Below are 554,769 nucleotides of genomic sequence, written 5' to 3' on the forward strand. Positions count from 1 at the left end.
CTGGCAGAAGCAAGGGACAACCCAAGGGGAAGTCTTGTAGAGGTGTGCCATTTCATTTTTTTTGTAATCTAGTTAATGTACTTGTTTTTATAGGATACTCAGGAGTCTATTGTTAGTACTGTTTAATGCTGTTTTCCAGATGAAGTTGTTTTTCCTTTATAACTTGTGTATTTTGTGCTATGGTTTTAAATCCTTTTGTGTATTTATTTACCACAGCTCTACCTCTTTTTTTTTTTTATCATTTTGTTACTTTGACTTTTGTTGGCCATGATACAGTTGTTTGATGATGTAACAGACAAGACAGTGCTCACTGAGCCGGCATTCTCTCCGCCTGCTGTAAGTGCTGCTTGTTTGGTATTGGAAATGATTACAGGGCAGGTGCGCTGGAGGCTTTGTCTTCAGCATTCACAGAGAGAATGAGTAAGAGGCAAATGGGCAAATGTTAAATGTCCGGATTTAAAGCAACAGCACTGTGGTCTAGCATTAAGGAAATAATCACACAGCAAAACAGAAGAAGCTGCCAATTAGCCCACCGTGGACGTCACTCATGCAAATGGTCTTGTCAGTGCCAATGCATCTCTGTCAGATTATTCATTTGCTGCATGTATCTTTATAGGCGTGAACTATGGTAATGCCAAATCAAGGATTACTGAACAGGCTTTTTTTTTTTTTTTTTGGAACACAGTCGACACAGTGAAGCACTTTGTGGCACAAATTTCACTACTTAGGGCTCTGCACCACTGATGAAAGCATCCCTTAGCCCCATCTAGCCTAAAGATTGTCAGAGTTGCTGTCAAAACTAAAAATTTTCAAAAATGAAATTTCTTCAAAATTGCTTGGCTGCAGATATTTTCGGTCTATGATAATGTAACATCTGGCCTACTAATATCACTGTCATCAAACAATCCCAGTGGAATGTCAGTGTCATTTCCTGATATTTACAATTAAAATGACAATCACTTTTTTCCAGTGCCTCATTTTACTTACACAGTAAAATTAGTTTAAATTACACATGCTTCAACAGGGCGAGTAGCTAGCTGATGTGATATCACACAATTTGATGTGACATGACACATGAGGCCAGTATTACCCATTGGTTTTATCATTAAAACATAATGTTAGCCATCCACTTTTACTGAGATGATGCAACCATCCTCAACCCCCCCTCTAGACACAGAAGAGGGGCACTTCAGCGTCCAGACAGGCTCATGTGCTGTAATCCTACAAAGTCCTTCCAGTAACCAGGTAATCTGCCAGACAGAAATCCCAGCAGAGAGGAAGCATTTCCCCGCATCATCACCATTTACTGTAACATCCACTTTTGAGGTTAAATTAAGTATTTCAGACACTTGAGACACAGAACAACTCTCTCCTTTCAACCCTTTGCCAGGAAAATTTAATATTCAGAGCTTTGTTTACATATAATGTGATACTCATTGATCATTGTTTGTGTACTTAAGGGAAGCAAAGTCCCCACAGAAATACTGACAAAATGTATAAAAACATGAACAAAGGCCATGTAGTTCCTCCATTGTCTGAGGTCTCTTAGCAAATAAGTCAGATTTAAACCAAGTATTGGACTATGTTTGCTGTTATAATCAACTGGTTAAGCATACTCATTGACAGAGTTGCATGTTACAGCACTGCACTGGGGAGGAAGCCTGGTGGGTCTCACTCCTAAACAGAGTTTTATCCATTATGTCTGCATTTATATAGGCCCACTTTATCTGGCACTGTCAGACTGGGCCTCTGGCCACGTGTGCCTGATCCCCCAGACCATTGCGTATGTCCTTGTCACCCCTAATATATTAAATGTTTATATGTGAGTCACATTTAATCTGTATCCTTAATCCATCATTTACAAACAAATGAGTCACGAGGGTTTACGGGCACAGCACATTAGAGTTCAGCCATTTTGCTGTTAGATGCACTTTCTACAAGGGTTACAGCGAAATCTTTTGGCTCAGCATGATTGCAACAGCAACATAATCCCAGTCAGTGATCTTACTCATCTCTGTGAAAGAGACACAGGCGTGATATAGCTGATGTAAAGTTATAGAGTTGTATGTGATATAGGTCGTAGCTGTAAAATGTGTCCTTTGACTTTGAAATTTGTCCTGGTCATTTATAAAGCCTGACTTTGTCACTGAATCACTGACATGCCATGTGTGCCACATAATTTTGTAATTTTGAATATGGTTGCTTTTTCCAATTACTGTATTAAATTACATGAATACCCCAAACCTCGTGTTGATAAATCTACACATTCATAATCTAAAAAGTAAGGACAAACAGAAAAAACTGTAAGGCTCGAGCAGTTTAATGAGCACATATCAAATGGTGTTTGAATTGCCTTTAAGCCCAAGAATACTGAAAAACCAATAAAGCATTACTGTACAAACATTACCCTCTAATGTTTATTGCATTCCTAGCAGTTCCTGAAATAGTATTGAAAAAGAACAGATATACATGCACAGTTTCATAAGAAAAAAGGCTATGAAGATGTAAATGATGTGCTATTTCTTAAACTGCACACCTAGACTTGGCTCAGAGAGGAATTGAAGCGATAGTTTGAGTATGATGGAGCATTTCTGGAATCAGTGGAGGCTGCAGGAAGCAGCAAGAGCCCTGTGGTCTTATCCTTCTTACAACGATCCATTGCCTGCTTGTATGTTATCTTCTCTTTAGTGATGGGATCCACCAGTTCTTTTGTGTGGTTAGACTCATCCTGCAGGTCTTTAGCTGTTGTGCTGTCAATCAACTTGTCAGCTATAGCATCTGGGATGCTGAGGCGCCCAGCTCTGGAGGGATCCACCAGTCCTCCAGTCAGATACTGTGCTTCCATGTACCTCATGGCACTATCTTGAGGAATCCAGCCTTTCTCTGCTGCCTGTCCCACTGAGAGACGCTCCTTGGTGACAGGATCCTCTACGCCAGTGAAGGCCTTCTGTGCATTCAGAAGCTTATACATGTGGCCTGAGTCAATGAGACCCTGCTCCACCGCCTTGTGAACGGACAGTTTGTCCTTTCTGTTAAGGTCAACAATGCCACCTGTTGCTGCCTGTGCCTCAAGAAGCTTCAGAGCTGTGTCAGCATCGATGAGTTTGCGGGTCAGGGCGCTTCTCACGGACATGCGGCTTTCAGTGGTATTGTCAAAAATACCAGAGATGGGGTAGAACTCCTCACCCGTTGAAACAGTCAAGTTGGTCAAACTGCTGCTATTTTGAGAGTTGAGGTTTGGGTAGGAGGTCCTCAGTGAACTTGGCATGGAGTTCAATGGAGAAGTTGGAGTGGCTTTAATGGGAGATCTTGGAGTTATCACTGGAGGAATATGGGGCTTTTTGATTTCTCCAGCAACCAGGAGGGCAAATTCAGAGATGGGCATTTTCCCCTCCTTATAGCGCATTAAGTCATACTGGGTCAAGCGACCACTGTTCAGAGCATCCTTGACAGAGAACTGCTTCCCACTCTTGCGATCCTGCAGAATTGATGTCTCCCCATCGGGACCCATTGAAGTGATTTCCTCCCAGTCACATTCCAACTCCTGCAGGTGAATGTACTGGTTGCGGTCAATTAGCCCCTGCAAGTAGGCATCATAGGGAGCCATGTCTTTACCAGTCTCTGGATCCAGAATGGTTATCTTAGTGGAGATGTTTGTCTCTCTGGTGTGAGTTTCAGAGTGATCCTCTTTCTTCAAGTTGTTCTGTAGCTCAATGATTAAGACTTCCTTTTGGTGTATTTTGTCTTTTTCTTTCAGGATATCTCTCTCCAAACGTTGGATCTCAGACTCCATCTTGAGACTCCTCTGCCGGGTCAGCTGGTTTCTCTCACTCATCAACTTAGACTGTTGCTGGAAAGTTAAGTTAATGTTCTGTCGTTCAGACTCTAGTGTTTTGAGCTCTCTGAGAAGATCATCCTTCTCTCTCTGCAGACCATCTCGATTAAGAATGAGAGTTGTTTCTTCCTGAGAAGAGACAGACTTAGACGTGTGCAGACGGGTCATTTTAGAGTTGATATTTTGAATGTTGTCCTCCTGGTCCCTCCTGAGATTTCTCTCCTGCATCACTAGTTCTCTGAGATGATCCCTCTCAGCCTCTACTGCTGGGTCTTTCTCCACACGAACAACTTCTCTGTAAACAACCTTTTCAACAGACTTCTCTTTCTGCAGAATGTCCAACCTGATCTTGAGGTTACGGATTTCTCTTTCTAGGCGACTGATATTGGTACCCTCAGCCTCCAGGTTGACACGTAAATCATCAGTTAATTTTTCCAGCTTGGGGTCCCTCTCCACTTTGAGGACCTCCTCAATGACAATCTTCTCTTCAATGGGTGGTGGAGCATTCTCCAGTTCAAAAATACGAGATTTGATGGTCCTAAGTTCTGTCTCTACTAGGATCTTCTTCTGACGATCATCCATCTGTGCCAAAGCACTCTCTTTTTCTTGAACCAAGGCTCTGAGCTGTCTAACCTCTAATTCCAGTTTTCTACGGGCTTTAACTTCATCATCCAAGCTTGTGTTCAACTTATCATGCTCCAGGATCTGTTTGGGGTCCTTCTGCAGACGTACCACTTCCTGTGTTATGATCCTTTCTTCTGGCTTCTGTCTTTCAAGGATAATGTATTTGTTTTGAAGGTCAAAGACAGATTCCTCCACCAAGCGCCGATTCTGAATCTCCTCTCTCACATCTCTCCTCAGTCTGTCAGCCTCTTTTTCGAGCAGAGGGTCATTCTCATATTTGATGAGCTCTTTATTTACCAGTTTTGTCTCCACCTTGGATTTTTCAGCTTTCCACTCATCTCTCTCTTTACGTAGGCGGCTCAGCAGCTCTAGAATGGAATCATAGTTGACCTGCAGTCGGGAAAGCTGGTTGTTCAGCCTCTGTAATTCTCTCATGATTTCTGGGCTTTTCTCTTCTTTGATGACCTCCTGAGTCACCTCTTTGTATTCAACTTTGGGTTTCTGGGAACGCAGTGTATTGAGATTTTCTACCACTACGTTGATTTCTTTCTCCAGGTCTGTATGGTGTCGGGTGGAGTCTTGCAGGTCTTTCCTCAGCCGTACAAGCTCTACCTCTGTCTCAGGGTCAATTCTGTAAAGTTCATGTATTTTCTCATTGACCTCCACTTTAGGCTTCAGCCTCTCAACCTCTCCATAACGTAGCTGAAGGGTCATCAGGTCCTTCTTCAAGATAACAATTTCATCTTTCTCTTCCTCCAAGGAGAAGTGTAGTTTCCTTGACTCCTCCACCAGTTCTGGATCTTCTTGCACTTTCTTCACAACCTTGGTGACAACCTTGGGCTGGATGGTGGGAATGACCCTCTCTAATGTGTTTATTTTACTCCTTGTGCTGAAAATCTCATCGTTGAGTGTCTTGCATCGAGATCCCTCTTCTGCAATTTTATTCTGGAATGTGAGGACAGCTTTCAGCATCTCAGGATCCTTTTCGAGCCTCACTACTTCCTTCTGAACCACCCTCTGCTTGATTTTTGGTGCCTGCTGTGCCAAAACTGTTAGCTCGGTTTTCACATGGACTGTCTCTGTATCTCTTGTTGTGAGTTCCTTCCTTATTCTGTGCATCTCATCTCTTATCCTGGAGGCTTCTTTGTCGAGCTGGGGGTCTCTCTCATATTCTGTCAGTACCTTGGTCACCAATTTAGGTTCAACTCTGGTCAGCTGTGTCTCCAGTTTGATAATCTTCTCGTTGATAAGCTCTATCTCTGAACGGGTTCCTGACCTCTTCACAGACTCATCTTGGACCTTGTTCTTCAAGGACTCCAGTTCACGCTCCAGTTTGGGGTCGCGGTAGTACTGCACCACTTCCTTCTCCTCCAACCTCTCCACACCTCTCCTACTCCTCAGAGACAAGAACCTCCTCCTGTAAGTCTCCAGGTCACTTTCAGCATGTGTGCGCCTTTCAATCTCCTCATTCAGTTCTCTCTTCAGACTTTCAGTCTGCTCCAGGCTCTTTCTCTTGCTCTGCAACTGCTGCTGTTGACTGACCACTACCTGGCTAACCTTATCTTCATTCTGCTCATAAGGATGGAAGGCAGAGAGGGTGATGTCAGAGGATTGCAATAGAAAGGATGAAGCATATCATTTTTTATGTATTTGCACATTATCTAAATGTAAATGATAAGAAATTAATTATAAAGCAGCAGATAGGAGTAATTCTTATCTGGCATAATATTTTCTGCATAACATAATACCTTGGCCTTGATGTACTTTGCCACCCCCAGCTGACTGAGTAGCTGGTCATTTTCAGCAGAAACCTCTGAGAACAGGTTCAGAAGATCTCTTTCCTGCAACAGAAGCAGAAGGAAACATCAATGTAAGCTTAAAAATCTACATTATGAATACATCTCAGTTAGCAAATGAAACTATATCATTTCTGTAATTGCTTCTTAGTTTCTTTAAGATGACTGCTTTCCCCATACTTTTCTCTGCACAGCATCAGCCATAGTTGAGGTGTGACGTCTCTTGGCCACTGATTCATCATCATCATCATCATCATCATCATGCAGAGTGCCACGATACATGTTTGACTTAGTTTCATACTCCTGAAAGAAAATACATTTAAATAGTGGATGATTCAGCAAGATTCTCTTACAAAGTGCTTTTGAGTGAAGTGAATACAAGCATTTCAGTTGTGGATGAGATAATAAATCAAGGTAATCATGCTCTCTGAACTCACATTCAGGACATTCTGCAAGTCACAGGACAGATCCTTAACTCGGTCTACCTCATCTGATTTCCTCTTGATGTCCTCCATCACTTTCTAAGAAGGGATATAATTCAGCAAATACAACCAATAAGACAAACTGGCATTAAAGTGCAAAAATAGGCTTATGATTGTTTTCTTCATAGTTGTTGAGGATAATAGTTTGTTAGTGTGTGTAAAGAAATGTTTTTATTCACCTTCTGCATGTTCTGCTTGGATGTTATCTGTGCCACACCATCAGTGGGTTTGATCTTATTGTTGGGCAGATTAACCAAGAAGAAGTTCAGAGACTGAACAGCACTCTCGAATCCTTGGTTTTTGTTTGTTGCCTCTTGAATCAGTGCAGACCTAGAGGAATAGATTAGATACTCATCATTATACCATGTATCCAATTCTAATGAATAAATGGTTGAAGGTACAACAACTACTATAACCAAAAGCATGTGAATTACATTGACAAAAATCAAAAGTTCTCACCTGTCCTGCAGTTGATTGTTTAGGTTACTGTAACGATTCTTCAGGTGCTTCACCTCAGTCTCCTGGCGGCGGATGTCAGGGCAGTACTCCTGGAAGCCCTTCTGCAGGGAGCTGCATGCTTGCTCTGTCAGCTCCAAATCCTTGCCCAATTTATGCATCTCATCCTTCTTTGATGCAACATCTCTACGAATAGCCTGATTAAATAGGGAATGATGAGATAAAGAAACCGAAATAATCAGAAATCAGAAACAGAAATCATCATAATATGTTATTATGACACTTTTAAGTTTATTGATTGAAATTTGATTAGATGCATGGTATAGTGCGCCACCTGTAATTGCTGACTGCGTGTCTGGAGGGCTTTAGGTGTGTCAGGGATCGCACCATCCTTAGCAAGCTGCTCCTCAAACCCAGAGACAATACCCTCCACATTCTTGATCTGCTTCTCTAGGAACATGGAGGCTGTAGCTCTGTTAAAAAGAAGAGAAAGAAAGCATATTACAACAAAGAGAAATATTTAAAATAATTTTTCAAAAGAAAAAAATAGCATACCTCACATGCCCACATCAGAATTTACATGTAGTGTGTTTTTTCCAAACATTTCAAGAAGTGTCATGAGCAAATAATAATAAACCGTTCTGTAAGTCAATCCTCATCTCCTTACTTTTTATTGTAAAGCTCAGCAAGGGAGTTGATGTCATCAATCTTTTTGTTAACAGCACTGAGTTTGGCAGGCAGGGTGGAGGCGGTGGGCCCCAGAGGCTTCTTGGCAAGAATGGGCTCCATCTCTCTCTGGACTGCAGCCTTTTCAGCTTCCAGCTTCCTCACAGTCAGCACAGCTTTCTGGAGGGCACCATATTGTTACTGATCTGATCACAACACTGTACACACTACACATTTAGAGCATAAATAAGTTGATGAAATAGTGAATTATTACAATCATGAATCACCTCATGCTCTCTCAGTCTCTGGGCCAGGTCTTGTGTAGGGCTACGGTTGTCCAGTGGGGCCCTCAGTCGGCCTGTGATTTCCTTCTCACTCTGGTCCAGGTCTTTACTGATTTTGTCTAGGTCGCTGGCCAGCGCTGCAGCTCTAGGGTCTTCTGGAGCACTGGCCACAGCAGCTGAGGAGGTGCAAAGGCAACAGTTACACACTGAAATCAGATCAGACCCAATATATTCAAGCAATGATTCATTGACTGTCTTAATCAAAGGGGGGAACAAAAAATGTCTAGCAAAAACAGCCTGTTAATTTTCTCCTCACCTGCTTTCTGTGGACGAACTACTTCCACACTGGGGCCTTTCAAGGAGGCCATCAGGGAAGACCGGCGCCTCTTCAGGTCTGTCAGCTCTCTGTCCAGACTAAACACACAAAGACACACCAAGTCACAGTAATTCATCACAGGTGAACCATCTTCCCAGGTTTAGGTTTAGGATTTTAATGCAGGCTTTATCATATACCGGTAAATAAAATCATCGAGAAAGAAATCATAGGTGATATGCTTTCTTTGGTTTGGTACCTATCCACTTTATCCTGGGCCTCACTGTCAGGTGGTGGGATCAGGAAACAAGCCCCAGGCAGGGTCTTGGTCCTCCCGCTGCTGGTCTCAACCACCCAGTTCATTTTATCGGCGTTGGACTTAAGTTTCAGCTCATCACCACGTCTCACTGCATCCTAAAGGAAAGTCAAGTGAATAAGTCCTGACTGACCATCTGTTTGATGAACTGACTAATAAATAAACCAAACAGCTGATGCCATCCTACCTCTTCATCTGTCCACTCACACAGGGACAGTACAGTGGTGGGCTGGGTGGGCTGGATTCGCCGCAGCTTCAGCGGCACAACAGATTTGCTCAGCTCCTTGAGGGCAGTCAGGCGCTCCTCATTCCGCTTTACTGCTGGTTCATCTCCCTGAATAAAGACAAAAGCAACACAAACTTTAAGCCTCAATTAAATAAAGGTCATGGATGATATATCCCCAAGTCTTGCACGTTGAATTACACTTGAACTAGCGTCTTTGAACTCCACTAGTGACCACATGCAAAATTGACTTTAAGATTTTATTGGCCAGATCTGGTCCCTTGCTACATTGAATGCCTCTCTGGTTGTGATGAGCCAGAGTGAAGCCTATGAGTAGTGCCTATCTGACTGTTCTTAACTGAGGATTACAGGCTGACTAATTCAATGTAAACTTTTAAATCAATAGCATTTTATAGACTTTCCCTATGTCTTGCTTTGTTTCTTTGTCTTTTTTGAAATCTTGCTTCATATATTAATTTATTGACTGATTAACATACTTTATTCATGCCCCAAGTGGTTAGGGGCTGCATTGCCATACTCTTGACTTTCCAGTACTGCAATGCACAGGAACCCTGCAAGTAGAGAGCAATGTCCTACCTCCAGTGCCATCAGGACCTCAGGATTGCTCTTGTTGGCCAAAGACTTTGGGTCTAGAGTGGAGCTGAGTCTCTTCAGTGAGTCAGACAAGGTCTCTGCATCAAGCTGGAACTGTATTGAAGAAAAAAATACTTGAGTTTAAAAATGAGATAACTCAACAATTTGCAGATTCATGATCAAGAATATTATTGAAGTGATTATTGTGGTTCACCTTCCTGTACTCCTCAATGTTGTCCAAGTGCGTCTCCTTTGCGATGCACAAGTTGAGGAAGCTTTGCCACTCAGCCAGCACAGCATCTCTGTGAGCCTGAAAAAATGCCATTCAAATAAAACAAGACATATAAGAATTAGAGGATTTATAGCTATGAGGGATGGATTTCTAATGGCTGGTATGAACTGCACAAATGTACCAGTATTGTTGGGCTGCCAGGGTGTTTCATTTTAATGTGATGCTCTCCCTCCTCCTGGAGCTGGTTGACCTCACTCTCATGCGTTAGCAGTCCATTATTTTTGAATTTCTGTATGAAAGCAACAATAACATGAAGTGGGATGTGGAAAGCGGGACATAGTATTTAACCTGTATTCCTGTCTTCAGTCTCACATACTCCCAACAGCTTAACAGCCACTGCACTGGTTATACCAGTTGGATACCAAGCTGGTGCAACCTGCCCTGAGACGAGTATGCTTAAGGCAAGCTGACAGAGGAATTTTTAATAATCTTCATCAAAAGAGTCCTCACCCAACACCTTCCTCTGACAATACAATAGGAAGTGAAATTAAATCAGTTCCTGTGATGAAAGGACCATCTGTTGCAGGTACATGTCCACTTCTTGACCTGACCTGCGACCCACCTCATACGCCATGCGGACCCCTGGGGGGTCAACCATGCGGTCACTCCAGTCTCTCTGGAGGATCTTCTCCTGTTGGTCTGACAGGAAGACCAGCTCCTTACTGCAGCTCTGGAGGTAGTCATACAGAGAGGCCAGGTAGTTCCGCCTCTTCTGGGAGCTCTCCTGGAAATTGGCATGCATGCAAGATGCAGGTCACATGTACACATGTATGCATGTACATACACACATCCATGAAGAGACAGGTGCAAATGGATCATGTAAGTCAACCCTGAACTATCATAGAAAAGAGAGAGGACCTAACTATGGTTACATTCTCATGCTCTGCTTCTGCTTTGTTATACATATTTTCTTTCTGGAATGCACTTTGTAACATATTATGAAAACTGCTCTATAAATAAAGTTTATTCTTTATCATTATTATTATTACTACGTATCAGGGTGTTTTACTGTCAACACATACAAAAACAACTCACCAAAAGTTTAGCATATTTCTCCTTGATGATAGTATACTGCTCCTAAGAAAAAGGGGGAAAAGCATCAAACTATGGTCAGTTCATTGCTACTTGACCAACCAAAATAAAAGGAACCAAACCAACAAAGCCAAAAGAAATCAGTTTATCTCAGTTTTGCCTACTGTATTGTGATACATTACGTGCATGCATACTGCGATGCATGTGGTGTGTAGTGTGATGCTGTTACCTGTGAGGTGGTACTGTTGGGGTCTAGCTGGGCATTATAGGCCTCTATCTCCTGGTGCAGGATGTTGTGGGATGCAATCTGCTTCTCTACGTCAGATATCTGAGGGCCGTATTCCTCCGCCTTCATTTGTTTCTGGAATGCACAACATAACAGAAAAAAACAAAAAAGTTAAACCCCTGACGCCTCACAAGCACAGAGAGACCACACTGACTGGTTACCTACTGAAGCATAACTGCAGCCATGCAGGAAACAGAAAAACAGATCAGTATCACAGATCAGATCAGTATCACATTATAACGTGAATAAAATGTATTGTTATAACAAGATATTTTTCATGTTATAACAAGATATTTTGACGTTTATACTATTTATCTTGTTAGAAGATGAAACGTTTCACGTTATAATGTGACATGAAAAGTAACTTATATTGTTATAATGAGAAAGGCTTCAGGTTATTACGAGATGTTTCATTGTTATAACATGAAATGATTCATATGAAAAAACAAGAAAGGTTGATCTTGGGCAGAGGTGGACCTCTGGACTGGCATCACCATGGCTCAAAACAGGGATATATCTGTGTTAGGCACCGTTTCTACTGAGTCTTGGGCTCATTTTTCATTCTGTACAACCCCATACATTTTAAAATCCCTCTTTCTTTAGGTCTACAGTAGCATCCTTAGAGCTAAATAACAGCAGAATCACCAGAATAACTAAAGAACTAGATATAAGAGGAAACTTTCTTTGTAGATGCTCTGTCAAACTGACCTCTTTTTCATCCAGTAAAGGACCCCAGTCAATCTTGGAAGTCCGCACCAAGTCCTGGACCTGCTCATACAGGTCCCGGAAGGTGGTACAGTCTTTAGCCCAGCGGTCGTGGAGGTTCCTCACACTAAAAAAACAGAAAAACAAGATGAGAGAAATGGTATGGATTACACCTGGCAGTGGTGGATAAAAAGGATGGAGATAACAAAAAGAGAGAGTGGATATTGATTGTGGCTGGCACAGTGGCATCGTAAGGCCTTTTTGAAAAAGTTGGTATCCTAATGAAGACGAGAGGAACTTACAACATGGGCGCTTCATCACAACATTAAAGAGAGGCATCGACTTTATTCTTTGCTGAAGAGGCTGATGTTTCGGCTCATGGTATGGCTTCCTCACAGCACTGAGCTCTGTCTCTCAGTGCTGTATCATATTGTGGCCTCTGTATTGTTTCACATATTGTATCAGGAGATGGTTGCCAGCGCTCAGTGATTCACTGGGCTAAACCCCCCAATGTCTGCAGAGCCTTGCAACACCTGTGGGCTGGCATATCATAGCAGCATGTGAAGATTCAAATGCTGGGTGTGTCTGTGTCTCTGTGCACGCATGCACATGTGTGTGTGTGTGTGTGTGTGTGTGTGTATGTGTGTTTTTAGACACTTGTGCCTCCTGTACAATGGACTCACTCTTTCTCTATTTCAGCTGCCTGTGGGTGCTGCAGCCTCTTGGCTTTGTCCACGTCCAGGAAGAGGTCTTTCAGCAGCCCCTCAGCTTCTGCCAGGTTGTCTGCGTTCTCCGTCTGGTGGATCAGCGGCTTCCCCTTCCTGTCATTTTCTGCATCCTGGAATAAACAGGCAATGATGACTGTTGTAACGGGCATCTATCAAATAGCAAGTTTGGTGTTTCTGAATTGATTTTAAAGCTTCTGACTTCACATTAGATGTGCAGCGTGTGTGTATGTGTGTATATGTATATGTGTGTATGTGTGTGCATCTGCATGAACTTCTTACCACTGCCATCAGATCCTCTGATTGCAGTATATTCTTCTCTACCTGGTCTGCATTCTTTTGCATACGTGCAACCAGCGCAGCCAGACTTGTGGCTTGGCTCCTGTGCACATATAGACAGCAAAGATTATGGTTATGAAAACAAAACAAAAAATTCTCCTAGTCAGTGAACACAGAAACAATAAACCTGCTAAACCTGCAGGAGTTTTCAAAATGTAGGTGTGACTCGGCAGAGGTGGAAATTAACTAAACACATTTACACAAGTACTGTACCTAACTGAGTTTTTGAAGTCATGGTGAGTACTTCCATTTTGTGGGATTTTTTACTTTTAATGCACAACCTTTCAAGGGGACATTTTTTGTGTCTCCACTGAATTTATTGAACAGCTGTACTTAGTAGTTCCTATACAGAATAAGCTTTTGCATGCAAAGCATAAAATATGATGCTCTGTTACAGCTGATATTAGCCGGCAGCATTTGGACCTTCAGCATTAAAACCTCTTATAGGTTATTGTATGAATAATTGAACACCCTGAATATAAAACATTCTTCACAATGTCTACTTTTTCTTCTTAAGCACATTTCACTCTTAATGCTTCTATGCTTTACTTAAGTAACATTTTGAAGTTTTCCATAGTGCTATTGCTTTTACTACCATAAAAAGCTGTGACTTGTTAAGTACAACTTTATGACCAACATTTGAAAACCGATATCTAAATTAGACACCAGGAGCGCACAAAGAAAGGGAACATAATTTAGCATTTGAGCTAAATGTGAACATGAAACCGATTCAAAGAATGAACAAAGAAGCTTCCTTCACCTGCCCAGCACTATTACTACATGGGCTTGTCAGTCATGTACAGGTAATTATCAACACTTTACAATCCTGTTTGTATTCTCCGTGTGTTTGCTCGGTCATTCCTACTCCCCTGTGATATGAAAGCCAAGTATTTATCTAGACACACCCAAGATGAGAAGCCAAGGGGCTGATTGTGCCCACACCCCCCACGAGCAGTCAGGAATGTTGTGGGTGTGACACTGACAGATCTGCTGAGCTGCAGGTGACATGCCATTCATGTCTTATCTAATGAATGGTGCAATTAATTTCTAGTGCAGGAATGACAGTTGTAGGCACTCGTTATGTGCATGTATTTATCAGAGTGAGTGATGTATTTGCATCACTCCTCATCACTTATTGACTCAGATCTACAATAATCCTGCACATATTATATTGCTCCAAATGAGAACTACATCCTGTAACATAAACACAGAGGGCTCTATGTCATTCTCAGGAAATACTTTTAACCTTTTCCTGCCACACTCATTGATAACTTGTTTGCAGGTCATAAATAATGTCACAAATATCAGAGACAATGTGGAAAGCATCTGGCAGATGAACTGTTACCTACACACTACACTGTCAAAGTCCAGAGTTGACGGATTCAAAAGCCTAAGCATCAGTATGTGGCTCTACATCAACAGACGGAGCTGCAGGGGATCCTGTGCTGCCGCTCCCTCTGCCCTTCCTGTCTTAAGCCACAATCTCAGCCCGTTGGCTCCACGGCACACCCATGTAGGAGCTAGTTAATGTCCGTGTCCCCCAGGGTGACAACTACTAGCAGAAAGCAACTGAAATAAACACTTGCTCAGTCGGTTTGAGAGGAGCAAGGTTAATGTTGCACAATTCCAAAGCCTCTAAGCATGATAGCACAAGTCAACCCACCCTTCTGGAAGAGTAGAAAAATATTATTGTCAGTGCAAAGGTCCCGCACTGTCACAGGTTCTGCTACATAGCTCTGACACCAGGCTACATACTATCTACCATATACTCTCTCTGTTGGATTAGCGTGTCACAGAAAGATTAATGCCTATTAGCACACACTGTTCACCTTATTAGTCAGCCAGTTGCCTAGTGCATGCTGCCAGAAGTGACTTTACTGGATCAATACATGCAGATGTCACACCCTTTTAGCAAAGAAACAACTAAAACAGTGTTGTGGTTGCAGGATGGCATTAAGCGAGGTAGAAAGAAGCCATTATTGTTGAGCAAATTGAAGTAAAATGGACTGTGACATTAAACCTGAAAATATCTCTTGAGTCATTATGAAGACAAATAAGAGAGAATTAAGAGACGTTTCATATCAGACTGTGTTCATTCATGCTGCAGAGCCTCCCGATGATGGATGTTTGTATTTAACACATGCAGTTTTTTTGTACTCAAATCATTGGGAGTTGACTCTGCCTGCAGCACTTTGTCCCACCTTGTCTAGCCTCTGTTGTGGGTTTGAATCAGAAAGACAAAACAGAAAAACAGTGCCAGCTCAAATGGACATACATGGGATCACAGTACAACGCTGGCAGTACATGTGCAGATTTTATGTCAGCCCTCCAGGAGGAAATGGAGAGGATGAAAAGATAGAGAAAAGACAAGACAAGAGAGAAACCTGACACAGGCACACGAGAAGCTGGTCAAACTCACTTGCTGCTCTTCACAGGAGCGCCTTCCTTCTTCTCCATCCTGGGAAGTTGTTTGGGCCTGCTTTTGCAAATCGAAGCCCCAGAATGACTCTTGCAACTCCTCACGCGCTCTCCTCTCTCCTTTCCCTTCGTTCTCACTCCCCGTCTCTAGTAGCATCTCCTCTCAGTTTAGGTGTGTCCACCTGTCTCGGCTCCTCCCACACCAGCAGGTGTGTCGTCATTAAAAGCAGCAGACAGGCAGACCGGGCAGACCTGTTCCACGTTCCCACCGCCTCAGAGCACTTGCACAGCCTTTCACTGTCACTTTACATGCTTGGATATTCTCCTTGATGTCTTCATTCCAAAGATTGTATAGGTTTACTTTCTCTACCTAGTTGTGTGGTTAGTGAGAAAAAAAAATTGTAATAACAAGTATTGCCTAATTATGCCTTAAATTTTCCAAGAATAAGTGATTTGATATTGCTCTCTGACTCCATAAGCATTAGTCAGCATGGATATAGGGCACAGTGGGCTGGTTTTTTGACATCCTTGCCTGTATTTAAGTTTCTCTAAACAGGTTCTTGGCACTTAGAGCGCTTTTTTGTCAGTTCTATTAAATGTCAGCGTTTCTCTCAAGTATGTGTAAGAACTTGCCTATAGAGAAGGGTCTCTGAACCTGATACAGCTAATGCTCAGCTCCACAAAGGGCATTATAAAGCAGGCGCTGGAAGTTTCCACATAAATGCTGGTGGAATGTAGCAGAACGACCCACCTGATAGCTGCATTTCAGAGAGTTCAGTAGTACTTTCTGAGATGGTTGTTCACTCAAACCTAACAAGCAAAAAGCTAATTATAAAACTATTCATTTATATATATGTACGAGAGCACAATCAACTGTGTCTACATAAACAATGGGCTACAATTATCTCAGGGTTTACTTTTGCGAATGCATCAGCATATGAAAATAAAGTTTCTCTCCAGGTTAAGTGTGAATTTCCTCCCACCTGGCAACTGAACACAGACCAAAAATTCCACACCAAATAAAGATCTGTATGAACCCAGGTAGACAACCACCAGTTATTGTGACTTCCAACTACAACCGGTGCCATTTTGCAGGAGACATGTAAAAAGAAATAACTGTGAAAATCTCAACAACATGTCTTCAAAACGAATTAATCTCACTTCAGAGCTATGGGTAATTCAACAAGTCAAAACTTGATGTGTGCTATACAATTGTGGCATTTTCTTAATTACTCTGCAATGTCTTGAGTGCATCGCCTGAGAGGCCAGACAGGAACAAGCAAGGCTTTCCCCGCTGAATATCAGCAGTTATCAGACACACACCCTGTGAAATTACTTCTGTGGCATATGAAGAGTCAAGGTCTAACATGACGAATGCAGAGTTCACCTGCAGCCAAAAGAAGGGCTCGATTTTACAATGATAACATCACTGATAACAATGATAATATGCAAAATAATAATACTTGTGTTTTTTTGTGCGTATCTGTGTGTTTGTGTAACCTCAAAACAGAAGTATGCACCACTGATAGTCAACTGGTGCATTCATTCTGGTAGTAGTGTCTAACAATGCCTCTCTATGCTTCAGTGGAGAGAAATTAGTTCAGCATGCAGCTCCGTCTCATGCTTGCGATAGGTGTGTCGGACACACACCCAGAGCAGTTACTCCGAAGACCAACACCCTCATACCTGCAGAGAGGGAGGGGCCAAGGAAGGGGGTGGGGGGTGGGGGGGTTAGTAACAGGTGCCAAGATCACAGAGGAGTGAGTGGCAGAGCAATAGAAAGTGACAGCTAAGAGACGGTGATGACTGAGGCCACAGAATGTGTCACTCTCAACTACAACAAAACCAGTTTAGTTTTTGCGCTCAGGAAAACATTAGAAGCTTAATGCATAAATTATTTTTTACTGAGCCAATTCTACCCACTGCAATTTTAAAATCAAAAGTATCTTAACTCAAGACCTGCTTGGAAAAAGAAATATTCAACCTGATGACAAATAGTTTCAAAACACTGTGCAGCACAGGCAAGGCCTTATGTATTTATAAGGTGTGGGCTGACGAGGGAGTCATACTTGCGTTGTCAGTGTCCCATTCAGTGGCGACACACTGCTCAGTCCAGCCCCATCAAACACAGCCCACCTGTTGAAATTCCACATTGTGCAATCCACTGCAGATAGGCAAGCTTGGTAGTTCAATTACTACACAATTTGTCTGATGTGACGTAAAACAAAACTAATTTGTGATGATGCATGCCATGGAGTAAATTATTCACTCAGATTTCTCAATTTCACAATGAAATGGTTTTGTTGCCAATATTTTTTTTTTAATAGCCCCTGACATCAATCACGTCTTTCATGCAAAGCAGGCTGTAAACAGCAGGGTGAGGCTATAAAAAAATCAGGAAGAAAGAAAAAGCATTTCTCTGAGTCACATATGGAAGAACTTGAAGTGCTATTTACACTCTAAGCGTTCCGGACATACTTCCAGGCCACAGAACTGTAAATATGGAGAAAACAGTTTTAATCAGCCACACCTACAGCACTGTTGAGGCCTTGGGACTGTCTACTGAGCTTCACTTTAAAAGCATGAATGTAATTGCAGAGCGAGGTCAAAATGTCTCAGATTCTCAGTAACTATGTGATTTTAGTTGTATTTCAGCACTTCCACTGTAAGACCTCTGACACATATGAGCCCAGGTCTCCTTAAGAGTTTCCACTAATGTGATTTGGGAAATAAAGCTCCATCTCAGCACTCTGAGACCCAGCTGTGCTAAAACTGCTAGTGGTACTAACACATTTTCAGTTTTTGCATATATTAAAAAGCTTAAACACTTGATATAATCACAAGGCCCTATGCATCCTTGAACTACATTCACTATAATTCACTATAGTCTTGGTGTCATTCAGCTCCATTATTATACACTTTAGACAGGACTGCTTGTCTTCTGTCATGAAAGCCAACCTGATTCACTAAAATGGGAAGTCCACAGGCACTTCTCTTCCTCAAGGTCACTGCCTGCAGTCATTCAGAGTGTGGAACCTGTTCTGTTCAGATGCTGCTGATTGCTTATGTGTAATGAGGAGCACACATCATTCACTGCCTTTCAACAGCAGGTGGAGACATTTTTCTTCTCTCTGCAGATTTGTTTGACAGAATTAGGGGCTAGCACTGCATACCAGTCAATCATTTTAAGATAAAGCTGAACACTATATCAATGAAAAGTTAAGTGTTTTCACACAGTCAAGTAATAGGTAACAATATTTTCCACAATGTGATGACCTAAAACTTTTCTTCTAAAGATCACAAGTGCTTTTGTCACTCCACCCATAAATATGATCTGTGCCAGCAGGTCAGGCAGCTTGACAGGGAAAATGAGTCCCCAGCCCTGCTCAGTCACTAAAACTGGAAGAAATGTTCGACTGTAAGGAATGGAAAAGGCGGGTTCACCCTGATGTCAACTCTCATTCCCAACATATGTTGTGGTTGTCAACAAGTGCACGCACACACACGTTTATGTGCTTAGTCCAAAAAGGTATCTTCAGATTGAGTGGTACTTCTGTTATTGCAAGACTGGAGAGATTTTTAACCAACTATCTGTGCTTTGCACTGCACATTCATACATCTTGGTGCTGTAATGTGATCTACTGGACACCTATTTATATAACAATGGCTGTACCTGCAAATTGTGGTCAGTGGGTATCAAATGTCAGTGAAAGACAAATATGCTTCCAGATTAAGACATGAAGGCAGACTAGCACACTGCATCCAAACACAATCCTAAGGGACTTCAGTAAATGATTTGAGGATGTCACTGATGTTACTCAGGTAAAACCTGCCACCCTCTGGCCACAGATGATACAAATGATACATAGATTCTTAGGGGCTTGCAGCAGTTTAGGAGAAAAAAAAAAACTGACAAAGGACACTACAACACAAATCTTTTTGTAAAGAATTTTATTTGAAAGGTCATGCAGTGCACTTCCCTGTTAGGATCTTAACTTCACTTTCAATGATACACGTGAAAAACCAATATGTTTGGAATTACCTAGTACAAAACAACTAAACATTACTGAGGAATGTAACAAATTAATAGTAATAGGAAAAAACAAAAGTGCACCAACACTATTGCTGCACTGCAGACCTACATACTCAAAGGACTTAAGTAGAGGCTGAAGTTGTTTGTAACCCCGTTGTGTAAATATACAGTACATTTAAAAAAAAAAAATCAGTACAATTCTGGATTGAGTATAGAACTTAAAACAAGACCAAAAGAAAAAAAACAAAAGCAATAAATTACTTTTACTTTAATGTGCGTGTTTACTGAGGGAACTGAGGTGGCATGGGGTAGGGCACCAGCGGCGGAGGGTGCTGCTGTGGAGCCTGTCCCTGAGGGAAGGGGAAGGGTGGGTGGCCTGCACCGTTCTGAGCCCCAGTCTTTCCAGGGCCAAACTGCTGGGCCTGGAAGTTGTTCTGGCCTCCGCCAAACGACCCTGTCTGGTTGTTAAAGTTGGACTGTCCATTGCTATTGTAGCCACCTCCGTTGAAGGCACCGCTGTTGCCACCGCCCCCAAAGCCTCCATTCTGTGTATTTGTGCCAAAGACTTTCTTTGGTCCATTGTCAAAACCTCTACTATTATCCCTGTCCCTATAATTGCCATAATCACGCCTGCCACTGGAATACCTGTCCCGGTGGTCATCTCTATACCCGCCACCTCTGCCTCCCCTTGAACGACCTGCAAAAGCAAACAGATGTTTTACTACAAAAATAAAGTTAACAGGTGAAAGGAGATAAAGCACCAGTTGTGTTGTTTACAAAAAGGTCAATGCGATTGGTTTGATACCTTTAACTTCATTGTGGTGAACCCATCCACTTCTCAAAAGCAAATAAGGAAAGCAGCAGAAAAATTTAGGAACAAAAAAAAGTGGCTGCAGTTTACACCACAGTTTCCGTATCTCACCAATTGGATTTACCTCCTCTGTCTTCCGCCATCTGGAGGAGCTTGGGGTTGATGGCCTGGTTGGCCTCACGGAGCACAGAGACAAGGTCGCCGGCCTGCCTCATGTTGTTTGGGGTGAAGAAGGTATAGGCTGTGCCCGTCTTTTGGCTACGCGCCGTTCTGCCAATGCGGTGGATATAGTCCTCAGAGTTGTTGGGGTAGTCAAAGTTGATGACAAATTTCACGTCCTCAACATCTGCAAGATTGTGTTGCGGTGTGGCATAAAGGGAGAGGAGCAGAGCGTGCAAAGATGCACACCAGCACCACCACAACAACCAGATCAAAAACAAAAGGCAAAGTTAGTACCACCACCGAATGGGTGTAGCTGCTTAATCCATAAGGCTGCAGAAAAAAAAAACTGACATTAGACAGAACTCCAGATCAACAAATTCCATGGGGAGACTACGGTGGGAAAAGAGAAACGATGCACACTCCATTTGCTTCCAATCCAGTGGGATAAAACAAAAAACATCCCTTCTTGGAACACGGCCAAACCACCCTCAAAGAAATGGATCAGAAGTCTTACCATTTAGGAGTATGCATTCACTAGTCCATTCCCATTGCAGCACACGCCCCACATATTGTCAAGTGACCCTCAGGTGCCTGTGTGCACATTACTGTCTCCTCGTGTGTATAAACTAGGACTTAACATGGTAGATCAAAGTCCCTTTGTCACGCACACTTGAGAAGCTGGCTATAAAGCCCAAACTGTAGAAACTGTGGGCCTGAACCCATGCCTATAAAAAGGAGCCAGTTGCTCCCAAATGAAAGAGTGCTTCTCCACTCGGCATGGCAAGATATTTCCAGACCCAGTGTTCACTTGATCATAATGTCTCTCGCTGGCAGGTCTCGACATGACTTTGAAACGCAGGCGAGGGAGGAGTGTGAGCTTGGATTTTGTCCATGGCCAACTAGCATGTCCCACTGTCACCAAAAGCGCCAGTAGCCATGTCATTACAGAGGTGAAGGCATGATCGATCTGACAAACTGCTATTTCGACATGAGTTTAGGAAACTGCAACATTTACGCCACCCATGCTTTACATTGACTCTACACTAAAGAAAACACCTTTCCACAACTCAAATGACTTGCAGCGCCCAGGCAGACATGCAAGACAGTGGGAGACCGTAGCTGGGCTTTGAGCTGGGATTGATAAGAGCCTGGGTGTGAAGCAGTCCAAACCACTGCCAGAGAACAGATGAACATATGGGGGAGGAACTGTGGCCAGCCCTCATCTCACCCCCCTTTTTAGGCAGGCCAGAGCGATATGCTGCACTCGGGCCTTGTCACCTCTGTATATCTGCATGACTGGGGGACCCGTGCCTCCCCAGTCAGGACACCTCCAAGAATCCTCCTTCCCCCTCTGGAGACCTGGGCTTGTCATGCCAAGGCCCTGCCATACAGACTGCTCCTTCAGGTACGGGGAGAAACTCAGAAAGAAGCAGAAGAGTTAAAGAAAGCAAATACACTTTCTTTTTGAAATACAGAGGATTGTAAAGGAGATCAGAGAGGATACTAACCTAGACCCCTGGAGGCAACGTCAGTAGCGATGAGGATTGGAGCCTTTCCATACTTGAATTCTAAAAACAGAAAACAAAAATGCATTACAGAAGCTGCAATTTAAGTTGTGGCTCAAATTAATAAAATGAACATGAAGTTCTGAACTTACCATTTAGAACCCAGTCTCTTTCTTGCTGACTTTTATCACCATGGATACCCATTGCTGGCCATCTGATAAATGGACAGTTTTGTTATTAATGGCTTTGAGTATCTACATGACAAACCATTTATCACAAAAAAGTATTCAAGGCTCATTACATACCCATCCCTCCTCATCCGCCTGGTAAGGTCATCACACCGCCTCTTTGTCTCTACAAAGATGATGGTCTTGTTCTCCTTCTCACTCATAATTTCCTCAAGCAGACGGATAAGTCTAAAATGAGACAAAAATTCAATTGCTTGATTACAAGTCAAGAGCTTGTGTTTCATTTATACTGCCACATAACATCTATACATTGCTTTCTTACAATCAGCTGTAACACTACCTCAGTTTAGAATAAAAGGAATACTCACTTGTCTTCCTTCTCTCCGTCATTGCAGACGTCAACTATCTGCAGGATGTTGTGGTTGGCACTCAGCTGCAGTGCTCCAACATTGATCTGGACATATTCTTTCAGGAAGTCCTCAGCCAGCTGGCGGACCTCTTTAGGCCAAGTGGCACTCCACATCAGAGTCTGCCGGTCAGGCTGCAGGAGAGAAAAAAAAAGGGTTGAAAACACTGAGCAATGCATTGCCTTTGATTAAAAACGTCTTTTCTAGCTTCTGCAGACTGTGATGGTACAATTGTCCATTTGTAAAAACTAGCAGTGCTTCAAGGAAGCACTGGATACTTACTCTGATTTGGTCAACAATTTTCCGGATCTGTGGTTCAAAGCCCATGTCAAGCATTCTGTCAGCCTCATCCAGTACAAGGTAAGTGCACCGGCGAAGGTTAGTCTTTCCTGCTTCCAGGAAGTCAATGAGCCTGCCTGGTGTGGCAATGCAGATCTCCACACCTGAAAATTGAGTTAACATGAGGTCAAACACATCCACAAATAGGCTCAGTGTAGATATGTATATTTTTCCAAAATAAAAGGAAGCAAATTTTGGGCCAGCAAGACTGACAATACCTCTTTCCAGGTCACGGATCTGGGGTCCCTTAGGTGCTCCTCCATAGATACAGGTAGACTTGAGGCGAGAAGCTCTGCCATACTCTGCGGCCACCTGCTGCACCTGCTGTGCCAGCTCACGGGTGGGGGCTAGCACCAAGCACTATTGACAGAGATAAAATGGCGGTGTTCATTAAATCATTGTCTTGACAGATATGTGCACAATTAACTTCAAGGCTGGGCTGAGTATTTCTCAATGTACACCAAATACACCTGGTGCACTAAAGAACACTTTGTTAAGGCGAAAAACAATTATTTTTCTATGCAATGTTACATGTAAATAATTTTAAGTCAAAAAGTCTTATATAGTGAATGAGCAATTATATCCCTGTTATTTTGTATAAGGCTGATAAGTAAACTTACAATGGGTCCATCTCCACGTTCCAGGAATGGCTGGTGGTTGATGTGCACGATTGCCGGCAATAAATACTGCAGAGTAGAGAGATTATAGAATTACTTTGGTGTGTTAACAATTGTGATATTGATCAAATAACCAACAAACGCTGCATTGATCCATGCTGACTAGGTCAGATCAGTGAAAGGACATGAGCTACAATCAATGCCAACACTGGGAGAGAACACATGACTTACAGAGAGTGTTTTGCCAGAACCCGTCTGTGCAATGCCGACCATATCTTTGCCACTCAGGGCTAGGGGCCACCCCTGAGCTTGAATGGGTGTTGGTTCAGTCCAGTTTTGTTTGTTGATCACATCCATCACATAGGCTGTGGGAAGATGGGAAATGAGGGGTAATTTGCAACTAAAACTCAACTCTGACAAAGCTTTCATTCAAAAATTTAATTAAATTAAAAATTAAAAGTCAAACAATACATTGAACTTACAGGGGAAGCTTGCCTCGTGAAACTTCATGATGGGGTTTGGGCATTCTCTCCCCTTTACTGTTACGGTTTTGGCTCTCCTGTACTGCTCAACTTCTTGCTGCAAGATAAGAAAGCATAAACCAATGAACTTCTGCCAAGATGCCATTGCCATGTGCTCCAGAGCAGAGCTGTGGACACATCTGATTGTGCAACTCCTCAACACGTGCAGGAGAAACACATGCCAGCAGTCTTATGTAACACTTACACCAAATGAACAGAGCTGAGGGGGCCCATGTGAGTACATACCGGTGATCTACGGGTGACGTCCGGGTGCTGTTGATAGAAGTTCTTCTCAAATTTTGGTAGTTCGTCGAGGTTCCAGTGTTTCTTCCGCAGCCGTTCACCGGGGTTTCCATACTTTCCGCCGCCTCCTCCGCCACCACGGCTTCCACCAAAACGTGGAGGACCGCCGCCATAGCTAAAACCACAGAAAAGTTCATCAACATCTTTTGCAACAGGGTCTGCTTGGTTCAGGTCATTTGAAGCAACAACCATGGCCTACATGGCTTCACAGAGCCGCGGCAGGTCATAACATGGCGTTAAGTTCAACAGATCAATTCACAGGTCGAGAACCAGTTATAAGCACAAGTACATGTACAGCTGGTGGGAGCAGGAAAAGCTCCGACTTTTTTCTACTGCGTCATGTTGTGAGATTATATAGCTGCCATATACTTTCCAGCCAGCAGAGGAACAATGGAAACCCGGCCGGCATTTTGTATCCGCATTCACGCTGCCACATGGCGAAAAGCCGACTAGCTAAACGTGAACTGTGCCGGTCGCCGGTCTAACAAAAAAGTCACAACCGACTAGGTAGTGGCATTGGTAAAGAAACACCATGTAGTTGGTATCTAAAACACACGCTAAACCGGGTTAACATCACCTTTAGTCGGTGTTTTGGATGAAAGTGTCCAAGGGCAGTGGAATCCAGGCTAACTGCCGCTGTGCCGGGGCGCGAGGCCGGACAAGGCCTTGAGCCAGAGACAACGGCTCCGGCTTTCGTTAACGGACTGTGTCTCCTTAAAGCTAAACTAACCGGTTAACTACTTCAACACTGTTTACTGTCTCGTATTAAACCAAACGACACGCCATATCGACCAAATTTGGTGCTCAAAATTCGACCGCCTCGTTTCTTGTCAGCCATTTCTACGAGACCACACGAGGGGAAAACTCGGTTCAAAAAATGATCACAAGGAAAAGGCACTTACCCTCTGTCCCGGTCTCTGCCACGATCTCTGTCAGAATATCCCGGCATATTGTAAACAATTGGTATAAATAAAAAACAAGTTAAATATATTACAATGCGGATCAAACTCCGACTAAAAAAACCTAACCGGCAGTGGTTTTGCTGAAATGCCGGTAATGTAAAAATGAGGTCCGGCTTATATAGCGAGAGGAAATGTAACGCTCACGCTACGCACCTCTGATGTATTCATCCGCGGCACTGTTTTTTCAACGCTGCCTCTCTCACACAGCAGCGGAGAGATTATCGGGTGCACCAAATAGCGTCTCTAGTCAAATCACTGCTTTAATTCTAACAAAGGTTAATCCCGTGGTCCTCTGTAGCGTATATTATGAGTCAGTAGTACAACTTTACAGAGGAAAGGTTCCCATGAACAAATTCTATACATGGAGATCAATAATCGAATTAATGGGACAGTATCGAATTGGGAAAATAAATGATTAAAATTATATTTACATTTTATTTTACAGTATAGAGAAAAAACTATATAGATGTCTTTAGGTAATTTGGCATTGTTTGATTAAAAAAAAAAAAAAGTTGGCGGATGTATATGTTCCAGACAGAAACTGGTAATCCGGTTACTTCCGCTGTAATTACGATAAGTGACGTCAATAGAGGAGTGAGAATGAGACTTGAGGCAGAGTTTGTAGTCTTTTGTTTATAGTGATGTATCCCTGAGCAATGTCCACTGTTTGTTTTTGTGTCCTGTTTTTGTTTTGTGTTGGCTTATATATGTTGATCTTAAAAGACTGAGAGAAGGAAACTTTTTTTCATCACGCTGCACAAGAGCAAACTGTCTTGGCTCATGTAGCAGGCGGCAGTGTCTTTTTATTTGACCAAGAGGCATGCAAGTGACAACAATGACCTCAACAGATCTTGAAAGTACATATTATAATAGTAGATATTACTTGTGCTGGGAATATACCCCTCCTGATGGGCAATTATGGAGATAAAGATAATATTGACTTGACATTCTTTTATTTTTGTTTTTTTTATTCAACCATTATTTTGCCAGAGAAACACCAGGAGATTCCAAATCTATTTTGCAAGGGTGTCTTGGCCACAACAGCAGAAAATGTGTAGTTTTTAAAAACTGCAAGAGCAAAGATCTGTTTCCCCCCCACCCCTTGTGTCTTATTTATCTCTTAAAGTAGGCTACAAGTTGTTGCACAGAAATCAGACCCCAGCTGGCTAGTTTTCAAGTAGATCCACCTGGTTTTATCATTTCAAGCCTGTGTAAGAGACTTACTTTTTGGGGGGGAAGGCGGATTCTGCAAAGGCTGCTAGTGTAAATACACTGTATTTACATACATTTGAGCCACTTGGCACCTTTCTTTCAGGGGGAACCTTACTTTACATTTTCTCTTTATCTGAAGGCTCTTCCTCCTCTCTGCCTCTGACTCTGGGTGGCTGGGCACATCTGCAATGAAACCAGCCTGATAACCCAGGACATGCATGGCTTTCTCATTCAAATTCTGGCCACTTGAATCTTTCCATCCCCCGCTTCACGGTGCTTCTCAAAACGAGTGTACCCGATACAGGCAGCTACTGATCAGGCTACAATGAACTTAAGTCCTTTCCAATACTCGTCAATAACAAGCATTTTACCCCCTTTATCATGTGTATAAAATAAATCCCTTTAGATTGTAGCTAGAAAAACAGCATGGAGTTCATTGCCTACAAAGACATGACCCTACTTTTGATTTGATGGTGTGTTTTCATGGTTGTCTGGTCCTTGACAACTTTTATATTTGTCATCTTTGTCATCGATTTCATCTCTTGCTGTCTATTCAGGTCTTTTCATGACTTTAGGAACAAACACAAAAGAGAGCTATGACGTCTTTGTACAAGGCCTTACATCTTTAGACAAAGGCAAGTTTAATTAGAACTAATTACACACAAAAATAAAATACTCTTACAAAATGATAGTGTTAACATACATCAATTGCATCAGTCAGCTATGAGAGATATAGTCCTGCTAGTGGATCATGCTAATAAAAAAAAAAAAAAGAAAAGAAAAAAAAAAGAAAGAAACCAAGAGCTGCATCTCAACTTTAACTTGTTAATATAAAGGTCAGTTCTTCAGTGAGAGGCAGCTGTGGGGCAACGCTGAGTGATGGATGTAGTGTAGGAAACACACAGTAGAGCATTCTGCTTGTGCACTGGACTTGAGGGTAAATGAATGTGTTTACATATAAATCTGATCAGTCCATATCTGGTATAGAGGTCACCATACATCTGGCCACCACGTTCTGTATGTGTGCAATTCCTTTTCTCATTTTTAAGAAAATCTACTTAAGTTAAAGATAAATTACAGGTTGTGTGATCCACATATATGAACAATATCTTATTACTGTACAAAGCACCATCTGAGGACACTTTTCACTTTGCATACACTTGTCTAGCCTACATAACAAAAGAACAAAATGAACAGTTTTTTTTTTTTTTTTTTTTTTTTTTTTAAGTGTATGCAAACGTTAAGAACAGTCCATGGTCATAGAGATTGCTAGACAGGCAGCATCTTTTGAAAACATTCATGAATTTGTATGAAATCGTAGAAAATAACCCTCCCCTCCCCCCACACAATCCTCCCCAAATGAAACATTACTGGTATGGACTGAATAGCAGGGTAAAAACAGGAGTTCATCTCATTCATGTCACTTTCAACCGAAAAGCCCATATATGGAGACATGCAGGAGTTGCATCAATGTAACGACATTCAAGAAATTGAAACGAGGGGGGTGGGGGTCAGAATTTTCACAAGTTTCTTGTCAGTTCTCAAATGACTCTACAAACTACACGTGACATCTCCTGAGAACGTGGCTAGCTAGTGGTCTGAGTGATATCTGCCAAAGATTGTTCTGTGGCCACAAACGGGGACGAGGGTGGCTGGGGTATTGTGCATTTTAAGCAGTAGTAGTATGTCAATGGTTACTGATATTACATAAGACAAATGTGTACGGTATATAGCACCACATGGCTTTAACCATAAGGTAGTAGAGGTTGTTCTTTTCTGACAGCACATAGGCAGCACATATATGGGCTATAGTTGCTCTAGATATGATGGACTTTGGACGCCTGAAGCAGTGATACGTTTCATGCTAGTGACAATAATATAGACCGACTTAAAAAAAAAAAAAAAAAAAAAAACGTAACAAGGGGCAATAGAAGGGAAACACCTTGTATGCACATCACCATATAGAGCTCCAGGATGAAATTCGCAAGAATTTAAAGGGTCAGCTTAAGATTTGCAACGTTTCATTCATTTGAAACTATTATGGCACTCAGAGGACATATATTATATTGTGTATTTGCCCTTAAGACGTACCTCTCCTTACGTCATGAGAGAGGCTATGTCAAGAATTCAACCACAGCAATCTAAGTGAAATTCAGTCAAGCTTAATTCTGTTTTCACAAATTGTTTTTTTTTCTTTTTTTGTGTTTGTTTGTTTGTTTTTTTTTATATAATTTAAACAGTAACATGTAACATTTAAAAGCTTTTTTTTCTGAAATAATGGAAAAAGATTTCTGGAATATAAGCAATAAATTATATATATTATATAGAATTTTATTGTTTCTTTTTCCATTTTCCCATTATATAAAAATAACACATTTCAAGCTATTCATTCATTTATTTTTTAAACAAAACTAGATGTCAAACTTGTGAAATAGGTTTCTGGGAATGCAGCGCTGGTTGTTGGGCAGCAACTCAGGACCAGAGACCTGTGCTGCTGTCTTTGGAGAGGGCTGTAAACAGTAGGGCACTATCGAACTCCGGACACAGTCTCCAGCCTCGCCTTCTGATTTGGATGCAGACCACACCGTCCAGCCGTGGTGCTACTGATAGCCCCAGTTTGATCACTAGGAGGCACCAAACAGCCCTAATGCGCACTCTGCATCCAAAATAAGAGTTTGAGTGGTTGCAGCAACCAACAATAACCCTGTACTCTTAGCAAACCAGTCTTGTTAACGCGGCAATCATTTCAGAATGGACTGAATTTATGTTCTGCTTGGTAAGATGGTGAACTGCTACATGGAATACTGTCTATTTTTTAATGCTAAAATGAACTTACAAAAAAAAAAAAAAAAAAAAAAAAAGAACAGGGAACAGCCAGCAATTTTTGCAGGTTCCACAAGTTAGTAAATAGTCTGAGTTATTAGCAGCTGAAAAAAATCCTTTTTAATGCTAAAAAAATAAGGGGGCGTCTAGGAAAACTCATACAGAGTCAGGCAACATTTTCTGGTCTCCTCTGCCTGCCCGCCCACCCTTGGCCTGGCCACATGTCCCTAGTAAGAATGGGAGTCCCTGGGTGAGGCAGCCATGGATTTCCCCCATCTGAGTGGGCTGATTAGTCGGGGGTCTGATCATGGCCAAGCTGTGTTGCTCCTGGTCGTTGCTGACCCCTGCCTGCCTCAGTGACTCACTCTACGGCGAAGCCACATGTCTCCTCGATGGCAGTGAGCAGCTTGTCATACAGTTTATCATAGTGCTCGTAGGGAGGAATGTCGATCCGATTAAAACTAGGGAAAGAGAAGGGGATAACAGACATGAATATTAAAGTTTTACAGTGGAAGCTCCCTGCAATAAAGTAATGAATAGATTTGTACTTTGCCAAAACCTAAATGGCTGCACTGATGCAAACTACAGATCCAAGTAGACAAGAGTATAAGGATGTTTGACATGAAATCTGCACAGTCCTTTCATGGTTTAGTAAAAAATTGATTAAACAAGGTGAAACCTAAAGCCTAATACACATGCTCTGTCTAATGCAACTATTCCCCTCTCACTCAAAGGTATGCACTGTGGCCCTGGACTGGAAGCAGCATTGGAAAGTATCATAGTATGGACAGATTCCTCACCAGGTGTGGGCTTTGGGCAGGTTGTTGGTGCTGGCATCAATCTGGTGGATGGTAAAGAGCCGTGGGCCAGCAGCACCTGTACGAAAACCAACTGTTAAAGCACAATGGAAGCACACACACACAAACACACACACACCAACACGCACACAAATCTGCTCTCTACTGTGCAGCATGGTCACTGTTTGACAGAAGGGGGCAGACATATACTGTGAAGACTGGGCACACATAAAAATAGTGAGTATACATTTTTCCATGCAGTCTGAGATTTATAGGAATCTGAGAATGTGCTTAACTCTATTCCCATACAAACTATGGATCCTTTGTGTGCAGACTTTGAAGTAGGTGAGCGGAGCCAAAATAGTGTCCAAAAATGTTGGCTGTCACGGTGAAGCCATCTGGACTATATTGTCATTGTAGCCTGAGATGTGTCACTTTTTTTTTAACATCTTTCATTCAAGTTCATAGGTCATATTTGTGCTGTTCATTCCTCACGTTCCTAAAAGGACTGAGAGCTGTTATTTGACCATTTTCTAATACCTGTAAATGCTGGAAATTAAATTTTAAGTGCCTTTATGTGGCACAATGTAAATACTGTATTGACCTACATCTTATATATATATATATATATTTTTTTTTTTGTTGTGCAGCTATAATCAAACAATGAATGAAAGACAAAACCAAACATGAATAACTGACTGCTTTGGTGACATCACTGACATTATGGCACATTATGCCTGTGTTTAACCAGAAACTGACCCTTTTGGCACTTAATGGCAGCCATTTTGACATGAAATAGCGGGTAAACACAGGTGTTAGTAATGACATTAATGAAGGTTCTGTTCCATTTAGGTCTAATAGAGCCAGGGTCCTAGTGTTCACACTGGCTCACTGGAAAGAGACTGCTACATTTAAATGGACAAGGACCTTAATAAATGTCACTTGTGTTTACCTGCTATTTCATGTCAAAATGGCTGCGTGACTAAGGTCAGTTTTGTGCCTTTTGATGAGCTTACCTTCAGGCTGTAAGTCTTTTTATTGGTGCTATCACTTCTTGCTTTTCTATTGCTTGTATCAGAGTGCACCAACAACCAGATGAAAAAGAAATGCATGGTATTTCTATCTAAATGCTAAATTAAAAAGTGCTAAATTAAAAAGACAAGGTTAACCGTGTCATGTTTTCAATATTTTAGACCAAAATTGATTTTAAGGTGACAAAGGCCAAGATTACTATGGCCCACATGACCCCAGGCATTTGGAATATAGTTTGTTTTGCACATGTACATGCACTAACAATGTGTAAACAACATGAGTGCACTAAGTTTGTGTATGCTGTTTTTGGGTCCTTGGCCTCTGATGATGTTTTGACCAAGGAAGGATGGCCATGTTATGTAAGGTGTGGAAGGGGGCTGCCTGACTGTCAGACAGGAAGAGCCGTGGATCACGGTGTACTCCACATGCCTGGGTCCTCTGTCTCTGGGCAGTACTGTCTGCCAGCATGGACCCACTGAACCACTGCACTCCGCTCACACTCAGGGTTCAGCTGAGGCCAGAGAAACCCAGAGACACAGGCACTCACAGAAAAGCAAAAAACATGCACACCTCCACAAAACCTCTTGACTGTGCAGACAGAAGTGGTGGTGAATGCGGAGGACAATGTGTGCAGGTGAGGGACTGGAAAGACTTCACTTCTACTACCACTTCACCACACCTTCATGCAGCACAGGTCTGTTTCTCAGTTAGACCCCATTCAACAGCCCGACCCAGTTCCATCTCATGGACAACAATTCACACCTAGCTTCGTACACAGGGTCCCTAACCCTTAACACCAGAGCCTGGGCTGTTTATTTCCCTAACTGGCATTTTTATCCGCAGTTACCTTGTGTTTGCAGCATGTCAGAATAAAAAAGAAATTATGCTTGGAAACACAAAAGCCGCATGTGGGGATTGTCTTCTTTTATTATATTCACTTTTACTACCCAGTACCTGTGAAATAGTGTGGAGGTGCCTAATTGACAACACTGACTTTATTATCAGGAGCATGTGTTCATTATGGTGAACAACATAGTTCTGGAAACTTGCAAAGTTAAACTTTTAACTCTCTCTTGCTATCCACTTATTTATTTATAAAATGTATAATACATGCATATTTTTTGCTGTTAGTTGGTGTCACCACAATATCTAAACTTGATTAACAGTGCTCTTGTGCAGTACGCCTCTTATGTCCTTGTCATGTGCTGTCACACTCAGGTGCTAAGAAAGTGTGGTCATACAGAGCAGGTTACGCACTGAATTTTCACACCAAGCAGAGCAGAGTTTGATTCAGGCCTCAACTATGACCTTGGTTAGTGATGTGGAAGTGTTCAAAAGACAAATCAGTAGCATTCTCTCAATGATTTGCCAACTAGACTGTTTCAAAAAGGCTTGTATTTAAAATAGACGAGTTTCCTTGTAATGAATACTTAATTTATTTTTAAATTAAGAAAAAAGGCAAAAAGAAATGCGCACAATCTTTCTGCTTTGTAGTTTTTGGTGTTTTTGGTGTGTTATTCTATGAATCTCAGAAATACAAAATAAATAAATAAAACTATACTTTGCAGATAGTGGGTGATGACTAATTATTACAGTTCATTATTTTATTACCCTAGCCCATCCCTAATCTTGATGAAGGCTGTTTTGTGGGGTCAACCCACAGTTACAGATGACCTGTGTATTTCATATATAAGACTTCAAATGCAGCAACAAATACAGTAGACATATATAATGTTGATTCTTATGCCTGTTTTATCACCTTGGAGGGCCTTGAAACCTTGCAGGGGCACCCTAGAGGAGCCAGTGACAAACTGCAGCAGCCGGGCCCTGCGTTCCTCATCATAGGACTCCACAGCTTTCCAGAACCATTTGACGATGTTGCTGTCTGGGGTGCAGTGCTTCAGTCGCGTGTTAGACTTCCAGTCGTTGATGTCAATTTTACCCAGGCCACACACAATCAACTGCAAGCAAAGAAAGTAACGTGAGAAATTACGAGGGGCAACCATGCCAAACAAGGGAAAATCAGGCTGTCTTGATATTTACATGGGGAAACAAAGGAATGAATGGTAAGACAGGTGGGATCATGGGAAATGCAGTGGAGTACCTCGAGTTCCTTCTCATCGAAAGCTTTGAGCAGGTGCTGGGGGATGACCTCGTTGAAGCCCTTCTGCAGAGCCAGGAACTGCGCCTCAATGCCCCGCAGGAAACGCCAATTAACATAGAGCCGGACGTACTCTTTCTTGGTGTCCTGGGTGACGGGCATGCTCTTGCCGTTGGGCTTGAGCTCATGCTGGATAATCTCCCCATAGGCGTTGTGCTCTACACAGAAGGTGTGGTCCAGCACACCTGTGATGTCATTGTCCCTGAAAAGAGATTGACATTTGTAAAGGAATGTCAGTAACGGTCTTTTGCAAAGTCACTTCTGATACTCAATAGAAAATGAGGACAAAAAAAAAAAAGAGAAACAAAACACCATTTTAACATTGCTGAAGAACAATGGCCTGTTTTTCAAATCCAATAAAACACAACAGCAGTTAGCTTCACTAGTTCCACAGTCTCTGGCTGAAGGCGGACAAAATAATGTGCTTGGTTGGAATGAGAACCTGCATGCACATTAGTTATGTGTGGATCGGCTCTGCCATCATCCAAATCCACATGTACACATAAATCATCCATGTGACACCCACCAGGATTAATTATTTTCTCCAATTTAGAGACCCTCACCTACATGGACATTTCACTTCACCTTTACCTGTCTTTTTAAACTATGTTGAGCAGTGTGAGCTTTCCAGGTGATTTCTTTATTGTGTGTTGTACTGATGTGAGTGTAGGTTTTCCAACCATTCCAATGCTTTCCAACCATGTGCCATCCAGGTATGTATACACATGGCTGGATGGCACATGGTTGGAAAGCACTGAGGTAAAAGTTACTCAAAGCCTCTGGGGGGCGCTGTCATCATAGTGCATGAGGCAGACGTTTTGATGAGGACAAAATGTATCAGCTGACTGAAACTCACATGGTACAACAGCAAACATATGTAGCCCTCGCTTGTACTGGCATATAAATCCTCCACTTTTTATTTCTTTCACATAAAAAAGTCAATAAAAACATTCATATATATTTTTTTTATCTTCTACATACAGAATCCAGACGAGGCTGTTGTGCAGGTCAGGGTCAACCGACTCCATATCATCCAGGGTGATGGGTTTACCCAGCAGCTGTTTGTAGAAGGGCAGGGTGAAGCCTCCATCTATGTAGTGGCCGTGGAAAACTGCCATGCCCATGATGCGGCCCACAAAGTGGAAATACGACAAGTGCTCCTGAAGGTGACACCAAAAACATCTTTAGTTTCAGAATGAACTTTTTTTTTTTTGCTCCATATACATCTGAATTAAATTACCCACTGCAGGCACCTTGGTGTCACTGTGATTTAGGACTGTGTTCTCCTCTAGACTTTATTAAAAATCTACTATACCTCTCTCACAGAGGGAACTTATTGCCTGTTGCAAATTATTACTCAGAGGTGGATAGCTGAATATTAAACCACTGCAACTGTGAAACCATTTCACTTTTTTCACCTTGTATATTTATGCCAAAATGTCTTGACATTACATTAGGAGATGATAAGCGGTCCAAGTGACCCATCTGACAGTGATCAAACTGGAGATTGCAGTTGGTTAGTTGGCTGGGTGACTGCCTGGCATGATTATAACAAATGCCATTTGGTGGATCATCTTATTCCCAACCACTTAAAGTCACACAATTGCATACATATTGAACTTGTGTAGCCCCAGGGAGGGAATACACACCCTTCACAGTTAGAGTTACTGCCATGCTAGACTTATTGAACTAAAGAGGTCACTGTCTGTGTTCTGTCAGTGGTGTCTGAAGGCCTGTCTGTGACTCACAGGGTTGACAGCAGAGTCAGGGTTGATCTGCAGTGTGTAGATGTCATCACGGGAGTACTGGAACAGACCGTAGTAAGGGTTCAGCATCTCATGCGACAGCAGATAGAGCCACTCCCTGCATGAAGAGAGATGGAGAGGGAGAGCAAGCAGGAGATGGAAGGGGAGGAAGATGGGAGACAACAGGATAAGACACCAAAAACATCCATTCTGCTGGAGCTGTGATACATGTGAGCAAAGGACCCCAATGAAAAAAGTGATGCAGTGTTTACAGTGACAAAGTCTGATGTGTCCCATGTACTTACCTGGCCACTCCTCCGTAGTCCAGCCCTTCTTCACCTCTAAATTTCACCATTAGTCTCTTCCACAGGTCCTTTGGCCTCATCTTCATCACCTGTCTATACGACTCCTGCAACAGAAAAACACACTATCAGAGACAGCAACAGAACACCGCTGATGACAATATCTGTTAGGAGGACCATCTGGTCTGTACATTCCTTGCCAAAGAAAGAGAAATGCTCCCTGTTGACCTCTGCTTATTGAAGCAACCTGGGTGGCAAGGCCCCTAAACAAACTCCATTATCAGGGCTTGGAAAGTGATAGGAGGTTCCTAAAACATTACAGAATGTGCTTGGGCATCCTGTGACAGAGTGACCGGGATTAGAGCTGCACCCTCCTTCTGTCTGACCATCATTCAAGTCCCATTTTTGAACAAAGCATCAGATAGACTTTGGGTAGTGTCCAGTCTGTCCATCTTTCTATCTGTGTTGACCATACAACACTTTTTGCATGCGGAGACAATCCTGAACAAATTGAATAATTACAGGAAAAGACAAAGTCATGGAAACTATTCTGCACCAAGATGTTCTTTACCATAGTGGTTTTCTGACAGATGAGGCTGTTGCAGTACAAACAGCAGTCGTTTCCAATTGGTCTCTGCACTGAGGCTAAAATCTCTCCACCTCAATCAGTGTTCAGCCCACGTGCAGCCGCTCACAGCGTCAGGGGGAGGTTCATTTAAAGTGGATTAGGGGCAGTTATAATAAACACAGGCATTAGACTATAATAACAGAGCCTCTTCAACAGCCAGGTCCCACTATGCCCTCCAGATACAGTAGACAACTGAGAGGTGCCATGGGAGAAATGAGAATGTCTTATCTACACCAAAAAGTACACAAAAAGACAGCACTGACAGTCCACCAGCTAACACTTGCCTATTCAGTCATAATTTAATGCCTCAGCTGGTCTGGAGAAGCTATGAAGTTATGTCTCGCTCAACCTCAAGACCTCCTCTGCCCCCCCCCCAACCCCCCACCCTCCACCCCACCCCACTCTCTCACATTGAGATCAGCCAACAAAAATGTCTTCGTTCAGATTAACAGACGTGGCTGTTCCAGCACATTCCACTGCATATTTTACGAGGGTCATGTAGTCTGTTGCAGGTGTTGTTGCTCTGATGAAGGCCCTACACCTCCTAGATGCAGAAAACTCCCCCGCTGAGAAAATGTACTTGAGAAAAATCCTTATTTCAAACAAGAAGTCTGCTTTAGATTTTGAACAGACTAGCTTCGTACAGATGTTTGTGTGCGTGTGAGTGTGAGCGTGCACGCATGTGAAATAATTCTCACAGCCAAACTGCTATGGGCAATGACCTTTATGGGAGTAAGCAAGAAGATGGGAATATAACTCTTGAACCTTCAGAGAATGTTAAAGAGAACTTCAGCAAGTCTATAAATAACTTGAACAATTACAAGCAAGCAGCTCTGCAGGTCTGGAAGAATGACATGTTGTGCTATTTGCTTCCCTACAGGACACGCACCGCAGTGATCTCCAGTGTTTGTAACTGGAGGGAAAACAGAATCTTATTGTTCACTGCTTGTTGCGTGTATTTTTATTAGCTTTATTATAGCATTAAGTTATGTCTTTCTTTTTATCTTGTTTCAAGTGCGTTGCTGCTGTGACAACTTAATTTCCCTCTGGGATAAATTAAGTACTCGTGTGCCATCTGCTATCTGTCTTTAATAACTGACAAACCTTGTGTACCTCTGTGCAGACAGAATATATTATGACATGTTTGAGCATGCCTGTATCTTTCCACCCTCACCTCGAAGATCTCCTCGCGGGACACCTCAATGCGGCAGTGGCCAGCCTGGGGCTGCTGTTGGGACAGCTCCTGGCGAAGGATCTTGAGCTTCTGAACAAGGTCCCTCTTGTACTTGGGCACCGTGAGGCACTCTGCCTCCTCAGGGAGCTGACTGGGGGACACCAGAGCCTGCTGGGCCTGATCCTTCAATTGGTTCTGCCGGCTGAGGGACAGACAGAGGGAGAGACGGAGAGAGGAAGGGATACGACATGGGACATCAGGGAGAGGGGAGAGACAGACAGACAGCGAGAGATACAGACAGGCACAAACAGAGGGAAGAGAAAGAAAAAGGTGAGCCTTCTTGTGTACCAATAACAAATACAAACAAGCCTACTTATAGGACAAAAGTAAGCAAGCACCAGGGCAAAAATAACATGAAGAAAGCCAAGAAACTAAAAGTAAGACATTCTGACAGTAAGACTTCTTTCTCTGTTCTTTGCTGACTGCAGAGAACTAGTGGTAAACACACTGAGGTCATCTGGGAAGCACATCAAGTCAAACAGCTGCCTCGGCCCCGCTGAGGCAGACAGACATAGGTGGAGGTGGGATTACCAGAGGTAAGACTCACACAATACCCTCACTCACGTACAGCCCCCTTTCTCTCTAAAACACACATACACACACCTTTCTCTCTCCTCCTCCCCACCTGGCTCAAGACCTATGGTGGTCTCACACAGAGATGGCTTGTCTAAAATAGGGTTTTCTACAGAGGAGCAGCAGAATGTGGGGAACAGAACAACGTTCTGTAAATAGATTCTGTGTTGCTTTTGACTCATCATGTAAACTTGAGGCGTTGTGGGGTCACCGCGGCCAATCCCAGAGGCACACAGGTACATTTTGTCCACAAGTTTGGCTTGAGAGGAAAATGATATTTTAGGCCATGTGATAGATAAAATAGGTGTTCTGGTGACTCAACAAGCTCATGCAAAGTATGATCACAAAACTATTTTACTTCTATTTTAACTGATAAAAAACATACCCTAAATATAGGAACAAATAAGCGGTTAACCTCAGTATCAAAAGTGAGGCTGTGCAAATTATCTGCGGTTCATTTTGGCAAGGTCGTGACTCTGGCACAGACCTCTGGATGGAGAACACAACTTCTGAACCGAGAGCTGTGCTGGGGAATAAGGCCTCCAAGGCTGGCACTGTGGGGAGGGGGCACACACACATACACACACACACACACACACAGAATCAAAAGCCCCTTTATGGGGCCAGCACTAAAGGATTATTTGCACATTGGCCTTTTGCACTTCATTGGGGCGTAGCAGGCACATTCAGCCATGAGCAGGGTCATAAACACCAGACTCTACAGCCGACCACAGAGGGTGGTGGGAGCATAGACATATCAGTGTGTTTGTGTGTGTGTGTGTATTGTACACATGTAGCTTGAGTGTGAGTTAAGAGTATCTACAACTCGGTGATTCCAAAGTGAATAAAAAAAAAAAAAAAAAACATACAGGATGTGTAGATAGGCAGGTTTTTTAGTCCACTCAAGGTTAGCATCTCCAGTGTGAATGGTTTGAAGTTTTTATGTACACCCTCTCCTTTTGGGCGTGTAATATACCCCATGCTGCCCTCTTTTCCCTCACAGGTTTCTCTTCAAGACTTGTTTGACAATATAACCCACTAACACTCGGTCTGTCTGGAAACACAGTGGCTTATGCTTCTGGGGGGAATTACTTTATTTAGCTCCATTAGGACATCACTGTGGTGTTGACAGATTTCGAATGGGTTATTAGCAGTGAGCAGTTAGCATTCACCTGGTCATCTGTCAACTCATTGCCCCTTCAAAGGCACTGGGTTACTTTCATTTGCCAGCTGTTCAGCCAGTTGGCTAACGGGTTGCTTTGATTTTCTGGAACCATGCTAGAATACAGCTTTTATGCATACATACAGCTGATATCCTTTGGTCCAAGCTACTGCAACCAATAAGTAAGCCAGTAGCTTGAGCTCACTGGAACTGTACTACAGATAACATAAACGCCTGATACACCACTGCTTCTGTGATGCAGCTAGTAAGCTAACCAGTCAGCTAGACTAACTGGGATTATGTTGAGACAGACGGTGTGACACTTGGACATGAATAAGCATCAGACAAAAGTAAGGCCTGAATTCCAGTCTGAACTCCAGTCTAGCTGCAGCTACTTTACCATGAGGGAAACTTACTCTGCCTGCACAACATGCATGGGCCTGCAGCATGCCTCCTACTCAAGTAGCAGTGAAGCAGTCTTTCCACATTTTTGATTACTTTTACCTGGACACTAGAAAGACATGGTATCATTCATATGATGCCCAGATGCCACAGGGTAGGTTTAATTATTTCACTGAAACAGACACAGCGATGGGGATGGGGTACCTAACATGCCTCATGCCTGGGGGGGGAACAGTTGGTTATCTTGTATCTTTAGTTCTCTGAAGGAAATGGAGTGAGACAACCCTGGGGAGGGGAGGGGGCTTCAAAGCTGGGTCTTATTGAAAAAAAAAAAAAAAAAGTATCATTAGCGTTTTTTCCACAATTGCGCAGAATGGTTACCATGGCTATATTGTGTGTGTCCACACTCATGAACGATTGTGATTTCTTTTCCATCTGTTGTACTGCACAAGTTAGGATGAGGAATAACCTAAGAAAAACTACAAAGACACCAGCAGTGACGCAGCTGGTCGGCCATGGAATTCCTTATATGTAACGCGGCAGTTGCTGTCTCATTTCATTCTGCTGGCTGACAAAATGGCAGATTTAGAGCTGTGTGTTGTAAAAGCGTTAGTAAACTATTTTAAATACCCATCTTCAGCTGCACTTACAAAGGATATGAATAACTCTTTGCAAAGTATGAGTAAAAACACCACTGAGGAGGGGTGAACTGTGTGAAAAGTGACGTAAATCTGAAACCGATCGGTGAACACCTGCATCATTAAGCCGGCCTGGGTGTCCTGGGCACAGTTTGTAAATGTTCCATAACAAACCATGCCCTGTTGGAAATGCCATCAGAACAGTTACTCTCTGTGCTCAGAATCGTTCAATCCGGTCGAGGAAAAGAGGCTATTGTGGAGGAAATGAGGCCGGCATGGGGTATTATATCTTCGGAGGGGGAGGTCCTCCACAGGTGATGGTGAATCCTTTCTGTCTACAGGCATGTGTAAGGACCTCAGACCAATTACATCAGAGATGCCATCCTACTGAGTGAGTTGTGTCTTACTCAGTTTTCCTCAGAGAATCAAGATTACAAGGTTACCAACAATTTATCAACTGCACACCCAATATAATATGCAGATATTCAAACCACAGAGTTTTCAGTGAAGAAAATCGATATTCAGGCTCGGTCTGGAACCAAAGCAGGCAGCCATTTCACTCCAACAAAGACAAAATACAGTTGTCAAAAGTAAATTTAGCATGTCTGGCATTCTCGAGTGTCCACCTAATGGGTTACATTCTTCCCTAAAACAATGTGTAGTGACGGCTTGCTCTTAATAAAATGAGTTTTCTGGTCTCTCTGCCTGGACCCCAGCAGAATCTAGCTTTGCTTTGCAACCACTTCCTGCGATCCCAAAAGCCACAGGGCCCCATAGGACACTCAAACCCTCCTCTTGAATCCCTTTATTTCCTGCAGACTAGACTCAGAGGGAGGGAAGCAGAGAGGGGGGCAGGAAGGGCAGACTCCCGACAGCACCCAAATACCGTAGACATCTCAGAGGGTGGGAGGGAAGGAAGGAGAGGGGAGGCACGGAGCATCTCTTCCTGTACTTTCACCCATAAATCAAACATTCCTGCACTGTCTCTCTCGCTCGCTCTCATAGTCGTAGGCAAACATGCCCCACAGTTCTCTCTTCCCTTTCCAATTCCTTCCTGGTGGGCAGACCTCTGGTGCATGTTACCTAAAGACACTCGCTGCAGAGACAGGTCACAAAAAAAAAAAAAAAAAAAAAAAAGAAACAGGCTGTGTTATTATGCTACAAAACATCCAACTGGACAATTATACAGTGATTTCTCACGTATGAGTACAATGGACAGTTCTGCAGCCAGGTCTTAAAACCAGACAAGGATTCACTTACCTATTGTACAGTGACCTTGACCCATCAGGGGGCTTGGAATCAGGAGAAGATTGCAACATCACAGGGGGAGTCTAACCAAAACCATGCTCTGGCCGCTCAGGCAATGTCTTTAGCAAATAAAAAGGGCAATAAACTATAACTTTGACGGACGTATATATATCAAACATTTTTGTGGGATGACAGCGCGTGAGGGGCGAAAATTTCTGAAATCCCTGCCTTGATAAAAGGCAGATGTCTTGACGAAAAGCCACGATGACTGATATGTTTTCCAGAGTTTTGTCGCGAGCAAGAAAGTCACTCCAAATCAAGTCCTATTGCAAGAGCAAAGCAGCATCGTATATAGCTACTAAGTGGTCAGTCGGGCCAGAAACTGTAATAGAAAAGGGAAAAAAGTAATGGAATCCGAATGGATCAAGGCAGGCTGGCTTGAACATTAGTCACCCACAGTTTATAAGGCCATTAGTTCACAAATCTCAGGCCAAAGTCTCTGAGACCTCGGTGACCCAGAGGACTTAGTATGGTCTACAGCCCAGGTCTAACACCCTGCAATGTGTGTTAGATTAACACACACTTAGAGATCCCTCAGGTTCATGAACGCTCGCCCCACATTACAGGATAATCGGGCAGATTTTGGGTCTGATTCGTCCCTCCCAACAACCGGGAGGAGGGGGTCTTCTCGTGTCAGGGGTTTACAGAGAGGATCTTAATATTACTGAATGGAACAGAGGCTCCAATGTCAAATTGTAAATACCAAACATGTTTGATATTTATGACTGGAAACCTGTAGTGTGAAAGCGATTTAAATCTGAGCTGGTAACTTGCAGTAGCCAATGAGAGCAAGATGGCCATAGATATAAACCAGGAAGCATCACCAACCAGACAGGATTTCTGTTTCCCAAAGGAAAGGAATTATGGCAAAGAGCGCTGTCTCGAGCAAGATGCACCACAACAGGACAGACAAAAAGAGTTGGGCAGAAATTTATGTTAACTTTAGCTCTACATTATGTGTGGTGGAGAGAAATAAACGTTTTTGGTAAAGCCTGTTTCAGACTACATTGACAGATTACAATAAATCATATGAAGTCAAGTCACAAGACAGACGAGTCCAACTCTGTATCTTGACTGAACCGTCTGGTGAGTGCGATCTTTCAATTAAAATGTAAAAAAAAATCTGTTAAATCTGTCATTATGTCTGTAGTCTGCCACATTTTTAAAATTAAAAATTTTAAAGGTTGAAGATTAGAAAATCTGTTAGCGTACGCCAGCCTCATATTACCACCAAAGGGCTTTCACTTACAAATAAAAGTCATAATAAATGTATGTGATTGGACTTCAGCTAAATTGTACAAAATTGTGCTTAATAATAGCTATAGAGAGAAACATACTGTACCTCTTTCTCTGTGTAACATAACTATTCCTCTGAAATTATTTAAAAACACACCCATTTCCTGGCTTTGATGTGAACTAATTTTCTTACCAGCATACAGTATTTATAAGACAGAAAATCTATGCACAAGATTTTCACACATCTGGGCATTATTGTGCGTCGGACAAAATTCCTGCATTAGAAACTTATGTGGCGTGCCAGGCTACGTTTTTATAAGGCTTTTCAGACGGCCACACATTAAAAAAAGCAAAACGAATACAAAATCCCAAACACGTTCTTTGATCTGTCAGAACAGGAAAAAAAGAAACCCGATCTCTCCATCGATGCATTCCGTCTCTCTCTGCACGGAGGAGGAATGAGGTCAGGCAGAGGAGGCCCACAAAGGCACCCGTACTTTGCTCCACCTTCATAGAGCAAGGACCTATGGGTAAGTCTGTGGCTATCACAAAACACGGAATGTGTTTGAACAGCTGCGCAAGAGAAGAAATTCTGAAACACGTGCATCCACGCACACAAGCACGCACCACGCACAGAGACATGCACCAACACACATATAGCTGTGTGTGTGTGTGTGTATGCATACATACACACACACAAACGCACACCCCACACACACAGTTCATTCATTGACTTGGGCATCAAATTTATGCTCCGTTTCCTGGACGTAAGACGCTCCTCAGCCACAGACACAGCAGCCTCGCTCTCCACTCTGCTATCTGATGTCTGGCCAAAGCCAGCTTTGTGACGGATTGTGTGCTAAAACTCCTTCATGATCAAAACCTCTGCAGGGCTGTGGAATTCAAATTTGTGAGCAGAGACTGTGGGGGAGTGTGCAAGACTCTGTGTGTGTGCGTGTGTGTGTGTGTGTGTGTGTGTGTGTGTGTGTGTGTGTGTGTCTGTGTATGCTCAGCAGCAGGGCCGCTCTGACTGCTGAACCTCTACAGGTGGTGAACACACCTTGGCACAGGACCCCACTGTAAAACATTCACTGAGGGGGAGGCGGGGTGAGTAAGTCTGTATGTCTGCAAGTGTGTGCGAGTGTGTGTATGTGTTCCTGTCTGTGCAGTGAGCACTTCTGGCAGGGAGCCCAAGGCTTACCTGACATTCTGACTTTCAATGCCTCCTCGGGAACCATTGGGACTTGGACTACAGGCAGAAAACACAGAGAAACGGAAGACATAAAATAAATCAATTACAGACACAGCAGTCTGACAATATACTTTCATTTATTTGCTCCACTGTTTAATTTATGCCACTATTAGCTTTTTCTGGATAAAGCGTAGAGAGGAACTCACTTGAGGACTAGATGCAGGTTGGCGGAGAGGCGTGGGTCGGTGAACTGCGTGGTTCGGTTGTTGTGATCCACAAAGTAGACCCTGCCAGTGGCTGTGTTCCTGATCTCCCAACCGGGGGGCAGTGGGCCAAGCTCCTCACAGTTCACATTACTCAGATCTCTGACAAGTGCAAGGGAAAAGCACACAACATATAATAAAATATAGCCGATACTGTGGTAGACAAGAGTGTAAAAAAAGTGGCAGCAGGAGGGAGAAACAGTGAGAGAGAAAGAGAGAGCATCAAATTCTAGGTATAAAACATACCAAAGCACTGACTAACTGGGCTCCAGCGGACAGCAAAGATTCCGAGATGTCTGAGGAATCAATTTTATTCTATTTTTCTTCTTCCTCCCATCTAAATTATTTACTGCTGCCCTGCAACCCCATTCAGCTGGACTCCATGGAGACAAAAAGGTTCAGAAACTACAGCAGCCTCACTATGCTGGCGCTGACTTATCTGTTTTGCAGGGTCAAAGCCAAAGGGACCAGAGCTTCAAGAGTGATGAGAGCTTGGCAGCTCAGCAATCTGCTAATGCTGGAGCTGTCTGAGGAGCACTCATTAAGGTGTGGCGTGACCAACTGGCCAGCTTCAAGAGCAATAAAAACACCATCCATCACACATATATTGATAGAAAGCAAGAGCGCAGTGGCCAGATATTATGATATCAGTCATGTTTTATCGATTGCATCTGGAGTGCACTGAAGCATGTGTGTGCACGCCTATGTGTAAATTATGTATAAATTATATACATCTATGTATGTGTATATATATATGTGTGTGTGCGGGCGCGCGTGCGTGTGTGTATATATATATGTGTGTGTGTGTGTGTGTGTGCAATTATGCTGTATCTATATCCATCTATCTGTATCATCTCTATATCACCTATCTATATATATATATCTATACATGTATAAAGCTATATGGCTACACACACACACACACACACCTAGATAGATAGATATGTATAGATATATACAAGTGTAGATGTGCACATTCGTCTGAGATTGTGGTAATCAATAAGACACACATGCTTGAGTGAGTAGAGTCTCTGGTATGACTGATGGAGACCTGTGTGCTGCTGGCCATGTGTCCAGGGTGAGTGTTTTTGGCAATCGTGCCAGAGGAGTCTCGATACCGAATCGCTCTCAGAGCCCCATGACACGGGTCTCCTCATAGCATGTCAGCAAATAATCAGCTGCAGGTTTGTAGCAGACTATAAAGAGATCAGGCCGAAGAACTGGCCATGACACAAGCCGTGGGTTATGTCCAGTTTGTTCTTGCACCAAACTGGGTGGCTGGTTAAGTCACAGCTAATATCACAGTTCAAAGAGAAAAGAGACAAATAAGACTGGGAGCTGGATTCAGGCCTAAGACAATGCCTTTACAAGGTAAGCACCTTAGATCAACATGTCACCTTGATGTTTGTAGTGGTGATGCAAAGCTATGTGGCTAACCTTGCCAACAAGAAAGGTTTTTCACACAATCGGCAATAGCTTCATCTTTTTGAGCTAAGCTGCCGCGTCTTTTCTCCTGTCCCTGATATGACATTAGCAGAGTGATATTTTGACAAAGAACAATACAGTGCTTCCTTGGTATTAATTTCGCAGTGGTACGCCAACACATCAAGGAAATTACCAGCACTGCAAAAGACATCGTGAAATTAAAACAAATGCAGTTTTCCCATTAGCACTTAGAACTGTGCCGCACCAGTTTGCATTTCCATTCCCAGTTTAAGCACGCCGAGTTGTGGGTGAGCCGCGCCATCTCACCAAAGCACGCTGGACCCATCCTCAAGTGGGCTACAGCAACATCAGAGAGCTTTGTCAACATTCATCAGTCCAAAAGAAATTCAACAGCTCTGAAACAGAAATGCTTACAACCAGAAAATCCCTATATAGCGACACTTGCAGAAGTTGTATCGTAGTTGATAATCTAACCATGTAAACACACCTTTGAGCAAGTAGCCCTGTTGTAATGCGAACACAAATCAGCGGTGCTGAGCTGACATGACAAATCCAACAGAGAGGAGCGAGGCGAGCACATGTGTAGGGGAAAAACGGCTCAAGATTGCAATTTAAACTTACTATGTGGTCACTGTAATTCTTAAATTCTATATTTTGCTATTTAGCTTGAACATCTATTAGTATTTTCCAGGTGTATGTGAAGAAAAGTTCCTTTGATGGAGAGTGACACAATAATGCAAGGCACAGAGAGAAAAATTGATCATGTGTTGTATTTATGACTCCACAGATCACCTGGTGGACGTACCTGGGTACTCTGGGGTCGTGCCACGTGCTGACACCTGTCTGGGTATGGAGAAAGTACACCTGGCCTTGCTGTGTGGTCCTCTGCTCTGTGAGTCAGAAAAAAAAGAGATGTTAGAAAGGTGGTGATCACTGGAGGTACTTGGCTACACACTGGTGTGAATAATTTTAAAGGCGTGAACTAATGTGTTTTGCGTCAATCTTGACATTGAGCATACGTCAAATACGTGACGTGATGTGTTGAAAGTATGTGGAAAATGAAACTGAGCTTGATTTATGTGTCGTATATAGACAGAGCATCCTTATAAGCTGTCTGCATAAGAGAGATCACACAGATGGAGATAAAAGGACTGCCTGAGTCAGTGGAGATCCCAAAGGCAGCCAGGAAGAGGCAGCGGGAAGAAGGGGGGCTGAGAGGGAGGGAGGAGAACATTGGAGAGGAAGGGAGAGGAGAGATGGGGGTGTCTGACTTTGGAGCCGGTGAGCTCATTCATCACAACTTGACAGAGATATTTCCATGGAGCTGCCTGCCAGAGAGCTCTTCTCTGGCATCCCTTTGGACCTACCGCCCTGTTCTAACATGCGTGTACATAACCTCCACCCCTCACTCCACCCCCACCCCCACCAGATGAGAGCACGCCATACATTCGACAAATGGCGGTGACATCTCTTGGCTGGTCTGTATTCACACCGGGGGAATCAGGGCTGCTGACATAGTTTATAGACACTGCCCAAGAATTAAAGAAGGAGAGAGACGGAGAGAGAGAGAGAGAGACAGAGAGAGAGTGGGAGACAGGCAAGGCACGGCTAGGAGCCCCTTAATCTGACGGACCGAGGGCACGGCTCTGATATGCTTCTGTGGCCCAGGCTCCCAAATCCTCCAGAAGATTTTACAGTGAGGATAAACAAAACTCCTTCTGGCTGTGTGGGAGACTAGAGTTGTGTGTGTGTGTGTGTGTGTGTGCGCCTTTGCATTTACATGAAAGAGTCTGATTGTTTGACTGTGTGCAGAAAACAGGGGTTGAGTGAATGGCTGCCGCCAGCCTTTAACTGCTTGATCAATTCAATTATACTGTCTAAAATGGGGCCAGCATTTCAGGATCCTTATGTGGCACTGCAGTGTCATCAGCGCTGTGCTGGACTGAATGAGGACACAGATTAGCTGGGTTATTGGACCCAGTGTTGAGCTGGGAGGAGGGCAGAGAAGAGGCAATTAACACAGCGGCATTACAAAGATGACACTTCTCAAAGAGGAAGGGAGAGATGGCTATCATAGGGGAGAAATCCAGCAAACTCTGGTGTGATCAGAATATTAAGTGCTTATCTGTCAGCTATGTTTACTGGTAGATGGGCCTGCTGGTTAGAAAGCTCGAGTGAATGTTGTACTTCAGTATTTTTTCCAGTGGTATTTCTCTATGTATGGAGAAATTGGCGTAATTTATCCTAAAACTGATGTTCACTCCTGCCACCATTCCATAATCAGCTCCAGTAGGTGTTGCAGTTAAAAAAATTAAATAAAATTTAAAAAAAAAAAAAAAAAAAAAAAAAAAAAAAAAAAACTGCTCTACTTTGGCAGTTTATATTGTGATATATTGGCATTTGTGTGTAAATTGCAATTTTTATTGTTTCTATGTGGGATGAGCAGTAAGACTAGATGATGACTTTTCATTAGGCTTGTATTTTTTTTTAGCTGCAGGGTGCCACTGCAAAATTTATGTACTGTCACTGCACTAGTCTATTCAAGCGTTAATGTGCATCTAGTCTACAAGAATTTTTTTCCCCCTCAGGACTACTCAGGACTCCCACTAACCGTAGCCTTCAGGCAGGTCCGGAGGCGTGTGCAGGTGAGTTCTGCTCATATAGTTGCGGTGCCTTTGGGAGCGGACTCGTCTCTCCTGAGCTCGCTGGTCACTGGGCGGCATGGCTGAGGTGGGTGTGGCCCCATTCGTGCTGATGGGTGTGTTCTCATCCACAATGCAGCTGAGAGGCCGGCCAGGGCTGGAGTACTCTGATGCAGGTCTGATGAGGGGCAGAGGGGAAGACACGAGGGTAAGGGATGAAAGGAGAGCAATGGGGCAAGAATAAGGAGGCAGGATGGGAGGGGGAGAGAAGGGAAAAGGTAAATGAGTTAACAAACAAAAGAGGAGAAAGCGAGTCATCTATACAGACAAACAGCAGCCAATCAATAGGCAATGTTTAGAAAATCATTTTGTGCTAACTAGGAAATCCATAAGAGCCACTATGTGAACAATCAATATGAAGGCAGCTGATAAAGACAGTGAGAAAAGAGGGATAAGGGAGAGAGAGAAAGAGAGAGAGGAACAGGCAGAGGCAGGGGAAAGAGAGAGAGAGAGAGGAAGAAATACTGCTGTCGCCTCTCTTATCAGCTCTGTGTCTCCCCTGGCTCTTCGACATGACTACAACAATACTGTCTGGACCAGCCGACACCAGAGCCTCTTTTCAGGAGCCCATCTCGGTTTAACACTGGCCAGAGTCTCCGGTCTGGGGGCAATGAGGTCGCAAATGAGGTCTTCCATAGGCCTGCTGCTGTTTGATTTGAGAGGTCTGGGTTTGAGTTTCTGTGGGCTGCAGTGTGTACTCACCTGGTAGGCCTCTCCCACTGTGTGGTGCGTGTGATGTGGTTCAAGTACTGAATTCGGCCAGACGCGGTCCTCCTCTCCTCCCAGCTGGCAGCAGAAACACACACAGACACAGCAGTGAGTGGACACGGTCAGGCAGCCGCAGGACCATCTAGTACTGTTCTGCCTTGCTGCTTTGTCTGACCGCATACAAATATCATATTCCGTGTGTCTTTACCCCCGTGCTTGAGGGCAGCGTGCATTGTTTAGGATTTGTAATCTCCTCTAAAGCGCTCCTTCTGAGACGACAGGAGATTTCCCCAGACTGACTCACCCATCTGGAAGATCATTGTCAAACAGCCGACTGCAGTCCACCACGGGGCCTCCTGTGCCTATCCGGTCCCTAGACTGCAGGCTCACTGGATCAACACATGGCAGACAGATGCACACACACACACACACACACACACACACACAGATACACACAAGGATTACTAGACAGCAGATTACACTCAAAGCACTGATGTTGTATCGAAGCACAAAATGCAGTATAAGAAGAGCAGTATATCTTCACGATATACACATTTGTATCAGTGGGATTTTAAAAGTTTAGGTTATTTCAAGGGACTGTGTGTGGGACTTGTCTGGGAAACACTGCTCATGAGCAGCCATGACATTGGGAAATTGCATAATATACAGCAATAACACAGGAGAAGGCTTGTTTGGGTTTACCTCGATTTTATAAAACATAGAAAAAAGCATACATGTCTACTGAAAAGTTTTATCCAATGTGATACACATGCGATGAAATAAAATCAGAAAAAACAAGTCATTAACAAGTTCCTTGGTTACTACAAGAACAGCCATAGCAACCAATAAAGGATGTGATTTTCTTTTAAAGGCTTTACTAGCATGGCTGGAACATGGAAAATTTGACCAGTCAGATAGCACGGCTGAAACTACTCATTTTATATTTAACATTTCATCATGGCTCTCAGTTGGGTGGCTTTTACTGGGTAAATACTGCCCATCTATTGTGCCATCACCCCAGAAAATACAATACATAGTGAATCAATGACAACATCGAGTGCATCTGGCCTCACGGTGGGACACAAGGTCTATGGAATACATGCCATTGGGTGTGGAGTTACATTTGTGATTTTTATGGATTTCAGTTCTTGGACATATAGCTTCCATTTATATGCAATTAAAATATTATGGTTTTCTTGCTTTTTGTGGTGCTAATTACATCCCTGTTCTTTGGGGAAGGTTTCACAGCCCTTTGTACTCACCCACTATCTGGCCTCTAACTGTGTCGCTGTCATTGGGACTCAGCTTGTTTAAGTCGAGTCTCTGGTCTGTTGAGGAGAGAGCAGACAGAAGAGAGGGAAGTAGAGAAGAATGAGAAGCAAACATGAGAACAAGAGAAGGACAATGTGAGACAAACAGGAAATGAGAAGGAAGATGAAAGGGAAAGAGTAGAAGACAGAAACACAGAGAAACAGAGATGGAGAGAGAGAAGAGAGGATTTATCGCTGTCAGAGAGAGACACATGTAACCTAGCATGTGTTGGGATGCATTTTTTCCCTCCTTGGACAAGTCCCATCGCTCTGTATCATTTACATCACCCACAGTCAATTCCTCTCTCTTTGTCCCTCCCTCCCTCTGTCTCTCATGCTTTCTCTTTCTCTCCGTCTGTAGACCCTGACTGGGTTTTGCCCTGGAACAGATGGTCTGGTCTGTGGAACAGCCACGGGCTGTAAAAAACTCAGTGAGCACTGGTACAGAGCAGGCTGCAGTTCAACTGCAGAGGTCAAACATTTGACAAATTTCAGTACAAAGCCTGCTCTATTCTGCTCAGTCTTAACATGGACATGAACTTCTGCCAAAGTCTGGAAACTCTTTGTCTAAAGTTCTTAACCAAGTCTGGGGAGTTTGAAAGTGAGAGAGAGAGAGAGATCAGGCTGAAAGGAGAAAAAAAAATGAAGGACAAAAAAATGTCAGCATTACAGAGTTGCCTGCAGACATGAGAAATGCCACTATCTGCTCTCTGTTGTCTGGGTGTCATGCAGATCAGCTCAGGATGTCTGTCTAGACTAAACAGGGACCAAAACAGGCAACGGTCAAACTGTTACAAGGCTGGCCGGAGGTTCGCAGCCACAGAGAAAATAGAAAACACACTGACAGAAAAAAAAAAAATACACACCAGCACAAGAGAAACACTACAAGATGCATTCAGGTACATACATCTAAATAAACAAGAAGCCATACACACACCCACACACAAACACAATTACACACAAATGTCACAGTCAACCCAGTGCCCTCTCTAAGGTCTGTGGAGGGCATGAAACTGCAACTGCTGCTAAACACACAAAAGCAAAAGAATGACAAACATAACAGGGGAGGAAAAACCACAACAGAGACACACAACAAATCTGTGCTTACACTTAAATAGCTGTACAATTATGCATGTCTGCGTGAAATGACCGGTTGTCTAGATCGGCAGACGGAGATAGAGGGAGGTTAGTCACTGTGGCATTTTGTGTGAGGGAGAGACGATGCGTGTGTGTGTGTGTGTGTGTGTGTGCATGCTGCCAGTCTATGGAGAAGACTGAGCGAAAGGAAGGGGTGAGGAGGAGGCCGGGAGAGAAAGGAAACGCAGAGGCAAACCACTCACAGCTGTGGCACAGGGTTCAGGTTTCCTGTGTCGCTCCAGGAAAACAACAGTGTCAGGGGCTTCTAGGAAAAGCAGTGGGATTCTTTCCCTTTTCTGTCTACAAGACCGCAGGCCCAAGGAGTGGGTACCAACTCGCCGTACAAGCAAATCACTCCAGGCCGCTTTGTTGGTGCTACAACTGTCTGGCACTGCTTTTACTAGGAGCCACTTGCATCTAATTTATCCTGTTAGCTTCTGAAGTGAGACATTTTTACTGTAATTGCAGGGTGATGTTGATTGGCTCTTCCTGTTCTGGCAGGGGCAGAATGCTGACCCCTCTCACACCCTGGCCTGGGCTCCATCAGGCCGAGTGAGGCAGACAGGACACGCAAAGGAGCAGCTCTACGCTGGGTCACTTAGCTTTGGCAGCAGCGCAGCGTTATTAGCTTCTGGTTCTTATCACACTGCAGGTATGAAGGAGCCTTGGTGAATAAGGCCACAGTCTATTATTAGTGACCGGATAGAGGGGGTGACTGAATGCTCAGAGACCACAAGACAGACAAAATGACAAACATACACTAGCGATGCACTAATACTGGTGCTGACACTGGCTTAAAAGGAAGAATCTGTAGAAGAGATTTTACCCAAGACTGACACCTGACAACAAAAGCCCTGTAACAGCTCAGAAAAAAAAAGGTTAAGGTTACGATTTATTTTATTTGACATGGACATTACAGTAGCATTGGAACAGCAACATAAATGCACAAGCCCAAGATATACTACATTTAACGCCTGTAGTGAAATGCTTTCTACATTTTGTTTGTTTTTGTGCCTACACCTGTGCATAAAGACAACTGAGGAGTACAGATGCTGTTAGTTTGCATTTTGTAATGACATTAAACTGAGTAGAACATGTATTTCTCAGAAGCTGTAAACAGCAAATCTTTGGTATTTTCACTTGATATGCCTAAAACGATTCATCAGTTATTGAAATTGTAATTAATTTTCTGTGAGTCAACTAATTGATTAATCGACTAATTGCTCTAAATAAAAAGAAATGGCCTGAATTTCGACCTTTTTACACAGAGGTTTTCCTCTAATAGTGGAAAAAGAGAGATTTTATTCAATTCAATTCAATTTTATCTGTATAGCGTCAAATCATAACAAAACCTCAAGGCACTTTACAGAAACCCAACAGATACTGGTCAAATCCATGGACCAAAATCTCCCCCAAGAGCAAGCACAGGGCAACAGCAGCAAGGAAAAAACCCTTTTTTATTTTATGCGATTTGTTTTGGTCCAGTGAATCCTACACTGTTCATTTAAAGTCATAAATCAGATCAGTACTCGGCAGTGACACACAAGTCGAATCTTCCTGTGTTAGTACCTCACAAGATCAACTGCACAACATGGTGGTAATTTTAAATCAAATTCATACCTATTTCTACGTGAACCTGCATCTGCATGAACCTGCCTGTATGACAATGCATAATGCCTGGGTGGTACGTATCGGGAACAATAAGCTAATTTAGCGGAGGAATATTCCTGTGTAGTAATCTATATTCATATTATTTCAATCTTGTCAGGCTGCAACCTACACACAATTACGGATAACTTTGTTTTGATGGCCCATACCTGGCTCGCTTTCCGTAAAATTGGACTGTCTATGCAGTAGACAGGTTGATATATTTTTGAAACTGGTGCTACATGGCCAGAGAAAACAGATAAAATGGGCTGTGGTATTCCCTTTGGCTAAAAAGGCAATAAAAAAACCTACAACAACAAGAATGCACTGTGCTCATTGTCCTCCAGTGTAATGTCACTCCTAAGTCGCTCCTATTGAGAAAGCTCAACCAGAGCTTCAGGTGTGTCTATGAACGTAGGTGGCAAAGCTGGTTCCCATATAGCAGCTTGCTGGAGCAGGAAAAAAGTTCTTAGAGAACATCTGTTCGCTCACAAAAACCTTTTGGCTGCAATGATGTCGACGTGAATTGTTCCTGGGTGCAAGGACTCGAAGAGGAAATGGCGTGCTGGACTGAGTTGTTGTTTACCAGTAAAGGATTAACAGTGTTGTCGGCAGCACTTGAGGGCTGTGAATAATCCTAAATACAGAGAGAACACTGCTATAGGATGTCTTCAAAATCTCTGAGTTTGTAGTAAAACTCAAAGAAACTACCGTTCCATCAAGTGATTTGGACAAAAAGGAACCAGGGACTTCTTCCGCCCAACCCCCCGGAGCAAAGTGCTATCAAGTACAGGTGTATACCCCTCGGTTTGGCCCAAAACACAATGACTGTTTCCTCTTTAAGTCCTCGCACCCAGGAACAACACAAGTCGACACCATTGCGACTAAAAGCTTTTTGTGAACAAACAGATCTTGTCTTAGAGAACTTGCGGTGAGGAGCCACCACTCTCACAATCTGACTGTCTGTGGCGGCGGGCATACAAAAAAATGAAGAAGTACAATCTGTACTTCGAACAACAGCCAGAGCCGGAATTTTGCCAGCAAGTGAGCGGGGAGCTCTGGCTGCAGGCAACATGGAGGGAAGTTAAATTTTGTTCATTTGCATATACTACCCACACAGTAATGATACAAAGCTGGTTGAAAATCAGCAAAGTTTCCCTTTAAACACACACAAGCACACACACAAACACAATGAATCACAGTGACACTTACAGCCTGTGTCCTTGAGGCGGTTGATAGCATTGGACAGAAGGCGGACACAGCCCAGGAACCCGGCCCCCTGCTTCTTGTGGATCTTCTTGTGGTTCCATACACTGATGGTGATGGAATCCGATTTGCCGATGTATCTGAGGGGAGACGGCAGAGGAAAGAGAAACCAGTCACAACCACTAATGACAAGTCTCACTCATAACCGCAATGGGAATCATCGTGTGATTGCTTTTAATGATGCTTGCGTGAATGTCTGCGTTGCATTTTCAGTTTCTGCTGTTAAACCCCGCTGTGAAACATAATTGTGTTTTGGAAGGATTTTAAAAACTGAAATTAACTTAAGAGGCAAAACAAATGTTAGTTGTTGGAACCTTTGAGAGATCTGAGCTTACTGGTAATGACAACAACTTTCTAACTGCGAACGTGTTGCCAAAAGTTATTATGAGTCTCAGTCAGGATGTCCCTGCATTGTGGGGGGAGCCGCACATCCGCCATGGAGACTACGACCAAGTCCTCACAAGGACATGGCAGGGACACGGAGGAGGAAGAGGAAGGTGGCTGAGAGGGATTTTCCAACCAGTCTATGAATGTGCAACTCTGATTCTGAGTGTGTGTGTGTGTATGAGAAAGAGCACCACAGGCAGACTGATCCTGTGAATCATTTATAATCTTCATGGCAGCCCTCCACACACACACACACACACACACACATCACCTCCAGAGAGATGGGTGGTTCTGTGTATGTGTGTGTATGTGTGTGTGTGTGTGTGTGTGTGTTTGGGAGTGGGAGGATGAGGAAGGGGACATTTGGAAAGGAGATGGGAAAGGTAGAAATAGAAGACACAGTCATGAGTATTTACATGAGCACCAAGGCTATGAGCTTAACAGAGCTATGAAAATACGGACTAAAAGGTGGCATCTAATTAAAGAAACATCTTGGAATTTTGAATTTTGCTTATTCATATTTTCCAGGAATGTGTCACTGTGGGCAAAAAGTGTCTGCATTTGCCCTTAAAAAAAAGGCTTTCTGGGCCCCATGGTTTTAACAACGTCTGTTTTAATGATGTCACATTTTAGGCAAAAAACAGAAAAGAAAGGTAAAACAGAAAAGAAAGGTTTCCAAATATGTTAAGTATCTGGTGAAAAATGGCCAACTTTAATTTAAAATGTAAATGGGCAAGGTATCCTTCTAAGAGCACAATGAGGCTATTCATACTGTAAAATGTGGTGGGTTGTCATATTAGTCACATCATCTGAGGGAAATTTGGCCCAAGTGCACTGTAATCTGAGTGAGCCTGTCCATCACAATTTTTGGAAAATTTTACTTTTCATTGCCAAACGTACTATAAACGTCAAGTGTAACATATGCATGAAGCTACTTTAATTGCTACCTTCACATCTTCATGCCTCTCTAATTTCTGTAACTGGAGAAGTTGTGGATTACTTACACAGGGTTACAGACACACTGTGAGATGGACGAATGACACAAGGGAAGAATAGTGGGAAGTGAAAACTGACATATTCAACTAATAATCACAGTATGAAAGTTAAAATGTAAAACCACGAAACCAGTCATAGTGCTGAACAGTTAATTAGAATACCATTAAAATCACGATATGGCAACGCAATATCCAAATTTCAGGAGCAGGCAAATTACCATTATAAAAGAAGTAATGTGGTGGTGCAGTGCAAAACATGTTTGTTTGGTACAAATACAGTGAAAATTAATATTCTGATGCAAAAATTATTGTTCCACTAAATTTCTGAAATGCATATCGTAATATCTGACAAAATAGCTGCAATGTGATTTTTTTCATATCATGCATCTCAAATATGAATACTATGCAAGTAACCGAATGAATCAAATTACTCTCATAAATAACCAGAGAAAGGACAAATTAGATTAGCTTGTGCACGCAGACACAGCCAAAGTGGGATGGGAATGAGAGATGGCTAGATATAACAGACAGATAGGAGTCAGACAGATATAGTAGATGAGCCATTACATTATCCCCTGACTGCCTGTATCTGTCTCCTGCAGTACATTGTCTCCTTTCTCCTTGCTCTTTTCTCCCTGCTTGTCTGTCAAGCGAAGCCGGGCTCTGTTAAACTCACACCATGTGAACCTGTTGTGGCACATCTGCTCGGGTGGGCTCCCTCCTTCAGTCGAAAACTAATCATCCATACAGTTTGCAGGAACTGCATCCCACTGTAATTATCATGCTGCTTACCAAAAGGGATATGAAACAATGGGGCTGTGAGTAAGACGTCTGGACATTTTGAGTCAATGCCAAATGCCTGTCTGGGGTGCGATCTGAGAGAGCTGCAGACGTGAGGGGAGGGAAGTATTACAATCAAACCCCAGTCATCTGGATCTCTCTCCATGTAATAAAATTCATTAGTCTGGCTAAGATTTTTAATAGCAGTCAAAGGCAATAATGTGCGCGCACACACACACACAATGGGAAAATTTCATGAAAAGGGGAAAGCAGCAGAATCAAAGACTCAGATGTGCTTTTTAAATATGGCATATGGCAGATCGTGTTCACACAAGAGGGATCCTTGGCTCCGCGAGTGAGTAGCTACAGCCTAGACTCAAAGTAAAGCTAAAACCTTACATTAGACTGCACCTCCCATAGCAGACGTTTTGGCTTAATAAACCATATGAAGGACTTCTCGATACCAAATATGATCTAAAATATGAGCGGGCATTTGTCTGAAATTAAAAATGTCTGAAAACACTTCACAACCATCAAGGTCTTCTCCCAAAATCATTATGAGCATGTCCCTATCCTATCCTATCCTATCCTATCCTATAGCACATGAATGGACCAATGAGGGAAGGGGTCTTTATGCTAACATTTCTTAAAATTTCAGCCATACCCTGTAGTTTTTATGGCCTGTCTGCTTTATAAACTTGGAGCAGGCAGAATGAGTAGGAGAGGCAGGTTGCCAGCTAGACTGTGTCTGCTATCCTTGGCATGCTGGCCACATCCTGCAACAATGCTGAGAGGTCAGAGTTCATGGGCTAGTCTGCTGGTTTGGACTGACCACTGAAACCAAGGACCCGACACACACACACACACACACCATTTCGACACCCTCACATGAGCACCTACAACAAATGGAAACAACGAGTCACTGCCAGCAGGTTTTAATGCATTTGGCTGCATTGTGAACACCAGGTGTTGCAGGCCTTATTTTAATAAGTGTGAGCCAGCCAGCCTGCCAGTGAGGCTGCGCTCAGTCAATTAAGATTTCTCTCCTCTCCAACACACCACCTGAGAGTCCTTCTGCTAGCCAGGTGAGTACACCCTGCCACACAGTGAAGAGGGCACGGCGATGTTTAATTCATCACTGGCGGAGGAACACTTATGCAGTTTCCACATAAACTCCAGTCAGCTAAGATCGCCTGCTCTTGGGACAGATTAGAATGTGGAAGCTCCAGCGAGCCACAGGTCCATGTTCTCCAATAGTCTACTGCTCTACTCCCTCTCTGCCTCCGAGGTGTGCATGTGTCTATTTCCCGCTTGTCAAACGTGACATGAACAGCTAATTAAACAGCCATGTAGTGAGAGGGTCCTGTATCCTGAGTAACCAAACAAACGGAGACATGTGCTTCCTCTTGCTGTTGGCTACGCATGACGGTTGGATAAACATCGGGCAAATACTGGAAACTTTCACTCTCACTTTTTCACTTGTGCTTTCTCTCTGGCTCTCTCTTTTTCCAGGTTACTTTGCAGGACAAGCCATCTGTGGGAAAGGCAGTAAGAGTGCAACAAGACATGCACGTGTTTCAGTCAATGGAGGAAAATACTATTGGAGATGCCCCTCCCTCTTTGTGCTTTACATGCTGTTCCAAGGAACATTTTTAGACTGTGTTTTCCGGCTCTCTAGGATTATGTCATTACAGAGTGTCTAGATAAGTGAGAGGCCAGATACAAATAAGGGTTACTTTTCATGGCCAACTCTGACACTTCTCAATGTGCTCACTTTGTAAAGTTTAATAAAGAGAAGTAAAGATCAGAAAAAGCAGACAAAAGTCATGGTTCAAGCTGCTGTTAGTACCTGGCAAAATCTTTGAGTAGATGGAGGATTATTCTCACACACCAACAGGGAATCTTATCTTTTGTCTGTCACAACGGATGTCAGAAGTGATTGTGTGAGAGGAGTTATAAAATGTTCTGGCAGATGAAGGGACTTACAGGTCGTAGTGTTGATTCCACTTGGGGTCAAGTGTGTTCCTCACAGTGTCTGTAGAGTGGCATTGCCCTGAACCATCCACAACCACCTTGGCAAAGGGATCAGGAAGCCCTGTGGGAAGTGAAGGAAACAGAGTAACAACACTACAATCAGCCTCATCAACCAAGGCTGCAACACCGGGGCTGTAAACTGATGAATAACAGTCTGATAGGCCACAAAAATACAGAGTTAGCTTTCTGTATGATATGTGGATGGTGGATATGGTTAAGTATGAAAATGATGAAAATGATGCCTTTGTGGCCCGGCTAACACTAGCCAAAACAGACATATTTATTTGATTAAATTTTGCACCTTGCTACCAACAGATAACAGCGTAAAGTTTAAGATAACCCAAAAGCACAATGAATCTCTTTTTGTCAACATGTTAAAATGGTCCTGGCTCTGGGCAGTCCTGCTCAGCCTTGCCATGGAAAAGCACCACCTGATAGGTGGGAACTGTCATGATATTTACTAGGTTGCATATGATGTAGATGTGGAGGCAGAACATATGCTAATTGGCACACACAGGGCAGCAGACACATGTGCATCATAAGGACTACGTGCACAAACAAGAATACACTCAGGCATATTTTTCTATGGCTGCGGTGCTGCTCTACACCCACTCCCTAACTGAATGTTTGCTCAGCTCCTGAGCCCTGGAATGGGAGGAATGGACACCACAGAAACCACCTGAGTGAGCGGAAGACCTTTACATGCTCACTCACCATGACAGCCTGACCCAAACACACAAAAACACTGTGGACACCTACCGATGAGTTACTACAACTCTAGGGTTAAAAATGTACTGTCTTGCTAGATGATGGTGGAAAAGTTGTCCTACTGGCTATAGTTTAAAACTTATTTAGTAAGAATTTACACCAGGCCACATAGCTACACTTTGCCCTTGGAACTATATTTAACGTGTTAATTATTGTATAACTCAAAGAGCTGACCACATTTTGCATGAAAGAGAAATAGAACAGTTAAGTATTTAATGAGCATAGAGAGGAAGTGTGACAAGTAATAATACCTCCTGCATTCCAATGTAACGTGACTTTAAAGTGTCCTTTGTATTTCTGATCTGCCAGGAACAGAACTGACTTCATTATAGATCTCTCTGGTAGTATGTTGAAATAATTAGTCTGGACCACATTCATAATGTTTCAGTGATGCTACAAAACAAAAAAAAAATCCTCTCCTTTCTCCACAGGGACCTATGTGGTAATGCACTCATTTCTTTTGCCATGGCTATATGTTGTAATGTGTAGTTTGAGGCTAGCGGCAGCTCACAGCAGGCACTTCCTTATCAGCCCAAAACTGCCCCACATTTCTCATCTCTCATGGGGGCTTCTTATCTCAAAAATGCCTGCATCAAAGACCCAAAAACTCAAAAGTGAAACTTATAGCCATTTAGCAAAGAAAATGGGGCCAAAAGCAATATGGATTTATCATACACAGTTAGCACTAGGAGTTACTTACGGAAGAAGTCCTTCTTCACCAGGTTTTTGGCACAGAGGACTGAAAGGGAGAGAGAAAAGAGCAAGCTTTAGTTTCAAGTTACACACACACATAGAAGTTGCAAAAAGCAAGGTTGTATAGTTGCCTAACATTTTTGCTCACAAGCAGTTCTACAATTTAAAATTAAGTACCTGAACAAACTTTTGTAGTGTGAACTCTAAAAATAACAGAAAAAAACCCAAACAAATAAACAAAAAAAAAACTGCATTGCTAATACATCAAATGTCTTTACTTTTCTAAGAAGCATGACTTTATTTTGGGGGCATATGCTTGCAAAACTGCAGAAATGTAGGACTGGTTCAGGATTCATGAATCGCTGCAACACGGGTATGAGCCACAAGCGCAGATGGACACGGATTACACAATCCACCTCTTACCACAGATTGGATTTCATTTATAAAGCATGGCATGACCGCATTGTGTGCCATGAAATCCCATCAGTAAAAGCAGCAGCACCTATATCTCAGCTGCATAGGCTTACAGGCTACTCAACTGGTACATCAGTGTGTGTTCTTTTGGCAAGTGACCGGCATTGTTCAGCAACTCAACGACACCTGAAGCCTTAAAACATTAGACAAGCATTGTATCGCAATAATAGAAAAAAAATCACATTATAAACACTGCCATTAAAACATTCAGACATTTAAACTCCGAAGAAGAGGATGAATTCTCTCTCTCCTCCCTCACTCCTTCCCCACACCATCTAGTCTGCAGCAAAGCAGTTGATCCGGTAGATCCCCTTTAAGAGCCATAGAGGTGGTTGCTGAGGTGATGAGGCAGAGCCACTTACACCCTCCTCCTCCACGGCTGCATGTCTGTCTGTACGGATGGATGAGGAAGCAAAGTCACCACCTGGACGTCTGGAGTTACAGTTACAGCCAGTGAGTCAAGCGCATGGAAAAACAGTCTCCACTTTGCTTCTTTCTATGGTCATGTCTTCTGAGAAACAGACACTAATTGGGGTGGATTTTGATTGTGCCCACTTCATTGTTTTAAATATAAAACACTGCATCATCAGCCTCTTTAGCCTCTACTAGTGCTAGCTTGTTATTTACAACTAAAGCCTATTTGTGTGGCCCCTTGGAGGTTTAATTCCACTCTTTTTTCGTCCTGGAGTTCCTCAAATCATTCTGCAAGAAGCCAGATTAAGTAAATTCAGACTAGTATTTAGCTTGTTTAAACTGGTTCAGCATGTAACTAAACCATTTTAGTCTAGCAGCTAGTATTCTACATGACAAATTTTGAGAGAAATTTATAGGAAAGCAACTGCCCATAGAATCACTATCTATAGTTTCTTTGGTTAATCTTAATAAAATCTTAAACCGTCTGCAATTCTATCTCTTATTTCCTACAGCCCCATAATTATTCACATAATAGCAGACTGGTCGAAAGATGACAGCTGCAGTGTGACAGGCATCACGCCACTATGGGAGCCCATTTCACACTTTTCATGGGCAAAATCTGGCTAATGTCTAGCAGGCCCCGAGGCGGGTTGCATGTGGCATGTGACTTTTTCCTCCTTGTACGGGGGTTAGCATGCTCAGTGCTCTCATGTGCATGTGAGCATGCTCAGATTTTTCCTTGCTAACACAGACAGACAAAGGCATGCCCGTAGTGGCAGACTCTAGCTTAAGCCATTCAAATGTGTAGCCACTACCTGTTCATCTGCACCTCCATCCCATGCCACACACACACACTCAAAACACACACGTGTCACACCCTGTGAAATATCACCATTCTCCGGAATCAATTTAAGTCTGAATTGAGACACTGTTGCCCACTAAGAAAGGAAGGAGGACGCACCATCTAAATGCTGCATCAACAAAATGAAACGCACAAATCACCAGTGTGAAAGGTACCAACATCTGCATATGCATGGTGTTTACACAAGGCTCACTCACACAGGGCCAAGGGATTTAATGAGGAGAACGCCATTAAAAGTCGGAGGAAGGAGTGAAAACAGACGACTAAACTGGATCTAAACCCTCTTGGGGGGTGGAAAACATGCTCGACAGACAAGGAAGAATTTCTTTCCGCAAACATCCCTGGGAATGAGTTACGTTCCAGTGAAACCCACCTCATTTCTCAAACATCTGGTATGCATCTCTTTCAGTCGCTCTCTTCTTCAAGACACGGGCACGTGCATTTGCACATACACACACACATGCACACAAAGGCCCCTAAGAGACTGTTCAACACCTCGCTCTCCACTCCAACGATCTAATTAATTATTAACAGGCACAGAGAACAGAGTGTGCGTCTCCCTCTGTATGTGTGTATGTGTGTGTATGCATGTGTGTGCTGGGAGGCTTCAAGGGAGCTTGAGGAAGGTGGAGAGCAGTGGAATAAAGGAACAGGTGACAGTCTTCTTTGTGTTCCCACAATGCTTTGTGCCCCTCTGTCAAAGACTCTGCTTAAATGGCAACACAGTGGCCTCTTTTATATCCAACAGCACTGGCTGCACATTGTAAAGCATTACAAAATACTTGATGGTGTTTTGATGGTGATAAAAAAAAAAAAAAAAATCACCAAGGCTCATGCTTGTCAGTCTTGAAGTTGCAATGCAATAAACTCACGAGGCACACATAAAACACAGCTACAGTAAGGTAAGTCAGTGGTAAAAAACTAAACCTGTATTCCAGACAGGAATGAAGACATGACAATAAATGCAACACAAGACGCACGGCAGGATATGGCAAGCATCTGTCTGTCTGCTGAGATAAAGAGCTGACCTGGAGAGCACGATGGCAAAACCAAGCAAAGCCTTTACAAGATCCGTCTGGGCTGAATGAGGAAAATCGACAGACCCTCCTGTGAGCGTGGACCTCAGCTAGCCACACAGCAGGAAGTCGAGACTACAATTATACATATATAGCCTCCATATGAAAACATACAAGGGGCCGAATTACAGCCGAAAACGGAAAACGGAGACAAAACCGCTGGAATGGTACAGGCGGGGAGACAATGGCAGCGCAGAAGCCAATTAGGAGTCTCAAGCCACATGGCATGGAGGAGGAGAGAGAGATGGCAGCAATCAGGACGCAGTGCAATCCAACCATCAGAAAACATCATCATTATGAACGTGATAGTGACAAACATAAAACTTCTCAGTTGGACTGTATTTTGAATGTCCGACTTCATGTGGATAACTGTGAGCTAGTTTATGTTGATTTTACATGATTTGCAGATGAAACCTGAAGTCCACTGATTTCTATTCTCAAGATTTTTTTTTTCCAGAAAAGAAGAAAATTCAGTCACTGAGATGTCCAGTCTGTCCATAATAATGTGAGAGCCAAGGAACAGCAGGAGTGGGGACTTTGTGGATAGAAAGCCTCAACATGAGAGTCCCAGCAGGCTTATCCTTCTGACATGCATGCATGCACACACGCTTACAAATGCACATACAGCAGACGGATAGAAACTTGCCAGACGACACAATCTCACACCCACAGCTACAGTGATGTCCCAAGAGTAGAGTTGGGCATCTCTAGGATTTTATTCATATCAACACCATTACCGAAGCTGCTTGTGGATGATGTAATCAGAGCGCGACTGTGAGGTGGTGATCCTGTGTAATGCTTGATCACCCATCACAAGGTGCTGCTACTTTTGATACATTTGTAATTTCAGATGTTTAATCACATTTCTTTTCAACCTCATGCCAAGCATGTACCTGAAGGCGAGCTCTCCCAAAGTGAAAACATAATTACATGAGTTAAAAATGAGTTAATACCAATTACCGATACTTATATTTTGTTATTTAATTTTCCCATTTGTGCCCTGGCAAAAATAAATAAAGAAATAAATAAAACTGCATTTCATTATACTTTTCAGTGTGCACAAACTGAATCATAGGCTATACAACTATGTTTTGTTTTATGCACACTGATACTAATATAGGCTTATTTACAAAAAACAAACAAACAAACAAAAAAAAAACCCATCTCCATCTCCAGTGATATGTCAAATAAGTTGAGCACATGCTATTTCTCATCCACGTGATGGTAATGGGTGAGACTGTATTTGGTTTAAGTATATATTAATTAATCTTTTATTGCTCGGAAATAAGTCTGCCACCATCTTTGTTGAGGTTGTCTTTGAACTTCCAGTTTAGCATTTTTCCATTAAGACTCCATGCAAAAATCAAAACTTAAAGAGAATTTTCTCAGAAAAAAAAAAAAAAAAAGTGTGATAATGTGTTCAAACAGAAACTGCTGATAATGTGTTCAGGCAGAAACTGTTGCAATACTTGGAAGAAGAGAGGGGAGTTTCTAAAAACAAGATAGTTTGACCATCAAACCCAAAATCGGAGCTGTGCAGCCCCATAGAACCTCAATCCACCTCTGAAGAATGAGGAGGTTTCTGGCTAAAAAACACTGAATACTTTAAGGACTCACTCACCTTAAATCAGGTTTATTTGACTGATCTGGGACTTTGAATTTGGTCCATTTTACCAGCAAATATGTTAGATGATGAAGGAAACAGTAATGAAAATACAGTTTGTGTTTACTGAAAAGTAATTTCATTTACTGTTTTTGGCCACAACATGATCCAACTCAGTTCAAGGTTTAAAAAAAAAAAGAAAAAAGACAGGTCAGACAACATCAACATAAAATAAATTATTTATATTTTGTCTTGTACAGCCTATAAGGCAAATGTGGCCTTCTGCTCTTGAAGGCTTTCCATCATGTAAAATGTAATGTTCCAGTGAGTGGGTACGTCTTCTTATAGCCTTTTTTATGGCATCAACAACTGGGTCTGCACTCCACAGACTGTACGCAAGAGCAGAGAAGCAGGTAATGCTTAAAGTGGCCTTCCACCTTTCTACCTCCTGCCACATCATCCGAGATGATCTGTGGAGTGTGAAGTTCAATATTATATCATGTCCTCCACAACGAAAAAAGACTTGTCATCTATTGCACCGATGTGATAAACTCCATCATGTTGTTAGTGATTCCCTTAGCACTTCCTTTACCTCTCTTGACTGGATGAGGATGACCTGGTAGGTTTGAGGAACCACAGCCAGCAGCAGATCTTAGTTTAAAGCAGTGTGACTGACTGCTTCATCAAACATTAGAGCTGCAGGTGTATCATGAGTGCTATTGCTGCCAACTTGTGTGCAACATCTTCTTATATAAATTACATCTGTCTGCTCCATATGAATCAATATTTCCACCTGATTTTGTAAAGTTTGACCACAGCTTTGAACATCTTAAGTCATCACAACATTCTTGCTAGAAAGCATCACTGTACTAAAAAAAAAAAAAGAAAGAAAATCTACAGAAGCACTGTTTCATCTGATTCATTGTTGAGTAATCAATTTTAGGTAGGCTTTTTTAAGTCCTTTGAGATATATTGTTATAAAAGGGTTATATGAATAAATGAAATCGAACTTAAATAAATAAACTTCTCTGTCCAGGACCTTAGATACACGCGCGCACACACACACACACACACACAGGTATCTAATTGGGCAGACAGAATGAAGCAGAGGTGAATTTTCACTTCTTTGAAAAAAGAAGTGGTTTGTCTGAGAGGAAATACAGTATCTCGAACTAACTCAATTTTCTTGTGACTGGACAATATGTGGAATTGTTGAATTCACATATCAAAAAACAAAAAAAAGGATATATAGGCTAGCTGAATGGGCAAACAACAACCTTTAGTCAGGTTAAAGGCTTCACTGAGATTCGCAGCAAAGTCTCTTTTTCTCAGATTGATTCAGTGGTTTGATGCAGGAGGATTTCACGGGCCTGAAGAGTTCTCAGATTTTTAACATGAGGGGTGGGCTGGGTTTGTGTTGCCATATCACCCTGTGACATGGTTGGCCTCATTTATGTTTGGCGGCACTTCTCTGGGGATTTTTTCCCCCCCACATTCTGACAAAGCTCTTGGCTCTTGTATGTATAAATCTGAATTTCTAAACACACCTCCAGCTCTCAGAAGACTCCCTAATGATGCTGTTTTAATTTTAACCATAACGCTCCCAATTTACCAAGCATCTACTCAGAAACAGATGGAAAGCAAGAGGGACTCTGAATGTAGGGCAGGCAGGAGGGTGGAAGCAGTAGGGGAGGAAACAAAGCGATAAGAAGCGTAATCATTGCTGATCCAATAATGAAAAATATACAGGCAGTAGCACAACAGCACGTCTTTGTCACCATATTGAATTCATCAATGCATTTGACTAGACCTACACATTTCATCACTCTAACACAGAAACTGGGAAGCTCCTTCAAAGATATATCATTAACTGCTAAATGAGCCAACATACAGAAAGTGCCATTACATTTCCTTCCCAACACAACAGCTTTGTATAATGACAGTAAGTCCACTGGCTGTGCCTCTTAAACTGCCAGCACACAGAATTCCCCAAAATTTATGCTGTTATGGGAAACAAGGTCCCGATGACAGAAGCCTTTCCCAAGAAAAGGAAGCGGACAAGCTTGCACCTACAGGGCAGCATCATAAATCTGTTTTTTATTGGTCACCCTGGATGTGCTTTCTCATACTCACACGCTGACAAACACATGTACTCAGTCTTTCTCCTCGTACATTAAGATGGAAGAGAGACACGTACGTAACCACACATGCACACACACACAAAGGATCAACCACACAACGCGATGGACACACATCCACACGGGCCTCAAACAAAAATCCTGGGAAAAGTAGAAACGTAAAACCCCTAATTTCAGATGCCAGCTAAAATCACATGATTTCTTTCCATGTCTGCATTAAACAAAATGCTGCTTTCGGGCAGTGGCAATTTTTAGCGCAACCAAATGATGTAGCCGGTTGCCAAGCTGAATAAGGGGTGAGGGGGTTAGATAGGAGAGCTGGAGAGCGCAGTGGCACAACTGAGGATCTAGCATCTATAAAAAGACCGTCTGAGAGACAAACCAAACGGAATCCACTTCTTCATTATTCCTGTACAGGGGGAAAATATCACCCTGTGCCCATGATAAACATGCCATTAAAACCACTGTGGTGCAAACTCATTTTCCAAACATTTCTCACTTTGCCTCTCTCCCCAGCCTGTCCACAGTCCCAGCACCCCATCTTTAGAAAGAGACAGTCAAATACTTTTCTCTTACACAAAAAGACATACACAGACACCGGAAAAACATCACATAACCCACTGCATCGCAGCTTATTTAAAATCCTCTGTCGTCATAGCGACGGCAAGTATCGAGGCAAAGCTGAGAGAAGGGTCCCTCTGTGTCGCCTGTGTTTCTCATTCCGGTCGCACTGCCTCCCTGACTGCTTCGCACAGCCAAGGACTGCAACGCTGACTGATGGGAGATGAGGAAGGCGTAGAGGGAGAGACAGACAGGAGCAGAGAGACCGAGCCAGACAGACAGAAGATGTACATTGCTGAGGTTTCCACAGCAGCGCTATAATAATGATAATAATAATAATCATAATAATAATAATTACAATAAGTAAAGAAGAGTTGGGGACATCTTTCTATTTACAGCCAAAATTTACACAAGCATGGCCTTTTGACAGGGTTTTGGCTGCAGTGGTATACATATTTTCAATGGTCGTGCCAGGCGATGTGTACAACGCCGTAAGTAAGTCTGTCAGTGCTCACACATTTTTTCCATGCGTTCAGATGCCTTTCACAAGCATTTAAACACCAGTCTGACATCAATCCAGCATCTCTGTTCTGACATTTAAATACGTCATTTTAATCAATTATAAATATAGTTTTCTTGTTTTCTTTTCTGACCAATTTTCATGTGCATTTTGCTTCTTTTCTGCTAATTTTCCTGTATCTTTTGTTTGTAATTTTTTACTTATCTTCCCAGTAATTTTCTGCTAAATTGCTGATGCTCATTTTCCCATGTTTTTGAACAAAATCAAGTGAATCTGTGCAGATTTCAAAGGGTTTATCTGTTTAGATGGTATACTTCAAACATTGACAAATAGCAGTGAGATTACACCAGAAAGAAGAAAATGGTCTAATCCCTCATCCATTTTTCTGCATTGTAACAATTTCTAATGGATTACGTTGCAGTGAAAATAAATTTGCGAAATGAAACCATTCCTCATTTTGCCCCTGAAAGCCTCTCAAGGACCTGACTGGGGATGCACATACCCCACTTTTCAAAATACTGCTTTTAGTCACACACAGGTAGGCTATCTGTGCGTGTCACTGTGAGTAATGACAAGTGCAACTGCTTTACATTACAGCCAAGAGCACTGGTGATAACCACAGTGCGAGTTTGACTTTCCAGCATCAGCATGTCCATGCAACACTTTCAGAGGGAGAACAAGTATCACATGCAACTCCCTCCTTCTGATAAATGACCAAAACCTTTTAGGCTGAAGGCCCACTTCACTTACTAAGTAGTCATTTTAAATGGACCATAGGACAGAAGCAAGGAATCTGAGAGTGTGACGGTGGCTACACATGCTCACCCACATAAGTAAGGTTTAAGGCAGACCGATTCATTTTAATTTTAATATCCAGTCAAAAAAAAGATGCAGCACCGCCTAACATCCACCTACATCCTCATTCATTATTATTGGCAGGGAACAAACATGGCAAATCTTCAATGACTAAGCTGAAACATAACCCGGTGGCTCGCATAAGGAGCAAAGCCAGTCATGTGCATGCTCTCGGCGGCTGCTTGGCTGACTGTAGCTCATTAGTCACATAATGGTTTTCCACATTACAGCCAAAACAGGACCTCTTCCTGGAGGACAGCAGGGAAAGCTAAACAAAAACACCACACACACACACACAAATGATTATCAGCTCAGATTAGCTTAGCTCCCCCTCTTCTGCCAGCCGTTCCTCTTAATAAAAATCAATTCCTCCGAGTCACAACCGCAGCTCCAGACAGGCAGAGACAGAGACCTTAGGGCGAAGTTAAAGTTCCACCTGTGGGGAGAGGATGGGCTGACTTTCTCACAGGCTGGCGCACAAAGAGCCCCACTGTGCAGGCGAATCAATGAACCCCACCAGACGCAAGCCAAACACCTGGGGAGGGGGAGGTCACGTGACACGCCTAGAAAAAAGCGTAGGAGAGGGGGAGCATCACGATGGAAGCAAGGCAAAATGGCACTTGTGCTGGACACTGGCTCTTCTCTTGTGAACCAACAGATTACAGATACTTTAACAGTCACACTCACACACAATCCTGCAAAGAGGCATGGGAAAAGACAAGAACTCTGTGGAGAAAAGAGGGTTCACACCGCTGCTAGTCTGCTGCTCTGCGGTTAACCATTACACTGGAGCCCATGAGAAGGAGGAAGTGGGGGTGTGGGAACAGAGAAAACTGCACGGTAAAACTCCACCATTCCCATCCCTGTCCAAAGCCAAAATTCTCTGGAAGCAAAACCTAACAAAGGGAGGGGGGGTATATTTCAAACTATCAGCCATTCTTCAAATCACAACTGTGTGTGAACCTAAACATTTCTCTTCAAGTCCACTAGTTCACGTTGACCCAATTATGAACCCCACTACTCGGTCCACCTGGTCGTCTAGTCCAGTGCGTTGACCCCATCCCACCAGACTGTCTGACACATCTTCAGGGAACGGCAGTCTCGCACCTCCTCCCCACCCTTTCCCCTGCCTGCTTGTCTGACTGGCCCTGTTTTGACTCCAGGCCCAGGACCGCGCGCTCTCATTCGCACTATTGTTCTTCTGTAAACAAAAGGCTTCCTTTTCCCCTCTCCACTCCTCCCTACTCTCTGTGGGACATAAAACCCAGAGGGAGGGAGACAAACACAGAGGGAGAGGAGACAAGGGTGGGCTGAGACTGACAAGTGCTAATGGTGGTGCTGCTGGAGCTGCTCTTCATCTGTCCTCGTGCTAATCTCTGAACCATCTTTCTTAAGGCTTCATCAATCTCCTATGACAGAGAAACTCCTCTCACATCAGAGTGCTGGGTGCTGCTGGGTGTTCAACACTGCCTCTGTAAGCCCTCTCATCAGGGGAAAATCATAGGGAGGCTAATCTTAGCCGGCTGGAGCTATCACGCATGGTAACCACTCATAGACACAGTGCCACATGGGCAGTTGGTCAGATGAAGGAAGACATTTTGTTGGAAATTAGTCTACGATCATTTTCAAGTGAACTAGTCGATGTTTAGCAGTAGAAGTAAGTTTTTATTGTTTTTCTTTGCATATACAGAGCACATTGAGGAATGTAAAATTTTATGTGCGTAATTTTGGGGATACTATCATTGTAAAGCAAAACCCATTCCAGATTTCCTTCTAAAATCCTACTCTGTCCAAGATTAGAGGAACAAGTGTCGGCACGTTGGAGTTAAAAAAAAATGGAGCTAAAAAATGAGTTGACTAATGATTCAATGTCCGTTTCCAAAGTTTCAAAGTTCATCTAAGCTTGAGCAAGTAGATACACAGCAAAAGGCTTTTCATCTCCCCAGCTCTGGTGACTGTTAGGCTAGTCACTACGTTGGTAAAAGGCCTGCTTTATGGCAGGGGTGGGAATCACTGGGTCACTTGAGGTACAACGCTGTCATAATATTTCACCCACAATAATGATGGTATCACGATACAGCAGATTATGCAACATGAGAAATATTGTAAGATAATCAGCCGTGATACATCTTGATATCTGTAACTGAAGAAGAAAAAATAACCTAGGAAAGGCAAAAATAATTTTTTAAACAAGCAGTGATCAGTCCTGTTTGTTAGTGTTTTAATATGCACAGCAACTGCAACATGAACATAGCAGTTCCAGTTAAAACACCGAGGGGCAGGGAACAAATACACCTCATAGGAACTCAGATGTGCTATCTGTGCAATTTAAGTTGAAAACTGAAAATGCAATTACTGTGAAAAGAAAAAAAAAATAACACCACAAATTTTGAAGTTAAAACAATGTAAATGTATCCATATTTTTAGTGTATCCATAATGTATCACAAGAGGAAGTATTGCGATTTATTGCATTATTGATTAATTGTTCCGCCCCGACTTCATGGGACAGTCCAGAGCACTTACAGCAGGAACAACTAGACAATCCCTTCCCTGAGCACACTCAAGCTTTGCTCTTTTCTTGAAAAAAGTAGGTTACTTTTTAAAGGCCTGGCCATACCTCTTAACTGTAGCCCTCGACTGTAGTCTTGCAGAATATCGAAGAGAGGCAGGGTAGAATTTCAGCAATTCATTCCAAATCTTCACAGGGTTTGGGCTAACTGTGGAAATGTGATTTAGGCAAATTGACTTGTAGGCAGTGGGAAATATCCCAGCTTTGGCAGGGTTTTATATCTTAGCAAATCCACTTATGTAAATATGCAAATCTGATAAGACTTCTTCTAGTCACATAATACAGATATTAGAAGTCACTGGTTGCCGGCTGATCGGGGAGTGACAAACTGCCAGGAAAATCTTCTAATGCCTGTAAATCGACCTGCGATTTCCAAGATTTAGAAAATTAGAATGGAAAAAAGTAACAAAATCTCCCCTCGCATCATTTTATACCACAAGGAAAACAGAAAGGAACACTTAAAAAAATGAGGGGAAAAAGATCTTGATCCTCACTTTCCAAGTTTCAAAAAATTATAGAGGCATTCAAAGACATGCTCCATCTTCCACATGCCCATGTGAGCCAGGGGAAGAAGAATCTTGTCAACAAGTTGGGATTGGAGAGGAAACCGGCAATGAAATGTATTAAGAAACTCATAGTCCTTGTGATGTGAATTAAATACCACAAAGCAAAAACAGACAAAATCAGATTCCCAGGATTCCCATTACACACTTGAGGAAAGGATGTCGGGGGACATCTGCTGCGTAACATCAGTGTGACCAGAACTGTGAAGACACTGCAAAATCAGGGGATCAAGGGAGATGGACAACACAGCATGTATCTTCCACAGATACTCTTCATAAAAAAGATGAAAAAAAACAAATGTCAGCCCTGACTATGAGAGGCCATATATCATCATAAATGACACTCAGCACCTGCATGGAAAAGTGATGAGCAAGGGGGGGGGGGGTCATTTTTGGTTCCATGGTGCATGAGGCTGGTGGTTCAAATGAAGTGGCTTTCAAAGTACCGAAAGCATGTCAGTGAACTACAATAACCACAATTCATTCTTCTCTGTCATAAATCATCTTCTCTTCAAGTCACACTCTGTCCGTGCTGACACAAACAAACAAGAAAGACCGGACAGAACAGAGAATAATGAAAGCATAGTGAGTTAATGTTACCATGTCACTAGCTAATCCTAGACTGAGGTGCCTGAAAAATATGAGCAACTGGGTTTGCAAAATGAAACATCAATAACAAGTTGTCAATAGCACCCCTGCTCCTTTTGCTGCCAAAGTAAACTGACAACCAGCAGGAAACACTGAAGCCTCTAATGTTGTGACCTTTAAAGAGAAGAACCAATTCTACTCCCTAAACAACTCAGCTTTCTAATGAAGACAAAAGGGAAAGATCCAAAGATCTACAACTGTAACAGCTGAGCCAAATAAGGCAGCTCAAGAGAGCTTTCTTCTAGGGCTGCACAATATATCATTTCAGCATCGACATCATAATGTACACATGTGCAACAGTCACACTGCAGAACGTGCAATATCAGTTTAGAAAAATTAACTCAAAAATGTACTGATACAAAAGGAAAAGTTGCAAAGTTCTCATTTTCCATTTCTAATTTACAAAAAAGTCCTTCTGATATAACATTTTGTCTGATTTAAATGTTCTTAAATGCACAAAGTTTGTTGCTGGTGACACACAGGCTCTGTGTGCACAGCAATCAGTTTGGTATGTGGTGAAGGGGTGCACTTTATCAAACAACCAAAGCCCCACTAGTTGCTGACCACAACCTGAAAATGGCCAATTCCTATTTTGGTTCGCTGCTAAGTTGACTATGTACAAATTATATCTGTAGATGGATGTATATACAGACAATAACATGAATACCTGCATGTATCTGGTGAAATTTACTGTATTTTTTTCATATCATAATATCTATCACAAGGGAAAAAGAGATTGCAATGTCAGTTTTTTCCAATATTGTGCAGCCCTGCTGCACAGGGGAACATAACACACACATCCACACGTGAAAGGAAAGAGGCTGGCGACATTCTTAGTGTGAGAACATTTCATCCATCTCACGTCACCTTTTCCCTCCATGATACAGTCTACTGTAATTGCATAATAAAGGAGTCCACCCCAACTATTTTCGGCACCGAATAGACTGAAGCCATGCCAGAATGGCAATTTTTAGTGGCAATTCTGTTACCCCTGCATAGTACATCACTCTCTCTTTCCACTCTGTGTGATACAACGTGCCTAACGGAGAGTCATCCAGGCGAGTAAAGTCTTCCACAGCACCATCACCACTGCCACTAAGTGAGAAGTCAAAACAGTGAACAGAGCAGAGCACAGGCTTCTGCAAGCTTGCACTGCTGTTGGCTGGGGTCTGAGCTGTTTTGAGTGGCTGCATGGCTCTCTAAGCTCCTTGGCTCCTCTGCACTCTCTGATGTAATGGAGGAGAGCAGAGGAGAGGCCTGGGCTGAGCTGCGGAGGAGAGGGTGGATAGTACCAACGTGTTTAACAGAAGTTGAGGATCGCCACTGCCCAGCCTGGAGCTGTGCTGCTGTGTTAATCGGCAGAAATACCACATCGCTTTTCCCCCTCATTTTTTTCCCCTTCTTGGGGAGCTTTAGTTTCTTAGAATGATTTCACAACTTCATGTGAGAGCGGTGTTACATCATTACCAGCCGGCCATATTTTTCCCTTTTTTATTGCCTGCCTTGCCAATCAATGTGGGCTAACTGAACTCTCAGCTGCTTCTAAGGATTAGAACAGTAATCATATCATAATCATAAACATCAAAGCTGTCCAGCTGTCTATTAATATCATATGAATAAAAGAGGAAAATGTGGAGGACTGGGGCACATTTTGTTCTATACTGGGCACAGACCAGATTGCCTTACTGAAGACTATTTTGAGCCAAAAACAAGCCACATTCAGAGCACAATACAAGTTGACTCACGTAGGCACTTACAGGTAGACATAAGCACATGTATGTGCTTTAAAGCTACGCATTTTTGCAGGTTGTGCTCATCGCCCGTAATTGTCAACATGACTTAGTCTTGATGTCTCACTGAGATGTAACGTGGTCCTTTCATTAAAAACCATCAATGAATGCCACTACATGCAGGTGCACGCCATAAACAGCTTTTAGTAGGTGCTGAAAGTCACGTTTAAAGTGGGTGACATGTGTCTACAAGCCATTTGTGTCATGTCTGACCGAAATTTAGCCAGGCTTCAATGAAATCATCCCTAAGAACCTGGTTAGACAATGAAGGTGTGTTTTTTTGAGTATTGCTGGAAAGGTTATTGTTGAGAATGTAGTCAGTTAGATGCTATTATGCCCGTGGCGTGAAATGCACACTGTATTAATTACGCGTGTCAGTCACTGGGTTAACACTGATTCAGTGATTCAATTCAATTCATGACTCACCTTTTGGCATTAAGAAGATTTTTTTTTTTTTTCTTTTTTTGGAACAATCTAATTCCATTCAGGGTTGTAAACTCTACCAATGATACTAGTCAACAAATCTATTCAGTTAGTTTTAACCAATATTTAATAACTTATTGACAGTAGGGATATGAATGATTTTTGATGATCAATTAATGTTAAGGATATTCAATTAATCAATGGCTGACTTATCATATACAGGTCGTAGGACACTTCTTGTATGTTTTTTTTTTGTTTGTTTGTTTGTTTTTTTAAGCAATACAGGGTTATCTGTCTTGTTGTCATTATAAGCTCAATGTTAAAAGACTGGAGCCTTCATGTCAATTAATTGTTTTCATGACCTGCTCTGTGTGTGTCCATTCATATCTCAAATGTTAAATAAATGCTTTGATGGAGGACAGAATAAACAAACTGAGTCTTCAGATTACTAAGTAAAATTGCATACATTTTAAACTGATTAATCAATTAATTAATCATTACCGTTACTATATAATCAATCAATGGAAACTCCATAAATTTGCAGCCCTAACTGGCAGAAAAGTTTAAATTTATAGTATTCTATCACATCACCATAACATTAGGCCTTTTTTAATTCTTAAAAAGTGTGAATCAGCTGATTCAAAGCATTTCGTACAGATTCACACCAACATCAGAGCGATTAGGTTATGTCTATAGATGAGAGCAGATCAATGAAGTAAATGAATGGCTAAACCCCTAGTATTAATTAGCGTTTGACAAGCTTTCACAAGTAAAAATGTATTGCTTGACCGGCTCCTAGCTCCTTGCCACGATCCAGACACCTGTAGAAACCCTATGAGTCAGATTGTGGCAATCACCAGTATTAGGCCCGACATTAGTACAGTGGCTAAGCACATCAAAGTCTTACACAGTAATAAAAAGGATTGCGAGAGCAAACATTGGGCTGCGTCACTGAACATTCCCAACATGACTGTCAATAGTTTCGGTAGAATCTGCTGGAGTGCCGAAAAACATGAATCATCAGGCAATTGCAGCAATTCTTCATTTGGCACAGCAGCCCTGAAAGTGGGGGGTAGCTTCATAATGATTTTCCTGCTCAGCAAACCGACAGTCTTATCAGCTGCACAGTTACATATCACTAGGGCCAGTCTCGAGAGACCAACAAAAGACAGCAGAGCGTGGCTACCTCTGAGCCGACATATTTAGGATTCTTCTATAGAGAGCCACAACACTGGGGAGGAAAAAGCCAGTGTGGAAATATCACCATTTGCTTCTCTGTTCATGTGCAGTCAGTTTTTTTTTTTAAACTCCACAGAAATCCTTTGGTGTATTTGTTCAAGTTCAGCAGATATGCCATTTGAAATATGATCTTGTGTGAATATAAACATCCCACTTCTGATCCTGTCTCCTCAGAGGACCGAAGGGGCTCAAACGTCAGGCTGAGGCACGGACAGACGCCTCCAGTCAGCTGCTGGCGTCTTGCGGCTTTCGCACCAAACCCCCCTACCTCCCACACAATAACACTGGAGACTTAAGAGACCCCCATCTGCTTGAGGTTAGTGAGAGCTACAGGGTTAATCGTATCAACCCGTGTCCGTCCAGGTTTACAGCAAAGCCAGCACATCGGAGAATTAATCTCAAGTTACCCCCCTGCATCAGACAGCCTGGGTGGGAACACTCTGGCTACGTTTCTAGGAAAAGCGAAACAACACTGCATGTGGATATCTACCAGAGCTAACGAGACTTTGTGCAAACAAGCTGAGCTGTCTCACCTGGGCAAACTGCTGGCAATGCAAAATAAAAGAATAATCACAGAGATCCCTACAAACAACATGAGGGGGGAAACATGCTTAACACCACAGCAGCGATCACATATCAAAAGTGGAATGTGACATGAGATCCAGCTTCACATCACCGACTGCTCTTATTCCCTGAACGGCAGCACCTTGTAGGTCCCTAGCGGAGTAGCACAATATCTAGTGTAACGACAGGAGAATGGGCTTGTGTTATGTACCAGCAACTGATGGTTGCCCGAGGGTGGCGTGTGAAAATAGACCACCCCACTGATGTCAAAATCTGAGCAACAGAGAGGCCTATAGTGGTGTGAGACAGCACAGGGTCTGAAACAAACACCAGACCACACACCTGATGCAGGTAGGTAAAGTCAGTCTGATAAACCAATTTACCAGACGCATTGTGTAGAAATCAAGTGGGTGAAAAGAAATCCTACAATATACATCTAAGTTTATCCAGCGACAGCAATCACAGAGTCTGAGGCCTCAGCTCTCACAAAACCTCATGTTCATTAGGCTGTTGTGATTGCACATGTCTGCTTTCAGCATCACACAGAAACCTTTCATGTTATGCTTATGTGAAACTCAAAGCCAAATTTTTTTAGTCAGTCAGCTGGCCAAAATAATGTGGCGACAGATAATTAGGGTAAAAACCATCAGTCAAACTTGCACCACTTGCCATTGTGAACTTTGGTAGCAGTGCTGCCTTTATTAAAGACAGAAAGTTGTAATTAGTATCGATTGTTCATTTAATTAAATTAAAATAAAGATTTTCAAAATGTTTTACAAAGCAAGCTCTTTTGGTTCTGTAATTTTCTTTTTCATATTGCGGGAAAATGTAGGATGACCCCATTCCATGTGGCAAAAATTTTGCTAAGTTGCAGGAAGCATCAATGAGTCTAAACTGATAGTAGAATGGGATTGTCTATTTTTATCTGCCTGTTCATTATTGTATCATATATGCGCTGATTAAGGCCTGACTAATAGACCACAAGCTCAAAATAAAGTGAAATACTGTATAAATCTAAGTGTGCAGAAATCTCTTCTATCAGTTTGGACATATTGTGTGGGGAAAAAAGGTCTGATAATTTTTTCACCTACCAGACACAGTGGCTGGCTCAACAAAAAGTTAGTTTCAGACCCTCACAGTCTACGGATAATGACACCATATCTGAGACAAGCATCTGAACATGAGATGAGCATCTCTGAAACTGATCAAATGATTCCTAATCAGCTGGAGATAACTTTATATCAACATAGCAGAAAATAAAAATGAACAATGTGATACTTTATTGATCCCTGTAGTGTGTCTATTTTTGCTTTCTCCCCTCCACACGGAAGTCAGCGCACAGCATTGGGTACAGAACAATGCTGAAGCCGCCCATGGAGCTGGTAGGGATTCAGTGTCTCGCTCAAGGACACATCAGCAGGGCAGAGGCTTGCCGGCATGAGAGCTTAAAACTGCACTGTGGTTTGAAGGACAGACTTTCTCACTGCGTCACCCTACTGCCAAAAAAATTTAAGATGCCTTTGAGACAAAACAGACTGAAAAAAATCGGATGCGGACTTCTGTCTTACTTTTCTCCAGCAAACTGTGTGAAGAAAACCAAGGGCATCTAAAGTCAAGCACAGTTCCACACTGACATTGGATATGCATGTACAGCCGCCTCTGATAAAAAATACCCCCAAGTGGAGTTTCCAACTTCAAAGGGAGCACTAGCTGGGGAAATGGGCGAGAAATAGGGGAGAGAGGGATGTGGGAGAGACAGTGCGGAGAACGGTCAGGCAGGAATGATTGGAGAGGAGCCTGTGGACACGAGTCAGATTAGTTCTCACTGGAGCACCCCCACCCCCCACCCCCCTCACAGCTAATCCAATTCTGACCCATTAACCACCACAGTCAGGTTAACAGATCAGGCCTTTGAAGAAGGCATTTCCCCAACCACCCAGGAGGATTAGCACTTCTCCTAGGCAGAGGAGACACTCTCACTCTCGTCACTCATTATCTTTGACAGCACTACATGGTAGAGCTTGTACCAGGACCTCATATTTTGAACCCCAACCGACCCCACCAACCAGAACAAAATCCTGAACTCAACCCTGACTGCACCCTGAGAAAACAATGTTCAAAAAAATCAAACCCAACCACCAGCAGTCCCGGCCTGAATAAAACCTAATATTTATTGTGTAAAAATGGGTCTTGAGGCTTGTCAGTAACTCAACATAGCGCCTGCTGCCTTCAGATTACAACTGATGGACGAAAATTCAAAATTTTTCAAAATTCTAAATAAGGCTATATAAGTCAAATCCATCCAAAACCTCAATCCAACATAAAAAGCCACTTTGCCATGACAACATCCATTAGAGAATATAAACTCTGTTTATAAATACAAAAAGCGAATCCTCTCCCCAGTGGATCCCTTACAGAAACCAGAGGTATAGAAAAGGTGTTTGTTTTTCTATGGAAATGAGGAACATGTTTTAAGGCAAGGCTCCTATTGGATTACTAGGATTACTTTTTCTGTGAACTTCAGTTCAAAAATATGGTCAAACTGCATAACGTTGGCAACTAGGTAAGCTTTGAATAAACTCTCTGTCACTGCATTGCTGATGTATGAGGCACTTGCGTGATTTATCTGAAATTTTTATCTGTAAAACATGCTGTTTCAGACAAGATTTGAATAAAGTTGATAGTGGTGGTGGTGGTGGTGGGGGTGGGGGGTGAAGTGGAGGGCAGAGGAGGAGCATGGGATTTGCAAGGAGTTATTTTACTGCAAAAAAAAAAAGCACATAATATTGCTTAACATAGCTTTCAAATCTGAAACCTGTGGCTTAAAATCTGAGCTGTCCTGGCCCATATGCTGGAAACTTCTATCATTTCTGAACCAACAGGAACAGCCAGATCCCGTCGGGTTTGGGCAGACATGACAAGCTGTACTACAGAGGCACACGACCAGCACAAGATCACACTGAGGCACATTGTATACAAGTCCTGAATCCAGATGTACAAAGTCAAAGGACTCATTCTGACTGAACATGCCTAACTGATTGGAATTCCCTATGGCTCGTGATAAATCAAGGCTTAGAGTGTATTGACCATATCAACTGCAAAAAATGGAAATAAGGGAGGACACTTTTTATGTGTGGGTGCAGGTGCAATCTACCCTGTCTGTCAGGAGGAAGAAAGAAGGAGATGAATGATATGGCATAACAGGAATACATTTGTGTGTGAGTGCATTAAACAACCAGCCCGAGGATGAGCTGCAGCTCAATACAGCTAATGTCTTTGGAATACCACACAGGCTTGAGATTAGCGCTGCAGATGTTCTGGCAACTGCAGCTCACTCCTAGCATCCCTCTGCCATCGGGTGCCCTGTGAGAGTTAGTACAGTTAAAAATACCAGTGTCACTGGTTCGAGTCGAACTCATTCATCCCTGCTGTCTGTCTATTCTTTGCTCTGTCCTTCCAGTTTCCAAATGAAACTGGGTGTGTTGTTGTTAGCACACGAAATCTGCCCGTTGTGATTCTGACAAAGCAGCCCTTCTGATGTGCTTGACGCTCCACTCAGCAGGAAGAGCCAATCTCCCCAAACCACACATGCCGCCCACTAATCAAACACATGGCACACTGTTATAATACAGTAACAGGATAAAGCTCATAAGCCACCCGGCAATATAAGCAACACACAAGACGCCTTAAGTCCTGCTGAGTAATATGACTACAATTCTTCATTTTATTATTACAGGGGAACCTTAAAAGGGGGATTCTGGACTGCTCTGCTCCCCACCTGTTAGGGGTGACGTTTGTACAAGTGTTTGGGTCTGGGGAGCACTTCCTCTAAACGCTGCCCACTCTCTCCCCCTGCTACATCTGGTCTCCTCGGGGCCGTTGCTGGCGGCGGTTGAGGGCAGAGCAACCGCAGAAGGCTTTGTCCCCATTGAAGAGCAGCTGAACCAACAGGAAAGCTAGCCCCAGCCAGTCAATTAATTGATGGAACAATTTCAAATTATTGGAGGGCCCTCGGCAGGGGGAAGGAAAATGTTTACAAATGACGTGCCATAATTGCTCATTATGTTCCTTTTTTTTTTTTTTTATCCCCGCCCCCCCCCCTTCCTCTGTATTTTTTTCTGTTCTTGCTCAGCTATTATTTTGTTTTCTCTTGCTAAAGCTAAAGCAGAATGTGGAAATGTTTGGTCAAAATGCATGTCTGAGATGGGGAAGTAGAGTCAACAGTTCCCCACATGCAGCTAATCACTGTGTATTTACAATGTATCCTGTCTGAACACCCAGATGAACTCAAATCACTTCCATACAGCCACTCTGTAAAAATGGCTCTGACTGAGACCACATGAATGTACCATGCGCCAGCTCAGACCACATTAAAACCCTCTCTTGATCATCAGGTCCTGTGCCTCCGCAGCCCCATCTGTGCCCAGCTGTGGGGGTTTCTTCCATTATACGACACTCAAAGACCCCCATCTGTAGACTAAAGACAGACTAGGCAGCAATGTAAAAAAAAGAAGACTCAAGCTAAAAAGAGGAGACCTAAGCCTTTCAATCAAAGCTGTACAGTGGCCCAATGTATTACCCCAGGGGCCTTTGTTGCTTCCTTAAAATAAGTTTGTTTCATTCTCAAACGGCATCTGTGTCCATTCAAGTCCATCGTCTTTCAAGTGAAGAAAGCGGGGGGAAATTAACAAACATTTCATTAAAAAACAGCAGTGCTGACACCATTCAGTGCACAGAAACCTGCTGCAGCACTGTCAAATCTCTGTCCACTTGCAAGGGGCAGCTGATCCAGATTAAGGGGAAAAAAGATACAAAAGTATCTATAGACTGCTGCATTAGAAAGAGACAGAAAGAGAAGCGAAAGACAGCTAAAGTAAGGGTGGGAGTGAAATATGCTTTGGACTTGGTCTGAGGGGGAAGAAGCTTACAGTCGGAAAGAACAGGAGTGACTCAGAAAGGAAGAGGTGGGAATGCGAATGGAGAATTCTAGGGAATCCCACTGAGATAGCTCTCTTCTCTAGTCTGCACAGGGCCAAAGAATCCAGATGAGCAAACCATATGCTTAACAAGTCACAAGTAAACTTCTAGCCATGACAGAAATGGCAATCAAGTTCACGTGACAACGATCAGCGCATCAGACAAACATTGGGTCAAATATTATTTTATCTAGCATTTTTTTCTGGGAAGGGCATTTATTTACGTCAATGAGTTTCACAGATTTTCATGCAAGTCTGACTTCACTTTGATGTTACAGACAGCTGGGAGTTCACAGCTTGTGTCAAAAGGCAGGGACAGGCTCTCCTTTTCTTTTTTGTGTTCCACTCATTTTAGAGGGCAATGGGTAATTTCACCTTAGGTTGTATGTCTGTCAACAAATTTACAGTGGTGCAAAATTATGCCATGAGCTATGTCTGCATTACAAAATTTAAGACAAAGCAATGAGCCATGGCTTAATGATGTAATTTATGACTCTGTGAATCAGGCATGTTATGCCATTAGCTGTGTTTTTTGGTCACAGAATTTAGGAGTGATCAGCTGTAGACTATAATGGAAACCTGTCCTGTGTAGTCAAGGGGCAATTCTCACCCCAAGTGTTAGTTTTAGCAGCTTGCTTGCCATATTTTTCCAGTTTAATAGCTGGCAAACATCTGCAACATCTGGTTCAAATGGACAGGGGGGTTGTCAGCAAGGAGACGCCTAAAGCACAAACAGCTACAGGACTGCTCCAATGTAGCAACTCATCATTCAGAGCGTACCTGAAAACCAACACAATTCCAGCTACGTTTCAAAAAAAAAAAAAAAAAAAATCAGCCCAACTATAGATGACAACAAGATACAATATCACAATGACACGTTCTGGGACAATTACTCTCTGTGGTATTCTAATAGGCATAGTACACACAGCTGTGCAGTGCTAAACAAAGAAGCACATAATGACAGTGTGTAGCAAATGCTCTCCCATAAGCGAGCACTTGGGTTTTACCACCAGACGGCTGCCTTCCTATAGAGCTTCCTCTCCTGCTCTGAGCTGTGCTTTTTCACTGCTGGAGAGAAAGGGAAACAGGGCACAGCAACCTCAGTTATGGGCTGGGACGGGACATATGTATGACATGGCACAACATTACATAATTCTCAAAGAAGATGGGGCGACAGAGATTTCAAAAAAAAAAAAGGAAAGACAATTTGTCTGAGTTACTAACAGACATATGGACGACAGAGAGGCAAACATGAAATAGATTAAGTAGCTAACTGAGCAAATAACAAGATTTGCAGAAAGACAAATTTCTATAGCTTTCCAAAAGGGATGAGGTTTTGTCTGGATGCCTGTATTGTGTCGCTCTCCCTGCATCAAGAGGAGAGGAGGTCCGTGAGATCCCTCTCTTGCTATTTTTCACAGTGGACTCACATTCTTAACATTCCTCCAGGAGACCACTGCAGTCCATCTCAACCTGGAATGACAGACTAATTCACAGCCTAATAGACTAATCTCAAATTCAACATTAAACAACAAAAGACCTAATTCAAGAATCTATTTAGGATGTGTGTGTGTGTGTGTGTGGAGGGGGGGGTCTCAACTGAAAACCGAGGATTGCCGATTGGGAATTTCATTTCGTGCTGGAAATGACCGCTCTCATGCACTGCTACTGTTGCAGCATTTGGGGAAAAGCCTTGTAATTTGTCTGCTTATCCGAAATCTGTAGAAGCAAAAGCTGTAGAACTATGATCATAGTAAACTGCTGCAACAAGTGAAGAAATGTATTCAAAAGTGCCTCAAATCAAATTTTATTTTTTTCTCCCCTTTTTTGTGCAACTTTAACTTCATTGGTCACCATTTCAAAAACACATAAGTCTCTGCAATACATAATGTGTAAGCTATTTCCTGACTTAAATATAGAAGCCCAAAGTAGCTTTGCTTTCAAAGAATCAGTGATTTTTTAATAGGAGTATGCACCATTTTTGAAGGGTGGCTATCTCATTTTGATAAGAAACTACAAAAAAAAAAAAAAAAAAAAAAAAAAAAAAAATCTCATGCAGTGAAATCAGGAAAATCTACATCATCGGAAAAAATGGCTTTAAGAACTAGCTATTCTTGCCATCTTGCATCTCCACTTCATGAAACAGGCTAAGTCTCCAGGAGATCCCTGCCTCGCTCACTTGTTCTCTCCACTTATTCCTATCAGAAACAGCACTAGCTTAAATATTTAATTTGGCTCTTCCTAATAGAATAGACAAGCCTGGAATTTGCTACATCCCTGATCCTGGAGGGACATCAAACAGGGCAGCTGTCATCCCCCTCTCCTAGTCAAAACAACGTGCTCTCATGTAAACCTTTTTGCTGTTTGTGTTGAAATGGTACAAACCAAACATGAGCAGCTGAGACAGAGAGAGAGAGAGACAGAAAGAGAGACACTGAGACTGAGATGGAGAGTAATGTGCCTATACCATCACAGCTGCAATGCTGTTATGAATTTAATTTTTACTTTGCAAAAAGTAAACGGATGCAACTCTCAACTCTGACCAGAGCTGCTCTTTACAGGGTGCTGTGATACTAACAGGCATTATACTATTGCAGCACATGTACTGTACCAACAAAAGCAAAGAAAGAGGCAGCTGCATGTCAGCAGGCAGTGGAGAGGCAGTGTCCACGGTGCAGTGGCAGTGTGAGCCTCTTGTGACTTGTGGAGCTGCCTGCCATCTCAACTGAGGTTTGCTGTGGCACTAAGAGTTGATTATAGCCAACATGCAGGCACTACAACCAGGCTAACGCTAGCTAGCCAACTTTATCTGAGCTGGTCTCGCTGCCTGTCAACACAACAGTGTGGTAGTGAGGCTGCATGCTTGGATTTACATTAGCTACCCCATTTGCAGCTTTGCACAACGGGTTACACAGACTCATTATTTCAAACATTAATTCCCACCAGCGATAAGCCAACTCAGTGGTTAATGCAGAGCAAGACACTCAACAGCTATCCCGGGACCCGTGTTGCTGTTGCTGCCAGCTAGCAACACTGAAGCTGGTGGTTACTGGTGACAATCACAAGGTCCAGGCTATTTCCAAGAACAACAATATTCCAAATTGACCGTTGTTTACCAGGAGTGCCAGGTCAATATTAGCACAGGAAAACAGTGCACGTTTCCAGTTATCTGGACTACATAGTAACCCGGTGACGAAAATGTGAACAGCATGGGAGAAGGAACCGGCGGTGAGCCAACTTCATGGCCCATGGGAACTATTCATTCCCAGCAAATATACCGAGCCTGGTTAGCTAGTGTGTGGGGAGATATATTTGGGGATTTAAAAGCATAGCTACCTGTTAAACGCAGCTTTACCGGACCATTCCGCCGAACTCCCTGGTTAGACATGTCCTCTTGGTTCCAGCTTTGACTACACGTAATAAAAATATATCATTAGCCGTAAAAAATAATAAGGTTTATCAACCTCTTCGCCAGTTTTAGACAATAATGGAGTCAAGGCATTGTGGCCCGGATGTGGACTGAACTGCCATAACGATTGCTCACAAATGGGGAAGAAGAAAAAAAAAAACCCAAAAAGGTCTCGAGTGTAGCGGTGTTGCAAAGTGCATTTAATAGAAATGACTTCCCTCGTCATGAATCGTATGGCTACTTTCGAGTGAAGGCGCTACAACACGTTGTTCATCCTCACATCTTCGGAGGGGAGCGTGTGTCTCCGCCGAGTCCTCCTCCTCTCCGCTCGTCCAGAGTTGAACTGTTGAGCCCTTCAGCGAGGAGCCCTTCACTTGTGGGAGGCTGCTGGGGAGCTGACCGGTGACGACAGCACGCTCTGGGACACCAAACATTTCTTTAACATGTGGCACCTAAATGTGAGAGCAAGTGTGATTCACGAAACCAGGATGTTCCCGAGACGCCTCTTGGCAGCCCGGAGCAAAATAGCAATTAGTTTGGATTAATTCTGAGGTGAAGTGCAATGAAAAGACGCGTTTGGCTGTTTTGGCAGGGCTGTAGCGAGGATGTCTGGGGCCTATTTATAGGAGGTGGCTCCCGGCCTCCACCTCCGCATTGTATCACCCCTGTACTACCATGTAAAGTTTGTGTATTTTTTCCATTTTCATTGATGTGGTTGTTCATTTATTTATTGACATTGGATTATCTGCCAAAAAAAGGTTGTCCCATATTCTAACTAATATACATTAGGATATTACATAATCAGCCTAATCCAAAAGATGGTGATTTATTGGTGATCTGTCATATTACACTGAGGCCGGAACTATTGATTTCTATCAAAAAGAAACAAACACGAAAAGTACAAACCACAGATGTGCCTTCTTCCATCCATAAACACCTCTCAATTTGTGTTTCATGAATCATCATTTGACTTAATGCAAAAACTATAATCACGAATGCAAACTCTTTGATAGAAATCGATCTCCATACAGAACTGCCCACCTAAAATGTTGAACATGTCCTTTATCGTCACGACCAGTGTGAGTCACAAAGTCGGTGATTGGCGATGAAGGCTGTTATGATTGCTTTTGGAGGTGTTGCTATTGTTATTGAAGCTGCTGAAAATTTACAGTAGTAAAAACAAAATGTCATAAAATAGTCATGTACAATACTGAGAAGATTGACTAAGAAATCTAAAGGGTGTGCTTTGTGCAGGCCAACCCCCCTTTGTACAAATTAGAGTTGGTTTAGGGTGGGTATGTCATTTAGTTTAGGTGCTTTTAAAAAGATGTTTTGATAAGCACATAATGGATATAGTTCGTAAAAGGTCACTATCAACTATCTATCAATGCAGTGATCATGAGATAATGTGAGATAGCTTTCAAAGTGTCTAAATTATAGAGCTCTTGAGGTTTTAAGTCCCAAATATCTGTTGAATGTCCAAAGTGAAAGCAACATTACCATGGTGGGTGATTTCATGCCAATAGTTTGCTTGATTTGAAGTCTATCCAACTACAACTCAATTATACCTCCACACATTTAGTGATCAATTATGAGACGCATCCGTCAGTGAGAACACACTACAGGGAATGCATCATCTTGTGATGCTCCAGTGGCTGCACACAGAGCAGCCAACTCCCCGTCACTCTGATTATCCGTTGCCCTGATTCAGCATCTATTCCCGACTCTTTATGCCTCAGTAATATTGTTTTAATGCATTGTGTAAATGATGATCTTGATAACAGGGTATTTAACCTGGAGAAACCAAGCCTTTTTAACATGTTATATCCAATTTGTCCTTTATAAAAGTGGACACTGCTGAGTGTTTGTCCATGCCAGGTACCATTTTGAGGAGACCTTGAGCCTATTTAGCTATCTACCTACTGCCTGTGTGTGTACGAGAGAATTTAAAACGCTTCCTCCAGTGAAAGAACAGAAATAGAATAAATAGTAAAACCATTTCCAGAGTCATCAATCCACTTACAGCTTGGGGTAATTTGTGAGAAGTTTCAGTGAAAAGATTTCTGCATTAAGAGCTGAGACTAAGTGCATTTTGTGGCTGCTGCATTAGGTATTTTCTCATAAATAGGGGTTTATATATGAAAAAAATACTTAACAGTAAGATTTCTCAGCACAGGCAATGGCTTAAGAATGTGTTCAAATTTCATTTTAGTTGCACTCAATCTTGTAACTTGAATGAGAAGCTCCAGTCCCTAAGTTAATCTAGTCCTTTATAAAGAGTAGATGCTGCTGTTTCCTGTATTAGCTGTCATCTTTTCAGAACTTATTTCTCTTTCAACAGTACGAAGTGTGGAAACCTCTGCATTATGCCGTGTTCATCTGCAGGGCTCAATATTCCAGTTTCACTTACAATTGAATGGAAAGTGGGAAATAAGTAGCATCTGACAATATTACAATACAGAAACTCCACTGCCCTGGGATTACACTAATGTTTTTTTCTGCTAGGCAATCCACATGGTAGAATAAGTGACACTGAATAAATAAAAAGCAGCAGATACATATGCTCAATTTAGAGCTTACAGAATAGAGAGGAGAAAAAACTGTCAAGACTTTATTTACAAACAAGCAGTTAAAATAGTATGTACATTACATACAAAAGAGGAGGTCCACAATCACATGAAAAAAGGGACAAACAGTAGCAGTGAGGGTACAGTACAGGTCAAGAAGAGAAGAGGTATCTAGAAATTGAAAGTGCTCTGGTTTTCACTGATCTGGAACGCAAAACCTTCATCGGTTGCTTCTGGGGCCACAGACTGGACTTCCTCCTCCTGAGAAAAGGAAAAATAAAGTGCAATAACAATTTAGACACAAGTGACTAAACAATTTTAAAAATTCAATGCACAATTGTCAAAAAAGTACATACTTGTAACAGAAATGGTAATACCACACCTACAGTGAAAAGTGTAGACACTTACCTCTCCAGAGAAATATTTCTCAATCAGGTTGAGGGCTGCTTTGTAGACCATCTCATTCTCATGAGACTGCAGAGCCTCTATCTTGTCAAGTCCACCACACTCTTCGATCATTAGGCACAGCTTATCGGATTCCCCAATCTTATCTCCAGCCTAATGCAGGGAGGGGGAGGGGGGTAACTTGTGAGTATGCCTACCCATCTTGCCACCTCTAAGGCTTGGCAAAACTTTGTCACTGCACTGAGTGTGGAATTTATATTGTCAAATAACCAGAAGAACATCTGTTTTTGCTATGACTGTTTACTCACCAGGAAGATGTTGGTAATAGCATCCAAGATGACAAGAATAGTTTTGCTGTCCTTTGTGGAAAGCAGACTGAGAAGAGGCTCTAGCGCATTGGCTTGAACAAGGTACACCACTTGTTCAACAGTGCCTCCACTGGTGAAGTTGGTAATGGCCCATACAGCCTCCTTCTGAGTTTTGTAGTCACCCTGGTGAAGACAAGAGATGGGAATGAGTAAAAAAAGTGAACTCAGCAGTTCGAGGGGGGCTGTCACTGTGAACCACTGAATAAAGGCAATTGATGAATACATACTCGTCTCAGCACATCGACCAGATGAGGGACCAGGCCTGCGTTGATGACCTCCTGGATCTGGCTGTCCTTGCCAGCGGTGATGTTGGACAGGGTCCAGGACGCTTCCTTCTGGATGTTGGCCTTGTGATGGTGCAGCAGCTGGGGGAACATGGCCAGGACCCCAGCGTCTAGCACTGCCTGAGTCTGCTCATCTGTACCGGTCACAATGTTACCAATAGCACGCAGTGTGGGCGTCTGACAGAGGGGGAGCACACACAGGTATTATGTCACAACCCACGAATGAGATGCTAATGAATTGCATTAAGGTGATGGGACACTGCACTGGCACCATGCCTTTTGAATCAGTCAAGGAGGCTATGAGAAATTAATATCCTGCAGTTTATGTACAAGGAGCACAAAGTGAACAGCACACATGACAAACAAGACTGTATACATACCACAATGGACAGCTCGCCAGAACCAAGCAGCTGCACCAGGTGTGAGACCATGCCAGTCTGGACCACCACCTCAATGCGGTCGTTGGAGCCGTCTGTCAGGTAGGACACAGCCCAACAGGCGTCAGCCAGCACCTCCTTGTCGTCATGGTGAAGGAGACGAATAAGGGAGGGCAGGATCTGTTGCACTGCTGTCATAGGAGGAGAGGGGTTCTTGTTGCGGCAGAGGTTTGACAGCGTCCAGGTGACATTTCTCAGGTAGCCAGACTGCAAAGAAAAGAAGCAAGAGAAGGAGCAGGAGTCAATTTAACTGAAGGAGCAATGACTGGGTTGGGGGCGCTCTCTAGTGGCCAACAAGGGGAATAAATTCAGCCCAAATGAAAGCATGTCGAGGGCAAATTGAGCTTGACCTCATTTAAGTAAATAGTTTGACAAAAAAATTGATTAAAATAGAACCCTGGAAAAAATTATCAAACTGTAACACATTACAGCAGTTATTACCTTGTTAAATTTCCAACCTAGTTAAGCACTGTTCATTGTGACTTGCACCCACTACTTACAGAAAACACAGAGAGGTCAGGGACTGCCAGCAGACTGAGCAGAGGAGGCACAGCTCCATGCTTGATGACCTTGTCTCTAAGGCCTGATCCATCACCTGAACAGAGAAAAACAATAAAACTAGTCAGAATATGACAGAGCAGCAACTGCCACAGAGGAAAAAAAAAAAAAAAAAAAACTTTAAAAGTACTTTAACAACTTTTTCAATTACCAGCTATGTTTCCCAGGGCCCAGACGGCTTGCTCGCTGATGTGCTGGTGGGGGGACGTGACCAGGCCGATGAAAGCAGGAATGGCTCCACCCTCCACAACAGCGACTGTCTGATCAGACGTCCCTGAGGCAATGTTAGTCAGTGCCCAGGCAGCCTCAAACTGGATCGGAGGGGAGTCTGCCAACCCCAGGAAGGCAACAAACTTGGGAATCAGGCCAGCGCTGATGATCTGGTCAATGGGAGGATGTCTTTCACGTGACAGCAGTTTCCTGCAGCCAGAAAAGACAGAAAAACAAGTTATCATAACAGGATTTCATTTTTGGTTGGTGCACTAAAGGTTCAATGCGCAGGAATACCCAAAAATCTTTGCAAGTATTTTTAATATTACCTTGCAGCTTGAGTAGCCTGGAGCTGGGACTCAAGGCTACTGCTGTTCACTCCAGTGACAATCTCTTCAACTGTCCACTGCCTGGTTGCCTGCAAATTGTCATAATATCACACAATGAGTGGTGCATTATGGTGTACATTTCATAACTGGCATTCACATTTAACCCTACTATTATCTTTGGGGTCAATTTCACCCCCTTGAGTGTTAAACATCTTTTAACATGATGATATGTTGTCAATGTCCTGTACACATTAGTATTTCTTTGGCGTCTATTTCACCCAAACCTGTTCTAGCTGTTTAAAACATAACTAATAAACATTTTTAACACGTTTTAGTTGTTTTGGATGACACTGAGGAACTATAACATGCCATTTATAATGTTCAAAAAAACTCCCTCTGCTTTTGGACCCTATATGACATTTGAGAAGGAAAAATATGAACTTTGATGTATAAGAGGTGTGAGGGGAGGAGTTTGTGTCTTATTTAACTCAAGAGGCAGAACTGTGATAAAAAGAGAATAAAACAATGAGTAGATAGATAGATAGATAGATAGATAGATAGATAGATACTTTATTCATCCCGAAGGAAATTCGCAGTTTTTCAGCAGTATCCACAGATTACAGATTAAATAAATAAAAAAAAAATAAAGAATAAGATCTAAGTACAGTAGATTAAAGCTTCATATGCCTACCTGACAATTCTGGCTCTTCTCCTGGAGAGGAGAGGTGGCCTCCTCGGGAAGAGCAGACACATTTCTCCTTTTGAAGATCTGGTCGTCTTTCTTGGCTTTGCGAAGCTCCACATTCACCTCCACTCTCCTGCGCCGAAGCTCCTGCATTTGATTAAAAAAAAAAAAAAAAAAAAAAAAAAAAAAAAAAAAAAACAGAGATTAAATCCAATTGCTCGTCATTTCTTAGTTAAAGCCATGCTCTTGACCAGACAGCTGGACCATGCTACTCACATTGGCATCCTTGCCCTTGTTCTTGAATTTGTTCAGACGTGCGCCGTTCTCGGACATTTTTCAAGCTGACCAACAGTGGGAACAGAAAAAATGCGGTGTGGTTCCTGTGCACAGAATTTAAAAGTTAGTTAGTCGAGAGCCGACATGACAAATGTTAAACTCGCCTGAAAGAAGTCCTGTCCTCTAGCTAACTAATGACAGCTAGCGGCAGAAACAAATGCAAACCTGTGAAAAGCCACGAAACGAATATTACTTTTGTTTAATTTAAATAGCACGAATAGCCGACAGAAGCTTACCTGGTCTTCGCAAAGGGAATGTGGTGTGTGAAAAATGTTGTACTGACCTTTAAATTTCGGCAACAAAGCCTCCTGATTGGGCGGTTCGAGCAAAAGCATCCGGCGGCTTCCACTCATTGGGCTGTTTTAAAAAATCACAGGGCGCACAGGAAGTGTCGTCAGGGTATCCAAGTATCGCGAGTTCTTAACCCTGGTTTAAAAAAAAAAAGTCCGACTTAAGCACGTTGTTTCACCACTGGCTGTGAGTGGGCTTTTCCGAGGAAGGGATTGACAATTACTATCCATCTCTTTCAAGAAAGGCATAAAATAAAATAAAAAATATTTTCCCTCATGGGCTACTTCCACGTTTCAGCTCTAAACGATATTTAAAAAGGTGTGTGTAAATAATAGGTTAATAATAAGAAATATATATATACAACATATACACATAGACAGTGCACATGTATGTACAGACGGGTGTATTGTGTCCTTATCCTATACAGTGGTGGACTCAGGATGTCTGAAGGACGGTGTGAAACAATACAAAAAAGGGCACCTACTTTAGGACAGGTGGTCTCACCAGCATGCAGAAACATATGATGCATCATATGATGAAATAGTCTTCGTCTGCAATTAAGATTATCATTGTTTTTGTTATCTTAAGTGAGAAAGTTTTAACAACTAACCTAAAGGTCACTTTGAAACATAAAACAGCAGGGGCAGTGCAGATTACATCAAAATGCTGGCAAGATACTTTGCAAATTATCTGGTGGCAGCCCTCGCCTGCTGCCCCAACCTCACTTTGAGAAAACTGGCCCTACACCACACCTGGAATGGGAGATTACGGACCACTGCATCTCTTTTTTTTTCCTCTGGTATTTTTTCTCCCTATTGCCAGGGCACTTCATGTGTTTTCTCACTTGGAAGGGCATCTAAGAGGGACGTTCTGAGTTTCCTTCACCAGAAAGACACCCGGAGAACTTCATGCCTCTCCCGTTGTAAGAGCACGTGTCTTTTTTTTTTTTTTTTTTTTTTTGTATTTCTTGCTTTAATGTAAGGCAGACTGTGAAGTTTCATGTGGGAGGGCACACCATGAGGCTGAGGATGGATAAAACCCCTCAGGTTCATGCCACTAATAACCCAGACTAATAATCCAGGGGATATAACATTTTTAAAGAGTCTGATGTTTTGATGTCAAAAACACTAACAATGAAGTTGGGTAATGACTGGGTAAAAAAAAAAAAAAAAAAGTTGTCTTAAAATCCTGACACTTTTCTAAGTTATTTTCTTTTGAGAATTGAGTGGCTTTTGTCATTCTTTACCACATCATTATAAGGCGGGGTGATCTCTCCTTTGCAACTGCAGTCTGCCTATAACTTTAGTGTCCACTGATCAATAAAGGTAAATCTAATGCAATCCTGTCTGTCAAATTAAGAATCACAAATCCATTCACAGTTTCAAACACTCAGTAAAGAGGAAGAGATAAGTCTTTTTCATTTATTATGTTTAATATACATCAATATTTCTTCAGCTGTAATACAAAAAAAGAAAAAGGAAAGTCAAAATCTGACAAATTTTTACAAACAGGGCATGATACCTTCAGATACACGTTGTTTATCCTTCTCAGTCAGTCACTACTGCAGAGCAAAAACCACTTAGAATAGCTTATTACTTTCAGTAGGCTACAGAAGCTTAACCAGACAGACTAGTGATGTCCAGACATTTATTTAGCCTTCCATGCCACTTCAGACAAAACAATGAGTTGAAAGGGGAGGAAAGGTGTTCCACTGTGAAATCTGATTTCAGACACAAAACTTTTGATACATTATGCTTAGTAAAACTCAGCCAATGTATTGCAGTATTCAAATTCTTACTTCTTGTTGGACATGACCACAATGATGGCCTAAGGGCTTTTCAACAGGCAGAAAAAAAAGAGAGAGAAAATTCAGATGAAAAATAAAGTACATGGAAATGTGAGAGCTCTTTAAGAGTCCTTTCTCCGAGGTAAACTTTCTTTTGAAATGCCTTTAGTTATTCACACTCCTTATTACAGTCCTGCTGACCCAACAGGCCAAAAAAAGATCCCTTAGGGCAGGACCGGGCAGGAGGGCAGCCCTGCCCCTGACGCTTCTGTGGAAGCAGCACCACTGGTCGCACTGACAGTCAGAGGAGCGTCTCCAAAACACAGGACGAGGCAGAGTCCATCACAGATCAGATTTATTGTTCAGAAAAGCCATATTCTTGGCGAGTGCATTTTGTTTGAGCAATGTGCGATGCTTTCTAAGAGGCTGAAGAAGACTGTAGCTTGTTGTTATGAGACCTACAGCGGAGAGAGGGGACAGTTGAGAACCCTTCACATGGCAACAGTAATCGAACACAAAAAAATAAAATAAAATAAAATAAAAATAAAGGATGCAAAGGGGTCAGCAGAGCATACTGCAGCCATGTTGTAATTAACCGGGAATGCCTTTACTGTTGGAGAGATCTTTCACATCTACAAATGGGTGATTTGTTAAGTGACGAGCAGCGTGGGATTTAGGTCCACTGCAAAGTCCTCTCTTCTTCAACAGACATTTCTTTTGAACTGTAGACTCATAATCATAAAATAATGATTTATAAAAGGACTTGACTTTCACAATGATTTAAAATATCCGATAAACATTTACTGAGTTTGACATCTCTTACTGTACATTGATAAAATTATGTTCATTCAAGAGAACTGCAGAAAAACTGAAGGGAAGTAACATACAAAACTTTTGATAAATATCTCATGGTAAAATATACAGTTTTTTATATGAAGTAGACGTCACCATATTATCCGATGCAACTCAGAGGTACATCAAAAAATAAATACAAATTAAGAGCTAAAATGCATTTAACATCCTGCTGAGTTAAACATTTTCACTTAGGGAAATGATCAAAAGAAAAAAAAGCATATCCCTTGATTATTTTATTGACAAATGTCAACATGGCTGCTACTTTGTGATTATCACTGGAGTCATGATTGAAATCGATTAACCACAACTTCAAATTGACTGCATTTATATTGTCTGCTTTTTAAAAGCACATCTGTTTTGAGTAAAGTATTGATTTTTATATAATCAGACATGTTTGCTGTTTATTAAACAGCAACGCTCCATGACTTTTACTACTAGAGACCCCAGCATCCAGCTCAGACTCCAGCTAGATTGGCCCACTTAAGAATCTGATAATCTGTAAAAAAGAGAGAATGGGATGGCATAAATCAAAAGCATGCAAGCAAAGGTGAACAGAGACAAATGCAAGGTGATGCATGATACTGATGTAAAGAACAAAAACTGCAAAAGTCATTAATGGAAAAATGTCTTAACTATTGTCAGCTCTGCTGGTTTTAGTCACGTTAAGCAACCCTGAAAACCACATGCAGATCTGACAGAGTCAAGCCAAGACTAGTGTGCGACTACAGTGCAGTCTACAGCAAGTTAACATTAACCACATACATACTACTGCTGCTATGCATCATGACATGAGAAGTGAATGAGAAACTATTTAAAAAAAACTAACTGAAGGAATGAAGCTGGCATAGGGCAGAGTGTTTGAATCAGCCAACGGTGGCCATTTTCAAACTTGTTCCGCAGATGAAGAGACAAGTATGGAAGATGAAGGAGACTGAGGTGGTTCCTCACACCTGAAGTTGTAGGAGCCCCTAACCTTACCTGCTCGCTTTGAAACCTTTAAGCTTCTGTACAAAGAAGCCCTCCAGAAGCTCGGCACACTGAAAGAAGGGCGAGTCGTTGGGGTTGTAATAGCGGCAGTTGTCAAAGATTTTGGTCACGTCGGCCACAAACTCTGTGAGCTTATGGTAATGTCGCTTTTGCAATCGGCTATCCATTGTAGAAAAGTCTAAGTGGGATACGAAAACATGATATTTGTAAGATATAACATTTAGAAAATATAACATTCTCTATTTTATGACATCCGATGAATTAAGTAGTAGTGAAATAGAACTTGGCTTTCCGCATTTTATCAATAAACATTATTGGATCTAAAAAAAAATTATGTAACTAAGATTTCAACAAGAAATTTTCCTAAGTAAAACATAAAGAAGACTGTGACTTTCAGCATTTTATAAAATAAAATTATTTATAAAATTACAAAATAATGTGGGTGAGTGATGACCTATGATCTGCGCTTACCCATTGGCTCCTTGATGACACGATAATAATCAGGGGCGTCGTTGGGATCCACTGGTTCAAGGAAAGGCCATGCCATTTTATGAGACTGTGGAAATTACAATAAATGGTTAAGCAAATAATTAAAACACTGATAGCATGTAAAAGAGTGTGCAACTGGCATACATATATGGAGATTTTGCTAGCCTTTTCAGTATCAAAGAGAAAATCACCATAAAACACACAAACTTTTAAGTGATGGGTTTGATTTTGCACATCTTTCAATGTGTTGTTTCTTATGTTGTACTATTTCACCAGTTTTCTTACCATGTATCCTTTTATACTCTGCTTGTTTACTGCATCTGTATATAGTGCTTTTTAAACTCTGCTTGTATAGATGTGCCATATAAAATGTATTATGATGTGAGCAACCAGAGACTAACAGCAAATGACTCCACACCTGTAACGAACGTAATATTCTTTTCAACCCCTCGTAGTCTTTGTCAGTGAGCGGCGTGAGGACAGTCATGGCATCTTCTGTCGACTGGCACTGCGGGCACACGTACACATCTATGTGATTGGCTTCACTTTGCATGATGCCAACACAGCGCCCGTGGTACCAGTTCTGGCAGCGGTCGCAGCCGATGTAAAACCTGAAGGTGAAAATTGTGCAAAGGGTGAATATACATTCTTGTTAGCGTCATCAAAATGAATTCACTGTCTGACTGTAAGAGTTGTTCATTATGAAAGATATAACAGGCTTCCAACATATTTTTCCATTGAAAAATTCCTTCCTGCTTTTTATAAATCTTAATTTCTAGGCCTGTTTTTTTTTTTTTTTTTTTTTGATTATGGCAGGTGTTGAAAATAATGTATAAAATCTGGACTTCACTTACAACTGCACTGCATTAGCTTGAGGTAACTGTTCACGCAACAAATATCACAAAATGTGAATGACATCTAAAGTAATACAGAGCTGTGGTCACAATGTAAATGGGTGGAACAATCCTTCAGATATTAAAGGCAGCCTGGTGTATGGGCTGCCTGTTTAACATGTTAAGATTTTGGACAATTATGTAATGGGTGAGGAGCCATACTGTGATTCGTCGTATGGTGTTCGGCAGATACAGTACAGTTCTTCATTGCTTCCTCCCTCTTGGCCACGTTTACAGTCATTACACACAAAGTCCTCCAACTTCTTGGCCTCTTTTTCTGTGATGCCAACACATGCGCCATGGAACCAGTTGGAGCACAGATCGCAGCCAATGTAGAACCTGACAGAAAATGACATTTCAGTGTATTGTTGTCTCAATAAAATCAAGATGTGGTCATAATCACTCAATGTGCGTCACGTTAATATTACATCAACATATTACAATGTAGTCAAGTGTAAGGAAATGTTTTAGCCTGCTCCAGTCGGCTTACTTTGACTCGTCATAAGGTGTTTTGCAGATGCAGTACAGTTTGGTGTCCTTCTTGTGATCCTTTGAGGTAGTAGACATAGTCTTCTTCTTTTTGTGTTTTGAAGAGCTGGAATCTCTGTCTCTGTCTCTGTCCTTCTCTCTGTCCCTGTCCCGATGTCTATCCCGATCTCGGTCTCGGTCTCTCTCTCGATCTCTGTCCTTATCTCTGTCTCTATATCTGTCCCTGTCCCGGTCTCTATCTCTGTCCCTGTCCCGTTTCTTGTCCTTGTCACGATGCCTGTCCCTATCTCTGTTTCTATCTTTGTCTCTCTCCTCTTCCCTCTTACGTTTATGGGACGAGGAGGGTGAGGTCACTGTGTGGCTAGAGTGAGAGGAATGGGTAGAGTGAGAAGAATGGGAGGAATGGGAGGAGTGGGAAGAGTGGGAGGCTGCCTTGGCTGCAGCTGCAGCTGCAGCTGCCTGGGCAATAGCAGCTCGAGCCTTCTCCTTTTCTTTCTGTAGCCTGGCTATGTCCCTCCTCAGCTCCTCCTGAGAGGGAAACAAACACACACACACACACACACACACACACAAAATAAATTGCACCTAGAAACAAAACGTGTATAATAGAGAGAAATATGGAGCATCATCTGATACATGGTATTCTGCTGTCAAGCATGTTAGACTGCTCTCAAAAATGATGACATAAAAATAGCTCATCTGCACATCTTCACATTCTGCTCTGTATACATATCCAGCTTGGTCAAAGCAGAATGTGTGCTGACCTGCACTTGCAGCTGTAGCTCCTTGTCCAGCAGGGCCCGCTTCTTCAGGATCTCAGCCTTAAGCTGCTCCTTGTGCTTGTAAAGCAGTGCAGTCAGCTTAGTGGCATTCTGCTTGGAACGTTTTTGCTCCACCACTTCCTCCTTCTTCCTCTTCTTAGCTGCCTGCTTCTCATCCTTCTCAATCTTGTCTAGGATGTACTTCATCACCTGATTGCACACAATCATCCTGGACAGATGACAGCAGAAGGTTAAGTCAGAGAACGAGTGTCTGTGTTTCCTGTACAAAAACTTGTAGATCTGACTAGTGAGTGGCTCTCGCTGAAGATGGTGAGTAAACAAAAAGAAATACTGTTGTAATTATGAAAAGACAAACCTCTGGTTCTCCTCTCGCTCAGCTGCAGCCAGGGTCTTCCTTTGTTTCAGCTGTTCTGCTGTAGCATTCTGCTTTGCTGCCATCTGAAAACGAAAAAAAAAAGCTTTCAGTGTTTGGTATCTAGCTGCTTTTTAAATGACAACAATGATACATGATAAATGATAATAATAAAAATGAATCAATCATCAGTAGTCACCTGTTTTTGGTTTCCGTCTCCAGGACTAGTGACCTGCAGGTTATGCTCCTTCTGCTCCCTTTTGGATTCCTGCTGTTTCTTCTTCTTCGGTTGTTGTTGCTGCTGTGGTGGTGGTTGTGGTTGTTGTTGCTGCTGCTGCTGTTGTTGCTGCTGCTGCTGTTGATCTCGGAGCTGCTGCATCCTCTGGAGCTGCTCCTGGACACTTGCTGGCGCCTGTATGGCCACCATGTTCTGGATCTGGTGGGTCTGTACTTGCCCCCCTGGCTGCTGGATCTGAATTGGCAGTTGCAACTTGATTTGCTGAGGAACAGTGCCACCCTGCTGTTGTGCCTGAGCCTGGATCTGGGCTTGGATCTGGGCTGCAACATGGGGTGGGAGGGCTGAAAGTAGCTGGACTGGTTGTTGAAGACCTGGAACGGTGATGAGCTGATGCCTGATTTGAGGCTGGACCTGAAGTGGAGGCTGCGCTTGAAGTTGAGTTTGGTTCTGAGGCTGGAATTGGACTTGTAGTTTGGCTTGGACTTGGGGTTGGGCTTGGACCTGAAGCTGTTGCTGGACTTGGGTCTGTTGCTGGAACTGAACTTGAACTTGGGGTTGGGTTTGAACAGGTGACTGAGTGTGGACCTGGGGCTGTGGATGGGTCTGAGGCTGTGCATGAGTCTGGCTTTGTTGCTGGAATTGAACTTGAACATGGGCATGGAGTTGGGGTTGGATCTGTGGCTGGGGCTGGAGCTGAGCTTGAGCCTGAGACTGAACCTGAGGCTGCGGCTGAACCTGTGGTTGAGTTTGGACCTGGGGCGGTTGCTGAGCCTGAGGCTGCGTTTGGGCCTGTGGTTGAAACTGAACTTGTACCTGGGGGTGGTATTGAGGTTGTACTCTTGATTGGAGATGGGCCTGGACCTGGGGCAGGGTTTGGTTTTGAGCTTGGCCTTGGGCCTGGGACTGAAACTGCACCTGAGGTTGAATCTGAGCCAGGGGCTGAACTTGGCATTGGGGCTGTTGCTGAGTTTGTGGCTGAATTTGTGCCTGTGGCTGAAACTGGACTCGGACCTGGGGTTGTATTTGGGCTTGTGCTTGGGCCTGAAGCTGGGCGATTTGTTGGGCTTGACTATGGGGTTGGACCTGAATCTGTGCACGGATTGGGGCTTGAGCCTGGGGTTGAAGTTGCGTGTGGGCCTGGGGCTGGAATTGAGGCTGACTGGGTCTCACTGTGGTAACTATAGAAGAGACAGGTAGAGCCTTCATATGAACCTGCATCGGTGAGACCGGCATTTGAGCTACGTGCTGCACAGATGCAGCAGCAGAGTGCTGGACTTGTGCCTGAGGATGAGGGGGAAGTGGTGGCTGAGTCAGCGAGGTAATGGGTGAATGTGTGGTGACTGGTGCAGGGGCAGAAACGGGTACAGTAGCAAGGGAAGATAGGGGGGCCAAGGCAGGGGGCTGAACAGGAGCTGCAGCCTGTTGAGCTGGCTGGACTGGAGTCTGGGCTTGAGATGAGGCAGGAGTCCAAACCTGAGGCTGAACTGGTCTCTGTTCTGTCAGAGCTACAAGATCAATCAGAAAAAAAAGAAAGGCGAGGCATTAATAAAACATACTCCTCAAACAAACTCATATTCATATAAAAGTCAACTGGAATTATAGTACACACATTACAGTATTTTTCACTTACAGAAACAAAAAAAAAACTTCCACCAGGTTGAGTTATATACTGATAAACGACTACAACATAGCAGGGATGCTGTGTACTTTTGGTGTTTGGGGGGTTACCTGGCACTGAAGGTGTTGTAGAGGTGGCTGTGACTGGTGTGACAGCAGCATTGGCCATTGTGGTATGGAAAGGTACAGGGGCCATGGCTCTGGCTGGGGATGGGACACCAACTTGGTTGGGGGCAGCAGCTACAACAGGAGCAGAGGCGGGAGCAAGGGCAGGGGTTATAACTTGGGCAGGAATAGGAACAGATAAAGGAACAGAAACTGGTGCTTGGGCCACATCTGCAGCGGCTGCTGAGACAACAGCTTGGGCAGGAGGTGTGAAAGGGGCTGGAGCTAAAGCACAAACAGAAGCTGCAACTTGCATTTGGACAGAGGCTGAGGTTAGGGCAGGTGTAGGGGTAAAGGCAAATGTCTGGGACTGGCTTAGGGGTGCAACTTGTCCTGGGGCTGATACAGATTCTCCACCCTGGGTTTGTACTGGGATTGAGGATGGGGTAAGGGCAGAAACCTGTGTTCGGCCAATGGGTAGGACTGCAGCTTGCGTTTGTGCTGGGACTGAGGCTGGTGCAAGAGCAGAAACTTGCATTTGGCCCATGGGTAGGACTGTAGCTTGTGTCTGTGCTGGGACTGAGGCTGGGGCAAGGGCAGAAACTTTCATTTGGCCAATGGGTGGCAATGTAGATTGGTTTTGTACAGGGACTGAGGCTGGGGCAAGGGCAGAAACTTGTGTTTGGCCCATGGGTGGGACTGCAGCTTGGGTTTGTGCAGGGGCCGGGGCTTGGGTGAAGACGTGTGGTTGAGTCATGGTTGGGGCTGCAACTTGTGCTGGGGCTGCTGTTGGTGGCTGCACAGGGACAGAGACTGGAGCAGAAACATGAACTTGGGTTGAGGGCTGGGCTGCAACTTGTGTTGGGACAGGCACAGGGGCTGTAACTTGGGTTTGGGCTAAGGTAGAGGCAGTTGTCTGGACTTGTGCAGGGGCTCTGACTTGGGCTGGTGTTGACATGGGGCTTTGAGTGGTCTGGGCTGAAACAGGTTTTGTGGTGGTAGGCGCTGAGGTTGAAGATGACAAAGCTGGAGGCATGGGAGTGAAGAGGAAACGCTGGACCTGGCCATTGGGCATGGCTGCCTGCATGAGCTGCTGCCCGGGGCCAGGGATGACCGTTACCCCCTGTGGGATGATTTGCAGTTGGCCTTGGGTCTGGCCCTGACCCTGGATCACCACCGTCAGACCTGGGTTCCCTCCCTGGAGGGTTGCAGTCAAAAGAAATCACACCTTCAGCTAGTATTCAACAAATACGTTGTTTTACTGGATGAACAAATCATGTTTTACAGGAGGAAGGAAAAGAGGGAGGGTACAAAAAAGACACAAACAGGGAGGAGGGGGAACTTGAAGATGTGCTCCTCACCTGTGCACCCTGCGTTAGCTGTGTAAGCTGAGCCATTGTGAGTCTGACTTGACCCTGCTGAGGCCTGTTGGTCTGGGAGGCAGGCGGAGGGGCAGCTTGGGAATGTCCAGGTGCTGGGGTGGCTGCGCGGGGCGACGGTGCAGCACCCACTACTCTTTGACCTGCATTGCTCTGCACAGGACTAGCGCTGGACACAGCTGTGGAACCAGGCTGACCACGGCCCATCTGCCCAGGCTGCTGAGGCTGGCCTAGAGGGAATGGAAGAGGGAGTAAGAAACAACACAGAGGTAAGACATATCTAAATCAAGAAAACAGGAATCCCATAGTTAAATATTTCATATTAACTTGTATTCATTTATCAAAGATGCAGCATGCAAATAGTCAAGAACAGTAAACCTAGGCCAAAAAATCAAGTACAAATAATCTACATTATCAGTGCATAAATACACAAATAAAGTGAAAAATACACACAGGCTAAACAGATTCAACAGAAAATAGAGAGATATCTTCTGATGTACAGACTACCTGGTTGAGCCGCCACTGGGCTTCTGGCCATTGATGAAGTACCCTGGGTAGGTGACTGGATCATTGTTGTGCCTGGCCGCACCTGGCTTCCTGCTGTGGTGCCCTGGGATAGAGAGCCAACAATATGGGATTAAGATGGAATACTGCTCATGAAAATGTTTCCTCAGTATCAAAACTAACCAATGATCCAGTGGTCACGCTTAATAGTTCCCCTATTTTAAGTTAAAAGGGAAAGGAGAGGAAGAAAGAAAAGGGATAATGGGTAAAAACAGATTGGCAGTGCCCCAGAAAAGCAGACAGAAGCAAGCCAAAGCAAGGATATTAAGTCTGTATCTCTACCTGTTGCTGAGTGGTTGAGGCAGAGGTGGTGGCTCTGAGGTTGATGTTGCCAGTTGTGGGGTGTAATGTGCTATATGTCCGAAGGTTAGCAGGAGGGCCAGAGGGGAAAATGCCAAGGACTTTCTGCTGGACCACACCTGTTGAAGAGTGCAACTAAGTGAGGAGGGCAGCAAATACACATTGAGCACATAAGGTAAGATTGAGGATATATACAAGAAGCAAGGCATGCATCTGTGGAGGGGAGGAACTTGGCATTATTTGCTTTACAAAAGCTGATGTCTTCTGGCTTAGGGACAAAGGAATTTGTAAAATGCAATTTCACTTTTGAAAAGCTTTTGCACTCAATAGTACTTTAATGACAACTCGGAATCAAAGTCAATACCGCAGCTTCAAGAAAAAAATGAACAAAATGAAAACTGCAATCTTATTACGAGGCATAGCAGTCTCTTCTCCTAACTAATTTCCCTAAAAAAAAAAAAAAACAAAGGCCATCATACAAGCACAGTGTATCACTACTTCATCACAAGGCAGATTTGTGCATCTCACATGACAGTCGTTGCTCTGCTCTCACATTATAACAAACGCAATAAAGCGCGAACAAACCGAAACGGACGACAGCACTCGTGCTCCCTACCTCCTTGTGTGGTGGGCATGTTGAGAGTGACAATCTTGCTGTTAGCAGGCAGCGGTAGCTTGGCGGCGAGGACCTGACCAGCCACAGTCACTGGGCCACCAGCGATCTGGAAGGTTTGCCCTGAGGTGGTGATACTGCTAGCCATGGTGGCCACCGAGCCTGTGGAGGCTGCAAGACACACCATGCCACCTGCAGTCATGCGTACCCAAAGGGCCACCACAACAGCCAGTCTACAGCTGTGGTGTCCACTGGTAGGTTTGGGTCAACAAAGTGGCTGTTGTATTTACAATTTTGGATTAGTAATTCACTGTATTTAAAATCTCCTATGTATTAGTATTGGATCCAGAAGACTAAAAAAAAAATCGAAAACCTGATTTTCACAGGAATGGGAGTGGACACCACAAGCCACAAAATTTATTTGGCAAACCAGTCACATGTACCATTATGAGAAAATGGCACAAAAAAAAAAAAAAATGGAAAAATGATGATACCGAAGGTTGACACTTGTTGAGACTATCAAAAATGGTAAGGGACAAAAAGAAAAATAGGGAAAAATAGGGAACAGAAAAGAAACAACAATGTTCTAACCACAGATCCTGTTGTTTTTTCCTGCGCGTCGCTTACACAAAATGAAGGATGAGAACGCAACCCACTGGCAAGACCAAGGAGTGAGATGAATTTCAAATTCTCCGTGTCATCCACCTGCTCACCTGAGCTGTTGTTGGTCTGACCCTGCTTGACCCAGGAAGCAAAAGACTGCTGGAAGTTCTTGTCCTGCTGGAAAGAAACCGGGGAGCCCAGTTTGGAGGCCAGAACCATCTTGGTTCCAGATGTGACCTGGCCTGGCTTTTGGCCTGTAGAGGTGGGGGTTGTGGGAGTGCTGGTAGTGGGGGTAGAGGTGGTGGTGGTGGAGGAAGTGGTGGTGGTTGCACCTGTTTTCTGCTGCTCAAGACGTTTCTAAAACAAGAGATAACAATATACAATTGCACTGTAGCTATTAGAGTCTGTCGCATTAATAAATTCAGCCTGAAGATGCAATTAATATGCAAAGTATAATATTTGATCAGACAGACTGATACAGACATGACAACATAATGTTTTGCATACCATGTGCCATGGTGGTCAGGGAAAATAAAAACAACTGTCACATTAAAAAATATTGACTCCAGTCTGCTGATAGTGTCAATTGAGGTGGAAATAATGAAAGCTACAACCTTTTCCGTGGTCATGTAGCTCTAAGGGAACAGCATCACCCTGATCACTGGCAAGATTAGGTGTTTTGAAATGGGGCAACACACAGCAGAAGTGCATAAGGTGGACTATGTGGGAGTGTCTGCCACATGACATGGTGTTTCTTGGTAGCAGGGTGGCCGAACAGTTGGAGAGGCCATCCGTTTAAAGGAGGGCCATCGATTTGCTCCGAGAGGCAGTGTTTTTCTACTGTTGTTTCCTAGAACAAAATAATAAACTCCTACCTGTTCACACATACTGTCAGGTAAATGCCTAAAATGCAAATGTGAAATGTGCAGTGTTCCTACATGGCGGTGCACAATATTGGAGTTTTTGCCGATATCCAATGTGCCGATATGTTCCGACTCTTTTGGCCGATGTCTATACCAGTACCGATATATGTACTTTTTTTTCAAATAACTGCAGAGAACATCAAGTCTCTCCTGCAGTAGTCTTAACATTTATTTTATTATGCGTGCTCTTATTGTGAAGGCCCACTAGCAGATGCAGACATGAAATACATGCTTTTCAAAATGTATATATTCCACTGGGCAAAATAAGAAAACTACTTCAACTTAAGTTATGTAAAACATGCCATATTTAATTTTTATTAAAAAAAAATTTACAAACAAAAAGATTCAGCCTACAGAAACAGGCTTGGATGTTGCTCTCCCTGAGAAAATCCTGACAGTAATCACAACCAGGGCAAATTTGACCTGTTTTATATATCAACATGTCATATTGGCAGAACTCCTAATTTCAAGCCAATACTGATATTTCACTTCTAAAGCTGCTACCAGCCAATACCGATGCCATGTTGTTGTTATCGTGCATCCCTAGGTCCTACCTGTTGGACAGCCAGCCTGGCCTGTTTCAGCTGTAATTCCAAGTGGGCCTTAACATCTTCTGCTGTCTTCAGAGCACTACCAATCTTGGAGGGATCTGAACCCTGGGACTTTTCCCTCTCCACTCTGCAACATCAAAGCAAAAGCACCACCCCACCAAAAAAATGTTAGAGACACAAATCCCTTGTGATATTATGTGAAAGTACAAGGAGGGGAAAATCAGTGCTTGTGTGATTTCAGTGCTCCACAAAACAGTATTATGGAGCATATTGTGTCTTTCTCACCTTTCGGCAAAGGCCCTGATCTCCCACAGCTCCAGCTCCTCCTCAGCCACCCACGTCTCCATGGCAATAGGTCCAGTCAGCTTGGCTGGCTCTGCCTTCTTGGGTCTCAAGGCACTGGAGCGCAGACCTTTCCTCTGGGGGGTTGGGGTCTCTACTCAAACACATGAAGGAGAAAAAACTCAGAGGAACAAACTGTCACTTCTAAAAAGCTGATCTCACCCTGAGGACAGGGTGGCTAGTTCTTCAAATTGGTGAAAATCAGATTTTTTTGGCCAACTTGCACTGAATTTTTTACCTTTGGGAGTGTCTCTGTTGCCAAGGGGACAAATGATCTTCCTGATACAGTATTCTGAGCGTATGCCATAAGGTCCAACGTCTCTTCGTTTGATGATCTCTGTTGTGATGATGTCCGTGTCTGTGGTTTCTGCGGAGAGAATCAAACATTCTATCAGTGTAATAGTCAAAAATACCAATACTCTAAAACAGATAATTGCGTGTTCATATTACTAACAGCATCAATCCATGAATTGTCAGCCATACAAGCATATTGGATTTGTGTATGGAGAATGCAACTAATTTTATCTTCATCTTAAGGAACAGAACTGTACTGGGACTGAATATGTAACAACACCTATATCTGTACTGCATTTTTAATAACTTAAAAAGAGGAGGAACCATCACACAAAATCAATGGGTTGCTGATATTAAATGAAAGCAAAAGCAAAATTTAGTCTATTGTACAGACAGATTAATGAGGGAATGATGGTATTACAACAACAACAACAAGCTCTTAGTTAAATGCAAGTTTGCAAGGAGTTGGCTTCATATTTGCTCAAACAGTTAAGTTTTCAGGCCCTGAATGCAAATTTCAATCAAATTTTGTCTTTCATTTTTACAATGGAACAGTCAAAGGAGCTTTATATTTATCTAAGAGTACACTTAAGCACAAAGAAAGATAAAAGGGCCATGCGGTTAGCTTGATGCTGTGGAAATGATAACTTTAAAACTAATCAGTATCTCAAAATAAATTTTTCTCTGAATGGCAAATCAATGTTAGGATGTACCTTCAAACCCTTGCATAAACAGAAACACTCAAGAGGAAGAGACTAGACAATAAAGGGGAGGAGTTTGGCATTATCTCACCTTTCCGAGTGGTCCCTACAGCAGCAGAGGGCTTGACAGCCATGTCGTCCCACCTCAGGCAGGCCCACAGCAGCCTCAGCATCAGGCTGACCCCAGCAAGTGACCTCACAGTCTGGAGACGGTATCTGAATGTAACATGGAGATAAGTGACCAGAACTATGAGATGCAACAAGAAGTGATTACATGCACAGGGTGCTCAAGATTCAAGTCTTCTGGAAGATAAGACATTAACAAGCTATCAATATGCATTTTTATATCCTGGTAACAGATACTGCTGTGTACATGAATCAAAAGAAAACACATTATTGCCAGGTAAAAAGTACATTAGCAAAACATTAAAAAAAAACAAAAAAAAAACATTATCAAGCAATGGATATGCCATCTCTAAGTCTCCGTATCTGGGCTAACAACCATCCCATTTTATTGAAGTAAGAACTTATCCTGACTGTGGTGTAACCAATTTGCACTAGTGCCAAAGATTCCCAATTAATGAAGGAATATTAATGTATAAATAGATCTACTAGAATAAATCTAATACTAACCTCCATGTGATCCCAAAGGTCGGCCTGGGTGAGGGGTAGGGCCAAATGTCCAGGGCCGGCTTGGCATTGTAGTTGAAGATAGGCACCTCTCTGATGCCTGCCCTTCTTGCCAACCTCTTAAGATCATCATTGGGGAGGACGAAGATGCTCTTCTTGCTGCTCTTGGTGATGAACTTGCGGTAGGATGGCAGGGCTGTTCCCGATCGTGCCTTCTTGGATCTGGAGAACTTGAGGAGGCTGACCCGGTCTCTGGTGGAATATTCTTTACTAACCGTCATGGAACTTGTTGCTGAACCGGAGACACTCGTTTTGGTGTCTGTAACCGTTGCTACGTTGGTTTTGGTCTCCTGAGAAAGAACAGCTTTGGGGGTCAGGGAGCTGAGCTGGGAGGAGGTGTTGGTTTTGGTGGTGGTGGTGGTGGTGGAGGTGGGGAGGGTGGAGCCTCCACTGCTTTCTGCTGGAGCGGGCTTAATTTTGCTGCTGGTCTCCTCAGCTGCCTGTGCCATTTGGGAATCAGTGGCCACTGGAGTACTGGAGGTGATGCCCGTGTGGGTGACTGCCTTCAGACCTTCAGTACCACTACCATTGTCTGTGCTGTTGGGACTCAGGCTTGAGGGGGTTGATGAAGGAGGCTTACTGGACAATCTCTCTTCTTTGTCCATAGGTACTTCCTCCTTCTTATTTGCTATCATAGCAACACTTAACGAAGAGTCACCCTTCTCTGCAACATGGTTGTCCAATTTTGGGACCTTCAAGGGAGGTGGGTGATCTATGCTGGACACATCATTCTGCAAGAGACTCCCATTCATCAAAGATCTGACAGGCTCTTTCTGAGGCACAGCTTTTATCTCACCTGGGACAGGGCTGGCCAGGTCCGAGTTAGTGTTGGAGTCTACTGGAGCAGGAGTGACTGCATCTTTCCCATTTACCTGCACTGGACTGTTTTTACTTTGGTCCACCTCCATGCCCTCTGTGTCTTTCTGTTCACTGCCTTCCTCAGTTTCATCATACCTGCGCTTCTTAGCGTTCTCTCCTGTTCGAGCCTCTGGTTCCACCTCTGGTTTGTGCAGTTTTTCTGTACTTACTATTGGCTCTACCCCACAGTCTGTTTTCCTGTTGAGCTCACTCAGCTCAGTGTCAGCTTGGGACCCTCCGTTCACCTCTTTATGGCCTAAGGCCTCCCCACCATTCCCCTGCACAGCATTTGCCTCCGTTTGTGTGCTGTGGTTGGGTGCTACGGATTGTGTGGAGTCTAATCTGACGTCCAAGTTGTCTGTCCGAGGCTTTGTTTCTGTCTGCTCCTGGTCAAAGTTAAGTTTTTTAACCACCGCGTCTTTCACCTGCAGGCCCTCCTGCCTCTCTTCTACTTTAGTGCATGGGGTCACTGCAGGCTCCTGTTTGTTCACTGCAGAGGCTTCAGTCTTGACAACAGCAGTAGGCTTTGAGGTGACCAATTTGGACAACAGAGCTGCCTGTTTCAAACGCTCCAGCCTCTGCTTCTCCTCCAAGGTGAACTGTTTGACCCGGCGCTCTAAGAGTCCATCCAGTTTTGAGGGCTTTACCTTCTTCTTATAAGCTGTCCGCAGCTGGAAGCCCTCGCTGACATTCACAACATCATAGTAGAAAGGTTTGGGCGACGTGTTCTCCTCCTGGGGTTTTTCAACTCCCTGCATGGCTTCTTCCTTCACAGGCTGGCCAGCAAGTGGAGAAGGGCTTCTCTTGATGACATTATCTAAGGTGGAGAGAGTCAGGAGTCAGTGGATGACAGAACCAAAAATAGATTATCCTTTTTAGCATTTCTAGACTAAAAATGGGACAGCATTAGTCCAGGTTCCAGTATGTTTGAAAACAGATATGCAATGGAAAAAAAACCCAAGCAAAATCCCAAGATAAAGATAATATAATTAGAAGAGATTGATACAAATAATTCCAATCATCTACCTTTGTTGTCACTGGAAGCAACAGTTTCTGGGTGGGGATCAACCTCCATTTTTTCATCAGTTGTTTTTTCCACATTTGTTTCCTCCCCCTTCTCCATGATACTTTCCTTTTCTTTTCCACTCTGTCCCTCCTCTGAAGAAGTGCTCTGAGATGACACAGTGCAGGATATTTGCTCCTCGTCTTTATCCACAGTGCTCTGAGCGGTCTCCTTCTCAGCTCCCATCAATTTGCTAGGCTTATTTGTGCTAGCTGCTGCATTTTCTTTGCCCATTTTAGCTGCTGTGAGGACAGTGAATAAATCAGTAACCATAACATAAGTCAAATCTGCCAGCAGCAGGAGCATACAGAGAGGAAAACAAGGCTAATAGCAGTGGAAAACTATGACAGCTCAGTCCTCACCCTCCAGTTCTTTGCGGTAGTTTACATTTGTGTTCCCTGGTAGCCTCGGAACAAAACGTGGCACATGGGTCTTACTGACCCAGCTCCAGCCTCCATACCCAGTCACCCTGTACTCCTCCCCCTTCTGTTTCCACACCTGAATGGATAGAAAAATAAGCAACGTAAGGGAAAATGAAATAATGAAGCCTTCAGATGAGGATCACATTACCTGAGAGAGAGAAAGAGCTTCTCCTGTTTTTCACTAGCATTGTATATTACACTCAAACATGCTAAAAAGGGATAAAGGGAACCTCCTTGCCTTTTTTAGTGCTGAGAGCTTAGCGTGTTTATATCACACAAAGTCCTGAATGCTTGAAATAAAAACACACTTCAAGTACAACCACTATATTCCCTTTGGGTTTTATTTGGTCACTTGATAACCACATGAAAAACAGCAGCTTTCCCTTGTAAATTTAATACAAACTTATGTGGTACTTTTTCTGAAAGGTTCAATGATAGTTGTAATGTTATTTGTATGGAATTCTCTACCGGATTTAGAAGCTTTGATCTATTAGTGATATAAACCAGTATCAACGATCGTAAACCCTGCTCTGTGGCCATAAGAGCAGCTGGATGACAGATTAAAGGTACTGTTGTTATACCTGGTGTTTGATGGGGATGGTGTACTTCACCCAGGTGGCCTGCTGCATAGTCTCCTCATCCTCCAGTTTCTTCTCTCGCTTTTTCACCTTTTCCTTCTCCTCCCGCTCCATGGAGGTCATTCGATGTAGCCTGACGCAAAAAGGAAGTTGTCAGTAAGTTAAGGATCAAATGTGATCAAATCAGCACAGAAGTGATTGTCTGACCAGCAACACTCTATTTTTTTAAAAGGGGAGGTGATCAAAAGGCTCAAGTTGTGACTGGTGCCATGATACAGGTCATAATAGGCAATGTCTAGTCTTTGACAAACACCATCAGTCAGCCTTGTACAAGGCAAACTATATGCTAATGTGTTTTATCGTTACTGTAAACAACTGCTGCTAATAAAATATGTTCAATTGCCTCCCTCCCTGCAGCTGCTTTTGTTCTCTTATTACCTTGTGTGTCCAAGAGAATCCTTCCACACAGGCAGCATAACCACTGGCTTGATGGCACACTCCAGGATGGCCAAGGCCAAAGCAAATTCCCTGGCTTTGCTGCACATCTGGACTGCTTTGTTCCAGTTGGACCTGGGAAAGCAGGCAGAGACAAGTCAAGAGAAGCAGATACAAATCAAAGTGCAGCTGAGCGTAGCTGCGGCTTTCTCACACAGCACCTCACCACAGCTGAAAATGGAAATCTGAGTCAAAACAGTACCGAGAGGTGAATGGCACCTCTGCAAGAATCTTCACATTTTGTATTGAAGGACCCACGTTCATCTCAAATTTCTTCAAGGATTCAAGTCGTTTAGCAAGACAGAGTCTGAAATTAACATGTGCCTGGTGCCAAGCATAAGAAAATCCATCTTCAACTGATAAATAAACAAGAACCAAGCTTGATGCTACCTTTTATACAGATAAACATTTTGGTTATATTAAATTATCTTGCACTTCACTCTGAATTATGAACTTGATCTACTGTATAAAAGAGTGGGCAACTTAACTCATAGTTAATTTTTATACTCAAAACACTGAAAACTGGCAGAGTGATGTATATCAATGAAAAATGTAAAGAAAAAACTTAGTTAATATTCTTGGCAAGTACATTTTTTCATTTACCTGCCCTTGGCAGGTGAGCCATAAATTTCATTTAAGATTCTGCGTACATGCTCAATGGCCGCTGGTATGTACTTTACCCTATGCTTTGATCTCCATGTGATGAAGACAAGTAAGAACTCAATTAATTCAAGTGATTACATTAGATATTGCAGCACTGCATTATTACTGAAGCGTCATACCTATGCGATGCCCAGTTTGGGTGCATGAACGGTGAGGGGACGTTGTTTTCCAGCTGGATGATGGTGAGACGTAGGGTAGAGACGGTCAGGACCCTTGAACCGTGAATAGAGCCGTTCCATTTGAACTCAGAGGCAGTGGTCAGGCTGAACTTGTGGGAGAGGTGGCGTCGTTTGTCGTGGTCCTCACGGTGCTGATGCTTGTTGAGGGCCAGGACGTTGGTGCTGTACTGGTTGTGGTAGACTCTGTATTTACCCTCCTGACCCAGTTTGAACAAGTTGTTGGCATTGGTCTTCACTGCAGTGTCCTTTTTCAAGAAGCCGGGACGGGAGGTCTCACCATCAGAGCGCGCGGGTGATGACTGAAGCATGCAAAAGAGTAAAAATGATTGGACCATAGTGTCAGAAAAAGCACATTTTCAAGGGGATTCATTTACATTTAACCCAAATAGCATCAATTTGAATTACATTTGTAACTTTACCATGAGGCCATTTTTGTTCTAGTCTGTAATTGCATCTAGTACACACAGACATACTTCTCTCACCTCCTTGCTGCCTCTAGGTGTTGGGTTATTATTCTCCCGATCTGCTGCTGTTACTTTGTCGCTCTTGACCTTCTCGTTATACTCCTCTGCCAGCCATGAAACAGATGACACTATTAGCACCATAACAAATTCAACACTGACTGTGGGTTTCTTTTGTATTTCAACTCCTCTATTTGCTTTCTCACCACCAACCAGCTGGTCTTTACCTGTCCCATCTTGGCTTGTGAAAGAGGACTGGGACGACCTGTCAGCCAGGTCAGGCTCCTCCAGCTTCCTGAGGCTCCCAGATCCAGACACCTGGCTGCTGCACACCTCTGGCCCGGCAGACTGCTGCTGTAGGCCTTGGGTCTGTGGCTTCTCCTCACTGCCAGACTCTGCTTTTACATCCTTATCTAAAAAGCAGGGGGCAGGAAAGACTCAGTACAGGATAACACCAAGAACTGGAGGAGTCGAGGTTGCAGGAAATGACAACACGTGTCATTAACACTTGCTCTGCTTGGGTGAATAACAAAACACAGGAATCATGCATGATAGCAAAACAGAGGAGATGAATGACAAAACTAGTCACCTGCTCTTTGATGATAATGCCCAATTAGCATATTCCACCAACAAGCTGCTGCATCAGTAAATATTTTTAACGCTTCAGCAGTCCAGGCAGCTCAATAACACCCCCCCCCCCCACCCCCACCCCCCCCCACCCCAAAAAAATAAGAAACGAAAGGCTACATAATTTGAACACAAGCTGTGCACTTGCTGCAATTCCAAATGAAGACACCAGCTCTGCTTTTGACTTGTTACGGGAGAGAATCCTGCATATATATGCAGCTCTTTGTAGTCGAGGTAGCAGGTGGGGCTTCCAGGCAGAGAGCCTTTTGTCTGAGCGAGGGGAACCCAGCCCAATTTCCCATAAACTGGAATGAGAATAAGGAGCTGGTTGTGGCAGACTTAGCGTGGCAGTTGCTGCCAGGGACACTAGCCATCGCAGTGCCAAAAGCAAGCTTTTAAAGAGCAGCAACACAAGACACAATGCATAAAACAAGATAAAGAACGAATGCGGCAAAACTGAATGAAACGTTTAAGCTACCAAAGCAGGTGCTGAGTGCAACTATTTTAGACCCATGCTTACAAAAGGTCAAGACAAGACAAATGGTACACGAAATGGCTTGCAACAGTTTGAGAACTAACTGGAACAATTGAATGAGAAATATCTTCTCATTATCTCCTCACTATCCAATTAGATATGCACTGAAGATAATAGAGAGATGCTGTTAAAGGCAATATGCAAAGAAACGGGCTAACTAGGGGTGCTCTAGTGTAGCATGAGTGGTGAATTTAAGTGCTGTTGTAGAGGGAAGCAAAGAAAAGAGGCACTTTTATACAAATGAACAACATTCACTGTAAGGGCCATGATTAAGAAGAGCCTGTGAAGAGGCTCCAATGGTACACTTGTTATTTATGTCTAAGGACCAACCTGCAAAGAGCTCTTTCACAGTCCTTCATGTAGGCCTAAATAGATCTGAGGAAGGTTAACTAAGGAAGCATTATTCTCCAGAGCAAGTATAATTAAGGTAAATGGATCATCAGATGGACAGATTTACGTAGTGTCCTGCTTAAAGGCATTTTAAATGAAGTGGGAAAACAACAATGGTCAGCCGACATAACAAATGAAAGCCGGGCAAACAAATGCAACGAGAGACCGAAAACAGCTCTGACTAGAATAGTAATGTATGCTCAAACACTTAGGGGAAGCCACACTGATCCTTCAGAAAACAGAGAATTTGTGCCGACTCAATTTTTATCCGCTGGGTCGTTTTGGAACATGCATTAGGCTGGCACTGGAGAGCTAAAGGAATAATAAATAGATTGCAGGAAAACTACACAGATATGACTGTACAGACTAGATAGCATAAATTCAAAAACAGGCAAACCTACAATCATATCAATCTTATGCAAGCATTTCTATGTTTAATCCTCAGTCATACAACCAAAGGAAGGTGCACACTGTATTCCCTCCATCAAAATGGATGGAAATCTGATGGGTAGAAACGTGTCATTCAGCACCATTCAGGCAACAGACACCGAAATGGATCAGTGTGGTCTTCCACTAGCATGTCACCAGGTATATGAGCCAGGCTACGCAGCCACCAGCAGTTACAAGCACACAGATGAATGCAGGTGCACATGTGCAGGTTAACAGCAGTGGAAGATGTGGAGGATGAGAAGGATGCCTCGAGATGCTGCCGATTACTGGACACCAGAAACCATTCTCTGACTCTTCTGTGTACCTGTCCTCTCCTGCTTTGCCACTACAGGGGACTCCCCACTCTCCTGGCTCCCTAAGGGGGCAGGCTGGGTGCCCTCATTGGGTTCAAGGAACTCCGTTTTAGAGACGGCAGAGTCCTGCGTGGCTGAACCAGGCTTAGGATTAGACATGTTGCCCTCCTCTCCAGCAGTGGGACCTTTGGCTGCTGTAGTATGACATAAAATCACACACAGTGTAGCGCATCACCAAAGTCAGAATCACTTTCAGTGACAGCAAATGAATTTGATAGACATGACTGCACTTCCCAAATGGGAAAATTGCACCTATTCTTATCAGTCCTCTTAGGAACAGTTAAGTTAGTGGTATGTGAGAGGGAATTAGAAAGCAAGAGAGACAGCTTGACAGATAACAGAAGATGCCAAAGTAGACATTTTACCCTGTGAAGTAGGATCTTCTTTAGACTCCGTGTGTTCTCCGTTGTCCAGCTGTGTGGCGAGCTCAGCAGGGCCCTCCACTGCCTTGGAGGGGCCACTTTCTGGTTCTTGCTTTTTTTTCTCCGCTTCCTCTGCTAGCCTGTTTGCTTCCTGTGCCTCTTGCCTGACCTTCACACGCTCCATGATCTCTTCTACAGATGCAAGGAGAACAAAACTGTTTAGTTACAAAGAAATGCAAAGCAAAAATAGCATACACCATGTAGGACTTGGGAATAGATGATGAACATCTAGTCAATAAACAAATCTAAACGCCCCATCTGCGCCTAGCAGCTCCTTTTCCCACATGATGACATGAGACATGAGCCTGACATCATGAAACCTCTGAAAGCATTTTCTCTGTGGACAAGTGAATGAGGTCAGAAGCAACACCACAGGAACACACTGTCTGGCTACTGATAGTAATTCTGCACCAACAGAGTTCATATTGCATCATTCCAGATGGCAAAAAGCATGAACACATTGTAAACCACAATAACATCTCATAGGGCCCATATGAAAATCATTCTCCAGTGTAGAGCTGCAACTAATTATTATCATTATCGATTAACCTGTTGATCATTTTCTCGATTAATCAGTTAGTTGTTTGTAGGGCTGTGCGATATGATGATATATATTGTGCGACAGTAGAAAAACATCTATTGTTCCATGTTTTATTATTTCCTTGTGTTACAAATCAACTTGTTCCGGTAATTTATAACGGCAGTTTATTTTCTGTAAATTGGATGATGCTTAGCATTCCTCCTCACCGCAGCATGAGAGTAGGCAACATAAACTGACTGTCTAACATACATAATAACACAGCAGAAGTTAAATCCTGTGTGGAAGTGTGCTGGCAGCTACACAGTAACGGTTTTCATGGTGTGAGCGTTTGTTCTGAGTGTCACACTTCACCGATCACCAAAACTCTGGACAGCAGCATCATTTTATTAACTCTATGCTAATGAAGCTCAGACAAAAACAGCAGAAGTCATGGCTGCAGCCACTGAGATAAAACATTCACTCCAAAGCAATGTTGTGATTTACTTCTCACAGTGAATCCAGTGACACCTTGGAGTCTGTGATTAGCTGCAGCTACAGTTTTGGAGAGCAGAACTCCAGTTACAGTTCTGGAGAGGTGCAGGAGGCCCTGGCGGCAGTCTCTGTGGGAGCCACAAACAACTGTGGTGTAACTATGGTGGCATTTTGACAGAATGGTAAACGGTCTCGGTAATTGACTGAGGAAATGTTGCTCTATGTGGTGCATTCAGGGCACTATTGTTGGGAAGAGTGTGCAGATCGCCAATACACTCCTTTCATCATTACACTTATATTTTACATGTTTTATATTTTGTTGACTGTTGAAATGAAAAGTTGCACAAAGGTTCCAAATAAAAGGAGAAAATTTAAAAAAAACACGATTAAGTACATTTCATTTGTCATGTATACAATTCAAAGCTGACTAGGAAATATGTCTCTCCGTGTGGTCATTTTACATAAACCATTTATTCATGTAATTTAGTGAAAATGTGCTATATTGTGATATATATCGTTCATGAAATGACCTATACTGGGATATAAGATTTAGGTCATATCGCACAGCCCTGGTTGTTTCTCATAGAAAAAGTAAGAAAATGGTGAAATTTGGTTAATCACAATTTCCCACAACCCACAGTGATGTTCTGTCCCAACCAACAACCCATTTAGTCCTCATAGAGGACTAAAAAAAAAAAACAGAAGATATTCACACTATAGAAGCAGGAATCAGAGAATTTGAATTCCTTTCCTTAAAAATGACTCAAAACAATTAATCAATTATCAAATACCTTTCGATTAATTTAAGAGCTGGCACCTAATCAATTATTACTATTATTAATCGTTGCAGCTGTACTCCGTGCACCAAATTTGAAAGAAGAATCTTATTCAAGGAAGGAACTTGGGCATAATGGTGCCAAGAACTTTTTTAACTCTTCAGGAGTTAATCTAGAAAGTTATTGACAAATTCAGAAATGCAATAACAGTGGCACAGGGTGTGCTTTTTTTTTTTTTTTTTTTTTTTTTTTTAAATCAGTGAAAGCAAATGAGCTTGGCACAAAATAGTTGTAATTGTTTGCAAGCAAGATCTAATCTGATATTACACCTTAGAAAAGGAGGAAATTAAGCAAAACAGTATCCTGTGTTCTTCAGGTAGCCATGTTTTATAGCTACAGTTTGCATTAGGAGAGAAATGGATGTGTCCCTGCCAGCTAAAATGAACAAAGCAAGGTGTAGGCAGCACTGCACCACAGCAGCAGTGAGCTTTTAAGAGATGAAAAAAATACCAGTAAAACCTATAAATCACTTTAGATGGGTAAAGGCAACAGAAAAGATAAAAAGCACTGCAAAGGCTTTACAATGCTTTTTTTGTTTTGGACTACAGAATACCAAATCCTCAATTTTTGAGGGAATATGAAAGACACCCATCTGCAGTAAACACAGTACAGCAGTGACTTTCATGAAAACTCATATCAAGCGGTTAGGTGACGAGTATACACACAGGAAAACTGTTACAAACAGAGGCAGATATGGGAGCCTGCCAAACAAAAACGGATATTGCTGGCATAATAACCACCATGTCTTCTAGCACTCACACTCCTTGGGGTAAGGTGGAAAAAAAAACAGTTGCATGTTGTCTGAGAGAAAATGAAGGGAGAAAAAGAGGCAGCATCAGACATTTCTGTGTCAACTGTCGTAGCAGTGCACTGCTGCCTGAGGGGAACAACACTGATGTCTGGAGCTTGGGTTGAATGTGCAGGAATGTAATGCTACAGGATGGACACATTCAAATGCTTGATTTGGGTGTGCAAATCACATTAACAATGAAATGGTCTCAAATGTGATCAAGGTTTAAGGGCTGATACACCTTAGGGTACAAAACTCTCCTTCTCCTCCACGCTGTTAAGTGGCACATGGCAACAGATCCAGAGCAATACTTTGTTACCTTTTTGGGAAGTTTTTCATGCTCATTAGGAGGGACAATATTTTTTGTTTTCTATAGACTGTGGGCCGGTAAAGTACTTTGAGACTGTGCAGTGACTTTAAATAAATTTGAGGTTGAACTTGCTTGCTGACAAGCTTATCACTTAGGCAGGAATGCAATTCAGAGTTCAGTTACTGTCAGCCTGTGCAAGCCTAAGATTGCTAAATATCAAAACTGATAAAAGACAGGTAACTCCCAGAATCCCAACAGACCTTTTTCAAAGCATTTTGACATGAACAGCAGTAAACACAGATGTTACTCATGTCGTTAATTAAAGTTCTGTTGCATTTAAGTGTATCAGAACCTTTCAGGTGAGCCAGCATAAACAATAACGCGACCCCGGCTCTGCTACACTTGGATGGAACATGATTTTAATTGATGCCATGAGTAACACCTGTGTTTACCCCATTTGGTTGCAGAACAGCTGCAGTGAAAAGGGACTATTAGAGCAGTGTATCCATGTAAAGGTCAAAACAACAGCCTATCTCAACTATGTGAACTATCTTTAAGCCTAAGTCCACAAAGACAAACCCACACAGCTTGACTCACATGCCCCGATCAATGATGAGAAAACATTCCCCACATCACCTTGAAACATGTGTACAGCAGGGTGCAGGCCACTGTAAAGATACCTGCTGTGTTCACCAGACAGTGCCTGACTAAAATGAAGAATCGGCTGGTGATACTAAGGGCTGTCATTCAACCAGAGCTGGGACTGACATGTATGAGGTGCAAAGACAAGGAAAAAATCCTGTACCATTAACAGCGGTGAGGTAGGACTTATTGTTTCCACGGGCTTTGTTGGTAAGGTCCTCGGTGATGTCCATGTGAGTCTGCACCTCCTCCTTCATCTCCTCCAGGGTGGCGCAGAGGTCCACCTCCCAGTACTCCTTATCCAGGCACTCGATAAGCTCCCCCAGCTGCGCCTTGGTGCTGTAGTACCAGATCTTTTTCTTCTCATGCTCCCCATCCTCCTCACTCCAAAGCCAGCAGAGGAATGGTAATAAATAGATAGTTAATTATCACAACAAGCCGTCTCTTCACACAGCATCCTCCTCACTGCAAGTAAATCAATTACTCTACATATTACTGCTAAAGACAATAATTTCAGTTAAGTGTTCACTGTCCACAGTATGATAAATTTTGACAGTATAAAAGTGCTCTCTGTATGAAACAACATATTACACCACAGATTTTCCAATTCATTTTAAGTACCAAGGAAAGTAAAGCGAAGGAAAATATTCTCACAGCTCTGAGTGAGAGATGTTCATTGTTTACAAATAATGGGAAGGAGGAGGCAGCATCTCAGCACAGGCTGGAGGCAACAAAAGGTTTCAGCCTCACTGAGGGTGCAGTTGACGTTTACTGCACCCTCGCTGTGCTCACTGAGGCATTGGAAACGGCTCCCTCTGGGACTCTGAGGCCTGAGATGCTTGTGCAGGTTGGGGAGAAATGAGCTTTGCCAAAGTCAAGATGTCAAGGCACACAACTCAATTTCACCAGCTGGCAAATGATTCATAAAGAATGATACCTAAGTGGAACACATAATCAGTGAGTATAAAAACGGCGAGTCAAGGACAGGCTGAATGATGACCATAATAGACTACTAATCTACTTACAGTGTTTTATTGATATTCTCTGGATGTATAACAGTTCACGTCAAACACGGAGGTCCCATTCGCTAGTAATGAAGTATTTTTGGCCAGAACGGCATTTCAAGTCAAATAAATTCATAGGCTTTCGCAAAATACACTGACAGAAAATAAAAACCTTCTTTTAGATAAATTCAGGCCTATATTTATAAAGGGAGACCTCAAACTCAACATGAGATGACAGCAAGCGCAGCATCACTGTCAAGAGAGCTATAGAGCCTGCAGCGCATCTCCCGACTAAAACCTACATTCAAATATAACTGAATGAATGCATGGAAGCATGTTATTTGCTATGAAACAGCCAATGTTAAAAGTTTTGGTTTCACTCTCAGGCTGTTTCACATTTTAGGAGACTCTCCTCAACTGGCTGGGTTAGTATGCGTGCGTGTTTGGTCATTTGTCCCAAATCAGGTGGTTGTACAAGGTATGTGCATTTTGTGTCCAGGGTGAGTGTACTTTTCCTTTCAGAATTACAAAAACTTTTCTGAGACTGCGATGTTAAATAAGATCAATACATCATAGATTCATGTGTGAACTGGTAATAAATGTGACCAGAACTAAATCTGTCAAGTGTGCTCTCATTTTATACTGCGTGTAGGATTAGTTTTAAATGACGGCCTTGTTTGAAGCTATCCATTTTCAGTAGAGCTGACATTTTCTGAAACTATCTGTTTTCAGGATACAAAAGCGTTGCCCCACAATAGCGGCAAATTCTAATGGATCAGGTGGAGGGGCAGAAAGGGTCATCACTTACACAATAATCCTTCTGTTGAGGAACCAGTACTTCCTCTGGTGGCGGTCGTATCCGATGGGTTCCTGGCGGATGTAGGGTCTGTTCTTCTGCATCTCTGTGACACAGTCTGTGACGCCGGGAACCTTGTGTGCCACACAGATCTCACACTGCCACTCGTCCTCTGGAACCTCGGCCAGTGGTGGTTTCACACACTCAAGATGGTACACGGCCGAGCAGGTTTCACAGCACAGCAGATCACCCAGCCGATGGCAGACGCGGCAGTGGTCGTCATACTGCACGATGCCCTCCGACATGAGCTCCTCACGGGCAATGTTGGTGGTGAGAAACTGATCAACCAGGAACTGCAGCACCTTGATCTTACTGTCCAGTGGACCGTACGGGTACTCGTCCACCTCCAGATACGGCAGGACGTGGTGATACTCCCGGTCACTCTCACAGTACGCCCGCACCACCTCGGGCCACGTCATGCCATCAATAAAGTACAACGTAGAGTTGACACTGTCTTTAAGGTCGGCAGGGCCGAAGGTGGTGCTGGAGGAGTCTTCCTCACGCAAGATGGCCTTCAGCAGGGCAATGTGGGTCTCTGCTATCAAAGTGCACTGCTCCTGTCCAACCAGAGCTGCGCAGAAGTCCTCAAAGCGGAATGGGGAGAGCCGCAGCACCGTACTGAAGTTGCGAAGCACCTCATAGATGGAGGTGACACTGAGAAGCTCCTCACTGGGCACCAGGAGATCCTCGGAGGTCTCAGGGAGCTCCAGCTGAGGAATCTCCTTGTCCTCCAGAATAGGAGTGCGAGGTCGGGAAGCCCGTAGTTTTCTCTTCCCTGTTGGATAAAGAATATGACCTGTGAAACATGATTACACAGATGTCATCTATGTAGAGATACTTGACTATAACTGATTTTAGAAAACAGAAAACCTTAACCCCCTTAGTGGGCATGAAAAACCTGCCAAGAAGGTAGTAAGGTATCGCTCTGTATCTGTTGCTATGTGCCACTTAACAGCATGAAGGAGGAGGTTTTTGTACCCTTAGCTGTACCAGCCCTTAAACCTTGATCATATTGAAGTTTTTATTTTCACTAATGTCCCACCAAATTAATATATCATTATACTTTTATTCCATTTTCTACTGCTTCTGTTGTCACATTGTCTGCCAGTGTGTTTTGTTTTATATTATGACTACAATGTTTGTAATTTGCTTTAAGTCAGGGGGTGTCATCCTGTTTGTTGTAAACTTATGGGCATGTACAGCTGTTTGTGATTGTAAACAGTGATACTGGGGTTTAAATAAACTTGAAATTGGTTTTAACAAAGAATTGATGAGGACAAATGACATTTAAGCAGCCACAAAGTTTCTTTTTTTTTTTTTTTCCAGCAGAAAATGTCAAAGACACATCTTGTAAACTAAGGTTTCATACTAGTGGTAAACTTGTAAGTTTACCAGCTCCTATGGGCGACTCCACACATGGCCAGGCTTATTCCAGGCTCTATGTGACTGTGTCCCCCTGCTGCACAGGCAATGGCCGAATAACAGTAAAAACACTGACCAGGTCAGCCACATTTGCTAGTTCCTTTTGTTGACTATTGCAGCTTGTAAGAAGTAACTCAGTATTGTTGGTATATCTGGAAATGATGTACTGAATTAACTTATAGGGTTGAACTAAAAGTTTAAGTGCCAAAATGACAGGTATGCTAGCCTAGCTACTTAGCTATCCAGTTGTATCTTTCAAGGAAGTGCAGTTTTTCATATTTTTAGTCTACATAATTTAGTAAGAATAATTTACAACATTTGCCTGTCTACACATTGTGCTGTGAATAAAAACTTGTGATGTTACTGTTGTCTAGGTCCGGCTCCAGGGTGATACAAGACAGCATGAGCTAATGTTACTTGCTAACGTTAGCTAGCCAGCTAGCTAACTAGCATTTCGACTCTAACGCCAATGAATTAAAATCTTGTTGCATTCACGGATAATCGTGTAAATCAAAGCTCCGTGACAAAATGGAACAGTTCCTCTGTGGACCTCCGTGGCCGGAGGCTGGTGCCAGCCCGGCGGCGCTCACACGGACTGGGTCCACCTGCAGTAGCAGTTAATGAGTGGACTGCGGCCTGTGTTCATACAGTGTGCATTCTCCATTTTGAACAATACAGCTTCCTGCACTGTTCAAAAATAACAATCACCAGAATGGGCATTTCGGGACGGATCCCGAAGCCACTGCAAAGTATGATCAGATTGTCTGACCACGATCTGATCGGGGTGTTTATTTACCCGGAGTGCTGGCGTGTGTGCTCTGACTCCGAAAACTACTCTCTGTACAGTAGCTGGCATCATCCTCCTCCTCGTCCAGCACATCGTCAAGGCAGTCGGAGTCCTCCTTGAGGCCCTCATCCTCCTCGGATGCGGGTTCCTCCTCTACATACTCGTCCTCCTCGGATCTCAGGCTGACCGCATCGTCTTCCTCCTCGCTCTCATGGTCATCGTAGACCACTGTTTTGGAGGCAGGCGTCCGCCTTCCTCCTCGACCTCCTCTGCCTCCACCGCCACCTCTGCCTCTTCCCCTGCCCCGGGTTGACGTGCCAGCTCCCCCCTTTCTCTTGCCCCTGGCCGCCTTGGTGGTCTCTCTCTTGGGGCTCTCGGTATCCTCATCCCCGCTGTCCCTGGCCCTGGGCTTCAGATTCCTCCTGGGTCTCAAGCCACGGGCCGGTGTTGGAGACGGCTCCTCACTTTGCAGCGGTTTGGGCGGCCTGCCCCTTCTGCCTCTCATGATAGGCAAACCCTATTATTTCAATCTCAATTTTTGCGTTTGTTTAGCCTTCACGGACGCGAGCGAAAGCGGTATCCGCTGAAAGGTGGGCCGGTGGGGATTGAGATGATGCGGTGCCCCGCGTAGCCCCGGTGTCCGTTTTGGGTGTGAAAGCTCAAAACGTTAGCCCGGCGTCCCGTTTGGGTTCGCACAGAGCCGCCATTTTTCTTCCTCTCTGCCTCTGACTGAACAAACAGCAGGCCCCTAGCTGGACGAGTCACGTGGTCCCGATTCTTGCAGCTCCATCGCAACAATGACTGAGGTCACACTTTTCATATACATTGTTGCCATAATATTTTCTGCGTGTAGCCTCGAATATTAAACTGCCAGGTGAAACTTTAATTATCCTTTTGAGGCGAGGTCGTTTTGCCACAGCGTCAGCAAGGACAACGTTACATAAGAGCTGAACAAATACAGAGAAATTAATATAATATAATACTTACAAAACAAAAAAGATAATGTCAGTTCATAGTGAGAATAATACTTTGTTGACAGATGCACAGGATAGGAGGGTGTGCAAGTGTGATTCGTCAGCTGCACACATTACCAGATTTACAGATGGAAGATCATCTGTGCAGAAGTATGTGCGCGTGAGTGCGCGTGTGCATAGTAAAATGTTAATATTAACCAAGACGATTAAAACAAGGGTTCTTTATTAAACTCTGCTGGGAAAATAATTTAAATTCTTTTGGTGCTACAGCTACAGTTTTGTCACTTATTAGCGGTAAGGTGATTCATATATATATATTTTTGTATGTAGGCCTTTCAGGTCGTTCGAACTGGCAACAAGCACCAAAGAGAACAAAATCACTATTTCAGACACGCTTTCACCTGTGAGATATTTTCTTTTACAACTTACATCAAATTGACACCATGTACTGTAATCCATGTGCATTTAAATAAATGTTTATATCACAAACGTCACCCACTTATTATAATTTTATTTTAGTCATTACATAAGGTTTACTTTCACTATATGATTATTCGGGCAGTCTGTTACGCGGTTGTCGTGGCCGAGTGGTTAAGGCGATGGACTAGAAATCCATTGGGGTCTCCCCGCGCAGGTTCGAATCCTGCCGACAACGTCGGTTCCTTTTAGCAAGGTATCAATCGCCGGTGTTGAAACCAGCAACGTGTCGGTAAGATAGAGATACAGATGCGGCTGAACATGGAAGGCCGTGTACCTTCCCACTGGAGATAAATGGTATGGATGACCACATTGAAGGAGTTAGGTAACCGCTGTGGTGATGTATAGCTGGTGTTGCAGCGCCCCCTGCTGATCATGTTATAGCAGCAACACTACATGTAGTGGAATATCTTCATAAGCAAAGATTATTTGTATAAATAGCCTACACAAGATTGTGGTTCGAGAAACGTGAAGTTGATACCGAATGGAGAACGACTAGGCTTAATGCACAAGCAGGATTAATGCCCTTACTTTTTTGTATATTTTTAACGCACATATTTTTATATTTCTATCTATCTATCTATCTATCTATCTATCTATCTATCTATCTATAGATATCTATATCTATATAGATATAGATATCTATAGATAGATAGATAGATAGATATGTTTGTCAACAAAGTATTTCTGATTCTGATTCTCCTCTCTTTTTACAGGTCAAGGAGAGCCGCGCTCATCTTGTTCATTAAATGGCAGAAGCAGAAATTGGGTAAAAAGATGTGGGCTTAATATAAAGGGTCCTACGTATGATTATTATAAGAATTTAAATAATTTTCCGTAGATGTAGTAAACTACAATTAACCAGCCCTGCTTTTCTACAGTAGTTGGTGTGTCTGTATTTTTCTCCAGCAGGGGGCGGTAATATACCATAAATAACCGAGTAGAGAGCGCTGGGGAAACCAAATAAGCTTGTGCAGAGCTGGATTCAAGCAAAAATGCAGGGGATGCAGGAGCCCTATGTCAGTCTGAAGATGTGTGAGAGTCAAAGATGTGATTTCCTGGGGCTGTGCTCCTCTTGGCCTTCCACACTGGTCCACCTACCCCAGCTCAGGGGTCAGTAAAGAGTCTCTAACTGGTAAAACCTGTGTTGTTATGCTTGCCAGGTATTTATGACACATTTGGCTGTTGCACTGTATCAGAGTACCACTGTGAGATCTTTCTTCCTGATATGATACAGGATGGCAGCAGTACAAAGAAGCCAGTGTTTGCACTTCACAGTCAATTTGCATGACATGTAGTTGAACAAGTTCACTTGTGTCATGGTGGCATTTCCTATTTGGGTATTTTTTGTATAATGTACGGAATAATTCCAATGGGAACCTTGGGAAAGCTTTGGCCTTGAAGATGACGTATGACTTACAGATTTCCACCAGGTGTGATCCTGAAATGGGCATGTGGCAGCCACACATGTGTCAGGAGTACGGCACCTTTGTTTCCCAGTTGGGAGTGTGAAGGAAAATCAGCCTTTGCATGTTAGATAATTGTATGATGTCATAAGGCTGAAGCAGCGTGCGTGATGTGATAAGTCTATCACACATCAGACGCCTACACAGGGCTCACAAACTGTTTCCATGGGTTTTTGTTTCAGCACATGGGCAGTGAGGGTGAACAGAATTCATCTACAGGTTAAACAGCACCTGAGTGATGAACTGCTGCCCAGACATATCACATTAACAGAGAGCCTCTGGAGAGTGCAAACAAAGGGATAGAATCAGTCCTGATTGCTATTTTAATCCCCATGAGTTTCAGATTATGTCCCATGATATGCAGCACAAAGTAAGGCCTCCAGTTTTTGTGTTAACATTGACATTGTGCTGCGGTTTTCAATAAATCTCAGACCCCAATAAATCTTAAGTATGTGCACCACAAATCCCTTTAAAGTGTTTTTCCCAGCACGCAGTGATTGTCTCTCGTATAGCATGTAGCTGCCCCAAAAGGGATTGTTTCTTAAACCTTCCCGAGCCAGTCCTCCATTTGATTTAGCACAAATATGAACAAACACGCACATGCATATACGTGTGTGTGTGTGTGTGTGTGTGTGTGTGTGTGTGCACTACAGACATCAATGGCTATAATTATGATGCTGATGGACTGGCACGAACAGGTCGCCAGTTCACATGCGGGTAATAATCTTCTCATCTCTGCACGAGCTGTCCTCACTTGCCAACCGTAAAAGCCTCTTAAAATGTCAAAACGGCGTGGAGTGCGAGGTTTTTAAGCTATCCTGACTCTGTTGTCAGCTACTACGGCGGCACCATATGGCAAATGGCCCAGTCAAATCTGAGAAGGGAAAACCCTGCGGATGGGTCTGTTAAGGCCTCTGGCTTTGCAAAGTCTTCCAAGAATTATTGCAGACTGTGAGTGCATTTTTCTGAGAAATGCTAACTCAGTATTAATGTTTCACATGAAAAGAAAAAAAAAACCTTTGGTAGTAAAGTGTGGCCATTGTGTAATTGTCTCACTGGGTTGCATTACTGCTAGAAAGAGGATAAAAAAAACAAACTGGGGGACACTGGGGGAGGCTGATATCTTGTGCAACTACAACAGATGCTTGCTCACAGGGCTAGGGAGAGAAGGATTGACTTTACAGTGAGCCTGTGACAAAAATAAAGGCAGAAAGAAGGCAGATTGGAGATAAGTGCTTAAGTGCTACACAGGAAACGAACTGAAAATCTGGAGCAGACAGTGCACCAGACCGTGGATAATGCAATGTTAAGTTTTCATTGGTCTGCAGCAACGGCGGCAAACCGCTGCATGTACAGGACCTCGGGCACTGCTTCAAGAAATGAAGTCATCAGCTTCCTCTTCACTGCTCCTCCGGGCCAACTGAAGCTTGCACATTTGCCACGACCAGGGACTTTAAATATGCCTTATCTTAAAACATGAGAGCACATTAATCTGAACAAGACATCATAAGCAAGACATGGGCAGTGTTATCTACACAAAATCACCAGAGGTACCTGAGATGTCAAAAACACCCATATCCCTTGCAGTGAGAAACACACGACATAGAATATTCTCATTTTTTAATAATTGCATTTTATTAATTGAAAACAAAACAAAAAACAAATGCAAATAAAAAAAGAGCAAAAACAAAACATCATTAGGTAAGAGAAGGCGAGAGACACTTAAATAAGAAGAGTTCCATGTTGGTAAGGGCAAAGGTGAAGGAGGGAGGTTGATGTAGGAGGGGGAGCGCTGTTTGATGGGACAGGTTGGATTGGATTATGTACACTATTTCTCACTGCAGGACTGGCAGGCCCCATGACGGGAGGGGGGCTCAAAGCAGCAGGTCGGAGACACTGAAACACCAGAGAGAAAAGGCACTATCCAGAGAGAACAAGAAAACAAAAAACCATAAACACAAACACAGTAAACAAAACAAAAAAGACACACACCAGACCAGAAATTGAAATGTTTGACAAAAACAAAAAAAAAGTGCTAGACCACACACCACATTGGACGAAAAAAAAGAAAAAAAGAAAGAAAGAAAAAAAAATAACACGGAACAAAACTTTTACATCATTTAAGCTGATCTCTCAACTTTTAGCATAAAAGACAATCTCTCAATTTTTCTGAACTGTTGATCTGTGCCAGCCGCAGAACTGCACTGGTGATTACACAATGTGATTATCAGGACTCAGCCTCTTTGCTACATGCAGGTATAACAAGGAGGAGAGCGGTTTCATATGCGTGCATGAACTGAACATTTTGAATATGCATGTTAATTACCTGTAAGTATCCTCATACATCTCTCTCTCTCGCTCTCTCTTTATAAATGACTATCAACACCATTACTAATTCAGCATGTCTTGGAAATCCCTTGCGTGGTTGTGTAGTTCAGTTCTCCGACCTTGCTTCCCTCATGGTAATGTCTATGGACTCAGTCAGCTACATTCACTGCCCAAGAGTAAAATGGCTGCAATAAATACAATGGCTTGGAAAAGGTGTCTGACCTTTTTCAGGGCTTCATAATACAACAGCTCTTGCAGCATACATGGCTCTACTTTTGCTGGTCAGCATCAGCTTCCTGACGGGATTAGTTGCTTTTCAGAGAACAAACTGACTTTGCTTGGGTTACAGGCGAGAAATTTTTTTTTTTTGTTCCAAATGGAATTCATGATGCCTTAAATATCATGCTAGATTATCTGAGGGCCCTCAGATAAATTCAGAGAAAAAAAAATCATACTGACAATTCAGCACATTCTAGAGCTACTAGGTCATATCCAGACTAACAAAAAATTGAACATAATTTACAAATGAAAAAAAAAAAAAATACAATTTGCGATGAGAGGTAAAACAGACAAACACATACAAATATATAATATATATTCTTAAAAAATGGATTCTCTCTATAGTTGATTTATTTATACAGCCCAGGGCTGATGTACAATGCTCACGTGCCAATGATCTTGGACATGGAAACTTGCTGAAGATGACATCAGTTTTTTTTTTCCTTCTCTCTCACTCTTTTTTTTTTTTTTTTTTTTTTAACAATTTCTTCTTTTTATATTTTTACTCCTATTTTTTTTTCTTTAAAACAGAGTTAGGTTTTATAGGTAGGTATTTCATTTAGGTGATTAAAACAACATGCGGCAAAGGAAAAGGAAACACAAAAGAAAAGGCAAGAATGTTAAGAAGTAAAGAAGAGGACAGAAGCAGCTGTGGGAGTTCTAGCGGGAGACTCGTTCGGTTATCTTCACGCTTGGTGCACTACGCTTAGTTTCTCTGCATTTAGATTTCCCTCAATGACAGTTCAATACTGACCGAGGTGTTCACTAGGGAGGTGAACATTCTCAGTACAAGTAAAAGTAGATTTTTTTATTTGCCACCCACACTGTGACGCCTCCGACAGCTCTGCTCCTTTTTCCTCTCTCTTTTAGCTGTTTGCGTTCTTCCTGTCTGCTCCTGTTATCGTGGGATGGCGGGACAAGGGTGAGTGGGTGGTTGGGGATCAGATAGGGGCTGATGAGATCAGGGGGCGATGATGATGACGATGGTGGTGGTGGTGATGGTTGTTGTCGTGGTGGCTGTTTACATGGTCTGACTGTTTAGATGTTCCGGTTGACAGGTGTGACATAGTTGCGGGGGAACATGCCCGTTTGGCCATGGCAGCCTCCTTTCCACCAGTTGGGGTCAGAGTTGTCCAGGACTTGGATGAAGTCACCGCGCCGGAAACCCAGCTCCCCTTCCTCCTGGGGGTCAAAGTCAAAGAGTGCCTGCACATATGTGGGATGCTGTGCAAACAGAGAGTGAGAAAAAGAGAACAGAATGCAAAATAGGTGAGGGGGTGTATTGTGAGAGAAAGAGAAAAATACGACTCAAACACTTTCATATTGATTTCTAAATCAACCGTGACCTTTCTGAACTCAGCCCATGCAGTGTCCTGAGGTTGAGCAGGCAGCTCAAGAAAAAACGAAAACACTAATTTAGCGGCAAACTGTCAAAATGTCGACAGCTCAACAGTCTGAAAGCGGGATTGAACTTTTGAAGTTTGTATGAAAAGTGAACATGGAGCGATGTTAGCCCCCGCAGTTCCACCTCAGCTGAGCTCCAAACTACTGAAGTCAGAAAACTGTTAGTCAGAGGTCGACGGACTGTGTGTTTCAGAATACAGTAATTTCTAAAGCCATGAAAACATGGTGCAGTAAACTTAAATAGTTTAGGAGAAGGCTGAGATGCAACTACAAAAGCTAACTCGCCATGAGTTTGGTTATACTGACTTAAAAGCAGTTCTTACTGACGTGGGTCAATAGGTAATGATTGAATTTGTATTTGGTGGCAAACTGTTTTCTACAAATAACAACTGGCTTACAACAGAACATAATTTTAGTGCAAAAAAAAATTAGTGGGTTTGCAGCACAAAAATGTGGTCCTAAATATATATATTTATATATTTTTTTTCTCATTAAATACTTATATAATGTTAAAATAATGTAGCATACACACCCAAAAATGAGGTATGAGTACAATAATGTACCTATACAAGCATGTTGGCGCCAAATGTTTAGCTTGCATAATGAAAACTGAGGTCAAAGAACCGAGTCAGTCTTTGAGTGGTTAAGCGTGTGATGCTGTTTTAGTTTTTGTGGACATTGTTTGCAAGCTATGTTTACCACAACTGTTTTGCTTTGTCTGCAGTTTTAGGAACTACAAATATGAACAGGACAGTTATGAATGATAGCACTGTTTTACTATTTAATGGGTCAGAGTGTATGTGAAACCTCATTTAACATCCCTCATTTGAAATTTCATCAGCCCTACTACACAAATATGCATGTACGTAAGCATAAATATCTTGACAAACTCCATGTATTTATATTCAAAAATAATATCTGTATTACAAAATAAGGTTTGAGCAACATCATCTAACGCTTAGCCTACTTTAACAAACTTAATCTACAATAAACCAACAAATGTTTTTCTATGTATTTTTTGATTCTATTTTTAATCTCATTGTCTTTTGGACATCATTTTTTACCTGGGTGACCTGCTCGATGTCCCGGAGGAAAATTTGCTGATTGCGGGATACAGAGGTGGTGCGGTGGTAGTCCACCAGCTCGTTCAGAGAGTTAAACTTTACCACCCACAAGAAATACTTTCCAGCCCCATCACGAAGGACCTTGAAATGCTGAACGTCATTTCCAAACCTGCAGAGAGTCACAGAGAGCAGAACTGTGAGGCACTGACCACCAGATTGAGATATGCAGCGATAGTGAAATCAGAACGACAATGGACAAGTTTTCCTGTTGATAAGAGAGATGCTATGAAAGCGTCAGCTCAGTCCGCAGATTTAAATACGGGCAGTGGAAAACATTAACCACACTTATCAAATGAGTTAGTCATGCCTGTCACAGACAGACAACTCATTACTAGCTGACCGAGTGCATTAAAGACAATCCAGGCAATTACAATGATCCATATCTGGGCAGCAACTTTACATATAATCTATACAGCGAGTAGTAACCTGCTGTGTTTAGAACAGAGGAACGACACAGATAACGGGAAATGAACTCCGTACGTGTCAGCTGAAGATTGCATAATAGGAAAACAACTGAAATACAGGAATAGGTCCCTGGTACTGGAGGAGGAGCCGGTGGCCAACATGCACTGACAGATGATGTCTAAATGTCTGTCACCAGGGGGCAGCACTGAGGCTTAACAGCAATAAGGAAGTGGCAACGCTGATGACGCATAGAAGAACCAAAATGTGGAAAACTGGGTACTTAATTCACTGTTAGGCAACTATACACTGATGTAAGGGTGAGCTGTGTGTGTGAGGGAGCATTATGTTTTCCCCTGACTCTGGACTTCTGAGTACTTACTTCACAGAGAGGGAGAAGTCTCCTGGTGCGCTCTCACTCTCTCGGATGAGGAAGGCCCCATCGTGTCTCTGTTTGTTCAGCATCTCCTCTGCTTTGGCCCGTGGAATTTTCCCAAAGAACCACCTGGGGGAGATGAAAAAACACGCAGGTTTGAGAGAGATGAGTAAACTGAGCACTGTCAATGCAAAGCTAAACTCTTAACCTTTTGACACAGAGATGATGAATCCAAATAGATCCTTTTAACCAATATCTGCTCAGAGAAGGTGGAGCAATCAAAATATGGCAGAAAAAGAGACCACAAGATGTTCAACTGGACGAGCCCAGGCATGGCGGGTCTTGTTGGCTGCTTTCTCTCTCTCTCTCTCACTCTTCATAAAGCGGGGCCTACCTTGTTTACGCTGCTCTGAGATTACATTTCAGATTAAGCCATCTGCCCTGATCAAACCATTAATACTGCACGCAGGGAAAGAACATAAACCACCTGCACCTGCACTCCACATCCTGCATGTGGGTGTGTGGCAGGGTAAACACAGATTGATAGATTGCAAAATTCACCAACCACTTAAACTACTTTATGAGTCAAAAACTTACTATGAATACAGTTGGGCTGGCCTATTACCTGCCAAAGAGGCTGTTTCCATGAGCAGAGTAAGAATTGTGCCATCTTTTATCTGGTGTTTTTGCCCTACGCAAAATCTCTGTGCCCTATCCCCATTGAATCACTTCTGGCCAAATTGCAGCAGAGACCCACAGGTCAAACAGGCCACATGTAAGCCCCAATCTTAACCATCAGGACTGGTGACAATTACCCTGCATCATAACCTCTCCTGACGTTGACCTCAACAGAGGAACATTTAAAATCCTCTAGGACTTAATCATGTGATAAACAATGTGTAACAACTATGGTAGTAACCCTTGTCATGGAGCCTGCTCTCTGCCTCAAATATAACCCTGCCCCTGTAATAGAGAAAATAGAGGATTTTTTTTTTCCATTTTCTGTACTTAAGGGGATTAACCGACATTGCATGCTGGTCAGGTCAAGGCTGGGCCCATTGGGAGGACCATAAGGAGGAAACCTGGACACCGCCACCTGAGGTACCTTTACATATAAATCCATACTGAATACCAACGTTCTCACACACCCTAAAACAGGGTTTATAACACATCATATTCCATGTCGCAAACGCTCCTATTGATGTTTTCTTGTTCACTTCCTGGAGGATAATTCCTTTTGGAAGCCATGACAGTCCACAAAATATCTGTCAGACAACTTAAGTGCGTCAGTACATGAATACATCAGACTCTGATGATGACTTTGAAATTGGTTTGCTTGTGAGGTAATTAGCTCTTGAAATAAAAACTGCTTTATGTCAAACATACATTTTATTGTAACCATTGTGAGCTTAAATAAAAAGTGTCAATTTACATCTGAGGAGAAAAAAATAGGATCCCGCAACAGGGCACAGTGGGTTTGCCTATATGTTTAGTCTGTTAGAACAGCTGGGGCAGCCAGGGATAAGAGATGAGGCTCTATGGCGACATTAATTGGTGCTTAGGAGGAGCAGCACCTCAATAAGATCTGGGCTCTGTTTGTTCTGTGGTTGGTTGGTGTGCACTGCAGTGCTTTTTGCAATGCACAATGCTTAGGACAATTAGGCAATGTGATCTGCAGAGCGCCAAGAGTGCTGCACAAAGGAAATACTGTGTATTGTGTGTTCATGCACCAGGCAGCAAGGTAGAAACCACACAGCCAGGAGTTCCCTCATTTTGAAGACCCTCATTTCACTAAGTTTAAATCTGTTGTTAGAAAATATGCTGAACTTTGTTTTTTTCTGAGGCCTGCTTCTGTTTTGATGTTACAAGTGATCTGAATGTTATTTGAGGCCCTACTGTTTTGGTTTGTGTATTGCAGCTCAGTGGCTAACTGTAGTGGCCAAGTCAATTAATGAATTAAATATTTTGTTCAGTGATTGTCTTACTTACAATACTGCACCACACTGTTGCAGTGTCAACAGACGGAGCTTTTAGAGTGTATGTAGCTTCATGCAAACCCCAAACCTCAAACCCCTTCTGTCTGCCAGAACATTTATAATGTGCTAGCTCACTTGCTTCTAAAGGGCATCTGTCTTCCACTAAATTAAAAATTGAGGAGCATTATCTGTGAGAACATATACCCATCACTGCTTTGAATCTCAAGGTGCACTTGTTATCCTTTTTCATTTTTTTTTGTGGGGTATAAATGCATTTTAGGGGCAAACACCACTGAGAGAATCCTGACGCAAGGAATAAAGAGACAGAGATGGATAGGGAGTGAGACAAATGGCGGGCAGGGAGACAGAGCAAGTGAAAGCTCTTTACTTCCGTTAATAATTAAAAAGTACAGCCGGCCCAAAGATGAGATCTTGGCTCCTTTGCACGTAAGTGAAAATCAATAATAAAATGACCAAGTCGTAATCCGCTTTGCATCTGTGCTTGGCGGTGCAACAGCCTTGGGTACAGTTCCCTGTTTGATAAAAGTGATAGCAGAGCAATTAATGGAGCCAAGCAAACAAGGGGCCCACGTAGAGACAGACTGGCACTACCAAGTCATTATCAGTCTCGCACACAAAAAGAGGCTTGCACGCACTTACAGCCCCAGACTTACTCCTCTGAGGGGGATGCGCTAAAGCATTCATTCTCATTGCATACTCAAAATATGATAAAACCTAAAACCATAATGCAGTGTACCATTAAGTACTTAGTGCTATGCTAGCCATGAAAAAGACAAGACTGCCAAATTCCTGTTAAAGGAGAAAAATATATTTATAAAAAAAAAAAAAAAAAAAAAAAAACAGCATTGAGAGCCATATTGTATGGTACCAAGCCCACTGTATGGCAGACTTGTGTCTGTATGCCTGCTGGGCTGTGTGTGTGACTGGTGCTGCCTGGTGGCACTTCATTGTCGCTGTTACTACCACAGCAGACAGGACAAAGGGCAAACTCCAGCCATATCACTGCCTCGTGATCGCTGCTGCTTAATGTAGTCAGTGGTTTTCTTCTATGGTCTTTACAGTCACCCGGGAAAGACCCTGGGGAAGGGGGGGATAGTTGCAGCATTCTACCACTGATGCATTATTTTAACATTCACAGAGCTGTAGCTGAGAATTTGGCTAAAACGAGAAGTGGTAATAATAACCTAATAATAAGCTCACTGGGGAGCATAACCTAAGAAACCATAGGTCCTGCAAAAAACAGGAAGTCTGTTTGGTACTCAGCCGCATTTAAATGCACTTCTCAGATGCTTCAGTGCCCCTTTCTTTCATGCTAGCTTTGCAGCGAGTCTTAGCTCCATTTCTCCTAATGCATCACATCTGCCTGGCTATGACACATGGTCACCTACATATTTTATAGGGCACTGCTCCCGTACTAATTTGCACAAACTGAAACTGACACTGCACCTACCAGAAGAGATCAATGCCACAGATTAACTGAATAAAACGTAAGAGTGTCTCCAAAATGCGTCTAGACTCTCTGCAGCAAACTATTTTTTTTTTAAATTATCTTCCAATGGAAAAACCTGCATCAGATTAGCTGCATTTTCCTCCAAACTGCCTGGCTCAAGTTCTTTGAATGGGCGCAGCTACATCTTTGACATTAAGCCTGCTGCATTGATTTTAATCGGTGAATTGTTACCTCCCTGTTTAACACAATATCTGCCCTGTCAGGTGCTTTTCTCCATCAACAATGGCAGTGAGTGCCAGGATACAACAAGGCACTATAACTGTTCTTGTGCAGAAAAGCTCAAGTCCTATACATACATGCACAGCTCCAGCCTGCTAAATGGCACAGCCTGTCCTGTCTGGTTTTCTGTTGCTGGCAGGGAAATTAATTTTACAGCTCTCTGATGAGGAAGTAATATTAGAGCCAAAGGGTGAGTTTCACCTCAAAACTGACCTCAAAATAACCATATCTTCAAAACTGCTGAAGTCTCATAGTTTCCTTTGATAAGGAGGCTATGAGACTTTAGAACTTAGACTAATGAGCAAGTCAATTAAAAAAAAAAAAAAAAAAAAAAAACTTAGGATAAAAAGGGCACATGTTCTCATTAAAAATGTTGTAGTGCCACAAGGTTTGACATGTAACTGATGTTAGATCAACAACAAAAAGATTGTGATTTGTGCCAAAGTGGATATAACTCCCCACTGGTTTCAGCTGCTTATCTTTTCATTACTACCTGGATGTTTACACCAATCTAATTGAAAGCCTCAAGTCTTTCACCATCAATAAGCAGTTTGACTCCCATGAGTGATCTTGTTTTTTAGTTTACTATTTCATTATGCATGTACCATTAATATAAAGAAAAGTGCAGCCAGTACAAATGTATCGACAACCATTAAATAAAGATGTAATACCTTGGAGACTTTATCATTGCAACGTTGATGAGAGGTGCAATAGTGCAGATGGTATTAGGAACAACAGAGTGCTGAACCTAATGCATCACCATCATACCAGTAACCACAGCAAAGAATACTGACTTCAGTATTAATGCTACAATGGTAGGAGAGCTATATTTTGAAATGTCACTGTGATATTAATTCTAGGAATAAACACATGCAAATTAGGGGTGGGAAAATGAAAATCGATTCCCGGAAGAATCGGAAATTCTTGTCTTCTATGATTTGAACTGATTAATAAATTCCAAAAATCGACTGATTCATTTTTTCCGTCATGCAATGGTTTCAGTGCTTTCAAAGCTAAATATGCAGCTCTGCCATGAGCTCTACTCTTTCACACCTGATCTATTTAAGGACTTCATGCTGATTGGTTGAACCTGATCTACCTGAACAGGGTGTGCATGAAGGTGCGTTGGCCTGAGTTAGGTCAGGTGTGCAACAGTGGAGCTGGAACAAAAACCTGCAGGTCAGGGGGTCCCTGAGCACTGGTTTGGGAACCACCGTCCTACCTCATTACTGCACATGATAATATTCAAATTGTGAATCACACAAGGAAAAAAAAGGAAAAAAAAAAACAGTGCAATAATAATTTGTGTCTTATTATCCCATTTCTTATACACATTCTTAAATTAAAATAAATGCCCTGTAGTTTTAAGTGGTTTGTTGCTGTCAGTTTACATCTAATGCCACACACTCTGATCTTTTCTCTCTAAGCTACTTGTGGGTGTAAGCACACTCCATTGCTTTTAAAAATGGGGAGGATCAAACACTTTATTATGCTAAAGAGAAAAAGAACACTGTTCACTGGGACAAACTGTGCCAGTACCCATCCTCCTCCTCCTCCTCCAAAATCACATCTGATGCCATCTGATGATGCAATAAGGTCAATATTCAATTAAGCCTAAGAGGCCCCCAGCACATTACTAAAGAGAGAGCTAATCTGGCACTGAGAATTGCTCCAGAGGTACTGTCCTTCTCCGCAGTGTTGTAAAACACACACACACACACACACACACACACAGGGCCTGGGCAACACTGAAAAAACACTCCGTTTCCATGAATTTGGATGAGATGTACCTTAATCCTGCTGAACCGCAGCAAATGATAATTACTATCTCCCATTGAATTTTAAAAAGAGGTTAAAACAGTGACCCGGGCTGAACTTAGCCATGAGGGCTCCTGCTTTAAATAAAACAAGCCTGTTCTCTCGCTGGTCCTCTCATGACAGAGGTGGCCACAGGACTCAACACTCTCCAGGCGAAGTGGAGGGAAAAAAATTCTTGTTTTAAAACCTCATCAACAGAGCAGAGTACTGAGAGCCAGTTTCAAATCGGGGCTGGTTTCAAATGTACAAGAATCATGTTATCCTTATGAGATGTGATTTTTCGGGGTGCGCTGACAGCTCACTGGATAAGAACACATACCACTTGTTAAGGCTGAGTCCTGATCGCAGCGTCCAAGGTTCAAATCTGACCTCAGGCCATTAACTGCATGTCATCCACTTTCTCTTCCCTACCTTTCCTGTCTCTCTACTGTGACTGTCAAATAAAACAGAAATGCAAAAATAAAAAAAGAAACAATTTCGAATCTGTTTTGTGATGTCTCTCACGAATTTGGTCGTGCAGGTTTGCCGCAGACAACACACATTAGGAGTACGGTAGCATGTGCATGTGCTATGTCATCTCTTATATGAAATCACTGACTGGCATTTTCTTAAAATATCGTTTTTCATAAGAAATAGGCTGTGCTCACTGCAAACACTTTGATGAAGTTGTGATGCATGTAAAGAGGTAAAAGTGTATTACCGTCACAGATTCTTTCACTGATAATAGGAAGACTACTTACTATCTCTACTTCCCCAAAATGTCACATAAAAAGGGGCCTACTATGCAAAATACTTACGGATGGGCCTTCATCTCTATATAGTTCTTCGGGATGAAGCCATCTTTTCCGTTTAGCTCTGCTTTGTACCAGTTCTGATCACACTCCTCGTTTAATACCTGGTGAAGAAAACACACACAGGACAGTCATTCATGTGTTAGTGCCACGCAAAATAACACTAGTCATAATGTATGAAAGATAGCATGCAATTTAGACACACACAAACAGCCTTTTACATTATTTTATATTTCAGCTGTGTTTAGCTGATGGGTCAGAGTCATTGTGGCTTGACAACAGATGTGACAAGCTCCTGTAATAATTCATGTCTGAATGTGTCGTCCACCCTGCAGCTACAAAGAGGGGCAAAGTGCTGGCAGTCAAGACTTCAGTCATTTATGAATAGCACACCTCAGTGACACTGAGCCAGCTGTGAGAGCACTCATGTCTGACAAGGCATGGGTGTGCTGAAGGTGCGGTGAGGCAGTGGTGCGACAATGTGCATCTGTGTGTGTGTGTGTGTGTGTGTGTGTGTGTATGTATGTGTGGCTCAATGCGTGTGTGTGTGTGAGAGAGAGAGAGCGACAGATCCTGCTGCAAGACATCAACCTCCACAGTGCAGCAGTTTATTCAGACCCAGTGTATTCCCACGCTCATGATGAAAGTGATTACTTGAGGGTGATTTATTTGCCCATTTTGCCCCTCACTTGGATGAGTCAAAAATGCCCTTTTCAAATGAATGCCTCTTCCCTCAGCATGGCATGGTTCTTTGAAGTTAGTAAATAGTCTTATGATTTTTAGAATCAATTTAAGGCTCTTTGTAATATTTATCTTAAAATAATAAAAACATAATAACTAATTACATAGAGCTGTATATTTTAGGATTATTTCAATCTGCTCAAATTGAAAAATGAGATATATGACAGCCAATCAACTTCAGTTATTTCATAGATACTGCATAACTTATTTACACACTGACACAGCTGTGAGATTACAGAATTCAAGAGCCTTAGTGCTTGCAATTCTATTGTCAGTATTCGAATATGTGTAAAAACAAAAGGCCGGTTAGGTTAGGTTTCTTTACTGTCTGCACAGATATTTGTCTTTGCACACATAAAGTGCTTGATAAACAACATAACTTTACACATGTCTGAACAGACGAGGCAAAAACATACATAAAAGACACCGTTTATGGACACAGACAGTTATGCCCAAGAGAGCTTTAAAAAAAAAAAAAAAAAAAAAAAAAGGAAAGAGAAAAGGGACACAAAGTGTTGTGGAGGAAAAGGAGTGCGCAACATCCTTCCTGAGCACTGCACGCTGGCACTGGATAGAGAGGGAGAGAGAGAGAGAGAGAGAAAAGGGAAAGGGTGTTTTAACGTCATACGGGGGAGGGAGTGGAGGAGAGAGAAAGATGAGAAGAAAAAGAGTGTGTGTGCCTCTCGGTGCTGATACGCCAGAGGGGTCTCATATCTATCCTGAAGAGAGTAAACATGGGACTTTGACATTGCGTGCAACTTCTTAAAACCTCAACTCATTCCTTGTCAGTCACACAGCGGGCTCCCAGGTGAGAGGCTTAAGATAGCCTGCCACAAACTCAAGCAACTCATCCTGAGCTCAAAAGCACTCCATAGTCTGTGAAGAGTGTTACATTTTCACAGCATACTCTTTGTTTGAGAGGACTGGCAAGTGCAAGAGACCACGCCTGGCATGAGCTAATCTATGTATGTTCACCCTACAGGCCTTATTGCTTAATTCAGATCTTCTGGTCAGATCAGATGTCTTGCTTTGACCCTTCACGTAGTCTTTTTTTTTTTTTTTTTTTTTTTTTAAAACGGGAATCTATATTTTTTATCAGTTTGAACAGCATTATAACCTGGAATAACCTGCATTAATGTGCAAATGTGACAAAAAAAAAAACACCATGTCAGGACAGGCTGTCACGGTTACCACCACCACTGGACCTCACAGCTTTGAGTTGTTTCATCCTTACCCCTATCACAGGGATCAAGCAGCTCTAATGGGTGACTGCATGGTTTATACAGAGTCATGTTATGAAGCTATGGCCCCGTTTATTGACTATAATCTTTCAAAAACTGCTTGAACTTAGCTTTGAGTGTCTCAAATTCTTCTTCTTATTTTTTTTTTTACACTGCAACCCAGATCTATTATGGCTCTGCCCGTTCATCCCCCTGGAAATGTTTTGAACACTGGTCGATTACGATACATCCCTTCTGGTTTCGTTTGATTTGAGGCATCTCCCCCAACACTAATTAACTTCCTGACCTAGTTGTGTCACCACTGGGTTCTTGAGTCGTTGTTCTCTGTGTCTTTGAACTCAAACAGACACAAAATTACAACTGTGATCTGTCCGATGTAAGGTGACGTACAAACCACATTAATTCCGATTTGAAAGTTCAGATTGCGGCTGCATGGCCTCAGGGAAGATAAATATCAGATTTCAGACCGCATATAAATGTAGTCTAAATCAGAAATTAAATGAACATGTTCTTTTGCGTTTGTGTGTTTGTGTGTGTGTGTGTTCACACGGCAATAGAAACATCAGATGTTTGTTACACAGGAGGGGTAAACAAGTAGAAATGGGTCACATTCAGCTGCAGTGTAAAGATAGATTTCCTCCAGCTCTGAAAACAAAACAGATAATTCATAACAGCCAGCAACACCTGAGCCACATATGTTCATGCTTTTAACTGTCCAAAACAAAAAATATCCTAATAAAAATGAAAACAGATGGACTTTTAAGCCCTATTAAAGGAACCACACACACACCAGAGCAAAAGGAAATGTGAAATTAAAATAAATTTTGATTTTACTATTATCTCAAACTGAAATAATTCAAATGTTTTAGAATCAGAGACACTTCACTGATCCCCAACAGGAAATTGGTTAAATAATGAAATAATGGATATATTGACAATAGTACAATTGACAACATTTTTTTAACACTAGAACATCAACTTGAAGCATAACTTAGACCCAAACAGCAATACTAGGACAAAACTAGAATTATCATTTATTCTCAAATTAATTTTGATGACATAGTATAAAATACAAATACACATACAAGTGCAGTTGCAGCCCAGTTTAGCCTTGTAAGGTGTGGGGTAAATGGGATAATAAGACTACAGTCTTGGAATAATCAGCATAACCGCATCATTAACCCGAACGTATAATCAAGAGAAAGTGATCCACTCCATTATACAACAACCCTCTCTTTGTGACAGCTACTGTAACTACTGCTACTACTGCTAGGGGATGCAATGGGGCAAGTTTCAAAGTCAACTGGCAATAATATGGGTATCTAAATCCTGTATTTCTAAAATACTAAAACATTTCTAAAATATCACTTAACTCCTGTTTGAGGTTTAACTCGTAATTACTCGATGTAATTACTCCATTCTAAATTTCAACTGCCATTTCCTGTTATGCATTTTGTTTAATCTCACTTTAGATTTGATTGCCATTATATTGTTTTAGTGTCCAAACCATGACTTTGGCTGGTGCCAAGACTAAAACTTTGGTATCCCGACATTACTTCAGAGTACGACAGAAAATTAGTGCATGAAGGCGGATGGTCACAATAAAGCCTTAACAGCAATGGCACCAGATCCAAGGCAGCTAATGTCAGCAGCTAAGTGTTTCATGAATTCATGTGAAATACACATCAAAAAGTGAACAATTCTGCCAAGGTCAACTACACATCAATGTAATCCTCGCTCATAAAAGACAAGCTCTTGATAAGGAGGAGTTTGAGTTAATACTGACTAAGTGCGAAACACACCCACACATACCCAATAATAATCATATTCACTTCTCGAGTAGGCATGTACTCTATCAGGGGACATTTAGCTGGCTGTGCTCCACTGTACAGAACAGGCCCTGACCAGTATCAATTCAAAACACAGCTGCTGAAAAAACTAAAACAAACCTACAGTGGTATACCTTGTGAAATGATATGATGCTCTTCATACAACATCTAGACATTTACAGGAAAATGGAGCAACACTACTGAGTCATGCAGTCATTATATTAATGACACATTTAAAAAAAAAAAAAAAAAAAAAAAAAAAACAGCCCAGGTTTGCCCAATAATGTCAGTCTAACCACAACCCAACAGTGTATTAAGTCTAAATATCAAGTATCAGGAAAAGAAAAGAAAAAGGACTTGATCCATGTGTCACATAACCAAGCTGTCAATCAGTTGAATCTTTGAACAGTTTGAAGTCAAGCAGAGTTAGAATTAACCTCGCCCCTCCCATCCAGTGACACATAGAGACAGGATCTTGCAGCACAAGATGAGTCAATTTTACTCAGAAAGTTATGCGAGTCAAGTTTGTTGAGAACCGTTTCATTGCACTGTCTTTGATCACATGCCATCTGCATAATGCAGAGAAGCACTTCTGGGTAAGACAGGCAGGCTGAACAGGCAGGAAATTCTTTATGCAGCAACAGGGTGGAATTTTTTTTTCCAAATTAAAGTGGCAGACAGACAAACAGAAAACACAAGAAAAGCAAGGCTGTTGACAATCCCTGTTGCACATCTGGCTCAAGAAACATTTTTCTCCCTCTGTCTTCTCTGCCACTATCTTTCTCCCCCTGCCCCTTCCTTTCCTCCAAATTTATAATTTCCCCCTAGCTTTGCCCAGCCCAGCCCAGGCCAGCTGTCCAATTGGCCTCTGTGCAGTGTGAGTGGCCTGGGCTGATCCGCTCCAGTGAGCCTGCAGCACGCCAGCTGTCACTGGCCTTCCCCAGCTGCTCACCCTGCACAAGACCAGCAATACTGATGGAGGGAGTGGCTCGGGACCAAACACGATGAGGTACATGGAAATGAGACATGGAAGGGTAGGAGTGTATTGTGTATCTATTGCAGTAAGAGTTGGAATATTCAGGTAAACTTGTAATACGCAGAGATGAGAGGAGTGCAAAAGAGAGGGGTCTGTGTGTTAATGCTTATCCACGTGGTGCTCTCTGAGCCACGACTCAAACAAAGGGCATCAGGGTGTCTTAGCCTTTGGGCTTTATGTGTTTAAGATGTGTGGCTGACACCCTGAACTCCAAATGACCTCCTTTTTTTTCCTTTTTGTTGACACTACATATGCCCACAAACACACTTGCACTTCATATATAGTGCATCTCTGCCGGAGTTCAGAGAGTTGAGCAGACACAATAACCGCTGACTCACAGGAGGGCTCCTTTTGACGCTAAAAAACAGTGCCCTGGGCTTACAGGCATGAGCTGCATGTGATAGTGTGACTGATTTGCACGATTTGTGTGTACTGCCACATAAGAGATCTGAGGAGTGGGTCGCGACACAGTGTGCTTCCACCCTGGAGGACCGCTTAGCAGTGGCAAGTGGAAGGGAGAGTTGGTGTGTAAGGTGAGTCAAGGGGAACACAGGAACAGCCACTCAATTACTTCTTTTACACCGACTTAAAATACTGCTACCATCTGGGATTTGAGCTCAGTGTGAACTTGGCATTTCAGTCATGCCTTCTGAACCCTGCTAAAGTCCCAGGTAATAATCTGCTTCAGCTCCTATTGGCAGAGATGTAAACAGGATACCTGCAAATCTGCAACCCTGTGATGATTTAGGACATGCTTTATATTTTAGGCTGGGAATCCTAACTTCAGTGTAACTACAACATAAGTAATATCAGAAATTACCAATAAATCACCATCCTTTATATTGGACTCTGATGTGCATAGTGTAGTTCAAATAAGAGACTAGAGAAAACATTTTCAGCTGGGTTGGACAATTCTGACACCAGATAACCTAGAGGTGATATGTAAACACTGTCCCCTTTTTTTCCAGTATGTAGTCTGTATTAAAAACAAAAGCCCATTGTTCGGTGTAAATGTTGTAAATGAGATGTAAACCACTTCAGACTTCCAGACAACCATGACTTTCAACACTGTGGTTTCGGTGTAGAAAGAATATCACTGCAGTACTTTGAGCCATGAAGAACAGAGCAACCGGCCTACCAAATACTATATAGTATTGCAAGTAGCAGGTTTGCCAAGAGGTCAGAGAGACCGCACTTCATCCAGAGCACCCAAGTTCAAGCCCCATGCAATGCCTAGAGATGACTTTATAAATGACTGCTTGTTTCAAAGTATTTATTTGATCAGGTAACATATTTAACAAATGTACCCAACATCACTCAAAGGAAAATAAAACACTGCACCATAAGACAGTCTTCCATATCAGTATCCTCAATAACAAATAAGACATTTTTTAAAAAGTTCAATAAATGTATGATGTTTCTAATGCCAGTAAGTTATAACGTTAAATAATCATGACCTCAATATTGACGAAAAATAATTGTGATTATAATTTCTGCCAAAATTGAGGATCTCTATTTCAAAGAGGTGCTGCCAGTCCTCATTAACTCAGGTAACCTTAATTTATTACCTAGCCAACAAAATAACCTGCTATTAAAAGATATCAGGTGCTGCTGTTTGTCTGAACTGTATGTCCTGGTGATGTCCCAATCCAATGTTTAAGTCTCTGACATTGTTCAGAGTTATTAAATATTCAGTACCTAGTGACACAAAGGAACAATCCAATATTTACACTGCACTCCGTATGGTTCAAATCAATCTAGTGTGCAGTCAAACTCAGCAGTGACAGGAGGTAAAGACTGAACTCCAAAATTAATTGTAATCAAATGAATTGTGGTGACGTCTTTCATGCAATCCTTAATGTGCTGGCACACAGGGCACTGTGTTGTACAAATGCTGCAGGGCAGTGTCTGAAAAATAGTGTCAGAGTGGCTTCAAATGCTCCATAAATCAACAAAAGTCCTCATTTTCCACCACTACTTACTTACACTATGAGGGGTAGGTCATGAAGTGCAGTAAATGGGATAATCATGACCATTATTTATTTTATGTAGCCTATTATAAGAAAAATACAATCTTCACATGCAACAACAGTGATGAGAAAACAAATCAATAAATAAATCATGGTTCACCACATATCAGCTTGGTGAACCAAGGATGCAGAAGCATAAGTTTCGGTATCAGGTAGTAGAGATCAGCAGACACACACACACACACTCAGTCTGCATAAAAAGATTAGACCTTTGGTCAAGAGCATGACCACTCATTACGATTAGGAAATAAGAGGTCTAATACATTAAAAAAAACAAAAAAAACAACTGTAAATCTTTATATCAGGTAACATGAAACCACACAGGAGCTTATTTATACAGCCAAGCCCACAAGGCACCGTCTACAGGCTGTTTGAGTGATATTCCAACATTAATGCTTTGAGGTCTATCTGGGGCCTTTCTAACACAACTGAAAGAGCTGCAGTCCATGAGGAAATAGAGAAATAAAACATTTGCTTGGCTGGCAGTTTTTTCCCCAACTATACAGACAGGACACAACCGCAGCATTGTGTCCCTGAGTCAGCTCTGTCTCTCTCCGCGCTCCAAGCCAAGCATGCATTGTGCTGCTGCACTTCTGTGGACAAGCTGCATTCCCTCCCTCCTTCTGTCTCTCTGAAGAGATTTTTTTTGTCTTTTTAATCTGACTGTGGCACAATAGTTGTAGGAGTTTCTATTTGAGAGGCTAAGGTCCAGGCCAGGGATAATCTCCTCCACAGCTGCCACTGCAGACCGCCCCCCCAACTCCCCAGTTACAAACACTAAAAACTCTTAGTGATAACTATGCAGAGATAAGAATGAACTAATTACTTTCCCTTTCCAAACTGCATAAAATAGGCTGTGTTATAAAAAACCTTGTGTACAACAATCAGCGCCAGATTAGAGAAATCAACATGTTGAGGAAGTCACTGCTGCATAAGGCTTAGACAGGACCCAATTACCAAGTATTGCCTAACAAGGGATGATGATACAGAGGGAGGGATAAAGAGACAGGGATAATGGGGGGTGGGGGCACAGAAGATGAGATGGTAAATGAACTACATGTCTGCACTGCATGCACAATCCACAGGGGATTGCCATGAATCAGGAGCGTGGATTATGCTGGAGTGTGAATTAATCTAGGCAGGTCAGCCAAATAGAAAGATACACAGGCTACAGCTTCATCAGAGGCTCTGAGGCCAAAGCCTGTTGTGTCTGCCACCGCTGTTAAAGGACCAGCTAGAACCCCTTCTGCTGTCCATTTGCACACCAAACAACAATGACAAAACAGGCGCTGGTTTATTTATCCAACTCAACCACAGCAACTGGTCAATTAAAATTAGACACCTGGTTACATGGTGAGTCTCTGTGAGCAGCTGATAAGAAAAGCCAGTGGGAGGAAGCTGATGCTACACAACCCAAACAACACATACTAAGCCAGGGAGGATATGAAACTATTCTGTTGCATTTAGTTCAATATAATTTCTTATCCCACAAAGTGTTACTGAAGATATGTAAATTCAACAAAGGACAAACATGTCTAATATCAATCATTAGGGGTGGGAATCTATAGGAATCTCACAATTCAAATCAGATTTCTGGACGTCCCTTTTGATTCAGAATCTTTTCTAGATTCAAAACCGATTCTCACCTGAATGAGCAGAAAAGCAATATTTTCAGTCTTCTGCTCCAGTACACTGTGTGCCAAACCATTCAATGGTGTCCTTATTCCACTGAAATAAACATCCCTGGCAATTTAGATAAATGGTCTGTAGCCTTTTCATTTTAAAAAGTTAACTGCATTAATTAATGAATCAATCAATTTGAAAGCATCTTACGGTTTCCTGCTTGTAGGAGAATAACAAAATGAGGGGGAGGTGGAGTGTCCCTTCTGTGTTGTTATTAACGTTAAGTCTCCAGCAGTGGAGCACAGCCTTTCTGCTGCACCGTTAGCTCCAGGGAAAGACGTTGTTGTCCAAGACACTGAGCAGGCACAGGGTTTTTAAGGTGAAACATTCTGAAGGCTATTGAGTTATTTTCTTCAGTTCAGAGTTAGTTTTAGTTGTTTAAGAGCTGCAGTGTGTGTTGATCATCAGGTCTTGTTTGTTACTGCTGGAGTTTGCTGCTCCGCTACACTAACGTTAATCTCTGGGTGACATCATAAAAGGTCCACAATATACTTCACTATACTTGTTGGTCTCAAAAAGGTAATGCCTTTTTAGAAGATGAACTACAAGATAACTGTAGCGTGTGTGTGCGCTGTAGACTGTCCGGATGCTGCAATGCCCTCACAGCTGAGTTCCACCTTTTTCATTCAGTCAACATCAGGTTATTAACTAACATTCAGAAAATTGATTTGACATTTGTGAATTGAATTGATTCAAAATAGTAGAAGATAAGAATTGAGATTTTTTATGTGAATTGATTTTTTCAGGCACCTTTATCAATCATAATATCAGAGTAAAGAAATAACATATGTTAGAGGTTTTTCATAACTCAATGAGGCAACAATTTCACAACAGAAAAAGGAAATCTGCTCAGCAAAAGGCAAACTTGGCCCGATCTTAAGATGTGTTCAGATCAAACGTGAAATGTGGCACAATTAAATACAAATTCAATGCAAAGAATGTGAGGGGGCAACATGAATGATGTGAATTTCTGTGTCATGAATGACGCAAACGTGAAGTTCACGTCAGCTGAAATTCTCAACTTGAGTTAAAAATTTGCAGCAGTATTTGTGCGAGTCTGCGATGCAAAAACACGCTCTGTGTTTGGACTGAACACTCCTCAAGTCTCAGTGATGTGCAGGCATTACGTGAGGGAGATGACAGGCTCAGCAAGTCATCTGAAATGGTGCAAATCCAGTTATTTCATGACCATACCAAACCTATTTATGGCCAGAGGAATGAAGCTGTGCTTAGATCTCAGGGCTTTCCATTTAGACACCCTCAGAAAAAAAGAAGCATTGGGTAAACAGTTCAAAGTCTTTAAAGCAGAGGGGTGTCTGGGTCAAGTCTTGAACAGTGCAGTCATTCCTAGCAGCTTGCTTGCTAAAAATATCCAGGCGTTGAGTCTGGCTCAAAAGATACAGAAGACAGAAAGAGAACAAGAGGAGGCTGGTGATCATACAAACAAAAAAGTGAAGCCTGAGCTCATCTAAAAGTGTGTGTGTGTGTGTGTGCGCACACGCGTGCGTTGGAATGGAATGTGAGTCGTGGTATGTTGACATGTTGGCGGCTGCACTGACCCCTTCGGTGGCACCAGAGCTCACACTGAGGATAAACTGATACAGATCAAGACTGACTGACTGACTTCAAGGGCTTCTGACCATGAAAACTTAAAATCAAACTGTAGTGTTGAAATTCGAGATTGCTTAAGTTTTAACTTATCATGCTCATCTAATCTTCTTTCAAATGGTTTTTGAATGAGCCATACTGTAAAGTACTGCATTTAAGGCCTGTGTATTATCAAGGACTCTGGGTTATGAACCAACTGTTTTTTAAACAAAGATGACAAATACCAGGTGATCATCATCAAAAGTCCAATGAACTGTGATTAGTGTAGTTCACTAACATGCTTTCAGTACTTGACAGTATTCAATTATTTACAAGTACTGATATCCTGTCTACTGTGCCTAGGCTGAGAGAGATGGAAACACACCGATCTTAATGCACAGTGAGGGATGAAGGGTGGAAAGTTGGACATCCGCGCAACTTGTGCGTTTAGCTGTTTGTAGCAGGACAAAAGAGGAGTGGTTCATGTGTGAAAATGGCAACAACGACTTTAACCTGCTTTGCTCCCAGCAGGGAAGCAGCAGACTTAGCCGAGGGTAGATCTTGGCCAAGAAGGTCTTGTCGATGGATACCACCCTGATCCAGAGAGACACAGAGAGAGGGGAAGAGATTACACTGGCCACCAGTAAATGAAGGCTTGCAGCACTCTTGTAATTAACACAATAATTAAGGCTATTACCACATGGGGAGCCTCCCTGACACCCCACAGCTGCCAGACCTGAACACACGCTACATATCCGCCCCAAGGGATGGGGTGAATGCTGGTCACCCTGAAGACGTGTCATGTTGATCGCAAAGCTCAACAAAGATATCCACTGTGCCTGTAATGTCATTGCCTGTTATATTGTAGTGGGTGTCAACCTTCGTGGCCAAGAATGTCTGAGAAAGCACGGATGCCTATAAGCAGCTCATTGCTTATAGGCATCAAAACCACACTTTGACAAATGACGTTTTTTTTTTTGGTACAGTGTGCCTCTCAAAATTTCAAAACTATTCCAAATGCAACCGAAATTGAAGCAGATCTCCTAGCTGTCTCCCTGGATCTATGACATCACATTTTCGATGGCTGGTGGCAGTCCATTGTTCTTGTGTGCAGGCACTGCCTCACTTGGCGTTCAACACAGCACTTGCCACCAGTCTTGTGAAGAGCCTTGAAACGGCCAATTGCCACTAATTCTCAAGGAAATGTATCATGAATTTTAGTAACACTTAACACTTGTGTATTAGACTTCCCCAAACTCCACACATAATCTGACACTGTGAAAATCACACTCAGATTTAGAGCCACTGATGTATAGTAGAGTAAAGTTTTACATGCATAGAATTCCATTCTCAATGTGGATTCAATGTCAGCTTTTTAGATTTGGGGTTCAAACATGTCAACATCCTAATTTGGTTAACGTCATTTCCCGATTACAAGAAATCTGATTGAAATGCCAAATTTCTTATAATCACTTGGCCTGCTGGTGGCCCAATCAGGTTTATATTCAAATCACCAGGGCCCAGAGTCAAAATCCATCACTGCCACAAGTTTAATCCAAAACAGGTCAGCAGAGGCTCAGAAATTAGGCGTGACGGACGGACAGAGCCCCACCCACAGTCCCTTCAACTGTGGTGGACAAAAAAGAAAATATATCCAATATGATCACACAACCTAAAATGAGAGAAAGGATTGCATGAAGTCTCTACCCTTGTTGGGAATGATGTACAAAGAAAAAAACCCCTGTCCTGACGAAAAACAATTCCAAATAAAGGCCTCTGATGACAGAGATAGAAGGAATCAGCCAACCAAATAGTTATATTTGACTGCAGTTGCGGAAAGACCACCTGACAAAGACTGAACACTTGGTCATTATCACTTCCCTCTGAAATGCTGGCATCCTGGAGATAATGGACCTGAAAACCGCACTAGATGGGTGGTACACTCTAATTAAAACTGCAATTGTGATAAGTGATATGGAAGGATATTTCTGGCCTAACCCCAGTGCCTCCCTACTCCTTCCTTCTGAGAGGTGGCTGGGGATGAGGGAAGGGGTGTGTGTGATCCCGTCTCAAATCATGATGTTGTTAATCACAGCTGGATATTTCTCATTCCAATCCTCATCTTGTTTTAATTTGACAATTACCCTATAGAGACCCAATCCGTTGTGCAGTACACAGATGTGATAGCTTAGGCCAGTGTATTTAGGGACAACTGGTATAGTTAGATGGCATTAGGCATGAGCTTAGAGATGACCGATGCCAGTGCTAGCTATACCAGCTGCTCTGTGTCGGGAAGAGGGCCAACCAATCGCCACCGTGGAGAATGCATCTGCTTCTCTGCAGACAAGAGTGGCTCACAGTGACACACTGTGCTTCCTACGAGACACACGGTTCAAAGACTATGTGAGGCACAGGGTGAGGATTCATCACCTAGACTGCTGTATCAGTGAAAGTAGGTCACCATGGTCATATCAGTCATGTGTTTTGCATGCACTAAATACTAACTAATCAGTGTTGTAAAGTGTCTGTCCATTTTTGGGATATGTGTCTCCTCATATACTGCGGTGAATGGGGAATGGGTGCTGCCTAGAGAAAGAAAAAAAGCCACCAGAGACAGAATGATAATTTAGTGGTTTAAATACAGCTGTCAGTCTCTTTATGGTACATCAGCAGGGGCGAGACATGGAGATGGGAAAGAGAGAGTCCTAATTACAGCTCTCTGACTCAACACTCTGGTACAGAGAAAGGGGGGAGGGAGGGAGGGAAAAGAGACACAGACAAGAGCAAGAAAAAGAAAAAAACAAGACAAAGAAAAAAACAAAGAGAAAGAGAACTGAATGGATAGATGAAAAGAAAAAGCAAGAGTGAGAGAAAGTGCCAGAGAAAGAAAGAAAGAGAAAGAGCAAGTCAGAGAACCAGTTCTACAAATAAAAATCACACTCCTTGTGATCAGCTTAGGAAAACTCCTCAAGGGTAAGTAACATAAAATGAGGGCATCTCTTTTTCAGAGCAGCCAAGCTGTGTTATATTCTATGGAGTATACAGTCCTCCATCTGCGGCAGTCGCCTAGCTAAATCCCTTTTCGTGATACACCGCAGATGCACTAAGGGAGAGTTGTCTATTCACGAACCCCCCTCCACAAGGCTTCCTATTGTTGTTGTCGTTGTTATTATCATTATCATAATTATTATTATGTACATATTTATCATTTTATTTATTAATATAGCACTTGCATAATTCAGTGTTTTGCACTGATGTCTGTCCTGTTTTGGCTGCTGTTGCTGTTTTATGTTGTGTTTTACTATTTTGCTTTTATAATTACTGTTAAATGCAACATCTGTGTATAGTTGCATTGAAATGTTCCTTTCTTCAAGTCCTTTAAGCCCTATTACTCCCACCCTCCCAAAAAACAAGAAGATTGAAGAGGATTTGTGCACAGCAAATACAAGTGACAGCAACAATTTGCCTGATGAATAAGCATGTGACTGAAATGAGGTGACTGCAGATCAAGAAACAGATTAGTCAGAAAGAAAGCAGGAGGGAGAGAGCGAGCGAGAGAGAGTCTAGTCAATTGGTGGCCTGCGGGCTACATCCGGCCCAGGAGCAACTTCCAAGCAGCCCAGCAAGCTTGATTTAAATAGGCTATTTTAATAGAAGTTTTAGAAAAAATATTTGTTAATAGCAATATTCTTGTATAGCCTAAGTAGTTATAGCATTGCAAGTGTGGTCTAAAAACCATGAGCAATCAGGAAGCAAAATCAGCATGAGAAACATATTCCACCAATCAGGATATCTTTCACAAATTGCATGACGCAATTCCAACCATGCCTAATAGGTTTTCAAAACATTTGATTTTTGACAGTAGGCAAGTGTTCAGCTGAAAATATGTCTATGTCAATGCTGAAACGTAGAACTGACAATGAAAACTTTTGGTTTAACCCTGCCTGGACTGGCAAATATTGCGTTTACTTTACTGCCATCTGCAAATGCCAAACCAGTGTGTTTAAATTAGAATGAGAGTGATGTGGTAGTTAAATAGAATATTCAGAGGCACCACATTGAGAAATACCAAACTTTCCAGACAAACTAAAAAAAGGTTTTAAACAGGCTGCTGAAAATGTCTGGCCCATCTACATTCCCTGGTTTTACAGATCTGGCCCAACTGAATTTATAATTGAACAGCTCTGGTCTAGCGTGTAGGCCGGCTAGCTTGTGACAATGTGTTTGTGGCAATGTGCATGAAACAAAGAGGAAGAAGCCATGCACTGAGTGCGGCAGTGACAGCATCTACTAGGGATATTTATGTCCAGAGAGGGTGATCAAAAAGACCCGAGCCATCCTAATCCCTGCTTTAGAGGGCTGATTTAATGAGCCACACAGTCTGCCCATGTCGGATTACCAAATTAGACTCTCATACTCACTGTCGCCTCTCTCTCCCTGTATGTATGGGTGTGTATCTATTCTGCGCACAGCCTTTCTACCATTCCGGCCTCTAGATAGCGGTGAGAGAAAGAGTAGTAGCTGGCTGCTTGCGTGTAATGGAGCTCATGATGGTGCTATGATGGTAGTGATTATGATAAGCTGTGGGCTGAGAGGCCTTCAGCTGCTGAAGGCCGGACAGTATGATCTTAAGTTCTCTATTATGAAAGAGGGAAGAAAAAGAATATAAGACACAGACAGACAGACAGACAGACAGGCAGGCAGGCAGAGATAGATAGAGACAGATAGACAGAAAGAAAACCAACGGCAGGGGGTGAGGCTTGGACAAGGCTGCCCACCACTAAAAGTGGACATTTTGTGCAAAGAATCATAAAATAATTTTATATTATTGCCATAAAATGTATATCATGCAAATCTACAGTTACAGGCTGTTCTCGAAAATAATGAACCATTCCGTAAATGGAAGGTTTCCCCTTGTATACGCTGGGAACATCACATCTTATCTATTATTTGTAGACAGTGGTATTTCCTTTCAATATTGTGTTAGTGGTGATGTTTTGCTTTTTCCCACTCTGCACCCTGTACTGACCAGACTGGTAGCCTGCCGCAGTGTGTTCTGTGATGTGCTGTCTCCTCTCGCCTCATTATCACATTTTACTCAAAGTCGCAGAAATACTATCAGCAAATATATGGTAAACTGTTGTAAACACATCAAGCTCTCAAATAACGAACAGGCTATAGGCTGCAAAATGCAGAGAAATAAATTAATTCAGGGCCAATTTCAGGCTACCCAAAATGCACCCTGGCATGGGTGTCAGTCACCAGTGCAGTTCGACTATTAGTAGCAATGCAACGGCACACATAGGCTTTGAGAAAGGATGAAACAGAAACACACATGAACTTCAGCTCTAATTCATCCCAGCACCAGGTGACTGCCTAAAAGCCATATCACAACATCAAGAATGTTATGAAGACTCCAAAAAAGCAGGAAAAATAGTCCATTGAAAAAAAAAAAAAAAAACAAACGTTGTTATTCAGGGTAAAACAAATATTTTTAAAAAATCATGTTCGTGCTATCCATTCTTTGACTATGACTAATCCAAATATCACACCATGATGCCTCTATGCTCATGAAATGCACAGGCACAGTAATGCTCATCTATGGTAACCACCCACCCCCCTCCTACACCCTGCACAGGCTGACCCTGACCAGAGAGCATTTACTGCTCTAACAAGCTGCAAGCAAGTAAGACCAGAGAGAGAGAGGGAAGGAGTCAGTGTTAGAAAGTTGAGTGAGCCACAGCATCAGCAGCAGCCTTGCGTGCTGACACATCCAGCCTTGCCGTGCTGTGTAGCGGCAAGGCTGGATGGGTGGCTGCTAGGACAAATCAGCATCGGGCTATCTGGGCCTGCCGCTGCCTGTTGACAATCTGACTAGGAGCAGATGTCTCAAAAGGTACACAGTCATACAACAGCACAGATACTAAAGGAAGAAAGGTTGAAAAGGCTTAAATGCAAACACACTTTCCCTCCATTATCAAGCTAAGGCAATATTTGCGCTTTCCCCATCTCCTTACATGAGCAGTTGACAGTGGCACACTGGTGGGGGCGTCACCTTTTCACAACAGGAAAAAGGTTCCTCTTCCTGCTTTTCTAAGAAACACCACGCACGATGCTACACTTTTTCCACCTCTTTGCTCTTATCTTATTGGCTACTGGTTGACTCATATTAAGACATTTACACATACATTGTACCAATAATCCATGTGTGGTTGGCTGCAAGAGGAGGCCAAAGTGTTAAAAGCCATTAAGAAAGAAAATCCTGTCAAGAAAACAGCAGCAGACCAATATGATTTATAGCAAAGAAAGTCAAAGTAATTTATGGTTTTACAATTAGGTGATTATTTTTACAACTGAATAGAGGAAATCAACTGAGGATATTTTCATTAAACACTAGTTTTTCACATTTGTTTTAGTTCTGCAGAATAAATACTTTATACTGAAAAAGACAAACAACAGCTGCCTTTTGAAAAATGAAAATATAGCACTGGATTTAATGTAATGAGTCTTTTACACCTCACACACGCTTACAAGTTTTAATCAATATAGGTGAAAAGAAGCGAACCGAAAGCAAATGATCGTACCAAACGCCCTCTCAAAACTCACAGAAACCCACAAGCTGCAAAATTGGAAGACATGCTTAATGTGAAGAAACACTGGACTACTTTAACTTTGTCGTGACTAGATTACATGCAGCCTCAGTGAGCTTTTTAAAATGTGAATGTGGCTGGATATTCCACAGCAAACTTCTGGAAAAGTTTTTTTTCTTCCGTAACAGGGTCACATTGGTTTTAATCAGACAAAAGAAAGAAGAGAGAAAAACTGAGTCAGAGAAATTGACTTATCTAAGCTTCCTCTCTGGAGATTCAGCATTTAATTAGAAAAAAGTATACCAGTCATCTTCTCTGTTACTGTGAACTGAAAACACACACATATACACACACATGCACGCGCACACACGGATTTGAGTGAGATCCTACCAAGCCTCTGGCTGCATAGCTGTGGGGACAGAGTCTTAGCCATATGAAAAGCTGCACAAGGACCAACATCTTTGTACTTCAATGACTGTTCTCAGCTCTGCATTTTCATTACACTGCTATTTTACACAAATGGCCAAGGAATAAACAGAAAATTGCTGCTGACTTCAACTAAAAAAATGTATGGAACTCTGCAAAATGGATAAAAAAAAAAAATTAAGAGCCCAGATTGGAGTTGGGAGAGAAGTCCTCAACAACTCCAAAGGTGCCTGACATGTTCATCAGGAAATTTGGGAAAGCATTGGTCCAGTCGGGCATAGGAAGGTGACAGAGGCAGTGCTGATACCGCTCTTCTTCTCCCTTGGTGGTAAATCAGACAGAGAGGTAGAATCAATACCTACATAGGGGGATGGAGCACTAATAGGTGATGAGGGAGCGATTAATCAGAGATTTGGGAGGGGGTGGGGGCTAAGAGAAAGTGTTGGAGTAACTGGCTAAAAGCTTCAACCTCCTCTGGGGATAAAGGGCCTGGATCAGGTTACAGGCAGAAAACAGTTGAAAAGACAATAAATGGAATAAAACAGCACCAAAACTAGGACAAATATAGGGTGAGAGAGAAAGATAGAAACAGGCTGTGGGGCAGGGTGATTTGAGAGGTCTTGAGGTCTTGCTGCAGGCTGATTGTTCCACCACAATTAAGTGTTACCACTCCAGATTATTCTCTTCCAGCTCGACCAAGCGTCTCTTTGTCGGAGGGTATGGCTCGCCAAATGTCGTGCTCTGATTGGCAAATTCAGTGCTGTGGTGCTGTAGATGTGGAGCATTGGGCCTGTACTTTGGAGAGACAGGAAGCTGCGAGGGGGTGAAGACACACCAAACAGGATGTGAAAGCAGCTAGGCTGTGGCATGCGCATAAAGCACACATGCAGACACAAGGACACATTGGTGTGGTGTCCTGATGCCGAGCCAAGCCAGGCGGGAGAGACTTCACACAACAGTTTGGCCAGGGTGCTGTGAACACTATAACTAGCTTAGGTGCGTGGCATTATTGTACTGATTCTGTCTCCCAGAATGGAGTATGGAGTGGAGCGGCAATTGCACAACAAATGCATTGAGTTTGGAACCAGTGGTCTGCATAACAAGAGAAGTGGAGAGGCATCATGCTAGATGGGCAGGGTTCAAAGATCTGTTGACGGGAGCTAAATCTGCCAGCCAGCAAGGCTGTTAATCTTTATTTATTTAAGGAGGAAATGAGAGCACGCACATAGTGCTCAGGGCAATGGCCAGACTCTGCTGTGGCCTCAGAATTCCTGCTCCTTCGCCTCTAGAGCTGCTTTACAACACAGAAAAAGGAGCAAAATAAAACATAGCTTAGCTAGCATACTGTGGCCTGATGCACCAAACCATGTGGACGAGCTGATAATTTGCGGTAATCAAAAAGAAAACAAAGCAAATTTATTTCTTTATAGCACCAGGCCAACAACAACACTGTTCAAAAGGGAGCCTGTCACCGCTTAGAAATATGGCCATAATATAATATAAACTAATATTGTGATAATTATAAGAAGTCATTTTAAAACCAATCCATCCATACATCTGTTAACATATACAACAAAAGATCACGTTGTTTAACTGAACTGATGTTTGTTGCAATGAATTACATTGTGAAATAACGTGAGAAAAAAACATTTACATAATATTTCATATATTTACAAAAACCTCTTCATATCTCTATCTATCTATCTATCTATCCATCCATCTATCCATCTATATTTCTCTTCCATCCTTTATTTAGACAAGAGGCAATACTGATTTACTTCCCAGCATTAATTCACAGCCTTACTTATTTAGGTAATTTATGACAGAAAAGGGAGACACTGTCCTGCTGGGTTCACATGAACAAAGACACATATACATCAGAATACAGAGATTCCACATCCTGTGAGACCTTTTTTTTTTTTTAAGATTATTTTTTTGGCATTTCTGCTTTATTTGACAGTCACGTCACAGTAGACAGACAGGAAAGGCAGGGGAGAGAGAGGGGGTGACATGCAGCAAGGGAGCTGAGGTCGGATTCGAACCCCGGTCGCTGCGATCGGGACTGAGCCCTGGTACATGGTGTGCGCGCTTTACCGGTGAGCCACCGGGGCACCCCCCTATGAGACCTTTTTATGACTGAATAGCCAAACATAACTAACAATTACATAAACAAATGGCAGTGAATCAACAGTATTTCAATTTCACAGAAACAATATGTGCTTGTGCAGTTGTGCAGTTCTAATGCAGATGCATATGGCAGAAGCTTCTGTTTGGGCCAACGGCTGCTGCAGTCATGAATCAACAACCATCAAACATATGGTCTGAGGTGGTGGTAGAGGTGTGAATCTCTGTCTTATAGTTCAGTGCCACGTTTTAAAATAAAAAACAATGATGGAATGCGGTTAATGATGCACTACAAAAACAACTACTGGTTCATGAAAAACAATACTATTCACTCCATACTATTCACTGTATTTAGATACAATGCAGCTTATGGTAGATGATTAGTAATACAAGCCAAGGGCAATATTGACTCATTTAAAGTTATGTTATTCAATGCATTGCTGATATTACTTTAGCTTTAGCTATGAAAACGAATACCTTTGGGCACTGTGCAACCTAGAAATTGATCAAACAGAGTAATAGTTAAAAATGAAAAAATACCAATTGTAACAGTTGTAGTGGTTTGACTTCATCATGATCGTGATTGCTGGTCAGAACAGTCTGACAAAAGGGACTGTGTAATCAAGGTTGTATTAAGAGTCAAATCCCCACATAGACTGCATGTGAATAAACAACACATGTAGCAGTCTTCACATAAATCCTGAAATCACGCTAAAGCAGAGAACACTCAGTAATCAATACAATTCACCTTTGACACACACGTAGCAAAAAAACACTCAAGACAAATACACACAAGAAAATAAGCCTAACTAATCCTAATTCGGTTATTAAATTACTCACTGTTTACAGTCCAAGGCGTGACCTTTTGACACTGTGCCTTATTATAAACAAATATGTGAAATGACTCATAGTTTTTAAAAGTCTTTCAGTGCTCTGGCCATAAGCCTTGATAATGGTCATGTACACAATTTGTTCATGTCACCAAGCACATTTCAAATTGTAAATGCAGTGACTTGGCTTCACCTAAACAAATGTCAATATAACCCAATTCAATAATGGGAGGTCAAAATGACTCCTTTCCCCCTCCCTGGTGAATTTCAGCAACACATTCAAAGTCAGTGGAATACATCAAGAGGCAATTTCAGTTTGCCGGTGTGTGCAGGCCTTGCTGCTGAGCAGTACCAATTTTCTTGTGTTAGACAAAATTGAGACTTGGCCCTTAATTACAGCAGGCATGAAAACTCACAACACGCAATGTCTGCCATGTCTGCTTGGATTACCATGGCGGATCCAACAATTTTTAGAAACACCATCTAACCAAAACTGACACCTTCCCCTTTTTCACATACGCATGATGGGAAATCACATGACACATTGTGAAACTAAGATAGTCTGCATAATGCACTTGTTTTTCACTGTATGCCCACACATTGTCCATTTCTACTGTAATGTATCTAGATACACAATTATACCAAATGTTGTCTTGCTTTATAGGCTATTCTATATCCCCAAATGAAGACACTGAGGAGTAAAAGACGGCTCCGTGTTATCAGATTAACAGAGAAGTTACAACTGTGAAACAACTTGAAACTGTCTGTCATGATAAAAACAGGAAGGTAGTCGTAACAGCTCTGTGTGCCACTTACTGATAAGCAGCAATGGCATTATGTGATACAGAAGCACATGCTCCCAAACATACCAGTGATCATTTGGTTTGAAATACTCAGCAGTGGGGACATTAGAGGGCATCGGGAAGAAAAGAAACTATTGCTTTATACAAGTTGAGACTTTGACAAAACAGAGTTAGTGAAGGGCTTGAGCCTCAGTCAAAATATGACTGTTCGCTTCACTACACATGAACTAGCAAATGAGAGGGCTCAGTGCTGGTATATGACTCAGGGCTGCAAATTAGAGAGGAGCCTAGCCTGCTCATTCAGCTGTGTGAGTCACACAGAAGAGACACAGCGCTAGCTACACACTGGTCACACAGGTGAGATCAGACCAGCAGGGAGGTCAAAGCAAAACAGGCAAAAACAGTCAGTGGTTCGTCACGGTTGACAGACACACAAGGGTAAGACTGGGCCATATGGCCAAATTATCACAATAAATTTTAGGTTAGCTTATCAGTTGACATTGAAAAATTGATTGAACATTTTTATATTCATGCTGAAGAAAATATATTGAGATACTGTTTACTGCTCTCTCATCCAGGCCTAGATACAGGTTGACAGGTGTCTTGAGCACATTTTGCAAACCTTTACAGAAAAACAAAGACAGCCGGAAGTGTTTGAAAGACAGCTAGCCTATGTACATGAGGTCCAGTGGAACAAAAGAGCTGCTGACAACAATTCAAATTAGTAAACTTTGGTTACTGGTGGTAGTAAATTTAGTTTAGAGTGACTAGACAAAGATGAAGAACTTTGCTTTGATTTCTGACCTGTTATACCTGGCTTTTGGGAAAAGAAATCAGTACCGGGGAAATATTTTGACTATTTTTTTTAAACAAACATTTGAAAACATGTTCATCTCAAAATGTAAAATACTTATTTCTGGATTAACAGAACAGCTCATATTCTTGATCACCATCATGTGTATAGAGACACTCAACTAAAGTTGGTGTCTACACCTATAAATAAACAAGTCTTCATACCAGGCTGTCATGTCCCAAAACTGATGCTTTCATCCCCTTCAATGGCAGAGCTTTAGATAAGTGCTTATGTAAAAGGTCTTCGCTAAAAGCAGGCGGAAATGAGAGGGAAATTGCTGCGTGGCATCAGCTATGTGCCTAACATTTTAGGGTGAACTTGGCCTACAGCTACCCTAAAAGGCCTGATTTTTCTCTTCTGAAAACTCAAATCCCCTTGTTAATCAACAGACATCAGGATAACTCGAAGTTAGTGATTATTATCACCACCATCAACTAAAATCAACAACATATGGCTTCACAGAAGACACACTTCACTATCAGCTGCCATATGGAAAAAAACACCGTCTGCCACTAATTCTTGCTCAGATTGAGCACAGACATTTTGCAGTGGCTGTAGCCCTCACCCACAAGCCTACACTCTGCCATCACACAGTTTTCCACACACAGGCAGCACTTTGTTTTAAAAAGGAGGACACAACAACAGATGCTCCTGTATGAAAGACAAGGGGGTAGAAACAGCAAACAGTCACCGTGCCTCAGTGTTGCTGCTACTGTTGAGACACTTAAGGTTCTCTGAGTGTAGGAAGCTTTAACATGGGCCTGCTTTCTCATGAGAGGGACCTCTTGTCTGAAGGGCAGACCTGTTTAGTATTAGTATCAGCAGACACACACACACTGGTGATGGAGGCAAGGGAACGGCAATGAGCGCAGCCACCAAAACTCCATCTCATGAAGGCTTTTTATATGTACTACTCAAGCTGACAAAGTATAGCATGTCAACTAAGATAAAGGCCAATTCATGTCCTCAGTGACAACTATAACAACTATGATGCTTTCAAATTTCTAAAGTTGTTGAGTAATTGTTTTCTTAATTTCTTCTTAGTAACAAACCAAGGTGCATGGACTGCTACTCAAAAAACAGCAGAACCGAGGCTGAAGTTTAAGATGCTTGATTATTTTTCCTCAACAACAAAGCTAAGAAAATAGCCATTCGATTGATTAGTAAGTTAAAAAAATGTTACTGACTGCCAAAATGATCGCTACTCATAACCCTTGTTTTACATGACATACAGTATGTTGTGATGTGGGCCCAGCTGTTTGTAAGTACGTTTCAGTGATGAGCGAATGAGAGAGAGAGAGAGGAGCCTGTTCTGTCCTGTCTCTCCCACTTCACCTGGGGGGGAAACGTTCAGACATGAGACTGCTCTGTGAGTGCTGAGTGGGGCAACAGAAAAGAAGAAAACAGAGAATAAAGAAGACCAAAGAAATGGAACGGGTGATGGCATTTGCGGCTATGACGAACGTCATGCCCGATTCGCCCTGCCTCAAAAAAATGAACTGGTCCTGTGCACAAAGACGTCGGCAAATGATTCAGCTGAAATGTGAACATCGCCAGAGGCAACCATCATGCAAGCTTTCCTTCCCATTTCACATTCTGTGTCTTTCCAAAAATAACTCTTAATGCTGTGACTTTTTCAGTAGCTTTTGAGGTGGGGAACTTACATTACCCAATGTATGCTAGAATATATGAACATTCTCTCATCATTTCAAATGATTTTGCAGATATCCTTTACTATGATTTACTATGATTAGAAACAAACCCAGGCGGAAATAAACATGTCATCCGCCACAAATGGTGCAGATACCTCTGGGGCAAACGGTGATAAGACATATTATCCTGTCAACTTTCATCGAAATTGAAACTGTTAAGCTCCTTCAAAGTGTTAATTTTCTTGCTCTTAATTACAGCATCCCCACTGGGCTCACCATTGCACTATTGTAGATTTGTAGCAAAAAACATCATCCTAGGAAACTTCCTCAAAAATCAAACAAGTGGTGTCTTGGTGTCTGAGGCATCACATTTGAGTTTTAAAAAAAAATGGTGATCTTTGATGACAGCAACCACATTACACCAATCAGTGTAACTTGTGAGGACAGTCGGGCTGGTGCAGCAGATTTCAAGTCAAATCAGACCTGAGTTAGAGCCTTTCAAAGGTAAAAAAAAAAAAATAGCTGTAGTTTGAGTATCTCCATCAAGCAACATTTTGCACTTGAGTTGTAATTTTAGAGCTATATCAGGCCAATCAGGGCAATTCTTAAGGAAAGCTGTATGTGTAGCAAGTTTTGTGTCAACTGGACAATATAGGCTTTTAAAGATAAAGCTGTGATAGGTGCGTTTGAAGAAAATAAGAAAGACTAACATACTGAGCCCACCACTGTGCTCCATCCACAATCCACCCAACCAATAACATGCAGCTGACCCCTTGATGTGAACCATCTTGTTTCGAGGGGGTCCTATCATATAATATGAGCTGACCTCAAAGACAAGACATTAAAGTAAAAGGAAAGACCAAAAAAAAAAAATTCAATTCACATTACAATTACGACGAGTAAAAACGTATTTAAGACCAAGGGGCCTGTTGGCCTCTTTATTAGTTAGCTGTGTAAAATCAATGCTATTCAACAATGACTCTTGTTCCTTTCATCCAAAAACTAGTGAGGCGCCATCTGACCGTCCTAACTGTGGGTCAGACTGGAAGGCCAGAGGCAGCGGGTCCTCATCTGGATTTCACTGCTGGGTCCATGACAGAGCACCCAATGTATCATCTCTGTCCATAGGGAGAGAGGAATTTCATTTATAATTTCTAAGGAGTATGAATTAATTGTGTGTGTGTGTGTGTGTGTGTGTATTATTGATCAGCTCTTTCAATATATGCAACTTTTGGATTAAACCTTCTGCATGTTTAATGTGATGGTGTAATTTTATTATGAATACATACTTTATTTATGTGATTTAGCCATTAAATGATTAACTAGTTAACATAACTTAGGTATCGTTTTATGTGACAGGCTAGAAGTGAGTACATGATGTGTCAGTACTGCAATGTTACTAGACAGCAGAGTTTAACTACAGGAAATAACGGCTGATGACACATCTATGACAACACCACAGTCTGATCACACTGAGTAATGTGCTGGGGGTTAGCGAGACACTTGACTGGCTAGGCACTACTTATTGATTATTACTTGAGTAAACCTAAAATGACAGATGAACAATTTTACCTCCCTTTCGATGTTGTTAGGGATAACCATAGCGAGATAAATGTTCCGTGGAATGGTTTAAGAGAAAGGTTAGACTGATCTGTAGGAGTGATGAGTGGGTAGTAGATTTTTTAAAAAAAAAATCAAGAAGTGAAAGAAATGGCATGCCAAGAAAAGACTAATAAAATGTAGAAGTAACAGTAAGATTTTAGATTATACAACAAATACTTCACAGAATTACAAATGTAGCATATTCACATTGGCCCAACCACCAACAGTCACACATGATCTTGTTGACTAAGAGACACTGATGCAAATACAGGCAAGAAGAAGTCCCTTAAAATGAAAACTTACTTGAAAAACAATGATGTGGTATTCCCCATCAGTGCCTTTCTGAGGTTGAAACTGAGGCCATCTGGTAAAAACTCAAAGCTAGAGATTTTCCAGCCAGGCGGTTGGCTGTGAAAATGAGGGGAAAACTACTTTCTCTCCTCTGATATGCAAATTTAATACGAACTCATATTTAGCTCCTTGTTTCCTGAGCTGACACTGTCTTCCACAAAGCCTCCCTGGTGAGATAAGGACTCTCTCAAAACTCCATTCAAAATCACTTATTCAGAGAGACAGCAGAGAAAAAAAAAGCGCAAAATGTGCTCATCCTCTGACAGTTAATCCAACAAATATATACATATATATATACATATGTGTACATACATATACACACACACATACCTACACCCACACACACACCTCTATATATAGATAGATTATTAATAATATTCTGAATCACTCACACCATATTTGGCTACCATACCATTAGCACAGGGTACAGGGAAAACAAATGAATGGGCTTCCTGCACATTTTTCTGCAGCAGATATTACATGCAGCACTGTACGTGGGAAGTGACCTATTTTAAAAAGTTAGCACTTTAGATGAGGATGGATGAATTGACGTTTGTCATAACGGGGGTGGTTTTCTCATGTACATAATTTCGAGACACCCATGCAATCAGAATTAATTTCGACTCCTGGCACATGCATGCATTCCATTGATTTCACCCTCTTCTCTCCCTCTCTGATCCCCACAATGTTAATGGTGGGGCGGCCATGGAGGGCAACGTGCGGCAGTCCAGCCTACAGCTTACGCAACTCCTGCAGGAATTTTTTATTTTGAAATTGTATCACTTGGCTGCAGGCCTACAGCACTACCATGAAGCTCTGCTTGCTGTGCTCTTGCTCCCCGATTAATATTTATGCAAAGCTCTGCCAGTGCTGCTGAGGCTGGAGAGGGCGGCGTCAACTCACACAGGCTGAGAACCACAAGGGCCTTGAGGTTGTGAATCTAGATCTGTGGGAGGAGGTGATACAGAAACTATGGAGAGGATGATTTTTTGATTTTTTGCTAGTAGTTATAATTATGCTATGGAGTTTCCCTTTCTCCTCTACACTTTCAGTAAAATAAGAAGTGGTGAGATTTTTTTTTTTTTTTTTTTTTTTTTTTTAAAAAATTGGACACTGAATGAGACATTAAACACACACACACACACACACACACACACACACACACACACTCACAGGGCTGCTTACACCACAACAACAATCTATCTACCTGCATGTTAAGGCATTGTAACTGTTTTCCATGAAAACAATTTCCTGTTATGATCAAAACAGGACAACAGGTTTCACTGGAAATATGTAATGTTCAAAACTGAGTGGTCCCTCAGATGTGTCCTTTACAAAAGGCCTATTCACATTGTAGTCAGCGCACAGCCAAGAGCATTCTCTCAGAGAACCATCTTAGCTGCATGCAGACCTTTTCAGTAAAATGAGGATTGACTTAAAAGCCAAGGGAGGGGGGAGCATCAATCCGTAATGCCAACCAATACATAAAAAATACGCTTTTAATTTCAGCGTGTTCAGCTACAAACATTTCCAAGAAACGGTGACAAATTCTAAAGGTTTTTCTCCAATTTGCTGCACCACTGCCTGTGTGTTCTCTCCCCCAAGACTCACTCTGACAATAAACAGAGTAATTATGATTGCATTTAAATCCCAAAGAGAATGTTTGTGTAGGAAATTTGTTGTGTGCTGTATCTAATATCTTGCTATTTCATCAAGATCTCAGAATGACATGAACACAACAAGAAAGAGTAAGGCTTTGAATGAGCTGCTCATGCCAGAGGACTCACAGAGGCCTGAGGTTTTACACAAGAGCACTAAGAAACAGTTCATAAAGGAATTAAAAACATCTTCCATCTTTGCCTGTTTCATCGCCCTGGTTTTGAGCACTGATCCAGCAGAACACAGCACTGTCAACTCTATATGCACCACAGCCTCTTTTGTTGTTCTGCTGCCAGTGTCAGTAAACACATCAACAAGTTGTCTTTGTGTGTGACAATAAAGAATGATTCAAGAAGAATAACTCCCACTGTGAAGTATGATCTGTTTCATTACCATTTAACTACCATAATCCAGATGATAAGCAACCTGTCAATAATACCAGTGTATTGAAGGAGTTGCTTGACAACAGAGACCAGATAGAAACACCGCATTCAGACTTGAGCAAATTGTTTTTTTTTTTTTGTTTTTTTTTTGCTATATGGGCTGGATGACAACATCTGTCAACTTTATTTGAAAATATTGCCAATGCGTCCTCAATTTTTTTCTTTAAAATATGTACGTGGTGTTGTTTGAGGAGTTATCATCAGCATCAGCATCTAGATCAGATAGCAAGTAGCAGGAATATACAGGGGAAATTCACAAAGTATTGGTCTGATGCTGAAGAATGAATAAAAATGGGATTTATTTATCTAGTTCCCTTCCATTTAAGTACTTTTTATGGAGGGAAAATTATTTATGCAAACATTTAATATTTTGGTATGGGGATTCAAGGATGAGAGTCAAAGATATAACTACCTTTCACTGCCATTTTGACAACATCTGTTTTATCTTACGCATCCATTTATAAACACAAAAGCAGGATAATTTCAATGCATGTAACACCTAGCCATGCAAACTAAACACAGTAACACAGCGGTTGCTCTCTCTCCCATTTGGAATGAACAAATTTTCTGCCGGGAAGCTACAGATTCGGTGCAATCAATCTGTTTATGTTGTAAGACCACAGCTGAAGATTACTAGATTTTAGCAGGCATAACAGAAGTACAAAAAGCCAAAGGTCTGATAATGACGTGCACTGAAATATCAAGCCCTTTCAAAGATAAGTTTTGTGGGTGCCACTTGTGAGGTTTTCAATTCAACAACAAATCATGTCCAAATAACATTGGAGACATCTGGTCAGTTCTTTGAGTCAGAAAACAGCATGAAGTGAGATTGCAGCAGTTATGATACAGAGTAGGTTTTGGGAATCAAAAACCACAACAGAACAGTCTATAGGAGTTATGACTTTGCACTTTGACCCTGCCTGTATTGAGCTCTGCAGAGCTTTACACTGAAACTTTTTGTGGAGTTAAACCTTATTCAATCACAAAGATTACACAAGAGCACTACTGTCTGAACTAATTTGTTTACTGTTGTTGTTATTTACTGATCAAGGAGACATTTATAAATACCTAGTGGTGCTGGAGCAGTGCATCCACTGTCAGGAAAACCTTTTTAAGCTTTTGACAATAATGACTAATTAGCACTACTATAAAAACTTGAATAAGCAAACATAAATGCCATTTACCTTAAGGATTTCCCCACGTTTGAAACTAAGCTCATCATCAGCAGTGGCTTTGAAATCGTATTTGGCAATGGCCTCCATGCTTCTCGTAGCTTGCTGAAAACCTGTTCGGCTTTAGTCGTGCGTTTCAGGGACTGACTCAAAAAATAAAAACAGATCCAGGCTTCAATGGCCAGTCTTCTCTCCGAGTCGCTCCTCCCGTCTATGACCCGTTCCTTTAGGGCTTAGACCTCACATAAAGGTCACAGTAAAGTACCTGCAAACAAGAGCAATAAGATAGTCAATCAGGACAATCAAACGCATAATAAATGCCAAGATAAGCAACTATCTACTGATATAAGTCTTGAACAATTGTGGGATGTGGGATGATACCTGATTTTTCTTTACAAAAAAAATGAAAACACAAATGAAATTAGGAAAGTCAGGCAAAGTTACAAAAAAGGCAAGGAAAAAAAGAGGAAACAAAGGAATTACATCTTGAAAGCCTAAAAAAATCTGGATAAATCTGAATCACCAATGCGGTGTTGTAATATTTCAACTGTCCTCTATCGGAGGAGGTTTAAACAAGACTAATACAATTTAAAAGTCTGGCTGGACATGTTTGGTCAAGGAAAACAGTGTCATGTTAAACTCGGGACTCCTAGGGCACGGGTTAATATTTATTCAGGTAGCATCAGCATATGCCAAGAAGGTGCTCAGTTAAAAGCACAGATTTAGAAAAGATACTCAGTGGTGCCACTAAACCATAAACCTCATGTACTCTACAGACACTTTCTATGGGGAAAATAGTTACTAAAGCCCGACAGGATAATCCTAAAAGGTCACAGCACTTAACTATTAGTGGTTATCTCCTCTGGTAAACCGATTTGTAAAGGGGTCAGCCGGCATGGTCTAGCTGCTGGCACTCCCTCATCAATGCATCACAGGACTAGCAAATTAAGAGTGGGGACTCAGACAAATTTTTACCAAGGTTCAATACAATCTGATGATACCCAATGGATTCTGCATAGCGGATGACATATCAATCAGCCTGCGTCACCGGGACTAAGTTGGTAGCCTATTTTAATAACCACAGCTGACAGCGATACATTGGCTAAACCTACCTTGTTGATTTAAATGGATAAAGCAATCCCATTACTGTAGCTAGTGATTCGCTGCCGCTGAGCTGTACCGTTAATGGGCTCAAACGTTAATCCAACGACAGTCGGAGCATCTAACAAAGTGTTGGATTTTAATTCGCTGGCCAGTGATCACCAGTTTAAGAAACGCACAATGCCACTTAACATTAATGTCAGATATCGGTTGCATTTTGGTATTCCTGTGCCATTTCCTCCCACCACCCTCCTAAGGATTACATTACATTACATGCACGTCGTGGTGAATCAATTCATAGAGCAAAACACGATTCGAGATGCGGGGCTTTTTTTCTAGGCGAATTATAGCTAGCAAAATCATCTGAGAGAGGAAATACATAACATATAACCCCCTAACGTTAAATACATTTCGTTCATGTTCACGCACATGTCCTATTAGGGAGAAGCTGGTGCAGCCATGGTTTTGTTTAAACCTATGATACACGCAAACCACGACCACAGTAACGCTGCTCAGGACAAACAAAACACACCAGTGACAGCAGCAGCAGCAGAGTAGTGAAAAGGGGAGGTGATGTGGACAAAGTACGATTTATTTTTCCCCTTCTTGGATCTACAGCGTTAAACCTGTAGCTAAAATGCACACAAAAACACACACCCTAACGTCCCCGTGTCTTGTGAGTTGTTATTTCGGCGACAAACAGCGCCTATATCGGTGAGTTTTCACCATATTTACGCCAGTTTGATTAGATCGATTCCGTTCCAGCAAACAGACTGCGCCCAGTGTTCGTGAGCGCTGGAGCTAGCTTTGTACAGGCTAATGGTCGGTGACGATAAACAGGCACTATCACTCTCAAACCTCACCTCGACAGGCGAGACAACAGGCTAAGGAATTACAACACGAATGATATCCCTCTCAACTGAGCTGTCTCTTCTTGTGAGAGGCCTAGTGGCTAGCTTCACGCTAACAGCAGCGAGAAAAAAAGAAGAAAACAGCTTTTTTTCATACCGCAGGCTGTTGCTAGCTCGCTTGCAGTTAGCCTAGCCACTCCAACTTAGCTAGCCTGCGTCGTCAAAGGAAACAGAAGGCAACTTTTATGTAAGCGGAGCCCCGTAAAGCAAACTCACCTCTCCAGATATTCCGATTAGTCGTCACCCTCCGTGTGAAGCGATTTATTGTTAGTATCCACTCTTGTTTTCTCTTTAGATGTAAAAAAAAAAACGATGTACGTCTGATTTCGCTTACACCCCGAACTGAGAGCCCAAATCTGGCTACTAGCATACGGTCAGCGACGTTTATTTCCGCTTCCTTCCAGCGAGCTGGGAGGGGGCAGCCCGCTGTTGTGACTGGGACTCCTCCCTGTCAGTCTGTGCGCTCCGGCTGCCAAGCGCTCCCGATGCGAAGGGGTCGACTGGCACCAACTGGCCTGCCTCGCCAAATACTGTGGGCAAACTTTGTCACAGATGCCGTGAGAGTGGACCATTCCAATAATAATCGGAAGAATATGATAATATTACTTTATTTATATAGCAGCTTTCATATGGGTGGTGTAGCTCAAAGTGCTGCACAATAAAGTAAAAAGCAAGAGAATACAATAAGAATAGACAGTGGAAAACAAGTGGAAATACTGAAGAAAAAAAACAAACAGGCAATCCACGGAAAAAAAAAAAACAGCGGCAGCAAAAATGTCAATAGGATATATAAAAGAAGGAGATAAAACGAAGGACTATATAGGAGCAGCAAAATAGACAGAAACAACAGAAGACATAAAAGGAGCAAAGGAGGACATAACAATAAAATATGTAGAAAAAATAAAAGAATAAAGCCAAAGAAGTGTGACAGCCAAAAAAAAAAAAAAAAAAAAAAAGTTTAAAACTGTTCACAGAGCTTGCACCTCTCATAGCCTTGGGTAGGGAATTCCATAATTGTGGTGCATAGTTTAAAAAAAAAAAAAAAAAAGGCTGAGCTGCTGATTTTCTTATTTATGTGACAGTTTGTATTATTATAATAATAATAATTATTATTTTAAACCAGAAGCAGAGGCTCGAAGATTCCGTGGAGATTATAAAACGACAAAGAATCTGTAATGTAGGCCCGTCCCAACCCATTAAGAGCCTTGTAAACAAGTAAAAGAATTATAAAATCAATCCCAAAAGACATGGGGAGCCAAAGCAGAGGTTTTTGCAATTAATTAATCCACATGTAACGTTATATATGTATTTATGTATGTATCTATCTATCTATGCCTACAGACCTGTTGTGCCTGCCCGATGCACGTTTGATTAAAATTAGAGGGATGGCGGTTTCTTACTTAATTGTACTTTTTATTTTTTTTTTAATGTATTTATTTATTTTTACTTGTTCTAAGGGTTTGTCACGGATATATAAAATGAGTGTTTGTGTACTGTTTTAGTCCAAGCTTTGCTGTGTCCTTGTCAATCTCTGTTGTATTTTCTGGATGTTCGCTCTGTAGCTCTACCCATCTGTCTCTGGCAACTCAGGACGTGCGAATACCTTGAAAAGAGCGACACCTGGTGGACAAATATAAGCTCACGGAGAACAACGACGATATCCACTTATCAATATAGGCTACTTTTAACACTGACAGTGCCATAGGAAAACAAGAATATTATAGTAAATACCATAAAAATAGTGTATTAGTTGAATACATGAATGTCGTAGAACAAAATTTCAGATATTTTCGTTAAGCAGTGGTAATAACACTGTGAATATAAACAATGAAATAAATAAATACATAACGTCTTTTACTGTAATAAATAAAGTTTTGCCATGTTTTTCCCAGATGGACAATCTCATGTTTGTGGGCACTTTAAACTAAATACCACAGCCACCTGCCTGCATGTGTGTATCTCCTGGTACTGCTGGATCTCATCTCAGCCCAAGATGCAGTATGTCACAGTAGTAAACTTTTTTTTTTTTTTTTTTTTTTTTTTTAGAAGGATTCAGTGCAAATGTTAAAACATTTTTTCATTTTCATGCATCTATAATAGGTAAACAATGCACCACAGAAATCCTATAATAGGCTATAATATATGATATAACATTACCATATGAATCGAAAAGGTCACTATGAACTCGATAGTGAATACAACATAAGTAGGCTATCTATATGTATGGTATGATAAAAGTGGTGGTAAATATGGTTGTGAACGTCTTCGACCCCACAATATAAAGGTCTCTCTCTCTCTCTCTCTCTCTCTCTCTCTCTCTCTGTCTCTCTCTCTCAATTTCAATTCAGTTCAATTCAAAGAGCTTTACTGGCATGGGAAACAGACGTTTACAGTGTGAAAAAAAAGCAAAAAGTGGAACTGCCGTTAGAATTCTATATAGGCTACAGATGCAGATATATACAAATAAGTGATCTGAGGGTAGTATGTCTCTTGAAAAGTATAGCTGGGTCTCCACCTCCTGCTGTGGCGGCCTCTCTCCATGGCCAGGCTGTGCTCAGTCTGTACACCATCAGGGATTTCCTCAGTTTTGGATTAGTGACAGTGGTCAGGTAATCTGGTTTTTAATTGATTGTTTCCAATGTGTCATATAGTTTCCTTTTTGTTTTCTTATAATTTGTTTTAGTCGAATAGGGTTCCTGGGGGCTCTGCTTGTGTTTATGAGCAGAGTCCCTGAACCAGCTGGCTGAGGGAGCTTCTCTCTTGGATTTCTCTGTGCGTGAAGGCTTAGCGATGGAGTGTGTCAAGGTCACTTTCCTTTAGGTGATTATAAAATTTAAATGCTCTCTTTTGAATTTTAATGATTAGTAGGTATCGTCCTAATTCTGCTCTGCATGCATGGTTTGGAGTTTTCTGTTGGATGTGGAGAATGGATTTGCACAATTATGCATACAGAGTCTTAATTTGGTGTTTTTCCCATTTTGTAAAATCTTGGCGAGTGGACCCGAGACCTGGCAATCATAAAGGTAGATATATCTACCTTTATGAGGGAGGGAGGGAACCTATAGGTTCCCTCCCTCTCTCTCTCTCTCTCTCTCTCTCTCTCTCTCTCTCTCTCTCATATTTGTTCAGCCTTTTTTTTCTCGTCAGGTGCTAGTTGGACATCACACCATAATCTTGAGTAGTCTTGTTATAGTGGTAGATATTAACGAAGAGGCTTAATTCTTACAGGTTGCTCCGCGCAGGATTTCTCATCCGTTACGGTGATTCGGACTGTCAGCATTTTTAATTAATTAATTTTTAATTTATTGTTTGTTTGTTTGTAAAAAAGCTTAGATAAATTCATTTTTACAGATGCCATTTGGTTACTACTTTCGGTACTTTCTGTCCCCCTCGCCGCAGTGACATAACTTTATCCTGAAGAGTGACCAAAATATTCTAAGAAGCTTTTACGCATGGTGCGTGTCGCTTGCGCGCACATACAACTTAACGTCGTGCGGGGTTTTGCGTGTCCTCGGGCTTACTACACATGACTGTGTCTGAGTCTGTCAAGGGAGGCAGTATCTTAAGGGTTCATGCTTTCACCCCCGTGCGTTTTCTGTGCGTTGGGAATCGCCTTGGATAACACCTGAAATGCGCGAAACAGGTCGCTGCTGTCAGATTCAGTAAATAGTCTATTAGGGGACTTTTTAAAGCAGCAACTCAAAACTTTGAGATGGACTTTGGTTGTATTTCCAATTCATCTTTCCTGTCGTTGACTTCCTCTGAGAATCTAGTGGAAGGTACGTTTTTTTTTTTTTTTATAATTGTTATTTGTATTGTTTCTCTTGCACCGATTGCTTGATTTTAATGTGAGCGCTCCGCCAGAAAAGTAAAAAGTAATGTTTTTTTAAAAAAGTATAGGAGCAGCCTGGCGTTATCCAGTCCAGTTATGTGATATTAATATTAGGTCACACATAAAGCCACAAGGGACGTGTTGCTATGAAACGATTTCTAATTACAGATGGGACAGTGGTAGCCTGTTTCAGAGCAAATTGTGACAAATATTATCATTCACACTAGATATTAGTGTGCATCCCTTGTCGGATATTAAAACACCCTTATCTTTGAGGGGCAGTCAGGGGAGCAGCGGTGCCTAAGCTCATTTTTCAGGATTTCATCAGATGCAGGGGCTCAAACTGCAAACAGAACTCAAAAGAATTCTGTGGAAAAATAATTAGAGGAAATGTAGATATGTTATGAGTGACACTAAACATTGTGCCTGGATATTTTTTTCCCACTAGAAAATGAGCAGACCTACAACAACGTGCTCATGCCGAGCATCTTCGGCTTCATTTGCTTCTTCGGGATCTTCGGAAACTGCATCGTTATCTACACCATTGTGAAAAAGACCAAGTTTTGTGCCCAGCAAACAGTGCCAGACATCTTCATCCTCAGTCTCTCCATTGTTGACCTCCTCTTTCTCCTTGGTATGCCCATTCTTATCCACCAGCTTGTGGGCAATGGCTCCTGGTGCTTTGGTGGCACTATGTGTACTGTCATCACTGCACTGGACTCCAACAGTCAGATCGTCAGCACTTACATCCTCACTGTGATGACCCTGGATCTGTACCTGGCCACCGTCCATCCCATCCGCTTCAATCACGTCCGGACCCCCTGCGTGGCCGGGGCAGCAGTTGCACTCGTGTGGCTGTTCTCTCTGGTCTCCATCACGCCTGTGTGGATGTACGCGGGCCTCATGCCTCTGAAAGATGGCACAGTCGGCTGCGCGCTCCTGCTGCCCAACCCTGCCACAGATACATACTGGTTCACCCTCTATCAGTTCTTCTTGGCCTTTGCCCTGCCTCTGGTGGTCATCTGTGTGGTCTTTTTCAAGATTCTCAAAAAAATGGCAGCCACAGTGGCCCCGCTGCCCCAGCGCAGCCTGAGGTTGCGTACGCGTAAGGTGACCCGCATGGCAGTGGCCATCTGCCTGGCCTTCTTCACCTGCTGGGCTCCCTACTACATCCTGCAGTTGATCCATCTGGGGGTGCAGCGGCCCAGCTTCGCTTTCCTGTACGCCTACAACATTGCCATTAGTATGGGATACGCCAATAGCTGCATTAACCCGTTCCTCTACATCGTGTTGAGTGAAACCTTCAAGAGGCAGTGCATCGTGACTGTCCGGCCAACTTGCAGGGTGTTCAGGGTTGCTCCTAGTGTGGTCGATGGCGGGATCAATCTGAGGATGGCACCAGACAGCTGCCATTCCCAGTCATCCAAGGACCTCCTTCAAAACATGCTGCCGGTGACTGTGGCCGTGCAGTGAGGTGGACAGCTGGACAGCAGCCATGGACAGTTTTGCCAGCCACCATTGCCAACCAACAAACACCAGCTACAGTAGCTACTTTGCCAGGATTTGCCAGCATGCCTCATTAAAGGTGCACTGTACAAAATATCTGAGTGTTGACTAAACAAGGAGAGTTTAGAACCAGCTGACTAAAAAAGTAGCATAAGAATATCAATTTTACAGGAAGCTGGAAACATACAGCTGCAGGCACAGCAGTTTTAGACAGAGCTGAAATTTGGCCCTTAAGCCATAAGATGATGAAACCCATGCTTAAATTTCACCATCACCAATCAGCTTAACAACATTTGTTTAAAAACTTATGACGAAAACCATGGTTGGTCTAGAACTGTTAGTCTACAACAGTGGATCAACCTTTTTCTCAGCAGGCAATGTGACACTAAGTAGGAGGCTAAACACAGGTGATACTGAGCTTACTGGAAAGACTCTCTTAAATGGAACAGAGCCTTAATTGATATCATTTGCAACACCTGGATTTACCCTGCTATCTCATGACAAAATGGCTGCTGTGAAAAAGATCCATTAGAGAGTCTGGCAAAGATTAGAGCCATGTAGCCACAACACTCAAACGGTGTGCTGCTTGTTCCACTTTTTTTGTCAGCTGAATCTAAACGGCCCTTAAATCGACCCACTGAGACTTTGCAAAGGGTAGCACCTTTAACACAAGGACAATATTAAGAAGGAGTTTCCATATGATTGTGCTGAACTGTTTGTCCTCAATGATGACATACTGTAAATAAAGAAATTTGATGGCCTATAAAATACTGAGAATAATGTCGATGTTTATCTATATAAACTGTAGCACTGAATTATTTTGTATTTATTTCGCTTGATGTATGTTATTTTTATTAGCAGCAGGCTGTAGAAAATCAGAAAGCCAACTCATGCAGATCATATTCAGCAATGGCACACAAACAACACAGGCCAGTTCATTAAGACATCATTGCTCAAAGTGTAAGCAGCCTGAGTTTTACAGTTAGTGACAGTTACAGTTACAGTGAGTAAAGTTAACTCACTGGAACCCTCTGTGTACATTTCTTTGAATTAATTACCCCAATAGCATTTGAAATGGCCAGCACCATGATGTAAACTGTCACAATGAGATAAAAAGGCACACCATTCCTCCTTTTTTAAAATAATTTCAGGTGCTTACTGACAGGTGATTATTATTTTCTCGCTGCAGAGACAGAAATTAATCTGTGTTAATTTACAAAACGGTTTAACTCACCATACTCACCTCATGCTCCTCGCTTTTGATGTTGCAGGATAGATCCTTGTTTCTGGACCTTCAAATAATCATAAACAGTCTTAAATGACCTTTAAAACTATTGCTTATTAGTAGTTAGATGTATCTTCCCCATGCAATGCTATAACCCGTGTTACGTTGTAGTCTGTACAGTTAGATTACAGATTTTATTGCACATGTGGTTCTGTTTGTATATTAGACACTTTGACACACATGATTCTTGAATTTTGTGGCCAAAATCTTCAGAGGCAGCCTTTGAAGTGGTCTTCCTTTGATCCATGTGGCACTCACTGCAGTCTGGCATTTTAAAAATGTTGCAAATTAAAAATTAAATATCATGACATATTGTCTTGGGGTGGGGGGGGGGGGGGGGGGGGGGGGGGGGGTGATGCAGATTTCTTACATGCTCTGTCAGCTGACATTAAAACAACTTTTAAGTGTCAGTATAATAAAAATGGAGTATCTGCAATGACGGCATCTGCATTTTGACATTTTGTGGTTCTAATTTCTCTGCAAATTTCTCGGCAGCAAGTGACAGTAATATAACAGTATTCAGAATAAGTGGTTATTAGGTAGATGAGGTATGCAAGGCAATCTCATTTACCTAATCTGTCCATACTGATTGCATAGTGATGTGGCCATTGGCTTGCAACGCTGTGATGTACTTATATGTTTTTGTGTGTTAAACTTGCAGTAATTAATTAGACATTTTCATAGTAATTAATGTGTATGATGAGGTGCAGCCGTGATCACTGAAATTTTTTTCTGTGACATGTATACTGTGTTATGTTATGCTTCACGTGGCTAATCCTAATGCAAGAGCCAGATTTGGGACTATTGGCTTTGCCACGCTCAAAATAAAAAGACTCCTTCTGGTGGGTGAAATTTATTTTCCTCTTAATAAACAGCTGTGCTGTAAGTAGCTTTGCATGGCATTATGGATTTCAGTTGGCAGTACCTCTGCCTTCAGAATGATATGTTTGTACTGTAACATCAATCATGGAAAACTGTATTTGCCTCTGTAAGCTTTCGTGTAAACAGTTATATACAGTTACGTAATGTCAATAAAGTGTTGAAGTAAATGCAAAATTCCCCATAAAATTGCACACAACGCCCATATCAAGTAAAAAGAGAAGCGATTCAACCAGAAACAACACAAAGTTAAAATGAATTTCCAGAGAGTGAAAAGGTTGAAGAGCAGCGGTGTGCTCCCTTTCTTTTATGCTGTAAGAAGACTAACTGTCAGGTGGCAGGAGTAGGAGTAGCATTCATTATCCTCCAGACAACAGAGTACTGTGAAATGAAGACATAATTAAAATTCTCAGGATAGTAATTACTTCTTTATTGTTTTGAAAACTTAGAAAAGTTCCCTTGTTTTCCTTCCTGTGCGCACATACTATGTGTAAAAATAACTGGCAGCATAGCAACAGACAAAAGATCCATTGCATGCACTCACAAAATGATAATAGGGATGCTGCAGTTAATTAAAAAAATATTATCGGATCAAGGAAACTGAATACCAGCTGGGCATATGTTTCTGACAGCATCTCTAATATACATGTCTAATCAGGGACTGTTTCTGTATATATAAGTGCTTACAAACATATCAGCTTCAGACCAGTGAGGACTGTGTCTGCCCTCATTATTAGTCACACAGGCCTTTCCTGTGATCCACACACCTTCAGCCCTGAAATCCAGACATGAAACACGCTCAGATTTTGCAGCGATGATGAATTGGTGACTGAGTTTGATTTCATATAAACATAAACATATCACTCTCCAACAGCTGGAAACCAGGGAATTCATGTTCTGAAGTTGCTCCACTGACAATGAGAGGGAGATTGCTATTGTGAATAAAGTTTGAGCATTTAGTTGTGTTAATATATGTGCCAGCACTGCAGCAAATAAAGTTCCTGCCACCATCACAAGTCACCCTTTTAAATTTTTTTTTTAATATCCTAATGTGCTAGATACTAACATGTTACTTCCAGGACTGGTGTTAATTGGTCTGTTGTGTGGTTTCTCTCCCTGTCAGTGCAAATGTTGGAGCTGAAAAGCAGAAGTTTTGCTACGGATTTTCAATTTAGCTCTGCAATCGCATGTCATTTGTCACGGAGTCAGTCAAACGCTTTTTGTTAGAGAAAAAAGTTGCAAATGTTGCAAACTGCATAAGGGTGTGGGAGAAAAAGTGCAAAATAATGTACAGTGATGTTTTCTTTAATGTCTGCATCCTCTGAGCATGATAAAAGCAAATGGCTGCGATGGAAATGTGGTCTTTTTCATGCTGTTTCATCGCATCGCACAGTATGTTGGGATCACAGAGGAAACAAGAAAACATGAGGATTTAGTGACATTATGGGAGTTACCGTGCGTGAAAAAATTCGACACAGTGCTCTGTGACATAGCTGGGGGAAAAGTTTTACACAACAAGGCTATAGGCAGCTGGAGCAAGAGCTGCATTTAAATTCAGTGGGCTGATGTGAGTTTTCAGTGGTCTGCGGGATGAAATGGTAAAAATGAAAATTTCAGTGTCATGGAGCAAATCCAGCTGATTATGAAAAGAGATTTTATTAGCCCCACAATCAAGAGATACTCTCACTACAAGCTGTATAAACTTTTAGTTGAGGGGTGATGATTTTGATCTGCGGGTGCAACCATTCGCCCAGATTTTGATGTATAGTAAAGTTAAGTAAAGTTAAGTGAAGTTAAAACTAAAGAGAGAGAATGCAATCAATTTATTTTCTGAACAGGGTTTTAAACAAAGCTCACATGTGCTTCCTCAGGAATAGTGGATCAAATCCAAAGGATTTCTGAGGGGTTATTCCCAAATGTGGCAAACTGTACCCTAAGCATTTTTATTTATTAATTAATTTATTTACAGCAACACTAAACTTACACTGGAGTCACATTTGCCGACTTGAGTTTAGCAGTAAAGACGAAAAAGTTACGGAACAGTAAAGTTATCAAAGTTCATTATTTCAGTCAGTGCATTGTCTCCATCACTAGCCTCTGTGTATCATTATGTTATCATTTTCACCTCTTCTCAGACAGAAAAAACATCAGCTATCTCAAACTTACTCAACAACTGACACTATAAATACATACGTGGATTTTGTTCAGGGTCAGTTAACGAGGCACTAACACTTCTCTACAAAGATCTGAATTGGTCATCAGAAATATTATGTTAGAATCAGTGAACAACAATGAGAACTTGGCTCAGAGGCACTTCTGGAGAACATTATCTGCCACTGAAAGCTGCATAGCACTGATATGCAGGAGTGGAAAAGAGCTAACAGTTAACATCTTCAGAGATTGATCCTCATCACCAACTATATAACTTTTTTTTCCTTGTTTTGGGATGTGCTTTTTTTAATTTGAATATTTTTGTGGACCAATATGTTCGCAGAGAGAATGCATGGCGTTAGGCATTTATAGATAGACAAATTAGAGAAATTTTTGCCATTGCTATGATTTTTATTGTGCCACAGGATGTAGTTCACCAATATATCTAATATTAAGGGGTTTGACAGGGTGGTTGATCAAAGCTAAACACGCAATGACTTCTCTGAGATTTCTGGTTCTCAAAACCTCTTTTCAGCCCAAACTGTTTTTTGGCACTAAAATGTGAAAACCACAGGTCAGTGGAAGCTGTGCCAGAGACCTGTCAGTGTTGACGTCAGTGTCAACTGTGGTTGCCAGTAGAGGTCAAACAAAGTCATGGAGGAAGAGAGAGGAGAGAGTGAGGGATGCTTCACAGTCTCTCTCACACAAAGTAGTTATTATGGGATTCTGTCCTTACACTTACACCTACAACCACTAAGTAAGATAATGTTATGCAGAGGCCGCTTCACACTGAATCCACAATGTACATCTGCTTGTCGGTGAGTTGCACCCCCTCTTCTTTCAAAATCCATGCCTCAGTTGCCACAAAGGGTGAAAATCCTTCAGTTTCCTCATCTATGCCTCCTTTTTTGTGATTTGCGCAAGGAATTAAATATGGGATAATGGCTCTTTACCTGATTTCAGCTCATCACTACACTTCATGAAGCGCAACTGTCCCGATTTCGTTGTGTACACAGAGGTACTATGAATGGTTTACTTCCCTCAAAATCGTTATGACAGTCAGATTTCATTTTCATTGTCATATTTTTACTTTCCATGGTTTTCTAAGTCATGGTATATGGATGTTTTGTGCCCAGTATGGGTTTTAAGCTTATTAGGCCCGTTTCCACCGCCGGAACTTCGGGGTAATTTTACGGGGCCGTGGCCGTTGTCGCGTGTCTCCACCGCCGGAACTACCCCGAAAGAGAGAGTTCAGGAACCTTTACAGGGGCTAAAAAACGGCCCTGCCTCGGGGTAGGGACTCTGAGCGGCCCAGAAAAAACTCCTGGGTTTACTCACAGCGTGATGTGATGTCAACAGAAAGCAGGCGTCCCTAGCAACACGGCCAACACTACCAAGCTAACGCTAACGTGTTAGCTAACGTTAAAAACACACTTTTAGCAGGCATTTTAGGGGCGCTAACGTTAGCTTTAGCGGACGTTAGCTAACGCTAACAACAGGCTTTTTTAACAACACGCATTTTGATGCCCCGGTCATGGTTGCGCAACCGCCCGGTAACTTTACAGGAACCTTCCTCCTACTCAGACCTCTCAGTGGAGACACGGCAGGTGAGAGGGCCGAGCGAGAGGACGTTCCTGTAGAAGCCCCTGCTCCCCAAATACTACCAGGAACATTCTGGTGGAAACGGGCCTATTTTATTTAAAGAGCCTGGATGAACTCCTGATCATGTAGTGACATTGTAATTGCTCCCTGGGCTGTTCCACAATGTTAAATGACTAATCAGGCCATGAACTGAATTAGGTTGGGAATTGTTTCACTGGGGATTTTTTTTTTTTTTTTAATTTCTGTTCTTTTAGTGTTTTACTCTCTTTTAACTGCGGTAGTTACTCTGATTCTTCTCTTATGCTTTTTTTCCCCGCAACTCTGTTTTCAAAGGTGCTTTTAAAAAAAACTTATTATGATTAAGAATTTAATTTGCAAACTGCACACAAAGAGCTTTAATTTTAAGTGGAATTGTTTCTGAAGGAAACAGTGTCCATTATCAAGATTTCTTGATCATACTTTCCTACAACAAGCCACCTTCACAATTATCTGCAAAGGTGGCTTGGCTTGCCAAGCAGTGCTGCGCTGTATTGAACAACCAACCCCCTACAGCTCCTCTTCAGGGGGCTCAAAGAAGAGTTTGCAGGAACACGAACAGGCCATGCAGTACAGAGACTCCAGGTCTGCACTGGCAGAAAGTGGAGTGCTGCCAGAGAGCTTCAGGTGGCAGAGTCACAGATGAGACACAAAGCTCTCATGGGTACTGCTGCAACTGGCCAAACAGGCCTGGGCTACACCCCAAGTTGCCACACCAGCAAAGCCACAGGGAAGGAGGGGCAATATCTCCTTCAGGAAGAAGTCCGAGCAGAAGCGGAGGAAGCACGGGTCAGCAGCATGGTGGGACTTAGTCAGCAAGGGGCCTGGTCAAGGTGGGAGAACTTGATGCAGTGTAGGATCACTTGGACAGATTTGTGGTCCAGGCAGTCTTCCACAAGCTCCTCTAACCTGCATATGTGGGTCAAGGCTGAGTCACCTTCCTGTCCTCACTGTAGTGGCAGAGGAACCCTGCAACACCTCTTCAGCAGCTGTCTTAAGGCCCGAATTCCATTCTGGGAAGAGTTCCATCCCCTGCCACAAAGCTGGTGTGAAACCCCACCACTACAGACGAGACTGTGCCTGTTCTCCACAGCCCCACACTGGCAACTGAGAGTGGGTCTTGGCAAACAGCTCTGGTTCCCAGGGCACATCACTCATGCCATCTTCTGCCCTGACATGGTCATCTTCTCAGACTCCACCAAACATGTGATCATGTGGGAACTCATGGTGCCTTGGGAAGAACATATGGAGGAGGCCCATGAGAGGAAACTGAGCCAGCACCAGGAACTGGTGGAGGAGAGCAGAAACCGGGGCTGGTGTGCTCGCTGCAACGCCATCGAAGTGGGCTGCTGAGGATTCTTAGCTCGCTTACTCCACAAAGTTCTGACAATGCTTGGAGTGACTGGAGCAGAAAAGAGGGGAGCCATACATTCCATCACTTTGGATTAAGAGGGGAGACTCATGGCTTGCTGCTGCTGGGATACAGGCTGGGACTTGATCAACTCCAGCTTGGTCACCTGGGCGAGGGGGTCTGATGTTGAAAGACCCAAAACCCACAATGACCCCAGGAACATCACTGGAGATGCATCCCAGTGCATCATATGCCCCTTTTCCACCAAAAAGAACCTGGTGCTAGTTCGGTGCTGGTGCTAGAGCCAGTGCTTAACTGGTTCCAACAAAGAACCGGTTTACTTTTCCATTGGCCAAGAGCCAAGTGAAGCCAAATCAGACCCACGTCATTATGTCAGCGTAAAACGTGATCATGTGGGTGTGCGAGACGCTCACTCAGAATCACAATAACCAACATGGACGACAAATTGACGACCCATCATAGCGATGCAAATACTGCTCATGTCTCTACAAGCCTACATCGCGGTCCAGAGGCGAAAAACGCAATTACTGTCGGCTACCCATCGTATTCATTGTCGGAACGAATGACGACTACGTTTAGCTATACGTTTATAGCATTTGCTGTTCCCGTTTGGGTCTGTAACCCCGCCCACCAATGATGTGGTGGGTCGCGTCATTGGTTCTTTCTCTGGCCCCTGTTTAGCCCCTGCTCGAAGTTGGTGCTTGCCTGGAACCAATTTGGAACCAGTTTGGCCAGTGCTTGGGCGGTGGAAAAACAAAGAACCGGTGCTAAGTCAGACACTGGCTCCGAACCAGCCCTGTAACCTCTTTGGTAGAAAAGGGGTAATAGAAATGCATCTTGAAACCCCTACTAGTTACCTTAGAGCTGAGCCCACCTCATCATCTGCTGTCATTACAATCAAACCTTTCTGTGAGGCAAAAGTACCAGCCATTGAGAGACCATGCTGCCCCAATCAAAGAATCCCACATGAAATGATCTTCAGTCAGTCACTTACCACACATCTCAATTCTTATGCCTCCAGGAAGGACAAAATATGAATTTACACAATATCCAATAGCAAATACATAAGCAGAAAAGTGGGTATTTGTGTGCTGTCAACGTTGTCACAATTTAATCAAGCTATCCTCCACTGCTGACCCCTTCCAATCAGGGGCTTCTGATTTGAGAAACATCTCATAATCTCAGCATTACTCTCATAACTACATCATCGATGTGGCAATCGCCAATAATATGAGTAACAGTGGATGAATTCTGTGAACAACGACAGAGAGGGTGGAGAGACTCTGAAGATGAGCTCTGTAAATCTTTTGGAAGTGTCTGACCTCTCTGATCTAACCAGTGCTGGGTCATTTGGGATGAGCAAATTTTCCAGTCTCAGTTGAATTCTCAGTGGTAATGAGTAATTTGTTTTAGCCAAAGCAAATCACCTAGGTGTACCCATGAAAGGCCATGCAGTGGAGCCTGATCAGTTCACTATGCTGATGGACTGTCAAGGCGACAAACTGCAGAGAGCCACAGCTTGGAGTTCGAGCTGAACAGATAGCACAGCGATGTGGAGTGCACGGATACACTTCTCACTGTCTGAATGGATGACTGATAAACATATGGGATTCAAATTTTGTCAGATGGCTCTCAGATGGCAAGCATTGTTATGGCTGCTCAGTGCATCACGAAGCAGTTTTTGGTCCAGGAAGAGACCCTGTGTTGCCTGTGTGAATGTTGCAGGGGGCCATACATACTACTGAACTACAAAAAGTCATTAAATCAAGACATTTAAATCATGAGATGACTTCAAATCATCATTGTTTCCTATCTCATGTTGTGATTTTCATGTTGAATGCCATACATGCTTTTGGATATGCAGTGACAAACTGTGACAGATTTTTATTGGTTATTGTTCACATGAACTCCTTTGCTAGATTCAAACTTGAGGAGGGATACTAGATACTGCTCACCTTGTTTTTATGATCATCTCTGTCACGTTTGCCAATGTCAAGAGCCGATGTCAGGCTCAAACATGACAGAAAACGTGACGAGCTGTGTTGAACTAATGCAGCAGTGACATGCAGCGCGTCCACCAGGCAGTTAGTGTTGTGGTTACATCACATGCCTTCTAAACTCTTTTGAACTGTGTGCTGTGAGTCACGGCTTTGAAACTCATGTGCCCGGTCTCTGATCCTACTGGCATGATGTGACATAAAAGTGTTTTTCTTTGGTATCTAGAATGGAATCCAACGCTGTTTTTTCATTTAAATTATATATAGAGAAATATGTGAACACTCAGTCAAGTTGATGAGATAACTTATTATATACAGCAACACATGGCAGTGGAGTGCTCTGATCTAAACCTGGAGTAAAATCCATTTTCCTCCTTGATTATGCATAAAACTTCACTAAATTTAACTTAATTAAAAAACACTTATTCATAATTGTTCTGTGGTGCTCACCTGACAAGAGCGCAGCATGAACATCATTAAGGTTTGATATCAAATCAAATGGACATTTAAATATTCCAAACGAGAAGAGTGGGGGGTGGTGTGTGTGAGAGTAGTGGGATGAATGGGAGACAATATGCAGAGAACATGTAGAAAACTGCTCTGGTTACACATTATCAGTGTAACCAGAGCAGACAGGTTATATGGAGACAAACCTTCAGATATTATGTCTGTATAAAGCAGATAGTTGTTATTGCTTTGTTCGCTGTCTTTGAAAAAGTTAGACAGACTGATTTTTAAGGATGTGCTTCACCTTTGGTTAGCAGTTGTCTCTGTTTCCAACAGTGAACTTGCTGCTTTCAGTCTAAGCGGTGCATATGGATGCATGTAACTGGCCAGCCAACTAGTTTGTGGACACTGGAGAGAATCTGTGGTCACAGCCATATCCTTTACCTCCAACATAGCAAATGACTGAATTGCATATCTGTATCTATATTTACATCTATATCTAACTGCTACATTTATTGTTGATGTTGTGGATAGTGGATTTTTCTGGGCAAACAAGCCCCATGGTAGCCGTGCTGTGATGTTTTGCCATCTACTGTACATTTGGCTAGTTATCCATGGAAACAAGAAAAATGCACCAAACAAAATGACCCAGAATGACCCTGTCCTGAATTTTGCACCGTTGAACGTGTGATTTTAGAAATTACCCTGCACTTAAAATCCAATCAAATAAATTTGAAATGCAACTGCACTCTATCATTGTCACTAAATGATGCAGACTGATTAAATGGTTGGCAGAGACCAAAGTGGAGGTGATGTTTGGATTCTTGTGAGGCATTTCACTTGTGGGCTATCTGAATGTAAAGCACACACTTCCATTACACACCGCCATCAAAGCACTTTTACAGAAATACATTACGGGATGTGCAATTCTGATTGTGTGGACGCTGCCAGGTGGCAACAAACAGATGGCCACATCCAGGCTAAACAAGCTCTCTTGATATGCACTGCATCCGTGGCTCGCTGTAGGCCATATGTAAGCGCTGCATGTTTGCTGGAAACCATGCAGAGTGTTTAAAAATTATATGTGGCAATTTTACTTATCAGTCAGGCTATTTCATCAGTAGGTTTGAGAAAGAAAGACTTCTGTGTCTTCTCAGTACAGAAAAATGTGCATGAGATTGACATCAGACAGCCTGTTAGGCAGAGATATGTGAATTATCTATACATTCTATCCATCATGGTGAGATGTCACGAAACAAAGGAACATATCACAGTGTTACAGAGCAGAAAAGGGGAGAGGGCAGAAAAAAAAGGCTGCGGTGGTGAGAGCTACGCTTTCAGGAATGAAGCTGACAAGAATGAGACATGAGCTGAAAATGATTAGCAGTCTAATTTTCACACGGCTCAGTGAAATTGCAGCCTTCTGTGATGCCTTTCAAAGCCTTGTCACAAGTCCACAGTGAATTTTGCCGTTTCACATAAATCATCCTCTATTCATAAAAAAAAAAAAAAAAAATCAAATCTGTTTATCTGACTGCTTTATTGTGAACTTGTCATACAGAGTTAGAATTTCAGCGACCCTGACAAGATATTGAACTCTCCCTCCTCTGAGCTGAGAAAAGCATGAAACTGTCTGAGGTGGTGAATTCAGTGCCCACATGCTCCTTTGTCTCTTTGCTGCATTATCAGGTTCTTTTTTCCTAAAAGGCCTCTGAAAATGTCAGACTGTGTTTAACCTACACTCAATTAGCAGCAGCAGCACTTGCCCACTCTCCTTCTGGGAATCCAGGCCTGCTGCTGGAAGAAAACGAAAATAATAAAGAGCATCAGCTATCCTTACTGACCCCCTCGAAACAAAACTGCACTGGGACAGCAGACAGTTTTTATTTTATGCCCCACCACGTCTGTCTGTAGCTACACCAATTTGTGAGCACATTAAGTAACAGGAACTTCACACTAACATCACTGGCCACCGAGGCCTGCCCCGCATGACACCCACACCCCACCTGACGCAGTCTTGAATAGTGGCAGCTTAAGGGAACAATATGGAGCTCAATGGCACAATGGAGCTTCCCTGCTGTGCCAGAAATGTGTTTGCTGGGCAGTGTGTCCCTGTCCTGTGTATGGTCGTATTGCCACTAACAATGATTCAAGAAAACAGGGGACATAAGCCACATCTCCTCTTTACAGCATGGCATCGCCCCTCCAGAGTCAATGGCTTGCGATGATCACAAAGCAATCAATCCAAGGCGCACAAAATTTTAGGAGGTACAAGGAAACAAATGAGTTACTAACCGCTAGTAAACCATAATTAATGGGTAGTTCTTGAGTAACTCCTCGTCAAATCTCATAGACCATCTCATTAGTTAATTAGTTAACTAAGAGATGAGTGAGGAGCCAATCAGCAACGACCTGTTAATTGATGAATAGTTTACAATTAAAGTGGTACATAATGCTAAGCAGTTACTGGGAAGTGTCTCATTACTTCATCACTTGACGGGCACAAAAAGGGTAAGTAAAAATAAAATAATGATGAATTTATGAGGGACGACTTAGAAACTCAATATTCTCAATTTTATGTACAACTCAATATTATTACTCAATATTATGTACAACATTACTTGGCAGGCGCACAAAAGCAGTAATTAATGTTTAATTCATTAGTAATAAATGAGTTGTTACTACTTTTGTGCCGCTCAGCAGCTGCATCAGAGTTAATCAGGACTCATTAATGAAGTGATTCACAGCTTTTCATTCAACTAAATATTAACTAATGATTCCTTAATAGAGGATCTCCCAGTCTGTTCTCTAATATCTACTATCTAGTCCTCTGTTAGGAATTATAGGGGAAGTATTTGCTGACCATTTACCAATTATAAGATCGTTCCTGATTCATTCCTCACTTGTCTCTCAGTTAACTAATAATTAACTAATGATTGGCTAATCTATTAAGTTTGATTAGGAATTACTTGAGAACTGCCCTTTAATTTACTAGCAATTAGTTACTCATTTGTTCCCTGTTTGTTTGTCGTTTGTCATTATTTTGTGTAGCTCCTTGTAAAGTGTTACCCAATCTATAAAAAGATCATATTGTCTGATAAACATTTACAGGCTCCTTGACGCAAACAAGTGTGATCTCCGTTTGTTACATACTGTAGGCCACTTTCACTCTTTTTTTTTTTTAATACCATGACACGCTTCGAAAATACTGTTTTGTCATTTGAAAGCCGGTTACAGGAAAACAAGTCACACATTTATTTTTTCTGCGGTGTGAAATCACGGTGCCGACACACTGCCAGGGGGAACAGCTCTTTACGGTGCGCTCATTTGGGCATGACACCAGTTGCTGGCAGTCATATGCCAATGTGAAGAGCAACACTGCTGCTCACATCCCAGAGGAAGCTAAGCTCTGAGCATTTCCTCAGTCCCTGGCAGCAGCCTGATTAGACCACGTGTTTGGTGCATGTCATTTCTCTTCTTCAAAGCAGAGCCAGCTAATATTGTTCTGTCATAGCACAATTTCTACCTCAATGGCAAGCACTGTAAACATCACAATTTGTGCGATAAAGGGAATAATTTTAACTAATGAATCTTCTCCACTCTCATAAGAAGATGAACCAAACAGAAAAAGCTCCATTGGGTAACACTGAGTGCAGTGATCAATATTTCTGCCCAGTATTTCATGATGGAGTGAAACTAAATGGTCAATTTTTCACTGCGCCTTAAACTTGGCCAAGTTTAAAACATGTGTCTGTTAAGGTTAAAAATCAATGCTTGATGGATTGTGTGAAAATGCACCTGTTATTCTTGTAAGCTCACTGTGATGACTGCACAAATACAGCCAACTGAATTAGTAGTTCAGTCATGCCCTGTCACTGGAGACACACTGAGTACTGATGTGAGTGTGAATGTTACAATTTGATGAAATAAATGTCTGCTCCTTTTGTAAGCTTACTGCTTCCAATGGGGTAAGATCAGGTGTAAAAGCATGCCATTACACACAAACACAGGACAAGCTGCAGTAAACAGCTGTCGCAACATAAAGGCAATGAGTAGCGATATGTTGGGGGGAAAAATTGAGAAATTACAATGTAAAAAAGGACATTTGTTTTCAACTGAATATACATGCACTGCATAAAAAATATGACCTTCCAAATTAATTTTCTCTAAACACTGTTCCACCACATAGAAAAGCATTCTCTACTCAAGGAAAATGAGGAGAATCCTTTCACAGACCTCATTCATTCATGCCCTTAACCTTCATTTTATAAAAGAGAAAACAACTGCTAATGGGTGAGCCTGAGCTTTTATCAGTAATGAGACATTCAGACTGAAGCTACTAGCACGTACACCGCATTAACTGCACTGAGATAAGTTGTGAGAAAAAGCTGTGTTTAATTTGTAATTCATAAAACGTCCAGTACATTAGGCAGACATTACAGACGGTCCAACAGGGACCTGCATGTGTTATGTCCACATTTCAAGCCCACTTGAAGCCTATTTTAAAGCCTACTTGTGCATCATCCTGACCTCATTCAGTGACCTGGAACATAACAGTTTCAGATGTTATAATCTGTTATTTAAATTACATAATTACATAACAGGTACAAAATGTAGACTTTTTAAAAAAAAAAAAAAAAGTTATAAAATATAGTCAAGCCATATTTTCCCAATAATAGCTTTAGAAATATCCTTCATTTATGGTCAATGCTGCTACAAGTGCTCGTTTTGGTGAAGTAAACAATGTGGTGAAGTAAACAGGTTAAACAATAATGTTAAATAATGACTCAACAACATGGAAATGGACCACAGTTACAGTGTAGGCAACCAATTTGCCTTCTCTATCCCACACACGGCGTTGACTATGTCTGTTCTGCACTCCCTTTTGATCAAATTTACAATGCGTAAAATAACAATACGGCATCCAACACAAAATGTTTATTATAAACTGAAAATTGAAACAATCGACTGAGTGTAAGTGAGGGAAAGTATGTTTCTTCACAACATACAGAAGCATTTTCAATTACATTCCCTTGAAAGTTTTTGTCCTACTCCTCCAGCAGTAAGACGACAGAAGAAAATTGGTGCAGATACAGTGGAACATGGTTACGTGATTAATGACTGAAAGGCTTCTAGATAGGCTAGATTGACATTAGATATGCAGCGGGAAGATCAAACACTGATGCTTTGTGGTGGCCAGTGTACTGTGCTGTGAGTACGACTCTGTGTTTGAACTTTCACATAAAAGAGCTGTTTCATAAATGCAAGAAATCTACGTAAAAGCGCCAAGGCGCCCTTTCAACAGTATTCATCACACCCCTGTGGCTGGAGAGACAGGATAACTGTGTCTGTGAAGACAGTGTGAATCTCCTGCTCTCTCACATGTCAGAGAAAAATGCTTCCAATTTCTTCTACATTTAGAGCCGCCAATTTTGGTGTCATATTACTAAGAGTGAATGCAAGGAGGAGGAATGGAGGTGCACCTCCGTGACACAGTTTACAAACCCTCTCTCACTTTAATACTGGATACAATTTAAGTGCTGCAACATTTGCTGTGTGTATTACTTGATATAGGTGAGCTCTGGGCCTGTAGCAAAATGTGGAGTCTAATAAACAAAGTGCGTTAATGATATAACGTGAAGAGAATGGCAAATGACAAATGTTGTTATAGCAGTCATTTTGCAGTGAAGGTACAGGTGTCTAGATGTTGGTGCTTAAAAATCGACCTCTTTTGTAATATCATTTAGAAAGTAAAAAAATAAAGAGACCGTTTTATACCAAAAAAAAAAAAAAAAAAAGAACATCACATTACAGCAGTATCTCTCCTCAACAATTCAGCTCTGCATAGATGTCATGTAGTAGAACACAGGTAAGAGCTTACGTAACAGTACTTGTATGAATGGGAGGGACAATAAAACTTTCTGCTGAGACTTCCAGCGACGTTCTTTTAAAAAGCCGTTCTGGTGCAGGTCCTTGCGGAGCTTAGACGGCTGCTGGGTGCTTCTTGGGGTGCGATGCGTCGTAATCAGCAGAGAGGTCCTATTGTTCAACAATCATTCTGGGCTGTCACAGAGGCACTTACAATGAAACAGAACACACAAAGCCATCAGCAACAAGGCAACCATTTACTGATGAAAATCACTGTGTTTACTACTTAGGAACTTAGCAGTGATAAAATCAAGCTTCGAGTTAGACTCTAGTGGTGAGAATTCCTGCGGCTGCTATTTAGCTCTTCGACAAAATTTTGGAGACTTTCAAAACTTTTCTGACAGTTTAGCTACTCTCAGCAGTGTCTTGTCTATCACTGCATTACTTAACTCAGCAGGAGGGAAAGTCTTCCCTGTCAAATTCTCTGGTTACACTGCGATTATGTCTCTTCTCAGTGAAGAGGGTTTATATTCTCATGCCTTGATGCGCTATACTGGCTACACACCAGGTGCAAAAACTAAACCACACAATTTTCAGCATGTGTGGTCTAATTTGTTCCAATTTGTGCTTGCTCATTTTAGCTCCGTACAGCCAAATAGATAAAGGCTCAGCAGCTCCTAAAATTCCATGGCTGTGACACTATACTTGTTTAGCGTGCACTGCAGGGCTCAGAAACAGGATTCAGGGACAGGTCTCTGCCTACCCAGGGAGGTGGTACTGTATCGTGTCCGCTGCAGAGTGGCGTAGCTGGGCTTGTCTGACAGCAGGCTGCGGTGGGCTGGAGGAGCCAAGACGTCGCCGTTCCTCTGTAGGGAGGCACACCTGCGCAGAGTCAGATCCAGCTTGGTCTGGATGTTGCTGGAGCTGTGAGCACGCTTGATGTCCACCGGGTTGTGATTGAGAGCCTTTCCATTGACTAGCTGTGCTTTGCAATTATGGGTGTCACATCTAGGGATGCCGTTGACCTTCCTGTCCTCTAGCGCCACAGCAGTCAGGGTTCCATTAGAGAGGGACAATTTGGACAAATTACTGTTAGAAAGCTTCACTGGTTGCCCGTGGCCGTTCATTCTCCTATCCTGCCCCTTGCTTGGTGTCCTCTGAACCTCTTTCTTCATGAAACCTGGTTTGAAAAAGGACAAGAGGCTGTCATGGCTCCTACCCTCCTCTCCCTTTTGCCCCCTCCTCTCCTCAGGGTGCATGATCGTCTGTAACAAGTCTCTTTGCGCCCTGGAGCCGATCCCTGTGTGGACCTTGGTTCTCCTCAGTGTGGAGTCCCTGCTTGGAGGTGCACTGTGGCTGATGTGACCACCCAGAATGGCCCCTCTCTGGAGCTGGAAGTCCAGGGCCCTGCTCTGGTCCTGCCTAGCCCTCTTGGATGCCCTCTGCCCCAGTGAACCATCATCCCTGGCTTTGACACTACCGACTCCTTGGCAGATGCCTCTCTCTGCACCCGGTCTGCTCTGTCCCTCTGGTATTTTAGGCGAGTAACAAGTCTCTGAGCTGGGTCTGTCTGTGCAACTAAGGCTGCTACCACTAGGGGAGCTGCCCAAGTCCCTCTGTCCAACTTCAAAGGCCCTTCCCTGGTTGTTCCTCTGTGGCGGGGTGGCCACCAGCGTGATAATAGGCTCTTTGGTACAGCGCGGCCGGCGCCCTGATTCCAGATACTCCACCAGCTCTCCAGGCCGGGCCTGGGCTGAATGTTTTGTGCGGTCCTTGGAGCCAAAGGACCAGCGCAGTGGCAGGACTTTGCTCAGGCTGTCCTTGGGCTTAGTGGGTGACCTCATGCTCACACTTCTGCCTTGAGTCCCACGGACAAATGGCTTGGCTTCAAACCCATCTAGAACAAAAAAGTATGCATCAGATAAATCTTCAAAGTTTTATAGCGCACATACGCTAAATAAGAATGTAGTTTGTGATTCATTTTCATGCAAAATCATACAGTACAAATTAAGAGATCAAATCATAATAAGATTAGCTGTTTTTACAGTATTGTAATTTTTTCAAACAGAATAAGACTGAGAAATCTATATGCATGTGCTGCCTGATCACATTTGTTCCCAAAGAAAACAAGTATTTAATTTCACAAGCATTTTAGCTCTAGTTATACAGATTGGAAAAACATTCCAGTGGGAGACTAACTTGTTTCTGTTGTTTTGGAGGGTTCATCTCCAAACACGGGCAGCTCAGGAGACTCTGGGGCAGGTGTTGGCACTGGGGCTCCAGAGATGGATCCTCCAGATCCCAGACTGCCCCTCTTACTGCCCCCCGTCAAGCGGACCAACCAGTGGTCAGAGGTGGATGAGCTGGTGGAACCTGCAGAGAGGAAAACAGTCCAACCAATTTGCCTTGTGAAATTAAACACATTGTAGGCAGTTATACAGATAACCATGTACTACTCTTTCTAAGCCTTCCTATAACAACTTCTATTATATTTTGAACAATGATTGTGTGAGCAGGGACAATAATTAAGCAGTCATGTTGCAAAATGAAACCCATATGAAAATATCAAATGGTTATCATGGTCACGTTTTTGACTTCAACATCACAGATTGTCCATTTAATGGCTAGTTATGGTTAGTGAGATCACTCAGAAAATTGCATACTGATGTAAGCCAATGTTTCTCACAGGTCAGGCAAAAAGATAAAAACAATGACTCACCCACATGAGAATTCAGAGGCCACATTCTGTCCATCATTTCTATACCTTTTCACAAGCATCCACTAGAGCAGACTGCACCTGAATTGTCTCAACAGGGGAGTGAAGATGACTAACCTGTGACAGAGGAACTGGCAGACCAGGATGGGATGTTGTTTCGTCTCTGGTAGAAGAGGATGTAAGCTCCACGTGTGCACACCTCTGCCTCTGGTACCGGCTCAGCGCTGCTGTCATCATAGCTGTACCACTGGCCGTCCACTGAGTTCCTACAGAATGCTGCAGTCACACAAGAACAACGAGAAACAGGGTTACATAAATATGAAAACATAAATGGCCCAAGCCAATAAGGAAAAACAAATGTAAAATCCTTATTTAGCTACTGTGATAATGGTGATGAAGATGACTTTACTGTCTGCGAGGGGAAATTCACTGCATGCCCTCTGGCTGCTTGCTTACACTTAAGACACAATAGACCTTTACCACATTTTTAAGGTTTAACTAACGGTCAATTTAGTGTAACAGAGTCTTTTCGGAGAGCCAGCGTGCACAATACCACCCTGGCTCAGTTAGACTTCAACAGAACAGAATCACAATTAGTATAATTAGTAACATCTGGGCTTACTCTGCTATATTAAAATGCGCATATGGTGTATGTTGTTGATATAAACTGTACAGGTGCATCTCAAAATATAATATCATCAAAAAGTTTATTTATTTCAGTAAGTCAGTTTAAAAAGTGAAACTTATATGATATAGATTCATTACACACAGACTAATACATTTCTAGTGTTTATTTCTTTTAATTTGGATGATTATAACTTGCAGTTTATGAAAACCCAAAATTCAGTATCTCAGAAAATTTGAATATTACTTAAGACCAATAAAAAAAAAAAAAAAAAAAAAAAAATTAACACAGAAATGTTGGACAACTGAAAAGTATGAACATGTACAGCATTCAATACTTGGTCGGGGCTCCTTTTCCATGAATTACTGCAGCGATGCGGTGTGGCTTGGAGGTGATCATTCTGTGGCCCTGCTGAGGTGTTATGGAAGCCCAGGTTGCTCTGATAGCGGCCTTAAGCTCTTCTGTGTTGCTGGATCTGGTGTCTCACATTTTCTTCACAATACCCCACAGATTCTCTATCGGGTTTACGTCAGGTGAGTTCGCTGGCCAATCAAGCACAGATACACCATGGTTCTTAAACCAGGTATTGGTACTTTTGGCAGTGTGGGCAGGTGCCAGGTCCTGTTGGAAAATGAAATCAGCATCTCCATAAAGCTGGTCAGCAGAGGGAAGCATGAAGTGCTCTAAAACTTGCTGGTAGACGGCTGTGCTGACCTTGGACCTGATAAAACACAGTGGACCAACGCCAGCGGATGACTCCCCAAACCACCACTGACTGTGGAAACTTTACACTGGACGTCAAGCAACTTGGATTCTGTGCCTCTCCTCTCTTCCTCCAGACTCTGGGACCTTGATTTCCAAATGAAATGCAAAATTTACTTTCATCTGAAAAGAGGACTTTAGACCAGTGAGCAACAGTCCAGTCCTTTTTGTCCTCAGCCCAGGTAAGACGCCTCTGACGTTGTCTTTAGTTCAAGAGTGGCTTGACACAAGGAACGCAACAGTTGTAGCCCGTGTCCTGGATACGTCTGTGTGTGGTGGCTCTTGAAGCACTGACTCCAGCTGCAGTGCACTCCTTGTGAATCTCCCCCAAATTCTTGAATGGACTTCGTTTCACAATCCTCTGAAGGCTGCAGTTATCCCTGTTGCTTGTGCACCTTTTTCTACCACATTTTTTCCTTCCATTCAACTTTCCATTAATGTGCTTGGATACAGCACTCTGTGAACAGCCAGCTTCTTTAGCGATGACCCTTTGTGTCTTACCCTCCATGTGCAGGGTGTCAGTCTTCTGGACAACTGTCAAGTCAGCAGTCTTCCCCATGATTGTGTAACCCACTGAACCAGACTGAGAGACCATTTAAAGGCTCAGGAAACTTTAGCAGGTGTTTTGAGTTAAATCCCTGATTAGAGTGTGACACCATGAGTCTCCAATATTGAACTTTTTCTCAATATTCAAATTTTCTGAGATACTGAATTTTGGGTTTTCATTAGCTGACAGCTGTAAGTTATAATCATCAAAATTAAAAGAAATAAACACTTGAAATATATCAGTCTGTGTGTAATGAATCTGTATATGAGTTTCACTTTTTAAATTGATGATATTCTAATTTATTGAGATGCACCTGTATGTTCACATCAATAACGTACACCAATACACAATGTGCACCATCCAATTCATACAATATTCCAAAGTTCATCCTAGTCCCGATAAAATATTACAAACTATTCATAAATCCAGTACCTAAAGGCAGCAAGTCATATGCACCATTTAGAGGATGTTCTGTATCGTGCCCAACAAACAATCCCTCCTTAAGTGATCTTGACTCAAACAAAGAGGTCATACTGTCATAATTTACCCCATCAATTTAGCTAGTCAGAATTGCATTAACCTTAATTTTGTTAATTAATGATAAAAAACAGAGCCATTAGACAAAACTGTACGTTCTCTAAAATGCTCTCTACAAATGAACGATAACACAATACCATCATATCTTGCTCCAATCTAAATTTCCTCAAGAAATGCAGCTGCTGCAACGCTCTCTTATTTCTTTATTTATGTTTTTATTTATTTCAAGTCAATTTGTGATCACTCACCAACCCCATATATTTTTACCGCTCCAGTATTTCAGTGGGTTCGCCTTCTACGCATACAGGTATGGCTTTGTCTATGTTCACTCTACAATCAATCATCATTTCCCCTGCTCTACTGATATTCAGTTCAAGGAAAATGGATATGCACCAGAGACCAAACTCATCAATCCTCCATTTACACCGTTTTTCGTCCTCTTGGATCAAGCACAGAATTGCAGCCGCAAACGTAAGAGCTGAATGATCAGGGGAACTACTTCAGCACGTCATTAGTATACAAGGTAAATAAAACAGGACAATGAGTGCTTCCCTGCGGAGCCCCCTGTAAGTAAGGGCGATGTAGTAGCAATTACTCTGACAAAATGGGCCCTCCACCTCAGGAAAAACTCCCAGCCACATTTTTAAAACAATGTTAAGTCATATATGACGGTGTTTTCCATTATACCATGCAGTTTCATATTGAATGCCTATGAAAATTTGATTCCACGTCTCGATTTCATGCCTGGTTTTGTGGTATTGCTCGTAACTCAAATGTGTAGTTTTTATTCAGACCTGTGTAATGTCCGCCATGCATGCCTCCATGGTGGTTACACACAGCGTACAGATCATACAGGAAGTCAGGGGGCGCCATGTCAGGCGGACGGGGCGGTTTCCAGCTAGACTGGAGGTGGGGTTGCAGAGGGGGCTGACGGCTGCTGTGACTCCGCTTCACCACATGGGGCGCCATGTCCAGGCCCATTAGGGGGAAATGCACCAACGTGGTCAGCTTGTTCCTCCGCTCGCCCACCTGCCTGAAGCGCTTCAGGTGGAGGATGAGGATGTCAGGAAGCGTCCACAGGCTCATCTTCACCATGCCCTGCTGCAACTGCTTACAGTGTGGGCACTTCCAGGCGTCATCTGGGGCGAGCTGGTGGAGCGAAAGAGAATGAAACTCGACTGAGAAAGAGAGAGAGAGAAAGTGGGCACAACTGTGCAGTCAGCACAATTACTCACCACCTGTGACCATAATGGGACATCAATTATAATAAGTTGTAAAATGAAATTCTAGATGATTCATGTTGTTTAAAATCAACTGGAAAAAACATAGTCAATGCTCTAATATGATTGTAATTAAAATTACCCCATTAGCATAATTTAGCATTGTCATTCCCTTTCTGATTACCATGTTGCATAGCAGACAGTAACATAAAGAAGCCAGAAAAAAAGAGCATTAATATTCAGACAAGGCTATTCATTTAAATTTTAAAGAGTGAACTGGTGAACTGCAGATGTGGTGCATGGGAGCACATCTAGCTATTAACTCAAGTTCTAACTCAGTGTTGAAACTTAGATAAAGAGAAAATGATCATACTATGGGATTACACCTTAATCTTACTTTCAGTATAATGTATGCTTGGCAAAGTCTGTGGTCAGCAGTTGGTTATCAGCATTGAGCAGATGTGGCAGCTATTATAGGTACATCTGGAGGAACCTGACCTGCTTCTCAAATATGAAGGCACTGTGATTATTTGTAATTTGTGTTAATTATTTACAAAGCCTGGCACACAGACTTGTTTTTTAAGGTGAAACTTTGGAGGTGCTTCCATCAGTGATCACTCATAAATAATTTACTTAACAGTGGGTGATATGTAAAATAAAGCAGGTTTAATTAAATAACATAAAAATAGCAACAGCACTCTCTGATTCCACCCCACACACATACAATACTTATTTCTACTCTGTAACTTCATTATATTTATTAAATTAATCAATACTAATCAACAGACCAAGTTTAGACTTCACCTGCCACATCCTTGCAAATCCACAAGGTGGCGACAAAGAGTTTCACCAAAGCTGATAATATGGTTACTGTCATGTGCCCTTAGTGCTGAAGCTCTTTCTATTGGCGTTATACATTGTTTTTTTTCTATATCATATTAGCATATAGACAATCACATAACTCACATAACAAACAACAGACCTTGCATGGAGGTGTTGGCTCAGATCAGGACAGATCAGCCTCTAATCCACCAAAATATGTAAAGCACTGTCGACTTTACTCATTCTTTCTTGTGTCCTCCTTTTTTATGTATTTATTTTCTTGAGTATATAAATGATAGGCATATTAAACACAGAGACTTAAAAGGAAGTAAGCCGAGCAAAAAATAAAAGTGTTGTCATGACACAATGGCTGAACACTTACAAAAACGCTTCGTGTTTTTTTCAAATTTCTATTATTTTATATCTTATCATAATCTTAATCATAAAATTCTTTAATTTATTTTCATTTTGATAAAATGATGCATATTTCATTTCTGACATAACATTCAGAATTGTTTGTAGAGAGAAATCCTAGGAGGGTAAATGCCTCTGTCGATCATCTTGACAATGTGTTGAATATTCTATAAGATTGCACTAGATCAAAGAAGTTGCAAAAAAAAAAAAAGAGAAAAAAAAAAGGAAAAGGGGACTGAAACTTGCCAGTGGAGACAGCAAAGATGATGTACATCATTGTGCTGCTAAATAATAATTCTCACAGCCACACACATATTGAGGCAACCCCTCAAGCCAACACAAAAAACCTACAGAATTAATATAACACTGGACAATGGAGTGAACTGCTCTTATATTTTCGGTTCAAATGGGGTAAAAGAGTTGTCCTGAATGAGAATATAAACTTCAAAATTCTATTAATTTGAGAACTGAGTGGCATTCATCATAATTCTTTCTTTACCTCATTCTTTACCACATCATAAAAAGTTGGGGTGACTTCCTGTTTGAAATTGCCTTTCAGTGAAATGAAACAAACTACAGACAGTGAATTCATTGCTTGTGAATTCTCTGTTCATCCTTGCTCTAGACTGAGCCAGTGGTCTGTCTGACTGTCAATTAGGCTGGGGTAAAGGAAGTGGGAGAATAATCGATTCCATCAATAAAGTTATTTAAACTTCTGTCACAGAGTGCATGAACAAGAGAGACAGCATTCTTGTCTGTGTCATGGTAATGTGTGTAAGGTGTGTGTGTGTGTAACTTTACTCACCCTCACTTCTGGTATGACCTCACTCTTCAAGAACAATATCAACAACAATGGTATTAACGTGACAATTTCAATCAAACCCACTTAGATGACACTTGCAGCAATTAGCTGCTGCTCTTATTCAGAGCATCAGTGCACTCTTTCATTCAGAGTGGTAGGCCTCTGTACCTTTTCCAACAGCTTAAAAACTTGGTAGCTTTTTCAGACAGAGTGCAACATGAGATCAGATAGGGGTTTCATGTGCTCAGTCTTACTTCAGGTCCTCTCGACAGGATATGCAGCTGTTAATGGACCCACTGCAGGTCTAGTTACCATGATAACAGAGCAACTGCACCTGTTCCTCTTTGGTGTAGAGCTGGAAGCACTCATCCAGGGTGCAGCTGTACTGCTGGACGTGCTGCTGCTGCTGGTTCCTCACACTCTCTGCATCCTTCACCACCTCCTCCTGGATATTACCAAACAGGCTGTGGGACAGGACACAGGGCATTTATTAGGTGAGAAAACAAAACTTCAATAGCAGATAAATGGTGCTCATTTATATGCTAATACACCTGGAACTGACCAGTCTTTGATTCGGTGCTCCCACTCGATGATGAGCTTCACGTGCGGAGGTCCGCCTGAGCCGCACAGCTTCAGAGCTCTGCCACATATTAGGGTGAAAGGTCACAAGACATCTGAGCACACTGACAAATCCATTAATTTGTTTAATGTCGGCTCTTTTGTTAATGACACTGGCTGATTTTACATCAAAGGATAATCTCATATTCTCTGGATATGAGACATCTACAGTAGATATACAGTGTCCAACAGACCAATGAGAAGCCAGCAAGTGCATTTTTACTGAGTGTTTTCAACCACTAGATGTCAGTATGACCAAATCACCAAAACCAAAGAATGAGGAGGGGAACAAGATGGGAAGATCCTTTGATAAATAGCAAGACAGACTAAGACAAAAAGGGCTAAGAAGAAATGTTTCCATTTGACAGCTACTGCTATCCAGTCTTACCTCTTTACCTTTTGAGAGAGAGAAGAGAGAGGGAGAGAGAGAGAGAGAGAGGTATTTTGGACTGGCACAGGGGATCCTTTAGGTAAACTAATGTATTCTGAGTTCACAGTTAAGCAAAGCTCAAGGAGCACTTCAAACAGACTTTCATTACATGGTACTGTGTATGGCTCCAAGCTGCCTCAGAGGAAAAACCCTGCTGATCTCAGCTCGGTTGAGCCAGAGAAAAAGAGCAGAAAATTCCCAACAGGTTTCATGCCTCCTTATATGCTGATAATACTGAACACTGAAGTGTGTCACACAATTCATACCTGGCTATCAGTGAAGAACAAGCAAACAGGATAAAGTTAATCAGTAAGAACATGTTGGAAATGATCCACATCAGGAGTGTCAAATTCAGTCACTAAAGGGGCTGCATTAAAACCACCAATTCGAGGGCCAAACAGGGCCTATATCTACTGAACACTTCTGACCAAAAGTGGTCATTCCTATAATCAAAATATGTCCAGTGTAAAAATAATGATTCACACACAAGTATGAACTTGAAACATGAGACATTCCTCTGCAGAGATACTTCTCTATAAAACAAAACAGGGATATCTAAAACCAAACTGATTACGCTGGAAAATGACATGTCCACTGCATTATTCATTTTTTCTGGCATATTGTATCTGCAAGCCTACCCTGAATCCTTTCAAATGACTAATGTTTTCATCACATGGAATCAAAAATAACCAAATAACTGATTTTTTGCCGAAGAGAAATCTACAGTCATACATGTTACTCATACATACTCATGCATGCACAATACATAACAATAACTGTCACATAATGTCTCTTAAAGGTTTTTTTTTTTCCACAGGTACTTGACCTCCCACCTGTTTTCCATTTTCCATTTTGACACTGCTTTTGGCTGGCTTGCTGCTGAGCTAGCTAGCTAATAAAAGTCTCGATGGAAGCGATTTGGGCTGCTGATGAGCAGAGGAGGGAACTGCGAGCAGGAGGAGGGGCTGAAGGGGTGCAGGTGTTTTGTGGTGCTGGTAGCGGCGGACGTTGCAGTGTATGCTGGGGTTTGCAGTATCTGCATTGTGGGCAATTAATATAAAATCTTAAGTCATCTTGCGGCCTTGATATTTGTCACGTGATCGAGGCAAAGCAAATGCTTCAATATAAGAAATCAAATGATGTGCTTGATGTTGCACATAAACATAAAATATGTCAACAATTAAACATTTGCAGCAGACTGACAACCACTGTCAAGTTCTTGTATGATGAAGTTCCTGCAGTGTTGGGTGTGGGTTGACTTAGGGACAGAGCACATTTCTGAAACATTAGAGCTTAAATACTATCATCACATTAGTTTCCAGGATACAGTGTTACAGATTTGCATTTCAAAAGATTTCAGAGGCATTTGCCCCCATCAGCACCATTCAACGAATGAATGAACTTTTCTTAGCAACTACACAAATGGAAGTCCTTTTAAGTTCTTGCCAAACTGTCCCTTTGAAATGGCAATTCACTCTGGCAAGTGCAAGCCATTAGACACCCACTTGTGAAAAGGAATAATATGGCTGCACATTTCCATCTTAGGTGCAAAATGAGTCTGTCCTATATATTTCGTGTGATATAAGCACTGGCTCTAGGACATTCATGTAGTCAGTGACACTTGTCGGAAGACAGCGAAATTAATAACTTGAACATTCACACTACTGTCAAGCATGTGTTGTCCTTTGAATTACATTTTCATTTTTATTTAATTTAACTATTTTTTGACATGGAAAGCCTCAATGAAATACAAGATCTCTTTTATGTACACACATCGTCTGTTGCATATGCTTTAACAGACAATACTTGTTCTACCAATGGGGGTATGGTGACCAAAGTTTTACTTCAGGTTTTACCTGTTTTTAACCAGTTCCATGCATGGTAGCTAATAACCAGCTTTATATGACTAAGTTTTAATCAATGCTTATTCAGTTGTGTTTTCACTGTGATGGGGAATGTTAAAGAGCTGCTGCCCACAGAGCCACTTGGCTTAAATGACAGCACTTAGCAGTCTGGACAACACGGCAGCTGTTTTAAGACAGACTGTGGCTGAGACTGAGCTCTACCCTGATCAGGACAGAGCAGCAGACCCATGAGCCTCTGGAGCACCAGATGTGACTCGGCCCCCAGGTGGCCGAGCTGGAGCCGACCAGGGCTCATGTCACGTCCTGCAAGGCTGATGGATTTGGCTTGATCTAGACAGTAGACACTGCCAGGCACAGTTTAGTCAACTGTGTTGTAGAGGAAATGGGAGGTTTTCTAACACTTTTGACCCTGCCTTAAAGCATGGACAAACAGCTTTGTAGCAATGGAGGAGATCCACATTGTTTTGAATGAAGCGCCTTCTGTAAGTGACATTTTCTTGATCATGGTGGATTCCTCTGCCTTTTTTCAACATTTTTATATGTCTTCCCAGAAAAATCCCTGATATAAGTGAAAATTTATTGGAAACAAGTGGGATTATCTCATCCTACAGAGATTTTTTCACCTGTTTTCATCTTAAAAACAAGACTTTACTGTAATACATTATGACACTAAATGAATTGTGAAGATGGAGATTTCTTTCAGTGTGGCTGGAAGGTATTCAGATAACCTGACCTCCATTAATTTTAAGCTTCTCATCAATCTGATGTTTCGAGGGACGCAGTATTTTTAGGCTTATTGAATGTCAGATCCCCTGTCAATAAGGCTTTTATCTGTCAAGATTTCATTATAGCTAATGAGCTCCATTTTTTATGAGTGATGAATCTAAGTCAGGACAAGGTGATGCTCTCAACTTATAAATACACCAAGTTCTGCACCACACATCCATAAATAAGGTGTGAACACTGGTATGAGAACTCAAGACAATGCACATGCACCTTGTCACTTTTCTGTTCATCGTGCCTCAGACAACACTGAATGTTTGTTGCCAGTTTTCCGTACATATGAGGACCTTATGTGAAGGTTTTGATCGGGTCAAATCTGCATGTCTGCACACATGTTCGCTACATCGTATCATGTTGTACTTTATCTAATTTTACCTTGAGAGACTTACAGGCAAGACGGGATCTGCAAACGTGTATTGCTAGCTCTTCACATCATGTGATATGCTGGTGGGAAAACATTTAGTGAAATGTGTGAAGATGCGCAAATGTGCACTATTAACTGTTCTTATTATCCAGATCATATTTACAGATGGGTGTGACAGACACACAGACAGACAGATAGACCTCACCTGTCCACGGCAGGGTGGTACAACGGCCGTCCATCCTGAGGTGAAAGGTAGCTGTAGGCTGCTGATCCTCCCACCACACGAATATTGAACAGAACTCTGGTATTCTGAAAAAAGGAAACCACAACAAACACACTGTAGCACCAAGGACCAGATTGGAATACATTAATAAATCCAGACATCGGACATCCATGTACCTTTTCGTATTTTTATGCCTTTCATTCTGTGCTGCAAAGTTATCTGCTTCCAATAGCAGAGACTTGATTTTTCCCCTCTCTTCATAGTCTAGCCCTTTCTCTGCCCCTGACTTTTTCCCATAAACACTGAACTTACTTAATTTCTCTGATAAGGCTTTTATCTGCCCTGATTTTATTACTGCTAGCATGGGCTTTTTTTTTTTTTTTTTTTTTAATATGACAGAAAGGTCGGGCAGGGGAACGATGACTGCACCCTTGATTGAGGCAACACCACATGTATAATTCTGCTTCTCCCAGCTCTCTGCTAGAGACTGGAGATTAGCAGTTATACATAATGCAATTCAAAAGCATCTCAAATGCACTTGCCTCTGAGTTTTGAATCTTGCAGTATCTGTCTCCTCTGGGGCCCGGTCATACAATGTTGAACTTGTGGACTTTTATGCTTCTGACCATAGGATAATTACTTCCAAAGTCAACTGCCTCCTCCTATCTAAAACCAGTGCACTCAACCCAGTTCACTATATAGCCACAACAAAATACACAGAGATTGGCACATCTTTTCAATAGTATTTACTCTGACATTCTGTTTCTCATTATATTGAAATACCTAAAGCTAAAGGTTCATCCTGGCTGTAGTAATGGGCCCTGTCTATTACACAGATAATTCTTCAGCTGAAGCATTTTGAGCAGATCTCTCAAACATCCCTAGTATACTTTATCATCCACATCAAGTCTTCCACATGCCCTTTTGGGAGTATTAAAAGCACTAAAGTCTCCAAAGTAGTTTATAACATTGCGGGCCCATTAGATATCATTGATGCTCGATCACACAAATCTTCTTGACCACCTTAAACACCGCCCTGACAGAACATAGTGTCCTCCTTGCCCAAATACACCCTGTGAGGTTCATTTGGGACTCTCCATACACATGCCTCCCCTCAGTCATAGCATCCATAAGCGTAATTTGTTTGTCCTTTGGTCCTTTAAATGACCCCAACTGTCTGGATGGTGAGTGTCTTTTGGATTAAAGTTTTACATATGCATGCACTTGATGAACGCAACAAATTCAAAATGGTTGTTTTGGCATCCCTTACCCTTAAAATATGATCCACAGCAAATTGGGACATTTGACAAGCAGGTTAAAAGGGTTGTGCAGTCTGAATTATTTTGAAAATTAAACCACTGCCATCCTCAGTTGACTTGAAGAAGGTCATTCATAAATATATCTCCTTTCATTTGGATGGCTGCGACGCCCTTTCCTCCTGCCTCCTTCAAAAGTCTCTTTCATGCCAGCATCTTATCCAAAATGCTGCCAAAACGGCTCTGTGTCGTGCCAAGTGTCAAGGCCACATCACCCCAATTTTAATCTCTTTCCACTGACTGCTTGTTTGTTCAATAAGTGATATTATGATTTCACTAAATACTTCTGACAGATGACATGGTTTAGTCCTCAGCTACAGATCCAAACTTTTAACTCCACATGAGCCTGAGCAAAGCCCGAGATCCTCAGGTCAAGCCTTCTTGTCTGTTCCACAGTCTAGACTGAGTGTTCCCCTTCGGGACGCTTTGACTTCAAACCAACCTGCTGAGGAGAATAGTTACACCAGCTAATTAATTTATCTAGTAGGATTAATTTAGTTTCATTAATAAAGTTTCAAAGCGCTTAGTAAAACCCATTTTATAAAGTGTTTTATACAGTTTTTTTTTTTTTTTTTTAAATCTCTGCCAAACAGTAGCCTGGAGGGGATCATGTGTTTAGTTGTGCATATATGTCTGTGTGCAGCTAATGTCGCATACCTCTGGACTTAACCAACCCAATATTTTTTGTGCACAATTACGACCATATGATCTAGGACCTCTCATGGTTTTGGTGATTCAAAATGGTACCTGTCGCAACTGGTCAACAACTGCTTCTTGATGGGGACAACTTGCCATGTCTTACTGCCACAGATTCAAACTTGGTCACAACTGTGCCAGAGACTGAAAAGCTAACACATGTTAGCTTGAGGATTTCTTGGCCTTTTTGGTATGAAATTGAGATTTTACACAAAATCCACCAATCAAGGTGTTCATGTTGAGTTGCGATAATGGGTAAGACTAGGAGCTTCCACAAAAGCTGAGAGAGGAAATTATTTCATTGCACCTGAAGGGCACTGGGTCTAAGAAGATTTCCCAAAAATGTAGCATTCCAAGATACACCACTGGGAGCATTACAAGAATGTTTTAAACTTATGGCACAGCTACAAACAAGCCTGGCCTTGGGAGAAAGCCAAAAATTTCATCAAGGGCCCTTAGCAACTTAATCAAGACATCTAAGAAAACAAGTGCAAGTGCTTCCATGGCAAATTATAAGAAGAGCACTGAGTAAACAAAGACTTCGTGGCCGGACTCCAAGACACACTCCACCCTTGACTATGAGAAACATCAAGGGTTGACTAGAATATGGATATGGGATATTTGGATTTGAGAGACAGTTCTATGGACTGATGAAACTAAACTAGAACTGTGCAGACACATGGACCAGCATTATGTCTGGCATGAGAAAGACCAGGCTCACGACCAGAGGAATACCATCCACACGGTCAAGCATGGAGGTGGGTCACTGATGATGCCGGGACTGTTTTAAGACAGAAAACAGAAAAACACTGGCATCTTGACCGTGTACCTGGCATCATGCATTCCCAGAAATACCAGGCCATTTTAAAGAGGAACATGATACCTTCTGTTAGGAAAATGAACCTTGGTGATCACTGGACTCTCTAGCAAGACAATGATCCCAAGCACATGTCCAAGTCAACCAAAGCTTGGTTGAGAAATAGATCAGGTGGGACTTAAAGAAGGCAGTTGCAGCACAGAAGTCGTCAAACATCAATGGGCTAGAGGCTTATGCACGTGAAGAATAGGCAAAGATTCAAAAAGAGAGGCGTAAGAAGCTTGCCAACATTTACTGAAAATGTTTATTAGAAGTTACACAGGCTAAAGGAAGAGTTCTATTTTTCATTTAAACTCAAAGTTAAGTCAATTTATGTTCTCAAAATAACTCAGATATGTATCATTGTTTAATGAGGCTTTTTGTTCATAAAGCTTGATTTACTATAATGTCTTTTGAGGTGAGGGGGTTGAAGATTTACAGCTGTACCTGACAGATCTGCACTCTACTGGATGCACTCTTCTCGTATAATCTGTAAAGTACTGTATAAACTGCTTTTTGGAAGCTGATCACTCAGCATAGAAATAAATAACACTTTAGCTTGACATGCTTGACACTTAATTCATATTAATTGCTGCAAAAACACCCAAAACAAATAAAAATAAAATGTTTCATGATGATATACACAGAACCTACTGAAAAGACAGATTGCTAGTTGGATTTTATAAAAGACCACCAGAATACAAAGCAAGTACAAGGTGTGTCTGCCGAAATTAACCATCATTAAGACTTGTTAATTCAAGATTAGTGTTGTTGGCTTCTTGGAACCTTTTAATAGACTCCTTTTAATGGATTGTGAACAGCAAATTTTGCAGTGTAAAAAGAATTGATTTTTCTGTGACAATTATCTGGTGTTGAGTATTGATCTTAGTGTTATTTGTTTACTCACAGAACGGATATAAATGTAAGGTGGCACTATCAGAGTACTAAATTAACTCTGATGGGGACAGACTTAAGTAAACAGTGAAATAGGCCCACTGTTATATTAACACTGATTATTTTACTGTATACACTATAGAGCAACAGAAAGACAGAAGAATGTGAGGAACATGGGGCAAGACTTATTTTGAGCTCACGGCATGCAGCTCAACTCAAAGTGCCATGTAGCACATTATCATGGAGCATCCTACTACCACAAGAAATATGAAGAGGTTTGCGCAGCTTTAAAATTTCATTTTACAGAGCAACACAATAAACCCAAAGATAATCAGACTACTCACTCATATCATTCTCAATTGGACTGGAAAGCCAAAGATGAGAAGAAAGAAACACCAAATAAAAGACTAATATCGTTTGCTTCTCCTTTGAAACATGCTTATATTACTCTGAGATCTGCTTAGATTGGAAGTGCTTTAGGAATGATGGAGCGCTTTGCAAAGAAATGAAATTGATTTCCTCTTGTTCAAATGAAATCTTGTGTGTAGCTGCTGGCTGAGCTCCAGTATCAACAGCAACGCTGACTCCTGTGAGGAAAGCCCGAAACGGCAGGGCCTTTACACGAGTCTGATGGAAAGGCGCTCATTACAGGAGACACTGTATTCCTGGAAAATACACATATTCTGTTCACATAAAGCCACTGACATGTGCAAGCCTTGAGGGCATCGCAAAACCTTTAAAGAACTGTTTCACATGTCCAATAAACAGTGCTATTTTAATATCACAATCAAAGGTATATCAATATATTAGGTAATAATTTACAGGATTAACATGCTGAAATCAATAATTTATTTGTTGCTTAAAATGCATAATGATGCTGGTTGACATTAATATTACACAAATCACAGTAAACTGTATCCACAATAGAGCCCATAGTAACAAATAACATTTTTAACACATTATTTCCTGGATGCATTCCTCATTCAGGTGCAGAAATGCATTTAATTTGAATGAATTTTAAGTTTGGAGATCTAAGAGGAGTATTTGATAACCATTTTCAGGATGATTACACTGAAAAACTAGTAAAAACAAAAAAGTAAAAGAAAATCTAACACTTCAGTTTAATATAGTGGAAATGTATAGACAAGCCCTGTGTCTGCTAGTGGATAAGAACACACATCTCCTCTATCTCCCTCTCTTTGTTGATTCAATATGTGGTGCAGTGAAAACGTGCAAAATTATTTCTCACCACTGGCAGATTTTTTTTTAAAGAAACAAAAAATATAAAATGCAACACCAGAGACAATGCCAGTATGGATAAAGATAAGACAAAAGTAATGGAATCATTTCACAGGACTGTTTGTCCTCATTTTGAGCACACACACGCAGAGCGGTGTAACTAAGACCATATTATCTTCTCTTCAGTGTTTCGCACGAACCTCAACATCATGTGTTTATGTACACTGCAGGCAGCTAACTGCTATGTGCCGAATCGGGGCTATAGGATGATAATGCTTCTCCAGACCATTCCACATACTCAGCGTCAGCTTGCAAAAAAGACTTGTGGGTGCATGCAAAGACCACCCATATAGTCCTGTGAAAAATGTACAACCATGCTATTTCCAATCCCTTGGGAATGGAGCTTGTTCAAAACAGCGATATTTAAATACCTCAAAAGTTGACTTGAAATATGATATGTACATGTACACCCATCCCAACAAGTATATGGTGAATTTACTGTGCCTGTCTACTAAACATTTCAGTTTGAATGGATGACATTCAGACAGAGCAAAGCCACAGATAAAGCAAAATCCAGTCCTCTGTGTGTGTGATTGCATGTTTGTGTACATTTTTGTTTTCCTCCCAGTAGGGGCCAATGCAGACGAATGTGTGAGAATAATACCAGAAACGAGGGTGTGTAAACTTGTTGATGCATATGTGTGTGTGTGTGTTAGGGGGGCGAGTGAGCGAGAGCAAGAGAGAGCGAGAAGCAAAATGAACAAATGAGCATCCAAGATCTGGTTTGGCTCTGAGAAATGTCACCCCTGTCAGTGTGATTGCTGGGGGGAGAGGAAGAAAAAGTGTGAAAACTAAATGCAAAACCAGCGCACCTCTGGGTGGCTGAGCTGCGCCGTGACAGAGGACTGCATGAGCACGAGGGCTCCACCAACGCTGACTGAGACTCAAAAGTTGGTAATGTCCCCCATGAGAAAAACCTTGCTCTTGTTTTCCACCAACATGTTTTTGAATTTGCCAAGGTTAATTACTATTTGTATTGTGGGCAGCGTGAGAAAATGAAAGTTTTGCAGCATTGTTTGTGCATGACAAAGCAAAAGCTGTCCGATTACAATCCATGCATGGAACAAAGGTTGGGAGGTGGAGCACTCACACTCCATTCTCTCTTCTATGTTTAAGTGTTCTATCCCTGTCCTATCAAAACCTAGTTCTGTGTTTTCCTCAAAAAGTCTTCCCCTTCTTTTGACTCGGTGCTGGAATGAACAACAACTCACGGCCCGGCTACAGTGGGTGTGCGTGCATGTGTGTACTGCATGTTTGTATGTGTGTTAATATAATTACATCAGTGTAGAGCCATCAGTTTGACATGGCATATTACACCGCTGGGTCTGCTTTAGTGAGCATCATCCAGCCCACATTAAAATTAAGTTGTCAAGCAGTGTCAGTAGCAGGCACAATGGCTGTCAGAAAAGCTGCTTTTTTTTTCTTGAATCACGTCTTTGCTGAGGCTAAAATTAGACAAGGGCACAATATCCACTTGTGAATGTAATCCATTGATGCAAGAAACTACATATTCTGGCTAGGATGAAAGATTTAGGGCAAACATCTGTTGAGAGCATTGTTCCTTTCTTTCTTGGCAGAGGTAGGCTCTAGAAGCCTGATTGTACTGTACAGGCTGGCTTTTAATTAAATGGCTGACTGCATGGGGCACAAAGGAAACATAGCTACTGAAGTTTCCCACCTTTTCATCTATCCCTTTCTGACTGTGCACTCTTTCTCTCTAAGCCCCCACTCCACCCAAAAAAACATAATGAGTAATGCACAGCAAGTTGGTCATCTGATAATTTTCTCACAGGAACCGTCCTCTGTATGGCCACCGACTGCTAGAGCTGGCTGGGCCCCACACAGGGAGACACTAATTGGAAATCTGTTTGGCTACATGATTAACAGCATGCTACTGCTGCAGACAATCACATGCTGAAACAGGCAAACATACAAGCAAGCAAGCAAGCAGAAACAAGCAAGCAAATGGACCCTTGGCTTCAGTGAGGTAAATAATTTACTTGACAGTGACACACAGCTGGAGTGCATCTAAGCAGGCTATGCTGTTTGCGTTTGTATCATTAGGTCCCACGCTCCGCAGCAGTCACAACAATGGTGGCAAACAAGCCAACCAGGATTCTCATTAGCCACTCAGGCGTGGAAGACTGACAGGCTGAGTGACTCGCCTTCTGACCTGCCGCAACTCTCATTAGCACTCACTGTGCTACAGCCTCTCACAGCAATATATATGCAAATACATCATAATGTACATGGGGGGGGGACAAAATAATGGAAACACCTAGAGATATATGAATATCAAGTAGGCCAACCTAAAAAGAAGGTGCCTCCCTGTGTCTTAAGAACAGCTTCAATCCTCCTTGAATTGCTTTCCTTTACAAGTCCTGAATTGTGTGTGGTGGGTTATTGGACCATTTTTTAAATTCTTCTCTTTAGTGACTATCTTGTCCTTTTCGCAAGTCAAAGCTCCATCTATGCCTGTCAGTGAGCTTTGACTTGTGGCTGCTGTTCCTCTTTGCTAAGTCATTTGTCTTTACTTGGCATATGGTAGCCTTGATGAAACTCCCTTATTTCAGTGGACCGTCGTTTTTACTGGACAGAAAATTTGTGGGTTTCTGTTTCTGACCACCCTTTCGACTACATTTCCCAAGAGAAAGCACAAAAACTCACAATTGTAACAGTTTCTCTTAGAGACCTTTTTTTTTGAGCCCCCTGGTTTCCAAAATGGCCGAACTATTTTCTGCCATAGTACTGCCACTAGGTCATCATGCACTGGCCCTTCCCATCCCATATTCGACTTAAAGGATTATACATTGGCGGTGTTACGGACGAAAGTAGTTTTGCCATTTTGAAAACCAACTGGTTAAAGAGCGTGTTCAAAGGGACACTAAAATCTATGTTATATGTTGAATGCTGCATGCCTAAAAAAAAAAAAATCAGCTGTTTTCTGGTCTATATCTACTTCATTCATTTTGAAGCCGTATACTCCTAGTGAAACTCTTGTTGTTGCGACAGGGAAGGACTTGGTGGATCCAAAGTATTGCTTTAATATGAAATGAAATGTATATTCAAACGGAGCAGCTTAAGAACTCCCCAAAAGTGACCGTGTTTAACATCACTGTGAAGAGCTTTGACCTCTAAAATACAATACTGACTATTTTCATCACTGAAGAGGGCAAAGCGGTATAGCAGAGACTGGATAACCCATAAGCTGTGTACCAATGATGAGCCAATGATACAAAGTATTGCACTGTGAGATTAGTTGTCATCAGTGACATTCACAATATGACTCGTGTGCAAAAAATGCATCTGTTTCCTTTATTCCCAAGAGTAAGTAGGGTTCCATTCCAGCAACAGACTAACAACAGCTGAATTGACAAATACATTCGTCCTCTCTGTGTTGAAGCTTTGATAAATGCACACGGTCTAGTGTTTGGCTGGAATGAAAACCTGCATACGCTCAGTCTTTCATGGCACATAACTGGACACCACTGCACTTAGTGGTACATTAGTTGTGTTCCAGTTAACTTTTGCTCTCTGATTTAACATTATCAGATCAGTGCCAGAGTTGGCTGGCAAGGAGGCTTTGTGTTTAGAGAAAATATCCTTCAACCAGAGGAATTGTGTTGGCAAGTGTCCACCATGTTTAAGTGTCCTTGAACAAGTCAATGAATCCCTACCAGCTTAAGACACGCTGTACTAAACTTCCAAGGAGGAAGGGAGGGAAAAAGGGCAAAGCAAAACAAGACTAGGTGAACCTAGTGCAAGCCATGAAGCTCAGAATTTAATATAAAGCTATTATATTAGCTTTTGTATATTTGCCTGTTCATGCACCTGAGATCAGGTACCCAACCAAACCTTCCAAGAACTCCCAAGTGTGATTTACACCACATTTTATCTCAGCTCCACTTATTTTGCCCCTTTTTAGTTCAGGTTTGTGTCCTGGCCATTTGAACACATACAAACACATACTTGTTTCATCAACAAGCTCCTGCTATAACTACCAGATTTGCTGAAAAAAAAAAAAAAATAATAATAATAATAATTTGATGTAGCTTTACTCAAAACAACTGAGAAACTATTTAGTCTTTTCTTAGGCTGCAGTAGCACACTGCAATTGGAACACTAACAATTCAAGGTGCAAATGTAATGATTTGCATCCTTGAATGTGTAAATGACCATAACACAGCACAGCTGCTGAGAGTTTGAGCTCTGAAAATTACCAAGCTGGTCCAATTGCTTCCATTTGTTCTGGAGTAAATTCCTTTACCACACTCCCCAACGCACACACATAGCCAAGCTGATGTCACCTTCGTGGGGTAGCAAGTCTGATGTTAGAAGGCTAACACACAAACTGTTGAGAAGCCCAAACTTGTTCACTCAGTCTAGAATAATATTATCATGATTTATGGAACTAATGTCCAGATTTTACATTTGTCACCCAGGTAAGCGTTTGTCATTCAGGTAATGCCACCTATTGGTCAAAATTGCATATTGCACCTTTTTCAAAAAGGTGGAGTCAGTCAGTCACTCAGTTTACCAGAACAAGATATCTAGAGCTGATGTGCTTATGCAGCATGACTAAAAATAAAGTATTGCATTGTAAGTGGTGGCAGTTGTCCAGTACCTGTGCTGGAGCTCCATTGATCATCAGATAGTAAAGCTTGCTGAGGATACTCTGCTGCAGCTGGTCCCAGGAAATAGACCGGTCCTCCCTCATCAGGAATGGAGGTCCAAACCTGATAAAAAGATAGAAGGCAGCAGTAGTAGAGGATAAAAAACATGTTCAATTTAATATTACCTTTGCCCAATCATATTTAGCCATTCTGCACTCAATATGACCAGTTAACTAGCATCGCAACTAACTTGTATATAATTCTACTTATCCCATTTAAAAGTAAACTGGTTAAGCCATTAGCCGCATCAGAGCAGAATTCTCATTACAGCAAATCTACAGAGGGACAGAGCAGGATAATGGGAAGTCACAACAGCTGAAGAGAGGGAAAACCTCGCCTGTAAAATGACAAATCAAATGATACATTTATTATACTATACTTCTAATTGAGGGCAGTCCTAGACTGATCTATTAATATGAGAGGTGTGCACACATATACACACACACACACACACACACACACACACACATACAAACAGAATTGGGGGACAGTGAAAGGGTCCCAAAAAAAAAAAGAAAAAAATGGTATGTGAGAGGAAGATAAAGTAGGCTTTGTTGTATTTGTAAGACAGAGGAAACCAAAAGGGTGCTGGGTCCCAGATATTTCCTTTTTAATTCACAGAAACAATGGACATCAACAAGATCGATTAGGTTGATATATCACAAGTGCTGTTCATCACGGTAGCCACTAACGTCAATGGCCTCCATCCAAATACTTTCCATGCCTTGGACGTTGATTTCCACCTGACATTCTGTGGTAACTAGGAGCAACAGCTGCTGCACCAGAGAAGCAGAAAGGGACAACATACAGAGCAGAGAGGGGGGCTGAACTGGGAACGAAAAGGACTTGGTTTAATATTAAACAATGAATTACAGTTGTCCCTCGCTATAATGCGGTTCACCTTTCGCGGCCTCACAGTTTCACTGATTTTTTTTGTGCAATTTTGCATGCTTTTTACAGCGCATTGTGTTCTGCGTCCTTATTTTTCTACGAAGGTTTGAACTTTGAGTGTTTAAACAAGAGAGAAAAGTGAGAAAATGTTAATGCCTGTCTGAGAAAAGTGTATAAAGTGTGTAGTGAGGGGTTTTACAGCCTTAAAACATCTATAATAATTGTAAAAAATCCTGCGATTAACAAGGGACCACTGTATACTAGAGACTGCGCAAGAGCAAGAGCCAAACGATCCCATTCTTTTTGCTGGAGGTAAACTGGTTCCATTGTGGCAAATAGCTTTTCATTTGAAGTGCATTAAGCAACTGAACCCTTTTTTATCACTTGCATTTGGTGGGCTAAATGCAAAGACCAAAGCTCTGTGGTCGCCTCTTTCCCCTCTTGTTCCACTAACTCTTCAAGCCCTCTTTCTCTTTCTGGGGTAAGTTTTCCCTTGGAAGAATGCAAGATGGCATATGTGTTAATTTGGCTTACAGCCATATCCAAGCAGTTTTCCCCAACATCCATGGTTTTCAAAACCACAAGCTTCCAGACAAATTTAGTCTGATTTCTCCAAGGCACCACTGCAGCATGATCATGGGCTACAAGCAGTCATGCTGTTTACTGGCGATGTCTATACATCCTCCTCACTGTGTAGGCCTGTACAACTCACCAGTAATGAATAGATTAGCTGGTGGGTTGCAGGTGGACAGTATTCAAAATGGATTAGAGATCGAGCGTGCTGAAACGATCACACTCCTACTTTTGGATGGTGATCATCCATCTAAAAACACGGGTGGCAGTGGCTACAGCAACACTGGCTTGCCAATACGAAGACAAATCAGGATGAATAAGGAGTGTTCATGAACAGCTTGTGTGATAAACCACACACACTGTGGTGCAGCAGCACCTCCAATTAGCACTGTCTCTTCTAAGAGGATGAGTTCAGTTCTCTTTCATTTCATGGTGATCACAAAATTCTCCTGTATATTATTTCAGTGTGTCATCTGAAGATAAATTCCTCAAAATGGATGCAGCATATCATGCATCTTTAGAATTGTGTCTTTAGAATTGCAGAAATGGTTTTCAAACTTTAAAAAAATAACAATCCTGCCAAAGTCTTGATTTATTCACCTCCTTCATATTCACATAAAAAGGCGAATGCAATGCAATGCAAGACACTTGCATTGCATTACATTGGCAGTCTTCTAATACATTATCCCTCTGAAAAAGAGACTTCTGATGAGATCACGCAAAGTCCATTAACTGCCACTGAGTACCCAATGATCTGCATTTAATTTTCACCTGCTACTGTCTCCACAGAAATAAACTCCGCATCAGTCCAGGCACTGTTTGACTGTATACTTTGGACAGTGAGTTCATAATGGGGGTCATATCAAAATGAAAATCTGGTCTATAATAAAAGTGATAGAAAACCAACATGAATAAGGTAGATTTTAGAAGGGTTTGCGATGACAGAGAACATCTGAGACAGCCAAATTTCACTTGAATTTGAATTTTTAGAAAGGATAGCCCCTTGAGATGTAGCATCTCACTCTCAAGGGGGTCCTATAAACACAAATCTGAAAATATAAAACACATATGCAAGCAAAAAACATCATTACATAACAAAGATACACTGCAAATACACAGACAGCTCGCTCACCCTCTCCCACCCACACCCTGAGCCCTCAGCTGTTGTACAAAAAACTGGATACAGTGACCTGGATAATCAATCATTTACATTAGCATAAAGAGCAAATGAAGCAGTTTGTCGTCAATTTATTTGTAGCACAAATAAAATGAAGACACAAGTAAAAAAGAGAAAACAAAGAAGTTCTGAAGCAGCAGACAGATCTATAGTTCTTTGAAAAAGAGGGAGATTATTCCAGTTGGATGGAGATTTGTATTGGAATGACCTGCATCTAACTTTTTAAAAATTCTGGGGACATCCTGGAAAATTCTTGGACCTACATGGGACCAAAACTGTTTGAAATAGGACAGACAATTAAAATAAACTGAACCAATTGAAATCACCCTCTGGATTTAGGCTAGGGCCAATGAAGTTACTCATACAAGAAACCATGGTGAGTTCTACATAGACACCTGACAAGAAATTTACATAGAGAATTATATACAACGTTAAGGGGTATAAGTTAAGTGTCAGAGGTGTTCTGAAAGCCAATGTCAGAAATTATTCTTTTTCTGACTTGAAATGTCAATCAATCAGTTGTGCAATAAAGTGAAGTCAGACAACCATATGTTCTTTTTTTTAAAAAATAATAAACTCAATATGGGGCTTAAACATGAGTTCAGAGTCAATCCAAAGTCCAAGATATTTGAATGAATCAACTCTCTCAAAGGGTGAGCAATCATCAAAATTAATATGCAAACAAAAGCCATCTGAACGTCTGTGTCACATACCAGACACCATGTTGACTTCTTACTGAATATTTCCTTTCAATACGATTTTTTTCCCAGATGTTTTTTTTTTTTTTTTGTCAGCAGTTTTGGACCAAATTAAAATCAAATTGAGTTAAATGAAAGTGTCATCAGCATAAAGAATAAATATTTAAAAATCATACTGAGAACCCTGAAAGACAACACAACAATGCCTATGATGTAGACAGGAATTAAACCAGAGGGAATTCTGAAGTAAACCAATAGAAAACAGCTTATCAAGAAGGAGACAGTTATCAACCATAGTTGGCCTTCATCAAAGGATGAGAGCACATCATTAGTGAAGTTTAGAGAAGCCGTGGTGGTGGAAAAATATGGTCAAAAACCTGACTGGGGATGGAGATAAAATATTGAACAGACTGATGTACTGTGATCATTGTTTAAAAAATAAGCCTCAAAATTTTAGCTATAGTAGACATAATACAGAATGAGTGACAATTATTCACATTAAATGGGTGTCCAAAAGAGGGGTTTAACAAATTTGGCTTCCAAACTGTCTGCCCCAGCACTACTACTTTCTTTTAACTCACACATAGCAAGAAAAACATGAGCAGGGAAGAGTTTTCTAACGGAAAATGAACCATTAAAAGTACTAAATGATGAACTAATTGTACCAAAGGAATTTTAATGTTGGGAAGCACAGACAGAAAGAAATGCTGATTCAAAGCATGGTAAATAACTGAAGAATTAGTTAGTTACTTCAGAGTAAAAGTTCCATGCATCATCAACAAAAAACATTACATGAAATCTATCCCATTTAATGGCAATTAAGTCTTGAATAAAACAATCTACATTAATATTCTTGCATTGTCTCAGTCTAATATATTTAGGAGTAAAAGCTGGCAGACACAAAATACAACAGAGTGATCACTTAAACCATCTGTCATAACACAAGATTTAATTATCCTTTTGGGATTAGTGACAAGAACAACAAAAATAAAGACGAATAATAGACTCTAGTAGGCTGATAGGCTGATTATTAGGTTTACACTACCAAGTAAACTTCTATCAGTGGAGGAGGAACGATCAAGCCAGTTATGATTGAAGTTACCAGAGATAGTTATTTCACAACTTTTGATACAAAGCTCGTATTGCTAAGATGAAAGACCTTTAACCTTTAGCTGACTCAACTGTACTTGCAGAACAAATAAAAACAACGAGAAAGCTGAGTTGGGAGAGAGACGGTGATGGGGGTGTGGAGCGAGAGCTACAAGCAGGACAGACAGACAGACACCACACACAAATAATGTCTCCCTCCAGTTAGTTAATTTAAGGGGTAACACATATCGACAGGAGGACAGCCTTCAACACAACTGGTTAGGGTTAGGGATAAGGCTGGCTGCAGGTTAACATAAGGGGAGACATGTCGACGGGGAAACATCGGCATGGTGGGTAAATTCTGTTGGGATCAGCTGGTTCAAGAAGGTGAACGCGTGTCTTCCTTCACTTTGATCAAGGACATTAATAAAATGAGGGTTGAATGACCGACCTCTGTTCTCAGTGTCATCAACTTTATCCTTCAGGCAGGCATTTTCCTTTTCGAATGTTTGTACACATTTTTTCCAGTCATCAATTTTGTCCTGACGAGAGTTCACCGTGCGCTCATGCTCGCTGACTTGCTCACACAGTGAACATAAAGATAACTGAATGTTGTTAAGTTTGGTGTCAATTTTTGAGTCAAAATGAGCCATCATTTCAACTTTGATCTACTGAATCTGTTGATCTGTTGAATTTTGTGGGGAACCCTTGGCCTGATCCGTAGCACGGAGTAAAAGTTATTTCTTGTATGGTGAAGTACTGATGAGTACTTGGCACGAAAAATCAAACAGCAGGAGAAAAATCTAACTTGTATACTTCGAAGTAGATGTAGATCAGTCAATGAAAGCATAACAAAACAAAATTAGGGAAGCAACTAAGATCTGCCACAGCTGTCACAGTCATATTTGCATTACTTAAATCTTTGTCATTCTCATATTATATCATTATGTGGTGAAGGTGTGCTGCCTCAAAATAATATGGATCTTCCAGTCCACTCTGTCCTGCAACGACTACGACAACCTGAGCAAATACTGAAGAATAACCGGACAGTTGATGATACCATAAGGCTCATCTGCATTTATCAAGAATTTAAATAAAAAACTAAAACTAAAACTAATATTCATAGAACACTGGAGTATTATGAGATGGAAGCAAAAAAAAAAATGTTAAAAACAAGACTCAATTTTCAGAGATGATTTAAGTGTAAACCCCCAGCATCCAGCTGTAACTAGAGATAAAATAACAATAGAAAAACTGTTATCTTATGCAAGAGAAGTGACACAGAAAACAGAGAACACTGGTGCTCTGACACATTCTAGTACTGCCTGAAACATCTTTGATTCCCTTTCGGTCTCACAGTTAAAGCAATGAAATCGAAACTGTAACATTTCACACTTTGCTGACTCCAATGTCATTTTCTCCACACAGAGAAGACCTCTAGCTGTCATCTGATGACACTGAGGCAGGTGGGTGGTTTGATCAACGATGGCAAGGCATTTGAAGGAGAAACTGAGACACCCGCCCTCATGGATAGGATTGGACTTTCTCACGGCAGCATTGCAGAGTTCTCCTCAGTGTGTATTGATCTCTCTGGACGCTGTCGGGCTGACGGCTGTGTGATGGATCTCTCCATCGTGCCAGATGTCAAATTCCTCAGCCCCTCGATTTGAAACTCGCCTCATGGTGAGATTTAGCACAGAGCTCTCTGAAACAGGGGGCTAACATGACCTTGACTTGCTCAACCGTCACATTAGATATGGAAGCGTAGCCGAGACTACACAGAACTCACATTCACTGAGAAGCTTTTTAAAGTGAGACTCCTGGTCAGGTGAAACCATAATGACAATCAAAACAGAAAAGAGTTGTTTTAACAAGTTACCTGACAGCTTGTTGGCCTGCTCCTGCAGCGTTGCACACCAGCAGCAGGATCTTTAGAGGAACTCCCTGGTTGAGGAACTCCGACGACAACGTTCCAGAAGAGGGTAACCTCTGGCCCTCTGGACCAGACGAATATGGAGAGGATGGCAGGCTGTGGTGGTACCCTGGCAGAGGAGCGAGGAGGGGGAGTGAGAGAGGGGGACAGGAGGGAGAGAGCAATGAGGAGAGAGACAATGACATAAGGAGGAGGAGGGGGGAAGAAAAAAAGAGGAGAAGTAGAGGATGAGAAAAGAAAGGAGTTAGCTAACTGTAAAAGGCTATAAACGATGGAGGAAATGAGCTGTCCAACACAGGAAATATAAAGAATAGGGATGTTCTACCAGGGATCACTCAACTAGAACAGTGATCTATTTCTTGATAAACGTTGCTGATATCTATCACATGCCAATTTCATATTCTATTGGCAAAAAACTTAAATTAAAATGAGATCCTCTACTGATAGATGACAACACAGAGCAGACAGCACAGTGACTATTAGATGATGCAAATGGTTCATGCATTTTCCTTGAAAGGGAGATCAGTGATTTTATATGTTGAATAGGTGCAAAAAACAAACTTAACACCTCTAACGAGGAGCGAACAGGAGAATTGAAATACATAAAGTGGCGAGACAGCAGCTTTCTATTTGGGGAAGTGAGTGATTCAGAGGGGAGAACAGATGGAGCGATGGCTGCCTGAGCTCTCAGCAGGAGGTATTATATGATGCAGCTTCTGCTCCACATCCTGTCCTGGTGGGGAGCTGAGCAGCACCACTTCTCACTCATTCCCTCGCCTCTCTCCACCAAAGCAGAGGAGTGTGACTGACTGACTGAGCAAAAAACCCGGAGATTTACACGATCCCCATGAAACGTGACGTGACGTCAGTGGAGCTGTTATCACTGGTGGGTGGAGCTGACAACCTCTGGGCCTGACGTGCAAGTCAGCCCCTCAGAAGTTCAGGGTGATAAATCACATGGCAAATTAGGCTTGCAGACACAGGCGGGAAGGTATTGATTGGCCGCAGCAGCCGCGCCTTCCCCATACCACAACGTTTCATTAAACACTGTTGTTTACACCTGACACACAATTCATCACTGCCAGCGGCAAATGCCATTCCTGAATATCCTGTAGCTGAGACCCTTACGAAATATCAAGCCCCTGTTTGCACAACCCAGGTCTCATAGAAAAAAGTTGGGATGGGATGATGTTAAGCTGTGCACTGTACGGAGGGCAAGACCTATTCAAAAGCAATTAAAGTGTACATGTAAACCTTCAAAGCTTTAACATTAGACCTCTCTGATCGGAGTGTCTCGACCCTGGGAGAGGGACTAATGAGAAGCATGCACAGCTTTTCATTTATTAATGTCGGCCTAATCAAGCCTGTGATAAAACTTGCTTAAATCATGCTCTGCAATTTCCATGAGCAATGACCTCTGTCAGCTCTGGGAATGATTTATGGGGAAAAATCTCCTTTTAAATGGCTAGTGAAACATGTTCATGAAACAGCGTTGAAATGCGGAGGTCACCTCCCGGCCTGTCCCACCGTGATTTATACAGGGATGTTTGGGGAGGAGACCTGCCTCTCATCACTCATTAAATCAAACTGGAGTTTTTTATGGCTCGCCGTCAGAAACTGTACTGTTTCTAGACATTTTCCCTCCAAGGTTCCTTTCACTGCCCACTGAATTACAACCTGCTTTGTGCCTTTGGGAGGTTTTAAGGTTTACAGAAAGAGTAATGGTGGTGGTGTGAGATGTGTGTAAGTGTGTTAGCTTGTGTGGATGTGTTGTAACACCTCAAGGCAGATTCTGATATATTGAAAAAGGCACAAACATCACAGACAACTTCATTAAAATGCACGTCTGTTCATATGACACACTCAATTTAACTTCTTTTACATACCTTTTGATCCCAATCTCTTATTACTATCCACAAAGCCTCTAACTAACACAGAGAAACCACAAAAAAGGCTGTAGATTCATCATCCCTTGGCACTCCCTGGTGCAGGCTTCTTTATTTTCGCATCTCAAACAGCCACACAGGAGCGGATAAGCCAGACTAAACATAGCCAGATGACGCGAAAGCCCGTAATTAAACACCTCTGCCCCAAAGAGATCTTCTTTACCCACAGCGACAAAGTTCTCTGCTCTGTCACATTCAGTCATATTCAAGGTCTCCGCGCATGGAGAATGATACACATACATACATGCATGTTCTGTTGACCTGATTTTTTAATAAACGCCACTGAATAATATATATATATATTTTTTAAACAGATTGTGTGAGCTAAATAGAGGTTCCTTAGCTGTGACTGAGGCGCAAACTGCCAGGCTGGGTGCTGAAATGTTCCCAGAATACTTTGAGATTAGGACGTGACAGGACAAACTGTAAATGGACATGCATGTGGCAGAGAGACAGAAGTGATTTTTCCTCGCTGACTCTCTGCCACCACTGCCTGCTGACCTAGTTAGAGCATCTGAGACCAACTGACCGTTTGCGTGTCCACACAGTCAACCTCGCTGTCATTATTCGGACTCATCAATCAAATGTTCCACATTGGTTACACCTGATCCGCCCCTGTTTGTTGGAAACTAAGCCGAATCACATGTGGAAAATCCCACTGATGCCTTGGCAGGTGGAAACTCTGACCAAAAGGTAGATTAAAGCTGCTACAATACACAGTAGCGGCAATGGATAAAAGGCATCATGGTAGGAATCTGCAGTTTGGGGATGCTTAAGTCACTTATTCTGTGATGTAATGTGGGTTTCTGTTGTTCATCACTTGTGAAATGGTAAAACAATGAACAGGAATTAATTGTTTCCAGCACCCAAACTATGAGCCTTCCAGGGTTGATCTCATTTTCCTGATGATTGGGGAACATCTACAATGGAGGAAAAACCTGCTCTGTTTGTGGTGCAGATGTGTAGAACAAAATGTGAAATGGATACTGAGAAAGTTGCCCATTTTTTAGCCTATCTTCCTTGGTAGATGACTCCATATTGCAGTCCATTCTTAAAAACCCCAGTGAGCCCATCAAGCAAAATAACAAGAAACCATTATCATTGTTTTGTTTCACAGGAGAGTATATGAAAATTGCATGTAGTTAGACTATAACCCTGGCCTCCACGGTGACTTCTTCACTTCTGTCCAATAGCTGTTGGCGGTGGTATTTCATTTAAAAATGGCATTCAGATATTATTACGTATAGCCATTTTAGCTTGATTAAAGGGCTTTCCATTAAGTGGCCCCATATGGGGTCAGATGTTGGCCATTTACAATTTCTGTATGTCGCTGCACCGTCAAATGTCACACACAATCCATGAGCTCACTTTCTCTCTCAGAGAAATATGCTCCATGTCCAATGAGACTCAGGACAAATACTGTGACATTTCATAAAATGTAGACAGCTACTGTAAGCCTCTGGTACTTAATCTTCTGACATGAAGCAAATGAAAACACAGTGAGCCACTGACAGACACAAGAACTTAATAATTTCTCCACTGACCCCTCTCACCAAGGGGGGCGGGGGGAGACATGACTGGTGTCAAACTCGGGTTAAGACAATCTTTACAATATACTGACGTAGATTAGACCAGCAGCCTGTTGCACCAGCTATGAATAACTCTGAATGCAAGTGCAAAGTCAAAATCCTATGTTGTAACTAGTTAGTTTCAGACGTGAGTCTTGCCTTTGTTCAGCTGCACCATCAGCACGACACCTTAACTAAGTCCATCGTAACCACAACGTTGTAGCATTCAGTGAGATCTCATCCTCAGCGTTAGTGACTCTGTATGATGCTGCCTTCATGAAATGGGACATTACCACATCGAGCTTCCAATGTAGAAATAACGCAAACTATAAATACAAAAGATATACTGAAATAAAACTATACTATCATTCGTAAACTGGCGTACATGAGATATATGACCTATTTATTAATTTAATATGACTTTGTAACCCTTATATATGTGTTCTAGCAGAATGTCAAATTTTGTAACAGAGGTTTGGTAATCTGTTTAGAGGTCATATGTTGTTTTACCAGCCTTTAGGTCATCTAAGCTGCAAATTCCTTGTGACATCAAGAAAGTCATCAAGCATATCAAAAGGATGCAGTCTATTTTTTTTTAAAATATATATTTATTGATCCACTTCTGTTGTGCATACATCAAAAGAAAAAAAAGGCAATGATGGAGAATGCACAACCGGTGTGAATAGGTAGAAATTGTTCCTCTGAATCATGTCTCTTTAGACTTTGCAGTTGTTCTGCTGTGTTAATGGTTGATTTAGGAATGACTTTACACCTTGTACCTCTACGTTGGAACTAAATTATATGGTGCACCTGGTTTTTATAAAGTCATAACATAAATCCATCCCTTATGTTCACAGTAATCTACGTTCAAAGTTATGCACAGCTGGTGCAAGAGGCTGCAGGTTATTAATTCTAATAACCACAACTACTATTTTTTTCATTTTATTATTGTTAAAATGAACTTGTGCAAGCCCTCCACTGTTGGTGTGTGTCGGAGGAATGCAAACATTGAGAGAATGGGGTTTGTGCATCTTGGCCTGAGGGTGGCGCGAGAGGAAAGGTCATGTAGTCACCAAAGTTGACAGAGCTCATCGTGTGGGTAACATAAATGTGCAATCTATCCAAAATAGTTTGAGATGTAAAGATTGTGGCCTGAGAGTAGTGCTGGACTAGAGGAAGGTCAAATGGTCACCACAATCAAGAGGAATCGTCCTATAGGGGGGATCAATGCACTTACTAAATACCATGGCAAAACACTAACTCCATTTTGTGATATCGTGTGTGTAAATTTGACATTTTGACGTGACGGTGGGGCTGGAGGCAAGGTCATGAAGTTAGCAAACCTGAAAGGGTTCATCCTCCAAGGAGCATAAATGTGCTCAGACCAACATCCTTAGGTGCCTGGTGTCCCGCCAACAGGGCAAAAGGTTATGCATTTTTACAGACTCAACATTCTCATAATACTAGTAAAAAACATACCAAAAATGTGCTTTTACATTTATGTATGACAGGCAACATGTTTTCGAGCAAAGACTTAATTATTGAGAAACACTGACTGAGATGACGTGACTCTGCATCTTGAGTTCACGTCTAGCTGTGAACAATGCCTTTGTGAGATTAACATCATGCTGTCTGGTCAGCGTTAAGAAACCTGTCATGTGCAGAGAAATGCTGCATTTATATTTTAGGCATCTGATGTTTTTAATCAACAATATGTCCCGCAGCGGAGGCCACAGTGGCCCGGCCGTATCGCTTTGACCCATTTGACCACAGAACGATTATATAAGAGAAAATCACTAAAAAAGGTCAGGAGAGGAGGGCTAAGGAAAGCAATAGAAGAGATCTTCTAGAGCAATTAAGAGTGTGTAGAGGAGAGGGGGTCTTCGGTGTGGAGAAGGTGATGTGAGATACTACTTGAAGAGATTAATTTTCAGATGGGGCGATGAGAGGGGGAAGGTCATCGTGCCGTTGGTGAGCCTTTAGCTCGAGCCCGGGATTTGTATCTTTGACAGTCACACCTCTCCTTATCAGAGTCCTGACAGCCCTTGACTGATCACCTGTCCTTCTCTGTAACAGCTCTTCATATCAGGAGGCTTTAAATTTCAGTTTGAACCATGAGCGACAACTGCACTGGAACTCTATGAATGGATGCCGATTTTATCAATCAAGCCAGCCCGTTATAAGCAACAAGTAAAATAAAGTGACCAGAAACGTGCCAGGTGAAGCATAATAAAATGCCTTCCCCTCAGATTTCACCACAGATTTTCTTTAATTACCCACAATTAGGCCATCGGGTCTTCATCTGCCAAGCAATCAGGGAACTGGTCTGAGAACTGGTCTCTGTATGGGCTCCACACTTAACATGCGGTTTAATTACATGCCTAAGGATGCTATCCATGGTGATAACCTTTCCTTAGCATTACCATTACAAATGAAAGGGCTAATGAGCGAACCCTTAGCTCTAATGAGACCCCTGGTGAGAGTTTGGTATTCTGAGGTTTTATCTCATTTCCAGCCCACAGGATTAAGCTTTTTACTTTAATATAAGCGTTTATGGATAATTGATTAAGGATCTCGCAGCAATCAAACCTTTTAGATTTGGTAATTGCTAAAGAGACATAAAGATCACATTTCTGTGGCACCATACAGTCTGCAAGCATGACACATCATTCCTGCGCAGGGAGAGAAAAAGTGATAAATGCCTGTTTAATGCACCAATAGTTTCATGGCACACCTTATTCATATACTTGCTTGATTTAAACGGCATTGATTTTCTTGCAAGCAGCGAGACAAAACAGACCTCTGTGCTTCAGCTGCAATTCTCCCTTTTAGTGAGTGAAATGAAGAACGTGATTTTCCATTCAGACAATAAAAAACGAATGTTGCTTTATTGGTATCTATTTTGTGTCGTTTCTTAAAAAAGGAAATTGTATAAGAAGAAAATAAAAAATTGGGCTCTCCCTTACCATTTTAAGTGGTAGAAAGATTTTGGGGGTACAGATGACTTGCATTCACCTGTAATTAATATCATCAAGTGTATATTGATTTCAAATACACAAATATATATGTGTTTCATTAGCAAATGCTGTTTAAGTTCACAAGTGATATTGTCATTGAAAGATGCCAACTACCCATCCAGACAGCCTCAGACGTCAACTCATCCATTAAAGTACATTTGGTTTCCGGGAAATTCAGTGAAATTCACTTTTTTGGATAAACTGTTCCTTTTCAGCTTATCCAGTCAAAGAGAATTTCAGCAATTTCTGCAGTTTCTATGTATACATGCATGAGAATGAAAAGTCATTTTGTGTTGCACAGAGTGGTGACAAGTTATGTGGTTTCTGCCTATCAGCCCCAGTAGGCACAGCCAGCATGAGAGGAACCACAGAGATTTAAAGTCTGTCTGCAAGCAGGCCAGCCAGACTGTCCGGGGGCCTTCCTCTAGGCAGCAGTGCTCTGTGTGGTCATCGACCAACATAAATTAAAACACTAAAAGTCCCATTTTTCAGATAGCAGGGTGATGTAGACAGGGTGCTGGGACTCCCAGCCTGCACTTACAGCCCTGGTCAGGGAGGACAATAAAGCACAACCCATTTGTTCACACCACTGAGCACAGACCAGCTGGATAGTATGCACTGAAATGCTTCTGGGCACAGATTTTACATCATTTGTTGAGAAATACGTCTGGCTTGAGTGTTGCTGCAAAGTAAGGAATGTAAGTCTGTGTTCTACTTCCCAATATGTTCCCCGAGGTCCCCTTATATCATGCATTCCCTTATGATTTAATTTAGCAAAGCAAATAAATACAGTATGATTTGGCTGGTTGTTTACACATTTGTATGGTTATTCATATTAAAATAGCGAAAGACCATTCATATGGTGCTGTAGTGATGACAGAAAGAAGTTAAAGTGAAAATAGCTTTCCATATTTTTAAAACAAGACACAAAATATTATCAGTTTCCAGTGGTAAGGGCCACGCCTATACCTGAGATTCTTGCGGAGCCTCCTCTGATGTAAAGGGGCGGAGCCTGGAAGGCATAGATGATGTCATTCTCAGCTACACTGGTCAGATCCTCCTCATCAAAGAAGGAACGCTGAAACCCTGTGGAGTAAATCTCGGTCAGGATGACCTGGAGATAGACACACACACACACACACACACACACACACACACACACACACACACACACACACACACACACACGAGTGAGAGAGAGAGAGAGAGTCGGTTTCCCTTTGCTGTGCCATTATAAATCTCGTACCTCTGGGAAAGTGAACTCCTGAACTCTTGATGGAACACCAACTTCTGTGCTATTATCCCCGCTAAACTCAGATCCAGCTTAATATATTTCAGCTAAGTGAGCAAGACTAAATTCAAGTCAGTGACATACACATAAGGTCAGACAAATATCTACAAATCAGCACTAATATGTCAAGTCGAGGTGAGCTGCTCTGCCCAATTCCATCAGTTTCTGGACCTGAACGAAACAGAACAATGGGCCTCGTTCACCAACCGCCCTTAAGAAGAAATACACGCTTTCATTAAGACTCTGACATTCATCAATGTTTTCTTATTTGGGATTTGTTCTTAGGTAAGAACAGAAACTACGCACGCTCAAGAGCACATCTGAGTGCTGACATGTCTGTGCAAAATAATTGGTTATTGCACTTTCTGCAGTTCTACAGTTAAATAATATTATAGTATTTAATTTACAATAATATTTATTAGATTTATTATATATATATTCAATATCATTTCTAATGTTTTTTTTTATAATTACTCTCATTATTGAATGAAGAATTATGGTCTTGGAATAAATAATAACACTTTAATTCATTCAAATTGTTTTTTTGGCCTCAGATTTGAGATTTTTGAACTTTTTTTCTTCTTTTTTTTACTTCATCAGTTATGTGCTCTTCTCTGAATGCAGCGTTCACTGAAAGAGTAACAGCATCCCATGCATCGCTTTTTGTGTTACTTTATATCCACTACTGATATTGCTAAATATCACAGCAGGATGTCCATTTCAGAACTACTGAAGCCTGAAGTTTTTTAAAATAATTTCTGGCGCTCCACACTCTTTAGATTTTCATCTGTTTTGGTTTGGGATTTCTTTCAACTTGATCAAATTTCTGTGTGTGATTTCTGTGTGTGCACACGGCCCTGCAGTCTCATTCTCTTTCATGGGGACTGACGGCGCATTTATCTATGCTAATGAGGATCAACTGGCACACAATTTACATGGACAACGGGATTGATCTTTAGAAGAACATAGGCGTGAAAAAAATCTGTGTTTTAAGAACACACTGTGAAGTTTCTTAGGACCTTGCTCAAGAACAAACTTAAGAAAAAAACCTAGGGATGATACCTGTAAATGAGAACCATCTGATTGATTAATTTTATTCGTGCAGCACAGTGCATTACCTGGTCGGGTGAAATCTTCCCTTCATCAGCCACCATCCTCCTCAGACAGGCCAGGGAGCCAAACAGAGGCACAGCAAGCCCAATTCGCAGGTACCTCTGTCCTTTGGTGCTGAACACCAGAGTCACACACAGCGGCCTGCCAGAGACGAGACACACAATCAAGGACGGTGAGAGACAGAAAGACCTCCGCTATGAGTTCTCTGCCATTTCCACTACAACCTCCTCTATGACCAGGAAGGGACAAAAGAAGACTTTCATGAATAAATCAATACATTTTAACATTAATAATAGATCATTAGGACTTGGGTTTTATGTGTGTGAAATAATGGAATCTCTATTGCATTTTTAAAAGCAGGGAACACTTGGCTCTGACCTCTCCAGAGGCAGTGCAGACATAGCAGACAGAGCAGGGTGCTGGGACATATGGACTCTTTGAATAACGACACACTGAGGATATATGCACCCTGTCAAGAACCTGTGGGAATCTGTGGCTCAGCGGCAGTAGCCAGAGGCCAGCGTCGGGATGTGGCCCAGAGAAGTAATATGGAGAAATGGAGAGTTATAATGACAAAAGAGGGATTTTAGCTGTGTTTATATTATTAATGCACACTTTAACATAATACATAAATCTGAGTAAGAGAAAATTGCCCTGAAGAGTTAAAAATGAAAACCTTATAAAAGAGACTTATAAAAATATTTCATTTGAAAAAGAAAGTAAACAAAATCAAATCAATCAAATCACAACAACTGCGCCCTTTTGCATTTTTATGTCTATGCCAGGAACAGATTCCCTCTTCTGAGAGCATTAAAACAACATCACAGCTAAGGTAATTAAAACAGAGGACTTCCAAGAGTCACAAAAACAAGTTGGTGAGTTTTTGGTAACTGCAGCAGTATCATCCAATGGCATGGTCCTGAGTGATGGAGATGCTGAGCGATAGTGGCGGATGCCAGAGCACAGGTTTTGTCACAGGTGAGCATAGAGGACGTCCAGCAGCAGGGACAGATGCTGCTGAGTGTAAAGTCTGGTCTCAGTCTGTCACACAAACTTGGAATAACCTCTACACTTGTAGCCAAGGACTCTGGGTACAGTCCAACCACAACCGGTTTTTGTGTGGTGTACATCTGTGTGTGTGAACAAATACATACAGTCTAGCAAGTGTTTTCTCTTTGGATGGGTGTGAAGTTTGTCTGTCACACTCCCTGTTTATACTGGTTGTATCACACTCATGTCATGCATGTCCACACTGGTCTGATTTTAGCATGAATATGTGCTGAGTGTGAATATAAATTAGGGGTGTTAATTTTGTACTGAAACAGAAAAAGCACTATTCTTCTTCCTTGTTTCACCGACATGTACATATAGTGAGCCGTATTTTCTTTTCTTTTTATTTTTTTAAGTTCTTTTTTGAGCAAGATATAAAATAAAAGCAGACACATTTGTAATGTTGGACATTCAACACAGCTTTTGATAAATGATAACATTAGGCCTAAAAACTTTCACAAGCCACATATAAAGGCTTTCTGCTGCTAAGTTGCGTAAACCTTTACAGAACACTGACAAAAGCCCCACCTTTTTGTATTGAATTGTTTATATATGCTAAAATTTAAAAAATAATTCAAGCTAAATTGTTATGCAAACTGAACTGTGCCCTAAAAACCAAGGTGTAAACCAAACTATGAAAAAGATGAATGGGTCTACTCCTATGATAAATAATGAAAAAACTCATGACACATGAAAAAAATGTAGGCAATCATGAAAAGATGTGTCACTGTCTGGCTGACAAAAACACACAAAAATTCTGGTATTAAAATAGACTGAAAAGCCTACACAGTGGGTTTTAAATTGTGCGTTTATGTGACCAGGGGAAAAAAAACTGACTTGAAATGCAGAAAGATGGATGATGAGTGCCGACTGAAACGGAAATTTGCAGGCAAAGTACTGCGGCGCTTCCCATTCATCAGAATGAGAGCGAGCACAGAAAGGCTGCAGGGGACTGTGGACAGGTCAGTGGCTGCCTACACATCTCACCTACTTTATGCAAATTTTCAAGCAGCCATCACAGGCGTGTACCAATGCAGTAAACAGTGCATCTGCTTGATTAAACCTCCTGAACACTGCTTTGACCCTGCAAATACGCAATGCATGGTAAAGCGTTGTTCAAACCCACAGAACTTTATTTAAAATTTTAGTGGCGATCCCAATGTTGCCAAGGATACCAAATACATCCTGCTGAAATACAGAGAAATAAGTATAAAATTATGCCTATTTTCTATTTGATGTAATGCTGCAACCATAAAAATGGCATCCTGGGTTGGAATGTTTCATTCAATTATTTTCAACTCATCACTGAAGCTACACTAAACTCAAGCTTAATGTAGTTAGTAACCAGCAGATACAGAATATATAAGTGCCACTGACCAACCCTATATAAGGGCAAAATCTGCATCCCTTGCAGACTCAGCCTTTTCGACACCCTCTTGGTGGTCAGTGTGTTCCAGTGTCGTGGGGTGTTGCGTGCAGACGGTGAAGCTCACGATGGAGCAGTTTGACCTCCAGCTTGGCTGAGAACTCAACAATGTCAAACAGTGTCGTTTTTGTGTATATTTAATTTTTTTGCCAGTTGAGTCTGCCATTGTTTATATCTGGTGGTGGGGGTGGTGGACAGTGACGGAAAAATGACGGCCATGTGAATACAGTGACTTGGGACTGTGATAGAATAATATTAAACATGGCCAACAATTCTTCAAAATACAGCCATTCTACACAGGTCCATGATAGCTCAGCCACCGTTAGGAACCTCGTCTTGTTATATCCTTAACACAATTTCTCTGACTCTAACAACAACAACAACAACAAACATCTGTACATTCACCGCACAAGATGAGTTTACTCCCCTTCAGCTGGCTGGATAGGAGACACTGAACATCAAAAGAATGATTCATAATTATCAAGGTTCTTTGTGGGTCCTTGGAGACCTACAGCGAAGGCAACATTAATCAATAAGCCACTGTTCAAGGAGGCATTCTCCCAATTCATACTAATTACCTTTTTCATACCAATCTGGACAAAGAAAACAGTCGCACCGAGAAACAACTCCAAGCAGTAAACAGTGTGTGAACGCGTGTGTGCCAGCATTGCTGTGGGAGGCAAAACTTTCATTTCAATGGTAATGTGAGACGATGATTGCTATTTACTCAACTTAATAACACCCTTTGTGTGTTTTTCTTTCCCATCTCATTGCACAGTATTAGGTCAATCACAATAAGCCCACTGGGACCTCCTATGAATTTTTACAGCCGTAACATGTTGATGAATTATATGCAGTTAACGAGTTTGATTACTGGCTGCAGCTGAGATGCAATATTGATATATGTCTATTTCACATTCACAAAGCAGGCTTTGCATTACTGGCTTACATTCAAAAACATGTCCTCTAAACAAAATTGTCCAAGTTGCACAGTGCATGATTGCCAGGAGACAGGTGTTAGTCAAATAAACGAGATCCCAGTGTTTGGATTGCAGAGTGCGGCAAATGTTGGTTTTGCAACAAACAGTAAATATGTATAAAGGCCTGTGGTCGTGATCTTGTCACAATTAGGCTAATATTTTCACATGGAGGAATATCGAAAAAAAGGCTCCAAAAGGCAATCCATCTGTTTTCTCCTCTGTGTGCCCCTTCAAAAGTGTTTTCTCCCTCCCATCAGCCACACAGTGACAGGGAAGGACGGGATGACTAAGTACTTTCAACTTGGCAAGCTATTTGTTAGAATGAACCTCTTAAAAGCAATTTCCCAAATTAGAAAGGATGTTGGCTGAAGTTGTATGGACTCTTTTAAAGAGTGTTGTATCTGAAAGGGAAGAATTGACCGGCTTGAGCCTTTTGGTGGGAATAATGGGCAGAGCATAAAAGAGTAATCAACACACTGGGAGAGGCGGGAGACTCTGCTCTGCGTCAGCCGCCTCCGACAGTGAAATATCATGAAGCGAGACTACACCGTTTCCTCAGAGCCATAACGCATGAAAGAGTAGAAACCCCCCAAAAAGATGGCAAACAGATGCTGTGATTTACTTCTGACGTCAGGCAGTCATCTCTAATCACACAAACATGTCCGGTAGAAGTTGACAATGTGTGTGTGTGCATGTGTGTGTGTGTGTGTGTGTGTGTGTGTGTGCGTTAATCAGGCACACCCTGCTGTGTCAGTGGTGGCATGTGAGGACACAGCTGCTCATTTCTACTGTTTGACAGCTCAATCCAGGCTTGTGAACAACAGGAGCACCATCACTTCACTGATGAACAACTCAACTCCACTGTCTCCTCTTCTCCATGTAGGAGAACAGGCAAGAGACAGTGGGAGAGGAATCATCTGGGGCTGGGGCGACGTGTCGACATAATCGATTACGTAAATACGTCGACGTGAAAAATGTGCATCGATGGGTTGGACCAAAACAAAAAAATGGCAGCAGCGTGTAGCAGCAGCAGCGCGAGTGACTCCCGTGACTCCTCAGAGTTTTAACAATCAAAGAAATCGCATACTCGTTCCTCCAATGAGGCTTTCACACAGCGCACGCAAGGCTCAGACCTCGGCCGGCGCAGCCATTCATTGTGTATGTGATCGCAGGGCGCAAGGACGCACCGGTCTGCACAGAGCTGAGTGCAGTGCAAGGCCATGCACGCTGCACCCAAGCTGAAAATTTTTTAACTTGTGACGACACCTCGGTGCGTCCAATAGGAGAGAATAGTGGAATCTGAAAAAAATGTGGTAGATTTTGGCAGAACGGCAAAACAGCAATGGAGAAAAGCATCATTGTGGCTGTCTCTCTGTGTGCAGAGCTGTGGGACACCAGACTACAGTCCTACCGTGATCTCATTAAAAAAGCCCAAGCAACAACAATTTAGGAATACCAGGTGTGTTTAAAAACTGGCAGAGATATATGATGTTTTTGCTTTCCACAATAGGCAAGCTTTTTTCTTTTTTTCTGCACTACGCCCTACTCTGCACGCTATGTGAAAGCCCCTTAAAGTATGGGAATGCATTATTTTGCACTACTTAATTCTTTTTACTTGAATTTTATTTTGGAATTTGGAGATTTTAAGAGCAAGTGTTGTATTAAAAAAAAAGTCACATAAGTATTGAAATGTTAAGAAATTAATGTTTTTTCATTGATATACATAATATAGTATATAGTATAATAGTATAATATATAGTATAATATTAATCAAATAATGGGAAAATAATTGAAAAAATAATCGTTTAGGTTATCGAAAAATTAATCGTTAGATTAATCAATTAATCGAAAAAATAATCACTAGATTAATTGTTTAAAAAATAATCGCTTTGCCCAGCCCTAGAAACATCTGTTTCAGGGTTACACCGATTTAACAGGTTACCAATGTGTTGGACTAGCCTGGTTCCAAACCTGTGAATTGCACAAATTTCAAGTAATTCAGTGGTGGGCTGGTGTTTCCTAATTCAACTGCGACATCTTGGTTAAAAAACCATTTGGGCCAGTCAGTGATGTTGAAGGGCAGGACAAATGTTGTTTCCGTCGAAGGTTGTTACAGTTAACTAAAATTCAACAACAAAAAAAACCAAACTAAAACTAGGTGTGAAAAACATTTTAGTTGACTGAAATAAAAATAAAAAACTAGATTTTAGAATAAAGTGAAAACTAACTTAGGGGAATATACTGCCAACGTTTTGACTGTTTCATACTCATCAGGGCATATGAAAATCACAATCGAAACATCGGCATTGTGTTAATAAAAGTTTGACATTGCATTATCGCGTTTTGTCTTTTGCTTGCACAACATTTTTTGGAAGCTTACTAATTTTTCCTGCTCGTCACTCATCTTCCCTCTTAAAAAAAAGAGGCCTTTCTCCAGCCTTTAAAAAAAAAAAAAAAAAAAGATTTTTAATACATGTGTTTTAACAAAGTCTTCTTTCATCTTTTTTATTTTGTATTGGCAATGTACTCTGTTCATTTTGTTTGTTCATACATTTCCTTAAAAATAGACTTATTCTATTACTCTATTTTGCAGAGTAATTTTCAGATTTTCAGATATTACATATTGGCACAAAATTTGTCTATAGGCAGCTTCAGTTAAAAACGTATCAGAGCCGTATCTAATTTGTGTTGAATACCATTTAACAGGACCTTTCTACTCATTATGTTGTCAATTGTTAAGACCAGAATAATGTACTGTACTACGGGTGTGTTTCTCAGTATAAAAGTGAAAGCCAGTGTTCGGAAGTTCTAAAGGACTGACAAAAGTACATAGTGAGTGTGTGTGTGTACGTGTGCGTGTTTGAGAAAAAGACTTCCAAGGAGATAAAGAAAGAGGTGGACTTGGTGAAACAGAGAATGAATGGGGTCTCCCTCTTTTAAAATGTCAGGATTTCCTGAACAGACCGGCCTAAGCCAACCTGGCACAGAGGTGATGTGGCGATTGTGACGTGAGGCTAAATGTGACATTGTTCCTCGTCGCTGAGAGGGTTTTCCATCAGCTAGTCCTCTGGGACACCAACCGTCCAGCTCCAGGTGGACTCATGCTACAGTGGAGTGCTTGAGCCAAACTTCTTTTGAGCCTTTTTAAGCCTGATTTCCAGATTGTAACTGCTTTTCAGAATGAATGTCTGCAGATGTCAAGTGTGATGGCAAAGCTCTTACAAATGGACCTTTGGAGCTACGTTCCCTTAACAGAGATTCTATTTGATTCACAATACACTAGCTGGTGATTGATTTAAGATTTTCTCTTTTATTTTCCTGGAACGATTCAGTCCAAAGTCCAGGTGAATTATGAATGATTTGGGCCAGGGACCTGATTTTGAATTAAAAACAACAGTGCTCACCTGGTCTGGCGAAGAGGGATGGGGAGTGAGATGCAGAGGAAGGGGTCAAAGGTGTTGCTCTGTTTCAGACAGTGGGGGCAAGTCAATGACGATCTGAGGGAAAGAAAACAAGTCTCATTAGGCTTGATAGGCTTGATAAACCCTCCCTGAAAACCGGTTACAGGCCTCTGATTAAATGTCAAAGTCCTCCTGATTAATCCTGGCAGGAAAGAGAGGTTTACTGTTGTTAGACAAGTGAACGGCACAGTAACACCAAATTCATTGCTCCATACAGAGCACCTTAATCTGACTGTGAAAAACAAACAGATGAGTGATGCAACTGGTGAGAATGAGAAAGGGGGGGGCTAAGTAGTAGGAGAAGCCCCCTGGGGTGATGGGTGCTATAAACGGGAGCCAGCAGAGGCAGTTTCCAGCTTGTTGCGTCACTCACCAGCGCTACTAATTCTCTGTGTGATGCCATTACGGGGTCTCGAGCACAGAGAGCAGGGAGCTTTAGAAATGGCCTTGCTTCCTGTGTGTCTGAATGCACAGGACATGGCTCTCCGAAAAAAGACAAAACAGCAGCGGTCTTCCATTCCGGCAGTTTTCCACTCTTGTCCGTGATTACACTTGTTCCAACAAATCCCTCAAAGTTTTGCAAGAGGAAGTCACTTAGTCCAGTTAGCTAATTATTTGAACAATGAGTCAGAGAGCATTTAAAGTGTATTTCCACAGAAGACTGCTGATTGCTGGAAGTGTTTTTGTAAATTGGACTGCAAAGTAAAGCCATGTCCTTGTCCATTGTTTTAAGTTGATCTGTGTTGAAGCTCTGGCGTAGGAACTGCAAGATAAACAAGCAAACTGTGATGAGGTTCTCTGATGCTACATTTATTAACCCGTGCAAGGTGCATTCTATTGGCTTATTTAATCACTGCACATGGAAGTTTCAAATTCCAGATCATCGTGAGTCTGGACTTTCTTCAACATCGACTGCTGATGTTCTTTTGAGCAAGACACTTGAGGGAAGCACTCCTATTTGTGACAGTGAAATGACCCAGTGCCAGCATTAGAAGACTGTAAAAATCCCCATCTTCACAAGTCAATTAGTCTCATATTCAGTCTTAAATTTTGTTTCTCTTAAAACCAATCCAAAAAAAAATCCTGATAAAAGTGCAGTTGCACTGGAAACTAGACTCAATACAGTATGAGAGCAAATGTCTTGTTAAAATGGAGATTTTTTTTTGCAGTGTGGCTATTCTTGGCAGCTCTTAGGTATGAATACGTGTAACTTTATCGGTGTGAAGCACGGTAGAGGTGAAAAAAGGGCATGCATGCTCAGCAAACCCTCTCTGGATAAATAAAGGTCAAAGCACATTTCCACTGCTTTTGACAAAACTATACAAAATGAAAGCATAAAGCAGATCACTGAGGAAATGGCAACAGCCACTGTGTGCTTGCTAGCATTAGGATGCCTCACCAAAACTAATTTCAGCATTATATATTCATAAGGAGACTCTACGTTTAGCACCTTTACCTCAACTGATCTTTTGGCTTACTGCCACTGTAGTCCTTGACCAGGAAGTAATTAGTGTCATAGAGGGCAGATTCTATCAACACTACAGACAATAAAATATGCTGTATCTCATGCCATGGACTACATTGTAAAGTACAGTGTCATTACACTGATTTAATTTCAGAAGTTATATAATTACAGGCATAGCAGAAACAAATGTACAACAGAGGTGAAGGCCTCAGGAGAGAAATTACTCATAATCAATGACAGTTCTGAGTCATCAAGGCTACTGCAACAAAATGCTCCGAGCTGGGTGAGAGGTTGGAGAATTTGCAGAGCATGTAAAATGTTAATAGAGTGGTGTAAGGAAAAATGCAGCAGAAACAAAGTATAACAGTAGATAGACTTTAGACTTAATTCCAAAAAAGGGCATTGTGATAAACTTACAAAAAAAAAAAAAAAGAAAGAAAAAAGCTGATAATCTCAATCAATAAGAAATGTAAAACACCATTTTCTATTATCCTCTTCACTGGCTCAATATGCAGGACTCTTAACTCTCCGAGCCTATGTGTGGAGAAGCTGTACCACCTTCACATAGCGTCCTATCATGGGAAATTAAGCCAGAGAAGAGCTGCTCAAATGTGTTTTCCTTATAGGAAGGCACCTGACAGACCCTGTGGGGGAAGAGATGGGGAGTGAATAAAGCTCTATTCAAGCAAACCCAGCTGACACTGGCTCTTAGTGGAGCTCTCCCTCTTGGCAGAGTAGAATGGCTTCCCTACGGATGTCTTGCTCTCGCCAGGAAACAGTGAGGGTAACAGCACTCCATGCATACAAATCACACTCTGGCTCTACTAAAACATAGATGTGCATGGCCCTGCTATGACACACTTAAAAAGAGAAAGGAGAGAGGGAAAGGGGTGATATTCTGGTGATGCGCTAATGGAAGAAGCGTGCAAAGGTTGAGAGGTATCCTCTGTCTGGTATGTAGCCATACTGAAGAGACATGGAGCTCTACTACAGGCTACTGGAGTTCCAAAATATTTCTTCAGCAAGGCACCAGCCAGATTCTTTAGCTGCTAATTAGAATTAATTAACTTGATTTTCTTTCCTAAGACTGCTAATATAGGAAATCCTCTCTATAGCTTAACATTTGATAGATTGGCAGCTAATTCATCTCACTAAGCCTAGCAATACTGAGTTGGCAGCTCTCCTCTGCTGGGGGAGGAAGGGTAGTTTATTCACAAAGCTAAAGCGCTGAAATTGAAAGGGCCATAAACCTTTATGTGAGCCTCATAATTGACTAATTGAAATTACAACGTTCACATACAAAACCAGAGCCTTCACTTTACTTTGTGAGCCAAGGGAGAAGTCCAGAGTACCAGTTATCCAGTTCTCCCCTTCATATCAAAACAAATCAGAGGACAAGCCGAAACAAAGGTCATCCAGTCGAACCGATTCAGAGCAAAGATGCGAGGGGCTTTCTGAGAAAGTGGCGTCTTGTCGAGACACAGTAAGACGAGCCGGGCTCCTGGCGAGACTGCACCACGTTTGTAATCTGACACGCTCGGCTGCCCATCTCTCGGCGTCACTCTAATGAACAGTGCTTGACGGAAAAGACTGAGCCGCTCTCACTGCAGTCCCCACCGACTGCAGCCACCAAGGCACTGACATAACCACAGATGCAGACGACTTCTTATTCATGGTTTACCTAATTGATCAGAGCAGCTAATGAATAATAGACTCATAAACCCACATTGCTACAATATATTTAGAACTGCTGGCGGAAACCGAGGTCAGAACCGCTTTCAACACACAATGGATTGCTCTGGAGTTTGAATTTGATCAACTCTGGCATGTGATGATGGACAAGGTAAATAAAGATCAAATAACACCCAGGGTTTTCTTGGACATTATGTAATCCTCAGTTTGTCGGCAGCGATTTAGCTTATTTGATGATGTATAGTGGCCATGATGATTGCATAATGACAAAACAGGCTATTATATGGATGATTCGCCGGCTTGTCAACTTGAGATGTTGTATTACATCGGACACTGCATTGCAAACTGTTACGTAGGCAGCGGTGAGCGCTAAGGACTCAACTCCCACTGAGGAAAAAAGAGGGAGACAGGAGTTAAGAAAAACAACCATAAATAGTTCTTCGCGAATCCGAATCCCGCAATTCCTGTGCGCGTTTTGTCTTTGTTGAAATTGACTCAAATTATCCGTTTGTGGAAGAGTTGTATTGTGAAGTTTGTGGCTTGCGTGTGCTCAGAGCCCAGCCATGTGTATCCGCTCTGTACCATCTCACCCACTCTTTCTCCCCCTCTCTCCCTGGCTAGCAGAGTGTTTGAGTGGGTGAGAGGAACAGATTCTGCCTGCCAGGCTGCAAAGACTGCTGCTTCCTGTCTAGACACACCCTGAGCTGAGACATTTGTCAGTAGGGGTAGCAATTAAGAGATGTGCTCTGACAGATGTATTACTGCCATCCACACCAAGCTGCCAATTTTCCAAGGAGCTGGCAGTTGGAGGGAAACACCAACAAACAGGATATAGATATGCATAGATATGAAAACTTCCAGAGGGTAACAAGCCTTATATGAGGTAGTGATGCTAGGCAACACTTTACAGTATGGATCCAAAAAGACTGCTGTGAAAACCAGTCTGGTCAATCTAAAGGTCATTTACAATAATCTGTTGGTTTCCTGTTGAAAATACAAAGACAAAAAAGTAGCCGCACACTAAAAGTTCCTTATTTAACAGACAACCTTTCGACCAGGGTGGGTCTTGCTCTGGCCTTCAGGTCTTCATGTTTTGATACCTCCCCAGCACCTGTTTGGTAGATGTGAATACTTTGTCTCTTCTGAAAATGACAAAGACATCATTTGACGGAATACCCTTTAACTCAGCGTCTGAATGATGCTCCACTTTAAGTAGACCACAGCTGTCAGATGTATGTATTATCTCCAGGATGGGGGTTAGATGGGAGCCAGAAGGACCCTACTGTCAGTTACTACCAGCCAGAGAGAAATTAGAAAAACAACAGGGATGCAGTGACATCCAGTTGTTTGAGAAATTATTGAAAGTGCACAAACGTAGAGTCCGTACACTGGATCAAAACATGCTCCCAAAATATTACTGATGAGGATACTTACGCATTCGAAATACTGATCAGAATTCCCTAAAATTTTGTGAGCATAATTTCATTCAGCATGTGGACTCATTTTCTTAGTTGTTAAAACCCTATCTGTCTGGGACCTGAGTATTTATTTTGAATGCTATCCTATATCTAAATACTGAAAATGCAACATGGTGACAAGCTTATTACCAAACTTTAAACTATAATGTAAACAAACAAAGAACAAAAATAATAATAAAAAGGAGAGAGAGAGCATATCTTTTTGTGAACCAAAATTCTGCAGACAGCTCCAAAGCCTGAAGATATTTTGGTGACTACTTTTCTGCCTCCTTAGGAAACACAGAGGTTAGAGCACTAGGGCAGCTCTTTGTCAGACCTTTTCAGTATTGATGCTCTTGCCTGCCTGGTAATTACTGGAAGAGCTGTGAGGAAGTAATGAGTTTTCTGTTCCTCTAGCCAGGCATCTGTGTCTCTGAGGACAGAGACCCCTCTGTAAAAGAAATAATGACATCTCCATTACATCGGCTGTATCTACCAATTACACTCTAATCCAGTCAATGAAGCCTAAAGATCATAGGCACTGGTGTGCAATGTGAGGCGGACCTGTAGCTACACAGGGCTTTGGACTCTACATATTCATATTTCGGTCATTTGCAGTAACAGATGCTATTATCCAAAGGAATTTGCAGTACAATGAATCAACAGATAGGTTATCACTGTTGATGGACACACATTAGTTGCTGTATTAACCTGTGACCTCAGTGCTACAGGGCAGTCTGTAAGCCATGCAGCTGGTATATGAGAGTGCAGTTGTCATACAGACAAAACACAACTGCGTATTGCATATTGACATCTCCCGGACAGAGAAGCACACCGCTGGCATCAGCACATTAACTGCATAATGTAGTTGTTTTCGGTACAGACACAGCAAACAAAACCCTGTGGTCATCACACTGATAGAATCCAACACAAGCAACTCCTCAAAAATACAGTGGTAACCTATTTTCTAAATCACTGTTTTTCTGAAGAAAATAGATACTTTCAAAGCAGTAAATCTAAAGCAATGGGCTTAAGAAACATTAATAACTATTTTGCAACAGAAAAAAAAAAATCAGAATCAGAATCATTGTATTTTTCAAAGACCTCACACCTCAGTTGACTAAGGTGAGAGCCAGTGATTACTAACAGTAATTAGCAAGAGAGAAGAGGCTGAGTTGTAGTCAGCCTCTGAGTGAAAACACTGGTTGTAGCTGCTATCAATGCACAGTCGATCCAATTTGCCATTTTCTGGAGCCTGAGATTGACAAATACAATCTGCTTTATAGTTAGACAGACCTGCCGGTATCAGTCTGAACCATTCTGGTGTAAAATTACTCAGTTTTGATCTCAGGCCGATCGATCAGTGCATCCCTTCCAATAAATTTGGAAAACTACACCCCTTTACTATAAAGCAGCCTTGAAAGGCAGGAAAAGACTTGTGCCATACCACAATATTGCTATATCCAAAATCCCAGTCGATATGTAGTCTGACATCACTGTATGTTAGCCATGTTTTGCCCAGCACTAAAAAGATGTGTAAGATTTTTACTTCCTAACTTGGACTGGTGGTGAACCTGTATCTATCCAGCCTTGGCAGTAACAATGCCATGTCATATACAGCCAGTTCAGACCACTGGTAATGGTGTGATTAATGCTGTATGTTGAGTCGGAATCTGTTAAAGCAGACATTTCACGTTTAATTTCCAGCTGGTGGGAGTGCGATGTTGCAGAGAGGAAACTCACTTGTATTGTGCCTGGAAGTGTTCCTGGACAAAGCTGTGGCCGACCTTGGGCTGCTGGGACTGTGACTGGGATGGGTCAGGAGACGCTATTTCCTCCGCTCCACCGGGACCCTGCAGCAGAGAGGAGACAATTCATGAATATGATTTTGTCACACTGTCAGTCTCTGACATAAATACAAAATTCTTCAAAGACACTTTCTTTTGAGAAGAGCTCCCAAATGTTCTCTGTGTACATTTGTGTGTTTGAGGCAAATCATCAGACCCCAACACATCCTGGGTTGTCAAGTGCACCAAATCATCACATATATTGATGTGCAACAATGATTTTAGGAGGTTTAGAGAGGCTTTTGTGTAATGAGGCTCAGCACATTCTTGCTGTACCTTGCCAGGGCAAAAATGTGATATTCAAAAGCTGAGGAAAAGTACTGACCTAAACATAACCCTCTGAGAACAGAGCGGAGCTGGCCTTGGATAAAGATAAAAGAAGAGGGGAGAAACAGATAAAAACTAACAGACTGATCATTGAAAGGCTTGCAAGGTCAAAAAACAAATGTGTGGGATGGCACACAGTGGGAGGGTCTCACATGCACCGCTGTGCCGTAATGACTGATGCCATACAGTCCACAACAAACCAAATAACCTTCCTTCCTAGGTGCTGATCTGAGACAAATCATCTAAGCATAAGATTTAAATTCAATAAGCTGCATTATCGCTATGTGCTTGGTCTATGCGCTGTAGTTAAATTCAGTATAATAATAGTTACTGCACTTGATGATAATGGTGCACAGATGTAGTGAGACCTCTTTACTCTCCATCAAATGCCAATCACTCTCTCTCGTCGGGGTAATTTCATGCAAACAGCCAAGCTTCTGACACAAGCACAAAAGGGGATGTGTAAGTGAGACTGAATGACAGCGCTGATTGCATGCTGCATCAGAGCCATCTCTGACCATCTTGGAGGCCTATGCAACATCCTACTTATCCCCACCCACTCCACTCCCAGTTCCTCAGTGACATATTTCAATATGTCAGAATGAAAAGACACACAATGCATTGTTATTATTTCAACCAAGCAAGACATATTTTAGTCAACAAGACCAGAGTCTGCTGAATAACATCAAACATTCACTGGTTATGGATAAAGGGAATAATGAAGCTGGCAGAAAGGCTTTTGCAGATTGCTGATGTCATTCGATTAAAGGGTGAGGATGTAGAGAGAATGGCGCTTAGGATTTTCTCCTGTTCAACCATCTGGAGCCTTTACGTTGATGTTGGTGAGCACAAATGAACTGGGCCTGTCTGCTGTTTGTTAGCTGGGTTATATGTCTTTCACGTCTTCCAAGAGTCCTTCTATGTCTTTTAAACTGTGAAGCCAAAGGCAAATTTCCACTTGTTGGACAATAAAGATTTGTATTCTTATTCATCTCTCTAAAAAGACAATGACGTGAGTGGGAAGCAGAGATTCTGATTGATTCTCTGGATGATGGACACTGATGAGCAGATGAGCTGATAGAGGGCTTTAGAAGGAAACCTAGAAGTGGGTGCCTTGGAAATAAGAGAAAAAATATGAGTGAGCCCTTGGAAATCGGAAGCTCACTGTGATGGGATACGAGGAGCGCCCAGAAATACAGGGCAGCTACAGATAGGCTAATGTGGTCAAAGAAAAAAAAGGAATGAATGAGCCAGTGAGAATGGTGCAGGTAGTCTGCCTGACTGAACTTAAGTTAATCTACACTATTATTTATTTTTTAATGAGTTTAATGACTAAAAACCTAAGAGACGTGACAAACACAATCATGAATTCAATCAATAACAATTCACAGCAACTTTGAAACAAATAAATCTTTTAAAGCTTTTTCAATCAATAAATTCTTTCAGATCATGTCGAATAAAGTGAACCAAATGGGTTTAAAAAGAGGTCCATTATTTTTTAAATACATTTTTCCTGCTAATAAATTGCAGGTTTTAGTATTATTTGTTGAAATATTCCACAGCAAATAACACAAGAAACCATAAACAACTAGAAATGAATAGCAAATGATGGGAAACCCTGGTGGTATGAGGGCCCTGAGCAATTGCTTATACAGCTTATAACAAGAAACAGCCATTGTTTTACTGGTGCACATCAGCTGTTCTGTCACTAAATTAAGAATCCATGAAACTGAACATTGTATTCATGTTTTATATGGCTATGCAAGAGGAAAATCTAAGCCACTTACAAGCTACAATGAGCAGTCGTACCAGTGAACTGGATATCTATATACAGAATCAACTGCTGTTCACAGATTGCAGGCATGGCTATTGAGTGGTTCTTTGCAAAAGGCCATGTGGCAAACAGACACCTTGTTAACATTTCTCTGCTCACCCGCCATCCGCGCCACACAACAGCATGGTGTGAAAGTCGGGCACTTGAGAATGCATTAAGTCATCATATCATTTCGGCTTTGCTTTTACACTAAGCTGACCGGGGCAAACAGAAATGTGCTCTCCAAGCTTTCTCTGTTGACGCATGCTTTCTCTGTCCCTCTCTCTCTCTCTCTGTTTACTATTCCTCCAATTTCTAACACAGCTCCTGGTCCCATACTGGCTGCCACTGTTCCCAGGCTGGCAGCTCGACCATGACCTGCGCTCACAAATGGAGCTGAAAGGAGGTTTAGAATTTCTAAGGGATAGAGCAAAAGCAGAGGGCGTGTGTTGTGTGTGCGTTTTTGAGAAATCAGAGTTTGTGTGTGTGTGTGTGTGTGTGTGTATGAGAGAACGAGAGAGAGTGCAGGAGTGTCTTTTTACAGTTCACGACCATTTCCAATCCTGAGTCTATTCTTCCAAGAGCATTTGAGCTCTGCGAAGACCAAAAATGGGACCGAAACCTGACCTTCCCCCCTACATTGTGTTTAAACAGGCACACACAATGACGCACACTACCTCTTCTCTCACCCTTTCCTGTCTGCATGTCCCTCTGTGTTTTTCATTCTCTCTGTCATAATCTCTCACTCGCTCTCTTAAATAGGATTGCCATAAAGGGAGGTTCAACCCAACTGATTCTCTCGGTATTGGTTCAGGTGTAAAAACAGGACAAATTAATGATGGTAGAAAAGTTAAGACTGAGACTTGTAGCGTTTTTTATCAGGTGCACTGACTTCAGGCTCTATATTTCACTCCCTCTTTCTTTCCACAGTGGTGCTAATGCATTCCAGGGCTATCTTTATGTAGAGATAACAAGGCAACATTAAGGCCACCGAGTACAGACATGGCTTGTCTTATCACTTCTCAGAAATCCCTGCCCAGCTTTGCCCTGCCAATAGATTGCAAAGCGGCAGCTGTGCTTTAACAGTAACCGTTGGCGATGTGGACATAAAGCACAGTGAGAAACTGGGACAGGTTAACACACCTACTGACATGTGGTTCTGATAAGGCCTCAGTCATCTAAATGATCACAGCTAGATAGTAATTCCCATGGAGTAAGCTTTGACTGCTGCTGCTCAAAGAAATCGTTTCACAGGTTGTTCGGCGACCCCTATTGAAAAGGGGTCCATCTCAAGAGGTGCCATGCGCCTGTCTGCATTTCAAAGATGCTATCTTTGAAATTGGTTGTCAGAAAAATATGCCAACTTCAAACCGATAAAAATGCAGCTAAACAGGCAGGCAACAGGGGAAAAACTACATTAAAAAAAAACAACAACTATTTTTAGAGTCAGTTGGTCAGACCAGTAGACAGCTATTACTGCAGAAGAGGAAAAAATGGAAAACAACATTTAGTGTGAAATTCCATTTCTTGCTCTTAATCTCCAGTATGTGTCTATCTGAATGGGCCCAACTACTCAGCTACATAGCTGTGTAAAAACAGTAGTATGTACAAATGTATTAAAACTTGCTGACCCCACTTTCCCCTAAATACTATCATTAACATTATCATAAATCACTAACATTATCATAAATCAAAATAATGAACCTGGAGACACACTGCAGGATGAGAAAGTTAATTAGCCTTTCCTAAGTACAGTACAGATTACTTTTTGCCCTTAAATGCAAATGTGTGGATGTCAAATATTGAACCATAATATATACAAATCAATGGGCAGTGACATTTTACAAACATCACCAGTGCGTCATTCGATTTGTTGCAGTGGTATTCAATCAGCCATCAGAAAAACATATTAATTAAAATTAAACTCATTTTTAAACCTAGTCCCTACAGCAGTAAGCTGCAAGGAACGTAGACAAGCTGAAGCTCAGGATATCAGGAAGTTATTCCTGGATAAGCAGAGAAGATAACAAAAGTGATCGATGACCAGCGTTTTGTTGTTGACTACAAGCAGAGCCACTCATGTCTGAAAAGGTAACATGGAGAAATATAAGGCAGCCACTGTTGGTTTCACTTCCAAATATAGAACTCATTGAGCAGCACAAAATGTACAACTGGTAATATCCAAGATATGTTAAGCCAGAGAATTGTCTACCTCTGCTTAATCCATAAGCCTCAATGCCAGGAGAGGGGCGGGTGCCAATGCCTCAGGAGTACGGAGAAAATTAAAACTCAAATCCCTCACCCTGGCACCTAGTGTGCTGTAATTGATTTCTGGGATTTAGATAAATGACAAAGATAGAGCGTGCAACTGAGCGGGGGGCTGGAGCTCGGCCGCTGGCTCAGCACTGTCAGCAAGAGGCCAGAGTTCATTTATTGTGATTCCTAAGCTGACTGAAAGAGGAAGCGCCAGAGAGAGATGGAGAGGCAGGCTGAGAGGAGAGATGATAAGCACATGGTTGTTGGACTGGCTGGTACAAATCAGACACGTCAAAGGACCATTTGCCCAAACCAGTAGATCACACCACATCATTATGAGTGCATTTTAATTGGAATGCCACTGTTTATGCTTTGAAATATTTTAAAGTTTGATACATTCTACTGAATAATCACTATCACCAGACCCCTAATCTATTTTTCAGAATAATGTGTAACTCTGTAGAGAATAATTATGAAAAGGGTAAATTGTCTGGTTTGGTGCTTCAATATAAATTACTTTTGATGCAAAACTTCTGACATTTTTTTCCAAAAACATAATTCTCTCATTTTTTGTTCAGAGTGCCTATGTAAAAGGCCTTTCTATAGCGTTTTTCTTGTCTACCAGCCACTGAAAGCGCTTTACAGTGTTTGCCTCACCTTCACTCATTCACACACACATTCACACATTGATGGCAGAGGCTGCCATGCAAGGTGGCAAGCTGCCCATCAGGAGCAGTGAGGGGTTTCAGTGTCTTGCTCAAGGACACTTCGACACAATCTCTGGAGGTGCTATGGATCGAACCAGGAACCCTCAGTTTACCAGATGCCGGCACTACCTCCTGAGCCACGCCGCCACCCACATATGTGTAATACTGATAATATGGAGCATCTTGCTTCTTATATTCACAAACACTGAGCCATAAACTTAGCCATAACAATCTCTGTTTCTCTTGGAACAACACCTCCTAATAATACACAACTATTCACATTAGTAAGCTGAAAAAGGTACAAAATATAGATTCATATATGTAGTGAAAACAAATGCTCAAGAGATCAATTCCAGAGGCTTTTTCATTTTGCACAGAGGACTTTCCCACGGTGAGATCAATGTTATTAAAAGGAGATTTGGCAGACTTGGAAGCTGCACTGCTGAACCGCTACGCTCAGCTAACATCTACTCATCACCCATTTCAGCGGGCGAGGATGCAAGGACAGACGCACAACTCCCTACTTGGGTCTCTTTAGGCGGCTGTTGACTCCTGGTCATCTGTATTTTGGTGTGTCAGGAGCCAGAAATCACACAGATTGATGGTATGACTCGTTCCATTGGTGAGGTCTTCAATTATTCACCCAAATGTTGCTAGGAGTGATTCATCTCTGCAAGCAGACTCACTGTGCAGGAACTTGGGCACTCTCCCCCCACTGTGGTGAAAATCTGGGAAAATGTGCCCCCATCCTCATGGACCACCTGTCTCATCGTGATGGGTTTCCAGCAATGGGGGAGTGGGGGATAGATCGTAAAGGAGGGGGACGTAAGTTTCCAGTAATGGCCTTGATGTGAATAATTTAAACAGCCATGGAAACACAGGGATGGACATGTGCTTGTGGAGAAAGCACTATAGTGGAGTGACTGAAAACAAGGGCCTACAGCACCTAAATCCCCACACTGGGAGGAAAAGAGAGAGGAAGAGAGACGGAGGGAAATGGGGCAGACGTAAAAAGACTGTATGCGAGTGTGTTTGTGAGTGAGGGGGACTGAAATAGAGTGATATAGACAGATGGAGATAGAGAGGGGGAAAAGCAAGTTATTGAGTAACTGAATGACAGAGACAGAAAGAGTAGTACACATGGCTGCTATGCAGAGCGTTGATGAATAATGGACCATCTCCCCCAGCACTACCTCCTGTCGCGTGCGTACCTCTCTATAAATAGCACCAATAATGCTGAAGGTGGGTGAGGGTGGAAGCTTTTCTATCCAACCCTTCACTCCATCATTCCCCATGGGCAATCATTCTAGGCGCAGTGCATTTGTATGGACATAGTAAGTGCTCGGATTTTGGTGTTTGGACTCAAAATGACGTGAGGGTTGTAACTGGCTGACATCTGTGTGTACCTCTACTGCATGTTGTTATAGTCTAGTCTAGTCTGACAGGACGAGAGGGGAGGCAGACGTGCCCTGAGGCAGACCAATGTCCTGCCTATAGAGCTACCTGTAAGGTCATAGGGATCACACAGCGGTAGTTCATCTAACCCCTGGTACCTAGAAACAGTAAGAAAAGGTTGCAAGGAAAGGCCGCCGTATACCTGGTGTGACTGCTGTTTGTGTTCGAAAAACAACATCTAAAAAACTAGAAGGTCCGCACTTGGTGTTTTGCGAAAAATCTAAGAAGATTTCTTTCAAACCTCCGCCCAAAAGGGTTTCATCAGCGTTGGTTTTTCAATATTCACTGAGAAATCAAGATGTGTCACAATAATATCTGAAGGCTCCTGAAATAGAAGAGGACATGCCATTCAAGACATATGTGAAACCAAACGATGAAAAACAAAATAATGCGAGCCAATCCCAGAATAAAACTAGACATAAGCAAACATGTGGCAGACTGATGTCAAGCCTGTAACCCAGCACATGATGCTGTCAACCGATTGTGGGTGACAGTGCAAGTACTCTGATTCACAGGATGCAGCTGGCTAACACCCTGCCATTGGCAGACTATTTCTGTAAGAATTCTCCTCCCCTTCCGCTAACCCCGACACAGTTTTGCCAGGGCACCGTTGCCGCCCAAGACAACTGTGATTGGTTTAAAGAAATACAAACAAGCAAGAGCATTTTTTCCCCTATACCAGAATGATAATGGGTCCAGCCAGACCCTGTGCTGGCACAGTGCTAATATCAAGTGTGGAGATAAGTCTGGCTAGACTATGAAGCATGTGACGCACCATGAGAAAAGTTCAACGACTTGCTTGCGTGCTCAAACTGCAGTGCTCGAAGAACATTACAGTGGGAGGTTTTGATCCATAAAAATGGCATTTTGTCAGTACAAATGTATCAATTTTGATTTCTCATGGTAGAAAAACCCAGCTTACCCAGCCCACCCAAATAACTTTGCATTATATTGAGGTAAACCCAAAATAGGGCTATTCACCTTATTTTTGCAGAAGCAAACAGTTAGCCGCACAATAACTGTGCGGCATGTCCGTTTTCTGTCAAAATAAGAGAGCTAGCTACTGTTAGAAAAAACGGTGTACCGTAATCTTAAATCGACTGACTAACTCTTATTTTCACAGAAAACGGATCGACTCGCAGCGCGCCAATTTGACGCCCCCCCTTCACACACCGGAGGACAGGTCAACATGGAGGAGAATGGACAGCAAAGGGACATAAATGATAACGTAACAGGGAAGAAAAATAAAAAGTATGACGCCACATTTAAGCTTGGAGTTGTGAAATACGTGGAGCAGAACTCTGGAGAAGCAGCTGCCAGAGCGTTCAACGTGGACCCGAAGCAAGTCCGTGGATGGAAAAAACAGAGAGCTGAACTCACCTTGTAAGCACACAAAGATGGCAAGCGGGCTCGCTTGTCAGGTGGAGGGAGGAAGAAAGTCAGCCAAGAGCTTGAGAGTAACTTCACCCAGTGGATACACCACATTCGTGGACGGAACCTCCGAGTTTCCCGTAAGATGATTAGCGTGAAGGCCAATTAGTTGTACGCCGTGGCGAGTGACAAGAGAGACGGGGAGGTGTTTAGAGCGACTGGCGGCTGGCTTACCCGATTCCTCCGCCATAACAATTTCTCCCTCTGGAGGAGAACAACTGTAGCTCAGAAGGACGCTCCCATTGAGAAGCTAGCCAAGAAGACGCTTTTCATTGTGTTTAAGGGGGCCGTCCGTGATGTAAAGGCTATGCAGAACATCCCCGGGGTCATCATAACTTCCTCCAAGAATGGGTGGTTTAATGACGACCTGATAATTCAATGGCTCCAGAAGGTGGTGGGAAAATTTCACTTCGGATCAAGGCTGCTCGCATGGGACTCCTACCGCTGCCATATCAGCGTGGCCATGAAGGCAGAGCTGAAGAAGGGGTACAGTGTTACCACGGCTGTAATTCCTGGAGGTTGCACAAAGTACATTCAGCCCCCTGACGTGGTGTGGAATGGCCCCTTCAAAGCGCACCTCCGTGACTCCTACGATAACTGGATGGCAGGTGATAAAGACAAGACCTACACCAAGTCAGGGAACCTGAGAGCCCCTTCTCGCTGTCTCCTGGTCGACTGGGTCCTGAGAGCCTGGGACGCCCTGGGTCGGGACACTGTGATCAGTTCATTTAAGGTAGGTGTGACAATCATTATTACCAGCTGTGGTTGTGTGTGTGTGTGTGTGTGTGTGTGTGTGTGTGTGTGTGTGTAAGGTGGCAACAGCTGATTGCTGATTTTTGATATCCTCCAAGGTGTGTAGGCTGACTGTAGTGTGGGGAGCAGCTCATTCATTGCTTCAAGGAAGGACAGCTATACCATGCAGGGAGAGAGCGGCTCGTGAGGGCCAGACAGCAGCTACGGTGGTCGAGGAAGAGGATGAGAGTGATGAGGAACAGCAGTTTCTCAATGAACTTGTGATTGAGGAAGATAATGAGGGGGAGGAAGAGGGGGAGGAGGAAGAGGAGGAGGATGAAGATGATGATGAGTGGTGTTGAGATTGCTACAGTATTATTGTTACTGTGTTGTTTTGATGGTGGTGGGGTTGGTGTTTAATACAGTTTACAGTACTTGATACCATGATTTTATTTTACGGTATACACTGTTTTATTTAAAAAAGAGTTTTAATGGTGTTAAGTTTACAATACTTGGTACCATAATTTTATGTTTACACAAAGAGCTCTGCTGGCATGTTGATGCCTTGGCTACTGATTGTTTAAATACCGGTACATACAGTTTGCACTATGTTTGTATGTACAGATATGTTTACCTTATGCCTTACAGTACTTTTGTACTAAATGTATGTTGGACAGTAACTGTCATCACAATAATGGCCTGGTGCCGGTCTGTGTAAAAATAAATAAAGGCCTGCAGCAAATAGCCGCCTGGTTCTTTTAAACGCCTGGGGTCCAAGTTGATTTTGCATATTAAATGCCCGGGCTATTAATTGGGGAAATACGGTATTTGGAAAACAAACCTCTGGTTTAAGTGGAACATGTTTGCCTGTTAGCTAAATGTTTGCTAATCATTTGCTAAATGTTTTACTAGTCTTATAATTCCATCACAGCAAAAGCCAATAATTTGCAGTATGGTAGCCTACATCAGCAGGGAAGCGTAGTTAGGGAGACTGGCCTTCTATCATACAGCTAAAATGTGTTTGAGCAAGACAAACTTGATGGAACAAACATTAAATGATAGGTTGGCTTTTTTGAAGTCTTTCCCCTTTATTGCAGTCATGGCCATTGTCAAGCAATGGAGGTTTCATTTTCACCTTGATCCATCCAGTGTTCATCCAGTTAAAAAACCTACGATACTTTGCAGGAAAAGATGATATGATGCTATGGAAGTTCATCATACCTCCAGGTAAGCCCCGGGTTAGAGGCCGGCTGTCTGCTGGCTTGTTGTTAATTCAACAAAGAGGGAATTCAGCAACATTGACTATAAACTACTGCTCAATTTTGTAAAGACAAACTTCTGTAGTGCCATGTTATCTTTCCCTGCAAAATATAGTGGGTTTTTGCACTGAAAAATGATTGAGGAGTTTTGTCCCCGTAGACTTTGAGTTGTAGTTGTGGAGCTCGCGCTGCGTCTTCGGTACCGCTCACTCGATAGATCAAGGCGAAAATGTTACTTCCATTGCTCAACACTGCCCATAACTGGAAATAAGGGAATAAACCCAAACCTATCCTTTAAGATGAATTCCACTCTCAGGGATTGATAAAGTATCACAACTTCAGGTTTGTACAAACAAAGTTGACCCTCCCGGCATCACCTCAGGGTCACTACTGAAATGTTTTCACTGAGATGTTTCCAAGGTGTTACAATGGCTATGTGACAGTCCCCCCTTATTCCTTACAATACTCTGCTACTGTGCTTTATAAACGATACACTGTTAACTTCAGATGTTTCAGCCTGGTTCCACAAATATTTGGAGACCTTCACCTCTGATTTTGCTGTTGTCTTTGGATTTACTACTGTCTTTGTAAGCTGTTAACAGGTTTGACTGAGTTCAAGCAACTCCACAAGGGTATCTCTGAAAACCAAAAACAATTTTGATGTTTAATTCCATTTACAAAATGAATACACATTTGGAAATGTTTACTGTATCAGGTCCTCAATTTAAAAAAAAAAAAAAAAAAAAAAATAGGGAAATCATGAGATTTCAGATGTAACAAATCACCCCATCCCAAATTTCAAATGCTACACAAATCAAACACTGTTTTCATACTGACTGTTGGCATTTGTTGGGAGCATCTGTGGTTTTACTTTACTATAGTGTCAACTCAAAATGACATGGGCAGTGGTTGATTGTGCATCATGTTAAGCCAACACAGAGTTGGGAAAGATTTGAATATATCTCGAGGTGAAACACCCTCAAAAGAAGAAATTGTGGATACACTGCGCTGCATCTGCCAGCCTGAGTGCGAGAAACTCATAAAGACAGTGCAGGAGGTGAAAGAATTTCATCACTGCCAGATGTTAATGAAAAGGATTTCCACCAGAGAGTGAAAGAGAGAAGAAGATGATGATGGATTAGACAGACATGGTGACAAGAACAAAGACAAGAGGAGGCCAAGATGAGAGGCCTGTCAGGAAGGATGCGCCGATCCTTTGGTCTATAAAGTCTTGATGCACTGTCAATGCAGTTTTTGAATGACAGTGTGACACAGTATAACCACAGTTTCAATATTTTTGCTCTGGATGCTATAAAAACACATAATAAATTAAAAAAAATAAATAAATCAATTGAGTGTTGAGGGCCTGTAGTTGGAAAAAAAAAGTTTTGTGCTCTCTCTGACTTCTCTGACCCAAATTTGACTTTGTTTCTTTCGGCTGACAGGACGATTGCTGACTGAGGCTGCATAAAGGAGCATTCAGCCTTGAATAAAGATAACAGAAATGGTAACTTTAAGTACATGAGGACAAAATGAAATCGGCCCCTGGTTTCTCTATCCTTTTGCGTTTTCTTTTGTCAGGGAAACTATGAACTCTCAGTGGTTACAGCTGTCGTCTCGTTGCAACGACGACTCCGGCTTGATTCCCAACGCAGATCTGTTCTGTGTGGTATTTGCTTTGGTTTCCTGCTACAACCAAACACTATGAGCTTGTCATAGTTAAGTGCTGGTGATGAGGACTCACTGCCACATAGAAATGGTTTTGTAGGACAATAACACTATAAAAATGATTTCCATTTGTATATGAGCAAGCACTAAGTGGTATTAGTAATAGTCAACACTATTGAGTATAAATAAAGTAACAAAAGACATAAAAATGATGCATCAGAGTCATCAGAGTCCAAAGAGCCAAGTGGAGACAGTCATTGATTGCTGGACAAGACAAAGACAGCAGAAAACGCACAGAACCCTGTTTAGACAACATCCTCCTAAATTTCTTTCAGTACTACTGTGTCTCTGGCACATTTTGCTGGTGAATATGACTTTGCTGAACATATCCCTTGTGTCTCCTAAGCGGATTTATTCTACCTTTAAGAGTGCAGCAGGAGAGGCTGAGGGAGAAATTAATTCTAATGAAGGCAGGCTGACCTCCTGTGCTGATGAGGTTTATTATTACCCTGCTGCTTCTTGCAGCTGATGATGATGACTCTGTGGTGACAAGCAGGAGACTGCACACACCAATGAGGATTAAATGACAACACACAAAAAGAGAAACAGTTTTTGGTACCAGCCAGTTTGGTAGTATCTTTACGATATGTGTATATAAATGCTGTAACAAGTGGAAAAATGCTGCTCAGTTACCATGGTTAGTCAATTCAAGCTCTACAAACTGACTCTTGTTTGTGTGTCCTGATTTACAATGACTGCTTTTGGAAAAAAAAAAACAATCCATTAACATTTACAAGGAGGTTGAAATGAACTCAAGCTAACACATTAGAAGTGAACTTGCCATGACTGGCAACCCGCCCTGTTTAAATCATTCAAATCAACAACTGTTTAAATCATTTCAGTCAGCTAAGTAATTGAAGTAATTGAATCCACACACACATTTGAATGCCCCCACTCAGCATATCTGCATCACTTGAACTGGGGAGGTTTGTACCGTCTGTCAATCAGGGTCCAGGGTTGGGAGTAATTTGCATGTGTGGTTTTATTCTTGAAATTAACTACAGAAATACATCCAAATATATTAAAAATATTTTGGGTGAAAATGAAGATGAAGCACTTTATTTGCAGCATGAATGAAGACAAATTCATGAGAAGGTCAGCAACTGATCCTTTTAAAGCTATGTGATGTGTGCTGCAGATCTAAACTCTTCAAACAAATAATTTTTAAGTGATTTGGCTCCTCAATTAGAGTCTCTTAAATCTTAGTAAAAAGCACACTAAAAACCGAGAACCAAATTTATTTCATTCTATTTCAAAAAATAGAATGGAAAAAAAAACTTGTTTTCCCAATTTTAAAAAACATGGCACAGTGGCCTTGCTACAGAGCAAAAGTGCAGTTTATAGAAATGTCCTTTAACAGTTACCTTTAAAATGGGGTGATGTATTGGGTTGTCTGGAGCAGTCAGACGGTTCGAGCTTAATTGTGTCTGAACCACAATGAGAAACAACACAGCCACAGAAAGAGTTTTTTTTTTTTTTTTAATGAATAAAGTTCCTGGCAAAGAGAGGACAACCTCAAATTCAACCTCCAGGACTTATTTTAAAGCTGACAGATCATCACCAACGTGCGGCAACACATACACACAATGTATGCACAAAGACGAGCACACTTCATTTTCAACCAACACCCACTCACAGACAACTCCCATCTCTGCCTCTGCGGGGTGGGGGTGGGGGGGCCTCAGGGCTCTTAGCCAATCAACACTAATCTGGGTCGGAGGTGAAACAGGAACTCAAACACAGAGTGGTCACATTTGGGCCCATCTCTCTGAGTTGCTTTTCCAGCTGGGTGGCTCTGAGCCACAGGAAGCCATTTCAGCTTGACAGGGCAGACAGAATCAAAGGCAGAGGGAGATGGAAACACACACCCGGAAACAACGAAAACACACAGGGATCACACAAGCACCATCCACATCCAACCCTGGCTGACCGCACAGAGTATTAGCTGCAAGGTTGTGGTGTTGAAGGTGCTGTTGTGGTCTTGTATTGATGGATGTAGTGAAGAGAAACCAAGTCTAAGTCCTTGGTACAATCTCAGTGCTTGGTCACAATCTCAGTGTGCCTTGTGTCAGAACACTGCCGCCCACATATTACAAATTAAATCTCCAAGGACTGGCAGAGAACAAACAAGAACAACACAGAGGATAAACAAAGGATGTTTATCATGTGGGTGGAAGAGGAGGTAGTGCAGAGGCTTTCTACCCATGGTGAAACCAAGGTTGAGAACATTGAGAAGATACATTACGGACTGCTGACCGTCAATGCTACTGTATCCCTTGACTTCTGGCCGGTTACGATTGACTCTTTATCTCCAAGTTGAATCCTTGACATATCCAGCCTGCAAGACTGTATGATTCAGCTCATGAGGCAACCCATACAAATAATACAATACTTTTTTTCTGATAGTAAGTAGACTACAATGTCCTTCTGGATGGTTCCTTCCAGCTGTACGCCTGTCAGGGTCAAAGTCAGGGTACACATGCATACACATGCCATCTCGCACATGCATCATGGTGACTGTCAACAAAAGAAAAAGTAGATGCTTTCTGAGAGGTATGGACAAACAATTATTTTATTTTGTTGAAGTAAAAGGCAAGCCAGTGCATCTAGTTTGTGGGAATGTGCTTGTTGTGATGAAAAAGGCCAAACTTGAGCACCATGACAGCTGGAAACACACTAAACTGGGTGAAGTGCAAGGACAAATACATTTTGATAACTCTCTCTAAGTTAACTCTCTCCTGTGGAGTTTGGGTGCCCAACAAGCAACTTTCCCAAGACGGTGTTCTGACAATGAAAATGCTATGCAGGCAGTGGTGAGTGAGCTAACAGCAAAGAAGCTGAAACCTCATTCAGAGGGAGAATTTCTGAGGGAGTGCCTCTCTGTCTGGGACAACCTGCCGCTCCAAGCAGTTTTTTTTTCTTCAAAACTGATTCAGTTCCAATCAAGACTGAATGGCTGAAACCTGAAAAACCAGCTGCATCAACAACAGCATCATCATCATCATCATCATCATCATCATCACCATGTGACATCAAACACCTCACCAAAGAGAAGCAGCTACAACAATCATATTAAGGTTAGTGTGAAGTTTTACCACTAAAAAGCATGCTCATTTAACAATGAAACTCTTATTATTAATGTTGAAATATTCATAAAATGATTGCCATAAATTTTAATTCAATAATTTTGTATGGCCCTCGAAGGATGCTCTAAAAACTGAAATGGCCCTTGATAGGAAAAACGTTCCCCACACCTGATCAGAAGCATAACCTTTTCATGTGAATGGCAAGGCTCAGGACAAATTTCAGCATTTTTTATGATGTTTTGATTATGATAAAATAACTGCATTTGATCCTGTGTTGCAATACCTTCCTGTCTTTGACACTGGCCTTCAAATCCTGTTGCTTTCCACTCATACAATGTAATTTGGACAGACACTTGCAAATGTGACAGTCACATTCTGCCATTTTTGCAAATCTTTGTCATGAGGAATCAAAGAAGTTTCTCTGTTTCCATATCTGCCTGCCTGTCAGTAATGCTTAATTCTTGCTCTCCCATTGCAACATTGTTGCTGGGAATTCAGTCTCACCTCTCCCTCTCTGTACTAGTGGTGCACAACAAGTGCCTCTTTCTTCCTCTGACTTACAAAGAGCCACATTCATAAAATGTGGAGACAGAGAGAGCCAGAGCTTCACACTCGCGCTGTGTTTCCTTAGAGATAAATGATCAACAAACCAAAAGAGAATGCATGCCACATGATGTGAAGCCATGGGGAGCCGACAGTAAATGTTAAAATGTGTGTAAAACGTGTATAGGTGCCACTGTGTATGTGCAGGATTGTGGATTGTCACCCTCCATTAAAACTATAAAATACTTGTGGCTCCAACTGCAAACCACCGTGACACTCGGTGGCTGCAACTACACAGTCAGGCCAAGGAGACTGTGGGAGGGGGAAGGGTGGGGATTCCCTTCCCTCTCCCTCTCCCCCCCTTTTCCTTTAGGCTGTGGGTCTCCTGCGCTAAGTGGTGAGTAACAAACGCGTGCTGAAAAACAATTAGTGTGGCCCCACAGGGTCCTGAATTAGCAGTAGGGAAAGGGGAGAACTAGCTGACTCCTTGGCTGTGAGGTGGAACGTGTGCGGACTGGTAAGCAGGGCTGACGCCTCCCCTCAGCCTTGCTGTGACCCTGGATGACTCTGCCAGCCAGCCAGCCCCACCGCAGCTCAAGCAGGGTGGCAGCGGAGGACATGAAACGGAGGTGCTACAGCAAACAAGCCGACAGAGCACAACAACTCAAAACCCATCTTAAATGGCTCTGTCAAGTTTGAGAGGTGACATCGACAGGGGCCGCAAACATTTTGACGTTTAGTGATGTGACTGCAGGCACATGCTGATGTAATAAACGTCTTTGTGTAATAGACACCCTTTTTGTGTCACTCCTCTCCTCCCTGCTGCGAAGCTCATAAAAGCCCTCTCTGCCCCTAACAGAGCTGCTTTGTCGGTGGCAGACTCATAGCAGATTGCATACCAGTTTTGCTGTACATTTTTCCAAAGGTCTGTAAGACGGATGAGGGGATAAGACTGAGAATAAAGCAAGGAATAGACTATGATTCATGGGGAGAAGGGATCACTGGAATTATTTTCCTCCCCTTCCTGATACTGAGCTGAAGTCTATCAGGCCACATGTTTCCTCGCTGATAAAATGGAGATCCATGACAACGTTGGTGTCTGCAAAGAACCCACACTGGCTGATGGCAGCAGGCCTGGACAAACATAAGAGACAACTGTCACAAGAGATTTTCTGCTTTGGACAGAGGCCATAATGCGCTCTCTCCTTCTTTATCTGCAAGGGACATTTATTCATATGCAACATATTCCATAATAACACAATATTCCTCTCAAATGGTCATAATTAAACATATTAGAGGTTTTCACAACCCCATAAAAATGTCACAAAGAGTAACAAGGGAACGGACAAATACAGCAGTTGCTTGTATTCATGCAAAGTCTTATTTCCTGCAGAGCTCCAGCACAGCCCTGATACAAACTGTATGACTGCTAAAATGTACGCCATGTCAATATAAACACATCAACACAAAGATCACACACTTTGCAAACTTAGCTTGACAACATAAGTCAACAATGCATTGCAGCTTCTGTAATCAGCCTGCAGGCTAAACTCTCAAGAGTTAGCACTGTGAAGTCCAGGATGTTGTAGCACTTGACAGAAGCACTACATTTTTTTTTTTTATTACAGGTGCAGTGCAGGTAGCAAAATGTAGCCAACAGTCTGAAGCCATAACCAAATAAAAAGACAAAATGAGGAACTAAACAGCAGAGCAATATTTTTGCACCTTTAGAGGCTGTTATGATTTTGACTATTTAATTTCAGAATGGCAAAGCTGCTTGAAAAGGCTTAAAAAGGGCACTTTTGGGCTTAGACATGGCGAATAGTTAAGTGAATATAAGTTGAATTAATTTGATTTTCACGGTGCACTGCGGTTGAAGTATATATTTATCAAATGAAGGCGATGAACCTTACAGAGTGGGATGGAAAAGGGAGTATGAAGGGTGTGTTACTTAACATTTAGGTCAAAAAGGTCATCCATTATTGACATTTAAATCTGACTAATGCATATATGATGAGGCACTGACAAGTAAACACAACAGGGCCTACACTGTTGCCATGGAGAGAAAAGATGGGATTTGCAGCTGGGCTGTCAGCCAATCATGGACCAGGCATTATTCAGACCAGCCATGAGATGCATAGTCTATACTTCCTATTTGAGAAGGCTAAAGAATCGAAGAAATATAGATAAGTAAAACATTTGGCAAGCCAAATTTCTGGTCTTACTGTAAATTATTCTTGACACCAACACCAGTTTATGCTATTTCAATCTTTTCTTAAATATTCATCATTATCCAAGGTATGAGTTCCTGAGATTTATAAAAAAATCATATTTTTTGAAGCAATCCGACGAAGGAATAAATTAAGTCAAAATATTTTTTTTCTAAATGAGTGCGCAGGTTTCTGTCCCTCCACACCTCACTGGCTCCTGGGTGTTAACAAGGTGTGGCGACATTTTCCGGTAGGTGCCACAGACTCCTCATGACAGGCGTTATCAGCAGCTTTCCAGTCCCAGCCTCCTGCCATGCCCTCTGTGGACCTGTGTACACTCAAAGACACAGTCCAGAACCCCCTATCATGCCTGCTCGTCCTGAACTAAAGGGCAACTCAGCTCACAAAGAGATTGAAGCCTTGTTGTTGTGATATCAGGCTACCAGTGCATTCTATACTGGACCAGACGTGCAAGAAGAGTGGGAGAAAGATTGGAAATTAGAGGGGGGGTTCTCAAATAAGATTTTCACGGATTCAAGGAGGAGGACTGACATGGGAGATGAATATGAATGAATAAGTGAAGGTGTATAATGCTTATTTATGTTATCATGAAGGAGGCATTTTTAATGGTTTAATAAACTGCAGTCTATACTCTCTCTGTGAGGCACACAGACAGAAACATGCACATGTACACAGAGCAGCAATATCTGTCACAATCTCTTAATTTGTCTCAGTACCATTGATCTTTGTGGAGGTTAGCTTGTGCTGTACAATACAAAACAACTTCATTTATCCCTATTTAGGACAGCCCAGTTCACAGAACACATTACATCAATGCACATTAGACACTGGACATTAATGCATTAAAGCAATAAAAGACAAAAACATTAACTGTGAGACTTCTGTGTGACTGTCTGACTTTTATTATGACTGCTACTTTGACTATGGTAATATTACATGATGTTGAAATAAACCGTAATACTAATGAACTATATGTAATTTGTTTATATGAGAATCAATAAAATTCATTTATGCATTATTTATGCATTGCCACTACATAACAGTTCAGTATCTGCCACATCAATGATATGACCAACAATACAGACATATATGTAAACTCCTTAGTCAACTCCATTTTTTTCCTAACTGCACACTAGACTTCTTTGATTGAGATGATACACAGTGATTTATGGGTAAACTTGTTTGTCAGCTTCCAGCAAAATGATGAACTATTGTTCAGTTCTTCCCTACACAGTTTCAAGTTTCCTTTAAACTGAAAAGTTTAAAAGTTTGCCCCCTACAATTTGGAAATTTACTTAACATGTCTGAATATCCTATGCAGTCCACTGAGCAGGGAACTACCAACAACACACCTTCCATGCCACTGAGTAAAGGCATGAGTAAAAAAAAAAAATAATAATAATAATGTAACTGCAAAAAGGCAAAGCATATTTATGCCCTGACAGCAACAATGAAAATTTGTTTTCCAAGATGTGTTTTGGTGAGTTGAGTATGCAGTTCGCTTTCATTACAATTTGTGTGTCATATAAGTCTGTCTACTTCACAGTGATGTTTGAACATACACTGACTATGCTCCAGCTAAGCTGTTCCTAAACTGCGGAACCAGGTGATGATGGGACATGTTAATAGTTTCTTAGTAAAAAAAAAATGGTAATACTGAGTAATAACAATTTTAGTATGTAAAAAATAAATACATTTTGTGGACAAAATCCACCCTCTGCTGACCATGTGTGACCAGCACTTCAAGATTGATGTCCCATTTCATTTGGTTAAAAAGACAAAAAGACTGTTCCAAAGCTCTTACAAGGATCAACAAGTTCAACAGATTCAATTTTATAGTCCACAACCTCATCCTTAAATTATCTCTAACCATTTCCTTATTTTAGGACAAATTCAAGACAGGAAAATCGTCACCACAATGGAACAAAATGAGCAAGGGCACTGCCGTGATCCTGCTCTGAGCCCTGAACAAGGTACGGTTATAACTACTCAGCGGTCAGTGTGTGTATAAGGAAATCCAAAATCAACTGAACCAACTGAGGTGGAATTTTAAAATGAGAGTTTGTCAGGTCTGTCATGAGCTTGTATGCAAACCAGGAGAATCCACAAACAGCAGTCCGACATGAGCCTTAGGCTATTTCCAATGTTAACACAAAGTGATCAAAATGAAGAGCTTAGCGTTCTCAGCACATCTACTTGCTTGATAGACAAACTATAATGTATCAAGTTTATCATCAATGGCATCAAGAATCAACCTTTTAATTATTTTCCCCCAGGGTTTCCATTACAAGTGATGTAATTAGGTTGCTTAGGATTAGTGATCTTCGGGACAGGGAAGATATTAGAAAGTTTCCAAACTAAAGGAACTTGACCAGAATCTACAGAGATCTGAATGAGCTGGCGACACACTCCAACAAGCTGATTAGCACAAAAGTGCAAAGTCCACCCACAGACTCCATAAGGACATGGAGCCTTGTTTACATTCACATTCTTTAACATGCTACTGACACAGTCTAGGTTAATCACAATGCCACAGTCAGGGACAAGTGAGTATCTTACAGTGAATGTGGAGATATCAGCAGAAAAATCATGTGTATCAAAATGTGCATGAATCAAGTTAACAATATTAGGCAGGGCATAATCATCTCCACCCTCCAGTTTGGCAGGTTCCTGATTGCAGACAGTTTCCTGATTAACAGAAGAGATTGTTTTAATTATTTGCCAGGCAGCCTGAAATTTGCCAGGGCTATATCACAACTCAGTTTTTATGTTTGCATTGCCTGGATTATCTCCCTCATTTTGTAACACTACCATTAAGAATGGCTTTCACTGTAGAGGACACACTTCTTTTTATTCAATATGCATTTCAGTTCCTTATTAACCCAAGGTTTATGAGGGGACAATGTCATTCAGTGTGTCACCAACATTATAGAAGACATGACAGTCTGTGCTATCAGAGCCCTACAAACAAACAATACAGTTCTGAAAGCTCATCTGCTAATGGAAGGATACAGATAGACGAGAGGAAGACAAAGCTGTACTTCAGCCAGAGAAAAGTCAGGCCTCCAACCATAGACTGGCCCAGGTTTTCAATAGGTGCTTGACTGTGTCATGACATGTTGTGTCTGCTACACTGCATTGTTGATCTTTCTGGAAAACATGCATCTTACTCACCAGAAATTTATACAAGCCATGAATGCAAGAAAAGATTGCTCTTCATGTGTGGACATACCACTACGATCAGAAAAAGACATGTTAAGTCTTAAATTGTCTGATATATAGCCCAGGGAGGGTAAGACTTAGATCTCCTGATCCCACAACGATGGTAGTACAACAGAATAAATCACTGGGATGAGCGCCTGAGGAAACAGAGGACGTTGATATTGTGTAGATTTATTTGCAATGACTCACCAACAGCAAGTGTAGCACTTTTTTGATAAATTATGCCACTGGTTATCACCCTGATAGCACTGCTAAAAGAAAGAGGGGGGTGTACATTTCAAAAGTAAAAAATATGTTTTTAATAATACATGAAAATTATGCCTTAATGGCTCACAGCAGAGCAGATCAAAGTTCTATCCAAGGGGTATCAGGCTCCACTGTGCCTACAGGCCTACCTTGAGGAGGAAGCATGCTGCGATAGAATCAAACAGCAAATCGCCACACTTCTAATCTCCATGTCTACAGGCAATGCATTAGACACGGCAAAGTTGTGCACCTCAGATTGCAACGCTGGTTTCAGTGGCATAAAAACCGCAGTGCAGAGCAAATTTGAGATCTGCAGCTAACCTCTGAAGAGCAGACCCACTACTATGATGATGCGGTCTAAGAAATTTAAAATAAAAATGCACACCAATGTTGGTGGGGGTGCTGGCTCACAGGAACAAAGACTCAAGAGTGACGGAAGGATCTCAAAAGGTGAGGAATGTAAATGCACACCCATAGCTCCGATGCAAAACTCTTTATCTAAAAGGAAACTCATGCTTGGAGAGTGATCTGCTTGTCTTGTGAAAGACAGCTTGTCTGTGAAATTAACACCAAACTCCATATCCTGCGCCAATCTAATCAGCGGCATGATCCCTGGCCCCAAACCACGGCATGATAATGAGAATCACAAACACTGAAACAAGTACTAAACATAAATGGAAGAAATTTCATCATTTCCATCAAAACTGTGACCCTTAAAAGCATTTGTAAATATTGTGTGGCTATGCTTTGTGCCCTTTGCATGTTGGACATTGTACCACAATCTAAGCACAAAAAAAGAAGCAGGTATGTTTCATTTTATCTTTTCGCAAACTTTGTGAACATAAGTTCAGCTTTAATTGAGCAAACTGCTGGCAATTACAGTATCGAAAGCCTCGTGGTTAAATCATTGGCTGTGATCACACCATAATAACATTAGTTACGGAAAAACAGAGAATCAAAGCCTTCTACTGCGACAGCCTCTATAAGGAGAAATTTTCCCTGACTGTACTGCTACCATTTACCAGTGCAGTAGGAAAATCCCTAATGAAACAGTGCAAAGTTCAATATCTGTGGAGCTGAATTATGCATATCTACCAGATGGATGCATGGTTCAAAAGGTGGCAGAGACACTGACTGGCCCTGTAACTAAGACAGTAGAATGATCATGTTGACACAACCACCTGACTGACTCTTACCTTTCCAGCGGCTTTGGTCTTGTTGTTGTTGTTGCTATAGGAAGACAGATTGATGTCTTCGTGAACGCGGTCCAGCAGCCACAGCAGGAACTCCAGGGCGTCATGTTGGGAATTACCACGAAACTGGGACCCATACTTGGACACTATAGACTAGAGAGTGAAAAAAGGAGACTTAATGAAACTGTAACTCCTGAACAGGCATGTATCTGTGCTTCAAATTACAATGTCACATTGTTTGGCTATTGTGTTATGTTGTAATTCATGGTGAGTGAGTGCATTCAATGAGCTCAAAGGGGTGGCTCAAAGCAGTAACACTGCTGATGATAATTTTGTACAAAATTCATGCTAATTTAGAGAATAGAACTGAACCCACAGAGCACAGAGAAAAACCTTGAGTGAATAACTTGAGCTCATCTAGACTAACCCTGACACTAAACAAAAACAGCAATGGATTGATTTGCTTTGCTTTATAATCTGACTGCTCATTAGAATTAATGTTGCTATAGCTAGTAGCTAGAGTAACCAAATATACTGCCCTGCTGAGCTATCTTTTTTTTTTTTTTTTTTACACAGTTCTCTCACTCTGGAATGTGATTCACAAGCACTGCTTATTTACCGGTTTTCACAAACGGGATGTGTTTGTTGGTACAACTGGGGCTACTGAATGGGCAGCTCTACCCTTGCTTTCTCCACAGAACGCTGATCAGAGGAATTCAGGAATTGCAAATTTGCACTAAAGCACTTTCACACTCCCCTCATTGCCAACCCAGCCCACGCTCTGACTGATGGAAAGACGGGTTTTGGATGTAACATGCTTTGTTGCAGACTAAAAACAACATACCTTTTAGTTTTATCGTCCAAAGCTGTTATCCAAAAGTACTGCCCTTCCCTTTCCTCTTCTGAATTTGATCATAAAAAAAAATCTTAATAATTGACATCTTAAAAAGTAGTCGATAAGATTCCACAGAAAAAGGAGGTTGAGGATAAGTTTAACCCACACAGAGCATATTGTGAAGACTGCGAGACACTTTACCTTGTATTTACAAATATGACTGGCTGCTGAGGTAAAATGTCCTGCCGACCTCTTCAGATTCACCCATAGCGATTTCAACAGGTCTGCCATTACGCAGGCTTATCGAAACCCAATTTTAAAGCCATGGCCTTGCAGTTTCTAATTTTTAATACAGTCTACATTGTTTTGAAGCATGTGCTTGTCTAATTTCCACATAAAGAAAAAAAACTAATCTGGAGGTTTTCTTAAACAACATACAGCGAGAGACAGTTCTGTGTATGTTGAGTGAGAAAAGTCGACTCTTGGCTGACATGTAAAACATCTAAATGGTGTTAGTAGCAGACAGGACATTGGTCTACCATTATATTAATGGCACTCTGAATACCTCTATCTTTGTACTGGCAGTCTGTGGCCAGCTATGGCTGGACAGGCCAAGGGTCCTAATTCCCTTTGTGTTTGTGCAGTTGATACTAAACTGGACTACAATGAGGCGGTGGACAGCTTTAAAACAATTTTTTTATGTGGAAATTGGCAACGTGCATGCTTCAAAACAACATGCAATGCATAATAAAATTGTAAACAGTAAAATTATGGCTCCTGAATTGGGCTTGGATAAGCGTAACTCTGCATAATGGCACACCTGTTCAAATTGCAGCCAGGAAATCTTAAGAGGCCAGCAGGACGCTTCATCTCAGTAACCAGTCATATTTGTAAATGCGAGGTAAAGTGCTGCAGGGCTATGCAAGACTGTGAATGGCACATGACTCAATTAGGCAGGAATTAGCTGCATGAACCGCAGCTGACAGCCTGGAGAAGCTGAGACAGTGATGAGAGATTATAGCAGAGGGAACAGCAGACTGTAACCACTGCTTCATAATCCACACTGTAAGAAGATGATGTCGTGTGTTTGATGTTGTGCGGGGGCAGCAGTGGCCTAGAGGTTAAAGAAGCAGGCCCGTGAATGGAAGGTTGCCAGTTCAAACCCCAGATTGGCTGTGGAAATCTGGGCATAGGAGGTGAATTTAAACAGGCTCTCTCCTCCCTCAACATCCACTGCCCTGCCCAAAATCCCTTCAGCAAGACTTGCAACCCAAATTGTTCAGCAGCCAATAACAGAAAACTGCAGTGGTACTTCCCTGATGTAAATGTATAAATATCAACAGCATAATAGATACTGTCTTCTCAAGTCAACTTTCCTTTAATTAATTAAGGTTACAAGAGGGCTGATCAGAATGACCGTAGTGATGACACATTAGACGTGGAGGAAATACTGGCTACAATGTGGTTCATCTTCAAAGTAGTTACTGAAAAGAGCGAAGACTGAAATTCATAAACAAAGGAACACTTCTGGTTGAGTCTTGGCAGAGCCGTATGTTTCTCTTATGCTTGTCCCCTGATGTTGTCTCAAGTACAAGAAGTCACAAGAAGTTTCCTCTGCCTGGTGGATCTCAAAGGCATTCATTTTATGGCTCCTTAAGTTCATTTCAAATAAAGCTATAATCTGCTGGTCACAAAATATTGAAGTATCACGAATACAGAGCCGGTCTGTACAATTCGACCTTCATGTGTCTGTGGTGAGTCAGAGTCTATTATTACAGGAAGAAACTGTGAAATAATAGTGACTGGTGACACTGCATTTTTGGAGTAAATTGCAATACTGTAGCTGTGCTTTTAAATTACACACCCTCTCTTTCTGGAAATTCTTACGTTTGCCCAAAACTACCGGATAAGGTCCTTATTAACTTTATGTATTCCCTGAAACTGAATGTGATATGCGTAAAGTATTTTTACTTACACATATAATTTAAAAACGGTAAACTTGTATAATTTTCATCATTAACTGACTAAAAAAATGCAGGTACTGTTTTTAAATAATTTTGAATGGAGATTAAATGTAGTAGATTTCTTCAAATGATCCTGCTCTTGAACCATTAAGTGTTATTGTTCAGAAATGCTATAATATTAACCAGGAGAACTGCGGACACATAACCGCATGCTTTTGTGCAGCTAGTCATTACAGCAACGTAATAACAGTTATTACCATCAGCCTCTTGAAGGTGGCAATCGTCTCACTGATATAATTGAGGTTATGGAAAAGGCCCTATGTTGTTATTGCTCTCGATGGGATAATGTCTATTGGCCAAGACTTATTTATCACGTTCAGTAATGTGCGTCGGTATAGTTGGTATTCTAGGCCACAGATGAAAGGATGATAATAAAACTGTCAGTGCTGTAGGAGACAGGCATGCTTGAGCTTTTCACTGTTACAACACTATTTTCAAACATTACAAAGCAGTTCAATAGCTATTTAGTGACCTTGCTTGTGTAGGTATTGATGTGGCATAACTTAGCAAAAGGGTGACTACATGGTAGTAGCACTGTCAAGCAAACAATTCATCAGGAGAGAATGATAAAATACAGCACACTATATCTATCCTTCTACACCTTCAGTGAACTGTTTAACTTCCTGAAACCTGCAACTTGAATAATCATTAAAAATCGACATGAAGACTACAAATATTGACACACACCTGTGAGGCAGGGGCTGTGTCACCACCGTGAGGTCATTACAAAAACATACCTTTCACAATAAATAAATAAATAAATAAATAAATAATAAATAAATAAATAAATATATATATATTTAACTTCCCAAAACAGACACATCAATATGCACTGCAGGGCCTGCTTTTCTGTTCAGCCATGAGACCTCTCATGTTGTGGAAACCAGCAAATTGACTGTTGAGAAACTGTTTGAGTTTCAGGCTTTATCCCTGTCCAGGCCCCTCTGTGCAAACACACTAGCCTGTCAGGGAGGATTCAAAACTTGCATCAGAACCAAATGTCAAGATGAAAAACACACACATCTGCACCCTGAGCAGGTCAGGGAAACTCACTCCTTCGACTGGAATGCCAGTGGTACGTCTGAAAGAGTGGCCCTGCAGGACAAGCAGACTATCACAAAGCTGCAGGGCGATGTGCTTAACCATTAATCGAACATTTATGAAACCTGCCGCCCCCCCACCTTTCTTGTCCTGCCAGCCAGGTGGTATTGGAATGTGGCAGAGTGCCAGTTATCCGGCGGTGCTTCTTTGTTTTGTTTTTCTCCTGTCTGGGACTCTGCAGCCGACTGACCTGCGAGGACACAGAGCCCACTGCTGAATCATTAACTCTGGGAAACTTTTTCTTTTGATCAACCATGGATTCTTCCCCATTTACAGAGACGGCGTACATAAACATTATTATTCATTCAAAACAACAAGTTCAGTGCCGTGTATATCCTGTTGAAAGGGTAATTGTCAACAAAGGACCTCTTTCAACACCTACCCTTTTATCAGCTCTTTTCAAAATTCATGGGATGTGGAGATAGGCACTGGAAGTACTCCTTTTAATCTCGCTGCTTTAGCTGCACCTTTCCAATGCCTTTATGACAAAACGCCTGACTGGCAGAAGCAAAGGCTGATAATCAACTCACATAAACGATAAATTAAGTCATTTAAATTGCGCGTAGTGCTTTTCAAATGACTCTACAAAATGGTTTGTGCTGTCTGCAGTTCCTGCAACTGAGAGCTAATTTTGCCTTTCAGACACAAGCCCTAGAGCTATCTGATTATTTTATAATGCCTCTCTCCAGGCAGCTGTGGTATTACTCAACAGGCAATTTTAGAAGGCCTAGGCAACGTGAACTCTGGATCTCCTGCAGTCACAGTGGACCAAAGCCAAGAGGCACAGCCCTTTGTGTGCTCTAACAGGAAACATTTCATCACAAATGGGGGAGGGGTTTGAGTGTTTTTCTTTGATTCGATCTTGATATCTTAGCTTGCTGTTCCCTCTGATTGTTGTCCTGAAAAAATCAGATACCAAAGTCCCAAGAGATGAGAAGGAACTGACCATGAGAAACGAGGAGCTGCCACAGTGCTGAAGACAGGTTGAGATACATTTTTAGGGAGGCAGTCACAGTTTTCACAGAGAACACAGGTGCAAGTGACTGTCATTGCAAACACTAATGTAATATGATTTGCACAAAATTAAAATCGCTTAATTAACTCCACTTCTAAGTACCGTAATGTTTCATTTGAGGATGAGGGGAGCCACAGCAGTGCTTTTCACTTTATACAATAGGGGTCATGATATGCCTATAGCTATACTTATACCCTTTCCTTATGGAGTAATTAGCATTTCCAAGAATAAATGCATTGTAGAGGTTTTTTTTTTTTCTTCCTGCTTCATATTATCTTCCTCTAGCCTTGAACCATATAGCTCAGAGAAATCCGGAGCAAAGAGCAGCAGGTGGATAAAGTGTGATGATGTTATTTTTTCCCTCCCAATCTTCAGCATGGGCAGATTGGGAGAGCCTGAGGGTCTCCTGATAGGACTCTGTCGCAGCCCCTGAGCCACAGGGGAGGGCAGATTCTGAAGAGGAGAGCGTTCCAGTAAATCAGCTCCTTTCTGTGCCAGTACACTTTGCATCACAACAGTGAAACACCCCAGAGAAGCACTTTAATACACAATTTAGCAGCCACTTGGTACCTTCCAGTGTGCTCTCTGCCTTACTACATCCTAACAACTCTTTGAAATGAAAAGCCCCACAATATATATCCCAGCTGTCATGCGTGGAGTCTACTTCATACTGTCACACAGAAGGGTAATCAAGAGGTGAGGGCATGATTACATGACACACACCACACACTCTCTGGGTTTGCTCATAAACTTGTCTTGAGTGCAGCGTAGCACAATGTACCTACTGTTTGCTATCAAGGTTGTTATCATCGTAACGCAGAGCCAGTTTGCAGGTGGAAAAATGCCGGCACAGCACTTCAGTCAGACACCTGGTAACCCTGTGCCCTCAGACTCCTCTGACACCCTGCACCGTGCAGAAACCTCATTATCATCTGCTAGACGAACACTGAACTCACAGAGAAAAGTATGCTTGTTACTGCCTTTTGGGAAGAAGAGAATGGTTGCTATAGTATTGGCAATTATGGCAAATGATGCAAGACCTGTGACACCCTTCTTTGTCTCGGCATTTAGGCTACTCCATGCTCTTCACAGTGATGTAATGTCTATACAGCATGTGATTACAATGGACAATACAGTGAGTTTTCTCAGCACTTGGACAAAATTGTTATTATTACTATGTGATTACTCATGCAGGTGTCAGTGTGTTGTTTTAGGTAACAACTTAATTTGTTGTGCCTTATTTACCTGCAAACTGGCTTTTCTGTATTACTCACTGCTGAACCTAGACTGTACTAGAAGTGTGTTTTTATAGCGTTCATGCAAAGAGTTTTATCAGCAGAGACCAGGGTAGTGCACACACACTCACTGCATGCACCTGTTTCAGGTGGCAGACCAACACTTATCTCCAACTCCATAATCTCTGCTGCCACCCAACCTGGATACATCCGGGTTACATAATAATTTTACAATCCTGTAAAGATTTAGTGAGTGTGCCTAAATGATAAAGTGGAATAGTTTCACTGTGTCACCCACATGTATATCTACATGTGGGCTATCAATGCCCATTAGCTGAGGTTATTCCCAGACAATTAAGGATACTGTGTAAATGGATGTACCTTGAACTCTACTGACAGCTGTGGGGTGTATTCCAGTGTCCACAGTGCCCTGACAAGTGATGCCAACTGCTCAGTGACTTCTCCCTTGGCAAGCTGAGTTTCGTCACTTTTCACCATCCCGTTTATTCTCGTTTGATTCAAGTCCAACTTGTACCGCTCCAACCCCAGATACTCTGCGAGCAGGTCCGTGTTGCTCAAGCACTGGACCACTGCGTTCATGAAACAGGTGTTTCCGTGGTTTTTCAACCCCAGCACACCTGGGATTTTGTCTCCGTAGTAGCATAACAGCTTTTCTCTCACGGAGCAGCGAGAAGACGACGTGGTCGAAGCCTTTTTGACAATCTGATCCCCTGCGACCTGTATATCCTCTTTGATAATTCCTGAGTTGGCGCTGAGTGTGCAAGGTGCGCCATCCCGAAACCCCCCGTCGTCGTCCTCTGCGTCCCGCACGTCAGCGTCTCCAAAGTGGGTGAAAGTACCCAAAGTTTTGATGATTTTGTTCATAAAACTCCCCACCGACTTGAGCGATTTCTTTCGAAAAAGCTTCCCGGGCTTCTGTTTCTTCTCTTTGCGCTTCTCTTCCTTCGATATCGGCGTTTCGTCCCTGACTCTGGTCTGCTTCTCCATGACAGAATCCCGATTCCCTCGCCCAACTATTTCGCGATCGCTAATACTGCAAATTCCGACGCCGGTGTGTCACTTTCCTGACGGTGTCCCCTGACCGGATAGCAGAGGGAAAAGCGCACAGAGGTGACACCATCGCGGAGCCAGCAAGGCACAACAGCACACTGTTCCCTCCAGCGCGGACTGTAAACGTTTCTCATCCATTCCAGCACTTACTGAAGGCTTTCATTATTACTCAAGATACCCACGACCGCTGTCACAAGCTACATCTCGTCATGCCCGCCACGACATGACCCGCACTGCCCCCAACTCGCAGCTGCAGCGGTGAGCGCTCCCTTCCCATCGCTCCCAACTTCGCCTAGAAAAAGGCTTGTGATTGTGTGACTGCTCCCTCCCACTTTCCAGCACACCCCTGTACTGTAGATAAGAGCTGATCACTGATCACCGGGCTCGGGGTGTGGGCTACAACAACCAAAGAAACAACCCGGTGAAGAAATATCGCTGCCTTACTTCCCAGAAAGCACTGGGCTACGCAAAAGTATTTGCAGTAATCTTGGGGTAACTTTACATAACAAAACTTTAAGGACCCTTTGGAGCTTTATACTGAGATATACCGAGATAAAGCATAAAACGCGAGAGGGTTATTGTAACTCACCCAAAGAGAAAAAATCTGTACAGGGGAGAAACGATGTTGTGCCAACATAGCAGGGATGCCCATTTGTGCTTTGATAAGACATTTAAAACATTTTTGATCAACAATCAAATAGCCTAAGAAAACAGCTAGAGCAGTGTAATATAAGTTCAAACCCGCATCGCCATACTGTAATGCAGCCATGAGAAGACATCACTTTTGCAAAAACTGAGCTGATATATCAAGATTTCAGTACAATATCTATAGGCTAGAGCTGAAAATACATCACAGTAACTACAATTTAAATTCTCAGTACAGCAGACACACTTCCTATATGGACATTACAGTGACAGGCTATTATGATGTCCTGTCTGAGAAGTAATACTATATAGGCTGTTTTCCATTCATTCATCAGTACACTTGCCAAGAAATGCTGTTAGGATTCAATTTGTTGCCTTCAGCAAGACTCTCAACTTACTACTGCGACTACAACTCTTTGGTAAATTTTGTGCATACACTCACTGTAAATCAAAATGAAATCAAATTATATGCAGGCAGGGAGATAAGTGTTGCCTGTGTTGGTTTCACAAAGTTGGAGATTCCCCTTGCTGTCACAGGTGTAAGCTATAATGCTACTGAGGCCAAACTACTGTCAGTAAGCAAATTGGTCAAGGAAGACAAGAGTGGTGTCCTCCTACTTTTCTGCTATAGAGTTAGAAGTGATAATAAAGCTGGTTTCCCAGAGCACTGTCTTCCGTCAAATCAGGATAAAGTCATTTAAGGCGGGAGAGCCATCAGAGCATTCCTCATGAAGACTGAGCACACACACACCTCTGTAACCCCATCAGCCAACAGAGAAAATTCATTAGCCGAGTCCTGGAAGACATCTATCATAAGTTAGTGTCCTGGCTTATTACTATCATTCCTAGACTATGAAGTAGAGATGAGCGGCACAGCTTATCTGTATTTCTCAAGACACAGATATGTTTAATCACACTTGGCTGTCTCACTAACACCGAAAAATGCAGATTTATTGCAGCAGCGATTAAAAGCATTCGGATCGACTCTCCTCCTCCCTACTAATGCAGCCTAAAGACTGAGTGTGATCCAAGTGTGTGCTCAGAAGGAGTAACCTCCACCGCAGTACGGTTGCCTTTGCACCAGTGCTGATGAAATACAGTCTACCTGTTGTTGAGGTAGCCTGTCAAGCTGATGGCGCTGGCACTGTGCCACTTTACCTTCACACCCTCACTAGTTTGTCAAAGCCGCCTACGGATAGCGTCATTCATTTTGTTTGTATGTGCGGCTGTTAGTAGCCTATGTTTTCCTGTGCGTACAAACGTTTCATCTATTTGATTTCAGTGTATAGCACAGACTGTTTCACCTCAAACAGGCCTAAATGTGTACGACCTGATGTGTGTAACTTGCCACCAGCATAGACTGGTGACAGAGGAAACCTCACCTGTTAGAAAATGGCTTTCATGACATGATAACCAGGTCAATGATGACGCATGACGGGGACTCTGCCATTTTTCATGCACAATCACAGGTTTCCCATTAGCAAATCTGAAATCTCAAGAAAACATGAGGGAGCAACAAGGTGTATATTTATTTGTGGAAAACATGTTTTCCAACATTGTCATCAGTTATAAAGATCTCATATTAAACTGCCAGCAGTGACAATGCAAAATCCTGCAATGTAAAAAGCCGATCCAGCAGCACCCAAAAACAAACGCTGATTGTTAGGCTCGGATTATGCTGTGCAGACAGCAAAAGGCGATGGCCATTTGGCTTTCAAATCAATGCAAATTCCTCTCAAAATCTGTTGCACTTGCACATAACTATGCAGATGTGATGTGATGGCTCTAAAAATTTTGCACTGAACCTTTGTTTTGACTCCTTCTTTAATGACTCCAGCTCCAAATCTGTGCGGCTACCATCTATCAGTGCCGTGCAGCGCTTAACAACGTGCTTGAAGTTTGTGAATAAGCAACAATAATCATCTCTGGAGTTGGCAGCTGTCTCCTTCCAGCTTTGGCCTCCCTCTGCAATTGTTAATTTAAGTTATTTTTAGAGCAGCAACATCACACTTCCCTTTTAAAACACAGGTGCCTTTCAGTTTTTCTCTTGCAAAGTTATTCAATTTCCAACAAAGCTAAGAAATGCATGAAAGTTTTCATCCTGTGTAAATGAGATGCTCACTATGAAAAAAGCGAGTGCACGGCAAATACATAGCAAAGACACTGATGTCTTTTTTGCTCTATGTGTATGTGGCCTATATTGTATTCTTTGAAGTGCAGAACTTCTTGTAGAAAGCACAACCCTTTGAGCTATAATGCAGCACCAATTCAAAGCTATGATAATTACAGCATTAAAAAAACTGCTGCAGCCCCTGCTTTGTATATGTTTGTGGCCTACTGGTGAAGTAATGTTATGTCTATAAATGGAGAGGTAAATTTGCTTGTGACGCTCCCCTCTGCAAAGAAAGAACTGACATCTTCCAAGATGAAGTGGGCAACAGAGACCATCTGGTCGTCTGAATCATAGCTATGCCGTCTGCTCCAGGAACAAACGCTCCCTTAGCTGAGAATACAATGCACTATCATTGTCACACTGCCCTTCTATGACATCTGGTTGTAAAATATGACCAGAGGCAAGGAGGGGATACACACATCACACTGTTTCCTATCAAAGATCACTGTGTTTCATTCCAATTCCAGTTACAACATAAACCAGTAAGAAATACATATGATAAATACATATAAACTATATGCATTTGTACCTTAAAGACTGAAAGACAAGATTCCATGGAATTCTTTCGATAGTTGTCGTATATTTTGAACACTAATGAGCCATTGTAAGAGTTCTTGAGTACCTCCCTGTTTGTTCTGCTGATAATGGCCTGGTTTTCATCTGGGAGCCAGCAGACAGGTCTGAACAGTGTTATCCAGGACCATCTGATTCCTCAAAAAGCACCCACACAGGCAGACACAGAGAGGAAATAACATGCCCCAAGAGGAAATCAATAACACTTCATGTATGCTTTATAGCCCAGCTAAACACAATATTCATCGCCAAAGGTAAGAGATAATCAAGGTTTTCAACAGGGCGACTGCCTTTTTCAAAAGCAAAATTGATTTAGTCATTCCTGTGATGTGCATTAGCTTGGGCGGAAAGGAAACAGAAGGGGGTGAGTGGGCGATTTCTGGCGTCCACCAGGTCCCAGATGATGCAGGCCCCATCTGAGCTGGCAATAACACATTCCTTGTCATTACCCTTAATTTTAATGCAGTTGACGGAGGCCGTATGCTTTCTTGTTGATTTTGGGAGCTTGTGAGCACTGGGCAGGATCTTCTCCACACACACATACGCACCTGGATGGAGAATAGACAGCCACCGGCTTAACAGCACACATGAGGCAACCAACACAGCACTCCCTCCAGAGACTGTGGAGCCCAGGCTACTGTTCTATTTCTATTCATGTCCTATTTTATCCACAACCAGTCCTACTTTACACAGTAACTGGATTGTTATCAGTTACAGCATGAAACTAGATACAGACAAGCAGCAAAGAACTTAGTAGTGTAAGAGAAATGTTTTTCCTTACTGTCACATCAGCTGATAATATAATCATGGATGGGACATTTTGGTATCCATATGTCCAGCAGGGTTGCTCTCTTCCTCCCCCGCTCACTATCCTCTTGCCATCTCGGGTGGTGGCAACAGCTGTCACTCTCCTGAACTGTGGGCATTGTGAAAAGGCAGCATCACCTGTCCTGTTTCAGGAGTGAATTTTCCCATCTTTCTAGCCTGCAAAAAGACAGTTGCAAGTTGTTTTCATGACGTGCATATGAATACATGGCACATTAGAAAACTTGAGAAAACATGAATTAGAAAATGATACAACATGGGCCAATAGTTAGCACAGTTAAAGGAGTGAATGATGCCTTGCAAATGGAAAGTTTTATGACTAATTACTTTTTCACAATTATCCTATAACACCCTTGGATGTAACTGTCAGCATATGAAGTGAAAAACTGATGTGCCACTGCAAACACGGTAAGAAAATAAAGTATCAACATTTACATCTTTTACTTTTATAACTTCAGAAAAAAAGCTCTAGTATGTATTTTGTGTATAAGAATATACACAAAAAGGTCACCACCATAAGGGGATAGAAACAGGCTCAAACTGCATATGTATGGTATTAGGACTCCCTCTGCTGGTAGGTTTTGAATCCAACATGCCACCTTTGTCAATTTAAACCGAGGTGTCAGTGGAACAAAACAAGAGATGATACTGATGATAATGATAATGATGATTCTCATAAAGAGCCACTACACTGCCACAAACATAAAAGTAAGTGAGCAATGGCTACAAAAGAAGGGCCACATTGCTCACAGCACTGTTTTGGCTGGTGGAGGTTACCTCCTCTGTGCAGGTGAAATGGTAGATTTCTGCTGAGTCAGCCCCAGCAACCACCTGGTTAAGCTTTACAGGCACTTGCTCGTCCAGCTGGACCGTTCTGGCAAAGATTTTAACACACACTGCTGCTAACACTATACCAACGACAATATGCAAAGTACAATATCTTTCACATACTTCTCACAGAGACTAAGGTGTTAGCCTGACACGTGAAATTAACACAAAATTTAATTCCAATAATAAAAAAATAGTTTTACAAAGGCAATAATTTTTGGGCTTGTACTAGCATAAAGTCACCTTGCCGATAGAAGCACAAATTAGGCCTATTTTGATACAAAGAATTGCATTTCCTATCCTGGAAACAGCATAGCTTTGGAAAAAATAGAAGGAATTAAAATTTATTTCAGAGAGGTTTTTATTGCCTATTAATAACAAAACTGCACATACACAATGATTTTTGAAGTTTCCTGAAGGCACCAGTAGAAGCAAATGAGGGGTTGGGATGACACCGACTACTGGTGGCCACCCTTGGTTCACATTATTTGATTCATGCATGTTTAGGGTTTGACTAATATAGTGACTGAAACCAATCACATTTGCTTAAAAAATACCTTTATTTTTAACATATAGCATTTTATAAAAAGTCAGTGTTATTCCTATTTGCTGTTGATTTATAATTGAATTAACATATTTACAATAATTGAGCAAGTACTGACTATCTAATGCTACTCCTAAACTGGTCATGCAAGTGTCAACAACACAGCACCCAGGATATAAGCACTGCTTCATGCCATATAGGCCAAGACAGCGTAACACTTCATTCATATCCTACAAGTTTCACTTGTAACACTTTCACTTCAAACAAAAAACACTCTACGCTAAGCGCGAGGCAAAGCTCATCAGTGCGCACAATGCAAGTGTGCGAGCTACAGGTGGACAAGAGGGGACACCAAATCTCCTCCAAATAGATGAGGGACGGGGATTGCATGATTTCTCTGCATCTGTCATTCTAATAGTTAAGCTCAAAGAGCTGTCCAAGAAAACAGCTCTCAGAAACCTGAAACAGTGGATAAGCCACTCATCATCTTGGGCCATAAAATCAGTACAATCTCTTAACACTCATTTTCTTCTTAGTCACGGATTGGCAAGGTCCTCTAATAGCGCCAAAGCTGCTTTTATGTTATTATGCACAACCAATGTGCATGACTCTATGACTATTAACTGACCAAATGTGCCTCTGAATCAGTCCACAATCACATCTATATTATGTGTGACGGACATATTTTCACTCACAATAAAAAAAAATAGATTAATAGGCTTGTGCAAAATCATACACACACAATGAAACTGGATATAATGGACATTTAGTATATTGAAAGAATAAAGTTACAATTCTGCTACATAAATTCCCTCTTTTGTGTTATTTTCTACCACTATCCCATCAGCCTGCAGCTACAACTCTATGTAAGCATGGTGTGACGTATGTGTGTTGAGGTACACACATTTGAAAAACATGCTCTATTTTTATACAAAAAAATACACATCATTTATGTACCATGCCTTTGGAGGTGAAAAGGGCAGTGAAAGTGAAACCAAAACAAACTTGATGTGTTTCCTTCAAAACAACTTTTTAGCTTTGTATCTCTGCACAAAATTATGTTGTTTTCTGATCTATATCTACGTTATTCATTTTTGGAGAAGAACACTTCTGGTGAAGCTCTCGTTCTTGTGACAGGGAAGGAGTTAATGGGCCAAACTTAGTGGATGTATTGCACTCGCATACACCAGTAAATACCACTATATGGATAAGAATCCAAACTATCACTTCAATTATTCAACAATTAAAATGTTGGTGATGAAATTATGGTGGAAAAAACAAACAAAACACACCATTCTGCTAATTTCTGCTGTATTGTCAAATATTTTGATGTCTTATTTTACTGTGGCAAGCACTAAGCACTGCCCCCAAAGCCCCATGTCCAAAAGACTGTACTGCACTCTTTTTTTCCTGTCTCATAGCAGCCAGTGGCCTTGGGCTGGGCTTTCTCTCTCTATAAGCCAGGAGTTAAGAACCTTTTTTCCCTGAGGAGACATTTTTTACATACACCTCATTAACAACAAGTCACTTACAGTATGAAGCTCACCTGACAATAACAGGGTTGTCAGCTTTGTGGTTTTCACACCAAATTGGCTATTGTGAAAACATAATCATAGTTGGAAAAAGCCCAGACTGAGCTTTGTATTTTTTGGGCTAGATTATAAAAGTGGGAGGTGTGTGTGTGTGTGTGAGGGAGAGAGAGACCTTTATCATTTTGAACATTGCTATTTTAATTCACACTCTTTATGAAACACGGTCTGTCCAGAGCCATATGACCTCTGGCAAACAGCCAGAAAAGGCTGACAAGCCATGGGTTTTTGACCACTGTGCAAGGCTTTGCATGAACTGACACACTGTATATACAATGTATTAGTTCATCTGTGTTTCATGGTCCATTCTAATGTCCATTCATATTAAGTCTATATAGAGAGAAAGCCCAACCAAGGCAAGTGATTGCTGGGAGACATAGAAAAAGTGCAGTCCCTCTTGAATTTGTCCACAGCTTACCACACACCAAGCTGCATTCACGTCAAGTTGGTCATCCGAGTTTTGGTATTGTAAATTTCCAAGCAGCAACATTTTTTAGACTGCCAACAACTGGGGTGACAGCTGGAGTGGCAAAGCCTTTTTTTAGGGTGACATCTGCCACCCCCTAGATCTGTCAGTGGTGTCACTTAGGCAAAATGTGGAAGGGGAAAAAAATGTATTCTGGGCAAAATGTAAAATAGCGTGAAATCTTCCCAGATGCACAATGGGCGTGGCTTATCCGGACAGATGCGTCTGAATCCAAAGAATCCAAGGGAAAAAGTCTTTTCAGGGCACCAGCCTCCTCAGTGCTTGGACCCCTGAATACCCTGTCCTGACACCAAGTCACATACTGCCTGCATGGACTGCTGCTGCGCTGTTAATTGTGTCAAGATGAAGCCAAACATCACTCTGGTAGGTTAACTGTAGAGGCCTTTCGGCAAAAATGTCCTGCAGCAAAATGCACACCTGTGCGAAAAATCTGCTATGCTAGCTACACCCAGCTGTAAAACACACGCAAGACACGTTTTGTTTAGTAGCTGCTATAGCAAACACACAGAGATACAAACTGTGGCAACTGCAGATAAGGGTTAGGCCATATTAAAAGGTTGATAAACACTGTTGTTAAATAATAACAAATATTTTGCCTAACCTGAGCCTCAGCCGCTTGCTAGCCTTCAACACCGTCCTCAGTGTCGCTGCTACGGAGCCACGGCGTGACACAGTGGTAGTACTACGGCAGAAAAAAAGATCCGCCAAGTTAGAAACCAGCTGACCCAAAGAGAGCCATGAAAATGAAACATAGACAGACGCGTGTTGTTGTGCATCATTTAAAACAAAAATACAGCTTAATGTCGCAGCTAAAAATCATGTTATTTTCCGGTCTGGAGCGGTGAAGCTCGTTCTTGCAATAGGGAAGGATTTAAATACACTCATGTGGACCAGCACATGCCACTACATGTGAAATCTATCAGTTTAACCTTTACTCTAACAGCAGGTGAGGTAAGTCGGGCCTAAAAACAGCTCAGATCTACTGTCCATTGAGCCCATTGACCACACATTAACAATTTTAGAAATAGAGTGATTTGCAGGATTTTGCTGCAAATCCAGACTGATATCGGACAGTGGAGTACATTTTTGAAGGCCAGCTGTTTTCCCCCACATTGTTTTCCTCCGTCCTTCCCAAAACTCCTGCCAAGTAAGTCAATGGTAGCCTAAACAGCCTTGTCTTGTTATTTATGATAGATGTATTTAAGAATAAGTTCAGAATCATAAAAAGAACATCAATCCTACTGTAAATTATGATTTGATTTTCTATGCCTGTTATTTTGACCTGTGTTCTTTGATGTTTATGTGATACATGGTGCAGAGAGGAGAGCACCTCCAAAGAAATGCATTTAGTATATCAGTCAGTGGCATGCACAGACTTGGGGTTAGTGCCCCTAACCCCAAGTCTGTGCATGCCACTGAGAAACAAGTTTGCTCAAGATGGCTGTGATATAATTAAACCTGAACTAATATTCACTTAAACCCAGCTGAAAGTGAAAGGCCCCACTATGTTGGTGTGCGAGAAACAGATATCCCATTTTCATTTTTCACCCCTTCCCCTTAGTGAGAGTGCAGCCCATAGGGTCAGATCTGCTCTCTGTGTTTTGAAAGGCAGCTGTGGCTACAGCCTGCAATAACCTCTCATCTTCAGTGTGACCTGTAGGGTCATATAGGGAAAAAAAATGTCAGCTACGTTGCTGGTTTCATTGCTCAGATAAATCCTCAGAGGCAGATGTGAAATGACACTGCTCACTGCGATGGCTGACACTGCATCCTCCCTCCAGACGCTGCGATGGTTTGGATTAATGCAGTGTTTTATAGCCTATACAGTGCATATTTCTCATGTGGTGTTTTGTTACAGCTTACAGTTGACAAGAGAGCTACTAAATCCTTAAAGTGACTCACTCCCCTTCGGGTGTTATGTAACAGAAGTAGGAATCTGCAACTGATGACCTCAGCTAACCGTGATATCATATTATAAACAACCAAATAATATTTCCATCATGGCAGGCAGCAAGGAGCGGTGCTACTGACAAGAACAGTTTATTGAGGCAAATGACCCACAGTATGTGCTGGCCTCAAAAAATATGGCTCTTTTATCTGCAATACAAAGCACCATGGTTTCCTGCTTTTGAAAGGCTTGACCTCACTTTCATCTTGGCCTCATACCTGATTTGTCTCTGTCTTGTATTGGTCCGATGAAGCATGAAGGACTGTGAAGTATTTATAAGCGAAACATGATTTTTCTTCTGACATTGTGTTTGGTGCCTCTGTGAGAGCACAGGTTGCACTACAGGAGACACACAATCACTGTTTGCTTATTAACAGCAAGAGCTAATGTCAATTTAAACACTAAACACACGAAACTCAGTTGGAAACCAGCAATAAAAAGTCTCTTCAATAATCTTCCATGAACAGTTATAGTTATACTGTAATAGATTTAAAAATATTGTGTGGTTACTTCCCTGTAGGCAGAATTTAATGAGTTCTTTCTTTCTTTCTTTCTTTCTTTCTTTCTTTCTTTCTTTCTTTCTTTCTTTCTTTCTTTAGGAAAGATAATATTTTCTTCGCCTGTCTCACATCTCAGTTATTACCTGTCTGAAGGTAAGGGAACATTACTATGCTGCTGTAATTTTAACCATTTCTGTTACACCTGCTGTTTTTTCTTTCATAAACAATTCATCTTGAGGAATACAGCTGTTTTTGATCAACTTGCCACACAGGTCCTGTGTGATCCCACGTTGAATGATTATTTCTTTTTTATTGTGTCGTCAGTATCACCCATTTTAAATATGTTTGAAGGAAATATAGGTCCACATAGGCCAAAGTATGTGAGAATATGTTAAGCAATATGTTTAAACATGTGCTTAAAAAATATATATCTTTTTTTGAATCTATTTTTTACATAGCTTGGACATAAGTGACATTCATATATATATATATATATATATATGTGTGTGTGTGTGTGTGTGTGTGTGTGTGTGTGTGTGTGTGTATGTGTGTTTGCCTGTGTGTGTACATATATACATGAATGCACGTATACAACGATGAGGACAGTTTTTATAAAGTTAGGTGCTTATGCATCTAAAAGAAAGGAAAAAAAATCAAAAAGTACCTATTAAACTGCATGTTTTTTCTCCATTTTATTGGGACATAAAACTAAAAATCTGACCCAGGTAAACCAGTGCTGCCTGGTGTGGCAGCACATTAAAATATCTCTCCAGCTTTTACTCCCTCACACAGATTTATAGCAGATTTATAGCAGTTTCATAAAGCATAAATGGAAGTAGGAAAAGAAGCACAGATATTCAGAACTTTAAGCTTCAGCTGTTTAGTTTAATAAATTCAGGTTGATGAGTTTATAGAGATTTAAACTGATGATGCAAAAGCTAAAGGAGACTTCCATTTTCATTGCAAATCACAAAGATCACTGTAAGTAAAAATCCATTTGACATGATAAAAGTTAGCTGATGTCTTTGTGATACATTTCAGTAGCAAGCAGGCCGTCTGTTGGCTCCTTTGTGTTTTGCATAATGTGTCGTGAATCAGTGTCCCTTGACACCTCAACAAAAGTGGGGTTAACATGCTCACGCAAGAGCAGCCGCTGTTCAGAGCCGTTCTGCACAAAGGTCTTTAGTGGGGTCACATTCAGCGCGACGGACCACCCAGTTGTGCCAGCGCTCACATATTCATGACTGTGTGACCCGGACCCCAAGCTTTACCATGATGACAAATGAGGAAAAAATAGTCATAATTCTTTCATAGACATAAACGACCTGTGCCACCTTCGATGAAAGAGGGTCTTCAGCAGATTTCTGCAGCTGACCTTTGGATTGGCGTATTCACAGAAGAAGTATGAAAAACATGAAAGACACAAAACTGCAATTCACGTTGCATGTAGAGCTTAGGGTTAATCTCCTGTGTCTAAGTGGGATGACCAAATAACTGTCTCTTATGCAGATCTGTGAAGAAAAAAAAAGACTTACTGTGCCCATCCTCTAAGCCATACCAGTTCTGGCCTGCAGAGGGCAGTATTTTGAAGGGAATGGCGGCTGAACAAAAACGCTCCTGGAACTCTCTTTTGGAAATGTTTTCTCCTTCTCTGTGAGCTCAGAGAAAAAAGTCTTATGAGTGAAACCACAGAGGTAGCCCAGAATGATTACGCCTTAGGATTTGGCACAGTTGATCCTCTTATTATGAATGACATCAGGCAAATTGTGGTAATTTGTGTTGCTAGCATGTCAGGGCCAGTCCTACACAGTAGTCTCTCTTTGATTGCCAGGGTCTGCTTCAATGACCACTGAGTCACATCCTTCTCCATCATAATGGTTTGAAAAGTTTGAGTCAAAATATGAGAGAGAGCTTTTTTAAGGAGCCATATTTTATTAAAAACATGAAAAGCCGTCAATAGCACCAGTAGAAGCATACGTTTTATCAGTGGTTTTCCCCCAAAATATTTATGTAGGAGATCTTTGAATTCAGCTGATCCAAACATAAATGAATTGCCAAAAACCTCTCGCGTGGAACTCCTCAAATTGCACCTGACCTAACAGATTTTTCTTTAAGTCTGTTTGAGAACCATAGGGAGGCTTAAAGGCACAGTGTGGGGTCTCTTTGAGCAATGGCAATATTATTCACGCTTGACGTATTTAAGCTTTCCCCTCTCTGATACCAGTGCTGAGGCCTATTTGAGAAACAGCATGTTCATTGAAGATTAGCGCTGAAAAAAAAGAGGATAACCCATTCCAAGACATTGATGTCCCAGTGTACAGCCCTCTCGCTTTTCTCTGTGACCCCACTGATCTGGGCCGGGCCGGCAGCACTTCAGTGTGACCATGCCCTTTAGATGTGCCTGATTGGCTCAGCAGGTCTTAGCATGAGGCTAATTGGATAAGCTTCTAATCTTCACGCCATCGCTACCCCCCTGGATCCGGAGGATTGCACAGATACGCCTTGGTAAAATTGGTTTGTAGTGTCACAAAACATCAATCTCTGGTGCCGTTAAGTGTAAATAAGACACTTTGCGGATGATAACCTACAGGTGGCAGTGGCCTGAGCAAGTTTTTTGAAAAGGGATGCTGAAGTGTTTCCATTAAATCCTCAAGAGATGTTTGCGATAGACTTGGGAAATGGAAAAAAAAGCAGCCTTGACTTCTTTATGAGCTGTGTTGTCCGACCATATTTTTATTGGAAGTGACTATTTTGTTCTTACTGGATTAAGGTATTTGACTTTATGTATTTTCCTTTGTGGAAGGACATAAAGCAGATATGTGCTGAAGGCTCTGGTATGCACTTGGATCATGTCGGTTTACAAAGAATTTCACATGATGTAGTAGCAGTGCACAGCTATGTTTGTGCAAAACCACAAAATAAGATCTTCCTCACCTCGCCTCGCTGGCTGAGCGTCGCTCGTAGATGAATGTTCAGCAGCTATCGTTGACATAACACAGAGATGTTTACAAAGGAAAATCCATGCATGTAAAAACACCGCAATGCATAACTGTGATTGCGTCTATGCTGTCTCTGGTATGTTGTGAGCGATGGTGTTGTTATTCTTGCACACTTCATGCGCGTACTTACATGCTTCATGCACGTACCAAATATTCTGTCAGCCACAACTACGGATGTGTTTTGCACCAAGCATGCATCAGTTCACACAATAGATACCTTTCCTTGTATTTTTCAGTGGAGCGGTGTTGCAGGAATATTAAATTCATTCTAAAATGTGCAAGCATACACGCAACAGAGATATGCAAAATATTTTGGCCAAGGAATGTCATACCTTATATTCTGTGTCACTGTATTAGCACTACAACGAATGATTATTTTCATTGTCCATTATAAAGATTTGAATGAAGAAAAGTAAGCAAATCTTAGCATCTTGATGATCTCAGTGAATCTCCTCAAATACTTGGGATTGTTTCTTGATTTCTAACTTAAGTGATTAATTTATTGTTGAAATTATAATCAGTCACTTTCTGTGGATTGACTAGTCGATAAATCAACTAATTGTTTCAGTACTAAATCATACGCCTGGGATGTCACTGTGAATGTGTATGGTTGCAAGGCTGTAGTTAAGGCCACATTTCTTGACTCCAGCAACAAAACCAACTTCAGTGGCATTTGAGTTCAAACCAAATCCAAAGTGTTGAGACCAGCAAGTCAAACTGGAGACCAGAGCAACCTGATTTGTAGTCAAGATTGCTACCAAAATCGTCTGTAAACAAGGCTCATGTTTTCAAATTTAAAAAAAAAAAAAAAAAAAAAAAATGTCAGTGAAACTTGAGTCAACAGTCAACAATGGCTGAAAACAAGACAAGGCTGAGTCAAAATAGGCACAAAAATGGGACAAATCCAAAACAAGTACAACAGCCTGCTCACTATAGCGTGTGTGTGTGTGAGAGAGAGATAGAGAGAGAGCCTGTGCGTACTGTAAATATAAAATATATGTATGGCAGCATGTTTCCATTTTTCTGTTATTGTTGTATGTGGAAATCTTCCACCTATTTCAGGACCATAAACGCATCATCAGTTAACACCATTAATGACTGTCGTAGCTCACGCCAGCAGCCCCGTGCAGTAGAGCGTATAGCAAAAGAATGCACAATATAAGTCCAAGTTAATCAGCTCCTCTGCTGCTTTTCTTGGCATTGCCGAGGCCCACCACAATGCCACAGCCCTGGAGGACAGGGTAATTACAAGCTGCTATCTCAGCTAAATAGAGGCTCTCACCCCAATGTAGAACAGTGATGACATGATTAGTGTTTTGCTGCTCATCTAGGCCTTGTGAATGGATACGATGACAGCGGTATACTGCTGGGGAAACAGCGCTATAGTGCTCCTCAGCGCCTTTAAACACAACAACACTTACCACAGTGAATGCCTCAGATATGAGCTACAGAAATGAGTGTTAGTTGAATAACACCACTCTGTCTGCACGCCCTCATTATTATGTTGAATTTGTGGGTTTTTACTATCAAAGAGTGCATGATATCTGGGGCAAATTGAGACAAATTGTGTTACCCTGGGGAATGATGACAGGGCTGTGAGCGAGGAGTGTCTTTACACACCCTGTGAGACTAACATTTATTATATCACCCACAGAGTATTGTGCTTTCTCTTTTTTTCCCTCTGTGATAAAAACAGGCTTTTCCAAGAATATAATTAAAATACCTGATAATAAAGCTCTAATTTTCAGTGATAAACAGAATGGCTGAGTACAAAAGAGGACACAGCGGAGGGACTATAAAGCAAGCCAAGTTGTTAACATTGTATCTTTATTGGAACAGTCATTTTCCTACAGTTTTACACTTTGCATTGTATTTTGTTTTAAAACGGTAGCCTCTACGGAAAATTTTACAGGGTTTTCTATTAAAAGAAGAACACCTCTGTGCTGCAGCTATCTTTATCCCTGACACCTGTAGAAATATTGAAGGGAACTTTGCACTCCATTAAGTGTAAGGCAGCAGGTCCTGTCATCAGAGTAAATCCTGAACCTACAGGAAGGCCCTGACCCAGAAAGGCCTGACGTGGGATCTGCCGCAGCGTGAGTTACTGGCACTTCTCTGTGTCCTGCAGGTGCTGCTTGTGTGGAGTAGCTGGAGGAGGCTCCGGCCGGGAGTGAGTGATGTTAGTGGTCGATCTAAACAGCATGTACCGAGAAAGTCAGAGGGAAATGGTTTTGGCCTGACCGGTGAGGAAAGAGGCTGTTAACAGTATGCTGCAATAATATTTCCATTAACGGCTTCTCATTAAATTCCCTCTGTTTCCAGCTGCTAACAGAGACTATAAGCTCCCCGCGTTACACGGACTCCATTTCAGTGTTTCATTAAAACCTAAAGGCAGGGGTCTCTTATAAAATATAACCCTCTCTGTCACATAACTCATCCAATTTTTCTACACTCGCACCTTCCTGTCGAGTGGATGAAGCGTCTTTCAAGTGGTTTTACAGTATCAGTGCAGTGCAGAGGTATTCCAGCCCAGGCGAGATTTGCTCGTTATTTTTAAACTCCAGAGGTTACATCGATCCATAAATCACCTGGCCCACTGTGTCTAAACGTTCCGGCTCGGCCCGCCTGTCCGATGGTGGATTTATGATCTGCGGGTGCTGCAGTGAGCGCCAGCGCAGCCTCCTCTGGGTTCACTGGCTCTCTCCTGTGCACTTGTGTACATATTTAGAAAAGTGCGGGGTGGCTGAGTGCTGTTCGGCTGTGGGTCAGACCGCCTGAACTATCTGTTGTGATGCTGCTGTACCTCTCTGGCTGCTTAATGAGATATAACACCAAAGCACGGCATACATCCCAGCAGAAATTCTTTGTAGGTGGAAAGAATCAACACAAAGAGCCTTGGGTTGGAGCCAGCCAGAAGCACACAGACACTATGCAGAGTTAAAACCTGAGGGAGGGCTGATTATAGAGGCTGTGCTGTAGGGTCCTTTTTTTCAGTTTCACATTCATCTTGTGAAACTATGTGCTTTCGACAAAGTTTGGCAGAGAGGTAAATAGCAATAAAAGGGGATTGGAGTGTACATGTTTCCCTTGCCAAGCTTTGGGGAAAAAAAAAAGATCTTCCCTACATTGAGTATCTGGCAACAGAGCCTTGACCGGTGATGTCATCTCCAGGTCCACAGTTTCTGTTTGTTTCACCTCCATTATATGTGAAGGTTCAACAGACCTGGATGTCTTCTGGCTTCTACCCTGAGACACATTTTCCCTTGTTTGGTGTCCAGTTCTGGCCTTCCTCTCTGTCTTTAAAGTAGATCTAAAGAGGGAAAAAAAGCACCACATAGGAACTTGAACACTCCTCTGCAATGCATTTCTCTCATCCTATCAGCAGTAATGCCTCCCTGCTATGGCAAATTGTCCTAAGTCTGACATATATGGATCTGACAGATGAAATTTCGTGCTTCTCTCTGGTGGCAATGATGGCCACTAATAGCAGGTTGAAGGTAGTACAGGGACTTAGGCTGAGATAGAGCCATTAAGGAAGGGGATGATTGGTGATCCAGGCCCATGATGGCAAGGGTCAGATGGTCCCAAGGGGGAGCAGAATAATTTGAAAGGAGATGGACAGGGAAAAGAAAATCACGGTCCATCCGTTGTAAAGCGAATCAAAGCTTGGCCTTGTTTTTCCTTCGGTGGTATGTACACCAGCTCACCTGCTAGGCATCAAAGACCAGTTAAAGTCCCCCTCCACTCAAAAATATTAATTAAAAAAATAGTTAATGTGTATATTTCCATCCAGGAAATATATATGCCTTTTAGGCTATCATCCCAAAAACTAGAACTGGATCCCCATATTCACTGTCAAAAGCATTCCCTGAATAAAAAAAAATAAAGACTAACTAAAATGTCTGACCTTGACTGTAATGATTTGTATCCAGGCAAAAATTGTCACTAGAGGTGTTTTCATTGTCCTCTACTAAAGGTGGAGGTCAGTTTGCACACTTCTAAAATCTGAAAGAGGGGTCACAAAGAGGTTTTTTCATGAAAAAAACAACTTCTAAATATGTAATATTGGTGAACAGAGATTTTTAGGGACTTTTTAATAAATGACTGGAGGGCGACTCTAAATATGGGACAATACCCGTGCAATCCAACCACCAAAATGTTTTGATTTAAAAAAAATGTTTTTATTTAAGAAAGGTCTAGACATTTCTTTCATAACAATTAAAATGGGTCATAAAATGTAGGTGTTGTAGCAGGATATAGGGAAACACTAGAGGCCCAAGAACCTGCCTGGCTGCAGTTTGTAGTAGCCATTAGTAACTCTGCCTCACACCGTGTTAGGCAGGGCTGTAGGGGTAGTTTTAGCACTCTGGGCCGTCTGAGGGAGGGGACTGTTTGTCAGATTCAGGAGTGTGTTGCCTATCTCTGGAGCTGTCAACCCAGGCAGCTGTTCACAGGACAAACCCCTGCAAACCCGTGTATGGCACAGATATTGTACATTTTACAGTATCTAGTATTAAACACCGCACTGTAATATGTAAATATTTCAACAGCAAATTCTGACATTGTGACTTTAATTCTCATGTTGGAAGTACAGCACATGTAGGTCTGAGTCCTGCCCCCAGTGTCAGGGGGAATTTGCCTTTAACTGTGTCTGTGTAATGTGTGTGTAAGAGGATGTATATTTCCTGTCAGTGAAGAGTAGTCTTCTTATTTCCTGTGTGGATGTTTCAAAGTCTTCTCCTCCCAAACATTTTCATTGGCCCCGGAGCCGATGTTCACCACGAAAACCTTCAGCCTGCCAGCCGCAGTGTTTCCTCAGCTGGTGGATAACCTCCACCGCCTCACGCATCTCTCCCTCTGCCATCCATTTCCTCCTCCCTGCCTCCTACTGTCCTATCTTTCAACAGTTGAATGGACAGACTGAGCCACAGTGGCACACAGGCTCCGTCTTTATGCTCTGAGCTGATGAACAGATTGGACAGGACAGAGGAATTACAAACTAATCAACCTCGAGCTTCTTGAGCCAATTCCTTTTTCTTTAATGTTTGATCACTGCGGCGTGTCTTGTGTCTTACGCAGGGGAATGCAATGCTTTCCATGCAGAATTCTGTACATGCTTTATGTGCAATGCTTTGAACAACAGATTCTGATTGCCTTCACATTATATTGCACTTTTGGTTAGGACACAAAGGATGGAAATAGAAAATGAATCAATCATTTCAGTCAATTTTCCTTGCTGTATATGAATATGATTTCATTGCTCAAGACCTGTCTTGGCTTCAAAGCACACCTAGCCACCCACCTCCGTGACCTCACCCTGTATGTGCCTCATTTTGGCTACGAGGGAGAGGCTGCTACGTGGCAGGTTAGAGACGAGAGCGCGAAAGGGTGAGAGCAACGGCGCGAGCGTGAGACTTTGAAGTTTCAGCGTGCTATGGAAAGAGGGCAAGGAATCACCTGCCATAAAGAGGCGTGAGTAAGCGCTGAGCTATTTGTTCTGGTGCCTGGGTGGTTATGGGTCCCCTGGGAGGGCTGGCCCGGGCCCCTGTGAGATCACATCAGCGTGGATCAGGCAGGAGTCCAGCCGGAGGTGGAACTAATGGGCCCATGTGTTCGCAGACACTTCTAACAGCCAGATGCTGGGAGGAGAGACGTCCATCGAGTTTTTCACAACACCTCCCCTGGAGAGAAGAGAGGGGAGCCCGGTCAAGCCTCACACGCATGCTGGACATAGAAATCAGTGTATACCGATCCACACACCACGTACATTCTCTCTCTCTCTCTCTCTCTCTCTCTCTCTCTCTCTCTCTCTCTCTCAGAGACAACTCCAGTTTGTTGAGTCTACAAGGAGACTGTTTCCACTCTGACTCTCATTGATGTGGCATGCAAGGTGAAATAGCCTAATAAATGGGATTCGGGGCTCACATCTATCTATTCCATATGATCTGCCTGCCCCAGTAAAAGTCACGTACAGGCTCCTGTGCGTGCGGTCTACCATATTATTGATGCAGTCCTGACCTCTTGAATCTGACGTCTTATTCAAAGTGGTTAATGATTACCATCTTTCAGCGCGTATCAGCCGTCGCACCGGTAATCCCCCCCTCCCCCAGTTCCATCGGAAGGATTGTTCCTGTGGACGTCAAGGTTTGGACATTGTTTGGACCCCAGGCCTCCAGTTTAAAGTCAAAACACAGTGTTCAGTCTCTAACTCATCTGTTGAAGTTATGATAACACTGGCAGTGTCTTGCAGCAGAAGTGGGGACATCTTGCTGCTCTTATCTGTTGCACTGATACGAGTTTGACGCGTATAAACTGCAGAACATGAGATCAAGAGAAAACTAATTGAAGGTTTGAACTACCTGTCAAAGTTCACTGTATTACAAGGTGTAACTTCTCTTTCATGAGAAGAAATTATATTTTCATTGAGTCTGAGAAGAACTTACATCTCATTTGTCAGGGATTTTCTTTTAATAGAGGTAGGCTTACGAGAAATAAGTGTTAATAGCCACCTTGTAAATCGTGAAACCAAAACAGCAACACTCAATTACTCCACAAGCGCTGATGCTGTCACAGAGTTGGAGACACTATAAAAGATGAATAATAAGGGAGGGGAAAAAAACAAGATGTTGTGACAGGCTGGCCAATGAAAGTTTCAGACCTTTCTTCCTCTGAGACTGTATCACATCCTGATAGACACTCCGCAGTCTTGAGGGGTGATGTTGTGGGAAAACACACATATGAAACCAAAGCATTTTGAAGTGGAACCTGGCTGTCACCAATCCCCATGCAATTCCGCTGGTCCAAACCGGAAGACTGCTGGCGGAATCTCGAGAACACAGATACCGTGACGCCACCCTTTTCCTAGCTTGTGTGCAACATCCCAGAGCACTGCGTGGATCAAAGCAGAAAACGTATCGCACACATCCTCAGTAAACCCTGAAGGGTCCGTGGAGGCCACCTCGGAGTCTCGGTCCAAGTGATTTCTCCGTGTCTTAAAGGAAGGTGACTTGAAGTGTTAAAGAAGGCTTTAATGATTATTGCCTAACAACAAAGGATGAGGTGGGAGTGAGTCAGAGGATAAGAGAAACACAGGAAAACACAATCGACCTTAAGGCTGATTCATCGTGCGCAGCGCAGTTCAAATAACGTCAAGTGCCATATGAAAATGGTTAAATACATATTTCATGAAAGCCAGTGTAAATGTGTTTAGGATGGGACTACTTCCCCTTTGTAACTGCAGACCTGTTCAGAGAAAACTGTGACTTCAAATGAGTTGTTTTGAATAACATCTGCCATCCAAACACAAGCTTCTCTATTTACCGTCCATACTTGTATTGTTGTCTTCCCTTTTAAGCCTCATTGATATGATCAAAAGCTTTGTTTTTTTCCATGTACTGAGAGTTGGTTTATCAAACGGTGGTAATTGGAGGGATGGCACAGACGTCTAGACACAGCTTATTAAGGTGCTGAAAGATTCATACGTCGGCCCCCCCGTGCGCCTCGCAGATACACAGGCCTATGTGTTGAGATGCGCTGACACTCTCCATTAATGGGATCGTGTCATTAGACGTATTCAGTTTATCAACCACATGAGGATGGCTTCGCTGTTAAATTAAACTGTACTGAACGTGGAGTGCTTGTCTCCCCAAGCAAAACAAATTTGGGACCTGTTGATTTATAGGCATGGTTAGTTATTTTGTGGTAAGTGTGTGTGTTTACATGTGTGTACTTTTGTGGGTTTTTGTATGTGTGTGTGCGTGTGGCAGCCTGTCACCCTTTGCCGTAGCATTTTGCAGTGGGTTTCTGGTATCTTCTGGGTGACAAAGACATCCATTTCCCCTGCAGGTTTATCACATTCAGTCCTCTCTTTCATCATGGAAAAAGGAGCTGTGTCCAGATGGGAGCAGACAGTGTACATCACTCAGGAATCTCAAACATGATTGGATGAGTGCCGGGCGTGACTCAAGAGCGTTGAGCTGTTTTCCTGTCCTGTCCATAGAGGACCGTTGTAATGCCACGGACCGGACGGTTCGTCTGACTCTCCTCAGTCTCTCACAGCAGGGATCACAGTCTTTTTCCGTAGATGGGATGGGAGGAATTTAGGATACTGCTGTTGAGAAGCAGAGGACACAGAAGGTTCTCTAACAGTGCGTTCAGCAGTGTGTACAGTGTTCTAGGTGTGTGCAGTGTACTCTTAGGCGCTTGGGTGGAGGGTTAAAGTTTATGATTTATGGGTATGCATGACTGAATATGAGTGAAGCTACAATGACTTTAAAAACTCCATGTGCTCATACTAAAGAAGTGGCAGCACGGTGCTTTTGTAACTGAGAGGAGTGTTAAATGCATAAACTTAATACAATGTATTAGAAAATCATAAATACAGTTTGTTAAGCACACCAGAGCACAGTTTTGACCACTACCTTACTTTTGACCACTACCATTCATTCTTGATAAGACAAGATAAAATAAGATGAGATAAGATGAGATAACCTTAATTGTTTACAGATGTGGAAATTTGCCTTTGGCTTTACAAGTCGGCTAAAACACATCACAGTAAATCATACAATAATGAAAGCACAGCATGCACAGTGCAGACAACAATAATAGACCTGGTTCCAGTGTGAATAGTGTTCATGAATTTAGTGAAGTTATTGCATTTGGTATGAAAGACTTTGTAAATGTTGGTCGCTGCAGCGGCTCTATAGCGTCTTCCTGAGGACTGAATTCTTTAAGAAGGGGATGAACAGGATACAATTTGTCTGACTTTTTGTTTCCCCTGCATTTTATATAGACATCCTGGTTGTCTCTGGATAGTCTATTTTTGTTCTTAGACCCCAGGTGCCCACACCATATACACATCTTAAAAGTTAAAACACTTCCAATATGACCTCGAGAAACAGTCTTTGAAATGTTCTTGTTTATATTGTATAAATCCAATTTCCTGATTAGATACAAGTGCTGCATTGCTTTTTAAAAAATGTGCCTGCATCGCATTTACTAAAATACCTTGCTTTGTAAACATCGCTGTAAACATCGCTGAGTCAGATAACGCTGTGTTCACCTGAGCTTGGACCTCGGGATTTTTTTCAGATTGTAAATTTCCAACAAGCATCAACAGGTTCCGAGTGTTAACCCAGGAAAAAACGGATGCTCTTTTCTTTGGTGTTTTTCATGGAGGGAAATTCTCATTGTGAGCGTCCATTTATTGAGTTGACATCATGAACGCCATGTTGTTGCAGGTCAGAAATTTACAAGATGGAAATGCTGCAATCTGTGTTCAAGTGAATGCAGCATTACCTAACTTAGAATAGTGTTGATGTATAGAAGGTAATATATTATCCTTATGCCAAATAAAACATGTTAGAACCATTTGCAAACATTTTTGGATGGGTAATGTCAAAATGTATTTGACTATGCTGTGAGTTTCCCATTTTCTTAAAGGTATAAAAGGTATAATGACTGAAAATGAGTGCCCTGTTGGACTGTGTTAAAGGCTTGCAAGCTGCAGCTGAGCAGTGAAGTTGAGATATGTGCGGTTATAAATGATGGGTAAAAGCATTTCAGTCTTTTACCTATCCAAACATATCCTTTACTGCACAGTAAGAAGCTGAATTTATTAATTGTCAGAATAAAAACGTGGATTTTCAGCGTACTGACTGATGAGCTGTGATCATTGATATTTAAAAATGCTAATTATCACATTTAAGCAGTGTAAATCCCAAGGTCAGCCTCCTGAAGGTGAATGTGTTGTACACACGCGGTCTGACTAGTGTATGTCCAGGTTTGTGTAAATGGATTTCCTGGTTGCTGTCTGTGTGTGTGACCCCAGTCCTCCTCCTGTGACCCTGTGGATGATTGCTGTGGATGAGAAGTGTTTGATCCTGTGTTGATGCTGGGCCTTTGATGGCCAGCGCACTTTGATGCCGATGCGAGATTGAATCAAAGCCACCCTCTGTGAAACACATGCATGCACGCGTAGGTGGACTCACACACACACACATGCGCACACGCATACACTCTCTAGCAACATCAGGCCTGATATCTAAACAGGAGGTGCTATTCCCTTCTTTCCCCTTTGATCTTGGGCACTGATATTTGTCATCTAGCTGACATTCTAGATCGACTATTTAATACCATGTGAGGATGGATTTGGGCTATAACCCTCAAAACCTCAGGAAGTTTGTGTTTTATTGCCTATCTTTGTATTTTATTACTGATGATATAAATTTGACATCCCCAGAGACCAATTGTTACATTACTCAGTGCTCTTTAAATTATAGGAACCATAGAGAAGTCATGGCCTTGCTGTGAAAAAGTGATTTTTTCAACGGTAATTTTTACTGAACAGTTCTGTTTCCTGGCTGTTTGATGTCTTCCTGTATTAATCCAGCGAGCGAGCAGCTTGATTTACTAGCAACCCAGGACCACTTTGCTCTGTCTCTGCTTTTATGTAGGATTCTGTACCAACAACTAATGGCAAAAGCAGACCCAAACTTCAGAAACATGCACCTTGTTGAAATGAATTTTTTAACACCCTCTAGTCATATAGTCTGTGTGTATTTCGACATTTTCATTGAATGTGATTTATCGCATTCAGGGATTTTCATTGTATGTGGTTTCTCATATTCTGGATTTTTTCCCAGCCAGTTGATTGATCAAAATGTCCTGATGTCTTAACCAGTGACTCAAATTTACTGTAAATTGTTAAACAATATGTTATAAACGGGACGCCTTTAGAAAATCATGATTTGAGTGAGGAAAAAAATGTTACTTTTACACTGCAGCCACTCTGGAAGCGAAAAGCAAGGCATCCCGAGAGTTATAGGTCTAGGTCGTCAACATGAAAAGTTTTCCTTACACTAAATCTCAGCACGGGTCAGCGCTCTGTTTTCCTACATTTCTCTCTCACACCCGACCTAGAACTGTCTGGTAGCTTCTCAGAGCTCCATGGATGGGCAAGAGCAAAGAGGGAAAAATGGCGATAGAAAAAGTGATTGTGAAATGTGGGAGCGAGGAGTATTTGGCAGGGCTCGTCTTGTTTGCTCAGTAAACCCCCAAGGCCTGTGTTTTTGCTGAGGGAAATGCCCACATTGTTGGGCCTGGAGACCGTGGTTACGGGCCAGCCCGGGGCCCAGCCAGGCAGGTTGGGAGAAACAACAAGATGAAGGTCAGCTAATATAGCAGTTAATTCCACTTCCTGGTCCCCATGACACCCAGGCAGGGTTTATTTGAAGATCCCAGACCCTGAAGTCACTCTGCACTTTGTTTAGTCCATGAGTATTTTTCGTCTGGGCCAACACTTTTAGATATTAATGTATTCGGATGAGGAGGAAGAGAGGGTGGAACAGAGGGGGGGAGTGGGGAGGGTCTTGCCAGGGAGTGAGCAGGAAAATTCCAGATATCCACAGGTCTCTCTATCTCTTCTCCTTGACAGCCATGACAGAAGTTTCAAATCTAAACTAAATGCTCAGTTTCATGCCTGTCATCCTTCAAGTGGACATTGATAATTATACATTCTCACATAAAGAAGGTGACAAAAACAGTCAGCTGCAGCTTTGCATGAATAATATGTCAAACCTTACAGGTACAGGTTACATTAAAAAGTTAGATCAAAATCACTACATATATATTAAGCTATATGACATTACATATTCTTTCTACCATACACTTTACAGCCAACCTGTTATTGCCTGGTTTGAGCTTTCCAAATTTCTGTCGGGTCCCGGAATAAACTCCTCCTCCGTTCTCATCTTCACCCCCTCACCATTTCAGCTCCATTCAGAACGTTACTGAAGCCACACATTCTGCCGATCAACCAAACATCAAAAAGTCAAACAATATCAAATGTTCATGTCAGCTGTGTGACAGCCTCTGTCACTGCAGTCAGCAGAGGCGACAGAAAAAGTTCATTCAAAGCAGCTTACCTTGGACTTGAAAATCTGCAGCTTTAGCACATTTTTGAACTGAAGGTCAGAGACAAAATAATCCAAGTAATCCAAAAAAGGCTGTTGATATACAACTTCTATTGTGTGTGTTCATGTTAAAATAAACTAGAGAATGCAAATGCAAGATAAAAAAAAAAAACAGAGACACTATCAAACAATGTTAAAAATCTTTGTAAAAAAAAAAAAAAAGAACTAGAGAGCCTCTTTTATATTGGGGAAGGAGGGCATGGATGCGCCAATATCTGATACATATTTAAGAAAAGATTTTGGCCTGATATAAACCAATAAATCGATCTAACCATACTCCACATGGCCTATTTTGATTCAGTATTTCATATTTTAAAACACTACAAAGACTGCAAAAAACTATGACAAAACAACAACGGAAACAAAACTGCACCCCACTATGTGCCTGTTTTTCGGTGTTGGGTCACATTTTTAAATAGCATATAAAATGGCAAATTGTTCTTAGTCTCTCTTAAACTTTGTTTGGTCTCCTCTTGTCCCCATTAAAGCCTGGAAGGTGAGAACAGGGTGCTACTGTGAGGCAGCTGAAGGACTCTCCTCATGGAGCAGACTCCAATGAGATCCATCCACTCAGGCATACTTTGGACCCGGCAGCGTGCGTGAATAGACATTAAAAAGAGCTAGTTTATGAGCTGATTGTCTTACTGATCATTTAACTCAGACCTCAAGAATGCGGAAAAAGGGGGGAAGGGGGGTGAAAAATGGGTGAAAAATATAGTACACACCATCCAAAAGCCAAGTGGCTTAATCCTGTATGGAAATGGTAATGAGAAAAAAAGAGGACTAGCCCTCTCTGTGTGCACTCAGCTACCCAGGATGGGATCTAGGCCTCTCTAGTGGGGCTTCTCCAGGATGCATAAGAAGAGCCTTTGTGCTCCAATCTAGTAAGCCAGAAATACAGCTTTTGAACCATGTGCGTTGAAAGAAAGAGAGAAATAGAGAGGGAGATTGGGAGAAAGTGAATGAGTGAGTGAAGGGGTGGGGGCTGGGAGGGCTCTAAGGGTGTTAGTGTCAAATGCTGAGGGTGTAACACATTTGGAATCCGAGTGGTGTGTGTGAGTGTGCATACGTGTTTGTGTGTGCATGCCTGTGTATGTGCGTGTGCGTGTGTGTGTGTGTGTGTGTGTTGTGGTCACACAGTGGGTTGATATCAAGTACTTCTTTAAGCCCTTCCTCCATCTCCAAAGGTGCTTCACTCTTTGTTTCATGGAGCCCCATTCTCCCATGCTTAAGCCTCAGTGTGAATGAAGGCTGGGAAGCAAAAGAGTGGACATCGAGGTGATGGAAGACGCCCTAGAAAACGGAGAGTGGAAAATGCGCACCCAAACGGGCTGTGTATATAAACTGTTGTCAAACGAGTGACAGGTGAAAAGAAAGGAGCAGGGATGGAGGAAAAGTGTGTTGTCAGTGGCGTCTTACACTATGTCCAGTGTTTCAAGTCGAGCCAAATTCACAAGTTTTTTGATACTTCATTCAATATGTTTTACCATTCCTTGTGCACATTCGCTTGATTATAAAGTGAAATTTTGCTTTGCAGTTGTAGTCGGCAAAGCAATCTTAATGTCGGTCTGTCGCCAAAGGTTCAGAGTAAACAAGGCTTGAAAATACACTTAGTCAGCTGCAAAAACAGAGTTATATTGTTCTGTGTTTAGTTGGGCGCTTCCGAGCAAACAAAACAGCATCTGTGGTGCAGCTCCAGTTTTACGGAGGGTTAAGAAGATGGAGCTCGAAGCCAAGAGGGTTTCAGAAAAACAAAAGACGGGTGATAGTACATTTTTCATCAGAAGGGGGCCAAGGCGAGATCTCATGCATAATATCAGACTTTGGTAAACTCGACTGAACTGCAAGCTCTTTTTCTGTTTCCCCCTCTCACCCTGACTAGAGAGAAACACAGGGGCACCCTTGAAGAAAAGTTAAATGAAGTCTCTCTTTCACAGAGTTGCTTCGCCTGGGGTGCAGGGTAGTTTGCGAGTGAAGAAGCGCTTCGATTGTGTCAGATTAGAAATGGTGGCGCTGAAGGTCTATGGCTGCTGGGTAACGCAGATCAGCCTCTGTGATCCTCTTGAGGTTCCTCCTTCCTCCTACCCAGCTAATCCACTTAAGTACCACAGGCCCTCTCAGCTCCAAACTCATTTGGGCAGAGCTCAATAATTGGGTTACTCCTTCCTTGTGTAATAAAACAGCAATAATGGCCATGAAAACATTGTTCATTTACACTGAAGTTAATGGATGATTTGCCATTACACTGTAATTACTAACTAATTAGATTGTTATTGGATCATTTGAATACCACTCCTTCTCTCGGTCTTTCCTGTTGATTGCTCTGCTGGGCCTGTTGATGAGGGTCTTTGAATGGGATTAGGCTGCCTGTAATGCTTCCTGTCCCACCATGGTGGTCATTTCTCTTAACACAATTTTAAGAGATTTAAGTGCATCCATGGAGGGTCTTAAGGTCAGGAATGTCATTTACATTTTGAAGACAGAGAGGATGTTAGTGATTCAAAAACTTACATGCAAAGTGAGCACAATAGTCTGCATTTTCTCTCTAAGTTAGTTTACTGATTCGGGTTACTTGGGCCCAAGGACCTTGGAGCCTTACTATCCCCCTCAGAATTATAAAACGCATTGGCCAAACGCATGGAAGTCACGTAATCACTTGTGTGTGATGTTCTTTCAACATTGCACAGAACCACAGTGGTTTCATAATTCTTACTGTTTACTTTTCAGAGGAAAAACAAGGGGGCAAGGAACAATATAAATTCAAACCGTCCGAATGTTTTTATGGGCTGAATCTGACAAAGAAATCAGGCTCTTTTCCATTCAGTCTTCATGCACTGAAGCAAGCAATGACAAGTCACACGTATGCCATGGGAGTTATGCCATTTCACTCAGCAGCTTGCCGTTTCCTTTTCCTGGCAGCTGTTAGTACAGCACACAATTGGAGGGCACAAGGCCACCCTGCCGCCCAGTCTAGCACAACCCCAGCATGTCGCATCATCAGCACTGCCCTGTCTGACCAGAGCGGAGCTTTGTTTTCCGAGGAGTATGCTCGCTGTGAACCGGGACACAATGGCCGCAGTGTGACGGGGGCTTCATGTGTGTGGAATGTTCCACGGGCCTCGAGCTGGCCCGGGTGCTGCAAGGGCTGCGATGGAAACCTGATCCCACATTCAGCCCTCTGCATGTAGTAGTATGGATGTGGGTTCACTCCTCCTGATGCCAGAAACCATGGTCATGTCTGTGTACGAAGCTCTGGACAGAGCACTGTTTGTTGTTCCAGCCTCATCTGTGCGCACACTGAGAGGGGAGCTCACACACACCCAGATCTCTTTTCAGTTCTCCCGTTCCGCCCAAATCACACAGAGGATTGAGGGAAATGGTACATCATTGTCTCCTTGTGATCCTGCACTGTCTTCGATGAGCTAAGGTGAAATAGTTCAGGTTTTGCAAGCCCTGGATGACACTGTGATCTCATAGTCAGGGAAGCTGGGGAACCTGAAAGAGCATGCCAACCATGTCTATAACAACAAAACATAAGAGTTGTGCTGGGCAAATTCAAGACTTGTCTATTCTTATGGTGTGAGTATTCATCTGAAATGACCTCATCCCCCAGTTTCTCTCCTCCGTCTACCGAGTTGTTAGTTTGGGTGGTTTTACGACTAGAAATCCTGGTGGCTTCAGTTTCCTACATTAATGGATAACACAGCTTAAACTTTCACGAGTGGTTGTTTGATTGGTTGGCCCCTTGGGAGAATTTTGTACTGGCACTGAAGGGACCACTATACCAATATCCTGTCCACAAGCACAAAGCAGGGGACTCGGGGTTGGAACAAGGAGAGAATCTGAGGTATTTGTGTGGAATTCCCATAGGAAAAAGTCAAGCGTGTCCACTGATGCCAAAACCTCTCAGCTACAACAATAACATCTGTGGTTTGAATTTAAAAGGTGATATCACTTTAATGTGCCTGTGTTATAGCAACCTTATAGCCAGTATTTACTGTCAGTGAAGTTTACAGAGATGAGGGATCCAAAACAAATGATGAACAGCTAGCTGAGCTTACTGCTTTGTGGTGCAAGGTATAGTTGAACCTCTTGGGTAGTAATAAAAGATAAATTATTGACATCAAATGTTTAAAGTGATAGGTTGGATTCTTACCAGTAAGTATTTGCGGCTGTATGTGAGTGTAACATCCACCAAATCTGGTCCATTAACTCCTTCCCTGTTGCAAGAATGGGAGCTTCACCAGGAGAGTACTGCTTCAAAATGAATAAAGTAGACTGAAAAACAGCATGATTTTGAGCGGCGGCACAAAGCTAAAAAATAGTTTTGAAGGATGCACAACAACACATGATTATTTTGGTTTCACTTTGAATGATTTGAACTACTTTAAACCAAATTATTTTTCGCCATAGTGCCACTGAGCCACCACGCACCAGTCTCATATTCAACCTATGGGGTGATACAGTGGCAGTGCTGTGGCAAAAAATAGTTTCTCCATTTTGGATATAAGGGAAATCATCCAGACATGTTGTGTATTCTTCAAAACTATTTTTCAGCTTTGTCTCAAAATCATGCTGTTTTCCAGTCTATAGCGACTTTATCTATTTTGGAGCATGACACGCTCAATGAAACCCTCGTTCTCATGACGGAGAGGGAGTTTATGGACCAAACCTGGTGGCTGTATCATACTCACATGCAGCAGCAAATACCACTATACGGGTTAGAATCCAAACTATCACTTTAACTACTGGCCTATAGTGTTTTCTGGACCAACTAGGCATTTTCTCAATACAATCCACATGTTTGGAGTGCTATGAAAAGGTCAGTTGACTGATTTTTGTACTTTTGGCCATATATGCTACCATTTTTTTTTTGGCCTGGCCTACTAATACAAAGACAGTTTGCTGAGTATGTATACGCTAGTTGGACTCATTCACGCTCTGTCGCTGCCCAGTACAACAAGTCGTCTATTGTAGTACACTCAGCAGGTCCACTGGAGCAAAGGGGGTGAAGTGCCTGGCTCAAGGGAACTGTGGCATGTACAGCAAAGAGAGGGAAGACCACGATCTTTTTCCTGTCCAGATTTCCTTAAAATGAAGTGATGAAAACTGTTTTTCTGAACATAACACATGTTGCTTAATTCTGTTCAGTTGTTACTGAATGAGTATAGAATTGGGTCAGAGAGTTATAATGATAGAAACCTCTAGAAGTATCAGGCATGTACACAGGGGCACCGGCAGGATTTGATCTCAGAGTACACACAGGAACGACCAGGTTCATCATTTAGGCTACTCCCACACACACACAGACACAGACACTATTATCATTTGAATGGTAACCTATGGTAACCACCTATCAGCCAACAGAAGACCAACCAGCTAAATAATAACACAGAAACATAACCTGCAACAAACAACAAACGAAAAACCCCACCGACCTGATGTATGGATAGTGCATACAGGTGTATGGCTTCTGGCGCTGCTGTGTGTACATGCAATCATGCAAACAATAATTGGTGGAAGCTTTTTGATGGTCTAAAAAGAAAGAAAAACAAAACAAAACAAAACAAAATGTAGCTTCAGGTCAATCATCTACAAGTTCTTTTCCAGAGCTTTATTTCAGATGAATTAATTTTCAGTTCTAGCAGGCTGTTCAATAGCTACAGACTTTATCAATACTTTTCATTACAGCCATCTACGTACAATTCAATGCAAAGGATAACCAAAGTAAAAAAAAAAAAAAAAAAAAAAAAAAAAAAAAATCCAAAATAAAAACCACAACAGCCACATTATTTCATGTGTCATTAAATATATTCATTTATGATAAACATAATATATTAGTATGCATTACAAGACATTACACAACCATTTGCAATGGACACTGCTAAACAACATTTACAAGCCGAAGTATAAACACGAGCAGATAGTTATTAAGGTATAATATTTTCGGAGCAGAAGTCTGGCAGTGAGTACCTTTTTCCCAGCACTGGCAGTATGAGTGTGTGTGTGTGTGGTAGCTAGATGTCAATCCAAATCTGTTGGCAGAGACCTCGTAAGCATGTTGCAATTTCTAAACAGATATGATGCACAAGCACTGAGTTTGTGCGTGAGACTGAGAATGTGTGCACACACTGTATGTGCACGTTGCTCTGTATGTGCATGTGTGTGCATGTGTGTTTGTGTGTGTGTGTGTACTGTATGTATACATGTGAGCATGTATTCCAGCTCAGATATACTTCTCTCTTTCTCAGCTGGACTGTGATCCTCTGTGTGCATATTCTCAGGTAAACATGAGAAACTTTGTCTCACATTCATTTATTTGTCATTCCATTTATTAAGCCTATAGTATTTAAAACTCTGGTTAATTTCACAATGGAAATACAACTAGTAAATGTTTAACAAAACAAAAAAAGAAAAAAAAAGTAATACTATACAGCTATATAACATGTAGACGATCGGTCATCCCTTTTTATCAAGTACCAAGTAGTGTCTTGATAATGAAATCCCATCCTCAAAAAGTTGATTTGAGGCGAACAATATTTGACACAGTGTGCTGATTGCACTGTAAGATAAATGTCTGTGATATTTTATCACTCCACAGGTTATTTTACCCACAACATTGAGTTCTGTATACAAATTCATTGTGTACATAATTCACAATCATAGTTAGCTTCTGGTCAGCTAAACAGTGAGCATGCATCATCGTGTCAGCGGTTTGACTTGATAGGTCGTGCTGTTCGACATTCTTTTTTAATGAGGCAAGAGACGGTTCACCACTTGTTGCTTTTGTAGATGAAGCAGTGCTCCATCAATTCCCTTATTTACGAGCCAGTCTCTAAATGTTTGGGACATCCAAGAAACAGTTAGTTTTTTATTAGAGGAAACACTAAATTTCGAGCCATCTGTAGCTGTGACACAACTTTGAGCAGGGTTTTTAACATCAGCCAAATGCGTCAGTTCAAATACACAGAATAGTCATCAGTATTGTGAGAGGGGTTTTCAGTATCGAGTTTGTTTGGATCATACAATATGGAAATTATTCTGAATGTCACTTTAAAAATGTGAACATATCTCATATGTTCTGAATACTTTTAACTAGTAAAAAATAAGTGCATGGTTGACGTGTCTACTCTACAGCTAGTTGATGCTACAGCATCATCTGTTTAAAATAATGTCTATGTATGCACGTATGGTTACTTTACATTGCAGAGGTCACAACCACAACATACTGTTAATCTATCAATAAGCACAGATCAAAGACTTAATTGTAATGAACAGCACTCTCAAACTGAGAGTATCACTATGGCATTTTGATGTCTGTTCCCATGACATGTGTTGTATCATTGAGGTAACACTTATACATGAGCAAGTGGCTCCCAGGTAAAATGGCATTGGCTGTTTTTTTGTTGTTTTTTTACTTTCATGAGACTGGGAACACAAATTTAAAAAAAAAAAATGATTTAAAGGACCAATTAACAAGTTATCACTTTCAGCTGTTGACAAAATTTAGCTTGGCAAGTTGAAGGAGCAACTAATCATACATGAATGAAATCCCTTAATGCCGGGCCATGTCTCTTCAGTTTGCTAGAAAATGCTTTACACACCACAGTAGACAAAGAGCCTTTGAAAAGACAGAAAGTTGATACAGTAGATGGATCGCTTTTTGAAACAATTGAACAGGGGGCTTTAAACAGCAACAACTGCATCATGGGTAGAATAGTCAGGATGCGACGTAATATGTAACATTAGGTGCAAACTCTGCAATTCCACAACAAAACAAACCTTGAAAGACAATCAGAAACAGAACGACTGTAGAATGAGCTCCTTCACGAAAGTTCCTAAAAAAAAAAAACACTAATCTCTTTTCGCTCCAACTCAGAGCAGCAGCACTCAGTCATTTCCCCACTATCTCTCCTACTTTTCACCTGTGTCCCTCCATCTTTTATCCTTCCAGTTTATTTTATTTTTTATCCTCTCTGTGTCTTTCGTTCCTCTGGCTGAAGACGAAATTCTGCCCCCATGCCTCCCTCCATCTTGCTCTCCTCTCCGGCTCTGCTTAGCATTTTCCCCTCTTGTCACGCTGTTGGAACTTCCTCAGCCTGCGGCCCCACAGGTCCTTCCAGGGGATGAGCAGGCTGCCCTTGTCCGCCACCACGCCGCTCTGCCCGGGAGAGTCATCGTCTGTGCCCAGAAGCAGGTACTTCCTCCCGGGCTTGATCTTGGGGCATTTGCAGGCGACGTCCTTTGCACGCACCCACAGCAGCTGGTCCCCGCGGCGAATGCGGTGCTCACCTTGCTTGTAGACAGAGATAATGTTGACAGTGAACTTCCACCACTCCCCTGCCTTATCTCCTTTGAGAACATGCACTTGGACAGCTGGTGGAGCAGAAGAGAAAAGCAGGTGTTAGAAAATGCCAAAATGTAACCTTTTAGCCGCTTTCAGCTGTAGGAACTCTGTAAACTCTCTGAAACCTAATTTCTTTCCCGGAATTGTCTCCATAAGATACGGCACAGTTACAGATAAAGTTCCCAGAACCTTATTTTGGGAGTTTTAGCAGTACTGTCAATCAAGATTGGTCATGCATTGACATGATGAAACTTCCTCAAACACCTGCACTATTATTAGAGTGCTACAACACAAAAAACACTCAGTGCCAAAAAACAAACTATGAAAACAAATTTAAAGCAATTGGATGAATCCAATTGCAAGTTGGATGAATCAAGGGGTATTCAGTGGGAGCTCGACTTGGCTATTAAAGTTGAAAAATTTGAAAGGGTATTGATGATGCACTTCATACCCTTTGTGGTTGGTTCCTCATACAGTGGAAACGGAAACAAAAGCCAGTCTCTGAACTGCACTGATTCTGAAACGTCCCAGCTTATGGAATGTTCCAGGATACCCTTTATAGCCAAAAAGGTCTTTATATCAAACGAAATATTGTGTTAAAAGTTAATACCCATGTAGGAATGAGTTATTTATGTCACAAGGTGAGCTGGTAAACTATAACACCTGCTCTATTCTGCTGGCCAAAGTGCTAGGCATGTCTCTGACAGAACATGGAACAGGAGATGTCTGACTTCACAAGATGACCAGTTAACGCTGCTATATGTTCAAACATGATCCAGAAATTGCTGACTTCACTGTGTCAGCTGCTGTCACTGGTCCCTCCCTTCATCCCTGACCTCTGACCTTTCCTTGTTGTGCTGCTCAGCATGCTCTGTATTGCAGCAACAGTTGCCATAGCGCTCCCAGTGCAAAGACAATGGTTGCCTGCGGAGTACATTTGAATGCACACTTCCCTGTGATGGGCAGCAGTGTTTGACTGCTAGACTGTAACCCTAGAAACGCCTTTCCCTCAACTGGCAGGGCTGGGGCTGAGGAAGAGGAGGGGTGTGCTTGGTTCTGGGGGAATTGGGTCCTATTTCATACAAACAAAAAAGGCAGAAGTGAAATTCATTTTATAGAAAAATGCCACATCTGCTAACAATAAAACTTCTGAAACAGATCCATTCCAACTGGTCTATCAGGTGTTAAGCTGGAGTCTGAACATCCAAACATTTGAGAACCTCAGGCTAAATCAAGCTGAACCTGGTAACTATTGGAGCACCATTTCCAGCAGATATTTTCATACCAGGAAATGAGAAAAGCTCCCTCTGCAGAAGCTCCCCTGCATGGATTTCTCTGTCAGACAAACCACCAAACCATTACTTCATCACTCTGATTGCAACAAGGGGCAAACGGTTCAGCAGAGTAGGAGCTAATGTGTGCTTGAGGTGAAGTGGTTTAGCTAGGAATGTGCAAGTGTGTGTATGTGTGTATATGTGTGTGTGTGAGTGGGTGTGGGTGTGCGTGTGAGGGTGCATGTGCACGGCGGGGGGGGGGGTCTTACAGTTGTGTCAACTGACTCAATTTGGAGAAAAAAAGATTGATTGGATGGTATACGTGAAACACTCAAGTATGCATAATTGCACATGCACGCAATGCGCATGCATACACTCACAGACACACACACTGGTACTGCTATATTTTTAAGCACTTTCTTATGACTTTAACTCATTCCATAACCCCCATAGCCATGTTTAACTCTAAACTAATTACTGTTGTTATTATTGCAAAAGTACTATTGTTGCAAAAAAAAAAAATTCTGGATCTATCACACACAGATGCATGTCAGAAAATTAAGTGCAGCTTGGGACAAAAATGTCCTGGAAAGGTCATGAAATACCCATTAAATGAATAAGGAGCTGAGAAAGGATGTGTCCAGTAACTAGTACCGTTTTTGCATTTCTTTTTCTTTTCTTTTCTTTTCTTTCTTTTTTTTTTTTTTTACACTGATTTGCAAACTTTTCATACATTAGTGCAACTGCTGCCGTCTTTGGGTAACTATAGATGAGGGGGTGAGTTAAAGGGGGCTTTTTTTCCAGTACGCTCTGGGCAAGAGTGAGTTTTTTTGTGTCCAGGATACATCTAAGCACACAGCCTCCAGCAGTCAAAAATGTATTGGATTTTTCCCCTCTGTTTGTGACTGTGATTTCAAATCGAATGGATTGCGGTGGTGCAAATTGAACATTTATTTGCGAACACGCAGAGCACATGTAGTATGGCTTCTCAATAAAACTGCCCCCCAAAATACCAAAATGCCTCCGCAAATCAGATCAAGACCCTCTGGAAAACAAAACTTCTTACCCTGGCGCCCACATGTACACACATGCATTCACACAGTATTCCTACCCAACCTGTGGCTTGTGATTAGCTGAGTAATGTTTATGAAAGAAAGGCCGGCTTTGATCCTCATTTGAAAATAGCACAGGAAGCCGGCCTTTTTCTTGCCTTTCTGACTGGACGTGATCACTCTCCATTGTGTTGTTCATCAGTCATCCCCTATTACTGCTGAGAATGTTCTAAGAGAACCGGAGGAGTGAGGGGGTTTGTGTGTGTGTCTGTGTGTCTGTGTGTGTGTGTGTGTATTTGTGCTGGTGCCTAGTGTGAGCAAATTGCACACAATTTTCAGAAGAAAGGAGGCCTGTTGGGCTGAGTAGAGCAAGCTCTCACAGTCCTGCCATTCATTAACAATGTGTCTCTGGGCTGCAGCCCTCTCCTTCATCCAGACACATAAAGGGTGTGTGTGGGGGAAGGAGGGGCCACTATTTGTCTTCCCAGCCACAGAGAAGCTTCCAGGAGAATCGGGATGTGTTCCGACCTCATGAGCTATCCGGGTTCTGCTCCCAGAGCCCCATCCAAGTGCACAGCGTGAGAATCCAGCAGAGATAGCCCTCTTCTCTCCGGGTCGCTCTCAGTTACCAGCTAACGAGCTGCTGCACTGAACTCAATGGACCAGACTCACTTACAGCACCCAGGCACCGTCTCCCCATCAGGCTGACTTTTTTCTCCCTCTCTCTTTCGCAACTCCCTGTCTATGTCACTCTGTCAGATGCACTGTATTAAAACACCCCAAAAATTCTCACATGCCAACATCTGCCGCTGTTTTTCAGCGAATATGACACAAGAGCTAAGTTGTGATCACTGAACGAAGGGGGACAAGTGTTCAAATACTTTGACTCTGAAGTGCTTTAACACTGCCGACACTGTTGGGCATCGGTGGCAGTGAAGGAAAAAAGAGAGGGAGATGACCAAGAGAGAAAAGAGGAGAGAATTTCATGACAGGAAGACTTAGGCAACATAGTCGGGTGCAAGAAGTTCCTGCTGTTCCACAATGGCTGCCAACTAAGCCTCCCGCATGGCCAAACTTCCCACTGCGTTTATCCTCTTTGGGCAGTGTGCTGCGGCTTGACCTGCGCACCACCACCAAGTGAGGGCTAATGAAATTAGCGCTTGCTTAATTAAGGCACTGAGGCCCCCGTCCCTTCTGGTTATCATCTGAGTGAATGATCAGGGACCTGTTAGCCTGTGTTGAGTGCATGGGGGTTGCCAGGGGAGGCTGGGGCACCCCGGGTGGGAGGCCTTGTCTTTGAGCGCTATCCCGGAGCGTCGGTAAATACGCGGCCCTTTGATTCATTGTCCTCCTGGTGGCAGGGAGAGGGAGGGTACGTGTGTGTGGAGGAGGGTGTCAGGGGAGAATATAATCCCTTTGTGTCCGCCGTCTCCGTAGCTACGGCAGTGATGAAAAACAAAAAATGAATAAACACAACATATTTCTTTCTCTCCAGGGTGGCAATCCGTCACCGTCTGCCTAATTTACCACCTGTTTGTGCCCTGTGGAATGCTCAGTGCCGGCAGAGTGCACAACTGTGTTTAAACAGAGGGCCCCTTCCCGTGACCCCCGGGGGCCCGCATCACTACTCACACATGGGGGTTGTGGCCCCCAAGAACAGAGAGACTCTGAAGCCCCCACAAAGGCAAAGCGACAGGCCTGAGAAATGAATTAGACTGAGGCAAAAAAAGAATGCATGCTAAGCAATGATGTCTGCCATACAGCTTCAACATGGTTAAGGCAGAATCATCTGCTGCCAGGCTTTTTTTTTTTTTTTTTTTTTTTTTTTGGTGGGGGGGACTTCAGAGAAAACCAATAGGAGCTGCCTGCTTTGCCTGAATCAGTGTGACTGATTTATAGATGTGGGGCCTCTGTCATCTGTGATGATTAAGATTTAAATCAATAGAAATATGAATAATGGCTGCATTTTGGCTTCCTAGTGAACTGCAACAAATGGCCTGAATTATTATCTCTTCAACAGTAAGAGGAGAAAGAATACATTTGGCCAATTTTCAGTTGGATGCTGTTCAAAGTGTATAAAGCACCGTCCCTGACTGACTGATGAACTTTAGCTTATGACGATTTTGAATGAGAAACATTTCAGGCAGGTCTTATAGGACACAACACTGGGGCAACTGGAAGGGTTTATGATAAACATTTATTATAGCTTATTGCTACACACATTGACATAAAATACCTATTGAAATCTAAAAAGTCCATATGCAGGGTAACAATAGGAAGATATTTCAAAGTAAAAACGGGTAATGATACATTACTGAATCATACCAGGCATACTTTAAACTAAGAGAAATGAGGACTGTGTCGAGCCAAGAGTATAGGAACCCTCTTACTGTGTTTTAAGGGATACTTGGAAAAACTTGGCTGTGATAAGAGCATATTCTGTGTAGATCTGGATTTGCCTCAAAAGTTTGTCTCTTTCTTTTTTCTTTATGGCTGCAGAGATTTATTCTGCGGTTTACAGACGTGGATTCACCGATAACAGATATAGCATTATATGACTATGATTAATGGCGTGGAAATTCTAAAGACGAGAGGGGATCATTTGGCATGTGGGTAAACGTAGAGCTACGCAGTGGGACCGTGCATTGAAAACGAAGATTTCTGATGGTAGCCCATGTGTGTAAGCTGTACAGGCTGCTTTGGTGCTATCGCTTGTCTTCTATCACCCTACAGGTATGATACTCCTCCAGTGTTGTGGTTGTTGGTTTGGTCTCATATGAGGGATAATGGTCCAATATCATCAATCATGAAAACATCAAATTTCCTTTTTGCTTCAGGTTGTCATGCCTGTTGAATTTGTAGGACACAGCTTTGAAAACAAGACTCCGCTGCACTCTGATGTGTTAAAATACCATTTCAGTAACATGTAATATTCTGTTCTTCTACCCAACACTGTATTACATTAGATGTATTTCAGCTGCACCCTTTTTGCTGTGGTTTCATTGACAACATAATGTAATTGTTGTGTGTTTTGGCTTCTCTTATCAGTTTGGGATTTGCTGTAATAATGAAATAATGAAAGCTTAGCCAAATGCCTCAGGCTGAGTGGACATGGTGTTCTTATCCACTTTTATTTCTTTGCTTTTAGCAGCCCATTCCTCTTGATATATATCTTTTTTTCCTGTATTGACAGTGTAGAAAGTTTGCAAGAGCCGCAGAGTAGCAGAGACACAAGACAGGGTCAAGTCCAAAGTCAGAAGAGCTACATATGGTATCAGAGCCAGGGGTCAACACCATTGCACCATCTTCAGGTGAAAGAGTGCCACATTTGCAGTGGAATGGACCAGCCATCCACATGGTGCACCTGCACAACTCCCATCAAGGTTGGCAGGGCAGAGAGGAGGTGCTACAGTACATTGGGACAGTGCGAGGAGATCCAAAGAGTTTTGCGCTGCATTCATTCATAAGCGGGAACTTGGGATTTATGTCTTCCTAGTATGAAAAATCAAATAGAATGTTTTTTTTATAAGTCAGAGTTCCTCGATGAGAAGTCTCAACCCCTCCCTTGACAACTCCCTCACAACTTCACATCATAACAACATCGCTGCCTGCACTGTCAATGATACAAATAATAGAACCTCATTAATATTGTTTGCATTGTATCTAAAATTTAGACTTTCATAATGGAATGTTTTTCGAAAAATCATCATACCGATGCAGTATGAAATGTTAAGTTTGTCATTAGCTGTTTTCAACATTCATTGTTCCATTAGCATGCATGTCAGCGTTCCCAATTTCTGATCTCCTGGATTTGAACATTGATCAAATTCAGCATTAGGGAGAGACAGAGGAAAGTCTAATGAGAGGGAGAGGAGATTGGCCACGGCAGCACTGCTGTAAGACCCAAAAAGGTGAATTCAAACATGCACAGATATACAAACACACTGTCTCTCTCTCTCTCAAACACACATAAACACACTCTCAAGGTAGCAAACAATCCTGACAGTGCCACGACGCTCTTGGATGCAATGCGGAGCCTAGTTGTGCCATAAAGAACACTGCTCTCCCTCTTTGTAATGATTTTGTGAGCTCAGCGATGCCACGATGAGTGCTGGCTTTACTAGGATTTTGCCACAGACTATTTTACATGTAAAGAAAGTAAATGTAGGAATATATGCTGGGTATTCCTCTTATGTATCATACTTATAGCAAATCAGGAAATACAAATGCATTACTTGGAATGACACAATATGTGTTTTTCAACAGTTGTGAGCCTGGGATTCTAACTCCGCTTGGCCAGGTTCACACATGATTTTAAGATGAACTTCATGAAATATTCAGCTTGTTTGGATTCCCTTTTTTCTTGGGTTGCCAGAATTCATCACAATTTCTAAGTCTGACACTGACTGGGCTGTCCATCAGTGGTGTGTTGTCCCCCTGAGCTCAATTAAGATTGCAGTTCCCCTTTTTCCCCTTTGAGGCCCTAGCGTTAACCCTGGCAGTGTGAGTAAGCCATCACCGCAGTGGCCCAGAACCAGTGAGAGCGGCGCCAGGGTGCGGACTGGCCCTGGGATGCGATTAACAGAGACATTTGACCTCTTGACTGCTGGCTGATGTCTGGCAGCAAACGTCCTGCGTAGTGGTCTTACTCACCATAATCCTTCTTACAGTACTTTTTCATGGTGATCTTCATCTTTCCTTTGGACGCCTTACAGTGAGAATCACAATCTGAGGAAATGAGGATAGAGAGAGAGAAGAACAGATTATAAACACAAGATAGCTAATGTTTCTTCACTCCACATAGTGTCATGCAATCTGTAAGTGTGCGCCTAACTCCAGATGATGTGGCTGAGTGTCGTCAGGCCAGGCTCTCGGTGGATCCCGCTTTACATGTGGCGCTTTGTGTCGTGCTCTCTGTGCCCCAAAGGTCATGAGGAGACCCGTCCTCGTCAAAGTGCCACTGTGAGACAGATTACGACTTATACAGATCCCCCTGTGTCTGTCAACACACTTCTGCTCTATCCTCCCCAACTCCTCCACTCCATTCCCTTCCCTCGTCAGTGTCCTGGCATGCATTGTGTCAGCTCTGAGGGCACCGGGGGTCACTCTCGCACAAAAGAAGGCCACAAGGGGAAATTAGCGAGTGTCCCACCAAAAATTAGCCGCGCCTTGAAGCAGCACATAACCCAGTGATGGGGAAAGATAGTGAAAACGTTGAGGATATGACGACGTCGGTCGAGGATAAACATTCGGTGGCCCCTGAGAAGGGTCCACTGGCGAGGAGAACAGCAACCAGGAAAGGTTCACAGACTTATGATTAATGGCTTAGGGGTCTAGCGGTATTCCTTTGACACCAGTGTATGTTGACCTGGGCTCACAGACGTGCCAAAGGCCTTTATCGATGGCCACTGCTCTCATGTTGTCAGGGTGCCAGGCACCTTTTGTAATGAGGGGGCTGGTGGTGGGACCAGAGGCCAAACTGAAAATTGAAATCATTTGTTCCCTCCACTTTCCACTGACTGACACAAATTGGAACCAGATCATCTCCTAGTGTTGCCCCCCCCTCTCCCAGAGCAATAAGCCTTGTGCTCTTTTCTGGGGGGTGGGAAAGCTGGGTTGGGCAGTCTGAAGAGAAAGGAGGGGGCAGTTGAGAGAGAGGGAAACCTTTCAGCTTGCCTGAATATGGACAAACTTCATTATTTCTTCCAGCCCTCTGTCCAGTCTTCCCCTTTCTTTCCCATTATACTCTGTGTGAATGAGGTTGCCTGGGTAATGATGGAGTAAGAAAAAAACGCCCCTCTCCTCCCCCTCACAAAAAAAGGGCGGTTTGGGACGATGGCGGGGGATGAGGAGTGAGCGCATGTATGTGGAGAAAACATTTCTAGTGAGATGCCTGGCAGCTTGTGGGATGGCAGGAGAAATAAAAAAAAAAAAAAAAGGGAAATCCCAAAGTAAATGAATTTGACGAGTCCATATCGACCACGCCTGATTTCCATGTAAATGAAGTGCTGAGGGCGGGGGCCCTCTTTGTCTCCCATTGGCCCCTGGGGGCCTTCATCATACCTCCCTTTGATAGCTGGCGTTGCCCATTAGCCCCGCAGCACAATCCCCGCACTGGGCCATTACACCCACAGCTCTCATTAAGGTCCAATCTCCTGCGGCGAGGACAAACGCCCCCTTTATGTGGCCTCTCCAGCAGTGCCACCTTCATTCTGCAGGGTCCTTGGGGACCACACCACTCCTAATTTGGAGGGTGGTGTCTGTGTGGGGTTTCTGACAGGAGTCCAACCTTAACACAGCCTCAGCAGTCATAGTAGGAAATGGGTCTCACAATAGAGCTCAGTGAAGTCAGTGGCGCCACTTTGCCAGATCCAGAGGGCGCTGTTACAGAGGGCACTCATCGGTGATCAGAGGTGACATTGCCTATGTGTCACCTAACCTGCGTCATGATAAAAAAAAGGAACTGAACCGCAACCCCATCAGCTTTGGCAACAGGTTTACAGAGCTTTCCTTTGCTCATGCTCCAGCAGCCGCTCCAGCCAGCCTTCATGGACGGAGACAGAAATTATAGGAGCGCTCCAGGTGAATATTAGCAAGTTGGCTCCAAACAGAAATCCAACATGAAGCTTCTTGTCAGTGCACATGAACAATAGGGTGCGAAGAAGTGAGCGAGGGCAGGGCTTCACTCCCAGCGCAGCTAGCCTTGATTGAAATACAAACTGGTGCAAATGAAGCATGTAATCAGATTAGGGCTGATACTCTTGGGAGGCTGCTGGGCAGGCTGGGAATACAGGCAATGAGGCCAGGGGGAGTGCTGACAAAATATCTGGAGTTTATATCAACTGCAGTACTCACTGACATGTGTTTAGTTCAGTGAGAGTATAATGTTGTTATGGAGAATGCATGAGAGAAAAAACCCTGCATGTACTAGAAATACACATCATAACGTGTGAAGAGTGTACACTGGTGATTTTTTTTTTTTTTTTAGTTTAGTGTAGTTACGTTTGCTTGACAAAACAGGAGTAATCAAAAACACAGCTATAAATTATACTACTACTGTGCTATAATAAACTACACAGCAGTAAGTTATGCTGCTAATTTGCGAGGGTGGGAAATAAAATAAATGATAATCAGAAAGGCAGTGGAGAAAGTGCTGTGTTAGTCACCTGAGGGTTCCTCGTAGCTGGTGTAAGTTGCTGTAGGAGATGCAACTGGGATCTCTGTGACAGAGAGGAAGAGATATACATTTCATGTTGTCATCGTACTGCATTTGCACACAAAGAAATACTGGGACTTCAGTGATGGTTACATCTATGAGAAAAATATGTGGAGCTCAATTTCCTGGCTGTCCTCCTGTGGGTATCACTAAACCTCAGAGCATCTGCGTAATGCACTTAGGTGCAGTTTTAATGGCATGTCTTGTTAATGACGGCTGATTCTGACACACGGTCACAGTCACATATTGAAAAACGGGTAGTGAGAAAAGCGCGTTTCCTATTAATGTCCTGCTCCCTCCTGTTTGCGGTATGTTGTAGGTGCAGTAAGCCAGAGCCGCCGGCCTTGTTAAAGTCAGAGCTGGCAGGCGGCTAGATATCACAAAAAATTTAATATCATGCTATTAAAACTAAAACACACTATCTCAAAAATATACAAGAAACCTCAAACTTCAAGAACCCAATTTCCTCCAAGTTTTACACCACATTTGTTACTTTCCCAACAAAATTAAAGAAATCCTATTCCAGCAGGTTCACAGGTTTAAATTATTACCCTGGATCCTGGCCAAGCACATTATTGTGATTCGTGGTCCACAGAGGCCTTGTCCAATTTCCACATGCAACTTTATCAGAACTGTCAACCCTAGAGAAATACAGTAACATACTGGACAATTGTAAATGTCTTCAATGTGTCCTCCCGAACATTATTGTTATCTTATCTGGTCGTGCCAGCCAGCTATTTGATTGTGCTAGCTACAAGCTAGCCATCTCTGTTTCTGTGTGGCGTTGGCGTTTATAGCCAAGGGGCTGGAATCTGCAGGCAGCAGATACAGCCAATAAACATATCAGCCATCATTCCCCTGGACTTGTACAAGGGATTTATTGAGAGATGGACCGTTAATGGTGTTGACGCCACACAAGGCCATGTTAGGTGAGCTGTAATGGTCTGTTTATCCAAGCTCTGGTTTAAACAGCCAAATATCTATCCAAAATAATGGAACAGAGCTATAAAAATAACATGAGATGAGTGTGAGCCATGAATTCATGCATAACAAGCGTGCTCTATCCTTTTCAAGTCTTTTCTTGAGGTGCTTATCAGAATTCACAGCTGGTGGCGCATGGGTATCTCAAGTTGGACTAGAAGGCTTTGGCTGAGTTAAACTCGGGGTAAGTGTGTGGTCTGGGCATACGCCACTGTGCATATACCATGCTGATGTGTTTTGGTTTCAATCAAACTTCTTCACAAATAGCTTTTCATCATCCAGCCACAGCTTAGTTTCACCATCGTCGCACAGTAGATGCCACAGAAACATTTTGAAGCAGTTAGCGTGGATTAGTATTCTTTGCATTCCAGCCATACTTATGCAGGGGGCGATGGGCGAGCGGCTCTGCTGGTAGCCCTTGGCACAGCGGTTGCAGGTGATTCCCGTCACTCCGTCCTTGCAGGGACACTGGCCTGTGGTCTGGTTGCAGGTTTTGCCTGCTGCTCCAACTGGATGGCAATCACACGCTACAGAGAGGAAAGAAGGAAACAAGGAAAAGAACGCAAATCAGAATCAAGTAAACAACTTGTGAATTGAAATATGACAACACAAGCGGTTTACCAGAGCAGCACCGTTACAAAACAGCTATCAGCTTTCAAATGACTATTTCTCCAGTATGTCCTGTGCTGACTCTACTTATTCCCTACAATAAAAAAGTAATCAAAACTCTAAAGCCTAGTGAGAAATCATTCACATTAGGAGAGACTGTGCTTTCCTTCCAGACCATCACAGATGGAGAACTGGGCCTCGCACCAGCGTAAAACCTCAAACAAATTACACTGCTTCCCTCCACCCATAATGACCATAGGATTCTTCATTAGTTCTGCTCTGGAAGGCACGCATAGGAGTAAATAACTTGATTAAATATAGAATTTCACTCCCTCCGCGCAGCATCTGTCTGTTGTGCGCATGATTTGAAAGCAAAATTTCGGGATGTGTGTGTGTGCGAGCGAGTGAGTGAGTGAGTGCGCGTGCTTGTGTGTGCATGTGTCTTTGAGCCTTTGAGAGCAGGCTTTGTGTTCTCTGTATTGTTGTGATCCGGTGTAGACAGAGTATGTGCTCTTCAGATTGAGTTTCCAATGTAAAGCTTTTTGGCAAAGAGTTCCTTGCAAATACTGCCTGAATAATGTTTCCCATTAATGGACGAGTGGAACGCACTTCAAAGTCTGTTGGTTGGGAGGATTGCACGTTAAATGTGAGAATTTTGCTCTATGTGTGTGCTCTGCCAAACGTTTACCATAAAGCTAGTGTTTGAAGTGGAGGCCCGGCCTCCTTATTAGGCCTGCATGTGTTATGTACCAGCAGAGTAATTTGAAAATTGCTTGAAGTGGTCTAGTAGAGGCTGAAGTTGTTTTTAGAAGGAATTCGAGGAGTTTCATGAATATCAGAAATTGCTTATTAAATATAAAACAATAATGATAAGTCAAACTTCTGTGTCATTTGCATCATATGAACATTTGCAACATTACTTGTTTGCTTCTGTTTTCTCTGACAATCCATGCAGATGACATTCTCTACATTGAAACAAGGGAGGATTTTTTAATGGAAACCACAAGTACAATAAAACAATCACTGAATAACTCAGCTCAAGATATTTAAATAAATAAAGAGAGAAATAAAAACATAAATAATGACATCATGAAGTGCTGTTTTCAATCAGTTTAACCATCTTTGCCAAGTTGGATGTTTGTGCACAGTAGGCATGCAACACATGTTGGTGTTTATCTACCAACATTCATGAAAACACAAATCTGTAAAGTGAAATTTTATGCATGCATGGGTTTGTTTGTTTCTTTGTTGTTTTTTTTTTAATTTTCCTGTGGGCATCATCTTCTAAAACTTTTACAAATTATTTTCTAATACAGGGTGGGACCGTAACAATGAAATTCAAGAAATAAAATCCAGCAACATTGAGTCACTTTCTGTCCCTCCCTGAATTCATCAACACTTTATGACAGTTTTTATTTTTTAATTTAATTATATTTTTTCAATGTGATTTTCTATTATTTATTTATTTATTTAATTTCGTCGATTAGTTTTTTTTTTGTTGTTGTTTTGAAGGGCAATTTATTTGATACTTTAACATTCAGTGTACTGCAGATGGTCAGATAAATCAGGTGTTGGTGTCAGCCGTGTTGAAGCTTGTGAGAACAGAGCAAAAGAGACTGATTACGATTGCAACATTTCTCCCTTTACCCAAAACCGCAGCCTCACTCTGCTGATGTGCGGCGCTTCATTCAAACTGGAAACATTAATTAATTTCAACACGCGTCGGGGGCCTGTGGCACTGAGGATTTGCTAAGAGGTTAGACGGAGTGCAGTGCAAGTGGACCATGCACCGGTTTCATCTCTCTTTGGGCTCCCTGGGCCCAGTTAAAGGCTTAGACTGCCAAAGGTACGAGGGGACCGGGAATAAAGCAAACCGTTAGAGCCGGGGGGCGGGCGCGCACTGCGGTGCACTGAGAGCCATGTTTACACTGCGCTTGATGAGGGGTGAAGTTGTTAATCTGGGAAATAAAGCATGAGGCATTCCACACTGCCACTGGAGACATAGCGGTTGTCTGCGTATAGTGCATTAGAGACTTTTTTTTTTCACTAAACCTCCACTTATTAAGCAAATCGTTGAGTGGACATTTTGTTGATATGTAAGTTTGAGGGAGGGGAGGGTGGGTTTAAGGATTGGAGAATGAAAGCAGACTTCCTCCTGGCTGTGCTGGCGCAGCTCTGTATTTCCTGTCCAACAACAGCAGACTGGGATGGTTGGCTGAGTTGAACAATAAATACAGTGGGTCCTAACTGATGTCACATAGCCCTGGATTTGTCACCTGAGGAGAAAGCAGCAATCAGGCTGTTTGGGTTTGATCCCAGAGCACAAAACTGGGTAGATGGAGGGACGAGGGGGGGAAACGGGCTTGAAGTGTTCATGTTACTGATCCAGCTGCTTGGAGCGACCTTGTGGAGATTTATGGACGCTGCTTGGTCATTAGGCAAAGTGAGAACCTCTGTAACACTAACCTGCTCCTATAGCTCTGTGCACCTGACCACTCCCCAAACATGGCCTGTGAACATGTTTGGCCTGGCGCAGTGCTGCCAAACAATGCTGCTATAGAACCATGTGTCACCTTTTAGCGCCGTGCAGAGGATCTATCACACTAATGTTCGGCCGAGTTTTGCCACATGCGCAAAATCATTACCAGAACTTTGTTTGAGGGGAACTCTGACAGGAGCAAAAACAAAACATACAGAAAAAAAAAAAAAAACTGTGAAAACCTTTGCTTTTGCAGCTCACGTTACTGTCAATGCTGCGCTCTCATGCCATGAGAGCTGAGGGAGTTGGGGTGAATTAGGAGGGAAAGTCTGTTGTGGCATGCTGTAGGAAATATCACGTTGCAGTTCCTGTAACTTAATAGCCAATGGTGCGCCAAGAGGAAGGGCATTGGAGGATAGGGACTCTCAGACGCTGTCGCCAACCAATCACAGCACAGCATTGGATGTGGTTGAAGACCACAAGACAACATGTGCATCTGCACAAACTCACCCATTTGTCATTATTGTGCAGAGAGAAATCTGGATGCCAATACACGATGGCATCCAGTTTGTAATAATGTTTAACAGAACTGTTGCACGAGTAGGATAAACTACTACTACAAAACTACAAAAATGTATTTTACTAGATGGTAAAAAATATATACCAATCGATATGGTAATAAATACAAATAAGTTATTGATGGGATTCATTTTTGAAAGGGGAGTTTTGGGCCTATTTCTTGATTCCTGTCTTGAAAAGAAATCTACTGCAGGCCCTCCCTCCATTGTTGGCTGCTCTCATCTTTTTCCATTCATCAGAGCTCCCTCCCTGTAACAATTCACTTAGATTTAGGACGCTTCATTGCAGCACTCCAAGTAAAATAAAAGCTAATAAAACAAAACAAGGCATATGATCACCTGACTGAGCATTTGGCTTTTCCTCTCTACATTTTCACCAAACGATTAAGAACATTTGAGGCATTATCACTGTTTGTTATGACAGTGTTAGTGTGTGTATGTATATCTGTACATGCATGTACATGTAGTTTCTTACAGAGAAACAGAGGAAAGATTTGTGCATCTGTGTGAGCTTTTGTGTGTGTGTGTACGTGTGTTTAGACTGCGAGTAAATAAATGACAGAAGTTTGTTTGCTCGGGACATCAGTCTGTCTTGCATCCCCGAGGCGCTGAGAGACAGAAGGAGCTCAGCTTTTGTCTCCCCACACATTATAATCCCTAAAACCTGACTTGTGTGCTCACACCTGTGTATGTGTGTGTGGTTGTGTCTCCACTGTGAAGAGGGCTGAGAGACGATTAGCAGGCTCCGTTTCCCCTCCTCTGTTCAGTGGATCAGCTCACACCTCTGTTGTGTTTGTTATGCTCGTGTTGTCAGGGGTCCAGAGAAGACCCCAAACAGCTTGGGAGCCGCACGGGTCAGTTCACTGACACCGAGACAGGTGGGAGCCGTTCTCCACACTTTCCAGAGAATTCTTTCAAAGTGTGAAGTAGGGCACAGGAGGTAAGGTAGGTGTACAAGACTAAGAATATAAGAATGGCAAAATGTGGGAAATCTATTCAAAAACACTTAAAAACAGAACACTGAAAGGATACTTGTGATTGCACCCAGAGAAGTTTATAACATACAACCAAAAGGACGTCCTGTTACCTTTGCAGGCCCTCCTGTGAGAGATGGCCTTGGTCATGTCTCTGTAGTAGCCCTCCTTGCAGTAGTGGCAGTGTCGTCCCGCCGTGTTGTGACGACAGTTGAGGCAGACCCCGCCGCTCCTCCGGCCTGACAGCTTGTACAGCTCCATGTTGAAACGACAGCGGCGGGCATGAAGGTTACAGTGGCAGGCTGAGAGAGAGAGAGAGAGAGAGATGAGGGGGGGTTAAGGGTGTGAATCTTTGATTTAACATCGATGAATTGGATTCATGGTTCACTCACTGGCCGTTTGATTTAAGAAAGATTTTTCTTTTTTTTTCTTTTTTTTTTTTTTTAACTGATTTAGTTCATCTGTAAACTGCAGTTTGAGTCAATCAAATTCTGTACTTTCAGCCCAAATTGCAGCTCCATTTTTACACACAATAATCCAAGAGCATCCTTTTCCTTCTGAAATACAAAAAACAAATCAGACAACTGAATAGCATAAATATTATGTATTCCATTAAAAAAAAAAAAAAAAAAATTAAAAACTGACAAAACAGTTTCTCGATTCTTCAGAATCGATTCTTCAGAATCGTATTCTGCTAGATAACCATAATGTTAGGGCTTTTTTTTTTTTTTTTTTTAAGATTTTTGAATGACAAAGCAGATCATATTGATTCAGGTCAGATTCAGGTTTTTTCTTTTAGCAGATTGAGTTGACTTGATGGAATTCATAATTAATGAATCCATGCATTGAATGAATCACTGCACATCCAGTGGGAATGTCAGTTAATTTTCTTTACAAAGTGTTCACACAAACACTTTGTAATCTTTAGCCCGAACCACACAGAGTTTAACATTTTGCCGCTGATGTAATCATGTCTTCAGTGCAATGGCAAGTCAAAAAAAAAAAAAAAAAAAAAAAAAACAACAACAACGTGAAATTAATATACTCAGTTTAGTACATTTACACAGGACACAGCTCCCTAAAGGATGTTCCTCCTAGTTCAGGAAAAAGAGGTATGAGTTTACAGTGACATTATCAAAGCAGGATGTTCAAAACACTTCCAGTTTGCTGGCAATCCTGAGAAAATTCATTTGCTCGAATGCTCTCAGTAAGTCTCAGTGTGCTGGTATGAGGTTGTCATTTGAAGACAATGGGCTATTAAAACAGATGGCGTGGCCTGGCCTGCTCCAGTCTGGCTCGAGACTAATGAAGCCTCTAAAAGCAGTGGTCTGGTTCGTGCTCTCATTCACCCGGCCACCTGCTTATGAATTTAACCTCTGAACCCCAGTGACGTCAGACAGGAAAACTTTCTTCCGCTCTCCCACACATCTGAGAGACTGTAGGAACCTGGTGTATTTTATGATTTATTGTCACAGCTATTTTTTGCAGTTTAATTTTGACCCAGAGGTTCATTTTTCTCACGCAGGGGTGTGCAGTCACAGTCTCAGGCCTTAACACAGCTTGTTTGGCGCTCTCTTTTTTCATCACCGACCCATATAGTATTTGCAGTTTTCCTTCATTAAGATGATTCAGACAGCGTTCGTCTGAGGCGAGAGACACGGCGCTCACAGTTCCTCGTGTTTTGCTAATCTCTCCGTCAATACGCCTGTCTTAATGTTATTGCGGGCGGATCTGAGCGATAAGACTGTCACATATGCTGCACGGTCATCAGCCGTCTGAATCACGTACGAGCCAACTCACACCTGCCTTCAGGGACCAGGGTGGGCAGGTGGTTGGGATTCAGAAACACTCCCTTTGAATGGGGGCTTATGGGTGGGCACACAAACACTGACACACGCGCAGACGTGCACACACACACCCAGAGGTGTTTGGCAGCTGTCACAGGCTTATCTCGCACACCTCCCTACCCAAGGCTGATCCAACACACTCGCAGCACACTAGACCCAAGAAGCTTTGAAGAACTCTCTCTCTCTCTCTCTCTCTCTCTCACACACACACACACACACACACACACATACACACACTCCCTCCTCCCTTTCCCCCGTGGTCTTTACTGCCTCCTTATCCCAGATGTTATCTCCACTTAAGGGAAGTGTGAGGGGAAAATGCAGGGGGCTTTTTTCATGAATAGGAGATGGAATGCTCTTAGTTTTCTGAGCTGAGGAAAGCAATGTATGCTGGTACTTTCATCTTCCCTGTGATTCAGAGACGGACGCATTTTAAAAATGACCTCGGACAAAAAAAAAAAAAGTCTATTTGTCTGCTTAAAAGAAAAATGAGTCATTGAATGTTTAGGCTGGTCTGTCTTTGAGGCAAAAATTCTTTTCTCATGTGTGTGTGTATCTACACGCGTGTATGTGTGAGCGTCATGAGATTAATAAGCTCTATCTCCATGGCTGTCCCCAGGCTCTTCTAATGAGCGCTGTGCTATCTCATCCACACATCCCTGCTCTGCTCACACGGTCACTGCGGTAATTGTCCAGCAGCGCCAGAAGCTGATAAGCTGTGTTTGGGGCGGCGGGCTCAGAATGTCCCTCACAGCATCTGTCACACATTTGCCAAACTGCAAACGTACATGCACATAAACCCTGGACACACAGTGAGGGCGCAAACAGCTTTCCTTTTTGTTCAGCAACACGTTGATTTAGCAGCTGATACAGAGAGCCGGTTGAACTTTTTGATGTAATCTGGAATCACTAAATAGCCCATATTGTTCAATAGGAGTCACAGTGTCCTGGAGCAGGGGTTTTCAAACTTATTCATGTGATTTAAAAAAAAAAAAAAAATCCTTTATTTAGCCAGGAAGGTCCCACTGAGATCTCTTCTTCCAGGGAATCCTGGTCAAGACGGCAGCACAATTAGCTTCATATACTCTCAAGTCGACTTTGATTAATCTGCAGCCCTCCTCCTCCTCATTAGAAGTGTCTTTGAGGCCCTGATATGAAAAGATATTTTGGTATGTGTGAAGTATTCAATTGTTCAGATGTTGTACTTGAGTGCTGACAAATAGATTCAAAGTGGTGAGATTAAAACAGATTAATAGTGTTACTATTACATTTTTTTTTTCTTTTTAGTGAATTATAGTGAAATTTAACTGTTCTTAAATTTGCTGAGGACCCTCTGGAAGCCCCTCAAGGACCCCTGATGGTCCCCAGACCCCACTTTGAGAACCGCTGTCCTGGAAGATACAGATCACCCACTTCACAGTGTTTCAGATTAAACACAGAGGCCACTTTCGCACTAGGTTTATGTTTACAGAGAGCTTCAAATGCTCATTTGTTTCCTCTGCAGTGGAATCCTGAGCTGATCATAATGGACTGGTGCCGAGCTGCTCAGGAGAGACATGGATGGTTAAACAAGGATTTTCTGTTTTGGTTTGTTTATGCCCTGTTTGTGTTCGGTACCCCTTGAATTACTACTGCTATTACTTAAAGTAATAACCTGGTGGTATTTTCACATAAATAAGTGTCCGTTAAGGTACTTTCTATTTTGTAGTTGTAAAACAATAATGATCCAACCTATATTCAGTTCATGAAAGCTTTTACATTTGTTGCATTTACTGCATTCACTGCTCCACCCGGTGTCTGCTAGGCCTTTTCTGGGAAAAATCCCGTGCAACACAGGAAATTATGCATTTTACATTTCTGGCAGCAGCAACAGTTTTTTTTTTTTTTTTTTTTTTTTTAACAGAAGAAAAGCTGGGTAGTTAGCTTGAGATGAGATAGCCACCCTGGCTAAGCAGATAAAAGAAAAAGCACCACTTTTTTTTGCAATCCTTTTCCCTCTCTTATTTTTTTCTGTCATGTATAATTATGATATAATTTATGATATATGATATAGCCTAACCCTTGTTAAGCCTTTCTAACTCTTATTTCTCCTTGTTCTGTTTTAATTTATATATCATTTCTCTCTTTGTTGTTGTGCAGCTGCTTGCTTTGAATTGCCCCGTTAGGGAGGAATAAAGTTGTGTTGAATTTAGTTGAACTTGTAGAAAAACTTCAACTCCATCAAAAGACTATCCAAGGAGGACTGACACCACAGGGCTTACAACAGTGTTTGACTGTCGAGTGATGTGTGGGGAGTGCAGTGGAAAAACACCACAGCAATGACTGCATCGTATAGAAGATGCGAAGATATTTATGTATATATATTTATATATAAAAGAGGATCTTGATGATTACCACTTCAACATTTCTGTTCCAGTGAAAACAAAATTGTAGTTCTAGGTATCAAATGATTTCATAAAAGATGTGGTTAGAGCGAAACAGCAGCATGTTGGACACGCAGTGCAGCAAGGTGTCTCTTCTGTGCGTGCTTTCATTTGATTTCAAGGGCCTACTTAGAGGTATGCTGTTCCAAACTATTTATGTTCAAGTGCCATCTATCAGGCTTAGTGAAGGAAATGCTGGTGGTGGGTGTGCATACTGGATGGAAATTACGCATCCCACAGTTTGGTGGAGGCGGTTTCTCGCTCTGTCTACAGAAGAGAGCACACTTCAGAAACAATCAAAAGTCTGTGCGTGATCTCTAATGAAATTTGGTTTTGGATGGTTGCAAGAAGTCAGCGCTGCAGCGGCAGAGACTTACCAGCCCTGTCAGCAGGTGTCTGATGTTTAACCAAGCTGTGTGTATGTGTGTGTGTGCGTGTGTGTGTTTGACTATTGTACGTGTGTACCCGCTTATGTCTAGACTTCAAGTGTGATGTGCATCGAGAAGAATGCCATGCTTGTTCGGAGATGGAGAGCGGTGGAATTCCAGCAAAATTATTGTTTATCCAGGATCAATTACTCTCTCAGTGAGCGAAAGCCTGTAATGAAAGTCACCCGCATCACGGGCGGGCGACGGGTGCCAAATCAAATACGGTTCACATCCCATCACAGCCTGAGATCTGAGGAAAACACAACACTTGTGCCCTTCACAGATTACAGTGCCATGTTTTCATGACAACAGTTGGTTTAGTAGTCGCTTGATATTTCCGAGGACACGCACAAACACAAGTAGACACATGCGGGGGCACGCACACGCACACGCACACACACACACACACACACACACACACACACCAATTGTCTGAGTAAAGCAGTAACAAAGGTCAAAACATGACAGACTGTAGTTTTAACTTGTTTTGTCTGGCAATAGGATTTTTTTTCTCCCTACAAAATTGTAAGTACAATATTACACTGGCGTATTTTATTAGCTTTTTGACTGATTGATTTTTTTGATGGATTGATTATTTATTATCATTTGCCGCTAGAAATAACAGTGGCCATTCACATACTGCAGTTTGTTAAAGCATCTTTTGTTTCAAAATGCTGCAAAACATCTTGGTCTCATTCTCAGTGAGCACACACACACACACACACACACACACACACACACACACACAGGCTGTTTAAATTGAAATTAGACAAAAAAAAAAAAAAAAAAACTCTTGATTTAATGCTTTTGCTGTAGAGCTTATGGAGATTGCACAATGCTTGCGTAACGTGTGTATAGTGTATGTGGGTGATGCTTCAGATGTGTCACGAGTGCTCATTAACATCCACGAAGCACTTTTTTATTTTCCTATAAAAATCCAAAATGCAATTTAGCATGGATGGATGCGGTCATGTTTGAATCTTACATGAAAAACAGTGTTTTTGTTCAAACTTGTAACACTATATGCCTTCTTAATGAGGCAATAAATATATAAATTATTATATTTCACTCTGACAGCCCTCTTGGAAGTTGCTTTTTAGCAGTATAAAAGACATCCCTGAGAGTCACATCAGTGATCATTTGGCATGAAAGTGGATGACACAATATATCATTATAATATGAAATGGGAAGGAATGATGAACAATTTCTCCTGTGAAGTTGCAATACATCACAGTCATAAACTCGGGTTTAAAGAGAGAATATTTCGGTGCCAGGAACATGATGGTATCAGCTGCCATGCCGCTCGGAGTCTTGATTCAAGCCAACGGACTTGAAAAAAGGATTTTCAGTCACACGGTCCCCATGGAATTTCTCTGATGAAGGATATTTGACTCAATTAAACGTAACAAAACACAAAAGCCCGCGCCAAGAGTTTTCTATGAGCCGCTTTCATAACATCAGCCCCCTCCCAGCCACCGCCTCGGCTGCTTCCAGGCCTGTTTACACCAGACACACTTCTTCACGCAAAATATTTCGATTGCACATTACTCCGACAGCTGTGATTTTGATGAGCGCGAGGGAAACAACAAAGAGCTTCTGCAACGAGCTGTCCAGATGATGGAGCCTTTTACAAGTGTCCGGAATGCTTTTGATGATGACGCCGGCGGCAAAAATATAAACGGTGAAAAGGGGAAAGGAAAGAACAATTGAGGCTGTTACTGGGAGATTTCTCTTTCTCTCTCGCGCCGAGCACACTGCTGGTTTGTGCAATGACCTCCGAGTGTCGCTTAATCAATAGCAACCCCGTCACCTTGGTGTCACATAAACAAATAAAAGATCAAAACTGTTTGCCAGTATGAGAATGTTTATGGGCATTCTGCTTTGATCAAGTCAAAACAGAGATGACATGGCTGAAACAAACAACATGAGGAGCTGGTGTATGTGAAATGGGTTTAATGAGACACATACCAGAGACAGGAGGACATTTGAAAAATAAGAACTGAGTCCATCTTCAGTGGATGCTGCACCTGCCCAAAAAATAGGTAAAGACTAATATAAAATTATTAAACCATCATCGAGTAAATATATATATATTTTTATGGGGCCCAAAATTCCTAGCGGCACCCCTGGGACGGGGCGTTCATCATTGACCTGCTGCTCAGGTGCCGCGCTAATGAGCTACAACCCACTAAAGGACCTTCAGGCAATGTTTCCATGTTTTGGGCAAAAGACCCTTTTTCTGACTAACCCAGACTGAGACAAGATGTTCAATACCATCTTCACCTCTGTACGTCCAGTGGCTCAGTGGTTAGCATTTGGTGTTAGCTTAGCATAAAGAGTTGAAGTCTATGGGCGTCGTTAGCGTGGCTCTGTCAAAGTGAAAAAATAAACCTTATAGCAACTCTGAAGCTGTCTTATTTACACAGTGTATCGTGTATTTGAAATACATTAAAGGAAAAAAAGTGAGAATTATTCTGGGATAATTTAACCTCCAGTGGTGCACGGATCACTGTGATAGTGGGAACATGTGTTGGTAACATTTCCACCATCTAACTTCTCCTTAAAAAAATTAATGTACATGTTGTGTGTTTCCCCAACTAGAAAATATCCATATCTTTACATGCACAAAAATAATGTGATTATTGTCTATATTCCATGATTAATAGGATCCAAATGTTAACCAACATGACTTGTTGGATATGCCTCATCACAGTCAAGTCTGAGGTGTGGAATTCCGACTTGAAATTTCCGAGTTCTGACTACCAGGTGTTCCCAGCTCGGTAGTCACAGAGTCGATGTAAGTCACACCACCACCATGGTGCTGGCACACTTTCCAGGGATCCATTAGTGATAGCTATGCTTGCTTATTAACTTAATGCTAAGGTTTTGTGAGTAACTTGACTCGGCAAGAAAACACATGTTTTATTAACATGCCATGGGACAATTATGGCTCGACAATACGACTGTGATTGTTCAATGTTAACAGCTTAAACGCTGTTTACCGTTATCAGTGTACACCTCCCTGCGCATCACCACGTCTGCGTGCTGTCAACACATGGCTCACGGAAAAGTTTGGGTTGTTCAGTTTTGCTTGAGTTTCCAAGTTGGAGCTTTGACGTTCCATCACTCTTTTCCCAGTTGGAGGTCTGAAATTCCAAGTTTTATAGTTGTTAACTTTTTGGTGCATGTGCCAAATGAAAACACCAATCAGACACCATAATCACATAATCTAGGGGTGTTAAAAGAACTGTGCCTAAGTTGAATTTGACTGATTTCAGTCTGATTAAGGTATATACATGATGTTTGAAAGTATTGAATTGCTTTCTTTATCCAATTAGAATCCAATTTTTAGTGTTCATGTAAACACACTGCACGACAGGTTGCAGCAAGATCTGAAGAAGGTAAAGCAAAGTAATTCTCAAGTGGCCCGCGCACAGCACCTTGCTCCAGCACAGATCTGACAGCGACATCAGCTCATGTCATAGAGCAACACTTCAATATAACTGGCATCAAGGTCAAAGGCTAATAGAGTTGTTGAACTCTATCTGCCTGGCTGCGTCGGGAGAGATGCTATCAGTCTAATGTGACCATCATGACCAATTTGACTGCAACACCTCTATTCCCTGTGGGGAGATCTGTCTGCTCCGCGACCATAACAGCAGGCAGAGAAACATAATATGACCCATCACTCAGCTCACCTTTCACCTCTGAGGAGCTGCTAAACCACACAAGAGAGCACTTTGTGCCCCGAGTCCAGATAAGAGATGAAAAGGCATGAGCTGAGCTAATGAATTGGGTTACTCTGCGATGAAAGCGGATTTGAGGCCGCTTCGCACAAGCCTGAGCACGCTCCTATATGTCAGTGGGAAAATCCATCGGTCAATATGTTTGTCCACTTTTATCCTATGTGGCTTTAGCACAGGTAAATGCTGATCTTATCTCTTTTTTTCTCTCTAGCTATATGTCAGAAGCTGGAAGCCGGGCTTTGTGGAAACACATGGTAAAAAGACTTATCTTACAGCCTCAAACAAAATGCCAGATCTGGAAAGGCTCCTGTCGCTGTAGCCTCTTGCTACGGGTTGTATGAAATGAAATGTCTAACTTCAGAGACATCTTTTTTTTTTTCCTCCCCAAAGATTGTGTCAGCCTAAGTAACCACAACTGAATGTGACAAGCTGCAATGAAGAAGCAACCTCCTTTCACAATGACCAGTGTTTATTATACAGCAGAAATACGGTGCCTGTCATTTAGAGTAGGAAACCAAAATGGCAGCTCCCTTTGCAAATTATATTTTCACACTTCATTACAGCCGGTATAAAAACCTGTCTCCTTTGAAATGTAAATGACCAGCCTTTTCCTATCCACAGGTCAAAGAATATCAACATGACTGGCTATGCTTTTTTCAGCAGGGCAGTGTAGTTTTTAATGAGGCTGTTCTACAACTGGACAGCCTGGACTGCCGAAATGTCACTGAACATGACACTGAAGCCCTGTCAGGTCCAAGGGTGCTGCTCTGTAGCTGGGCTTGACCTCTGACCTCCCTGCAAGTGGGAAGGGGGAGAGGTGGCACTGAGCACAACAAACTGCGTTACACTACAGCCAGAGACTGGAAAAGTGAGATGGTCAACTTCCACACTTCCGCCAGCGTTTCTGGAAAATATAAGGACTCAGCCCTGAAACTTGATGGCAATGGACATATTTTTTCCTTCTACTAATAAAACTATGCAAGGCTTCTTTGTGTGAGCGACTTCTTGAAATAATGTCTTATCTCAGCAATGACAGTCATACTACAGATCTTTTTAATAAACAATTTTTAACATCTTCTGGGTATGATTTGATGACATCGGCTTATGGTATTTAAATTTCCGATGCAGTGAAGGATTACCTGTTCAGACTGTAATAATAGCTGGATGGGAGTACATGACCACTGTGGTGCATCGACAAGAATGCAAGGATGTTACCTTCAGTCTTCAATGATGTTGACTGAAATTTACTGGTGTGTATTTATGTTTCTGAATGCACACATGCATGGATGACTTCTGGATGGCAAAGTATCCACAATACAGACATAAGATACTTTTTCTGTCTCATCCACTTTCCACTGCAAACTCTAACAATGACAAAAAAAAAAAAAAAAAACACGACGGCCAGTGCAAGCGTTTTCAGGCACATCAATAACAAGGGCGCTGATGAGCTGATTTCTACCACCCACTCAAGTGACTAAACTAATGTAATATACAGTGAACAAGGTCTTTGTCACATCTGAGCTGGTAGGTTCACTTTTAGGGCAAAAGTGCCATCTGTGTCATGGATGAAAGGGATGGATTTTCTTGTCATAAGAATAATGCACCATGTGTATGTAATAATTCAGCTTACTGAATTTAAAATAACAGTAGTATAAATGTGCAGCAGCTCTTTTCCACGGCTTTACAAAAGTGTCCCTGGTTTTGCAGTTTATATCGTCTATGTCTTGTATACTCTATTTTGTTGTTTCTGACACCTAGTAAGGTCTCCTTTATGCCACCAAATGCATTAGGGGCCAGAACCTACCTTTCTTGTGTGTGTGTGTGTGTGTGTGTGTGTGTGTGTGTGTGTGTGTCTGTGTGCACATGCATGTGTGTGTACTGGCTGCATACATTGTGCCTCTCTCCCTCTCTCTCTCTCTCCTCTCACAGGGTGGGAATACGTCTCCCCCGACTTGCGCGCCTCGTCTCGCCATGCAGCGTGCAATGATGTCATGGGAGGCGTTTTCTTTCTTTACGAGTGCAGCTCTGTGATCTCTGGTGGAGATCAATTAGCTGAGCAATCAGCCCTCCCTGCGCTTTTGTGTGAGTAACTGCTCGTAAACCGCTTGGTTGCCTGGCAAACGGGGAATTCACCGCCTCAACATAAACAGCCACCCAAGTCAGCCTGGCCAAAGCAGCGCTGCAGGCACCTTCTCAGTACAGTATATGTCATTAGGTAATGCCGTGTAACATTAGCTAACATAATTCACCATTAGCCAATGTAATATAACATTAGCAAATATTACTCTGGTGTGGCTCATAGTTATAGCTGGCTATTTGTGACTCTTAGCAGAACAGTAGTTAATAGGTTTTAATGACACCGGGTTGATCGCATAGACTCTATAAACTATATAAAGTAAACACCGCAGAGAATTGATATGAACTATGAGAACTAGATGGACTGTATTATGTACTTTAAGAGCCAGTTATTATGTGTCATTACATGCATTGTAGGTCTCAGTCCCTTATATGTGAACCCAGAGAGACTGATCTGGACCACAACTTGTTTTACACACAAGAAAAAAGGCCTGACACGACATTGCAACAAAGCAGTGTAATTTTGCAATCCTTAATGAGCAGAGTTATACGCTCCCCTCTTTAAACAGCCGGTGCTAAGTGGTGCCAATGATAACACACTCCGACTTATGAATAACAATGCATAATGAGCAGCATATCTCAGCCCATTTATCCTCTTGTTGCAAGGTTGGGACCAGTCCAAAGTAGGAGGGAGAGGGCGGCCCGGTGGCTCAGACGGCTGGAACGTATGCCATCTAGCTGCGGCTGTCCCGGGGTGAAAACCAGCCAAGGATGTTTGTCATGTGTTACCGCCTCTCTCTCTCTCTCTCTCTCTCACCCATGTCTCTCTATACCGCAAACTGTCTAATAAAGCAGCAAAGCCGCAGAAATAATGTTTAATAAAAAGCAGAGGAGGACAGGAGAGAGAGAGAGAGACAGAAATAGGAAAAGAAATGGAGTCTAAATCAAACAGCCAGTCTCCGGGCCATGAATCTATCTTGTGTCCGAACCCCATGCCTGATCCGTTCTGGTCTCTCCACATCAGGGAAGCTGCACATTGGTGATTTCAGTCGCTTGGGCTCCACATGAGTGTGGGTCATGTGTTTGAATACAGCATTTAGGGTCATTTTGAACTGTGTGCACTTTTTAAATATGCGGTTTTCTTCCTGGGCGTCTACCGCAGGAAAACAACACCAGACTGTAAAATTACCAATTAAAGTAAGAAGCTGACGTATTGGTGAAGCATCCTGCTGTCATGGCTGGTAGTGGCTGGGGGTTGTCATCTTCCTCTTTGGTGTTTTTTGTGTGTACACAAATGCAACTGCATGGATGAATAAACATGCCTGTTAAAATATACTCGAGTAATAATCTGATGAAAATTTACTAATCACTGATATTCTATATTTGTGTATTTTTGTTTTAGGCTCTGTCTATTGTCCTTAATGTGCTACACTTTGCCCACTGTCTAGGTATTGAAACAGCCCTCTCCTTTGCTTCATCAAGTTTGTTTCCCTTAGGTTTATGGGAAAGGTGATGGAAAAGGTCTACAGAGTTTTTAAGGATGTTGCCACTGTGTTTTTAGATGCTCTGCTCTGTTTTTATATGTAATACTGTATGTTTTTCAGATTTTTTTTTTCAGTTTTTCAGATGTCAAGAGAAGATGTTTCGTCTTCACTCTACTTTTATTGTTTAAGTCAACAAAAATGCCATTAAGACGCTTTGATCAGCTGACCCACATCAGTCAAAATCATTTAAAATGATTAACAGCTCAACAAGAAAGGCAACTACTTATGCAGTTCACACTGCAAATGTAAAACATTAAGTCCAGCAGAAGTCGGTGGCACACTTGATACAGATTTGCTGTGCATGAAAAACAGCTGCAGTTGGTTGAAAAGGGCATGATTTCCAAACTACTGAACAGAGGTTATGTGGTTATCTTTTCAGCAATTTAGCAATCGCTGAAAAATGCACAATACCCTTTTGTCATTGAGACAGCACTCTTTGTTTTTCAGACTGCAGTATACTATCTTATATTTTAGAGTAAACTCTCTACCTGGGGGGGGAAGGGTCCTGAGGGAATTGATTTCTTCATATCAATATTATAGATATTCACAGAATGCCCCGCATCCTAGTTGTTCATGATTTAGTGTTTTTGTGTTGTTTGTATCTTAATGTAATGGGGTTGGAGAAGTCAGCTAAGTCAGTCCAAACTGGCTTGACTGGCAGCGTGGCTGTGATTCATACTGGTAAGCACAGGATTTCATGGATCTGAACCTGCCAGGGTAACTCACTCTAAAAGGAAAATATCATCCTGGCTACCAGGAATGACACCTGTAACACTGAGACCGAAGCCGTGAGAGGACGCTCTTGTGAAAGCTGACACGAATAAGTAAAAAGATGGACAAACTTTTGGGACTTTGGAAGGCAGACTCTATCTACAACTTGGAAATCTTGACTTTTACAACTGTTTTTTTACGCTCACATTTTTAATAACTTTTTAAAGAAAATTACGAATTGTTTTGTTTGCATTACCTTTAATATAGATGTTCTTTCTTCACTTTTATTGTGTTGGACTGCCAGCATTGGTGGAATAACCTCAGTGTTTGACATCCTTATGCCATTAATGACACCAAGCGGGAGATATTGAGGCCTGCAAGAAAATTCCTATTTGTAATTATCACTAGGACACTGACATCAACAGTTTTTCCCAGTTGGCGGATCGTACTTATGGAAAATCCAACAACACATAAACGCAGCATAACTGAGCTTGTGGTCAGAAGGGACGCCCACCAGACCAGAGGACATAAAACTGCTCAGCCTGTGCTAAACATCTAAACAGGGTCAATTTGCTGTGGGACTTCCCTGGCCGATGTTGGGCTGTGCTCCAAGTCCTCCCCACAGCGCAGGGAGCTTATTTTAACACGCCGACACGTGCGTCCTTCACTGTCTTCCCCCGTGGTGAGGGAATCAGAGAGGGAGAGGGCAGGAAGCCACTCGGCTGTAAATCATAAACTCTAGGTGACAATCCATCGTTCTTGTGGCATGTTTATTGTGCTTTTTCCCCCCAAGTGCCTATTCATAACCAACCACCTCCTTATCTCAAAATATCTCCTGAATGTGTTTTCAGATTATGTTTGCCCGTGTAAGACACATGCATTTTTTTTTTTTTTTTTTTTTTGCATAAGCAGATTGTTAAGGGATTTTTTTTCTTTACTCAGACAGTAGGAACACCAAGATGGAAAAAGTGAAGAGAAAATAAAGGAGAGAAGACTTCAGTGCTCGGTTAGTGGTGGAGGTCCAATGTTTCTGGATGCTGTGATATGCTCTTGCTCTTGCCCTTGCTTTGCCCATTATATACAGCATGTATGAGATGTCCCCTCTACATGAATCAGCAGGTGTGCAGCTCATAACGTGACTTAACGAAGGAAATCTTTTGAGAGCACCAGCTCGCCTCAGGAAAACGGGTACAGACTAAGCACTATGGTTACATTTTGTCCAGAGGAAGGAAAATGTTAGGGAATTAATGGTTAATGATTGTTTTCATGGAAACGCTGAGAGGTCATTGTGAGTGTTTTCTTTATACTGCGTTCGTTTTCATCCCAAAGTTTGTTCTGGTTGCTAGGTGGCCTCCAGGACATGGCATTGAGCTGGAGAGGAAAAGGCTTGGTTCTTCCTGCAGCGCGCCAACTGCTGGCGATCTTATAGGGAACTCAGTGAACCTTCTGCAACAGTATTAACGAGTAAAACAAACGCCATGCAGAACGTTGGCAGGATAATGACACTGGAGGGGTCTTTGCTGTATATTCAAGAGTGATGCTGTCATTTGTCAGTCTAACCTGATTGAACTGTCAGGTTGAGTGAAGTTTGGACCCTGCCGCTTTCATTTATGATAGAAATATGAATGGCATCATTTTTAATACTGTCTGTATACAGTGTGACTGATTCAGATTTATTAATGTGGGTTTTAGCACATAAGCCCCAGCGCCTGGTCCTCTTTTTTTCTCAGCTGTTGGAAATTTGGGAGGCAGGGCATAATTTAAAAGACATTAACTGGACTGATTGAGGCCAATCCTGATGAAACAATGTATGAAATGCAAAATAACACGAAAACGTTTACCCCGTGCATATCATGCAATTTGATTTATTTTTATACTTCAATGAAATAAACTCAAGTGGAAATCCTTGCAGCACACACCACCTCTGTATCTTTCACTGCTTTCCTTCAAATGCCCTCTGCTCATTGTGATAAATCCATTGTTCTGGTATTTTCAGACCTGTACCTGTCACTCCTGCTCATGAAAACCTGGTGCTACATAGCCCAGGCTTGTTGTGTTACAGTGTAATCTAACATGGGCTTTGGCCATTGTTTGTTTTCGGGGCTCAATGCTCTGAGCTCATTGCCTTTCCCAGCTGTCTGGTTAAGTGGGAACCAGATATGTTATCACTGCCGCACTATCATGAGAAATTGAGCCTCACTATCTCGGTAAATAAACCACATGGGACAGTGAAAAAAGCTGTGGCGAAGCTATACAGAGCCATGTACAAACACACACACACACACACACATATGCTTAGAGACGATGTGTCTGACATGCTACACAGGGCCCGATTGCACATCTCACACTTGTTGTCTAAAGTTTTCCTGGGAAAGCGAGCAGAGCAGAGAGGAAACTGTCTGATGTATGTCTCGGGGCTCTGCGGATCGAGAAAGGAAGGAAGCCACTTCTCGCAGTTTGGTGCGAGTGTGTGAAGGCGTCGTGACCCCTGTGCTGCACAGTAGTTGTGGTGACCCGGATCAGTGCAGAGAACGGGACGGGAGCAGGCGGTCTGGTGCGCCTCCATCCCTTCGCAGTCTGGAAGAGTTATGGCAGACCGGAAGGTGGCTTAACCTTCTGCCTGCGGACGATTCCATGCTCCTTGTCTGAGCAAGAGATTTGCCTCAATCATGCATTTGCACACACATACACACAAACAGTGTGCTGAGGGAGGATTGCAAGTGATGAATCCCCAGGTTTTACCTCCTTATAGCAGATGTGGAACCCTGAGATATTTATAGTTGTGTAGGGACCGGTGTCTGGTAGCCAGCGTGTTCTCCTCTCCACTATCTATCCTCCTGGATATCCCCTCAAATCCAATAAGTGGTTCCTCATTCTCTCTCAGAGAAAAATTGGTCACTGGGGTAAGTGAGGGATGGAAGCAGAGGGGAATGTAGAAATCCATTACAGAGTAGCAGAGACCCTTGGACGGGCCCGAGCAAAAGTTACATGGAAAAATAAATACAAGTGGGAACCAACAGCTCCATTTCCTTATCAAGGCGGGCTTATTATGTTTGCAGTTTGTTTGTTTTTAAGTGTTCTGGAGATAAGCGGTGCTTAATGAGAGGAGGAGCAGGGTCACTGAAGTGGATATACACAGCATACTGTAGATATATATAAACAAGGAACTGAATTAACAAATGGCTTTCCCTGGTGTTTGGTGGAGGATTAAGTCAGATTTGATTTACATAATGTTACTGAGTTACAGGGATGTTAAACTAACACATATATATATATATATATATATATATATATATATATATATATATATATATATGTGTTTTTTCTTTTATTCAAATGTTCATTATTGTCATCTCTGGATGACAACATCATGAAACTGAGAATCTGAAGTCCTTTCCACGCAGAGAGAGACCCATTGGTTGATTTCGGACAAAAATAAACAGGACAGGTTTGCTGGGGAGGGATTAAAACTCACACGAAAGAGTGGAGCGATAAAATCAGAACACAACCTCAGTTTTTCTTCATCGCTGCCATGTTTCGTTGACGCTGTATAACTGAGGATTAGTTTACCAAGTTAAGTGATCAGAAGAGCTGAGGGCCAGCGAAGCTCTTCATCTGATGTGGAACGTAAGCTAACGACGGCTTCAGCTGTGACTTTCTCACATCAACTTTTACAAGCCCTCAAAATGCCAAAATAAAGTTTTTAGCATGAGAGCTCTCCAGTAATGTCAGCCATGAAAACATTTGCTGATATATTGTTGCAGTGCTAGGCCCGAAGCCATTTCAGTTCCAACAAGCTGACTTCTTTTTCCACCACAGTTGGATGGTCTGACCAGGGTCGAGACAGCAATATTACTCCAGGGAGATCACCCACCCAGCTCTGTTGGAATGTATAACTGTACAAAATCAGCTCCTAAAACTCCACTTGATTACAGTTATTGACTTTCAGGAACCGTCAAATCTTGGTAGTTGATGAGGATGGTACTAAAGAATAATACTAAATAAGAGAATCCCATTTTAACTGGGTTTACGTCTCTTCAATACAAGCAAAAGACATACATTGTGTTGAAAATCTGGTCAAAAACGTGCACAAAAGACTTTTTAGCAATTAAAAAAAACTAAAAAGTGTAAGACGCCCCCTTTAGTGTCATTCTAATGAGGATCAAGACTCTATTCAGCTATAATAGATCCCGTTGTCATTTGTTGTCTTTGTCCCCCAGTAAAAAGACCTTCATGTCGACAGCACAGCAGGGAGGATGGCACCAGCCAAAGGAGCTTAGCACGGCCTCCACTGTTCCTTAATGCTTTTGGGGAGACGGGTAAGTGGCACCGGGGGTAAGTGGGGTAAGTGACACGGGAGTTTGTGTTTGTGTGTGCAAGCGTACAACCGGTAATGTTACTGAGGCGGCTGTGTCGGGTGGCAGCGCAGCAGGGGAGCTGGCTGGGGGTCTGAAGCTGAGCTGCGGAGCGTGTCATTCCCCTGGCCCATTAATCATTCCCAGCCTGCCCAGCTTCACTAGCTCAAAGGGGCTCCGTGCACTCACACTCACGCTAGGTGGTCCCGATGCCACCCTGGAAGCCCCAGTCAGCCTTTGGGTGGCTGAGGTGAAACCCATGTAGACACATGGTGGACACAAAGGCTTGAGTATCCACGCATAACTCACAAACATGTAAATCCGTTTGCTCTGGGCACAACAAGAAGGCACACCCACGAACAAACAAAAATAAACAACCAAATAAAAAAAACTATGAACTGCGCCAGACCTTTGGGATCCCGTTCTTCTCCTGTTACTGTGCAGCGCAATATTGTCTGTAGCCATTATAGTGTGTAGCCACAAAGAAAAACAGACGTGAGGCCCGAAGAACAACAGTGCTCCTCAGAGAGATTAACCTGCTCTGTGTGCGAAGGCACTGAATGACTGTATCACTAATAATACACAACATACCTCAAGACTACTGTTTACTACATGAGTAATGATGACACAGAGCATAAACACACAAAATGTGTGCAGTCATATACTGTGTGTGTGTGTAACTCAAGCCACCACCCAGAGCTATCACCTATTAGTCAAACTGTTAAACACAAAGCGCTGTATGTTTCAAATTCCAGTAAAACCTGCCCTACTTTGCTCTGCATATGTTCCATACTAGTCGACAGTCATGCCATGATGTCCAACAGCCCATGCACAAAGGATATGAACATCAAATCATAGCTAACATACTCCTCTCTAAACACTGAGTCACCTCTCCAAACCACCGTCCACAACATAGCAATACAAGATTTTTCAGTATGCTCTTAAAAGCCTGAGTGAAACCTTTTTGGCTCCACCATCATGCCTGTCTTGAATTATGAGCTCAACAAAACAAAATCCTCAAAACATGCAGCCTTTACCCAGAGGACACTGGATTCTACCAGAGCATGGATTTTTGTGATCCCCAAAATACATCGCTTTGTTTTATGGTCTCATTGTATACAGAGAAACCTCTTACCAGAGTCACATAGGCTTATGTTGCAGAAAGGGCTGGAGGCAATCGAGTAAAAGCCCATATAAACGTATTGTTATGCTTTCCATTTGTGACAGAAGCAGAGCTAAAGGATGCTTTAGGATAAGTCCTGGCTGGAAGGGTGCTGTTATTTATAAGAGTGAGCACAGAAGTCCAGTGTGTGAACGGCGACATTAATCATGGCCGAGAGTGCCCAGCGAGCACAGTCAGGGCAGCACATGGCTCTTAATCACAGTAATGTAGGTCTGAGCCCCACATGGAGTGCAGACGCCCAACATTCAACTGGACGGCCCAAGTTCAGTCCCCTCTGTTAGCAAGCATCCACCCTGCTGAAGTGTCCTTGAGCAAAACACTGAATCCCTACCGCCTACACTGAGGGCAGCCCCAATCTGCACACTGCAGTCAGGGCTATTTGGAAGACGAGGACAGGTAAACAGTCCCAAGTGATCTGTAAGGTACTGTTCCCTCTCTGCCATCTGAGGCCAGAGCTGACCTGACTGTGGTTTTATGGAACATTAGCAAATGCAGAGCTACCAGGCTGCAACCAGAAGAGTCACATAGCAAATCTTGTCTTTTTGGAAAGTGTACGTTCATATTAGACTTGGTCAAGTTTGTACAAATCTGGGAGGCCAGGCATCCACACTGACTGACAGGCAAAATGTTTCTATTTGGCAGATATTTTTTAGCTTGAGTGCTGTATAGAAAAACTTTTTTTTTTTTTTTTTTTTTTTTCCATATTTTCTATTCAATCAACTTAGGTGCAATGCAAAAGTCCTTCAATGGAAGGGAAAACTGTTTTTTTCCTCTCTGTGTATCTGTCTGCAGCTAATCTTGCATATTACTGGGCCTATTACCCTAACATTTTTTGTGCACACTTATGACTGTATGATTGAGGACTTCTCATGGTTGCGGTGATTCAGAACCTTTGAAAAAAGGTTTATACTGCACTTTAGCGCTAACTCCTCAGCTGTTTTTTTTTTTTTTTTTTTTTTTTTTTGCCAAAGTCTGAGCACCGAAGAAGGGGAGATATGCCTGGCGGAGATCTGCACTCTACGGAGAGCTCTCTTCTAGTTTAATGTCTCTGTCTTGCCATATTTACATCATATTGTATTTACCTATCTTCCAACTTGTAAATTTTGTTCACGTCAACATCCAACTGATAATTACGATCAGGAATTTAATGTTTGTGTGAGAGCTCCAATATACTAGGCGGTGATAAAAGCGGTGGTACCTGGAATAGCTTTGTCATATCAGTCGCAGCCCATCGTTAATAAATAAACACCAATTCAATGCAGCTTTTTTCATGCATGAACCAAGTCTACCTATCATAATACATATGCTCAAAAGAGCATATTTTTGTTAACTTAATGATTTAATAGTGTTACCTTTTGATATAGACTTGTACTGTACTGATTGCTTTTCTTTTCAACTTGCAAGTCATAGTGATGATAATCTTTCATAGCTTTACCCTCCTTCCCATATGATGTGAACAAGGCATAAATATTTAAAAATCTACCCCAAAAGAGAATGTGAGTGTTCCTGTGATCTTAAACATTTAATTCAATATTCGTGAACATGAACAATGACAGAGGGCCAAGGGTCTACTTTGAGATGTCATCAAGAAATAAAATCTGAAGCGGTCGCACCACAACTGATCTGGAGCGATGTGTCTGTATCCCTAGGTCACCACAGGTCCTGTCACAGGCTCCACAGAGTTAACTGTTGCTGGTTTAGGTCTGGTCGCCTCCAGATGACGCTGTCAAGAACGTCTCGCCGCTGATGGTTTTCAGAGAGCTGCTTGTGCTGATAAAGCTAGATTGATCTTTTCATGTTCGTAAGAAAAGCACATGTGAATCTGTTTTTGATTGGATTTTACTTCCACTGATTGGTTTAATGTATTGGCTTCAGGGTCGCTACAGCACGCAATTATTTCCTCTGAACTCCCATTGGTCAATTTGCATTTTCCACCCCAGTGCCCCTGAGCTGTACTCATGCATTTCGATGTTCTAGATGACTGAGACTAGTCAGTCCATCTAACTGGCACTCTGCTCCTGATGGGGTTTTGACTTTCCATGCTGCTGTAGCCCACTGCGCTGCCAAAAGTGGCCCTGAATGTTTCCTAATCCTGACCTGCAACACACGTTTCCTATTAACTGCCCAACATTTTCTGTTTGTACTCGCCTAGAAACTATTTTCATTTCACATATTTGTGTTTATACTTATTTTCTTCTTATTACTACCACCATTACTTTTTCATCCAATCTGTACTTAATATGTTTTGGCCTTATTTATACTATTTGCACTGTACATCTGTTGGCTGTAATATGGTTAATGTTTTTGTGGACCCCAGGAAGAATGACTGTAATCTTGGTAATTGCTAATAGGAATCCAAACAAACAACCCACAACAACAGCAGGATCCTCACCACCGCATTTATTTTGTTTTCATTGTTGTGTTTTCTCTAAATGGTTACTTTTTTCCTCTTTCAAATGTATTTTTATGCCCTCTATAGCCAACATCCCTAAATGTTTACCTTTGGATGTTGGTGATTAATTTTTAATACTCACGGATCCTCGAGATTCAGTGCCTTGCTCAAGATTACTTCAGCAGGGCAGACACTTGCTGTCATTGAACCCAGGCCTTCCAGTGGAGAAAAAAATCTCCCTTATTACTTCACCATGTCGCTGCCTGCCTCAGAAGTCCCTGTTGTTAGCAGGAAACAAATTCATCCTTGCTATGCATTTCTAAATATTCAAGCAACCTTCACCTACATTACAACCAGTGATGATAATACTTTAACTCTGAAAGTGCAGCTATTCAGCAAGGCTGTTTTTTATTACCGTTTTATGCAATATGTTATGGTTATGTATTTAAACATGAAAACAGACCAAAATAGAAGTCAACAAAATATAAAAAAAAAAGCCCAGAAATGGCAATATCCTCTGGCTGCTGTTGACTAGAATCATGTGAAAAATCAAAGCTCACAAATATGTCTCAAGTTAAAAAATTTGATGCTAATGCCTGACTCTGTCCTCTGGCGGTGGAACGCATTGTCAGGCCAGAGAAAGAGAGAGGGATGTAGAGACAGTCAGAGTGCGCGAGAGAAACGGGAAGAGGGGAATGAGGGAGAGGGAAGGGGATGGAGAGAAAAAATAGATTGAAAGAACCAAAGCGCCAAAGCACGAGAGAGACAGTACAACCTCTATTACAAGAATATCTATGACATCATGCTTTTCAGAAATTCTTCTCTCCTGTCACATTGGCCACTGCAGTGGAACTGAAATGAGACCCAGATGGTGAGCAGGCCTGGCCTGGCCCAACCTGGCAACCCAGGGGAGGCAGGCAGCACAACCACAGTCAGCAGAAACAGTGTCAATGGTCCCAGTCAGCCACATGGACAAAGACCAGTCCAGCAGAGAGACGCTGTCAGCTGAACAGCTAGCCAGCGCCTGGTTCCCCAAAAGCATCTTGGGGCTAAAAATCATCATAGCTCTATTGTAAACCAAAGCTGATCGTAGATCTGGAATGGTTCTGGAAAACAGGCCGTGGTAAGTGTGGTGTCCTTGTTCTTTAAGGGTCTGGTTTCTTCCAACTTGTACCAGTATTTCTTTCTCTTGTCTCCTGTCATGCAATGGGGGGGACTGTTCATACAGACAAAAGAAAATGCTGTTTTCAAAAGGTGGTCATGTCTTCGCTGATTTCACCTTTCCAGACTCACTGCACCTCTAAAAGGGGTTTAAAGTATTGATTTTAATGACCAACCGCTGCCTGCTTTTGTGCTCGCAAATCCCTCCTGCCAAATTCAAATTCATCAAACAAGCCTACAAACCTGTTTCTTCACAGATTTGTGAGCATGCATTTAGATTCAGCACTCCCTCTATTTTTAGAGCCGGTGGAGGGAGTACCAGTACATGCTGCACAGACTGGGAGGAGAGCCAGTAGGCAATTGATACAATCATATCCCCATCCAGCTACCTTGTGGGTGGCAAGCATGCCGCCGTTTACTCAGAAATACTTCAGTGTAGGTTCAATGGACGCCAAAGCAGAAAACATACCGATAAGAATCAGAGATAAAAACACCTTCTAATAGGATGAATGTTACACTCACTGACTTGTGTCAGAAATCTACAGTGAAGTTACACAGAGTTTTGAGTCCAAAGGCCAGGATGTCTTGAAAGTACAAGTGCAAAAATTCTTTTATTTTACTTTAGTATCAAATACACCTAAACCTAAATAAAGTCTGCCAACCATAAGAACAGAGAGCTGCTGCGGAGCGGCTGAGCATGAAAGTGTATTCTGAAGGCTCTTCAAAAGTGTAAGGCTGACTTAACCTCCATTCGACTCTTGGCCATTATAAAACAGAACATCGGATGGCAGCGGGACAGCAAAAACAAAGTTGAAATTGAACAAGTGCAAAATTACACGTATGAGTGAGTAAAGCTACCATTTTCAACTTGCCTCAAAACCTACTTGGCAAGCGAGTGTTTCCCACAGTTCCCTTCACAGCCCATCAGTCAGGCCGGAGAGGAGAGGAGGTCTGACTGTCAGGGGTCAGTGCTACGCCGTGCATGGAGGGAATATGAAGCAGCTGCCTGGGACAGGGAGACTTGAAATGGGACAGGGAGAGCCTTATGGGTCACCATGTGTGTGTGTGTGTGTGTGTGTGTGTGAGTGTACACTCACAGCGCCCAAGCGTTTCTCATCCATATTCACTCCGTTAAATAAATAATCATGGGTTGTGGTTAGCGCAGGTCAAAAATGATCATGTAGATTTATTTAACAAGAGAGCAGATTTCATAATAATGGAGGACATTCTGTTTGCAGGTTTTTTTATGAACAAATTCGTATGCCATGCATGCAACCCCAGCTGATGAGAAGACAAAGGTTACTGCTGCCAATATGAATTCTTCTCTACAAAAATATGATGGCAACCCTGCATGCAAAGTCATGGGAAAATTGCTTTGTCTGACTACATTAATGCCTGTCGCCAACTACTCTCCCATAACCACGCCTCGGCCTCTCTGAACCTTTATCTGTATCGCAGTATGTCATGATGTGTAAAGTCAGTAGACAAGGAGAAGAAATCAAGACGGATCATTAGCACCAGCCACTCTGCATCCCCACCACCAAGCTATAAATGTACAGCTCAATGGAAACAGCCCCTCCCCTGGGCCTTTCATACTAAGGTGTCAGGCCACCCTTATTATTTCCTCCCCCTCCCTCGGAAGACATGCTCAGTCTGGCTTTTTGGAGGTTTTATCTGATGACACCGCTCACACAAAGAGAGAGATGGTGAAAGGGGCCTCTCGCTGACAGCGAGATGGATGCCACAAGTGACAGCCTTTTGTTTTAGTAAAATACACTCACATGCTGGCTTTGCAGAGGCAAAAGGCGGAGGCCAAGGGGAACAACTTGTTCACTTGTTCCGTTTGGTTGAGCAAACCATGGCAGTGTCGGAACTTGTTACTTTTCCAGGTTTGCTTCACTGTAGCTCAGGGGCTTGAGCTGTGGCTCTGTTGATATAAGCCCCCCTGCTCTGTTGAAAATAAGCATCACAGCAAATAAACTCTGCTGCTAGAATAAAAACTTAGATCTGGCTTCAAATTACCTCGTGCTTTGTCCTCCCCTTTGAATAGCTTACTGGCCCTAGAGTGGCAGTTTATACTCTACGTGCCAAAAATGTCAATAAAACAGCCTTAATCGCCCATCCAATCTGATAATAGCACCTGCTTATGGAAACACAACACGCCCCTGCAGTCTATCTCTGCAGCTGCAATGTTTCCTTCCTATTGAGTCTCTACTACAGTCGGAAACACTGGTCAAAACGCAATTACGCATTTGGGCAGGCGCACTTGTTTGTTGAAATGACTTCCTGCCCTTTCTTTTCTATTCAGGGCTTTCTTCTGGGTGTAGCAGATTAAAAAAATCAGCGGTTCATACATTACACACAGTATTGCAGCTTAAAGCGCGGTTAGCGTCTTAAAGCTGGAAAATGAAAGTTTTTCGATTTTATTTTGTCACGGCATCTGGCACCAATTATGTTTGATCAAAGTCTCATGACTAAATGACCCCGTGTTAACGGTTTTGTAAGAAGGCCTAGTTTTAATTAATTTCTAAATGTTTATTGCTTACAGTTTTCATCTTTTTTAAATTTTGAAGCGATTATCAAATTTATTTACAGTCTGTTGAATCTAATTACATTTAGAATTTCACAATTCAGCAGATTGCCACAAATATACACAACATTGTAACTTTTTGTGCGCGTGGTAACATTTGTTTAGTCTTGTTTTTGTTATGTAAAAAGTGGGATTAAATAAGGACAAAAGCCTGAATGGTTCCAAATAAAATTGGTAATTTTGGTAAGGCTTTTTTTCTCACAGTCTCTTGCATTTGAAGATCAGGATATTAGTTTGTCTTTTCCATCTGGGTTGTGTTGTGTGGGGAAACGCTTGAAACTTGAGGCCTTTTTTTCTCCCTTTACCGTGAACTGTAATGTACAGTCAAACTGATACCCACAAGCTCGGCGGTAAATATTTGAGCATATTAATATGCTTCAAGAGATTTGAAAATCCAGGGAAACTGATAAAACAAAACCTGTGTGTCATTTTAACGATAAATATATATATTGTTCATAACAATAAATAAACTGCCGGTCCGTGCGTAATTTCTGTGCGCAATGGTAAGGCTCACTGACCGCTAATTAAAATTACTTGATCTATAACAAAAATCTTTTTTCTTGGATTGAGTAATATAATGGAGAACACAATTTTTGTACTTGACGGAATAAATTGATGCCATGTGGCTGAGTAAATAGGGCTTTCCTTACCGACGCACTCGTTCGCTTCTCTGGCCGTGGCGCGCTGCCAGGGTCGGTCATAATGGAAAGGTTTGCACCTGTCGCACTCTGGTCCCGCAGTGTTGTGTTTGCACTCACAAACCAGATTCCCCTCTCTGTCTTTCACACATTTGGAAGCGTGACCGTTACACTTGCACCTTCCTCCGACCTGCAGGTCCGACACCGCGTAAAAATAGGAATCGCGGGCCAGCTCCGAGTCATCCTCGTTCTCGTCCCCGAAAGTGTGGAGCCGGCTGAAGGTCACCTTGATGTCGGTGGCCGTCACCCAGTCCTGCAGCACCGGGGAGTTGTCGAAGTCGTGCGCCGACGGTCTGCCGTCCAGGGTGCTGAAAGCGATGAGCCCACCTGTCAGAGGGTGCATGTCTGTGTGCGAGTCCGTGCAAATGGCTTCTTGCTCGTTCTGCTTGGTAATTGTCGCCTTGTTCTGCCTGTTATACATTTTCTTACACTGAGTGGAATAGAACTGAAAAGGCACCCACGACTTGCCATAGTCCATGGACTTGAAGATAGCCATAGATTCAGGTCTGGGTGAGCAGAACTGCAGGCTCACATAGGTGACCTCAAACTTTTTACCCAGCGACAAGGTGAGGGTGACGTTCTGTGGGTATTGCACGTAGTTTTCAGACTGCCAGCAGGTGAGGTTGTGAGGGTTGTTGAGATCTGTTAAATAAGCAGGTGGATGGGACTTCTTCGGGTCCCCGGCGTCGCACGTGTGACAGTCCCTTGTTCTCTCCTCTCCTTTTTCGGTCACCACGCAGTACCTGGCGGCGGGGTTTCCACAGGTGCTGGAGACGCGCACGTCCTTCCCGAAAGCAGAGTTTACAAAGTCGGGGATGCATCTCCGAGGGTTCCCGTTCTCATCATAACACGGGTCTGGCGGGGAAGACTGTGCAGCAAACATGCTCAGCCCGTATCCTCCAAGAACCCCCTCGGTCAGCAAAGAAACTGTCACCAAGGTGACCCAAACCTCCAAAATCCTTATCATTGTAATCCGCGCTCCTCAGTGTCTCGTGCGCTGAAATTTAATGCAGATAAAAATCATTAAAATCATCAAGATTGGTAACATTCAGATTAATTATGAATGACAATGCTCAGGACAAAGTCAAGTCAAATAAAAAAAAAAAGAAAACACTTAAAATTATGCTGTTGGGATGAACAAGTAAGACGCACAGTCAAGCATGTAACATACTGATTGTGAATGAAATGTTCTTACGAGGCAAAGAAAACTCCACAGAGGACACTACCTCGAAATAAACTGTTCAGTCTGAAAGTGTGGCAGAACTCCTAAGAATCTGCAGGACAACCTATCCCGTTTACGCACGAAAAACTACTGCTAGTTCAGCTCTTCTCTCTTTGTAATTCCTAAACATAAATAAGTTATGGCAAGCGACCAGCTGGCTCTGAGTCCGCCTGCCTCTGTCTGTCCACTCAGTCACACCTCTGCCCACCTCTATCTCTTTCTGTCCCATTCCCTCTCTATTATAATAGAAACGAGGGGTCCAGTTATTCAGAGGAGCCGGAGGTTAGACCGCGCTGTCTCTCTGCGCTGGGATGGGCAGCAGCGACATCTGCCGGTCGCGTCCTTATACTGCATGTCAGAGCTAAAGGCTGCTCCAGGCTGTGGAGGCCCGGTTAAGGAGGAATAGGGTGCAGTCAGAACTTATGATTTGATGTAAAAAAAAAAAAAAAAAAAGATAGGTTAAATAAAATAATAGAAATAAAAATACTAAAAATGCTGCAAAAATATTAAAACCTGGATTTATATGAAACTGATGTCTGGGGTTAAGGTTTGGGATAAGGCTGTATATTTTTATCAACTCCCAGAACTCTGATTTTTCCTATTAAAAAAAAAAAAAGCTCAGAGTTATAACAAACATTTCCATATTGTATCGCAATGTCAGGTACATATTCTGTATCTGCTGGTTACAACACTTCATGAAAGCTGTTTCACACCACTTGAAATGTTCAAACCTACTGTTTTATCACTCCACCATTACTTCAAATACAAAATATCTAGATGTCTTATGCGTAAATTTTATACACATTCCCCTGTAATTCATTATGACATATTTGGTATCCACTGAAACCTTGAGATCTCCACTAGAATTTAAAATAATGTTCTGTGGGTTTGAACAAAGCTTGGCCGTGCAGCAAAGATGAACGTGCCTATAGGTGCTGCAGAGTTGAGGAGGTTAACATATACACAATGCTCAGACATCAAAAATCAGAGAGGGAGAATATGATAGACTAATAATATAAAGAAAGAAAAACAATTTACAGCACTTAACCAACTTAATTAGGAAGGATATGGGAGGAAATATTAATTGTCAGCCACCAGCTATTTGACATTACCAGTGTTGGGTAAGTGACTCAAAAAACAAGTAACCAATTAAGCTACTCATAGAAAATGTGATCACATTAGTTTACTAGTTACTCACTCTAAAATATAATTAGATTACTAAGAATTTTACTTAAAAAAAAAAAAAAAAAAAAAAAAAAAACCACGGTGTGCTGGTCAGGTGTCAAAAAACTTACTTTTGCGTTAATTACTAAAACCTAGATACCTAGATCAGATTTTATCAGAGGGAGAATACACAACTTGGACACCAATGAGTGTCCAGTCAAACTGGATCAGCACTCATGTGAGCACTGATCTAGCAAGTAAACTAACAAACTGTCAAGTAAATATGCAATACTAACTGAAGTACACACTGAATGCAGAAACAATGCGGGGACTGTTCCTGACGTGAGGCTGCAAAATTCTTTTCCCAATGTACATCTCACTCTCCAAAGTTTAAACAGGTTTTTCTTACTTGTCTTCTTCTCTTTATCTTCATATTCTCCTTTGTGATCAGCATAGGTTCAGTGAGGCCAGTCAGTAAGGGATACTGGCTTTAACCTGGCTTCACCTCACTGGTGTTTGTAGTTAGTGAATAGTTGACAAGTAATTCTTGCATAACCCTGAATCAAGTACCACATCATAGATAATCATAAGTTACTTAAGAGCAAATTGAGAAATAACATATTCCTCGATAATCTGAGACCACTTATTTAATGTGTTGTTCCTGATTATCTCTGAATAACATCCTAAATGGCACATAATTATCCTTACTTCCTTATTACTCATATATTACTCATAAATTAGTTACTATTTTTATGTCATCTCATCATTACTTAATGATTATTTTAGCATTAGTTGCAATTTTTTTGTCGCTCAAGTGAAGTTTTATATCCCCCTTCCAGCTGACAAATAAGTGTGGAGTTATGACAAGGAATGCATCATTATTAAAGCGCCAAAAAAATACTGCTTCCAGCACAAAATAAAAACCTATGTTGTCCCATGATGAATGAAGTAATAAAATATTTTTCCTACTGTACCATTAAATCTCTAAATTGGGCCCACTGTTGGAAACAAGCTCTTGTGTGCCCTAAAATGAGGTCTGTCATTTAAAATGCTCCTCCTACAAACTCAGTACAATGTCTTATGTCAACCACCTCAGCATAAGACTCATTTCAGTTCCTGTTTTGCTGCTCAAGCCCTCCTGACTTGGCATTTGGAGAGTCTATTTTTGAAGAGGCACAAACAGAAGGATGTGGTCTGTGTGTTTCAGCTGGAGTGGATCTGGGATGCTGTAAGACGCTGATATTCAGCTTGCAGGTAAGGATTAGATTAATCTCCCTCTGTCTGTCTCTGTCTCTCCGTCCGTCTGTCTGTTTGTCTCTCTTCCATACTTTTGTGTATATTTGTCTTCACTCTGGTTCTAGGCTGTCCTTGCAAGTGCAGTAGACCCACTTCACAGTTCTCTAATTAGGTGCAAGCTGCAAGTTGTCAGTGCTTTGGCCTTCCTAGAGTGCCGGCACCTGTTTGTGGTTGCTTATCATTTCCACTCAATCTCACTGCAAAGTGTTAGTGAGGCTCTGCAAATTTCCTGTCCTGGTTTAGAAAAGGAAAATAAACCCGCTCAAAGTCGGCTTAAATGAATGCACACATTTCTCCTCTTCTTCTACTTCTTTTTCTTCTTCTTCTCATCATCATCACTTCAATATCCTAACATATCCATCAATCAGTCATCCAGCCCTTCACCATAGTGGATCTTTGTGTCATCTCACTGTGTTCATGTACCCTTTGTCCTTGTATTTAATGTATCTGACTGCTATGACAATCTATCTATCTATTGATCTGTTTATCTACAGCACAAGTTTATAGGAGGTGTTTAGAGTATGTAACCTATAAATTACCCTTGCAGTAGATTATTGGGTTGCTGAAATGAATCTGCATGAAAAAATTATCTTTGCTTCTTTTAAAATCAAGGGGAAAAAATCTGACCAAGGCCTTGCAGGCACCGGCACATGTGATTTACTCACAGCATCATGCATGAGGGAACATCACCCATCACCACTGCTCTTTCTTGTCTGTCTTTCCTGCCTCCTTCCACTGTAACATGTATAATAAAAAAAAGAAAAATTGCATTAAAGTAATCTTAATGCTGCAGGAAAACCCTGTAGACATTGGTGTTTTTTTTGTGCTGTGTGGGTATGACAATATGATCCAGCCACATGAATACAATAAGAGCGCAACAGACTAACACCTGTTTCCTCAGTCAGACAATTGACACTGCTCAAAGGAGGTGGAAATGTCAAGTGCTACTGTTCTGCAGACAGGTCTTTGCCAAGGTCAATGGACACCTTGTACCATTTACATTTTTTGACTTGGTTATGGGTGTCTGGGTTATCATGTTGCAAAGCAGAAATCTGTTATAGCTTTGGCCATTTAACATATCACATATACTGTCTAGAAGTAATAGTATTTAAGCTTGTTCTGCTTCCACATTCATTTTAAGTCAAGTCACCCTGGATACAAATCTCAGCTAAATTCCAGTAATTCCCACATGAAGGTAATTTTCCTTCATATCAACAGTTTTTGTAAATCCCTGCTATTTTGTGGTTTCCGGCACAGTTTTTGGCATCTTTGTTCACTTGCATCTGACTTTTTCCTCTTCATCTTTATTAATGCCTGTATCAGCTAGATCAAGATTACTACTTAACAGTTTCAAGCAGCAAATTAAATGCAAACACATAACACGTATGATCTGTTTTGGATCTCCGGCAGGGATTTCTGAGCTGTGTGGCTTTAACAAAAACAATAAATCAACAATTACGCTAAATCTGTGTCAACCTTCTGATTTCTGTTGGTGCTTCCGGGAAGGCCTTTTCCTGTTTTGACGGGCACAGGTGATCCCAGTTTCCCATTCGTGTAGCTACACACATTATTCGCCAGCGGCCGCAGTGACACATCTGCCTCTGGGTCACAGCTGAGCACAATTACAGCTTCCCCTCCGCGCACATCAACAGATCCTGTCTGTCAGCCAAATATACAGTAGAATCCTGAATATACTGTAGGGGAATATTTGTGACAGTGACAGCTTTATTCTCAGCCAGAGGGGTTTGAGTCAACACTGTCTCATACATGCTGAAAAACCTGTCCATCTTAGCAAGTCATTTAGGTTCACATTGAGTCTTAAAATCTTGTTTTTTTCGCCAAACAAGTGGAAAAATTGACAAGTGGGATGAGATAATCCCACTTTTTTCCAATGTGGTGTCATGTGTTTGAGGAAATTTTCTGGGAGCAGTATAAATATGATGAAACAGGGCAGAATAAAGCAGGTCGGCCCATTAGTGTCACGTAAATGACACTTGATTCAAGAAAATTAATGGAAACAAGTTGATTAGCATTGTAGCCAAGATGAATTATCTCATCCCACTGGCAGATTTTATCTCTGAATATGAGACCGAATGACTTTTTAATTTGGATTGCTCCCTTTCAGTGTCTTTTTTCTTTATATCAGTCACAATAAGTGATGGAGCGGTACTTGCATCTTTGGAAAAGCGTAGTTTAATCTTTAAAGTCTTCAATACTGTCAAGGAAATGTTCTGAAAGAGTTTCCAGAAGTTTCCATGTTGTTGTGTGTGGTCAGTGTTGAAATTTAATGGCGTGCAACACCCAGTGTGGTTTCATTTGTCAGTTCCACAAGCATGCGTGTTTTACCTCAGGTGTCATGTGATTTGCAGCAAAGATTGGCCACTTAACATCAAACTGCAAATCCAATCACTCAATCCGTGCTCGACATTTTTTGCGTGTCCGGTCCGAATTGTTGAGCAGGTTGCTCAAAGCATTGCAAAAATGTCAGCTGAGACTTTGTTTGTATTGTGAATAGCTGTTGTTTTACATTTCTGAATGGTGCTTTTACCTCAGATGACCTTCCAATGGTGATTACTACTTTAAAACAAAACTTAAATACTGCCTCTTGTTAAAACAGCTAACATGGGGATCAGATGGGTCCTTTTCCACCATTTTTTTTCCATCCCAGCTCTGACTCATATTAGATCCTTGGAGGCTGATTTTAAGAATGAAAATGCAGAAGTTGTGGCTGCCTTTTTCAACCAACTCATGTCCGCTCTCCTCACAGAGCCAGTGACTCACTGGTTTTGGTAGGAAGTGGCTGACTATATTCTCTCCCTTGCCACTCCTGCTGTGGACATTTGTCTCTGTTTGTGTAAACGGGGCTTTCATTCTGGACTCTGGAGCTGCATTTTTACTGTTTCCGTGGCAGAGGAAGGCAACAGGGGTGATCATGAAGTGACAAAAGCATTAACAGGAACTCTAGACCGCTGCAGAGATATTGTTATACCAGAACACAACAGTGTGTAATTGCGGTCTTTATTTTGGGACTTCCTGTTGGTTTGCCTGCTGTATTTTCTATCAGTGGTGTGATGCTTCTGTAGGAGATGATCTAAGATGGAGCAGAGCTCGTGCACAGAGGATCGTATCACGCACACCCTCGAGCGCTGCCTCAGTGACCTGGGTCTCAACTCTCCTGACAAACAGCTCTGGAGTGGTAGGTCAAAACCCCCGACTGAACTGTTTCACTGCCCGTGATGGGACAGTGTTGCTGTAGAGCCTCTGTTATTTGATGTGTCATGATGTTTGTTCTTGCAAAGCTGAATCTCCAAATAAGCAATGCTGGGGCTAGATGGCAGTTACATTGCCACTTCAAGCACCCATTAAATTAAACACAAACCAAATTCTTAAGCAGCTTGCATATGTTTTTTACTCAGAAATTCTGAATTTTGAAATGAAAGTGTGTAGGAGCCTCGACCACTATAGAACATTTGTAGCAATTAAGCATTAAACCTTCTTGTTTAACCTTAAAATGTAATTTAAATGGTGCTTCAGTGTCCGAGAGCATGTACTTAACATGTTAAAAATGACAAAAGTAGTAAGTGGATTTCTACCAATTGTGCCAACTGTGCCAACCAAAAAGTATACCAAGAGTTATTTACCCACTTGGAAACAGTTTGTCATCAATTGCGTCTTGCGACAGAGTGAAATGGGAATTGAAAGTGGTGACCCATCAAACAAGTGACAGAAAACAACATGGGGGTTGGGAGGTTGTGCAACACATTAAATTTTGAAATGTTATCACCAGGGATGCAGCTTTTGATTCAGGGGAATGTAGTATAATCAATTCACTTTCCTTTGACTGCTTTGGTGCTTATTACATGTTAATATACATACTATGTTTTCTGTCTGTCCGCAGAATACCGTGTGAAAAGGAGAAGTAACAGTCTGCTAATTTGTGTGTTTTTTTCTGTCTCCAGCCGGGCTCTGCATTAACCGCTGGTGTTTGGAGGAACTAGTGAAGCGAGATCCACATAACTTCCTCATCCTACTGCAGCAAATTCTGAGGAAAACAAAGGAGGTGATGATCTTATACGCCGACAATCAAATTCATATCATACACTGATCAGGATGATGCAAATTTATAAAAGCTTGACCATTCAGCAGACCATAATTAATGCCTTGATTTTGCTTTGTCTTGTGCAGGTACTGCTGCAGTGTCAGTATGAGCTGGTGGCGCCCCTCGCTCTCCTGTTCTCATCAACTCTTCTGAAAGTGAGTGGGCAAGGTTATCACCATCATTTGATAACCCAATTAACCCAACCATGTTCCATTTAGAAATGATTAAACATTTATATGACATCTTAGCCTCTGACATGTTTGTTTTCATTTCAGCAGTCAGTAATTCCTCTGTGAGAGCAGGTGTCAGTTTTCTCAGTCAGCGTATATTTCATTTATGAGAAGAGAGTCTTTTCAAACTGTTTGCACTGAACCCCAGTGGTTGTCTCTCCTGTGCGGCTCCCAGGTTCCTTACCTGGCTCCAGACTGCGGCGTGCTGCAGGAGGCGTACCTGCTCTTCCATTGCTTCCTGTCCTGGCCAGAGCCTTGCTGTTCTGCCAGTAAACGCCTGCTGCTCATCATCCAACAGGAGCTCAGAGCACCAGGTAGCACTGATTAATCATCTGAGGTCTTTGCTGCCCTGATTTCATGTTTCTTTTGCCTTTTTGGAAAAATAAGACAGGAGCTGGAATGGAAGACAGAAAATAATTTCAAATACAACATATAATCCAGTAATATTATCTAACAAAAGGAGAAAATGCCTCATAAAAAGAAAAGAAAAGAGAACCCTCACTACTTTCCCCCTTGGCTGGGAGATGAGGAGTCTTGTTCATGTGTGGCAGACTGACTGCGACCATATGGGGGCACTGTTTACCTGTAAAGTATCTGTCATCTGTGGTTTCAATGAAAGTGAATTAGAATTCTATCTGTCAACTTTTTCTTTTAGGTATTTCTTTTCAAAGACTGGTGAGGGAGGAGCAGGGTTTAGACCCTGAGATCCATTCATCTAAAATTATGTAAGTATATTCAGTGACAGTTAAAAATCAGATCAGCAGTGGCTATATCATATTTCCATAACCAGCATATGCCTAACCCTCATCATAACCTCTAACCTTATCCTAACCTTATCCAACCCCCCCAACCCCCCGCCCCACACACACACACACAGTCACCAGAAAATGCTAAATAATTTTTTAAAAATTTTATTTATTTATTTTTTAAAATGTATTTTATTAAACAAGAACCATCCACAAAAAAAAAAACAACCAAAAACAATATTAATCTCAAAATGAGAAGCGATGATTTATGCCAGATTTAGCAATAAGCTATTTTGCATCTGCAGTGCCTGGGCAGGCACACACACAACAATCACCAGACACTGAAAACATTCATTTACTTGTAATGATGCAAATTTAATGATTTCCTATCAATTCTTAAGGCTTATTTAAAAAGAACCTTAACTGGTGTCAGCATGGCCTGGGACCAACAGGATATACAATAATGATGATGGGGGGAATAAATCACAGCATTCAAAACTGTTTTTGATGCTTCTGTTGTTAGTGAGTCCCCAGTATATCTACATTTGACAATGTTATATTTCAGTGTTTTACTTATCTTTTTAATATTCTTTCAAAAGTCAAAGTGGAATCCAAAATCAAACCTAAATATGTAACCTCATTAATGTTTTTCATTATTTGTCCATTAACACTAAAATGTGGATAAGCTATTTTTGTTCATTTGCAAAATACATTGTCATTGCCAAAGTATGAGTCACTCAGCCACTTAGCAACTTTATGAAGTGTTAATGAGAGCTTGTTCAGCATCTCTCCAATGAGTGAATATGACTGTGCCCTCAGCGTACATCTGAATATCCATGTCTTCACACACAGATGGGAGATCACTGATGTATAAGCTGAACAGCAGTGGCCCCAAAATTGGGCCTTGTGGCACTCCAGCTGTGCATGATTTTATTAATGACAATAAGTTATTTATACAAACACACTGTGAAATACCATCAATAAAATTACATTCTACCAAAGCAGAAAACAAAAATATTATAATATCACTATGTAATTATAATATATTTTCCCATGGAGACATGTACTGTATGTATGCTTGTGTATCTCTGTTAGGACGGTGTTGTTAGTGAGCCCAAATGAGGATGTCCCTCCAGAGGTCAAGTCTGTCTCCGAACAGCTGAGCAGCCCCCGCCACTCCCACAGAGACATTACAATCAGTCTGATCCTGCATGCCCTTCAGGCAGCTCTGGGTGCCAAACACCGCCTGCACACTCTGCACACGGTCCTACAGGTGGGTGAACCAACACTCTGAGACACACGTCTCCTGTTCAGGCGGAGATGTTTCTCTTACTGTCTGCTTTTTTGTTTTGCTTATCACATTATTGATTGGTACAGAATATCTATGTACATACAATAAATCCTCTTCCATCTCACAATTGTTCTTTTTCTAAATTGTCATTTATTGATTTACTTTACTAGCCAAATCTCTGAGATGTTCAGTCATCTGTCAACTACATTATGTCGTTCAAACAATAATGATACAATACTTCTAAAACCAATTTACTTTTGTTGTCCCAGACAAAACAGCCAGAAGAGCTGGAGCAGCTCCTGGCAGCAGTAACAGACACTATGGAGGCAGCAGCATCCACAGCAGATCTCAGCACAGCTAGAGAAGGTCTGTTGCACAGTATGGAGAGGCTTGGAGACAGCCTTGCAGTCCCAACTGAAGCTGACGACAGCTCAGACTGTGGTAAGGGAGACAACGTGGTCAAATGTATCAGTGCTGTGGACATGGAGATAATTGTGAATGATCAACAGTTATTAAGGTAGTCGTGTTTTGATCTGACATTTACGAATGAGAAAAATGTATCTATCTTATATAGGGAAGGAGTGTCTCTTGGTTTATTTGCAGGGTCTGTGGAGATTGCATCTATTTTTCAAGACTTTCCTTGAATAACAGTATTACCTCCTCTCATTAGGGGCTGTTGAGACTTTGGTGCTGCCCTTTCCCAAATGTCACATGTGCTCCTGGGAAAAAGACAACTTTGGTAATTAGTTCTACACTATCTGTAACCCCTGCTTCCCATTTTGAAATCCACTCTCTTCTTCTGTTATACGTGTTGTATATTATCTAGTAAATCTCTGGTGTGTGTCATGTAGCCTCCCATCTTATGGATGGTTTCATTTTTTGTCTGTTGGATCTGATGCCTCTGATTCAGCTCTTTTCATTCAAGCAGATATTCTGAGTGACATTCTCGACGAGGATTCCCCTCCAGACTGTTTCGACAAAACAGAACTACTTGAGGATAATAATGAAGTAAGTGCAAGTGAGGAGACAGATGCGGAGGACAAGAAAGTGGACAGTGAGTTTGAAAACCACCGCATCTCCACCGCATCCTCTTCCTCTAGGGACTCCATGTTCTCCAGCTACTCTCTGTCCTCCAGCTGGTCCGTCCCGTCCACACAGTCATGGTCTTCAGGGGTGGACAGTGACTACAGCGAGGACACAGAGGAAGGACAAGACAGCCAACCAAATCCCAGGAGGAAACCCAAAAAGAAGTCCAAGTCCCTCTTAAGAGTGGACCGCCTCTCCTCACTTTTCAAGTCTAATCGCAGCCCTTCTGTCTGCCGCCGTGTCCAGAGCATGGGCTACCACGGTGATGTCATCAAGGACTTTCCAGCAAGTAGGCCACAGTTCCAGCGCTCCAATTCCCTGCCCAGACCACTGCTGGGATCAACTGTGTCCCCTCCTGTTGCTCGCTTGGATCTCCTTTCTCCCAAGAAGCACATGTGCGTCCGCAGGAGGCCCATCCTGAGCTGCGATGAGGGGGATGTACCGAAAGTGACCACTCTGGTCAGGGTGGTGGTATTTGGGGGTGACAAAGAGGCCGGCAGGCTGGCTAGGGCTTACAGTGACCTGCAGCAGAAGGAGAGCAAATGTCCTCGTCTCACCAGGACGTGCAAGTTGCAGTTTTACTTTGTTCCCACCAAAAAAAGAATTGTAGGAAGTCCAGGAGGAGGACAAATCGCAACCGAGGAGCAAACAGGAACTCCAGTCAAAGCCACACCCCTGACGGTGAGACCTTAGTCCATTCAGAGTATAATACCTTAGTGTATACAGATGTACATATGTGCATGGTACTATAGTAGTTATAATAATACTGTGGTGCACCATTGTTTCCATACTCCCACTAACAGGATACTGGAGATTAGATTTCCAGGTGGGCCATTTTGGAAAATCTATAGTATTTTGTGGGCCAAAGCTGTTATGTGTATGGGGGGATCCAGGACTTTGCTTAGCACTCATGTTAATTGTCTCAGTGTAGGGCAGTATTACACATCTCCATTCCCACAAATTAAAACTGCTTTTTATACATACCATTACAAGTTTGGAGCAAATTATACAACTTGAAGTTCTTTTTTTGTTTTTACAAAGCGATACACTGTTTGCCTAGCATCACTCCATAACATAACGTGTACAGTCTACCACCAGTGCACTCAGGACAGGCAAAGAAGACTACTATGTCACACTGCTATGCGTTACTGCTATATTTTTTCCCAACAGTTGACAGTATTGTACTTTTCTATAATTTCAAAGTTAGGCTGGGAAAATCAACAACATATTTTCTGGACAAAAAAAAAAAAAAAAAAAAAAAAATTGATTATCACAAATAACCTTGTGCATCACTGAAAAGGCCGGCTGGACTTGGCCCGTAGGCCACCAATTGAAAACAGGCCTTCTACAGAGTGTTAATAAGATATTAATAATGCATTTCTATGATGGAGGTAGAAAAGGTTGGCTTTCTGACTCATTCCCGTTTCTCTGCTCTCACAGGAGTCTAATGGCTTTGTTCAGGAGGACAACACAACTGATATCGCCCAGATGATGGGAATGATCGATCCGTGGTACGAACGGAGCGTGCTCAGTCTGCTCAGCCTGTCCTCTGAGATCCTTTGTCAGGTACCTCAAATACTTTATTTAATAGCATCACCTTCCTCTGTGCTGATTTAATTAATTATTCAAAGTTAAAGCTGAATGGAGCAATTCTGCACTCTAGAAGTGACAGCAAGAGATAACTGCAGAAATAGCTCAAATTTGAAAGTTTTAAGGACCTCATTACCCAGAAATCATGTAATGCAATGTCATTAATCTCTTGAGATCTTAATGATTACTTCTCATTTGCTGCGGTTTTGCATTCTGCTCTCATGTTTTCATTTGCCACAGTATCTTAATTGCATACTGTGGATATTGTAATCTAGATAATTCTATTTGTTTTTTCTTTTAAATAACAATATTGCCTAGCAGAGCTTTAATTTCTTTATTTGGTCAGTCCTTAAAATGCGTGCTATTTCTGTCACATACATCAAGAAACACGTGAGAATCTAACTTTCCCCCCCGTTGTTGTACCAAGCAAGAGGCACTTTTAATGATAAATGAAACCACTAGGATTAATTATTTACATCTTTTCATCAAATAAGTGCAGAGGAACAAATTCAAGTAGCCATTTTTCATTCAGCCAAACATTTCCTCTACCCACAGGTGATATTTGGATTTTTACCATTTGAGGCAGGGCTTTGTATTCTGGGGAAAGCAGAGTACAATATAGACAATCTAGGTTGAAGAATGCTACAAGTCTGTGGACATGCTGATCCTTACCATGTTATATGTGGTACACAATATACAGCATTTTACAGTGTTAGGTTGGTATATTCTACTGATTTTTTTTTTTTTTTAATAGTTGCTGTTTGTGTAATGTGACAACCACAGGTACATAACACTGTCATTTAATCACAAAACATTTTCTAAAAACTGATGTTTGTGCTCTGTTTCCCAGACAGCTGGCAAGGTGGACAGCACGTTGGTGAACAGTGGTGCTCTGGAGCGTCTTCCCCTGCTGGCTGACCTGGTGCTTTATTACTGTAGACATGCAGACCAGCCTGCCCTGGTGCAGCTCTACCAGGCTGAGGTCAGAAGAGACAGATACACACGCACACACACATACACACACACACCGTCACTCACTGCAGCAAATATATTCATGAAATGGCATGTGTGCACACACAGTTCCAAATGAATGTACATCAAGGCACACATGCAATGGACACACACACACACACACACCACATACATTTTTAATGTTGTTTTTTTCTCTACACAGCTGACCCTCGCTGGAGGAGAGAGGAGACGAGAGGTGTTTATTCATTCTCTGGAGCTTGGACACACCGCTGGAACACGAGCTGTCAAGGCTATGGGTGAGTCAGACAGACGTACCCAGATACAAACACACACACACACACACACACGCACATTCACATAGACTAATATATACTGCGTTGCATTCTTTTTGTAGGCGCCGCCAGCAAAAGGTTTGGCATTGATGGTGAGCGAGAAGCAGTCCCTTTAACTCTAGGTGTTGCCTACAACAAGGTACCTGTTGTTCCTGCTCTGGCTCCCACACATTCCCGCTAACGCAAAAATACAAATTGTTGCTCACAGCCTGACAGCACCTATTTTAAACTCTTCAACTGAGCGGGTCTCATCATCACAAATGCATGCTGTGCAGCCAAACTTTGTTCAAACCCACATAAGTTTATTTTATTTATTTATTTTTTAAGGATTATATTTGGGCATATTTGTGCTTTATTTTAAATTCTAGTGGAGATGCCCAGGTTTCCAAAGACACCAAATATTTCCTGCTGAACACAAGGAAATGTGTATAAAATGATACCAAAACATCTAGATATTTTCAACTTGATGTAATGCTGCAGCCATAAAAACAATGATTTGTTGGGTTTGCATATTTCACTCAATGTAAATGTGACATAGCTTCAATGAAGAGCTGGAACCAGTAGACACAGAATTTAAAGACTTTGTGACACTGTCCCACAGTATGGATTTTTTTCATCTAACACTGAAACAACTTAAAGGGAAATGCAGGTAAGGTTAGGTTAAACTTGTGTCATCTACCCCCTGTTACAGGTGGCTGTGAGTGGGAGGAGTCAGTGGACGCAGGCGGAGATGGTTTGCACATCAATAAATCTTTACAAAGCCTGCAAGAAACCTGAGCTGCTTGGTATGTGAGCTTAAAATATGGTTACCATGCTGAGTTGCATATTTTCTACTTTGATGTAAGTCTATTGTCGTGTCCTGTGTTATGTCTTTCACTGCACTGCGGTTTATGTGTCATCAGTAGTAATGTCCCCTGTGTCTAGACTCACGGATGGAGAGTCTGCAGCTGACAATGACAGAAGTCCTAAAGAGACAGTCATCCAAGTCTAAGAAGGGCTACAACCAGGTGAGGTCCATCAGCAACATGGATTAACCTGTTTAGAATAAACACAGTCTTATTTACGGTCTCTGTTTAGAGTGACAGTTAACCCCAAGACAATATTTTTGACCCATCTTGACCCTAAGGCTGTAGGTCACTCAGATAGTTTTTAACCACCAAGCACCATGTATGAAGCATGTGATCCCTGAAGGCCAAATTCCAGGAAGTGTTTTTGAGATGGAGCCTAAAACAACCAGAAGTATGACCAAAATCAAAAATAGGTCATCTAAAAAAGACAAAAAGATTTTCAAAAGATTTACCCATGGCCTAGTGCAACCTATTCATCCAGACAGTTTCTGTGTGATTTGTTGAGGTGTTCAGTCTGCTCCCTCCCTGTCGCCTGTCACCCCACTACAATGGTGTCACAGTGGTGCAGGCAGGTGGACCCAAATGCAAAGACTGGATGACTAAACTAGATGATTAAATTAAAGTCTTTAAGTGCAGACGAAGATGCACATGTACAGGTGAGACTGGCAGGTAACAGGAACGGAGAGCTGTACGGAAAACTGACAACTGTACTGAATGGAAAGTGAAGAAATAAATGACAAACAATTGATTGAAGAAAAGTAAAAGCAAGACTGCATACACGACTGGCTCATAGGTGAACAGAGTCAGCGATCTGACAAAGAACAAAGCAAACTGGCTGGTAAATACTATTAAGCTAAAGAGGAAGACTGGATGATGAGCATGTGTGGCACGTAGAAGCTGGGAGGGGACTGATTTTGGAGGGAGGAAGGCTGAGGAACTAGATAGATGGACTAAATTGATGGGAAGAGTTTCTTTGCGAACTATTTTGTTCTGAAGAATACTGGAAAACTGTATCTACCTGTCCCCAGTGAGTACAATATAGAGGTGCATAGATACAGTTTGCCGGTATTCCTCAGCAGCAAATAATTCCCAAAAATAGATCCCCCTTACAATGAACTGTACCTTTAAATCTCTTCCCCTTTACATTTTTCCCTTCAACTTTCCACCCGCAGCACATCTCGATATCAGAGGTGAAGGTGGACAAGGTCCAAGTAAGCGGTGAAGGTGATGGGACAACCTTTGCTGTGTGTCTGGACCAGGACGAGAAGAAGATCATCCAGAGCGTCACCAGGTGCAGCAGAGAGACGCCACATACTCTCATATCATTTACACTGCAGTCTCAAAACTGAGACATGTGTCGTGGGTGATCTGACCACACCTGGTATTAGAATGTGTCTCCACATGTGTCTCAAGTGACCTCGTGTGATCGGATCTCATTCTGTTTGCAAAGACCAAAAGCGTTATTGTTTTTAACCTGCAGGAGGCAGCAGTGCACCTCCCATGCTTAGGAACCCTACCTCCATCCACGAGAATTCAATTTGTCTGTTGTTTCTGTTGTTGCGTCCTGTTGTTGTTCTGCACTTTAGTATGACGGTGTTGACAAGCGAATGAGTCCGCACTTCCGCTTATGCAGAGCACATCAGTTGAGTAGGCGGTCCTTAAATGTGGCCCAGGACACATTCACACACACACACTGCTAAAGAATGTAGCCATATGTGGCCCGACCATCCCTGAATGAGGTCTGAGGCTGTGTCCGAAATCACTCACTCACTCTCTACTCCCTACTCGCTATATAGGGAATTCAATGTAGTGGACTATATAGTGAACTCAATAGTGGACCGTTTCGGACACAACTTCGCCCGTTGTTCGGCGCCGTTCCGCAATGCATGACGGGATATATTGCCTGGTTAGTGACCATCGGATGTCCACTACATTTTGCGGTGGATTGTGGGATACATCTAGTGGACTATATAGTGAACATAAATATCACTAGACATTCGGACACCCCTACAAAATGGCGTAATCACTATATAGTGCACTATATAGTGATTAGGGAGTGATTTCGGACACAGCCTGAGTGGTCAGATTTCAGTGCATCCTAAGTACAATCACACCTGATGCAGAGCAGCCCACCTGTGACCAGATCGCCCAAGACGCATTTTAATGCCAGGTGTGAACAGGGCCATAGCTTGGTGTCGTTCCCCTAGTTTTTAGAAATACATTAAATCCAGGGCTTTAAGTAAGTAAGTAAAGTACAGGGCTTTAAATATGTATGTCATTACAGATTACTGAATGCATTACAGATTACGGAATGGATGCTCCAAAATTTAATCTGTGAGGTATTCCTTATAGTCAGTAACTTAATCTAAATACTACACATTACTTTTAGAATACTATGATTTGCATTAATTTCCAGATTATCTGCAGTTTACTGTCACTAGATGTCAATGAAATGCAAGGACACCAAATACGACCTAACAAGAGAGGGGACAATTCCAGCGTAGGCGGATGCTCCATCTGATTAAGCAATGATGAAAATAGAAAATAAATACACAATGAACTTCTAAGAAATCTCCACAATAATTTGAATATGTTGTAAAAAAAAAAAAAAAAAAAGAAAAAAAAAGTGCATTCCACTCACCCTATTTTAAACTGTAATTGATTACAGTTACTCATGTTATTGTATTTTAAATATGTAATCCTGTTACAACCCAGGATAAATCTGTTATATCATTTGAGTCTTGTAATGTCTGTATGCAGTTCTCAGCTCTACATGCGGTCACATTGTACCTTGTTTGCAGGTGTGAGGTGTCTCTGTGCTGCAAACCAGGAAGCAGCTCTGACTGGAGGTCTTACAAGCCGTCACCGGGCCAAATCCAGCCCCTGCACCCTTCCTACTGCTCTCTCCTCTGCCTCCCCATCACCACCTTCTCTGCCTCATATCCCTGACACTCGCACACTCGCTGCCACCACGCCGAGTCAAGCTCCACTGCACCAGGCCGAGCCACAGAACAGAGGAACTCACAGATGATGATTAAAGGGACTTTTCCAGGACTTCATTTTTAACACAAAATTCCCATTCATTTCTATTAAAAGATTTTTGTTTTCCTGGCCTCTGTTCCTCATCTCTAGCCTGTTATACACAGAGGGGGGAAAGAACATTATTTGGAGTTAAAGGTGCACTGTGCAAAATTAAGGATTGATTGAAAAGACCATTAAGACTCGACTGACAAATTTTGTGCTTATTCCACACTCTCTGGCTGGACTGCAAGAGCGGGGCCAGCCCTGCAAACACAAACGCCACTGACTCACTGAGAGATGAAGTCACACCATTCGTTGGCAGAGTGCTGGGATTTTCCCACTGGCTGTTATCATGATGCACATACGTCATCAAAACAAGCCTCAATACATGCCTTCCAAAATATTTCCTGGATTAATCTTCAGAGCAGCTGCTTTTTAAATGTAGTCACACCGCTGCTGCAGTAATTAACTGTACTTGTACAAGTCGGCGACTGACTACCTTAACTCCCAGATCTTATTGAAGCAGGCTTATTTCCATGGCTGTAGCCACCTATGAGGATTTCTTAAATAAAATGAATTAGTGATATTTAACTGTTTTGACATAGTCTTGTTATCTGTTAAGTCTAAAATGTCCTCACTTTTTGGCAAGTTTCATATATATATTCTTGAGAGTGTCTCAGATGAATTGTAATTTTAAAGTAGATACAGAGAAAAGCTTCCTCAGAGACTTGAGGGTGGTAACATTTTTTCCAATCCTCCAACTCATAACCTCTGTAACCTCTATAACAGTATCACAACTCATTTCCGTGACACACGATTTTACTTGTGCAGTGGAGCTGACTGTTAAATATACATTTGAATGCTGGGAAATGCAGATATGTACTTCAGGTGTTTGTACTGACATGTTCCTCTTGTTTGTTACGCTTGTCACATTGCATTTATTACCTCTTTCCTCCTCACAGAGGTTGTGGTTGGAAAACAAAGACAACAAAAATTGCTGGTATTGTTGGTAGGAGGATATAACAAGGAACTTGTCACGGCAGGAACATTTTTTCATTTGGAAAATATTTAATGTTTCAAATGTAACACCTGAAAACTGCCAACTTTATTGCTATTGTGTACATTCTGTTGACCTACTTTCAACAGTGACAGGGTAATAGCCGACTTACAAATGTATGTAAAATAAGCTATTTATTTTTTTTTAAAGATTAAGATTAAAGATTTTTTTTTTTTTTTAAATAATGCGCTTCATTTTACTTCAGTTGACAACACAATTACGGCTTTAATAAAGAAATACCCATATCAGTCAAATTCATTCATGCTTGGCTTTATAATACTTAGACAGTGACTCAGGCTTCACAAATTATTTTTCCTCTACTTCCTTACGATTGCACACACCCCATCTGATTCGGACACAGTGATCACTATCAAATCACCTGTCTGACGCTGCTCAGACAGCATTAGGGTGTCACCCTCGAAGCAAGACTGTTGCCCACGGTAACATGTGGTAACGTGTGCTGAATACCCACGTGAGGACCTTACCTGGTAAGTTGGCTTTATAATTGAAGTACTTCATGATAAATTAAACAACAAAAGAGTCTTGTGAAGTGTTGGTGCAACTTGTTTTCATTTGTTTACAAGACAGAGTGTGTACCATTTGTTTGTTCCACCTAAAAAGCTGCTCTTTATATGCCCAGTAGTGGATCAGTATTGGGTACGATTTCTTTCAAGTTTGAATCAATACAAACTCATTTGCATTCAGTCAGGTCACAGCTCTGGATGGTTGATAGAAATATCGACGTATATATTTCTAGTGAACTCACACCGCCACATGTTGACGTGAAGGGACTGCACTGAATCAGGTGTCAGTCTTTAGGGAATGTGTGCAGGTGAGGTTTGTGTGACTCAGCTGGAAATTTAATCAGATACAGTTTTGTCTATTATTAGGCTGCAGAAACTACATGTCTGTACTAGTCTTCCAAATCTTCAGTTTACAGGTGACAGGTTAACAGATTTTAGTGATGGGACAAATAAGCTGGCACGCTGTGCTTCTTAGTGGCAGGAGATGACAACATCAGGTCTGAAGGACTCAGACCTCTTGAGAGTGAATATGACTGTTTTTCTTGTGGCTTTCCTCAGGTTTTCTTTTTGCTGTCCTGAGCTTCTGTAGAGACAACAGGATGGTTGAGCCCACAGGTAAATACTGTATTTCCTAAACTCCTAAATAAGGTTTGGGGTTGTCTGTGAACATGACTGTGTGACAGTGATGGTGATCTTCATCTTTAGCTGCGGTGGACGTTTCTTCAGCTGTGGAGGCTAACTTGTACAACAGTGTCCAGGCTATGGTGAGGGGGATAAACAGCCAGAATGCTCCTCACAAAGGTAAGACATGACAATGAAAACCCTTGTTCACCTGATAAAATGAAGGTATAAAAGACATGTTACTGATATTTATAGTTAGTACCAACTACAGTACTGTCACATATCACTAAGTAAGATGCAATGCAGACACTGCAAAAACAGGGAGCCTGACAAGTCATTTGCTGTAGCATTATTGTTTTAAACCATGTTCTTCCTTAAAGAAAGAAAGAAAGAAAGAAAATCTGCCAATATTGTGATCTCATTTCACTTGGTTCTTGATGATGATGAAAATTCTTTAAACAAGTTGGTATGTACGGGAAACTTGTCCAAATATCTTACTTCATGCAAATGATTTATTTGTGTTTAAAAATAAAATTTTATGACTGATTAATAGACAAAAATACTCAAGATGGATGCAATAAAAACATCTTAATTCATTTAATATTACAGCGAGTTTTAAAAATCTTGTTTTTGTGTCATTTTGTTCATACTGGTGGGCTAATCTGCCTTATTCTGCCTTGTCTCAACATATTTATTCTAAAACTGCATTGGAGACAAGTGGGATTATCTCATCTCACTGGCAGATTTTTTTTTTCAATCAAGAAAAACAAGAATCATGGCTAATATGAGGCTAAATAACTAAGCGCATAACTAAGAGGCTAAAACAATGCACACAGCAATAATTAACATCTGTTCCTTAGGGATGCTGCGATGGGCTCTTCATAAGAGAATGGAGACCTATCCTGATCAAGGGGTGTCATTCATCAGCATGCTGGTGAAAGAGCTGCAGAAGGTTTGTGCTTCATCTCCTTACCTGCAGCTACAGATGAGGACAGATTCGAATTCAGGCTGCTTGGTTAAACATGGGAAATTTTTGGTGGCATGGGGGGGTATCACTTTGTTAGTGTAACATTTGTTTGATTTTTGCTGTAGGTTGATGAAACAAAGAGTGACATGCATGTCATCCCACAGCTGCACACTCTCTCCTCTGTTGTTGTTCAGGTAACACACAACTAAAAAATCAGTAACAATGACAAGCTTTGTTTAGCTGAGACTTGCTCTCTTGTCTTCCCCCAGAAAAGGCTTATTCTTTATCATTCGACAAATATTTCTGGCTTTTTGTTTGGTTGTTGTGTGACAAAAAGCTGTTGATTTGCAGGCCAACAGACAATAGATTGTTCTATTTTATACCTGTTATTTTCTTTTTTGTGTGTCTTTACTTGCAGCCAGGTGCTGTTCCTGACGGTCTTTACCAGTCAGTGTATGATGGCTTGATGAAATTACTGGTATTACCTCTGCCCTACTCTGCTGTTGCCATAAGTAACCTGAGGAGCATCAGGATGGAAATGAGCACACCAGGTATGACACATCAATGAACATGTCTGCAGAAGGATTTTTAAGGACAACTGTTGGTCAATAGGAGAGTAAAATAAAAGAAGTTACAGGATGACACACATACAGTTCAAGATTGGTGCACAGGATAATGCTATAAAATAAACCCTTTATTCCTCTCAGCTGGTAATTTCATATCACTCCTCCAACAGGTGCATCATATCACAGGAGGGTCACTGCTGAGCAGGACTTGAGGAGCAAACATTTCTCCTCACAGGAAAAGTGAGTGCATTCAGTGGTTCATCTGCCTGTGTTTTCAGCCTTAGGAAGATGGAGCTTTTGTGCAGAATTAATTTTGTTTTGTAATATATTGAGTGGAAAATTTTATCACAACCGGTGTGTCCTTCCACCCTGTTTGCTGGCTCTCTCTCCAGGGTGTTTGTGCTCGCAGACCCAGCTGTGTTTTCTGGTCCACTGGAGGCAGCAGTGAGAGCAGAGTTAGGGGTGACCGGCCCGTCCACAGACACACTGACCCAGATGAAGACAGTGGTGCTGCACACCCTGCAGATGGTGCTTGGCAAGGCTTGTGAAAGCACCATGCTGGTTCAGGCTCTGGAAGTAAGCAGGAGTATACGAACACGAGGAGCATTGAGAGATAAAGATGTTTGGATGAAATGCATTTGTGACGCAAGATTCTGTTAAAAGGACTGCATAAATGTTCTATTCAAATGGCTTCAAGATGCATTTATTTCTAAACAAAGGTGATATGTGTTTGGATGTTGCAGACTCTGAAGGAACATTTGGTACAGAGATATTTCCAGGAAGTTTCTCTTGCTGTGGAGCAGAGTGTCGAGCACGGTGCACTCGGTCACACAAACTACCTGAACAGACTTCAGCACATCTACAGAGACATCATGACGACCTCTAAAGGAGGTGTGTGTTCTGCTGAGACAAGAGCATAGCCACATGCACCATGGGTCATGAGAAGCTGAAAATGTAGCAGAAGCAATAATCATATTATGTGCATATATGGCACATACATTGACCTTTATTTTTAGTTAAGGCTTTTACACTGGTGTTAAGTAGTGGGGACAAAACGCAAAATAGGGCAGGGAGGTGAGTGAGGCCCGCAAATGCATAAAAAGGTTCACATTTACTGAAACAGTGACCAAATTGTTGTTTTTATTTGTAGTAGTAGTGGCAGTAGTAGTAGTAGTAGTAGTAGTCGTAGTAATAGTAGTATTGGGGTTTGTTGTCTTTTCTCAGGAGCAGCCCAGGTGGATCGTGGCTCTGTGTACCGGACTGCAGTCCCCCCTCCGCAGATAAACTTCCTCATGTGGAACAATGACGAGGATCTATGTGAGTCAATCAGAGGAAGAAAACTTGCCAACATGATATATATCTGTTCATACAACACCCACAGAAGAGTGCATCTCAAATAGATGAAATGTAAATGCTGTTGCTACTGTACATTTGGGGTACCTGAGTAGCTCAAGCCATGGGCCAGGGGCCGCTGGATAAAACAAACCGACTTTCCTTTCAACGTGTACACATTCCAGTCATTTGTCCTGCTGTAACTAACATGCTAACCATACCATGACATAAGGTACTGGCCACAATAGCAGTAACTTCATTCCCATTTAACTCCCCAAACCATTATATATCTAAAATTAACCCCAAATTAATTAATTAAATTAACCCCCAAAATACCAGAAAATTCACAATTTGCAAACAAATTGGAAAAAAAAAGAAAAGTAAATGACCAGGAAAAAGGCCCGAAAATGAAACAATAAATAATTAAATAAATAAGAATAAAAATAAAAGTAAAAGTAAAAATACAAAATTAAAAAATATTATTTTAAAAAAGCAAAGTAATACATTAGAGGATATTAAAAAAATATGTATGATTATGATTGCACAGTATACTTAAAGTGAAATTACAAGACAATGACCATTACCAAAATAAAAAAGACTGAAGTGAATTTTGTTCAGATGGAGCAATAAATATCTGGAGGGATAAAGATAAAGAGTTCAAGGGAAACAACTAGGACTGCAGTAACTTCTGCACATATCCTCTGGGATTTGACTGGCTTTTGTTGGGGGGAGGCATCAGTGTCCTTTGAGTATCTATGCTGTACACTAAATTGAGTTTTCATGCAGGGGATCTGCTAACAAACTTTGCCCTGGCTTCGTGTCCTGACCCTGGTGTGGAAGAACAAGAGAAAAGAGATTCGGTGCAGTCTGTGGACAGCGGGATAGGGTTAGTGAGAGATCCAAGGGAATTTGACAATGACAAAGAGCAGCCTCCAGACAGAAATCCTCAGACAACTTTGGCCCAGAGCCATGCTGTTCACAGCCTGAAGCTGGGAGATAAACCAACCCTAATGAGGGAGAGGACAGAGGCTTCTTCCAGCAGCTCTCCTCGCCTTCAACAGGAACAGAGTCACACAGCTCGGGTCGTGGTAATGGGGGACGACCGGGTGCTGGGAAGGCTAGCTAAGGCTTATTACCGCATTCGGTGAGGAACTGTTTCATATCCTTACAAGCAGTGTTATGGCAAATGATTGTTCCTCATACTTCATGTGTATGCTTGTGTGTGTGTGTGTGTGTGTGTGTGTCAGTAATGACTGCTACATGTTTTTTTTTTTTTTTTTTTTAGCAAAGAGTCAAGACATCTTATTTTGGACAAGCAACTGAACCTGCAGTTCTACTACATCCCAGTCACAGACAGTGAGCCTGTCCTCCATTCACCTGTGAGTTGCACTGGATCACTCAGTGATACTTGACATGTAACAATTCATTCATCACATCGATAGATCATAAATTCTGCAGATTCAACTGCATTGATCTGCAAATAAATAAATAGAATTAATTACTCTGACTTTTACTTGAATTGAAAAGAGATGCTTTGAATTAAATGATTCACAACTTAACATTCTGGTGATCAAACTGAATACTATGAATTACAACTATTTGGTCAGTAACGTTGTTTTTGGGATTAAATAATATTTAAGTAATGTTTAATAAAAAAGAATGATAAAATAGACGGTAATAGACTAAAATAGACTAACTTGTATATTAAAATCACAAATCACATTTACATGTATGGAAAAAAAACAATAATGGCAATAAATAATACAATAAACCAGAACAGTGTGATTAGAGACAGACATTATCTAGTGATAAATTAGTACTTATAAATTTCAAAATTTTCCATGAGCCAGATTTTGACCTTTTTCTTCAAGTGTATTGATGTATTTGTGGTGATCCTTAGTGAGTTGTGAATCAAAATTAATTGCTGTTATTTGCTGTCACATCTCCAGCTGGTATGAATAAAAAACATATGACATTGCAACGCCTCTCATTGTCTTACAGGGCGGCCCGTGTCAGGATGAAGATAAACTGACTCTGGGCTCATTGTTGGGAAGAGTGGATCCGTGGTACCACTGCAACATAAACAGTCTGGGAGCTGTGATCCCAAAGCTTGCTAAAATGGTAACTAGTAGTTGAAGTAACATCTCTTTAAAGGGACACTTCACCCCCTTTGAAGGAACTCATTATTTCACTTATCCCCAAGCTGTTATGTAGGACAGTAGTGGTGCTATCTTCCAGACACTGACTGGATGCTCCAAATGCTAACCGTTAGCCTCCTGCCATTGAGGTGGACTTCCCCCCAGCTAACAGTCTGAAAAAATAATCACCTTGTTTTAAATAATATAAAAATAGGTGAACTATTCCTTTAAGTGTGTGACTGTTGTTGGTGTGTGCAATGGGGATTTCTGGAGGAGATATGTACAGATAGTGAGAGCCATCAAAATAGAGTTAAATAGGTCATCTGATACCTGTTACCTTCTGTTTTGTCTGTTCACTGCAGCACTCTAATCACAATAAGCCATCAGAGCAAAGCCTCTTCCTGCTGGACACCCTGTCCTACTACCTCCGCTGTGGGATGCAGCCGGTAAACCTGCCAATCTACTCTGTCAAGGTACCTGTAAAATATCAAAGTCACAAGAATGCTAATCTGGAGATCAGAGCTGTCAGGTGTATTTACATAAGAGCGCGGAACTAGTGAATGCATATCTTTAGTTACAGTATATCCTGTTGGGACATTGGAGGGATTCTCCAATGGTTTGGGCAAAACCCTTTTTAGGACTTACCCAGACTGAGACAAGATGCTCGATAACATTTTCACCTCTGTACATACAGTGGTTCGGTTCCCATGGGTAGCATTTGGTGTTAGCTTAGCATAAAGACTTGAAGTCTATGGGATTCATTAGTCTAGCCCCATCAAAGTGAAAAAAATCAACCTTACAGCAACTCTGAAGCTGTCTTAATTATGCAATGTATCAGGTGTGTTTGAAATACACATCTTGGAATAACAAAAAAAAATTGTTAATTTGTGCTGTTGCTGTTGCTGTAATTTTAATTTTTTTTCCCCCTTTGATGAAGCTAGGCTAACAACATCAATAATTAATGAATATAATAGTGAATATGATATTGGACATCATGTCTCTGGCTGGGTACATCAGAAAAAGGATATTTTGCCCAAATTGTTAGAATATTCCTTTTACGGTTTCACACTTTAGCATGAGTTATATTTACAATGTATCTCACTATCACAAAATTAGACTGGCACACACACATTTTTCTATGCTTTCTGTGCTTCATATATTGTACCTACAATAAGATTTGTCTTATTTTGCAGCTTTACTTAAACTTAAACTGGAATTTCCTCTTGTGGGGTTAATAAAGTGTAACTTACTTACTTACTTACTTAATTACTTACAAATCTCCCCAAATTTGATTGTATTATGTGTCTGCTTCATCAGAGGTGTTTTACTTCATTACACTATACACATATTTAAAGGTGCAATGAGTAGCATTTCTAAACATCAGTATGTCATTGTCAAATTGTGGCACCTTGGTACTACCATAACAAATGAGGCCGTGGTCAAGACAATTGTCGGCCTCCTCCTTATGTCAGTGGCATTGTTCGTGCTTGTGCGTCTTCAAATTAAGAACAATTGTTGCTTCCTGTTGCAGAGGATGTTGCTACTCGTCCCCCCTTTTCCTTTTGGGTTTGTTTTCTTTACTGAATAAGCTAACCGTTTTGGAAGTTTTTTTTTTTTTTTTTTCCATAAGCATTTCAATCCTTCTGCCACATGCTCAAAGCTGTAGTTCGGTTTGTGCTGAAAGAACAGCACATCTTCCTATTTTTGTGCCCTTTTGTGCTGGAAAACAATTCAGCATATTTCCTAATCTATCAATGGAAAATGGAGGGATGGTGCTGCCAGTTTTCTCAGTAATGGTCTTGTTTGTTTACAGTGATGTGTCCAAATGAATGTGACAGTATATTGATTATTTATTTATTTATTTATTGGTGCTACCCATAACACCTGATTTCCTTGGCTAAATATAGATGAAATATGTGTTTAGATCACCTGTTCCAGCTCTGATGTGAGATCAACGGTGGAGGAAGTGTTTGTATCTCATCTGCAAGCTGACTTCCCCGAGTTCAGACACCTAAAAGAAAAGCAATCAAGTATGGATCTGGTTTTCTCTCTGCGTATGTGTGTGTGTGTTAGTGCGTACATGAACGCTGACGTGACAGCATTAACATTTGACCGGCTTATTCAGGGTTTCATCTTTGACAGGGGGATCTTCTTTGAGCCGAAAGAAGAGATCGACAAATGTCTTCGGGGCAGTTATCTCTGCCAGTTACAAGAAGGTGCGGGGCATTCCTCATTATTATTTTACATATTTCCTGTTTGAATGCCATTGACTTTGGCTCACAGATGGAATCTTTTCTTTGTGTGTTTTATTGGCAGATATCTTTAAGCAAGCGGGAAGTTGTAACAGGAATGGCAGCCACCACATGTGGAGTGACTGTAAAAATAGAATCACCCACTGCAACTGCAGGTTTGCATTTCATATGTATTTTTAGTGGTATTTATTCACAGGTTTATGACAATGAAAAGAGAAAAAGGAAGAATTTCTAATTGGTTAACTTATATCTTTGTATGACACCCTTTTGATGCTTATAATTTTAATATATATATAATTAATATATATATAATTTAATAATAATAATATATAATTTTAATATAATTAAAGTTATTATAAGTTAATCACCTTTCTCTTTCTCTCTCTTTTTTTTTTTTTTTTTTTGATTATGTTACAATAATCACACAAATAAGTAAAAGTTACCATAAAGCCACAATGAATTAAATTAACAGCCATTTCTTTTTTGTCCAGGTCAGGATTACCTTGTTGTCAGTTTTGACAGCACGAATCCACTAGACTGCACAGTAAGAAGTTATTTACCACTAGTAATATAGACTAATGCTTAATTAGATTTTCATTGCAAAGTATGCAGGTGTCAAAACAATCCACCGACCCTTTCTGTTTGGATCACAGGAGATCCACGCTCAAAACATCAGCATGAAGACGCTGGAGCAGCGAACGTTCACCTTGTGTCTAGACAAGGACTCTCGCAGGACATACAATGATGTTCAAAGGTAATTTTTAACACCACAGCATTTAACCAGCATTGGCTACACGTAAGATTTGAATACTCTGATAGAGGCGCATGACCAACTGAATGCCCCGTTGTCCCTTTTGACCACAAGCAAATTCAACCCGCCGCTGTCATAAACTGTGATAATGTAGTCACCTTCCATCACTCATTTGCAGAATTGAAATTTCTCCCTGCCTGGACCCAGACCACAGCTTCCAGCACCGTGGCAACTTCAGGTTCAGCTTTGAGGATGAGCAAGAGCTGGCACTGAGCCGATGTTTGAACAAGGTCCTGTCACTGCCGATCAACACCTTCAGCGGCGTCATGCTTTGATGGGGGGGATGTGAAGTGCTGTTTGTCTGATGTGTACATACTGTAGATGTTACATGATATGATGCTGTTAATCATGCTCTGTCAACACTGAATCCTGTTACCCTGCATTCAAGTCATTACTGTTTCTTGGCTATTTCATTATGACACAATGGCTTCTCTGTCTTTGCATGAAGCGTTTATCACTTAGGTCTCTCTGTGTATTACTCAGGACTTTCATAAGCTGTTATAATTACATTGCAGCTTCATTATGGAGGCAGAAGAGCACCATGTTTATTGGAGCCACTGTACTGTGCTGAATAGCAAGGCTATACACTAATGGACTCCAGTGCATTACTATGAGTGCAATATGATGACAAGGATGTTTACAGTGATATATGTTTGAACAAAGTCTAAGTGTTTGCTGAGGGAATGCACATGCACCAATGTGTTCATTTGGCAATACTATTAGCCTATTTGTGAATTTTATTCATTAAAACTACTTGTGAAACTAGTAAACTATAGCAAGTTTCAGCTGCATTTGTCTCTATAAGTGTTTTATATGTGCACAGGCGAAGTTGAATGAACAAGCTTCACCACTGCTTTATGTTGCAGTGGTAGCAAGTCTAACAACTGCATTTCTAAGTAAATATGTTAGAACCTGTTCTATTCTATTCTGTTCCACTGCAGTTTATAACAGCTTATCTTTCTCTTCAAGGCGGTTTATTTTTATGCAAACAACACTGATAACCACTTTTAACAAGGATAGCCCAGATTTAATAGATTGTTTGGTAGTTTTGTTCACGAGGCGCACAGTGTCATCCACACCTGCTGGGGGCGCTGTAGACATGCGCATTGCTCTCCAGGTGTAGAGTACAACTGTACGTTGCACTTGCATCGTAGCCAGCTCACCGGGGCGGAAGGCGACAGGTGTCACCTGTCCGAGAAAGCAGAGCAAAACACGGATGGAAATTCGAAGTGGGAAATGGCCCACAAAAATGTATGAAGTGCTCCGCGTCATGACAGGTAAAGAATTTAAATGCTTAACTTTGTTTTTCCTTGTTTTAAAAACTTCAGTACGTGAGGTGGACTAGCGCAGTGATAGACAGGAGCGACAGGCGCATCCAGTAGAACAGGTGTTGTTCGCAAGGTGCATATGCTATTTTTATCCCTTACAGGGATACTTATTCTTACCTGTCTTACCTACTGTGCAGTCACGTTATTACTAGTATGTGCAGTTCAAATAAGCCAATTCAAATCCATTTATCTAGTATTTACCAAGAGACCAAGAGATAGAATAATGAAATAGCAAAAGCAGTTTTCAGTGTCTGTTTGGTAAATCAGCAAAGTGCCAAAAAATAAATACTACTTTTTAAATTAAACAGGATTCTGACTAATGTTGCCAAGAAATAAATGCTACTTTTGCAATTAAACTGGATTCTGACTAATGTCGCTTAACAAAACAATAGACTGTTCAAATGACTGGAGGCCTGAGAAGATTTTGTGCTCACTATTGTGTCTCTCTTTATGTCTCTCTCTTAGCTGGGCGCTCCATGTGAAATCAGTTTGCAGAGAAAGTGAGCTGCTCAGCCTGGTAAACATGACAAGGAACAAGCAGATTGACATCAAGGGTGCCCTGGCTCTGGCCGGCACCTTTAACTTCCTGTACTCCTGTGCCAAAGCCTGCATCCTGCCCTTCCTCACCCTGTACTTTAGACAGCAAGGCCTGACTCCCGTCATGACAGGTATTGTCATGGGAACTAAGCACCTCGTATCTCTGATCTGGAGCCCTGTGGCTAGTCTGCTGTCCAAGCACTACAATAAGAGGCGGGTGGTCATAACTGGTTCTCTTGTTTGTTCGGCGGCAGTCGCTCTGCTTCTGCTTCTTATCCCGTCCTCAGATGTGGACCCACAGACCAGCTACTGTAACATGTCTGAACTGAGCACCGGTCTGACTGCAGATGTGGGTGATGACCTGCTTGTGAGTAGCGCAGGACCTACGGCGGCATCAAATCTGACCCGCTCAAATGTCAATGCTGCTCCTGTCTCGCAATCTAATGCCACTTTACCTACAAAGACACTTGGTGACACGAATGAAACATCTCATCCTCAACTAGCACAAGTGAAAAATGTGTCTCGGATGGTAAGCGATAGTCTAGGAAAACCAAACACCAACAGGTCTAGCAGTAGCTCCTCACTGCCACCCCCGGCGAGAAACAAGAGGTCCCGGGCTGGATCAGGGTCAGTGGCACATCATCAAGAAAGAAAAACAGGGATGGAGGAGGAGGGCCATTTTGAATTCCTCGGCAGCCTGAAGATGATGGACGCTCAGCACCAGCTCTTCTTCCTTATCCTGATTATAGTGTCGATATGGGAGTCTTTATCCACTCCTCTAGAGTGGACGGCAGATGACGGCCTGTATGAGTATCTAGATTTTGTGGATGCCTCGGACCGCTATGGCAGCACAGGGGTGTGGGGGATGCTAGGAGCCACCTGTGGGGTTGGAGGTGTGGGGCTGCTGGTGAGCCAATTAAGCTGTGTCATTGCTGGTCAGATGCCCAGGAGCGCTGTGCATTTCTACTGCTATGCTGGGGTGACCGCTCTGGCCCTGCCTGTGGCGGTGTTTCTGCCTCTCTACCTGAACAAGAAGCGAAACAGGGCCAACGGGCTCCTCAAAGCCATGCAGCTGGTATGCGGGCACCCTCGGGCCCTGCTCTGCGCAGTCACTACCCTCCTGGTCGGGATCGCAGGCTCAGCTGTGGATAACTTCCTTCTTTGGCAGATGCAGGACCATGGGAGTGGTGAGCTGCACATGGGGCTGTGTCTCGCCCTGGCACTGCTCTCACAGGCAGCCTTCCCTCTGCTGGCCGGTCGGCTATCCAAGCTCTTCAGCCCAGACAGGCTGCTCATAATTGGGGCTACAGGTTTTGCACTACAGTGCTTCTATTACTCCTTTCTCTGGGGACCTTGGGCTGTACTCCCTGCACAGTTGTTGAGCTGCTTCAGCTGTGGAGCTCTTTCATGGGCAGTGAAGCTTCAGTGTGAGGATGTGGCTACACCAGGTGCTGAGAGGGGTGTGAGGAGGGTCTACCAGGCCCTGTCTGTGGAGCTGGGAGCAGGCCTGGGGAGCTTCGCTGGGGGCTTTGTGGTCCAGAGGTTTGGGCTGGCATGGTTCTTCAGAGGCACTGCGGTGGTACTGATGCTGTGGTGTGTGTGCCTGCCTCTGCTCCAGTGGAAGGCCCCTCGCCAGCGCAGGATTAACTACTCCCGTCTTTTGGCAGCTGATGCCAGTGAGGCCAGTGACTCAGATTCTGAACAGGAGAGAGACTGGCTGGATAAAGCAATGGAGGATGACAAAAGCAATAACAACCATGGAAGGAGGATAAACCACTGACGGCAGCTGAACTGAGCAGTATTGTATGATCTGTAATACGGAAGGATGTGTAAAATCATTGTATTGATGTAATACATGATTTACCTTATAAAACTGAAAAGCATTTTTGTTTCCCTGCAGGAATGTCCTGCCAATTACAGACATGCCACTCTGTCATCAAAGAGCTTCATCAAAGCAGGCCGGCTAATTTCCTACCTGTCCAACTGGTTTAACTGGAAACTAAATATTTCTGTATAGCTGTCATTATTTCTTTTTGTTTTTTTAATAGAATGAAATATTCAGGCATCTCCCCTCATGTTCCATGTTAGAGTTTTAACAGCCAACAATTAAAGTTACTGCTAATGTACAATTTACTGCAGCCTGTCAACCCACAAATGTACTACATTTACATAAGCAATCGTAGTGTTTGTTTTAGCAAACAAGGTAGCAGGATTAAGGCTGGGCTAAAGAGGTTAAGTGACACAGTTTAGCCATTCATGACAATAGAAACAGTGATGCACCCAAGTCGTGTACACAAGGTGAGGCCAAACTGCATCTTGTCTCACCACACCCAGCAGTTTGCTTACCTAGTGGTAACTCAGTGGTTAGCATGACCAGTGCTGTTGTGGGTTTGTTGATTTTGTATTTTTGACACTCAAGTGCCAAGAATATTGAACAGGATCAGCTGATTAAAAAAAAAACTTGAATACTTTATAGTTCAGGTCTCTGCATGTAACTGTTTAGCACATTCACACTGACCTCTGCAAAACACAATTGAGTTGTATGACACTCCTTTGCTATGCAGGCATGTGCAGATGTATGGAGACTAATTTATCAATGTGAGTGCACCTGCATTTTTATGCTACCTAATATGTGAAAAAAAACAAAAAAAAAACAGCTTGATTGGCAGTATTCTCTAAGCAACTACCTTTGTAGATGCAAATCCAGAAACGTGTGTGTGTGTTCAATGTTTTGATATAATACAAACATCAACACGGCAGTGACCTTTGGCTTATCTGTGTTCCTTGCAATAAATATGTATTTTGCCCTTCCGTGCTTTTCATGCTGCCATTTTTAACCTCTAGAGGACTTTTTTTTTTTTTTTTTTTTTTTTTTTTTGTTATCCAAAGCAACTGATTCCAGACAGATACCTCATGTTACCCTATTCCCGCCAAACTTGAGCTTTGTTCTGAATGGTTCTGGTCTAATCTTACACCCTGAAATGAAATCACCTTCTTCCCCACAGGAAATGATACGCCTGTAGATACATAAGAAGACAAAAATGATTCTGTGGCTTCAACTATTGTTCTCATTTAATCTTCTTGAAATATGGTGTGATAAACCCTCCCTTTGTTTATTCACCTCTGGGCTTGTGACTGCGGTGTGAATTGCTGGCATCGTGTCTAAGTACACACAGCTGTTGGATATGAACGGGCCGCGTGGAGGAATGAAGTTTTTCCCTGGGTGTGTGACACTGCCACCCACAGCCCAGCGGTGGCTCAGGCAGACAGCGGAGGAGACGCAGATGGAGGCTGCAGTCCCTGACCATCTGGCTGCTGTGTTCCACGGCTAGGCAAAAATCAATTTATCCCCAGTATTTCGTTAGCTGAACTCAATCAGGCGTGATGAGAAAAATTATGATGAAAAACAACTGGATTTTCCGGTGGATAATGCTGTTGTAGTTGTTAGAGCATACCATCAGGTGGTTTCATGTTTAATGCTCCTTTATCTTTAACCCTCTTATTATGTTTATGGTCAATTTGCCCCCATATAGTGTTTAATGTCTCTAAATAAACGATTATTTTATTTTATCTTATTTTATTTATTTATTTTTTTACTTCATATTTAATAACTTTTCCTACCGGGTAAACATGAAATTCAAATGTTTTCAGTGTCCTGTACACACTTTGTATGCGTCGGGTATAAATTACAAAAATCTGTACTTAGAAATAATATATAGCCATCAAAACACCAAAAATTTCTTATTCTTGTAATTAATTTCTTTCCAGTTTTAGGTCAATCAGTGAGATTATGGGTTATGTTTTATTTAAAGGGCTATTTAGGTTGTCAAAGAAACAAAGTACCTGACACATGAACTTTGGTAACAGTTTTAATTATAATAATTTTGTGGAGGTTTAAACTGCTGGGCTCAAATTGACCCCAAACATAAAAGATGTTATTAAATTTGAACATAACAAGAGGGTTAAATATATGTATACCTATTTATCTATCACTCTCTTTCTCTTTCTTGCTGTCTAGATACATATAAATATGTTTGTTTTAAATAGTCTAAGTAGCCTTTTTCCCTCATGAAAGAATATTTGTTGATTTTAAATTGTAATCCAAAATCTCTAAGTGAGGAGTGAATGAGGCAAAATTCAGAGAACCTTGGAAAATCCAACCAAAAGTGACACAAAAACAAACCAAACCGTGTGTGTGTGTGTGTGTGTGTGTGTGTGTTTTATATTGTGCAGATAGGCCTACATCTCTGGCTGGGGCGTCTCTTCTCAGGCCGTCGCTCTGTGTAATGCCTGTGCCTGTCACACGGTGGCGCTCCACAGCAGAGAGCAGCTCCTCGGCTCCGTGCCGCTGAGCCTCAGCATCTGTTGGCAGCTTTCCTCTCATCATTATCCCTCAGATGTTACGGCGATTCTGCAGGGGCGCAGCAGATATGTGTTATTACTTATTTACAGACAAATCACACGTTTTCTGCAAATTAGCCGCTCAGAGAGACTGAACTTGGATTTTTTTTTTTTAAAGTGCTAAAGTGAAGGTATGGAGAAAGAAAGAAAATCTTCCAAGCATTATGGTGCTTTGGAGCAGACACAAGTGGACGGAGCAGCGGAGAAATCGGGTGAGTTGATGCGAAAGTTGACTGGAATGCATGCTTGTGAAGTGACTGGTCATCATAAAGAGTCTAAATGAAGTTTTGAACATGTCGCACACTTAAGCAGCAGCTTTCAAGTAGCCTGTTAAACCATTTCTGTGCTGCTGTAATCGGCTGTATTCTACTATTAAAGAGGCAAACATGAGAGGCAGATCCCCACTGTGACCATCTGTCTGGAAAATAGCCTCAGCAAATTTGTTGTTAAAAGTTTGTGAACCCATATACCCTACAAAACAGAGGTCCTGGATTTTCAAAAATATGTAAAATGCGCTATGTCTAACCTATGTTGGTATGATATTTGAAATATATTTTGGACACTGGAAATAATCTCTCTCTCATACATCTATTTTGACCACTCATGCAGACCACCTGCCAGTAGATGGAGAAGGAGGTGTTTTTCAGCCCTAACAATCCATATAAAATATTCCACATATCCTACATGCAATCTAATGCAGCATGCGAGTGATAGTGATAGTGATAGCTGGTGAGGTGGGTATAGTGTAAGGAAGGTGGGCAGATCACTGAGGAGGAAGTGATTACCCTCCTGTATGTTTCAGTGGCTTGTTGGCTTGAAGAAAAGGTGGGTATAGTCCATATATTTGTATAACCTGCACTACTATCAATGAATCAGTCACACCTTTGTGATACAACAGCTTTTAGGCAATCTAATTTACTTTTCATTTTTTGCAGACATTTTGTTGCATCACAGTTGGAACAGAAAAGGAACAAAGAGTTGAGCGCTTCTTTAATAAGTAATTCTGTTTAGCTGTGGGACAATAAATCAATAATGCAGTACATAATGCAATATATCACAATACTTCTCCTTGGGAGCCATTTTAACTGGAGCTATTCTGGCACGTACAGCAGTCACTGTGCATTTTAAAACACTGAAAAACACAAGTGATTGCTGCTAAGTGGAAAAATATTTAGGGTATGGTATATTAGGGTTTTTTTTTAGTTCAGTTACAGATAACGTGATATAGTACAGCTGATTATCTCAGAATATGTAGCATATTGCAGAATCGCCTGTATTGTGATACCATCATTATCACGGGTTCAATACTTTCATAGTATTATATCACTAGTTACCCAATAATTTCCATCCCTAATACTGATTACTTGGAGCAAAAAGTATTTTGCTTGGACCACTGGGGTTGAAGGCACAAATGAAATGACTCTAAGGTGTAGGGGTGAGCAGAAAGGTGACCACGATATTTTCTATGAATCAGGAGGTAAAGGAGAAGGAAGGAATAATTATAGGAACCACAAGGGTTTTTCTGTTAAGCTGTAAATAATGGAGACCCCTCACATCTGGCTTTATGTTGGTCATCAGCTGTATGTTGTTGTGTGGCTAATTAAAATAATATATTACCTGTAATTACCTACTGACCATGGCTCTATCAGCTCTTGTCTTGATTAAAGGCAGCATTAAATCCAGCTGATCATAATATTATACACTGTTCAGCAGCTGGCCTGCGCAGTTGTCTAGTTTTTTCTCCCTCCAGAACAGTAGATCCCAACTGGAGATATACATGGTTACATTAACACTGCACAGGTACCTGTCAGCAATTTTCATTTTTGCACATGTCAAGGCTCAGTCCTGGATCTATTTTCACAGTACATGTGCTTCTCCTCTGTCATATGTCATCCGTCCAAACATGTTCTGTTTCACTCATGCAGATAATAGACAGCTTGCTATCATCGTAAAGACCAGGCAAACAAAATACAGCAAGCAAATATAATGTGGGAGGACAAAATAAAACTGGAATCATGAATCGTCTGTTCACTAAATGAGGCATGTACAAAAAGTTTTATCAAGCTGAAATGCTCATTTTAGACTCCAGCAAAGCAGCAAAGAACTCACTCATCAGATTTCTCAGCTAATGTAAATGGCTGAATCATTGTCATACAATCGTGATCTTCGTCTGTCTTCAATGGATCCAGGCAGTAAACTGCATTAATTAATAAATTGGTAAAGTTACTTCAAGCATTGAAAGCAAGTAATGGTCCTTGTTTCCCCACAACACACTTTTCAGATTTTCCTATTCCCTGCACTCAAACCCTGCAGACAGAGGTTGCAGATCTCACTGTTATTCTCCATACTCAAAAAAATCTGTTGGAGACAGATCCCTCTTGTACAGAGCAACCTCTCCTACAAGAATCAGCCGTGTCAGGGAATCAGACATCACTCAAAACTCATGCAAGTCATTCCTTTCCCTCAGCATCATTTGATCTCTTCCTCAATTCACCTCTTAGCTCCTGTTTCCAGTCATTTCTTCCTTTCTTGAGCAAACTTGGAGCTTGCATACAGAGTTTACCATCAATTTCTGTGTTTTTGTATCTGTTCCTTGTTGCCCTTCATGACTACCATCAAGCTGACTTGCTGTTTACGACTGGTAACATCTGGCTGAGGAGAGAAAACATCTTATTATTTTTGTGACTCACTGTAACCATAGCAAGATATGATGATCAGACGGCAACTCGCGGTATGTGATCCCATTATACAGCCCTCTGTGAGAGTTTATCAGACGTGTTTATTCAAAGCTACAATACGGCAATAGTGTTTTTATTTTGCGGTAAAACAGAACAAGGTTCAAGTTTCAGGAACATGGTTGACTCTGAAGGAGATTCAAGGCTGTAACAGTGCTTCAGAGGATCTGCAGCCAGTTAACAAGACAGACACACATGCCTGTTGTAAAACAAGTCTAATTAAAAGTGACAGTCAACAGCGATTTTGACCACAGGCCGTGAGCAACACTTCTAGCAGAGGAACACAAACGGAAGAAACACCTTTAGGCTATTTGTGTGCATGTGTGGGTTTCAGCCGGCATGCATTTGTGTGTTAGCGCTGCTATTCGCAGTGATTTGGCTTGTTTAATTGTAATGTTGTCTTTTCACACAAGGTCAGGTAATTAAAGGCCTATCCCGGCTCTGCTGGATGACTCATAGCTCCTGGTTGGTGAGGAGTGGGAGGCGGCAGAGTGGGCAGTGCAGTTATTCAGTGATGCCGAATCACTCGGAGAATCAAGGGGCCGTCAGAGCTGCATTGTGATCTGGACCTGAGAGTTTCCATAGAGCTGCTGCTCTCTCTCCAGGGCTCCCTCAGATCACAGAGCGATGGGCAGCATGTATGATCAATGTCAGATCAGCATTTACATTTGACGAAGAATCACTTTAGGTGTTTTTTGATCATATTATTGCCGCACTCAAAATTTCAGGTTTTTTGCCTTTGCCTCTAGATAACTTGGCAAGTCCAACTTTTTAAATATGTGCACTCTTTCTCTAAGAGCCTAAACAGGACAGGCAGGTTACTGGACCTAATGCAAACTATTAAATATACCATTTAAGCAATATAAACCCTCAGATGCATTGCCAGAGATGGACACATTCAACCATTTTAAATTCTCAGTAAATTAGCCCTGTGACTCCACTCAGAATTTTCAGTTTAATCCTAACCAGATACTGGAAAAGTCTTAAACATGAAAGAAATGCCAAGACTTCATTTAAAAAAACAAAAAAAACAAACAAAAAAAAAACAATGACTTACCATTGAACCAAGACTGACAGCAAGGATTTATACTTCATCTTTTTTCTGACGTAGACATCCATAATCAACTCACATCAGGGTGCCTCTAACAATTTTTCCATTCTGATTTCAGTGATAATGCCTGAGCGTTCTCCACAGTGAGTTTTACTGCTGGAAAAGCATGATGTACTGTGAGCGCGAGTGGAGCAGCTCACTGGTGTGTGACCAGTGAAACACAGAGGACCCCTGTGGACTCTGCCGCAGCTGGAGCTGAGGAACTGTTAATGAGACTGCATTCGTCAGTTCTAATTAATGACCTGAACACAGTTCTTTATAGATTCACAATTAAAAGCCCATGAATTCTCAGCATGGGAACCTCCCTGCTCATGAGTCATCCCCGATTGTCTGTCATGTCTATTTATTCTCGCTGTTTATCTTTCTCTGCTGTTTATCTTTCTCTGTGTTTGTGTTGTTGATTTTGGAGGAATGATGTTTGATGAGCTTACTTTATGTAGCCAGGGCTCACCCAAATCCTACAGTAAATGTAAAATCAACTAAACTGAACAGTGCTGAGGGGAAATTTGCTTTGGAACAGTGCGCTTTAGAAGTGCAACAACTCAGCCTTTTACATTGGAACTTTTACATCTCTGCTGTAGTGTCTACTAATGTGTTTTTTCATGAAATTGTGTCCTTGTGATAATTATAAGCATCCAGTCGTCCATGCATGTTTTCTCCATGCTGCTTCAGAGGGGCAGCAGCTCAGGAAGCATGCTGCCGCACATACGCAAAGGTTAAGATTGCAGTTCTGCTCTGGTCGCTCTCCTCACTCCAGCTCATGATCTTTTGGCTCTGTGGGCTGCAGTGAAATAAACAAGCTGCAATTTCTGGTCCCTGTTTCCGTGGTGATGAGTTGATGCAATGTGGAGGTCCACGGCTTAGAGGTGAAGTATTTCTTGTGCAGTTTGGCAAAGTGACTGTAAAGGCCTGGCGGTGTTTGAATGCTTTTGTGCGAGGTTAAAAAAAAACAAAAAAAAAAAAACAGCTGAGAGTTGATAACAATATGGAAAAGCGCACTAAAATGAGACTCTCTCAGCAAGAAGGTGCTGGTGCTGTTTCTCAAAAGGTTTCTCATGATATGGAATCTTGTCTTCAATACCTGCCATGAAATTCATCTGTGTTTGACTTCCCACATTTTTCACATTTACAGTCAGCAAATTCTTTGATTAAAGTGTCTTCATGGGTTGTAAAATACCAAAGTTTGTTGATTCTCACATTGGTCAGGTGTGTATGGTAGTGAACATCCATTATTCCAAATGTGAAAAAAAGTAATCACCCACCCCAATTAGCTGAAATGATTGATGCTATATGTAGCATGTAATGTCAATAAATCAATATTACATTAATTTTGAGATATTTGCATCATTACTTTGAGCAAACAGGACCATTAGTGTGTGGTTTTTCAGTGCTGCTACACTCGGCTGGTTGCTTTATTTGCCACAAAACACACACCATGATACAAGCAATACACAAATGTATTCCAGTTTCATTATTCTAACTGAATAGTTTCAGTCTCACCTGAGTTTACCTCATCAGAATGCAAATTAGCACGGCTTGTGATTGTCTGTTGATCCTTAATGGGGCTCATGGGAAATGTGGTTTTAATTCTGAGAAAGAAGAAATGCTGTACAGTATAGAGCCTCTGAAGAAACAATGAGGTCCAGCTGTTTATTCCCTTTGGTTAGCAATATAGGCCTGATTTAAGCCAGCTGTGTCCAACATAAATCTGTCAAATTATAGCCCAGCTCATAGATTCTTCTTGCTCCGGGTCCCTACAGTTCATCTTAAGAGGGATTTAGGTGTAGCTGTGTAACTTTTAGATAGTAGTCAGTGCCAGGTCTGCATGTCCTCCTCCAGGTGCTCTCCAGGAATCCTGTTAAATTAGGCTGTATTAAAGTAAATATTCAAACTCTGGTGTATTGTTTTTTTGTTAGACTCCTCCTCAAACTAACACAATCCACAAAAAATGTCTGACCAGATCCAATGTGGAAAAACCTGCAAGACCGCATGGAAATAGCAGCAGAAATGAGATGACATATGATGTAGGTCAACTTTACCTTTTGTTTAATCTCATCCTGCGACCCATTCGAATGTGTTTTGGTCTTGTCTCCCTTTTAGCAGAAGATATTTCAATGGCCGACTCCTCCATCACAATCGATGACATTGAAGGGGAGCTGTTCAAAATTGAGCGGATACGTGACATCCTCGTACGGAGGGAATCGGAGCTTAGATACATGTAAGAACTCAGTCCTTTTTTTACAGCAGCACCATCCTGAACACATCCCAAAAACACTGGACACATCTGAACTTGTTAACACCCAGACAAGCTTAACATTTAAGGTGTGTGTGTGTTTCTGTGCTACTTAACACTTACATAAGCCGGAGCTGCCTAAAGTAGAGTCAGTAGGCCTTTCACATAGTTCACTAAATGGTTATCTGCACGATTGGGCCTGGTTCAGCACAGTATTTGAGGAGGGATTTTAAACCTTCTTTGCCTACTCCCGAAAAACATTTTTTGCAGTCTGCAGCCCACTCATTTTATATGTTAGCACTGGCACTCCTGCTGTAGTCATTTCTACACTCTCACATAATCTTCCTCTGCTGCAAAGGGCTCTGCCTCGATTATTGGTTGCTTCTATGCTGTTAGTTAACACAGCCGTCCCTGTGGAGAGGAGAGCTGCAGCGCAACTGTCAGCCACTCGCTTTGGGAGAAGCCATGTGCATGATGGCAAAAAAAAAAAAAAAAGCATGTCAAGAAAACAGCATTTCTATCCGAGCTTTTATCGGCTACTAACATACACACACACTTCTTCTGATCTAAAAGTCCTATAAGTCCCTTTTCTCTTCCTTTTTTTCCTTGATCCCAGTTTTTAATAATTTCTTCTCTTATTTTCCTTCTGAAGTAGACCCTCCTCATTATTTTATGAAAGTGGGAGGCTGGGGACCAGGATCTACACTGACTAGCATTGTATAATGTGGCTATAAGAAGAATCAGAGGCAGAATATATGTCTTTTATTGGGGTATTGTATTGCTTGGAGAGTTGCGCATTAAACATAGACATGCTCCTCTGTCTGAAGTGCTGGTGTAACAGAATATGAGTATTCACAATCAAACCTTGAAACCAGTGGTGTGATAAATGATATGCAGCAGCTATTCTACTCGGTCGTCCCTTGTGTTTTCACTTGTTTCCATGCTGGCCCAGAGGGTGGGAGTGATGTATCTTTCCACCTAAGTTTATCCTTAATTATGTACCAGAACCGTTTGAGGCCTGTCATGGCGGATGTGCTGTGTTTTGCCTCTCCAAGGGCTGCTGCATGATATGACAAATGTTTTCTATAAAGCGTTGCTTTGATATAGGAAATTTGTAAATCTTCAGTAATGACAACAAAATTGTCACTTTACTCATGTGAATAATGATTTACTCTTAAAGGATCATACCAGTGATGTTCAATGTTTGGCCCCTTTACTACAATTTACCCACATTTTACATTGCAACAAACCATTTTGCAAATCATGGAGGGATGCTTATTTAACAACACATAGTCAAAATCCCTTGATTTTCAAATGTTTGGTTGAAACAGTTGCCTTATAATGTTCTGCTTTGTAAACGTTTGCTTTGTAAAGCAAACATTTCCCCGGGGACTATTTCCCCTGGTGGAGGGACCGTTTCACTCCACCCAATTTCAAGTCATCAAAACGCAACAGTGCTGCTGCTTTTAGGAAAACTAATAGTCCAGTCATTTTATGAAAAAACCTAGGACAAATTGCAAGAGAAGCAAACCCAACTGATTTTGTACCCTCAGTTTGTCCTGAGTGAGGGAAAAAAAGTCCCAAGAAATCCCATTGGTGGAAAGCTTTGAAAATCACCTATTTATGACCATATATTACCAAAAAAACACTGTTTTTAACACACAGGGGAAAGGGGTTCAAAATTTTACTTTTAGATATTGCTATAAAAATTCACAAGTTGATTACACACATAAAGACAAGAAAAAAAGTCAATTACAAGTTCTTTGAATTATTCTGTTTACACATGCATATCACACATTATCTGATTTGACATGCGCTAATAAGGAATATAAGGAATAAATGCCAGAACAGATATTTAAACAGTGAATTAAAAGGTTACTATATATACAGTAACCCTTTAATTCACTGTTATATAGTAACCTTTTAATTCAAGGTTACTATATATATAGTAACCTTGTAATTCACTGTTTAAATGTCTCTTCTGACATTTATTCCTTATATTCCTTATTAGCGCATATCAAATCAGATAATGTGTGATATGCATGTGTAAACAGAATAATTCAAAGAACTTGTAATTGACTTTTTTTCTTGTCTTGGTGTGTGTAATCAACTTGTGAATTTTTATAGTGATATCTGAAAGTAAAATTTTGAATCCCTTTCCCTGTGTGTTAAAAACAGTGTTTTTTGGTAATATGTGGTCATATAAAGGTGATTTTCAAAACTTTCCACCAATGGGATTTCTTGGGACTTTTTTCCCCTCACTCAGGACAAACTGAGGATACAAAATCAGTTGAGTTTGCTTCTCTTGCAATTTGTCCTAGGTTGACCCCAATTTTGACCTAAAATTACTGGACTATAATGGGGGCAACTTTATTATGGTGATGGAGTACTAGTGTGAAGAAAGTTTGAAGTCTCTGAAAGTTCATTTTCATGTTGTCGTGGGAGGATTGGAAGACAATGGTTGGATAAAAGGCAGGAAAAATGATATCAGAGATCAAAATACAACTGCTTGCTTTGGGAACAGATCAGCAGAAAGGTGAGGTTTATACATTTTAAAGATGCTATGCTAAACATGCAAAATCACTGGTGTGGTCCTTTAACACCTTGATCTTATCAATTGATATGAGATGGAAGTTAAAAGATGACGACTTGGCAAGTGTGTACTTTTTAATTAGATGAAATGGTATCTGTCATGTAGTGTCTGGATCCATCTTTATTTTCCGCAGATGCAGCAAACGTTACTGTCCATCACATGGTGACAGAAAATTGTCTTGGTTTTCGGGATCATAAAAACACATGAAAACTTAAAGTCACACAAAACACATTCAATTCCCGACCATCACAAAACAGAAACAGAATAATGAGACAGAATAAGTAAAGATGACATATGCAGAGAATGACAAAGATTATTCCAAATTAAAAAAAAATCTCTTGTCACACAAATAAACCATGAATAAGCAGTGTTGAACAGCAGTGCATTAGTCAGTCTGAAATATAAGCTGCTGAAGTAGCCTACCTGGAAGTATAGCACATTTTGTATAATCAAGAGCTCAGACTAAACATTGATCCATCAGCGGCTATTTTCTGCTTTTTGTCATTATTGTGATAGCAGCCTGATGCTCTGCCGCCTCGTGCCTGTGAGCGTGCGCCTGACCCCCGGTGTTTTGAAACTCTGTCAGAGTCAGACAGTGAAATGAGATCTGATACAGTCAGGAGTGATTCATTCACAGAGGGCAGCATGGCAGAGTTATTCCAACTAATAAACCTCGCAGAACCCACAATCATCTCAACTCAAAAAAAAAAAAAAAAAAAAAAAAAAACAGAAGAAAATAAACACGCTCCTGTTGCTTTTCTGTTTGATGACATCCCACAGTTCCACGCTCATGCTGTCGCAGGTGAGGTTGGAAAGGAAATTACTTTGCTGCCATGACGCAAAATCCATTCTGTGTTTTACGTCCCCCTGAGGAGATACTGTACGATCGATGTCTTTATTTGCGTCATTCGCCTCTGTCTAGGGCTCTTGTAATTTCAAGGCCTGGCCATAAGCTGCTGTCTCCAGTCACTGATGAACCTGTAATAGCGACCCCCTGATTCTTAATAGCCGGCATGATTTTGAGGTGCAGAGAGCTCGAGTGGAAAGTTGTATCTGACTGGATGGTGGGACAAGACAGCTGGTCCCTGCTGACTGCTTTGATTCAAACACTGAAATGAAGATGGATCCAGATGAAGAATACACAGGAAAAAAATGCAATAAGACAGTAGCGATAGGACTGTGTTGTTTCTTTATTTAGAAAAAACATCTGTGTCCTTTTTTATTAATTAGGGCACATTTCTTGATTTATCAAATGCCTGTGGTACAGAGATTAAAACCAGCTTCACTTGTTTGTGCTTCGTTCGTCTCTGAACTGAATTGAAAATGAAGATCGATATTACAGACAATCAGCTGGTTCTTATAAACACTGCAGGAAGCTGACCTGCCATGATTTGCCTCTGAGATCTATTTATGTGGTTATGGGGGGAGGGGTGTTGTTCCCCTGTTTGTGTGTTTGCCTTCTCTGCACAGGATGGATGACATCCAGCTCTGCAAAGAAATCACACAGCTGAAGAAAGAGCTTCAGAAACTTGTCTCGGTTCCAGGTAAAGAAAAAAAAACTGCAACCATTAACTTTTCAGTGTGATGACTGTGATCTTTACGCTGACCTCCAAACAAATTACTTAGGATGCGCTGCACATTGGTTTTATTTGCTGTATTTAAGTTGTAGAGAAAACTCGGTACTGTACAGTGGCATAAATGGTGAAAATGTTATTGTGATAAGTGATGCATTCCATGGTAAGGACAGAAGCACCAGATTCAACTCAACATTTTTCACAGTACAGTGGTTTATTCTTACTGCTGGTCATAGGGAAAAAAAAAAAAACGGCTATTGGGGAGAAAAGAATCCACCTCTAATGGCTTCATGTTACAAAGTGACTTGGAATTTCAAGGCAACCATTAATTGGCTTGATTATAAAGTCTCTGTGAAAATATTCAGACCGTTCGCCAATACTTACATTGCTCTATTCATAATGTTTAAATGATAGTGTAGTTTAATATAGAAGGAGGTTGCCATGACAACTAAAAAGATAAGTAGCTGAGGTACTACACAGTATCTTACTATAAAATGCCATATGCTTTTCAAGATTTTCAATCCAGTGTGTATTCTGCTGTCGAATTTCTGTGCTGCATAGCCTATAGTATTTAAAACTGTGAGCAGCAAACTCAAACAAATCACAAGGGGAATCACATTTGAACTATCTGATGTACATGCAGCTTCATAAATGCATGAAGCCTGAGATCAGTGTTACTCAGATCCTCACTGGATGAACCCACAACACTAACTGTGCTAACTGTAATGACTTTTTTACAGTATTAAAATGAAATCATTTTAATTGTGAGCACTCGCTGACAACTGCATGGCTCATTATGTGACTGCTGGAACAGACCAAGACAAGTCCAAGGAGGATAAGGAGAGAGAGGAGGCGCTGCTGCAGCAGATCCACAAGCTGGTGGAGACCAGAGATTTCCTGGTGGATGATGTGGAGTTTGAGAGGCTGAGGTGAGCTTATTGATTTCACTGAAGCAAAAGGTCTTTCACCAGGTGGTGTTCCTCACAGTGGCTCCGCAGGCACGACAATGCCATCTGTTTGAGAAATAATGGGATTCAAAGAGCAAAGACATTTTCCTTTGAGGAATGTAATTCTGATGGCCTTGCCGTCCAAATTGGTCATTTCACCCGGTAAAGATGAAGCCATTATCGCTGGCTTGCTGGGAGCGTTTGGGATGTCATGGCCTGAGAAGGACAAAAGCTGTGCCGCCTCGGTACATCTTTGTCCGTTGTCCCAAGGTTATTGACAGCCCGTAATAAAGGTGACTCATTCATTGTCTCCTCTCCCTCTGAGTCACACTCCCAAACCAGTCGGGTCCAGCGCCTCCGACATACAGCTTTCCCACATGACGTCTTCTTGGATGCCTGAAAAAAATATCCTGTCCCACTGGTGGATGGTGCCAACCTTTCTTTTCCTCCATCCAGAAGGAAAGGGCTGTTACAATATATACTATATATGTATATATATAAAGAAAGGGAATATAAGTCATGTTGTTCTACATTTAATTTTTTTTTTTAAATCACTGAATGTATGTGTTTGTCTTGCCTCACCAATAAATACATTAACGCATAAATAAATAAATATGATTCAGCTGATCCTATAAGCAATGTTCCTCCTCAGAAGGCTGCTTATACAGTCTGTTGAGGTCTTAGTGTCTGACATGTTAAAGCAGTTGGGATAAGATGCTGCATAAGTTACATTTTTGCAAAAAACAAACAAACAAACAGTCATGTGTAGCAGATATTTGTTATGGCCTAGATTGTTTATAAGGGCTTGCCTAGTCGCTGTAGCTGTGTTTTATGGGAGAATCTCTGCCCTGCATTCTCTGTGTGACATGAGTATATTTACACTTAATAACAGCATGTCACACACTGAGGAGGTAAACATTTCTGCCACACACACAACCTCAACAGAAATCATTTGACCACATTGCCGCAATCTAATTATAAGAATAAGAAAGAAAGGAAATAACAGCATCAAGCATATCAGGATCAAGTGTATCAGTGTTTTAAAATATTCATGACTGTGTGTCTCAAAATCTGTCCAACAGGGAGAGAGAGGAAGACAGAGAAATGGCAGACTTCTTACAGTCCAAAATTTCCAAGAATTTGAGTAAAAAAGGTGAGTACGTTAACATATGGCTGTAATTTATTACATTTGTTTAACTTCCAATATAGAATTTTCTTTCTCGTGGATAAGGGGGGTTGTTTTAAATGAATACTCTGGATTCTGTAACAAAAGGCTTTGCAACTCTGCAACAGCCACTGTGTGTTACAGCATCAGCTAAACTGCCTCAGATTGTGAAAACACTGTAGTGAATAAAGGTTCGCATCCCCCTTTCAAACAGCTGCCCTGCGAAATCAAATGGTGGCCTCCAAATCCCAGCAGACGTCAAGTCCGTTTGTCACCAAAACTGGACTCACACTCCTGAAAGAATGCTGCGGCTTCACTTGTTCCATCATGTAACACACCGTATGGAGTAGTGTGTGTGCGTGTGTGTGTGTGTGTGTATGTGTGTGTGTGTGAGTGAGTGTGTGTGCGCACTGCTTGCATGTATGTGCTCCACAAAGAAAGCTAACATGTGTCCATCTTTGTATTTGCTCATATGCAGAGAAAGTGAATTATGACATTTCATGTGATTTGCCACTGTGAAATATGGTGTTTATGCAGCAGGAAAGGCGACTGACTTACGGAAATTCTCATTATTATGGCTCCTGTCCAGTTAAAGTAATTAGACATTATTATGGTTGCTATGACAGTGCAATTACCCATTTGTGATCTATTAGACGGTGTCACTTCTCCCAGGAACAAACTACACTCGCTAATCTCCCTGGGGCGCTGGTTGTAGCACCGGGTGACATTTTACACGGTCACGGATGATGCGACCGTGCTTAACCTTGCCAAAAGCCACCGCCCGGTTTATGGCCTGACTCGTAAGATCACATTATTTCAGGTAGCGTAACATACACACAATGGTTATTATTTAAACTATCATCTGGAGCAGATGTCATTGCTGTGATAGTGGTGTTGTGGTTTTAAACCACAGTCATGTGATCGTCCCCCTTCTTTGGGTGAACTTATGGTGTTTTTTGCATATTAGATGTATTACAGACAGGGTTTGTTCAGCATGTGATTATGCAGGAGGCACCTCTGCCCTGCTCTCAAACTGTGATTACATATTTCAAATCAGTTTTCAGCTACACAGCGACACTCCATAACGCTGACGCCCAGGATAACAGAGCATCAGTGTTCCTCAGTGATATGTCTAATGTTCTTTGTTTTGTGTTTTCACATGTATGTAAAAATCACTCCATACACACCATAATGTGTTGATGATCTGTAATCACTTTGTGCTGCTACAGCTGTACAGCTTGCTCAGCTTCACAGTGCTGCTTTAATAAAGAGTTTTAATGCTCCTCTACTCTTTGACCAGGTGCCATCAATAACTCAGTACCTTGTGTTGGTGTGCTTATATTCAGGGATAAATGAGCATTTTATGATGTTGCGACCAACTTCTAGCCTGAATTGTCTGGTGATCGTAGATTATACATTGAATATAATTTTACATGTGTTTTTAGCTGAAGGATATGGGTGCACCAGTCAACAAATACGCTGAACACAGAACAAAATGCAGAGAAAGACGCTTTGGGTAATTTAAAAATAAATATTTGATCATTGTAATTAATACAAATATGTGTTTTTATCAGCAACTGACTGATACTGAACAGTACTGATGCTTATTTAGCCATTTCGTCTTGATTTTCTTGTTCTTGTTTCTTGTTCATTTCTTTGGTTCTTTGGTTCATTTCTTTGGAATTGGTTGACACTGTATAATAATGTTGAATATTCTTCCATTAATTTCATCAATTACTTTATTTGGAAGTTATTTGTTTACTACAGCAGCCTTCTGAGTACTTTTACACAGTTGTGTCTGTGCAAAATTAATGCACAATCCACATTACAGCTCAAACATTCATCATATGGTAACTTGCCAACTAACCTGTGAATTTTTACCTTCTAAAATTGGCATTGGTCTCAAAAATCCCATATCAGTCAGGCACTAATAAAACGCACACACACACACACACACACACACACACACACACACACACACACACACACACACACACACACACACACACAAAGCTCAGAGGAATCTGTGTGTGTTAAGAGCAGAGGAGCGAACCCAGGAGTTTATTGTGATGAACTGTCACAATAAGCACAGCGGATCTGGGACTTTAATGTCTGACCTATTGCAAAGAGCATCCTGCCACATCTGCATGTGTGACTGCCATGACAACAGGATGAGATGAAGCAGAGCGTTGGTGTTGATGGCTGCCGTGAGAAGCGAACCAGCTGGTCACAATTCCACTGTGGAGCACATAACTCACCTCCGCTGCCTTCCTTCTCCTCTCACAACACACACATACAGGGATAAACACCGCGGACACAGATGACTCATCCAGGCGACTCAAAAGAGGCATTGTCATCCATGATAGCTGTGGCTGTTAAATCCTAAGCACACAGGTGCAAGGCCACTGTCAGTGAATCGCTGCTTGGCGGGCCAAGGCCACAGCTAACAGGTTCCTGTTGGAGTGCAACGCCTGACAAAGACCCTCAGTTGAACTGGTGCACATGTGAAGCTAAATGAAAGAAAGATTCAGTACTCTTTTCCCTCAAGCCTCTCCAACTCTGCCACTCCTGTCAATAAGCGATTGCTGTGCTGCTGGGCTTTGTTTAAACCCACCACATTTTATTTCACACTCTAGAGGAGATCCCAAGATTTCCATAGATGCCAAATATGTCTTGTTGAATTAAAGAGAAATGTGTATAAAATTATGCACAGGACCAAGCAGGGTTTTCAGGGTTTCTTTTTATTTATTTATTTATTTTAAATCTTGCATTAGAGGTTACCCTTAGGGTGTGATGAGGCACTGCCACACGTACACTATCAGAAAGAATATATAACTACACACTGCTGGATTGTTTTACATACAACGACCTTTCAGTTTTTTTCTCAGACGTTTTTTGCCCTCATCCTGTTCACCATCCTCTGGTGTCATTCTCATGACAGCTGATAAAGGCCGTCACAGCCAGTTGCAAATGAACAGACCCACATTATGCATCAGCGGCCAAGGCTCTCCACTGCATTTAATTTGCAGGCTGAGAAGCCTAATCAGCTGGCACTGTCAATATAGTCAAGTTACCACCAAGACGCCCTAATTGGAAGCAACTGAAAACCCTGTTCCTGAATGCAGTGTTGGCTGAGACAACAACCCCCAGAAATATGATAACATACCTCGCCAATTAAAAAGAGTGTCTGCCTTGTATTTTCCTCTTGTTTTTGCACCACCAGCCTTGTGCTGCTATCTCTCCCACCTCAAGGGTCCCTTCTTCTCCAAACTTTTAAAATCCCAGGCAGATAAATCAATCTGATACAGTCCATGCGTATAATTGCTGTGATGGCCTCCTGCCGTTTATATTTTGTCCTACTGACAAATGCATCTGACATTTACTCTAAGGGAAACTAAATGAGAGATCTTTGGAAGGGTACAAGTCACATATTGAGAGCTTTAATAGAAAAAGAGATAGAAGGCAGGATTAAGGAGGGAAAGAAGTGGCATGCAGTGAAGGATAGACAGTGGGGAAAAGAAAGAGAGAGGTGGTAGACAACAGCAGCGTGGGGAGAGATTTGAAAGCTCTATTACATTGAAGCACATCTCATGCCTCACAAAGGGCCAGCGGACTGTCACGTCAGGCCTTATTCGCACGGATATTCAACCGGGGCCGGTCACACTGGAGAGTTTTGTTCCCTAGCAACATGGTGTGAAAGATGACTTTTAATGTGATGCTGTTATTTACCAGCACTGACAAAGTATACGTTAATTGGCTTGGGCTTGGGCTCGACTGATCCAGCTTCAAGTTCCATGAATTTGCAAAGATGCTGTGGGATCAAAGATGGTAGAGTCAACACAGTGTGATGATTCAGGCTCCAAGGTTCAAGAGATGTTTCTTTCATCAAAGCCCCAAACTCTTTATATTGCTCTATTTCTATATCTGATAACCAAACTGGACTTTTTGCAGCAGGATTAAAAGCTGCTGGGGTGGAACAGTGAAAGATTGGATAAATGCTGCTGGTTAAATGTGTAAGTTCCTCAGAGAAGCCCCAATCTTAACTTAATCTCCAAATTTAAACCTGATTTTACACAGCCTGTTGAACACAAATCTTATTGCTCCACGAACGGCATCAAACTTCAGTATCCACATGTTCCTCCACTGTTTTGCAGCACAGGTCTGCGGCCGTATTGGCTCTATTTCCACCGAACGAAGAAATCACATTTGCCAGACAGTGACCAGGTTGCAAATTGCATGGAATCCATTTACGTTCCCAACTGATGTTTATCAAATTGACAGTGATGATGCGACGTCTGTGACATTTCAACCTTTCAGATGAACACCACAATGACATTTCCAGTTCCTTATGTGTAGCACATCAGGTTCCCCTGGGAACTGAAATGACACAGTCGACCATACAGAAACAGGGTGAGGAAAAGGTGGCAGATGGGGGAGCGGGTGCACTGATGGCACTGATGGAAACCAACGCATTTAACACAAAAACCTTACAGACAGATGATTTAGTGTTTTTTTTTTTTTTCATGTCATATCCAGGTTTAACTCTTTATTCTGGAGTTGCGGGCGCTTTAAACAGCATATCAGTCTGGATTATTCCATCAATATCACTACAGAACCACAGAAACTCTTGTGGTAAAGCAGACCGGTTGCCAAATTGAGAATAGTGGAGGTGCGGTGCCTGCAAGGTTCACCCTGACTGTGTGTTTGCTCTGGCACGGATATGAAACCATTACTGATAAGATCATGAGAGATATTTCATTGTTGTTACCTCAGGCAAACTTGATTTTTCATCCAGTGCAAAGGACAACCGGCTCATACAGCGAGGAACTCTCACAATACAAAACATCACTGAGGCTTGGAGGTAAATGCACAGTAATAAACATCTTTTCTCGAACCGAAATTGTCACACCGAGCCTCTGATCTGTGATAGAAAACCCGCCCACATCTTTATCTGCTCTGTCACCCACATATGCCAGATAGGGTTGCTACGTTTCACCCAGACAAAGAACCCTTTGGCGCATAGCGGTCACTACAGTGGACAGCTGTTTAAAAGTCATTTTCTCCTAAATGCAATGGTTTCTATGGTGGAATTGCATATCAGCTGTTAGAATGCTCTCTGCTGCTCCCCCCCATTGAGGTTTATGCAGAGACTGTCAATTATTGTTGCTGAAAACATATTAATACTAGTATCATGACATGGTAATACCAGTCCTGCATTCTGAAAGAAGTATGGAGACTCACAAAAGTGTTCATGCCCTAAGAAGAGTAAAAACACATAACAAAAAAATCTTGACTCAGGCTTTCATAATTCATGCATCAAAGGGATAAAGGACGCCAACACCCCAAACACACACAGAGAGAGAGACGCAGCCACAGGAAGTGGAGGTTTATTCATTTTCCATTCCATTTTCTTTTTCTCACTCGCGCCTGTATTTTTGAAGCCTTTTCACCTTTTTTCTCAGCGGAGCACTGTCCAAATCAGCGGAGACCATGCAGCCGGTATCAGCCATGTTCGTTTTAGACGCAGCGACCTCCTGGCTCCTGGTTACCTGCTGCTGTTCCTATGGCGGGGCGGGCACAGTGTAGCTTAGCAACACTGAGTGACAGCGCTTTGACCAATGAACGGAGTGCATACTCACTGATGTGTGTGAATGAGCTCTGCTCATTGGTCAAACAGCGGAAGAGGGCGCAGACTCTCAAAAATAAAGGACAAAGTACGTTCAATATGTGACGTGTCTTTTAGTTGCCAAATACGGGACGATTCTGTATTTCAAGGGACGGTTGGCAACCCTACGCCCCTAACAGCAAAATGTATCTGATTTGGTGCGCCTGTGTCTTTCTTCCCAACGGCTCAATACCGTCACAGATTTGGATAATGGATCTGTAACAGATTTTGACCAGACCTGGCCCAGTACATTGGATAAAGCCATGGCATGCAGTCTGTATCTGGCCCAGATCCGTGATCCATGCTTATGATATGTGGTTTGGATTTGGATTTGGCCCAGATCTGTAATATGATATGTGGTTTGGATCTGTCATATGGAAGGTCTGGGGCAAAGCTGGTGCAGAGGCCTGTAACGGTGCGACTGCTATGCGGATCTGGCGACCTGAGGGCGGATCTGTTTCGGAGCGCACTGCTGGGAAATGATGTCCAGTGAGGGGCACTCTCTCTCTCCCTCTGTCTCTCTCTCCCTCTCTCTCTCTCTCTCTCTCTCTCTCTCACACACACACACACACACACACACACACACACAGGACATTGACCAAACCAGTTGAACTCTGGGGGGTTATGACTGTGTTGACACAGCTGATGCAACACAGAAACTGGTGGTCCATGCCATTATAATTACACTTTTGATGAACTCTAGTGAATATTTAACAGAGGCACAGAATAAAGTGAGATGAGATTAATTGCCAAGCACAACACATTATGTGAGAGCCAATGCGCTTCTTAATATACACACTCAGCCCTCAGAGGAATTCACAGAAGTGATTGCATTCCAGTTGTTCAAATATTGCAGCATAAAGATCAAACCAGAGGCTCTTACATCATTCACTCTTTAAAAGGGAGCTGCTAAGATGGGAGGCTGATGAGTCTGTGTTGTCCTCCCAGTGCTCCACTGGGACTGGGTCTCCCTCTCTGCCACCATACTGCTGTCCTGTGGCTTCATGTGGTCTTGGCCAGTTTTCCTGCTGTGCCTTCTGTGCCCCAGAGTCCTGGAGGCTCAGTTTCCTCGGCTCTGCACCACTCCAGAGGCTCTCGAGAGCTAGACATTTTGCCCGCTTCGACTCAGGGAGAGGAGTCTGTGCTCCACACCCTGCGAGAGACCTCCCCAAACCGCTCGACTACATGATCAACTGGCCCCGTGCCTTCTATGATTCAATCTGCACCTGCTGGGGGAACTTCAGTTCAGTTTGTATGTACTTCCTCAAGTTCTCCCAGTCTGCAAGTACACACACACACACACACACACGTAATTTTCTTGATCCTAGTGGGCTGATCTGCCTTATTCTGTTTTGTTTCCACATATTTATACTTCTTCCCAGAAAAAAATCCTGAAACAAGTGAAACTCTTGGAGAGTTTCTTTCACAGTGTATGTTTGGTTCCACTTCAATATGCTAGTAAGAATTACAGCGGCATCTTCAGGATGTTTGGGTAATTGCAAACAGGGACATCGTTTTTACATGTGCAGACTCAATATCTAAACACCTGAATAGGGCAAAATAATAATGTGAGATACAGTGAACGTTTACCTGGACTGTCGTCTTCAGCAGATGCAGGCCTCTCCCTCCCTGCCCTTCAAGCCTCTGCTAACTCCATTGACCTGCAGAGGTAAACCACCACAACATTTTCTACAGAATTTATTACAGAAGACAACACCCTAGCAGACTAAATAAAGAGAACAAAAGCAGCAGCATTTTAAACAGTATTAATGTGTTTTACGGTTGAATCATCCTTTAAGTAACACTTTATCCTGAATGTGTGATTACTGTATCAGCTGTTGCTGCTTTTTCATTAATAATGACAGCAGATCAATGGGTGTGTGTCTATGGCGTCTGATCTCTGATGTCAAGAGAGTCTTGTCTTCTGCAGATGTACTTTCAGGATGTTGGACTAACATAAACTACAATCTACAGGATGAAGTTTTCTCACCGTTGCACTCTTTTGGCCATGGCAACGTCTTTTTCGGCCTTCACCCTGACCCTTTTGTTTTCCTCCACCAGGTGTGTCCGAAAGGTTTGAACATTTTTGTTCTTGCTGGACAGAGAAGAGCACAGCAGACTGGTTTCAGACAACATCTGATCTATATTTGTCTCGCTACTGCACATCAGGATTAGTGCCGCCATCCAGAGATGGAAAATGATCTAGTTTTACATCTGCTCCTGTCTCCACTGACACTCAACATCCCATATAGTGTCCTCCTCCCCCAGTGACTCTCTCCCTCTCTCACCCCAGCGTGTGTGTGTCTGTGTGTGTGCGTGCGTGCGTGCGTGTGTTTGAGTGCATGATTGTCTGAGTGACCCAGGTGTGCTGGAGTCAGAGCATAGCCCCATCCAATACTGCAATCAAGCACACCTACACTATATGTAACCAGTCACCCACCTCTACGTCACCAGATCTTAGTCTCTGCCCAGTCACTCAAGACACTTGTTGCATTTACATTTCGTCTGCCCTGTCCATCAGCCTCGACCGCAAACTTCCCTCGGTGTTCTATCTGATCAGGTAATTAATTACAGTCTCCTGATGTTCAAAGATGTAGGTCCATCCCCTTTAGGATCGCTAGAATAAAAACCAACAGAACTGGATCCTGAGGACCAGAGACTTCAAAAGGAGTAATTCTTACCACAATGTGAGATTTACAAATGCTGCAGTTTCTGCTTCTGGCCAGTTGAAGCACCGTACCTACGACAGACAGCATCATGTTGCTGGTGAAGACGCCTGCTAGCAAAAGCCACATAACGATGAAACCCATCCAGTAGAAGTGATCTTCTTCCGGAGTTTTCTTGATGATGTAGCGCAGCACGTCCATCCAGTGGTCAAACGTGAAGACGATGGACAGCGTACACATAGTGCTCACTACGTCACTGTTGTTTAGAGACACAGAGACACAGACGAATTCATTCATCAGTACTCATATGATTTGTTGTCAAGCCTTGTTCGCCAACTGATGAGGGCTTAATGTATGAGTAAAATAGTAAGTAGACAAATTACTTTTTAGAGAGAGAAGTAATTAGTAAAGTCATGTGATCGTGAGTTTGTGAAAAGTAATGAGTAACTTTACTCGATTACCGTTTTTACATTAATCATTACAGTAATCTATCTGTCGACTACTTACGACTTACTTAAAGTAGTTCTTGTCGTCTGACTCCTTCGGGTATTTCTGAAACCATTCGAATGCCACCTCAGCGAAGAAGAAGAGCAACACCAGCAGGAACACCAGAGACGGGATGAGATCCTGGATGAAGATGAACGACCACATGATGTGAATTCATGCATGAAAATGCAATCATTACGTAGAGCATTAAGTACACGTCATTTCTCATTATTAAGAACCAACACAAGTTTCTGTGAGATAAGAGAATCCTGCTTGTTTCCAATGCATTCTCATTTGTTTCAGGATTTTTGTGGGAACAAGTACAAACATGCTGAAATGAAGCAGCCCATTGGGATCTAGAAATAGACACTTGATTAAAATGATGAAAATTGGAAACAAATTGATCCGCACTGGAAATTAGTGGGATCATCTCATCCCCCTGGTAGATTTTTGGCCTTGTTTAGGGAGAAATATGATTTTAACCCTGACTATGAAGCTAGTACAGATTTGTTGTTGCAGTGTTTCACTTCTTTTGTTAAAAAATTAAAAATAGTAAATGGACATCCTCGGCCCACTGTCCTTACCAAGACGGTGATGATGAAGTCAGCGATGTCCCAGTTCCTTTTCCAGAAAGTCCAGAAGTTGTCCACCCACTTTAGAATAATCTTTATGAAGAATACCAAGGCACAGATCCAGTCCACTGCTTTCAAGAAGTAGTACATTGTCTTCCATTCCTATGTGGGACGTCATGCCATTCTGGAGGTGTGAGGATGAATAAAACAATGTCTTTAAATCACACAAATAAGAGGTATCATTGCAAAATTGTCATGAGACCCATACCAAATATGATACCCCTTGACATTACCAAGATATGGCATTTTTTCTAAACATTTGTAAATATATTATGAAGGTCAAAGACACTAACCTGCTTCGATGCCCAGCGAAATGGCATTCACTATGATGAAGCTGATCATTAGGCTGTTGAACCATTTACCTGAGAGCATTTTGTCAAGGTAACAACAACTTTGACTATTTATCTCAACAGGCAGGAAAGTACCATAAAAAGTCTGGATTCTTTTCAGAGAGGAGTGCCAAAAATTAGATTAACTTTGGCTCATTTGTTGAGAGACAACAATAAGGAAGAGTTTCAGGTGTGAGATGGCACAAGGGCAACAGCACCCTGACAATATTCCAATGCTCCAAGAATGTCAAGGCAAAAGAGAAATGCTTCAAAAGAGTATGACTGAAAAAGTAACTAATGAGAGAGGAAGGAGCAGTTGAAGTTGCTGTGTGTGATAAAATCACACATGTTGTTGAAGGATACTCTCCAGAACCCTGCGGGCAGACAGACTGAGAGCAGACGGTGAGGTGGGTGGCTGTGGCAGGTCCTTATCCTGCAGACTGGCGGGGGCTTCATCATCTGTCACACAGACAGAGGAAAATATGCCAATACACACCCACAAAAATACACATATACATACATATCAACATAGTGTGGCCTTAAGAATGATACACCTTCACATTTTGTAGTTTCTATTGTAATACACCAAAATACACAAAATTACAGCCATTTCTGATGGCTGTTCTCAGAATATGTGAAAATGTTTTCGGGTGATGTGGCCATCCTATCACATTCATTTGCACAGAATTATTCATGTAAAAATATGCAACAGCGCCCTCTGTGGCCACAGACTTGGGTGGTGCCCATTGTTGTAGGTTTTCTATGTTTTGAGCTAAAGGGAATACCACAACCAACTTTTTTCTGTTTTTTTTTTTTTTCTGGTCATGGAGTACCAGTTTCAAAAATATTTGCCCCTTTCTACTCCATAGACCTCCCAGTTTTATGAAAAGAACATCTTTCCACCTGTGAATTATTGCCTTAACTTTTAAAAGGAGTGCAGATGAATTTTCATCTGATTAGGCCTTGGGCCCACATTTTTAACCAATTAATTGATTAATTAATCAGTTGGTTAATTTGGGGGGTTGGAGGTAGGCGAGCATCATCTTGGCTGAATTTTGTTTTAAATCTCTAAACTTTAATTTATTAAACCTGGATCGGCAGCCAACAATTGACTGCCATTGGTCAGTGATGTGTTTGCTGGTGTCCTTTAAAATGAATTGACACACTGCAGTTCATTCCACATTTATCAAACACACAATGCAGTCTTTCTCCTACTCTTTTCAACATTTATAAATGAATTCACCAAAAAAACAGGCACATTCTATATCTCCTGGTATCACCCAGCAAAAAAATGAACTCAAGTGTCTGCTATATGCTGATGATCTAATTTAGTTCTGCTGTCTCCTACCAAGGAAGGCCTACAGCAACACCTGGGTCTCCTGCACAGTCTCTGTCAAACCCAGGCCCTGATTGCCAACCGAAACAATACCAAGATACTGATTTTTTTGTTTTTTTTTCCAGAAAGGTTCCCTAGCAATGAACTTGGAGAAAAGCCTCTTTACAGCCACCCAGGGGTGGACTGGCCATCGGGCACACCGGGCATTTGCCCGGTGGGCCGATGTGCTAAGTGGGCCGACAGTCCCCCGACACTTTTTTTTTTTTTTTTTTTTTTTTTTTTTTAAATTATTATTGAAATAGCTGACCGTAAGATCAGTAGATCAGCGGCCCGATTGACACTGGGCTGGCCCAATCACATTGCTAAACAACCCCTTTTACGTAGTTTGGTCCCGCCTGCATAATGATTTCGGCAAATAAAGTCATTGCGAGAGTTTGTTTACTAAGCACCGGGCCGGCCCTTGAGACACGCTGCTCTGCGGCTCATTGGTTATTTTTCTTCACTGACACGGGGCTGGCCCAATCAGATCACAGCCTGTGGCTCGGTGAGCCGGTGTGCAGTGCAACGCGGGTCGAACGTTATCTCATAGGATCTACTGAGATGGAGAGAAAACGCAAAAGTGGCGCAGAGAAACTGCGAGAAAAAAAGCGGCTGTCAATTTTCAAACCGATCGGACTTTTTCGCTTTTTCGTAATTTATCAACATGAATGAAGAACAGGCCCAAACAATGCCAGAGGAACACAATTCCCGATGGTAGAGCGGATAGTGCCCCCTTCTGCCATGCAGGAGGTCTTCGGTTCAATTCCCCACCCGGACAAAAGGTGGATTTTACTTTATTAGCCTACCTCACTTTGTTGTTAACCATGACAGTGAAGTGATTCTTATCATTCTGCCTGTCATTGGCTAGATGACACACACAGTGGTATTTAGGGTTTCTGTAATTTTCATTTCTGTACTCTTTTTGTGAATTTGTAACCCAGGTGCTAAATTATTATTGTTATTATCATTATTATTATTGTTATTATTATTTTGCCTTTTTTTTTTTTTTTTTTGCCTTTTTTAATGCCTTGTTCTAACTTTATGGAGATATATATATACCAATCGAATCAGATTCAGATTTAAAGGATTTGTGTGGTATACTTTGTTTGTCGCCATGACCTTCCTATGTGCAGTTTGGGCTCATTCTCCATTCATGCTGATAGGCACCTGCACTTACTGATCTGAAATAGATGCCCAAAAGGTGTTGGCCAGTTGTGGCCTGTTCAATAGAATAAAAAAGTTCAATTCCTATTCATCTATTGTATTTTATTGTTCCACTATGATTGGGGCAGCCAAGTAATTTGACATATTTGAACAATTTTTTAAAAAGTAACGTAATAGTTACTTTTCCTGGTAATTATTACTTTTAAGTAGAAGTAACTAGTAACTATAATTAATTACTTTTTCAAAGTAACGTGCCCAACACTGCTGATGACAGCTAACTAATTGCATGGCATTATGGTTTTAAAGAGTTGCACAGTTGGTATACACATTTAAGAGAGCAAAAAGACCGGAAAGGTGTGCGTTATCGAATGTGGTGGGCCGGTCTGGTCCAAAATGCCCGGGCCGATTTTTTGTCCCAGTCCGCCCCTGCAGCCACCCTGTGTTCCCTGACATCGACCAAGCACCCACTTCCTCAGGACAGACCCCAAACCACATGGCTATGAGCAGACAAAAACAAGAAATACTGCACATCACACCACAAAAAATCAATGTAAAATAGATTGTTATTTAGCCCTAAAATGATAACACACAGTGGCAGAATACATGACCACTGTCTTTGCGGAGAGAAACCAAACTGTTGCACACTGACAGCTGAATATGTCACCTCGTGCCACCAGCTGAAGGACGACCATGGAAACACAGGAGGAAACCATCACTCCTGACAAAAAGGCTCATCTGGATCAATATGTTCATGTAAAGAAGTTATTGATGAATAGTACTGATAAGTTCTTAGTGGTTTTGCTGTGCCATCATGTTGGTGGTGGCTTTGTGATTGAAAATGTTTAAGCTTGTTATGTTTACATTGTTATCATTTATGTGATGCCAATGAATATTACTCATTTTCTTTATCTGTTATTTGCTCTGGCAATATAAACACGCGTGATCATGACAGTAAAGCTCTATGTAAAGCTCTTTGAAAACTCAAAGAGAGAGAGAGAGTGTGTGTAAAGGTTTTTTTTTTTTTTTTACATAGATAGATTATCATCTACTACACAACTTTCACAAGTCTCACATTGTACCTCCTAGATCCAACCTTGTGCATGACACTACCTCATCCTTTTTTACCCACTCTGAAAAAGAACAAAACTGGGGTGTGTGTGTGTGTGTGTGTGTGTGTGTGTGTGTGTGTGTGAGTGTGTGTGTGTGTGTGTGTGTGTGGACGCAAGGGGCAAGACTAAATAAAGATATTAAAAAATATTACAAAATGTAACCAATTCAACAAGGAAGTAGGCAAACCACCACAGCAGCAAAAGTAGCTGTAGTCCCGATCCAGCTATACACTCAGTTTAGGCCTTTGGTTCATGACAAATCAGAGTATTTCGGGGTGGTTCACCTCGCCATGGCAACAGCTGTACCATTTACTCATGTCACCATGTCGGCAGAGAAGTTTGTTTGTGCAACTTTATTGACACTTCCATTGTGACAAAACAAGCACCTGGGTGTTCAGCGGCTCTCACAGTCACGAGTGTGCAGCTCGCAGCAACAATGACCTTAACCCCTAACCTTAGCCTTAGTGCTAATCCAAAACCTAACCTACCCCTGACCATAAACCCTAACCCTAACCATAACCAATTCAGGACAAAGAAAGCCATAAATACTTGAACAACCGCCAATTTGATTTTTTTCAGTCACGCAGCCAGTACTGTCATCACATAAAACTTTGCAAATAGGACTCCAAAAGTAGAAAAACAGAGGCTAACCCTAACCCCTACACATACCCTAATCTTAACCTCTAACTCTATAAAAACAGGCCCTATCCTCTGGCAAACCCCAGAATGAATAAGCGCTATCAGACGTAGCTTTAGTGATAGAACCAGGGCCCTAATTTGTTGCAACACATAAAGACTGGAGGGGAAGAGGTGATTCCATAAGGTTGGACCACGTCTGACAGTTCCTGAATCCCAGTGCCGGGCATCGGGTTCTGCCACATGGTTTCACATTAACTCTGAACCTCTGTCGAGGCGGGTTGTTCTTCAGGGTTGTGGCAGCTCAGTAACAGAACACCGAAATTGGGGATGGGGTCGGTGTGAAATATCGAGTATATTATTTCCTAACCTAACCCTGCGCGGAGTCAAACGTTTAGCTCCGCCCACATTTAGCCCAACCCTGATTTGCGTACTGCAGTCACGTGCAATTGACAAAGTATGTTCAATACGCAACGTGTCTTTTAGATGCCAAATATGGGATGATTCCGTATTTCAAGGGATGGTTGGCAACCCTAAAATAATGTCCCTTTTTTTAATAAGCACAGTTGTATCATCTCTGCTGGTGTAAACAGAGGAGTGGGTTGTATGTCAGCAGTCAGAGTAACACCAATAATCTCTGTTTCTCTCAGGGCTGTGAGTCACCGTGTGTGACTCACTCCCTGCATCTTTGACACAATCAAACACAATAAACATATGTTTTCTCACCAGACCATAGCTAGAACGGCAGCGTGAATGGGAGTGACATTTTTTGAGTGTAAATAGTGTGTAAAAATCTTGAAAAATCCCCATATTCATCCTTGTATTTTATGCTTATAATAGCTGTTTTGGGAGATTAAGTGACATTCAGAGGTCACACTCTGGGTTATGTGTGGTGCAGAAGCTAATATTGATCTTTACCTAATCACAGTTCCGACATGAGTGTTTGATCATGATAAGTAAGGCTAGAGGTCATTCAGGGAGCATCAGGTGTTATTCTCAGCCGTGCTGTGCATGTGAAATGAAACAGCGCACCCATGTGGCTGAAAAACACCAAGAACACACAACACAGATATGGCAACTTTGCTACAAGTTATTGTTTCCAGGTTGATTGTGGACATTCAACCCATTACACACTTTTCCTTGATATTGGGCTGCTACAGTGCTTACGGTGCTACGTGTGTGTGTGTGTGTGTGTGTGTGTATGTGGGTGGGTGGGTGTGCGTGTGTGTGCGTGTGTGTGTGTGTGTGTGTGTGTGTGTGTGTATGTGGGTGGGTGGGTGTGCGTGTGTGTGCGTGTGTGTGTGTGTCTGTGTGTGTCTGTGTGTGTGTGTGTGTGTGTGTCTGAACATGTCATAAACTACTACTACTACTATTACCACTGATAATTGTAATAACAATAATAAGAAGAAGAACAACAACAACAATAACAACAACAACGACAACAACGACAACATGTTAACAAATAATAATAATCGTAATAATAATAAATAATAATAGCAATATTAATAATAACTAGAATTAGTTCAAATAACATGATATGACATGATATGACATAACGTGATATGATATTATATATGACATGATATATGATATGATGTGATATGACATGGTATGACATGATATATGGTATGATGTGGTATGATATGATGACATGATATGATGATATGACATGATATGACATGATATGACATGATATGATATGATATGATATGATATGATATGATATATGGTATGATGTGATGTGATATCATGACATGACATGGCATGACATGACATGATATGATATTATGATATGACATATGATGTGATATATGATATGATATATATGATATGATATTATGATATGACATATGATGTGATATATGATATGATATATATGATATGATATTGATATGACATATGATGTGAGATATGATATGATATATATGATATGACATGATATATGACTTGATATGATATGTTGATATGATATGATATGATGATAGCTCTGTATATTTCATGAGAAATGTCAAATTCCTTAAGTCCTTAGGAGAGCGAGCTGTTGTGAAAACAACACTTGCCCTTTAAGATCATCACATTCATCGATGGGCTCTGATTTCTTATGTTGTCAGATGACATTCCCCATCGTCGCTGTAATAACACAGAATTCCTCTCGAGGCATGACATTAAATCAGCCGGGAATTCGCTCGTGACATTCTGTAATTCCATAATCAGTGGCATATCATCGTGTGGTCCAGCTGATGTCACGCTGGCGCTGTACTGCCCCTTTAACACGTGACGTAACGCAGCCGAGCGGGTGCTCCACTTTGTTGCTCGGGCTGTCTGGAAGAAGGAGAAGGAGAGCGAGCGGAGCGGAGCGCAGCGCAGCGGGGCCGCGGGAGGAGCGCAGGGAGACGTCGCCGCCGCGCCGGGCCACACGGCACCACACAACATGGAGTTCCCGGAGTTCCTGACCGGGAATCCGTTCAGCACACCGGTCGGACAACGAATCGGTAAGCCATTCGATCACTGTCACGGATCGATACATTGTAAATCACCAAGCCGTTCATCCATCGTCATTCACCTCTGCTGCAGCTCTGAGCCTGCAGCAGTCACGGTCACAGACGAGCCTCCTCCCGTTATATCACCCCGTGTTTATTATACGGGGTTTTATTGAGCCTTATACATGATACGATTTGAGGCGATGCTCAGCCTATTATTATATGTTTAAGAGTTATATTTATCACCGTTGATTGACAGTGAAACGAAGGCTTATTGTTTGATTGACTTGTGCGCCACGCAGTGATAGCAAGGAGGCGGGATAAGATTACCCGATCTCCAAAGTAATTGGTTGTGTTGTTTTCTATTATTCTTGCAGTAGCTGGGCGGGACGAAAAGTTGCAGACATCCCCCCTGACCCATATTTGATGTAAACTCGACTGGAGGCTAAATACGTCTAAATGAAATGCTTGAGAGTTATGTTTTAATCCACAGACACAGAGTGGATCATTATAAAATAAATAAAGAATATACACATTTCTTCATATTGGCAGATTTTTTTTTTGTAAGAAAAGCTGCTTTATGCGCTTGAGCGGATGTGAGAGGATGGGGGAAAATAGGCTAATGCTGATCAACAGAAATAGCGTGATCATCATTACATGGGATTATAATATCTGAGTTATTACAACCCTTATACATTTACAATATTTAGAATTGGGTTCCTCTGTCTTTCCTTGTTGAATTGCTGCATTTTCACTACTGTTTCATTGTGCTCTTGCTTTGTACAGCTGTTTTTGAAAAGTGCTGCATAATTAGAGTTTATTATTATCATTATTTAATCATTTATTTGTGCTCCTGTTTGTTTACCTCACAGAGCAGGCAACCAGCTCCAGCCTTCCATCAGAGGACTGGGCCCTGAACATGGAAATCTGCGACGTTGTCAACACCACAGATGAAGGGTGTGTGTGTGTGTTATCTGTTGGCATCAGAAACAAGCTATCCCCTGGAGGTCGCATTCCTCTTGCTGATTGGTGGGTTTGTTAATGCTTATGATGGTTTTAAATTCTCTGATCGCAGGCCAAAAGATGCAGTCCGAGCGATAAAGAAGAGGATTGTGGGGAACAAGAACTTCAGGGAGGTCATGCTGGCACTCACGGTGAGTTTGTATCCCTCCACTGCCCCTGTTGCCCTGGTCCTGTGTATTTGTATGTATTCAAGACCCTGCCTCCAGTGTAATCCTTGTCTGTCAGGGTGTGCGTTGTGTAAACTCTTGTGTAATCTGTAAACTGTCCTGCTTAGGCCACTCTCAAACTCCTTGTCCTGTCCTGTCACCCTGCCTCAGGTTCTGGAGGCTTGTGTGAAGAACTGCGGCCATAAGTTCCACATTCTGGTGTCCACCCGGGATTTTATAGAAGGGGTTCTTGTCCGGGCCATCATCCCGAGGAACAACCCTCCTTTGGTCCTGCATGACAGAGTGCTCAGCATCATACAGGTGGGAGATGCCACGCTGCTGTTGTGGCTGTGAGAGATAATCAGCTGGCTGTCATGTAATAACCACTTCATCGTTCCATCTGTCAATTCTTGAAGCACAATCTCAGTCTTGTGCTGTCCCTTTCTTTTGCTGCCTCGTGGTAATTTTGTGGTGCTCTGTTGTCAAGGCGTGGGCCGATGCATTCCGCAGCTCACCTGATCTGACGGGTGTGGTGTCTGTGTATGAGGACCTGCGAAGGAAAGGACTGGAGTTCCCCATGACTGAGCTGGATGGCTACTCGCCCATCCAAGCCCCAAACAAGGTACTAGTGTGGCTGGCGTTGAAGCAGGGCGTCTCCAGCTCCTTAAAGTCTTCAATTATCTTCAATTCTGTGTATAGTACATCTGTACCTAGTTGTTCTTAAAAGGCATTAAAAAGTCTTGCATTTTGAATTTATGAGCTGTACATTTTGACAAATATTTCATCTAATTTCAGTTCTTCTGCAGCAGAGTCAACAATTATGATGTTAAAAGCCTGCTGCTGAGCCTGATACTACCTTTGTACTCGCTACACGTACTTGTTGGAAAATGCCTATTCTACGTTCACCCAGCTCACTTTACCTGTCTTACTTACCTGTAGAGAGAAACCCAAGAATGTTCTCATACTCACCTGTCCCACATTCTGCAGGGAAAAAAGCATGTTTAGATTTATTACTGCATCACTTTGCTATTCCACCTGAAGGAAACTGTTCAAAGAACCATCTAGTTAAGAACTCAGGATATTCATACTCTCCACCAAATGGACCAAATGTATAGTACTTAGCTGAAATACTTATTGTCATAAGATAATTTTTTTGGACATTTTTTTCTTGAAAGTACACAGCCCCCTGGGGTCATCTGAAATCTATACTCTTGGTTTAAAAATCTGTGTGCATGGTTTACAAACCATGCTCTCGGATTTATAATCCATGCCCTCGGATTACTAACCCATGCACATGGATTTGTAAACTGTGCCTTCTGATTTTGAGGGCAAATCCATGGGCATGTTTCTGTAATCCAAGGGCAAGGATTATGATTTTTAAACCGACAGTAGAGATTTACTTTTTTTCTCAGCAGATAGGGGAAGCTCTGTAGAAAAGGGGTTTTAAAAGCATTCACTTTTACTCTTTGACATCTTTTGAAAGACATTATTATTATTATCAGTACTATTAGATGTAGTAAAGGTAGTAGTAGTAGTATTGTTAATATTATTATTATTAATGATCACACCAAGTTTGATGGGACATGCTCTTGGTACTGCACAACGTCTTCTTGCTTTGCTGAAGTGGGTCTGCTTCTCTCTCCAACTTCCTGTAGAGTTTCCTGCTGCTCTTTCAGTGGTTTCTCCTTACCTTACATTTCACTCTGGTAACTTTCATTCTGGTCATGCCTTTCCTTGCTTACCAGAATTTGGCTGGGAATGGGCCTGTGGTCACTCTGCCTCTTGCACCCTCATCTCTCAATCTTCCCCTCATCTCACCCCAGTCCTTTGAGCCAAAACAGAAGCAGGAGGGAGCCAGTGCGTTCACCCCCAACCAGGTGATGGGAGCTGTCTCTCTAGAGAGCAGTACTACTGAATTTGAAATGCATGCTGCATCTGACTATACGATTCTAGTTGATGGCAGAAAACTGTCTTTTTGCATGGTGGCTGAAATTTTCCCGTTTGCATCTGTTTCTTGGTTCATGTTGGCTTGTCTCCCCAGCACGTTTGTTTACTGAGTGAATGCTCTTGATGTTTTAGGTGAAGAAGCTGAAGGCAGACCTGCGAGTAGTGCAAAGCAACCTGACTGTGATGTCGGACATGATGAGTCAGCTGGATCCAGTCACAGCCAAACACACAGACGTCGAGCTGCTAGAGGTAAAGAAAGATCGAGGAATCCAATTTTGTTTTTATTGATTAATGTTGGCAGAAAGAGAGCTGCCCTACCCTTCCTGGATCATCTTCCTCTTTCAACCAGACAACAAAACAGTGATATTATTAGGCTGCTCTGGTTGCTGTGTTAGTTGTCACGCAAGTTATATTGTTGACTCTCTGCCAGAGTAGAGGGTGTGGTGCAGGAAAACTATCACCACACAGTCAATGTTGTTTTTCTATATTGTTTTTTTTTTTTTTTTGGAGCAGTGCTATTTCACCCTTGCTGATCATATAAACGCTCCTCTGTGTTGTGCCCTCTCTGATCTTCTCTGATTCTGTCTGCAGCAGCTGTACACAATTTGCAAGGAAATGCAAGACAGAATAGTAAAAGTTGTTCCTCGACTCAGTGAGGAGAAGCTGATTGAAGAGTTACTGGCTACCAATGATGAGATGAACACCACCTTCACTCGCTACCAGAGGTGTGACTCCATATGAACGACAATACGAGAGAAAAAGTTGTGTTCTCTAATCTGTGGTATGTTACACTTGTTTCTTTTGTTGTTGACAGATTTGAAAGACATATGACAAATGGCCAAAACACAACAGAAAAGGTAAAGACCAAAGCTCATCATGAATGCATTGCTTGTTATTTAGTTCAAAACCTCAGCAGCATTTATATAATTAAATAAAACATGGGTTGTTATTGTTCTTTCTCTCTCAGAGTCACACATATGTGAACCTATCAGACCTCAACCTTGCAACTAAGTCTCCCAGCCAATCAGAAGTCGACAGCCCTCTGAGCCAGTCAGTTGACGCTGTGTCCAGTCAGATGGAGAGACTCAGTAAGTGCCCAGCATTTCTCTGTTTTGACACCTGCCAGCATCAGTTAACCACTGTGTGTGTCTGTATGTGTGTGCATTATGTAATTAATACACCTCAACCAGTTTAACATACCGTGTACTGTCCAGTTCACTTTCTGTCACTGAGTTGTTGCTGTTGTTCGTACAGGTACAGGTGACGCAGATGAGTCATTTTCACAGAAAAGGAGCGTCTCACAGACTCAACGACAGTGGTACAGAAACACAATAATCATAGCTTTTGCCAATCTGAAAGAGAAAACCATGAGAAGTTGTAGGGACAAGATTTTAGCATTCTTTTAATGGCAGAATGAGTAGGATTTGTCGGTTGCAGTTTGAAAACGCAAAAGAGGTGGTGAAGGAATTAAAAGCCTGCCTAAAATGTAACATCACTCTCCTAGGAAAAAAGATTGGCACACCAGCACCTAACTGTCCAACAGAAAGCAGGCCAACGCCGTGTTCGCTCTTCATCCTCATCCTCTCACTCAGCACTTGCCAGCGGGTGAAAGCCAAACCCAGCTTCACTTTCGTTGTGGGATGGGCTTTATCCTCTGGTGCATCGCCTCGATTTATTTCCTTTTTCGGTGGTCTGTGTCCGTGTTTTTCATAGCTTCCTATTGGATGTGATGGTATTGATCTGAAGTGATGATTGAGACGAGGGATTATTTTTGTATGAGTCTATACGTTTTTTTTTTTTTTTTTTTTTTTTTAGGAAAATCCTACTCATTCTGCCTTTATAGAAATATTGAGAAAATGACAGAATAAGTGTGGTGGTCACTTGTGAACCGTGGTGTCTGCAGGTCCGTAAAAAGTCTTAAAATGGCTTAAATTCAATTTCATAAACATAACCCCTTGAAAGTCACTCAATAGCTGTAAATCTGACTGAGGTTTTTATTTCAGCATGAACATTCCATCTAATTATATCCGGCCATCTATGGAAGCCCTCAGAGGCAAGGTGAAAGAAAAAAATTACCACCTATGTTGGTGATAATCTACATTTTAACTGACAAAAAATAGATGCATAAATAAAAATAATAAATTCACCTTGCCACCAAGACTCTGTGGAGAACATGTCAGCCAGGGCCACTGCACAGTCACACAGCTCTTTCTCTTTGGCAAGCTTTTGGGAATGGCATTCTTAAGTCTTTCTAAGTTGTTGATCTGTGTTTGGGGAAATCTCACCCCAACTAATTCCAATTAATTCCTACTAATTTTCCTCTCGAGATACAGTATGTTCACCGTGATAAATCAAAGATGCACCTTCACGCTATGCACATAATGCTCCATAAACGCATTTGACCATGGGTGAACATTCCTCAGCCTGGCACATAACAGAGAAAATGTGTAGGATAGGGATGGGAGGACATGTTTATCTCACGAAATGTGCTTTAACCAGGATACAGTGAAATGAAAAAATGTTCAGTGACAATGTATAACTGCACAATGGTTTGTTTCTGTGCCACCAATCTTTCTAGCAATGGCACTGGCTTGCTTCAATGCAAACAATTTAAAATGATACAGTTTGAATGAAGAGCTCATAAAACTATGAAGAGCTAGCTGTGACTTGTGATTACTACAGGAGAATAAAACAGATTATATCACAATACATTTTCCTGCACCACGATGTGTATTGTGTATCCCAGTATTATCCCATCCCCTAGTGTATGATTATTACTTTTCACGATACATGCCCATCCTTTCAATTTGTATTATGCTGCAAATTAACATGAACCATCAGCTTACATGGACGTAAACCACAAAACACAACTTTTGTTTCAGTGAGCAGGGCGAAGCTGCCGTGGACGGCTTGGCTCAGGCTGCGAACATCAGGCTGAAAAACACTGAAACGGTGAGTAAAGATACCTTGTTAGGCTGGTATTCAAGTTATTAAGTTAGGAGTTTTATGGGCTTGGTCACAAGCTTTTTATTAGCAGTCGTGTGTTGTTGTTTTTTTTTCCATCTTTTATCATGTGACCACCACAAAATCAGGTAGTGACTTATCTGAGTTATGAATGATCTATTGCTGACTTATCATATGCCAGTTTTTGGAATAGAAGTAAAATTCAATATATTATGTGCTCTGCTGATAGGATATTACAATATGATGCTCAGATTTGGCCTATGTGGATGTATTTGTGTAGATAGGAATGCTGTTGGTCAATTCCACAAGGTAATGTGTAATTTTTTAGATGGGTCTTCCAGAGAGTTCACCAGCTGGCCCTTGTTTTAAGGAAAAGTGTGTGTTTTCTTTGTGTTTGCATTTGTAATTTTATAACAATTTGTCAGGTAACCCTTTGAAACCTGAGAATATTGGCTGGATTTCTTTCAAAAACATGGGGGGAAAGGCAATGAGCAATTTAGCAAGACACAACTCAAAAATATGCAATAAATTAGTAAAGTGTTATAAGAAAAAATGACCTGGGAAATAGATCAAGAAAGAAAGGAAATGACCTGAAAATTGCAAAAAAAAAAAAAAAAAAGAAGAAGAAGAAGAAGAAGAAAGAAAGAAACAACCCAAAAACAAAAGAAAACTGAAAATTATTAGAAAAAAAAAATATCACAGGATTTTTTTCTTTTTCATTTTCTTGTTTTGTTTTGTTTTGTTTGGGGTTGCTTAATTTCAGGTCATTTCCTCTTTTTTTTTTTTTTTTTTTTTTACTTGGTAGGTTGGTAGGTTGTTCATTGCTGTTTTCATCATGTTTTTGAAAGAAATCACATGAGTGTGCTCAGGTTTCACAGAGTTTTCAAATGTCTCTGTGTCTGTGTGTATGAAGGACGCCAGCCCGGCCTCCACCTGCAGCTCCTCACCAAAGTTAGAATGGATGCTAAAAAGGGGAATGGTGGGTTGACATCGGCTAGTTCAGGACCTGTCTGTGCCAAAATGTGCTCTGGTGTCACATTGGTGCATTCTTCTACGTTCTCTGTCTTTTGCTTTCATTATGAGGCTGCAACTTACTTTGCTGTGGTCTGGGTAGCTTTTCTTTGTTTTCATGGAGATGTGTGGAAGCAAAATACACATTCCGGGTGGCTCAGACTTCCTGATTGACTCAGGACGTCTGATTGATTCAGCTAATTGACGGGCCCAGACGACAGGATGGGCCCGTCAATTCAATCCTTTAGGCATTCACATGAACACTTACCATGTCTTTGTTCCCATTTGGAACCGCACCCTGCCTGATCACTGCCTTACAGTACCTTGATCACTGTCTTACAATACCTTCCCTCACCTTTTGTTCCCTGCCTATTTACATACTGTCTGTACTCACTGTATAAAGGTCTCCCCCTGAGATTGCTCTTGGTCAGCTCACCGTACCAGATACCCTCTGTGTCGGTCAGTTCACCAGTGTGCCGGTACACTTTAATAAACTCACACCATTACAGCAAACTCCTAGATTGGACTACTGTGATTTTCTTCAACAAATGGTGCCGTGACCCGGATGGCAACATACTTCCACGGAGACTCCTTTTTCCAGACCAAAGACACACCAGCGACTTGAATCTCCAAATTCTCAAAGAGGTAAGGGATCCTTTTGAAAACCCAATTACTGTTGCTGTGTGTTGTCTGGAGGTCTGAAACTGGAGTCCCAAAGAAGTTGACGCCATCCCAATTTCATGTAAGTTTGCTGTATGGTCGTGAAAGGGGTTATTGTAAAGGGTTCTTTTTGTGTGTGTTTAGAAGCTTCTAGGATCTGGGCGGCTTGCTTCCTGTTAGCCTTAGAATCAGACCCACTCTTTCAAATAGGGTTAGCACTTAGGTGACAGAGGTAGTAAAAATTCAGTTTAAAATAATAATAATAATAAGGCTAGAAAACACCAGGTTAGAGTCCTGTGATTCTGCCAGAAATAGAAAAGACCAGGTTAGAGTCCTGTGATTCTATTTAAGAAACTAAGGCTAGAAAAGACCAGGTTAGAGTCCTGTGATTCTGCCAGAATAGAAAAGACCAGGTTAGAGTCCTGTGATTCTATTCAAGAAACTGAGGATAGAAAAGACCAGGTTAGAGTCCTGTGATTCTGTCCGAATAGGAAAGACCAGGTTAGAGTCCTGTGATCCTGTTCAACTACCAATCCACTTGCCTCAGTGTTGAACCTGCAAGGAAGAGTGGGGAAGATTAGCTTTCCCAGATACCTAGGAGTTATTTCGGATCCTTGTTGGGCGTTATTGTTTTGTGATTTTGTTGGATGTTATTGTTTTGTGTAGATGTAGCCTAAGCTTCATAGAAAGACAATGGGAAGTCATTTTAGTAGAAGGCCAGAGAGAGAACTGAGCGGTCCTGTCAAATATATGTGCAGTAACTTTGGTGCTGATAGCATTCAATTTGTTACAACATGGGTTAAAGTAACTGCTAATGACGGTCTTCCCCAAAATGGCACTTTTGACCAAACCTGAGTAGAAAATTTAAGAGAGATTGAGCTCAACAAACATTTTTCCTCCCTCAGACTTCGCTTACAGATCAAAATAAAAAGCAATAGCTAAACTGGAAGAAAGAAAAGACACAACGCAGATAGAAAATAAACCGAACGGCCAGTCAGTAGAGTCCTCTAACATAATAGCTAAATTGAAAAAAAAAAAAAAAAAAAAGAAAAAACACAACGCAGATAAAAAAAAAATCTAATCCAAAGCCTTTATCTTGTGAAAGAGATAAAAGAACCTAGTGATGATGACAACACTGATGATGATTAGCTTTAATGATGAGCTTTAAGGTGGTGACTACAGCGAAAGAAAATTGTAGCCTGTCACAAAATCAGATTGATGAACTTCCTCCTGGTTACGTGCAAAATATGCTTGTGAACAGTCTTCAGCCATAGATTAAAGTAAAAGTACAACTGACATTTGGATGGACAGGAAAACCTATGCAGCTAGTAGAGATAGCCCAACATCATTGAGATAACACAGAGCGAAGATAATGTAAAATGCATGAAATGCTAATGCTTGCCCAAGTGTCTCACTACACAGGTGGAGCAACCAGAGGAGGATGCAGTGGCAGAGGAACCTACAAAAGAGGGAGGTGGAGCCAAAAACATGGGCCAAGAGATCATCAACATCATGATCAAAGTCACAACTCACCCTTTTCAAACAACCAACATGAGAACTGCTTCCACTGTGGTGAGCCAAATCATTGGATGAGTAACTGCCCATATAGAGCCTCCCAGAACCTTACCATGCCTACGGCACCTCCATTGAGAAGCCAGATGGAACACCAACAAAACCCCACAGCACAGTCAGTAGAACTGTCAGGACAGCAACAGAAATTGAAACTGAAATTGAAATTGAATCTGGAGAAACTGTAAGAGCTGTGGGGATTGGAGGGATTCCTATGGATCTAGCTGTAACTAACCCTGCTACACTACTGTCTACAGAAGATGATGATGACCCCATAACTATATGGATGTCATCTCATGTTCATCCAAACTTTATCCTGAACTTTCCGAAACTCCCTTCTCTAACCCTGACCTCATTTTCTATACTAATGACTCTGCTTATGAAGAAAATGGAGTGCCGTACGCAGGGTATACAATCTGTCATAAATTCTCAATTATTGAAAGTGCTGCCCTGCCACCCTCAAGCTCCGCCTATGTAGCTGAGTCACACATATCGATGAGAGCCTGCCACCAAGCAAAAGGTAAAACTGTTACCATTTTCACAGACCTCAGGTATGCTTTTCGATGTTTACATGACTTTGGTATACTGTGGGCAAACCGAGAATTCATTACCTCCTCTGGGACAAAATGTTAAATATGCGAATTTGATCGGGGAATTATTAGATGCATGTCAGTTACCCTCATCTATTGCTGTTGTAAAATGTGATGCCCACACCAAATCCAATGACCCTGTTTCACAAGGCAATGCAATGGCTGACCATGCAGCCAAGGCAGCTGCCAAATTTGGTATTCCTGTCCATGTAAAGCTCTGTCTTTCCATACCTGCTAACGACTTTGCTTCTCCTAATGACGTGGCTCTCTTACAGAGAGACTGCTGATGTGAAGGAGCAGCAGTCATGGTTTTCTCATGGTTGTAAATATGTAAATACTGTTTGGGTCCACAACGACGGCCGCGTTGTGGCACCCAAGTCCTTGTACCCGTGGCTAGCACGCATGTCACATGGCTTGTTGCATGTGAGCAAAGGGGGGATGTGTCAAACAGTGTTGGTATGCTGCGGGATTTACATCCCATATAAAATTATTGTGAACAATGGCTAATCTGACAAACAGCACAACCCTGAGAAACCAGTACAGACCACAATGTGGACACATCCTCCCCCTCGGGGACCTTTTGAAGCTTTTGATGGATATGACAATATTCTTGTATGTGTTGATATGTTTTCAAACTGGCCCGAAGCCTGGGCTTGCACAAAGACTGACTCTGTATTGTAGTGAAATGCCTGCTGAAAGACAGTGTCTCAAACTTGGATTTCCACAGAGCATCAACTCAGACAGAGGTAGTCATTTCACTGGACAAATTATGACTAAAATCTGTAAATCATTTGGGATTAAACAACGACTACATCGTCCATACCACCCACAGTCTGTTGAAAGACAAAACGGTACCCTGAAAAACAAACTAGCCAAACTGTGTGCCGAAACATGACTAAAATGGACAGTATTGTTGCCTCTAGCCTTAATATCAATGAGGCCCAACCCCATCAAGAAAACACAAACTCACACCGCATGAAATTATCACAGGTAGCCCAATGGTTGTGCCAAGCACAAATATGCGTGAAGAAGATGGATCTCCATGCTATGAATGAGTCGATGAGATCATTTTGCTGTGCTCTAACTTCTGCTGTTTAATCAATACACAGACTAGGAAAAGCTGACCAGTCTCCTTCTAGTGACAAACAGTGCCACAACATCCAACCAGGGGACTGGGTCTGTGTCCGAGAGTTCCGGTGGAAGAATGCCCTGAAAACCCCGGTGGTCCAAGCCTCAGCACATCCTGCCTACCACCAACACTGCAAGTTGGAGCCTCTTCATCATCATCTACCGAACCACAGAATGTTGGCCACATCCTTTGGATGGACTTCCTCCCCTGGGGAGCAGCACAGGCACCGGAGTCCCAGAAGTAGAGGCCCAACATTCTCCAGCTCACAGGCAGTCATCGGAGGAACAGGGGAGCAGCACAGGGATGGAGGAGCAGCGCAGGCACCGGAGTCCCAGAAGAAGAGGTCCATCACGTTCCCCACAGCCATCAGGGGAGCAGAACAGATACTACAAACAGGATCTTTCAGTTTATCACAAAAGAAAATGTGCCTGTTTTAATCCACCACAAACAAGACAACAATACCACAGTCAACTTTATGCCAACTGATATTCCTGCAGCACCCTTTACCCCTCTCACCCTCACAGGAGTTCCAAAGACATTAAAATGATCCATTGAAGGAAAGGAGACATCCACTTGGGAACATCCAAATGACTCGACATACTCTTCATCAGAAGTACCATCTGTTTCACTAAGACCATATTCATCATCCAATCCAACTGATGATAAAAATCACTTTGTCACAATGATCAATCATTGTTCAATATCCCTACCAAAAGGTGTGTACTGTATGGTTGGAATGAAGGCTTATGAATATTTGCCAGAAGGATGGTCCGGAATATGTGTCCTGGGCCACGTGATACCAGCCATGAAAGTCTTTACAGGGCCACCCGAGGTTCGCCTTGTCAAAAGAGACTTATATACACACGCACAAACACCATGGACAAGATTTTTGGGCTCCCATTCCAAGCTACGGAGTCATGGCATCCTTGGACTAAATGAGACCTTTCTCATGCAACTGAAGATTTTCCAAATTCTACTCCAAAGGGCATATCCATGCTCACGCCGGAAATGACCGCCATAAAGATGACAACTCTACACAATTGTGCTATAAGTAATCATATGTCAAATACTCCAAAGACGTTACATAACCCTTCCACCACTAGTTTGTTTGACTGGGTCAAAGAAAATTTGGGGCCTTGGGTTATTTAATCTTTGAGATTGTGATATTTGGTCAGTAGTTTGTCAAGTAGTCTTCTAATCAACTGTCTCAAGAGCATTTGGAACTCTATTGCAACTAAATCAACTACTAAGATTGAGTCCTCCTCTACAAGTCAATCTGTCCCTCAAATGGAAGAAGAAACTTCAGATTTTTGTCCAAAATTGAGGTTGATTTTGTCGAAGCAAATTTCTTCTTTAAGTCTCTGTTATGCTTATGGTATTGTCTTGTCTTTGTATCAGAAATGGATGTAACCCTCATGTTTTCCAAAAAGAAAACATGAAGAGAAAAAAAAAAAAAAAAAAAAAGTGTGAATTGTGGAAGCAAAATACACATTCCGGGTGGCTCAGACTTCCTGATTGACTCAGGACGTCTGATTGATTCAGCTAATTGACGGGCCCAGACGACAGGATGGGCCCGTCAATTCAATCCTTTAGGCATTCACATGAACACTTACCATGTCTTTGTTCCCATTTGGAACCGCACCCTGCCTGATCACTGCCTTACAGTACCTTGATCACTGTCTTACAATACCTTCCCTCACCTTTTGTTCCCTGCCTATTTACATACTGTCTGTACTCACTGTATAAAGGTCTCCCCCTGAGATTGCTCTTGGTCAGCTCACCGTACCAGATACCCTCTGTGTCGGTCAGTTCACCAGTGTGCCGGTACACTTTAATAAACTCACACCATTACAGCAAACTCCTAGATTGGACTACTGTGATTTTCTTCAACAGATGCTTGGTGGATCAAGTGTGGAGATGAAACCCAGTGGTCTGCATGCTGTACAGTATACTCAACAGAACACCCTCATTTCTGAGTTTACATTGAAGTATACTGTATATGTTTGTATATGTTTTTCAGTTCTTTTACCACAGTAAAGAGTATGGCGTTGTTTGATTTGCAGTGTCCTGGTCCTCCACATTGTTGTCGCCTGCTGCAACACAAATCCTTTTCATTTTTTGCTTTGCTCACGGTCATGTGGACCCATTTTGTGTCTTTTCTGTGGGTGGATCAAACTTTTTGGTGGTTTGGAAATTTTGCGATATCTAGTTTACCAGTGCTCCACATTGCACCCACTGCAAATACTATATTTTCCTGTTTCTTTCTCAGGTTCCCCTCAGCCAGTCTAATATCATGGATGATATTGAGAAATGGTTAGCCCTGGATGATGAGGTGAGCGGTTGATTTACTCCATTTACTCATACAAAGCCTGTGTTATTTAGTTTAAAGCATTTTTTCCAGTGTTGTACCCTTGAGTAGTCCTCTCGCTATACACTGCATTTTTAAAATTGCGGTAATTGTTAAACCTACCTGTGTACTTTTATTTCTTAAATGTTCAAATTGTACAACTTTTCTATTAAAACTTCTTCTGTTTTGTGACACAGGATGATTTTGATGATTCAGATGGGGTGATCAGTGAAGGTAAAGGTCATCACAATCTATTTACTCTTTACAGTTAGTGTCTATGTATCATCCATTCCCTTATTTGCCTCATTGTAGCATACACTATACATACTAGCCACTGCTGGTATACTGTAGACATTATAATCACTATGCATATCATGCACGTGTATTCCAGTAAATTCCCATATTTGTTGCTCCAGTTTTCACATATTTCTCTCACTGTTATATGCTACATTTATTAAAGATATTTCCGTAATAGTATACATCATGCATGTTATTTTATGGCACGTAATAATAATTCAATAATCCATATTTAATTACACCATTGTAACTCATTACTTCTTTCCCAAATTTTTAACATGGGCTATTTAAATTAATGCAAACATACCTATGGAAAATTCCATACGATTTTGCATTGAATGTTTTCAGTTAGAATTTATTTATTGCTTCATCTTGCGTGCTTATATTCTATTTGCCTCTTTCCTCACTAAATCTTCGACAACCTAATTCCCCCCACAGTATCAGAAAAGTTCATGTTAATCTAATCCTGCTTCATTTCCTCTGCAGAGTTTGACAGGTTTTTGGCGGCAAGAGCAAAAGCGGCAGAGCGGCTGCCGTCGGTGAAAGCCTCTACGCAGGGTGCAAACCACTCTCAGTCCTAGGCCACTCTGAACCTGGCAGCCTCACAACACTAATGAAGATCCTGCTCCACAGACTGAGAGAGGGAGATTATCTTCTTGCTGAATGGTTGAATGGCACATGCAGTGAGCCGGCGACATGGAAATGGCAATTGCAACCTTAAGAGACAGGCTGTTATACTAGTGTACACTCTTATTTATTTTGGGCCAAACATTGTTTTCAGCTGATGAAACTGATTTGATGAAGTATAGAGTTTTGACACTACTATGAGGGCTTATCCATATGTGGAATGCAAATATTTGCACATTTTGTATGGTTTTATTCCTGCTGTTGAAGAAGATAAAAAGAAGGAATATTGTTACAGAAAATAACATGCAGTATGTACGATGTGCTCTGATAATTGTCAAACATCCTATTTGGTCACAGAGAAACATTGTTCACTATCAGAGTAGCAAACACTGTTAACTTGTATGTGAGAGAAGCTCAGCTATTATGATAGTGGAATAGTTTGATGCTTGTAATCACATCATTGGTAATGTAAGATGTCTCACACACACACTCACACACACACACACACACACACACACACACACACACACACACACACACACACACACACACACACACACAAGACCAATTTGGAAAACCAAATTAATTTTTTTTTACATCTAACATTCTCTTGTGAAGATACTTTACTTGAAGTTTAACAGAGATCCTGCAGAATATAATGATGGAATACTGTCATTAAAAAAGTATTAATTGAGAATCTGCCTGCTATCATTCTTTCATGATGACGACTGCTGTTGAATGTTTTAAGTTTTAAGTTTTCATTAGGCACACAGCCAATGTCATGGCTTTGCAGATAAGTATGGGAGCAAACAAACAAAAAATACAGCAGGCAACCCTGTCTGTTGACTTATAATTTGGTATACATCAAATGCGGGTAAGTTCAAGCTCTTTATAATTTTGTTAGTGTGTTGTCAAGGAGATAAACTCAAATGTCAAAGGTATTGAAGAGGGCAAAGACGAAATCCAAAGGCAAGCTTCTTTTTTTTTTTTTTTTAGCTCACTTATTCCTCCCTCCTTCAGTAGAATGGAGACGTTTGGGGAAGTTGCACAAGTTGTTCAACATAAGAGGAAAGCTAACATTTATGGAATTTATAATGCACTGTTGTTACCACATCGGTGCTGAAATTACTAAGCAAATGTTTTTCTAAAATGTGATTGGACTAAACGGCACGTCCTGGTATTTGATTGGTCCATCACGCTACGCCCACCCAGGTTACGTTTTGACACGTGACGGCTCCTGGCACGCCTCATTTTTTTCCCCACCCGCATTCCGAGAAGACCCGCCCTACTCTACCTCTGATTGGCTGGTACTCGTTACCTCCGTTAGTTTGGTTGGTTAAGGTTAGGATTAGGGCGGGGTTGTGGTTGGAGTTAGCCAATCAGAGGCGGGTGAGAAATGCTGAATGCGGGTGGGGGTAAATAAACGCCTTTAGCTCGCCGTTTCCGTACGTGAAACCTGTCCTTTCACCTCTTGCGGGCGAGTGTCCAGTTGACAGAGCGGCACCATGTCTCTCGGAGCAGCTGTTCGTGGTTTTGTCAGACCGGTCGGGGGCATGCTGCGGCCCCCGGCCCCGGTGCTGAGGCGGAGTTACGCCGCTCTCGCCGAGGCCAGGTCGATACTGGAGAACGAGCTGGACGGGATCCGAGTGGCGGGGACGTGGAAAGGAGAGAGAATCATCACGTCCAAGCAGGGTCCGCAGATCAACGTGGACGGCAGTCGTGGCAGTGAGTACCTGCAAGTTGAGTTTTTCGGCGAGATACATAAAATAAAAATAAAAATACAACTCAAAAATACGACCACAATTTAGCAACTACCTAACCTGTTGCATTGATTGTCATTCTACCTGGATATGTGTGTTGCCTTGACCCTGGACATAAACTCACTAGTTGGCTCATCTGGGTGTAGGATGACACATGCATTTCTAGGAAAAAAAGTATGACCTGAGATTCACCAGTTATTATTTCGAAACCACGGATTCCACCCTCAAAATCACAATTATTTTGCAATTATCTTAAGGTGACTCATAACTTCAGTAGAAATGAGTTATCGGCTTGTGTTTCATGTCAGCAAAAGCAAGCATATTTTTTGTCAGTGTCAGCAGACATCCAAATTGGAAATGAACTTCATATGACCCCCCTCTTTAGTTGATAATGTTACATTGTAGCCACTCATTTCACACCTGTGCTGCCACCATAGCAGGTCAGTGTTTACACCTGTGCATACAGAGTGATCCTCTGGCAGAGATCGACACTGCTGATTTATGAATGGCCTATTGATTGCAGGCCATGCCTTCTCATGTGTGAAAACGGACTGTGTTGAATTCATCTGTATGAGAACACAGTCCTGTGTCTGCTTGTGCTTTTCTGTCTCCCTCTCTCTTTGTTCTGTTGTGCTGGTATTATTGTCCTGTCATTGTCACGTTTCACTCAACTTTTCACCAAAATGCAGAGAGAAGTTCTTCCGGAGATTATCAGTTTTTGCATCCCTATTGAACAGACTGTCTTTTCCTGCTGATTTGAGTGTGCCTGTGTGCTCTTTTGGGGATGATTTGCTTACCTTAGGGTTCATACGCGGCATAACACTCTAAACTCTCTCTCTTTATCTCTCAGCCATACTGAACTTCTGTGCCAACAACTACCTTGGTCTGTCCAGTCACCCAGAGGTGGTGCAGGCAGGGATCGATGCGCTCAAGACGTACGGTGCTGGACTGAGCTCTGTCAGGTTCATCTGTGGCACACAGGTATGATGCCAAAACACAGCTCAATCAACACATTTGTTAGTGATATGAGTTCATAGTGTCTAAACCACACTGGACTAATTAGTTTCACTCTAACATTGGGGTTTGTAGGATCTACACAAGAATCTGGAGCAGAAACTCGCACAGTTTCATGAGAGGGAGGATTGCATCCTCTATGCCAGCTGTTTTGATGCCAATGCCGGGCTGTTTGAGGTATGCCGTTCATTTTACTACATCAGTGATTTCATAGTAATAATGGGGGTCTTTGTTAACCCTGTAGTTCTCTTGCTCCTGACTGAAGGGAGGTCAGAGTGCAGCATCAGCTACACAACAGCAGGGCTTACGCTTGCTGACATGGTGGAATAAACCCAGGGCTGTTGGTGGTTAGAGAGACTGCCCTTCAACCCGAGGATCAGGGCTCTAGATTCATGTTGGCAAGCATCCATCCCTCTGATGTCTCTGGCAGGGGCAGTCAGGGAGAGAATTTCCCTAGGATGATCAATAAAATGTCAAATTCTTTTTACACCAGGTTCTGTTGGGCCCAGATGATGCAGTCCTGTCCGATGAGCTGAACCATGCCTCCATCATCGACGGGATCCGTCTGTGTCGGGCAAAGAGGCTCCGCTACAAACACATGGACCTCAGCGATCTGGAGACCAAGCTCAAAGAGTCCCAGGTAAAGCAACTCTGCTGCTGAAAGGTTGCTGGCTTGTTTTTTACTTTTTCCACATTTGAATTGTGACTCTCAACTTCATAATGTAAAATTGTTTTGAAGCTATTTTGAAGTTCATTTGCAACCAAATATGCCTATTCATTCCTGTGAAGTGGCTTTTCACATACAGAAAAACACCGTAATTGCACAGTGCATCATGCTTCTGATACAATGGCTAACAGTGAATAACACTTTAATGTTTCATAACTAGTATTTAATATCCAAACAAACTAGCAGATTACAAATCCAAAGGTATCACTGTGACTTATGCAGTGTGTAATCCTCTTGAAATCATAATACCTTGGAGAAAAAAAAATAATGCTGGTTCAGGATTTCTCTTGCTTTACAATATGACTATTTTTAATGTTCTCCCTTGGCATTTATCAGTACTTAATTATCTTGAATTATTGTGTATTGGGTTACAGAATAATCAAATTTTTGCCCAACTGCCCATTGCAAAGTTGAGGTTTTGATACAACATTGTTTAAGAGTGGAGCATGTGAAGCACAGATTTCTGAGGAGAAGAAAGAACACAATCATAATTTGTTGGCCATCAAGTACACACACCCAGCTCATTCAACACTAGCAGGCAGGGCATAAATGAAAAGTGACAAATATAAATAGCCTGCATTATATTCAAATATTTCTGCAATGTAGATAGAGTAATTAACCAGATATCAGCCAGACATTTGGCTTATTTAAAGTGTGACATACTGAAAGTCTTCTTACATGTAAAGGTGTGTGCTTGCATGTCTCATTATGTCTCGCTGCCAGGACAGGACTTTAGAGTTAACCCATCATCTGAGTTGCATAGTTCATGCAGTTGTTCAGAATAATTTGTTGATCTTTGACATTCTCAGGAATTCTTCACACACACCAAACTCATAACCCCTCACCGTTTATCCATTTGAGCTCCATGTAATAAATCCTGTATTAGCGGCAGGGTCATGAAAGGGTTACAGTATTGATTATGCTTTGACTGGACCTGTGCAAGGGCGCGGGAAGGGTGGTGCTGAGGGTGCTGCAGCACCCCCTGCTGAGGAGGGGTGGAATAAATGTCAAATTAATTTTACCACATTTCAAAGTCATTTTCTTTTGAAAATGACTTGATTGTGGCAGTCACTTAGGGTGTGGACAGGGGGAGAAAGTATAACGTGTATTAATCTACTGCACCTAATGCAAGGAAAACGAAAAACATGTAAAACTGCAGAGGGGCAATCACACCGAGACACATCAGGCGGCACCATCAGTCGGTATCAGGCGAGCCGGCCGCGGCACTGGCCAGCATGAGGCAGCTCACCTGTCAGATCCGGCAGACCTGACCGGGTGGGCGCGGTATCGGACGGTGCCGCGGCCGGCCATCCTGATGCCGACTGATGGTGCCGCGGCATGTGCGGGTCAATACGGTAGTCTAGAAAACTGGAGATTTTTTTTTCTCGTGCGCCCCCAAGTAGATTGCGCCCTGGGCAGTTGCACTGCCCATCGCAGAAACCGTCCCTGCTGCCGAGTCTGCCAGCACAGCTGGATGCTGCTGCAACTCTCTCTCTTGTTTGCGCTGCGCTCGCACAGCTGGTTGTCTGTCACTGAAAGTTTAGCCTCCAAATCAGTGATGTAGTCTACGTGATACGCAGGTATACGGCGTATACCTACTAGAAAAGGTCCCGCATTTCCGTATAACCACTTAAACCCCCCCCCCCCCCCCCCCCCCCCCCCCCCCCCCCCCATACGCAGCACCCCCTGGCAAAAAGTAGTTCCCGCGCGCATGGACCTGTGTTTGCTCCACTGACCGTGATGACCCTGCTTCCCCCCTCAGTCGTCCCGTGTGCGCCTGGTGGTGACGGATGGAGTCTTCTCTATGGATGGAGATGTGGCTCCTTTACAGGGAATCTGCGACCTGGCTGAGCAGTACGGAGCCCTGGTCTTCATCGATGAATGCCACGCCACTGGCTTCTTGGGCCAGAGGGGCAGGTAACAAAGAGAAGATGATTCAGTTCAGTTTTCTGTAAAGATACGTTCACTCAAAATGCACAAAATGATTGTCTTATTTACCCCTAGTGCAGTATATCCATTCAGATAGTTTCTGTGTGATTTGGCAAGGTTTCTAGTCTGCCACGGTCTACCCTGTCTCCCAGTATCCCAATAGACTGAGTGGGTATTTGTTTGTGGAGCTCAAATGGTCAAAAGCTGACGGGTATCCTGGTGAAGAAAGCCATCAAAGGGGGGTACGTTGGAGTACTGGATGGGTGGATGGATTCAAAAATGGATTTATGGTTGAAACGTAGCAGCAAAACAGCTGAAAACAAGGATAAAGAAGTGAAAAAGAAAGCAAAAACAGAGCCAGCAAAATATTGTCAGTACCTGGTTGTTACTTCAGACACTGGTGGTGCAGTATTGGACCTCTTTATATGGGCTTTTTTTCTATCAAATTTTTAAAGGGCTGCATTACTTAAAAAAGTTTGAGTGCCACTGCATAAGGGGTATAAGGGAAAATGTCTTTTTGGATTTTGGGTGAATTGTTTCTTTAACGTGCACTTGCTAAAAGATCATGACCCACTTTCAATGACATAAAATGCATTAATAAAATAATAAAAACTTACATTAAGGTTAGGTAATGCATAACAAGTAGGAGAAGCAGTGAAAATGAAACAGAATTGTACAGAGCTCGGGATTGTGATGATCAGCTTTATGTCTACAGTACGTCTTTATAATATAATATGCCTCTACTGTTAATTATAAGGAGTTATTCTAACAAGACTCATGGTACTACTTTGCAGAGGAACAGATGAGCTCCTGGGAGTGATGAACAGAGTTCACATTGTAAACTCCACTCTGGGAAAAGCGCTGGGAGGAGCAGCTGGTACGTTTCCGTCCGTCTGACTTAAATATATCCTTACTTTGATGGCAAATTCAGGTTCTGTGCTCGGATTACCACAACTGAACATTTTTTTCACAAAATGGTAATTTACCCACTGGTCTCAGATCTATATATAGGCTGCACATGCATCCCTTCATCCACCAGCGCACAGGTTGTGATTTGTGATTTAACAGTTCCTCTTTGTAAAAATGTCATTGTCATTTTCATCAGGCGGCTACACAGTGGGCCCCAAGCCCCTGATTGACCTGCTGAGGCAGCGGTCGCGGCCGTACCTGTTCTCCAACTCCCTCCCTCCTCCAGTGGTGGGCTGCGCCACCCGGGCTGTGGAGCTGCTGCTGGAGTCCAATGAGATTGCACAGACCATGACGGCCAAAACCATGAGGTGTGTGTGTGTGTGTGTGTGTGTGTTTGTAGACGAGTGGGGGTTGGGGCTGCTGGCCGTTGTGGTTTGGGGTAGTAGTGGGAGACGCCTACTGCTGTCAGGGGGGAAACTTGGTAACTGTAATTTTGTTGACATTTATGTTTTTCTTTCTAGTAGAGTTTTTTTTTTTTTTTTTTTAAAGTTCAAATTGATTCAAAACCCATGGGGCATCTTCAAAAGTGATTTATGGTTCATGTGTGTGTGTGAGACAGCTTTTCTTATTTTTTTCCAAAAGTTGACAGCTTGAGATGTGAGTTTTTCCTCTGACGGCAGACTTATGTAACTGTTGACTTAGGCCCTCTGACAAAAACAGATAAGCCTTTTTTTTGAGTTTGTTGTCACATGTTATGCATGTTTGCTTATGGAAATGGAAAGGGAAACAATTGGAAGAGAAATTGTGAAAACTTCTTAGCCTAGCTTTACTTCTTTAGCTGTGGCCAAGAGGCTTTTCCATGAAATGTTTTATGTACTCAGGCAAGATTCATTATAGATTCATTATAGATTCATTATTCATCATAGATTTACCATATTTTCAGCTTTTGACTGTAGCTCAGCATCCAGTCCAAGAAAGGCTACAAGAGCAGCATAAGTGCCTTTTACTGGCCCAGTTGTTATTTTTCTAAAAATGGAAGATTGCCCTGTGGTCTGTGCTTAATAATACCTTCACTTCAGACCCCATTCCCAGGACTTGAAACATTAAGTGTGACAGTGAAAGTGAAAGTGTGACATTATTTCGAAAATGTTTTTCTCTGTGCTGCCCCCTCTCAGGTTCAGGAACAAGATGACCCAGGCCGGATTCACCATCTCGGGCTCGGCTCACCCCATCTGTCCTGTGATGTTGGGGGACGCGCGGCTCGCCTCTGTGATGGCCGACGACATGCTGAAGCTGGGTGAGACAAAAGTGGAGCTGACGCACTGGACCGACAGCAGCTGAACTCATAGCTCCATTCCAAAATGAGAGATGAACAATTTAAAAAAATGGCACATAATGACACACAGAACGATTGATGCTGTTTAAGAAAAACAGACTACGAAGTGTTACAAAGCTTTTTCACAGCAGGCATTTTGATGTGAAATAGCAGGGTGAACACACGTGTTGCTAGTGAGATTAATTGAGGTTCATTCAGTTCTAACAGACCCTGGTATTGTGCATGCTGGCTCACTGAAAAGGCTCTGGTACACTTATACTGAATTAATTAATATCATTAGTAATACCCGTGTTCACCTGCCATTTCATGTCAAAATGCCTGCTGTGAAAAAATGTCTGAGGTTCAAAGATAACAGATTTAACGCCATATATGACTTTATGATCAGCTGACTTTTTGAAATATTGTCCAGCTGTTTTTAAGTAGCACTCATGAAACCCTTAATGTGATATTAATATAAATTTATGTGCCTTTTTAATTTTGCATAACAAGGCATCATTAAACAACAGCTGGCAGCTACATGAAACACTGAATCTGTGCCCCCCCCCCCCCTTGTCTGTAACAGGCAACCTAGTTTCTCAATAGCTGTTTGAATTACAAGTGCACATGATCAACCACAAGAGGGAGGCACACTGAATTTATGGAGAGTCGTAAGTTAATCACTCAGAAATTGGAGCACCCATGAGCACAAATCTGATCTTGTCACTGGGTCACTTTTGCATGCGGTCTTAGATCAGATGCAGATCTGATTCCTACCTGATCAGAATTCATGTTTTTTTTTTTTTTTTTATTATTATTATTTTTTGTCACTGAACATGGTCACATCTTTGCCATTAATTCAATCCAGGCAGAGGTGGGCCAAAAGAACATATGGAAGGTAACAGTAACACCACTCTTACCACAGCAAACAGTCTGAAAAATTAATAGTGGTACAGCTGTTTTATTCATTGTGATGATGGAGTTTCATGCATGCTTCTTGTTGTTGTTTTGTGTTATCATCATCTCATTCTATGGATTTTACTTTGACCGTGTGGTTGTTTTCTAGTAGGGATGCACGATACCGGATTTTATGCTTATATCCGATATGCGGATGTTTTTCAACTCCTATCATGAAAGCCCACTGGCAGATGCAGACAGAAAATAAAATGCTTTTCAAAATGTACACATGGGCTGGGCAAAATAAGAAAACTGCTTCAACTTCGGTTATGTAAAACATACCATATTTATTTTAATATAACATTTTATTTCAAACAGCACTGTAAGATTCATCAGACTTAAACAGGCTTGGATGATGCTGTCCCTGAGACAGTCCTGACAACAGTCACAACCAGGGCAGATTAGACCAGGGTCCGGATTCTCCAAAAAGTTCTTACTAATAATCTTAAGACGTTTCTTAAGAGGAAAAATGAGAAGTTCATAAGAATGTTCTCAAGTGCTATTCCCCATTATTTTCTTAAGAACTGCACATTATCTTAAGAACTTCTTAATTTTTTCCACTTACGAACTTCTCAACTATCTACCTTTATGTAAACAAACAGCTTCGGGCTGCAACCCACAGCAGTTCCATCTAAAATACAACAAAACAATATCCATTATAGTCTCAACTTTGATTTGATGTTATAAAAGTGTTTTCTCAAAAATTGAGATACATACTTTGTATTGGACAGCGACGATATTACTAACCTATTAGTTAATGGAATCTAAATATAACTGACACTTGACAAAATGTCCTCATAGACTCAGAAACAATAGCCTACAAGTGTCTAAATATTGGTTTAGATATTAGGCTGAATTACAGTTTCGATAACGATTATCACTATGTTAACATATACAATGTAAAATTATTAAGGTATTAGCCTACTACATTAATCTATGTTATATAATCAAATTCTGCTCTAAATTAATCAAAGATGTTTGAAAAATAGCTTACCTTCACACAGCATGTGGTTACTTAAGACAACCTTTACCTGTCTTAAAGTTACGATACTATTTAAGAAAAATAGTAAGATAATTTCTTTCAAGAATCCCATTTATTCTTAAGAAAAATCTTAAGAATAAAGTTGAGAACATTCTTAAGATCTTTTGTTTGGATTCTTAAGATATTTTGTTTGTGAATTCGAAAATATCTTAAGATTCTTCTTAAACCCAAACTTAAGAAAAAAAGTGGAACTTAAGAAGAAATTTAATCTTAAGAACCTTTGGAGAATCCGGCCCCTGTTTCTCATATTAGTAGAAATGTTCATTACAGGCCGATAACAGTATTTCATTTTAAAGCCAATATCGGCCGATACCAATGATGTGCCAGCATTATAGTACATTGCTATTTTCTAACTATTTTGTCACACTTCCTCCAGGAATTTATGTGATTGGATTCTCCTACCCGGTGGTACCAAAGGGCAAAGCCAGAATCCGGGTTCAGATCTCAGCCGCCCACACAGACGAAGACATCGACCGCTGCGTCGATGCTTTCATCCAGACGGGCAGGAAGCACGGAGTCGTGTCCTAATCAGCGCAGACAAAGAGGATGAAGTAAAGGGATTTAGAAATAATGAGGAGAAATGGAGCTGCTTGCCTTTGCAGACCATGCAGGCTGTTACAGAGCATGGACTGTTACTCACATGACCTCTGAATGGCGTTGATTCCACTGGCAGGTCAGTTGTGATTAATGTTATTTTTGTGTTTGCTTTTCTTAGCTGAATAAAGAACTTTGCTAACAAGTTGAGGTGTTTTTTGTGATTTTTGTGGGAGTGAAGGAAACGAGCTCAATTTATCTCAATTTATCCCTTTACAGTGTGGGTGTGAAACTGAGCCAAGAAAATGAAAAATAACATTCAATGGATCCTACAAAGTGCAGTGTTACAAACACATCCACTGTGTGAGAGCCATCTAATCAGTTAGCTGATGAATTAATGAATTTACTGAAAGTGTTTTTATGTTTAAATAGTCTAAGCCTTTGAAAGAATATTTGCTGATGTCATATTGTTATCCCAAATCTTTGAATGGAAAAAAATATTTTTGCAAATGAGACAAAATACAGAAAATACTGGAAATGGTAGTGTTTTTTTTCCCTCTCCAAAACAAACCAAACCGAAACCAAAATCGTGACCTAAAAACCTGAATACAAATCAAACCATTGGTTTAAGTGCACAACATACTGAAACATGGGACTTAAGTTTGATCATTTTTCATATCTTTAAGTTTGGAAAATGCACAAATAGTTTGGAAAAGTATTTAAAAAATGTTATAGAGACCCACACATTGACTTTACGATTTATGTTGTACACCAAATGTTTTTCCCGTGTTTCTGAAATCTAAAAAAATTAACTCGTGGCCTTATTGGCATGTTGTTTAGCAATTATCAGCATACATTCTCAAATCTTCTGAAGGAATTAATGTATTTTTCCCCAAAGTGAGAGGAGCTATGTCAGTGATGAAGAATGCTGATTTCCTCACAGATATCAATAAACAGCAGAATGCATGACATGAAGCTTTGGAAATGGCCAGAAAATAAATGATACCAGTCGAGCGTTGGGCGTGCATGAAATTTTTGATAAATATTTCAATCCTATACTAAGTAGAAATTTTATGTAGGTACACTGACTCATTTCACATACAATGTAGACATTATGAAAAAGAAAAGCTTTTTATTTTATTTATTTATTAATATTTTAATACTTTCAGGAATACACAGCACACCCATTGATAAGAGAAAGCCATAGTAGTGGAAAAAAAACCTACTGCTGATCAGCCAACACCTCAAAATATAAGAGAAGATTAAAGAAGCCCGGTCTTTGCACCAACGTTTCAGGTCAAAAACGATGCCATCAGTAGTGAGAATGGATGGTGCATGAATAAATGATCAACAATTACAGGCATCAGTGGAAGAAGAAGCAAAAATCAAATCAATAGTGATGATGAATCACTAAGTGGGGGCAAACACAGAAGCAGGCACTGGACATATGAACAAGTAATAACAGAAAAAAATGGCTACAAAACATCTATCCATTTTAGTACTCCCTAGGCATAAGAGGAAATGTTTCTTCTTTGTTTTTCCAAATAACATTCTCCTCTTAAAGTTTCCTCACACAAATCCACATTGGTGGCTTCGTTTGTTTCCTCTATAATTACTGTGAAAGTCAACCAAAACCTTGCAAATGTAATCACTCTGTATTTGGGGTGTGAGTGTGCCTCAGAACTGCACGGCGCCGGGCGGGATGTCAAACATGGAGGGGTCAAACTGCTGCCCTTTGAACGGGGAGCCCTCAGCGTCCCAGCCCTTCTTCAGCATCTCATGCACCTTCATCTCGTGGCTCTGCGGCTTGCCCTGCAGCTTCTGGTGGTAGTCGAAGGTGAGCCTGTCCAACACGGCGTGCTCCTCCTCGTCCACCGTGGCCATGGAGCGCTCCCGGTTGATCTTGTTGATGTCGATCTCCTTCTCCCCTTTGAGCACGGCGCTCCACCACACCTCGCTGCTCTTGGCGAGGGACAACACCACGCAGCGGCCGGGCTCCAGGCTCCACAGAGAGTCCTCGGTGTTGATCTTGTGTGAGAACTCTCCCTCCAGCAGCACCGTCTCCCCCGCGCCCTCCCTCACACACACGCGCACGCCGCTGGTCTGCAGGCTCACACACACCTGTGCGCCCTTGACCACGGTTTTGGGGACAGTCACGCGGACCTCCACGTCTGTGTAGTCCTGGGACCAGCTGTAGTTGTCCCGCACCGCCCCGTTGTAGCTGTCCGGGTCAGCCTGGAAGTGCTGCTGCTCGCCCGCCGGGGCTGAGTTAGTGCCGGACGCCGCTGCCTGCGCTCCCTCAGGCGGGTGGGCTGCGCCGCCGCTGCCGGAATCAGGCTCGGTGCTGGGGGCTGCTTCAGAGGACTCTCCAGCACCCGAGGGAGGGCTCTCCACCTGGGCTGCCTCTGGGTGCTGCTCAGCGGTGTCCCTCTGCGGCTCAGACTTGACCTCCACCTCTTGGACCGCAGGGGGAGCGGCTCTGCTGTCGTCTCTCTGCGCCGCCTCACCCAGCTGCCTGGCCCGGTCCTGCTGCGCCAGCTGCTCGAACCGCCGGAACGTCTTCAGCACCATCTTCTCCGCCACGCCGGGGGGAAACCCCATCGAGTCGGTGGGGCTCGTCAGCAGCCGGTAGAAGTCCGTCTTGCGGTAGAGAAACCCAAAATAGACGTGCAGAAAGTGCTGTATGTTGCCAACATGCTGCAGGATCCCCAGCAGCGCGTTGTCGTACATCTCCGTCATCTCCAGCGGCGACGCCATCGCAGCGGCTCACTCGGATGAGATAATCTGTTTAATCCGACGGAGTTGTTTTCACACACTTTGAACGGAGCGCAATTCAAAACAACTTTCCTCAACGGTCGGAGCAGCTGCCGTGGACCATTTCCATGCTAACGGGTGAACTTCCGTGTAAACTCACTTACGGCATGTCGCTCGCTGAGCATGTCGCGAGGGGTTTTGCAGCAAAGCAGGGAGCAGTGGGAAATGAGCTTCCGTTTGTTTCTATGTGTTGTTTCCAGAGCCCGTCTACATTACATCTATATTAGAGATTCTCTGGTTGTTTCCCCCTTTATTTGAGAAAATTAGAGTCAAATACAGGGTGTATACACTCAGTGGACACTTTATTAAACCCGCCTGCACAATCTAATACAATCCAATACAACTGTTCTGCCATAAAATGTGCTTTTCTGCTGCCTGTAATGCTCAGGTTTTCTTTTTGTCACAGTAATAGAGGTGTTCATTCAATTTTATGTTTGGCATTTAGTTAATAGTGCTGCTGTTGGACTGGACTGCATTTTATTGAGAGGTGTTTCTACTATTCTGTCCCCCTCATGTATAATAAATAGGGAGGACAAAAAATTGGAAACACCTCTCAATATAATGTAGTCCAGTGCAAGACCTCTGCAAACTACAACCTCAGTAATAAACATACAATTAAATTTACACATTCCCCACAACTTTCTTAAAAGGTAAAATTTATGGCAGAGCTGTTGACCTGAACTGAGTGTATGTGTTACACACATTTTATTGGAAAAGTTGTTTCAGTATAAAATAATATAAAAAATACATGACAAACAACAAATAACAAAATGTAGGGAGAGAAACAAACAAATAAACAGCCAGTAAGTTAGTATGAAAGATTTCATGCTAACAAAGACTTGATCTGGCCTAAAATACTCATCTTTTACGTTTTTAAAGACTCCAATTAAAAAACATGAAAATTTGAAACTCAGAAACCTATCAGATTACTTAGACATTTAAAATTTACTCCAATTAGTCAGCAGACCCTGAAGTTTGTTCGTTTATTTGTTTTTCTTACATTTTGTTATTTGATGTTCACTGTAACTATGGAAATTTATTTTTATATCAGTTTATACCTAACTATCTTTAAAGCAGCTGTTCTCGTGATAAATGTATGTAACATGTACACTTCATGTATTTGACTTTAATTTGATAAAATAAATGAAAAAAAAAAAAAAAAATCTCGCTCCTCCCCCCTGTTGTCTGTTTCGCGCCACTAGCACTTACAAGTCCCGCCCTTATTTTTTGAGGCACGCGTTCCCCGCTGCCGTTTGACCAATAAGAAGAGAGAGCCTCTACCTTCCGCCAATGACAGGCTGAAATTGGGCGGGTAGAGAATCTGCTCGCGGGAAAACAGACAGGAAGTTTTTCTAGTTTTACCGCGAAACAGATATCTTGGTGGAGTTTGTCAGCGGCAGCCTCACGGGTCCACTTCAGATCGGCTTTGTTTCTAAAGAACAAAAGCAACTTCGTATCATCTGTACTTTGTTTTATTCTGTTTTATTGAGCGTCTCGGTTCAGCATGTCTGGTTTCGACGACCCCGGGGTTTATTACAGCGACAGTCTGGGCGGCGGAGAGGGACACGGCCTGGATGACGGGGCGCAGAAACGGACCCAGATCAAGAAGCGGTTCCGCGAGTTCCTCCGGCAGTTCAGAGTCGGAACCGACCGCACCGGCTTCACCTTTAAATACAGGTGAGACCACATGTAAACACTGATGAAGCAGCAGGAGAAACAGTCAAAGTTGTTGCCAAAGAGCTAAAAATGTACCTTGAGAAGCTCGTTAAGTTCCTGCTCCCCAACTCAAAAGGCACATGTTATAGTCTTTTCATACTGTTTAATGTCATGTTAGTCTATGCCATTAAGGTGGGGAAAGTTTACTCTGTCACTAACAATACGGTTGTGGTGGTTTTGCAGTCCACCAGCATCTTTGAGCTCCAGCATTGTCCCAAGCTTGATTTATCCACTTAATAACCCAGCAGAAGCTTTTCATTCTTCCCTTTCGATAATCTGTGATGATCATACTAGCAGTGCAAAGATGATCCTCTGGTTATTGTTAGCTGAAGCCATCAGCTGTGAATACTGATATGTGCTGCTCTCTCCTCCACTACCACAATGTGCTCATGTTGGTTGACCTCTGCCTTTGTGTTTTCCCTCAGAGATGAGCTGAAGAGGCACTACACCCTGGGGGAATACTGGGTGGAGGTGGAGATGGAGGACCTGGCCAGCTTCGACGAGGATCTGTCGGACTGCCTTTACAAGCTGCCCACAGAGAACCTGCCTCTGGTGAGACTGACACGATAACACTAACTTAGTTTCTAACTTTGGTTTCTAGTGTAGGTGACTAACCCTTTCCTATGACAAGGCTGTATGAAAACAATGTGACCGCATGGTTACCTCAAGCACTTCCCACTAATCCCTTGGTTGTGGTCTGATTGACAGCTGGAGGAAGCGGCCAAAGAGGTAGCTGACGAGGTGACCCGTCCCCGGCCTGTAGGGGAGGAGACGGTGCAGGACATCCAGGTCATGCTGAAGAGTGATGCCCACTCTGCTTCCATCCGCAGCCTCAAGGTAAAACACTGCAGATCAAAGTGGAAACTGTAAGATAAACCTTAAGATAGACCTTTTTTTCCCCAAGGTTTGTGCCGCTTGTCTAAGTTGCCTCTCTTTTTACATTGCTGTGGGTGGTATCTGCACAGAGTCAGGATAATTGAAGATATCAGGGTGTGTTTGCCCTTACCTCCAACATATGGCACATAATCTCTAGATTGAGCTGTCCTGGATACTTTTTTTGGGGGAATTTTTTTTCAGGATTTTAGAGTAGAAACAACTAACATTACAGGCACTAGAGGTTCAGTTCTAGTGGGAGTTCAACCGGATCAAATTTGGTGTGCTTTGACTACGTTTCTTGTACATTGGTGTAGAAAAACAAATATTGCATTGTCTGCTTACAAGGATCGCATGATGAGGCTCCCATGTGGTTTAATGCTCTCTATCTGCCACTGTAGCCTTGATTGTTGCTTTCTTGTGTTTGTCTGTCCATTTCATTTCCATATTGTTATAATCCACAACTTAACCATGTTTCTCTACTCTCCCCTGCAGTCTGAGCAGGTGTCTCGCCTGGTCAAGGTGCCTGGCATCATTATCTCGGCCACGGCAGTGCGGGCAAAGGCCACCAAGGTGTGTCTGCAGTGTCGCGGCTGCCGCTCTGTCATCAGTAACATCCCTCTGCCTCCGGGCCTGCAGGGTTACGCTCTGCCACGCAAGTGCAACACGTAAGTGTCACCATCTGAATTTATGACATAGATTGCACGTCCAACTTTCTTATATCGCGTGTGAGTAAATGGAAACCACAACAAATTGCACAGTACTTTTCAAACCGATGTAAGTGCTTTACAGAGAATAAAAACTGTCAAATGATAAAATGGATTTTTTTTCTCCTTTTACCAACCTCAGGTAGGGCATTCCAGCTTAGGAACACAAATGGCAGTGGTTACTTTGGTTAAGATATTTTTGCCGTCTCCCATTTCTTCTCAGTGAGAACGTTGGCAGGGTGAAGTGTCCCGTGGATCCATACTTCATCATCCCAGACCGATGTGTTTGCGTGGACTTCCAGACCCTCCGCCTACAAGAGTCCCCCGACGCTGTGCCGCACGGAGAGATGCCCCGTCACCTTCAGCTTTACTGTGATAGGTGAAGAACACTTTCTATTATGTAACATTGTCAAGTCAGTGGTACATTTCATCTCTGCATGATCAAATATGACTAATGAATGACTAAAAAGTTTTAATGTCATTCCACACAATGTTAAAGCTCAGTCTGTTTTTTGTTTTTTTTCCCTTCAGGTACCTGTGTGACCGTGTGGTGCCGGGGAACAGAGTGACGATCATGGGTATCTACTCCATTAAGAAGTCAGCTGCTACTAAAACCAAGGGCAAAGACAAATCGGCTGGTGTGGGCATCCGAGCGTCTTACCTGCGAGTGGTTGGCATCCAGGTCGACACTGAGGGACCAGGTGAAGACCATTTCTTGTGTCAAAACATGAAACGATACGATCATATCTAGGCGATACATACCAGTACAGCCTGATTTTTTTTATTTATTTATTTATTTTTTTTTTTTTTTTTAATATATAGAGGCGGCAGTTCAGTTGTCAGCAGCCAAACAGCATTTTGTTTCCTTTACTTTCCCAGGTCGTGGAGCTACCGGATCAGTCTCTCCACAGGAAGAGGAGGAACTGAGGGCACTGGCTGCTTCCCCCAATGTCTATGCCTCTTTGGCACGCTCAGTGGCCCCCTCCATCTACGGCAGTGAGGATCTGAAGAAGGCCATCACCTCTCTACTGTTTGGTGGTTCAAGAAAGAGGTGAGATTACCTAATGTGGTGGAAAAAGGAATGCCGACTCACAATTTTCTGCTTTATTAAAGTTTACTGTGCCTTTTGTCCTTTTGCATAAACTAATTGTATTGTTTCCTGTCCCATAGACTTCCTGACGGTCTCACCCGCAGAGGGGACATCAACCTGCTGATGCTCGGAGACCCCGGTACAGCCAAGTCCCAGCTGCTCAAGTTTGTGGAGAGATGCTCTCCTATTGGGGTAATTAAACCATCAAAGTTGTATTTGGACTAGACTTAGACTAAATTGGGTCATGTCAATATACCAATGATGACATTTAATATAAAATCTCAATGTACATTGTGTTTTGTCAGGTTTATACCTCAGGTAAGGGCAGCAGTGCTGCTGGTCTGACCGCCTCTGTGTTGAGGGACCCCAACACTCGTGGCTTCATCATGGAGGGAGGAGCCATGGTGCTGGCTGATGGTGGAGTGGTTTGCATTGATGAGTTTGACAAGGTAAAGAGACGCTGACTAGCAAGAGTTGTAAATTTAACCTGATTTGTGTCATAGAACTGTGTGAATCAAACTGTCCTTACTTGTTCCTCAGATGAGAGAAGATGACAGAGTGGCCATTCATGAAGCCATGGAACAACAGACCATCTCCATAGCCAAGGTGCTGCTCTTATTTTGAAATCTACCACACATTCATCACTCTGCTGTGTGAGACCAGTATTGGTTTACATTATCAGTGTAGTTTTCCTGATAAATTGACACTTTGACTCCTTCCAGGCTGGCATCACCACCACCCTGAACTCTCGCTGCTCAGTGCTGGCTGCAGCTAACTCTGTGTACGGCCGCTGGGATGATACAAAGGGGGAGGACAACATCGACTTCATGCCTACCATCCTGTCCCGTTTCGATATGATCTTTATCATCAAGGACCAGCATGACCAACAGAGAGATATGGTGAGGACCAACATGTTCAACCCAGCTACATTAAATACCTTACGTTTCAGTAGTGGAAGTGTTTTTATGTGGAGCCTGACGTTAATCCTCCTCTCCTCATGTTTGTAGACCCTGGCTCGTCACGTGATGAATGTTCATCTGAGCGCACAGACGCAGACGGAGGGCGTGGAGGGAGAGATTCCACTCTCCACCTATAAGAAATATATCGCCTATGCCAGAGCGTGAGTCTCCCTGAATTCTTACTTCATTCACACAAGTGCAAAATTTTAATTGATCCTGAACATCACTCTCACCTCATAGTTATTCATATCATATGGTCATGACAGTTATGTTTCATTGACAGTAAATGTGGGCCTCGTCTCTCTGCTGCCGCGGCTGAGAAGCTGAAGAACAGATATGTGGTGATGAGGAGCGGAGCGAGGGAGCATGAAAGAGAAAGTGACAAGAGAGCCTCCATTCCCATCACTGTCAGGTATGTTTTTCTAATCACCTAAAGACTATTAACTAACACATTGTCTGTGGTTTAAGCTTCACAGATGGCTCTACAAAGGAATGCTCATCTTTCCTCTCCACAAGCATGTTTAGCTTTAAGATGCATAAACATTGCTTACTCTGTACCCCTCTTAGTGTTATGTTCACAGGCACAAACGCCTTGACTTTAAGTTCTTTACTGACTTGTGTTCCCTCCTCTTTCAGGCAGCTGGAGGCTGTTGTGCGAATCGCAGAGTCCCTGGCCAAGATGAAGCTGCAGGCTGTGGCCGGAGAGGAAGAGGTGGACGAGGCCCTCAGGCTCTTCCAGGTTTCCACACTCGACGCTGCACTTTCTGGAAGCCTTTCAGGTGTGTGCATGCACTCGAGTCGCTCGCGTACTTAGCTGACTTTGAACTCAACTGTCTGCTGTAGTGTTAAAGCATATACATAACTACCTGTTAGCAGCAAGGGAATTACATTTGAGTGCTGCTTTTAACATTGCAAATTGGTCATGTAAAACACTGACAAACTCACCTGGGTAAGATGTGTGACCAGACTATAAAAAATATAAACATTCTGATTGTTTGTCAATCTACATTTTGTGTGAAGGAGTGGAGGGCTTCACAACACAGGAGGACCAGGAGATGATCTCACGTATTGAGAAACAGCTGAAGAGGCGCTTTGCTATCGGCTCCCAGGTGTCCGAGCACAGCATCATCCAAGACTTCACCAAACAGGTCAGTATCAACAGTTTGAAGGGACGGTTACATAGAGTTTTAAGGGGGAAATACACTGTTAAGCAACTAATGGCAGTGAATCTTATGTCCCTGGGCCCGTTTTGTTTTTGCTGTATTTTTCTTATAAATGTGGATGTGTGGCCCCATGTAGACAATATGAGGTAATTTTTATATATCCAGTACAGCTACCATTACACTACATGAACAGTAAACAGGTCGTGGTCTTCTCATCTGGTAAACACTTGAGCTAAATGAATCCACTGGATCTTAGACTGTCCTATGATATTTTAGTTTTGATCAGAGTTCACTGAAAAATCTGCTTCTCTTTCCTGTTGTCCCTAAAAGAAATACCCAGAGCACGCCATCTACAAAGTCCTCCACCTGATGATGAGGAGGGGAGAGCTTCAGCACCGCATGCAGAGGAAGGTGCTCTACAGAGTCAAGTAGAGCCAGCACTTCACGCTGACAGATATCCATGTTGTTTATGTAAATAGTTTGGTCAAATATCGCTGCTTTCTGTGTTACTATTATTTACCAGGAGACATCAACTGATTGAGTCTGATATGGATCCAACGCTGTCACTGTGTATTTAGATGAAATTTAATGTTAAACTGTTAAATTTGGGTCAGTGGTTTAAAAAAAGATGTTTAGAATTCATTGTGTTGACTGTAAAATGGTAATGACACTTTTGTACCAAAATAAATGGTGTCATAGCGTCTGCATAATGTGTTTAAAAAAAAAAAAAAAAAGAAAAGAAAAGAAATAAAATACAATAATAATGAAATAAAGTGTCTGAATATACATTAAAACTCTTACGTTGTTTTCATAACAGTGAAACCCTATCCCTATCTGCTGAAGATGGGTTGCTTTTAACTAAAATAAATGGCTATATCAATAGCAGAGATAAGATGGAGACACATGTACAGTTTTAGAAGTTTAATAAATTTCATTTACAAATGATACCACAATCGAGGAAAAAAAATGTTCAAATGACAGCAGTTTTTCAGTATAAATTGGTAGTTGATGGATTAGTCTCATTTCAGTCATGATTATAATTTTACTCAATTACATGCATCACAGTAAGTAATTAGTAAAGTGCTTTATGTGCCTTTCAGTAGTACATATATTTATACAGTTAAGCAAGAGTTTGCAGTTGGGAATAAAGTGCTGGTAAAAGCAGCTACAAAGCATAGATTCCCATTCCGACAGTGGCCAGCGCAACACACATCCCCATGGTGAACTGCATGATGGGTGAAGATGGGATCATGGCAGCTGGGAGGTTGAGTCTGTGGGACTTTGGTTGGGTGGCTGTTTCTGTTGTGAAACTCAACATTTTCTGCAAGTCATCAAATACCTATAGGAAATACAAGGGATTAAAAAAAATACTGAATTGGTAACATGCTTACTCTGCATCTATCAGACATTTCCTGACCAGATTGACTTCCTTTTTTTTTTTTTTTTGTCATTGCTCGTGACCTGTAAGGCAGTTGTGGATGCTATTACTGTGTGTCAAGTGTCTAAATCACTAAATCAAGTCTGAAACCTTATCTTCTAATTCACCCACCTGGATGTTGAATTCGAAGGCTGAGACGGCCTCCTCCAGCACATCTTTCCTCTCCTCCTCTGTCAGGTCAATGCTGTTCATCCTGCCACGGTACAGCTGTTTGAAGCGGTTGGGGCTGGTCACACCAGGGAACAAGAAAAATGAAAGCCCCTCTTTTCCACTCAGTCCTATAGATTTCTGCGTAATTTTCCCCAACACTTGTCCTCCTGATAGATCGCCAAGGTAACGGGTGTAGGCGTGGGCCACCAGCAGCGTTGGGTTCTCTCTGCCAATCTGAGAAAGGTAAGGTCAAGTTTGAGTGCATTTACAGATCACTACACAACTGTCCTTCCCTCAGTATTGACGTGTTCTTTAGGACTCACCTGTCGAAGTCTCTGCTCATATCTCTGTGTGGCTGCGGGAACAATTATTTTTTTCTTCCAGTCTGGGCCAAAGAAGTACTCCAGATCTCTCTCCAGGGACTCAAGACGGGCGAGTTCCTGAGGGAAATAAATCGGTGCGACACCTGGATGTGAAGCATTCCTGTCCAGCTCCTCTTCCAGCGCTTTGTAGATCTCATACAAGGAACACAACAGGAGCTGTCAAAGAGCAGAAGCGCGTATAGATTTGATCAACCACTTTCCACAACTTAAACACAAATTTTAAAAAATGCAAATGAAATGGGTGCTGTGTGTTCTTATGTAAATGCTCAACCAACAAATCAAGTTTTTTGGTCTGTTTGTTTGGAGACATGGAAAAGGAAAGCTTTTGAACTTACCTTGTACTCTCTCAGGCTGATCTGTCCCTTCTGGTAATTCAACATCAGCTGTGTGTTTTCAGCTCGGACATGGCTGTCCTTTGTAATTGCTTTGATCTGCTCTGATAAATCACTGTGGACGGACAAACCAACATAGCAACACAATTATCTTCATTTTAAAATAAGCTTTTAAAACAAGAAATTGTAGCCTGAAAACAAGGATAAGGCTTTTGAACATTTCTGACAATAATCCTAAATCTTTGTACCTGCCAACTTCTTCGGTGTCATTTTTCCTTGCACTCTTCATGGTCTCCATTTCTGCAGGCAGAATATATGGTTACTATTCAGTTCAGTAAATCACTTTTAATAAGAATAAGCCTGGAAAAAAACTTTAAATTACCTGTGATGAATTGTAGTGGCCTCTCCTTTATGTTTGTTGAAATGTATCTTGTAATGTCCTTCCCCTTCAGCTTCTCCTTCAGAGAGTTAGCAGTCCACTGATTTCTCTCAGTTCTGTCCCTTTCTCTTTTATACATGCCTCTCTCCCACCTACACCCACTGTGACTGCAGAATCAAATAGGAAGTGTGAGTGCTGACTCACTTTACCACAGCCTGCTGGAGCTTAACATGACAAGGCAGATGTGGAAATGAGAGTGAGCAAGTAAGCAAGAAAACATGAGAGGGCAGAAATGAAAAGCTGAGTCACACTAAGGTTTGGCTTTTGTTCTGGTTAAAAAGAAAACACTGAACAGATACATAAGGACCAGGAGCTTGGTCAGCAGTTTATGGTCTGTCACCATCTGAGTTTGCAGCTGTGAAAAACAGCTTTAAATGCTGGTAGCCTACAAACTTTGTGATACATAAAATCAAACATATTCACAACTTCATAGCTTCACCAGCACCCAGGATTCAGTACAGAATTCAGTTCAGTTATGTGTGACCACTGCATGCTTTTTCCCCCTTTTTATTGGAGATGAGTGTGCAATTCCCCCTTGAACACATGGAAATGGATGTAAATGTAAACTGAAATAAAGCGTATAAGCTTATAAAGTGGCATGCTGAAATACACCAATCACATCCCACCAGTCCCACCAAGAACACCATGGGAGTCTGACTGGACCTTCATCCTTTATCATTTTCTAGTCTTTCCCACACAGCTTAGCCCCTTTAGAGCCCAGCAGGCGATACACCCTGTGGCACCTTACAACAAATAAAAGAACACAATAAAATGAAACACTTTTACAGCGGTGTGTCTGATGGTACTCATAACATGTCCTTTTGACCTAATTAAATTTTGTGTCAGCTATGATATTTTTTGTGTATGCTCGCCCCAAAATAGAAACCTGTGGTATTCTAAAACAAGTAGGATAATGTTAGACATTACTGGGTATTATCTATATTGTCTATTCTAGTTTATTCTACTCTATTCTACTCTATTCTATTCTTATAACCACGCCCCTTTTTGGCACACGGACTCCGATTGGTGGCTCTCGGTGTTAGTAGGCTGTGCTAGTGGATGTGCAGCTAGAGTAAGTGGGTATGCAGAAGTGGCTGTAGCTTACGAAACGTAAACAAATTGTCATCATGTAGCCAAACCACAGGTTTTGTGCGAGAGGGTCGACTGAAACATAAGGTAACGCGTTTACTGCTTTGTTTTGTGCTTTCTTTTTTGAATGATCCGGTCTAGTTTCGGGCAGCACATCTGGTTGGGAGGGCGACGCCGCCTCCTCCAGCGCGGAGTGATAACGTCGAGGGGAAGTTTCATGGAGACATGATGGGGATGAATAACCTCCTGCACCGTGTTGTTGCTGTTTTCCAGCCTGTTTCACCTTTTTCCTGTCGCCTGTTCATCTCATTTATAACATATCTGGTTTTTATTCCATCATGATTTATATATTACATCCGAAATTGCACCATAACCCATGCCTACAAGGTTTATTAGCATGCCTGTAAGCTAACCATGTACCGGTACTGTTCATTTAAAGTTGAGTACAGGCTATTGCGCCATTTTTTAAAATTAACCAGCACAGCATGTAGCAGACAATCTTCATGACTGTATGCTGAGTTGTTGTCATCATAGCATAAAGTTACCGACCATACTTGAGCCTTCACTGGGAAATTTGGGGAAATTATATGCCATAATAGCCCTAAATACAAAGGAATTCATTTCATTTCTATTTTAGAAGCAACATTTTGGAATTTTATGCCATCAAAACATATGTCCTGGTTGTTTTTATTATATTTTGGGATGGGTGGTGCCTGCTTCCTCCAGTAGGACTCTTAAAGAAGGTTGTAACTTGGGTCTTTTACCAAATTGTTGCATATGCATTAGGTTATGGATTCCAGCCTCCCTCATCTCCTCCTTGTCATCCTGATCGGCCTGGTCCACTGCTCTCTTGACAATCGTCACCACAACAGTACTCGTCACCATGATTACTGTGTGCTCGGAGCTGGGCCTGCCGGTCTGCAGATGGGACACTTCCTTTCCAAGACTAAGAGAGACTACATCATCTTGGAGAGGAACTCAGGACCCGGTAGCTTCTTTAACATGTAGGTAACCCTGTGAGCCAGTCTCATACTGGGACTACAGTTTGTGTTCTTGAGTATTTCAAAGAGGTCTGATTAGTTTTTATCTTCCTGGATCGCCTCCTGAAGCACAACTTTCCTATTGTGTGTTAAAAGATATCCCAGGCACAGGAGGCTCATAAGCATCAACAAGATCTACACTGGGAGACGGAACCGTGAGTTCAACCTGCGGCATGATTGGAACTCGCTGCTGAGCGACAGACCCGACCTCCTGTTCCAGCGAGTCAGCCAGGAGCTCTACCCGGAGGCTGATGCCTACCCACTCTACCTGTCCATGTTTGTGAAGGAGCTCGGGCTGAGGGTCAGCTATGGCGTGGACGTTGGAAAGGTCAGGGCAGCGCAGTCGGCTACAGGCAGGAGCTACATACTGACTGATCAGCGTGGGTTTGACTATACATGCAGGTAATTTTCCACAGTACTGCACCAGAGTTGGAATCAAGGTGTAATGGAAATGTTCAAGGAAGATGAAGCTGCACTTTCTTTATTTTGTCTCTCTGTTTTTCATTTTCTCTGTCTGTCCATCTGTCTCAGGGTCCTCCTGGTGTCCACGGGGTTGTGGGATCCTCAGAAGGTGCAGTTTGTTGGTTCTGACCTGGTTGAGGGCTATGAGTCCATATCCACAGACCCTGAGGACTACAAGGACCAGGCCATACTTATTTTGGGAAAGGGGAACTCGGCCTTTGAAACAGCCCAGAGCATCCTGGGACGAGCAAGTCGAATCCACATCTACAGTCCCAGCACTGTTCGACTGGCTTGGCAAACGCATTATGTTGGAGATCTCAGGTACTGAATGTAGTTGTTAATATCTCAATCATAGACTTTTTTTTTTAACTACTGTAAAATAAATGGTGGCATATTTAATAAGAACATAATAAACTAGAATGATTGATAATTTGAATGTTAATGGATGTTGACACTTTTGCTTAAAAAGAAATGTATTAAGTTAATACAGTTAATAAGTTAAATACAGTTCTCCTTTCCTCATTGTTCGCCACAAAGCTTTATCTCCCAAGTCTGTGGCTCAAGCAAGCACCAAGCAAACAATTTTATTCGTAGAGCACCATTTATATTGTGGGCAAAATACTAAAACCTCAGTTTTGTCCTTATTCAGTCGGAGAAAGATGTGGTGCATCGAAGCGCTTATTTGTTTGATACTTTGACACCATGAGTTAATGGGATCATAATCACTTGGTCAGACGGCTAAAAATATTTGGTGTCAAATGCATAGTCCTACCTGGTTGCAGTATGGTCCAAACACCTTTTCTTTTGTACTGAATTAATTTGCCTAGCAACTCTCTGAGAGCTTGAAAGAGATTAGACAGATTTTGGGCAAGTAACTGGAAGGTTTCCGGGGGGTTTCTTTGGTGTGTATTTTCAAATTCTTGCTCATTATTCACCAGTCAGACTCCACAACTCCACAGCTTGGAGTTGACTCTTGATTCCCAGTGTTGGGTGTCAAAAGAGTACATTCCTTTTGGGATCATCTCCAAGACCAATTTCTTCTGCGCTGGAGATTGCTTATGAGCCTTCCAGCATCTTTAAAGTGAAATTGACCTACTTTCTTTCAGGGCTGTTAACAATGAGCTGCTAGACACATACCAGCTGAAGTCCCTTGACGGGCTGGTGGAGGGGGGCCTGGAAGACATTGCTCTTGTCCAACAAAAGGAGAATGAGCCGAGGCGATCAGGCAGAAAGCAGAGCAAGCGGAGACCCGCTGGGGAGAAGAAGAGAGGCCAGTTGTACCTGACCCTCACGGAGCTCCTGAATAACAATGAAGGGAAGAACAGCTCCAGAGTGACAGCAGCCAACCTGCCAGCGTATCACAGTGACAACTTCTCCCTGCGGCGTCCCTACGACCGCGTGATTCGATGCTTGGGCTTCCGATTCAACTTCAGCATATTTGACGGGTATGGCTTTTATCATACATCATCACTGTATTGTGTCTACATCCACATGGGAGTAACAGGTTATGCAATAATGCTCTACTTTATGGTATGGCGAGTCCTGTCCTTGAATGCTGCTGTGTTTTGAATGATTTTTTCCCCCCACCTGATATCTGCTGTCCACATGGCCTTAAGCTCTTTTTCAGCGGAAAGAGCCTCTCCTCTATCATATCAGTATTTAAAGAAGAGCCCTTGCTGTTTCTGTCAGATATGTTTCCTAATAATGCTGATTATCTCCCAAGCTCTGCCCGCCCACCAAACAGTGAGGGGGCTAGAGGAAGGTTGCCGGGGGTGTCAGCCTGGTATGAGGGGCGTGGCACGCCAGGCCTGTTTGTGCTGGGAACTGCTGCCCACTCCAGAGACTACCGCTCCTCCGCTGGGGGGTTCATCCACGGCTTCCGATACACAGGTGAAGCTTGAATAAAATAAAATAAAAATAAGCAGTTATTTAGATATTTTATTTTGTGTCATTCAAGTTATGTTATTCGTCTTAAGTGCTACAAAAATAAGTGTTGGGTTATTTTGTGTTTAATTAATACTACAGTGCGAGCTGTACATCGTGTACTTGAGCATCGTTACCATAGAAACCCATGGCCATCAACAAAACTGTTGACAACTCAGCTGCAGTCCTGGATTCTGAAGCGGGTCAATGAGGCCTCGGGGCCGTACCAAATGTTCGGGGTGCTCGGAGATGTCATACTACTTCAGGGGTAAGTTGATATTGTTATGGTATTTCTGGTAATATCTGTTTTTTTCCAACAAATATTTTTGGTAGCCATTTATACATGAGTACTTCCCAAGGTCTGTCCACAGTAAAAACAAATATTAGCTAAATACTAAATACTAAAAAAAACTCTCATAATGACATGTGAGATCAACTCAACAAAAATCAGCAGAATATTTCCACATTTCTCAGGCTGCTGTACAGCAGAGAATCGGCCCTGTCTAGATAGGATTTAAATATTGAAGGACAGTGTGTAATTTTTAAAAATATATATTTGTTCCTCATAAGCAATTTCAATAAGAAATCTACACGAGGTATATCATCACAATAATTCCCCAAAATTACTGAGAAGCTGTTTAAGTTTTGGAAATACAGCATGTATTACATAAGCACGCAGCAACAAACAACACTCACAAGTCACATGGATGTTGCCTTGATGTCAAGTATACAAAAGTTGAAATTGTCTTTTTTTTTGCTTGTGTTGTTAGGTTTTTGTTTTTTCCCCAAATTATCTTGCTAAATATTTGTATGCTATAGAGACTGTTGATCCAAGCAGTATCAGAGTTGACAATAGGCTTTTTTCTCAGAACTATTATCCTGCTGAGTACCAATAATGTCGTTCCTCATGGGACTAACTGAAATCTGTAGGTGAAGATTGCATAGCCTGACCTCTTCCAGTAAAGTAATCCTGTGCTGCCCTGTCCCTTTGACCCTAGCTCTCACTGTGAGTACCTGGAGGAGTTTCCGGTCCAGGCTTTGCCACACTTCTCCTCTCTCTCAGGCCATGACGTCTCCAGGCATGGACTGCTGGTGCTGCTCATGCAGTACGGGCTGAATCACACCGACTCTCTTGGGCCTGACAGGTCAGAGTCGGAGTGGAAACAAGCCTGGAAGTCCAACTTCCTGCACCCTGTTTTGTACTACTATGATAAACTCCCTACTGGTGAGTACGAATGCTTTTTGCCTTCAGAAACGTAATCTATTTATAAGGGAATAGTTTAACCAAAAAAAAACAAACATACAAAGAACAAAGGATTTACAATTTCCTCTAGTATGGTCTATCCATATTTTTGGTTTGGATTTGGAGAGGTTTCTGGTCTGCCATGATCTTTTCATGTGTCCAGTACAATGGGGCTGGATGTCTGTTTGTAGAGCTCATCAAAATATTTTATGCGCGGCCCTTGGAAAATATTATGTTTGGGAACTGTTTCCTGCCACTACACAAGGAAATTGTATATATCTCACTCTAGTGCGTGTTTGTTGTTTTTGTTGTGTTGTTTCTGGAAAGTGCTGTTGCTGTTCATTTTTTTTCACATGTAAATTTTTTTGACGGTTGGAGCCCCACAAACAAATTCTGATCCATTCCTGTTGTACTGGGATGAAGGGAGACCACAGCAAACTGAAAACCTTGCCAAATAACAAACAACCTGCCTGCAACTTGCCCAGGGGCAAGTGGGAAAACATCCTCTTTTTTTTTTTTTTAGATTGTGGGTGTTCCTCACCACTCTTCCTTAACCCTCCTATTATGTTTGGGGTCAATTTGACCTCAGCCAATGTTTAACGTCTCTAAATAAATGATTAACATCATTTTTTTTTTGCTTCATATTTAATGAGTTTTCCTAATGTAATGGGCACTACCGGGTAAAGATGAAATTCACATGATGATTTGTTTTCAATGTCCTGTACACACTTTGTAATGCATTGGTTATAAATAACAAAAATCTGTACTTAGAAATAATATAAAGTCATTAAAACACCAAAAATTAATATTTCTTTCCAATTTTAGGTCAATCAGTGAGATTTTATGGTGATTTGAATATTTTTCCATTGTCGCGTAATAGGAACACTGGATGTATAAGTGGGGGTGGGTGGGAGTTATGTTTTATTTAAAGGGCTATTTAGGTCATCATCAAAGAAACATAAAGTACTTGACACATAAACTTTGATAACAATTTTAGTTATAATAATTTTGTGAAAGTTTAAACTGCAGGGGTCAAATTGACCCCAAACATAAAAGATGTTCAAAAATGTGAACATAACAGGAGGGTCAAAGAAAAACTTCACTGCAGTTTTGCCATGTAGTTATACTGAAAAGGGAGCAATCAAAATAAACCCTCTCCAGTTTGCTTTTTGTCAGAACCATTAATAACAATCAGCACAAAATAACCAAGAAAGAAACAAATACCTTTCTTTATTTGTTTTTCTTTGCTTTTAATCTTTTTTAATTTCCCCCTAGAGAAAGACATGAGACGCCGTCCCCCTGGTTGGCAATTGCCACGGCCCAAGGCAATTCATCACATGATTGAGGACTTTTTAACAGAGTGGGACCGTCCCATATCTCACATCCAGCCGCTGCGACGCTTCCTGGAACACTGTGTCCAGACTGATCTCAGGGCCTTCTATGCAGGTAGTGCAGCATGTTGCCAGCACGATGCTTATCTCGTCCCACTGTATGTCACCTGTTGTATATGCGGAAGTACTGCAAGGCTAGACATGCTATATCGACACATTAATTCATTTCATATTAGCATTTAACTGCAACCATGAGATGTTCACTCATACCCAGTCACCAGTACAGTAATATAACTGACCTTAAGTGCCTTGATTCCAGTAAAATCAACCCGTAGACACTCAAGTTGCATTAATTTTTAATGTTAATGCATCTCAAGAGGTATTTTTTTTTAATGTGACTGTAATTTACCTTTTAATAATGCTCTTTCCTGTAACTTGCCTTATGTACCTCAACTTCAGTTAGTGATTTCCTTCATTTCCCAATATGCCTTTTGTCAGAGAGAGTGCCTGTGGCATTCAGTGTATGTAGATGTTGAGAACATTGATAGTGATAGAGTGAGAGCAGTGAGTTTTTTGATTTGTAAAAAAGAGAGGGCAAAAGTCAGCATATATTATGGCTGTATTGCATTATGGTGTATCAGACGCTGCTGTCACATGGAAAGTTGATATTGCTACCTGCTCTATTATATATACTGCTGTTAATTAGTGATTGTTTAACACTGGTGAAAAATGGTGAGTATAGAAAGAAGAGTATAGAAAACAATGAAATCGGCCAACCAATGCATGCTACATCACCTAGAGCTTTTTTGCTTACTTTAAAGATGTAGATCAAGTTATTTTCACACACAGAGTAAACTTTGTTGCATTGTTGTGATGTAATTCAATCCTGTATTTTCTTCTGTCTCCTAGAATCATGTTTCCTTCTATCCCTTACCCATCGCAAGCCACCTCTGTTTTGTCGCCAAAGCTACCTGAAGAAGCGGGGTGTTGTTGGCAGCAGTCAGCTGTGGCAGCATGCTCACGGTGCTGGGCTGATGCCTGCCGAGCAGGACTCAGATGCATCAGAGGCCAACCCCTCGTTCCCAGATTACTTGACCCGAGCTGGAGCTGCCATGACTTCAGGACTGAAACCAGACTTCTGATTGTTTCACCCAAAGCTATGCCTGTGACCGCTTTTTTGGCAGATTCTCTACCTTCCTCGCCGATGACAATTCACCTCATACTACCAAATATTTTGTCTGAGGCTCTGTCTCCACCTGGCTTTAATATGCACCTTTGGTGATCTGAACACAAGTGGCCAGCTGTCAGTCCGTCTGTAGCGTTAAAATGTGTATCCAAATGCATCTCAGCTGCCCTCTTGTTATCGGATCTCACTTTTCTGCTCTTTATTTAAATCGACACGTATCCTTTCAGAGAGAGAGAGAGACGGAGCTCGTGATTGTCATATGCACAGTAAAACAGGCGGTTACACCATACAATGAAATATGTACTTTGCTAATCCTCCTTCCAAACAAAAAATAAAAGTAAATTTGAATTTAACAGGCTGTAGGTATTTAACAAAAGGAGACAGCCTTGCTCACTCCAGCCTCATTTTAATCTGGCTGTCAGTCACTGAAGATGTATTTCACATCTGTTACAGCTCGACGCGATCACGTTCAGGCTCAGATTATTTAATTATTTTGGCAGGTCTGAGAGGGTTCTCACTTAGGTGAATAAATCAACTTGTAATATTTCTGTAGTATTCCCGTAGTAACTCTGTCATGTCTATGGTTAGAAAGAATGTGTTTTGTCGTGCCGGGGTACAAAATTTAAGAAAGGCAGCTGTGTTTTTTTTTTTTGTTTTTTTTTTTTTTTTTAAATATTGTCTATAAATATTTTAGAGGCGGTCCTTCAATGCGTCCTGGGACAAGTCTGTTTACACTTCTAATGCAATGCGAACAAAAGCATCGCAGGCCACATCTGAATGTGCCCTTAGCATCTGGATCTCAGGATGCGTTGTGGATGTGTTTCAACTTAGAGGTGTCAGTTTGTGATTGGAGCACACAGGACGGATGTTAATACCAGGTGGAAACAGGGTCTTAGTCAGTGGACAGGTACATTGTCCCCTTGACTGCTCAAAGCTCCTTTGTTAATTCTCGCAAGAGATTGGTCCATAACATTACAGTGTGCCATTTTTTTGTAAGATGAAAATGTATATGTGAAAGCTTATGTACTGTGATTAAAGCTATAAAGGGGGAATGTGGGTTTATATATGAAATTCTACCAATCATGCAACATTTATTTTTAATACAATGTACATTGATTCAGATGTAAAGTTTACTTTTCCTGCTAAATAAATGCTTTAAAGAGAGACTACAGACAGTGTCCTTTTCTCTTTAATTTGACATATTTGGTGTCCAACATTAATTTGCACGATATGCATGTGCAAGGCAATCAGTGGCCCTGCGCGCGGACCATCTGATTGGCTGCCTGGTTGCGTTGATCCTATTGGACAAGCGCAAACGAACAACGTGACATCTGATTGGTCGTCGCTGTTGGCACACTGTTGACTGTACAATGGGTGTGCCTCTTACTACTTGTATTCGATGAAACGGAAAATGTGAATTAGGGGACATTTTGGCTCTTTGAGGTAACGCATATTGAGCTTTAAAAGTATGTAAATGAAGCAGGACTGCGGGACGGTGAGGTGCAGGGTCTGTGTTGCCGTGCCGTGTCGAGCCGAGGACGCTGCTCACGGAGGAAATGTCGTTTTCAAAGTTAACTCCCGATATTGCAGTTTTGTTTCCTTTCTGCCTTGGCATGTGTAGGAACCATATGTAACGAGCCTCGCCTAAAGACAGCCTCCATATGTTACGGTAAATATGGACGGGTGGAGCCCAATCGTCGCGACAGCCTCGGATAATGACCCGTCCAGCTCGGAGGGGGAGTACATGGTGGAGCCCGGAGCTCAGGGTGAGACCGACGGGGAGCAGAGGGACAGCGTGGACAGGACGGACGGGGCTGCCACTGTCGGATTTGGGATAAGCGGGATTGGGGAAGGAAGTGTGGTGTTGGGTCGAACCGGACAGAGGGACGAGCAGTACCGCCGGGCCCTGCACTTGTTGTGGGAACCGGGACGGGCCGAGCTGGGCGCCGGTGGGGTGGCGAGCAAGTTCGGCAAGATCACGGTGACCAAAGCCAGGCGACACGGCAGAGCTGTGCGAAATGTTGGTCCTATTGGAAAAGACATTTATGGTGAGAAAAATGATGTGACAGAAGCTACTTTCCCTCTCTTGCCCGCTCCTGCACACATAATTAAAAATAAAGAAATAAAAACAGGTTTGCAGAGCGATTTCACCCATGCACCGCGCTGAACACAAGCGGACACCAGTCAAATTAAGCAATAAATGAGTTGCAAAATGTGACAGCAACCTTCCTATACGTGCGAAGCCAACGTGGCTATGAACGTTGTTATTGTCTGTTGTTGTGATACCATGCAAACTCAGCCTTTCATCCAGTCACAAAGCTGTGTTTACATAACCTGTGCTTTTGCATGTCCTCATCTCCGCAGCTGTGAAAAGACTGAGAGAAGCAGCCAATGCCAACGACATAGACACAGGTATGAACAATCAGCTGGAAAACTCGCATACAAGTGCATGTGAATGTAAAGACTTAGATCAGTTTTGTGTTTTCTCAGTGCGGAAGCTCCTGCAGGAGGACATAGACCCCTGTGCAGCAGACGACAAGGGAAGGACCGCCTTGCACTTCTCCTCCTGTAATGGCAATGACAGCATTGGTAGGTCTTCCACAGCTTCAGTAGTTCACAGTGAAGTGGTCTGTCCTGAGAGAGAGCACTTTGCAGTGGTAAGGTACTAGGGCTGGGATGATATGCTTATTTCCCAATTCTATACTATCACGACACTTTGATGCTGTTTTGATATGTGTTGTTACTCCTAAGTATTGCGATTCAATATTATGATTTATTGCTGTTTTTCTTTTTTGAATTATCCTCTAGTTTGTGGGTTCTCCTAATGGTCACAATAGGGCTTTTTATGCGGTGATGTCATCACTGCACACATGAATCGAATGTGGCTCATTGAATCCAGTTTACGCAACACCAAAACTGTTTAGATTCCAATTTGGAGAAATACACCAGTTTAGAATAGGCCCAAATAACACATTTTCATTCAGATATTTGGAGGTCAGAGGTCAAGGTGCCCCTTTGAAAATGGCCATGCTAGTTTTTCACTCGCCAAAATGTAACCTAACTTTGGAGCAATATTTTGCCCCCTTGCCAATAACCTAGCATGAAAGACCAACAAATTCCTTAGGTAATCTTTTTTTAGTTTCCTTTGTATCTTTGCTCATAGCCCTTGCTCTTGAACTTTACCTTTAATCATGTACTTATGGCTTGGTGATGTATCAGTGTAATACTTTTATTAGTAAGACTGGATATCGTCTGGTACTTTGGATGAACTTTAAAGGAATGAATTTCGTCTGAACTTATGGGACTATTTTAACTGTTCTGTTATTTGCTGCTACCTGCTTTTTCATCACATCTACATTACTAATGGTTGGTTATCAAAAATTTTCTTGTAAACTTCTTGAAAGCACCAACAGTTATCCCTATAGCATTATCACAATATCAATAGCAAAGTGTTTGAGATAGGTAGATATTGCAACATTAACTTTGCTATTGGGCACCCTTTCCTGCTATACAGTCTTTCTACTATGTTTCAGTTGTTGGTATTGTGTTATTGTCCACTGCAGTTGCATTATCAGGAAGCATGTAATGATGGTATTTATAAATACTTGTGCATTTATTGAATGTGACTATGATTTGGAACATGAGATACAGTTTGCAGTAAATCTTTCTTCTTTCAAATCGCCCTGCCTTGTGGCTTCAGTTAAACTGCTGCTGAGCTACGGCGCTGACCCCAACCAGCGGGACGGTCTGGGAAATACCCCTCTCCATTTAGGTATGAGACAACAACAGCACATAGCGTGTACAATCTGAAACACTGGGCTCAGTAAAGCATAGCGGTGGTTTCACTCTGATGTGCATCACACAGCTGCTGCAGAGTCACACCTGTTAATGTGAGCGGCTTACAATCACTTTATGGTTGCTTCATTAACATACATCGTGTTGTAACCCATGCCCCTTCATGCTGTGTGTCTGCAGCGGCCTGTACCAACCATGTGCCTGTTATCACCACATTGCTGAGAGGAGGTGAGAACCCAAAATGAGACTGTTATTGATGTGTGAAATTATTTGTCTGTTTAAAAAAAAAAAAAAAAAAAAAAAAACACCATACGCAGTCACACATAAAAGAGATTTCAATATGTTTACAGAACATAACAATAACAGCCAAAATATACTGCGGATTTCTTGAAATAAAGAAGTAAAATCACATTCCCTTTTGAGATAATGTAGTACAGGTGTGTCACTATAACAAAATAAGATGAAAACTACAAAAGGGATTACTTTGAGTAATAACTGGTGCCCCATATATTAACCGGCTTATTATGTGGCTTCGTACCAATTATTTGAGCTTGTTTTCAAATGGAGTTCCCACGGGCCTTGAAAATATTTGAAAGTTAGTGGATTTGAAAACAAAAAATGACTAGGTCTTGAAAGTTTGAAGTTGATTGGACAGCCTTGATAACCTTTTTATATATATATATATATATATATATTGAAATGTAGCACTCAAATTTGCCAATATGCATCACGTGACAACTGAAGGAAAACCCTATGACGGAAAGTTGCATTGTTTTATCAAAATCAATAAAAGAAATGAGTTTGCTGATTTGACGGTATTATCAGTCGAAAAAACGACTAAAAAAGCTTTAGTCTTCCATGATTTTTAACTGAGACCGATGTCATGTTTGGTTTCCAGGTGAATGTCGGAGCCTTTTATTTCAAGCTAATGTGATTTACCATATTCCCCCTAAAAAAAATTTCAGCATCGCTGCAACCACAGAAATGTCTGTAGTGAGTGTCAGTGGCTTACACTGTCAGAACTTGAACCATGGCAGTGTACACAAATACAAAATGATGGCTGTTAAACCTCTAACAAATAACCCAAACTGTGGTTCTTTTTAAATTAAAAGAAGTTTTGGAAAAATCTTGTGTCTGATGTAGCTCAGCTCAGTGTTCTGCAGTAGCCAAAGAGTAATGTCAGTTTGGCACAAGGTTTTGCTTAGAAATCAAGCAGACATACTGACTTTGCAGTGCTGTGATTAGATGTGAAACAGCAGCACTTTGATATTCAGACTGGCCAGTGTCTGAACGAGTGTGCATAAAAGCTGAGTGTTCATAAAAACATATATAAGATTTTGAAAGCATGTTCTTAATGTTTGTGTTCAGGAGCTCGCGTGGACGCCCTTGACCGAGCAGGCAGGACCCCTCTGCATCTGGCCCGCTCCAAGCTGAACATCCTGCAGGAGGGAGACTCACGGAGCTTAGAAACCCTGAGAGGGGAAGTCACACAGGTACAAAGAGTTCAGTGACTGGCCTGACCTCACCAACCATGACTCGGGTTTTTTTGCACAGACAGATTCTGATGATCCTGGCAGGATTGATTTTGACTTCCTTAATTGTCAGGCTTGACTTCCTGAGCTGGTAAATGCATTAATGTTCAGGCTTGAGGCTGGACCACTCAGTAAAATTCTCGGTGTCTGTCCTTCCTTCACAGATTATTCAGATGCTGAGAGAATACCTGAACCTGATGGGCCAGAGTGAGGCTCGAGAGAGGCTGGAGCACATTTCCACACAGCTGCAGCACACACGCACCAAAGAACAGGTGAGGCCTACACACACACACACACACACACACACACACACACCCACTTAACACCCTCCACCTTCACACACTTCTCTGTACACAAGTACATCTCTGAGACTTGTACGTAGTGTTGGTGTGCTATATATTTAAATGTATATGTATTTTTCCCCTAACTTTTGTCTGCTTTTACATTTCAGGTGGACGAGGTGACTGACTTATTGGCCAGCTTCACATCACTCAGTCTACAGAAGCAGAATCTGGGAGATAGGTAGAGGGTATAGAGTGCCGTGTGTGTGTGTGTGTGTGTGTGTGTGTGTGTGAAATAGAGAAAGAGCGTGTGTGTGAGACAGACAAGGAGAGAGCCACATCTGCATCTGTGCTCTTTTTTTTCGCCGGCGATTACGAGCAACCCTCTGCGGTTAATAAAGATTAAAAACATGACCGTGAAATCATTCAGTACTTTTTGACTGTTGTATTGGTTTCTTTTTCAACGGGATCTTTGTATCTCGCAGCCTTTTCACTTGCATTTGCATGTTATGTTTATTTGTGAGCTGTATTGTTAAAAAAAAAAAAAAAAAAAAAGGATTTGAGTTATTGTTGTAAATGGATATATCTGAATCAGTCATTAAATAAACTATCTTTGGTTATATTTGTGATACATTGTCCTCTCTGTGGTGTTTATCTAAAATTTGAATGTGTGAATAAATATCTATCTGTCTATCTATCTATCTATTCCAATAGGGCTTCTGGTTGTGTTTGTGTGTGTGTGTGTGCGTGTTTTTTCAGACAGTTTATTTTTTACCTTTTACACACATACTTATTTGCATTGTTAATGACATTGTTATTCCTAATTAACATTTTTATATCCTTAATCTTTTAAGATCTTTGTTTTGTCTTGTAATCTTTTTGCAAGAGCTTTAAGGTGTTTATTGGCTTGTTGGACGGTACATAATATGATTCTTGGAGTTAATCAGCTAACCCATAATCGCTGGCAGATGTTAAAGAGCAGAAACTGCGCTTTATCTTCAGTATCTTCCACTGATTTTAATGCGATTTCTCCAGCAATAGCTACTGAACACTGGCACATTAAATGATAATACTCATGTTGTCATGCAGGTAACATAACCTTGTATCAGTGTATCTTAATCAAAGCGGTTGTAAATCTTCACACATTACACTGCGCGCTGGTGATCCTGACACAACGCTTTCCTAATATGGCCACTTCTCGCCGGCGCTGATTGGCTGCGTCAGCTAAGCCCCTCCCCCGGCCTACACGTATTGTTGTTCACCGATAACAAAGATGGCGACCGGACCCGCGTAAATTGGTGTATCCATAGAGGTAGTAATATTTAATAAATTCATCATTGTAATGTCTCCTGGTGTTAGTAAAGCTCACATGCCACCAGCGCAGCGTGGACGAGCGCCTGTGCGGAGTTAAAGGCACGGGAGCCGCTGTGTTTGTGCACTCGGGGAGAGCCGGGCCTAGCCGTGTTTGGGCGCCCCGGGCTGCCGGTAGCAGCGGCGGCCGGGAAGCTCAGCGCACACTCAGGGAGACCAGTTCAAGTGCTGGAAATGTTGGGAGTTAGGGACTCAAAAGTGAATGGGAAGGGGGTGTGTTTGCGAGTCTTTACGAAAGTAGGCGGGAATTTGTGTATCAAATTTGTTCTACTGTTTTTTTGTTTTGTTTTTTTGTGCGTGTGTGTAAATGATAGACCGCAATGTTTCTGTAACAGAGAGCCAATTGGGCTTTTTTTTTCTCTCTCTCCCTCGAGTCATTCAAAGCGTCTCTCCACTTTTGAGAATGTCCCAGCATCTCTTGTTTGCTGTGGTACCTCCTCAGCCCCAACCTCAAAGGTATGGGATGCTAGAATTGCTCATTATGGGATGCGGTCGCTGTATTTGTAGCGCCTAAGTACCTGTGGGTTTAAATCTGCCGGACACAGGCAGTATTTGTTGATTTTCTCCAGTTAAGGCAGTGGGTGAAAATCAGGACACAAGTTCCAAGTTTGCACCTTTATAAGAATCTAATTGTTCTTTGCCTTGACATAAACTGTTGTCACCCAATATTTTGGCCAGTAATATGATTTTTGAACATTTTAATCTGTATCTTAAAACAAGGGTTCCCTCTCTTGATATTCACTTCACAGGTGATTGTCCTGTCTTCATGTTGTCAGTGAAGTCCTGTGACAAGCAAAGCTAGTAAGAAAGGAGGAATCATGGCTTTTGAGGAGATCAAGAGTAAAGGAGGAATGGGTAATGTCGGTCTGTGATATTATATTACTGTGCCTCTGCAATTCTGAATGATCAACTTCAGTTTAATCGTATTTTTCATATCAGAGTATAGACAACAACACAATGATAAGTAATAAGAAAAACGCATGACATCCAATCTCTTCTGTGTTACAAGAAGGAGAACAAATCAATCCACTTGTTAAACAGCAGACCGAATTGGTGATTGAAATCATTTTTTGTGCAGTGAAGAAACGACCTAGGGTGCAGTGACTTATATGCAAAACATTTGTTGTCACTCTATGGGTAGACACTAACTGTGTCAGGTTTTTATGTTAAAGGTTAGGATTGTAATTCTTGATTGATGTTTTTCTCAGATTTGGGTATGGAGGGTGACAGGGGCCTGGTGGCTGGCCGTAGTCAGAGAGAGAAGAGGAGGTCGTACAAGGACCTGCTTAGGGAGGAGGAGGAGATTGCTGCTCAGGTCCGCAAGTCCTCCAAGAAACGACCAAAGGTAGGTCATCTGATGTCACTACAATAACTTGGAGAGAACTGCCATGATCTTCAGAATCAGAGGAAAAGTTGTCATGGTTTATATTAGGTTTTTACTGCATTTGTAATTCAGAGGCCACAATATGTGGACATGTTTTGGCTGATAGTCTTCATCAGAGCATATCAGTGTACGCATACTGTGGCTGTTTAAGTGATCAATTTAAAAAAGACCTGATATATGCCTCCAAAGAGATATGCCTTTTCTTCCTTGTCATGCATTGTTAAAATGTTTGAGAAGCACACTCGCCCTCATATTTGGGTACACATAAGAGACCGCATAAGAGAGCTTTAAAGTCATGAGGAAACTTTTGCCTGTATATGTCACTGAGCTCAAAATAAATCTATATGCATGCTTGTACTCAGGTTCACTGGCAGCATACTATAACTGTTTGTTTTAGGAAGTAGATCTGGCTCATTGAAGACTAGATCTACTTTCTGTTTCAGACAGACATATGAAGACTCAGTAGTGTTCAAAACCTGATCATGGCTCCCTTATTTGATACTCTTGGAGTCATGTTTCAAACCTGTTCGTAACTTAGTCATAACTATGTTTGGGAGAGTCATTTTGTGAATGTGATATGCATGAATGAAGAGACAATAAATATAATATCTGCGCTCTACATGCAGTAATCTACAGCAAACTTGAGTGGCCAGTATATAGACTTTTATTGAACTCAAGAACTAAACTCCACATTATTTTAAAGACATTAAGACACTAGAAAAGGTTTTATTGTGCGTTGTAATTTTTAAACCTCACTTTTTATGAGTTGTAAAATGGGAAATCACTCTATCTTTCAAAATTAGGACTCAGAACTTTTCATGCTTGGAGGGGACTCGCACAAAAAGAAGAAAAAACACAGTGATGACTACTATTACAGAGGTGAGAGGCGGTTATTTCAACTTCTGAGAACTTTTTCATTATAACCAGAACTGACTGTCTAACTGCATGGGCTTTTTTTCCCTCTCTTGCTTTTCTCTTTTCCCTGTATCAGACCATGATGGTTCAGGTCCACCTCCTCACAAGAAAAAACACAAGTCCGCAGACCGCTCTCCCCCACTGTCCTCCCCTTCTTCCTCCCACCCGGCGGACACAGCCATGGGCCTCCTGCAGGCCATCACCTCCCCCCTGGCCACAGGAACAGACCCCAGTCCCCACCTGCACAAGAAACCCTCCTACCCCTCGTTCTCCTCCCACTCCTCCAAGGACCGAAAACGTGAGGGCACCAGTGGCGGTAGCGGGAGCAAAGGGACTCACTCATTCTCTCACTCCCGCCCTGTGTCTTCATCTTCATCCTCCTCCAAGAAGCATTCCTCCTCTTCCTCAAAGTCGTCTCTGTTCCACGGCGGAGCATCCAAAGAGGAGCCACTGACCTTGCGTGAGGCTGACGGGCTGAAGATGAAGCTCATCATGTCACCAGAGAAGGAGGAAGGAGAGAGCTTTCCATACACGCCGCACTCCTCCAAAGGAGGGATTAAGAAAGAGAAGGACAGAGACCGCATGCAGCTCTCCAAGTCACCCAAGAAGAAACTGCAGCAGAATCGAGATCCGCTGCCGGTGGTGGGCAAAGAGGTGGAGGTAGAAGGTAAGAGTACCTTAAATTATGTTCCTGTGGATGCACCTGTTGTATTTGTACAGAGGGAAGATACTGTGACATTTTTTTTAAAGTCCTAATACTTTTTATTTAAAAAAAAAAGTTCAGACCAGGTGGAAAGTAAAAGTAAAATTATTGCTTTTAAAAATACTGAAAAAGTTCAAGTACACAAAAAATTTACAGTAACAGGATTAAATATGTATAGTTACATGATCTACCCTTGTATAAGAACTCTGTGCTGTTCTCTGTTTCTGTACAGGTCACTACGGGGGTGGCATGGGAGATGATAGCTCTTCATCTGGGGCAGAGCTGGAGGCAGGGGAGCTGGTTATAGATGACTCATACACGCACATGTCAAAGAAGAAAAAGAAGAGCAAGAAAAGCAAGAAGAAGAAGGACAAAGAGAAGGACAGGGATAAAGATAAAAGCGGAAGGGAGAAGAAACACAGTAAAGGATCTGGAGGTGTGTTGGTGTTAATGAATAACTTGTAGTTATCTCTGCCCCTGTGCATTGTAACCCCAAAACTGATTAAGGATCCCTACAGATTCATCATTTTGTTGAAATATAATGGATGTTAGTGACACTGAATTTTGCAGCTAAATAAGTTGAAGTTATGTGTCACATCCTCTTTTACTTTGTTTGAACACTAGAGAGCGCAAGGCTTGCAAGTTTTAACTGGGTCATGTTCCCGCTTCAGGTGAACCCAGCTGAACTCACGGCTGTGCAGACAAATTAGGCAACAATTTCAGACACTGTGTCATGTTTTAAATCTGCTGTGTGGCTACAGTTTGCCTCTCCAGTTAAAGAAGAAAATGACAACAAGAAAACTGATGTGAAAAAACTGTTTGCAAGTATTGCAGACTTTTCAAACTTTTAACTCTTAATGCTTATTTTTGGAGGAACTGATCTCAATATGTTTTTTTGGACTGGCATCGAAAAGGTCTTGAAAAATCATAAATTAAACCCACAGACACCTGTTGTTACCCTGTTCATGGTCTATGTAGCTGAAGGTATCATGACATCCCTAGTATTTTGACGTTTCTTAAGTCCATGCATTATGAATTTTGTAAACCCTTAACATTTGTGTTTGTTAATTCTTCTATGTTGGCATGCCTTGTAACTGCTCCATCCAGACCCATCCAGGAGCCACAGCCACTCCCATCCCACCGTCACCCACAGTGCTGTTGGTCCAATGTATGCCATGGGCACCCCCATCCCTCCACACCACCATCAAGGCAACGACACAGTGATCGAGAAGAAGAAGAAGAAGGAGGAGAAGGAGAGGGAAAAGCATGAAAAGGATAAAGATAAGGTAGGGATCTGTTCAGTGCTGTTTCCTTTATACTGAGAGCAGGGCAGCTGCTTTTTCTTTAAACAAGCATTACCTAGTTTAAACTCGGGCTTTTTTCAAGCTTTTTGGCAGGAATTTTAATGACAGCCTGTAATTTAAAAAAAAGTCCCATTTTCACAATAGAGACAATTATTGACCAATCAGTGGGTAGTATGCACCTGTGGCTACCACCCCCTCTAACTCGGTTGCTCCAACAAAGCATGCAGCACTGGTCCAACACTGCATAGTACTGCATGTGTGTTGAGGAACATGTGTTGGAGAACCACTAAAGCAGATAGTAGCATTGGTGGTAGCAGCCATCTTGAAAATTTGTCAGACATAGCAACAGTAACTAAGGAGAGGAGGGAATTAACAGAAATATTACAGTCAGTTGTGAACAGAAACATCCAATGATCTCAGTTACGGTAGTAGTTATACTGCTTTGTCATTTGCTAATTTTAGCTTGAGAACAAAATATGATGTGATGGCACTTTGTGGGGTTTGAAAACAAAGTGAGTTTTGAAAGCTACAGTTCTCAACCCCTGGGGAAGCAATCATTCAGAGATTGGTATTGATCTCGAACAGTGCATCTTAAGTCTGCAGAAAGTTCACGATGCCCAATTCATTGGTGAATGTTGCAGACAACAGTCAATAAAAAATGGCTTTTCAGCTGTTGGAGTGCTTTTTGACTGCCAGCCTCTTGTCATTTTTTGTTTTTACAGTTTATTTTTTTTTCCTTTCACAGCCCAAGAAGAAAAACACAACCGCATATCAAGTGTTTTGTAAGGAGTATAGGGTCAATATAAATGCTGAACAGCCAGGACTAGGTGGGTAAAACATGAATCCATAGTTCTACTTTAATAACACATATTGTCCATTTGTTTGTTGAAGAGGAACAGTTTGTACTGAATGTGTTCAAACTGCTTGTATTTCTGTTCTGCAGTCTTTGGTGAGCTCAGCAAGAAGTTGGCAGAGGTGTGGAAGGCCATGCCTGAGAAAGACAAATTGGCAAGTTCTGTTAAAACTTTTTAATCCCTCTTGGAAAAAAAGCTTTGGATCCAGTCATTCCTGTTTTTATGGTTGCAGCTGTGGTGTTGTTCTGAACGCCGTGTGTGTTTTCTGTTTGTTGCCCTGTGCAGGTTTGGAGGCAGAAAGCCCAATATCTGCAGCACAAACAGAACAAAGCTGAGGCCACCACAGTCAAACGAAAGAGCTCCACTGATAGCAAAAGCAAAGGTAGTGACACTTTATCCAATGTTGTTTGAGTGAAACTAAAGGCTTTATGATATAGGATTTGAATCTGCACAGAGCCTACCTATGTGGCCTGTGCAGTTGTGACTCACTCTGCAGTAACACCGCCAAAGTCACTGTGGTGACTTTTTTCTAGACAGCAGAAGAAGTTTCTTTGTGTACTTCACAACGGCAACTGTTACTGAATCGATTATGTTATTTTGGGTTTTGTGTAATGGTGGACAAAAAAATATAGAGCGTTGTGTGAAATGTTTGTACAAATGAATATTTGCAAATTTACTCAATCGCCACAATTTGGTCTGTGGTTCACTCAGCTGGTTGATGAAGACAGAGCAGGTAATGAAGAAGAAGCAGCTGGAAATGGATAGGAAGAAACACAATGCTATCAAACAGATCAATCACATATTTTCTTCTCTGCCTTGCTGTAACATGTAGTTACATTTATGGAGAGGCACATGTCAGATTATGGTGTAACTATGGCGTAGTGTACGATAGTTTGTGCAGCTATGCTTTAACTCTCGCCATAGATTCTACTGAGAAACATGAATCAGCCTTAACCTGAAGGGTTTTAGCTGATTAATTGGAAACCTCTTGATATGACACCGTTATTGTTCCAGTATTCCCGTGTTTTTGTTTGTATTTTCCCCTCCCTCTCACTTCTCTTCACCTTATCTCTTTCTCTCTTGAAAGCTGTTGGGATGGCAACAGGGATGGTGTCTCCCACCAGAGCATCTGGAGGTATGTCCCTGTCTCCAGCACGAGTCCCAGACGTTGATCCCATCGACGCAGCAGCTCACCTGCAGCTACTAGGAGAGTCTCTGTCTCTCATCGGCCACCGGCTGCAAGAAACAGAGGTGACTGAGACCAATTTTAGACTTCCATACACCAATAAAACATTGTGTACATTGCTTTCGGAACGATTTAACAAACTCCTTTGCACCAGTAAGCTTGACAACAACCAAGTCTGGAAAGTGACAGTGACACCAGTGAATATAACTAGGATAAAATAGATAAAATATAAACAAAATAATCTTAACTATGAAATGGGGCCCAGTGTCTCTGGTGGCTGATATTTTAGATTTTGTGCACCCCACTTGGTAGATAAAGTGCAGTGAAACTGGTAAATCCTTGTAATTAACTTGTTTTTTGTGTGTGCTAGGGCATGGTGGCAGTGTCAGGGAGTCTGTCTGTCCTTCTGGACTCCATCCTGTGTGCCCTGGGGCCGCTGACCTGTCTCACAGCACAGATACCACAACTAAACGGATGTCCTCGAAATGTTCTGGTATAGTATTGGTTTTTTATAAATCTCGTGTGAATATCATCATGGAGGTTTCAGCTTCATGGCTGCTTTAGATTTATGCTCAAGCCAGTTATTTCCCCAAGGCCCAATCCTTGATTCAAACAAACCAACTCCTGTGTTCTAAACCCTTTTATTTTAATGAAGCAGAGCAAAAGTGAAATGTAAACACTGGATTATTTCCACATTTCAAAAGATTAGCTGCACCACAGAGAGTGACTGCATGTGACATCGGTCCTTATTCGAGCTGTCATTATGGAAACCACTGCCAACTCAAGAGCTGAATTATAATTAGAAACTTGTCAAATTTATGAAAGTTCAGCTATATGAGCGCATAATGAAATGCAAAACACATGTTCACAAGCACAATAACACCCACATTTGGTGGTGCCCTCCAGTGGAAATTACAGGTTGCATGTGCTTCTTGTTAAATAAGTGGTGATAAACAAGTTTATTTTGCACTCTAGTTTGTATAAGTATACACTGTGCTGTCTGCTGTCGTGCACTGCATGCCTCACATGTTGTAAAGTGATAAAACTTCAAGTGTTTACTATATTACTGTATACTGTGTATACTATAAGAATCATTATGCAAAGAGGAGTAAGATATTGGGGAAACATTTTCTGAAAATTTGTTAGAGAAATATGATTAAAAGCTCTCATTTTATCATTCCATATTGTCAGTGCAAAAGAAATCTACTTGTTAAGCTGCCTAATTGCAGATGAATATAAATACATCTGCACTTAGGTTGGATTTTACAAATAAAATAGAAAAATGGCGATTATATTTATTTTTTTAATTAAAGGGTACATTTAATAAAGGAGGGCTATGATCCTTCTCTCAAAATGATCATCAGGATTGAGACTAACTACTGTTAGAATAGCTCACAGGTAGCTGAAGGCAACCTGTGTTTATAATCTGTAAATGTTCTCGTTAATAGTCTTATTGTAACCAATTACATTGAAAATGTAGTTTAGTAAACTCCTCAGTCGAGTCACTTGTTTCAGAAGCTGAGTAGTAGTTCTATTAGATATCCACTATTAATTAGTTTTCATGGCTTTAATGTGCTGTGGAAAAGAGGAAAACAATCGTGTTCTTAGTGGTATTTTCCCAATAAATCTAGTTTTGTAAACATTGAATTAAATTATTGAATGTTTAAGAATACGTTGTTAAAGGTACAACAGTCACATTCTTGGGTGAGAGCAGGCTCTACATTTCATATGTAGATTATGAACTGGCCTTACTGGAACAATTCTAGTAATTCTTTGGCCAGGAGAGCCGAACTTCCAGTTTGTGTGTGTTTACTGGAGTTACACTGAAACTGCCTGTTTTGTAAAGGGTGCATTTTTGAAAACTTTAATTGTCCCCACTCAAACAAAACCAAACAGAATATTTCTTTTTTTTTTTTCTCTCCTGGGGCTATAGTTGAAGTAGCTAACTTTCTGTTTTTAGATATAAACCATTCATACATCACTATAATTGTGTCACTTCATGTCCCCTCCTCTCCCTAAAACCATCCAAGCCGCTCTGTTATTTTTCTCTGAATCAAACCCAGGCATTCAATACGTTTTGTCTCCCTGCCTGGGCATTGTTCTTTGTGCCATGAGCTAAACTCTAAACTCTCTTTATTTTTTTGCAGACTAAATTTAGTTTATTTTTTCGTCTAGCTCAGTTTCATCAGTTGATCGACAGTTGGTAGAGTTTAGGTAGTGCAACCTTGATGCCTATATAAAACTTTTTATTTCCCTCTCTGTGGATTACCAGTCAAGAATCCATTTAATTGTATCCAGGTTTGATATCCTTGAACAGTGATCATATGCACTTTTATTGCAGTTTACTAATAATTTTCTCTCTCTTCCTCATCAGTCAAATACTTTGGACAACATTGCCTACATCATGCCCGGGCTGTAAGTGAAGGAAGACAATCATTCCTCTGTACGACGAGTCGATGAAAGAGAAGAGGTTTGAGTGGAAGTGTCCTTTACAGAAGTGGCGCTTGGACTTTTATTTAAGCCACTGCTTGGCATCCAAAAACCCTGGACATTTCTAGTGTCAGTATGTTTTTAAAGCGTATTTTTTAATACCTTTTATGTTGATTTTCTAATTGTTATATTTTTAAAGGAAACATTTTACTGAACACCTTAATCTTTCTTGGCATGTTGGCTTGGTTAAACTGTTATTACACAGTATGTCTCTGTATGAATGGCGGAGTGTGTGTGTGTGTATGTGTATATGTATCTGTATGAATGTGTGTATATGTTTTAGTTTGGTATAGTGAACGTGACTGTATGACTGTTGAAAGTGTGTTGTGTACATACAAGTCTACACATTCATAGATGTGGTCTAGAGGATATTTTTTTTACTCAAATGTACAGAAACAGTTAAGTCAGGGTCCAAGTCTCTCTTGCTCATCATCAACATAACAAGAATAATATATTTGACAACACTGTTTATTTCTCTTTTGTCATGTAAGTACTGTCATGCCTTGTTTTATACATGTGCTATTTTACCACGCATACGGGATTTAGATCTTGATTGTACTGTAGAACTGAAGATGTAATAGAAAACACTTTTAGGTGCAACTTTATTGTAATTGAGAGCTTTTCTAAGCACAACACTGTCAGTCAGCGCGTCACATTCATGCATTTCCAGTAGGCAGTGGAAATGACGACAATAAAAATGATGCATTTATAAATTTAGCTTTGGTTTTCTGCTCACATAAATGCGAGTTCAATATGGACCTGGCGGTAAAGGCAAACTACAAATGTCCCATGGTCATGAAAGGGATCTCTCAAGAGCGCCTTGAGAGAATTTCTTCAAATTTGGCACAAACGTCCACTTGGACTCAGGGATGAACTGATTAGATTTTGGTGGTCAAAGGTCAAGATGACTGTACCTCACAAAAAATATTTTGGGCCAAAACAACTCATATGCTAATTATGACAACATTTCACACAAATGTCTAATGGATAAAATGATGACATGATGACATTTTATATCCCAAAGGTCAACTTCACTGTAACATCATAATATTCTGCAAAAACAGTTTCCTGGCCATTATTCAGCACCATAACTCAGTATTTTCACTTCACTCCCTCTCCCTGGATGCAACCAGGACAGGCGGCCTCCTGTTCCTCTGCTGGTTCACCACCAGCTCATTGGTTCTGCTGATACTGAGCTTGAGGTGATTATTGTCGCACCATGTGATGAAGCTCTCTATCAGTCCTCTGTACTCCTCGGTAAAAATAAGTTTCTAAGTAAAGATGGCATGTTTCTGACTGGAAATTATTCACTGGAATCATACATGTCAATATAGTGATCACTTCCATTTTACCAAAAACACTTAATACCTTTTATTAAACTCCTTCCCAGTCTTATTTACAAATGTTATGAGTCTGAACAGACATGGATGTAAACTGCAGCTTGCCAGGTTCACAGAGGCATTCAACCTCGAGGTGGTAATTGTGGTTTCACAGTATGATGCCATGGAAAGAACAGTAATGCTGAATAATTTCACAGTGTCAAGATTGGGGTAATTTGAGTTTTTTGCAGACCAAATAAATGAACCTGCCCCTGGAATCAATGACAATATGAAGTAACAACCCAAAAGAGTGGTCACTTATTATTTCCTATGACAAATGTCACAGCCAAAATCAGATAATTTAAGGTATTGCACTGGAATAGTGCACTTATTCCATAAGCTGTAACAAAATGCACTTTTGAGATGAAGTCTTTCCAAACCTTGCAAATTAACGAGCTTCAAAATTATATTAATTAAGAGTTTGGGTCCAGATTTGGGGAGAATCTGTCCTATTTAGTATAGAATTACACATCAGTTCAATTCAAATTGACTTTATTGTCATGAGACATACTTATTGCCAAAGCACATACAACACAAATGCAAGTTAAAAGTTAGTGACAACACAAACGGCACAGGGTCATATCTGATTAGACTATAACTAATGCACACTGATTCCAGGTTAGGAAAGAAACTTTTGACCCGAAACAGCCTTCCCAACGCATTCCTTAATTTCTGCAAACATCCATGAAACTATCCTCAACCTAGTGTCCTCTGGGCACCGGTGCATCCCATCCCACAACAGATGGAGCTGTGTTCACCCCTGGTCAGACGGAGCAGAGCGGCCCTGACGTGCGCAGGCAGGCAGGGCTGAGTCAGGCACCAGGAACGAGGAAGTGTCCGTGCCTGACTAAATACGGCACTGCTGGGCAACACAACAAACGGCATCAATGGATTCACAAACAGGTAGGGTGAACAATTACCTCTACATGCCGTATTTAATGCGCTAACAATCGCATCAGACCGCGAAGACAGATGATAGCAAAGTAGCAAACTCAGGAGGCGCCGCTCCCCTTTGCGCATTCTCGGCATTGCAATGTTTGTGCGATAAGAAGAAGCTGCGATAGTAATAAAGGGCGCTGTCACTGTTAACAGCTGCCCAGCAAAAGCAATAGGCTGCACTTTCTTCAGTGATTAATACAATGTATATGTTTGATTACATGACAGCGACTCCAGCAGCTGACCAGGAAAAAAAAAAGGAAGAGAACGGCCCTCACACACAAGCACAGCTGTTTCTTTTATGGGGCGGTGAAGAGACACCAGTAAACACTTAGTAAAAAACACGTTCAACTTGTTATGGACTCTCACGCTGCTGCTCTCTCTGCCCTTCTCCAAATTGCAGCAGAGCTGAGGCTGGTTGCGCTGGGCCGGACGGGGGCAGGACAGAGTGCAGCAGCCAACACCATCCTGGGCCTGCAAGCCTTCCAGCCCCCGCAGGGCACTGATGCCGCTGCCGCCCGGGACAGCCAGAAGCACCGAGGAGAGGCTGCGGGCAGGAAGGTGGGGGCCAGAGATTTGGGTCAAATGTAAATCATGAGGTTTTAATAGCTCCTGACCGCTTGAAATGCCTGAATATTGTATCGTGGAAGTACAGGAGCAAGAGGCGTGACTTTACTTGGGGGGGACACAAGTTAGGCCAGTAATGATGACCTCATGTGAAGTAATGATTCAGGAAGGAGGAACACTTCATGTGTATTTTACACTCAGTGGACAGTTTATGATCTGTGACACTTCTGCTTAGCTTAGACCTGGCTCATCATTCTCCCCTCTTTCTTTATAACGTTCTACACTCCACTGCGTTCAACAACACAAACATCATTTTTAAAAAAGCCTTAAGTAAATGTGTGAAAAATACAATTGGGTCTATTCTCATAGAAATGTGAAACTAATTAAAAAAAAAAAAAAAAAAAAAAAAAAATCAGTGTGGCTGAGCAAATGCATGGTTCTAAACTTTCGTGTAAGAGAAATCCAGCTGTTGGTCTCATATCAATAAATGTATGAATTAAAGTTCATGTAGTAATATGTTAATTAACAAGGCGGAATATGCAGTTTTGTAGGGGAGGGCACACTGCTTTGTTTGTTACTGTAAAGTTTGCATTTCAGGAAGGATGAAGCCCCTCAGGTTCATCACCTGAGCTGTGATAAATGATGGCATTGATGCAACACTTTTAAATGTCTCATAAAACATGTGCAAGTTAAATTATTTTATAATTAATGACCATTCATCGTCTTTTACCATATCATAACAAAGTGGTGTACGATTTGTACCCTTACTGTAAAGTATTACCAGAAAAATATTTAATACTGATCATTTCTGAAACTGTCTGTACCAAAAAAATAAAGTACAGCAGTATGCTGCTCTGTCATTGGTCACTAGTACAGGATAGAAAGTGCAATACAATGAATAACACTGACACAGAACACATCCAGGAACAGAGACCCACTAATACACATATCGAGTAAGATAATAAATTCATCCAGTAAAAACAAAAGACCATAAAATAAAATCAGAGCTACTGATCAAAATCAAATATCCTTAAAACATCCCTAAAATAATCCTAAATATAAATAATATATCCCTAAAAGTAAAAATGGGATGTCACTTAGAATTAAAAAGTTTTAACCCTATAAAGCCTGAACTATGAAAGAATTGGCAGAAAATTCCAATTTCTTGAAACTGAACGCTTTATTTAGTCCTATAACAAAATGTAAAAAAAAAAAAAAAAAAAAAAGATTTTTCAAAAAATATGTTATTACATACAGTTTTTCTGTTGTATCATATATGACAGTACTTGAAGTAGTAAGAATGGTATGGTCCAGGGTGAACAGGGGAAGTGTCCCAAGGTATACAACAGTATTTTGGTCAAGTATTGATTAAACTGAAACGGAGTGTGTTATTTGATAGCGTGTATCATATATGATACAAATGGCTTTATAGGGTTAACAGCTTATGGGACAAATGATCTCCTGAGCTGTTCTGTGGGGCTTCTTCTTGAAAGTACTTTGCAGATCTCAAAAAATACAGTTTGATTCTGTCAAGTCTTTCTGAACTGTTTTTCATTCTCTGAACGTCTGTATTTTTGGTTTTGTATATTTCTATCTTCTCTGTGCAGGTGGTAGTCATCACCAGTCCGGACTGGTTCAGCTCAGGCTCTGTCCCAGACGAAACCAAACACCTCATCTCCTCTTTTGTGGCTTTATCCAGCCCTGGGCCGCACGCCTTCCTTCTGTGTGTTCCTGTCGGCCAGCCGACTGACGGAGAGGCCAAGGCGCTGGACGCACTGGAGAGGCTCTTCGGCCCCTCTGCGGTCAGCAGGCACACCATCGTACTCTTCACCCACACGGACGAGCTGGAGGAGGGCGAGCAGCTGGGGGAACACCTCACCACGTGGCGCAGGGACCTCCTGGAACTGGTTGAGAGATGTGGCGACCGCTACCACACCCTGGAAAGCCGGGACAGAGAGGCCGAGGAGGGGAGGCGAGCCGTGGAGGAACTGCTGGAGAAAGTGGAGCAGGCAGTGAGGGAGAGCGGGACAGAGCACTTCAGCTGTCCCCTGTACCAGGAGGCTGAGGCGAGGGTGAGGGAGAGGCAGGCAGAGATAGTGAGACAGAGCAGAGAGCGATCTGGAGGAGGAGAGGCGCCCAGTGATGATCAGGTATGTCCCGCAGACTCACGACCAGAGGAAGACATGGATGATGAAGAGCTGGAGAGGGTGAGGGAAGAGGCAGAGCGAAGCATAACTGACTTGAATTTGGACCTAGGTGATATTTTCCCCTCCCTCTCTGTCTCCCCCTCCTCCCCGGCTCCGTCTTTCCTCTGGGGCTTGTGGGAGAAGCTGACAGGCTGGGTGAAGAGGCTGCCCAAGCTTGTGAGACGGGAGGCTCTGCTGGGCGCTTTGGTGGGCCTGTTTGTGGGGGGGCCTTTTGGCAGCATGCTGGGAGCCACTGTGGGTTCAGTGGCTACTGAGGTGGGGCGAAGGAAAACACAGAAAAATAAATGAAGCGGGTAAAACTGGAGATCACACCCCCGATCTCATATCAATGTATTATTCATCAAGTTGCACCTTTAAATGATTTCACTTCACTGTGCACACCAATATATTACTGAGCTACTGGCCTGCCTGCTACCAGCTGCTGCAATATTCCTGTCATATGTATGACTGCTGACCTCCTGTATCTGTTTTCTACATTCAGTGCTGCAGAGAGTTATGTTATGGTTTTGTGAGGAGGCAGTAGTGACAAACAGCCACATGGTGGAGACATTGACCCTCCTTTTGGAGAAGTTTACTGTTTGAGTTGAACTGAGAGATACTAATTTACTGCTTACCTAAGCAAATAAAAGCTGCTATTTAAACACATTGCACTGTTGTTTCTCATATATATCACAGATCTTCAAATCTCCAGTTATTTAATTTTTACTGCTCGTCGACTGAAGTGAATGACTGCCATCGTCGAGGAAATCCAGCTCAAACATAGAAAATAAAGCAACAGGAAGCTTCACATTGTGTTTCTGCAATGCGTTTTTGATAGCAACATCAAATTGTTGGGCAACGGAATGAGAGACTATAGGAAACTGTGGTTGGCTGTGCGAAAAAAAAAAAAAATTGCATAAATGCTGCATAAACTTAAACCGAACATTGAAGCAATGCACTGGGAGCTGTCTCTCCCAGTCTCTCTCCTTTTTACACAATGGCAGGTTATGGTTTTGACATTGATGTAATTGATACTCTGCTAAAACCATCAGTCATAACCCATCCTTACATCTCTCTCTTCTCTCTCTCTTTCTCTCTCACATACTCTCTCTCTCTCTAAGCTGCCGGAGGCTCTGCCTTAGGAACAGCTAGGCGTTTCCGAATGTGGGTGGTCCGGCTGGGGTGGGAGGGAGAGAGAGAATTAGCCCGGCTCTCATGTTTCCCAAAAAGAGAGGGAGGAAAGACATGAGAAAGAGAGAGTGGGGAGAGAGTGAGTGAGAAAGAGCGAATGCGAGGAGAGAGCACAGAGAAAGAGAGACGAAGGCAGAGAACATGCTCAGAGACTACATCTGTCTTCCAGATGTGGCCTCCACAGTTGTCTGAAATGGGAAAAAAAAGAACGGTTTAAAAGTAAAGGAAAATTGGTGCTAAACAGTTTTTTATTGTTAGGGATTACACATACAGTATAGACTACAGTATTCAGTACCAGCTCAGAGTGCACCAGCACCAGTACCAGGACATGTTGCCTTGTTCTCCTTATGAAACTGCAATGAAATGATGACCTGGACCCCTTGAAGATAATGTATATAAAAAGAACACCTGTCCAAATATTATTCAGTCTAACTGGATATACACTGAGGATAAGATGGAGAGAGTAATGATAGAGTCGGCGTGATGGGGGAAAATTAAGAGGGAGGATTTTTTTTTTTTTTTTTTTTTTTTTAGGGGGGGTGTGAAATTTATTTCTTTGAGAAGACAAGACTATGGGACACAAAAGTATCACAGATCAAAAGTAGCAGAGAAAAAAACTCACAAATCAAGGCAGCCTGTGTGTCAGAGTGTCCCTCGGGGTGCAGATAGTGGTGGCCAGGATCGGTCCAGGATGATGAGACCTCAGCAGGACAGAGGCAAAAACCAAAAAAAAAAAGGGATGCAGAGTTGATTTGTGCCTGTATGTATAAGCAAAGCCAAAATCTGAACAAACATCTCAGGGAATCACCAGTGACCCATCATTAACACACAGGCTGTAACTTCTGGGCCTCTCCCTCAGAGAGAAAATGTTGTTCTAAGGGCCTTGTGGTCCCTCATTGAAGTGGGGGCAGTCCGCACTAGACGTGGACGCCGCAATATTTTTTGTTATCATCGCGCCCTATGGGCTGGAAAAGACAGCAAACCAAAGGAAAATAAACAAGATGACACACTTTTTCCTCAACCGCGCAAGGCCTTTCTCTTGCTGCGGGTTTACCGAGAATTCACACTTTATCATTACATGCTCAAAAATGTTTTTCTTCAAACTGATGAAAATATTAGTGTTGAGCAGATTTTTATTTACCAACTGCGTTTGTTTTTTATGATATATGGGGATAAATGAATGTAACAGCAAGTGACTGATTATTTACTTTAAAGTCGGCTTGATTAATCTCAACATAATAACTGTGGTTTGTAAAGAAAACGCGGCCCTGAGTCCACTCAGAGAGGAAATATCAACACATCACCATGAATTAGAAGAAATACGCAAAACATAAAAAACTGAGGTCCAGGCAGTGACAAACAGAGTTAAATGAATAAGATAAAATGAAAACTCTTGATGGGAAAAATGTGCTACACACTCAAACATTTATTTTATTTCTTATTTTTTATTTTATTTATTTATTCATTTATGTGCAAGAACAGTAAACCGGGTGCTGTACATCACTTTTCAGTATTCAAAATGAAAGATCTTGAGATCAGGGACGGCTGGCCAACACAGCAGCAGCACATTTAGATACAGATACAACAATAACAAAGCCACAGCGAGTCCAAGAGAGTGAGAGGGAGGATGAACGAGGGAAGAGAGGCAGAAAGATTCTGAACAAACACACACCCAAATGTCATAGATCGGGAGTGTGATATTTAAGCTACAGCAATTTAAGTGGGCTTTCTTAACAATGTGGATGGGAGTAAGACCTCATGCAACAATCTCTGTATCAGATCCCAGGCTGTTTGTGCCTGCCAGCGGGGCTGAGACGCTGGTGTCCAGCAGCCAGCCCTCTCTCCTCTCTCTCTGGGTGTGCTCGCTCTGAGCCCTCTCATCTTTTTCCTATTAGTGCTGTTTTCATGTTCCTCCCTAGCGTGAGTGTGTGTGGCTGCAATTGTTTATGAAGCAATGCTTGCCCCATCCGACTCTGCGTGTGTGCGTGAGTTTGTAGTCGGTGTTTGTGCTGCGTGTGTGTGTTTATGTGTGTGCGCTGTGTCGCGTGTGCAAATGTGTGCATGGTGCAAGCCGTATAAAAGCATGACAGAGCACAATGAAATATTGCATTATAGCAACAAATTGCCCCAAAGAACAAATTTTAATCTTTATATGCTTAAATAACTTAACATATAAATGATATTCAGGTTATTATTATGAAGCACACAAATGGAATTATGTGTTGATTTAGAAATTTGTCAGAATATACTGGAGTATTTACATATGACATAAACATTTTCACCACTTGCACAAGCAGGATATAAAAAGCAAAAGCAGCCTTCAAAGTATGGTTTTGGGGCCCCCCAGGGGACCTTTGAGGTCTTCCAGGGGACAAAATGAGGAATAGTTTAATTTCATTATAGCTTAGTTCATTAGAAATTGTTCTGATTAAAATTTTTAAAAATGCTTGATTGATTATTTTAACATGATGTTTTAATCATGTTTTAAGTGTGAGTCATGACTAACAGTTTAATACAACACAAAAAATAGCTTTTCATATCAGGGCCCTTCTGGGACTCTTATGGAGGTCTGCTGCTTAATGAAAGTCAACTTGGTGGTCCGGGACATAAAAAGTTAGGGGGAAAAAAAAAAATGTGATTTGGACACCCAAAGTGAAAGGACACTGCTGACATGAACCTCCAGCCAAAGTTATGCAAAAAAAAAAAAAAAATCTCTATTTATATCTACTGAGAACACACTTGAATGTGTTTTTTTCTTCCACATTTGAAGGCCTCCGTCTATGAACTGCCGTGTTGCAGATGAAATGTATACTGTATCAGTTAATTGAGGCACTGCAGATGAAATATCACAGCACACACATCAATAATCCCACCAGAACGTGTCTCCGCCACACGAAACAAGGTGTCGGGACAGGCAGACACAAAAAAAGAAACAACAGGAAAGAAGCCTCCAGAAACATGAATACAAAATCACACACAGCTGCTGAGGTTAGGGGCTGCTAGCACGTTCCGGTGGACGTAGACTCACACACGCAGAGCCAGACGCACATGTGCCAGCAGCTGGACCTGCTTTTGGGGGATAGGAGAGGCACGGCTACAATGGAAGTGCACCGGTGGAGTCGGCCAACGTGAGAGTCACCTTTCATTCTCTCGCGCACTAGACTGGCCTGACCTGAGCTCCCGGACAGATGTGAGGGAGGAAGCTCGGAGCGGGACAGAGACGGAGGCGCAGATTCGGGAGAGGAGAGAGGAGAAGAGAGGAGGCGCTGAAAGAAAAGTGAGCAAAAGTAGAGAGCGGGAGACGAGGGATTTAGACAGCGCTGTGTGGTCTGGTTCAGGTTTGCACGCCCTGCCGTCATCTGTCTGTTAAAAGGGAACTGTAAATATGGTCACCACATTTGTGTCATCTATTTTCACCCTAACAACCTTAACACAAGTTCTGTCACTTGAATAGCAACAAGGCACTTGGCCCTTCCTACCCCGTGGCAAAATCTCAGAATCAGATGTCACCAAATGAGTTCCAGTTTGACTCACAAGCAATAACCGCCTCGGCAATCGTTCACTTGCCAAGGGCCGGATAAACAGTGAGTAGGAGGGTAAGGTCATGGACTCTTGTATGTGTCTTACAGGCGTGTATATTAACCTACTGTGGGATGTTTCCTGTGTTTTAAAGGGACCGGGGGGAGGGGTGTGGACGGACAAGAGGCAATTACATCAGGGAGCAGCAGAACCAAGCCCATGCTGAAACTAAAAAGACACATTGCAGGAGGTAAAGTTTACAGACAAGCTCCGGGAGGAAGAGTGGTGTTTAAGGAGTTATCTGTGTTGCGGCAACTGCCTGAAAACATGGCATTAAAGGGTCCGCGAGGGCTCGAGTTCTGTTTGTGTGACAGTTCTTAGGAGTTAGCGGTTTTGCACCACACCTCCTTCAACAGATGGGCTTTGAGGAGTCTAGGGGGGCTTCAGTCACAACACAAGACAACTCACTACTCGCGGAGCTGTGGTGTGGGTGTCGGATGGCCCCTGAGCTCACCATAATTGATGAATAGTGTGGTCCCCATTAACTGACATGCGCCGTTGGCTGTAAGTGGGTGCGATGAGTGGGGCCTTTTGAAGCTGGGGCCACGGGCTGTGTTTGAACCGGCGGGAGAGACCCCTCTTCTCTGTAAAGGACACCAACCTGTGGTTTGATCTCGGGCTCAGTGCAGCTAGGCCAAACCGAGCAGACACACACACGTAACATACAGACACACAAAGGCATGTGTGCATGATAATGCGCACGCACACGCACACACTCACAGACGTTACCCTCCGGTTGTATCACAGGGCTTTGGGGAGGTGATTGTATTATTCCTGCTGCAACACTGACTTAATTCAAGGCAGATCTGACCCGAGCTAGCTCTCCTCCACTTCTACTCCGTTGGATCAAGTCGTAATCCTGCCTTCACCACATGAATGGGAGACACATAGAGGAGCTGTACTCGTTCCTGCCACATACATCAAATGTCACTCAGGTCCATATGCTGTCATGCAGCTTATGATGGGTATCGCCGTGTCATATGAAAGCTGAGGGAGCTTAATGGAGGCCCAGAGAGCCCAGAGCTGGAGACAGACAAGCAGGAAGATTGGAGCCGCGTCTTGCATAGATAAACGCCGTCAACCTGGAATTGATCTTCTGTTGCCCTGTTGTTTTCACAGATCCACAATCCCACACATCCTCCACCAGGAAAGCCAGGGGAGCTGACCCGTGACACCACTTCAGAGCCGTGGCGCGCAAAACAGTCTCAAAATAAGAGCGTCTTAGGAAACACTTTGCAGTAAGCTATGACTAACAAACCCAAACACCTCAAAACAACACTGGGAGACGTCCAGCTGCCATCATAGGAACTCGAGCTGTTGCTTTCAGCCAGACACATAATAACTCCTGTTCAAAGACCCGAACTTGTCATATCTTTTCAAAGGATGCCAAACCCAAAACACATACACACACACACACACATACATACACACACACACACAGACACACACATACATGGCCTTGAGCTAACGAGGGATGCAGGCGAGGCTTTTGGGGCTTTTCCACAGCGACTGCACGCACCAGACAGCAGATAGCGAAGCAGAGGCGGTTGCGGTGGGCTTGACGTTTGGTGTGTGTCACGGTCCAGCTCCCACGCAGTGGAAACACAGAGGCCCCGGGGCGGCGGGCGCTACTGAGGCCCCCTGATCCATGCTGACGCCCCAGGGGTAGACACGCCCTTCGATCCCCATCTGAAATGAGAGACAGGCCATTGGTGCGCAGGGATGGGCGTCTGATTTGTCCTGTGGTCCCTTTGAAACCATGCATCCTGCAAAAGAGAGGAGAGAGGGAAACAAGTAAACATGACAGGCAGGATGCAGGAGAAATAAGATTAAGATGTGCAGCTGCAGTGGCTTTACTCTGGCCCAGAGAGGGCAGTGGAATCAATATGGAAATGATAAAACGGTGTCAAAAATCTGTATTTTTCACATGCAATTGCTTAGGGGCTATTGCGTCTTAAGAGTCTATTGTCTTTTCAGCTTAAATAAATTTATTTGTCAAAGAGAAAATACTTAACCATGTTAATAATATCAAGAACTTGGATGTCAAAAGACATATTGTTGACGTTTTGTAATATTTCTGTGGACAGTGTTCAGGAGTGGATTTGCTGTCAGATGAAGAGGGATCAAAACAACATGTTGAATCCCTCCCATAGCATAGCCTTACACAAATGTGTTTTAGTTTGTGCATGGTTTGTGCACAGGCATGGGCTGAAGAAAGAAAAAGAGTGTGTGAGAGACAAATCGTGAGAGAAACAGACAGATTGTGGTGGCTTTGATGTGCTCTGGGTGCTTGGTGCTTAGAATAGATACTAGGTGGAAAAAAAGCAATATCATAGGACAAATGTCTCTCAGCAAACCACTACAGTAGAGCAGTGTATGTGTGTGTGTTTGTATGTGTGTGCGCGCATTTGTGTGTTGCACCATAACTGTGCAAATGACTTGCACACACTCATTCATGTGTGCAGACTATCGAGATGTCAATCAGTAGGAGTGATGAAGTAGAAAAAAAGGTTTTTCTCCCAAATGTCCTCAAGCGGGGCAGACAACTGACACGCCTTTAAAGGAAACAAAACAGCCTCCACCACATCTAAATCCTGTTGTATTCTCTTCCCCTCAGAAGAAGAGGAAAAGTAGTACTTGTGTGATCAGAACCCTGCCACCAATATGCTCCCCATATGTCTGGGTTCAGCGTTTGTCTTTCAACTCTAGTCATGTTTTTGTTTTTAAGGAATTTGGCTTTTCTGCACATATCTATTTATCTGTTCTTTGCTTTATGTATCCTGCGTATTAAGCGAAGGCCGACTTTGCGTGAACGCTGACAGCCCATCACTTAGCAGCGACTCCACGGTTTGCTTTATCAATAGCACACACAGCAGTATTAGGAAAATACGCCTAAATGGGCCCAAACACTAAGACTCTTGGCTTATGCTCGCAAACAGATCCCGTCTTGCTGCAGATATGAGGCACATCAAGCAACGTCAATGTTTTTTCAATCTAAATTCCAAGATTACTTCATTTTCAGCACAATGCCAGACCCAAATCACAGCCAACATCTGAATACACCATCATTCACTGAAATATTACAGGCACCAGAAACTCACAAGGAGAGGGGTTTTGAGAAATGAATCCATGTATTCACACGGCCCGTCTAATAATTAACTGATGCTATGACTCAACATGGTCTCAGCGTGGTAATTACCTGCGGAGTCTGTCATATTTATTTAACTAGGAAGCTAAGACCGCTGAAGTCCAGCCGTGTCGTTTGTTAGATTGTGTCAGGCTGGAACCATGACATATTAAGCAGATTTTACCCCCCACCGCCCTCCCCTTTTCTCTATTGAGTCCGGGTGGTCTTCACTCTGGACTGGTGTGTGGGATTGTCACAACAACTTGACCCCCAAGAAAATTTCTAACATACACAGTAATTCTGCACTGACACGCACATATAGAAATGAGAGCACACACAAACTCTGTCCCATCTGCAGGGGTGAGTGCAGCAATGCTCCCCAAAATAACAAAGCTGCCTTTGACACTGACCCTAACCTTCTTCCTCCATCCCTCCGTCCCTCCATCCATCCATCCCTCCATCCCCCTGGCCCTCATCACCCTCCCACGTTGCCCGGGCCCAGTGCTGGCCATAGGGCCCGGAATGCAGTTCAGGTGCAGGACTGTGCTGTTTCCAATTACCAGGGTATAAATTAGCATTACTCTCTCCTGTCCTCTCTCCAAACATTGCTGTCTCCTCATCCTTGTCGACCCCTCCACACTTCACTCGGGCTCTGACCTCCCGCCTATATCGCTCTGACACATAAATTTGCTGCCTTTATGGCTCTTGTCGGCAACCCCTGCACTCCCCTAACTCATGCTCAGTGCCGTTAATGTGCAGTGCTTTTGGTGTAAAAATCCTCCATTGTCAGTCAATGAGAATATAAATCCTCTGCCATATATCTGACTTTGAAAGGAATATACCTTCTGTTTTTTACTGTAAGTCTGGTTACTGTAACTAAGATATTTCACAGAAGACAAGGACATAACCTGACACATGTACTCCATATTGCGACAAGGCATGTGCATGTACTGATACGGCCTTTGCAGCATGCATGCACACACACACGCACACACACACATATGCTCATAAGCACACTGACATTCAATTACTCAACACAAAATCTATGTGAGGAAATGTAGCCTTACTCCTGGAGTTATTACACGGCGTATTTGCAAGCTCTTTTCCACAGGTCAGTCTGTTAAATGGAGTTTTATTTTTCCAGGGCGGAGAGATCAGCCTCAGTGTAGCCAAGTAGGACCTGAGGTCACCCTGGTACTGAGAGTTCACATCTGTTCAAATAAATCCTCCACTGTGCCATCAGCAGTAAAAACACACACACATGTGAGTAATGCAGTATTCACACAAAAAACACACACACTCACACACACACTTGCACACTGTGCTTGCACACACATCCACACAACTTAGTGAAGGCGGGAAGAAACAAGCACAGTGATAGTATTTCATCATTCACTTTTTTTCACATTCCTGCCTTTGGCACCTGTCATGTGTGTACTTTTTCTTTCTTTTTCTTTTTTTCTTTTTCCTTTACAAGGACTGCCACTGCAGAGAACACAGCACGCGGGAGGGAAATTTACAGAGCGTGTCCTCCCCAGGCCGTGCACCGTTCACAGGGATCAAATGCTCCCTAGGTGTAGCGTGTGTGTATATAACTCTATATTCCCCTCCCACCACCACTACCACCACCCGTGCCGCTGCCACAGCCTTTTTTACAGAGCTCAGGACCTCAGTGTGCCCTCGGAGCTTTCTCTTTATGAGCCCCAGCTCATCCCCTGACTTGTAGAGAAAACAAGACCGGAGCAGGCTTTTATAGGACTCCTGGGGAAAACACAAGGATAGAGACAGAAAAAAGGATCAAAGTTTAGAGCAGTTGGTTCAAGCTTCTGGGAGGAAAAAGGAAATGAGGACGGCAGAGTGAAGAGGACGTGAAGCTGTGTGCCTCAGTTGTCACAGAATTTAGACAAGACACTTGTCCCATTACTGCTAAACGCACTGCAGGGCGGACTGCAGCCTCCAGCCCGCGGCCGACTGGGAGATGTAAGAAACGGGGTGACAAGGATGAAGATGAAGACAGAGAGAAATGGAGAACAGCAACAGGGAGGGTGTGAACTTTCCCCCACCAGCACGGCCTCACTCATGTGGGCTCCCTCCTCCGCAGGAGCCCCGTGCCTCGTAAGATAAACACGGCTGTTCGGTTAACAGCTTTCACCTCTCTCCCCTCCCTCAATACTTTCTCTCCTTTAGTCAACCAGCCCACTCTCACTCACTCTCTCTTTCTCCCTCACTCTCTCTCTCTCTCTCTCTCTCTCTCTCTCCAGATGTTTGGCCGGGCAGCAGCAGCAGACAGAGCGGGAGAGGACCCGAGGCTAAGCAGCAGGGATCTCCAGCATGGACTGGAATGCTGACCCTCTATCCATCTCCATCAGCGGAGACGCATTTGTTTGACTTGAGATGTGATTGTGTTTTCTCTTCTCCACACCTGCAGCTTCCTCTGACCCCCCCCCCCCCCCCCCCCCCCAAACCCACCTACCCCCCACCGCCGCCCCTGGGCCCAGGCTGGACTCTTTGCTGATCAATGGCTCAACTTGGAAAAATACTCATCCAGCTGCTGCTACTATCCCTGCATTTTCTGCTCTCCCGCCGGCGTTTCTATAGGAGCCGGAGAGCAACATCCTGAGCGGTAGGCTGTGTTATTAGCAGAGTATTCTCAACAAGCAAGGCTCAGGAAGTATTATAATCCGATGAAGTCATGAGATGAAGTGAGCATCGACAGCTCCTCTCTGTTTCTGCTGTTTGTTGTCACTTGGTCTTTGATTGACTGCTGTGAGAGCGGGCCTCAGGCGGAGCGGCCTCGGTTACAGAGACAGTTAATATGGGATCTGTATAAACTAATAAACCTCCTCTGTGTTACGATTGGGCTCTCCGCACCGTGAGCCGCACAGGCATTGTGCCACTCAACAAACTGCGGTTTAACGCAGATGAAACGCTCCTCTAACTTTTTGAATTTATCATGCAACATACCCACCCTCATTAGTCAATGGCACTCAGCAACTTGTAGCGTCTAATTCTACCGGGGCCGCCCAAACTTAGCACCCTACGTTTCAACATGGTGGGCTAGCCCTGTTGCTGAAACCCTCTCAAGCTGTTCCAGACATCTGACAACAGCCACATTTATTTATTGACTTCATTTCGCTTACGGGGCAGCTTTTACGGCTCCCTTGAGTGATACTGAGTTAATGTAGAACTGTACATTGCTGGTGAGTGTTCTTTCTCTCCTCGTCCTCCTCCTCCTCTTACACCACCCCTCCCTCCACCCCTCCCTTTAAACCATTCTTAAGTGTTTAAACACTCGGGTAATGACGTGCTGTTGTGGAAGTGAAAAACCATGCGGGACAAAAAAAGAAAAACATCCATGTGGGCTTTTCCCCGAGGAGAGAGTGAACCACCAAGGATGGGACGAGAGTGAGGAAGGCCCTGTTAATCAAAATGAATGAGCACCTCTCAGGGCCCTTGTGCCGGCACGGCCACATAGGGGCTCTCAGAAGCCCCATTCGCTCCAGAGCAGCAAACCCTGGGTGTAAAGAGAGATCCAGACGTGCTCCCGCATACAGCCTACAGCTATCATCAAAATGAAGTGGTCGGGCTGCAGATATTCCATCAGTTGTTTCCTGTTTGCTCATCCTCCCCAGCATCTTGTAGACATCAGATTTTATAACAGGGTCAGAATAACTTGCAGCGACTGGAACCATTAAGTGGCTTTTTTTTTTTTTTTTTTTGGAGGCGAATATTCAACTGTTTTGCATGATACATAGTCAGCTGGAGAGAGTTTCTTTTCTCTGAGACTTTATGAAAGTGAAATATGAGCAAGTTTGGCCAAGACAAGTCAGCTCAGAACATGAGTGTTTTCATAGGCTAAACAGAAATCGCATTAACTCAGAATGGGAGGGCACACATTATCATAATCATTTTCATTAAGGAGCCATAATTATTGGTGGCTATGGTTTATATTTCCAACAGTTATTATTACATGACTGTCTTCTTGCCTGTGAGCTCATCGTGTTTTTTTTTTTTTTTTTTTGCTGTTTCTGTTTTCCTTTTGATGCACTCAACTGATTGAATTTAGTCCTTCTCTCTCTCTCTCTCTCTCTCTCTCTCTCTCTCTACTGTTGCTTCTGCGTTTCACAGAACGCCTTCAACTCAGCAGCTTTTTCAAATTTGGGGCTTGCGACACTCAGCCAAAAGCCGCAAATTACCCCCCTCTAGCAGCAGCGAATTAGGAACAATTTTGTGTTAGCTATAAAAAAAGAGGGAGAGAGAGAAGTGAGGGGAAAATATAGCTTACACCAGGGACCACCAACAGAGGCAACATGGGATGAACGGCTCGTTGGCCGACAGTTTGGGTGGCAGGGCGGTGCTACAGTGCAGCCTCAGTGATCTTCACAGCAATCAATCCTATCATATCACATCTACATAGTATAGCACAACATCCATTACCAAACATAAAGGCCTGAATTACTGGATTTATGTTGCTGTTACAGGATGTTGCAAGCCTATGAATTGGCTTTACAGCTCCTGAGCACACAGAGACCTGCAGCACTGATAAAAAGGAGGCCTGTTCTCCAGCACTGACAGGCACTTTAAGCACTTTAAGCGCTATTCACCTCTGGTGGCACTGAAGGCAAAAGGGAGAGCGATATGAGGGTGACAATTCACTGCCTGGAGTTTTCATTCTCTCTCTCTCTCTCTCCTTCGAAGAGGGTGGGATTTTTGATTTCCCCCTGCTATGCGGTGGTCCTTAACTCTTGAGCATAACGTTAAAAAAGGGCCTTTTCTTGTTTCTTACAAAGCGTGAGGTTTGGCATGCCTACTTAATCTGCTTCGATTGAGCCAGTCCATGTTTTTCCCATTCTGGCACCATTTTCTATTCCCTTTTAAAATCCATTTCCAAGTTGTAATATGCCACTGCAGACGTTATTGAGGGGAGGAAACCAAATGTAATAGGGGGGAGAGAGGTGGAGAGAGAGACACCAAGAGTAAGAGAGAGAGGAGGAGAGGGAGGGGAGAGGGAAAGGGAGAGACAGGGAGGGAGGAAGCGAGAGAGCAGGAGAGGTTTCCAACTGTTAACTGCCTAGTTTCCAAACTCCCCTCGTCTTCATGGCAATGCCTGGTGCAGAAAGCAGACCACTTTGTCTTCCACAGAGCTCTGTGTGGCTGGGCGGGCCGCAGCCAGGTTGGGGTTAGTGACTGTGTGACTCTCATTAGGCCGAATACAGCCTGGCGTAATGCTATACAACTGTAATCGGAGCCCTGCATGGTTATGGCCTGACCCCTCTCTGACACATCTTGGCCCACATGTTAATTGTGCTTCCTGCTCGCCTTTTGATTAAATGACAGAGGGTTTAAAGTCTTTGTTTGTATGGCTAATGGCTCTCATTTAGTGCAATAAGCGGTTTAGGGGCTGCCGTGGGTGACATCACCCCTCCACTGCCTTTGATCTTGCGCCTGCAAGGGGCGAGCAAGTGAACATTTCTGGCTTTTCTGGAAGCGGATGCCTTGTACCTGCAGTGGCTAAAAGTGCACTGTCCCGCACATGCCAATGCCCAGGCGCGGGCTAGGACCCAAACCTGGAGAGGATGGCCCTCACTTTCCATTGCTCAGCCGCCAGTCTGGGCGATGCCAAGCTCCATGGGCAAGGCGAGGGCATGAGGTCGCCAGCTGGGGCTCAGCGGGGTGCCGCCGTGATTGAAAAGGGAACGTGGAGAGGAACAAGAGGGGAAACAAGGGGGGGGGTCAGGACCAAATGTCACCCAGTAAACTGCAGAGTGGTTGCTTTAGAGGCCGTGTGTTTTCATCAAACAGATGTCGTAATGAAGAGGGTATATCTGCTATAAAATCTTAAGAGCGATGAGGATTTTCTGATGTTGTTTGATAGAGCGGTTTGATGACTGCGTTTGCTCAGAAACACAGCTTGCAAAGAGGAGGCCACGGTTTAATCAGAGGGATATCTCTGAGGTTAGGAACAGAATATCTCGAAGTTTTAGCATAGTTTAGTGCATTCAGAAAGGACTAGGATATTTCGATGCACAAAGTATCCCAAGATATTCATGGATTTATTCCTGGTGCTCATCTCCTTGCAGTGTCACACACGTATCAGATCATTTACTTACACTGCTGTTTTTTTTTTTTATCTTGATATTAGTGAGGCCTACACTTTTCCTTTCTCTTTCTACCTTTTTTTTTGCTCCATCCATTACTCTTTTCATCTTGATTTCATTGTCCCCTCTGCCCCCAGCTGCAGATCTCTCTCTTTAGCACCCTCTCTCTCTCTCTCCCTCTCTCTCTTTCTCCCACTCCTTGTGAGCGCGTGGCTGAGGTGTGAGATCATTCTCCTTCTGGGTGGCTTTCCTGTTATATGTCACTGTCATCTGTTGGCACTGAGGCTTGAGGGGGGGTCCCTTTTCCAAAAACACACCGCACTCCGCTTCACCACCCCGAGCATAATAAATCTTGGCACGAGACTGGAGAGGGGTGCACCAACGGAGCACCGTGTTTTACTGGGCTTGGCAGAGTAACACATGGACCGGTGAGAGAGGGAAAGCAGAGGGGGGGCGCAGCAGAGGAGGGTGGAAGATTTATAATTGAATAACTCCCCAAAGCAGGGCAGCGGGGATTGGCCCTGCCAGGAAAAGCAAACGCCAAGGAGCGAGCGAGTCCCGTGGAAGTCAGCCATTAAAGTGAGAGGAGAGAGCGCCTCGGCTCTGATCTGCCTCAGCAGAAAGGTGCTAGATTTACTAATGTTAACCGAAAAACCACAACACCTATTTAGGACAAGCATTTACATTCACCCACAATTCTCCTTGTCTCACTCTGAGTCCCACCGTAGCTTGAATAAATCATCCCGCTGAAATAATGAAACAAACCCAAATGGGTCTCCTGCTATTAGATTTTCAGTTGACCTTACAACTCACATTCACAAAACAGTAGGCTTTAAGACAGGGAAAATATTTGAGAGGAATCATTCCAATTATGCATTTCAAACCCTCAGGAATAACATTAGGAGCATTGTTGTTTTTTCTCCGTCCTGACTGAACTTGCAGGGGTTATCCCAGAATGCACCTCTCCCGACAACCAGGATTTTGCATCCTGGCAGTGTGGAGGCCGAGAGGTGGGGTGCTCGATGAATTCGTTTATCTTGCCTGTTTGGCTTGGCATTGATGATTGGAGAGTGAAAGCATGGTACAGCGGCACTGTTAGGCATGAATGGAGTTCTGACTGAATTGACTCACTTTTCCCAGGAAAGCCGGCCTCTACTTCAGAGGGAAGATATGAGTTACGATAACTCATAACTGATAATCCACGTGGAACTGAGCAGAAACACGGCTGTAACATGACATGCCCCACTGACAGGCTGTCACATAAATGTACATTCATCACATCCACCGTGTTATGAATAACCTTAGGGTGACATTGATTAGAGCTCTCGGTGGTGACGTATTCAATTTAAAGCACAAGTCCTTGTTGTTTTAATATCTGTGCTACTCTGCGGATTACATTCAATTTCCAAGTGAAGTGTGAGGCTGCAGAGACAGACGCACACAAAATAAAGAGAAAAATATGGTAAAATGTATAGCCAAAAATAGAGAAAACTCACCGCGTGCCATATAAAAGAAGCTTTCACTAATACAAATGAAGATTTAATAATCCATGTCACACTCAATGACGCACAAAGGAAAAAAGAAAGAAAAAATAAAACACTTTAAGCAGTGTACTGGCAACTTTTACCTCCTTCAGGATGGAAAATTGATGTGCAATGATTTACTCTAACAGCCACACACAAATGCATGTGTGTGCACATGAGCGCGCGCACACACACATACATACACAAGTCTGGGGCGTCTGACTTGCTTATTTTATCAGGTGCAGGGGCTTCTCCCCCAAAATGACTCTGACTCCCTTCCCTGGCTGCCAATCAGCCGCTGACAATGTTTGTCTGCTTCAGTGTTTATTCATTTCTCTTCTCTTGGCTTCCCACTGGCAAATTAATTCTGTGCCTCATGAAAAAATGCTTCTTCTAGATGATTTCTTTTAAGGATTACTGATTTTAGTCCAAATTTGTTGGGTCTAACTCATAACCAACCAGTGGAGATGATGATCAACCGTACCAAACCAAACAAAGGCAAACATGTTTTGTTTGTGTGTGTGTGTGTGTGTGTGTGGGTGTGTGTGCATTTGTGTGATTCTGCAAATCTTCATTAGTGTGCACCCAGCCGTAGTAAGATTTAAACAGGAGATTTTTGTTTTTTTGCCTTTAATACATCACATGAAAGACTTTCTGTAAAGATCAAATATGCGCCTGCTTTTCGTGATCTCAGCAATGCTCAGTCTCTCTCCTACAGCTCAATTTTAGAGCTGATCATCTAAATTTCTACAAGCAAAAGTAGATGAAATCTAAATGGAAAAAATATCAGTGGTATTTCCAGTTTTCCAATCAGATAGACGCACTGTGGTTTATGATATGAATCTTATGGTGGATCAGAATAACCGCACTTCTCACCACACTGTTTAAGATTAGTAAGACCAATATTAGGCATTAGAGAGGTTATGAAATAAAGCCAACCTCCAGAAAAAAGGAACTGAATGCAGCAAGCGACACAGTTAAGTGAGTCTCCATATTTTCCAAGCAAAGAGAACGCAAAACACATAGAGAATGAGCATGCATGCATTTGTGCTCTTCTTTCACAAGTGGGCAACTTAGCAGCTCGCCATCAGGTAACAATCTTTTTATTTGTTTCAGTCCCTCACTGGGTGCCAAACTCTGCTGAGGACTATATAGTTGAGCGTGTGGTATGATCCATCAGCCCCGTCCAAAAGCTTTAGCACAGTAATCCATCTAAACCTGACTTAGAATAGAATTAAATAAATACTTCCATGCTCTGAAACCTAGAATTATTTTGCTACTGTCATTTTCGCTGTAAAACAGGGCTGCATTGAAGTAAGTGAAAAAGAAAGGAAAAATAAATCTGATAACCTAAATAAGCAGAGTAAAAGAAATGAATGGAACAGACTGAATATTGTAAACTGGTATAGATTCAGGAGTCATCAATCAATATCTATAATGTTTACACTTACAGGTCTATTTATATCTCAGATTAAAATATGTCTGCTTAGAATATTACCATGCTTACTTTTCTGTAAGTAGGTTATCTATTATGATTTGTATCACACTGAGCTCCACTGATGTATGAACCAGAGAGCTGGCACAGCAGCACTCAGAAAGACTAACTCACTAAATAAATAAATAAACAAAGAAACAAAGAAATGAAATAAAAAGTGGAAAAAAGAAAGAAAATGTTGCAGTGGTTTGATTCCCCTGTGCTGTCACTGCATGAGTATGCGTGTGAGCACTTCAGTATTCTCAGCGTCACTTCAGTCATTTTTCACAAGTTATGGAGAAAAACGTAAAAAATATAAAGAGTTACATGGTATGCCTAATTTAAGTGATTTCTCCCTTAGAAATTAATTAGTTAGATTTCTGATTGTGTTATTATCTTTTCACACGGAGGTAACCACTGATTTTTAAGTGGCCTAAACCTTTTTTGTTTCTTTAAATAATGCAATGATTTTCATACTCATAATTTACAGTTTATAAGTTCATTTATGCCTCTCTGAATAATAGACCGGCGGATACACACTGAAAGGATAATTGAATGGATAGTCAACCGGCAAGTAGGCTATGTAGTGCAGGTTTCTAAGTTCAGTAAAAAAATAAAATGAAATAAAAATAAAATAAAATACAACATTGATAGCCTTTCCCAAAAATCGTCTTTGGTGGGGAAAATTTGGAGGTATAAGCCCCAAAAAGTGGCTTTATGACTAGCTCATAATCCGGCATGAACAGATGAAAACTTTGACATGAAAATGTGTTGTACAGATTTTTTTCCCCCTCCATTCTGCTTTGCTGCGCCTCGAGCTGTGTGTGGCCCTGCCGGCAAAACAAGGCAATTATAGGCATCTATAATTTGATCTATAGAAGTGATGTAACTCCTCTGACAGGCCGTGAGCAGCACGCGCACACACGAACGCACACACACACACACACACACACACACACACACACACACACCTGCTGTTATTAAGCGTGTCAGAGCCCCTGTGGCCTTTTGTATTCATCCGCTTTCACTGACAATTAAGCCCATCAGTTCTTCTCAGATTCTAGGCCTGTATGTGAAGGTTTTGAACACGTGGCCGTCTTTAATCCCTGGCTCTTCTTATAATTCCAATAATTAATAGCCGCTGCTAGTCTATGGAAAAGTCTATGGAGCATCCAAGAAGCCTTTGACCCTGACGCACTGACGTCTCCTGGGTCGGTATTAGCGTCGAGAGCAATATACCTTACAGGTTAAATCTTGTCAACCTTTCAACTAATACTTGTTCTATCGCTGCCGTTTATTTCCCTCTACTTCACAGAGCATCCCAGTCATGGCTTACAGTGCAAATCTTTGTCAAAAATAATACACCGCTGGTTGTCAGCCTGAAGCATCTCCTCATTTAATGTAATGCACTCTAGGCCTGAGACTTACTGCCAGTTGCTCAGTTTAAATTTTTGTAACTTCTCTAAAAATCCACAGCTTCTCATGACTTCTGCTTTAACTTATTATCTTTAAAAATCTAAAACACTGTAGCTCTTTTGAAACGCTCTGAGGAAATAAAGTCTGTTGGTTGTTATTATTATGAATTTAATAAATGCATATCCGCAAAAACACACACTGCCAAGGCAAAGTTATTATATGTTGACATGGAAATAAACTATAATTTAGCACATGGTAAATAAAAATTCGGAATGCCTGAAGATTAAGGTTTATACCGGTTATCGTTAAGCCTTTCTGAATTTATTATAAACCACCTGAATAAAGTGCTGAATGACATCACATGGTTCTATAAAAAATACAACTGAACGCAACATTTAAATAGTCAATTTTATTTCTTTCCAGAAAAAGTTATAGGAAACTCGTCAATTAAATATTTAGACAAAAATTGATAATTCATGATCAAATAAAAAAGGCGCCTGCTAAAAGAAAAAAAATTGCCATAAAGGTAGGGAGGGAAGGATGGTTTTAAACATATCTACAACATTTTTTTAAAAGCAAAATCCGTCCAATTTCCAACACTGGCGAAATCGTGTGCTTATACTTTAATAGTCCCTGTTACCTGAGATATAAATGACAAGTCCGCTCTAACTGATTATTCATTAGCATTCATTATGTGTTTGCTCAGGTCAGAGGTGCCACGCTGAGTCTGTAATTTCTGATATTCTTGATGTAAACTGAGGAGGTGCGGAGACGCCGCAGGGTGGAAAAGCGCAGGGGACGCGTAGGCTGCGCCGGAGGTCAGAGGAGAGGAAAAAGCAGTACATTGAGCCGGAGAAGAGAAGGGTTCAATACCGGGCTGAGACTGGAGGAAAGCCTTGGCTGCGAGGGCGCTCCGGGAGAAGAAGCTGGATAGAGCCGGTAGGATGCTGTTGACAGGTGGGATGGTGGCGGAGGCGCACGGCGTGGGCGCATGGTGGTGGATGTAGGGGTAAATCTCCAGACTGGGGAGCTGCAGACCCGCCGTGCCGAGCCCGTAGGCACCGTGCGGGAAGCTGTGCAGTCCGCTGGGCTCCAGGTGCTGCTCCTTGAGCGCACCGAAGCGAAAATGCTGCCGCTTGAACCTCTTCCTCCGACGCAGAAAACTCCCATTCTCAAACATGTCCGAGGAGTTGGGGTCCAGCGTCCAGTAGTTGCCCTTCCCGGGGTTTCCCGGCTCTCTGGGCATCTTTACAAAGCAGTCATTGAGCGACAGGTTGTGTCTGATGGAGTTCTGCCAGGCGGGGAATTTCTCACGGTAATAAACGAAGCGGTGGCTGATAAAGTCACATATCTCGCTGAGGGTGAGCCGCTTCTTTGGACTCTGCAATATGGCCATCGTTATCAGAGCGATGTAGGAGTATGGAGGCTTCACTGACGTCGGGCTTTTGGTTTTTGCAGGGGGACACGCAGGCGATGGGCTGTAGGTGTCCCGGTCCTTACTTTGGCTGCTGGAGGACACAGTCAAAGCCTCCGAGTCGCCCTCCTGCTCGCCCCGCGCCTCATCCAAAGGTAAGAGGTGTTGCTCTCCACTATCTTTGAGTCCTTCGCCTACCACGTCGATAACAATATCCTCCATGAGGTCCAAGTCTAATGTCATAGTAGATGTTCGCGGGTAAAGCCGAAACCACCTGGCAACAGGTGGGACAGAGACAGCTCCTTTCTTTAAAACGAGGAAGAGTTTTTTTTTTTTTTTTTTTTACGCACGACTCATCTTCATTCACAAAAAAATGAAGGCAAAAGTTTGAGCGCAAACCCTCCTCCTACTTTTCAAGACGAGAAAACAGCCACTCCAAACCACAAGGCATCCGTGCGGATTTCCTAATTTTTATACTTAATAGAACAATAAAGTGGACGGCGAGTAGACTACTCGTGTGCGTAAGGCTACAGTGTGCGTCCTCCGAGATGTCCAGCATCATCTGTAATCTTTGTTGCTTTCCTGTGGGTCGGGTGGATGTGATGTCATGGTGAGGCATGAGGAAAGAGATTCTGACCAATGGAAACGATGCAAAGGGTACCATGAAGGCCTATACCAGCCACCAGTTCACTCTCATCATCATCCCATTAATCCACACTCAACACCGTGGCCATTCAAAAGAAAGAAAAAAAGAGAGAGAGAGAGAGAAGAAGAAGAGGAAGAAAATACAGTCCTCCCGCACACAAAATACCGTGGTCATCAAAATGTTAATTTCAGTGTCACAACAATTTGATAAAAAAAAAAAAAGTCACAATATATTTGAATAAACTAAATGTTAAATTTAACGGCAGTCGATGTTTTATGACTTTTGCGCAGATGCCTGTAATAGATAACTCGCACAAAAGCTATGTCTAACATTCGAAATAAAAAAATCCTTCAAGTCCAAGTCTAAGTTTGATTTATTATTCTTTGTTTCCTATGTTTGTTATTTTTATTTTTTGTATTTTATTTTTGTATGGCTTTTGCTTATGTCAAAGCATTTTGATCTTATTAAAAAAATGGAATGTAAATCGAATTCCGGATCCAAACATGACGGGAAATTTTGACAAATGTCCCAGTCACAGGAGAGTAAACAACAACAACGACAACAACAACAACAATCGCAGCAACAACAACATCTTTGAAATATTAATATCAAAATCCAGAAATGAGGAGAGGTCTAATTTAGAGTAACAGAGAGAGGCTGCCTTCTAAATATTGTAGTGCATAGGTAAAAAAGGACAAGAAATACAAATTAAATTTCCCGAGGAAACTGACGGACGCTTTGCTTCCATCACATCTGTATCCACGACTTAAAGAGAGAGAGGGGGTCCCTAAACACCTCTGTGCGAGAGGCAGGGGCTTAAACCTTAATCTTCCTCGGAGGCTCACACTTGACGGACACACTTAATGCACAATTAAATGTTTACAGTAGACTTACAACAGGGTTTGCGCTGGAGTGCTGATTTTGCGGTGCAGCCAAAATAATAATTTCTACCAGTCAGGCTTCTTTGAATAAACCGATAAGGCGTCAGCCTGTGCCCATGTATTATAACCTTACAAAAAAATCCAGCCTTTCGTTTCGAAAGCATGACTGGGAGAGTAAAGGAATATCAATAAACATCGCCATGTGTGAAATGGAAAAGAAAAAATATTTGATCTGCAATATAACCTGGGTCTTGTGGTCAGTGCGCTCTCTGCTCTCCATTTGAACGCGAGACTATCAAAACGCACCATAACCCCGCCAGATTATCTTCTTTAATAATGGGCACTGAGAGCAGGATGGTAATATTGGATGAAAGTAATAGATTTTCACTTGCCTAGACATAAAAGAGAAGTGAAGAGAGGAGGGCGCTCTTGGTATTGTTGGAGGCCCCTGGTTGTTTGTGTTTAATGATGGAGTCCTTTGTTGGGGATTCCCACATTTCCTGCCTCTAATTGTATCGATACCTCGGGGCAGAGAGGGACGGGTCCGGACTGGGTGGGCTAACGGTACCAACAAAAGCTGAGATGATTTCCCAAATTCAATCACAGCATGTCCTCAGATTGGAAACAGGCTCAACGCCTTGTGTGGTTTCAATAACCCGCAGGGGCGTCAAAATCACTAAAAACCCCAAGGTACGACAAGTCCCTGCGTCGAATATTGTTTAACACCAGAAACTTCACAGCCCGCATGTCTAGAAAAGTCTGTGGGCAAGTGGAGCAAAGCTGATGGGCCACTAGATACTTTCATTTGGTAAAGGTGAAATTATTAGATTGGAGGCCACATAGGCGCAGCCACAACTGGCGCTCCAGTGGTGCATGCATGCGATTTTTTTTTTTTTTTTTTTTTTTTTTTTTTTTTGAGATGTGGCATCCTAATAAATTCCTAGCATTTTTGAGAAATCTTTGGCAATGGCATAAAACGGCAAGATCAAATTTGGCCTCTCTTAGCCTATGTAGGTATTGCGATGCGGTGCTCAAGGGTTGTAAATATATTATTATGCACCATTTGCAGGTGTGCCAACGTTTTTGGTGCGAGAAAAGTTATGGCCCTTCATCGGTGAACATGGAAACGGTTCAAATCGTAATAGTTTTTCTTTCTTTTTTTTTTTTTACGCGAAGAACCCCCCACCACCACCACACACACACACACACACACACACACACACACACACACACTTCTACACACAGATTTGAGCCATAACAAATCTGTCTAACAAAAGGCGTTTTATGATCTCATTTTTACTGTGCCCTGTTGCAGATGAATAAGTATGAAAGCGAACAGTGACAATTGGACTTGACTTTATGGGTAAAAAAAAAAAAAAAAATCAAATTGCAGGAGCTAAAAAGGCCCCAGGAATCTCCCTGGACGGCTGGGTCTACTTTTATCCTCTGGGTGAATCGAATAGAGATGCGTTCCAGTCAGACGGAGCAGTCTGACATGGCTACTTCAGTTGTAATATTTTCTTATCTCGTTTCCCGTGAAAACCGTTCCTCCACGATTTTGAGAGCGCGATTAAATGCCCGAATGTTCTGTTTTGTCATTGGGAGGAAAAGGTTGAAACAACTTGAAGACACTTAGGTTGTTGTTCGGTCATTTTCACATAATGACCCCTCATCTTGATTCCGTAAACTCTTGGCAGTACACCGGGACCGTTAATGTCACGTGTAATTAAGGTTTACTCCTGAATCATACTGCATGAACTCACAGTCAGGCACAACGGCAAGGATGACACCGAGCCCTAGCGCATTCTCTCTTCTCTCTCTCTCTCTCTATCTTCTCTCTTCCTCCTCTTCTCTCTCTCTCTCTCTCTCTCTCTCTCTCTCGCTCTCTCTCTCTCCTCTCTCTTCTCTCTTCTATCACGGTTATGCGCAGTGCTGCAGGTGTGAAGGGAGAGAGAGAGAGAGAGAGAGCTTTGATTTTGTTTGGGGAGGATACATGTGTAAATTTCACTGGCTGCACTGGCAAAGCAATATATTTGATTTATTAGCTGACAATTGACCCCATTTCAGCCAAAGTGATGCGATGCGACCTGCTCCCTGTGCTCTATCACCTAATGGCATCATTTGTAGCGTCTCATTTCCTACCTCAGTCATCATCCTGGGCTCATTTTTGTTGAATGATACATCTGTATCCGCTGGCAGATCACTGGGGGTTTGAAACAGCCCTGGAGCGCTGCAGCCGGACTCAATGTCCTATGGCGCCATCTGGTGGCTTAAAAGTAAAATACTACTAGCAGAGTGGAAACCACATAAAGTAAATGTGCATAAGAGCATAAGCATATGCACATTAACTGCAGCTTCTGGGGTTTCAAAGAAAAAAAATAATCTCCCTGCAATCACTTTAATGTTAAAAAAAATAAATAAAACTATATCACAGGATATCCAGGTTCAACAGGTTAGACGCAGAGTGCACATTCCTGATTTCATGGGGTGTCCTGACCTTTGACCTCATGATGTTTATGGTTATCATCCTTTCTTCCCCATCTTTCTTATCTTTCTTCTGTATTATCTTATCATACACACACAACCCACACACACACTGAACATACATCTCTCTCTCAGTTTCAGTTTTTAGTTGCTTTACCGGTGTGACTGTTTGTGTCACATTTTACCAGAGCAGTAGAAATGATCATACACAATAGTATATTAATATTGGAATGAAAAGATCATATGAGATATAAACAATACACACATGTAATTGTTGAATGATATGCAGAGAATTCTGAGACATCAGGGAATTACGTAATTTTGGGAAATAAGGCAAAGCAAGTTAATACCAGCTGGAAGTACAAAACACTAGTTCTGCTCAGCAGTTAATACAAGGAGTCTCTCTTCTCTTGTCTTCTCTTGTCTTCTCTTGTCTTCTCTTGTCCTCTTTTCTCTTCTCTTCTCTTCTCTTCTCTTCTCTATCTGTTTTAGATTTGGCCCTTGAGGTGAAGTAATTTGACAGTGACTGAAAGTAAACAGATTGCATTACTGAGTTGGAGAGGGTTGATGTACAGTGTTGCGAAATTAATTTCTTTGGGCACGTAATCAGGCATCTGAAATTGCTAAACTTTTGGAAGCAGCCCTCTCAAGTTTGCAGCTGGTAAACACGTCCCTTTTTTCCCGGAAGAAAACCTATTCACAGCACGTACATGGACTCAGAAAGCCATTCCTTTGGAAAACAGCAACATTTTTGAGGAAAAACATCCAAATACACCAGCAAACCTGTGGGAAAATTAGACCTCTGTCATTATTATACAGTGATAAAATATCAAAAGAATGTGGAGTAGTAACCATGGATGTAGTACGATGAGATTATTGTGATATTTCATTTACAGGAAATACTTCATTAACAATGTATCTATTCATTATACATCTCTCTCTCTTATACACACACACCACACACACACACACACACACACACACACACACACACACACACACACCCACACATACACACACACACACACACACAACACACACACACACACACACACACACACACACACACACACACATTCTCTCAATATATTGAAAATACTTTTTGCTTTATCATACATATCCCATGTCTTCTGTCACTTGTATTGATTTCTACACAGTTGGCATGTAGCTCAGACTAAAAGCCATAAACAAGTTTACAGATGGAGCTTTTAGAGCAGATCTGCAATGTCAGGAAAATATAGCCAATAACCAATGACAACACTAAGAACTTAAATTGAGCTCATGAATACGTTCATGTGCCTACTTCTGGTTTATTTTACTCATGTTTCCCTTCTTTCATTCAGCATCATCAAGAGTACAGTGTTGATTTGGGACAAAATTATACAACACAGATTTGGAGGGGATCAAATCATCTCAATGGATCAGCCAGAAGCTTGGTTTCAAGGTGACAGTCCAATAATGGATACAACAGTTCTTTTTATTTTTTTTATTACTTTTTAAGTATTGTCTAGTTTTAGAATTGCAAATAATCTGAAAGCTCCTCACCTCCTGGATAGTGTTGGGTTAAACTCATTAAAGGGAATTTAGAGAAATCCTGGACACTTTCAATAGGGGGAGCTCTTGCACAACTGCTGAAGCCTCTCCTGGCCTCCAGAGAAGTGATGGCTTTTGTTTGCAACACGCTTCAAGAGTTTGAGTTCAGACAAGAAAACTGCATGTTCTTACCAGTGTACACACCGCTCTGCTTGTGTGCCTGTTTCAGCTAATTTGGGGCGTCAATGCAAATGAACTACCTCTTCCCAGCTATCTCAGGTGAACACACTCCTCCATGGTGCACTTAAAGCGCAGGGTGTTGGAGTGCATCCAGCTCAGTTTGACCTCACCATCGAGGCATCGTCACTGTGCCCTGCCAAATGCCTGTGGAACTTATGGCTGAAATTTCCTAGATTATTTTCTATTGGGCCTGACAGCAGCGGTTTGTCTCCAGTGTAGTGTTACCCCCCCGAGCTGCTGTCAGAGCTCAGATGGGGCCTGAGGATGGAAGGAATGCAGATGTTTTGTTTTAAAGCTCAGCGTGTGCCATACTGACTGATTGTCAGGAGTCAGAGGCCTGGCTGGAGTGATCGTGCACGGTGGCGAGCGAGCTGTCGGTGCGAAGGCCGTGTGAGAGGGGGCAGCCGTGTTATGACTGAGGTCTGCTGGGTGAGGGGGAGAGAAACGGCAGCAAAGCCTTGTCCTCCCAGCTCCCTGCCTGCCTGGCTCACAGACACAACTAAGAGGTGGAGGGAGAGAGATAAGCTGCCCTGATATGGGCCACCTGCAGTGATGTGGACCTATCAGAGCTCTGCTGGACCCCGTTCACTTCCTGTTTCCTCCCTCCTATCAGAGCCGCAGCTGAGATGCCATGTCTTCTATCTTCCACCACTATCAACTCAACCGGCACAAATTTGACAGCGAGTTACGGCTTGTTCCTAAGATCTGCATGGAAAAAATGTCTCTGTGATGAGAGGGATTTGTTTAGACTGAGAGTTTGTGAGAAAAAGAACCAAAGGGAAGTTTTGAGACGCGATGGTCTGTGATGTACGTAGGCAGACGGTTGTGAGTCTGGGCAATGATACTCTTGATTCCAGTGAATAAACACAACCCAGCAGGGTTGCGGCCGCATACTTTCTTTCATGAAGCTTTCCAAAGTTTGCATTTGAGAAACCTCAAAGGTCAGTGGGAACAGACCACCTGGTTTTGGTAATCCCCCCAAAAATATAGCTGTAAGATGCTTTGCTTAGACTGGAGCTTCAAGGGGAAGAGATACTGTGAGGGTCAAACTCACCGCACTTAATTACCCCAACAGCTGTGAGAGAGTCAAATATAGCAGATTCCCTTGAATATTTTCATATAAGCCCCCCATGATGCTCATATTCTTGGCAGCCTTTATTTCACTGTTTCAATATTTTGCATTACATATTAAGTAATACATTCCCACACTATCTCTCTCCTTGTAGATATACAATCCACACTGCAGGCACGCTTCAAATTGTCCATTTTGACAGATCTGTCGGTGTGACATGACAGAACCACAGTCAGTCATCCTCTGACATCTGGAGCAAGTGGTGTGGTCACATGTATGGATGCCCCGCCCCCCTCCCGTCCTGGGAGTAAAAAGCACCACACAGCAACTGCTCCCTGGGCGCTCAAGGGGGGTCAGGACCCCTGGTGTGTGTATTCAGAGGTCAGAGGTCAGCCTGCTACACTGAGCTCCCATGTTCTCCCAGCATGGGCCTCTCCATAATCCCTCAACAGCCCTCAGACATAAAGACACACATGCACACTTACGCACGCAGGCAAACGTGAGCTGTTTCTGTGTCATGGCTTTCCTTCTGGGTCTTGTTTTATTTTACCTCAAACCTGCCCCGATCACCCCGTGCCTCTTGCCAAACCACCAGCTAATAAGAAATTACAATTAATCAGCCTGCTTGGCCAAATACATGTTAAGTTAAATCATTTTCTTCTCCTTTTTTTTAATATTCCCTCATCTTTTTGTAGAGTTATAGGTTATTTGTTAAACCTGCAGTGTGGAACTTTCCAGTTCTGTGTAATTTGTCTCCCTTTTCTAGCAGTTAATAAAATCCAGCTTAAAAATTCACCTCTGAGTCACTTCAGAGAATCTATCAATCTTAAACTGTGAAGAAAAACGGGGGCAGAATCTGGTCTGGAGGCTCCAGACAAGCTAGTTAGCCGTGCTATGATTTTAATTGTACAGTTCAGTGGAAGCACTTCACTGAAGTGTGCACTGGCATGGGACAGACACCAGCTTTGCACTGTGCACAGGAATGCAAAATGCAGGGAGTTTTATCAGTGGATGAAAGGCTTAGTCATGAGTGTGAGAATTTGTTTGGCATGAATGTAGAATGCAGGAAACAATTGGTGTGTAAAAGTTACATTTTGTAGTTTCAGTATGAGCCAGATTAGATTAAAAGAGTACTTAACATTTCCCAGTGAAGTCTCTCTACCCACATCAGTGTGTGTGCAGCTGAGTCTCAGTACTGAACCTCACCAGCTCTGTGAGGACAGTCACGCTCATTTAATGAAGAGAAACACAAGAGAAACGCAATAACAACACAGCAGTGCCTTTATTTATATATCTATATATCTATATATATATCAATAACTATAATCCATTACAGTGAAGACTTGTTAGGACATATTTCTGACAAACACTGTATCTATCTGAGTGAGTTTGTCCTCTTTCAGGATGGATGGATATTGTTGGCCACTGTGGCAAATCACACAGAAACTATACATAGATTTAGATATAGATATAGATAGATAGATTATATTTGATCTGTTCATCATTTTTAGACCATGAAAAGGGAATTTGCTATCATCCGTACCAACCCATGCAGTCTCAAAAATATTTTCACACACAAACACACATGCAAACACAAACAAAGACATACTCATACATCATGCAATGATGTATGAGTATCAAAGATTTTACTTTTCATACTTGTAAATGTGTTTGATGAAGTACATGCGCACACACACGCACGCACACACACGCACGCACACACACACACACACACACACACACACACACACACACACACACACACACGCACGCACACTTCGCACACACTAGTGTAACTAGGCCAACTGCTTGTGATGTGCTCAGCTGTGAAGTTCACACATTCCAGGGACGATTCCCACCGGACAAGTGCACCGCTGACGGACACATTCTTTGAGCGGCATTCTCTAACAAAGCCACCTGGGTCTGTTTCAGCGTCCACATGTTTTTGCGAGGTCTGATGGAGCACTGCTGTCCTCTGAGTCCCCCCTGTTATCCCTGGACAGCAGCAGAGGAAACCAGAGTTCAACACAGGTGGAATGTGGCCTGATTTCAGAGGCTAATATTGTGGTATAGGAACACAGCGGTTGAGATACTGTATCACTGTTACTCGGTTTTTATGTGCGGTTGAAATCCTTTTTGTCTTACCCGGCCACTCGCCTGGTTTTCCACTGCTAATGCTTTGACCATGTATTTGTGTTGGACTGAGATTGTTTACATTGGGGATGTGTAGGCGGTGAAGGATGAGAAATGGCAGTTTTTCGGTCCTAGTTTCTCATTCTAGTTCTGTCTTGCTCTCTTTTCTTTCACTCCATGCTAAATTTATTCCTGCAGAGACATATTGCGCCACCAAAGCAGAAGGTACACATTACACAGACCATGTAAGATCTAAGTCATTCGTCTGTTGTTGCGCCTGGTGTTGTCTTGTTGAAATGTAAGAGACCAGACGGTCTTCGTACAGAAGGGAAACGGCTCTTCTGAAATATTTCCTCCATCTGATTCAAGGGCACCGGCCGATTAAAGTCACAATGATTCAAGCATAAAGAGGCAGCCTTCAAGACTGCAAAAGTTATGAGAAGTTCTGTGAGAGAAAATGTGGTCAGCCGAATTGTAAAATTAATAACAGCTCTGACATTATTGTGGGTGGCTCTGTGCCTACGGTAATCTTGTGTGTTCAGGTGCTGGAGGGAAGGTCGGACATCTGGGGCTTCCAAGTTGGCTGCCTCACTGTGTGTGAAGGTAAAATCAAACCAAGAAGACAAATGATGAAGAAACATGGCGGTTATGGGTGGTAGTCTAGACAGATAGATGGATAACATGTTGCTAACCGTGTCAAAAATATGATGGTTAATGTTGCTAAGTACTAACATAAAACAAAGGTGTGTATAAATAAACATTCTCTTATCATTAGTGACACGAAACATAACTTTTTTGCCATGTTGAAAAGTTAAACATTATCATTGCGTTGCACTTTGAAACTCACGTAGGAAAGGTTTTGTCCAACTTTCCAGCTCCATCAACTAATTTTGAGTGAGTGTTTCATGTGAAACTCTCAAGCATGAAGTTCAATTTATCTGATTGAGCCAGTGCCTTCTGATAAAACACGCACACGCACACCCACACACACACACACAGACAAAAAGACAGAAAACCATTTAGCCTCTTTGAAATACTTTTGTATACTTCTTTCTTCCTAATAAAAGCTTGCGATGTGAAAAACCAGCTTACTGCAGGCGCACCCACCCATCGCTAAGCACCTGCAACAAAGGATGTGCAGGTCCTGACAAACTCTGTGTGTCGTCACAGTCACTTTTCCTTTTGTTTACACACTCTTTCAGGAACATTTATAACTGTCTCAAGCTTGAGACACGGAGATTACATGTCTAGCTGCTGTCGCAACTCTCCGCAATGACTTATGGAGCTTTGGCTGTATAATGCCTTTCATTTGTGTGTGCGTGTGTGGGGGAGGAAAATGGCAATGCCGGCTATGCAAATGAGCAAAAACCAATGCCAAATATGAGGATATGGCGTCTTCCAAAGGCTCCAGTTACAGTGAAGTTCAGCCTTAATCTTGCCTGTCCAGCCAAGACAAACAGCGGACGAAAGGGAAGAACTCTTATCATTTGATTGTGTCAGCGCCTTTCAGCCATGAAACTCTCTGGCTCCGAGGCAGATGTCTATTTTTTTGGATTGTTTCTTTGGCCTTTTTTGGATTTATTTGATAGTTTCATGTGAGAGAGGAGGAAGGATGCGGGGGTGTCATGTGAAAAAGGTCACAGGCGCTTTTTGCAGCCAAGACATCACAAGTTTAGGGTATGGTTTTGTGGAAAGGAAGAGATGCTCCCTCATGCTAGACGCCATGGGATGTGAGAATGATTTGTCGCTCGGATGGGTTTTTTCGCGAGCTCAGATTGTCTTAGTGCAGCTTAGGCCCTGTCTTCTCGAGTTTGCTTTTTTTGTCTCATCCAGTCCTATTCTCATCGCAGGGATGCATGCCAGAGCCACAGATAGACGCCCATGATGCAAACGTCTACTTTCTGTAACCACACTTTGATCCTTGACCACTATAAAGGCTCCTCAGAACTGCAATGGCATATGTGTCATTCAAATGGGATTCAAATGGGATTCTAAGTGACGTGCATATATACACTGCAAGACACATGACCATGCAAGCAAAGCCACAAAGGGACACAGTTTTTTTTGTGTGTGTGTGTGTGTGTGTGTGTGTGTGTGTGTTTGGATCTGCCTGTTTAATGTACTCTATTGTGTGTATGCACTTGTATGCGTGTGGTTTGGCCTTTTAATCCCCTTGCAGAAGGGACTGAGTAATGCCCCACATACCTCCCCTACCCAATACCACTACACACGTGTTCGCTGCACAATGAAGACATTGAGCGGGGCGATCGTCCTGTGCAACCCTGGTACCCGTTAATCTTCCCCCCGTGGTTCAGTGGAGCAGTCCTGCAGACAGTTTGGGCCTCACTTTGGTCTAATCTGGTCCATGTTAGACTTAAAACACACACATACACGTACACACACACACACACACACACACCAACACTGAAATCATTTTACCACTGACCTCATGATGACATCTTTGCAAATTTGTGTCCTGAGGAGGAAAAAATATCAATAGTTGGACCAAATGTTGACAGTTAAGACGTCAGGCAGGACTACGGCTGACATAAATCATCTTAAAGGATATGATGATGCGTACAGTGTGTTACACATGGTCGCCGACTGCAGCAGATTTTACCCAGAGGCTCTCAGCTGTCTGTGGAGAAGATCGCAAATCAAACCCAGGTAGGGCATTCAAGCCGCTCAGTTCCACGAAACACTGGGTCTGTTTTGTTTCACGTGTGCGAGAGACACACACTTTCACTGACACACACACACACACCCCCCCACACACACAAAGCAGAGCCTCGAGCCCCCTTCTCCTTTCACTGCTTGGCAGCAAAACCTAAATCACAGGATACTGAAATCCTTCACACACTGCAGCAGCTACGGGATCGGCATCTTTTGCCGCTGCATTCTTTCTTTTGTGTGACTCCAGCTTTGTGGGAAAAAAAAGGCAACGGTCTTTTTTTTTGTCTTTTTAAGCCCCTGTTTTTATGAGAAGAGTCATGTGAACCAAGCCAAAAGGGAAGCAAAACAGACTACAAGTTCAAATAAACCAAAGCTGTTTGAAGTCTGAGTGGCTATAAATCACCTATGTCAATGCAAAATATTTCCTCTCAGTGTTACGACCACACTCCAGTGACATGTAATTGATGTTTCAATCCCAGTGGTCTATATAAAGCTCTGTGCCCTGTCCTTCCTCATTTTCGAAGGGCATGCTGTTAAAACAGGATGGATTCGACCAATGAGGTTTGCAGAGGAGAGTGTGCATGTGTGTGCATGCAAGAACACACATCCGCATGCCTGCAAACCTATACATTTGTATTTTTGCACCACCTTAATCTGTGTCAGTGCAACATAAATATAACATATATATATTTGTCTGTAATGGGTTGTTTACTGTACAAAATGGCAAATATAGCCAGCGCACATCTTCTATATTCATTTGTTTACTGTACATGTGTCATATCAGATGTGTGTGTGTGTGTATTTGCATGACCACATGTATGTGCATGTGTCTCTGTGTCTGTGTGAGTGAGGCAGCTGTGATTAGAGGGTGGCACTTTAGTGTTTCCCTTGGGCCAGTTCGCCCTGTTATTTTCCCCCATCAGCCCGTGCTCTCAACAAGGAGGGCGGGTGCGCGACCTCCCACCCACGCAAAACCACAGCAGAGGGAGGCGCCCGATTCACACACCCCCTCTAAGTGTCAGCGGAGACCCACAGGGCCCCTTAGGGCCCCGGCGACCCCCAACGGATCTCCACATGTCCCATAAAATGGACTTCATCAAAGGCTCGGGCCTCCGGGCTCAATTCTCCACTCTCTCCTTGTTGGGAAAGTCAGCCGAGGCCGCTCCAAGCTGTGATGCGGACGGGTAGCCTGCTCTCGTCACTGTCCTCCATCCGGACTCTTGTAATTGTCGTCAGCAGCGATGAGCCGATGACACTGAGGCAGGGTCAAGGCTGTTGTTTGTGGATTTAGGCTAGCCTTCCTTCAACTTTTAAAACTAGAGGAACGAGTTGAAAAGAGGCCCATGTTGAAACAAGCAATATGTCTTGAAGGCTTTCTTTGGCAAATCTACCCGCTCTTACTCCCACTTTTTCATTCTCTCTCCACTCGAGCCTTCTCTCTCTCCCTTTCCCTGTCTTCCCCTGTCTGTCTCCGGCTCTTCCTTGCTCTTTTCTCTTTCTGTTTCATCCTCTGCTTCTCTCTCTGGTTTCCCAGCCAGATCCAAGCCCTTCACCACCACAACAACATTCATAAACCCTGAAAGGAAGGCACGGCCGCAAAATAAACAGCCCGGGGTCTTGTTTAGCCAGGGCACCCTGTGAGGTGTGGGAAACAGTGCCTCTGAAGGAGGGAGACAAGAAAAAAAGACTCACACAGACTGAATCTCGTGCTGAAAGTTTGAGGTTCAAGACCATTAAGTTTTAGGGGAGTTAAAACAATAGTGGATGTGGAGGAGAGGCTGTGCTCAATAGCAGCACAATGACTGGCAAACAGCTCTGTGGTCTTGCTGTCTGCAGTCGGTGGACTGACGCTTCCAACAGAGCGTATGGTTCTGACTACCAAGGTTTCCGGGTTTCAGGTCTTTCAAGTCTCTCTGGTCGGCAGAGACAGACCCACAGAGTCAGAAGTGTTAAAATACTGAAAAAAATGAGTGAAGCCAAAACAATCCATCTGGAAGTGAATGTGCAGGTCACGACTGTCTGTGCGTTGATGGAGCACTTGCCCCTGTCAGCACGGATTTAATCTTATGGTTTACTATTGTTTTAATATCACTTGACATCAGGGTGATGCATCGCCAAGACAGCAACCGCTCTTTTAGTTAAATCTACAACTTCATCATCCATTAACCGTTCTAGTGTGTGCTGTGTGGAGACTAAAGTAGATGTCAGTCTGAACCATCGCATGTGGACCAGCCGTGTTGCTGTTTTCAGCTCTTTTGTCCTCCTCTGTTTGTTGCCAAAATCTGCCCCAAACTAAAGCTCCACCCGCTGCTTCCTCAGCTATTTAAAAGAGGCACGCTCTCCTTCACAGTCCTGAAAATTCACCCCGGTGGAATCCATGAAGAAAAGTGAGCACAACAACCAAGGCAAATGGTGACACTGAGCTGAAAAGGCGCAACGTAACAAAACACGCCGCAGTTGGCTCAGGTTTGCTGTCAGCCTGCAGGCACACAGCTAGGCAAGCTTTGTCCCGGGCTGATCTCCATACTGCCATGATGATACTTTTGGAGGAAAGAGACAGGGGGGGTTTAACACGCAGCCTTTTTTGTGCTCTCGCTACAGTCTAGTGGTTAGATAAAATTGCATAGTGTGTGTTTCAGGGCTGGGTATCATTCAGAAATTTTCAATACTGGTACCATGAATGACATGTTTTTAAAATCTTGTTATAAAATCATTTAATAACACCTCTGGGTTTAATGCTTTTCCTGCATGGCTCTATGACGTGTAACATCAGATGGCCAATCACCAACATTACTAAATCTTGGTACAAGTATGCTGCATGCTTATTGGCTCACTGACGCTGATGAAAGTTATTGAAATTTGGTACCAAATGACATTCAGTAGCAAATTATTTGATACTTGATAGTATCGAAGCACCTCAGTGAGTGCCATAAAATCTAATTTCGGCACAAAGCATGTACATTATTGTGTTATTATTGGCAAAGTTGGTACCAAATTCCACATTCTTATGTAACAATACAAACAAGCTTGATCACCATAGTGAGTAACGTAGGGGATTTGGATTGTCCTCAGCAGAGCAGTGATTATCTTCATGGGAGTCAGCCTCTACTTCAAAGCTGATGCTCAGGGTCCCAGGGGTTCCCATTTAGCCCGGAGGAACTGATTGTACCCCTGCAGAGAAAATACATCAGCATAATGCAAGCTGCTTTTCACCCTGAGGCATGATCGCACTGTTGCAGGACACTAACTCCAAGTTTTACCTTAGGTCACACACTCAGTGCTTTCATTTTGGGAGCCAGGCGGATTGTTTTGCATGTGCTCCGTTGGTTGTTAAATGCTGTTCTGCTGCTCTTCTCAGAAAGAGGACGTGCACTATGATGATCATGCAATATGGGGTCTGATTCACCACTAAGGAAAATTATATGCACTTTTGAAATGACTGCTGACATAAGAGCCACACATTATAGTTTACTACTAAAGTTATGAGTCAGCTTAAGATGTTTCCTTACAAAATAATTTTGCTTTTTAGGCTTATTAAATTTGTTTTGTTTTATACAAGGGAAGCAGACATGAAGGTTCACTTTATTTTGTGTCGTTTTTCATTATTATTTTTACTTTAAAATGTTAAATATTACCGTGTGCATCTACGTAGTGGTGACTAGTCTTCATTATTCAGCGTCATGGAAGATTATGCAGATTTTTTCAATTCAACCACACAAAACAGCAGCTGACTTTGCAGATTCCACTTCCTCCCCCCCCCGGTTGATGGTTTGTTTAACAGTGAAACCAGGCTGTGATGAGTTTGGTTGGAAGGAAAACCTGCAGACTCTTCCATTACCGAGGACTGAACACAAAATGGCTTAGAGAAGAGATGCCAAAGATATGGGTTATGAAAGGAAAACGGAAAAAACAAATCAAACAAACATATTATTCAGTCAAAATAAAATTGAAATATTTGCATCTAGTTATTATCAACTATGTGTAATAAGCTAAATAAGAGGTTTCTATGATTATTTGATCAGTTGATGATAAATTATGATACATTAAGTAGAATCACCCATAAAATATAGGAAAAAGCCCAGGCTAGTTGCTGTACTGACCGCTGCTGCGTTATATTAGTTTAGCAAAACTGCTATTAAAAAAAAGAGAAAACTTGACATGCAATGTAGAATTTTCAAGAAAAATGGAAGGAGCAGTTATTTTATTTTCTTCTTGGAGGTAAATGGTAAACATGTATGCTATATATTTGTTGCATTTCTCTCTTCTGCTCTATGCAATTCTACACTGTGTTATTTTCATGAGCCAACATGCAATTTATCATTGATTGGTAGGCTACAGATTGATGATTGATTTAAAAAATAAATCAGAAGGTAACCTGCAATATCTATGTGTCAATTTGAGTCATATTGACGTTTGCAAAAGAGAATCCGGCCCCTGTGAGGACTCATTTGAACGAATGTGCCCCACTACCTAATATGAGTCTGACACCCCTGGCTCAGAGGGAGCAGTGGTAGCAATGTAATGAAATATTTCTAAAAAAAAAAAAAAAAAAAACAATAATAATAAAAAATAACTAAACCAAGCATGGTGTTCTAAAACAGCTTTTTTTTTTTTTTTTTTTTTTTTTTTCGTTTTCTTTAGTTTGGATGTGGAAAATGAGGGAGGCACTTCACACCTCCGTTGGGAGAATAAGGTTTCATATTTTCCCACAGACATCCTGTGCAGTGTGTGTCTGTAGCGCTCGTCAGCATTCCTGGGGAAACTCTGGGCCTGTTGTTCCCCCTCTCCCTGTCACACACAAACAGGTGCACAGACACATGCAGGTGCCCATATATGCATATACGGAAAGCAGAAAGACCAAAGCAAAAAGAAACAATTATAAGCAGCCACTGCGCAAAACCACGGGGCATCCTGTATTCAAATGCCACACTCTGCCATGGCTGCCAGCGACGAGTGGCAGACTGCTGGTGCATGCCTGACTGATGCCAGCTCAGTCATCTGGGTCAAACCTCACCTCAACTTGCTCTAGTTTCTAAAGCCTCAACATTGTCTAGAATAGAAAACAATGTGTTTAACAGCCCGATTAAACTTCACTGAAATCATGCACGTCATTACCGATTTGTCATGTGTGAGATGTTGCATTACAGCAGGACAGCGGAAACAAATAGGCTCACCGTATGTCACAGGAGTTTTCTTTTTTTTTTTTTTTTTTTTCATGGACTGGGGCCCCATTGTTGAGTTTCATCAAGTCACAGACACTCTTTTGAAATGATTTTGCCCTATATGGACCCTAATAGAAAAACATATTTTGATTTGTGTTAAGTATTAAATTGTTAAGATGTCTCTTGAACACTGAGAAATAGATTCAAAACAGTCAACTTCAATTACAATGCGGTAATAATAATATACATTTTTTTATATATATATAAACATTTCTAGTGAATTAAAATACAGTGAAATTAAACAATCCCTCATTTTGTTGAGGATCTCCCCTGAAACCCCACAAGTTAGAGTTCCTCCACAGGCAGCGTTGCATCAAATCAGTTTTTTTCTTCTGTGCATTATAAGGTCACGGCAACTATTATTTTTACCTGTTTCAAGGGTACAAGTTGTTCTTCCGACATCCACCAGCACCGAGGAAACCTGACTGCTGCAGCCCTGCCTGGTTTCACTTATCACTTATCAGTCAGGCTCCAGTCAGCTCTGCTTCCTTTTTAATTTTTTTGGACCTTGAGATATGACACGGCCAAGAGGAGGGATGCATTATGTCATGAGGCTGAGGCTCTTGCACTCAGCTCCCTACAGTATGCTGTAATAACATTCCCCAGGCATCAGGTCCTAATGTGGTTTGTTGGGATGCTGGAGGTATTTATGGACAGTATTTAATGGGAAACAAGGGGCCTTTTAAAATAGCTGAGATGATGGGAATCCAGGAGGAGCCGAGTGAGGGGAAACCTTACATCACACCATCCCGGCCAGCAGCACAGAGCTCCGTGTTCACTTCACGCTGAGACGTCCTTCATACTGTCAATGCCCTTTTATACCAAACCAACGTTGCCTCGCTTGTCTCCTCTGTGCGTATATCATTGTTTTCCCATAGACAGCAGCCTCAGTAATCTCCCAGGCTTTGACTGAGCAGCTCCATGAATCATGTACAGCTTATTTAAGAATATAATCCCTATATTTACCAAACTGAGAGGCCAGTTTCCCCCTGTCGAGCTATATGCCATGTGATTAACTATGACAGAAGACAGAGAAAGTGATAGTGAGGAGGGAGGAGGCCCCTGTTCCCAAGAAAATCTTGTTTGGGCTTAGTTGACTAATCTTATCAGAAATCACACAGTCTGTTTAGTATCGCCTGTAGGTAATGCAGATAACAGAATTATCTCAGGCAACTCCTGATTAATGTCCTACATGTTCATGCCTGTCAGTTATATTGTAATCCTTATAGTTGAACAGTGTGTGTATATGTGTGTGTGTGTGTGTGTGTGTGTGTGTGTGTGTGTGTGTGTGTGTGTGTGTGTGTGTGTGTGTGTGCCAATGTGTAATTGTATTCATACTCATTTAGTACATGTGTTGTATGTATGTCTAACATCCATGACAGCACGCCTTGATGTGTCTGCCAAACTTTTTATGATGCATGTCAAAGCCTATCTTACAAAGTATATAAAAAAGAAAAGTGTGTGAGCTGCTCTTACTGCACCTCTACAAGTTTTAAAGCAGAGTTTCTCATTTGGAGCAATAAAAGTCATCTATCTTTTTGCTCGTATACTAATCTGCAAAGTTCTAATGTGCATGTTTCCACGTTTACATATCAACCATGTCATGAGCAAATCTTGTATCTCCAAAATGACAGCTTCTAGAGTTAAGATAATGGTTTTAGGAATGATGTCATGTTGGAAAATTTTATCAATCTTTTTTTTTTTTTGCAATGCGGCAAACCTCGAGTTTTGAGGTTTTCACATGATGACAGCAATGGGATGTAAATCGTGCAGCCAGTTTGCAGTGAATCAGCTGGCTATCAGTAACAACGGCCTTGTTGTGGCCTCGATGGTCCCCAGTGCACGAGGCCTGTCTGGGTGCTGCCTGTGGTGAGCCCTGGGTGTCTCACGGGGAAGATGTCTGTGGTTGCGCTCTGTGTGTGTGTCTGTGTGTGTTCCTCTTTTTCTTTACATTATAGGATCAAATGTCATCACAGTGATAAAAAAGGAATTCACAATCATGAAGACATTAAAAAACAACAACATAGATTTAGGTTTTATAGATAACAGGCAAATATAGGAACAGTTGTGTACCAAAGGACAGAAACTATGACAGCCTCCTGATTACAAAAACAAAAAGTTGGAAAAATTCAAGGATGTAAAAAACAAAATCTTCCCAGAGTCACCTAAGGGCCATTTGCATGAGTAAGAGTAAGAGTGAGTGTGTACATGAGTGAATGTGCTGGTGAACAAGTTAGTGACTACATATCTTGTTTGTTAAAATTACATAGCAATAAATGTGTTTGTAATTTTATTCCGTAATTGAGCTCCGCTGAGTCAAACTGAAAACACTGAGAGGTGTGACAGACGGGAAGTTGCGGGTCACTTGAAAATCTGGTGCGGTTAGAGTGTCTGTCCTGGTTTAGTTAAAGGCCGAGTTTAGGATAGCACTTTGGTTTACAGTTAAGATCAGAGTTAGGATTAAGTAGGATAAGGGTCAAGGTTTGAGCCGGGGTTGGGAATGAATATAGCTGGTAAGGTAATACAAGTGCGTGCGTGTGTGTGTGTGTGTGTGTGTGTGTGTGTAATGACGAAGGTGTACTGACGTAGGTGAAGGAGTGTTGCTGAGTCAAACTTTATGGGCCATGTTACTGCAGGCACTTTAACCACAGCAGTAAAAAAGTTACATAATAAAACATGTGATGCAGTGCCAACTTCCCATCATTCTTAGAGAAGGTTCAGACGCGGTTCTGTCCATTCCGAGTCAAATCTTCTGGTGCCTGTGTCTCTCAAGTTTGGCCAACCTCCTTCATGTATATTTCAAATATAGATGACATGCTGTGCAAATAAGACAGCTGTAAGATTTATTTTTGCACTTTGATGGAGCTAGGCTAACAGCTCCCATAGACTTCAAGTCTTTATGCTAAGCTAACATGAAATGCTACCCATAGGAACTGAACCACTAGACGTACAGAGGCGTAAATGGTATCAAACATCTTGTCTCACTCAGGGTAAGTCAGATAAAGATATTTTGCCCAAAACAGTGGAGTTGTACTGTCAAAAAAAAATAAATAATTAAATAAATATATAAATAAAAGCCTAGCCCATGCAAAAAGGGGGGAAATCTTTGCAGTGCAATTTCTGACTTGGTGTGAAACAGTTCATAGACATGCATTGCTTTGTTTAAAAATGTTTTTCTTTTTGTATCTTTGGCATGAATAGACCTTTAAAGATCTTGTTTGGTCTTAAAACACATGAAACAAATCTGCCAATGGAGGAGGATTTGTTTCAGGATTTTTTTCCCCCTGGAACAAGTATTAATATGTTGACACAAAGAAGAATAAGGCAGATCGGCCCACTAGCATGAAGAAAATGGCAGGGACACTGGTGCAGCGGCTGGCCAATAAAAGCAGCGATGAGGGATTCCTCAGGGCTGGAGGTGAACAAGGACGTGCGTTTTTTTCCAGGAACACAGCTGTAACATAGCAACCCAACAGACTGACCACTCACTGAGAGGGAGAGAGAGAGAGAGAGAGAGAGAGAGAGAGAGAGAGAGAGAGAGAGGGAGAGAGAGACAAAGACTGAAGGAAAAGTGGCGGCCTCTGGTTGCATCTCCACAGTGCCGCTGCAGAGCGTGTTCACCTTTCCAAACACCCCCGTGCTTGCCCTCCCCGACCCCACAACCCCTTCCGTTGCCCCCCAGACGTCAAACGAGGCTACAGCTGCATCCCAAATCCAAGAAAAAGAGTGTGCAAAGGGTAGAGGTGGAGAGGGGGGGGGGGCTGACGGGGACAAACGTTCCCTTTTTAGACACTTGGAAGGATCTTTGAGTCGGCTTGCAACGGGCCAAGAATGGACTTCATCAAGCGTCTCCTTGGAGTGAAATGTTTCTGCCCTGTCACCCCACGGTACTTTTTTACTTCGAGGGAGGAGGGGAACGGGAGGGTTGGATCGAGTTTATATCGACAGCTGGGAGGTCGGCTTTCCTCTGGGACAATGTGAGGATATGAGTGTTTGATGACAAGATGCGATAAGGGACTGTGTGAGTGGGGAGGAGGTAATGGGTGCAAGGCAACAGGGGTTTTTTTTCTGTTTCTGTTCTGTTTCTAAGCAAGGGAAACTAAAAGGACACTGGAGCCATGTTTACACCCCGCTATTCTACGCCACCCTGTGAACAAAACCACAGACAGTCATGTAACAGTGCCAAAATTATATGCTGTAATCATGTTAAACTGTTTCTTGTGTTTAAGTCTGCTGTTTGTCATGGGATGCTTTGTGCTGACACCTCGTTGATGGAAGTGTTGCATATAACTGTAATTCTCTTTCATAACATCTTTGCATTGCACTTAACTAAATACGGATTAGTTAATCAAAATGGTCACAAATACCCAAGAAAGGTTTGCAGTTTGAATCCATGCAGAAACACATCTTCTGACAGGCCAACAGCCAAGGATAATATAGGAGGACACATAAAGAGGAGTTTGCCAACCATCTGCAGGTGAGGAGTGATAAGGTGATAGAGCTTCTGGCAAAAACAAAACAAACACGGAACAAAATGAGCAACTGGTCAAACAGGGGAAATATGGAGATTGTGACATCAGTGGATGTGGTATCTCTTTTCCACGGTACGACTCAACATGACTTGACTCCACTTGCCTTGGGTACCAGGTAATTTTCTGGATTTTATTTCCGCCTGCAGATAGTCAGCATAGCTGTTAGAGTTTTTCTCTGATCTTGTATATCCAATACTCGGTTCAATCTTAATTTCTTTATTTTAGTTTGTTTCAGTTTTGTTTTTAGCTTTATTTTAGTTGGTGCGCTTTACTTTTTTTTCTGTCTGCTGATTGTTTTCTTAGTGTATTTGTATTTCGTTTTGGTTGTTTTCATTTCGACTAGAATCATTTCCTCCATCGTTTTGTGTATTTGTTTCCACAGAACCCAGGAAGACTAGCAATCACATTTGCAAAAGCTACTGGTGAATGAGTAAACAGTAAACAATAAACAATAAACAATATACATTATACAATAAACAATAAATGGTGGTGAGAGACAGGAAAGACTGGACGGAGAGTGAAAGGATGGCATGCAGCACAAGATTCAGGCTGGAACTGGACCGGAGTTATGGGGCAAGGACTCGCCCTTAATGTTACGAGGTACACACTTTATCTGCTACTCCCCCAGGATACCACAATACTAGGTTTTTAGATACACACAAGCAAAATATTTAAAGTGAAAAATGCTACTGACAATTTGAAGTATTGTTACTCCGAGGAAAACACAAACAAGTTTCCTCCTAATTCCTCCAAATTATACTGACCCTCAGCAAATATCAGGAGATTTCACTGATCGCACTGTTTTGTGATTATTAGATTGTACCAACGTGCAGTAGTAGTAGATTACACTCCTGTACAGACTGTGTTTATCACACTCCAGTCTGGTCTGATGCTCAGCACACAGTCCATTTAGAAAGATGTATACATGCAGTATCTATTTTTTATTCAAAATAATAACTCCAGGGACCCAGTGTGAGCCTATAGGAAATAAATCCAAACAGGAGAACTTTAGTAAACAGACTGGCTGGTAGATTGCCAGAGACTGTCATCAGCTGCTGCTGACTGCACGCGTTATAGTGCCAGCTCAGGCTGGACTGTCAGATGGGCTGGATTTTGGAAGCTGACCTTGGGGTGTGAAGGACAAGCAGTAACAAAAATAGTACTGAAAGTGCAGGAATTAGTGATTGTATCTCCTGTCAAGGCCATATTTTCTGTGCCTCTCTCACATTTTGGAATAATTTCCACTCTCTTGCTGATGACCGTGTGGTGACTATTACGACCACACCTGTCAAATCATCTGAAATGGGACTTTATAAACTGTGGCTCTCAGAGCTGCACTGCTACACAAACATGACGAATAACCAGTCAAACCCAGTTCCCCAGTCGTGCATGTCTTGTGGCGTTTCACCATAAAGTGAAAATAAACTTGCATGCTGATAATTTATGAGCTTTTTAAGGACTCCTTGCTGTTGCATTGACCTAAGGCCGCAGATTTATAAACTGTTTACATTGAATGCCTATGCTGCTCCTACATGTATACTCGAACTGTATGGGTCACCGTGGTGAATATTTCTCATGGCCTGCACATTCTGTGCATTGTTCCCGGAGCCAGAACACAATTTCAGCAAAATTCCCTGGAAGGCCTCAGGAGATGGCCTGCTGGATATCTACCTGCCCTGTTTCCTGTCCAATCAGAGGAAATGAAGTGAGCTCATCAGTGATCAGTGAGGCCATGTGTTTCCCGGACCAGTTTCACTTGATGAGCAAACACACATCCTTCTGTGGGCATTTTATCTGCTCCCAGAGCCCACATCAAGGCCTTGGCCTGTCTTTCCAAACAATAGCCTCAGGAATCCGGCTCTCTGTTCCCTCAGAAATCAGGTAGTCATTTAGATAGCCGTATCTCACCGTCTAGACACAGAAGGCAAGTCAATGGTATCAATTGTTGAAACAATGCAGTGTTAACTGCTGTTTTTTGTGTGACTTGAGTTAAACAACAAACATGTGGCAGACAGGGGAATTTTAACAATGTTCAGGGGGATTTGGAGGTTAAACCTTTAATTGACAGAGTTTGCTTTTTTCCATGCTTGACATCTGAGGAATATTTGCTTTGTATTTACATAATGTGTAACTAAAAGCACATGAGCATGCCATGTGTTAAGAAGAACATATAAGGGGGAGAGAGAAAGACAGGAAAGACCCTACAACTTCCACTACAAAAAGGACTTTAGGGCCCGACATACAGCTATATCAGCACCGAAATCTGGAGGACCAAGAGACCCCAAGACTCCCAGCACGCCCACGCCATTCCAGTCCTTCACAGACAGGACTAAATTGGTAAATAATGACTTCCTGTCAAAATGCATTGCAAGTAGTATTACCATTTCCTTTCATTTTCATTCTTATCTTTCATCCAGCCTTGTTAGAATTGGAACAAATGTCTCATATCTATCTGAAAATCCCCAGCCGAGCAGTATTTGTGATCATAATTGATTGCACACTTTGCAGCCACCGTGTTAGAAGAGAGGAGAAGGAAGCAGGAAAAGGAGGAGTGGGTGGAGAAGGATAAAATTGTACCTTCACTGAAGACCGCTTATTTATTTTGGTCTGCATGGTGGGTAATTCTAGGGTCCAACACTTTTTACTGTAATCTTTTGCAAAGTGAGAACCTAAATGTGGTTAACCGACCTTTATCTTCTGCTGCCCTTGATGGCATCCAGTCAGCAGGTCATGAGTGAAAAAAGTTTTTTTTTTTCTGTTTTTATGATGCAAAGATCTCTTTATAACATAAATGATGCAAAAGCAATAATCAAAATGGGGAACAAAGGGAATTTAAATGACTGTGTCAGATAAGCAACATGCAATGGTCTTCACACCAGCACAAACGGCTGTAAACAATGGTAGTTTTAAGCGTGCTGTTCATATGCAAGAATACAGAGCTGCAAACCACATAATATGAGAGGATGTACCTACAAGAATAGCATTTGCCTACAGAGCAAAACCAACACGAGCAGCCAGTTAGCACTTACAGCAGCAGCCCCTCAGATCACATGATGTTAGCAGTCCTAACATTAGGTTCATGCTTCTCATTCTTTACAAAGCACATCCTGAAAAAAAGTAAACAATGCACTCAGGTATTCATCGATCGGCCACTCTTGGAGCACGGCCAAATTATCCCTTTGTGATGCAACGTGTTGGCCAGATGTTGGTAGCCCTTCAAAACAGTACAAACAGTTCATGAAGTCATGGGAAAAACAGGCACACCCACAGCAGAGTAAAACAGAGTGATGGCAGAGCGGTGCTATTAATGTCTCCGTCCCCACAGGAGCGAGGCATGCAGGGCCAGGAAAATCTCACTGGTTGCCTCTACGCTGGAATTCTCCCACAGAGTGAAAACATACCACACAGCAGCCCCCAGGAATAAATAAGGGCAAAGTGTGGGGCAATATTCAGGGATGTAGAGAAGAGTTATGACTGCAGCTTCGTCAGACTGCTCCCCAGTTGAACTACTCTCCATTTCCTTGCTTCTTCTTGACTCAGGCACCTTGGTGCAGCTGCAAGGCTTGGTAGATTTTTTTTTTTTTTTTTTTAACCCTTTGTATATGTCATCTGTGGTAAGCAGTTAAAAATAAAAAGCTGACAGATGGGAGATAACATTAGATGACATGGTGCATCCAGGAGATATGATGGTGATATAGTTGCACCTTCACCGACTAAGTGACCAGGCCACTCACTATTTAAAGGTGCAATATAGTTCAATGCAGGGGTTTTCAAACCTTGTCATGTTCTGGACCACTACATTGAATTTCTCTAAGCTGCGGACCCCTATTTGACGTGGTTCTGCCCTTGCAAACCTGATATAAGAAGGTATTTTGATTTGTGCTGAGTATTATATTGTTTACATGTCATACCACATGGAAAACTTACAAATAGATTCCAAGTGATGAGATTAATTTCAATCATTTCTGTAACAATTTCTAGTTAATTTAATTATAGTGAAAATTAAATTATTCAAAATTTTGCCGAGGACCCCCTTGGAAGCCCCTCAAAAAACCCTGAACCCCAATTTCCTGCAATAACTCGGTTATTCTCAGTCATCTGATTTCTCAAACATAATGACTGAAAACAACTGGTTTAGTCAATTTACTGACTGAACTCACATAAATCTTTATGGCACATATAAAACTGATCAATTTTAAATCTTTATGGTACAACAATCAGTGGCAAAATCATTGGTAACATATGACTGTATATTATGTATAAAAAAAAAAGCGTAAATAAATGGAGATTTGCATCGATTTTCTCCATCACCCACCCAGCCTTAGTGGTTGTGCTTTAAATAGGATTTTTATGACAGCCCTGAAATAACCACAGCCTGTTACTGTCTGTAATGACAGCGGTGACTTTAGACTACACCTTCTCTGCCTTTAGTATATAGTCTCTGTCCTAAACAGGATATCTATGCTGTCAATTAAATGTCAATCAATACGCATAGTGTTATATAGAAGAGTTGCCAGTTAATTCTTTCACACATACATTAGCTATATCAAAACAGTTTTTCCTTGACTGGGTAAAATCCAGAGATTTCACTAGAAATCGAACACATTCTATTCCAGATTAGATTGAACATAACACCACACCAGCCCTGGAGAGGCAGTTTTGGAGACAAAACAGCTCAACTGAGCGCAGGCATCAAATTTGCTGCCATCTGCGGGAAATGACCTTTCATGTGATAAAGCCCAAACATTTTGGGAAAGAAGGAAATACATCAAATGGGAGAAATAACAGGAAATTTTGACCTGATGGCAGCGAGCATTAGTCAACCCCGGGTCAGGAAAGATGTGTAACCTATTCCATCATTCAAGTCATATTATGTGCTGATATTAGCTGATCTCACACGGCGACACAGGGATCCTGAGCAAGAGGCGTGTTTTATAGAGTAACTCCCATTCACTTTAAAATCCTCCTTGCAGCTGAAAGTTCACCAGGGTTCATTTGAAAGAAGTCGCATTCACTGATTAGTTAACAAACAGAGGTATTAAGTGTACTAGGCTGAGCTGTCAAGGCTATTAGTGTGAGCAAATGGTGAGCAGTGGTCTGAATACAAAGAGTGTATATCAGCGTGTGGTTAACTCAGCCCACATAGGTTACAAGAATTAAAATATTCCATTTGACTTTCCCTGCTTTGAATCACACTATTTCTTTACAAGACGATCAGACATATTTTCGCATTTACAAGAAACATGTTTCCACACTTGTATGGAAACACACTTGTATGTACGCAGAATTTACTAAAATGTCAACCGCATCATTTGAAATGTTGCTTTCTACTGTGTTTCTTTTTCGCATGTGCTACATAGCTGCAAGCAAAAGGCACTCACACTCTTTTAAAGCGTAAGTGTGATCACAGCCGCAAGGCCACAGTGTGCTTTAAATGCGCCTTGTCTCTTGTGCAAAATGCAACACCTGCTGCACCCAGAAACCTTAAGCGCAGACAGATATAATCATTAATGTGGTTAAGTTATCACTGAGGGCATGACCTCTGCACTTGTGCTGTGCAAAGGCATATACATGTAGTGTGGCAACTCTTTCAAGAAGTGTTCAGGAACAACAACAAACATCTGAAGGGTTAAACAGGGTTAAAGTATGTGGGGCGGGGCATGGTCAGGCTATAATAATGAAATAATCTAGCGCAGAGTAATGTTGTTGTTGTTGTTGTTGTTGTTTTGAGGTTATGCTATTCTTCAATCCTCTTTTTTTCCACCAAAGTTGTATTCAAGTCTACATGGAACACATGCACCCAAGATAACCTCACCTGGACTGCAATCTAAATGTAATTACTGACTGAATAACACTGAACTATCAAATCAAATCAATTTGGGAGAGTCTGATTACAGGTTTTGGTATGTAAATGAGGTAACACATGTGAGGAATCAGCTTTGGTTTTCAGCAGTTACACTGATCAGCACCAAGCCATCAAAGTGACTGTCTGCTGCAGTAGATGCCAGCTTCAAAGTTTACCTTGACCATGCCAGTCTCTTGTCCTGACTTGCCAGGTGTACCCTGGGTTATCTCAGTGTTCTGCCAGTCTACCTGCATCTTTGCACTGACAAGCATCTTCCTAGCCAGCCCAGTCTCACAGCAGTTTGTCATGTAGTCACAAAAATGTAATTAGATTCATGTCCACAGACACAAATCGTTCATTTTTTCATGACAGTCAGCACAACTTCAAAACAAGGGCCACAAAAAAGTGCCACAAAGTCTTCAATTTCAATTTCAATTCAATTCAATTTTATTTATTTATATAGCCCAGAATCACAAATTACAAATTTGTCTCAAAGGGCTTTACAGGAAGTCTTCAGAGGGAGACTGGCGAGGTGATGAGACCATGTCCAATTTCCAGTTTTGGTGCGTAAACCTAACATTTCCCTAACATTAACCTAGTGTTTTTATGCCCAAATCTAACCTTTCCTCACCTGGATATTTGTTTTTGTTGGCTAAAGGTACCAAAATTCAGCCCCCTGTAGGAAGTGGCTTTAGCTACTTCTGATAAAGAAAAAATCATGTTCATGGACATCAGTTGAATTTGGACATAAATTTGTGTCCGTATGCATGAGGAAAAAAAATGGACAATTCGTGTTGATGGACACAAATCTGCAGATTACATTTCGTGACTTTTGCACAAACTCCCGTGAGAGGTCCTAGCTGCTCGATGTTTTGCGCCAAGGCCCTGCATGTGGCGGTCAGAGGGTGAGAGCGTTGTCACCTTAATGCACTCAACACAGGCAGGATACAAAGTTGGAAGAGAACAGTGGTGTGTGGGAAACCAGAGCTTCACTATACTGGTGGGTCATCTTTAGCCCCGGCCTGGCCTGCACACAGTTTAACCAGCGGCCACATAAAGACACGGCCTGCTGCTTAGTGTAAATATTTCACCCTTCATCGAAATACTCTCCCTTTTTTTTACTGGCACAAAGACCAGATGGGATTCTGCAAAAACAAATCCTGTCTTTGTCTTCTCTCAGTGGCCTGGTTTTCACTGCTGCATCAGCCCTTACAGTTCACAGGTGTGACCGCCATTAGTCATTTAAGTCCAATATTTGTCACTGTGCGATTGTCTGTGCTCACTGCACCGGCAGTGACACCAGTTTGTGACTCAGTGGCAGTTAATGGAGTGTGTCTGAAACTGACATCAATGTGTACTCATGTGAGTCTGGTTGTGTATACGTGTGCATGTGTGGGTGTGTGTGTGTGTGTGTGTGTGGGTGGGTGGGTGTTGTGGGGGGGTCATTAAAGTTCCAAAGAGTGAGTCAGGGGCTTGGGCCTTCCTTCCTTTCTTTTGTGTGACCACTGCCTCAACTGTTGAATATGAAGAGCACAAATCACGTCCGACTTCCATGCAACTCATAATAAAGGAAAAAATGATGAGCAAAATGACTAACAGATAATAGTTGTTTGAGAGAGGCGATGGAAAGGGAGAAATACCTTGTGTGCAGTAAAAACATGGAATATGTCTCAGGGATGAAAATATTGATTGCAGTTCCTCTGAAGTGCTTTTAATGCCCTGTTGGCTGCATTTTTAGTGAATGTTCTCAAAGGTAGGGGGAAACGTGTGAAGATGTCAAAAGTCAAAAAAGTCACAAGGAGTCAAAAACATTATCATGGTGACAGGCCTTTGTGACTTAGTGTGCTTCTCTGTTGTCTGCCCTTCCTTCCGGTCACTACCATACATAGAAAAGTGACGTTTAGAGCCACAAATAACAAACCAGGACACCCTCAGACTCACTGCTACAGTTTCCCGAGGAAATGCCCCGGCCACAGCTTGCAGCGCAGCCCAAACCCCCTGCTATTGCTACAAATTTCTTAGGTTTGAAACCAGAGGGCAGATTGCTTCTTTGCAACATCCCATCCAAAGGGACTCATGGGTTTGTATAGCTGGTTTTACAATAGAGGAGCCATTAAATGTTCCTTCCAGTGGTTACACATCCCTACACTGCTCTCATATATTAAATAATCATTTTCTCTGCCTGAGTGTCTATGTGCTATGGCTTAAAAAACATGTTTCTCACTTTGTTGTGTGATCCTGCCTATTCGAGGAAATCAGTGGTCAAGTATCATAAAGCAGAACTGTGAACAACACATTCACACCATCCTAATTGAATAGTTAAAAAAAAAAAGAAGTAACAGACGGCGAACCTTCTCCACTCTACACCAGGTCGACTTGAAAACATATCTTTTTTTTTTTTCCTCTGTTTTGGTCAGCCACCTCCAAAAATGGATGTTTTCCAGTCCAAAGTGGCTAAAGTTTAATACAACAGTCTAAGCTTGTAGTGTGGATGTCCAAACAAAGACGTCCAGCTTGCTATTGTCCAGCTTGTTTCTCGATTTTGAAGTCCTGCTGGTGCGTTATGCATGCAGCCAAGTTACCGCCACTATCCAAGAACCCTGATTTTGCAGGTTAACACAGCTATGCCAACACTTCTGTAAACATCAGAAACAACTTGGATTACAGACATACGCATGTCCAATAGAGTAGATGTCATTGTTTTTGTGTTTTGTTGAGTGTACACCAGTGTGGATGGGAAACTTTACAAAAACAGCCGAATATGGACTAAAGATACACACGCAGGCCATTTTTAAATTTACCCAGCTTAGTACTGATGTAGCTTCAAAATGCACTTCCTTTCACAAAGCAAAAAAGACTGGCCCTCATGGTAGAAATGGCAAGCGTTACAAGCGTTCAATGCAATGATATGAAAATCTTAGTAATTAGAGAGTACAACACAATCAGGATATTGAGGTTTGGCAACAAAACCTGTGTTCAGGTGTGAGGTAAGGAAGTCGCTCACCAGTACTTTTGTATTCCGCCTTCCCCTTTCATTGTTATCACGAGTAGCTGAAATCAATTCTGTTATATTTGATGCTGTTCAGATTATATTGTTATATAAGGCATATTTTGCGGATATTCTTTCACCACAGCCTTTGCTTTTGGCATTTTTCAAAAAGCCCAGTCATATCCTCCATGGGGATTTTGGACTTGGCGAAGAGTCTAGGCTACCACATGCAAAATAATGCAAAGTGACAATTTCCGTTTAAATTCTCGGTATAGTTCCTACAAGCATGGGATAGAGTTAAGTGGGTCAGATATTTATAAAGTTGGACAGAAAAGGAGAGATCGCTGGGGAACCAAGTTTGAGTGGGACAGACTTGAGATAACCGTGACCAACAATGACCAGAGTTTTATATATTTTTCATTGCCTGTGATCATAGAAAGTATAAAGAGAGTCTGATTGGTCCATTGACATGAGGCCACCCATTGTCCTGCCTGAACTTTGAAGAAATTAATTCACCTATAGCTTTCCTGTAACACAGAAATAAACTGCCTGAAGGACAGTAAGGGCTAATATTCCTGAGGAGAGGCTACATTTTCTCTCCAGACCTTTGGGTCTAACAACACACACATGTCAGCGATACTGACTAAGGTGGTTTGGAAGACGGGGCACCTCATTAAAACCACTGGTATCTAAACACAACTGAACCCCGTTCCCCATCCTTCTTCCTCTGCCCAATCATCTCCTTCATAACTCTTCCAATAAAACCTTTATTTAAACAAACCCATTCCATCTCATCTTTAAACATAATTCAACTTGAACACCATGATGATCTGTTTATAGTGATTTCGGGCGGCGTATGACTAAAACTGGTGAGAGAATCATGCATAAACATGTGACTCACAGTGGAGAGGAAAAGGGGACAGTGGGAAAGGGATTGGGGGATAATTGGTCTGAATTGATACAAGACCAGGACGCTGGAATTGTGTCCAAAAAAAGATCAAACCATGCAAAAAAAGGAATCTCAGTGGGTAATCACGATAATAGTAACAGCAACCATGTGTTCAAATAAATACGTCTCTAACAGTGACACAGCTTTCCGCTCAATTTCGACAGCTCATCAAAATAAACAGCGGGATAGAAATGTAGAAGAGAGACTTGATTTTCAAGGAATATCAACAAAAGGCTGTAAGACAATATGACTGCTCGGAGCTGTGACTTTAACGTTAACGTATCCAGATGAGATAGGATTTGGAGAGTTTTTCTGCTGTCTGGGAACACTTTTGTTTCATCTCATCCCCGGCAGATTTTGGTAAGTGTGAGGCTTCTCTTGCAAGGCTACAGTTACTCAGCCCCCGAGGCCCAGACATGAGCCTGCAAAGAATATACTCCTTGTCTCCTGGTTACATTTTACAGTGGAATACCTCACATACCTTCACAGCCCGCAGTAACACAGCTAGGACTTGGGCAGCGGGGTGTTGGGGTCCCCTGGTCGCCATGTGTCGAGCCCCGTCACCATTATACTGCTCAGAGTCACAAAACACACTATCACTGACGGCAACTGGGTCCCGCAACTGTTTCACATCTTTGACACGTATCTCTTTCCAGCACATATATGCTTGACATGATACATGGTTGAAGAGACACAGGCCGCCCTCAGATCCCCGCAAACTGACAGTCAGTGTAATGAATTAACCAGACCTGGTTAGTGTAGAACATGAACAATCCTGGCTAATTGTTTGTAGGGTGTGTGGGGAGCCATGTCGGGGCGAGAGTGCACATGTAGGCCTGTTACTTTTGATAAATCACACTGGAGCACAAATCAAATGTACAAGCTCCAGACAAGTGCAATAATTCAGCTTTCACATTGTGACACATTGTGAAGTGAGTGGGCATATGTGCTTGTGTAGGTGTAAATGTGTGTGTGTGTGTGTGTGTGTGGGAGCATGCACACTCATGCATGGTTATCGTGTCTGTATGTGAGAGAATGTGCCAGATTGAGCAGACTTTAATAGGTTCCAGAGGGTGGACATGTGTCTGCCAATAAAAACACTAGAACCAAGAAAAGTTGGGCAATTCACTTCCTGTAGCAACGGGTTTATCAACGCAACATGTGCCAAAGATTAATGACCCTTTCTGTCTGCTGTAGGTGCCAGGTTATTGTACAGCAATAAAGATTTCACACGTAGTTTCTTGCTGTGGCCACAGGAAATGACATAGGAAGGGGAGAGCCAGCACAACAGAGAACATCAGACAAAACATTAACCCGGGTCCAAATTCCATTCCTCCATTACCCATCAATTAGAGAATTATTTTTATCTCCATCTATCTTTCATTAGAGATGACCGAACTGATGAAGCACACCTCCCACGCTTCAAAGAAAAATGTTGAAATGCATCGAAATTTTACGCTACAAATCAAACCAAGTGCTTCCCAGAGGCCCAATGTTCCCTTTCTCTCTCTCTCTCTTTTTTATGGGAGACATTCATGAAACCAGAGAGGGAATAACAATACTTTTGGTTTCACTTAAGTACAGGATCAGTAAAACATGCCCGGCCTGGCCTCTGTGATGGTCTGGGTGAGCCAAACAGCTCGCTGGTTTCCCCTGCACGGGCCCACGCCGCACTCACAGAGCTCGCTCATAATTAAGGGTTTCTGCTCCGCTTTTTTTGGGCACCACTACGGAACAATATACAGATTCTGTTTATTTCAAAGTATACCTCCATATAGAGGCAGACGGAAAGAGACGAGGAGAGGAAGTCAGACGTAAATGAACTATGGGCTCTTCCTGCTTCCTGCATGCATATTAGTAGGGTTGTTTGTTGTCACTACTTTGCAGAGCTTAAGGGCTTGGGGTTTCTCACTGAATTTGATTCATTACACTGAAGGTTTGGCAACAGGACTGTCATATAGCAGCATCTATTGTATTTATCTGCCTGCCTGTTAATAAAAACAATGTGGAAGGAGGCTCCTAATAATCCTCTCATACATTATAAATGATTATGTGAATAGCTTTTACCACATCAGGCATATGGCGCCAAGTAAACTAAGATATCATGTAATGCAATAGCCAAGTTTATCCCAGTGTCTAGCCGGCCATCAGTCTTGTTTATTCACTTGATGTCGCGCTCCAAGGAATCTTGTCATACATTATTGAAAGTGGACGCAAGAATAGATCCTTGAACAGAACCGAGGATAATCTCGTAACAGAATCAGCGACGTAAGCAACGCTCCTATTCTTGCATGGAGAAAAGTCAGTACGCTCAGCCACCAATAGCATCTCCAAAAATCCTCACTCCCTGCCAAGTGATGAGAGAATACGGGATTCTTTCTCTGGGTTCATATAATCCTCATAAACACATGAAATGATGTAATATGGAAAGAGGAAAAGGAGGAAACTATGAATAATCGTAAGTATTAACTGTCATGCTACGACTTAAGACCTCGAAAAGAGTGGCATCAGTAGTGTCTGTAAAATGTGTGTGACCGAAATAGAGAATGAAAGAGTCAGAGTTAAGTGTCAGCGGTTTGTCCAGGAGAGGCCACCCAGCATGGCCTGGCCTTTCACCTTATCTGCCTCCTTCAAGTCTCATAAAATAGCTTTCCTGATCGGAAGTCAGCCTCTCAAGTCTGACTAACATGAAATAACGTCTAATTTCCAATCTTATTTTCATTGGAGGTGGAACGTTTATACAATGGTTTGGTGAATAGAGACGTGTGTGATGATTGGCCGGCAGGAGTGCATGTTGAAAGGTACAGCCATTGAATACAGACAATGGAGTGCTGTAAGAGGGTATTTTTAACTGTCACGCTAAGTACCCTGAAGTTGCTTTAACATCACCTGCTCGGCCAATGATAGAGTGGATTTATAGGCCTTCAGCTCTGCTGCCCTGGCTAATATCGGTGTCGCTTCCTGAATACATATTAGATTGGCTATTGTATTACTAATCTGCCCCTGCTTGTTGGCTGCATGGCTTCCTTGAGATACAGCAGCGCAGACTTAAATTCACTGCCACGGTTAGCTTACACATGGGTGGAAACAGTTGTAAATCTCTTCTGGGGAAAAGCACCAAATGAAAACACACCAACCTATAAAGCGAATGATGGCTCTAATTAACACCAGAGCTCACTACGGAGAAGTCAAAGACAAGTCGAGCATGATGATACGCTGATATTTTCTAGCTTTTACCAGAGGATGTCTGAAACTAAGACAGGGACTTAGTTCCACCCTGAGACAAGGCTGTTGTAATTTCCCAACATTGTCATCATGACAAGGAGCTGCAGCATTTATCATTTCATTCTGGATTCCAAAGCCCAGAAAACAGCATGCCCCCTTTCTCTCTTTCTCTGTGCAGAAATGAGGGTAGCTCTTCCGAGAATCTGACCCCCTGACAGAGCTGTTGGTGGGCCGTTGGTGTTTCGGTAATTGAAAAAGTTGGAATAAATCTCACAGAGGCCTTTACTAATTCTCATGACTCACCCCCACCACCCCGTCGTCACACGCACACACATCCCTCCCAACACCCACTCACCCACTTCTCCCCTTCTGCGATGTGGGAACGCTCTTTCGCTCTTTCTTCCATCCTGTCCTCCAAGATGAACTCATCCCAAGCCTCTGCCCCCTGAACAAAACAACCTTTCATAAAACTCCCCATTCAGATCGCACCCCTCAACAGCTAATCTGGAAAAAAATACATATGTATTATAGCTTGGACAAACCAGTCAGTGACTATAAAGCAATGGGAGCCAGTGAATTGTAAATGGCAGCCAGTCTGTGTGGAGAAAATTGTCCCTGTTGGGTGAAAAACTTTTATCTCCCCAAATGTCAAGAAAAACAGCCTTACTTTCAGATTGACCACTGTGCATTTTTTTTTTTTATTTTATCCAGCTGGTTTTGAAAGGGATTCATAAGTGCTTGGGGTTGTGGAGTTTTCTCAGCCCACAGACGGCCATGCAATCCTTCAATGCATGAAACATGAAAATCACCAAAATTGGAGCTACAACGCTGTTGTTGTTGTTTTTTCTACATGACAACAGTAATATGAAACTATGGTGAGGAGCCAGATGAGGTTTTCACACTGATAATGACAAGATGAAGGGCAGATACTGGATGTGTTTGAGGTTGACCGGCTCACAGAGAAACACTATTAGGAAAGAATGCCTCTCTATCTGGGCTGACCTCCTCTGCCTGGAGGGCTTATCAAAGAATGTAGGCTGAGGAGAGGGTGAAGGGTGGGGGGTTAAATGTGAAAATGTGAGAATGTGGAGGCTGAGGGAGGAAAGTGCCGGGAGAATAACCCACAACTTGAAATGAGACAATGTGTCCATGGTCTGTAGAAAACGGACCGCAGCAGACACCGCTGCGCTGCTATCTATCAAGTTCAAATCCAAAGTTTTGGCTTATTTATTTGCACATTTGTGGGATAAACAGAGACACAGAGGGAAAGGAAAAAATGACAAATACATGAAGATGAGAGAAAAAAAAAATACTCCCAAGCGCTTTACAAGGACATCTCACCTCGAAAGCCAAGTCGATATAACTTGCAAATAGATGTGATAAAGTACACACCTGGTGTCAATACCGAATAAGCAGTCTTTCTCTAAACATAATGTTTATTTCCTTTCCTCACACGCCAAGAAAATGGTGATCAAAATACAATTAAACATCGATTATGGGATTCATCTGGAGCAACACCGTTTGAATTTTGACAGGCAGAGCTGAAAGTGTGCTGAAGTCATGACTACGATGAAAATGCCTAGACAAGTCTATGTGGTGTGTATACAAATGGCCACACTACAACACAATGATTTCCAGCTTGAAAGCGGAAAATTTATGCAGGTTTAGATTGTAAATGAGGATGTTTGTGTTTACATATAGACAAACTGACATTCACATATGCAGTGTTTACGTCTAATCAAAATGCTCCCAAATGGCAGCCTCTTCCTGTGTTTATTTGTACCAGAAAATCCCCACTGACTTCAGCAAAAAAGCTTTTTCCGCCCCCTGCCCCTTACCAAAAAAAAAAAAAAAAAAAAAAAAAAACAGAAAAATTGACTTGGGAAAAGATTTTAAAAACCCAACTTTGTTTGAGTCGGTGAAATACATGAATGCATTCTACTCTAATTTCCATTTTACTGTGCAAAGACTGTCTGTAAAGGCTTTCTGGCTTTGGCACAAAGGGAAAACTTCAAGAGTGTTTTGCCTTGTAAAAGCATGAGGTCCGGATCACAGCACAATATTAGACAGTCGGCTCTGGTGAAAGAACTGACGCATTCCAAAGACTGGCTGTGTAAAGCAGTAAAAAGCTTATGTAAATGTTACTCTCTACAACAATTGGTGGCCATTTTTCATAGATTTGCATCTGTTTGCATGATAGAGAAGCAGCACATGAATGGCAAGAATAAGAAATGGTTAAGGAGAAAGTGCTATCAGTGTTTGTGTGTGTGTGTGTGTGTGTGTGTGTGTGTGTGTTGGGGGGTGGGGTGGGGGGGTAATTAAGGAGCAGATGTATTCTGATCTGAATTCAAATGCTTTGATTGTGGGGGCATTGAGTCCTCTGGGAGCTAACACTGACTGAAAAGAAAAGACATTACATGGCAAACATGCTGACCGAGAGCGGCTGAGGACCGCCTTCTGGGAGGAGAGTCCGGTACTGGACAGAACAGCAGTAATGGAAAGGAAGTATATCCAAGATTTACATATGTTCTTCCTATTTCCTCTTACTGGGAACTTCTAATGAGGTCACCGTCCAGCACAGCTGCAGTGGCAGAAAAGCTGGACTTTGACAAAGGCAGGCTATTTCTAGGATTCCCATAAAACTCTGGCAGGTAACTTAAATGAATTCTCCAAACTATGTGGGCAAAATACCCTTTTTCTGCCTTAACCATACTAAGACAAGATGTTCGATACCATTTTCACCTCTGTACATCCAGTGGTTCGGTTCCTGTGGGCCACGTTTCCTATTAGCTTTTAATTAGTCAAATGAAATCAACCAATCAATCAGTCAGCTTAGCATAAAGACTTGAAGTCTATGGGAGTCGTTAGCCTATTCCTCTCAGTAGAGGACACTCTAGCAGAGAAGTTTCTGAGATTCTTTTTTCCTCTGTCGTGGGTTTCCGTTGTGGCTTCTCTCTGATCTTTGATTGATTGATCCCTTTCTCTCTCACTTGCTCAAAGACACACGCACACACACTCACAGAAAAACAAGGAGCCTAAATTTCATGACCTCAGATTACCCTTTAGCATCAATGAGACACCTCCCTCAACACTTCCCAAATGAAAGCAGAGATCTTCTGTGACCTGACAATGATCAGTGTTCAGGTCTGATATAATGGTTATGGTTAACACCTCGTACCCTCCATTGAGTTTTACATCACGCAAAGGGAAATTACCTGCCTCCATAGCAGCCAGTATATATGCAATTATGTGTCTTACAGTATACCCAAAATGCTGGAATTTTGTCCAAAAAAAGAAAGAGAAAAAAAAAGCACTGACAATTGACTGTTAAAAGAAAAAGGTGTGAATGTTTGCCGTTGTTTTTGTGGGATATCATTAACAACAGAGGCTTTGTGTTTCTAACAGTTGGCACGCGGTAAGTGTAATTTTGAGGTGCGATTTTGCATCAAAAGGGACTACCACTGAAACCACACAGCAGAGGAATGCAAAAGATCTTAATTGAGGTGTTGAGTGGGTGTGAATTGAGCCCTGAATTTACTCATGTCAAATACTGTCAACTACAACAACAAATAGGAGGGAAAAAAATATATCACCAACAGCAATTTCAGCCTGTCCCTTCGGGGAGCGTTTATACCTGAACATCATCACTCGCTGACAAAGAGGCAGCCAGACGGGCAACATGGAGCAAGGAAAGGAAATAACACTGTTGTCTACACAAACGGCGGTAAATCCAAGGCAGGCTATTATGATGAAGGCATTTCTGACTGACTTCCTTTCTGCGAGTGAATTAACGTCATAGGAATAAATCACCCCCAGCCAGGAGTGGTGGACAGAACATGCTGAATGCAGAAAGCCCCCAGGTAGGGAGACGACTGGGTGGGTCCACACTGGTCTCTGAATGCTAAAGTTTTTTTGCTGCCTGGGAGGGAGGGGGGTGACTGAGCAGTTCCCCACTGTGGGAAAAAAAACGACTGAGCAGAGAGTCCTGCTGTCACCTCTTTGTGTGTTAACTAATCAGAGGCAGCACACTGAGGCCTTGTCACGGCGTCACAGCGGGGGGCTAACTGGCACTTGGCTGCCAGGGCTTGTGAAGAGGATTTCAGTCACTGGGTGGGCCTCAGGGGCCGGGGGACAACTGAGACAGGCCGGGCGAAATGACCCCTCCTCTACGACCGGGCAGCCACCAACTGGAAATCACAGGGTCGGAGAAAGAAATCCCAAGAGAAGCAGGTGTGGTGAGGACTGTGCCACCCCAACAGTTGAAGCTAAAATAGGAGCAATTCTACTGATGTGGGGAGACAGAAAATAACTATTTATAGAGTTGAACATTTGGACCCAAGAGGTGAGACAACTGGGTGAAACATGGTGATGTGGCTGCGTAGTAATTTATAAACAGAATTTGGAAATTTTTTGGTCATTAATATCCCTGTGGGTGGAAATGAGTAACTTTCAGATTATGTCCTATACGTGCTCCACGTCAATCTGAAGAGTCACAGTCCGCCTGTGTGCCGAGTCCGTCCAGTGACTTCATCTGTGTTTCTCAAGGATATCCCTCTCCCTTCCAGGCACAATGAGGCATCTTCCTGTTTAGAGAAAGTCCAGTCCAGCCATCACTCACCCACCCTTGCCTTACGTAACTTCCCCGCTTTTCTGTGGCCAAATGTCTTTGTGAGCAGCCTCACCTTCCAGCAGCTAGAGGGTGACAACACTGATCAAAAGAGAAATGGCTTCAGAATGAGACGTTCATACCACAGCAAGCACATGTGGAAAATTGAAAAAACACTGAGATGTGTTTTCATGGACCATTGTGCTGTTATGAATATGTATATAGCAATGTTCTGTGGAGCCCCTGTGTTTTATTTTTCTTGCTCTTACCCTCAACCCACAAACTGGGCAGAACTATAAAAAATGAACTGCAAAAAATCAAAGCTGCATGGCCTAAAGTTTGAAGATACATTTTTTAAATGCAAGACAGCTGAAGACACTTATGACTAAACCTTATTAACCTCTAGAACATGCTGTCAGATAAAAAAAATATGGCTTTGAGGTTAAAAATTTGTGTTGTGACCAGTTGTGTTGCCTAGTTCAGCCCAGCTCCACAGCTGGATTTGTTATTACAGTGGATGGAGTGAATTTAGGGAGTGGGTGTACAGAGATATTGCGGTTGGGTGAGCTGATTCATTCCTCTGGTAGAAAACATCAACAACAGCAGCAAAAATCATTATCATTATTTCCATAGCGTGTTTCAAAAAACAGTTACAAGCATTTTATAAAGAAGCAAAAAATCTATGAAAGCAAGGTAAGACATTAAAAAAAACAAGGCAAGAAAAATAAACAGAAAAAATAGGCTAAACCATGCATTAAAGCAACGTCAGCATCAATTAATAAAAGTTAATTCCCAAGAAACAAGACAGTGACAGAGTTTAAAGAAGTAATGCTTGGTAGGTAATGATTGTTTTGGATGCCAGAGCTCCTAAGACAGGTTTTCCCAAAGTGTGTGGGAACCCTGATGGCAGAGCTGTATTCACCACTGCTTTTTTTTTTTTTTTTTTAATCTAGATTCTCAAACAGCCAGTAGGGAGCTGACTAAAGACCAATCTGGTAAAGGGTTAACATCTCTGCAAGGCTTGGTGCCAGGCCCATATGAGTCATCATGGGTTTAATTAATTTTCAGAAAGGTAAGTTTTTTTTTTTTGCTCCTTGTTGATTATGTGGTGTACCACTGTATAACTCATTGCTTTTATAAACCTGTTGATATACAATTCTTATGTGAATATGAGAGAGAGAAGGAGAGAAAGAGCGAGAGAGAGGGAAGGAGAGAGAGAGAGAGAGAGAGAGAAGGAAAAAAAACTGAACTGACAAACTGACAAACCTGAAGAGCAACTAACTGAGATCACCTAATATACTGTAATTACACATCAAAATGGGACCAAGCGGCCTGAGAAAACGCACCGGAGAAAACATTCTCCAAGCGTCTGCTACACACCTGAGGGCAAAATGATAAATCTCAACACTTTTACTCCCAGTTTTAGACACAAACAGAAGCGCATAATCTGTCATCGAGCTTGCCAGTCCTCCTGAGGGCAAATCAAAAGCCTGAAGAGGTCATGAGGGAGAGAGAGAGCGAGAGAGAGAGCGAGAGAGAGAGAGAGAGAGAGAGAGAGAGAGAGAGAGAGAGAGAGAGAGAAATTGTTGAAGGGCAAACGGTAAGACCAGCCCACTTCTTCAAGTTGAGTCCTGCAGCGCTGTTCCCACACTACCCTGAAATGTCACTTTGCTCTGCGGTGATCGACAGAGCATGTCCTCCTCCGGCCGTGGGATTTCTTCTGCTTCTTCAAACTTTCACGCCGATATTTCCAGTTTCTCACAGGTGCGTGTGCTGCTCCATGAAAAAAAATCTTTATTATTTTTCCTGTACTGTTTCAAAAGGGCACTTGCAGTGTTCACTAGTGACTTTATAGTCACTTTACTGGGCTTTATGGTGCTTTTTAAAACTCAAAGTATCTCTATAGAATTTCTGCTATACTTTTGCTGTGGTGTTTAAAAAGCATCCATCTGAAATGTATTTGGTTATATCTAACAACCTTTATTTATAACCGATAATTAGCCTATAGGCTATAAATAGTTTTTTCTTTTTCGTAAATATAGCCCACTTTGATATTCCTCTGCGCATTTGTTTGTCAAAGCATTGCAGCTTTATTTCCAGTGTTGCCTGTCTATTGGCTAAAACTTGAGACATGTTAAGTGTTCATAATCAGCAAGCTTACAGAGTGTAATCTATGAGTGAGATTTCAGTTTTCTGTCCTTGAGTGAGTGGATGCGTGAAGAAATGCGCATTTATGCAGAAACGAGCCTCTGTTTGGTGGCATACATGCGACCAAAGACAGGCTGCAAACCTTGTGGAGCTTCTAATAGCCTCATTCAGAAATACAGTAAATATAAATGATGAAAGGAGATGTTCATGTAAAAGCAGTAAATTGGTCATTTTGTTGTTTGGATCATGACTTGGATGTTTTCCCCCCTCTAATCAGAAGCCCAAGTAGCTTTTTCAGAATTTTAAATCTGTTGATCATCACTTTGGTGACATCTGATCTTTTTCTTCTCCCCTCAAAGTGTCACAATACAGAACGGCCATTATGTTGGACTGTCACTACCTAGCGTATTAAATAGATACTGAACCGGCCTACCATATACAGAGGCTTTTCTAAAATTCATCTACACTCTTTTCAGTGTGACATCATTATTATGGGGTTTTGTTATTATTATTATTTCTTGAGCTCTGTAGCCACATACTAACTGCTTGCTCCTTGTTTTATGCAGGTTAGCCCCCCCTAGTGGACAGCACGGGCATTGAACAACTGTGATTTAAAAAGGAAAAACCCTAAAGCCATCAGCGAAGCAGAAACCCAGTGGCTTTCAGTTGAAGACGAGGACCACGCAATCCCACATCAAAGAATAAGAAGAAAAGTTGCTTGTTATCTTTTCCTGTGGAATACACTTCACCACTTGTGTCTGTTTGTCATCTCTGATTCCAAAGAAGGCAGATATAATGCATTACCTGAGGACTATATGACAGCCTCTTGGTGGGCCGACCTTCAAAAACACATCAGAGAAAGTGAAGACAAGACTGAATCTAGCTCTTACCAAAGCTAAAAAATGTCAACAGAGGCTTCCCACGCTGCCTATGCCGCAGTGGCCCCGTCTGCGGTCCCCATCACCTCCTCGGCGGGTCAGCTGCTCAGGATGTTTCGTGAGTACCAGAGCAATGCGGTCATCATGGAGCATTACAACTTCACAGGCAAACTGAAGGAGAACAAATACAAGGACGGTCTCAAACCAGATGCGATTGCCTTCCTGCTGGTCTGCCTGCTCATCGTGCTGGAGAACGCTGTGGTGTTACTGGCTATCTGGAAGAATAAGAAGTTCCATCTGCCCATGTACTATTTACTGGGCAACCTGACTCTCTCTGACCTGCTCGCAGGTTTCACCTACATGGTGAATATTGTAACGTCTGGGGCCAACACATTAAAGATGACCCCGGTGTTGTGGTTTCTGAGGGAAGGGGGTGTGTTCATCATGCTGGCTGCCTCTGTCATCAGCTTACTGGCCATCGCCATCGAGCGTCACGTCACCATGGTGAGGATGAAGCCGTACCAGGGGGCCAAACAAGGGCGGATGTTTGCTCTGATTGGAGCTAGCTGGGTGTTGTCCGTGTTCCTGGGAGTCCTGCCTGTCCTGGGTTGGAACTGTATGGGTCGGCTGGACCAGTGCTCCACCGTCCTCCCCCTCTATGCCAAGAGTTACATCCTCTTCTGCATTACTGTCTTCAGCGCCATCCTGCTATCCATTGTGGTGCTCTACGTTCGCATCTTTCGCATTGTCAAGTCAAACACTCAGCGCCTCGGTTCAGGTCCACAGCGCAAAGGCTCTCAACGCAAGTCGCAGAAGTACATGGCCCTGCTGAAGACTGTCACCATCGTCGTGGGAGTCTTCATTGCATGTTGGCTGCCCCTTTTTATCCTCCTGCTGCTTGACTTCTGTTGTCCAGCGAAAAGCTGTGAAATCCTGTTTAAGGCAGACTATTTTTTGGGCATAGCCATGTTCAACTCCCTTCTCAATCCTATCATCTACACCCTGACCAGCAAGGACATGAGGAAGGCCATCATTAGACTGCTCTGCCGACGCTGCCTCCTAACTAAAGAAGGAAAAATGAAGAAGATCGGGATACCATTTTTGGAGTGCAGCACTAGTAAGGCTGATGCAGCCTCTCATAGACTGGAGGGGCTGGAGACTACAGTGTCCTCTGGAAATGTCACACCCTCTACTATCAAAGCCATCTACCCCAGGATGTCTAAGGCATGACTCAGTGGCAGGGTTTGACAGTAACTATATGGACTAAGAGTTGAATCACCAGCATTTCCAGGTTATTTCTCTAAAAATGTGTGGCAAGATCATCCACTACAGCAGAGAAAAACTCCAGGAATCACGCTGTGTTGCACTCTGCAATCATTGTGGCATTTTCCTCATGAAGAGATAAGCTTAATGTATCTGATAGTGAGAAGTGCAAAATCTGGAGGAAGGGCTTTTGGGCCAAACCTTTCATGCCTATTTACATAAAACGGTATTCATTGAAAAAATACCTTATTTCAAGTGCAGTGATTGGTAGTTTATTGTTTATACTGTGAAAACTGGTCCTACATTTGTCTTTTATAGACATGAAAAATGTTGGTCCTTACCCTTTTTAGTATAGGCATGATGTAAAACAGAAGGATTCCTTTCTAGAAAAACACCAATTTATTTAGTTTGTTTTGGACTTTGTACACACAAAAATATCACAAAATCCTTTTCAGGAAGTTTTGACGTAAACACAGCCAGTTATGCTCTAGATTTGATAGACTATGGCCAGGGACCAAACATGAGACTCATCCTTATCTCCTCTCCTTCTGAAGCACATAATGATATGTTGTTGCAAACATGGAGCATCCACGCCCAAAATCTGCTGCCAAAACCATGTAATTTCTGTCATCTGAACTTTGGTCGGCAGGAATTCTGGGTTGAAGTCCCCTCGACCAAGATCAGAGGCTCAGTGGCCTTGAGACGCACAGAAGACGTCATATGGAGGCTTGTGCTGGTTGGTTTGCACAGCTTTGGAGGTCCTTTCAACAGATGTAGCAACGGATGATGAATGAATGAGAGCAATAAGGCTGACAGTTGAGGCTTGTTTATGCCCTCCAGCCTTAGTAAACTAGAAGATAGCAGTCATATGCCAAAAATTCACTGTAGCGTGTGGACAAAAACAAGAACCCTCTGAACCTTGTTTCCTGTTGTATAATGTAAAGCTCTTGTGCCATCATCATCATTATCATCATTATACTTATGCATTTTTCTGGTGAACTGTGGCAGATGTGACCTCGACCCACGCTACAGAAACCTGTCAAAAAGCAGACCACAGACTGTGTGGGTTTCAATGTACTAGAGGAGCTTGTCACTAGATAATAGTGAGGAGATATCAACACTTCTCTTGTTATCATGATGTATATAATGTACAATGTAAAGAAAAGGAAGAATATGAGTACTTCAAATATTCTGTGTAAATACGTAGTTTCTCTGAACCTATCAGAGCATTTGTATAATAAAGAATTTACCTAAGTTATGATGATAGTTTTATATACACGTTCAATGAAATAAATGTATGTGAACAATACTCGCTTTTGTGTTGTGTGATAATTCTGTTCCTGAGAATGAGACAGCACCTCAACAGTTTTCACAGTAGTTTTTTTTTTTTTTTTAACCATTAATGCCTGAAATTACTGTTCTAGACCTTTTATTAGTCATTCTTCCTATTCGTTACTATTAAATAAAATTTGACCTATATAGTACTCATCATTGTGGCTACACAAATGATTATATAAAGTGTTTCCTTTTACAAGAGACTGATATTTTCACTACAAATCGATACCCGTCTTAACAACCTTAGTGCTGAGCTGAAACAAAATGCACTACAGATTATTACTGGTACCTAGATCTATCGGGAACCAGCTAACCTTTAATATAGCATGATAGTCTGTCTTTACTCAACATTAAAATTAAACTTCTAACAACTAACAGCATTTTATGATTGTGTGCATACAGGTGCCATGTCTATTTTGTTACTTTAGACTATTCAAGAAAGAGCCTTCTCATCAAGACAGACGATTGACGAGATAAGACGTGCCTGAACCTCTTCAAAACTCCTGACACTACACGTCTATGCAAACCACCAGCTAACCACTTGATATGGCATGTGCCTGTGGCCAAATAGAGACGCAGAGATGAGCTGCTTCTACTTAATGCCAAGCTTACCATAAGGAAACCAAACGCAGGCGAGTGGCTCTGCAAGATATGATTCATGTAAAATATGAAACCTTCCAGCACTCTGCATCATCTTACCCACACTTAACCACATGCCATGCAGCACTTGTAGATATGCATTGTAGAGGTTTTTATGTCAGAGAGAGATGTTTCAGTTTTCATCACACAAGTTTGTCAGGGCTGGCTGTTTGTCAAGGCAACAGATTAAATTTAAATCATGCAATGCAGAAATTCCCAAAAGACAACACTGGTTCTATATTTGGGTCCTTTAAATGTTTTGCTGAGATTAAATACTTTTGACCTGGCATCCTTTCTTCATCAATATTTTATTTCACTGCCATTTTGTTCTTCATCACGATCATGCCTTGCCCTCCCTATGAGATACTGTATTTTGACAAAACTGAAAGGAGGTCAACAGATTTTAAAAGTGCAAGCGGCAAACTTTCTGTTACGGATCAGCTACAGCATGGCAGTGATGTTTTGATAGCACAAAACGGCTTCACCATAAATCCCAATAACAATACTGAACAGGAGTTGGAGGTGTTAACTTTCACTTAGACAAAAACAAGAAACACATCCACTCATGAAACACATTAAAAAGTCCTCTAACTCAGTGGTTTTCCAGGAAGTTTAACTATAATTCAATCCACTAAACCTTTAAATTTGATCACTTAAAATATATTTGTCAGTATACAAGAATGAAGTCTAAATTTAATAAACACAAACCAAAATATCTTTTCATCTAGGGTCTCAAAGGCAAAACTCACATCAACTGGGGCTGAGCAGCTTGATGAATGTGAACATGTGTGTATTCACTGCCACCACCAGTGAGACAGGGGCTTTTATGCTGAACTATAGCATGCTTCATAAAGGCCCCCCATTGCTCTGAACTGCCTTGTGTCTATTTGCACTTTCAAATGTGTAAATGGATCTGCAGCGCCATCTAGTGATAGACATGCCACAGTGCGACCAATCACAAATAAAAAATCTACCAAGTGAAATTTAATGAGATCTGTGCTTCTGTATTACCACAAAAACCAAGAGACACGATGCTCTGACATATTTAATTACTTGTTAGAACAATAAAAACACAGCACAGAACATATAAAAGTTACAAAACATGTACACAAATATTTCGACATCTGCCTCTACGTCAGTCACCATCCGTCATCTACCATTCAGTGCTGACAAAGCCCCACAGCTGGTCGCTGACATCACTGCGGGATCGCACAGAAGTGTCAATGTTAATGGGTGTGGCGAGGTCTGCGCCATAGTGCACTGCAGGGGAAAAGACAAAAACAAACAAAATAAATGATCTGAGAGGAACATATTAACACTTCAGCTGTCACAGAAAATATCTCAGATGATGTAGTCAAAAAGAGATGAAAAACAAAGTACCTCCTTTCAAAATGTGTGGCTCTGTGTCATGTTCCCACTTGATCTTCGTTACTTTGTAGTACAGCTGAGCAATGAATCTGTTGTGCAAGAAAAAAAAAAAACAATAAGAAAAAAAAAAGGAATAATAAAATACATTGAGTATTTATTTCACCAAATTTCAACTCTGACCAAATGAACAAAGAACTGGGATGTGGAAGCTCAAAACTTATTTGAAACAGTTTATTTCAAATAGGCTCAACATTTCTTTATCACTTCATCATTTCTCACTGCAGAAAAACAAATTTAATTCAGTATTTTTAAACCGAAATGTGTGATTTTCCAAGAAGGAAAAGTGATGCATATTACACATAAAAACCTACCAGAAAATATTTTTTGGCTTGTACTGTTAAACAGATGTATTTTCACACATGGAATTGAGCTACCCAGGTAAAAAAAAAAAAGAAGTTATTTTCTAATTAACTTTGTCTTGTCTATGTGTTCACTGAGGACAGAAACACCTGGCCTGCTGGTTCCTGTTGGAGAAAGTAATCTGAGCCAAATATCTGTGACTCACACTGCTGAAGGGATGACCTCTGTAGTGTCTTCATCAACCTCCTGCTGTAGGCTCTGAAGCTCGTGTTCAGCGTTTCTGAGACTCTCAAACTCCTTCTGCAGAAACCTGGGGGAGGGTTAAGGCTACCAACAAAAGATTTCTGCCCTTTTGCTAGATTTTCACGTATATGACTGACAAAAAAGACATTACAGACACTGTCTCGACAATGTTCAGAGCAGTGGAGGAACTTTCTTCATCTTTGGAGTGAATGTTTGATCAACAGCAGAGGTGTGTGGGTTATGGTGAAGGCAGAAAGACAAGCTGGCTTGTTCACCTGTATGGTCATGAGGACTGGAAGCAGGGCTCGGTGATAAATCATAACCATAAATGAATTTGAATGTATGTTTTAAATCGATGCAAAAACAGCCAAATTGGAAATTCGAGACTTTTACTATGTATGTTATAACAGCTGCTGAGAGCTCTGTCAAGCAAGACCCATTTCACTCAGATTGTGTGAATGTGCATGCCACGCAACGCATGCACGATCACCAGTCACATGATCATGGGGGGGGGGGGGGGGGGACAGATTTATTTTTTTTGGCCATATTACCCAACCTGTGTTGGAAGTGCATAATTCAGCTCAGTTCAGATGGAGCCAATGAGCAGCCTCACCCAGTCACATACCTGCAAATCTAGTTTGCTCCTGATCTGATGGATGCATGCAAGGGTTAGGGCATCCAGCTATTAAAAACACTACACCTGGGCTAGGATATTAGGTCAAAGTGTTAGTGTGGCAGGGCAAGACAGGATTTATGTTTTTAGGTTATTTTTTTTAGCTGTTTCGTTCAGCTACTATGTTGATTTACTGATCCTTTTGATTGTGTTCATATATGCTTCTCTCCTTCTGTAAGGTCAAATTCATGTTCACATTTCAATATTAAATTGTCACAGGACTTTGTCTGATGAAAATGTTAATGACTTTGTGAGTAATGGAAAATCAAAAATACACTCTAACACACCAAACACAGCCAGACGGCTGTGTTTGGTGTGTTTTATTCCTCTGTGAAGACTCCACAACCATGACAGGATTTTGTTTTTGTCAACTGTGTGTATTTATCTAGTTATGTTATGTTTAAGCTGTTTGTTTATTTTTAAAATTTTCCCTAAGACAGTGAACAAACAGTACTGAAGATACATCGCCCCTCACTGCACCTCCATATTCCCTTTGGGCTGCATTTTTACATTTCGATAAGCATGCTCAATGTCCTTCTTCAGAAACTGTGTCCACACATGCTGTACTATAGACATAATAAATTATGATTGCTGTAGCTGATTAATGCACTTGGTGCTTGACTTAATTTTTGCTTTTTATAACCTACATTAAGGAGAAAAGCTGCTAGTTACCAGCTTACTACCGAAAAACAAATCCCAAACAGAAACTTCCTTGGGTAGGTGTTAATTTACCTTAATGTTACCTAAATAGCTGGCTGCACACACAGCTATCAGTATGAAAGATACTGTAATTCTGAGTCAGTCATCTGGCTTTTGGCTGTGTACTGCCTCAGCTGTTCCTCCAGGCTCTCCAGCTCCTGCTCCTTTTGATTCTTCTGCTCCTCCATGTCCAGCAACCTCTGACCCACACTCTCCTCAGTCTGGCCGATATCTGGGGACAGAAGACAGAGAAGACGATACCAAGGGGGGGAAATGAAAAAGAAATCAAGGTCAGAATCACTTGTTATTGCACAAGAAATGTAACCTGCCTAATTCGTGGACATTTTTAAAGACATGAATAACACACTTTGTTCAAGAAATAACACGAGCTGTCAGTGCAGACCAGATTTAACCCAAACCTTTGAATGTTAAAGTCACATTCACTCATGCAGAATGTCATGATAACGCAAAGGCAAGGGCATACATATCAACAGGAAATAAATATGTGATCACTTACCTTTTAAAATCTGTGTCACAATTTTCTTAGTTTCTACATGCTGGTCAAAAAAGGTCTGCTGTGCTTCTTTCACCTGCCTCAGCTGGTTCTCAGTTTGGCTGCTGTTGATAATGTAGACCAGAGCCTCCCCCGTCTCCAACAAGTCCTGAACTTGTGCCATTGTTGAAATGCTGACAGCTACACAGGACACAAAAACGTTGAGTTTTTTAAACCCTCATGTTACCTTTTACCATCAACAGGAGTCATGTTGACCCCAGTAATTTAAACCACCAGAAAAATGATTATATTAAAAAAAAAAAAAAAAAAAAGTTCTTGTGGGAATGATGTTTTTCCCTTCCAAATGTCACATTAACTATTAGTGGTTCTCACATTAGTATAGGAATGGTTATGTTAAACTAGGGCCCAAAAGCAGAGGGACGTTTTTTGAACATTATAAATGGCATGTTATAGTTCCTCAGTGTCATCCAAAACAACTATAGCAAATGTGTGTAAAATATTGATATTTCTTATTTGTTTTTTGCAGCTATAACAGCCTGGGGTCAAACTAACCATAAAGAAACAGAAATGTGCACAGGACATTGAAAACATATCATCATGTTAACTTCAGGTTTACCCACTTGCCCCCATTAAATTAGGAAAAGTCATGAAATGTGACGCAAAAGTTATGTTATTCATGTATTTATGTGAAACACTGCATTGGGTCAATTACAGAGGTTAGGGTTAGGCTCCCCGTCGTGGTTTACAACAGTATTAAACTTGGCAAACAATGCAAATGAGATTAATACCAGCACTTAATTAGCTAAGATAAGAGAAAAGAGAACATTCATGATGGTGAGCAGTGTCTAAGTGAATTAGGTACCTTACCAGATACAGCCGCTGAGCTTCGTTGTCGTGTTTACAAATACTCCAGCCGCCGCTAGCCGTTAGCTTCGTGGTTAGCCAAATTATGACAGAAACACTCCAAAACGTAAACGGAACTCAAGCTGAACGCGATGTGTCCGATCTTACATCTAATGATTTATACGTTTATGGTGGAAATATTCAAATATTCCATACGTGTTGTGGGGAAATACTAAGTTTACCCAAAAGTTGAAGCGAAGAACTGCTGTTTTCCGTGATTCAAAAATTGACACTCTGCGCGCGTCAACGTCACTTCCGGTTCAAAGGTCGTCTTTCAAACACGGGCCGCTCTCCTAGGAAGAAATAATTTTGTTTTGGTAACAGAATGAAAAGCACTTACTTCAAGCCCCAATTATACCGTGAAATCAAATTTAACATGTTTGTCATGGATTTGTGAAATCAAGATGTATGCAACAATAACACAACAGTTACAGTTGTACAAGACTTCAGACCAGGAATTTGAAAAAGAGAGTTGTATTTTTCACATGACTGAGCACTGGTGAAACAAGGTCCAATCACACATACAACAGGCTCAGTCACCTGTGGATTACAGGGTAGATATTCATGATATATAATCACTGAACTGTGAATGTGAGCATGTGGACAAACTGGAGGCACTCATTGAAAATATATGTATGTATGCCACTGTGCAAAAATGTTTTCTTCATAATTTATTATAAAACCTATTTGGGTTCAAAAATCCAATGTGACACCATGAAACTGGAAAAAGGAAACTTTTTTTCACAGCCTACTCACTTTATAAAATGCTCTTTAAATGTATACTTTTTGCATACTGGATAGTCTGTCAGCACACAAAGTAAAAAATATGTGTGTGGGCACTGCCCGTCAGTCTTTATTTTTCTGCTTTTCCTTCTTCTCCTGTTCTTTCCGTCTCTGCCTGCCAAGCTGTTTGAAGTAAAGTCTCTTGGGGTTCAGTCCATAGGCCTTCAGTCTCTGTCCGCTGAACTCTCGGCCACCCATTTTCACCCTGAGGGGTCCTGACATGAGGCGTCCACCTGGATGCCTGTGCTTCTTCTTGGGCCACTTGGGCCTCTCAGTCCTGCTCTTCACCTCTATGCCTCCTTCATCGGCTGTGTCCTTAGCAGCAGGAACTGTCGGAGTTTCATCTTGGAGTTTCATCTTCTTCTTCTTGGGTACCAGGAATGCCTCCTCGTCTTCTGCACTGCCTCCTGCCTCTCTAAGAGTTTGGGCCGGTGTCTCCTCTGCTGAGTCCACATCAGCAGAGGAGGCCACATCTCCATCCTCTGCTGTGCCTTGCTTCTCGGCATTCTTCAGTCGATCTCTTCTCTTCTTCCCCAACTTGCTCTTGGCCTCCACCACTTCTTTATCCACCCTGTAATGTCAGATCAGGAAAGTATTTATGTTGAAGAATTTACAAAGGTGGTACTACAGTAACACGGGATTCAATATAAGGGCTATGCACACTGTCCAGTACTCACTCAGAATACATGGAGCTGAGAATTTCTCTCTTCTTCTTTACGTTCTGTGCCTTGATTTTGTAGTTCTTCAAATCGCTCATCTCTGCTTGTTCAGACCTAACAGAATGAGACACGATATGCTAGTTAATTACCACAGACGGCAGATCAGACGTGGGCTGACAGAAAAGGCCCAGGTGGTTCATGAGGGACAGAGGCAGTACCTGTACATGCAGGTCTTCTTCAGAGAGCACCATCGGTTCAGCTCCTTCTCATCAGCATTTATTATCTGAAGCAGACAAACAAAACCTACGATTACATAAACTGGTAAATTAAATACACAATCTACCTACGACGGTTTTAGTTAACCATTTATTCTGAATATCCAACAAATATTACTGAAGTTAATCACTATGCACACTGAAGTCAGCACAGCAATATTATCTGGGCATTTTGCATTTGCTGCTGCATCATCTGAATCGCTCCATGGTCTGCTCAGAGAGAAGATTAAGTTGAGATCACTCCCTGGTCAGAGCTGTTCCCCGGAGGGCAGCAATACCAGATCAGCCACATCTAGGCTCATCAGTGCAGAACTCGGGAACTGCAGCATTATTAAATCAGCCATCAACTCAACCTACATCTATTTGTTTTTGAATTATGCTGCACTCTGGACACCTTAAAATCAAGGCAGCACACTGAGTTATGTCACATATAAAAACATACTCACCTCGTCAGTGGTCAGGCCGAAGTCGTTGGCCACGACCTGTCTGTAGCGGAACCTGCAGGGGAGGTCGTCAATGATGTCCTCAAAGTCCAGCTTGTAGTATTCATCCAGGTACTGCTCAAAGGTTTTCTCCTCTGGAATGCAAAAAAACCTTCAGTTGTCTACAATGTACAATCAATGTTGAGTAGGGCTGGGCCATGATGGTTCATCAAAATCAATTGCTTGTTTGCAAAATCATCTTAAAATCATATTAATATTTATTCCAATGGACTGAATGGTGATGTTGGGTGTGATGCACCACAAAACAAGTTTTAATTTTAAACTTAAACCAACACTATCACTATTAAAATGTCACTTTAGATAGCAGAGTAGTCTGTCTCATTAACACATCACTACACACAATCGTCAAAATCAAATGAATGATGAATCATGATACTGAATAACCGGCCAGCTCTAATTTCATCAGTCATGTTTCTCCTAAATGTGTCACATACAAGAATATATTTTATGTCTTGACATCCTACTATGAAAAACTATGAATTTATTCTGACCTTTTAGTCATTCAAACAGCAAACAGGAAGTGCATTAAAAAGCCCTGCAACTTGGATGAATGACATGGTTTTCTGACACTTACGGGGATCATACACAGGCTTGCTTTGGGTGATAATCTCTGCAAAGTGAGACTTCTTTCTCTTCTTTCCCATTTGTGGAATATCCTCCTTCTTCATCTTCTTCCTCTCCTTTTTCTTCTTCTTCTTGGAGGCAGTCGGCTGACTGGGGTCATAGTCTGCGTCCATCTGGTTTAACAGAATGAACTCTGATAAGCAACTTTCTGTTTCTCTCCACCCCCTCAAACATCAACACAAGAGATGTCCAGCATGTTATTGCACCATGATGTGTGTGACAAACTAAGAAAATACCAGGATGAAGATTTTTGTAAAAGTGAGCCAACTCACATTGAAGTCTGCGTCTTCACAGTTGGGCTCCTCGGCTTCATACTCCTCCTCTCCATCATATTCTTCTTCCTCTCCTCCCTCTCCTGTCCACGTGTCCCAGTTCCAGTGCTCTGTTGCACAAATAACAACCAAGAAATCATACCTTAACAGAGTGAATGATGAAGCAGTGTGATAAAGAATATACAGAAAGAGACATGGGAAAACTGGTATAGTGGCAACAAAGGGTGTTTTCTGTTATGACTGTCATGGATACGAACACCTCTACTCTTTTAGCAATGTATTTACAAAACCAACTACATGAGACAAGTATGTTACCAATGACTGTACCAACTAACAGAAGAAACAGCGGTGAAGTAATATTAACATCATAACCAACCATTTGCTGCTTCAGAGAGTTAACCAAATGTACCTACAAGGTAAAAATGACATTAAATCCAGCGCACAACTGCACCTACTGTTTCACAAGCTTCACAATAAGCTAACCCATCAACGGTAACACTACCATAATACCTTGCAGCATCACATACAAAACCAAGCAATCTTTTTTTTTTTTTTTTGTAAATCATGAAATCATATAAATACAACACCAGACTTTTATAATCTGAAGGTAATGTACAATCGTTTTATCACCTTCGTAACACACAATGAAAGTCACTCCTCACTGGAAAGAGATACATAAAGGCTTGAACAGAATACTCAGCATCATTGTACTTGGAGTGCAAAATGACTCAAAATGTAGATTTCAAGTACTTCATTAACACCATCTGCAGGCTCAGCTGCTATCAATTAACACCACAGGTTTAGCAAAAAAAAAAAAAACAAGACAATCAATTTGCCCAAAGCTTACCCTCCATTTCATCATCATCATCCTCAAACTGCGGCTTCTCTCCCTCATCTTCTCCGTAGTATTCATCTCCAAACACTTTCTACAATCAGGACAGAGACGACAACAACAAAAAATACAGTAACTTTTTAATGCAGGAAACACCGAAAACCCAAGACCGTCTTATAAAATCATTTAACTGTATCACATTATTTGGATGTGTGTGTGTGTGTATAAATCTACCCACCTGCATGAGCTGATCATGTTTCTGTGGGTCAAAATCTCCATCCAGGTCAACCTCATTAAACGCGAGCTGCTTGTTTCCCGTCAGCTCCTGAAGTCTTTTGAGCTTGTCCATGATCTCGCTCCGCTTCAGGTTCTTGAGCTGCTTCAGCTGCTGTTCCTTCTGTTCCTTCTCCTGTAATAGTTCAGGGAAAGTGAGCGAAGAAAGAGGAGAGCGCAAAGAAATGTTAGCCAATGGAGCATGACTGTTCTGAAATTGACAGGCTAAGCAAGAACTTCCTTTTGGTTGTATGTGCTCTGATGTTATGTTATGCAGGCCAGCGAACTGTAAATACTCTCTTAGACCTAAATTAATCTAAATTACTGTCAACAGTAACAACTGTGTTTATCGGCTATTTCATGTCAAAACGCCTGCTGTGAAAAAGCTCTGTATTCTTTTGGGGAGATCAACCTTCTTGACTACAAACAAATGAGCTTTTTGTTTTATCTTTTGATACACTGACCTTTTTCTTCCTCTCTTTCACCTCCTCCCTCTTTTGCTTTCTGCGCTCATCTTTTGAGCGCACAGAGGTGGCGATGTTACGGGGATAAGTCTTGATCTGGTGAGCATCCGGCTCTTCGAAACGGAAGTTGTAGCTTCTCTCAAAGTCCTCCTGGCGCTCCAGGAAGCACTCCCCTTCCTCTTCGGAGTCCTCCACGTCGTCCTGGACCACTTCGTCGTACGTAGGGATCCTAAACACATCAGCAGTCAGGAACATTTAGAGTCAGGGCTGCATACTTCTATATAGCTGTATATGAATGGTCTGTGCTTATATGACATCAGAGCTGTCACTTACAGACAACATGAAATTCACTCAATATCCAGACAGGTGGCAGCTTACCGATCATCGTCATCTTCATCATCCAGGTAGCCCTTGTTAAGGACAAAGTCCCTCAAGAAACGCTCCTTCTCATCCAACTCTGGATCGTTCCAGTAATCCCGCAGGTATTTCTGTCTCGACACAGACAAAACCCAGGGACAGGCTGTCAGTTTCAGCCAAAATTAACTGTCCAACATATTTTTATGCTCTCCCCAGTCCATTCTCTTTCATTCTCACCTAATCACACACACACACACTCACCATGTCTTGTGCCTCCTCTGTACCCTCTAGCTCAGCCTGGCCTTTCAGCCACTCCACATAATCTGCCTCCTCTTTATCCTGTAAGCAGATGTAAATTGTTTTGAGCGCACCGAGGTGGAGGTGGTGACATGTCCAGTGAAACAACACCTGTTATACCTTGATGGAAGGGAAGTTTGTGCTTCAACAACATGATTCTCAGTGGAGTATTAAACCCAAAATCCAATGGACGCAATCAAAAAATGTTAAAAGGTAGCATAACACAAACACAGGTGAAATGAGACTATTTTTCCCTCCTTGACTTGAAAATTTGGGATGTGCTTCCTTTCCACATTTTTTGAATAGACTGTTTACACCTAATTTTATGTCTATTTCTGTCTGATAAGCCATTTATTAAGTATTAATTTGCTCCACTGAATCTGACCTTTTCTTCCTGTGTTTTGCTCCTCTTCGTCAGCAGCTGGGACTCCTCTTCGCTGTCCTCCTCATCACTGTCCTGGACAAATTTACGGAAGCTGGAGAGAGGTTTTGTTTGTTGTTAGTGGTAAACAGACTGCAGGTAATGTTGTTTACCAAGCAAAACCATCTGAGTCTTACCTTTCTTTCAGCTCCTTCTGCTCTTGAACGTAACTTGGAGATGAAGCTCTCTTAAAAACAAAACAGAAAAAGAGATTATTAAATTACAACAACAATGACTGTCATTACACATCCTCCCTGCAAACAGAGGTAAATTATTTTGTAGCGTGGCATACCTCTCGTCTCTTGGCAGCCTCTTCACCTTCACTGTCATCATCGTCATCATCTTCATATTTACTGGCAATAATGATAACAAACAACCAGTCAAGTTGATGTGGTATCATAAAATATTTTTTAAACTTTCGCAGCAGTAGCTCACTCACCCCTCCTTCTCCAAGATAACTTTACGCTCATAGTCCTTCAGGTACATGGGTTTCACTGCTGTCTTCGAGGTGGAGGGCCTGGCATCAGCGGCGGACGCATCTGAAAGACAGAGAGTGAGTTGATTAACTCACAAAAACAAATGTGCTTCAAAGGAACATGCTGCCTAAAGCAACACAGATGGCTCATGGTACCTTCTTCAGAGTAGAACTTGGCATCTTTCTCATATATTTTCGGGTCTTTCTTCTTTAGCAGTGACAGTGTTCTGTAGAAGTCCCGGTCAAGTTTAGGATCGATTTCCTGTGGGCAAATAAGATGATCAGTCAGGTGACAGTGTGGCTTGCTGCACTGTCTGTCTGTCTGTCTGTCTCTCTCTCTCTCTCTCTGTCTGTGTGTGTGTGTGAGAGAGAGAGAGATATGTTAACTCAACTCAACTCAGCTTTATTTATATAGCACTTTAAAACAACCACAGCTGAAACAAAGTGCTGTACATGAATTATAATAAAACAACCAAACAGTAATAGTTAAATGCAGCAACACTGAGCCCAAGGAAAAATCCCCTTATCCTATCAGCCATAACTCCACTGTTTGTAAATGTGATGAAAATTGTGCAGTAAGATAAGTAAACAAAACAAACAACAGAGATGCTTACGACTTCACTGTCATCAGAGCTGGAGTCTGTGGACCCGGACTCACTCCCGTCAGCTTGGTCTCCATATTTGTCCTTCACTGTGCGACAAAACAGGACACACACTTGTTAATTAGTCACCCTGTGTGAGATGTTTCAGCCTAACATCTGCAGACCCCCACACTGCTCTGCTAACCTGGCAGCGCCGCTAACGCTAGCTAGCGCGCAGGAACACACTTACGTCTCTGTAGCTCCTCTTTTTGTCGGTATTTCTCATATTTCTCCGCGAACTTGGAGTTGATTTTCAGCTCCGACTTGCCTGACATGGTTTCATAGGAGCAGTTCGCTTGAAATAAAAGGAAAACGACACGCAAATCAACGGGGCTTACGCTTGTTACTACCTAAGCATGTGGAAAGCTGCACCACGTGGCTTCCGGTGCACAGTTCAAAGGTTACGCAGCACGTCCTTTAGGGGGCGCACTAATACTATTTTTTACACAACAACAATACATGATCCCTGTAATGTTCTGTTGGTGCAACACTGAGTCTTATTATGAATAAACAAAATACTTTTACTACTACTACTACTACTACTACTACTACTACTACTACTACTGCTAACAACAACAACAACAACAATAATAATAATAATAATAATAATAATAATAATAATAATAACAGTAAATGAGGAGGAACGGACGTATTTTTAGTTCTAGGAACAATAATCTGTTACTGCCATACTGATTCTCATCACGAATAAATAGAATGCGTTTACTATTCTTACTTCTACTACTACAACTACTTTTACTACTACTACTACTACTACTACTACTACTACTACTACTACTACTAAAAAAAAATAAAATAATAATGATGATGATGATGATAATAATAATAATAATAACAGTAAATGAGGAGGAACGGAAGTATTTTTAGTTCTAGAAACAATAATCTGTTACTGCCATACTGATTCTCATCACGAATAAATAAAATGCGTTTACTACTCTTACTCCTACTACTACAACTACTTTTACTACTACTAGTAGTAGCTGTAGTACTACTACTACTAGCAGTTAAAGGAGGAGGGGTGGAGGTATTTTTAGTTCTAGGAACAATAATCTGTTACTGCTATACTGATTCTAATCACGAATAATAATAACAACAGTAATAATAATATGTATTATTATTGTTATCATTGTTATTACTCTAAAAGGAGCAGGTGTGGTAGTATTTTCATTAGTATTATTATCTACATTCATACATATTTCTAGAAATATTCAGTTTCATGATGGTTGGTCTTATCTCAAAATGTACAGTGCATCTACATGTAGGTGCTCTGTCTGCGTGTGGGGTTGGATGTGCTTGAGGTTGTGTATGTCCATACATGTTGAACTTCATTGACCTCACATGCCAGCATCAGCCCAGTATTGACACAGAGTGACGCTGGAGCTCTCTCTCTCTCTCTCTCAGCAGTGACCAGCCAGCCACCTATGGAATGTGTGTCAATAACATATTTCATATCCTAAAGCAAACAATATTGCTGACGAGAGAGGTTGTTTGCAGAATCACCGGTCTGAACAAGCCTGTCCGGGTCACTGCAGGGGATGAGGCAAAAGATGAGGCTGTGTGAGGTTATAAGATTAAATGAGGTATTTGGAGCTTGACACAACGTCCTATCAGAATGACACATCAAAAATGTCAATTCACAATCAGACAGACAATCTTTCATCTTGTGAGCCATTGTCGTGTCAACTCCTAATTCAAGCATAAAATCAGTTGCTGTTGCTCTCCTTGTTGTCTGAGGGAAGGGGCCCGTTAGGAGGATGTTCTGGCATTCATGCATACCTGTGGATGTGTGCTAAAGAATATTGAAATCTGCCTCTAAATAAATAAAAAGAGAGCAATATAATGGTAAAGGGCGTGTTCGTCACTGTGAACCTATAAGTTCCTTTGCTATACTTTTCAGCACAGGTCACAGTGGCCCTCCAGTCATACCAAGCATTCCTCTCCTTTCCCTTCCCTCCCTGCTGAAGGGACATTTCAGCTCCTCTGGCCTTTTGTCTGTCATTTACTCCTTGTTCCTGTGGCTTGCTGTGCGGTCGCTCCAGTGCTTTGTTATTCTTACACAGACATAAAACAGCATTTCAAAGCCATGCTTTTTCTGTCTTCTTTTGTGCATCTATACCTAAAGCACAGTAAACTTAATCTATAAGAGTAATTGTAAACATGGTCCATTTTCCCCATCCCATGTCTCTTTGCTCCATGCAAAATAAACTTGAAAAAGCATGAACTTGAGAGGACAGCCGATATGCCTGTGTTCAACTCATTTTGTCAGCTTTGACCTTTATTAAAAATGAGGATTTGTGGAATAATACTGTTTCCATTATAGCACAAGATGATGTGAGTGGTAACACATCTGGTGTGTAATGACGTGCATCTGCCCTGTTTTTTCTCCTCTGTTATCCAGGGCATTTATAAAGATATGTAGGGCAACACTACCGCTACTACTACTACTACTACAAGTAATGATGATAGTACTAATAATATTATTTTATTTGTTTTGCATTTAATAGAAACATATTTTCATTGGATCATATTATCCAATGATTTTAAATTTCATAGTTCAATCTGATAGTAAAGGTATAGTAATCGTTTCATAAATTTGATTTCATAGGTTTATGTCTCGGGATAGGAAAAATGTCCTTTGTAATGTTTTTTTTTTTTAAATAAAAGTTGTTTAGTTAATTCAATATTCCTTACATGACTTCAGAGAAAAGAGTAGTAGTCATTTTTCTGACAAGAGTAGTAGTCATTTTTCTGACCCTACTCTGCAGACAACACTGATTTAAATCATACAAACCTGCAGAAAAGAGGTTTTCCAGTGGGTTTGTCACCTCAGATCCATTTGAATGGAAATTGACTTAAATAGTTGTTTCAGGATGAATGCCAAACACTATGATCTGAACCTGTGATCTGTCAAAATGAACAGGTTTTTGGGCCAAACTCTAGGTCCTCAGAGCTGATACAAAGTGTGACCCTGCTCTCTTGCTCAAATACCGTCCCAAGTGGTGACACACATTAAATTGTTGGCCGGTTTGTGTCTCCTAAAGTGGGCTGATCTCCCTCCACATCACTCCTGGCAAAGGTCAGTGTTGGGCCATGGACTCTGCCTGCGTAAGCCTGCCGGCGGTAGGCTTTGTTTATACAGCTCAGGTGTGACCGTACACACAGCAGCGTCTTATCTTTACCCTCTCAGGGAGCATATTTCTTAAACAATGCGTGAAATTTATTGCAGCTTTCTCAGATACTGAAAAATTGTCAAAACTTACAGTATTTTTGCATGACTGTATAAAACGGGATCCCCTGTTGTGTATCTTAAGTGCCATTACCATAGCCAGTTTTGCACACTAGCATTAAAATGTGATCACCAAATAAATACCATAGATTCGAATTTCATCTGAAAAAAACATGTTGATGCTCCAGTTTGAAAATAAATAAATCAAAAGAAAGCTATTTCACTGGAAAAAGTGCTGCAGTGAGAAACAAAACCGTAACTTTGGTCAACTGGATGTGCTGTTTTTCCACCAGACTGACACATGGAGAGCGTTCCATGATTTCAGCTGCATGTGTCCAATCTGTCCCTGGAAGTAACTGGAGTGGCCCGACTGTGCGTGACATTTTGTTAACATATTAATGATTAATGTCGACATGAGATTCGGATAAAAGGGATTTTGTGGTGCCTCATGCCAGCAAAAACAAAAATTACAGGGTAGGCGTTAGATTGTGGTTTGGATGATGTGAGCTATTGTTAGAGCTGAAAATCAACGGTGAACCAGGCAAAATGTTCACATTATATTCAGCTGCTGATGTTGTAAGGTTAGGGACTATAAATTAATTGCCTTGTGTTTTGGGGAAATCTGAAAGAAATTGAGGCCATGTGTCTGCTTAACTGTGTGTTTACCTACACACAAGTCTCTATAGCTGTGTTTTAACTGTATCTTTTTGTTATCAATCCAACACTTCCGCCCTCACACAGCCTTGAACTTTGCCTGCAAAGAGCTTCAGCCTGATATTGATGCATTTGACCATAGATCAACAGGGTCAGAGAGCTGTTTTTTTCTCTCTCGTTCTCAGATTGCTGGCACAGTGACTTATTGCTTCAGATGCCAGGAAACGTGAGTTACATTTATGCAGGTCAAGCCTCACGTTTAGGCTGCGTAGCTTTCCTGGGTAATTCCACTGAAACTGATTTTAATGTTGTTACTGGACAAGATATCTGCACACCCTCAAAAAAGACTTCACGGCACGCGCAAGGAGGGCTAAGTAAACATACAAAGTGTAGAAATACACTCCATGACTGCACTGCAAAACACTGCATTTAATTGTGGTGCTTTCAGCCTATAGGGCATCACCGCAGCTTACTCATATGGAGTATGTTTGTGTGTGTGTGTGTGTGTGTGTGTGTGTGTTTTTTTTTTTTTTTTTTTTTTTTTTTTTTTACTTGATGTTGTGATAGGGCAAAAGATTTTTGACAAAACAGAAACAAGTATTGAGTCATGAGGTGTTACAGTCCCACTGTTTGACGTTATCAAACTGTATTACTTTGGATGGGTTTAAAAATGGGGGGAAAAAAATCAAAATTAATGGTATGGTAACATGACTTTTTGTGGGATTTGTTTTTAACTATTTCAGCATGGCAATTCGGTGAGCACACATAATTACATTTTCTCAAATCAAAAGCCTAATTACTGAAAATGCATCAAAATACTCCTTATGCAGAGAAGTCAACAAAAAACATTAGAAATTGCTCATAAACATGCCTGTGACCTGTCATGAATCACGAGAAGCCTTCTCTCTCATCCTACTTATATAAAAAGTTCATTAGCCTCTCAAAACCAGTGTTGTTGTTTATGAAGAGCACGTCACCTGACATCACTGTGAGTGAGATTATGCCATTATATATTATTGTGCACATATTTTTACATAATGCACTTTTTTAATACAAATTTTGAATGCACATATTTTCATATTTCTCAGTTTACTTTTCTATTTCTTATAATTTCACTCAAGCAGAATTTTCAAGCAACTGTAACTGACCCCATATCCACTTATGGATCAATAAACTACTTCTGATTCCGATCACACACACTGTTGTGATGCTGTTAGTTGTGATGTTGCAATGTTTGGGATTTTCTAAGAAATTATTATGCTTCTGAATTACAACACTAACCAAAATGTGTGCCTGTCGACGGAGGGGTCTTATTGAAGGATGTTGTATCACACATGCTGTGTTGTTACTGCCTCTGGTTTTGACGTCACAGTGTTTTGGGCCTTTCTAGGAAACTGTTCTTGCTCTCCACAGAAAAGCTACACAAACACACGAGGCTCCAGAGGGGGGGGAGAAAAATCTCAGCATGTTTTCCCTCAGTGGTAGATCTGTGTCCACATACCAATCCTATTAAACCGCTGGCGATGCTGCTGTAGCACATGTAATAAAGCCATATGGAAAGGAGTTGGTCTAACCCAGTCAAAACATATATATTAAAGGAAAATACACTACATACTGCAGAAAAGAAGTTACTTGAAAGAACTGACTGAAAAAAAAATGGCAAGATGATTCTGAAAAAGCAGAACAGCAAAGCAAGATCATTTGTCATATGGAGTGGTTGCACTTGAGGTGTCTATGTAAAACAACACTAAAGTTAAATGCAAATGGCTCACTCACACACCTTATTAAAATGTACATTATGCACTTTACACACTCTTGTTTTGAGATACCGTGCATTATATTATATCATTCTTATTGCTTGCCTGCGTATTCCAATCCAGGGCTAGAGCGTATACCAGGGTCGACCATAAATCACTCTCAGACCAGCGGGTAATTTGGAGTTTGCGGTCCACCTGACTTACTGGATGTCTGTGGAATGCTGGAGGAAGTCCATGTGAACAAGAGGAGAACCCACGTGAACGCTGGAGAGCAAACCTCCAGCCCTTCAGCCCTCCAGCTGCTACAGGCAACAGAGCACTGAGCCTCTTAATATGCATCGATACATAAATGTAAATACACATTTTTAACATTTCTATATGTTCTTGTCATGCGTCATAACTTTCATTCGATGAAACTGACACTATTTTTGCACACCCAGTT

The 554,769-nt window shown here is 42.1% G+C and overlaps 26 protein-coding genes and 2 non-coding genes across 38 annotated transcripts; 14 read left to right on the forward strand and 14 right to left on the reverse strand.

Annotated features, from left to right (window-relative positions):
* Positions 1 to 2,304: 2,304 nt before the first annotated feature.
* On the reverse strand, positions 2,305 to 15,518 carry evplb (envoplakin b). Of its 2 annotated transcripts, none has more exons than XM_030058592.1 (22): positions 15,388 to 15,518; positions 12,912 to 13,011; positions 12,588 to 12,742; positions 11,908 to 12,031; positions 11,143 to 11,274; positions 10,917 to 10,955; positions 10,444 to 10,605; positions 10,003 to 10,110; positions 9,804 to 9,899; positions 9,593 to 9,703; positions 8,960 to 9,106; positions 8,716 to 8,870; positions 8,460 to 8,557; positions 8,147 to 8,319; positions 7,861 to 8,039; positions 7,528 to 7,666; positions 7,197 to 7,390; positions 6,917 to 7,067; positions 6,693 to 6,776; positions 6,436 to 6,558; positions 6,208 to 6,300; positions 2,305 to 6,028 (listed from the first exon to the last, which is right to left on the reverse strand). In XM_030058592.1, exons 1-22 carry the CDS (start codon positions 15,423 to 15,425, stop codon positions 2,537 to 2,539), a joined length of 6,093 nt encoding a protein of 2,030 aa, XP_029914452.1. In that variant the 5' UTR covers positions 15,426 to 15,518; the 3' UTR covers positions 2,305 to 2,536. The 2 variants fall into 2 exon arrangements, with proteins under 2 accessions (XP_029914452.1, XP_029914451.1); XM_030058591.1 differs by having other exon boundaries at positions 10,917 to 10,958.
* Positions 15,519 to 19,320: 3,802 nt separating this feature from the next.
* ddx5 (DEAD (Asp-Glu-Ala-Asp) box helicase 5) lies at positions 19,321 to 25,221 on the reverse strand. Of its 2 annotated transcripts, none has more exons than XM_030056884.1 (13): positions 25,175 to 25,221; positions 24,216 to 24,387; positions 23,931 to 24,027; positions 23,680 to 23,813; positions 23,452 to 23,517; positions 23,050 to 23,191; positions 22,775 to 22,935; positions 22,454 to 22,626; positions 22,203 to 22,313; positions 22,050 to 22,111; positions 21,901 to 21,960; positions 20,355 to 20,576; positions 19,321 to 20,116 (listed from the first exon to the last, which is right to left on the reverse strand). In XM_030056884.1, the coding sequence occupies exons 1-13, from the start codon at positions 25,219 to 25,221 to the stop codon at positions 19,701 to 19,703; spliced, it is 1,863 nt and encodes a 620-aa protein (XP_029912744.1). In that variant the 3' UTR covers positions 19,321 to 19,700. The 2 variants fall into 2 exon arrangements, with proteins under 2 accessions (XP_029912744.1, XP_029912745.1); XM_030056885.1 differs by having other exon boundaries at positions 19,951 to 20,116; positions 20,342 to 20,576.
* A 3,606-nt stretch (positions 25,222 to 28,827) lies between these two features.
* Positions 28,828 to 85,082, reverse strand: smurf2 (SMAD specific E3 ubiquitin protein ligase 2). Of its 2 annotated transcripts, XM_030056883.1 has the most exons (20): positions 84,781 to 84,912; positions 84,428 to 84,501; positions 59,823 to 59,861; positions 58,307 to 58,415; positions 54,105 to 54,238; positions 50,061 to 50,126; positions 49,103 to 49,187; positions 48,793 to 48,876; positions 48,000 to 48,208; positions 46,194 to 46,278; positions 43,886 to 44,044; positions 43,689 to 43,736; positions 37,109 to 37,310; positions 35,310 to 35,413; positions 35,008 to 35,122; positions 34,241 to 34,419; positions 33,203 to 33,461; positions 32,858 to 33,059; positions 30,070 to 30,145; positions 28,828 to 29,730 (listed from the first exon to the last, which is right to left on the reverse strand). In XM_030056883.1, the coding sequence occupies exons 2-20, from the start codon at positions 84,477 to 84,479 to the stop codon at positions 29,631 to 29,633; spliced, it is 2,307 nt and encodes a 768-aa protein (XP_029912743.1). In that variant the 5' UTR covers positions 84,480 to 84,501; positions 84,781 to 84,912; the 3' UTR covers positions 28,828 to 29,630. The 2 variants fall into 2 exon arrangements, with proteins under 2 accessions (XP_029912743.1, XP_029912742.1); XM_030056882.1 differs by lacking the exon at positions 84,428 to 84,501 and having other exon boundaries at positions 84,781 to 85,082.
* Positions 85,083 to 87,098: 2,016 nt separating this feature from the next.
* On the reverse strand, positions 87,099 to 91,007 carry kpna2 (karyopherin alpha 2 (RAG cohort 1, importin alpha 1)). Of its 2 annotated transcripts, none has more exons than XM_030058828.1 (11): positions 90,963 to 91,007; positions 90,620 to 90,723; positions 90,350 to 90,490; positions 89,659 to 89,747; positions 89,271 to 89,539; positions 89,062 to 89,156; positions 88,505 to 88,768; positions 88,068 to 88,301; positions 87,781 to 87,963; positions 87,476 to 87,625; positions 87,099 to 87,328 (listed from the first exon to the last, which is right to left on the reverse strand). In XM_030058828.1, the coding sequence occupies exons 2-11, from the start codon at positions 90,674 to 90,676 to the stop codon at positions 87,239 to 87,241; spliced, it is 1,572 nt and encodes a 523-aa protein (XP_029914688.1). In that variant the 5' UTR covers positions 90,677 to 90,723; positions 90,963 to 91,007; the 3' UTR covers positions 87,099 to 87,238. The 2 variants fall into 2 exon arrangements, with proteins under 2 accessions (XP_029914688.1, XP_029914686.1); XM_030058826.1 differs by lacking the exon at positions 90,963 to 91,007 and adding an exon at positions 90,916 to 90,962.
* A 1,358-nt stretch (positions 91,008 to 92,365) lies between these two features.
* bptf (bromodomain PHD finger transcription factor) lies at positions 92,366 to 122,384 on the reverse strand. Its single transcript, XM_030058825.1, is given in 34 exon segments — positions 92,366 to 93,214; positions 94,590 to 94,776; positions 95,070 to 95,154; positions 95,506 to 95,698; positions 96,143 to 96,319; positions 96,471 to 96,840; positions 96,843 to 96,897; positions 96,899 to 96,997; positions 97,234 to 97,459; positions 97,607 to 97,689; positions 97,803 to 99,346; positions 99,570 to 100,761; positions 100,925 to 101,172; positions 101,450 to 101,552; positions 101,789 to 101,925; positions 102,423 to 102,590; positions 103,133 to 103,379; positions 104,500 to 104,623; positions 104,782 to 104,932; positions 105,077 to 105,205; positions 105,925 to 106,049; positions 106,467 to 108,198; positions 108,408 to 108,686; positions 108,807 to 108,942; positions 109,448 to 109,577; positions 109,883 to 110,014; positions 110,722 to 111,080; positions 111,264 to 111,349; positions 111,470 to 111,655; positions 113,549 to 113,731; positions 113,963 to 114,151; positions 117,773 to 117,993; positions 119,422 to 120,244; positions 121,688 to 122,384. Coding segments are annotated over 34 exon segments (10,635 nt in total). The 5' UTR covers positions 122,184 to 122,384; the 3' UTR covers positions 92,366 to 93,174.
* An 841-nt stretch (positions 122,385 to 123,225) lies between these two features.
* trnas-aga (transfer RNA serine (anticodon AGA)) lies at positions 123,226 to 123,307 on the forward strand. Its single transcript has one exon. It is a non-coding gene; the product is annotated as a tRNA-Ser (tRNA).
* A 4,327-nt stretch (positions 123,308 to 127,634) lies between these two features.
* On the reverse strand, positions 127,635 to 167,897 carry grb2b (growth factor receptor-bound protein 2b). Its single transcript, XM_030058063.1, has 6 exons — positions 167,724 to 167,897; positions 165,508 to 165,760; positions 136,850 to 136,947; positions 130,515 to 130,637; positions 129,671 to 129,839; positions 127,635 to 128,426 (listed from the first exon to the last, which is right to left on the reverse strand). The coding sequence occupies exons 2-6, from the start codon at positions 165,583 to 165,585 to the stop codon at positions 128,241 to 128,243; spliced, it is 654 nt and encodes a 217-aa protein (XP_029913923.1). The 5' UTR covers positions 165,586 to 165,760; positions 167,724 to 167,897; the 3' UTR covers positions 127,635 to 128,240.
* Positions 167,898 to 171,219: 3,322 nt separating this feature from the next.
* On the forward strand, positions 171,220 to 172,812 carry mchr1b (melanin-concentrating hormone receptor 1b). Its single transcript, XM_030057169.1, has 2 exons — positions 171,220 to 171,286; positions 171,788 to 172,812. Exons 1-2 carry the CDS (start codon positions 171,220 to 171,222, stop codon positions 172,810 to 172,812), a joined length of 1,092 nt encoding a protein of 363 aa, XP_029913029.1.
* Positions 172,813 to 186,992: 14,180 nt separating this feature from the next.
* On the reverse strand, positions 186,993 to 269,390 carry usp43b (ubiquitin specific peptidase 43b). 2 transcript variants are annotated; one of them, XM_030058755.1, is made up of 16 exons: positions 268,439 to 269,390; positions 261,851 to 262,000; positions 239,515 to 239,624; positions 233,101 to 233,193; positions 226,246 to 226,381; positions 224,806 to 224,950; positions 217,252 to 217,414; positions 210,896 to 211,007; positions 201,193 to 201,296; positions 197,490 to 197,567; positions 197,262 to 197,391; positions 194,464 to 194,818; positions 191,316 to 191,474; positions 190,682 to 190,855; positions 189,246 to 190,379; positions 186,993 to 188,691 (listed from the first exon to the last, which is right to left on the reverse strand). In XM_030058755.1, the coding sequence occupies exons 1-16, from the start codon at positions 269,063 to 269,065 to the stop codon at positions 188,681 to 188,683; spliced, it is 3,681 nt and encodes a 1,226-aa protein (XP_029914615.1). In that variant the 5' UTR covers positions 269,066 to 269,390; the 3' UTR covers positions 186,993 to 188,680. The 2 variants fall into 2 exon arrangements, with proteins under 2 accessions (XP_029914615.1, XP_029914614.1); XM_030058754.1 differs by having other exon boundaries at positions 186,993 to 190,379.
* Positions 269,391 to 277,010: 7,620 nt separating this feature from the next.
* On the forward strand, positions 277,011 to 361,954 carry LOC115364214 (phosphoinositide 3-kinase regulatory subunit 5-like). Of its 2 annotated transcripts, XM_030058678.1 has the most exons (21): positions 277,011 to 277,155; positions 279,340 to 279,393; positions 334,717 to 334,815; positions 346,469 to 346,515; positions 349,641 to 349,753; positions 350,517 to 350,617; positions 350,743 to 350,811; positions 351,062 to 351,200; positions 351,542 to 351,611; positions 352,728 to 352,905; positions 353,193 to 353,364; positions 353,594 to 353,662; positions 353,852 to 354,690; positions 355,450 to 355,575; positions 356,450 to 356,581; positions 356,774 to 356,867; positions 356,966 to 357,042; positions 357,595 to 357,688; positions 357,828 to 357,910; positions 358,924 to 359,042; positions 360,553 to 361,954. In XM_030058678.1, the coding sequence occupies exons 5-21, from the start codon at positions 349,654 to 349,656 to the stop codon at positions 360,698 to 360,700; spliced, it is 2,610 nt and encodes an 869-aa protein (XP_029914538.1). In that variant the 5' UTR covers positions 277,011 to 277,155; positions 279,340 to 279,393; positions 334,717 to 334,815; positions 346,469 to 346,515; positions 349,641 to 349,653; the 3' UTR covers positions 360,701 to 361,954. The 2 variants fall into 2 exon arrangements, with proteins under 2 accessions (XP_029914538.1, XP_029914540.1); XM_030058680.1 differs by lacking the exons at positions 277,011 to 277,155; positions 279,340 to 279,393; positions 334,717 to 334,815; positions 346,469 to 346,515 and having other exon boundaries at positions 349,575 to 349,753.
* Positions 302,242 to 343,851, reverse strand: ntn1b (netrin 1b). The gene is made up of 6 exons (XM_030058682.1): positions 342,828 to 343,851; positions 317,835 to 318,023; positions 313,459 to 313,608; positions 312,051 to 312,104; positions 309,538 to 309,612; positions 302,242 to 302,587 (listed from the first exon to the last, which is right to left on the reverse strand). Exons 1-6 carry the CDS (start codon positions 343,840 to 343,842, stop codon positions 302,268 to 302,270), a joined length of 1,803 nt encoding a protein of 600 aa, XP_029914542.1. The 5' UTR covers positions 343,843 to 343,851; the 3' UTR covers positions 302,242 to 302,267.
* A 315-nt stretch (positions 361,955 to 362,269) lies between the features above and the next one.
* Positions 362,270 to 371,747, forward strand: pik3r6b (phosphoinositide-3-kinase, regulatory subunit 6b). The gene is made up of 20 exons (XM_030058681.1): positions 362,270 to 362,317; positions 362,912 to 362,968; positions 363,059 to 363,154; positions 363,835 to 363,926; positions 364,067 to 364,135; positions 364,360 to 364,492; positions 364,678 to 364,747; positions 364,900 to 365,083; positions 365,251 to 365,398; positions 365,732 to 365,824; positions 366,626 to 366,983; positions 367,125 to 367,218; positions 367,841 to 367,960; positions 368,340 to 368,450; positions 369,902 to 370,007; positions 370,120 to 370,193; positions 370,294 to 370,384; positions 370,721 to 370,773; positions 370,883 to 370,983; positions 371,159 to 371,747. The coding sequence occupies exons 2-20, from the start codon at positions 362,953 to 362,955 to the stop codon at positions 371,313 to 371,315; spliced, it is 2,166 nt and encodes a 721-aa protein (XP_029914541.1). The 5' UTR covers positions 362,270 to 362,317; positions 362,912 to 362,952; the 3' UTR covers positions 371,316 to 371,747.
* A 448-nt stretch (positions 371,748 to 372,195) lies between these two features.
* mfsd6l (major facilitator superfamily domain containing 6-like) lies at positions 372,196 to 375,716 on the forward strand. Its single transcript, XM_030056864.1, has 2 exons — positions 372,196 to 372,317; positions 372,834 to 375,716. Exon 2 carries the CDS (start codon positions 372,892 to 372,894, stop codon positions 374,683 to 374,685), a length of 1,794 nt encoding a protein of 597 aa, XP_029912724.1. The 5' UTR covers positions 372,196 to 372,317; positions 372,834 to 372,891; the 3' UTR covers positions 374,686 to 375,716.
* Positions 375,717 to 377,439: 1,723 nt separating this feature from the next.
* On the forward strand, positions 377,440 to 390,499 carry LOC115364110 (uncharacterized protein C16orf45 homolog). Its single transcript, XM_030058537.1, has 6 exons — positions 377,440 to 377,518; positions 383,253 to 383,370; positions 387,449 to 387,522; positions 388,367 to 388,481; positions 389,582 to 389,652; positions 389,879 to 390,499. The coding sequence occupies exons 1-6, from the start codon at positions 377,440 to 377,442 to the stop codon at positions 389,995 to 389,997; spliced, it is 576 nt and encodes a 191-aa protein (XP_029914397.1). The 3' UTR covers positions 389,998 to 390,499.
* A 15,567-nt stretch (positions 390,500 to 406,066) lies between these two features.
* Positions 406,067 to 421,213, forward strand: tom1 (target of myb1 membrane trafficking protein). 2 transcript variants are annotated; one of them, XM_030057628.1, is made up of 16 exons: positions 406,067 to 406,218; positions 407,079 to 407,163; positions 407,282 to 407,360; positions 407,547 to 407,696; positions 407,863 to 407,997; positions 409,121 to 409,252; positions 409,455 to 409,571; positions 409,914 to 410,047; positions 410,137 to 410,179; positions 410,290 to 410,410; positions 410,577 to 410,640; positions 412,205 to 412,274; positions 413,200 to 413,265; positions 419,515 to 419,577; positions 419,790 to 419,826; positions 420,376 to 421,213. In XM_030057628.1, exons 1-16 carry the CDS (start codon positions 406,158 to 406,160, stop codon positions 420,468 to 420,470), a joined length of 1,452 nt encoding a protein of 483 aa, XP_029913488.1. In that variant the 5' UTR covers positions 406,067 to 406,157; the 3' UTR covers positions 420,471 to 421,213. The 2 variants fall into 2 exon arrangements, with proteins under 2 accessions (XP_029913488.1, XP_029913489.1); XM_030057629.1 differs by lacking the exon at positions 413,200 to 413,265.
* Positions 421,214 to 421,958: 745 nt separating this feature from the next.
* Positions 421,959 to 430,902, forward strand: gcat (glycine C-acetyltransferase). Its single transcript, XM_030057631.1, has 9 exons — positions 421,959 to 422,241; positions 423,127 to 423,257; positions 423,366 to 423,467; positions 423,784 to 423,930; positions 425,780 to 425,934; positions 426,741 to 426,823; positions 427,052 to 427,223; positions 428,031 to 428,152; positions 430,543 to 430,902. The coding sequence occupies exons 1-9, from the start codon at positions 422,022 to 422,024 to the stop codon at positions 430,692 to 430,694; spliced, it is 1,284 nt and encodes a 427-aa protein (XP_029913491.1). The 5' UTR covers positions 421,959 to 422,021; the 3' UTR covers positions 430,695 to 430,902.
* Positions 430,903 to 431,808: 906 nt separating this feature from the next.
* Positions 431,809 to 433,652, reverse strand: nudcd3 (NudC domain containing 3). The gene has a single exon (XM_030057632.1). It carries the CDS (start codon positions 433,455 to 433,457, stop codon positions 432,378 to 432,380), a length of 1,080 nt encoding a protein of 359 aa, XP_029913492.1. The 5' UTR covers positions 433,458 to 433,652; the 3' UTR covers positions 431,809 to 432,377.
* A 1,196-nt stretch (positions 433,653 to 434,848) lies between these two features.
* Positions 434,849 to 440,796, forward strand: mcm5 (minichromosome maintenance complex component 5). Its single transcript, XM_030058776.1, has 16 exons — positions 434,849 to 435,191; positions 435,656 to 435,782; positions 435,939 to 436,067; positions 436,599 to 436,771; positions 437,034 to 437,189; positions 437,342 to 437,511; positions 437,690 to 437,861; positions 437,981 to 438,092; positions 438,206 to 438,349; positions 438,441 to 438,506; positions 438,623 to 438,799; positions 438,908 to 439,020; positions 439,143 to 439,271; positions 439,496 to 439,638; positions 439,880 to 440,007; positions 440,353 to 440,796. Exons 1-16 carry the CDS (start codon positions 435,019 to 435,021, stop codon positions 440,452 to 440,454), a joined length of 2,214 nt encoding a protein of 737 aa, XP_029914636.1. The 5' UTR covers positions 434,849 to 435,018; the 3' UTR covers positions 440,455 to 440,796.
* Positions 440,797 to 440,934: 138 nt separating this feature from the next.
* hmox1a (heme oxygenase 1a) lies at positions 440,935 to 442,824 on the reverse strand. Its single transcript, XM_030058777.1, has 6 exons — positions 442,708 to 442,824; positions 442,574 to 442,625; positions 442,329 to 442,440; positions 441,934 to 442,149; positions 441,572 to 441,844; positions 440,935 to 441,361 (listed from the first exon to the last, which is right to left on the reverse strand). The coding sequence occupies exons 2-6, from the start codon at positions 442,621 to 442,623 to the stop codon at positions 441,188 to 441,190; spliced, it is 825 nt and encodes a 274-aa protein (XP_029914637.1). The 5' UTR covers positions 442,624 to 442,625; positions 442,708 to 442,824; the 3' UTR covers positions 440,935 to 441,187.
* Positions 442,825 to 443,825: 1,001 nt separating this feature from the next.
* foxred2 (FAD-dependent oxidoreductase domain containing 2) lies at positions 443,826 to 452,209 on the forward strand. The gene is made up of 10 exons (XM_030059028.1): positions 443,826 to 443,940; positions 444,640 to 444,857; positions 444,990 to 445,295; positions 445,425 to 445,676; positions 446,462 to 446,800; positions 447,079 to 447,245; positions 447,381 to 447,546; positions 448,277 to 448,503; positions 449,797 to 449,967; positions 450,762 to 452,209. Exons 2-10 carry the CDS (start codon positions 444,643 to 444,645, stop codon positions 450,992 to 450,994), a joined length of 2,076 nt encoding a protein of 691 aa, XP_029914888.1. The 5' UTR covers positions 443,826 to 443,940; positions 444,640 to 444,642; the 3' UTR covers positions 450,995 to 452,209.
* A 193-nt stretch (positions 452,210 to 452,402) lies between these two features.
* Positions 452,403 to 457,275, forward strand: ankrd54 (ankyrin repeat domain 54). Its single transcript, XM_030059027.1, has 8 exons — positions 452,403 to 453,086; positions 453,403 to 453,450; positions 453,529 to 453,627; positions 454,739 to 454,810; positions 455,014 to 455,061; positions 456,202 to 456,326; positions 456,530 to 456,637; positions 456,817 to 457,275. The coding sequence occupies exons 1-8, from the start codon at positions 452,714 to 452,716 to the stop codon at positions 456,889 to 456,891; spliced, it is 948 nt and encodes a 315-aa protein (XP_029914887.1). The 5' UTR covers positions 452,403 to 452,713; the 3' UTR covers positions 456,892 to 457,275.
* Positions 457,276 to 457,840: 565 nt separating this feature from the next.
* On the forward strand, positions 457,841 to 467,570 carry hmgxb4a (HMG box domain containing 4a). Of its 4 annotated transcripts, none has more exons than XM_030058551.1 (13): positions 457,841 to 457,958; positions 458,767 to 458,881; positions 459,226 to 459,362; positions 460,205 to 460,280; positions 460,393 to 460,983; positions 461,252 to 461,455; positions 462,127 to 462,305; positions 463,069 to 463,150; positions 463,267 to 463,331; positions 463,463 to 463,559; positions 464,265 to 464,428; positions 464,734 to 464,856; positions 466,738 to 467,570. In XM_030058551.1, the coding sequence occupies exons 2-13, from the start codon at positions 458,836 to 458,838 to the stop codon at positions 466,780 to 466,782; spliced, it is 1,809 nt and encodes a 602-aa protein (XP_029914411.1). In that variant the 5' UTR covers positions 457,841 to 457,958; positions 458,767 to 458,835; the 3' UTR covers positions 466,783 to 467,570. The 4 variants fall into 4 exon arrangements, with proteins under 4 accessions (XP_029914411.1, XP_029914413.1, XP_029914412.1 ...); XM_030058553.1 differs by having other exon boundaries at positions 458,767 to 458,872; XM_030058552.1 differs by lacking the exon at positions 457,841 to 457,958 and adding an exon at positions 458,386 to 458,473.
* A 1,400-nt stretch (positions 467,571 to 468,970) lies between these two features.
* Positions 468,971 to 472,578, forward strand: LOC115362929 (GTPase IMAP family member 7). The gene is made up of 3 exons (XM_030056925.1): positions 468,971 to 469,135; positions 469,572 to 469,729; positions 471,343 to 472,578. Exons 1-3 carry the CDS (start codon positions 469,120 to 469,122, stop codon positions 472,228 to 472,230), a joined length of 1,062 nt encoding a protein of 353 aa, XP_029912785.1. The 5' UTR covers positions 468,971 to 469,119; the 3' UTR covers positions 472,231 to 472,578.
* Positions 472,579 to 491,002: 18,424 nt separating this feature from the next.
* On the reverse strand, positions 491,003 to 491,986 carry foxd7 (forkhead box D7). Its single transcript, XM_030058624.1, has one exon. It carries the CDS (start codon positions 491,984 to 491,986, stop codon positions 491,003 to 491,005), a length of 984 nt encoding a protein of 327 aa, XP_029914484.1.
* A 40,451-nt stretch (positions 491,987 to 532,437) lies between these two features.
* Positions 532,438 to 536,319, forward strand: s1pr5a (sphingosine-1-phosphate receptor 5a). Its single transcript, XM_030058138.1, has 2 exons — positions 532,438 to 532,537; positions 533,488 to 536,319. The coding sequence occupies exon 2, from the start codon at positions 533,824 to 533,826 to the stop codon at positions 535,027 to 535,029; it is 1,206 nt and encodes a 401-aa protein (XP_029913998.1). The 5' UTR covers positions 532,438 to 532,537; positions 533,488 to 533,823; the 3' UTR covers positions 535,030 to 536,319.
* Positions 536,320 to 538,080: 1,761 nt separating this feature from the next.
* Positions 538,081 to 542,054, reverse strand: spc24 (SPC24 component of NDC80 kinetochore complex). The gene is made up of 6 exons (XM_030058139.1): positions 541,761 to 542,054; positions 540,897 to 541,073; positions 540,467 to 540,611; positions 538,970 to 539,074; positions 538,417 to 538,493; positions 538,081 to 538,296 (listed from the first exon to the last, which is right to left on the reverse strand). Exons 2-6 carry the CDS (start codon positions 541,054 to 541,056, stop codon positions 538,190 to 538,192), a joined length of 594 nt encoding a protein of 197 aa, XP_029913999.1. The 5' UTR covers positions 541,057 to 541,073; positions 541,761 to 542,054; the 3' UTR covers positions 538,081 to 538,189.
* A 400-nt stretch (positions 542,055 to 542,454) lies between these two features.
* Positions 542,455 to 549,060, reverse strand: kri1 (KRI1 homolog). The gene is made up of 18 exons (XM_030058137.1): positions 548,863 to 549,060; positions 548,646 to 548,722; positions 548,188 to 548,293; positions 547,996 to 548,095; positions 547,849 to 547,909; positions 547,694 to 547,743; positions 547,521 to 547,611; positions 547,100 to 547,177; positions 546,860 to 546,969; positions 546,482 to 546,710; positions 545,983 to 546,153; positions 545,760 to 545,838; positions 544,913 to 545,022; positions 544,591 to 544,753; positions 543,960 to 544,090; positions 543,457 to 543,521; positions 543,257 to 543,352; positions 542,455 to 543,150 (listed from the first exon to the last, which is right to left on the reverse strand). Exons 1-18 carry the CDS (start codon positions 548,945 to 548,947, stop codon positions 542,643 to 542,645), a joined length of 2,310 nt encoding a protein of 769 aa, XP_029913997.1. The 5' UTR covers positions 548,948 to 549,060; the 3' UTR covers positions 542,455 to 542,642.
* LOC115364512 (Z30 small nucleolar RNA) lies at positions 543,724 to 543,823 on the reverse strand. The gene has a single exon (XR_003928689.1). It is a non-coding gene; the product is annotated as a Z30 small nucleolar RNA (small nucleolar RNA).
* Positions 549,061 to 554,769: the final 5,709 nt, after the last annotated feature.

This window comes from Myripristis murdjan, chromosome 8, assembly GCF_902150065.1.
Source record: "Myripristis murdjan chromosome 8, fMyrMur1.1, whole genome shotgun sequence".
NCBI lineage: Eukaryota > Metazoa > Chordata > Actinopteri > Holocentriformes > Holocentridae > Myripristis > Myripristis murdjan.

Excerpts from the sequence above, each read along its gene's own strand:
- ddx5 (XM_030056884.1), bottom strand. The coding sequence starts at position 25,221 with ATGCCGGGATATTCTGACAGAGATCGTGGCAGAGACCGGGACAGAGG. Across the intron at positions 24,028-24,215 it reads ACGTCACCCGTAGATCACCG|CAAGAAGTTGAGCAGTACAG; the intron begins GTATGTACTCAC and ends CTTATCTTGCAG. Across the intron at positions 22,314-22,453 it reads GACGGAGAGAAGGAAGACAA|ACTTATCCGTCTGCTTGAGG; the intron begins GTGAGTATTCCT and ends GTCTCATTTTAG.
- ankrd54 (XM_030059027.1), top strand. The coding sequence starts at position 452,714 with ATGGACGGGTGGAGCCCAATCGTCGCGACAGCCTCGGATAATGACCCG. Across the intron at positions 453,451-453,528 it reads TGCCAACGACATAGACACAG|TGCGGAAGCTCCTGCAGGAG; the intron begins GTATGAACAATC and ends GTGTTTTCTCAG. Across the intron at positions 455,062-456,201 it reads CACCACATTGCTGAGAGGAG|GAGCTCGCGTGGACGCCCTT; the intron begins GTGAGAACCCAA and ends GTTTGTGTTCAG.
- LOC115364110 (XM_030058537.1), top strand. The coding sequence starts at position 377,440 with ATGGAGAAAGAAAGAAAATCTTCCAAGCATTATGGTGCTTTGGAGCAG. Across the intron at positions 383,371-387,448 it reads GAATCGGAGCTTAGATACAT|GATGGATGACATCCAGCTCT; the intron begins GTAAGAACTCAG and ends TTCTCTGCACAG. Across the intron at positions 387,523-388,366 it reads GAAACTTGTCTCGGTTCCAG|ACCAAGACAAGTCCAAGGAG; the intron begins GTAAAGAAAAAA and ends CTGCTGGAACAG.
- grb2b (XM_030058063.1), bottom strand. The coding sequence starts at position 165,585 with ATGGAGGCCATTGCCAAATACGATTTCAAAGCCACTGCTGATGATGAG. Across the intron at positions 136,948-165,507 it reads AACGTGGGGAAATCCTTAAG|GTATTAAACGAGGAGTGTGA; the intron begins GTAAATGGCATT and ends TTTCTTCACCAG. Across the intron at positions 129,840-130,514 it reads GACTTCTCCCTCTCTGTGAA|GTTTGGAAATGACGTTCAGC; the intron begins GTAAGTACTCAG and ends GACTCTCTGCAG.
- usp43b (XM_030058754.1), bottom strand. The coding sequence starts at position 269,065 with ATGGAGAAGCAGACCAGAGTCAGGGACGAAACGCCGATATCGAAGGAA. Across the intron at positions 239,625-261,850 it reads AGACCAAAGCCGCTGGAAAG|GGTCCCGGTGGAGCGGAGGA; the intron begins GTAAGAGTCAGT and ends TCTCTGCTGCAG. Across the intron at positions 233,194-239,514 it reads CACTTCCAGGCACAATACAA|ATCGTCATTGACTTGCCCCC; the intron begins GTGAGTTTCCTC and ends TCTTTCCCTCAG.
- foxd7 (XM_030058624.1), bottom strand. The coding sequence starts at position 491,986 with ATGACATTAGACTTGGACCTCATGGAGGATATTGTTATCGACGTGGTA.
- evplb (XM_030058591.1), bottom strand. The coding sequence starts at position 15,425 with ATGGAGAAGAAGGAAGGCGCTCCTGTGAAGAGCAGCAA. Across the intron at positions 6,559-6,692 it reads ACTTGCAGAATGTCCTGAAT|GAGTATGAAACTAAGTCAAA; the intron begins GTGAGTTCAGAG and ends ATTTTCTTTCAG. Across the intron at positions 6,029-6,207 it reads CAAAGTACATCAAGGCCAAG|AATGAAGATAAGGTTAGCCA; the intron begins GTATTATGTTAT and ends CCTTATGAGCAG.
- ntn1b (XM_030058682.1), bottom strand. The coding sequence starts at position 343,842 with ATGATAAGGATTTTGGAGGTTTGGGTCACCTTGGTGACAGTTTCTTTG. Across the intron at positions 313,609-317,834 it reads TCACAGGAGGGCCTGCAAAG|CGTGTGATTGCCATCCAGTT; the intron begins GTAACAGGACGT and ends TCCTCTCTGTAG. Across the intron at positions 309,613-312,050 it reads CAGCTACGAGGAACCCTCAG|ATTGTGATTCTCACTGTAAG; the intron begins GTGACTAACACA and ends TCATTTCCTCAG.
- gcat (XM_030057631.1), top strand. The coding sequence starts at position 422,022 with ATGTCTCTCGGAGCAGCTGTTCGTGGTTTTGTCAGACCGGTCGGGGGC. Across the intron at positions 423,468-423,783 it reads CCAATGCCGGGCTGTTTGAG|GTTCTGTTGGGCCCAGATGA; the intron begins GTATGCCGTTCA and ends TTTTTACACCAG. Across the intron at positions 428,153-430,542 it reads CGACGACATGCTGAAGCTGG|GAATTTATGTGATTGGATTC; the intron begins GTGAGACAAAAG and ends CACTTCCTCCAG.
- kri1 (XM_030058137.1), bottom strand. The coding sequence starts at position 548,947 with ATGTCAGGCAAGTCGGAGCTGAAAATCAACTCCAAGTTCGCGGAGAAA. Across the intron at positions 547,744-547,848 it reads AGGCTGCCAAGAGACGAGAG|AGAGCTTCATCTCCAAGTTA; the intron begins GTATGCCACGCT and ends TTTGTTTTTAAG. Across the intron at positions 546,711-546,859 it reads GATGAAGATGACGATGATCG|GATCCCTACGTACGACGAAG; the intron begins GTAAGCTGCCAC and ends TGATGTGTTTAG.
- hmox1a (XM_030058777.1), bottom strand. The coding sequence starts at position 442,623 with ATGGAGACCATGAAGAGTGCAAGGAAAAATGACACCGAAGAAGTTGGC. Across the intron at positions 442,150-442,328 it reads TCAGCCTGAGAGAGTACAAG|CTCCTGTTGTGTTCCTTGTA; the intron begins GTAAGTTCAAAA and ends GCTCTTTGACAG. Across the intron at positions 441,362-441,571 it reads CCTTCGAATTCAACATCCAG|GTATTTGATGACTTGCAGAA; the intron begins GTGGGTGAATTA and ends TATTTCCTATAG.
- s1pr5a (XM_030058138.1), top strand. The coding sequence starts at position 533,824 with ATGTCAACAGAGGCTTCCCACGCTGCCTATGCCGCAGTGGCCCCGTCT.
- smurf2 (XM_030056882.1), bottom strand. The coding sequence starts at position 84,934 with ATGTTTGGTGTCCCAGAGCGTGCTGTCGTCACCGGTCAGCTCCCCAGC. Across the intron at positions 50,127-54,104 it reads CCGCCTCAAGGACACAGGCT|ACCAGAGACTCGACTTAAAC; the intron begins GTAAGTGTCACT and ends TCTCCTCAACAG. Across the intron at positions 30,146-32,857 it reads AGGTTTCAAGGCCCTCCAAG|GTGCTGCTGGCCCACGGCTC; the intron begins GTGATAAAACAG and ends GTTTTCGTACAG.
- hmgxb4a (XM_030058551.1), top strand. The coding sequence starts at position 458,836 with ATGGCTTTTGAGGAGATCAAGAGTAAAGGAGGAATGGGTAATGTCG. Across the intron at positions 462,306-463,068 it reads ATGAAAAGGATAAAGATAAG|CCCAAGAAGAAAAACACAAC; the intron begins GTAGGGATCTGT and ends TTCCTTTCACAG. Across the intron at positions 464,857-466,737 it reads GATGTCCTCGAAATGTTCTG|TCAAATACTTTGGACAACAT; the intron begins GTATAGTATTGG and ends CTTCCTCATCAG.
- kpna2 (XM_030058828.1), bottom strand. The coding sequence starts at position 90,676 with ATGTCCGAGAACGGCGCACGTCTGAACAAATTCAAGAACAAGGGCAAG. Across the intron at positions 87,964-88,067 it reads TGGTCGATGTGCTGAGACGA|GGTGACTACAAAACTCAGAA; the intron begins GTATGTATTCAT and ends TGTCTTCACCAG. Across the intron at positions 87,329-87,475 it reads AGAAATATTTCTCTGGAGAG|GAGGAGGAAGTCCAGTCTGT; the intron begins GTAAGTGTCTAC and ends TCCTTTTCTCAG.
- mfsd6l (XM_030056864.1), top strand. The coding sequence starts at position 372,892 with ATGACAAGGAACAAGCAGATTGACATCAAGGGTGCCCTGGCTCTGGCC.
- LOC115364214 (XM_030058678.1), top strand. The coding sequence starts at position 349,654 with ATGGAGCAGAGCTCGTGCACAGAGGATCGTATCACGCACACCCTCGAG. Across the intron at positions 352,906-353,192 it reads CTCTGCACACGGTCCTACAG|ACAAAACAGCCAGAAGAGCT; the intron begins GTGGGTGAACCA and ends TTGTTGTCCCAG. Across the intron at positions 359,043-360,552 it reads ATCATCCAGAGCGTCACCAG|GTGTGAGGTGTCTCTGTGCT; the intron begins GTGCAGCAGAGA and ends CCTTGTTTGCAG.
- spc24 (XM_030058139.1), bottom strand. The coding sequence starts at position 541,056 with ATGGCACAAGTTCAGGACTTGTTGGAGACGGGGGAGGCTCTGGTCTAC. Across the intron at positions 540,612-540,896 it reads TGTGACACAGATTTTAAAAG|ATATCGGCCAGACTGAGGAG; the intron begins GTAAGTGATCAC and ends TTCTGTCCCCAG. Across the intron at positions 539,075-540,466 it reads ATGACTGACTCAGAATTACA|GTTTCTGCAGAAGGAGTTTG; the intron begins GTATCTTTCATA and ends ACCCTCCCCCAG.
- LOC115362929 (XM_030056925.1), top strand. Across the intron at positions 469,730-471,342 it reads GAGAGGCTGCGGGCAGGAAG|GTGGTAGTCATCACCAGTCC; the intron begins GTGGGGGCCAGA and ends TTCTCTGTGCAG.
- nudcd3 (XM_030057632.1), bottom strand. The coding sequence starts at position 433,457 with ATGGCGTCGCCGCTGGAGATGACGGAGATGTACGACAACGCGCTGCTG.
- foxred2 (XM_030059028.1), top strand. The coding sequence starts at position 444,643 with ATGGATTCCAGCCTCCCTCATCTCCTCCTTGTCATCCTGATCGGCCTG. Across the intron at positions 445,296-445,424 it reads GGGTTTGACTATACATGCAG|GGTCCTCCTGGTGTCCACGG; the intron begins GTAATTTTCCAC and ends CATCTGTCTCAG. Across the intron at positions 446,801-447,078 it reads AACTTCAGCATATTTGACGG|CTCTGCCCGCCCACCAAACA; the intron begins GTATGGCTTTTA and ends TTATCTCCCAAG.
- pik3r6b (XM_030058681.1), top strand. Across the intron at positions 370,385-370,720 it reads ATCACCCACTGCAACTGCAG|GTCAGGATTACCTTGTTGTC; the intron begins GTTTGCATTTCA and ends TTTTTTGTCCAG. Across the intron at positions 370,774-370,882 it reads CGAATCCACTAGACTGCACA|GAGATCCACGCTCAAAACAT; the intron begins GTAAGAAGTTAT and ends TTTGGATCACAG.
- mchr1b (XM_030057169.1), top strand. The coding sequence starts at position 171,220 with ATGGACTTTGGTTGTATTTCCAATTCATCTTTCCTGTCGTTGACTTCC. Across the intron at positions 171,287-171,787 it reads CTCTGAGAATCTAGTGGAAG|AAAATGAGCAGACCTACAAC; the intron begins GTACGTTTTTTT and ends TTTTCCCACTAG.
- mcm5 (XM_030058776.1), top strand. The coding sequence starts at position 435,019 with ATGTCTGGTTTCGACGACCCCGGGGTTTATTACAGCGACAGTCTGGGC. Across the intron at positions 435,192-435,655 it reads GGCTTCACCTTTAAATACAG|AGATGAGCTGAAGAGGCACT; the intron begins GTGAGACCACAT and ends GTTTTCCCTCAG. Across the intron at positions 438,507-438,622 it reads AGACCATCTCCATAGCCAAG|GCTGGCATCACCACCACCCT; the intron begins GTGCTGCTCTTA and ends GACTCCTTCCAG.
- tom1 (XM_030057628.1), top strand. The coding sequence starts at position 406,158 with ATGGAGTTCCCGGAGTTCCTGACCGGGAATCCGTTCAGCACACCGGTC. Across the intron at positions 406,219-407,078 it reads ACCGGTCGGACAACGAATCG|AGCAGGCAACCAGCTCCAGC; the intron begins GTAAGCCATTCG and ends TTTACCTCACAG. Across the intron at positions 410,180-410,289 it reads GCCAAAACACAACAGAAAAG|AGTCACACATATGTGAACCT; the intron begins GTAAAGACCAAA and ends TTTCTCTCTCAG.